Source organism: Caenorhabditis elegans, chromosome IV (genome assembly GCF_000002985.6).
Source record: "Caenorhabditis elegans chromosome IV".
NCBI classification, from domain to species: domain Eukaryota; kingdom Metazoa; phylum Nematoda; class Chromadorea; order Rhabditida; family Rhabditidae; genus Caenorhabditis; species Caenorhabditis elegans.
In genome coordinates this window covers 482,126-958,985 of record NC_003282.8, presented here as the reverse complement: position 1 = coordinate 958,985, position 476,860 = coordinate 482,126, and the positions used below count along the sequence as shown (strand labels likewise).

Genomic DNA, 476,860 nt, shown 5'->3' with positions numbered 1-476,860 from the left:
AGATGAAAAATGTTTATCAACTATTCTGAAATTTTTTCAAAAAATCTAAAAATGTGACCTGCAATTCAAAATTTTCTAAAAATTAATCAAGATAATTGAAAAAAAGAGCTCAGAAATTATACTGGAGGGATTTTTTTTGAACGTGACCGAGAAAAAAACCTAGGCCACCGGTTTTCTTGAAGGAAACATGCTTTTCTCTGGAAATTTTCACGGGGTTCTGGCCTTCCTCATTGAATTTTTTGCGCTCCATTGACAATCGCCGGACAACGCGTGGGAAAGTCGTGTACTCCACACTTATAAATAATTTAGTTTTACAACTAAAATCGAGCCGCGACGCGACACGCAACGCGCCGTAAATCTACACAAAATCTCTCTGACCCAAAATGGTCTAGTTCGGCAAACTCTTCCATTTAAATTTATGAGGGAAGCCAGAAATCCGTGTAATTTTCGATAAAAAAGGTGATTTTCTTATAATTTTTTAAATTGAAATTTGAAAAGTGGGCTAAAAACAAGAAAATAGAGAAAAAGCAGAAAAAATTCAAAAATTTAAGATGTTTAAATCGGGTCAAATTTTTCCAACTTTTTTAAAAATTCAAAAAATCTACAATTTTTTCAGTTTTTTTTTCCTAAAAAAAATTAAATTTCAATCAAAAAAATCAAATAATCAGTTGAAAAGCCCCTTAAAAAACTATTTAAACCTAAAATTAAAAAAAAAAGATTTTGAGGAAAAAATTCGAAAAATCTGCTAAACCACAGATTTCTGAGTGAAAAAATCACCAGATCACTGCCCTAAAACCACAAAACTTTGCTGATGGGGAATTTACAAGATAGTCTAGAGATAGAGAGACGCAGAGAAACACACACACACAGAGAACAGATACAAGGACATCTTATTCCGAAAGTCAATGGGTGTCTCCTTCATTCATTCAATGAATCACACTCCACCACACACACATATACCACCACCACGAGTGATCGGTTCGAGAGAGTGGAGGGGGTAGAGGAGACGCAGACACGACGAGCGATTTTATCGAGCACAACTATTGGGGGGTCGGTGTGTAATAAGTAATGAAAATGAATGAAGGGAGACAGAGAGACGCAGACAGTGTTGTGTTGAATTATTATGTTTGACTTGATGAGGAGAACATACTAGATTGTTACAAAAATTGAACTTAGCCAAGAAGTGGGCGGAGCCTGTATACTGGAATTATGGATAATGTCTATTTTTGACTTGGCGATATTTTGTCTGGTCTCGCCACGATGTTGGACCGACATCGAAATGGGCGCTTCATTCGGAGAGAATAGCCACGGGAAGTCAGAATGTCTTATTTCGATTTGATCTTCAAAAAATGCGGGAGAAGAGACGCAGACTTCTCATCTTATTTCGCCTGGTTAAGAGCGTGCTGACGTCACAATTTTTCTGGAAAAATATTCCCGCATTTTTTGTAGATCAAAATGAAATGAGACAGCCTGACACCACGTGAATAGCCAAGAAATGGGCGGAACTTAAGTGTGTCTTTGCGTTTTTGGATTACAAAAGCCTCGTGCCATTTTAAAGAAATTTGAAAGTTCTAACGATATGTACAATAATTTTAAAAAAGAACCTACAGATAAAAAAACACCTTGATGTACCATGTCTTGCCTGATAGGACAACTCATATTTCGGTCAATTTTTAGGATATCAAAAAATGTTCAATTAAAAAATGTTAGAAAATTATATGATTAACATTTTGTTCGTTGAAAAATTTTCAATAAAACCAAAATTTTCAATAAAAATTTCAATTTAGTGCGTCACACTAAAAAAAATAACAAAAAACACAGCTTTTTCGAACTATTTTCGAGTTTTTGGAGTATTTCTCGAGATCCAAATTTCATACTCAAATGTTTTGTATGTGTAAAAATAGTTTGCACATGGTTACATCATTTTTGTATAAAAATTCAAGAATTTTCGACAAAAATTTTTTTGTAGATTTTTTGACGAGCGACAAAAAAATTTTTTTTGGACGGATTTTTTTAAAACTTTTCTTGTTTTCTTACATTGTGTACTAAATTAAGCAATATCCGCACACAAACCTCAATTCAAAGCTGAAAAGAAGCGAGATTTGAAAAATGCCTGAAAAAATTGGCTCCGAGTACGGGCACTTCGGACGGCCAAAAAAATTTAGTGACTATTGTCAAATGAAAGATCATGGTTGATAACATAAATTCCCACAATTTCATAAAATTCGATTCGCAGCGAACAAAGTTATGATTTTTGACCCGGAACTTATTTGGAGACCTAATAGCAGATATCAAAAAGTGTTAAATTACAAAACTATAGAAAACTACATGATAAACATTTTGTTAGTTAGCAGTTTTTCAATAAAACCAGCAAAAATTGCGATTCAGGTTCCTAACTAAGCGCTTAAGGGTGTTTCGATGCACCATGTCTTACACTGCATGTATCTTTGTTAATTATGGAGATATCAAAAAGTGTCCAACTACAAAATTATAGAAAAATGTATGACGAATATTTTGTTAATTGATAATTCTTAGACAAGATCAAAACTAACCGAAGTACAAGCGGTAGAACTTTGAATATGGGAATTGTTCACTTTGAAATAACAATGAAAGTTTTGAAGAAATAACGTTTTATAAAATGAAAATAGTTATTTTTACAAAAGTTTGAGGAAAATTACCAAACTTTGAAAAAAACAATAATTCGTTCGAAAACTAACAAAATGTTACAAAGTTTTTTTTTTCAAAAAAAAAAAACTACTTTTTCAAATAAAACAGCTCAAACAGTAGCGTATGGTCTTCACCAAAATGAAAAAGTTTTTCTTCGAAACAGATGTATGAGTAAATGAGCAAAAGATAGATGAGAGAAAGCCAACGTCTCAAGAAATAATGAGCCAGTTTGACGGTTTTATGAGAGTTTCAACACACATACACTTTGGACCTCCAATAGAAATTTTTTTGGGTGCTTTTCATATTGGAAAAGTTATTGAAACAAAAGAAAGCTGCCTGAAAATCTGGAAAATAAAATAAAATTTAGTTGAAACCTAATTTTTGAAATTTCGAGAAAACATGCCCCGAAAAACGTTTTTTTTAAACATTTTGCAGGTTTTTATTCTGTCAAGACAAATTAGAAAAAAAACCCTAAAGAAATTTCTAAAAACTTTGAGAAACTGCAAAAAAATTTGATTGAAAATCAAAAAAAAAAGACTCAAAAGGCAAAACTTTGGAAAAATTCGGCCACTAATTTAAAAAATATGATTCTCAAAGTTTACTGTTGAGAGCAATCTTTCCAAGTGGCGAAATCGTTGAAAAATGACTCAAAATTAAAAAAAAAAGTTGGTGGCCGAGTTTTCTCTTTATCTCGGTCACGCTTCCAAAATGCGCAGAAGCTAGAAAGTTCGAATTTCTAAAATGTTGTTTAAAAAGAAATTCTAACGTTCTGAAATTTCCAGTAAAAAAATCACGGCAAAATCGATGAAAACGTTTTATTTGAAAAATTTGGTGGCCGAGTTTTCAATTTACACGGCCATCAAGTGCAAAAGAGCAAAAATCACCACGTGGCAAAGCAAAAAACTGTCCAAAAATCCATTAATTGCTCATTTTTCATATTTCTCAGTGTCTGGGCTCTCCGAGCACAGAAACATGGGACATCAAGAATGAGGGGGGCTCTCGAAGAATGTGCTCTTCTGGTATGGGGCTCCCTTGAGACGTCTTCATCGAGAGGGTGGTGGTGGCTACTGGACACAGTGACAGAGAGTTGGTCCACTGAACAATAGGCACACAAATTGCTCGGTTTTTTTTTTTGCAAGCAGGAGGAATTTGAACTTTTAGAAAGGGAGCTTATGGTTTTGTCGTCTGGGGAGAAACCGGTTAAAAATGAGCCCGAAAAAGAGCTCGGCAAGTCTAGGAAGGACGGCTTAAAGTAGACTGGGCTGGGCTTAAGTTAGGCTTGAACTAGGATAAAAATAAGCTTAAAAAAGCTTAAAATAGCTTAAATAGACAAAATTGGCTTCTACAGGCAGAAATCCGGCTTGAAAAAAGCTTAAAACCATAGGCTAAATTTGTCATTTAAAAACTCAAAAAATCAAACGGTTAGAAAATGTTTCAAAAAAACGGTTTTAAAATACGTGAACTAGGCTTGAAACTTTATGAATAAAACTAAAACTAAGCCTGCAATAGGCTAAAATAACAGGCTCACTAGACTGAAATTAGGCTTAACATTGGCTGAAATTAAGCTTGAAATGGACTAAAGTAATAAGCTACATGAGATGAAATTGATCTAATGAATGAAATTGATAAACTTGATGAAATTGAACAAACTAAAAATCTGCTGAAAATAGGCTTAAAATAGACTAAAAATAAACTAAACTCAAACTCATTCAACGCTTGAAATAAGCTTAAAATCGGCTTGAGCAAACGCTGGTACGGTTTAATATTGACTAAAAATGGCTGAAATAAGCTCCTAAAAACCCAAAAGTTGGCTTGAAAATAGCTGAAGCTTCAAACTGCTGAAAATAGTTCAAAATATTTTTAAAATAAAGTTTAAAATTGTCTGAATTATTGAGCCTAGAACAACAGCGTAAAATAAACTTAAACTTTGACACAAAGTCTGCAAATTTTCAATGAAAAACCCACTTAAAAAGTAAAATCAAAAAATCAAAATATACACAATACAGAATTGTTTCAACAACAAAAAACTCTTTTAAAAAAGCGTTTTCAACAAGAAAATCTCCAGTTTCGTGTTGTTTTGACGAAACACACCGGTCAGCAGCCAGTCAGTCGGCGGCGGTGACTTCAGTCGGCCAGCGGTGGCCAGCGGCTACCGTTCAGGGTCTTAGACGGACGGTTTCGAAACACAGATAGAGTAGGGGATTTGCGGAGAGACGACGCCCGTGTTACAAAAAAACAAACAATGTGTGCTATTGTTGCTATTGCTGCTACCTTTTGGAGAGGCGTCTTCTCTTGAGAAACCTTTGAACCGATGCTTTTCGGGAGGAGAAAGTTTGTTCAGGTATTCGAGAGCTTAAGCTTAAGCTGGGGGATTAAGCAAGGGTTCATAACATGGGTTTTAGAAGTCATGGTGCATCGAGAATCAAGGTTATGGTAGGCTAATAATGTATGGAGGGTCATGGAGCATCGAGCGTAGACCTACAGGATTGTGTTGCATTAAACTAAATAGACCTAAAGGGCTATCGTGCATCAATCTATAACTTTTATGCCTGAATCACATTGAAAATACGATGTAGAAACTAAGCCTAAACATTGCCAGAAAACAAGCAAAAATAATAATATTCAACATACCTGAAACTTTTCCAAAAAATTGGCAAATTAGACTAAAAAGCTTCAAACATGCCTGAAACCGGCAGTAATAGGTTTTTACTAATACTGATTGTATGTAACAATATAACGTTGTAAGATCATGGTGCATCGATGCCAACGACTAGCAAAATATGGTGCACTGAACAATGGATTAAACGGGGTCATGGTGCATAAATCTATGTCTCATAATGTTATGGTTTTCATCGCAAAGCTGTGCTATGCTCAGGTGGATTTCTTTTTTTCGAAGAGAAATGCGCTGTCATTTTTTTGACATTTTCTTCCTTCTCCGATTCCACTGACAGTTCCCGTCAACGTCTCTAATCCTCTCAGAGAGAGGGGGTATTGTGTGTTAATAGTTTGGATATATAATTCTCTATTGGATAACGGTGAGAATAGAGAAAGTTATCGGAGAAAACTGGTAATTGTAGGGGGTGAAATTGGGGGCAAGGCTGTATATTTTGTAGGTCAGAAATTTGAAAATTATGTACAATTGGCAAATTAAACCTAGAAGAAAAGTTCATTGCGCCATATTTCGATGCACCTCATAACGTTATTCCCGTAAAATTCAATGCACCACAAAATTGAAAATATTATAGTCGTAAAGTTTAGAACCATGAGAATTAATGTACCATGGACCTTTTTTAGCCGTAAGTAACGCTGTACTATGACCCTACAAAGTTGTGGGCGTTATTGCCGTAAAGTTTGATGTACCATGAGCTCTTAATTTTAAAGTCGTGAGAAACGATGCATCATGACCAAATACTGTTATAACTGGAAGAGTCGATGCACCATGACCTTACAAAAAAAGTCGTAAATATTGATTCACCATAACTTAACTTTAAAGTCGCGATAGGCAATGCGCAATAACAAAATATCGTTAGAGCAGAAATAGTCGATGCACCATGATCTCATAACGTTATTGTCATAAATTCTGATGCACCATGACCTCTCAACTTTAAAGTCGTGAGAAACGGTGCACCATGATCAACTAACATATAACCTCAAGAATCGATGCACCATGAGTTCAAAGCGTTATCGCTATGAGAGTCGATGCACCATGACTTTAAAAAGTAGTAGTCATAAAATTGGTGCACCATGACGCTATAGTACCCATAGACGATGCTCTATAACTCTTACAGCTTGATGCCTTGCTCTAAAAGGCATCAAGCTGCTTGATACCTTGCCCTAAAAATTGTGTGTCATGTTCAAGTGTGTCATGTTCACTCACGTGGAAAAACCTGGACAAACGTAAAGGGTTGTTCTTCTTCGGGAAGATTGAATAGGAGGCAAAAAAGAAAGGAGGAGGAGGAGGAGGATATATTTGATGGATTGTACAATGTATTGAGGTGACACCTCCTCACTGGCCAAGCAGGCAGAGAACAAACCGACACACAGACAGAGAATTTACAGAAACTTGGTAGATATAGCACCAAACAGCTCAGAAATCAAGCAGGTGCCTGACAGGTGTTCGTTTGGTACGATTTCCAATTTTTTTTTGTTGGAAAAAAAACTGTTGAGGCACAGGCACAATCGACAGCTGCAGGGATTACAGTGAATTTTTTTAAAATTATATTTTTTAATTGGGAACATCTTTTGTTGCTACTAACCCAAAACTTTAAAATTGAGAAATTTGAAATTAATATTTAGATTTTTTTTAGGGTTCAAATGGGATCTTGTGGCACAAACCTGGTTTTCTCAATTATTCTTCTAATTTTTTGTCCAAATTTTTGAGTTTTTGAATATAAATTTTGCCACTAAAATTTGAAAATTTTCACAGTAGCGCAAAAAAAAGTCGTCTAGAATATCAAGAAAACGAGCAGCAAAATGCTCCCTAACAAGATTTGATTGTCAACTACTAGGGGGCTCCCCGCCGCTTCCCCATAAAAGAAGATACTGGGGGCTCCGGGAGCCCCCGGAAGCCGTTTTTCGTGTCTTCTGGAGCCAAAAAGCATCAAATTAGGCGGTTCCGGCAATGTCGAGAGAGATCAGAATTTTAGATTTGGGATACGGACATCAAAACTTGGCTAGTACATATACTACAACGCCTCATTTTGCAAGTTTTTTGGGCGCGAAAAAATCACGAATAATAGGGACAAAAATTTGAAGATTTGAGCTTAAATCTACAAAAAATCTTCCGTAAATCCACAAAGTGAACGCCCGTAAATTTACACTAATATCTCGTAAATCCACACAAGGCACTTTCGTAAATCTACATAATAAAAATTTTAAATTTACTAAAATCTAACTAGGGAATGACCAGAATAAGTGGAGCGATATTCAAAAAAAAAATATTGTATCGGAAAGCTGACATTCTCTACTATAAGAATATGACTGAAATTTTTGCCCATTCTGATTCTGATGCCGTATCAAGACGTTTTACCAAATCGATATTGGAAAAACACCTTGTTTTTGAGACTCCATATCTCTGCAGGAAAAAATCGCACTAAAAAGTGATCAACTGAAAACTTGTTAAACACAATGTGATCTAAAACTTTTCAGTTGAACACTTTCTTGTAAAAAATTTGGTTGCCAAGATATAGACCTTTAACTATTTAGAATATTCAAAAATAATGAAGCTCAAATCAATTGGTCCCAACTCGGCAACCAAATTTTTTAAAAGAAAGTGTTTTACTGAAAAGTTTCAGATCACATTATGTTTAACAAGTTTCTAGTTGATCACTTTTTAGTGCGATTTTTTCCTGCAGAGATATGGAGTCTCAAAGACAAGGTGTTTTTCCAATATCGATTTGGTAAAACGTCTTGATACGGCATCAGAATCAGTGATTCGGTCATTGAAAACAATGAAAAATAAGTTATTTGTGACACTCTACATTATTTCATACATTTTTGAAAAAATTTCAAAAAAAATTTTTGGATCAAATTTTCTCATGGGTTTGGTGGAGAAAAAAGTGGCAATTTTCGAAAAAATAAAAATTTCTGAAAAGTTTCCAGCCCGAATAGGCAAAAATTTCAGTCATATTCTTATAGTAGAGAATGTCAGCTTTCCGATACAAAATTTTTTTTTTGAATATCGCTCCACTTATTCTGGTCATTCCCTAGTAAGTAAAAATACACACAAATATTCAGGAAGATCGGTAGATCTACAAAAAAAACTTTTGCAAATCAATACTAAAGCATCGTAAATCTACATGAGAAATTGTAAATTTACTCAGATGCCCAGGAAGCTACCGTAAATCCACACAAGAATTGTGTTAATCTACACAAAAAATCTCGTAAATGTACGCAAAAATCTCGTGAGTCTACACAAGGATTTGTTATTTTACATGAAAACTCTCGTAAATCTACACGATATTTTGCATTTCTACATAGAAACGTACTGTAAATTTTCACGAAATTGTAGCGAAAAAATTTCGAAAAATCCGCAAAAAATCAGGTAAAAACCGGCAAAAACATTCACACGATAAAAATCTCTACAGGATTACGAAACAGTTGTAAAATGTACAATCTCTTCTCCTTCCTTCTATTGTCTTTCCCTGCCTGCGTCTCTACAGCATATCTCTTCTCTCTCGTCTCCCTCATCCAAGTACAAAACCATAAAACATGGGCGGTTGTAAAATTGCAAAAATGGAACAGGTGGCTTGGGGTCAGTGGGCATCCCGAAAAATTATTGAAATTTAAATTTTAATATTGTTACTAGATTTTACACGTATTGATACATATACCCCTGAATTTTCAGCTCCGTATCCCAATTTTCAGATATTGGCTGAGCAGTGACCCAGCTACAGTGTGGGCAATACGAAGTTTTGTCATTTTTTAGTGCGAATTGACATCTAGTTGTATATAGAGTGAAATACAAAAAATTGAAAAATTTAGTTTACAATGAAAAAAAAATCTGAATAAAAAAATTATTGCAAAAAAGTTTGAACATTTTTTAAAACTACTTTTTAAACCAAATTTTTCAAAATGTATTTTTCTATCCAAATTTTTTTCTAGCATAATATTTCACACAAACTCATTAAAAACCTCATACAAAGCTCAATTACTACATATAATATTTCGGGTAGCAACAGATTAATGACATATAGTGTATCTAAATGAAGGTTGCAATTGGAACGGAACGGTATATTATACATCTCGTATTACCCATGCAATTATATCATTTGAACAGGTTTTTGACATTTGAAAAACATTAAATTCATTAATAGAACACATTAAAAGAAAAAAAATTCCAAGCTTCCCTTTTTCAGCTGAAAAAAATGTTACTTATAGTTAAATCAATCAAGAATTTCGAGTTTTCCAGCGAAAACAGTTTGCTTAAAATTTAAAAGTTTCAAAATTTATATAAATTTCAAATAAAATTATTATTTTTTACTATTATTTTTTACACATTTTTCTGTTCTCGCTTCTTTGCAGCTTTGAACTAAGGTTTGTGTGCGGATTTTACTTTGTTTAGAATATATCGTAAGAAATCAACAGAAGTTTGGAAAAAAATCCGTCCAAAAAAATTTTTTTGGTCGGTCGTCAAAAAAACTTCAAAAAAATTTTTTTTCGAAAGTTTTTGATTTTTAGTATAAAAATGATGTAACCATGTGTAAACTATTTTTAAACATACAAAACATTTGAGTTTGAAATTTGGATCTCGAGAAATACTCAAAAAACTCAAAAATTCTTCGAAAAAATTATGTTTTCTATTATCATTTGAGTGTGACGCACCTAGTTAAAATGTTTTGTATTTGTAAAAATAGTTCACACATGACTACATCATTTTTGTATGAAAAATCAAGAATTTTCGAAAAAAAAATTTTGAAAAAAAATAAAAAATTTTTTGACCACCGACCAAAAAAAAATTTTTGGACGGTTTTTTTTCCAAACTTTTTTTGTTTTCTTACAATGTATTCTAAACAAAGCAAAGTCCGCACATAAACCTCAATTCAAAGCTGCAAAGAAGCGAGATCAGAAAAATTCTTGAAAAAATTGGCTTCGAGTTAGGGCACTCCGAGTGGTCAAAAATTTTTGTGACCATATCAAAATGAAAGATCATAGTTTATAACATAAATTCCCACAGTTTCAAAAAAATCGATAAAAGGCGAAAGAAGTTATGATTTTTGACCCGGAACTTATTTTGAGACCTAATATAAAGAGTTTTACTATAACAACACCTTTTTAACAGTTTTTTCTACAAAACCTCCAAAAACCGGTCAAAATAAAATCCAACTATGATTTGGCATAAAGATAAGCGCAAAAGATGAGAGATTTCTCATTTGGGACCCCCGATGATTAATATAATATTTCATAATTTATTACATTAAATGGGTATGTACACATTCTGCCGTTCACACACACACAAGAATATGTGAAGATTGGGGGATTAGATAAAATTTGGTGAGGAAGGTGATGATTATTTTATTATTTGTATGGGATTTATATGGAATTCGTAGATTTTGGGTGGAAATTTGGAAAATTCAGGTTTAAAAACCTACTTGGCAGTTTTTGGTAAAACTTTGGAAAAAATTTTGAGTTCGAAAACAATCTTTGTCAGAATTTCCATTTTTACATGGATTTAATAAGTTTTCAAATATATATATAACTTCTACTCAATTTCAATATGATTTTTAAAATCTACACATCAGAGTTAGTGAATTCCTAAGTTTTCAGCTCCTTATCTCAATTTGCACAAATTGGCTGAGTAGCGACCCAATACAGTTTTTTCAACGGAGTTTTGCCAATTTTAGTGGGAACTAGCAGGAAATTTCAAGAAATATAAAGTAGAACATCCAAAGTTTTGAAAATTCATCATGGAAAACTGTTAAGAGTATCATTATACATTTTTTTGAAATTTCAAAAATAAAACGGTTTTTTTCATAATTTTTTTCAAGAATTTTTATTTTATCGAAATTTGTGTTAAATTTGGTATTAAAACGTAGTTTTGCACACTTTAATCCCAAAAATTTTCAGCTCCGTATCTCAACTTTCACATATTGGCTGAGTAGCGACCTAAAGCACTAGGTTCACGGAGTTTCGTCAGTTTGAGTTGAATGAAACTTTTGGATAAGATAGATTAAAACGTGCTAAATTCGAAAACAGTAATAAAAATATTCGAAAACTCAAAAATTTGGAAAAAAAATTAGAAGAAAAATGAAATAAACCAATTCTGTGCCACTTAAAATCAAGATTCCAAAAAAAAAAAAATCAAACAAATATTTTTTGTAAAATTCTGAAAAAATTAAGTTTCAAGGGTTTTATTGCCAGTTCAATAACAATTTAGCACATGTATTTCAAAAATTAAAGTAACTTTCCATCAAACTGACATAACTCCGTATTCCCCTACAGTGTAGCTAGGTCGCTGCCCAGCCAATATGTGGAAACGGAGATTCGGAGCTAAAGATTTAAGAGTACATACTTGAGAATGTGTAGAATTGAGAACTCATTTTGAAAAATGTATGGATTGACAAAAAATTAGTTGATTTGAAAACTTTTTTTTTTAATTTCAAAAAAATTGTTGCTCAAAATTTCTGAAATTGATCAGAACTAATTCTAAATTAATTTATAACGTTCTAAAAAAGACAATCCTACTATAGTAGGATTGTCCAAAAAGAGCCATAGAGCTCCTCTTAAACCAAGTACTATTCACCAACTTATCCCCCTTCCAATTGTCTCATTTTCTCTCCCCACCCTCCAACTCTCTATTTACCCTTTCTCCTGTCATCATCATCATCAACATCAGAAGCTCACAGAGCCCAACTTATTTGCACAATAAAATGCCCCTTGTCCGAAAAAGGGGGACAGCTTAGACATGTACTCCACCAACTTGTTAGGGGCCCCTCAGAAATAAGGGAGAGGGAGGAGGGAGCAAGAAAAATATTCAGAAATGCCACTTTTCTGAAAAATTGTTTGAAACTTTTTTAAAAATAATTGTAATACGTATTTTCATTAGTGTTTCCATCAATTTTTAGGTTTTTTGAGAAATTTTAATATGGAAAAAGTCAGTTTTCTGAGAAAAATCAGTCATTTGTGCCAGAATTGAAATTTCCAAAAAACGAATTGTCTGAATCCGGTAAATCTGCAATTCGGAAAACTGCCGGAATTAAAAATTTCCTGCCAATCGACCAATCGGCAAATTGCCGGAATTAGAAACTTCCGGCAAATCGGCAAACTGGCAAATTGCCGGATTTGAAACTTTCAAAAATCGGTGAATTGCCAGAACTAAAAACTTTCGGCAAATCCGGCAAATTGCTGGAATTGAAATACCCAGTAAATCATCAAAATGGCAAATTGCAGGAGTTGAAAATTCCAACAAATTGCCGGAGTTGAAATACCCAGCAAATCGGCAAAATGGCAAGTTGCCGGAATTAACAACTTTAGGCGAATTGGCAAATTGCCGGAATTGAAATTTCCGGTAAATTGGCAAGTTGCCGAAATTAAAAAATTTATTTAGGCAAATAGCAAATTGCCGGAATCGAAATACCCAGTAAATCGGCAAAATAGCAAATTGCCGTAGTTGAAATTTCCAGCAAACTGCCGGAATTGAAATACCCAGCAAATCGGCAAATCGGCAAGTTGCCGGAATTAAAAACTTTAGGCAAATTGGCAAATCGGCAAATTGCCGGAATTGAAATTTCCGGCAAATCGGCAGGTTGCCGGAATTAGAAAATTTAGGCAAATTGCAAATTGCCGGAGTTGAAAAGTTCCAGTAAATTGGCAAATTACCGATTTTGTCGACAAACCAAATTTGCCGAACAGCCGTTGCCGCAATAATTTACTGATTTTCAAAAATTTTTAGTTTCAAAAATCACTTTTTTTCTGCATTTCTTCTTCTTCTAATTTTCTTATTCTCTCTATTCGTATCACCATTCTTATCACTTTTCCAAAAGGAGTTCAAAGTCCCCAATCAGTTAACGATCAATAAATTTTTTTCAAATTTCTAGTCTTATCAGTGAAAAACTGATAAAACCGCGAAAAAACTTGGGGAAATCATAAAATTCTTGGTTTTTTTCTAGTTTTTTCTTAGTGTAATATTTCTTAATAAAACCCACCGGAATTTCTTGATAATTTCAGATTTTTTTGGCTGAAAATTTTTCGCTTGGCTCTAAACTTGGCTAAAAATGATGTGGTTTTTCTACGTCGCAATTGTGATTATTGGCTTTTTTTCACCAAAGTTAATTGATAAATATGTAAGTGAAAGATATAATGGAAATTTAGGGCCCTGCCAGGGGTACTGTAGTTTTCGTAGTGGGACCCAACAAACCCAGAATTTCATATTCCGCGCTCCCTTGACAACTCCCGATTTTGCTAATATTGGCGCCAAATTCAAAATCTTGCAGAACCGAAAGCAAAAGTTGAGGACATTGATCAAACAACGAGCGGCTGATAGGAAAATTAATTTCGAATGGGCGAAAAATGTGAGTTTTGTAGGGAAATATACGATGAAAAGAGAACACTGCAAAATTTTCAATTTGTGAAAGAGATTTGACAAATTTCGAAAGTTTTGAAAAAAAAGAAAAATAATTTTTTAAAAATTAGATTATTTTCGAAACTTTTTTTTTTGTGAAAATCGATAATAATTATTTTCCCGAAAATATCTTTTTTTTTTGAAAAAACAGAAAAACAATTTTAAAAATTGTTTATTGTTTTTTCTTAAATTTTCAATAAAATTTCTAATTTCAGAGTTTCCAAAAACTGGACGAGTCCCGTGCCGTGGAAATCAGTGCGAAACCATTCGAGGAGCTTAGAAATTCGCTGAAAAATGGAGAAATCGGACCTGTTGAGACCCTGCGAGCTTTTCAGCGAAAAGCTTATGAGTCTACAGAGAAAACTAATTGTGTGTGCTTTTTCATTCAGGTTAGTATGAAGAAGTTTTGAAAATGTTTGAAAAAACAATTTAATTTTTTCTTTGATATATTTTTTCTCGGATTTCAAAAACTTTTTTTCCCCAAAAATTTCTTGCAAATTCATATTCAGCTCACCGAGAGCTTTCAGAAAAGTATCATCATGTCACATTTTTCTCCAGTTTGACGAATCTTGGGTCTTGCCACGAATACCTGGGGTACTGTAGTTTTCGTGACGGGACCCAACTTTTTTTGACCGATCGGAACATGGCCATGATCGCGCTTATTCTAAAGCTCTTGGTGATTTGAATTCATATTTATATATCAAAATTAATTTTAAAAAACTTTATGGAAAAGTCATCTTTGGAAAAAAAAAAATTTCGGAATTTTTATATTCATATTTTTTCCCAAAAATTCGAATTTATGAAATTGTTTATTGCAAAATCGCTCTCAGCTCACTGAGAGCTTTCATAAAAGTACCAACATGTCTACTTTCCTCTCTGTTGGGTCTCGCCACGAAAACCAGTTGTACTGTAGTTTTCGTGACGGGACCCATTTTTTTCAATGTGAACCGAATCGTGTCATTATTATACTTAAATTGAAGCTCTTGGTGAGCTGAAGTCAGATTTTTATATCAATAATGGTTTAAAAATTGATGAAAAAGTTATTTCTCGAAAAAAAATTCAAAATAATTGGGGAAAAATTTTTTGTTTGATTTTTTTTTGAATATTTTCATAAATTCAGAACCAATGTTTTTGATTCGCTAAATTTTTCACATAGTTTTCAATCAAAACCCGTACAAAATCCCTATTTTCTTTCAGGAAGCCCTAGAAATCGCGGAAAACCTAGAGCACCTCGCCACGGACCCAAACTACCAGAAGCCCCCGCTTTTCGGTGTCCCAGTGAGCATAAAAGAGTCGATTCACGTCAAAAACTTGGATTCGACGGCTGGATACGCACAAAAAATCAATAATCCGTCGGACGCCAACTCGGTCTCCGTTGATCAGTTGATTCGGCTGGGAGCTGTGCCATTTGTGCATACTAATATTCCAATTGCTCTTTTGAGCTATGGATGTAGTAATGGAGTTTATGGTACTACATTGAACCCATTGGATAACTCAAGGTTAGAATTGAAAACATTTTGGAAAAAAAAAACAATTTTGGCAATTTTTTTTGTTTCAAATATTCAAATTTTGAACATTTTTCAAAATAATGTAAAAATTCGTGTTTAGCTCACCGATAGCTTTCAAAAAAATCCCATCATGACCTATATTACTCACGTTTATGCAATTCTGGGTCTCGCCGCGAAAAGTGCCTAAGGTACTGTAGTTTTCGTGGCGGGACCGAAATGGGCCAAACTAATCATGATCATATTTAATTGAAAGCTCTCAGTGAGCTGCACCCGAAAAAGCAGAAATCAAAATACAAAATTAAGTTGTCCATTTTCAATTGTGAGAAGCAAAAATAATTCAGTTTTTTCTCCAAAACTTTTGTTTAATTTTCAAAATTTGCGGAAATAATGTAAACATTCGTTCTCAGCACACCGAGAGCTTTCAAAAAAGTACCATCATGACAAATTTCCCTCCATTTTTGACAATTTTGGGTACCACCTCGAGGGGTACTGTACTTTTCGTGGTGGGGCCCAAAGTGGACTAAACCTAGTCATGATTATACTTAAATTGAAGGTCTAGGTGAGCTGAGTTTAAAAACCGTACTCTTAAACAACAAAGCCTAAATATAAAAATTTCAGAGTCCCCGGTGGCTCTTCCGGAGGTGAAGCTGCTTTAGTTTCCCTTGGTGGAAGTGTTCTGGGAATTGGCACAGACGTCGGTGGAAGCATCAGAACACCTGCATCATTTTGTGGGCTCGCTGGTTTCAAAAGTTCTTCGGACAGGTCGCCTCAGCTCGGAAAAACTGCTTCGATTCCCGGTGAATTTTCGGAAAATTATCAAAATTATGGGGTTTTTGAACAAAATTAATAACAGTTTTGAATTCAGCTTATTGAATGCTTTCAAAAAAGTACCACTACACCATATTTTCTTTAAGTTGGTGTAGTTTCGGGTCCCGCCACAAAATTTCCGGGTTACTGTAGTTTTCTCTGCGAGACCCAATGTGGCCGGAGCCTAGCCATTATAGTACTTTTCTGAAAGCTGATGACTTGCTTATTTTGAGAAACAAGCTGAAACGGTGATATTGCCATAATAAACGAAAATTTTAAGAAAATAAACATTTCAAAATTTTTGAGGTTTTTCAAAATTGTCAAAAAATTTTTTTGAATTTTGAAAAACAATTACCACAATAAGAGTTTTCAGAAAAATATCAAATGCCTTCTTGCTCCTTCTGTTAAGGTAGTTTCGGGTCTCGTCACGAACTTTTTGGGTTACTGTACTTTTCGTGGTGGGACCCAACTTTTCTGAAACTGAAAGGAAATAGGTCATGATTATACTTGAATGAAAGCTCACAGTTAGCTGAGTTCAAATTTAACAATGAAAATTTGAAAACTCTGATTTCCAGGCCGCCAGCTCCTCCTTTCCGTCGAAGGGCCTATCGCAAAAAATATTGATGTCTGTGTAGAGTACCTGCGGCTCAAATGGAATGACCCACTGCTTTACAAAAAGGACGTGTACATGCCACCCGTCAAATTCCAAGAAAACCTGTACAACTCTGAAAAACCGCTGAAAATCGGTTACTACACGTTTGACGGCTACCAGACGGCCTCTCCGGCCTACCAACGGGCTGTACGGGAGACTGTGGCGGTGCTCAAGGAGCTCGGGCATGAGCTTGTGCCATTTGAAGTTCCGCAACCGGACCATATGTACAGTATTTTTTGCGCCGGGGCTACGGCCGATGGAGGGCTCTATTTGATGGATAGCTTGGCCAATGTGAGTTTTTTCAAAAAGTTTTCCACTAATAAAATACGTAGAATTCAATTTTAAATATTTTGCTAATTTATCACTTTTTACTAGCGTCACTTTCCCTGGAGTTGCAAGCGTTTTGAGTCAAAAGTTTTGACCTTATTTATCTCCTCAACTAGATTAGCTATAAAAAAGTTGTCAACTACAAAAATATGTAACATTTAATTCTCTATATTTTGTCAGTCAGTTTTCAACTTTTTGATATCTCTACTCCCCGCTGAGTAAGCCGGGCTGAAAGTTTGAGCTCTAAACTTTTCAGTAGGAAGTAGTGGCTCAGCTGGGTATACAGGGATACCTACGGCGCACAACACCAAAGTTCGAACCCAGGGTAGTGCAAATTTTTTTGCTATCTTTTTTTTGAAAATTAAACACACGAGAAAACGATTTGAAGTTTCCCGATTTTCGGAAAAACTTTTTTTTAAGTTTCAAAAAAAAACTTTCAGGATATTATCCCACCAGAAGCAGATATTGGATTTCCAGTAGCTAAGCTCCCACATTTCATTCAAAGACTTCTGAGAAAATACTGGCACCATCGTAGGGAACGCCAAATTATTCAGGAATTGCCACATGACACAGAAGGTAACTTTTTATTTTGGAAAAATTTGAAATATCGTGCTTTCTTTCAGATTTTTGTTGCAAAATTAAAAATGAGCTTATTGAGAGCTTTAATTTAAGAGTAATCATGACTAGGTCAGGGAAAACTTGGAACCCTCCACGAAAGACTACAGTAACCCGGAGGTTTTCGTGGTGGGACCCAAAACTATCCAATATTGAGGAATGGAGGGCATGATGGTACTTTTCTGAGAGCTCTCAACAAGCAATAAAACATTTTTAGCCTAAAAATACGGAGCTTGAACCTTTTTGAATTAGTTTGTTTTTTGAATATTTTTTTTGAAATTTCAAAAAATTCCAAAAATTTTAATTTTATTTAACTGTAGTTTTTATTGCGAAATTTGAAGTTCGCTTACCGAGAGCTTCAAAATAAGAATAATCATGACCAATTACACTCAGTTTTGAGAAAAGTTTGGTCCCACCGCGAAAACCACCGGGGTGGGTTACTGTAGTTTTCGTGGTGGGACCCAAGGAGGCGGAGACTAGTCATGATTATACTTGATTCAAAGCTTTCAATGAGTTGGGCACAAAAAAGTGGAAATCAAAATGCAAAATACAACAGTTGTTTTTTTTTGGAATTTTTTTTGGAATTTTTTTTCAAATTTTTAAAATTTTAGGAAATTGTGCAAAAATTTGATTTTAGCACACCGGAAAGTATCAAAAGAGTACCATTATGACCCATATTCCTCAAGTTTTGGCTATTGTGGGTCTCGCCAAGAAGGGCACTGTAGTTTTCGCGGTGGGACCCAATTTTTATAAACTGAATAAAAGCTGGGCATGATGGTACTTTTTTGAAAGCTCTCAGCGATCTCAATTCGATTTTAAACTTTTTGTTATCGGAAAATCAATACCTTCGAATTTTTTCACTTCAGAAATGCGTCAAATGCACGAAAAAATCGAGGACTACCGTCACGAATTCGTACTGGCGATGCGTGCCAAGAAGCTTGACGCCCTGGTGTGCCCAGCATTCGGATGCCCACCCCCGCATCACGGAATGCCCAACAAAATCCTCGGAGCCAACAGTTACCCGGCTCTCTACAATCTGATAGACTTTGCAGCTGGCACTGTGCCAGTTACCGTGCAAAAACAGGAGGATGAAGTGGAACTTCGAAAAATGAAGACTGAAGATTCGTGGGATCGTAGGGTGGTGACTGAATCCAAAAATTGTATTGGACTGCCGGTTTCTGTTCAAATTGCCACTCCACCGTACCGAGAAGAAATGTGTCTGAGATTGTTGAAGCAGGTGGAAGCGAAGATCGGATTGTATAGTAGAACACATTAATTCACTTTTTTTTCTAAATTTAAATATTGTTTGTTTTTGATAAAAAATTATAATGTTCTGGGTTTTTGGTAAAATATTTATTTTTGAAATCATCCAGTTATTTATGAAAATTTATCAACTTTTTGGTTTTGTATCGCTTATTAAAAATTTTTTTGCCCCCGCGGCACCGCATAAGCCTAAGCCGAAACCTAAGCCTAAACCTTGGCCTAAACCTAAGCCAGAGCCTAAGCCGTAGCCTAAGCTTAAGTCTTTTCCGTGAAATATCGAATTTTCTAAAAAAAAATTTCTCGAATATTGTGATATTTTTTTGGGTAATAATTGATTTCATTATAGAGCACATTAATTTAAAATTACTTTATTATTGAAAAAAATACAATTGATTATGTATATTTGAGATTGCTTGTGACCCGAAAAAGTTTTTTTTTATTGGACAAAATTTAAATTACTTCCATTAGTTTAAAAAATTGATTTTTTCAAAATGGTCAATTTTTGAAAAAAAAAGAAGGAAAATCCTAATACCACAATTCAGGATACAAAAACATGAGAACATTGATAGTGATAAGGAATAGATAAAAACTAAGTGAAACTTTTTCGCAGCGAGATATAATTTGATCCCAATATGGAGCCAATTGTCCGGATGCTCCAATTCTTTCTTTCAGATGGATTATTTCTCGGAGTAACGAGACGATTAAATCGATTTTTTGCGTTTTCTCGGCGGAAGGGCCTGCAAAGCTAAAGTTAAGAGAAGTTTGGAGTGTAAATGACACAAACCTTCCAGTACATCGTGCAATGGAGCATCTTGGTTGACTTCGGTGAAGTTTATCTGAAAAATGAATTGTCGATGCACCATGTTTTGCACCCTTGGGACATCGAAATAAACTTGAATTTGTAACCTATTTAACTACAGAATTTTTGGCGGGAAATATATATTTTCTGAGAGAAAATTTGTTGAGAAAAAAAATGCTGACAAATTTTCACTGGAATTTCACATTATCTGACATGAGAAACCTTTTGGCGGGAATTTCAGATGTCCTAAAAAAGTTCACAGGAAATTCAAATTTTCTGAGAAAAAAATTGTCGGAAAATTCGAATTTTCTGTAAAATTTTTTGACGGGAATTCAAAATTAAAAAAATTTATTTTTTCAATTTTTGCCAAGCGATATTTTTGAAATATAAATTTAGAATCTACAGATTTCCAAAAAAAAAAAAATTAAAACAATATTTTAAAACATAAATCAGATATATTTATAATTTTTTTATTCAAAAATATTTTTTTAAAAAATCAATTTACCTCTTTGGGTATCAAATTCTTTGCAACATTTCTATCAGGTGTTGAATGTAATGATATTGCTTGAACATTATTATTTCTGCTGTATGCATCTTTATCATAACGGAAAGATTTTGGAACGTAACAGCAGAAGAGCTTCTTTGCAGCCAACCATCGGATGTACCATGGGACACTCTGAATAAAAAAATCTTGTTGGTTTGCTTCAGTTTTATTAAAAAATTTCCAATAAGAAAATTTTTTTTTCAAATAAATACTGTTAAAAATGAAGTTTGGTGCACATGGTGCATTGACCGGAGAATTATTATTTTCAACTGTAAAAGTTTTTATACTTCTTTGATTCAGTCAAAAGTTGTCAAGTGAATTTTCAGGTAGAACTCCTTAAAAAATCGAGATTTTCAACTCTTAAAGCTGAAAATTTTGTAAGAAATTGGTCAAAAATGGGTTTTTCGATCTAAAACTGAGCAATTTAATGAAAAATTAATGCTTTGATTTAAAAAAAATCCAAATGTTTTTGGGAACACTTTTACTCAATTACGTATGTTTATTGTGGTACTGTAGAATTACTGTAGCTTCGTAAAACATTATTTTAGGTTTCAGGCTTTCATGCTCACCTGCCAACTCGGATTCCTCAGTGCAAACTTTTCCAAATGAACAAAAATCGAAGATGTACACGTGGCAATGCTTACTATACATATTAACGTCATATAGTATATTCCCATTAAAGGTACATCAGAGAATGAACCACGCTGCCCGGGCACACTTTCCATTGCGAATTTCATTTCCCCGACGAGCATCAGGAGCATGACAGACATCGAAAGAAGCGTCATTATACCTAAAAACAATTTTTTGCGTAAAAATTTGAAACACTTGGCAAAAAACATTGTTAAATTTGAGCAAGTTTGAGCAATTTTGCATGCAAAAACTCAAAAATTCAGAATTTTCGCTTCGAGACCCAATTTTCATCCAATTTTTGTGATACGATTAGATTTTGCTTATGGAGAGCTTTAATTTAAGTATGATCATGAGTAGGTTTCCTTTATTTTGGGTCCCCCCACGAAAACTACGGTAACCCTCGGGGTTTCGTGGCGGAACCCAATTTTTTCGATTTGAAGCAAAATGAGTCGTGTTTATACTTAAATTAAAGTTCTTGATGAGCTTATGCTAATGCAAATACTGAAAATTATGAGTTTTTAATCTCGAGAAAATTTGAAAATGAAACATAATTTTGGGAAAATTTTGAAATTGTTTTTTTTTGCTAATTTTTTAAAACCAGAAATTAATTTTTTTAACCATATATAATGACAAGGCTACCTACAATTTGCAACTATTAATGTGCAAAGTATACAGCAAAAAATAAGTACCTAGCCGAAACTTGCTCTCCCTCCTTCCGGTCGCGTTGATTGGAGCGTGAAATCCGATAACGGCTACTAGAGATACCTGCAAAATGGGTGAACTTATTATTGAAATTATTATTATATACGTTCGGAAAAATTTTGTACTTGAGGAATTCTTAAATTAAAAAAAAATTTCGAAAAAAAATTTTTTTTCAAAATTTCTTTTGGAAAAAAAAACTCACCAAAGTAGTCGGGAACACTAAGTTGAATACATAATAAAAACTTTGTCGCTTCAAATCCAGTTGCATATAAACCATGGAAAAAGATTCATTTGCCGCCGACACATTTCTGGTGGTCCCGTTGAAGAGGCGAGCGTCGGTTAGGAGCCATTCCTGGAAAGTTGTGTGCCTTTAAACATTTATACCTTTTTAGGCGTTAGAGTTATCAGAAAAGTGTTAACTAATATCTTTTGTAAAATTAAATTCTCTATATTTTGCTAGTTAACAACTGTTTAAAATCTTATGAATGAAAGGAGTTATGGGCATTTAAACCTAAAATTTCAAATTGTCAAAATTTATTTCTTTTCGCTCAAAGTAACTCCTTTAGAATTGCAGCTATCAAAAAGTTATAAACTAATAAAATATTAAGCATAACATTTTCTACAATCTGTTGGTTGAAAACTTTTTTATATCTTTAATGATTCTTGAGATATCCCTAAAATTACCTGATTATCATAAAAATCCTCCAATGCAATTTCCTGCTTTGCTGCCACCAAATTGACGATATTCGATTGATAAGCCCATGACCCACACTGGAAAGTAGAAAAATGTATTAAGCTTACCGCTAATAATTATATTTTTTTTTTGAAATAAACAAATCAGAATTTTTCCACCGCAACGCGACCGCAAAGCGCTCCAAGTTCTATGAGCCAGTCAAAAATTTAAAACTTGGATAACTCGAAAAAATTGTTCTAAAAGTTGTATTTTCCCAAATTTTAACTTCTAATTTTAATATTATCATTTATTAAAATTAGATTTTTTCACTAAATTGTACTAGTCGCGAGCTTTTGAAAAAGTACCATTATGCCTAGGCTCTGCCCATTTTGGGTCTCGCCGGGAAAGCTGCCCCGTATACCTGGTTTTAAAGTTTCGTGGTGGGACCCAAAATGGGCGGATCCTGGGCATGATGGTACTTTTCTGAAATTTGAAAACTAGTTTATTTTAGAAAAAGTGAATAAATCTTTGTAAAACATAGAGGAAAAGCAAAATTTGCCTTTTCAAAGGGTAGTTCAACTTTTTTTTTTTCTGAAAACTACCTAAAATTAATTAAAATCAAGCAAACTAGGTCATGTCTATACTCAACTTAAAGCTCTCGGTAAGCTAAAGCTGAAAATTTACAAATTGAACCACGAAATCTCAAACCAGGTTCCCCCAGTTTCCTTCAAGCCTAAATAATATTCGTCTTCCTGTGTGGGAGACATGTCACATGTAGAAATACCTATAATTACATCCTTCTTGCTCCAAAATCACTTTGAGCAACCTGGAGACTGCAGACGGTGAGCCGAACCCCTCCCCCCAAGGAGCCCCGAAGAATGCGACAAAAAAGATGAATGAGCGTCTTCCGGTAGTGTGGGGCTCCGCGAGCACGGCAGACCTACTTTATACATTTTTGGGTTTTGGACGCGGAGAGCATTTTTCGAGAATTCTTTTTTTTATTTCAAAATTTTATCTGCGATGCACCATAACTATTTACTATGAAATCTATAAAAGTTTCATTTTCAATTTTAATTATTTTACTATTTTCTACCACTATTTCCCCTACTATTGCAAATTCCGCACCTCCGGACCATCAAGATGTGGATCATATTGAGGATATTGAGGTCGAGGAGACCCAGGTTATCATCACCACAACTAAACAGGGTAAGAGGGTTTCTATAACAATATTAATTGTTAATTTTTGAATTCAGCTTGCTTACTATTAGAGCTTTCATTTAAGTAGAATCATGACCCATTTTGGTTGGGTTTAAAATATTTCAGATTTTTTTTTTTGGAAAGTTTTAGAAAATTTTAGGTCCCGGCACGAAAAGTCGAATATTTTTCTTTGTTCAAAGTTTAAATAGGTTTTAATTGTTTTATTGACTTTAGCTTGATGAGAGCTTTCATTTAAATATAATCATGACCTACTTTCCTTCATTTTGAACAGTTTTCGTTAAGCTACAGTAACCACGTATATTTCGTCGCGAGACCCAATTTTTTTTTTCAAAACTTAACAAACTAGGTCATGATTATATTTGAATTGAAGCTCTTGACGTGCTGAATTCAAATTTGATCTTTATTTAATTTTTGGCCCAAAAATAAAGTTTTTAGGGCCAGCGGAGCATCTAAAAATCCACATTGAGCTTGTTGACATTGAGGCGAATAAGCGAGTGAATCCAGTGGATTTGAGTGGGCTTTGGCTTACGATCACTAGAGGTAAAATGAGCCTGAAGCAGACCTAAGAGCCCAAAAAATCTATACTCTTTCAGGCCGCTACACAATCCCATTCCTCCGACCCGACACTTGGTACGGGGTCCGGTTTCGCAGCGAAAACACTATTAATGGTCATACCGTGGTCCATGAGGACGAGAGATTGGTCAAAACTAGGCCACGGCCTGAAGCGGCCCATAATCTTGCTGAAAGCCTGTTAGGCCCGCCTATGGTCCTGCCAACCTTAGTCGGGCTTCCAGCATTCCCACCGACGATTGGGGTAGGAGTGTATCCTACGCATGGCCCGAATGGCCTAAATGCCCTGAACGGTCCAAATGGCCTAAGTGGCCCCAATAGCCAGGTGCCTCACGACCAAAATCACATGAATGGGCAGATTGGGTCTCCTTTTGGGTTCCATGGCCCAAATAGTCCAAACGGTCCAAATGGCCTAAACGGTCTAAATGACCCAAATGGTTCAAACAGCCCAAATCGTCAGTTACCTCATGAACAAAGCGACGCAAATGGACAAGCCCAGTCACATGGTCCCTTCGGTTTTCATGGCCTACAGGGTCCAATTAGCCAAAATGTTCAGGCTGGTACACATGCCTCAAATGAACATGGCCTGAATAGCCCAAACGGCCCAAACAACCCAAATGACCACCAGGCCCCCGACGCCAACGCAATAGACGTGAAAATGCACCGGAGCCTCGACGGAGTTGAGAATTTTGAGAGCATCTACATAACCGCTGGCTGGAAGGACACTGAAATGGATCGGAGGTCAAATTTGACCACTGGTGTTGTCAAATTACGTGTCATTTGTGATCATTCTGAGACGAAAGAGGAGATTAAGCTTAAGGGGGACGAAGATTCTGTTACGATTGAGATTACGGTAGGTCTGATAGTTTTTATTGGATTTGGCTTTTCAAGAGCTTCAAGATAAGTGTAATCATGACTAGGTTCGGTTCAGTTTGTAGAAAGTTGGGTCTTGCCACGAAAACTACAGTAACCCCGGGGGTTTTCGTGGCGGGACCCGACTTCGAGAAAAACTGAGTGTTATGGACCTTAAGCTGACAATAAGCTAAAAATGAAATTGAAAGCAAATTTCGAAAGTTTGAGAGTTTAGGATTTTAATTCTCGAATTAATTTTTCAGCTAAAATTTTTTTCCGACTATTTTGTATTTTTTCAAATTTCATAAAAGCCACATTTATATCATGATTTTCAAGCTCAGCTTATCCACAGCTTTAAAATAAGTATAATCATGACCTACTTTCCACCATTTTGGACAAAGTTTGGGTCCCACCACGAAAACAACAGTATCCCTGTGTGGTTTTCGTGGTGGGACCCAACTTGCTTCAAATTTGAGGAAAGTAGGTCATGAGTATACTTAAATTAAAGCTCTCGGTAAGCTGAGATCAAATAACCCTGTAATTGAACTAAATTTTATGAAATTTAAAAAAAATTAGGTGAACTTTTTTTTTGAAATTTTTTCAAATGTTTTGTTTGATTTTCAGATGGATCAAAAATACGATATTGAAGAGATGGAAAAACATCATATTAAGGCTCACATAACGCCATTGAAATGTCATAAGTGAGTTTCAAAATTTAAAAAAAAATTTAAATTTTTTTCTGAAATAAAAAAAATTTTTGAAATTTTTTAAAATGTTTCCAGGGTAGATTTTTATGAAAAATTTGAATTTTTGCATTAATTTCGGTTTTCCTGTTTTACTTGAACCATAAAAACATCCCCAAAACCAAGTTTTCCTCTCAGAATCTGTTGGACCACGGACCTGGTGCTCTCCTCAGGCTTTGGCGACTTCACCAAGCACCTGGGCTCCGAGTGCAAAGAGATTTCCGGCACAACAAGCACCACATTCCTCAGAAACATAAAAAAAGTATCGGTTATCGAAAATCAGCTCTCGGAAAATGAGCTTGTCGTGGAGACAGAGGTTCCCGAGTCGGAGTATGGAATTGTGACTTTGATTTTGCAAAAACTGGGCGGAAATGATACGGAGGAGCCTGTTAAGTAAGTTTAATAGATTAAACGGGGAATTTCAAACATTTCCTTGTTAAAATGCGAGAAAATCTGAATAATTATTGGCCAAATTCAAATAATTTTAGATATTAAATTTAAAAATTGAGGATTATCCAATCGAGACCAGGAAAATTGTGCTTTTCACAAATTTTAATTACGTTTATCAGATTCAGCACACTGGGAGCTTCAAAATGAATATAATCATGACCTACTTTCCTCCAAAAATGGGTCCCGCCACGAAAATCGCCGGGGGTACTGTAGTTTTCGTGGTGAGACCCATAACTTTTCAAATTGGACGAAACTGTGGCGGGTTTATACTTATATTTTGAAGCTCGCGGTAAGCTGAATTTCAAATTGTTAATAAAAAATTTATAATCCAAAATTTTTGAAAAAATTGAAAAAAAAAACTTTTTTTTTTCCTGCGTAGTTTGTAAATATTGAGAGCATATAAAATGTCCTCAGCTTATTACGGGCTTCAAAATAAGTATAATCATGTCCTACTGTCCTCCAAAAATGGGTCCCGCCACAAAAATCCCCGGGTACTGTAGTTTTCGTGGCGAGACCCATAATTTTTTTCAAATTGAACAAAACTATGGCGTGATTATACTTATTTTGAAGCTTTCAGTGAACTTAGGCTAATAAAAATATTATCAATCCAAAATTTCCAAAATTTTCCAGGAAAACCTTCGACACTGCGACTTCGAATGGTCGGTTTGTAGTCCCGGTGGAGGACGACGCAATTTACGCTGTGATCTACGAATATTTGAAGAAAAAACCATTCCATTACACGTCAAAAGCCCACTTTTTGGTCGAATCTCCAGCGATTAACTCTACAAAACCATCACATCCACTGGTGGATGTTTCCGTGATTCCAACGAGTTTTGATTATAAACATGACAAAAAGGAAAGCGTTTTGGTAAGGAAATACTTGAAATTTTGAGAATTCTAAAATTTTTTGAAAATAAATCGAAAAAATCAGTTAAAAACCGACTTTTTTCGGCTGAAACTTTATTAAGCCAAACTTTTCGCGTCGGGACCCAATTTTAAGAAATGTTTAGTACTTTACTTGTTTTCAGCTTACCGAGAGCTCCAAAATAAGTATACTCATGACCTATTTTGCTCGAGTTTGAAGAAATGTGGGTCCCATCACGAAACTTACTGTAGTTTTCGTGGCGAGACCGAAAATTCTTCAAATTTGAGCAAAATAGGTCATGAGTTTACTTAAGTTAAAGCTCTCGGTGTTTGAAGCACGACTTTTGTTATGAATTTCAAAAAAAAAAACTTTAAAAAAATATTTCCAAAAAAAAAGAGAACATTATTTTTCGACAAAATAAAAAAAATTCCAAAAATTTTTCAGAAACCAGAGCCACCATTTCTACTAATCTCCCGGAGCCCAATGTATGCTCACAACGATTTATTAGTAAAAATAGAGCCATTTTGCAACGAAACCGAAGTGAAATTCCGTCTCGAGGACCGCTATCCTCAGCATCAGGTTGACGCGGTGCCATTTCTGTGCGCCTTGAATCCGAAAATGTATTTTTGTGATAGAAATGTCACGAGTTGGCATAAATGTGATAGTACTCTGTGCTTTTCGACTTCTGTGCTCATCGGGTTGGACTCTTTTGAGGCTGATGTAAGTTTTTTGGAAGTGCGGAATTATAAATTAAAAAAACTTGATTTTCATTAAACTTGACCTAATAATTCGTATTTGGCTTGCCGAGAGCTTTCATTTAAGTATAATCATAACCTACTTTGCAAACTGAGAAAAGTTGGGTCCCACCACGAAAACTACAGTACCCTTCGCGGCGGGACACTAAAATCTCCGAATTCGAGCAAAATAGGTCGTGATTATACTTAAACTGACGCTTATGACATACGGAATTCAATTAAGCAAAAAACTTTCAACGAAAATTTGAAATTCCGGAAAAAAAGTTGTTTTTTTCAATATTTTTCAAAAAAACTCAAAAATGTTTTCCGTAAATTTTTAATTTGAGTTTTTGGCAATCTTTCACCGCCACATTTGGATTTATCTTAACAATAGCTTTAAAATAAGTATAATCATGCCCTATTTTACTTGAATTTGTGTGAATTTGGGTCCCGCAGCGAAAACTACAGTACCCTTCGTGGTGAGAAACAAACTGCCCAAAATCCACTGGACATAGGCATGATTCTACTTTTTTGAAAGCTCTTGGTGAGCATCAAAAATTACATCAAAAATAATATTATTTATTTAACCGCCAAAAACTTTAATACAAAATTTCCAAGAAAAAATTCGAAAAAAAAAATTTTTCCGAAATTTTTAAATAATTTTTTTTCAGTTTTTATTTTCAGACCCGCTGCCTAAACGTGACCCAGCACTTTCCACCACTCATCTCCACTTCCTACCGCCCGTCTCTCTTCGTCTGCGTCTCTCTGCTCGCCGTGCTCTCTCGCCACCTTCTCTATTATGCAACAATTTTCTGATCGGTTCTTTGTCACTTTTTCTTCATTTTTTTCATGATTTTGGCATTTGTATGAAAATTTGTATGAATTTTCAATATTTGTACTAATTTCGTTAAGTCGAGTAAGAATTTCAGCAGAAAAAATGTTTTGAAAAAAATCGTTTTTTTTCTGAAATTTTTTTAAAAGAAAAACAAATTCTTACCGAAAATGAGCAAGTCTGCGAGTCAAACGGGAATCGTTTAAAATTAATCGGACAAAAGCTCTTGGAAGAAATTGACACAAACATTCGCACAAGGCCTGAAAAATTTAAAATTTAAAAAGAACATTCCTTTAAAAATATGAACACGCTTCAAAATTTTGAATTCAAGTAATAGTTTTTAATTGAGTTCACTGAGAGCTTTAAAACAAGTATAATCATGATCTGCTTTCCTCCAAAAATGGGTCCCGCCTCGAAAATCAACGGGGGTACTGTAGTTTTCGTGGTGAGACCCATAATTTTTCAAATTGAACGGAACAATCACATGATTAAACTTATTTCGAAGCGTTCAGTGAGCTAAGACTGATAAAAATTAAATGGTTCCGACAATTTTTGGTCCCCCCCCCACGAAAACTACAGTAACCTGGAAGTTTTCGTTGCGAAACCCAGAAACTTTGAAATTTGAGCAAAGTATGATAAGTTTTTTCTGGACTTTTAGGAATTTTTAGTAACTTCTCGTTTTTTTGTTCCGTCCCCCAGCCCCGCCTAAGCCTATGCCTAGGCCTGAGCTTGAGCCAAATCCAAAGCCTAAGCCTAAGCCAAAACCATACCATTATAGTGCAACTCGGCAGAAGCATCTGGAGCATAATCTGGAACTCTTCCATAAACTGAGTGGTACATATAGAATTCGGGCTTCCAAATCCACTTGATTGGCACAAAAATTCGCTCGATTCCGCCGAAAATTTCCGGTTTCCATTTGATGAAATCATCATTCCAATGAACATCTAAGTAGGCGGATACTGTAGCCAAATTGTTGCGTTGATCCTGAAAAAATTGGAATAGTTGGCAACTTTTGATGGAAATTTTTAGAAAAAACCGTTAAAGGTGGATTAGCGCGAGTGGGGAAATTGTTAAAAACCTATGGTCTAAAATGGCGAAATATCATGATAAAACTTTTCAAAATTTTTTTGAAATTTTTTATTTACTGTCAAAAAGTGGCAATTACACAGTTTGTGCCACTCATAATTTTAGGAGTCAACCAAAAAAAACTGATGAAAATTCTAGATTCTCTGCAAAAATTGGGACAATACAGAAAAACGTAGAAAGTTCTAGCTCAATTTTGAAATATTCCGAGTTACTGTAGTTCCATTAGTACGCATACACCGACTACAGTACCCCATACACCGAATTTGACGGAATTTTGAGCTAGAGCTCTGAAAATTTAGGAGTAGACTAACTAAACTATGGAGAATTCAAAAATATTGAATTAACATAAAATTACTTGAAACTTTTAGTAAAATCAATTTTTGAGACTTTCAACCTACCAAATCCACAATTTGATATAATCCAGCAGAAATAAATACATCTATTCTAGTATGTGGGTGTTTCAGTGGAATGTGGTGACGAGCATGTGAACGAATCCATGTGGCAAGTCTGGAATTTCTATTTAAATTAAAAATTACTTGAAATTCAGATTCAGCGCGCTGAGAGCTTTCAAAAATGTATAATCTTGACTAGATTCCATTAAGTTTGGGAAAATTGAGTCCTGCCACGAAATGCTCGGGGGTTACTGTAGTTTTCGTGGCGGGACCCAAAAAATTTCAAATTTGAGGGGAGGGAGGGGGGGGGGGGAGTAAGGCATGATTATAGTTGAATAAAAGTTCTTGGTGAGCTGATTTTGAAAATTGTTATAAAAGTTGAGAAATTCAAAAAAAAATTGCCAAATTTTGAAAATTTTGAAAAAAAAAGTGTTTATTTTTTTCTTCTTAACATTTTTTTTGTAGAATTTTTTGTCCTACCTTCCATGTGGATCCCCATCAGCATCTGGATCAGCTATCACTTGTCCCCCGTCTTCCTTGTCCAGGGCTCGACGCCGATGAAACGCCGTGTCGTCGATAGCCGGCGGCTTTTTTATTAGTTTTTTCGGGATGAAGCCTGCAAAATTATGTTTTCAGTTGAAAAATTTTAATGTCGAAATTTGAATTCTCCATGTCTAAGTTAGTCCATTCCTAAATTTCCAGAGCTGTAGCTCAAAATTGCGGCAAATACGGTGTAGTCGGTGTTTGCGTCTTTTTGGCGCTACAGTAACTCTCAAAATTTGAAAATTGAGCTATAGACTTCTAGTTTTTCAAGTTTACACCTAAATTTGCCGGGAAATTGGAATTTGAACATAAAAAATCTTGAATTTCAATTTCGACAACATATTGGAACCTATTTTTTTCCAGTAATTTTATGCAAATTTAATACTAGTTTTTTGAAATCTCCATAGTTTTGTTAGTGAACTCCTAAATTTTCAAAGCTCTATCTCAAAATTCCGTCAAATTCGGTGTTTTGGGTTACGGTAGTCGGTGTTTGCGTATTTTTGGCGCTACAGTAACCCGGAAATTTTCAAAATTGAGCTACAAGTGCCTAGTTTTTTGAGTGTATTCCGAAACTTGACGCTAAAACATGTTTATAGGAAAAAACCCATTTTTTAAAAAATATAATAGTTTCAGAATTCCCCGAAAAAAAATTCTTTTTGAATTTTTTTGCTTTTTTTCCTTGAACCTCAGGAAATTTAATCCTATGCACTTCACAGAGCACATCTATATTAGATTTCACTTCTTTTCTGCTGAGAAAATCAAATTTTCGCTTATTTTCCTTTCTGAGAATCTATTTTCTGCTTGAGGAGCCTTGTAATTGACACTGTGGCTGGCTAGAAATTTTTGAAAAAAAATTAGTTTTTTTTTTGAAATTTAAATTTTCCCCAAATTTATTTCTCTCGTATAATAGTACAAAATACTACACAAAAAGCTATTAATTTTATTTCCCCCACTTTCCAAAGACAAAATCCACTGGTTCAAAAGTGATAAATAGGATTTCAAGTCAGCTGTTAGTGATTTTCTATTCTCTTCCGGCAGAAAAGAAGATTGGATAAACTTTGCAGTGAAAAATTGGTGTAAAGAAAAACAGAAACGACTCCTCTCACTTCATTTGACGAGCAATTTGATTTATTGGGATGACTGGAGATACGAGTTTTGCCTCGAAAATTTGGAATTTTTAAAATTCATCCGGAATATAAAAGATTTTACAAATTTTACATAGAAAATTCAAAATCAGCACAAAAGTTGCAAGAGAACATAAAAAACTAGCAGTCTCTAGCTCAATTTTGAAATTTTCAAGGTTACTGTAGCACCACAAGTACGCAAACACCGACTACCGTAACCAAATACACCGAATTTGACGGGACTTGAGTTAGAGCTATGAAAAGTTAGAAGCATACTAACAACCTATGGAAAATTTAAAAAAAACTAAAACTAAATCTACATGAAATTACTTGAAACATGCTATTAGTTTCTGGAAAATTAATACTCAATAAATCAGTTCCAAATTGTTTTCGAATTTGAAATTTAAGATATTTATATTCAAATTCAAAATCTCCGACAAATTTTGGTTTAAAATCAAGAAGCCAGTTTCTAGCTTAATTTTAAAATTTTCTGGGTTACTGTAGCGCCAAAAGTACGCAAACACCAACTACCGTACCCCAAAACATAGAATTTGACGGGATTTTGAGCTCGAGCTCTGAAATTCAGTGGATCTACTAAGTAAATAATGGGGAATTCGAATTTCGTATTGAAACTAAATGGGAAATATTTTGAGTTCCAATTTTCATTAACTTTAAGATAAAACTGTCGGAAAATTCAACATGTGCAAAGTTTAACTAGGTTTAAGGTTGAAAATTGGTTTCTCTGCAAAAATTTGGGTTATGCACAAAAACGTACAAAGTCTCTAGCTCAATTTTGAAATTTTCCGGGTTACTGTAGCACCGCAAGTACGCAAACACGACATTTGACGAGATTTTGAGCTAGAGCTCTGAAAATTTTGGAGTAGACTAACAAAATTATAGAGAATCCAAATTTGATAATGAAAATTTTGAAAAAAAAAACATTATTTGCTTTAAAGTCACGTTTTGTATTCGCGTACTTTTTCAGCTACAGTAACCTAAAAAAATCCAAAAGGTAGTTAGAAACCTTTACTTTTTTGAGAATAACTTTAAATTTTGCGCGGAATCTGAATTTTGAAGAAAAAACTTTTGAATTTCAGCTGTAAGCGTATTTTCAGACAATTTTTTCAGACCAAAAAAAAAATTCCGAATGTGGAAGTCCCTTGACAAATTTCCAATTTTTAAAATTCACAAAAAAGACAAAAAGTTCGACATTTGTCTCGTTTTCTCTCCATTTTTCAAATACTGAACTTAATTAAATTGGTCCATGTTTTATGTGCTCCGTGAGCACACTCTTCTCATGAATAATTTAACTTTATGTAAGAGATACACTAACGGATGCGTGAAAACGGGACGAGCGGGTAGAAAAAGTAATTATTGAAAATTTTTCAGCGAAAATGCACGCAATGTTATATACAAATAACGTACAAAATTCGAGACTTCACTTTTTTCCTGGAATTTTTTATTGTTCTATTTGAATTTCCTAGTACTTAATTAGTCTACTCTCAACTTTTCAGTGCTCTAACTCAAAATTTATCGAAATTCGGTGTTTGCGTACTGATGGCGCTACAGTAACCCAGAAAATTTCAGAATTGAGCTAGAGACTTCTAGTTTTTGAGCCGAAATTGAAATTTGATGCTAAATCTAAAAGATTTGATAAAAAGTCAGTCAGAAATTTAGTTTCAGAAAAATTTTGAGACAAATTTAAAAAAATTTCGTTTTTTTAATTTAAATTTGTATTGATTTTTTGCTCTATTGTACTCTGCAAAAATGTGAATTTCAAAACCAATTTTATTGAAGATTGAAAAAAAAAAATTAATTACACCCTTCAATTTCACCTGCAATTTTTTCCCTCAAGAAAATTTCACTTTTTCCGATTTTATTTTTCTGAGGTTTTTGTTGAATTTTGTGCTCTTTGTGCTCTGCTTTCTAGACAAATTTTCTTGGCGACTGGAAAGAATTACAACAAAAATTGCAATAAAGCGGAAAAAACACACATTTTCTAGGGATAATTGGGGCCAGATCGGATTAATTTTCGGTCTGTAAAGGTGTTTTTCCGGATGTCCAGTGACTCAAAATGTTGCGAATACGCTTAAAAATTGGTTTTAAAAACTTTTGGAAAGGTTTTTGGGAATTTTTGGAGACTTTTTTTCTGAAATTTTGAAAAAAAAATTCTTTAAAAAACTTGTTTTAAACTTTTTTTAAAAATATTTTTAAATTAGTTTTTGCAAATGCGCTTTAATGCTAATTTTTGCGAACATGAACATTTTCAGCTCAAAAATCCTACTATTTAACAAGATTTTCCCACTAAAAAAGAGCCAAACCACTTACCTTCCGACTCCTGAGCTCCCCAGCAGCTCCAGATGGTTGCCATGAAGAAAATCGATAATAATTGCATTTTTGAAATAATTAAATGTTTGAAATTGAATAAAATTAGTTGATATGCTGAAAATTAGATTTTTTAAAGGAATATTTTGGGTGAAGAATAGGGAAAATCGAGGAAAATCAGGAGGAAACTTGGGAATTTTCGGGGAAAACTTTGGTAAAAAATATGGAAAATATAAGTAATTAAAGCTATACTATAATTAAAAAAGTTGAGGAAACAAATTGGAAAAAAATTTCAAAAAAATTCAAAAATGTTTTTATTTATTAATTTTTTAATTTTTTTTGCCAAAGAAATCTCAATATTTTCAATTAACACTCTGAACATTTTTGTCCCCAATAACAGGAAAACTACATATAAATCTTAACCAAATCCGTGGAAAATCTGCATTTTTAGTCATATGAGTATATTAGGGGATTATGACGAAAACGGGAGGAATTTTTTGGATATTTTTTGAGCTCCGAGAGCTTGTAGGGGATTAGTTTTTGTGAAAAAGAGCAAGAGATTGAATGTATAATAAAAAGGGAAAAAGTTAATAATAGAAAATTGAATTATAAGGCAGACGTAGGGCAGTGTCATATGAGAAGTTTCTCAGAGGTATGGGAATATAATTTCTGGACTTTTCTTTGAACTTTTGATGTGCTTTGTAAATTTATGAGTCTTTAAATTTCACATATTTGATAATTTTTTTAGTCAAAAAAAATTGAAAAAAAAATCTGACATGTTTTTAAAGTTTTATTTTCTGAGCTATTCTTTAAATTTTAGTAAAAATTGAATTTGCCATAAAATCAAAATTTTACGCAAAAAACTAGACGTCTCTAGCTTTATTTCTAATTTTCCCGGGTTTCTGTAGCCCCAAAATTACGCAAACACCGACTACCGTACCCTAAAACACCGAACTTGGCGCAAGAAAACTTTTGAATCCCAGCATTAGGAGTTTTTGAACTAAAAAATTGTCTGAAAGTTCGATTTTTGACAATTCAAAAATTGAAATATCTGTCAAAAATAAGACTAAACACAAACAACTAAAAGTCTCTAGATCAATTTTGAATTTTTTTTTTGGATTACTGTAGCCCCAAAAGTACGCAATCACCGCGAATTTGACGAAATTTTGAGTTAGAGCTCTGAAAATTTAGGAGTAGACTAACAAAACTACGATGAATTCAAAAACTGATATTAAATTGACATTTTAAAAAATTTAAGAGTAGACTAATAAAAAAATGCTGAATTTGAATTTTAAATTGGAAATGTTGGCTAGAAATTTTGAAATCATGAAGAATAACTTTTTTCACAGCAACTGAAAAAAAACACATACTACTTTTTATTTATGGGGGTCAGGAGGTCTCAAGGAAGAAAGGGGGTTAGGGGGTGAGAACAAAATGAAAAGGAAAAAAGACACAAATACGGAGAAGCTTAAAAGTCAATTTTCGTGTGCAGTTGTTGTTGTTGTGTACCCTGACCTAGGAAAAAATTGGAAAATGTGGATATTTTTGGTAATTTTTTTTGGAGGTCTTTTTTTGAGCCATAAAAATATATTCTTTCCAGTTTATTAAGAATTTCAGTATTAAACACTTTTCAGTAGTATTTTTGGATTAAGCTTACCGAGAGCTCTGATTTAAGTATAATAATGACCAAGTTGCCACAAGTTTGAAAAAAATTGGGCCTCGCCTCGAAACTACAGTAACCCGAAGGTTTTCGTGGCGAGACCCAAATTTTCTTAAAATGGATCAAAACAGGTCATGATTATACTTAAATAAAAGCTCTCGGTGAGCTGAATCTGACAATCGATACAGTATCAAAATTTGAATGTTCTTTTTTTTTTTTATTTGTTTCATTTAAATTTATTAAATTTTTTTTGGAAATTTTGGTTTTTTTTACATTTATTTGTGAATTCAGCTGGAAACTGTTTCTTAATTGGCATAAAATTGAATAAGTTATAAATTTTCACCTAAAAATCAACATAAAATTAAAAAAAGACTCAAAATTGTAGAAAATCCTAAAAATTTTTTTTTGAAATTCTGAAAAAAATTAATTAAAAACTCGATTTTTCAAGCTTAAAAATGTTTGAAAATAGACATTAAGCAAAATTCATCGGAAAATTTTCAAAATTGCTTAAAACCTGGTTAAAATTGGTTAAATCTTTTAATTTGAAAAGAAAATTTACAACTTGTCAAATTTCTTAAAAACCTATCAATTTTAAGTCTATTTTAAGCTACATGCCATAAGAATTTCAAATAAAAATTCTGAAAAATATGCTAAAATTTTTCTTTTTCTGTCTAAAAATATGGCCCAAAATTCCTAAACTCCACAAGTTTTAGGCCTAAAATTTCTTTCAAAAAGCAATCCGAAAACTAGTATATTTTGTTTTTAGACAAAGGGAGACCCTCCTAAACGCCAAAAAGGGGTCAAAAAGTGCGGGGATGGAAAATCAGAAAAGTGTTTGATCCCATGGGGGACTTTTTGTTCTTCAAGAAGGCCTTCTTGCGAGCTGTCAATGGGGGCGGAGTCTTGAGCTCAATGAGCAAAAGAGAAGGATTAGAGAAATAGAGAACAAAAAGGAGAAGCTCATGCACACACACACACACACCTGCTCATGGAGCTGGAAGAAAGGTTTTTTCTATGATTTATTTTGTGGTGGTGATATCTGGGAGATGACGGGTGCGAAAGAGACGATGATGGATTACTTGGGGAGAGAATTTTATGAAAAAACAAATATTTTTCCAAAAATCTGGAAGTTTGAGACAACAAAAATAGGAATTCGAAAAAAAACTAAAAGATATCTAAAATTTTTCAGATTGATTTTTCAGGCGAAAAAGGGAAAAATATAAGAAAATAGCAAAAAAATCGATAAAAATAGGCAAGAAATTGATTTAAAAAAACATATTTTTGTCAGAAAAATTCAAAAAATTTCCAAAAAAATATAATTAGTTTTTTTCTAATTTGTAGAGTATTCAAATTTTGATACTATGTTGATTTTTAGATTCAGCTCACCGAGAGCTTAAATTTAAGTATAATCATGGCCTACTTACATCGATTTTAAGAAAATTTGGGTCCCGCCAGGAAAACTTCCCGGTTACTGTATTTTAGCGGCGAGAGCCAACTTTTTTCACGCTTGTGGAAAATAGGTCATGATTATATTTAAATCAGAGCTCTCGGTTAGCTAAAACCAGAAATCTTACTGAAAATAGCTTGAAAACATAAAAATTATTTTCCCAATTAAACGAAAACTGTTATGTTCTTTGAAAAAAAGTTAAAACAAGAACAAAATAAAACATTTATTTATAGTAAAGATTGTTGGTTGCCGTGAATTAAACCGTTTGAAGTTATAAGAGTTTATTAGAGTAAAAGAGGTTAGACGATAGCATCGTCTGACAAGTGAAACGGGAGACAAAAGTGAGAGCAAAACACGCGACGAAAATCAAGAAATGATGACCAATGAGCGTTCTCCTCTCCTTATATAGACGTCTCCGGGTTAAAGGCGCAGCCTTTAACGACGACGGGTCTCGGCGCGACAATGCGACCTTCTGTAGTTTGGCGGCGGTTTGAACTGGAGTTTCTCCTCCTCGTGGATTGTAGTTGCCGTAGAAATCGTTGTACTGCACCGATTTCGTTCGTTCTTTCTCTGTAAATTATCTCAGAGAATTTACAGTAAAAATATAATGTTTATATTTCATCGAAAATGTGTGGGTTCGGTGATAATCCTTACACCTCCCCCCTTTTGAAAAGGGATCGTCCCTGATCTCCTCAATTTCAAAATGACTAAAGGGTTGTACGAAAGATTGCTTTGGAAAAGCGTAAAGTTTTTGGGACTTTTAGTAAAAACTTCCTAAGGATTCACCCGAAACTTCACCTTTTCAGTTGCTTTATCCAGCTCGAAGGATCCTTGATGATGATGTGACTCGACTGGATGAGCCAAAACGAAGTGTTGTTGTTGTTCTTTTTTTTTTTTTTTCTTTCTTCTTTTGTTCTTCAATAAAATTGTTGTAGCTGCTGCGAGCTATTGCTCTTGTTCGTTGCGACGGTGATGTGCATGGTGAGCTCTCCATTGGGCGGCTTCGAACAGCTCTCGGCGTTGATTCTTAATCTGGTTGAAGAGCCAATATCTTTCATCTCTTTCCAATGGTAGGCGAAACTCGGCGTCTTCAAGATCTGCACGACGTCCTCTTCTCCATGCATCGATTAAATATTGATCGACTTCTCTCGTCGATGTAGTAGTGGCGAGCTCTCCCGAACTCTGGTACTGCTTCGAGGAACTGCGTCCATCCTTCATGGTGAGTAGCTCTGCGCTCCTGGTAGTCGACTTGAGCTCTCAAATATTCTCTTGCGGCTCTCGTGAGTGGTGTCACGAATCGTTGATGCGGATCTGCCGCGACCAATCCTTGATGATATCTATCGATGAGTCCTTGATCGATATCATCGATGGCTTCCTGGTCGACTGGATTTTGAGCCATTCTCATTGGTGCATCTTCTTGTGGTGGCTCTCGGAATGGGAAGTGGATCTCGTACGGGACTCTTCTTCGCAGAGGATCTTCTAAATCTCGTGGATTTTCGAACTGGAAAACTTGATGTTCATCTTCTTCTTCCTCTTCCGATGCCGATTTATCCTTGACTTCTTCCGCAATATCTTCCTCGAATTCATCTGGAGAATCCTGTGGTGAGTCGACTTCTTCGACCTCCATCTCTGCTTCATGTACGACGAGCTCGAATGGGAAGGCGTCATCGTCTTCTCTTCTTTGTGCTTCATCGGCATTTCCGTTGACAATTTGTCCAACTAATTGTAACAATGCGAGATATTTAATATTAAGATTATTGCGTGGAGTGTGGTGTGCTTCGATCGAAGACTCTTGTGCGGCGACATGGCCTGAGGAGCTACGTCCTCGTACCGCTGTCGCACCTTCCGAGCTTGTTCCTCCGATCTCCGCCTGCAAACGAGTAGTCATACTGCTTTGCCGGCTGCCCATGGCGATGTGCTCTGAAAAACAAACCTTTTAAGTACGCGAAGACGAAACATTCCGAAAATGAAACTCTAAGGTATACGTTACGCATTTTGTGAGATTACACTAATGTATTTGCTAAACTAAGCAAGATTTTAGGGCTAAGAATTGTTTAAACTAGTGTTAAAGCCAAAAACTAACCAAATTTAAGCTTAGAACGGGTGAAAAACATAAACGCGGCCTAAAATATGCTAAACTGCAAGAATTATGTAATTAAACTACGAAAAATGAGTGGAAACGGGTAAATAAAGGTAAAATGATGACAAAAACACCTAAAATTTGAATTTAAGAGTGAGCAATGCCTCCTACGGGTTACTGTACCTTTTTCGTGGCGGGACCACTAGCCTACGTCACCTACTGCGCCTTTAAATTAAATGCGCGCTAATTTGGAAAATTACGCCTAAATGAAGTAGAAAATGAATTTTTGGATTAAAAATAAATAAAAAACATTTTTTAACTCAGTCCTCAAATCTCTTCGGTCTCCTGCGCTGACGTGACGGGTTTTTCCTCGTTTCGACCTCTTGTGCATGTGGAATGCAAATATCCTCGACGATATTATCTTCAATTTGATGGGTGGGGGCCTGATTAATTTCAGGTTGAGCTGTAGCAAGCTCCTCTTTGATTGCTTCTACTTCGGAGATGGAATCGTCCGAATCTTTGAGTGCGGCGCCTGGATCTTCTCTTTCTAGAATCTTTTTGATTTGATTCAGGTGCACTGTCCTTTCAGGTTTTGATGGATGTTCCAAGTCCTTGATGACTGCTTTGGGATGATCGATGCTAATGACTTCGAACTCTCCGATCCATGGAAGTACCATTTTCCGCGACAAATTCGCTTTCGATTTGTGATTTTGGAAGAAGACTCGATCTCCAACCACGATCTTCGATCCTTTAGCTCCAACGTTTGCCACTTTCTGTCGAGCTTCTTGTTCTTTCAGGGATCTTTCAGCAGCCTCCTTTCGAGCCAAACGTAGAGTTGTGATGAGGTGCTCTTTCCAAGCCGGAATGTCGACTTCTTCTCCTTCCTTTGGTGGGGATGGATGCATGATTTTATCGATTGCAAACACGGGGTCTCGACCAAAAATCAGGAAGAATGGCGTCTCTCCTGTCGTGTCGTGAACTGTCGTGTTGTAGACGAACGTCATATACGGTAGTATCTGATCCCAATCCGTGTGAGTTTTATTCACGTGTTTCGAAACCATATTGTGGAATGTTCGAAACGTCCTCTCCGTTGCACCATTTCCTTTGCTGTGATACGGAATTGCCAAGTGTTGCTGGATCTCGAGCTTCCTGCAGAAGGCTCGGAATGCCTCGGATGTGAAGGTTGATGCTCTATCTGAAACGAGTTGACTTGGTGTTCCGAACTTTAAAAGTAACTCTTTCATCATTGCATCAGCAACTGTTTCTGTTGACGCATTAGGTAACGGCACAGAAATTACAAATTTTGTGAACCAACAAACCATGTACTACTTGTTACCTGAAGCTGTCATTCTCAGTGGGCCTGTCAGGTCCACTCCAACCTTCTCGAATACTTTCGTCGTGATTACGATCTTCTGTAGTTCTCTTGTAGATGGATGAGGGTTTCTCTTCTGTTGACAAATCTTGCACTGCAACGTCCACTTGAGCACGTCCGACCTCATATTTGGCCAATAATAATTGCGTTTGATTTTGTGCAACGTTTTCCTATATCCAAAGTGTCCTCCACCGAGTAAACTCTCGTGGAACGATTTTAAAATCAATGATTTAAGTTGTTGGGGAATAACTGTTTTAGGGCGGCTACCGGGGGTTGCTACGGCGAGCAACCCAGACTCAGTAAGCTTGATGTGCTCCAGCACACCTGCCCATGTCGAAGGAACGATGTCGATCGGCGTTGCTGGCGTCGGAAGTCCTTGATGCATTTCAGGATCGGATCCTTCTCTTGCTCCTCGAGCAAATCCAAACGAGCGTCCCAACCGGGGTGAATGCCATCGAAGCTTGAATATTAGACATATGTATTGGCATACAGACTGGAAAACTAATGATGTCTTCCATCTCGACTCCATCCAGAGGTGCAACTTCATCCTTTGCACGTGATAAACAATCAGCTACTGTGTTCTTCTTGCCATCGATGTGCACAATCCTCGTATCATATTGAGCCAACTCGATGAGCCAACGAGCCAAGTTATCATTAACTTTGCTCTTACCAAGCAAGTACATGGGGGGTCTATGATCGCTATGAATCGTAGTTCTAGACTGTCCTATGTAAGGCCTAAACTGTCTTAACGCGAAAATAATAGCGCCTAATTCTGTCTGAATTGCGGGCCATCTAGATTCGGTATCTGAAAGGGTTCTACTAGTATAAGCTATCGCTGCATAGTCCTTAGTACTATCTTCCATTTGTTGCATGAGCACTGCCCCCTGAGCTACAGCACTAGCGTCAGTAAAAATGTGAAACTCTTTGTCATAATCTGGAAAAACTAAAATTGGCTTACTAATTAAAGCTTGCTTCAGAGTGTCCACGGCTTTTTGTTGCTCAGCTTTCCACACGAACTTGTGTCCTTTCCTTGTGAACCTTGTCAGCGGCTCAGCAATCTCCGAGAAATTTGGAAGGAATTTTCTGAAGAATCCTGACATCCCGATGAATCTTCTGACGTCTCCGACGTTTCTTGGTGTTGGCAGGTTGACGATTGCATCGACGTTGATGCGATTCGGCTTGTAGTTGTCAGCGTTGATCTCGTGACCTAAAAATGTAATTGATTGTTTGAAAAATTCGCATTTGTTCGGTGAAACTTTTAGATTAAACTTCCTGAACCTCTCGAGCACTTTTCTCAACGAGTTTAAATGCTCCTCAAACGTCTTGCTGAAGATCAGCACGTCGTCGATGTAGACCGTTACTTCCTTCTCCAATCCCTATAGAACTTGTTTCAAATCTCTCTGGAAGTATGACGCTGCTGACCGTAGTCCAAATGGTAGATGTGTGTAGGCGTAGACCTTGTTCTCAGTGATGAAACCACATTTGTCTGATGATTCTGCATCCAATCTCAGCTGCAAGTATCCATTTGCCATGTCTAAAGATGTAAAATATTTAGAACCTCCTATTTGCTCAATAATAGAATCTATTCTAGGTAAGGGATAGTTATCGGGAACTGTGACCTCATTTAGCTTACGGAAATCCAAACAAACTCTGAGTGATCCGTTTTTCTTCTTTATAAGCACGATTGGGCTGGTCCAAGGCGTGTTGCTTTCGACGATTCGTCCTGACTGAATAAGTGAGTTGATGTGCTTCTCAAGCTCAGCTTGATATCTAACTGGCGTCCGATAAGCTCGACTTCTTACCGGTACTTCTGTAGTTGTATAAATATGCACTGGGTCAGTTTTCGAACTACCCAAATCATACGCATTTTTCGAAAATACGTCATGATATTCATCGATGAGAGCTTGTAACTGAGCTCTCTCATTGCTAGAGATATTAACACTGGAGAGGTCTATAGAAAAAGAGTTTTGAGAAACTGCGTTCTCGACTGTGTTAATCTTTGGAGAGCTGCAGTGAGCAACACTGTCAAAGACAACACAAGACTCCGTCATGTTGCGTTACCTGACTAGCCGACGCAGCAACCTCCGAATTGTTGAGCGTCATGTCCTGATCCGTTGGGTTGGACACCAAAATGACTGCATCCTGAGCCATGACTACCGCGGGTGACACAAACAAATTATCGATTCCACTTGAAACTGAGTCGATCATCAAAATAACTTCTCGATCCTTCGGTTGAGGACTGACGGAGCATTTGACGTATTTTTCCGTTCCAGCTGGAATGATAGTATCCTCACACACTTTGACGTTGAACTTCCTTGGCTTTGAAGGTTGTCCGAATGATTGTCCGAGAGGAAGAACGTCATCTCCGATGTGGAAAAGAGCATCCTTGTAGTTGAACACGAACATTGGAAGCTTCGAGAGCATATCGTTTCCAATAATGAATTGATATTCGCCATTGATTTCCGGCATGCAACGTCCAGTTGTGAAGTGTACCCGATGGTCGATCGTGTGAGTTCCAATCTTGAATTGAACGACTGCTGATCCAACCATATCCACTGTGTGACCTCCAAGGCCAACAGCTTGCGCATTGAGCATCGGTAAAGTTCTGCTAATGCCAAGACCTTTCAAAAGATCTTTCGAAGTTACTGTAATGTTTGCACCCGTATCCACAAGAGCGGAATACGGTATCTGATTAGCTTTAACTGGAATGTGAGCGGTGATAAAAGAATTACTTTGAGAATTCTGTTGAGGAGTGGCATCCTCGAAAGTAAAAGACTTACTCTTCGACCAAGTCAGACTGCAAACGTTGCTCCCCGAAGATCCGTCAAAGCTAGGTTGGAAACGCTCAAGCCGACCTGCAAGGTCTCGAACTTGCGCTTGCAGAGCCGTGTTCTGTTCCAGAAGTTGCCAATTTTCTGTGCCCGAAACTGCTGCTGCCTGCTTGACTTGATGATGCTCCACGGGATTTTGCACTGAGGATTTTGCCACACCACGATCAGCTGCTCTCTTCCGACAATCTGCGAGTTTGTGACCCTTCTTGTGACAGTAATGCCATTCTCCAAGGAACTTCGGCGACTGCGACTGCTTCTGCTGCTGCTGCTTCTTGCCTTGATTCCCGATTGATGCCATGTATGCCGCTGCTGTTGGTACTGCTCTCCGAGCCACATTCGCATTGACAAGCATTTCTTCATGTAGTGCTTCATCGAGCGCCGCCGCCATATCCTTGGGGCGCCTCGATCGAATAGCGTAGTTGAGATGTTCACCGAGTCCTTCGAGGAAAGCACGAAACGCGACCTTCTTCATCTCTTCACTCCTGGGGCCAGTACTCGCAAGTCTTTGCAGCTTATCGATTCTCTGAAAGAAAAGTTCAACCGACTCACCCTTTTGCTGTGTGCAATATCTCAACTGCTCTTCTCTATGTTCCTGCACGGCTGCATTCTCGAACACTGCTGACATCTTTGTGATAAGATCCTCGAGTGTAATCGCAGGCTGTGCTCCAATTATTCCATCGGCCGTACTCCGCGCGCGATTGTCCAAAAATAAAAGGAATGTAGACCTCTTTTGATCGTTGTCCATCTCTGTAGACGCTGCTAGCCGATCCTTGAACTTTCGCACGAAGGTTGTGAAATCTTCAGTCAAGTTTCCATTGAACGGAGGCAAAGTGGCGGCTGTCTTGAAACCGATCACTCCAATTGAAGGCGAAATTCCACGAATTGAATTTGTTGCTTCTTCTAGATCATCTTGATCTCCCGCAAGCTCACCACTATTGAGTTGCTGATCTTCCGATTGTTCTTCGACGACGTCACGATTCTGGAGACTCGATGGCATCGGGGATCCACTTCCAGAAGAGTCAGTAGCGTTACTACCTGCACTGCTTCCAGACAACACGTCTCTTGGGGTTAAATTAGAATTTAAAAGTGGCCTACCTAGGCTCAGGCCAGCTACCTGAGAAGGGCCAGAGGTACCGCGACCTCCAGCACGCTCCTCACCAGCCTGAGCACTCTCCTCACCTTGACGCTTGACCATGTCCTCGAGCTCGCGAATTCGATTTTGCAAAGCTGCAAGCTTTGCGCTGACATCATCACACTTGTTGCCAATGACCACGACCTTATCGTCGACTGCTTTCACTGTTGCCTTGTTCTCCACGATGGAACCATACAACGAGTTGACATCCTTGACGGTACCAGCTTTGAGCGAAACGAGATAAGCAGTGGTGACGACGGAGCCATCAATCAAACGACTGTTCGAGCGATAAGCGCCATCTGGAGCATTGGGTGGGGGTGTATTGAACTGCGGGTTGCGGGACATACTTGAACTACCTATAATCCTAGGTGTACTAGCGTAATTGAGGAAACGAAGAGACGAGTGATCATTTAAAGATAAGACTTTCCTAAAGGGACATGGTTACGGAACCTCGAAAACTTAACTAAACCTACGAGTTTGAAGTTAAGAGTACTGACTAGAAGCTAGACTACTAGGCCGTTCGCTTTAGCGGAACTAAACTGGTGCGCACCTTCCTACAAACACCTCACCTAGACCTCAGTAAGGGAGCGCGTGAGAGGACAGACCTTTTTTTGGAGAAATAGGAATAAAACCCCGTAATCCCAGTTAGGCTTGACTTAAGTGTTGTGTTAATGCTAAGCCTCACAAGCGCTACTACCAAATTACTTACAGACAATTTAGACCTAAAAAGAGAGGGCCCTTCTCTACGAAGGCTAAATGTAAATGCTAAAGCTACCTACAAACTAAACTAATAAAGGGAACTTAAACGAAATAATAGGGACGGGTGGTGGATCGTATATACCGAAAAGCTACAAAACGAAAAGGGCGCTGAAAAGAATAATCGAGAAGAAAAATAAAAGCGAAAAATCAAAACGAAAAAGCGAAGCGAAAAAGAGAAAAGAAAAATTTTAGGCCAGAAAATTAAAAATTAATTTTAAATTTTAGGATTAAATTTTAAATTTGAATTTTAGGCATCGAAAATTCGAGAAAAATTTTAGGATTTAGAATTCCAAACGATAAATAATTTTAGGATTTTCGAAATGTTGCGAAATTCGGTTCACTCGCTAGCTACCAGTAAAGATTGTTGGTTGCCGTGAATTAAACCGTTTGAAGTTATAAGAGTTTATTAGAGTAAAAGAGGTTAGACGATAGCATCGTCTGACAAGTGAAACGGGAGACAAAAGTGAGAGCAAAACACGCGACGAAAATCAAGAAATGATGACCAATGAGCGTTCTCCTCTCCTTATATAGACGTCTCCGGGTTAAAGGCGCAGCCTTTAACGACGACGGGTCTCGGCGCGACAATGCGACCTTCTGTAGTTTGGCGGCGGTTTGAACTGGAGTTTCTCCTCCTCGTGGATTGTAGTTGCCGTAGAAATCGTTGTACTGCACCGATTTCGTTCGTTCTTTCTCTGTAAATTATCTCAGAGAATTTACAGTAAAAATATAATGTTTATATTTCATCGAAAATGTGTGGGTTCGGTGATAATCCTTACATTATAGAGAATAAAAAATAATTTGAAATCCTGTAATCTTTTTTTTTTTCCGAGAAAAATATGAAAACATGCTCCAAATTTTGCCAATTAACAAATTTTTGTTGAGCTTCACTTCCTGCTGATTCCAAAAAAGATACTCCCAATTTTGGGGTCTTTCTTTGAGTTAAGAGCTCATAAAAAGGGCGGCTCCGAGGCGGAAATGGCTCATAAAAAGTGAAGGGTTCTGCTCTGAAGATATATTTATTTTTTCTCTTTTTTTTTTTGGAAATTTTCATTTCAGGATTTTCTTTGGCCGAGTGACGTAGAAATCAGAAAGAAAATTACACATTTTTGAAGTTTTCTGGCTAAGAAATTGTTCATACGAAATATGACGATGTTCGGATCCTCGTTTGGTCTGAAACAAGTATAGTGCCTACTTGTCAATAGTAGTAGGCTTACCTCTCAATAATCCTCTCTTCGTGATTTCTTTTAGTAATCTCCAAAACCTCCGATCCTTTGTTTTTTGCTTGCAGTTCAACTGAATAATAAGTACCAACATCTCGTCCAAATTTAATCCAGTTGCCAATGAGTCCTACGATAATTTGCATCTCAAAAAAAAGGGTCGAACGATAAGTGAACTCGCTTGCGACGGAGCTTATTAAAATTTTCGAGCTCATTATTATCAAAGGAAGAAATATTTTTAAAAATAAGAACACCAGTGGATTCAACAACTGGATCTTCATCCCTTAAGTTATAGCTGTTGTAGAGAGAAATATAGTTTAGAGGGAAAGAAGTGAGATGCAGCAGTGGTTTGATCTCCTCAAAGAGCTTAATATTATCCTCACATCCTAATTCCAAGTCACCGGTCTTAAACTTCAGACTGGACGGAATCACTCGACATCCGATGGAAAGTGTGCCAACAATGATGAGACTTCTCCCACCGAACATTTTCTCAACATCGGCAATATTTATCTCTCGATTTCCTCTCAAGTCTACGAGAATCTCCCCAAGACCTTCCACCACAGCAAGATTCATATCAACTTTTCCATCCTCGGTCGCGTTCAGTTTGAATTTTTTAGACAGACGGTCTCCGTGCCGATATATAGCTAATTCGCATCCAATCCTATTGCTTGAAAGACTGTGGTCGCCTATTTTTAATGAAACCAGGCGAAGTGGCACAGATTTTTCAGTTGAGAGAAGAGATGGGTATTGTTGGGAAAGGTGAAATCTGAAATTCTTAATATTATCAACAGAAGAACATGTACAAAGTATGTGTTGGAAATTAAAAACTACTGCAAACTACTGTAACTGGAGCAATTTTTGTTGCAAAATTTCAAACCAGCTCGTTTATTTTTTTTCAGAAAGCATTAAACAAATTAAAACACTAAATAGTCTTAGTTATTTTCAAAAACTCTAAAAAATTACCGTAAAATCGGATCAAAATAATGTATAATAGATTTAGTACTTAAATAGGAAAGTGGCTTCAATTTTTCCATGCCTTACTCAAAAATAATAATGAAAAAGAGGTGATGTAAGAGGATCAGAAAAAGTGAGAAAATATTCGTCGTATGCCTTTTTTGCTCTAGCTTATCAGTGTTTTCTAGAACGACAAAAAATTTTGTAGCAGGCGTGATTTTATGACACAAACAACTGTTTTTCGAGAAGCACCTCTTAATGTCGTCAGTAATCTTCTTTTGGTGTTAGTGTCATTTTCTGAAACAGTTACTGCAGTGGTCTGTACACAATTATTTATTCATTCAAGACATATCAATTTCAGTATCGTGGTTGAACTCTGAGATGCATTAAACAATACTTTTCACGTAACTCGTAGCTGATATGAAGGCCCAAGGAATTTTTCATACGAAGTGGAACGCTGTTTGGATCCTCGTTTGGTCTGAAACTTGTATAGTACCTACATACCTGTCAATATCAGTAGGCTTACCTCTCAATAATCCTCTCTTTATGATTAATCATTACTGTCTCCAAAATCTCCCTTGCTCTGCTTTTTTTATTCATTTCAAGCGAATAATAAAAACCAGCTTCTCGTCCAACCTCAATCCGATTGTCTATTAGCCGTGAGACATTGTGCCATCGGGAATAAGGTTTGATAGATAAATGGACTCGTTTGTGACGGAGCTCATTCAAGTTGTCCAGGTCTTTATCTAGAAGTAAAAAGTAGCCTTCAAAGTACATAATTTCCGTGGATCGGATAATTAGATCCTCAAAATTGATCTGATGGCCAAACTGGAGAGTAATAGAGCTCAGGGGTGTGGAAAAGTCCAGTATTGGTTTAATCGCCTCAAAGAGTTGATTATTATCCATACACGATAATTGCAAGTTATGGATTTGAAACTTCAAACTTGCCGGGGTTCGTAGTACAGGTCGACAATCAATAGAAAGCTCATCAACTTTGACGATAACTCTTCCACCGAATAATTTCTTGAGTAAATACTTCGTTGCCTCGTGAAGCTTCCTCTCATTGCTTAAGTCTTCCCTGCTCGGTCTGGCTGTGAGCAAGATATGATAGGATGATAGTTCAGGTCTATCGATATCTTTAAACTCTTTCAAGTTGACAAAAATCTCGTCAGGATCTTCGTCCACTAAAACATTCCTATGAAAATCCCTTTCCTCTGTAACATCTTTTTTTTTTGGAATATTTTTAGACTAGCGCTTCCTTGCCACAACACAAGTAGTTTGTATTGAATCTTATTGACTGAAATGCTATTCTCGCTTATTTTCAGGGAGTTTAGGCGGAGAGGTACAGCTTTTTCAGTTCAATCCAACTGTCTCCAATTTGGTATGAACATTTCTATCAAGAAGATCCAATATTTTGACGGAAAGTTTCACGGTTGAAGGAATCCGAATAACAGTTGCACATTCAATCGCGAATCGGTTCACTTTTACAGTTCTTCCTCCGAATAGCTTTCCGAGTAGGTACTTCAAAGCTTCATGCATTTTCCGATCGTAATTGAATACTTCAACCCTTCCACCCATTTTCAGACGAATGACATTTTCGCCATTAAGTAAGCGAAAAAGTTTTCCCACATGTTGATCGAGCTTAAGACCAGTCGCATGTATCTCTTCCATAAATCTTGAAAGTTCTGTTGGTTCCCCCTCGTGTTCTGGTGCCCGATATCTTCTCACGTTGTCAATTAGTATTTCATTTGGATCTTGCTCTATCTCACTGGCATCAGGGTGATTTGTTGGGTCGATATCAAATTGAAAATCCTTCTTTCGATTAGCAACATTTAATTGATAGGTGTCCTGGTTTACCGTAACATAATAATCAGTTAATTTCAGACACTTTACGTACAAAGTAATCGATTTTTCTAGTTTTCGAATCGAAGGACACGACATAGAAATTTTGAATCTAAAAACTGTATATTATATTAGAACTGGCGCAACAAAAACTAACCTCGAATTCGGATCCAAATGCTTCAACAGACATTTTAATACTTGGTAGCTTACAGGATTCAACGGTGGCTTATAATGTGGGTAGGACAAGAAAAATCCAATAAAGTGACTAAAAAACGGCACGCTATGCAGAGACCCCATTGCGACTGGTTTTGGTAGACACTGTACGGCAAGGAAGAGGGGAGGGGAAAGAGAACGGCCCAGGTGAGCAGCTGTTACGTGCCTGTACTTACAGGTCAGTCACACAGGTTTTTGGGATAACTGTGTTGGGTTTTTACAGTATTTCAAGTTCTATCTCAGCCAATAATATATTTATTCAAACAATTAAATTATCAGGATCGTAGTTCAACTCTCAGATGCATCAAAGTCTGGAAATCCTCCAACTCGTATTCGATATGTAAATCCGAGGTGTTGTTCATATGAATTATAACATTCTCTCTATCTGATCTGAAATAAGGATATTGACTGAATAGCGTAGAAATATCCTCACTTCTCATCAATCCTCTCTTTGTGATTTCTCTTGACAATCTCCAAAATCTCCCATCCTTTGTTTTCAACTACCACGTCAAGTGAATAGTGAGTGCCAACATTTCTTCCGAATTCAATCCAGTTGTCAATGAGCCACACGACATTTTGCAGCTCGAAAAAACGGTCGAACGATAAGTGAACTCGCTTGTGACGGAGCTTATTCAAATTGTTGAGCATATCATTATCAAAGAAAACAATACTTTGGAAGATAAGAATACCAGTGGATTCAACAACTGGATCTTCATCCCTTAAGTTATAGCTGTGGGAGAGAGAAATCGAGCTTAGAGGGGAAATTGTAAGAAGCTGCTTGATCGTCTCAAAGATCTTATTATTATCCTCACTTTTTAATTCCAAGTGACGAATCTTAAAGTTCAAGCTTGACGGTATCCGCAGTATCCCTCGAGATCCAATGGAAAGCGTGCCAACTTTTAATATACCTCTCCCACCTAAGAACCTCTCAACCAAATACTTTACTGCATCGTGGAGCTTCCTCTCGTAGATCATCACTTCACTGCTCCTTCCAACTTTGAGCACGAGAAAATACTTCATTTTGCTTTGTATCATTTTCTCGTTATTTTCATCCCTTCTCTGGTTAGCCAGCTCTGTGAGAACCTCAGCAATAGTTCTCTCTTGATTTCCTCTCAAGTCTATGAGAATCTCATTAGGATCTTCTTCCACAACAATATTCATATCAATTCTTCCATTTTCAGTTACATCCGCTTTCAATTTTTTCGGACGAGCTTCTCTCTGCCGATATATAGCTAATTCGTACTCAATCCCATCGACTGAAATACTATTGTCGCTCAATTTCAGGGAATCTAGGTGGAGTGGTGCAGATTTTTCAATTGAGCGATGTGATGGGCATTGTTGGGAAAGGCGAAATCTGGAAATCAGAATTAGTTAGTTAATACATGTCCACAAAAATACAAACTACAAGCTATAAACTAGAGAAATACAATAAAAATTACTAATTTTTTTTCCTGACGAAGCAATTTTTGTTGCGAAATATCAAAACAGCTCGTTTTTTTCCACACTACTATAAACAAATTTAACAAATTTTAGTTATTTTTAGAAATTTTAAAACCTACCTCAAATTCGGGTCCAAATATTGAATAACTGATTTAGTACTTGCATAGGAAAGTGGCTTCGATTTTTCTATTTCTAATTTCGAAAGAGGCATGAAAAAAGAGGAATGGAACTATGAGAGAACTAGAGCTAGTGAGAATTTCTATTTTGAACGACAAAGAAGTATGGAAATGCAAGAGAATCAGAAAGAATGAGAAAATATTCCTTGTATGCCGTGTTTGCTTTAGTTTATCAGTTTTTCTTGTACGACATAAACTTTGTAGTTTGTAATTTTATGACACATACAACTGTTTTGCGAGAAGCTTCTTTTAACGTAGTCAGTAATCTTCTTTTGAGGTTAGTGCCATTTTCTGAAACTGTTACTGCAGTGGTCTGTACACAATTATTTATTTATTTAAAACATATCAATCTCAGTATCGTGGTTGAACTCTGAGATGCATTAAACAATACTTTTCACGTAACTCGTAGCTGATATGAAGGCACAGAAAGCATTAAACAAATTAAAACACTAAATAGTCTTAGTTATTTTCAAAAACTCTAAAAAATTACCGTAAAATCGGATCAATATAATGTATAATAGATTTAGTACTTAAATAGGAAAGTGGCTTCAATTTTTCCATGCCTTACTCAAAAATAATAATGAAAAAGAGGTGATGTAAGAGGATCAGAAAAAGTGAGAAAATATTCGTCGTATGCCTTTTTTGCTCTAGCTTATCAGTGTTTTCTAGAACGACAAAAAATTTTGTAGCAGGCGTGATTTTATGACACAAACAACTGTTTTTCGAGAAGCACCTCTTAATGTCGTCAGTAATCTTCTTTTGGTGTTAGTGTCATTTTCTGAAACAGTTACTGCAGTGGTCTGTACACAATTATTTATTCATTCAAGACATATCAATTTCAGTATCGTGGTTGAACTCTGAGATGCATTAAACAATACTTTTCACGTAACTCGTAGCTGATATGAAGGCCCAAGGAATTTTTCATACGAAGTGGAACGCTGTTTGGATCCTCGTTTGGTCTGAAACTTGTATAGTACCTACATACCTGTCAATATCAGTAGGCTTACCTCTCAATAATCCTCTCTTTATGATTAATCATTACTGTCTCCAAAATCTCCCTTGCTCTGCTTTTTTTATTCATTTCAAGCGAATAATAAAAACCAGCTTCTCGTCCAACCTCAATCCAATTGTCTATTAGCCGTGAGACATTGTGCCATCGGGAATAAGGTTTGATAGATAAATGGACTCGTTTGTGACGGAGCTCATTCAAGTTGTCCAGGTCTTTATCTAGAAGTAAAAAGTAGCCTTCAAAGTACATAATTTCCGTGGATCGGATAATTAGATCCTCAAAATTGATCTGATGGCCAAACTGGAGAGTAATAGAGCTCAGGGGTGTGGAAAAGTCCAGTATTGGTTTAATCGCCTCAAAGAGTTGATTATTATCCATACACGATAATTGCAAGTTATGGATTTGAAACTTCAAACTTGCCGGGGTTCGTAGTACAGGTCGACAATCAATAGAAAGCTCATCAACTTTGACGATAACTCTTCCACCGAATAATTTCTTGAGTAAATACTTCGTTGCCTCGTGAAGCTTCCTCTCATTGCTTAAGTCTTCCCTGCTCGGTCTGGCTGTGAGCAAGATATGATAGGATGATAGTTCAGGTCTATCGATATCTTTAAACTCTTTCAAGTTGACAAAAATCTCGTCAGGATCTTCGTCCACTAAAACATTCCTATGAAAATCCCTTTCCTCTGTAACATCATTTTTTTTTGGAATATTTTTAGACTAGCGCTTCCTTGCCACAACACAAGTAGTTTGTATTGAATCTTATTGACTGAAATGCTATTCTCGCTTATTTTCAGGGAGTTTAGGCGGAGAGGTACAGCTTTTTCAGTTCAATCCAACTGTCTCCAATTTGGTATGAACATTTCTATCAAGAAGATCCAATATTTTGACGGAAAGTTTCACGGTTGAAGGAATCCGAATAACAGTTGCACATTCAATCGCGAATCGGTTCACTTTTACAGTTCTTCCTCCGAATAGCTTTCCGAGTAGGTACTTCAAAGCTTCATGCATTTTCCGATCGTAATTGAATACTTCAACCCTTCCACCCATTTTCAGACGAATGACATTTTCGCCATTAAGTAAGCGAAAAAGTTTTCCCACATGTTGATCGAGCTTAAGACCAGTCGCATGTATCTCTTCCATCAATCTTGAAAGTTCTGTTGGTTCCCCCTCGTGTTCTGGTGCCCGATATCTTCTCACGTTGTCAATTAGTATTTCATTTGGATCTTGCTCTATCTCACTGGCATCAGGGTGATTTGTTGGGTCGATATCAAATTGAAAATCCTTCTTTCGATTAGCAACATTTAATTGATAGGTGTCCTGGTTTACCGTAACATAATAATCAGTTAATTTCAGACACTTTACGTACAAAGTAATCGATTTTTCTAGTTTTCGAATCGAAGGACACGACATAGAAATTTTGAATCTAAAAACTGTATATTATATTAGAACTGGCGCAACAAAAACTAACCTCGAATTCGGATCCAAATGCTTCAACAGACATTTTAATACTTGGTAGCTTACAGGATTCAACGGTGGCTTATAATGTGGGTAGGACAAGAAAAATCCAATAAAGTGACTAAAAAACGGCACGCTATGCAGAGACCCCATTGCGACTGGTTTTGGTAGACACTGTACGGCAAGGAAGAGGGGAGGGGAAAGAGAACGGCCCAGGTGAGCAGCTGTTACGTGCCTGTACTTACAGGTCAGTCACACAGGTTTTTGGGATAACTGTGTTGGGTTTTTACAGTATTTCAAGTTCTATCTCAGCCAATAATATATTTATTCAAACAATTAAATTATCAGGATCGTAGTTCAACTCTCAGATGCATCAAAGTCTGGAAATCCTCCAACTCGTATTCGATATGTAAATCCGAGGTGTTGTTCATATGAATTATAACATTCTCTCTATCTGATCTGAAATAAGGATATTGACTGAATAGCGTAGAAATATCCTCACTTCTCATCAATCCTCTCTTTGTGATTTCTCTTGACAATCTCCAAAATCTCCCATCCTTTGTTTTCAACTACCACGTCAAGTGAATAGTGAGTGCCAACATTTCTTCCGAATACAATCCAGTTGTCAATGAGCCACACGACATTTTGCAGCTCGAAAAAACGGTCGAACGATAAGTGAACTCGCTTGTGACGGAGCTTATTCAAATTGTTGAGCATATCATTATCAAAGAAATCAATACTTTGGAAGATAAGAATACCAGTGGATTCAACAACTGGATCTTCATCCCTTAAGTTATAGCTGTGGGAGAGAGAAATCGAGCTTAGAGGGGAAATTGTAAGAAGCTGCTTGATCGTCTCAAAGATCTTATTATTATCCTCACTTTTTAATTCCAAGTGACGAATCTTAAAGTTCAAGCTTGACGGTATCCGCAGTATCCCTCGAGATCCAATGGAAAGCGTGCCAACTTTTAATATACCTCTCCCACCTAAGAACCTCTCAACCAAATACTTTACTGCATCGTGGAGCTTCCTCTCGTAGATCATCACTTCACTGCTCCTTCCAACTTTGAGCACGAGAAAATACTTCATTTTGCTTTGTATCATTTTCTCGTTATTTTCATCCCTTCTCTGGTTAGCCAGCTCTGTGAGAACCTCAGCAATAGTTCTCTCTTGATTTCCTCTCAAGTCTATGAGAATCTCATTAGGATCTTCTTCCACAACAATATTCATATCAATTCTTCCATTTTCAGTTACATCCGCTTTCAATTTTTTCGGACGAGCTTCTCTCTGCCGATATATAGCTAATTCGTACTCAATCCCATCGACTGAAATACTATTGTCGCTCAATTTCAGGGAATCTAGGTGGAGTGGTGCAGATTTTTCAATTGAGCGATGTGATGGGCATTGTTGGGAAAGGCGAAATCTGGAAATCAGAATTAGTTAGTTAATACATGTCCACAAAAATACAAACTACAAGCTATAAACTAGAGAAATACAATAAAAATTACTAATTTTTTTTCCTGACGAAGCAATTTTTGTTGCGAAATATCAAAACAGCTCGTTTTTTTCCACACTACTATAAACAAATTTAACAAATTTTAGTTATTTTTAGAAATTTTAAAACCTACCTCAAATTCGGGTCCAAATATTGAATAACTGATTTAGTACTTGCATAGGAAAGTGGCTTCGATTTTTCTATTTCTAATTTCGAAAGAGGCATGAAAAAAGAGGAATGGAACTATGAGAGAACTAGAGCTAGTGAGAATTTCTATTTTGAACGACAAAGAAGTATGGAAATGCAAGAGAATCAGAAAGAATGAGAAAATATTCCTTGTATGCCGTGTTTGCTTTAGTTTATCAGTTTTTCTTGTACGACATAAACTTTGTAGGTTTGTAATTTTATGACACATACAACTGTTTTGCGAGAAGCTTCTTTTAACGTAGTCAGTAATCTTCTTTTGAGGTTAGTGCCATTTTCTGAAACTGTTACTGCAGTGGTCTGTACACAATTATTTATTTATTTAAAACATATCAATCTCAGTATCGTGGTTGAACTCTGAGATGCATTAAACAATACTTTTCACGTAACTCGTAGCTGATATGAAGGCACAGAAAGCATTAAACAAATTAAAACACTAAATAGTCTTAGTTATTTTCAAAAACTCTAAAAAATTACCGTAAAATCGGATCAATATAATGTATAATAGATTTAGTACTTAAATAGGAAAGTGGCTTCAATTTTTCCATGCCTTACTCAAAAATAATAATGAAAAAGAGGTGATGTAAGAGGATCAGAAAAAGTGATAAAATATTCGTCGTATGCCTTTTTTGCTCTAGCTTATCAGTGTTTTCTAGAACGACAAAAAATTTTGTAGCAGGCGTGATTTTATGACACAAACAACTGTTTTTCGAGAAGCACCTCTTAATGTCGTCAGTAATCTTCTTTTGGTGTTAGTGTCATTTTCTGAAACAGTTACTGCAGTGGTCTGTACACAATTATTTATTCATTCAAGACATATCAATTTCAGTATCGTGGTTGAACTCTGAGATGCATTAAACAATACTTTTCACGTAACTCGTAGCTGATATGAAGGCCCAAGGAATTTTTCATACGAAGTGGAACGCTGTTTGGATCCTCGTTTGGTCTGAAACTTGTATAGTACCTACATACCTGTCAATATCAGTAGGCTTACCTCTCAATAATCCTCTCTTTATGATTAATCATTACTGTCTCCAAAATCTCCCTTGCTCTGCTTTTTTTATTCATTTCAAGCGAATAATAAAAACCAGCTTCTCGTCCAACCTCAATCCGATTGTCTATTAGCCGTGAGACATTGTGCCATCGGGAATAAGGTTTGATAGATAAATGGACTCGTTTGTGACGGAGCTCATTCAAGTTGTCCAGGTCTTTATCTAGAAGTAAAAAGTAGCCTTCAAAGTACATAATTTCCGTGGATCGGATAATTAGATCCTCAAAATTGATCTGATGGCCAAACTGGAGAGTAATAGAGCTCAGGGGTGTGGAAAAGTCCAGTATTGGTTTAATCGCCTCAAAGAGTTGATTATTATCCATACACGATAATTGCAAGTTATGGATTTGAAACTTCAAACTTGCCGGGGTTCGTAGTACAGGTCGACAATCAATAGAAAGCTCATCAACTTTGACGATAACTCTTCCACCGAATAATTTCTTGAGTAAATACTTCGTTGCCTCGTGAAGCTTCCTCTCATTGCTTAAGTCTTCCCTGCTCGGTCTGGCTGTGAGCAAGATATGATAGGATGATAGTTCAGGTCTATCGATATCTTTAAACTCTTTCAAGTTGACAAAAATCTCGTCAGGATCTTCGTCCACTAAAACATTCCTATGAAAATCCCTTTCCTCTGTAACATCTTTTTTTTTTGGAATATTTTTAGACTAGCGCTTCCTTGCCACAACACAAGTAGTTTGTATTGAATCTTATTGACTGAAATGCTATTCTCGCTTATTTTCAGGGAGTTTAGGCGGAGAGGTACAGCTTTTTCAGTTCAATCCAACTGTCTCCAATTTGGTATGAACATTTCTATCAAGAAGATCCAATATTTTGACGGAAAGTTTCACGGTTGAAGGAATCCGAATAACAGTTGCACATTCAATCGCGAATCGGTTCACTTTTACAGTTCTTCCTCCGAATAGCTTTCCGAGTAGGTACTTCAAAGCTTCATGCATTTTCCGATCGTAATTGAATACTTCAACCCTTCCACCCATTTTCAGACGAATGACATTTTCGCCATTAAGTAAGCGAAAAAGTTTTCCCACATGTTGATCGAGCTTAAGACCAGTCGCATGTATCTCTTCCATAAATCTTGAAAGTTCTGTTGGTTCCCCCTCGTGTTCTGGTGCCCGATATCTTCTCACGTTGTCAATTAGTATTTCATTTGGATCTTGCTCTATCTCACTGGCATCAGGGTGATTTGTTGGGTCGATATCAAATTGAAAATCCTTCTTTCGATTAGCAACATTTAATTGATAGGTGTCCTGGTTTACCGTAACATAATAATCAGTTAATTTCAGACACTTTACGTACAAAGTAATCGATTTTTCTAGTTTTCGAATCGAAGGACACGACATAGAAATTTTGAATCTAAAAACTGTATATTATATTAGAACTGGCGCAACAAAAACTAACCTCGAATTCGGATCCAAATGCTTCAACAGACATTTTAATACTTGGTAGCTTACAGGATTCAACGGTGGCTTATAATGTGGGTAGGACAAGAAAAATCCAATAAAGTGACTAAAAAACGGCACGCTATGCAGAGACCCCATTGCGACTGGTTTTGGTAGACACTGTACGGCAAGGAAGAGGGGAGGGGAAAGAGAACGGCCCAGGTGAGCAGCTGTTACGTGCCTGTACTTACAGGTCAGTCACACAGGTTTTTGGGATAACTGTGTTGGGTTTTTACAGTATTTCAAGTTCTATCTCAGCCAATAATATATTTATTCAAACAATTAAATTATCAGGATCGTAGTTCAACTCTCAGATGCATCAAAGTCTGGAAATCCTCCAACTCGTATTCGATATGTAAATCCGAGGTGTTGTTCATATGAATTATAACATTCTCTCTATCTGATCTGAAATAAGGATATTGACTGAATAGCGTAGAAATATCCTCACTTCTCATCAATCCTCTCTTTGTGATTTCTCTTGACAATCTCCAAAATCTCCCATCCTTTGTTTTCAACTACCACGTCAAGTGAATAGTGAGTGCCAACATTTCTTCCGAATTCAATCCAGTTGTCAATGAGCCACACGACATTTTGCAGCTCGAAAAAACGGTCGAACGATAAGTGAACTCGCTTGTGACGGAGCTTATTCAAATTGTTGAGCATATCATTATCAAAGAAAACAATACTTTGGAAGATAAGAATACCAGTGGATTCAACAACTGGATCTTCATCCCTTAAGTTATAGCTGTGGGAGAGAGAAATCGAGCTTAGAGGGGAAATTGTAAGAAGCTGCTTGATCGTCTCAAAGATCTTATTATTATCCTCACTTTTTAATTCCAAGTGACGAATCTTAAAGTTCAAGCTTGACGGTATCCGCAGTATCCCTCGAGATCCAATGGAAAGCGTGCCAACTTTTAATATACCTCTCCCACCTAAGAACCTCTCAACCAAATACTTTACTGCATCGTGGAGCTTCCTCTCGTAGATCATCACTTCACTGCTCCTTCCAACTTTGAGCACGAGAAAATACTTCATTTTGCTTTGTATCATTTTCTCGTTATTTTCATCCCTTCTCTGGTTAGCCAGCTCTGTGAGAACCTCAGCAATAGTTCTCTCTTGATTTCCTCTCAAGTCTATGAGAATCTCATTAGGATCTTCTTCCACAACAATATTCATATCAATTCTTCCATTTTCAGTTACATCCGCTTTCAATTTTTTCGGACGAGCTTCTCTCTGCCGATATATAGCTAATTCGTACTCAATCCCATCGACTGAAATACTATTGTCGCTCAATTTCAGGGAATCTAGGTGGAGTGGTGCAGATTTTTCAATTGAGCGATGTGATGGGCATTGTTGGGAAAGGCGAAATCTGGAAATCAGAATTAGTTAGTTAATACATGTCCACAAAAATACAAACTACAAGCTATAAACTAGAGAAATACAATAAAAATTACTAATTTTTTTTCCTGACGAAGCAATTTTTGTTGCGAAATATCAAAACAGCTCGTTTTTTTCCACACTACTATAAACAAATTTAACAAATTTTAGTTATTTTTAGAAATTTTAAAACCTACCTCAAATTCGGGTCCAAATATTGAATAACTGATTTAGTACTTGCATAGGAAAGTGGCTTCGATTTTTCTATTTCTAATTTCGAAAGAGGCATGAAAAAAGAGGAATGGAACTATGAGAGAACTAGAGCTAGTGAGAATTTCTATTTTGAACGACAAAGAAGTATGGAAATGCAAGAGAATCAGAAAGAATGAGAAAATATTCCTTGTATGCCGTGTTTGCTTTAGTTTATCAGTTTTTCTTGTACGACATAAACTTTGTAGTTTGTAATTTTATGACACATACAACTGTTTTGCGAGAAGCTTCTTTTAACGTAGTCAGTAATCTTCTTTTGAGGTTAGTGCCATTTTCTGAAACTGTTACTGCAGTGGTCTGTACACAATTATTTATTTATTTAAAACATATCAATCTCAGTATCGTGGTTGAACTCTGAGATGCATTAAACAATACTTTTCACGTAACTCGTAGCTGATATGAAGGCACAGAAAGCATTAAACAAATTAAAACACTAAATAGTCTTAGTTATTTTCAAAAACTCTAAAAAATTACCGTAAAATCGGATCAATATAATGTATAATAGATTTAGTACTTAAATAGGAAAGTGGCTTCAATTTTTCCATGCCTTACTCAAAAATAATAATGAAAAAGAGGTGATGTAAGAGGATCAGAAAAAGTGATAAAATATTCGTCGTATGCCTTTTTTGCTCTAGCTTATCAGTGTTTTCTAGAACGACAAAAAATTTTGTAGCAGGCGTGATTTTATGACACAAACAACTGTTTTTCGAGAAGCACCTCTTAATGTCGTCAGTAATCTTCTTTTGGTGTTAGTGTCATTTTCTGAAACAGTTACTGCAGTGGTCTGTACACAATTATTTATTCATTCAAGACATATCAATTTCAGTATCGTGGTTGAACTCTGAGATGCATTAAACAATACTTTTCACGTAACTCGTAGCTGATATGAAGGCCCAAGGAATTTTTCATACGAAGTGGAACGCTGTTTGGATCCTCGTTTGGTCTGAAACTTGTATAGTACCTACATACCTGTCAATATCAGTAGGCTTACCTCTCAATAATCCTCTCTTTATGATTAATCATTACTGTCTCCAAAATCTCCCTTGCTCTGCTTTTTTTATTCATTTCAAGCGAATAATAAAAACCAGCTTCTCGTCCAACCTCAATCCGATTGTCTATTAGCCGTGAGACATTGTGCCATCGGGAATAAGGTTTGATAGATAAATGGACTCGTTTGTGACGGAGCTCATTCAAGTTGTCCAGGTCTTTATCTAGAAGTAAAAAGTAGCCTTCAAAGTACATAATTTCCGTGGATCGGATAATTAGATCCTCAAAATTGATCTGATGGCCAAACTGGAGAGTAATAGAGCTCAGGGGTGTGGAAAAGTCCAGTATTGGTTTAATCGCCTCAAAGAGTTGATTATTATCCATACACGATAATTGCAAGTTATGGATTTGAAACTTCAAACTTGCCGGGGTTCGTAGTACAGGTCGACAATCAATAGAAAGCTCATCAACTTTGACGATAACTCTTCCACCGAATAATTTCTTGAGTAAATACTTCGTTGCCTCGTGAAGCTTCCTCTCATTGCTTAAGTCTTCCCTGCTCGGTCTGGCTGTGAGCAAGATATGATAGGATGATAGTTCAGGTCTATCGATATCTTTAAACTCTTTCAAGTTGACAAAAATCTCGTCAGGATCTTCGTCCACTAAAACATTCCTATGAAAATCCCTTTCCTCTGTAACATCTTTTTTTTTTGGAATATTTTTAGACTAGCGCTTCCTTGCCACAACACAAGTAGTTTGTATTGAATCTTATTGACTGAAATGCTATTCTCGCTTATTTTCAGGGAGTTTAGGCGGAGAGGTACAGCTTTTTCAGTTCAATCCAACTGTCTCCAATTTGGTATGAACATTTCTATCAAGAAGATCCAATATTTTGACGGAAAGTTTCACGGTTGAAGGAATCCGAATAACAGTTGCACATTCAATCGCGAATCGGTTCACTTTTACAGTTCTTCCTCCGAATAGCTTTCCGAGTAGGTACTTCAAAGCTTCATGCATTTTCCGATCGTAATTGAATACTTCAACCCTTCCACCCATTTTCAGACGAATGACATTTTCGCCATTAAGTAAGCGAAAAAGTTTTCCCACATGTTGATCGAGCTTAAGACCAGTCGCATGTATCTCTTCCATAAATCTTGAAAGTTCTGTTGGTTCCCCCTCGTGTTCTGGTGCCCGATATCTTCTCACGTTGTCAATTAGTATTTCATTTGGATCTTGCTCTATCTCACTGGCATCAGGGTGATTTGTTGGGTCGATATCAAATTGAAAATCCTTCTTTCGATTAGCAACATTTAATTGATAGGTGTCCTGGTTTACCGTAACATAATAATCAGTTAATTTCAGACACTTTACGTACAAAGTAATCGATTTTTCTAGTTTTCGAATCGAAGGACACGACATAGAAATTTTGAATCTAAAAACTGTATATTATATTAGAACTGGCGCAACAAAAACTAACCTCGAATTCGGATCCAAATGCTTCAACAGACATTTTAATACTTGGTAGCTTACAGGATTCAACGGTGGCTTATAATGTGGGTAGGACAAGAAAAATCCAATAAAGTGACTAAAAAACGGCACGCTATGCAGAGACCCCATTGCGACTGGTTTTGGTAGACACTGTACGGCAAGGAAGAGGGGAGGGGAAAGAGAACGGCCCAGGTGAGCAGCTGTTACGTGCCTGTACTTACAGGTCAGTCACACAGGTTTTTGGGATAACTGTGTTGGGTTTTTACAGTATTTCAAGTTCTATCTCAGCCAATAATATATTTATTCAAACAATTAAATTATCAGGATCGTAGTTCAACTCTCAGATGCATCAAAGTCTGGAAATCCTCCAACTCGTATTCGATATGTAAATCCGAGGTGTTGTTCATATGAATTATAACATTCTCTCTATCTGATCTGAAATAAGGATATTGACTGAATAGCGTAGAAATATCCTCACTTCTCATCAATCCTCTCTTTGTGATTTCTCTTGACAATCTCCAAAATCTCCCATCCTTTGTTTTCAACTACCACGTCAAGTGAATAGTGAGTGCCAACATTTCTTCCGAATTCAATCCAGTTGTCAATGAGCCACACGACATTTTGCAGCTCGAAAAAACGGTCGAACGATAAGTGAACTCGCTTGTGACGGAGCTTATTCAAATTGTTGAGCATATCATTATCAAAGAAAACAATACTTTGGAAGATAAGAATACCAGTGGATTCAACAACTGGATCTTCATCCCTTAAGTTATAGCTGTGGGAGAGAGAAATCGAGCTTAGAGGGGAAATTGTAAGAAGCTGCTTGATCGTCTCAAAGATCTTATTATTATCCTCACTTTTTAATTCCAAGTGACGAATCTTAAAGTTCAAGCTTGACGGTATCCGCAGTATCCCTCGAGATCCAATGGAAAGCGTGCCAACTTTTAATATACCTCTCCCACCTAAGAACCTCTCAACCAAATACTTTACTGCATCGTGGAGCTTCCTCTCGTAGATCATCACTTCACTGCTCCTTCCAACTTTGAGCACGAGAAAATACTTCATTTTGCTTTGTATCATTTTCTCGTTATTTTCATCCCTTCTCTGGTTAGCCAGCTCTGTGAGAACCTCAGCAATAGTTCTCTCTTGATTTCCTCTCAAGTCTATGAGAATCTCATTAGGATCTTCTTCCACAACAATATTCATATCAATTCTTCCATTTTCAGTTACATCCGCTTTCAATTTTTTCGGACGAGCTTCTCTCTGCCGATATATAGCTAATTCGTACTCAATCCCATCGACTGAAATACTATTGTCGCTCAATTTCAGGGAATCTAGGTGGAGTGGTGCAGATTTTTCAATTGAGCGATGTGATGGGCATTGTTGGGAAAGGCGAAATCTGGAAATCAGAATTAGTTAGTTAATACATGTCCACAAAAATACAAACTACAAGCTATAAACTAGAGAAATACAATAAAAATTACTAATTTTTTTTCCTGACGAAGCAATTTTTGTTGCGAAATATCAAAACAGCTCGTTTTTTTCCACACTACTATAAACAAATTTAACAAATTTTAGTTATTTTTAGAAATTTTAAAACCTACCTCAAATTCGGGTCCAAATATTGAATAACTGATTTAGTACTTGCATAGGAAAGTGGCTTCGATTTTTCTATTTCTAATTTCGAAAGAGGCATGAAAAAAGAGGAATGGAACTATGAGAGAACTAGAGCTAGTGAGAATTTCTATTTTGAACGACAAAGAAGTATGGAAATGCAAGAGAATCAGAAAGAATGAGAAAATATTCCTTGTATGCCGTGTTTGCTTTAGTTTATCAGTTTTTCTTGTACGACATAAACTTTGTAGGTTTGTAATTTTATGACACATACAACTGTTTTGCGAGAAGCTTCTTTTAACGTAGTCAGTAATCTTCTTTTGAGGTTAGTGCCATTTTCTGAAACTGTTACTGCAGTGGTCTGTACACAATTATTTATTTATTTAAAACATATCAATCTCAGTATCGTGGTTGAACTCTGAGATGCATTAAACAATACTTTTCACGTAACTCGTAGCTGATATGAAGGCACAGAAAGCATTAAACAAATTAAAACACTAAATAGTCTTAGTTATTTTCAAAAACTCTAAAAAATTACCGTAAAATCGGATCAATATAATGTATAATAGATTTAGTACTTAAATAGGAAAGTGGCTTCAATTTTTCCATGCCTTACTCAAAAATAATAATGAAAAAGAGGTGATGTAAGAGGATCAGAAAAAGTGATAAAATATTCGTCGTATGCCTTTTTTGCTCTAGCTTATCAGTGTTTTCTAGAACGACAAAAAATTTTGTAGCAGGCGTGATTTTATGACACAAACAACTGTTTTTCGAGAAGCACCTCTTAATGTCGTCAGTAATCTTCTTTTGGTGTTAGTGTCATTTTCTGAAACAGTTACTGCAGTGGTCTGTACACAATTATTTATTCATTCAAGACATATCAATTTCAGTATCGTGGTTGAACTCTGAGATGCATTAAACAATACTTTTCACGTAACTCGTAGCTGATATGAAGGCCCAAGGAATTTTTCATACGAAGTGGAACGCTGTTTGGATCCTCGTTTGGTCTGAAACTTGTATAGTACCTACATACCTGTCAATATCAGTAGGCTTACCTCTCAATAATCCTCTCTTTATGATTAATCATTACTGTCTCCAAAATCTCCCTTGCTCTGCTTTTTTTATTCATTTCAAGCGAATAATAAAAACCAGCTTCTCGTCCAACCTCAATCCGATTGTCTATTAGCCGTGAGACATTGTGCCATCGGGAATAAGGTTTGATAGATAAATGGACTCGTTTGTGACGGAGCTCATTCAAGTTGTCCAGGTCTTTATCTAGAAGTAAAAAGTAGCCTTCAAAGTACATAATTTCCGTGGATCGGATAATTAGATCCTCAAAATTGATCTGATGGCCAAACTGGAGAGTAATAGAGCTCAGGGGTGTGGAAAAGTCCAGTATTGGTTTAATCGCCTCAAAGAGTTGATTATTATCCATACACGATAATTGCAAGTTATGGATTTGAAACTTCAAACTTGCCGGGGTTCGTAGTACAGGTCGACAATCAATAGAAAGCTCATCAACTTTGACGATAACTCTTCCACCGAATAATTTCTTGAGTAAATACTTCGTTGCCTCGTGAAGCTTCCTCTCATTGCTTAAGTCTTCCCTGCTCGGTCTGGCTGTGAGCAAGATATGATAGGATGATAGTTCAGGTCTATCGATATCTTTAAACTCTTTCAAGTTGACAAAAATCTCGTCAGGATCTTCGTCCACTAAAACATTCCTATGAAAATCCCTTTCCTCTGTAACATCTTTTTTTTTGGAATATTTTTAGACTAGCGCTTCCTTGCCACAACACAAGTAGTTTGTATTGAATCTTATTGACTGAAATGCTATTCTCGCTTATTTTCAGGGAGTTTAGGCGGAGAGGTACAGCTTTTTCAGTTCAATCCAACTGTCTCCAATTTGGTATGAACATTTCTATCAAGAAGATCCAATATTTTGACGGAAAGTTTCACGGTTGAAGGAATCCGAATAACAGTTGCACATTCAATCGCGAATCGGTTCACTTTTACAGTTCTTCCTCCGAATAGCTTTCCGAGTAGGTACTTCAAAGCTTCATGCATTTTCCGATCGTAATTGAATACTTCAACCCTTCCACCCATTTTCAGACGAATGACATTTTCGCCATTAAGTAAGCGAAAAAGTTTTCCCACATGTTGATCGAGCTTAAGACCAGTCGCATGTATCTCTTCCATAAATCTTGAAAGTTCTGTTGGTTCCCCCTCGTGTTCTGGTGCCCGATATCTTCTCACGTTGTCAATTAGTATTTCATTTGGATCTTGCTCTATCTCACTGGCATCAGGGTGATTTGTTGGGTCGATATCAAATTGAAAATCCTTCTTTCGATTAGCAACATTTAATTGATAGGTGTCCTGGTTTACCGTAACATAATAATCAGTTAATTTCAGACACTTTACGTACAAAGTAATCGATTTTTCTAGTTTTCGAATCGAAGGACACGACATAGAAATTTTGAATCTAAAAACTGTATATTATATTAGAACTGGCGCAACAAAAACTAACCTCGAATTCGGATCCAAATGCTTCAACAGACATTTTAATACTTGGTAGCTTACAGGATTCAACGGTGGCTTATAATGTGGGTAGGACAAGAAAAATCCAATAAAGTGACTAAAAAACGGCACGCTATGCAGAGACCCCATTGCGACTGGTTTTGGTAGACACTGTACGGCAAGGAAGAGGGGAGGGGAAAGAGAACGGCCCAGGTGAGCAGCTGTTACGTGCCTGTACTTACAGGTCAGTCACACAGGTTTTTGGGATAACTGTGTTGGGTTTTTACAGTATTTCAAGTTCTATCTCAGCCAATAATATATTTATTCAAACAATTAAATTATCAGGATCGTAGTTCAACTCTCAGATGCATCAAAGTCTGGAAATCCTCCAACTCGTATTCGATATGTAAATCCGAGGTGTTGTTCATATGAATTATAACATTCTCTCTATCTGATCTGAAATAAGGATATTGACTGAATAGCGTAGAAATATCCTCACTTCTCATCAATCCTCTCTTTGTGATTTCTCTTGACAATCTCCAAAATCTCCCATCCTTTGTTTTCAACTACCACGTCAAGTGAATAGTGAGTGCCAACATTTCTTCCGAATACAATCCAGTTGTCAATGAGCCACACGACATTTTGCAGCTCGAAAAAACGGTCGAACGATAAGTGAACTCGCTTGTGACGGAGCTTATTCAAATTGTTGAGCATATCATTATCAAAGAAATCAATACTTTGGAAGATAAGAATACCAGTGGATTCAACAACTGGATCTTCATCCCTTAAGTTATAGCTGTGGGAGAGAGAAATCGAGCTTAGAGGGGAAATTGTAAGAAGCTGCTTGATCGTCTCAAAGATCTTATTATTATCCTCACTTTTTAATTCCAAGTGACGAATCTTAAAGTTCAAGCTTGACGGTATCCGCAGTATCCCTCGAGATCCAATGGAAAGCGTGCCAACTTTTAATATACCTCTCCCACCTAAGAACCTCTCAACCAAATACTTTACTGCATCGTGGAGCTTCCTCTCGTAGATCATCACTTCACTGCTCCTTCCAACTTTGAGCACGAGAAAATACTTCATTTTGCTTTGTATCATTTTCTCGTTATTTTCATCCCTTCTCTGGTTAGCCAGCTCTGTGAGAACCTCAGCAATAGTTCTCTCTTGATTTCCTCTCAAGTCTATGAGAATCTCATTAGGATCTTCTTCCACAACAATATTCATATCAATTCTTCCATTTTCAGTTACATCCGCTTTCAATTTTTTCGGACGAGCTTCTCTCTGCCGATATATAGCTAATTCGTACTCAATCCCATCGACTGAAATACTATTGTCGCTCAATTTCAGGGAATCTAGGTGGAGTGGTGCAGATTTTTCAATTGAGCGATGTGATGGGCATTGTTGGGAAAGGCGAAATCTGGAAATCAGAATTAGTTAGTTAATACATGTCCACAAAAATACAAACTACAAGCTATAAACTAGAGAAATACAATAAAAATTACTAATTTTTTTTCCTGACGAAGCAATTTTTGTTGCGAAATATCAAAACAGCTCGTTTTTTTCCACACTACTATAAACAAATTTAACAAATTTTAGTTATTTTTAGAAATTTTAAAACCTACCTCAAATTCGGGTCCAAATATTGAATAACTGATTTAGTACTTGCATAGGAAAGTGGCTTCGATTTTTCTATTTCTAATTTCGAAAGAGGCATGAAAAAAGAGGAATGGAACTATGAGAGAACTAGAGCTAGTGAGAATTTCTATTTTGAACGACAAAGAAGTATGGAAATGCAAGAGAATCAGAAAGAATGAGAAAATATTCCTTGTATGCCGTGTTTGCTTTAGTTTATCAGTTTTTCTTGTACGACATAAACTTTGTAGTTTGTAATTTTATGACACATACAACTGTTTTGCGAGAAGCTTCTTTTAACGTAGTCAGTAATCTTCTTTTGAGGTTAGTGCCATTTTCTGAAACTGTTACTGCAGTGGTCTGTACACAATTATTTATTTATTTAAAACATATCAATCTCAGTATCGTGGTTGAACTCTGAGATGCATTAAACAATACTTTTCACGTAACTCGTAGCTGATATGAAGGCACAGAAAGCATTAAACAAATTAAAACACTAAATAGTCTTAGTTATTTTCAAAAACTCTAAAAAATTACCGTAAAATCGGATCAATATAATGTATAATAGATTTAGTACTTAAATAGGAAAGTGGCTTCAATTTTTCCATGCCTTACTCAAAAATAATAATGAAAAAGAGGTGATGTAAGAGGATCAGAAAAAGTGAGAAAATATTCGTCGTATGCCTTTTTTGCTCTAGCTTATCAGTGTTTTCTAGAACGACAAAAAATTTTGTAGCAGGCGTGATTTTATGACACAAACAACTGTTTTTCGAGAAGCACCTCTTAATGTCGTCAGTAATCTTCTTTTGGTGTTAGTGTCATTTTCTGAAACAGTTACTGCAGTGGTCTGTACACAATTATTTATTCATTCAAGACATATCAATTTCAGTATCGTGGTTGAACTCTGAGATGCATTAAACAATACTTTTCACGTAACTCGTTGATGATATGAACCATAGGGTCCCACCATGAAAACTACAGTAACCCCGGAGATTTCGCTACGAGACCCAATATTATTTAATTTCAAGCAAATTATTTCATTCTTATACTCATCTTCAAGCTCTAAGTGTGATATAGTAGAAAACGTTGTTAAAAATGCAAAAGAGTCTATTTTTTTTTTCAATTTTCAAAAATAAAATAAAATACATTTATTGCGACCGATCGAAAAAGGAAACCAGACAAATCTATGTAACAAATTACTAGAAAAAAGAAACATTTTTGGATGGAAGGAGCAACTGAGCATCAGACACCTGTGAGTACTCGAGAGAGGAAAGGGGCGGGGTTTACTGGGAGGACCGTCCACATAATGGTTATTTGTGCACTTTTGATTGATTAGAAAAACATGAAAGAGAGAATCACAATTTTTGGGGGAAAACATTTTTCGGTTTTTGGGAGTATTGGGAATTTTTGAGAATTTTATAAATTTCTAGGAAATCATTTTTTCCTCTTCATCGTCCTTTTCCTCCTCCTTGATATCGTCCATGGGATCGTCTTTCTGAAAATTGAGAAAAATTTAATTCTAATTTTTTTTTAAATAATATATTTCTAATTATCTCTCGCACACTCGAAAAAATTGTTTTGCCCTAATTTTTTGAAATACTTGTATCTTGGCGAGCTGATAAAAAATGGGAAATTATACGAATTTCATTTTGTCAGTGTACAACTTTTTGATATCTTTACAGTGCAGAGTTACGAGTGTTTTAAGCAAGGAAAAGCCTGATCTCTGGCCTCTCAAATTAAAACTCTCGTATCTCCTCGGGTAACTATGATATCAAAAAGTTGTCAACTAACAAACTGCAGCAAATTTTGCGTACATTATTTTGTCAGTTTACAACTTTTTAATATCTTTATTAGTTTTCGATATACTTTTAATTTTAGAAAACTCTATAAATTAATCGGCTTTTTGAAATAAAGAGGAACCTGTAGCAGAGTGTGTGAGGCTTAAATTTTTCAGATAGATTTCTTTTTTGTTCAGTTAAAATTTTGAAAAAAATTTGTAAAATTGAAAAAAAACGTGTTCTTTAATAAACTAATTTTCCAAAAAAATCATACATTTTTTCCGAATTTTTTTTTGACTTTTCATTTTTTTAAACGTTTTTTTTTCAACATACATTTCAAAAACTTTCCTGTTTTATTATAGTTACCTGCTTTCTTAAAAACGTACAAAATTTAACAATTTTTTCAAAAAAAAAATTGAGGCGTTTAATTGAACAAAATAGTAGTATAATTTCAAATTTGCACTGATAGATACACAAATTTTAGGGACTTACTAAATTTAAAAAAAAAAGAAAAATTTTCAACTTTTTTCAAAAAATATATTTGCATTTTTAGTGAATTTCAGGTGCTTCACTTCTTCTAAAAATTATTTTTCTAGAATAATGAAAAAAGTGTCAGAAAAAATTATTTAAATTTTTCATTAAATTTTTTTTGAATTTTTTGTTCTACAAAAACTTTTTTAAAATCCTAACTCCCTTACCGGACTAGCTCCACCTTTTCTCCTCTTCGCCAAAAGCTTATTATTCGAGTCTCCAAGGCTTTTAATCTGAATATTTTCAGGACCAACTCTCATTGAGGCCAATGTAGCCTCCATTTCATCCTGCATATCCGTCCATTGTTCCCGTTGATCGTTCAGATTTGAACTTGTGAATAATGGAGTATCTGGAACTCTACGGTAATGAGATATCCACTTGTGCTCCATTGTCTGCTCAATTGTGATACGTTCAGTGGGCTCAGTTCGGAGAAGCTTTCGGATTAGGTCTTTGGCTGCAAATAATTATATTTTATGAAAACAAAGTTTTAGCGGGTAATTTAGGCGGAAATTTAAACTTTCTGAGAAGAGAAATTTAGACGAAAAATTTGATTTTTTCCAAATTTAACTCTTACCTGCTTCAGAAACACAATCCCATTCGGGACTCGGAAATGTGTACTGTCCTGACTTGATTTTCGCCTTCATTCCAGGTGACATTGGTTGTCCGTGTTGAGAGTAAAATGGTGGGTAGCCGCACAGTCTGAAATTATATGATTTTTATGTATACAGAAAAACTCATTGTTTAACTCACAAAATATACATAATAACTCCGATCGACCATAAATCACAAGATTTATCATATTTTTCGGTGCCGAGCACTTCCGGAGCACAATAGTAAGGGGTGAAGCACGCCGTTTTTAGGCCTTGGGGTTCCGATTCATCTGTTTTTTTGGCGAATCCGAAATCTGTGAGTTTCAGAGCGGCGTTGGAAGCTGTGGTGCTGCAAAATTGATAATTTGTAGATTTTGGGCGTCGGCTGACAATGAGGCTTAGGCTTAGGCTTAGGCGTAGGACTAGGCTAGACTTAGGCTTAGGCTTAAGCTTAGGCTTAGGCATAGACTTAGTCATACGCTTAGTCTTACTATTAGGCTTAGACTTCGACTCAGACTCAGGCTTAGGCTTAGGCGTAGGCTTTGGCTTAGATTTGGGCTTAGGCCTACATAGGCTTACGCTTAGGCTGGGAACATTTTCGAATTACAAACCTTCAACTTTTTGGGGAAAAATCTGAAAAAAATTCTTTCAATCTTCCGAGTTTGAAGGATATTAAAAAGTTATAAACTTGTGAAGTATAGCAATTTAAATTTGTGCACGTTTTTCCTAGCCAAGTAGTTCTAAAAAACTCACACATAAAGTAAATTCTCCGGTTTCAGATCCCTATGCGCAATGCTCATTCGATGCAAATGAGCAACCGCCGAGCAAATTTCGTTAACAATTCCAGCAGCTTCTCTCTCGGTAAACGCCTTCTGACCTCGCTCCTGAATCCGATTGAACAGCTCTCCACCCTTCATATTTTCCATCACAACGAGCAGACAATCGACTCCGTTATATGAATTCTTGTACACATCGTGCACTGAAACCACGTGGCCGTGTCCTGAAGCCATCACGTGAAGTTCGACTTCTCGACGAGCTTTCTGTGTGTCTCGGAGCACTTTTAGCGCGAATTTGTCGCCCGACTGGCGGTGCTCACATTCCACAACTTTTCCGTTGATTCCTACGCCGAGAACCTGTAAAAAAAAGAACATTAGTTAGTTGGAGAGCTTTCATGTAGGCGTTAAAACGCCTACCTGCCTGACCTCAAAACGACCTCCGCCTAGCTCTCGCCTCAATACGCGCTTTATGCTAAAACATACCTTAACTTTTTTTTTCATTTCTTAATTTGATTTTCAACAAAATGAAGATTTGAAATGTAAACTGTAAACTTTACGACAAAGTGCAGAAAAGAAGCGAAAGGTAGGCGGGCAGGTTACAGGCAGGCCCTCATACCACGCCTGTCTATAATAAAAGCCCTAATATCTACACACTGTTAACTTACAAAATATGAAAAATGTAATTTTAATATGTTTTTGTTGAAAACTTTTTTCTAGCAAGTTGGCAAGTTGGAACAAATAGTTTTGATTTAAAAATTCTTGTAGCTCACCGAGTTTTGAAGCTATTTAAAAACTGTGAACTAATAAAATTTTGAAAATTTAATTTGGCACAACTTATTAGTTAAAATTTTTCGAAATCTTTTTTAGTTTCTGAGATAATTCAGTTTTTCTCTAAAGCAGTCTTAAAACTAGGAAGACCCTAGTCCTTTTTCGGAGGTTTTCAAGTCTTTTTCAAGAAAAAAATTAATGTATAAATATCCTCTAAATTTCTAATTCAAAAAAAAAACATCCAAAATCTCAATTTTCCCCTACCTTCCGACTAATTCGATAGTCCTGAGTAACAGGATACTCATGAAAAGCCATAATTTCGTCCGGCGGCTTTATCTTCTCCGCTGGACTACTTTTCGTTGACAGACAGCACCCAATTCTGCTGAAAAACGAGCCACGTGTTGATTTTTGTGCTTCGGGAGCTTCAAGCTTCACGCTGAAAGTGATTAGAGGGTGAGAGGATTAGACATATAGTAGGGAAACTGAAGCAGGACAACTTTCATGCGAATATTCGATTTTAGTATGATTGGTTTAGTTTGGTAGTGAAAAATTAGCTGAGGCGGCAAAAATTAGGCGATTTGCGGGCAAAACACTGGCGGTATCAAATCTTTGTTTAGTTTTTGAATTTGGAGTATTTCGATTTCCAAGTAACTAAATTTTCAGCAAATTCCCACTAAAACTGACAAAACTCCGTATCCCCCACACTGTATTGGGTCGCTATTCAGCCAATATGTGGAAATTGAGATACGGGTCTGAAAACTTCGGGATATAGATATTAATTTGTGTAGAATTTGAAGTTAATATTAAAATATTGGAAAAATGTTTTAGAAAACTGAAAAATTCAAGTGGAATCTTGGTTTTTGGTGGCACAGAGTTGGTTTTCTTTTTCTCCTTATTTTTCTCCATTTTTTAGTTTTTTAATATTTTTACTGTTATTCTCAAATTCAGCACGTTTTTGTCTATCTGACCCAAAATTTTCAGCCATTTCCCACAAAAACTGACAAAACTCCGTATCCCAAGTGTTTTAAGTCGCTACTCAGCCAATATTTGAAAATTGAGGTACGGAGCTGAAAGTTTCGGGATATACGTATTAAATTGTGTGGAATTTGAAGATTATATCGAAATTTTAAAAAAGTTACCGGAAACACCTCAAAAATTGCTAGAATGTGCCGAAATTTTGAGCTTTAGACAAACTCTGACTATTTTTGATAATTTTCACAAATTGGCAGAGCAGCGACCTAGCTACAGTGTGGACGATACGGAGTTTCGTCAGTTTTGATGGGAAATTTCCAAAATTTTTGGTATGCTCGTATTAAACAACATAAATTATAAATTTGGATGCTGAAAGTCTTAAAATTTGAAATTTTGAAAAACTATTTTTGCCAGATTTTTTGAAATTTTTTTTTTCAATTGACACGTATCAGGACAAAACACAATTTAGCAAAAAAAAACTTACTTAGCGTATAAAAATCCTCCGAAAAAAACCCGAAATATCAGTGAGCTGGGGCCAAGGAGATTCTTCGGCGAAAAATCTGGAAAAATTGAAGTAAATTTTGGAAATTTTAGGAGGAAATCGATAAAATAATTCAGACTGTGCGTTAAAAATAAATAAAGTGGGAGAAATGCAAAAAAAAAAATTTTTTTAGAGTTTTGTCTAATATTTTTTTAACAAATTGTTTTGCAGGAATTTTTTTAAAGCATTGCACAAAATAAATCAAATGTAACTATTCATGTTAAATACTTTTTTTTTTTGGAAAATTCCAGAATAAAAACTGGATTTTCGTTAATTTTCGATTAAAAAACCAATTTTCAGTTTAAAAAATCCAGGTTTTCCATGATTTTCACATGAAAATCTCAGGTTTCTCGCATAAAATCAAGAATCAATAGAAACAATGTCAAATCGTGAGATGAATACTTACGAAACGCCATCATAACCTGCTGTGGAGACGCAGAGAACCCTAATTTGCATTCGAGCGCGTTTGCATTGGCAGGGGAGCTGGGAGGTGGTGTATGGGGTTGCGGGACGCAACTTGCGGTGCGGTGATAACGGTGATAGGAGTTAATGCGGAAATTGAATGTAACTGACTTTAAAAAATATTGGAAAATTTTTGTCTTTTCTGGAAATTTTTTTGAAAAAAAAATCGTTTTGCCAAAAATAATGTTCCCATTAAAATTTCGTGATAATTTTGATTTTTTTACTAAAAATTCACATTTTCTAAGAAAAATGTTCAGCTATTTACCACTAATAGTAAAACCAACAAATCACCGTATCCCCATACTGCTTTAGGTCGCTACTCAGCGAATGTGTTAAAATTAGGATACGGAGCTGAAATTTTTGGGGTATTTAAGAAAAATAACTAGAATTTAATTTTAAACACGAATGTTGGAAATTTTGTGGAAAACGGCAGAAAATTTATAAAAAAATGTTTGTCAAAAAAAATCCAAATTTATTTTTTATTGGAAAAAAATTTGGAAATTTTGGTGTTTTCCAAATTTTGTAATTGGGTTATTTTTTAACATTTTACCCAATAATTTCAAAAATTTTATTTTTCAGCCAATCACCACTAAAACTGACAAAACTCCGTATCCCCAGTGTATTAGGTCGCTACTCAGAAAATATGTGAAAATTGGAATGCGTAGCTGAAAACTTTTAGATATATATATATAGTTATTTGTGTAGAATATGAAAGTGATGCTGAAATTTTAAAAAAAGAAAACTTTAAATTTGAAATAGAATCTTGATTTTTAGTGTCACAGAGTTGAATTACTTTACTTTTCTTCTGATTTCTTTCTCAAATTTTTGAGTTTTTGAATATTTTCATTATTATTTTCAAATTCAGCATGTTACAATCTATCTGACCCAAAAATTTCAGCCATTTCCCACTCGAACTGACAAAACTCCGTATCCCCACACTGCAGCTGGGTCGCTACTCAGCCAATACGTGGAAGTTGAGATACGAAGCTGAAAATGTAGGGATATATGTAATTTCTAGAGTAGACTTCAAATATAGAATTAAAAATTTACAAAAATCATCTTGGAAGCTCTACCTGAGCCGCTACTCAGCCAATTTTCCAATTTTCAACTGAAAATTCCTGGAGGATAAGGAAGAGCGAAAAAAAACAAAACAATTGAGAAAAACACGGAATTTGATAAGAAAATAGTGAGAAATTGATGGATTCCTTGTGGAAAACTGGTTTTTGTTGTTTGATTTGTTTCGAAAATGTGTGGGAACATTTTGCGATTTTTTGAAAAAAAAAACTGAATTTTGTTTTCTGTGTAAACAATTTTTTATGCCGAGTGTGACAATAAAATTGCGTTAAAAACAACAAAAATATATTAAAATGAAGAAATTGATAATTGATTATTGAATATTGATTGATGAAAAAAATTAAATTTAAAAAAAACTTACTATTAAAACAAAAAAAAATTTCAGTTATAGTTATTTTTAATACTTCAGATGAAACTTAATCAAGTTTAAAATTGAACTCAAGTCATTGAGAGCTTTAATTTAAGTATAATCATGACCTACTTTGCTCAATTTAGAAAAAAGTTGGGTCTCGCCACGAAGGCTACGGTAACCTCGATGATTTCGTGGCGGGACCCAAATTTCTTCAAATTCAAGCAAAATATGCTATGATTAAACGTATTTTGAAGCTCTCGGTGAGATAAATGTAAATTCACTGATTATTTTGAGTTTTAGTAAAATTTGAAAAAAAAAACAATTTTTTTCCAAAACATTTTTTTTCCAGAATTTTTTCTTCTAAAGTTAATCTGAAAAGTTATCATTTTTATACTCAGCTTAACGAAAGCATCAATTTTCCTCTAATTCAAAGAAAATCGGGTCACACCACGAAACTCCCCAGGGAGTACTGTAGTAAGTACTGCAAATTCAAAATTATAGACATATTGTATAAATTCGGAAACGTTTTCTAAATTTTTTTTTCGTGAATTTTGAAAAAATTGTTTTTCCTAATATTTAAGAAATTTTCTGTGTATTTTTTAAATTTTTTTCGAGCCTTACTGATTATGACTGCACATTGGATTTGGAATTGAAAGTAGAATAGAGTTCCAAAAAATTTTTTTTTAATTCCCAGAAAACTTTCTTTTCACCAAAAGACACAAGTTATGAATTTTCAGCATTTTGCTATTAATTTTTCAGATTTAGCTCACCAATAGCTTCAATTTAAGTATAAAGTATAATCAAGACCTACTTCTCTCGATTTTGAAAATTTTTGGGTCCCGCCACGAAAACCGCCAATTGGTACTGTAGCTTTCGCTGTGGGACACGAAAATGTTCCGAAATTGTAAAAAGTAAGCATGAAAATTGTTCATGCGAAGTTTTTCAAAGTTGAAAGTTACAGAAAAGCTTGTAAATTTCAGAAACAAAATCAAAAAAATTTTTTTTTCCAAATTCTGTTGAATTCCAAAAATTTCAAATTTCCATTCAAATTTTGATATCTAGCCGACTGAGAGCTTCAAAATAAGTATAATCATGATCTACTTTGCTCAAATTTGAAGAAAGTTGGGTCTCGACACGAAAACCTACGGGTTACTGTAGATTTCGCGGTGGGACCCAACTTTTCTTAATATCAAGGAGAGTAGGTCGTTATTATACTTATTTTCAAGCTCTCGGTGAGCTGATTATAAAGAATGTTCAAAAATGGGATTTACAAAAAAATCTGAAAAAAAAACCAATTTTCGAGAAAAAAACCCTCTAAATTATTAAATTTCAGTGTTTTTGTACTATTTGTAGATTCCTTGCATTATAAGCTTTAACTTAACTGTAAGCACGGCGTGCTTTGCTCAAGTTTGAAGAAAATTGGGTCTCGCCACGAAAACTCTGGGATTACTGTAGTTTTCGTGGTGGGACCCAACTTATTACATGCTGGAGCAAACTAGGTCATGATTATACTTATTTTAAAGCTCTCGGTGAGCTGAGTCCATAAATTGCAATGAAAAATGGAAAAAGAAAATACGTTTTATTCGAAATTTGAAAAAATAAATGTTTTTTTTTCGAAAATTCCAACAGAAAGGTAGAAAATCACATGGAATGAATTTCAAAAACATGTCGATTATTATTAAGATATTCCAACTGCATTTTTGTTTCTAAATCCGCCAATTGTGAAGCTGAAGATGCCAATTGGAGCACATGAGTATCGAAATTGGCTCCGCCGGTACGCCGTTCGCCGTAAACCACTTTTCCGTCAAATTCATCGACTGGAACGTTGAAATCACTGTCAACTGTGGAAATTGTGGCTCCGAGATGCTCTTCGATTTCTCCCAGCATCTGAAGTTACGGGGGATTGGAGGAAAATTTGAATTTTTCTGCGAAAATTTGAAGTTTTTAGGTGAAAGTTTGAATTTTTCGGTCAAAAAATAATATTTGCCGAAAACTTCAACTTTTTTGGACGAAAATTGGGATTTTTGAGTCGAAAATAAACATTTTTCGAACGAAAATAGGCCATTTTTTCGGTGAAAATCCAACATTTTTTGGACGAAAATTCAAAAAAATTATTAATTTTTTGGTCAAAAAATTCGATTTTTTGGTGAAATGTTCAAATTTTAAGCTGAAACTTAAAAAAAAAATTTCAGCAAAAAAAAGATCAATTTTTGGGCAGAAAAAGTTTTTTTCTTCTCAAAATTTCCGAAAAAAACTTTTTTTTTCAAAATATTCCATTTTCCATCAAATTTTCAGTACTTTTTTCTCCTGGAGCCATATTGTGCATCCTCCTTTCGAAATATCCTTAGTATTCGTGCAATTGACTCCTCGGCTCCGACATTTGTGATACCATGCTTTCTCCTCGTACTCCGATACCAAACTAATCGATAATCCCATACGTTCGGCGCGTCCAACACGTCCGATACGATGTACGTACATTGATTTCTCATCCGGCAGAGTCACACTGATTACTGAAAAAAAAATTAAAATTTATTTTTGAAATTTTTGAAAAAAAAAATTAATTTTTTTCAGAAATTTTTTCGTCTGAAAATCCTGTCCAGACTGATATTTTAAAAAATTCGAGTTCAAAATCGAAATCCTTGTCAAATTTCGCTCTGAATTCCTAAAAGTAGAAGTCTCTAGCTCAACTTCGAAATTTCGGGGTTACTGTAGCCCCAAAAGTACGCAAACACCGACTACCGTAACCCCGAAACACCGAATTTGACGCAATTTTAAGCTAGAGCACGGGAAATTACGATATAAGCGTAAAAATCTACGAGGAACTCGAATTTGACACTGAAAATTGCCTAAAATCGCCGGAAACACTTGAAAACTTACCAAAAGGCACTCCTTGAACATCGAGGCCACGAGCCACCACATCGGAGCATACCAGGAATCGAATAATGCCTTTCTTGAAACCTTCCAGTGAACTTTGACGTTCTTCAGCCGATCGGTCACCGTGAAGGCAGGCAGCCGAGAGATCTGCGGAAAAATGGGATTTTTGAGATTTCAACGGATTTTTTCACGTAAATTATATCGAAAATCGAGATCTCCGCAAAATTTGGGTCTACGCTCAATAGACTAGAAACCGCTAGGTCAAATTTCGAATTTTTGGGTTACTGTAGCCCCAAAAGTACGCAAACACCGACTACCGTACCTTAAAACACCGAATTTGACGCAATTTTGAGCTAGAGTTCTGAAAATTTTGGGACTGACTAATCTAGGTCTGGAGACCTCAAAAATTTCATGAAAAATTAGGGAAAATTAACAAAATCCTAGTTTTTCTCGAAAGTTTGTGAAGAAAATTGGTCGCAACTCGTTGTCAAATTAGAAATTTATAATTTTCAAGAGAAAATTCAGAATCTCCGTCAAATTTAGGTCTAGAATCAGAAAACTAGAAGCTTGCAGCTCTATTTTGAAACTTTCCGGGTTACTGTAGCACCAAAAGTACGCAAACACCGAATTTCACGCAATTTCGAGCTAGAGCTCTGAAACTTTGTGTGATTAACTAATGTGGCTATGGAGAACTCGAATTTCGCATTTTTAAATTTGAAATTTCAAAATTTCCATACTATTCTGCTGAAGAAAGTGTTCCATATGATCGCACTGTTGTTTTGTTCGGCAAAAGACGATGGCCTTGTCCATTTGAAGTGCGTGAATTGCTCGGACAACATAGATCCCCTTGAGAATCTTAGTTCCTAGCGATATCGTGTCCTTGTCAGTGGTTCCCGGGCGAATTTGATCTCCATCGTGTACGTGATCATCTTCAAGATGGACCTGCTGATGCATCTGACGGATCCATTGTTTGTCTTCAGAAGCATCAACATGACAGACGACATGATGTACGTCTGCAGACACACAATCTGCTCCTTTTAGATCAATCCATTGGGGAAATGACATGTGACGGTCTGCGAAACGGCAGACTTCGAAATTGTGAAGAGTTGCCGAGCACGCGATCACCTGGAAATTTGTGTGGATTTACGGGAGTTTTTGTGTAGATTTACATGGTTTTTGTGTAGATTCACGGGGATTTTTGTGTGGATTTAGTGGGTTTTCCGTGTAGATTTACGGCGGGTTTTTATGTCGATTTACGGTGGTTTTAGTGTAGATTTACGGCGGGTTTTTATGTCGGTTTACGGTGGTTTTAGTGTAGATTTACGGCGGGTTTTTATGTCGATTTACGGTGGTTTTAGTGTAGATTTACGGAGCTTTCTATGGAGATTTACAAGGGTTTTTGTATAGATTTACGGGGATTTTTTTTGTGGATTTACGGGGTTTTTATGTGGATTTACGGTGGTTTTAGTGTAGATTTACGGAGCTTTCTATGGAGATTTACAAGGGTTTTTATGTGGATTTACGGGGACTTTTATGTGGATTTACGGGGATTTTTGTGTAGATTTACGGGGGTCCTGTGTAGATTTACAGGGATTCTTGTGTGGATTTACGGGGTTTTCATGTGAATTTATGGTACGATTCGTAACTTTTTCCATGGTTGTGGATTTACGGGAGATTTTCGTGTAGATTTACGGGGTTTTCTATGTGGATTTACGGAACTATCTGTGTAAATTTACGGATTTTTGTGTAGATTTACGGGATTGTTAGTGTGGATTTACGTGGATCTTTTGTAGATTTACGGGGATTTTTATGTGGATTTACGGGGATTTTTGTGTAGATTTACGAGGCTTTCTATGTGGATTTAAGGGAGTTTTTGGGTGGGTTTACGGATGATTTTATGTGGATTTACGGGTGTTTGTGTGGATTTACGGGGATTTTTGTGTAGATTTACGTGGATTTTTTTTGTAGATTTACGGGTCTATCTATGTAAATTTACTGGAAATTTGTGTGTATTTAAGAGGGTTTCTGTGTAGATTTACGGTGGTTTTAGTGTAGATTTACAAGGGTTTGAAGTAGATTTACGGGGTCCTACCTGTCGCCTCGTTCCATCCTGAGCCACCAACGGCAGAACTCTGAATATGGACTCGATTTGATGCGCACAATTATTTTTTCCAGCCAAAAACTGATCAATCTCATCGATTACAACGAATTGGAGATTTTTTGTGGCCAACTTCCCGGTATGAATGAGATCGAAAACGCGAGATGGGGTACCGACGACAATATCACAGCCAGTTTCCAGGGTACGGAGAATTTGATTCATATTTTCTCCGGCAGCCAGTGTTACGCATCTGAAATTGGAGAAAAAATTGTGAAAAAAATGAGAAAAAAACTCGAAAAACGGTGATTTTTCACTAATTCGCTTCGAGACCAAAAATTTCGCTCATTTTTCAATATTTTCATATTTTATTAGTTTCATTGAATTTGTCTCGTTGAGAGCTTCAAAATAAGTATAGTCATGCCTAGGTTCCGTCAATTTTGGCAAATTTTGGGTCCCGCCACGAAAATCCCTGGATTACTGTAGTTTTCGCGACGGCACCGAAAACTTTTTAAAATTGACAAAACCTAGGCATGATTATACTTATTTTGAAGCTCTCGGTGAGGCGAGTGCAGTGGGAAACGAAAATTTCAGAAATAATGAAAATTATGGAAAAATTTTCTCAGAGCGAAAAGTTCTAATTAAAAAAAAAATTATTTTGAAAATTGTATAGTCCCGTAGTTTCTCTAATGTGCATAAAGCTGCAAACATTTCAGAAAAAGCTGAATTTCGAAAAAATTAGAAATTTCAAACGTTTTTCTGGAAAAAAAAGTACAATTTCGCTGCGAGATCCAAAATTTCGTTTATTTTTCATTATTTTTATTATTCATTACTTTTATTGAATTCGCCTTGTCGGGAGCTCTAAAATAAGTATACTCATGCCTAGGTTCCGCCGATTTTTGAAAAATTTGGGTCCCACAACGAAATCTTCCGGGTTACTGTAGTTTTCGTGGTGGGACCCAAACATTTTCGAAATTAACGGAACCACGTCATGATTATATGCATTTTGAAGCTCTCGGCGATATAACTTCAATGAAAATGAGGAAAACACCGTAGAACTGAAATTGTGCAAAATTTGGGGTCTTAAAGGGAATTTTCCCAATTTTGTCTTTTTTTGGCCAAAATTTCTTAAATTTTCACTCAATTCACACCTAATCTTAGGAGAATCCAATACAGAAGCAAACGTTTGAATATTCTGGAAAGTTTGCTGTACGAGTTCACGAGTTGGCTCCAAAATCACACATAACGGAGTGCTCGAATCAATCGATAATTGCTCGGCGGCACTCCACCATTTCAAATTTCCGTCTTCCGCCTGAGCTACTGCCACGTATTGTGTTCCAGGTGGGTATTTGAAGGCCGCCGAGCCACCGAAATTCACGCCGAGACCAGAATTTTGGCATAAAATCGCCGGGTAAAGACACGTGGCGGCGGTTTTGAACTTCTTATCGATTTGATAGGCCACCGGGAACTGAACTCCGTTTTTGGACCACCAGATTTTCAGCTCGTCCAGGTCCAAAAAACAGCCGAGCACGTCGTTTGTGGTGAAAGAGGTACCGTAGTCGTCGAATTTCTTGCCGAATGACTTTTTGCCAGTGCCGCCATAGCCGAAACTTTCGAAATCGGTGCCTGGAAAAGTTTGAGGTTTTTGGAAAAAAAAAATTTTAATTCTAAAAAAAAAATTTCTTTGGAAATTTTTTTCTGAAAAAATATTTATTTCAATTTTCATATTTTTATTCGTATTGGGTTCACTGAGAGCTTCAAAATAAGTATAATCATGCCATATTTTGCTCAAAGTTGAAAATTTCTGAGTCTCGCCACGAAAACCCTATGGGTTACTGTAGCTTTCGTGGTGGGACCCAGTTTTTTTTTTTAATTTGAGAAAAGTAGGTCATTATTATACTTATTTTGAAGCTCTTCATGAGCTTTGTTTAACTAAACTACAAAACAATTTTTTTGGAAAAACATTTAATTCCAAAAAAAAATTGTTTTTTGGAATTTTTTTTTAAATTATTTATTCAAATTTGTAATAGTTATATCCGTTTTCAGCTTGGCGGGGGCTTCAAAATAAGTATAATCATGACATATTTTGTTCAAAGTTGAAAATTTCTGGGTCCCGCCACGAAATTCCCAAGGATACTGTAGTTTTCGTGGTGGGGCCCAAACTTGTTCAGAAAATGTGGAAATTGGCATTGTTATACTAAATTTAAAGCTCTTGATGCCCAATTTTAACTTGAACGAAAAAAAATTTAAAAAAATTGTCGAAAATTTCTAATATTTATGAAATTCGCTTCGAGACCCAAAAATTTTTCGAATTTTTTAAACATATACATTATTAAATATCACATCGAATTCGCCTCTCCGAGAGCTTTAAAATAAGTATAATCATGACTAGGTTCCGTCAATTTTAAGAAATTTTGGGTCCCGCCACGAAAATCCACGGGGTTACTGTAGTTCTCGTGGCGGTACCCGATTTTTTTTAACTTTGAGCAAAGTAGGTCATGATTATACTTATTTTGAAGCTCTCAGCGGAGGAAATTAGATAGAAAAATTTTAATTGTGAAGTTTTGGGTCTCGAAACGAAATTTTTCGAAAAATCGGAAAATCACGTTTTTTCAACGTTTTTTCGCCAGTTTTCGAGTAACTTTCGGATTTTCTGCTAATGTTAGCCCATTGATTCGGTTTTCTCGTATGTTTTTGAATTTTTTACCGGTTTTTGCAAGATTGTTTCCCTAATTTCTGTGAAATTCACACGTTTTCCGATATTTTTGGGGAGTTTTTCAGGATTTTCTCGAACTTTTCTGACTTTTTCTGGAGTTTAAGCTGGTTATGAGCGAAATTTCGCGGTTTTTTTAACAATTTTTCGATAGAATTATCAATTTTTTATGTTTCTTCCTGATTTTTATCGAATTCTCTTCTATTTTTCTCGAATTTTTACCAATTTTCAGGCTTCCCGACAGCGTTGCCCAGCCAACTCTGCACAGTCCATCTCGGGTAACTGTAACTTCATAATAATATTTTCCATTTCCATATAATCCGGCCGTTGCACGGGCTCCGTGCCACTCTTTTGCCACGCGGCTCTCGCAATTGAGCCCCGTTTTATCGATTTGTAGGCTGACGTCACGATCTTCGCGATTTAATTGAAATTCTCGCGAATTTTCCGGTTTTTGACCCGAGTTTTGCGATTTTTCAGCCGATTTTCGACGTTCCCACACAATTTGAGCGATTGGAAGGGAGAAGGCGCCGGTTTTGCCTGAACCCGTCTCGGCTGCCTGGAAATTAACGAAATTTTAGGATTTTCAAAGATTTTTCGCTTTACAATTAGTGCATCGGCTCCTCCAAGGATCGCTGGAATTGCCTCGGATTGTACGGCGGTTGGGAGACTGGAAAAAAAAGAAAATAATTGTTTTTAATAATTAAATTTTTTTTTTTTTGATTTTCTCAGATTTTTCACCACTTACGTCCAATTTAATGAGCTTAAAGCATCGGAAAGCTCCGGAATAATTCCAAATTCTTCGAAAGCTGTCATTTTTCAGTGAATTTCAGCGAAAAAATGAAGAAAATCGCTTGAAAATGACAGAAATATTGCACAGTTTAATATTTGTTGATTGGAAATGCAAGAGCGCCCCATTGACAAAATTTCGACGGCGGGAGTTTAAAATTAGTTTTTTGTTAAACAGAAATTCACCATTCTTCGGGTTTTCTGTGAATTTTTGCAGGATTCGGGACTGAAATACAATAAAATTTCATCGACAAACAAGGAAAATCATAAATTCGTACAGCGAATAACGCAAAAATCCAAAAATTTATTCGAAAAACACACAAAACTGATCAATTTTGATCTACCAAACGAATTTCACACGAAATCTCAATTTAAAACAAGAAGAAAAAACAAAAAATTAATGAATCGTTGAAAGACATCCCCAGAGAGCAAGATAGAAGGACGATGATAGGCTAGAGAGAACATTCACAAAATCGATATTATTCAACAGTGCAGAGACCATTCACAGCTTTTTGTCCGGATGGACAGGATTTTACTGAAAATTTGAGTTTTTAGTGGGGAAAATTAGAAAAAAATTGAAATGTTCCATTCGAGACCCAAATATTCTACTTTTCACATTGTTTTGTAAATTTTCAATATCATTTTCGGATTCAGCTTTCCGAGAGCTTTGAAATAAGTATAATCATGACATGTTTATCTCAAATTCGGGCTATTTTGGGTCTCGCCACGAAAACTACAGTAACCCAGAGAATTTCGTGGCGGGACCCAAAATTTCTCGAATTCGAGCAAAGTGGGTCATGATTATACTTATTTGGAAGCTCTCAGCGAGCAGAATTCAAATTTCAGAATACCAACTTCTAAAAATAAGAATTCGATGAAATTTTCCGTAAAAAATCAACAACCCACCACATTTAACCTGTGACTTTCCATCCACTTTCGCAATCAACTTTACCATATAACTGGGGCAAGTGATTTCAGCTTCATCTGTGTTATTATCGCGACTTGCTGATACCGAACAGCACTGATATTTTTTGGTGAAAACGTGAGGCAGGCAAAGGTACCCCTGCGGGCACCCCCGGGCCAGCGGGTCGCATTGGACGGCTTCTTGAGTTGATGGATAGAGAAGGGCGTTTCCACGTTCACAACCTCCTCCTGAAAATGTTAATTTCACTTCAATTTGGAAAATGAAATATCGAAAAAAAAATTTGTTTCTATTTTTTCTATTTTTCCATTGTAAGTATGGCTCATACATATTTTCGAATTCTCCGTAAAATTTTCCCCCGATTTGGCCGGCCATGGCCCAAAAATCGGTCATTTCATCGAAAAATCAGAAAATTCAGGGAAAGTGGGTAGCAGTGGCTCAGATGGATAGAGGCGCCCCCTGTAGGAAATCGACCGAGGTTCGATTCCCGGTGGTGGTAAAAAAATTTTGTAAGGTGTGATTGATGGGAATAGAGTGTTGAAAAAAGGATAATGATGATTTTATTTTAAGAAATTGAAAAAAAAATTTTTTTCTTCAATTTTCGAATTTTTTTTATTCAAAAAATTTCAATTTTCTGGAAATATAAGCTTAATTTCTGAACTCTCCGTGAAATTTCACTCCGATTTGACCCAAAAATCAACAATTTCCGCGTAAATCCGAAATTTTTGGAAAAGGGGGTTGCAGTGGCTCAGGTGGGTAGAGGCGCGCTTTGTAGGTAATCGGCCGGGGTTCGATTCCCGGTGGTGGTAAAATTTTTTTGTAAGATGTGATTGATGGGAATAAAGTGTTGAAACGGAATATTGAGTGGATTTTTGAAAAAAAAAACCACAAAAATATTTTTTTTTCACTAAATATTTATTTCGCTCCTCACCTCGTATCCTATTCGAATTGCTCTTTTTCGTTTGTTTGGAGCAACAAAAGTAGTCCTTCGCCGTATTAGAAAACTTGCATTGGTACCCATAAGGACAACTGGTGGTGGCACACGATTTGGCTCTCCCGTTCACCAAGTACGGGCTCATTTGAGCCGGGCAATGCTGGGCCGGAACTTTTATCGGCTTGGACTTCTTTGTCACAATTATGGCTCCAACTGTAGTTGAAGCTTGAGTTGTTGGGGGCTCTGTGGGCTTTTCCGTAGCGTTTTTCGGCGAATTTTTAGGACCACAGCACACATTTTGGCTGGCAACTTCACTAAATTGACACTTTAAGCCTACTGGACAATCATCATTTGTTAGAACACACGAGACAAGCTTCTCCTCCACAAAATGTGGCTCTTCTGACATTATCACGCAAATTTCGTCCTTTTTCGGCGGTTTTTTCACCTCTTTTTTACAGGAATTTCCGTCGGGGAGCTCTCCTTTCGCACACCCACAGATTCCGGAAATACAGCGGGAATTTGAAATACATTGGAGAGATGATTTGCATGATTCGCCCATTTTTGCGCGGTTCTCGCACTTTCCGTCGAGCCGGATTTGGTCGTCGGAGCAGTCGCCGTCCACGCACTCTCCCTTGAGCTCGGTTTTGTTTCCGGTGCACCTGGAAGAGTTTTGAGTAGTTTAATTGAATTTAGCTCATAGAGAGCTTTGGAATGAGTATAATCAAGACTAGGTTTGCTCCAAAATGGGTCTCGACACGACAACTACAGTAGCCCAAGGTTTTCGTGGCGAGACCCATCTTGGAGCAAACCTAGCCATTATTATACTTATTTTGAAACTCTCAGTGAGCTGAAACCAAGTATAATAGAATAAATTAACCAAACGTCACAAAATTTAGAAAAATTGAAAAAATAACTTTTTTGAAAATGTTTTTCTGAAATTCAAAAAATTTAAACTTTTTTGAAAATTGTTAAACAAATTTGAATTCCGTTTGCCAAGAGCTTCTATATGTATAAGTATAATCATGACATACTTCCCTTCGGTTTGGGTCCCGCCACGATAACTACAGTAACCCAAAGTTTTCGTGGCGAGACCCATCTTGGAGCAAACCTAGTCATGATTATATTTATTGTGAAGCTCTCGATGCTAAGAATTCAAAATTTCTGTTTGCGAAACACATAAATATGTAACTCAAATCCTTACTTGCAGGAATTCTGAACACAATCCGCCCCTTCTACACATTCCTCATTGGTATGACAGCCTCCGCCAACTTTCACTCGTACCACACAACCGCCGTCAACCATTGCCTCGTTATCCCCACAGCCTGAAAAATTGAAGTTGAGGTGCTTTAAAAACTTTTTTTAAAAAAACTTTCAAAAAAAAAAAATTTTCAAAAAAAAATTTTTTTTTTCCGAAATTTGTTTTTAATTTTCCAGTTTACCTCCTTCTTCTTTACTACAACAAATATTTTTGCTCTTGTGAGTTGTGCTCTTCACACATTCGTATCCGTCGGAACACATGTCTGGTCCCGGTAGGCATTCCTGAGAGTTTCCGTCGATTGCGATAAAGGCGGCTCGGCCTGTCGGGCAACCTGCAAGAAATTGGATTTTTGGCCTTGAAAATGAAATTCAGCTCACCGAGAGCTTTGATTTAGGTATAATCATGACATATTTTGCTCGAACTTGAGAAACTTTGAGTATCACCACGAAAACGACAGTAACCCACGGGGTTTCGTGGCGGGACCTATAATTCTTCAAAAGTAGGTCATGGTTATACTTAAACCAAAGCTTTCAGAGAGCTGCGCTCAATTTTGAAAGATTCTGATTCAAGAAATCTAAAAAAATTCAAAATTTATAATTTCAAAAAAAAAACTATTTTGGGATTTTTTTTTTCAAAAACCCTAATTACTTTTCTTTTTGGAGTTTGATTTTATTTCAGCAGAAACTTCAATTTAAGAATAATCATGACTTTCGTTTAAAAAAACTTGGGTCCCGCCACGAAATCTACTGTAACTCCGGGGTTTTCGTGGCGGGACCCAGATATTGTTCACTTTAGAGAAAAATAGGTCATGATTATACTTAAATTGAAGCTGTTTATAAGCTGAAAACAAATCTGACAATGTAAACTTGCAAAAAAATTGTATTTTTGAAAAATCTGAAAAAATCGAAAAAAAAATTCGACTTTCTTTTCACATTGTCTTAAAAATTTTTATTTTCCACATTTTTTCAAATTTTTTAGATTTTGGTAATTTTATACTATCATATTTGGTTCCAGCTCAGTAAGAGCTTAAATTTGAGTATAATGATGACTAGTTTTGCTCCAAGATGGGTCACGCCACGAAAATCTCCGGGTTACTGTAGTTTTCATGGCGGGACCCCAATTTGGGCAAACCTAGCCAATATTATACTTAAATTGAAGCTCTCAGCAAGCTAAATTCTAATTTTAGAGAAAATTTTAAATTTCACCCACCTCCACTCTGCCCACAGCACTGGAACTGTCCTTTTTTGGCAGAAAACTGGCAGAAAAAGCCTGTCGGGCAAGATTTCGCCTCTCCAGCCGTGCAAGCTCTCGTCTGATTAGACCTCTTATCAATCAGGGCAAACTGTTTAATCGGACATCCATCATCGTAGATCATAGGCTTGACGGCCCGAGTCGGTCTGGTCCCACAGCACTGATATTTCTGATTATTCAGTGACCATTGGCATGTGAATTCCACCGGACACGTGTCATCCGACATAAATGGGTCACACGATTTGACCACGCCCTCTTCTTGGACGTAGGCGTATTGTCCCGGTGGACAACCGTCGTTTATCCCGTGTGTTTCCTCTCCTTGACAGCAGTAGAAGTTTAGGGTGTCTGGTTGTTGTTGGCAGGTGTAACCGGTCGGACAGAAGGAGAATCCCTCATTTGTGCAAGTTGTCGGGAGCTGCGTCTTCTCGTCCTGGTGGAAGGCTACCTCACCGGGGCAGATTGCTGGAAATTGGGTAGGCTTTGGCTTATTCTTAGGCTTGGCGCCAGTGGCGAGCGTTAGCTCGCCACTGACGCTATTTAGGCTTGGGTTTATAGCGTTTTTTTTTTTCATTTTTCAAAGGGTTCCCGTTGGCCGATCAAAGCGAAATTTAACAGAGAGTCGTATAGGCCACCAAGAAGCTTAAGTCTGAAGTTTCAAATTGATTCCATCAAAACTCGCCGAGTTATGGAGCTTAAGGTTTTTCAAAATGCCCCTCAACTATTTTTTAAAATTTTAAAGTTTGGCGTTTTGTCAGTTTTCGGTCTAAGCTCACGAAAATTTAATGACAGCAGGACGGCAGTGAAATAAGTTTTCTTGTGAATTTTCAGCCGATTTCGATTTACAGGAGCCGAGATATTAAGCTTCTAAATTAGACAAAAGTGATTAGGTTTAGGTTTAGGCTTGATTGCTGGAATTTTGAAATTCTTGATATTAGGTCGATGCACCATGTTGTTTTTTTCTAGAATTCAATTTTACAAGGTGTTAAAGTGGAGGAGGTGGGACATGGTGCATCGACTCCTTTAGGCTATATCTTGGCTGTTTCTGGTATTGTTAGGAAACTTTTTGACTAAAAAAATATTTGTCATGACTTCTTCTATAATTTCCTAGTTGCTAATTTTTTGTTATCTCAAAAATGAGCCGAGATATGGTCTTCGTTACTAAAAAAGCAAAACATGGTCGATAAGTTTAACGACATTCAACTTTGACTGCGCATATCTCCGCTGGGTTTGGTGACATCAAAAAATTGTCAACACACAAAATTTAAATCATACATTTTTCTACAACAGTGTAGTTAAACACTTTTTGATATCTTAAAAATGCGCCGAGATATCAGCTATCAAAGTAGAGCCAGACTTGGTGCATGGACACAATCCAAGTGGTTAGGATTTTTAAAAACTCACGATTATGCGAGCAGCAGTATCCCTGGAAGGCGCCAGCCACCTCGCTCATACACGCGAACCCATTTGGACAAGAAGACTGTAATGGAGAAATATGACATTGCACCGGGAGCTGTGTAGTCGCATATCGATACAAGGATCTTCCCGACGGGCACATCGATCCCTGAATGTTCCCACAGCAGTAGTACTTATGATTAGACTGGGAGAATCTGCACAGATACCCTCCTGGGCACTTTCCATCGGCCGCCATTGCACATTGCCGGGGGCTATTGGTCCGAGGATCCATGAACGCCTTCTCGCCGCTCGGGCAAACACCCTGACCGTCTGAGCCACAGCAAGTGTGCTCCTGGGTCAAGGCGTTCAGGGTGCAGTCGTAGTTGATTGGGCAGTTGTTCTGTAGAGCAGTATTACATACGAAGGGCTTATTGGTGTTGGGATCCTTGTATACGGTATCTCCGAGGGAACAGCCTGCCGACATACAAAAGTCCTCGCATTCTGAGACTGAGTTAAAGGAGTTTAGGGAGGTGTCACAGCCGTTGGAGGTGTAGGAGCTGCAGGTTTGTAAGGCCATGTTGAAGTAGTATCTGAAAGAATGTATGAGTTGTCTCGCCTGCCTACGCATGCCTTCTGCCTACTGAGAGGTCTGTGCCTGCCTGGTACCAGGGGTGAGCGGCAATCGGCGATCGGCGATTTTCGTGATTTTTCGGCGATCGGCGATCGCCGATTGCCGATAAGAAAAATAGAACTCGGCGATCGCCGATGAAATTTTATAGTCCAAGATAGACCCCTCTGAAGAAGGAAAAAGGTATATTTTCGGACTATTTTTCACTACTTTTCGAATTTTAAGGTATCAAGGAGTGCTTTTCGTTGCCTAATATTCCTGTTTATATAAAAAATTATTTGAAAGAGCTCTTAAAATTAGGATTTTAAAATTGAAAAAAATTAGACGCACACTGATCGGCAATCGGCAATCGGCGATCGCCGATTTTTTTTTGGCAATTTGTGATCGCCGATCGCCGAAAAAAAAAGTCTCGGCGATCGACGATTGCCGATCGCCGAAAAAAAATTTCCATCGGCGATCGGCAATCGCCGAACGCCGATTTTTTTGGGCGGCTGCTCAGCCCTGCCTGGTACCTGTTGGTAGGCAGGCACAGTCGGTTTGCAGGCTTTGTTGTTATAGTTAGGTAGGTAGGCCGCTATAGGCGCTAGGTAGGAACTGTAGGTTTACATAGGCGCTAGGTAGGCAAGTGCTCTAGTTAGGCCAAATTTGAAAACTTCGACTGCGTACTCCTCTTGGGCAAGTAAGAAATGTTGGTTTTTCAAAATATCTGGAAGAATGTAGGGCTTGTGTAGCTTGCCTACGCCTGCCTTGTGCACAGGCTTCTAATTTCCCCCCATTTTGCAAATGGAAGAGGTGGCCGTGAATAAAGCGAACCTCGACCGGGGGTCGCGAGCGCGCGACAAACGGGAAAACTCAACGAAATTTCGCATTTTAAATGAAATACAAAATCAAACGAAAACGTGTTTTGAAACCGATAAAAGCAACGAAAATGCGAAATTTCGTTGAGTTTTCCCGTTTGTCGCGCGCTCGCGACCCCCGGTCGAGGTTCGCTTTTTTCTCGGCCACCTCTTCCATTTGCAAAATGGGGGGACATTAGAAGCCCGTGCTTGTGCCTACATATATGACTATTGTCAGTGGCACTGTAGGCTGGTTTCGGTGGTTCTTTAACCTCATGAAAGGATATTTTGAGTTGAAAATAGGTTCATACCAGAAAAAAGAGCAGAATTTTCAAAAAAAAAAAATTAGAAAAAAATCAAGTTTTTCATATTTTTCCCTAAAAGAGCCAATGTTTTCGAGCAAAATGCAATTTTTACAGCTAATCTTAATGTTTTTATCAATTTGCTTGCTTCACATGTTCCCCTCAAAATAGTTTCATTTCAAAAATGAGCTTTTCCACTCATAGTTTCATTGAAAATCTCCAAAAACTATAGAAAATCATTGCAATTATTTTAGAGGCGGAGTCTCTCCCCACACAACACACAGCGCACCGCGGAACTCGGGAGGTGTCGGCCGCCGCGCCGACACACTCCAAAGTGCAGCGCAGTGAGTGACGGCTGTGATGATTTCCTATTGCCGTTTACCCGTCTGAGGAAAACCGTGCTTGATACAACTTGGAAAAGGCTGAGCCGAGCTTTTGGATTGAAACAAGAAATTTTTTGACTAAATAGCCGCTTGTGGTGTAGTGGTTAACGAGTTAGTTTTTTGGGCAAATGGTCGCTGGTTCAATTCCTAAATAGTTACCTTGTCTGACCGCTTCCACTGCTGCATTTCGGCAACATTCCCATTTGCGGTGGCTTTGAGCAAATCGATACTGAAAACATATTGATCTTTCTCGCAAACATTCGCCAGAAAGTCGATACCTTTCGATGGACAGCACCTTCTTTGCATCACCCCGTTCGCCTCTACCACACTGCAATCATAGCCAACTGGACACGGCTCGTGTGTCGAGCACGAGCGGACTTTTGAGTTGGCTCGGAGCGGGCTCCCGCCGTTCGGACAAACTGAAAATTTTGAATTTTTGGCGGGAAAAACAAAAAATAGGTCAAAAACTCACTAGCAATTTCGCAATAATTTTGGCATTTTTCGATTGATGGGAAGTTGTTGGAATTGCCGTCACATCCCAGGAATAGGTAGGATTGGCACTCCTGGAATGAAATAGGGATGTGTAGTCCTCTCGGACTAGTAGAGAATTGTCGATTTTTTGTACTCCTCTCGGAAAATGGGATTTTGAGATTAGAAAATTTTTGGGAATGAAAGAAAAATGTTACAATTTTATAAAATTAGATCTTTGTAGACCTCTGGAACAAGTGGATAATTATTGATTTTTCGAAGATTTGAGCGAGAATTCAACTTTTCTCTGTGTACTTCTCTAGGACAAAACACACCTACCTTCGCCTGATTATTGTAATAATATCGATAACTGGAACCGGATCCGCATCCGATTCCTTTATTCACTTGCAGAGAACACGTGTAGGCTTTGCTGGGACAACATCCATACACCAAACCGTCAAAAGTGCACTCATAGTTGGCTGGGCAGGCTGTTCCGCCGAGCCCCTCGCCGCATTGCATGAATTTTCCAGAAAAATCCACGTAAGCACGTCCTTGTGGGCATTTTGGTTCGGCTGAAAAGGAAAAAAAAATATTTTGTGAAAATTTTGAACAGGGTGATCATTGTACGAAAATTTTCCAAACCGCCGAGAATTATCGATTTTTAAGTACTTTTAATTGCCTTTTCGCAGCTTTTTCTTCAAATTTTCCACAAAATTCTTACACTTACCGTTAATATTTTTACAATAACTCTGACACTCGTTCAGTGAATTGAAGCGATTATTGTTTCCCTGGCAGCCTGTGTAGAGGAATGATTCGCAGGTTTTCGTCTCCGCATTGTACCAAAATTGCCGGACACTTTGTTTGCAGTCTCCAACTCTGAGGGGCTCGGTGCAGAGGGTTTCTGGAAAAATTTGAGTTTTCAAAAAAACATTTTTTTTCTGAACTTTTTTGTCGAAATTTAATTTATAGCAATATTGGTTTTAATTTTTGAACTCAGCTCACCGAGAGCTTTGATTTGAGTATAATCATGGCATACCTGCTTGAATTTGAAAAAAGATTCGGTCCCGCCACGAAAACACCAGGATTACTGTAGTTTTCGTGGTGGGACCCAATTCGAAGGAAATTAAGCTATGATTATAGGCAAATTTAAGCTTTTGTTGAGGTTGACATAAATTTATTAACCCAGAAAATAATTAAATTCAGATATTGAAAATTTTTCGAAAAAAAAAATCGGAATTTTTCACAACTTTTTTTTTTGAGAAAAAAAATTAAATTTCAGTCAGATTGAGTAGAAATTTTGAGTTCAGCTCACTCAGAGCTTCAATTTAAGTATAATAATGACCTACTTTCCTCAATTAAAAACAAGTTGGGTCTCGCCACGAAACCCCTGGGGTTACGGTAGTTTTCGTGGCGGGACCCAACTATCTTTAAACTCGAAGAAACTAGGTCATGTTTATACTTAAATTGAATCTCTCGGTGAGCTAAAAACAAAAATTGCGCTTTAAAACTTGAAAACCAAAAAAAATTCCAATTTTTCTCCAAAAAACACATTTTTATTCTTTTCTTTAGCCTCACGTGGAGTTGGACAGCAGACTTGATGCTCCATGGCACATGTATGGGTTGATGGGCAGTCCGTGTCTCGGGCACATCTCTGAGGGGACCCATTTCCATTGGTCAGGGGGCTTCCGTGGGGACATTGCACTGGAAAATTTGACTTTTGAAATTTCGTTGTAGGACCCGAAATATTTTTGGAATTTTTGAAATAAAAGGCGTTCAGATGAGTTTAACGTGCAGAAGAGCTTTAATTTCAGTATAATCATGATTAGGTTTGCTCAAACTTGAATTTTCTGGGTCCCGCCACGAAATCACCAGGATTACTGTAGTTTTCAAAACTTTTGTCAAATTTGAGCAAACTTAGTCATGATTATACTTATTCAAAAACTCCTGACAAGCTAAATTCGAATTTTTTTTTGAAAAAATGTCATAAAAGTTAAAAATTGTTTGGAATTTCAGAAAAAACATTTCAAAAGTTTTTTTCCCCAATTTTTGTTTTCAAATTTTCTGAAGTTTGGCAAATTTATTCTATTATATTTGGTTTCCAGAGCTTACTGAGGGCTTCAATTTAAGTATAAAACGACTAGGTTTCGTCTTAATTGGGTCCCGCCACGAAACCCACGGGTTACTGTAGTTCTCGTTGTGGGACCCAACTTTTCTCATAATTAGCGGATCCTGGTTATGAATATACCCATTTTGAAGCTCTTGGTGAGCTTAATCTGTTTTCGGCATTTTCATATAGATAGTTAGCGAATTAAAAATGTTCGAGGCAAAAATTGAAAAAAAAACACCTTTTTTTTAAAATTCAACTCACATCTGGCACAAAACAGTTGACAATCGGCTTGATTTTGGAAATTATTGAAATTTCCCAAAAATCCATTAAAAGTGAACGGATGGCATTGCCCATCTGTTGGATTATAGTAGTAACGGGTACTGATGCCCACTGCGAAGTTGGCGGCTTCACCGGTAAGCTGGTCAAAACGGTGTCCTGCATCATAGGGAGTATTACGGAGAGGATCCTTGGATCTTGCACCAGCTTCACTGCAGATTGATTCTGAAAATTGAAAAAAAAATTTTTGGAAATTTTTTTTCAGACAATTTTTTTTCAGACATTTTTTTGAGTTTCAGAGACGTTTGTTTTGGAGTTCAGCCTGTTTAGAGTTCCAACTTAAGCATAATCACGTCATACTTTTCTCAAACTTGAGTAGTTTTGGTCCCTCCGCGAAAACTACAGTAACCCGGGGTTTTCGTGGTGGGACCCGTACTGGAGGAAAGTAGGTCATGATTATATTTAAATTGAAGCTCTCAACAAGCTGAATACAAAAAGTACCAAGAATTAGAAAAAATCAGAAGAACAATTTTCCAAAATTTTCAAAACCATGTTTTTTTGTCATTGAAACTGATTTTTGTCAAATGTATGTTAAATTTTCGAGTTCAGCTCACTGAGAGCTTTGATTTAAGTATAATCATGACATGTTTTGCTCAAAATTGGGTCCCACCACGAGAACTACAGTAACCCAGAGAGTTTCGTGGCGAGACCCAACTTTCTCCAATTTGGAGCAAAATGTGTCATGATTTTAGTCAAGGTAAAGCTCTCAGTGAGTTCAGTTCAAAAATTATAATGAATTGGCATTTTTACGTAAACTGAAAAAAATCTGAACAAAAAAAAGTTCCAAAAAAACAATTTTTTTTTAAATCCCACTTACTTCTGCTCGCACAACACATTGACTGACTAGCGACTTCTGTGCACACAAATGGATCCGTACAAGGATTAGCAGTGGAGCATCCGGTTTGTGGTAGACGAGCACTGTTCGGAGACCCTTTGGTGGAAAGGTAGGCTGGATTTCCACGTGGACAGGCTGAAATTTTTTTAACTTTTTTTGATCGGATTTTGCAAATCGGAGATTTGTGTGTAGAATGATGAGAGCTTTCAGAAAAGTACAATCATGATCTACTTTTTTCTGACTGCGGTTCCCACCACGAAAGCTACAGTACCCCCCGGGGTTTTCGTGGTGGGACCCAACGTGGGTAGATAATAGTCATGATTATACTTAAATTGAAGCTCTCGACGCGCTGAAGATGAACTTATAAATAGCATTCCAAAAAAATGAAAATTGTTTCATTTTCTGAAAAAAAAAATTTCGAAAAAAAATTCTAAAATTTTAAATGTCTTTTTTTAGTCATTATCTCAAACAAAACTGCGTTTATCTCATCGAGAGCTTCAAAATAAGTACAAACATGACATACTTCCCTCTTTTTCGGGTCCCGCCACGAAAAAAACGGTAGCGCAAGAGTTTTCGTGGCGGGACCCAAATCAACCAAACTAAATGGAAATATTGCATGTTTATATTTGTTTGAGTGATCTCAGTGAGCTGAGCACAAACACGGGGTTCTGGCCTTTCTCATTGAATTTTCGCGCTCCATTGACAATCGCCTGACGGACAACTCGTGGGAAAGTCGTGTACACCACGCGGACAACAAAATTTTGTTTTGCAACTAAATGGGTCCGAGAGAATCTACACAAATTCTCTCGGACCCAAAATGGCCTAGTTCGGCAAACTCTGCCATTTCGATTTATGAGGGAAGCCAGAATTCCGTGCACAAACAAATAAAAAAAATTTTGGAGACTATAAAAACTGAGAAATTCTGAAAAAAAATTTCCACAAAAAAAAACTCACTATCTTTGCAGTAACTCTCACAATGGTCCAGAGTCTCAAAATTATTCGGGGACACTTCTGAGCCAGTTGGATCGAACAGAAACTGCTGACAAGAGCCCATCACAGAGTTAAAATACCATCTTGGCACGGAGCCAAGTGCATCAGATTCTCCTTTTTTCGGTTGCATGCAGGTAAAAGCTCGATTCATACAACATACACCGATTGGATGGGAACTTGTATCCATTCCCTGATCCTTCCAGAATTTCGAGTTGTCTATGCAGTCGTACAGGTCGGAGACATCCTGTGGCTCCGGCTCATCTCCTAGCTGGAAGTTTTTGGAAAATTGAATTCTTCACAAAACAATTGCAATAATTGAATTCAGCACAATGAGAGCTTCAAAATAATTAGAATCATGGCAAGGTTCCATCGAAACAATTTTGGGTCCCGCTACGAAAATCGTCGGGGATACTGTAGTTTTCGTGGTGGGACCCAATTTTGAGTAAGCATTTTTATACTTCTCATGAATCAGCTTTGTTTAACTAAAGTACAAAAGAGTCACTCAAGTGGAAAATTGAGAAAACTAGAAAAATTAAAAAAAAACATTTTGGAAATATTTTTTAATTTTTTGAAAATTCGCAAATTCTCCGTTTTTTTTTCAAATTTTGTTACAAAATTAACAATCGGCATGCTAAGAGCTTCAGCTTAAGTATAAACATGACTAGGTTCTCACAATTTTTTGGTCCCGCCAGGAAAACTACAGTAACCCGAGACTTTCGTGGTGGGACCCGAAATTGCTTTATTTGGAGCTAGATAGGCTATGGTTATACTTAAATTGAAGCTCGCGATGAGCAGAGCATTATTTTTGCATTTAAAATTAAAAATTGAGAAAATTGCGAAAAATCTTTGAATTTGGGTTTTCTTTGGAAATTTCGAAAAAAAAACAGTTGCAAATTTTTTTTTCAAAAAATCACAAATATGAATCCTACTTGTTTTATTGCGGTCCAGCTCGCCAAGAGCTTCAAAATAAGTATAATCATGACATACTTTCCTTCGGTTTGGGTCTCGCCACGAAAACTACAGTAACCCCGGTGAAATTCGTGGTGGGACCCGAAATTGTTCGGAACCTAGTCATGATTATACTTAAATTGAAGCTCCTGGCGTGCTCTATTTGGATTTTCACTCCAAACTCAAAAAAAAAACTCACGAATCCCCGAACCGAGCACTTGAAGTCGTGCTGTTTGCCCAAAAGGTCCTCCTCTCGTTTTGGAGTGTCCGAGCTGTGCGGGTTGCACGGAGCAATTGTTACACTGGTTTTACCTGAAATTTAATGTACTGAAAATTCTGAAAATTATCCTGAAACTTACCAGCAGCCGCTGGAAGAACCACCAAACTCGACGGCGAGTCCGGAGGCGGGAGGGAAGGCAGCGGGCAGGATGGCTCGGAGCTTGTGGACCACACGCAGAGGGTACCGTCTCTGGAAATGGTTAAGGTTAGTCATCTGGGCTCACGGAGCATGAAACCAACTTGGTCTTAACTGCGATCATATCCTCCGACGGGCACATACATTGTCCGTTTTTACAGTAGGAATCTGGCCAGACCGATGCGCATTGGGTATCGTAGAAGCACCCGGAATCGGATGGCGAGATTTCTGAAAATGTAGGTACAAGTTAGTACCTATGCCTATTCCTACCTGCCTACCCATCTACCTATTTGCCTACTTAATTCGACAGGAATTGTATAGGCAGAGTTTAATTAGGCAAATGTGAGAAGCAGGCATGATGCAGGCTTAACGCAGGCATACGGTAGCCCAGAAGCTAGGCAGGCTTTCGATAGGTCCGATGTAGGCACAAGCTAGGCATGGGATATGCTTAAAATATACACAAACTAGACTCAAAGTAGCCATGGGTAGGTGAAAGGTAGGCATGAGCTCGGCACAAAATAGGCAGGATGTAGGCGTAAAGTAGGCTAGATGTATTCACGTAAGCTTCAAGAAGTAACCTTGGCTAGGCAACGGTGAAGGTAGGCATGTAGACAAGTGGGCAAAATGTAGGCATAGGGTAGGCACAGAATAGGCAAGATATAGTCCCGCAGACTTTGGCCATGCTTATCTATATGCAAGTAGCCATAAGGTAGGCACAAGGTAGGCAGGATGTAGGCACGTAGGCAAACTTACTTTCATAACAATAAGCATCGACAGCGACATAAGTCGATAGACATCTACATTGACCAATTGCACAGAACATTCCGCCAAGGCAATCTGTGTTAAAGGAACATACGTCTCCAACCCGACCGGATCCTAAAAAAAATTAAAATATGTAAAAATTCCAATGATTTTTTTTTCAGTTTTTTCAACTTTTTTGTTTTAACTACCAAATTCGTATTCTACTCACTCTCGGTAAGCTGAATCATTATAAAACAATTAGAATTCATAATTAAAAACTTTTTGAAAAAAAATTCCGACATTTTTGTTCTCTCTAAAAAAAGCTTACCAGAAGTCCCCTGTGAGTGGAAAACCTGCATAGCCGGATCCACACAATCCCGGGTACTCAGACTGAAATGCACCCGTCCATCCTCTGAGCAAATCTCCTGCTTCCAGGTACCATTTGTGCACGTCAAATAGGAACTGTGTTCGATATCGATTTTTCTGGAAAGTTAAATATTGATATGGAATGAACTCAAATTTTCAGAAAAATTGAGTTGTTTCACGAATTTTCAGTTAGAAATTCAAATTTCTCATAGCTCAATTAGTACACTCCTAACTTTTCAGAACACTAGCTCAAAATCCTGTCAAGTTTGGTTGATTGGAATACGGTAGTCGGTGTTTGCGGACTTTTGGAGCTACAGTAACCCGGAAATTTTCAATATTGAGCTACCGGGGTCTAGTTTTTTGTGTTCGAGTCCAATTTTTGCAAAGATTTCAAATTTTAACATAACATTTTCGACATACAAACTCGAAGATAATTTTCACCCGTCTCCTTGGCAAAATTAATCATAACTGAAGTTCAAAAATTTTTCCACAAATTTTTTGTTAAAAATTGGAATTCTCTATAGTTCATTAGTAAACTCCGAAATTTTTAGAGCTCCAGCTCAAAAGCTTGTCAAGTTCAGTGTTTGAGTACTTTGGCGCTGCATGCAGTAGCCCGGAAAAGTTTTAAAATTGAGCTAGAGAGAATTCTAGTTTTTTGAGCTTTGGCCCAAAATTTTAAGGAAACTCTGAATTCGAACTTTGTATACGTCGTTGGAGTACTGTAGTCTACGAAAAAACTCACTTTGTCCTTGGATTACAAAAAAGAAAGGCTTCTTTGACATCTTGGCTTATTTCACATTTTGTTGAGAGCTCTGCTTTTAGGCTGCAGTTTGAGCAAATTTCATTGATTTGGCATTCTGGGAGAGCTGGAAATTTGATTTTCAACAATTTCTCAGCTCAAAGAGTTGGTACTCACCCTCAGAAGCTCCCAGGGCACCCCATATTAACAGTAGGTACGGTATCATACCTGAAAAGTTTTTGGAATGAATTTTAAAGAAGAGTATTTGAGAAATAAAGAAGTTAGAAGTTGAAGTATGCGGCCGACATCTCACGGTTTTCTAGGCCCTATTTTTGGAACCGCCAGATGTCAGCCGCTCTAACTTTGTTTAGGGCAAAGCTAGAAAAAAGTTGTCAACTACGAAATTTTTTAGTGCAATATCAGTTATATTTTTTTATTTAAAAAACGCTATTACACTTGCTGTGAACAAAGTTAGAGCGGCCGACATCTCACAGGTGTCTATAATGCCAACCCGCTATGTGTCGGCTGCTAGGACTCCTTTCAGAGTGGAGCTATAAAAAAATTTTTCACTTACAAAACCGTCTAACTTAATACCGTCTACATTTTTGTTGTTGACAATATTTTTCTAGCTTTGCCCTGGAAAAAGTTAAAGCGGCCGACACTTTATAGGTTTGCCTTTTTTTGTTCTTTTTTTCTAATTGCGCGGGATATAACTTAAAATATGGAAGTAAATAATGAATATAACCACGATATTTGTACATTTGAATGACCGCTATCAATTACTTTCATAAATGAAAAGCAAACACGGAGCTCTAAAGGGTCAACGCGTGAAAAATCACACTTGAAAGTTAGCGGTGCGGTGCTTGTTGAAAAACACTTGAAATTTTGGGGTTTTATTGACAAAAGTGTGGAAAGTGAGAAGAAGTTTTGATTTTTCTGTAGAAAAACTTGCTCACCTGGCTGGTCCGGAATCTAGACCAGTGAGGTGTCGGCGGCGCTCATTTCAGGAGCCAGCTATAGAAAAGTTGTCAACTATAAAAATTCAGTTATGCAGTGAACAACTTTTTTCCAGCTCTTTACTTGAAAATGTTACAGCGGCCGACACCTTCCGGGCAGTGGCCCAAAAGAAACCTACGAAGTGTCGGCCACTGTAACTTTTTTCAGGGCTGAGCTTGAAAATTTTTTAACCACACAAATGTAGATAGTGTTATATATTAAACAGTTTTGAGAGTTACAGCGGCCGACACATCGCTGGCCCAGACAGGCAGCGTCCCAAATGAAACCAGTGAGGTGTCGGTCGCTGCAATTTTTTCATAGCGGAGCTAGAAAAGAATTGTCAACTACAATAATTTAGATAATAATATATTTAAAAGTTTTGCAGTTGACAGTTTTTTAAAGCTGTTCCTTGGAAAATGTTACAGCGGCCGACACTTTGCGGGCACAGACAGACTCGTCCCAAAAGGCCGTTTCAGGTGTGAGCTAGAGAACGTTATTAACTACAAAAATGTTTTTAAAGCTTTGAAAGTGACAGCGGCTGACACTTCGCTGGCCCAAACTGGAAACCTGCGAAGTGTCGGCCCGGCCGCTGTAATTTTTTTCAGAGCAACTCTAGAAAAAAGCTGTGAACAACAAAAATGTTGATAAGAATATACTTATGTTAACACTATTAGTTTCAAATTTAAAAAATTATCAATTATTTAATCGGTCAGATCAAAAAGTGCAGAAAGACGGGAAATTAAAACTGAATGGGGTCGGCTACGGCGGCGGCGGCTCATTTTCAATTACCTCATCTCATCTCCCACCCACTTCTGAAATACACGATCCTGCTGTCCCCCAGTGTGAATAGCCGATCTCTCGTCGCCTTACACTCTCAATATCCCACACTATTTCTCGATTACGTGCTCAAATAGTATCGGAACGGGCGAGAGGGATATATATCTTTATGGGTAAACAAACTGAACAGTTCGAGCTTCTTCATCTTTTTCGAAGCTCCTTGACCAAATAGTATACGGCGGCGGGGAAATGTGTCAAGAGTGTTCGCGCCTTGGACGCCTTTTTTTTGGAGGTTTTGTTCCGATCGTACTGGAAAAACATTGAGGATTGGTCAAAATTGAAGGGGATCTTACGATTGTTTCACGAAAAAGTCCTAAATCACTATGCAAGAGTACTCAGGAATTTCACTTCATTTAAAGGTATTAGTCGAGTCGATAATTTTTGTTGGAAACGCAAGATAATTAACTTGTATAGGTCAAAGTTAATTTCAAAGTTTAACTAATCTTAGGTAATCTTTGAACCGTCATAACTCTTTTTTAGAATCTAAATTCATTTATCGATTTTCATAATTACAATATACATACTCAAGTTAATATCATTAACAGCACAAAACGTGTCCATACTCGTCGCCCGATCATCCACATATCCATTTACACGATGATATGACGTGGCACTGACAAGCCATGTGCCACCGGAAGACGCGAAATTCGGGATTAGGGCGGTCTGGAATATATACTTTTGAGTGCAAATTTTGTCGGTGGTGGTGCTCACGGGCTTCTGGTCTTCCTCAATGCATTTTTGGCGTTAATCTACCACGACCATGGCCGAGCTCAAATGGCCTAGTTCGGCAGACTTTTACATTCAAAAATTCGTGGGAAGCCAGAAGCGCGTGGCTGCTCCAAACACTTTAATTTTAAAACTCTGTAATTTTTTTTCCGGTTTTTATTTTTTCGAATGTAAATGAAAAGATTCCAGAAAGTCGTTTTGAAATTATTGGAATTGGAACATTTGGTGATTTTAGTATAAACAACTAAATTAAAATCTATATTTTTATTTCATAAGCCTACGTCTAAGCTCAAGCCTAAACCTAAGCCTGATTCTAAGGCCAAGCCTAAGCCGACGCCTAATCCTAAGCTTAAACCTAAGCTTAAGCCTAACCCTACGGTTAAGCCTAAACTTAAGACTAATCCTAAGGATAAGTCTTAGCCTAATTGTAAGCCTAAGCCAAAGCTAATCCCGAAACTATGAAATTTTACACTGAAATTGTTAGGTTTAACACAAAAATTTGCGAGAACTCGAAAATTTGTAAGAAAATAGATAAGAAAATGTTTTTCGAATTTTTTCGGCGAAAAAAAAAGAAAAAAACTCACTTGAATAGCTGCCTGAACTTGATCAACGGCGATTGCCTTTGGATTTGTAATATTTTGCAATGCATTGAAGACTACTTGTCTTAAATCCTTATTTGTACAGAATAGAGCGTCGACTGAAAAAAAACTTTGAAAAGAATGTTTTTTCTCAGATTTTTTTTAGTTTCAAATCAAAAATAATTGTTTCCCAGTAAAAACTTACTATTCGGCAAAACTCCACGATCATCATTTCTAACAGGAAAACTGTGTGAAAACGCAAAAAATACGTGGAACAGAAGCAAAAATCGGCGCATTTTCCGGCAGGTGCATCTGGTGACACTGTGTCAGGTGCTCGAAGAGTCAATTAGACACCCCGATAAGAAACATTTTAATTATTCATTTTCTTCTGATAAGTGATAAGGAACATGGTGACGATTTTTCGAAAATCGGGGAGAATGCAAACGCGCTTCGTTGAGAATCCGGCGAAAAAATCTGGAAAAAATTGATATTTTCTGAAAAATTGGGATGTTACTGTGCATGTTTCCGAAAACCCCGATTTTTTGTGATGAAAATTACCAAAAATGTAGTTTTTTTTTTGAAAAGTTGACTGAAAATTCGAATTTTTCGTAAAAATTTCATCAAAAACCCAAATTGTGCAGCAAAAAAATTTGTGGCCTAACTTTTTGTTTAGGTGGCCTAGGATTTTTTTGTTGACAAATGCGAGAAAATGCGAAAAATTACCAGAATATTTGAATTTCACGTGAAAATTTTATCATAAACCCCAAGTTTTGCATTTAAAAATTGGTGGCCTAACTTTTTTCTGGTGGCCTAGAAATTTTTACTGAAAAATTAGAAAAAACCGCAAAAAATTAGAAACAGTTAACTGAAAATTCGGATTTTTCGTTAAAATTTCATCAAAAACCTCAAGTCTTGCAACAAAAAATTGGTGGCCTAATTTTTTTGTGATGGCCTAGGAATATTTTGCTGCAAAAATGCGGGAAAACCGCGTGAAATTAGAAAAAGTTAATTGAAAATTTGAAATTTTCGTAAAAAACTTCATCAAAAACCTCAAGTTTTGCAAAAATTTGCAACAAAAAAATTGGTGGCCTAACTTTTCTTTAGGTGGCCTAGTGATTTTTTTGCTGAAAATTCAAATTTTTCGTAAAAAAATGACTGAAAATCCGCCAGGTTTTCACAAATTAGCAGATAAAACTGCGCTCTATTGCAATATTTATTCGAAAAAATTCGAAAATCATGTGATAGTTGCGAAATTCGAGCTGTTTTTGTTGCCTCATCACTTTTTTCTGTTTCTTTTCTCACCAAACTCTTATTCAAGAGTTTATGGGGCGAAAATCTGCAATTCTAGCTGTAATTCTTGCTATAATATATTTCAGAAGTAATTTCAGGTGACTTTACATTATTTAATATATTTTTTTGCAAAAAAATCGATCGATTTTCAGCGATTTTAAGTTTACCCCCTGAGAGAGTGTAGGAAAGTGAGAGACGGAGACAGAAAGCGCTACAACGACGCTCCGATATTGCGGGTTGCATGTTGTTTAGCGTATTTCAGCGGGTGTTTTAAATGAGGAAATATCGGTTTTTATCGGTTTTTTATTGGATTTTCGTCGATTTTTCTCATTTTTTAATTGTTTTTTTGCAGTAAAATGTCAAATACACCGGTGCAGGAGACTGAGGGACCGGTCTACGTGGCATATTCCATGGAAGATATGCTAAAATCGCCCAGAGACTTGTATAAGTGAGTTTTTACTCGATTTTTCGCTGAAAATTTCGATTTTTTTTACAGAAGCGTCAAGGAAGTGGCGAAATTCGTGAACTCGGCCGAAGGAAAAAGCATGTCGGCTCGTTTTAAGAAATTCGGAACGCCACGAGAAGCGATGGACTTTCTCGCGTACGGAGATGCGCCGACGACACCGAAAACCGTGCCGCCCGTCGCCCCAACTGAGCCAAATTCACCGTTTTCCGGTGTAAATCGCATTCAAATGAATGAATTCAAGAAATATGTGGAAAAAGGAGATATGGAGAATTTTTTGTAAGGATTGTGAAATTTTTGAAAAATTGGCGAAAAGTAGATATAATTCTCGATTTATTACAAAAAAAAATCCGGCACTGTTATAGTTTTTAGCTGAAAAAATTGAAAAATCTGTACAAAAAGATGGATATTTCCGCAGTTTTGCTGGAAAAAAGCCTTTTTCTCGAAATTTTCCCATAGAAGGTGGATTTTTCCCAAAAAAACCAGACTTTTTCGAGAAGTTATCGATTTTGATCCGAGTTTTCACCATAATTATCTATTTTTTCTATCATTTTCCTTTTTTTTTTCCTTGAATTTCTTTAAAAATTTATTTTCCCCCTAGTATCCTTTAAAAATTCGATTTTCACTCAAATTTTCACAAAAATTATCAATTTTTTGGAATTTTTATCAAAAACTAGATTTTTCCCGGATTTCCCCAAAAAAAAATCGATAGCTTATCAAATTTTTACCAAAAAAAAAATTTTTGGAATTTTTACCAAAAATTATCGAATTTTCCTAGAAAATCCCAAAAAAATGGGGTTTCCCGAATTTCCCCAAAAAAAAAAAGCGGACTTTTTTCCAAAATTTTTCACAAAAATATTGATTTTCACCCAAATTTTTGGAATTTTTACTAAATATCCCACAAAAATTAATTTTTTCGAATTTCCCCCTAAAAAATTATTTAAAAAACCGATTTTTTTCAAATTTCTCACAAAATGATTGATTTCTTACCAAATTTTCACCAAAAATAGATTTTTGGAATTTTTACTTAAAATAATCGTGTTTTTCCAAATTTCTCTTGAAAATCGATTTCCCCTAAAAAAATTACAAAAAAAAATCGATTTTTACTCGAATTTTCACCAAAACTTTCGATTTTTCGGAATTTCCAACAAAATTATCACTTTTCATGAATTTTTCTCAAATATCCTTCAAAAAATCGATTTTTCCCGAATTTTTACAAAAATGCCGATTTTCTGTAATTCCGGTCAGAAATTATCGATTTTTTTCAAATTTTCATTTGAAAAATCCAAAAAAAACCTTTTTTTTTTCTTAATTTCCACCAAAATCACTGCAACTTTTTCCTCACGAGGGACGAGGAAAAATGGTTTCTAGGCCATGGCCGAGAGGCCGACAAGTTTCAGCAAAAAAATTCGAGATTTTCGCACAAAAAGTTGAATTTTGAAAATCTCAAAACTTTTTCAGCGGTCTCGTTATGAAAATCAGGTAGTCTCAGCATTTAAGCATCATATGTATCATGTTTCAGAAAAAGTTTAGGTTTTGTATTCCCGTAATCCATCATTTTACATTGACCACTTTCACCGCTGCTTGCCCACTGAATACATGATTTTTTTACTTGGAAATTGTTTTAGCATCTGCAAAAAATATTTATTCATCAGTTTTATTAAGAAAAAACGAAAAAAATCGATGAAAAACGAAAGAAAACAGGCGGAAAACAAAGCAAGATAAATGGCCGCTGAAACTTGTCGGCCTCTCGGCCATGGCCTAGAAACCATTTTTCCTCGTCCCTCGTGAGGAAAAAGTTGCAGTGAAAATTATCGATTTTCTTGCAGACGCCTCGTCGATTCGAATCCACGTTTTCTCGTGAATACCGGTGGTGACGTGGCATCAATTGTGATGGAAGGATTCCGTTATAATGCTCTACACATTGCCGCCAAAGCCGGCCAAACGGAAATAATCGCAAAAATTCTGGAACTCATTCAAAATATCGATTTTCTGATTCGCCTGTACGGCACCGGCGCCGATGACGTCACGCTACGAAAAATCAATATTCTGGATTCATATTTAAATACGCCGGACAAAGGAAACTCGGATACCCCACTACATTTTGCTTCGAAATTCGGAAAAATCGGCGTTGTTCGAGTTTTGACTGAAAATTCCGCGACGGATAGGACACTGCTCAACAAATCCGGAAAAAGCGCGTTGGATTGTGCCGGCGAACGATATACGGGAGAGGATAAGGATATGGTGCAACGGGATATTCATTTGGCTATTGAGGTGCGGGAAATTACCAATTTTCCGCGATAAAAATTGAGAAAAAACGGGAAAAATTGCGGAAAAATCGATTTTTTCGTTTAAATTTTATCAAAAACTCCAATTTTTGCAACAAAAAAAAATTGGTGGCCTAGAATTTTTCACTGAAAAATGACAAAAACAGCGAAAAATTACCGAAAAATTCGAATTTTTGTAACAAAAAAAAATGGTGGCCTAACTTTTTCTTCAGGAGGCCTAGGAATTTTATGGGAAGAAATTGCGGAAAATTCGATATTTTCGTAAAATTATGACTAAAAACCGCCAATTTAGTTAGAACATAAGATTATGGCCTAACTTTTTTCTGGTGGCCTAGGTTTCTTTTTGCTGTAAAAATGCGGGAAATTACGAATTTTCCTGAAAAATTTGAGAAAAAAGGAGAAAAAACCCAATTTTTTTGTGGTGAAAATAGCCAAAAATGCAATTTTTTTTCTGAAAATTGTGAAAAATCAAGTTTTCTAGCCTGATCCTGCAAAAAACCACCGGAAAAATCCAATTTTTTTTCGTTAAAATTTCTAAGATTTGAGCAACAAAAATTGGTGGCCTAGGTTTTTTTACTGCAAAAAAATCGAAAAAAAACTCGAAAAATTACCGGAAAATTAGAATTTTTCGTTAAAATTCAATAAAAACCCCTATTTTTGCAACAAAATTGGTGGCCTAACTTTTTTTCTGATGACCTAGAAAAGATTTCCGTATTTCTAGGCCACCTGAATATCAAGTTAGGTCATTAATGTTTTGCGCAAAAATAAAGATATTCCATTTTCGCAATATTTTTCATCCAAAAAATGGAACTTTTGGATTTTCAAAATTTCTAGGCCACCTGAACAAAAAGTTAGGCCACCAATTAATTTTTTGCGCTAAAGAGAATTCAGAAATTCCCAATTTTCCAGTATTTTTTATTAAGAAAATGGAACTTTCTAGATTTTCAAAGTTTCTAGGCCACCAATTTTTGGGTGCAAAAAAATCGGAAAAAAAAGTTGGTGGGCTAAGTATTTCTATGATGGCCTAGGAAACTCCAGGAAAAAAGTTAGGCCGCCAATGTTTTTTTCCGAAAAAAAGTCAGAAATTGCGAGTCTTGCAGTATTTTGTCTACAAAATTTTTTGTGTTTTAAAAATTTCTAGGCCACTAAAATACAGAAAGTTAGGCCACCAATCTTTTTGCGCCAAAAATTCAAAGAAAACACCTTTTTTTGAGAAAAAAAATTGATGGCCTAACTTTTCCTACATGGCCTGCGAAAAAGTTAGGTCATTATTTTTTTTAATGCGAAAAAAAAACTTTAAATCAATTTTTTTCAGGGTTTCTACGTATTTCTGCACCGAAATCCAACAACCGGCTCCACACAGCTTACAGTATCCCAGAAGCCGCCGGCTACCTACAGTACCTCGCCGACCACAGCTACAGTAACCGTGTCAGCACAGGCGGGACCATTTTTCACGGAGCGAGAAGCTCGAGATTTCGCAAAAAGCTGGCAAACCGCGGGAAAAGAGCTGAAACGAACGGATTTCGATAAAGGATGGGAACGTGTCGGCCGTGTGCTCGCCGAGCAATCAGAAGCCATGTGGCGAGAGACTTGGCACTTCTTGGGCTCTATGGAGCTTCTCGATTTGGGCTCCGAGCAGGGACTGGGCGTGCTGGAAGCGTTTTTACGCGAAAAACGGCGAGGAAATCTGAGAAATTCTGAGATTTCCGAAATTTCCACGAAAAAATCGATATTTCGACGAGGAATTCACGCTAGAAAGTTGGATTTTGGAATTTTGGATGGAGAAAAATCGGCGGAAATATCTGAAAATTTAACCCCAGACGGATCCGATTCCGCTGACGACGAAGACGACGATGACATATTCTACGACACATTCTCTGAAATTCCGGCCGCCGCTGAAAAATCGATAAACGATCCGGACGACACGCTCGGAAGTCTCACCGATCGATTTGCGGCGATTTCGATTTTTTCGCCGTTGCCGCCGCCGCCGCCGCCGCAATGGTCAAATTCGCCGAATTTTGATTATTCTGAAGGCGAGGATTCGTTTGCGACGCCGCCGACAACGCCGCCGCCGACTTTTGTGGCAGATGATGAGCCATGCAAGGTTCGAAATGGGAAAAATCGATAAAAATTGATAATTTTAGTGGAAAATCGTTAAAAATCGTGTATAAGCGAGTGGAAATTGTTTAAAATTCAAAAATTTTGGGCAAAAGTCGATAACTTCAGTGGAAATTTTCTGAAAATCAATTTTTCCTAGAAAAATCGATAATTTTCGAGAAAAATCGACAAAAATACAAAAAAAAAATCAATTTTTGTTTAAAATTCTGAAATATCGATTTCCCTGAAAATTCAAGAAAAACTGAAAAAATCGATAATTCCTCAATAAAATCACATTTTTTCCAGATCGACAACGACTTATTCGAAGTTTTGGCTCAAATTTCATCTGAATTGATCTCCAAATTCCCGCTCACTCAAGACTACGTTCAGAAACTGGGAAAATTGACGGCTCATGACAGATCCACGTGGCGTCCGATCGATTCGCCGGCCCGATGCGATTCCAGGCGAAAAATTTAATAATTTTAATAGTTTTACGACATTTCCCACACTTTTTTTAATCATTTTTCCACTGAAACATATCTGAAAATCGATCTTTTTTTTTTTAATTTATTAAAAATTCTTGTAAATACCGAATGAAACTTTGACAACTTGAGATTAAAGTCTATCATTTTGCAGAAAAATCAATAATTTTCGCAGAAAAATCAATAATTTCCTAGAAAATCAATAATTGTGTAGAAAAATCGATAATTTGGAAGAAAATCAATAATTTTGCAGAAAAATCGATAATTTGGAAGAAAAATCAATAATTTTGCAGAAAAATCGATAATTTGGAAGAAAAATCAATAATTTTGCAGAAAAATCGATAATTTGGAAGAAAAATCAATAATTTTGCAGAAAAATCGATAATTTCCAAGAAAAATCAATAATTTCCTAGAAAAATCGATAGTTTTGCAGAAAAAATTGATTCGAAAATTCATTATTTAACTTCCTATCTCAAGGAGTTTACAGTTTCCAGCTGAAAAGAGAAGTTCAAAATTAAATTTTTCCAAAAAATCCAGAAAATGTTTATTTTCAATCGATAACTATGACAATAATTGCATAAATCAATAGAAAAGTGAGATAGGACAAGAAAATACAGAAAAGGGCCGCCCGTTTTCGATTTCCCAACATGGCGGTCGTGATTTGGCGTTGGATGGGCGTCTGAAAATTGGAAAATGAGATACTTTTGTTAAAAATCGATAATTTTTGTGATAAAATCAATCAATTTTTATGAAAATTGATAACATCCGGTAAAAATCAATAAGTTTGGTGAAAATCGATAATTTTCTGAAAATCAATAAAATTGCAAAAAAAAAAACAATGAATTTCCATCAAAATCGATAATTTTTTTCAGAAAGCGATAAATTTTCAAAAAACATGACTATTTTATCAAGACATGAACTTTTTTAACACAAAGTTCCGGAAAAATCAATAATTTTTCATTAAAACTATAAATTACGAAAAATTGTGAATTTTTGAGAATTATCGATTTTTCAACCGAATAGTAATAAATCAATAAAACCTACCGGTCCAGGACATGCGGTGACTATCGTCGTCCTCGGCTTATGTTCTTTCTTCATCAAATAATCGATAACATGATTTACATATCGCAAGGGTCCGCTGTGTTCTGTGTCAGCTAAATAAATAGTGTGGGATGAGGAGAGACGCAGGCTGACAGAGTGTAAATTGCCAGCTTTAAACTTTTATTACTCTGTGATGACCAGAGTTATCAAAATGTTGTCGACTAACAAATTGTGTGAAATTTAATTGTGCACAATTTATTAGTTGACAACTTTTTGATGAATTCAAAACTCGCGGAGCTACACCCAAAAAACCTACCACTAGTCATAATCTTCACGGGATTCGCCTGCTTCTTTTCCTCATCGACATGAACCATTAAAGTGTAGCGAACTCGGCGAGCCGGAAGTGTTAAATCGACAAAAACTAAAAATACAGAATGAATAAAATTGGCACACAACCAGAGATCCATTAGAGTTGTGGAGGTGTACGGGCGCTGGGAGCACAGCTGCAAAAATATCGATTTTTGGCACCCGGAGGATCCTTCAAGAACTCACCATAATCAATATGCCAACCATGGCCGCTAGGGACACCAAAATTTGAATTTTCCGCCGTTTCCACTGCGCGAAAAAGACGGAGGACACTATTAGAATGCTAGGGAGGAATGAGGAGAGCAGTGCGCGAGGCCATTCTGACTTGAAGATAAATTCCAGACTGCAGGTCGGGTAGTCTCCTAAAGCAAATTGTAAGTAGAATTTTTGAATTTGTCTTGAAATTTTGGGTATAGGGGGAGTTGGAAGAAGTTTGATAGGATTATTGGTTGGTTAGTTAGCTTTATAGCCGTGTAGCTCCGCGAGTTTTTAAGCTATCAAAAAACTGTTTACTGATGTAATGTGTAAAATTTAATTTTGCATATTTTGATAATAAAAAACGATTTGATATCTCTAAAACTCGTGGAGCTACAATTTATTTAAAGCCGAGAAGGCTCCCATGGCATTTCAACCTCATGTAGCTATTAGAGGCCCGTAATATGTCGGCTGCTAAGTGAGGTATGATATAATTTTGGAATACTGTAAGTTGTATACATGGTACACAAAGTCTAAGAAGGTAGAGACGCAGACGAAGAGAGAACTCTACACTCTCTGCATTTCCATCTATCATTGATACTAGGGGGTAGAGACTCACTTACAGCCCTTGTAGCTCCGCGAGCTTTTGAGCTATAAAAAAATGTTCAACTAACAAAAGATGTAAAATTTAATTTTGTATATTTCGTTAGTGAAAGATTTTTTGATGGCTCTAAAACTCGCAGAGCTACATAGGTTTGAAGTGTTGGCTACTTGGGCGGCAACAGACAAGTTTCCGAGGCTAACTTAAAACCCTTGAAGCTCCACGAGTTTTGAAGATATAAAAATTTAACAACTAACAGAATATGCAAAATTGAATTTTATCCATTTTGCTTGTTGACAATTTTTTGATAGGTCTGAAACTAGCAAAGCTACAGTAGTTTTAAGTCAGCTTATTCCCCAGCAGGCCTTGAAAACTTCAAGCATCTGTAGCTCTGTGAGTTTTGCAACTATGAATTTTTACATGAAATATTCCAAATCATACCCAAAAACACATTAGTCAGCAACTTCTGAGTATGGCTTCTCAAGTCGTGAAACTGTGCTACAGTAAGCGTCTCGTCACCCTCCGGGCCCACGGACAGCGTGCACGTGAAGCTCTCGAACGGGTACTTCCAGGCGTTTGTCTGACATTCAACAGTAGTTTTGATAGTGTTATAGCTGTTCACTGTGCCAGAAGTTGGAGCAAGTGTGGTGTATTTCGAGGTTACAGGCGGTGCAAAGACTAGAGACGGATGCCAAGGCGGGTATTCTGACGGCATTGAGAATCGATCTTGGAGCTCGCGGAGCCGCAGACGCTCGTCTATCCAGGTCATCACTATTATCACCTCGAGGTAGAGGTTTCTCTGGAAAATACATTTTATTAAAGAGAAAACTAAATTAAAGCCTACAACGCTCGCCACTGACGCTAAGCCTGAGCTTAAGCCTAATTCCTAGCCTAAACCTAAGCCTAAGCCTAAACGTAAGCCTAGGCCTCGGCCCGATGCACCACCGCTGAACATGGTGCATCAACCAGGGCAGTGCGGCTGTCGGCTGGCCCCGACAGCCGAAAAAATCAGCCAGCCGCACAGCCCTGCCATCGACCCTATCTTGCAAAAATTGATGAAAAGCCTATTACATTAACAATCCTCGTCGCCAACAAATGAATCTCCACTGGAATATTAAAGAAAGTCCCATTCCTATCCGACACGAAGTTATCCGGTGCGGCGGGCCTCACCGCCGAGTGGTAGTACTTGAATTTTCGAGAAAGCTCGTTCAACTCGTTTTGCGAAATACTTGAAACTAGAGAAAATTGGTAGAAAAGTAGAAGTAGACATGCTAATTTAGTAAAAGCCATCATTCCAATTTTTTTCGATGCGACCATGTCGATGGGTAGCTCACGTGCATTGTGAAGGTGTCTGGAATTCAGAATAACACGATTTAGAAGTTTAATAAGAACTATAACACGGAATTTAATAACGTATATTGATAATAACATTATTGAATTAATAACGTTATAGGTATTAATACAAGAATGGTTTTAACGTTACTACGTTATTACGTTTTCTACGGCAGCGTTATAAAAAGCCATAACTTAAAATTTCAAATACTATAGAAATGTATTACACTTACCTCCTCAGGTTGCAAATTCTTCGTTGACTTTCAGCAAAAATACCCCAAAAGTCTAGATACCAGCAAATTCACGTAGTATATGTTGGTGACGAAAGACGGTGTGGGTGGTGGAGTTGAAGGAGATACACCCGCTCTGGAAATTTGAGATTTGTGGGAAGAAAAGTGATGTAAGATATGTAACATATTGAACCGAGTTAGGACAAGTGAATAGTGTGTAGTATGTCTAAAGTAAAATGGTAAATTAGTTATACAGGACGTTGGCCAATTTTTTAAAGATGGATTCATATTAGATTGATTGTATGGGACGGGGGAGATTTTAAAAAATAGGAAAGAGAAAAGGATAGGTGGAATTCGAGATTTAAGGGAAAAATGACCAAGGCCTGCTGGAAATTGATGTCTAAGCTGCGAAAAGTTCACATGACTCTATATTTAATTTTGGAAACGTAAGGGATTCAAAACAAAATAGCTTATAACATAGATTAACTAATTGACTGTTACCGGTCCTTTTTTCATATTTATCGCAAGCTCATTATCTATTTTATATATCTTGAAATTGACTATGCCATTAAAACAAGATAAATAAACAAATTGTATAAATAAACACACCTTTTTGTATGTATAATAAATCTATATGTATTATCCAAACGGGCTTAAGTTAAACATTTAAAATATCGATGCATATATAGAAAGTTTAATAATTAAATGGTAACTGACATATTGATAATAGGAATTATATGTATACATATTATTTTATATATCTAGCTTGTACAAATTTAACGCCAGGATAATACATTCAGACTAAAAGAAAATAGGTACTTGTGTATTATACCTCCGCCATTTTAAAAATTAATTTTTCAATTTATAAAATAAAAACGTGTGCACTTTCAGGCTTAAGAAAACACCATTCCTAAGCCTAACGAGGAAAATGGGTATCGCGTTTAATTTAAACGGATATATTAATGGAAATTTGATCAATGTACCAGAAAATATGACTAATAAAGGTGATACCGGAATTCAGAAATATGGTAAGGTACTCAATACTAGGGCATTAAAACAAAAACAAATGCACAATGAATCTAGATTATCCTAATTTACTATGAACTGAGCTTAGAAGGTATGCAACTTATAAAGGTGATACTGAAAATTCAACACTTTTAGGTCATTAAAACAACAAAACATATGTATAATAATAATAATAAATCTAGATAATCCAAGTGTACTGAAACACTTCAAATAGCCACGAACATCGAGTTAAACTTTCCTGTTTTTTTCGAAAAAAAAAGTGTTCGTTTTCAAAAAAGTGTGCTGACTCATAGTTTGAGGTTTCAATTCACATCTAGTGTTTTGGAAATAGTATAGCCCTGAGAAACAGTTCAACTTCTAATTATGAGGTACTGGGCGCCGTTTTGCGAAGAGAAAAGGAATGTGAAACTGAACTGGAACCGGATATATGTCTGTGTGTGTGTTTCAATTCGTTCGACAATTGGGGAATGGAAATGTGTAGAGGCGGAAGAGCAACGAATACAAATGATGTACTTGAGATTGAGAATAAAAATGAAAAAAAGAGCAAATATAGTCATTTAGTGAGAGTATAAGGAGTTGTACAGGTTTTCCCTGGGGTAGGGCTTCCATGTAGGCGTTAAAATACCTGCCTGTCTGAACTTAAAGGTGGAGTAGAGGCAAATTTTTTTTGCTTTGAAATATTACTGTTAAAATTTTTTTAAATGATTTTTTGAATTTTTCAAAAATCAAAATATCGAAAATGACGTCACTCATTTGCGCGGGAATTCAAATTTAATACGGCCATTTCTTCGATTTTTGAAAAATTGAAAAAATCATAAAAAAATTAGATTAAAAAAAAGTTTTTTCACTGGTTATATTCGGCCTATTTTCCGTCATTTAAAGCAAAAAAAAAATTGACTCTACCCAACCAAATTTGAAAACTTAAGCCAAAATGCAGGCGAAGGCGGGTAGATTTCAGGCAGGCGTGAGGCCCTAAACCGCGTCTGCCTACCATTTATGGCCCTAGAACGGAGGAGAGCAAAAACTAGGTCACTGATTTATTGAAACACTCCTGAAGAATTCTGAAAAACTTTTATTTAAAAAAATTAGATTTTGTTTTTTTTTTCACAAAAATTTGAATTTTTTGTTATAAATGCCAAAATGAGGTTCAATACCGAAAATTCAAGTTTAAAAAATTTCAAATTCGCAAAAAAAAACCTCAACTAGACTAGACTTTTGGAAATTCCAGTCAAACATTCAAGAATTTCTCAGAATAAAAAAAATTGAAAATAGAATCTAATTATATATTCACAAACCATATACACCTCCTAATTATACACTACTTTCTGAGAAAAATAACTTTTTTTTTTGGTAGATCACATATAAAGAATTAAAAATATGAAACATTTGATTCCGAAGAAAATATCAAAACCCAAACACTATTCTTTTATACTACTTATACACCGTTTAGTAGTGTATGTCGTCACCTAAGCATAGGCAATTAGTTGAAAGGTTTTCGGCAAATACCAAGTTTTCAAAATTTTTTCAAGCAAAAGAGGAAAACAGCGATGAGTCAATACAGGGATTTTATGAAAATACACACATCCCGACGACAAATCATATAATAGAAAAAGTAATAATAATCATAAATAACGCCAATTATGTGTACAAGTTGTATGCCTACTGACGTGGAAGGTAATTCTTGAGCGTTGTACTTTCCAGTTGCGTGCGCAGCGGACAAAAAAGAAACTTCCCATGCCGGGAATCGAACCCGGGCCGCGTGGGTGAAAACCACGAATCCTAACCACTAGACCACATGGGATCCGGCGTCGGGAGGTCGGAAGGGAGAAGATAAGGCTTGTGTGAGCAGGAGAGTGAGGGGAATGGGAAAAATATAGTTTTCAGGTGTTTTTCATTGATATTATTATTCAAAGAATCGATTTGAGAATTATAGATTTTGGAATTCAAAAGAACAAACTAACAAAAAAGAACATCTAAAAATATGAAAAATAGAGGTAAGTACTAAATTATCATCAAAAGTGACTGTATAAGATTCAAAACATGAAGTTCTCCTCTGCGCCTCTAGATTCTCTCCACTGACTCGATTAACTTTTTAAGTGGTTGTTGTTTCTTTCAAGCCACCCGCCAATAACCAATTAACACTTTTTGGACAGGAATTTCAAGATGAAATTGAATGAAAACGATGGGGATTGAATTTATAGATTATAGCTTTTGTTATTCCGTTTTAAGTAAATAAATCTGATCTGCGATGTTGAGAATAACGGAGCAATCTTGAAGTTTGAAAATGTTAAAAAATCAACCAAAAACAAAATTCAAATCTCGCGCGTATTTGAGACTGTGCATTTTCGCGCGACGGTGTTTGCACACCGTGCATCTTATCTTACGACATCTACGTATTATTTTTATTTTTCACAGTTTCCAGCGATTTTTAGCAATTTTTCAAAGATTTTTTTATGATTCTAAGTTATAATATTGAATTTCAGATTAAAAAATGAGCAAGACATACTCCTACACCCGTGTTACCACCCGTTCCAACGGCCTTCCGTCGAAAAGTCCGATCGAGGAACTGCCCGTCTATTCTCCGATCTATTCGTCGACGGTTCGTGGATTTTCGGGTTAAATTGATCGGAAAAACAATAGAAATCAACTCTAAAATTGTGGGAAACCCCATTTTCACTGAAATTTCCCTAAAAACCTGAAAGTTTTCAGTTCCGCACGGCTGTCGGAAGCTCCAGCAACTCTATCAACACTGCTGGCCTGGATGGATTGAGAACTCCGATGAGATCCTCTGGAGATGACAGGTAGCTGCGAAAAAGTTGAAAAATAAAAAATTTCCGGAAAAATACACTTTTTGACCGATTTTCAGGCGTAAAATTGGTTTTAATTGCGTTTTTTTCACGTTTCCACAGCTTTTTCCACCCTTTTTTGTACTGTTTTCTGACTTATTTCGCATATTCTGGTTAAAAAATTGTCGGATTTCCGTATTTCTCACAGATTTCCAACTAAACTGTGGACTTTTGGCATTAAACCCCGATTTTTAGTCGTTTTTACTATGAAAAAGCGGATTTTTTGGTGAGTTTTCCTTGTAAACTGAGTTCTTTAGACTTTGTCTCTCAAAATGTGGACTTCTTGGATTTTTCAGTGAAAACGCGGCGAAAACACTCGAAATGCTGGAAAATCGGATTTTTAAATCGAAAAACGTGGATTTTCAGCTTAGAAATCACTGAAAGCCCGATTTTTCGAGGAATTTTCTTGCAAAATTGAAATTTCCCAGATTTTTCAGTGGAAAAACGATGAAAACATCCATTACTACCGATAAAAAGTGAATTTTTATTGTAAAAATAGCTATTTCCTATAAAATTTGGAGTTTTAACTATTTTTAAGGATTTCTGATCAGAATACCTTGTTTTTCTTCCAAAATTTCCCAATTTTTTCTGGAATTTTTTACTGGAACCCAACTCAACCAGCTGATGAGCCTTACGCCTACGCCTCCTCCACGGGAACCACCTGCTGTGAGAGCAGACGGGCGGTGCTCAATGGGACAAAATGGAGCACAAAAAGAAGCAAGTTTTTGAAAAGAAGAAACAACAACACAGCTTGGAGGACCAACAATTCTCTTTTCGACACCTTTTTCTTGGCATTTTTCTTGAAAATTGGCACAAACTACATTTTTCTTCGTGTTTTTACGCAAAATCCTAAAAATTCGTCTGAAAATTGGAAAATTTATCATTTTTCCCAATTTTCCCTTAAAAATTGGCCTGATGATCAGTTTTTACCTTAATAAAAGCAGTTTTTCCTGAAGAAAATTGACCAAAAATGCGATTTTCTGGCAATTTCTTCAAAAATTCCGATGATTAATGGCTCGCCGAAAAATTGTCTGAAGTTGGATTTTCTTCAACATTTCGAGGAATTTCACTTTTAAAACCTATTAAGAGTAGTTTTCCTGTAGAAAAATGACGAAAATTGGGATTCTCTGGAAATCTTTCAAGAAATTCCGATTTTTTCTTCAAAATTTCGGGAATTTCACTTTAAACACGTGTTAAAAGTAGATTTTCCGAAAAAAATTGACGAGAAATAAAATTTTCTGACATTTTCAAGTAATTTGTCTGATAAATTACGAGTTTCTCGTTTTTTTTCACCAGAAAATTGTCTGGAATTCGGATTTTCTTCAATATTTCGAGGAATTTCACGTTACGTTTGGTTTTTCCTGGAGAAAATTGACGAAAAATCGGGCTTTTCTGGAAAACTTTCCAGAAATTCCGATTTTCTCTTCAAAATTTCGGGAAATTCACTTTAAAAACGTGTGAAAAGTGGTTTTTCCTGGAAAAAAATGTCGAAAAATCTGACATTTTTCCATTTCTAAGTCAGTTTTTCATTTGAGATGAAAGTCGATTTTCCGCACATTTCTCCCCCATTTTCCCCCCTGTAAACCAATTTTTCCGAATAAAAATTTGCATTTTAATCGTATTATTTCATCACATCATCACATTTTTCCACCCCGCCAACACACTTTTCCCCGTTTTTTCCTCTTGAAAATCAAGAATTTCACAAATTTCTGACCATTTTGAAATGTTCTAGAAAAATAAGAGTGATAAGAAATTTGGGGAGGTATTATGTTACGTACGTCGGCGGTAAATGTTGCCTGTTTCCCTTTGATCTGATGTTCTTAACACCCTTTTTGTGGTTTATTTAAGGAATTTTTGTGCTCTGAGAGCAAAATTTGGGGGAAATAGGGAAAATTTTCGGTCAAAAATAAAAATTCCGGGAAATCGGAAAATTGCCGGAATTGAAAATTTCCGTCAAATCGACAAGCAGGCAAATTGCCGATATTCCGAATTTGCCGGCAAATTGTCGGAATTGAAAATTTCCGGCAGATCGGTAAATTGCCGGAATTTAAAATTTCCGGCAAATCGGTAAATTGTCAGAATTGAAAATTTCCGGCAAATCGGAAAATTGCCGGAATTGAAAATTTCCGTCAAATCGACAAGCAGGCAAATTGCCGATATTCCGAATTTGCCGGCAAAATGGTCGCAATTGAAAATTTCCGGCAGATCGGTAAATTGCCGGAATTTAAAATTTCCGGCAAATCGGTAAATTGCCGGAATTGAAAATTTCCGGCAAATTAGAAAAGCGCTGATTTGCCGAATTCGCCGGAAAAACGGGGATTGCCGAAAATTTTCCGCAAATTGTGATTTTGCACATTTTTTTGTGCAATTTTCAGAATTTCAATTTTAATCGGCTTTTAGAATATACTTATAGGGATTTGGGGAATAAATTATAAAATTTAAATTAAAAGTGTTTTTGTGGAAATTTTTCAAAAATTACACCAAAAAATGAGCGCTGAAAAATTGCCAAAATTTGAGATTTTAGCTAAAAATTGACTACTTTTTCCAAAAATTTGAGCTGCTGCCATAACTTTTTTTTGAGGCATTCTCAGAACGTACATTACGAAATTTGGTAGTTTTGGACCATTTTTGGTAAAAAAAAAACAATTTTTTTTCAAATTTTGGTACTCCACCTTTAAAAGTTCAATTGTAGTTTTGCAGCAAAATCTATTTCCTGAAGTTAATTTCTAGCTATTTTCTCGAATTTTTCCACAAATTTTTTCCTCCTCAATCAATATACCTACCAAAAATCTCTTCTCGATGATAGCTTCATCCCATCTGATTCATCACACTTCCCCGTTCTCTCTCCCCCCAATCTCGTGTGGGAGTTTTAGTGTATACATATGTCGTAGCAAGGGGGAGATGAGATATCTCGTGTCGTTCTCCAACTGATCGGGGGTTGCTCCGAGAGCACATTGAAAAAAGTGGGAAAAATCTGGTGAAAAATTGGGGAAAATTTTAAAATTTACATAGATTTATGTGAACTTTATCCTAAAAAATCCGCGGAAAAATGCAGATGTTTTGACATTTTTAACGACTTTTTTTTTCATTTTTTTTTTCTTATCTCGCTTAAGAAATATGGGTGGAGCTCCGCGGAGCACCTGAGAGCACACAACTCGTCCTACTCAACTCATTTTGATACCCCCAGTAACTCTCCCAAAACTATGGCTTCTACCACCCAAAATACTCCAACAAAAGATCTTGCCGAGATTTCTGAACGATTTGAAAAATTAAGAGCACGGAGCAGCAATAATATGGCTACGTTCAACACTACAAGCTCCTACAATCGGACTTATGAGAAAAAGGTGAATTTTTTGAACAAAAAATGATGGAAAATAGAGAAATAGAAAAAAGTGGAAAAAAATAACCAAAAATTGAAGAAAAATTGACTTTTACAGAAGTACATTTTTTCTCGAAAAATCGAAGAAAAACCCAGAAAATTGAATTTTTATTTAAAAAAAGGGGAAATTCAGTTTTTGTTGAAAAAATCACTTGAAATTGAAAAAAAATTTAAGAAAAAATTATATAATTTTTTTGAAAAATGTTCAAAAACGTTTGGGAAAACGTTAAAAATTGTGAAAATTCGATTTTTTTTTCTTCAGAAAATTGGCTAATTTCGAATAAATTTTGGATTAACTAAAAAAAAATCGCAGAAAAACGTTTAAAATGTTCCGAAAAAAACGCCAAAAAATTGGTCACTTTGTCTTCGTTTTACTCCTTTTTTTGCTAGATGTGACAGACACCGATTTTCTTGAAATTTGAAAATTCCCAGAGGAATTCTGTGATTTTTGCAATTTTTTTTTTGAATGTATAAATTTATATTTTTAAATTTTTTGAAAAAAAAAAAATATTACAAGCTTTTCAGTGGAAAATTTGAAAATTTTTTGAAAAAAATATCAATTTTTATTGATTTATTGAGTAAAAATTTAGAAACTTTTGAAAAAAAAGGTTTTTATTTTATTTTTGGAAAACATTTTTCTTATAGTTAAATTAAATATTTTTCAAAGATTAAACAAACCTTTTTTCTTCAAAAGTTGCAATTTTTCTCAAGAAATCATTAACAATTGATTTTTTTGCATAATTTTCTTATTTAAAAAAAATTGAAGTGTGTTCTTTAAAAAATTTGAAAAAGTGAATTTTTTTAACGAAAATGTTTTTTTTTAATTTTTTCAAAAATTCCGAAAATTATGGAAATATTTTTTCTATAACTTTCAGATTTTCCCCTCAAAAATGTATAAATTTTTTTTGCAGGTCATCGAGGAAGGATCTCCAAATGTTCGTGTCACCACGCAAACTCATACTGCAATTCCAGGAATGCCGGTAAAAAATGTTTCCCGAAAATAAAAAAAAAGACATACAATTTGACTTTTTTTTTTCAAAATTTGAAATTTTTGAAAAATTAATTTAAAATTGTATTTATCGGCTTAAAATAATGATTTTATTTTATTAAAATCGGAAAAAATACGGGTTTCAAATTTTTGATGAAAATTCTGGGAAACAGTTAATTTAAAAAACTTTTAAAAAATATTGTTTTTTTCTTAATTTTCATTTTTTAAAGGATTATTTGACTTTGAAAAAACCGATAAACCGAAAAAAATTTTAATGAAATTTTGCTTCACAGGACCTCGGCAATATCCACTCTTCGATGCTCTCCAACTTTCCAAATCTTGCAATTTCGAGCCCATCGGTTGTTGGAAGTCAAAATGGAAATCTGACATCAATTCGTGTCACGAATACTAGTTTTCATGCGATTTTGGACGTTTCCAAGTATGATGCTGATTCGTTAAAGGTATTTTCAGGCTTTTAGACGGAAAATCTGGAAAATTCGAAGCAAACCACGAAAATGTTACAAATTGAATGAAAAATTATTATTTTCAAAAAAAAATCAAACAATCTGTAGAAAACCTTGAAAATTGACTTTTTCTCACGATTTCTGGATTATTTTAAATCTGAAAAAAAAGTTTTTTGGGAAAATTTTCGATTTTCAACAGTTTCTAGTAATTTTTTTGAATTTTATATTTTTATTTTGGTAATTTTTGAGTTTAGTTTTTTTTTTAATTTTCAAATTTTGCTTTTTAAAAAATCGGAAAATTTGCTTGAATCAGAAAAAAATTGTTTTTTTCAAAAACCACAAAATTTTCAAGAAATAATTCTGGAAATTGAACGATTCAATTGATGGAAATTTTTTTCTATAGGAGAAACTAAAATTTTCCATAAAAAGCATTGAAAAAATTACAGATGTTGTATTTTTCGACGAAAAACAAATAAAATTGAATTTTTATGCGAAAAAGAAACATTAAAATTTTTGGAAATATTTGGTGTTTTTTCCTGAAAAAATACATTTGAAAACAGCTTCAATATTTTTCTCAAAAATTTAGTCTTTTACAACTGTAAAATTTCAAAATTATACATGTATTTTAAGAAAATCGTAAATTCTGATTTTTTCTATAAAAAAAACTTCTGAAAATTTGGTGAAATTTCAGTTTTTTCGCCAAATTAAATTTTAAAAAATACGATTTTTTTTTGAAAATTTCAAAATAAAAGGTGTGGAATTTCGTATTTTTCAGGAAAAAAGAAAAAAAAATGTGCTAGAAATTTTTGAAATAAAAATTTCAATTTTAAAAATTGTTCTACAGATATATAATATTTAGAATTTTTATGAATTCTCCCCCCAAAGTTTGATTTTTTTGCAGGTAACCGTCGTCGATAACAACATAATCGTTGAAGGATCGCATGGAGAAAAGGAAGATACCTATGGAACCATCGAATCAACCTTCAAACGTCGCTTTCCACTTCCAAAAGCCGTCGCACCGGAATCTGTTCAATCTCAGCTCACTGCTGATGGTCATTTGACTATTGATGCAAAAGCACCGGAGCCGAAACAAGAAGGAGCTCGTCCGATTCAGATTAAAGTTATTAACACATCCGCCGAGCAACAGAAGCAATAAATTATCGATTTTGAGAAATTTTGAGGGTTTCTAGTGAAAAATTGATTTTTTTTCTTGGAAATTGACTTATTTTACGGGAAAATCCGAATCTTTAACAGTTTTTAAACGAAAAATTGTATTCAAAAATTTAAAAAAAAAAACCAACTTTTCAGATAATTATGGAATTTTCTTTCAAAAAAAAATCGAATTCTAATTTTTGGCAGTTTTTAGTGAAAATTTCTGAAATTTCAGAACATTTTTCATGTTTTTCTGCAAAAATCTCCGTTTCTCTAGAAAATGGAAAGTTTTCTACTTTTTCTGAAAAAAAAAGTAAAATTTCGAAATTACATTCGAAAAAAAACTAGACTTTTTCTGAATTTTCAAAATAAATTTTTTTTTTGATTTTTGAGAATTTTAGCAATTTTATGGCTAAAAAATCTGAATTTCAAAAAAAAAATTCAATTTTTTCGCTTGAAACCCCTATAATTTCCCACATTTCCCACCGAATTTATCCAGATTTTTTTAAAAATATTTCCCCCCATTTCCAGAAATCCCCGTTTTAAAAATGATATATCTGTGCCAATTTTATCGATTTTTCACCCAAAAAATCCCGAATTTTAGTCGCTTGTACTGGTTTCCCTCAACCCATTCGTCCTGCCAAATCAATGTTTTTTTTTGTAATTTTTTTAATATTCATTGCATATTATATTATTTTTCCTTTTTTTTTCGAAAAAGTTTAACCGAAAATTAATGAATTTCCAATCGAAAATAAGGATTTTTCTTTTTTTTTTGACAAAAAAACCCCAAAAATAAAGACTACTTTTGGATTTCTAGGCCACCAAAATTTTAGAAAATTTGTTTTTTTCCGATAAAAATGGATTCTTTTGCCGAAAAAATGGTGGCCTAACTTTTCCCATTGGTGGCCTAGAAACTCGCAAATCTACTCCATATTCTTAATTTTACACTGAATATGTGATAAAATTGATGGCCTAACTTTTTTTGGTGACCTAGAAAACTGCAAAACTAGTCCCCCAATTTTTTAGGCAAAAATTCAATATTTTCTTCTGAAAACTGGTTTTTCTTAAGAAAATTTGATTTCCCAATAAAATTTCGATATGAAAAATTACATTTGTCGGCGAAAAATCCGGTTTTTTCGTAGTGTAAAGGAGAGAAATTGGCGGAAATTAATTGAATTTCGATGGGAAATTCAATTTTTTCCTAAATTTTCTCCTTAATCGCCAAAGACTATAGCATTTCTGCCAAAAAAAAAATAAAAATTGGGAATAATTTTGGGTTTCTCGGCCGCCAAAAATTAGGCCACCAATTTTTTGGTTTTTTAATTGAAAATTTTAACAAAAAACGTATAGAAATGCGACTTTTTAGGTGTTTCGAGCAAAACATTTGAATTTTTCGAAATTTTTTTAGGTTTAAAATTTTAATTCTGAAATTTTTTTTTAACGAAAAATTCAAATTTTCGCAACAAAAACAAAAAAGAAATTGAATTTCTGAAACTAAAAAAAAATTTTTTTTTTCTTCAGACAATAACAAAATTTTTGATTTTTTCCCCAAAAAAGTTCGAATTTTTCAAAAAAAAAATCCAAAAAATTCCCACTTTTTGTTCAAAATCCCCATGGTTTGTCCAATTTTCCATTTTTCCATGAAAAAATGCGAAAATTTTCGTATTTCTCCTTAATTTTCAGTCCAACTTTTTTTGTAGGCTTATGGTTAGGCTTAGGCTTTGGCCTAGGCTTACGCTTATTTGAATTTTTTATTTAAAAATTAATTTTTGTGAATTTTTGCCAATTTTTTTTTCCAAAAATTCGATTATTCACTTTTTTTCATACTGCTTTATTTTCTATGAAAATTTTCAAGTTCTCACCATTTTCCCCATGAAAAAATGCGAAAATTTCCCATTTTCTCCTTATTTTTCAGTCCACCATCCTATTTATAATCCAGTCTTTTTCCATTTATTTTTCTCTATTTTTCCACCCATTTCGCCCGCCGAAAAATGGGGGCGACACAAACAGAAAACGGCGGGTTTTACGAAATTTCACTTTTTTTTCTCTTTTTCTCTACTCCGCTTCCCCCCATTTCGTCGATTTTCCATGCATTTTCACGGATGAAAAATAGAGAAAAGAGGGAAAATTGGGGGAAAATAGAGAGAAGTAGTCAGGCATGACATGTTTTTCGAAAAAAAATTTATTTTTCCACACACACGGAGAGAGACACGTCTCTGTGGCGAAAGCGAGAAAATTTTTTTGAAAAATAAATCCGATCTCGCTCTTTTTTTTCTTTTTTGGAGATTTCTGAAAATTTTCATTCCGCGAAACTATAGTTTTTAGGCGAAAGAAAACTTAACTTTTCAAAAAAAAACTATACAACTCCTTAAAGGGACACCGCAGACTTTGGGTCTCGCCACGAAACTGTTTTGTCAAAATTTGGACATAGAATTTGTATTTTTAAGGCGTTTTTCGGGAATTCTTTTTATTTTCGTGTAAGTGATATATAAAAAAATGCCATTTAACGTGGTTGGTTCTGGTGTAGGTCACTTTCGGTTTTGCTATCCACTTCTTCTCGTGGAAGTTTCCAGTTGGATGATGTCCTTTCAGCGAAAGCGTGTCCGACTTGTAGTAGATTACTCTTGAATACTGGTCCAATTTGACGGTTGCGAATTTTTGATCTCTGAAATTACTTTTGCTGATCTAAGCTTTTTGAACTTTTTATTTAAACTTTTAAAAAAGTTCTGAACCCACCTGCGCCAAAAATCATCATTATCCTTCCTGACACTAGCACCAAAACGCATTGTCACTTTATTTATCCTCATCGTCGTACTCCGAACTAAGAATTGTCTGGCAAAGGTTGTAACGGATATTATTCTGTAGTGTTCTCTCATCCAATGTGGAATTCATTTTGGTTTTGAATTCACGGAAGAGTTTATAGAGCACGCTTGGTTTACAGATTTTTCGATTTCAGGAATTTAAGAAGTTGGCATGTTGATCAAAATCGTAGGGTCCGATTTTTCGAGGATTTTGGTTCTCGGAGACTTCTGGTACAACTTGAATTAAAGCATCCTCAACAGCGGAAAGTTCCACTTCACCGTTTGTCTTTACGTCGTTCTCGTTCTCTTTCAAACATTCCAGGCTTCTGTCTAATTCCGTATCAGCTACTTTCTTCGAATGTGTTATTTGTTTCTCAACTGTAGAATTATCTTCTCCGTCAGCATCCAAGCTTTTCAAATACAAGGGTGAACGGACTTGTGAGGAACTTGTAACCAAGGAAAAATTACGAGCATCGGAATGGATCTTCTCTGGCACAATCGATGAAGTTGCTTCAACTACATCTTCTCTGATGGACATCAGCATCCTTGCGTATCTCAATTCTCCGAATCCCAACCCGAAAGAGTCCAACTCAACTTCGTCCCAATTTACTCTGGTCACTTGATCGTCGTCTAACTTTTCCCATACATTTCCTCCAACTGACTTTTCTGAAATTTAATCGTGGACTACCTTGTTTTATTCGTATAATGAGTTAGTGGTACAAAAAACATTTTTAAAGGGACACGGCAAATTTTTTCGGTTTGGTTTTGCCACGAACTGCTTGTTACTGGATTTAGACGATTTTTAATTGAGTTTCAGGTATTTAAAAGCTCACAATACGTTCAAATTTAAATTTTCCTAGTAGTTTTTCTTTTCAAAAAAACCAGTTTTCCACCGAAAAAGTTGAAAATAATCTAAATCCACCGGATTAAAATTTAATTTCGAGTGGAAAAATGTATTTTCCAATTTATTATCGCTAATTTTTATTTTTTACACCACTAAAACCGATAAAAACAAGTTATTTCCTTTCGAAAATTTGAAAACTTTCTCTCAAAATATAAAATTTTCAAGATTTCCTACTAAAAATGTCTGCTTCTCCCCTACAAATCACTGAAAAATCGCCAGAAGTACGTAGAAATTTGAATTTCTCGTCAAATTGCCAAATATTTAATTTCAGATGAGCCAAACGCCACCTAAAGACGAAAATAATGAGCTGGAATTTGGAATTCCGACAAAACGGTCAAGATCCGGGCGGCCCAAGAAAATTTGCGCGTTTTCTAGCTTTAAATGTGTAAGTTTTGTTGGAAAAATCGTATTTTTGCTCAAATTTTCCGATAAAATCGCTTTTTCAGTATGAAGAACGTGACATCGAGTTCTTCATTCATCAAGTATCAGACAATCAAATTATTTGGGACCGCCGGAATTCTCTAAACTTTGACGGAAATTTGGTTCACGCGACTTTCGACAAAATCGAAATTTGCTGCCAGTTTTTGGCACGGAAAAATGGTAAAAATTTGCTTTTTCTCGGGGAAATTGGATAAAACTTAATAAAAACCACGAAATTTGAAAACGCGGACTAGTTTTTGTGATTTCTAGGCCACCGTTGCTTAAAAAAAGTCGGCTGTCCTAACTTTTCAGTCGGTGGCCTAGAAGTTTGCAAAAAATAGTCCTTGAAATCAGATTTTGTAGCGAAAATACTGAAAAGTTCCCAAAAAACACTCGATGGCCTAATTTCTCTGTTTGGTGCCCTAGAAACCCAAACTAGTCCCTTTTACGGAAAGTATCAGAAAAACTACTAGATGGCCTAACTTTCCCAGTTGGTGGCCTAGAAATTCAAAAACAAGCCCATGAAATCAGATTTTGTAGCGAAAATACTGAAAAGCACCCAAAAAAGCTCATTGACCTAACTTTTTCTGTTAATGGTCTAGAAACCCAAAACTAGTCCGCGAACCCATATTTTGAACTGAAACCACCACAAAAAAGGGCGGAAAATCTCAGAAAATGCTCGATGGCCTAACTTTCCCAATTAGCTTGGAAATTCAAAACTAGTCCCCCCAAAACTCAATTTTTTCAGGAGAAAACGCTTCCCGACTGTGGACTGAGCTTGCAAGCGAGTATAAGCGTGAAAAAGCCCGAATCGAGCAACTACCAAGCGGAATTTATTCGGAAGAATTCGAAATTCGCTTTCCTTTTATGCAACAAATGTGGTTTCTGGAAATCGAAGCCTCCGAATTAAAAGAAGCCGATTCGAATAGCCTTGAAGAGACAATTGTCAATTTTGCCCGGCAAAAATCCATAAATGATGGTTGGTTTTTGGATTTCTAAGCCATAAAATTCAAAAGAAAATCTATTTTTTTCCAGCCCCGTCCCCCTCTTCATCCCTTTCCGCGCCAATTGAGCACCTAAACTCATCGATAAATCGCCTGATCGCTGTAATCGATAAAAAATCCGAAGATACCACTAAACGACAAATTCCCGCCAAATATTCTGATATTGTGGAGCATTTAATCGGATTTTTGGATAAAACTCCGCGAGAAAGACAAATGGAGGTCAAATGCAAGATTTATAACTTTTTGGATACAATTAATTGATTTTTCTGTCGAAAATAAAGATTTTCACTTGTATTTTTAAATTTTTATGTTAGAAATTTTGTTTAAAAACCCCAATTTCTGCTCGAAATGTAAAAAAGTCGTTCAAAAATTCGGAAAATTCGTTGAAATGTTACGGTAGAACTTAAAGGCACATTACGCAAATAATTTGGTCTCACCACGATTTTGCAAATTTTATGTTTTGCTTGTTTATAATTTTTCTCTAGATTTATTTCGAGAATTTTAGAATTTAAAAAATTGAAAAACAACTTTATGTTTAGTAATTATTATTTTCGACGAAAAACCAGAAAAATCGTGGGAAGCCCCACAAAAGGCGCATTTCCCACTGAATGGCGACGGGAAAGTATTGTTATTTTAAATTTTTTTTCCGAAAAATTACATGGCGTCATTTTTATAAAAATTATAATTTCTGCTTGAAAATCTCTACAAAACTATGAAAATTCCGCATAATTCATGAAAAAGTTACTGTAGAACTTAAAGGCGCATAGCTCATTTCTTCGTTTGGGTTTCGCCACGCCTTTACTCATTTGAATTTTAGTTTTTTCTAATTTAATTTTCAATCGTTTTTTCTCATTTTTCTCCGAATTTTCCACAGTTTTCTTCAATTTTTTTGCCTTTCAGCTTGAAAAACAACTAATTGATTCGATTTTCCACCGAAAACACCATAAATAACCGAAAATACATGAGAAAAACACGAAAATACGTGTAATTTCGCGTTTCCCACCGAAAAACCAATTGGCGACAGGAAAATGTAAATAATTCACAAAGAATAATGAGCTTGAAGCTGATTTTTTGCTATTCTCATTCTTTTTTCTAGGAAAATCGCAACATTTTACTCCGAAAATCGAAAAAGTAGCAGTTTCCTCGAAATTTTGCTTTAAAAATTCGGGAAAAAACGAATAAACTTTAAATATCATTTAAAATATCAGAAAATTGAAATAAATTAATTGAATTTCAAGAAAAATCCTATAAAAATCGAATTTTTCCTTCGAAAACTCGAAAATTCCCAAAATTGCATCATTTCCCAGAAAAAATTGTTGATATTTACTCCAAATCTGTCTCATGTCTGGTCTTTGTACCCGTGCGCACGTGAATAGAGGATTTTTCTGGAAAGCACGTTCTTTGGTGCTTTTCAGGCGGTTAAGCTTTGGCTTTTTTGCAATTTTCTCTGAAATGGTTGCATTTTTGCCGGGAAAATTGCGGTTTTTGATGTCACCGACAGTTTTTTTAATTGAAAAATGTGGGAAAAATTGAACGGAAATGGTTTTTCCAGCTTTTCCGCTCTAAAACTTTTTTTGTTGTTTTTTCCTGAAAAATGTTGAATTTCTCGTTGAAAAATCGATTTTTAAGCCTTGCTAGGCCTTTTTAAATGTAAAAATACAGATTTTTAGGCTTAGTTATAGGCTTAGGCTTAGCCTTAGCCTTAGCCTTAGGCTGAGACCCAGGCTTAGGCTTTGGATTTGGCTTAGTCTTAGGCCTAGGTTCGTTTTTTGAGCCTAAAAGTGTTTGAAAGTTGAAAATTCTCTAAAATGTTGAAAACTAACAACTTTTGCGATTTTTGCCAGATTTTTTTTATGAAAAAGTGCAATATTTCCGATTTTAACGTTGAAAACCCCTAAAATTCCCCGGAAAAGTGGTCACATTCCAAAGATCCCTATCAAAATCTGCGTGAGCAAGTATGCTCCACCGCACCGAAAGCCTCACAGAGCCCACATTCATCCTAACATTTTGCACGTCGTCCTCTTCGTCCTCTTTTTCTCTAAATCTCTTCTGAGAAATATAACTGGTAGTCTAAGATTTTCGTAAGAGACGCAGAGAATATATATATATATATTGGAGGAGGAGAAAAGTTACGGGGGAGACGAATGTTCAGTCCGTATTTCTACGTATCTTCTTACCTCTCTAAGGTTTTACTAAGATTATCGAAGTTTTTTAAAGATAAGAATCTCTGTTTTCTGACCCTTTACCGTGTGATTTTAGTGAAAATTGAGTGAAAAATCGAGAAAATCACAAGTTTTTAGATCTAAAACCGAAAAATGTAGGATTTCCTCATCAAATACTACGATTTTTAGCTGAAAACGCTGAATTTTCACTCATTTCGACGCCATAACACCAAGTTCACTCTAGAAATATTATTTTTTTAAACATATTCCCCTAAAAATCCCATTTTTGCACCAATTCGTCTCAAAATTGCTCAAAAATCGGAATTCCACACTATTTGAGGTCAAATTTTCCCGAAATTTCATATTAAGTGACAAAAATCAAAGTTTAAACTCGATTTGACCCTAGAAATCCTTTTTTTTTCTACTAGTTCACCTTTGATTTCATTGATGATTGATGATTGAATCTAAGCGACAATAATGCCAAATTTGAGTGAAAAATCACAAAAATTTCAAGTTTTTAGGTCGAAAATCCGAATTTCACGTTGAATTTCGCCATCGAATCTCGATTTCCAGCAGCTAATTGCTAGAAAATTCCTTTTTAGGCCAAAAGCCGTCTTTTTTAAACTTATTTTCACTCTAGAGGCCCATTTCTCGCACGTTTAATTAAGTTTTTTTTGCTAATCTCGAAAAATGGAGATTTTTGTAATGTTACGGTAATTTTTCTGCGTTTTCTATTGAAAATCTGGATTTTTGACCATTTGAAAAGATAATTTTTGGGCGCAGGAAAAAAAAATTATTATATTTTCTTCAAACAAAAATTCCAGAATTTTGAGTCAAAAATTTGATTATTTTCGAAAATTTCAAATTTTCTTCAAAAAAAAAAACAGATAAAGTTTTTTTTTCCAATTTCAGCAATAAAAATTCAAATAATTTCGGAAAAAAACCAGTTGTTCAATTTTCAATTCCTCCAAAAAAAATTCGTAGAAAAAAATTAGAAAAAATTCTAGAATTTTAAGTTTGTTAGGATTTTTTCCAGAAAAATTCATATATATTTTATTCGAAAAATTTCACATTTGTCAGATTTTCTGAATTTTTCTGTATTATTAGGTCTCCAAATAAGTTCCGGGTCAAAATTGATAACTTTGTTCGCTTTGTATCGATTTTTATGAAACTTTGGGAATTTATGTTATCAACCATGATCTTTCATTTGACAATAGTCACAAATTTTTTTTGACCGTCCGAAGTGTCCTAACTCGGAGCCAATTTTTTCAGACATTTTTCAGATCTCGCTTCTTTTCAGGTTTCAATTGAGGTTTGTGTGCGGATTTTGCTAAGTTTAGTACACAATGTAAGAAAACAAAAAAAGTTTGGAAAAAAATCCGTCCAAAAAAAATTTTTTTCGTCGGTCGTCAAAAAATGTTCAAAAAAAATTTTGCCGAAAATTCTTTATTTTTTATACAAAAATGATGTAACCAAGTGCAAACTATTTTTACACGTACAAAACATTTAAGTTTAACATTTGGATCTCGAGAAATACTCCAAAAACTCAAAAATATTTCAAAAAAGCTATGTTTTCTGTTATTATTTCAGTGTGACGCACTAAATTGAAATGTTTTGTATGTGTAAAAATAGTTTGCACATGGTTACATCATATTTACATAAATAATCAAGAATTTTCGGCAAAATTTTTTTTGAAGATTTTTTGACGACCGACGAAAAAAAATTTTTTTGGACGGATTTTTTTCCAAACTTTTTTTGTTTTCTTGCATTGTGTACTAAACTTAGCAAAATCCGCACACAAACCTCAATTGAAACCTGAAAAGAAGCGAGATAGGAAAAACGGCTGAAAAAATTGGCTCCGAGTTAGGACACTTGGGGTGGTCCAAAAATTTTGTGACTATTGTCAAATGAAAGATCATGGTTGATAACGTAAATTCCCACAGTTTCATAAAAATCGATACGCAGCGTATGAATTTTGACAATTTTCATTCAAAAATCCCGAAAAAAATCAATGAAATCCACCCTTTTCAACGAACTTATTATCACTGACCCCTCTCTCCTTTCATATAAAACTTGAGAAAAAAGTGGGGAAAACCGTCGGAAATATCTCATTTTTTGCACGTTCAATGGTCATCTGATACGTCTTACACACACATTGTCTACCCCCAACGAAACAAGAAAAAAAAAGGGAAAAGTACCATTGAACTATGATTTTTCACCGGAAATTTCTTAATATCTACCCAAATTTTTTTGCGTTATTTGAACATTTGATTAGAAGGAATTTTGTTTTAGGAAATAAAAAAAAATAATAACTTTTTAATTTTTTTCGGAAAAATGTGGCGAAAAATCGTTAAAAATGAGTATTTTCTCATTAAAAATACTTTTTTTTTCAAAAAAATTCGGATTTTAAATTCATTTAGGTATATTTTATTAAATTGAAAAAAATATTTTTCTCCAAATTTTTATTTTTTAACTTTTAAAATAGTAAAGCAATCCTACATGACTTTGAAAAATGCAAATTTAAATTTTTTTTTGTTTCGACTTTTTCAATTTTCACGCTCTAATTTAATTTTGACACATTTTCACAAACACAAAAAAAAACACATTTTCAAAAAAAAAAAAGAGCGTGAAAATTGAAAAATTCGAAACAAAAAAACTTAAAATTTGCATTTTTCAAAGTCATGTAGAATTGCTTTACTATTTTAAAAGTTAAAAAATAAAAATTTGGAGAAAAATATTTTTTTCAATTTAATAAAATATACCTAAATGAATTTAAAATCCGATTTTTTTTGAAAAAAAAGTATTTTTAATGAGAAAATACTCATTTTTAACGATTTTTAGCCACATTTTTCCGACATTTTTTTTTTTTTTTTTTAAAGCAAAAATGTCTAATTTTAAATATCAAAAGTAAAAAATAAATAACTTTATTTAAAAAAAAAGAGAAACTGGAGAAATTGCAAAAGTTTTGATTATAAATTAAAAAATGTAAAATTTGATTCGGAAAATCGATATTTTGATTAAAAAAAAAATTTTTTATACAAATAAAATACTTTGATAAAAATAAGGCAAAAATTAAAAATTTCAATATTAATCAAATATATTTTGAAAAAAATCGAAAAGTTTTTGAAAATATATTTGATTAAAAAATTGAAATTTTTAATTTTTGCCTTATTTTTATCAAAGTATTTTATTTGTATAAAAACTATTTTTTTTTGAATCAAAATATCGATTTTCCGAAGCAAATTTTGCATTTTTTTAAATTTATAATCAAAAATTTTGCAATTTCTCCAGTTTCCCTTTTTTAAATAAAACTATTTATTTTATACTTTTGATAAAATTAGACATTTTTGTATCAAAAAAAAATTTGCCGAATATATGTAAAATAAAACATATTTTCGTATAATTTTCTCCAAAAGCAGGAACCGTTTTTCAATTCAAAATTTTTCCATTACGATTTTTATTTTTCTTTGCTTTTAAATTTTATTCTCTACTTGAAAATCCCCCCGTTTTCCTGTAATTTTCCCCAAATTTTCAGCAAAAAAAAAACAATGACGCCAATGATGGATCCATCGACGTCATTATCGAATTATACATTTGGAAATTTGGATGATTTATGTCGTAATTATACAACAACCACCACTACAGAAATCATATCGACTACAGTAATCAGCCACGTGGCGCTGAATTCTCATGAGAGACCGCCAGCCGTAATTGGTACGGAAAAATTTGATTTTTAGGCGAATTTTTGGCAAAAAAAATTCGGGACAATTGCAAAAAAAAACCGTGAAATTTTTTTAAATTCGGAATATATTTAGAAAATTTCGAAATAAAATTAAAAAAAAAAAACGAAAAAATTTCGAGAAAAATAAAGAAAAACGTTGAAATTTCTGGAGAAAAAAAAATTACCAATTTTTTTCAATTAATGGTTTTTTTTTGAATAATTTCAAATTTTTAGGGTATTTTTTACGAAATCAGTTTTTTTTTAATTCGGGAAATACAGAAAATATGAATAATTGGAGTTTAAAAAAAAAAAAAGATTTTTATCTCAAAAATTTCGAATTTTCTTCAAAAAAATATTTTTTAGATTTTTTTTTACAAAAAACTTTTTTAAATTAATTTTTTAAAGAAATATTCAGAAAAATTCAATTTTTTCTACTTACACATTTTTTTCCGAAGAATGTTATTTTTCAAGCAAAAGTTCTAGAATTTTCAGTCAATTTTCCTCGAAAAAATTCAAAAAAAAAATTGGAAATAATTATTTTTTTATAAAAAGAATGTAGAAAAAATGTTATTTTCTAAAAAAAAAACGTTTTTTTTCCGAAAAAAATACAATTTTCTATAAAACATTAGAAAAAGTTCTAGAAATTTATTTTTGTTGAAAAATAAAAATTTCCAGAAAAATTCATATATACATTTTATTCAAAAAATTTTAATTTTTTTCCAATTTCAGCAATAAAAAATTAAAAAATTCCGGAAAAAACTGTTTTTTTTTTCAATTTTCAGCGAAATATCTAGAATTTTCAGTCAATTTTCCTCGAAAAAATTCAAAAAAAAAATTGGAAACAATTATTTTTTACGAAAAAAATGTAGAAAAAACGTTATTTTTCACGAAACAGTATTTTAAGTTTTTCAACGAAAAATTTCAATTTTTTTCCAATTTGAGCAATAAAAAATTCAAAAATACCGGAAAAAAACCCGTTTTTTTTTCAAATTTTAGCAATAAATCCATTTTTTTTGCAGTCTGGGGAGTGGGTCTTCTGTTCGTGACGCTCATCAATATGTGTGCAGTGGTGGGCATTGGTGTTATGCGATATTTGACAAAAAATACATATAATCAGGTAAAAAATCGCTTTCGAAATTCAAAATAATAATAATTTTCCACCTAAAAATGCGCTGAATTTTTCCAGATAATCACACTATTCGTCGGTCTCGGAGTTGGATCGTTGTCGGGTTCCAGTTTTTATCATTTGTTGCCACAAGTGAGATTTTTGAATGGAAAATTAGTTTTAAAAACACGGCGGAATTTCGCGAATATCTGCTGAAAATTATTTAAAAAATTATTAAAATCGTTTATTTTTTCGCTCCAAAAAACAAAAGTTTTCCGAATTTGTGCCAAAAATATGACGAAATTTGGTTTTTCCTATATAGAAATTAGAAAAATTAAAGAAAATTATAATTTTTCACTTTTTCGAACGTCCAAATTCGGATAAAAAACTTAATAAAAACTCCAATTTCCAGTTCGAAATCGTTGAAATTTTGAAAAAAAAAAACTACAAGTTTTTCGCGAAAAACGTGAATTTTCAAGGTTTTATGAAATTATTCGAAAACTACATATATAGACGTTTTCACTGCAACTTTTTCCTCACGAGGGACAAGGAAAAGTGGTTTCTAGGCCATGGCCGAGGGGCCGACAAGTTTCAGCGGCCATTTATCTTGCTTTGTTTTCCGCCTGTTTTCTTTTGTTTTTCACAGCTTTTTCCCGTTTTTTCTTATTAAAACTGATAAATAAATACTTTTTGCAGATGCTAAAACAATTTCCAAGTTAAAAAATTATGTATTCAGTGGGCAAGCAGCGGTGAAAGTGGTCAATGTAAAATGATGGATTACGGGAATACAAAACCTAAACTTTTTCTGAAACATGATACATATGATGCTTAGATGCTGAAATTACCTAATTTTCATATCAAGACCGCTGAAAAAGTTTTGAGGTTTTCAAAATTCAACTTTTTGTGCGAAAATCTCGACTTTTTCACCAAAAAAGTTGAATTTTGGAAACCTCAAAACTTTTTCAGCGGTCTCGTTATGAAAATCAGGTAGTCTCAGCATTTAAGCAGCATATGTATCATGTTTCAGAAAAAGTTTAGGTTTTGTATTCCCGTAATCCATCATATTGCATTGACCACTTTCACCGCTGCTTGCCCACTGAATACATAATTTTTTTTACTTGGAAATTGTTTTAGCATCTGCAAAAAGTATTTATTTATCAGTTTTAATAAGAAAAAACGCGAAAAATCGATGAAAAACGAAAGAAAACAGGCGGAAAACAAAGCAAGATAAATGGCCGCTGAAACTTGTCGGCCCCTGGGCCATGGCCTAGAAACCACTTCTCCTCGTCCCTCGTGAGGAAAAAGTTGCAGTGGTTTTGGAACATTCAATTTTTGAAATGAAACTGCCTAAAAATTTGCATTTTAATCTGGGAAGTTCAAATTTTCATTGCGTTCTTCCACTCAAAACCCCTAAAATCTCTAAATTTTACAGGCTCACCCATCACTAATGGACGAAGTAGATGAGAATGGTGTACCAACTCATTCATATCTTCATATGGCTCATATTTCAATTCTCGGCGTCTACGCGTTCTTCTTTTGTGATAAACTTATCAAGATTATTCTCGAAATTCGAAAAGTTGGTTTTTACGCATTTTTTCAGGCAAAATATTGAAAATTTTGAGAAGAAAAATTACTAATTTGTAAATTTTTATTAATTTTTATTAATTTACAAACTAATCAAATTTGGCTGAGAAAAAAAATTTTAAAACTAGCATTTTTGAAATTTTTGAAAAATTATACAAAATTAACCAAAAATGATGAAAAATTTAGAAATTAGTATCAAAATTTTGAAAAATTGAGATATTAACGGAAAACAGAGCTGAAAAATGAATAAAATTGCTTTAAAAAATAGCGAAATAAGAGCATAAAATTTTTAGAAAAATGAGCAGATTAACGTAAAAAACGTTGAAAGTTATATAAATAAATCTAAAAATGCTAAAATTAGCATTAAAAATTCTGAAAAATTTGAAAATTAACGTAAAAATGCTGAAAATTCAATACACAGCGATAATTAATTGAAAAACTAAATTTCAGCCGAATTTAGCCAATTTTCTTTGAAATTTTTATAAAAATGTTTTTTTTTAAAATAACGATAATGCTGAAATGATTTTCAAAAATATTAATAGAACTAATGAAAAATACAAAATTAGTGTTAAAATTCTGAAAAATGATTTTCATTAAAAAAAATTTAAAACTTCCAGAAAAATCAACACATTCACCATCGCCGACTATCCATCGAAAATCCGGGAATGACGACAGAAAGAAGCGATTCCACATTTGTCACAGATGCCGGAGACCGGGAAGAAGAACTTTTGAGAAGTGTCCTGAAAAAAGTGGGGATTTTTACTTTAAAAATTTGGAGAAAATTTTGAAAATTCTATTAAAAATGGTGTATTTTAGGCGCAAAAGCGCAGGAAATTTGTTTTTGGTCGAAAGCGAATTTACAAAAAAAAAACCACTATTACAAAAAACATTGTGAAAATTCGGAAATTTTGTAAAACGGCAAAAATTTTTTGGAAACTGGCTAATTTTTAATTTAAAAATTTATTAAAATTTTAAATTTATTAAAACAAGTTTTTATTTACTATTAGAATTTGAATAAACACGTTTTTGCAATTAAAAAAGTCTGGATTTTTATATATTTTCTCAGTTTTCATTCTTTCTTAAATATTTTGTATGTGGTACACAGTAGTCTGTTAATAGTGCAAAATATATAAATACCATATATTTCCGCCAACTTCCAGACTGATTAATCCTCAAAACTTCGCTCGCGAAAAAAATTTCCAATTTTTTAGATTTTTTCGGATTTTTTCGGAAATCCAAATGTTAGTACTCCGTGAGGTATTAGACGGCAAATCTCAAAATTTGCCGAGCACGGCAAATTCGGCAAATCTTTTTTTTTCAATATTTGCCGAGCTCGGCAAATTCGGCAAATCTCTTTTTTCAATATTTGCCGAGCACGGCAAATTCGGCAAATTTGCCGAGCTCGGCAAATTCGGCAAATTTGCCGTGCTTAACAAACTCAAAAAAATTTGATATTTTTAATGTTTTTTGGAGCACCAAAACTACTGAATTCTTAACACACATCTGGTTTCTGAATAAGTTCCGCGTAGTATGTCTGCTTAAACATCAAAATAGCTCAATTTTGTGTCATTTTACTAAATTTTTGGCTAAAAAGTCAATAGTTTTAGTCAAAATTGTACTGTCAAATTTTTGACGTGTGCGGCAAATTCCGAAATTTGCCGAGCTCGGCAAATTCGGCAAATCTACTTTTTTGAAATTTGTCGAGCTCGGCAAACGGCAAATTCGGCAAATTTGCCGCACACCCCTGTTAGATGCCTTTTTCTCCTTTTTTGTTCAAAAATATTACAAGAAATTGCAGCATAAAAGGAAATTTTGATTTTGAGAGGGTATAAAATAGGCATCTTGAAAGATATAAGTACGGATGAAACTGTAATTTTTTGTTCTTTAGATTAATATCAACATTTTAGCAGTTGAACACTTTCTGATACTAAAAGACAGTAAAAAGTTACAGTTTATTGAGTCACAGGAACTCATTTTCAAGGAATCTGTCACATTCTCGCATTTTCTTCCGTAGTTTTGTTGTTAAATCTATATTTATCAAAAAGAATTCAATTGCAATGTTGTTCATTATAAATTTGCGCACAACTTTTTAGTTGATCATTTTGTGATAACAATGATTTCCAGGAAGTTACAAGCCTTGGAACATAGAAACCGAAAAACAAGAAAATTTCCCTAAATTTTGGTTCAAAAAAATTCGAGAAAATTTATTTTAAAGATATTTTCGTGAATTGCATGCATAACAAAAATCACTTTGAAACAAAAACAAAAAAACACGTTATTGCATGTTATCATTTCATATTCAACAAGTTTGGTCGCTTTTCTTGGAAAGCTTCCACCTTTTAAAATGTTGGTATTCTGAACAAAAAGGGAGAAAAAAGGTATCTAATACTGCTCAGTTCCGAATTTAATTTTTGATATGTATACCAGAGGTGGGCGGATATTTTTTTCGAATATTTTCTAATAATGAATTTATCAATAAGTATTGATGTAGTTATTCTGGAAGAAATGTATCCGAACAAAAGAGTAACTATTAAGCAACATTTTAATATGATAAAACCTAGAAAAATTCTACAAGTTTTCTGTATAAACGATATGCATGTCCATTATCCGATATCCGTAATATCCGTAATATCCGATATCCGATGTTGCTCGGCTAATAAGTTTTAAGGTCTCGGTAAGGAAAACTTGTAGAATTTTTCTAGGTTTTATCATATTAAAATGTTGCTTAATAGTTACTCTTTGGTTCGGATACATTTCTTCCTGAATAACTACATCAATACTAATTGATAAATTCTGCCAAGCAGCCTCTAATAAATGCCGAGTGTACAGACTCCGCCCCTTTTTCGCGTTTTTTCGCGTTTTTTTTGGCTTGCGAAAAAATGTCACACTGCGTTTTCATTAATAACTCCAGAGCCGTTTGACTGAATTTTATAATATTTGACAGCTTACTAGAAATATTTTGCCCCACGGTGGAGCAGAAAACGGCACAAAGTTTGGAGCAAAACTGAGCTCAGGGCGGCTTTCCCCAGTTTGAAAAAATTTTTTGTTGCTCTTTTTACCCCCAAAAAACCATGTTTTAAATGAATTAAAATTCGGGTTTTGCTCGGTTTTTGTTCCAAATTTATGTGCAAGATACTACTCAAAGAGGTGGATTTTTTGAAAGAAAGTTTGAGTTCATAAGTGCAAAACGAAAAAAGTTGTGATAAAACAAAAGGCCAAAAAATGCCATTTTGCCAAAAAAAAAAATTTTTTTCCGAAAAAGTAGTTGTTCGTCATTATCTCAAGTTCTACTCCATCTTTTTCGATACTTTTTTGTTTACCCCACGTAAAAAAGTACGCTGAACACGATTTTCAACTTAGAATTGAGAAAAGTTCTATGAGTCGGCCGAGCAAGACGAATAAGTGCCACATTTTGCACACTTTCCCATTTTCGCGAATCTACTTTTTCAATCATAACTCGGTCAGTTTTCAAGTTTTCTTAGTTTTCTAAAAATTGACGTGTAGGTCTCATCAAGACGCATCGAGACATATAAAATTTGTAAAAAGTTCAGTGGGAAAATTTTTCAAGAAAAAAATAATTCAAAAATTTAGTACTGGGGGGAGTGGTTTCCTGGGTCTCCTGAACATTTTTTCCACTAAAGTTTTGCGGAATGTATTTTTGATCCATAGTTTTTGATTTTATCTAATGGATAATGAGATTTCGTGGCATTAGCAGTGTTCGGCCAAAAGATATTATTTGTTTAAAATTTTCAGGCCAAAACTTGTTTTTTTCTACAAATCAGCAAGTTTGCAAGATAATAACTTCAACTCTTCGGCTCTCTTTCAGGAATTCAATAATGAGTACAATCCTGTAATAAAATTTTCAAAAATTCGTTTTCTCGCTGACTTATCAGTAATAAACGGTTTTCGAGCGTCTTTTCTCAAATTGTCATTACTGAAGAAAGCGGAATCGAAAGAAGACCTCCCTCCAGAAATTTTACTTCCCTACATCTCCGCGTCAGGTGTCTTCCGCATGGCCGAGTTGTTAGTGCGTATGTCTGCGGACATTTTGGTAGTTGGTTCAATTCTAACAACTTACAACCTTTTTTGTTTTTTGTGAGTAATCGGGATTCGAATAGAAATACTCGATTTTGTGCAAAATATGGGTTCGTCTCCCCCGCTATACAGCCTCCTTAAACTTCAATCAATCATAACTGAGCTTTAACTTATTCAAAGGATGCTTCTGTTTTTGGTCAATACCGAACTCAAAAATCAAGAAGACTCCCTTCACCCACTGCAATTTGCACGAACCCTCTAACAGGTTCGAGGCGAAGCCGAGAACCTACGCCCGGCAAGGGGACTCGCCCTACACCCCCTACAACTGGCGGGCCCGCAGGGCCCGCTATTCATTATTAGAAAATATCCGGAAAAAATATCCGCCCACCTCTGATGTATACAACTAATGGTCTAATACCTCACGGAGTACTAACATTTCGATTTTCCGAAAAATCCGAAAAAATCGAAAAAATTGGAAATTTTTTTTGAGCGTAGTTTTGAGGATTAATCAGTCTGGAAGTTGGCGGAAATATATGGTATTTATATATTTTGCACTACTAACAGACTACTATGTACCACATACAAAATATTTAAGAAAGAATGAAAACTGAGAACAAACGAAAAAACTTATTACTCACCCTAATAGTTTTTAATTTTTTTTGCAGGGTGTAATGAGTAAAGCGGACATTGATGAGACGGAAATGATGACTTTGGAGGATAAATCCGGAAAATCGATGGGTGATCAAGTGAGTTTTTTTTTGGATTTTTTGTTATCTAAAACAAGTGTCCGTTTTGCAATGATAACGTGTGCAATATTAATAGAAAAACTCGAATATTTCCAAAAATTAACACTATCGGTATAAGTTAATTTGATTTTAAAAAGAAATTAAATAAAACAACAAATATATCGAAAAATGCTTTAAAAAAATGGAAACGTGATGTTTATTACATATTTTAGTTGGGATGTGTCGAATAGACTCCGAATAGGTACTTTTTTAGTGGGAATTGGCTTTTTTTAAATCGAAAAAGCTCACATTTGAATTACTATGTGTATAAGTAATCCTCGATAGTTGTATAACATTAATGAAACCAGAATATTATATTATTTTAATGCAACTTATAGTAATTCAAATGAGACAAATGTGCTAATTTTTCACAGTCAACATCATGATTAATAAAGTGATAAAATATCCCGTTTGATTATTTCGCATACGCCTATGAATAAATATTAGGTCTCCAAATAAGTTCCGGGTCAAAAATCATAACTTTGTTAGCTGGAAATCGATTTTTATGAAACTGTGGGAATTTATGTTATTAACCATGATCTTTCATTTGACAATAGTCACAAAATTTTTTGACCGTCCGAAGTGTCCTAACTCAGAGCCAATTTTTTCAGACATTTTTCAGATCTCGCTCCTTTTCAGCTTTGAATTGAGGTTTGGGTGCGGATTTTGCTAAGTTTAGTACACAATGTAAGAAAACAAAAAACTTTGGAAAAAATCCGTCCAAAAAAAATTTTTTTCGTCGGTCGTCAAAAAATGTTCAAAAAAATTTTTGTCGAAAATTCTTGATTTTTTATACAAAAATGATGTAACCAAGTGCAAACTATTTTTACACATACAAAACATTTCAATTTAGTGCGTCACACTGAAATAATAGCAGAAAACATATATTTTTCGAAATATTTTTGAGTTTTTGTAGTATTTCTCGAGATCCAAATTTCATACTCAAATGTTTTGTATGTGTAAAAATAGTTTGCACTTGGTTACATCATATTTGTATAAAAAATCAATAATTTTCGACAAAAATTTTTTGGCGGATTTTTTTCCAAACTTTTTTTGTTTTCTTACATTGTGTACTAAACTTAGCAAAATCCGCACACAAACCTCAATTGAAACCTGAAAAGAAGCGAGATCTGAAAAATGTCTGAAAAAATTGGCTCTGAGTTAGGGCACTTCGGACGGTCAAAAAATTTTGTGACTATTGTCAAATGAAAGATCATGGTTGATAACGTAAATTCTCACAGTTTCATAAAAATCGATACGCAGCGAACAAAGTTATGATTTTTTATCGATATTATATATTGAAATTAGGCGAAAATGAGAAAATAATACAAATAAACGAGATGAGAGCGATTTTCGAATTTTTTATGCTTTTTAAGGTGAATTAAAAAAAAAAAGAGTTAGTGTAGTTTTCGCTACGGATAAAGTGCTACAGTGATTTTTTTTCAAATTTTCACACCAGCGCAAAAATTGAGGATTTTTCTCAAAATTTCAATTTGCAAAATATCTCGTAGCGAAAACTACAGTAATTCTTTAAATGACTACTGTAGCGCTGTTGTGTCGATTTGCGGGCTCGATTCTTCAAAGTGAGTTTCTTTTCGAATAATGGCAGCAATGTTCCTTTTTTTTTCTTCGTTTCTTAATAGATTTTAAGATTCAATTGATAAATGTAAAATCAAAGGTGTAAATCAACACAAGCGCTACAGTAGTGAATTCAAGAATTACTGTACTTTCCGATACGAGATATTTTGCGCGCGTTAAATATGTTGCACAATACGCATTATCAAAACTTTGTGCTGCTCCCGCAATATGAATGAATCGAATAAGACCTCCTATTTTTCTTGAAAACTAGCTAATCATTGTTTATTATTCCTACATTAAGCTTTGAACATAATATTAAAGTTATACAAAAAATTCCAGGGCTGACACTGCAACTTCACGGCCTCCACCACGAGAAATGCGCACACTCTCTCGCTTTTTGTTTGCGCGTTTGCGGACGGCCACCTTGCCTCGCCGCCGCTTTCAGCAGATATTCATGAAATTGAGCCAGAATCGCTATTTTTGAACGAAATTTCGAATTTTTTTCACAGAAATAGTGAAAATTAATAACGTGGAAAATCGGAAATTACAAAAATAGTTAATACGAGCTGTTTTTCAGTGGTTTTTAGCAAGAATTAGATGGAATTAGAAGAATTCTGGACAGAAGAGCACTTTTTTAGATTGAAAATTGTTAAATATGATACGATGAGTGTATTTGAACGGTTTAAATAAAGAAGATATGTACGACTGTGGCTTCGGGCTGATTCTCGCTCTTCTCGTGGTGAAGTGTATGTACTTTATGGACTTTGAACAGCTACAACTTTTTTCGCGTTGGAGATAGAAACTAGCGGTGAACTGACAAAATGAACATCACAAATAGGTGAACATTTCTTTAGTTGACAATTTTTTGATATCTCGTTCCACTAAAAAGATATAGCTATGCTTTGATGAATGAAGTTCCAGTTACAGTACCCTCTCTTAAAACCATCAAATCTCTGTTCTCGCTGAAGATACAAAAATATGTTCAACTGAGAAAATGTTAAGCAGATAAAAAACAACATTTACCAGCAAAAACTACATTTCTATCTACAAAAATAATAGAGATTTTGACTTTTGAAAATTGATCATCTTAAACTGGCCATGTCAAAAAATCCTGAACATTAAAATTGAGTTTTCTATCGGAAACATACTCTATATAAGATATCTAACAAATTTGTAGTTGACTACTTTCTTCTAATGTCTTTATTTTTTGAGTTATGAACTGATCTCTGATTTTCTCATAAATACGGCTTTCGGGGCCTGTAAAAAATTTGTCTTACTAGTTAGAAAAATATTGTCAACAGAAAAATGTTCACAATGTCAAACTGAACATTTTGTTAGTTGACAACTTTTTTGTAACTTTCATATGAGCGGAGATAGGAGCATCCAAAGTGTGAGGGCGCAGTAGAGTGGGGACTGTACCAAAGCACCCAACCTTCTACATCAAAAATCATCTTTTCAACATTAACGGATTTTTATGTACAATATGTTAATTTGTGCGTATTAAAAATTAGAACAATCGTATTTTTTCCGATTTTTGAGTCCAAGCCAAATATTTTCTGAAAATTGCGAAAAACCTAAAAATTTGGTCATTTTAGTACTGTAGTCAACCTTCTAGATCAAATATCATCTTTTCAACATTGACCAATTTTTATGTGTGATATGTCAAAATGTGCGTATTAAAAATTAGAACAATCGTATTTTTTCCGATTTTAGAAATCTTTCATTTTACGGTCACTAGCTTCCGGAAAGTGCTGAAATTTTGAGCTGTAAATGTTTGATGTCAAAAAAAGTTTCTCTCATAACTTATTTATTGGGGTTTTTTCGTATTAACTCATTAATTGGGAATATATTGAATACATTTTACATAAAACATTTGGGAAAAAATCTTAAACTTGCTCGTTTTAGAGGGGAATGTGTAATATTATTTTCACTCTCTTCACTTATTTCAAAGACAAAATTATTCTATGAAATTTATGTCAGACTGTAGAGGACAGTATTATTTATCCGTTCCAATTGTTTTTTTTTAGAAATATGCATTTTCCTTTCTTCCAGACTCCTTCTAAGTGAGGTGGCTGAGCGCGCACTCTCGCTATGCTGTGGGGGAGAGAGACGCAGAGACCGCCTTTTTCTCTGCGCTCTCTCTGCGCATTTCTCGTGGTGGAGGCCATGCAACTTTTTCCTCACGAGGGACGAGGAAAAGTGGTTTCTAGGCCATGGCCGAGGGGCCGACAAGTTTCAGCGGCCAATTATCTTGCTTTGTTTTCCGCGTGTTTTCTTTTGTTTTGCACCGATTTTTTTCGTTTTTTCTTATTAAAACTGATAAATAAATATTTTTTGCAGATGCTAAAACAATTTCCAAGTAAAAAAAATCATGTATTCAGTGGGCAAGCAGCGGTGAAAGTGGGCAATGTAAAATGATGGATTACGGGAATACAAAACCTAAACTTTTTCTGAAACATGATACATATGCTGCTCAAATTCTGAAACTACCTGATTTTCATAACGAGACCGCTGAAAAAGTTTTGAGGCTTCCAAAATTCAACTTTTTTGGTGAAAAAGTCGAGATTTTCGCACAAAAAGTTGAATTTTGAAAATCTCAAAACTTTTTCAGCGGTCTCGTTATGAAAATCAGGTAGTCTCAGCATTTAAGCAGCATATGTATCATGTTTCAGAAAAAGTTTAGGTTTTGTATTCCCGTAATCCATCATATTGCATTGACCACTTTCACCGCTGCTTGCCCACTGAATACATAATTTTTTCACTTGGAAATTGTTTTAGCATCTGCAAAAAGTATTTATTTATCAGTTTAAATAAGAAAAAACGGGAAAAAGCTGTGAAAAACGAAAGAAAACAGGCGGAAAACAAAGCAAGATAAATGGCCGCTGAAACTTGTCGGCCCGTCGGCCATGGCCTAGAAACCACTTCTCCTCGTCCCTCGTGAGGAAAAAGTTGCAATGGCTGAAATAATGTGTGTAAACGATGTGTTGTATAGTAGATATTTGGTTGCTTTTTTTGTAGTATTTTCGTGTAAAAATCCTCAAACAACCCAAAGTGTGTTTGCCAATTGTTAACGTAACTTTATTTGTAACAATCACTAGTAGGATGTAATTGTAGAAAATGAGCACATCGTCACACATGCTTTCGGCCAGAAATGCCCTGTCAAAAGTGATTTGCACATTCAGGGGGAGCCGATCGGCTGGGCAGGTAACAAGGTTTTAAGGGGGGGGGGGGGGTTGCAGAGCAAAACTGAATTACTTGAAGTTGGTGTGAAAATTCTAATATTTTCAGAAAATTTCGGATATTTTTTAATTGCTTGCCAAAAATGGGCACATATCCGATTAAAAAAATTTAATTTTTTTTTTTGAAAATTGTCAATAATATTTTTAAATTTTCGATCGATCAGTTTTTTTACCCACGATTATATTTTTGTATCAACTTTTGAGAAAAATGAGTCTCGAAGCGAAAATCCGTAGGTTTTCGTGACGGGACCCAAAATTGTTAGACTTTTTTGAAACCTAATCATGAATATACTTGAATTGAATTGAAGCCAATTACGAGCTGAACATAAATTTAATGATGATAAAATTTTTGAAAAACTGGGTCTCGAAGCGAAAATATCAAAGTTTTCGTGATGAGACCCTACTCTGATGAAAGGTTATAATAAGCTTAATTTAATTAAAACTTTTTTTTGAAAATTGTCTATAATATTTTGAATTTTCAAATTTTTTTCAAAAATTTACACTTTCAGGCTATTTCCAGCTGTGTAGATTCACGTGGAAAAAATCTGGCTTTTTCAATTAAAAAAATAATAAAAAAATAAATTAAAATTCAAAAATTCTACGTAAATATGATTTTTTTTGATTGAAAATAACAATTGACTAAATTTTCAAAAAAAAATGTCCGTTTTTTTTCCAATTTTTCCCCCCTAAAAATTGATATTTTCAGGCTCACGGAATCTGTGTTCACGATCATTCAATCGAATTTCGTGCCGGTGATTCGGCAATTGCTGCAGTTGCATGGATGATTGTATTCGGTGATGGTTTGCACAATTTTATTGATGGAATTTCAATTGGAGCAGCTTTTGCCGAAAGTCTTCACTCGGGACTATCGATTTCGTTGGCTGTTCTTTGTGAGGAGTTTCCACATGAATTGGGTCAGTTTTAGGTGGTGGTGGAAAAAATGATTAAAATTTGGTATTTTTCACTTTAAAATTGCAAAATTTTTGAAGAAAAGATACAACTTTTTCCTCACGAGGGACGAGGAACAGTGGTTTCTAGGCCATGGCCGAGGAGCCGACAAGTTTCAGCGGCCATTTATCTTGCTTTGTTTTCCGCCTGTTTTCTTTCGTTTTTCATCGATTTTTTTTCGTTTTTTCTTAATAAAACTGATAAATAAATATTTTTTGCAGATGCTAAAACAATTTCCAAGTAAAAAAATCATGTATTCAGTGGGCAAGCAGCGGTGAAAGTGGTCAATGCAATATGATGGATTACGGGAATACAAAACCTAAACTTTTTCTGAAACATGATACATATGCTGCTTAAATGCTGAGACTACCTGATTTTCATAACGAGACCGCTGAAAAAGTTTTGAGGTTTCCAAAATTCAACTTTTTTGGTGAAAAAGTCGAGATTTTCGCACAAAAAGTTGAATTTTGAAAAACTCAAAACTTTTTCAGCGGTCTCGTTGTGAATATCAGGTAATTTCAACATCTAAGCATCATATGTATCATGTTTCAGAAAAAGTTTAGGTTTAGTATTCCCGTAATCCATCATTTTACATTGACCACTTTCACCGCTGCTTGCCCACTGAATACATAATTTTTTTTACTTGGAAATTGTTTTAGCATCTGCAAAAAATATTTATTTATCAGTTTTAATAAGAAAAAACGGCAAAAAGCTGTGAAAAACGAAAGAAAACAGGCGGAAAACAAAGCAAGATAAATGGCCGCTGAAACTTGTCGGCCCCTCGGCCATGGCCTAGAAACCACTTTTCCTCGTCCCTCGTGAGGAAAAAGTTGCAGTGAGATATCTAATTTTCGAAATTTTAGTTATTTGAGGTAAAAATTGCAAAATTCAAAAAAAAAAAAGTGAATTTCAATTCTCATGATTTTATGAGAAAAAAAAACTATAAATTTTTTTAAAATGTTTTGTGAAAAATTTAGAATTTTTCATTTAAAAATTCGATTGAAGACGCACATTTTTTCGAAAAAAAAAACTCTCATCGAAATTTTTAAATAAAATTTTAAAATTTAAAAAATCCCTCAAGAATGATGCATTTTCCTATAGAAAAACAGAAACATTGGCAATTTTCAGGCAAAAAAAAAATTTTTAATTTAAAATTTTCGTATTTTTGCCCTAACAAAATGCTTTCAATTTTTTTCTAATTTGAAAGTTTATCCCCACAAAAGTATATAATTTTCTTTTTAAAAACGCAATTTTTATTTTAAAATTGTGAATTTTCACCCTAGAATTCGAATTTTTAGAATTTTTAGATTTTTCTGGAAAATTATTGATTTTTTTAAATAATCGATTTTTCTGACAAACTATAGATTTTCACAACTTCAAAAAACAATTTTCAGAAAATTGAAATTTTTCTGGTTTTTTTAAATGAAAATTCTAAAATTTTTTCTCTTAGTCTAAAAAATCAAGTTTTTTCAAAATTTTCATATAAAAATACGGAAAAAAATAAAATTTTTGCGATTTTTGCTCTCTGAGTTTTCCAAATTTCTCCTTTGAATAAATAGAAATTTCGAAAATTTCAAAAAAAAATTTCCAGGTGACGTGGCAATCCTCGTGGCTTCTGGAATGACACTGAAACAGGCTTTAATTTATAATCTTCTCTCTGCAATTACATGTTATGTTGGTAAGAATTTATTGGATTTTTTTTTCAGCCTGAAAAATCTGAAAATCTGAAAATTTCCCAATTTCAGGATTCTTCATTGGCGTCGGAATTGGAGAACTCGGCCCTGACACGTCGAAATATGCATTCGGATTGGCTGGTGGCATGTTTTTATACATTTCCCTGGCTTGTATGGTTAGTTTCATCGGATTCAGCTCGTCGAGAGCTTTGATTTAAGTATAATCATGACTAGGTTAGGATAACTTTGAAATTTTGGGTCTCGCCGCGAAAACCCTCCGCGTTTTCGCTTTATGACCCGTTTTTCTTCAAATTTTCTAACAAATTCAGAATCAGCTCGCCGAGAGCTTTTGAATAAGTATGATCATGCTATACTTCGCTCGAATTTGAAAAAAGTTGGGTCCCGCCACGAAAATGTATGGATTACTGTAGGTTTTCGTGGTGAGACCCAAAAGTGGGCGGAACCTAGTCATGATTATACTTAAATGAAAGCTCTCAAAGCAGTGAGCTTAAATTTTCTTAGAAAATTCGAGAAAAATGGGTCTCGATGCGAAAATTTCGAGGGGTTCGTGGCGAGACCCAATTTTTTCGGAATTTTCCAAAATTTCTCAAATCTAATCATGTTTCACACTGTCTCCTCAGCTGGAAATTGATTTGTTGGCGCAAAACTCGTGCAGCGCGTGGGGCTTTGAGACAAATCCGAAAACGCTAAATTTTGTGTTTTTTCTTCATATTTTCATTTTATCAGGTTCAGTCAAAGACTATATTTTAAATGAAAAACAGTTTTATACCGAAAACGAATGATGAACATGAAAATTTGGAGAAAAACGCAATTTTTGGTTGATTTTACTTTTTTACGCAGGGCCTCTATTTTTCAATTAATTTTGAAATTTCTTTTTCTCATTTCCACGTGAGGAGGAGACTTGTGTGTTTATATTGATTTTAAAGCTGCTTTCCTGCTAAAAACACAGAAAAACTAGAAATTTTCCCATATTTCAGATGCCAGAAATGAAAAAAGCGATGGAAGAAGCCCTAAACGTCTCACTTCGTCACGGAATCTACGTACTTTTCCTCCAATCCGTTGGCCTTTTTTCGGGATTAACTCTGATGTACATCATGGCAAGATATGGAGAAAGTATATCGATTTGAACATATTTTCCCATGGAAAATTCTGAAATGTCAGACAAAAATTATGTTTTTTTTTTAGGTTTTAGGCTTGAAAATTGGGTGAAAATTAGTGGAAAATTAGGATTTTGGGGAAAAAATCCGAAAAAAAATGGATTTCACTCACATTTTACTTTAAAAATTTGATTTTTTCTAAGAAAAATCTCTAGATTTTAGTTTTTCAACAAAAAAATCCGGAAAATTTTGAAAATTTCACTGGAAAGTCAAATTTCCCATTGTCAGTTCAAAAATTCATTTTTTCCTGTTTTTTCGCAGATTTTACATTAAAATTGTGATTTTTTGGGTTTCTGCAAAAAAAAATATAGAAAATTCGATTTTAAGCTAAAATTCTGAATTGTTCAGAAAAATTTTCGAATTTCCTGGAGAAAATTCAAATTTCAAATTTTTTAAAAATTTTCAGTCAAAAAATTATTTTTTTTCCGAAAAAAAACGAATATTTTTGGATTTTTGGACAAAAAATAATGATTTCCGGAATTTTTCTCTAAAAACCTGAATTTTTAGTGTAAAATTAGGTTTTCATAAAAAAATCCTAATTTTTTTTTCAATTTTCACCCAAAAATTCAAATTCCCGCTCAATTTTCTTCAAAAAAAAAATCCCCGAATCCTCTGTTAAATTCCTTTTTTTTCGTCGTTCTTTCCGTAAAATTTAGGTCATTGTCTTATATAAGACTCCTTTTAAAATCGATTTTTTTCCTAAATTTTTGAATTTTTGTTATTTTTTGTCCCCCGCCTCCTCAAAATCTTTATCGATCTGTTTTCCCGTGACCATAATATTTACCCCTGTTTTTTTTTGTGTTTTTTTGAGTATGTACTGCTGCGCTCCACTGAGAATTCCATCGTTTTTCAGGGATTTTTAGTGGGAAATTTGACTTTTTCGTGGAAATTTCATTTTTTCGATCAAAAATTAAATTTTTCCTAAAATTTCACTTCTTTCGTAAAATTTCAATTTTTTGTGAAATTTCAAAATTTTCAGTGGGAAAATTCGAATTTTCTGAGAAGGAATTTTTTTAATTTTTTAAACAAACTTTCGACGTTTTTCTGTGAAAAACTCGATTTTTTTCCCACAAAAATTCAAATTTTCCACTGAAATTCACCCAAATCCTAAATATTATCAACGGAGCGCACTTGCATTTATCATTCTCCCCACACACCAATATCTGATCATTTTTAACATCGAATACACACTGATGATAATGAATTTCGTTTTTTTTTTTTAAGTTTTACCTAAACGAAAAATAAAAAAGAGAAAAAAAAGAAAATCGCCTAAAAAACCAAGCAAGAATTCAAATTCCCGCCAAAATTTGAACTTTTAAACGACACTCCGATTATCCGCAGGCGCGTGTTGTTTAGCGCCGTGGAGATCTGGCGGGAATTTGAATTTTTCGCGTTTATATCGATTAATTTTGCGTCAAAAATCGCAATTTTCACTCAACTTTCTCAGAAAATCGCAGCAAATGTGACTTTTATGAGAATTTCCAGTTATTTCTGCGAGCAGGTGTTACGAGCCACGGAGCCTGATTAAAAATGAGCACGCAGCACAAAAACAAGGCCGGCAGGTGAAAAAATATCGCCCAAATAATCATATTTTCCTCATTACACCTTAGAAAATGTGTACAATTCTCCAAGTTATATTCGCTTTCCTGTTTCCGGTAAGTAAAAAAAATTGGAACCATTAAGAACATATCGATTTTTCTGCGGAAAATCGATTAAAAATGATCGATTTTGTAGAAAATTCATAATTCAAACGATACTCCGATATTCCGCCGGGCGCATTTGGTTTATCATCAGAGAGATTGGCGGTAATTTGAATTTTTCATTTTTCACGATAAATTCAAATTCCCGCCATATTTCCGGTGGAATACTGGAGCATCGTTGCGGAAATTATCGAATTTAAGATGACTAGTGGAAAATCGATAAACCGATATTCGGCGTTGCTTATTGCAGTGTTTTTGGAGAGCTTTAACGTTAAAAATTTGAATTCCCGCCAAATCTCCTGCGCACTAAACAACGCGCACCACCATATCGGAGTGTCATTTGAAACCCAATATCAATCAAGACGGAAATTTGAGTTTTTTGAGTTTTTCAGCCAATTTCCGTACTTCTGACGTCTGGTTGTGGGCTCCATTTGCTGCTCAGCATACTTCTCACATGTCTCTTTGTTATTCCAGGAATAATTCACGCATTGTACCTTGTTTGTTGTCATAAACATTGATTTTTAGAAAAAAAGTCTTGTCGAAGGTAGTAGAGCACTGGCGTGCTAGCGGAACATCGGAGTGTTGTTTGAAAATCGATTTTCAGACGACATTAATAAAAAATCGATTTTTCCAACAAAAAAAAACCATCAATGAAAACTCCGATTTTTACGGAAAAATCGTTTTTTTACAGAATAAACTATGAAAAATCGAATTAAAAAAAATTTATTTTTTCTACAAAAAAAAAACGAAAAAATGGTTTTAAAAATCGATATTTTTTAAACAAAAAAGTTTATTGATTATCACAAGAAGACATAATAACAGTACTGGAAAACGCGTTGGAATTCGGTTCGTAGATCGCCGGAAACGCGGTGATTATCGATTTTTCGCAAAATTCCGTGATTTTAGGCATTTTTTCGCGATTTTTCGACAATTCCCAGTTGGCACCGCCGTAGTCGTTGCCGATCACAATTAGATTATCGATTTTTCCGGCGTTAAATTCTAAAAATTCGTTGAAAATCTCGTGTTCTCCGTGGATGAATGCGAAAATCGATAACATCGATGATATCGATTTTTCCTCGCAAATATCGATTTTTGCGTCCATTTCTCGACGAATCTCAACGTTTTTTGATTCGAGCCATTTGAGCTCCGTGGCAGAGCACACTGGCTCTTGGAAAATGATGGGACACTGGAATTGCTCAGAAATTTCCAGGAAAAGAGCAAGTTGGTGGGCTCCGGGCTCCGTTGAGCCGTCGAAATGACCGTTTCCGATGACGTAGATGGTTTGGATTTTTTGGTGGGGGGAGATGAGGAGTTGGAGCTTGTGGTGGAGCCAGGTGCTGGAAAATTTGAGATTTTGGAAACAAAATAATTAAATTTTTTTTTGCTAAAATAAAAAAAAATTTGCGAAAAAAATAGTTTTCTTAAAAAAATTGAATTTGTTTAAAAAATTTTTTTTTATTTTCAAAAAAAAATTTTTTCGAAATTCTAAAATTTTAATTTCTGAATCTTAAATTTTTATGTTTTTCAGTTTCAGAACCTAATTTCTTATCAAAATCTCGGTTTTTTGTTCACAAAAAGGACCATAACCTACCCCAATCCGCTTTTCAGAATCCCATTTTTCGCCAATTCCATAGCTTTTTCGATACTTTCCAGTGTTCCATCAACTCGAATATGCTTTCCATTTTCTGTTTTTTTCTGAAATTTAAATTTGTAAAAAATCGATAATTTGTTTTTTGGAGAAAACTGACAAATTTCGCCGACTGTTTTCCGGCTTTTCTACCAGTGACCAGGGTGAATCCGTCGTCTTCCATTTTTTGGTTTTTTTGGCTGAAAATATGGAAGAAGAAGCTTTAATCAGTTGATTATGTGTAAAAACCATGAAATTTTTGAAAAGATAGTTCTGAAATTTTCACAAAATATTTTTTTTTTCAAAATTTCCAAAAAAATTTTTTTTTTGAATTTTTGGTTTTTATTTTAAAATTTGGTTTAAAGTCTGCTGAATTCACATAAAAATTTAAAATTTTGACACAAAATTGATATTTTAAGTGAAAATCTTATTGGTGACCTAACTTTTTCTGCAATGGAGGACTAGAATCGCGAATTTGCCGAAAACCAGGCTCCCGACTTGAAATTTCAGTAATTTTTTTCAGGAATTAAAAAACCCACAGAAAAATTTCGAAAATTGTTTTTTTTCTTTCAAAAATCGATTTTTTATTGAATCAAACAATCAACAAATAATAATAAAAGCCTTCTAAAAAATAAAAACTACGAACAAATGAGAAAAATCGATAAAAATAAAGGGAAAATGTACGGAAATTGAAGATTTTAAGCTTAATTAGGTCACCAAAAAAATTTTTTTGAAGCCTTCCAGATTTTAAATACTTAAGAAAATTCGCAAATTTGAGCTCAGGGAGTAGAAAAAGCTCGGCCACCAGATTTTTTGTTCGCAAAAAAATCGAATTTTTCAGAAAAAAATTAAATTTTCAGTAATTTTTAAGATCTTCTACCAAAATTCCAAATAAAAAGACAAATTTGAGAGAGCGGACTAGAAAAAGATCGGCCACCGAATTGTTTAGAGCTGAAAATTCAATATTCACTCAAAATTCTTCAATTTTTCACATTTTTCTGTCGTCGATTTTCTCACAATTTTAACACAAAAAAAAATCAATTAAATTATTCCAAAAATGCAAATTTCGCAGCTTTCTTATATTCAGTTCCAGGTACAGTCTTCCAAAACTCCTCTCGATTCACCCATTGATAATCAGTGACGTCATCTGGATTTACTTGGAATTCCGTCGGAATTGTCGATAAATTTGCAGTGTAGAAGAAGATTTTGGCTCCGCGAGCACCGGTTTTCTGGGAGATTGGTGTGGGGTATCTGAAAATTGAGAAAAATTTAAATATTCATAATTTTCAATTTTGAGAATTTATTTTCTCTAAAACTCTGATTTTTTCGCGAAAATTAGAGACCTCTCACATGTAAATACCCTTAAAACATCTTTTTTTGCGATAAAAATTGCTTTTTTTTTCTGAATTTTTCACTGAAATATCGGCCAAAAAATGACCGAAACTTTTAGTTTTTTTGCTAAATTTGTAAAAAAAAAAACAGTTTTTATTAGAAAACTGTCTGAAAATGTTTTGAAAGTTTTTAATTTTTGAAAACTTCAAAATTCTTGAAAATTCACTATTTTTCCATATTTATGCTATTTGTTAGATTAATTTAATTTTAATTCACAATTTTCGATTTATTTCAGGAAAATATCGTAGAAAATTCGGAAAAAACCGATTTTTAATTTTTTTTTTTTGGACAAAAAATTAAAGTTTCCTCAAATTCGTTTCAACAGTTTACGTTTTTGAGAAATTTCCTCTGAAATTTTTTTTTTCGTAATTTTATATTTTTTTTCTCGATAAATCCGCAAATTTCCAGATTTTTGCTCCATTTTTCGAAAATTTCCAGGTATCAACCTATGCGTGAACACTCCAAATGGTGCATTTCCACTGATATCGGCACTCAAATCGGTCCCGGATAGCTCTCCAATGCATCGTTCGGCTGTCTGAAAAAATTTTTTTTAATGTTTTTTTTTTGAAATTTTTCATTTTTTTTCAAATTTTCAGAAAAATTCGATTTCAGCTTACCGAGATCTTCAAAATGAGTATAATCAAGACTAGATTTAGATAAGTTTGAAAATTTGAGCAAAACTTGGGTCTCGGCGCGAAAATCTGGCCAATTTCGCTCAAAGACCCCCATTTTTCTTCAAATTTGTCAACTAATTCGAATTCAGCTCTCCGGGAGCTTAGTATAATCATGTCATGTTTTTGCTCCAATTTGAAAAAAGTTGGGTCCCGCCACGAAAATCTCTAGGTTACTGTAATTTTCGTGGCGGAACCCAAAATTTTACCAGATTTGAGCAAAATATGTCATCATTATACTTAAATGGAAGCTCTTGGAGAGCTGAAGCTGAATTTCAGTGAAATTTTGGCTAAAAATTTGGAAAAACGAAAAACTTGTCAATATTATAATTTTTTTTAATTCTTAAAAACATTTTCTGAATTTTCAACACTGCCTCAGTTAAAAACTCAAAAAATTCGAATTCAGCTCTGTGAGAGCTTTCAATTGAGTATAATCATGACCTACTTTGCTCAAATTTGAACAAAATTGGGTCTCGGCACGAAATTCCGTGGGTTACAGTAGTTTTCGTGGCGAGACCCAAAAATTTTTCAATTTCGAGCAAAATATGTAAAGATTATACTTCAATTGAAGTTCTCAGCGAGCTGACCCCAAAAATTATTGAAAATCTTGTTGAAAACCAAATTTCTCTCGGCTGTGGGCAAAAAATTTGATTTACCTTGACTTTTTTCGAATTTTCAACACAAAATTAGCTTAAAACTGGAAAATTCGAATTCAACTCTGTGAGAGCTTTCAAATGAGTATAATCATGGCATATTTCGCTTAACACTGAAAAAAGTTGGGTCCCGCAGCGAAAAGTACAGTAACCCGGGCGTTTTCGTGGCGACGGGACCCAAAATTTTCCCAAATTGGAGCAACATATGTCATGATTAAGTGACTTATTTTGAAGCTCTCGGTGAGTCGAAGTTCAAAATTACTGAAAGTTGGGTCCCGCCACGAAAACTCCCGGGTTACTGTACTTTTCGTGGAAGGACCCAAATTAGACCAAAATATGTCATGATTATACTTAATTTGAAGCTCTCGGCGTTCGGAATTCAAATTTTTGACTCAATTTCTCTGAAATTTCCTTGAAAATTCAATTTTCCGTGTATTTTACCTGTCTCAACGTCTCGCCATCGCGATGCTTCATTTGTGGAAGAATCCACGGTGAACTATAACCCTTTTCTCCCAATTTCTGCTTTACAATGAGCACAAGCTTCCTCTGCAACTCGCGTTCCACACTTTTCAGCTCATTTTTCGGCGGGAATTCGCCGAATTTGAATTTCTTATCCAAATCCTCAGCGGCTTTTTTCCAATCGTCCTCACGAACGGCATTTGTAACTCCAATTTCTTCGTCGAGCTCCGAGAGCTCTTTTCCGTCGGCAATTAGTTGAGCACGGCGGGCTACCATTCTGGAAATTAGGGAGTTTTTTTGCGATTTTGGGTGAAAATTTGAGGTTTTTAAGCTGAAAATTGACTGAAAATCCGGTTTTTTGAGGTTTTTACAGTCAAAAAAACCGGTTTTTCACAAAAAAAATTAAATTTTCAACGTTTTTGTATAAAAAGGCATTTTGCTGAGAAAAATGTGGATTTTTGAGCTTAAAATTTTTTTTTGTCAAAATTTTTAAATTTTTTGGAAAAATATTCATTTTTCGTAATTTTTATCATTTTTTTTCGAATTGAAAACTTGAATTTCACGCTAAACAACAACATTTTGGCGGGAATTTGAATTTTCAACAAAAAAAAATCAATTTTTTTTCAATATTTTGATGAAAAATTCTAAAATTTTGAGATTTTACCGGAAAAAAATAGAAATTACCAATAAAAGTCACACATTTTTAGTTAAAATTCGACAAAAAATTCAAATTCCCGCAAGATCTCCTCAGCGATAAACAACACGCCGCGGAATACCGGAGTGTCGTTTGAAACTCAAAATCACGGCGCGGGAAATTTGATTTTTTCGCGTTTTACGATTGATTTTGCGTCGAAAATGGCAATTTTCACCCAAATTTTACAGAAAAGTCCAGAAAATGTGACTTTTATGGAAATTTTCAGAATTTTCAGCAAAAAATTGCTAATTTTCGCGTTTTTTAAACGAAAATTGCTCAAAAAAAGGTGCTTTCACATTTTTCGCTTATTTTTTAAAGAAAAAATATCAAATTTTTTATTTTTTTAATCGAAAAAAATCTGAAATTCGCAGAAAAATCGAGATTTTTTTGCTCAAAATTTCCAAATAATCCTGCTCCATACTTCTCATCCTGTTTCGTTTTGAGCTCATAATTACACATTAGGCTCTTTTCTTGCTCTTCAGCCATTTGAAGTCGATGAAATCTTGATTCGACTTCCGACATTGGTGGAGCTACGACAGGAGCTCTCGACAACACAACTGACGCGAAAATTTCCCATTTTTGAGGTGAAGCCGACGCCGCTGAAAGTCGACGGAGAACAGATAGATGCATCTGAAACTTGGGCTTTGTTGGATTTGGCTCATCGAGAGCTTCATAATGAGTATAATCACGACCTAGTTTGTTCGAAATTGAAAAAAGTTGGGTCTCGCCACGAAAACTGCTGTAATTTTCGTGGCGAGACCCATTTTCTTCGAAATTGAACCAACTAGGTCATGATTATACTTATATTGAAGCTCTCGGCAAGCAGATTTTAAATTTCATGAGTGAATTCTCAAAAAATTGGAAAAATGCATTGTTCATTCAATTTTCAACTGGAAAAATGCCAAATTTACTAGAACTTCTTAGATTTTCGATTTTTTTTTCGTAAAATTTGGCTGAAAATCGGTTTCAGCTCAGCGAGAGCTTTAAAATAAGTATAATCAAGACCCACTTTGCTCTGAGTTGGGTCTCGTCACGAAAACCACCGGGTTACTGTAGTTTTCGTGGAGGGACCTGATTTTGTTCAAATTCCAGCAAAGTAGGCCATGATTATACTTAAATCAAAGCTCTCAGGGAGCCGGAGCTGAAAAAAAGCTGAAAATAACAAAAAAATATTGAATTTCCCAAAAAAATACTGTTATTTATGGAAATACTTTTTTTTTTGGAAATAAAATTCAAAATTTGAGTTATTTTCAGCTTTTTCCAGCTCCAGCTCACTGAGAGCTTTAAAATAAGTATAATCATGGCCTACTTTGCTGGAAATTACAAAAAAATTGGGTCTCGCCACGAAACCCCTCGGGATTACTGTAGTTTTCGTGGCGGGACCCAACGTTTCGTTCAAATTTTAGCAAAATAGGTCATGATTATAGTCAAATTGAAGCTCTCGTTGAGCTGGATCTGAAAATAAGCATTAAAAGGTAAAAAATTCGGCAAAAACCGAAAAAAAAACACACAAAAATTTGGGAAAAATGCGATAAAAACTTTATTAAAAACCGGTGTAAAATTACACATTGAAAAAGCTCAAAAAATCCTGAAATTAAAATAAATAATAGCGACACATCTAGAAATACAATTATTCGAGAAAGTATAGGAAAAATGGGAGAAATTGAGAGAAAAATCGGGAAAATCGATGAAAAGTTGAAAATTTCTGCAAAAATTTTTAAAAAATTGTGCAATTTTTGACATTTTTGCATCAAAAAATCACGTTTTTTTTTTGTAAAATTCAGCATTTTTGCGCAAAAATGCGCTTAAAAATCGTTAAAAACTCCGAAATCTCTTGAAAAATCAAGTTTCACACAGTTTTTGAATTTTTTTTTCACAAATTTTCATCAAAATGTGTTCAAAATATTTCTGAAAAGTCGATTTTTAAATCAAAAATCGCAGAAAATTTGTGAAAAATTCAAGTTTTTCGAGAATTACGATTTTTCACTAATTTTTTTTTCTGAATTTCGGGCCGAAATTGCCAGAAATCCAAAAATCCAAGAAAATTCAATTTTCACTCGTTTTTCGTCGAATTTTCGCGATTTTTCACTCAATGTCCCGCCGAATTTCTCCCTTTTCTCCCAAAATTTATTCGCCCTTATAAATAGGATCTCTCTTCTCAGCAAAAGCCGCCATTCCCTCTAATCGATCTTTTGAATGTACAATTTGTGCATAACATTGTTGCTCAACACTCAAAGCACTGGTAATATCAGTCTGAGAGCCCAAATTAATTGCCAATTTGGCCAATTTCACAGCAATCGGGCCTCTTGGAATGATTTTTCGTGCGATTTCCAGTGATTTTTCGATTGGATTGGCTTCAACGACGTGATTAACGACTCCAAGCTTGGCAGCATCGGCTCCGTTGAGCACTTCAGCTGTGTAGATGAGCTCTTTGGCTTTTGCGACTCCGACAATACGGTAGAGACGTTGAGAACCTCCGGCGCCGGGAATTAGAGCCCATTTTGTTTCGACTAGGCCCATTTTGGCTTTTTGAGCTGAAAAAATGGATAAATTTAGAGCAAAACTTAGGTTTTTTTACTCAACATGAAGATTTTTTGAAATTTTTGCCTGAAAAAAAGGATTTCTAAGTCAAAAAATGGAAAATTTCACGATTTTTGAGCTGAAAAATTAAAATTTTCGTATTTTTTGTGTTGAAAAAATGCAATTTTCTATGAAACGAAAATGAGTTTTTTACTCAAAATAGACCCATTTTGGCTTTTTGAGCTGGAAAAAATGGGAAAATTGGAGCAAAACTTTGGTTTTTTGACTCAAAATGGAGATTTTCAAGTATTTTTTACTTAAAAATTGGATTTTTAAGTCAAAAAATGGCAATTTTCACGATTTTTGTGATGAAAAACCGAAATTTTCGTAGTTTTTGGGAAAAAAGGTAAATTTCTATGAAAAGCTAAAACTAAAAAATTCGAATTTTTACGTTTTTTAACATGAAAATTAGGGCAAAAATGAGTTTTTCACTCAATATAGACTTATTTTGGCTTTTTGTGCTGAAAAAATGGGAAAATTAATGCAAAATCGAAGAAAAATAAGTTTTGAGCTGAAAAATCCTAATTTTTACGTTTTTTACATGAAAATTAGAGCATTTTGCGCAAAAAATGCAGGTTTTTAGGCATTTTTGCGCAAAAATTGAGAAATGAGAGAAAAAAGAGTTTTTTACTTAAAAATAATTGAAAGTTTTAGATTCTTATGCTTTTTTTTTGCTGAAAATGGAGTCAAAATGGTTCAAATTTTTCAGATTTTTAGGCTAAAAATTGGGAATTTTCGGAATAAAATTCTTTTTTTTTTGTCTTTTGCGCTGAAAAAATGGGGAAATTAATGCAAAACTGAAAAAAAAAGTTTCGAGCTGAAAAGTTTTACGCTTTTTCTACATGAAAATTAAGTTTTTCGGCATTTTTTGGTTGAAAATTGGATTTTCCAGCAGAAAAAATGGGAAAATTAGAGCAAAAATGAGGTTCTTTGACCCAAATTGGTGGAAATTTTGAGATTTTTGCTGAGTTGTTGAGCATTTTCTGCTGAAAAGGATCTTTTAAGAAGCTTTTAAGAGCATTTTTGCCGAAAATAGAAGTTTCACGTTAAAACTTGTAATTTTTGAATTAAAATTGAATTTTTAGACAAAATTTGGCATTTTACAAGTGGAAAAGTCAGGAAATTACGTATTTTCTCGAATTTTGAACTAAATTTGACGTTTTCAAAAATTTTTTTTTTTAGTGTTTCCCCAGGGAAAATTATTTTCACTAACAAGCAACACGAATATCACAAGCCAGTGCCAACTCCAATCCACCTCCCAGTGCAAATCCGTCGATTGCGGCGATAACTGGCTGTGGAAGGCGTTCTACCTGAAAATTTCGACGTTTTCAGGGGAAAAAACCGCAAATTTCTCGATTTTTTGACTGAAAATCGATTAATTCAAGTTATTTACATCAGTAAACGAGTCACGGAGCCCATTGACAAATCTGGTGGCCTCCTGCTGGCTCATAGTCTTGCGTTCTTTCAAATCCGCACCACTACAGAACACATTATCGCATTTCGAGTTGAGAATCACCACACGTGTCTTTGGATCGTACTTGAGCTCGTCGAGCACCTCACGGAACTGGAAATGTAATTTTTTGCGGCAAAACTCTGCGAAAACTGCCTACCTGGTCCATAAAAACTCGTCCCAAGGAGTTTTTCTTCGCCGGACGGTTCATGTTGAGAATTGTGATTCCTGGAAGCAAAATTTTTAATAAAAATTATCAAAAAGGCTGCGCACCTTCATCTTTTCCAGTCAATCTTTCGATGAAAACCTCGTTAGCCGGGTTTGTGGTGGTGCTGTAGGCCAGTGGGTGAAAGGCGAAGGCACGGAGGTTGAGAAGAATCTTTTGAGACAACATTCTGCAAAAAAATCATTAAAAAAATTGTGAAAATTCGACAAGAAATAGTGGAAAAATGGTTAAAAACGCGCAAAAATTCATTAAATAAATGTTTGTCCGAGAGGAGTATGTGTAGATAGAGCGCGTTTGCATTACGATGCAAAAAATTTTATTAGAAAGAAATCTGCGAGATTTTCCAAGATGATTTCAGTAAAATTTTGTTTAAAATGTGGATTTAAATCAATTTATCAAAATAAAATTTAATATAAAAATAGGCGACTTGGAAATACTTTTATTTTCACTTCTAAGCTGCAGGAAAAACTATAGACTTGCATTCTCCAATTTTCAGTTTCCCTGGCATTCTGTGGTGTCTCTTTGGAATATTTCCTATTTTTAAAATTATTTTTTTCTCAAAATCAGTTTTTTTCCGTTTTTCTTAATTTTTCCTTTAAATTTTTTCAAATTTTTTGACTTTTCAGGTAATGACACCGCTCAGCAAACTTTGTGCAGGTGCAGTCACGCAAAATGTGCTGAAAAGGTAACTTTTCGGCAATTTTTAGAGAAAAATAATGAAAAATCTTCCAGCTACTTCCTAACACCATCCCAATTTCGCAGCTTCTCCCGAACGATCACAGCACTTGAAAAATCACAGAAATCACCCTCAAAACAGGAACATGCGCTCCAGAGATCGATTTTGGAGGAAGTTTTGGTGCATGAGAAGGCGAAACCGACGACATTTGGCGGAAAAGTCGCTGAAAAGGCGTCGAACACGTTTATGTACACGGCAGTTGTCGCTGGAATCGGTCTAATTGGTGCATTTATCTATGTGCTCGCCGGGGAATTTTTCGCTCAAGATTCCCCGCAGACAATTTTCAATAAGTTGGTTTTTCACTTTTTTCCGGGAAAAACCAATTTAAATCAAATATTTTTTGCAGAGCTCTCGCATTGGTACGTGATGATGGCCGTTGTCAGGAAATATTCGGCGCCTCAATCGCCGGATTCGGCGAGGAAACGTCACGTGGACGCCGCCGCCACGTGGCACATCACAAGTACGAGAAGGACGGAATGCAGCGGATTCGGGTGCTTTTCCACGTGAAAGGAGACCGAGATGAGGGAATTGCTCAAGCTGAAATGGAGCAACGAGACGGAGATTGGCAGTGGCGGTTCTTGTATGTGGAGAACAAGCGGCGACCGAAAACTACCCATGTTTTGATTGATAATCGATAATTTCTTGTTTTCTGGTGATTGTTATGTTTAAATAGGGTTTTTTGTTGAATAAATTGCATCTAGATTTATTATTTTGTTAAAAAAAATAGCTTAAACATCGATTTTTATTCGAAAATTACTTTTTTTTCAAAAAAAATCTGGAAAGTGTGCAATCTGACGTGATGGTGTGTCTGCGTACCCGGCGCCAAACTTGACGCACAAACTTTCGAAATATTTTTTTTTTCGATTTTAAAAACGTTTTTAGCGAAAAAGCGATAAAAACAGGATTTCTTAAGCAATTTTCGGGAAATTTACCAATTTTGATTGCTGAAATATCGATTTTCAATCGAAAATTTTCGAATTTTCACACAAAAACTTTAAAAAAACCTATATTTTGTGTATTTCAGACATCAAATTTGGGCCAGAAAGCAGATGCCGAAGAACAAGAAAAACAATAAAAAACGTGCACCAGCCAGGTATTTTGATAGCATTTTTCCCAATTTTCATTGAAAAATCATTAAAAATTTTTTATTTTTCAGCAATTTTTTCTCAAAAAATCAGAAATCGCGCTTTTTTTAGTGCTCCAAAGCCGGCTCCTCCAAGCGCACCACCTCGCCTACTTCAACTGGCTTCTTCCAATGGAGAGGTGCTGCAGGCAGATATCCGTGCTCTCCAGCTCTCCAGCACTATTTCTACAACTATCAAAGAGCTAGGATATGATAAAGAAGACTGTGCGGAGATTAAGCCGATACCTGTTGATGAACATGAATACACATTGGATCTACTGATTAAATGGTGTGATCAACACAAGGGAGACGATCCAGAGATTGCAAAAGCCGAAAAAGGCAAAAAGAAAGTCGTCATTCCGTCCTGGGATCAACATTTTTTCAGTGTACTGCCGATGGGAAACTTGCTAGCTGTTATTAAAGCTGCCTATGATTTGGATATTACCGGACTCGTGAATTATGGAACCCAAACAGTCGCCAGTCGTATCAATGGGAAAAGCGCCGAGGAAATGCGAGAAATTTTCCAACTTCCTGAGCCGTGCCAGCAGCCGTCTACATCCACTGATACTTGGGCAGATTGATCGATTTTCCATTTCAAATTTATTCAATTTCACATAAAGCCGGTCTTATTGCAAAAGATTTTTTTCTATTTAGTGCTGTATATCGTTAAAATTTCATTGCGTCAATAAAAGTTCTATTTTAAAATATTCTTCAGCTCATACTAAGTCCGATCCAGTGTTTCGGTGTTATTTTTGAATTTTTTTTTATCGAAAAATCGTTGAGATTTAGATTTTCCAGTAATTTTACGTTAGAATCGTGAAAACTTCCAATTTTTATAGACATGATAGCGATTTTTAATCGAAAATTCCCCATTTTTGAAGAATTCTTTCTCAAAATGTGCAATCTGACGTGATGGTGTGTCTGCGTACCCGGCGACAGACTTGACGCGCAAACTTTTGAAATATCAGGTTTTTTACCGATTGTAATGGAAAAATCGATAAAAACGGGTGTTTTTCAGCATTTTTTCGTAAGAAATCGATAAAATTTAGATTTTCAGAAATGTCAGAACACGTAAAACGTCCTACGGCGACGGAAACCGACGATGATCTGCTCAAAATGCAGGAAGAATGGGAGGCGGCGAACAAAAAACCGAGTGTCGAGATTCATAAGATGAAAAATCGGCAGAAAGTCGAGGAAGTTGCTTCATTGCCGTCGAAAGTCGTCCGCGATCAGGCCGCCCGTTTTCAAATCGATTTTGATGAGGAGCAGGCCGCTTCCGGCGTGCTTTTCCCAGTTAAAGAGCGAAATTTCGCGGAAAGATCGGAGATTTTGGCGGAAAATCTTCAGAAATTCCAATTATACTCGAAAGATGACGGATTCCCCGAGCCGCTGGATCTTTCTGCGTATTTTTCGGCGGAAAATCCAAAAACTCTGACGAATTTAGGCGGAAAGAGCTTTTTCGCCGCGGAATTCGACCGGATCAATGGAAATTTGGCGGAAAATCTGGATTTTAAGCAGGAAACCACTGAAAATCCATCGGGAAGTGACGATTTTCAAGCTGAAAACGAGAAATATTTGAAATCTCTGGATTTTGAGAAAATTCAAGAAATGAAGCTGGAAATTACCGAGAGATTCGATCCGAAATTGCTGGAATTTTTGAAAAATCGAGGAAATAAAGCCTCGGAGGAAACTCAAAAAAAGCCCAAAAAAATCAGCAAATTCAAGGCTTCTCGGCAGCAAAAAGAGCCGGAAAATGAGCAAAAAGGTGCTCCGGAGCCACCGGCTCAAGCTCCGCCTACAAAAGTTGTGGAGGAAATGATGAATGAGTTGGAAGTTTTGGAAGAATATGGAAATCGAGAGGATCAGGAGAAATATAATCGACTGGCGACGGTAAAATTTGAAAATTATCGATTTTTTTCTGAAAAATTATAGGTTTTCTGGAAAATAATTGACATTTTTGAAATTTTCGGCTTAAATTTTTTTTCCGTGAAAAATGGAAAATCTGAGAAATTTCAGGACGCTGTTCAACTGGATCTAACCGCGAAATTCGGCCGAAATTTGGTCTCTCGACAGCAAAAAAACGCCGTAAAACTCTTCGATAACTGCAAATTACGACCGGAAACCTCTGCGGGAAGGTAAATTGTGCTTGCGTACTTTTGAAGCTACAGTAACCCGGAAAATTCGAAAAATTTCAGTGAAAACATGCCAAAAATTGGGTTCTCTGAGAAGTTTTAACTTAAAATGCGGGGTTCCCATGTTTTTTCACACCAGAAACCTTTTTTTTTTGATTTTTACTGCAAACTTTCGTAAAATCCGATGTTTGCGTATTTTTGAACCTACAGTAACCCAAAAATTCAGAAAAATCGAAGTTTAGTGCAAAATTTCGTAACATCCGTTTTTTGCGTACTCCTGGAGCTACAGTAACCACGAAAATTTAAAAAAGTCAAAATTCCGTGTAAAAGTTCGTAAAATCCGATGTTTGCCTAATTTTGAAGCTACAGTAACCCAAAAATTCAAAGAAAATCTGATTTTAGTGCAAAATTTCGTAATATCCGGTGTTTGCGTATTTTTGAAGCTACAGTAACCCCGAAAAACTTAAAATTTCTAATTTTCAGCACACCCGACCCAATTCTGGAACTGGCACGCTCATCAATCGATCAAATTAAGACACTTTATTTGGAGGAAATTGCTACAGTAATATTTTATTGATTTTTTGGAGAAAAAACCCAGGATAATCGATAATTTACCAACAAAAAAAAAACACAGATTTTCTCTTTTTTTTTATAAAAAATTGAAATTTTCTTTGAAAAATCTCTATTTTTGTCAGGATATTAAAAAAAAAATTTCAGAAAAATCCCATAAATTCTGCTAAAAATCGCTAAATTACCTCTCAAAAATCAATTTTTTCCAGGATTCCTCCTCAAAATCGATAATCTACGAGTTCGGCAAGGGTCTTAACCCAATTTTAGACAATTGCTGGACACTTATCCCAGTTCGCCGTGTCCTTGACGCAGTCGAACGCCGCCACGGTACAGTAACCCCAGATGACGTGGAAATCGTCCGTCTCTCGCTTCTCTGGACTCTCTTGCTGTTTTCTGAACGAAAATCCGCGTTTTTCGCGTTCGCCGAACCCAACGAATTCTACGTTCACATCGCGGAAGTTTTTCTGATTGGAGCAGAAATTCTGGCGGATGACGTCATCGCAGAGTGTGCTCATCGCATTTTAAACGGATATATTTTGGCTGCGGCAAAAGACGCGAAAATTGGACTCCGAATGAGCGGAAAAGTCGCCGGATTGGACGCTTTTATGCCATTTTACGAGAATTTGCTGAAAAATTATGAGCAATATTCGATGGGAGATGAACATTTTGCAATGACCATTTTGATTGCCGCTTATTTGAATTCTCCGGTTGGAGATAGGTAAAAATTTAGGAAAAATGGCCCAAAAATCATGAAAAATTTAAATTTTGAGCTCAAAATCGAATTTTTCACTAAATTTAAGCCGAAACTCACAAAACTAGGCACTTCTAGCTCAATTTCCACATTTTCGGGTAACGGTAGCTTCAAAAGTACGCAAACACCGTGCTGCAGTACCCCGATACACTGGATTTTACGCAATATTGCACAAAACCCAGAAATTCTAGAAAAAAATCCGAAAATTGCGTTTTTACAAGATTTTTCTTGCAAAAAAGGCGAAAAATCATGGAAGATTCTGGAAAAAAAAAATAAAATTACGACATTTCCTGATAAACTGCCCAAAATTCATGAAAATCTCTTTTTTCGTCAGTTTTTGAGCACAAACCCGATTTCCTGGTCAAATTTGAGTCGAAACTCACAAAACTAGACACTTCTAGCTCAATTTCCACATTTTCGAGTTACGGTAGCTTCAAAAGTACGCAAACACCGTGCTGCAGTACCCCGATACACTGGATCTTACGCAATTTCGCATAAAAATGTTAAAATTTGAGTGAAACATTTGGAAAATCGCAAAAATTTGTTGATTACCGTGCTGATAATGCGCAGAAAATGTGGAAAATCAAAAAATAAATGTAATCCGGATTACTGTAGCGCCAAAATCACGCAAACACCGGGTTTGACGCAACTTTGCACAAAAACCCGGAAATTCGGTGAACAGGAGCGAAAAATCGCGGAAAAAGCGATTTTCGACCTGCAAAGTGCAGAAAAGCGCGTAAGAGGTTACTGTAGCTTCAAAAGTACGAGAACACCGTGCTACAGTAACCCAATACACTGTATCTTACGCAATTTTGTACTAGATCCCTGAAACTGTGTTATAGGGGTGAAAAATCGCGAAAAAAAGCGATTTTCATCTTTAAAGTGCAGAAAAACGCGTAAGAGATTACTGGAACCTCCCAAAGGTACGCAAACACCGAATTTGACGCAATTTTGCACAAAAACTCCGAAATTCGGTGCCCAGGAGCGAAAAATCGCGGAGAATTCGATTTTCGTCCTGAAAAAGTGCAGAAAAGTCGAAAAAAACACACAAAAACTGAATATTTATTCATTTTTCACTTTTTTTTTTTGGCTCATCAAAATTTCGTTTAGTTCGTCGCTACTTCGTTGTGTGTGCATTGGCCTTCTAGTTGGACCTATTATAATAGAACTTATCAAGATTCTTATCAACAAAAATGACCAAAGGATCTACAATTGTCTCATAGAACATGACAGATCCTTGAGTTTGTGGAAGATACAAGTACACCAGGAAGCATGCCTTCGCAATATAGTAGAACGGGAACCACGACAGAATTGCCTCCGAGAAAAAGTCGACGAGGTACAGTACTGCGAAACATGTCCAGTAGATCAGCCAGACCGTGTCGTCGTCGCCTCCCGGCGAACGGATTGCCTGGAAATCGGTGAAATTTGAGAAAGCCTACCAGGAGGCCTACGCCTTCTTTGTGCCTACAAAGCCAATTGTCTGAAAGGCGGCCTGCTTTGTACCTATAAGCCGGTCTATGCCTACCTACATGTCGGTCTATAATGCCTTGTCCTGTCTACAGTGATCATGCCTTCAAGGCGACCTACACCTACCTTGTCTACACTGTAGAAAAGGTTCAGTCAGATAACATTCGTGCATGTCCGCTGGAAAGAAGACCTACGCCTATAGTATGTTTATACGACTTCCTCATGCATACAAGGCCGTCTATGCCTGCCTACTAAGCGGTCTACGCCTTCCAACATGTCTGCCTACCGTTGCCTATAAGTTGACCCTCCTCTGTGTACATCTACCTAGCCATCAATGTAGATAAGGTTTTTTGAGCTAATGGCTGCCTAAAAGGCGACCTACGCCTGCCCACATATTTGACATCTTCCTCTAGAGGAGGCCTCTGTCTACTCCTACCTACAAATCAACGTATCTCTATCGCGAAGATGATCTACGTCTGCCTGGTGCCTACGAAATAGGGAAAAGACGGTAGACCTGGCTGTTTGCCTGCCTACAGGGAAACCTACCTTCAGTCTACAAGGCAGCCTACCGTTGCCTACCAGGCGACCTACTCATGCCTACAAGGTTACTCACGCGTGTCTAAAAGGCGGTATGCTCCTACTGTCGCCAAGATGATCTGCAATGCAGAAAATAGCTCATGCCTACACATGCCTACAAGGCATCCTATCTTTGCCTACCAGGCTCATTTGTATGCCTTCAACAAAGGCGTGCCACTCACCTTAACACTGGCGTACGTCGGATACCCGAAACCGATCAAATTGCACAAAAGACGTGCCACAGATCCGAAAACCAAGAAGAATGCGATCAAACCGAACGCGGCGTACGAGAGGTGATCTCGTTTGAAACCGGCCGATTCGGCGTACATCATCGCCATATCGAAGATTTGTCCGTGTGATTCGAACAGGAAATTGTGTATGTCATTCTGCAAAAATCGAGTATAAATATGAATTTCCTCCCAAAAAAGCCGAAAATTGGCTTCGAATCGAGGTTTTCAGTCTAAATTCAACTGAATTTAGACCTAAAAGCTATGAGTTTAGCAGTTTTTGGCATGAAAAACTGACTAGAAACCAATTTTTTCTAGAAAATTGACTGTAAATCTGCATTTTTACGCACTTTTCAAGTCGAAAATTCGGGTTTTCACAAGGTTTTACACACTGCAACTTTTTCCTCACGAGGGACGAGGAAAAGTGGTTTCTAGGCCATGGCCGAGGGGCCGACAAGTTTCAGCGGCCATTTATCTTGCTTTGTTTTCCGCCTGTTTTCTTTTGTTTTTCACAGCTTTTTCCCGTTGTTTCTTATTAAAACTGATGAATAAATATTTTTTGCAGATGCTAAAACAATTTCCAAGTAAAAAAATTATGTATTCAGTGGGCAAGCAGCGGTGAAAGTGGTCAATGCAATATGATGGATTACGGGAATAAAAAACCCAAACTTTTTCTGAAACATGATACATATGATGCTTAGAGGCTGAAACTACCTGATTTTCATAACGAGACCGCTGAAAAAGTTTTGAGGTTTCCAAAATTCAACTTTTTTGGTGAAAAAGTCGAGATTTTCGCACAAAATGTCGAGTTTTGAAAATCTCAAAACTTTTTCAGCGGTCTAGTTATAAAAATCGGGTAGTTTCAGCCTCTAAGCAGAATATATACCATGTTTCAGAAAAAGTTTGGGTTTTTTATTCCCGTAATCCATCATATTGCATTGACCACTTTCACCGCTGCTTGCCCACTGAATACATAATTTTTTTAATTGGAAATTGTTTTAGCATCTGCAAAAAATATTTATTTATCAGTTTTATTAAGAAAAAACGAAAAAAATCGATGAAAAACGAAAGAAAACAGGCGGAAAACAAAGCAAGATAAATGGCCGCTGAAACTTGTCGGCCCCTCGGCCATGGCCTAGAAACCACTTTTCTTCGTCCCTCGTGAGGAAAAAGTTGCAGTGTTACACTCAAAAATCCGATAAAAATCCTATTTTGAGTGGAAAATTTGGATTTACAGTTGATTTTTCAACGAGAAAGCTCGTAATAGTCGAGTAAAAGCCATTTTTCCCCCGGAAAATATCGAAAAATTCCGATTTTTTGGCTCGAAACCCTACCTGAGCAACAGCCAATCCTTCAGTCGGAGCCACGTGGCGTTTCAGAGCTGCACGTGGCGTTTCTGCCGGTTGTCCAGAAGTTGAAGATGCAGCTGCTCCGAGAGCACTGGCTGCACGATTTTGAGCTGATGTATTTCCACGGGCAGACATTTCGTTTCACTGAGAAATCCTTTGCGAGTTGGAGTTGAAGAGCGAGTTGGAGTTGATTGGAAACAAAGAAATGAATTGGAAATTTTAATCCAACCCCGCCCGTTTTTTGTGAAATTCACGTTGCAGTAATTTTTCGGCGAATTTTCCAGCAATTTGACCTTTTCACGAAAAATGTCGAACTCCCTTTTGATTCTTATTGATTTCGGCAAATTTTCCAGTTTCTAGCTTGGATTTTGAGGTTTCCGGGTTACTGTAGCTCCGAAAGTACGCAAACACCGAGCTACCGTAATCCAAAACACGAGATCTTACGCAATTTCGCCTTAGCAATCTGAAATTTGAGTCGACGGGGTGTAAAAAGCACGGAGAATCCGAATTTTTCACTAAAACCCAATTTTTTACAGATTTCCAACCTGGTTTTCAAAATTTCCGGGTTACTGTACCTCCGAAAGTACGCAAACACCGAGTCTTACGCAAATAAGCACTAAACCTCGATTTTTTTCACTGAAATTTGATCTTGAAAAATCTTGAGCCGCGAAAAAATGCTTCGCCGACAAATTTCCGGGTTACTGTAGTTCCGAAAGTACGCAAACACCGGATTCTACGCAATTATGCTCTAAATTCCTGAAATTTGATCATAAAGGGTAAAAAAGCATGGAGAATCCGGGGATTTTTCACAAAAATCTATTACTCTTTGGTTTTTAGCTCAATTTTCGAAATTTCTGGGTTACTGTAGCTCCAAAAGTACGCAAACACCGACTACCGTAACCTAAAACACCGGATTTTACGCAAATATGCACTAGAACTCCAAATTTGCTCCAATGGATAAAAAACCACGGAGAAATCGAATTTCGCAATAAAAATTTTGAGAAAAAAAAATTTTCACAAAAAAATTTTTTTTTTCGAAATTTTAACAATTTTTTAAACATCAAAATTTTTTGAAACTAACAATATTAGTCTTACTTTTTTGAAAAAAAATTTTTAGCTTAAAAAATGCTCTAAAACCCCTCAAAACCAACATTTTTTCAGCATCGAATACCGTTTCGCCTTGTGGTCACCAAAACGTAACACAATCCGCCAAATGACGCTTTCCACGTCATCCCAGTCGTGTCGAGACCTTCTCGGAGCAATTAAAACGCAGATTTTAGAACGAGAAACTGTGATTTATGAGCAACATTATGTACAGTATTGCTCATTGCTCGGAGCATATGTTACTGCGATTAGGGATGATTTGGTATGCGGGGATTTGGATTTTTGAGAGAAAATTGATATTTCAGTGCGAAATAAGCTCAAAATTCGGAAAATTTAGAAAAAATGGCATAGAAATGGTTTTTGGAAAAAAAAAATTTCGGAAAAATTTTTTTTCCAAAAATTTCAAAAAAAAAATTTATTCAAATTTTTGTTCCTAAAAATGTAAAGTTTCAGAAAAAATCTAATTTTCAATCGAAAATGAATGAAAAATTGCAATTTCTAGATAATTTGCACCTAAAAATTCGAAAACAACTCTTAAATTTCCAGTAAAATTCAGAAAAAAAATTGCAAAGAAAACTTTTTTTTGTGGAAAAGTTTTCCGAATTTTTAATAAAATTCCTAAAAATTCAATTTTGACAAAAATCCGAAATTCCCCCCAAAAAAATTTAAATTTTCAGATCACCCGTGAGCGTAATCAAATGATGTTCGAAATTGCCGCTTTCGAAATCGGAAAATTCCTGGAAAAACAGAAAAATGACACTGGAAAACAGAAGGAATTCCAGATTTTGGTGGAAATTATTCGGAAATCTATTGGAGAAAAACTTAATTTTTAAGCATTTTTTGTCGTTGAATTTTGATTTTTGTACTGTTTGATCTGTTGACTTGAATTTGATCTTTTTTTTGAAATGAATACTTTTTTGTTGAATTCATTATTTTTTATTTAGTATGACTAGCGCGTCAAGCGCGCTAGGCTTCGCAGTAGATTAAGTTGGTAAACTGGGGAAAATTTGGATCTTTTTTAAACAAAATTGACTGAGCCATGGTCATTTGAAGATAATATTTTTCTGGGTCTTTTTTAAGTGTATTCGGGCCTGCGGCCCTCAACCTGATTTATTGGGCTTAGAGTAGGTTCAACGATTGTCCAACACTTCTATGTGTATTCGGGCCTGCGGCCCTCAATCCGGATTGACTGTTCTTTCCAAAAACAGACGTAGTTATAGAAACATACGTCTCATAGAAGGCTTCCGGCCTGCTCTGCTGGGAGTAGGGATACAAGTGACTCAAAGTTTCTAAGAGTAAGAGGGCGGCTCTAATCTCTGATTTTTGGGTTTGAGGGAAATACGATAGCATCCTCCAGCCTGCCTAGTGAGGTTAAAATTGGCCAAAATGTTCGAATAGTGTGGTCCAGGGGTGTGCGGCAAATTTCAAAATTTCGATTAACCATCACAATAACTCAATTTTGTGCTATTTTACTAAACTTTTGTAGACAAAAGCCAATAGTTTTCGTCAAAAGTGTAATGCCAAATTTTTGATGTGTGCGACGAAGTTCAAAATTTGCCGAGCTCGGCAAATTCGGCAAATTTGCGGCACAACCCTGGTGCGATTCGAGAAAAAGTAAAAATCTCGAAAAATCTTTAAAATTAAATTCTCCTCACATTATAAAAATAAGAAATGAAAATGATCGAATTCATCCCCAAAATAGAGAGAGAGAGAGAGTGGTAGAAAAGTTTTTCACGTTTAATCCATCCTTTTAATTTTGCAAAATTTGAATGATGGCCTACATTTTGGAAAGTTGGTCAATTTATTTCAAAATAGTTTCAAAAAATTGGTAATTCGAAGTTCTCTCTTGTGCACAAATTGGAACCAAATGTCAGAAAAACTGCTCGTATGGGATTGAAAAATATAAAACTCTTCAGTACAAAGAAAATATTCAATTTTCGCGGTCTCCAGAAACCCGCGCAAATCAGTGTTCTACCCTTCCCAAAACCAATCCCCTCAATAATGACCATGGTGGGGCAACTATTTTTGAGTCATTCGCACTTAGTGAATGCAAAAGCGCCAGCTATGAGCCAAGTTATTAAAGCTCAAAGTTTGTACATTTTTGTCGGACACTCACGTGTCTAAAAGTTGCCCTTATTTTTTATTTCTGTCAAGAATGCAATTTCCGGATTTAATACAGGAAGAGGCAGAAATTCGAATTAAGCTTGCCGAGAGCTTCAAAATAAGTATAATCATGACCAACTTTTCACTAATTTGAAAATTCTTGGGTCCCACCACGAAATCCCCAGGGTTACTGTACTTTTCATGGTGTAACCCAAACTTTTTCAAAATTTAGCAAAGTAGATCATGATTATACTTATTTTAAAGCTTTCAGCAAGCTTCATTCGAATTTTGTGTTAAAAGTTCAAAAAGAGAATTATTGCTGTTTGTTTTCGTGGTGGGACCCAAAGTGGGTGGAGCAAACTTTTAAAAAATTTTTTAATAAAATATGTTAACATAGCTCGCGGAGAGCTTCAAAATAAGTTGAATCATCCCCTACTCTCAATAAATTTGACAAAAGTTGGGTCCCGTCACGAAAACCTCCAGGGTTACTGTAGCTTTCGCGGTGGGACCCAACTTTAAGCAAGTATGTCATAATTATACTTAAATGGAAGCTCTCGGCGAGTGGAACTCAAAAAGTAAAGTGAAACTGATAAGTTCTCGAAATTTGGAGAAAAAAATCCAAAAATACTTGTTTTTTTTTAAATTTTTGTCCAAATATTTTTAAATCAAATTATTGATTTTTTTTAAATTCAGCTTATCATTTGTTTGTATTTAACTATAATAATATCATTCTTAGCCCCAAATTGAGCAGCTTAGGGATACCACAAAAACTACAGTAACCCGGGGGATTTCGTGGCGGGACCCAAAAAATTTCAAATTTGTGGAAAGTAGGTCATGATTATACTTAAATGAAAGCTCTCAGCAAGCAAAATTCAACATTTTTATAAATATGGAGTGGAAAACTAGATTTTGAAGAAAAAAAATCAAAGAATTCATTCAACTTTTCGTTTCTTCAAAATTCCAAATACCCGTCGGCCCATCCTGGACACCCATCCAGTGCCCAAATAGAACACACTAATTACAATTGATAATAATAATATACAAAAACTAATAATATCCAAACAGTAATATTCAAAAACGGACATATTTTGTCCAATAAGGTTGAGATTCCGATGAAGTAGGGGGTTTCGGGAGGCAAATTCGATCCACTCAACGAAAATTTTCTTGGGCGGGTTTGGACGTTCATGGAGCATTTTTGAAATCCGTTTGGCGTTAAGGGTGTAGCTGAAAAAAGTTTTTTTGTTATTCGATACACCATGTCTCCATTCTGCTTTTCTGGAGCTCATTACTTGCTCAAATTTTGAGATATCAGAAAACTTTTAACTGCAAAATTATAGAAAATTTAATAACTAATATTTTGTAAGTTGGAAATTTTTTTGATAACTACAAAATTGATTGAGATTTGAAGAGCTGTTGAAGATGTATCGATGCACCATGTCAAGGAGCTAAGGACTAAGGACTGAAGACTAAGATTTGAGGACTAAGGATTAAGGACTAAAGATTGAAGAATGAGGTCTGAGGAAGGAACACTGAAAACGGAAAACGGACTATGGAATACGGACTACGGACTACGGACTACGGGCTAAAGATTGAAGACTAAGGACTACGGACTACGGGCCACAAACTACTAATCTTTCAAGTTCCCCCGCTCACCTCGAATCATACAGAACTGCCTCCAATCCCTTCACAATGTTCGGGGTAGTCAACCGTGTCTTATCCAGCATATAAGTTGTCCCAATTGACATCCCCGAGAACGCATTGTGAGGTTGATCCGCGAACAGGGGAACTGCAAGAATCGGAACCCCCGCGTAGGAGGATTCCAGGTAGGAGTTCAGCCCGACGTGCGAGATGAAGGCCTTGGTGCGAGCGTCGTCTGAAAAAAGAAAAAAACCGTTTTTTTTTCAGGCCAAAAACCGACTCACTCAACAAATCAGTCTGCGGGAGCCATTTGAGAAGTCTCAGGTTAGTTGTGTTCGCGAAGATCTGCTCGTCCCCATCTTGCATCTCGTATTTCCAGACAAATGTAAAGTCTGGGAAGTGGCGGAAAGCCTGGGCAAAGGCCCGGCGGACCTCGATGGGGAAGAGGGAGGATGGAACCTGAAAAGATGTTTAGTTAGCAGATTTAGGGTTAGGCTTATGCCTAGGCTTAGGCTTATGCTTAGGCTAAGGCTTAAGCTCAGACTTATGATCAGGCTTAGGATCAAATCAAAATCAAAAAAAAAATAAACTTTCAGAATTCCTAAAATATTTGTTTTCCAAAAAAAAGATACGGCCCCTTCTTAGTACCCTCGCCACATCTGAACCAAGCTACCTAGGCAGTTTCCACCAAAACTCCCAACTACACAATTTTGCTTATACTCCCGTCACAGTTTTCAAGCATTGTTTTGGCAGCTGTCCTTCGTCTAACGCTGATAAGAACGGTGTTTGACACTCGACTAATTAGGTTCCTGGTTGAGTGTGTAGTTTGTGTGGTTATAAAATATCGACTGATGGTCGACTATTTACCCCCAGAATAGCAACGGTCTGCGGCTAGGCATTGGGAGCGCCAACACAGAGAGGGGGAAGAACAACAGAGCTAGCGGCAATATTGTAGGTCACAATAAACCCGTAAACAGACCTATTAGATCAAACTATAGATGTACAGGACCACACAACATGTTTATAAAAATAGGGGTTAGTTAACGCAAAAAATAAAGATGGTGCAACTCCAAAAGTGCGCTCGAGTGAAACACTGAAATCAGGGGTGGTCGGCAATATTCGGCAAATTTATTTGCCGGAAATTTTCAATTCCGGCAATCTGCCGGTTTGCCAATTTGCCGTTTGCCAGATTTCAGATTTGCCGGAAATGTCTAGAGGGATTTTTTAGAAGACGGAAACACTTGAAACTATGTCATTTTGAATTTTTTCCGTTTTTTCTAGTTATTTTCACAGAATTTGCTTACTTATCAAAATAGATGCAGGAAAATTCATAGGATGTGTTTAATTTGGCCATTTGAAATTGAAATTCTGAAATTTCCAAGAAAAAGGTCAAAACCACAACTTGCCGAAAATTTTCGACAAATTGCCGTTTTTCCGGCAAACTCGGCAAATCGACAATTTGCCGGTTTGCCGGAAATTTTCAATTCCGGCAATTTTTCAATTCCGGCAATCCGCTCACCCCTGGCTGGGTGTAAATCTCAAACAAGTCTGAATTGTTTTTGAATATTTTTTACTGGCTCAAAATAATTGAACAATCGTATATCTATCAGCGGTGCGCCTGCAGTTTTCAAACCTAATAGTAAGTATATTTCAAAATTTGAAAAAGAAATTTGACTTTCAGCAACTGTGTCTTTTGGAATTTTTTTCCGTGTTTTTTCTACTTATTTTCATAGAATTCGCTTACTTTTCAAAATAGATGTAGGAACATTCATAAGATGCGTTTAATTTTGTCATTTGAAATTGAAATTCTGAAATTTCCAAAAAAAAAAGGTGCAAAAGCACAATTTGCCGAAAATTTTCGGCGAATCGGCAAATTGCCGGTTCGCCGAATCGCCGGAAATTTTCAATTCCGGCAATTTGCTTAATTAAGCGGCAAAACTCAAGCTTCTGCCAGAACGCGCTTCTAGACCAATTAACTTTAGAATTCAAGTTCTGCCCTTACTTTAGACTTCAAACTATGAAGCAATTCAAAACATTTGTTCACATCTCCCCTTCACTGTAGCCCTTCATTCCACTTCTACGTTTGATTGACATTATTTACTATCTATTGAGGAATACTATAATTGGCAGGCACTAAATTTTCAAACTACAAAAAATCAATATACAAAATCATCAAACTGGGCAAAGAAACAAACTTTTCTCACAATTCTAGTAGTTTATGATTGACAGGAGCATTCAGATTGGCAAATTTTACAAGGTGATCAAATTCGGCGAGGGTAGCCTAACTCACTCACTAACACGGCACAGCTATGGTAACACAAATATATATGAACCGTGTAATGTAATATACTCTCCTGGAAAGGTGTGCCTTCAATTTTGACCCACCTTGTGAAGTTAATAATTACGATAATGATTAACATGATATCATGTTTGGCTGGGTGAATCTACAGAATAATACTACATACAATATTTCTACATTATTCTTACAGGAGGCATATCGAAAAAGAGTCACAACAGTACCCTTAAAGTAATAAAACAGTACGCATTTCTTTAGCAAGATAACATTACGCAACATACAATATCCCTTCATTACTTCAACACTAGCTTCACAGAATTTATATCATGTCCCTATTGAACCTATCAAAATAATCTTTCAGTAATTTTACAGAACTCTACTGTACGGGATTTCTGTAGTCACTCCCACTTCCATAACAAGCTCTAAGTCCAAAAGCTCACCTGGGTTCCAAAGCAAAACACCACAATCCCATTCCCGATTGGCTTCTGCGTGATCACTTTCTCCACCTCCTCATCCAACCGATCCTTGCTCTTCTTCAAGTTGATTCCTCCGATATACTTAATCTTGTGGCTAGAGACACGTGGTGTCTCAATTAATTCATTGGAATTGACAAATGCCAAATCGAGTGATTCGATGAGGTTAGAAGTGTCAAAGTTTTCGCCGAGGTGTTTTTTAATAACCTCTGACTGATGTTTTTCGCAGTAGGGATTGATGATCAGGGTGATGTGTGCCCAGTTTAGGAAGTTTCTGAACTTTCCCCAGTATGTGGTAAGGTCTTCAGCTTCGAAGATTGCTGAAAAAACTATTATAAGTGCAAAGGCGACTGTCCTACATAGTTAAGGGGTTTTTGATACACCATGTATTTTTTTTACAAAAACATCCCTTTTTACTTTGGCAACGTATATCTCTGCTCATTTTAGAGCGATGTATTTAAAGCTATCTAGAAAATCTCAACTGCAGACTTATAGTGAAGTTTTTGATAATTTTATTCCCAACCGAGATATGCCGAATTTACCTTGAGTAACCGCAGGAGAGTTCGGCATTCCTGCTGCCAGACTCTGCCGGTCCAGAATCGGAAGTGAGCTAACCGACACAATTGATGGGATCTTGTAGTACTTCATCAGTGCAACTCCACAATTCTCATACTCCGTAGCAATTCCTATATCGTACTTCTGGGATGATATAAAAGCATGGAGGCCCGCGTCGGAGAGCCCAACTGGAATAGAAAACACATGCACAGATTATGTAAAATCGTTAACAAACTCACTTTCACAAAGGTCCGTGACAATATCCATGTAATACGTATGCTCATTCCATGTTCGTTCCCGGCCTTTAAATGGGTTCAGCAGATGAGGTGCCTTGTTCCAAGGGCTTTCTTCCTTAAAGCTTCAGATAGCTTATATATTGAGTATCCTTAGACCTGTCAGAAATCGCCAACTCAAAAAAATTTAAAAAAATCGCGGCGAGATCTAACATATTTGGGCACGGTGATTCGATTATTTATTACTTTCTTGTTGGCCTTAAACTCGGTTTTGTTCTTGAATATGAACAGTGTTAGGCTGCTAAGCTAACATTAAATGGTAAAACATGGTGCATCGACAAATTTTCTTTGCTCAATTTTGGTAGCCTCTGATATCTTCAAAATTGACCAAACTTAGGCTTAAGCTTAGGTTTAGGCCTAGGCTTAGGCTTAGGCTTGACGTCAGTGGCGAGCGTTAGCTAGTGACCCTGTTTAGACTTGGGTTTACAGCGTTTTTTTTATTTTTCAAAAGGTTCCCGTTGGCCGAGGCAACCAAGAATTAGACTTAGGCTTAGTCTCAGGCTTATGCTTAGGCTTAAGGGAGTTTTCGGTTTTCAGATATGGTGCATCGAAAAACTAGGACGATTCTCACTTGAAATCAGAAAGTTCACTTCCTTGTCCCCACATCTTATGCTTAGGTTTAGGATTAGGCTTAGGCTTAAGGAAGTATTCCGATTCTCGACATGGTGCATCGAAAAACTAGTACAAGACTCACCTGAAATCCGTAAGTATACTTCCTTGTCACCATATTTGTTCCATTGCTTTTCACGTGACTATTCATTCTAGCAATTATTAAATCCTAAATTTCTGAATTTTGGTGTAGTTCAATTTTCTTGCCAAAACCCACCACAGTATGTCCATTTTCCACTAGAGACTCTATAAGTGAGTCCGTAAAGTCTATATGGGACTTTCCAAGGAGCAATATGTAAAACAACACGTGTAGAGTTTGTATGACACGTGGCAGGGTGAAGAGGAATACGAGACATCGGATTGGTGACGTCATTGGGGTGAAGAAAATCTGGAAGAATAGGTACATAAATCCTCTTAATTTTGAGACAAAAAAGTTGAAATGTTGAAAACATACCAAAAGATGATAAGACTGGTCTGTTTGAAGAAAAAAATAATAATTGACCAAGAGTCACACAGTTTGTATACAGGGAAATAACAGCGTGATGACTGGGTGATAAGAGCCGGTAAAAATTGAGTGGAAATTAACAAGGCGGGTTTGAAAATGGAGTTAATCAAATTAGTAGAGCAGAAGGTTTTGTCGAATTTTTACTTGAATTTCCTCTTGAAAGCCTAAGAAAACGAAAAGAACCTCATGGGACACTGTGACACTCAGGGCTGTGCGGCAACCGGTAACCAAGTTGCCGGTTGCCAAAAAATTGCCGAAGTTTCGGCAAGCAAAAAGTTGCCGGTGCCCGAAATGTTTTGGGGTTCTGCAACTTCGGCAACTGCCGATATCAGTGACACCCACAAAATGGTTGAGAATCAAAACTTTAGAACTTTCATTAGCGTTGTGCTACTTGAATTTAAAACGTCCGAGTTCAGTCTCGTCATGTTTACAAACACTATTATGGAGGGCATTTGGTTTATTCAATAGGTGATAAACAGTTATGTACATACATTTGTATGTAGTTACTTCATTTCTATCACAGATTTGAAACTTTTCCGAACCCTAAAAGGCTCACTAGAAATCAAATAAAATTTTAAAGCAACTGATGTGAATGATTTTGGTACAAATTTTCTAGAAGTTTCTCAAACTTTTTTTAACCTCCAAAACTTTTCTCGATATTTTCACAAACTTCCAAACATTGACGACTTCTTAGGCGAACATTTCGGAAGCGTCACGGAAGTTTCTAGAACTTGGGAAAAAATACATTTATTTCAGGGATTTCTGAACATTTTCAGAAATGTTCAAGATTTCTCCACTTTTCTAGAAGCTTTCAAAATTTTCCAGGAGTTCTTTTGAAAAAAAAAAGAAAATAGAATTTGGATTTGGATTTCAGTAAACTTTTGAAATATGAAATTTTGAACTCTCAAATTTTTAAGAACTTTCCAGATGAATGATAATTTTCAGTTGGAAAATTTTTTGAGCACAATTTAAAACTAAAAAGGAAATTTTCAATGTTTGATCTTTTGTATCAAAACTAGCTGCAGAATTGTCGCAATTTTTGCGAAAATAATAAAAAAATTGATAACGGAAAGTCGGAAGAAAATAAATCTATAGTTTAGTAGCAATAGATCAGAGATTGGCGGATAGAATGGAGTTTCTACAAATACGTGGTTGGATTTTCGGAGTTTAAGGTTTAAAATTTAATTTTACTGACAAAAATCAATTCCCAGCGAGAAATTCGTGTCACGAGGGGGCAAAAAGTCGAAAATGAAATACTTTTCGTCGTCCGAAAACCGGGAAAGGGAGCCCAAATGTGCACGAATGTGCCCATGTTGATAATGATAAGAAACAAACACAGCTGATAATACTAGACGTGTAGTGTGTATAGGTATAAGGACCTTGAGTGCCTGAAGAAGAAAAAATATAACCGTTTTCTGAATGATTGTAATGAAAAATTGGAGAATATTTTCAAACTCAACAGTTTTCAACAAAAAAGGTTTTCAAATTCCTTTTAATAATGCTGGGCGGCAATTGCCGTTCGGCAAATTTATTTGTCGACAAATTCGGCCAATCAGCAAATTGCCGGTTTGCCGGAAATTTTCAATTCCCGCTATTTGCCGATTTGTCGTTTGCCGGAAATGTCTAGAGGGATTTTTTACAAGACGGAAACACTTAAAACTGTGTCATTTTGAGTTTTTTTTTTCCGTTTTTTTTAAGTTATTTTCACAGAATTCGCTTACTTATCAAAATAAATGTAGGAACATTCATAGGCTGTGTTAAATTTGGCCATTTGAAATTGAAATTCTGAAATTTCCAAGAAAAAGGCCAAAACCACAACTTGCCGAAAATTTTCGACAAATTGCCGTTTTTCCGGCAAACTCGGCAAATCGGCAATTTGCCGGAAAAATCGTTTGCCGCTCACCCCAGGATGGGTGTAAATCTCAAACGAGTCTGTTTTTTACATTTTTTTCCCCCAAATTTCTACAACTTTCGACGATTTTCGCCTACAACTTTTTCAGCTCTCAGGGATTTTCGATAATTGAAAAAATAAAAAGTCTACCACTATTTATTTGTTCTGAAAGTGTAAAAAAAAAGGAAAATAACAAAAAGAAGAAAAAAATCAATAAAAACAAAATGTCTAAAAAATCGATATAATAATTTCATTCAGGATAATCCCGTGTCGAATATCCAGCTGGAATCAAATTATGAACCTTTGCATGCCCATGTAATCCTGATAGATCCTTCTTCGACAGTGTGAATCTCTGATTTGGAGGCGGAGCCTGTGGTGGGGTGTCGAGGATCCGAACAGGCGGAAGTGCACGGACTTTACGGCCAAAGTAACCGTCTTTTTTATGGAATAGGCCAGAGGACATTTTGTATCCGAATCTGGAATTTAGAAGGGGTTTGGGGGGAGTTTCAAAAAAGTTTTGAAACTTTTTATCGAAAAATTTGAATTTTCCGATAAAAATTTTCTCAGAAAATGTTAAATTTCTTGCCGAAATTTTTGAGTAAAATTTGGCGGGAAATTTAAATTTTTGGCGGGGAATTCAATTTTTTCGAGAAAATTTTTGGCGGGGAATTCAATTTTTTCAAAGATTTGGCGGGAAATTCAAATTTTCCGTGAAAATTTTTGGCGGAAAATTCAATTTTTTGAAATATTTAGGCGCAAATTCAAAATTAAAAAAAAAATTTTTGCGAAAAATTCAAATTTTCGAAAGAAATTTTGGCGGGAAATTCAAAATTTTTGAAAAAAATTGCCCGGAAATTCAAATTTTTTAGACAAAATTTAGCGGAAACTAAAATTTTTTGAACAATTTTTTAGTGGGAAATTCAAATTTCTTCGGAAATATTTTTGGCATTTTTTCAGCAATTTTCGCACATTTTTGTCACGTTTTTCGTCAAACTTCAGATATTTTCATCATTTTTTTAATCGATTTCTTCATTTTTTCGAGCATTCGCTACCTTCTATGCATCTGTGCCGATCCAAAGATTTTTCCATCAATATCAGCGTGTGAAAGTCGTCCAACTGTGGCCATACATGTGCGATGGAGTGAGAATTCATGTTTATGTGGGAGCTTAACAACTGTAAAATCTCCCTGATGACGAACAATTGTTGCTGAAGTTCCGGCGGCTTTTACAAATGTTTCCGAATCCATTGTTGGGTAGCGTTCGATGCTGGAAAGTGGAGAAATTTCAGACTTTTCTAACAAAACAAATTGAGAATTTTTCTGCAATTTTCCGTGCAATTTGGCCAGTTTTGACATTTTTTGTGAAAATTTCCCGATTTTTGGCATTTTTTTGTGAAAATTTCCCGATTTTTGGCATTTTTTTGTGAAAATTTCCCGATTTTTGACATTTTTTTGTGAAAAATTCCCGATTTTTGACATTTTTTTGTGAAAATTTCCCGATTTTTGGTATTTTTTTTCAAACTTTTTTGTCTTTTTTGGTCTTTTTTCGGCCTTTTTTTTAAAGGATTTTTGATCTAAATGTCCTATTTTTCTGTTTTTTTTTTTGAATTTCTGTGAACTTATATTTTTTCCGGGCCCGTCTAAGCCTAAGTCTAAGCCCAAGCCTGCCTGAGCCATGTTTACCAAACGTTTTTTAAAAAATTGGCGCTTTTCCGGCAATTTTCTCAGAAAATTTGAGTTTTTGCTATTTATTTGAATAGAAATATCGAAAATTGAGGATTTTTTGCAATTTCTTGTGAAATCAGTGTTTTTTGGCAATTTTTTCAGGAAAATTCGGCCTTTCTCAGAGAAAATCGGAAATTTTCAGCAATTTTATGAGGAAATCGAGATTTTTCACGACAATCGACCTTTTTTTTTTTTTGCAATTTTCGTACATTTTACAGGAACATCATGGTTTTTTTCTACAAAAATTGACATTTTTCTGCAATTTTCCAGGAAAATGCAGAATTTTTATAGCGATTTTTCGAAAAATCGACGTTTTTCTGTGTTTTTAATGGTAAATCAGCCAATTTTCCAGAAAAATTAGCGTTTTTCGGCCTTTTTCCGTAGAATTTGCGAGTTTTCAACCACTTTCGAACCTATTAATAACAGTTCCAGCAGCCAAAGATCCAATTGGATACGCATTTCCTTCGACTCCAATCACTGGATTTTCAGACAAATGTCCGCTTGTTGAGATGACGTCACCGGCTCTGAAAATTCAAATTTTTAGCTTAAAAATCGAATTTTTCACGAAAAATTGCTAAAAATTCGCTGAAAAATGTGATTTTCGAGGTTTTTAGCCCAAAAAAACCGATTTTTTCACAATTTTTGAGCTAGAAATTTGATTTTCTCATTAAAAATTTGAAAAAACGGGATTTTTTGAGTAAAAAACGTTACTTAAAAATATGGATTTTCCGTGAAATTTCTCGCATTTTTACATTTTTCAAGTCAAATTAGCCCTGATAGGGTTTTTACCGGAAAATTCGAATTTTTCGCGAAAAATGACTAAAAATTCGGTTTTAATCGCTGAAAAATGATGGTTTTCGAGGTTTTTAACGCAAAAATTTGATGTTTCCTCGGAAAAATGGAAAAATCGAGATTTTTTGAGTAAAAAAGATTGAAGGATTAAAAAAAACGATAGAAAAATGGATTTTCAGTGAAATTTCCCACATTTTATCGCATTTTTCCATTTTTCAAGTTAAATACGTTCTGAGATCGGGGTTTTTACCCAAAAATTCGAATTTTTCACGATAACTGACAAAAAAATTCGGTTTTAATCGCTGAAAAATCAGGTTTCTAGCTTGAAAATCGATTTTTCACTGAAAAATGACAAATTTCACCGGTTTTGAGCCAGAAATGCGATTTTTCTACCGATTTTTAGGTATTTTTGCGACAAAAATGTCGAAAAGAACGAATTTTCAGGATTTTCAAGCCAAAAACGATTGAAAAATCGATTTTCCTCCACGAACTTCATGTTTTCTGTGGCCAAAATCCATCGTTTTCCATTAATTCCGGCACAGAGAGCAATATGGCAGGTCCGATTGGGATCTCGACGAATTTCGAGAATTCTCTCATCATAGGTGGCTCCTTGGTCGGCTGGGCCTCTGAAAATCGGAATTTTACGGGGGTTTTGATTGAAAGTTAACGGAATTTCGGGGTTTTCAGCGCTTCCCACACCTTCTATGAAAGTCAATCATGAAATAATCAAATTTCACTCCTCCTCCAATGTGTTGATTGACTTTTCGGCCAGTTTCCGGGTCGCGACCACCCAATCGATTAATTCTGAGCGGTTTATGTGTGTATTGACCGCTTGTTTTCTCTTCCAAATCCGACATATCCCAGAGATGACGTGGCAGTGGTTTTGTGCCACGCGCCGGCATATTTCGTGTCGCCATTACGATCTGAAAATGAACATTTTATTTGTTTTTTATTTTTCCATCATTTCTGGTCAAATTTCCAGAACCTTAGATGTGCAGGCGAGGCGCAGGGCTCCAAATTCGACTGCCAGTGAGCTTATCATTCTGAAAATCTTTTAAAATTGTTGAAAAAATCTGGAAAACTCTGTAAAAAGCGAGAAAATCCGAAGAAAAATAAAACAAAAATTGAAAAATGCAAGCGCGCTCCACTGGACTCGGCCCTACTTTTGCGCGGAAGTTTCAATAAGAGTTTTTGAAACGTTTTTCCCAAGTTTTCGGAGACGTCTCATTTATTTTGCAATGCATTTGTCGTCTTTTTTCAATTTTTGAGGTTTTTTCGTAATTTAAGTGTTCTTTTTCCAGATTTTACTGCGAAATTTCCGAAAACCTACGAGTATGGACTCGAAGCCAATCTCGTATCCAGCACTGTCATGCGTTATCAAAACAGACTTCAAATTAATGCGCCTGAGGTAGTTTTATGAGTGTCATCGATACAGACTCTACGCTTGTTGTATTTAGCACACAGTTCTTGCTGTGATGGCGTCATAAACACTGGAAAATGTTAAATTTTAAGTTTTGACGTTTTGTAAAAGCTGTACCAAGAATAAAGTTATCTCCATTGGAGTCTGGCTGTGAAAAGTGATAAATTCCATCTTCAGGATCATCTCGCTCTACTCTACGTCTGATCGATTTCATGTCGTCGTCGTCTAATTGGCCCTCGTTTAAACAGTAAGTTTTGCGAAGATAGCTGAAAATTTCAAAAATTCGTATAAAAAAGTCTGAAGTCGGCTCACCTAAGATCTTTCGAAAGAACGAAGCCAAGTCTGCTATTCTCATCATATTTCTGATCCAGTTTTCTGATGATCTGTCTATTATTGAAACCTTCTTTCATGAGTCTGAAAAAGTGAAATCAAACTGTTTTTTTTTTGAAAATTTTTTACCCAATCAGATACTCAGTCTCAGTATCACTTAGAGCTCTCCGAGCATGCTCAAGTGAATGCCCATAGTGACTGAAATAACCAACGACACCGATTTCTCCTGTTAACGCGTGTTTTTCAGTTCGAATGAATGCTGGGCACACATTATCTCCCGTCTTCTTCTTCGATTCGCCAACATTTTTGACTTTTGCTCGAGATTGATAAGATCCTTCGTGTCTGCAGAGGCGAAAATGGGTGATGCGGTTTCCATCGTGAGAGCTGAGAGAGATCTGCATGCTACTACACGTCTCTTCTTGTCGACAGGTGAGCCAAATCTTCAAAAAAAATCTAAAATTACTGGCCGGAAAATTGCAAAATTACTTTGAACTCAGTTTCCGTTTCGAAGCTCATAGTTTCCAGCTCAGATCCAGGATCATGTTTTTCTGAGAAATGAAGCGCTAATTCCTTCCTTGTCTTGAAGAAAGTACAGTTTTCCACAGGGCATTTGTACCTTCCTCCTGGTTTCTGAGTTGGTTGGGCTCGAACTGTAGCTACTGAAGAAACAAGCGATTTTTCCGTCGATTTGGGTAGCTGGATTCTCTGAAAAAATTGTTCTGAAACTGATCAAATTGTCATAATTGAAACGTAATTACTTATATTTAATGCTTTAAATTTTCAGATAGAATACCTTGGGAGGAGGCGAGACCATTGTGGGCGACGTTGTAGCAAGAGTGATTGTCGAAGGATCGATGGGCTTCTTCCTGTGCTTCTGGTTCATATGGTTCTTCAAGCCTTTCTCTGTTGGAATAACTAGTTCGCATACGGGACACTTCCACGCTCCACTGCCTTTTGTCGTCAAGGATTTACCTTCTTTTCTCTGAATTCGGAATTGATCAACTTCAGCCTCACTCGCATTATGCACTTCCCGAAGGTGTCGATACACATTGGTAGTCTTCTTAGATTCGTAATTTGGACATTTTGGGCATTTTGTCATGAATGACATGATGATAAAAAGTTTCAAAATTACAAAAAGTTGCCTTTTATAGTGAGTTTCAGTGCTCATTTTCCCATGACCTACTTTTTCAGGACTTTTCTCTAATTATCTCAATTTCCAATTGTCTCTAGTACAACCCCCTATAACGTTCCCACGCTTCGAAATGTTTTTTTAAAAAAATTCTACGAAAATCGGGATTTTTCAATAGTAAAACTCATGTAGAAATCCGAAAATTCAGTCTTTCCTAGGTTTATAAATGGAAAAATTTCAGATCGTCCTCCACGTCCGCCATCTTTATCAGCTTCTTCGTCTCCAGCTCCTGGATCTGCCAGAAAACCCTATTTTTTTCTCTATGTCAGTTTAATTGATGTATAATTCCGAAAAGTCAGCCTTCCCTAGGTTTTTAAATTGAAACATTTCAGATATTCCATCACCACCAACACCTTCATCCACTTCTTCGCCTGGAACGACGGGATTTTCTACAAAAATCGGATTTTTTCTCTATGTCAGTTTAATTGATGTATAATTCCGAAAATTCAGTCTTTCCTAGGTTTTTAAATTGAAACATTTCAGATATTTCATCACCACCAACATCTTCATCAACTTCTTCATCTCGAACTCCTGGATTTCCTACAAAAATCGGATTTTTTTCTCTTCGTCAGTCAGATTTATGTAAAAGTCCGAAAATTCAGTCTCCCCTAGGTTTTTAAATTGGAAAATTTTCAGATAGTCCACCTCCACCGCCTTCTTCATCCACTTCTTCGTCTCGAACTCCTGGATTTTGCAGAAAAGGGCGACCCACCTCCACTGCACAAAATGCGTCCGCTCTCTTAATAACTTTGTTGATATGTATTTTTTTAAAGTTTAATTATAATAAAGTGAATAATATTAATAATAAATTTTCCAATTTATAAACGTATTATATTGTCTTCTCAATGCACTGATGATGTGTAGAGTTCTGCTGAGTTTCGATTCCTGAAAAAAAACAAGCTACGAATGTTTCCAAGTCGACTTGAATATTGTCTTTTTTCCCAGCTTTTTCCGAGGAGTGCCCTCATGTTATTTTGTAGTCTTATCTGTGATTTTTGGAATGTGAAAAAAATTTATTTTTTTTCAAGAATTTAATTTTAATTTTTTTTTCAGCATTTTTGGTTAAAAATTTTCTTCCAAAATTTACAAATTCAGTGCGAAACGATCAATTTTCCATACAAAAATATTGGAGGCATGAAAAAACTAAATTTGAATGCGCGCGAAAAAAGTGTTCAATGGAGCGCGTTTACTCGTCGAGCATTTCGGGAACGATAATTTGAAGTCTGTCATTTTTCACTGTAAAAAATGCACAAAATCCAAATATCCCAATTTTTACTGAAAAAGTACTAAAAATCTTGATTTTTCACTGAAAAAATCCCCAAAAATCCCAATTTTCACTCAAAAAAAATCGAAAAATCTCATTTTTTCGCTTAAAATCAGCAGAAAAATCGAAAATTTCATTAGAAAAATGCCTTAAATTCCAAATTTCCCAACCTAAAATCCAATTTTATCATTAAAAAAAAGCCATTTTCTGACTTTATAATACAAAAAAGTCAAAAAAAAATCCTAATTTTCCCCCCGTTTTTCACTTTAAAACACATTAATTTCTGGTTTTTTGCCTCAAAAAATGCCAAAAATCTCAATTTTTCACTCAAAAGTTCCGAAATTTCATTAGAAAAATGCCAAAAGTCTAAATTTTCCAACCTAAAATCTAACTTTTTCACTTAAAAAAGCCTAAATTTCAAACTTTCTAACACAAAAAATTCTAATTTTTCACTCAAAAAATGCCAAAAATCCCAATTTTCACTTTAAACCCTCCAAAAACCCCCCATTTTTCACTGTAAAAAACCTAAATTTTCAACGTTTTAACTCAAAAAGTGCCAAAAATGCAAAATTTTCACTGAAAAAAGTGCAAAAAAGCTCATTTTTCCACCCAAAAATCCCAATTTTCCCCCTAACACCTCTCCAAAACCCTCATTTTTTCCAGATTTGATCTCCCAGAAGACTCAAAACGACTAACATCAGAAGACGCGATGGCTTCACGTGCTGAAAGATTCGGAATCACTCCAAAAACGCCTGCCACAGATGATAAGCTGGCCGCCCGTGCCGCCCGTTTTGGAATTCCAGTTGGTGGAGCAGCTTCAGCTTCAAAAAATGCTCCAAATTCTGAGGTAAAAGCTGCAAAATTGGATATACAGATGCAGAAAAGGAACTGATCGGAGCATTGTATTTGCAAGATGAATCTGACCTTTTTTCAACTTTTTTTTTTGGTTTTTTCGAGAAAGTGGAAGAATTTTCATTTTTAACTTTATTTTATCCTTTCTGAAAAAGAAATGAAAAATTTGATTTTAATCTGAACGAGTTATTATTCCACGTGTTCAAAAAAAAAACGAACAAAAAAAAAGAAAAAAAAGTGGCGCGGTCTTGCCGATGCACAGTCATCTCTCAAAAGTTCAAAAGTATCTTAACCCTCTCAAAAAAAATTATTGCGCATCCTTGATTTGAAGTGAACACGCCGATCCAAAGGGCATTGTCAAGTTGAGCGCTATTTTTGACAAATATCTAGAGAACCGAAAACAGGGACGACTTTGCAGATATTGATGTAAGAATTCCAAATATGAATTTATTATTTGTTCAAAAATCATTGAAATTTTTCAAACTGAAAAAGGGCGCGGTTTCAGTTGAGATCAAGAAGCAAACAGTTACAGTTGTTACAATTACGTCATTTTAGTTGTTTAAATGATTCACTCATTACATCAAATCTTGTATGTTACAATATATCTACATATATCTCTCTCATCCTCCCTCTTTATTCATGTCATCATCTCAAACTGTCATCCGTCTCCAGTGTTCAATCGATATTTCTCGCTTTCCCCTTATACGGATCCTTGCTGCGCTTCTCCTTTCTCTCTACTTTCTCCTTCTAATGTAGGCCAATTGTCGCCAAAGACCCAAGTTCGCGAGTGAAGACATAGTAGAAGAGGCCAAAAATATGTTACCAATTCGAAATTTTATTCATTTTTCTGGTTTAATACTACTGATGTTTTATCTGGTAGATGCGCAGTTTTCTCCTTGTAATGGTAAGGTTTTTTTTGTGATTTTTTCTGTAGGAATTTTAGTTTTACACTCCAACAATTTTAAGATTTCTTTAAAAATTCAAAAACTTTAGCCCAAGTTTCCGTAAATTGCCAAATTTTTTCGAATCTTGATTATAAACATTTGGAATACAATTAAAGTATGAAAAGTCGTAAAAATTAATTTTGTTAGATTTTCAAAATATTGATAGGCTATAACCAAATTTAGCCCCTTTTTGGTTGGAAATTAAACGTTTTAAAATTAAAAAAAAACAAACATCTTTAATTTTCAGGAAAATCCGCTCTCAACGGAGTCTGCGATATAAATGGAGATTGTGAGAATAAAGGATCGATTTGTTTGAGAGGAAAATGCAGGTAAATTAGTTGTTTTGAAATACATTTTATGATAAGGTAAGATTAAAAATAAACTTTATTATTTTAGATGCCACCCTCACTACACGGAAACTAGAGATGAGAAGGGGCGTCTTCCAAAATGTGCACCACGTGAGTTTTAGATATGAGAAAATAATGAAAAAAAAAACAATTTTTCTCTGATTTTTTTGCCTGCCTAAATGTAACAAATATGAATGTAAAAATTATGAAAATTTTCTGAATTAAAGAAAATTTTTTTTTTCAATTTGGCACAACAAAATAGCAGCAAATTTTGGCAATTTTGAGTTTTCGGGCTTTTTTCAAAAGGTTTTTGATTTGAAACTAAATTTGTCAAACTTTTACGACATTTTTTCATGTTTAAATGCAAATTGCGGAGTTGAAATTTCCGGCAAATCGGCAACTGCCGAAAATTTCCGGCAAATTGTGGTTTTGCACATTTTTTTTTGGAAGCTTCAGAATTTCAGTTTTAATCGACAAAATTGTACTCTTTCTATGAGTGTTTCTACATCAATTTTGAAAATTAAGCAAATTCTATGAAAATATCTAGAAAAAACGGCAAAAAATTTCAAAAAGGCACAGTTCCAAATGTTTCCGTCTTATGAAAATCCCTCTAAAAAGTTCCAAAATTGATTATTCGGCAAACCGCAAATCGGCAATTTGCCAAATTTGCCGACAAAAAAAGTGCCGAATGGCAATTGCCGCCCACCTCTTTAATGAAACGTTTAAATTGATTTTTTTTAAATTTTATATCAATTTCAGAGTCTCAGCAAGTTTTTTTTCGTGTTATTTTTTCGAATTATTAATCCTGAAATAAGCCTGAAAACCAACCGGAATGCGCGAAAATATAAAATCTAGATTATTAATTTGCGCGGGAATTCAAACATAAAAATTGAAAAAAAATTGTTAAAATATTTAGAAAAATCGTATAGATTGTTTTCTATCATTTTGGCCACTTTAAACCTTACACTGATTGAAAAATAATGAATATTTATTACAAACATGACCAAACAATTCTTCCAGTACCCGCAAAAATCGGAGCCCGTTGCTCCTCCAAATGCCGCGAGCCCCTTTTCTGCCGTAACGGTGAATGCCAGTGTGTGCAACGTGGAACAACACGAGTGTCAAATGGAGAATGCATTACAACTTCTCGAGTCGGAGATCGTTGTTCCAGACATTATGATTGTACTTCTCCATTCTCAGCATGTGTCAATTCGCAATGCGTCTGCATCACTGGAACTATTCAAATGGTATAATTTATTTAAATTCTAATAAGTTATTTGAATTCAAATGAAATATTTTTCAGGGCTCTCGATGCGTAGCTGCTGCCAATTGTCCATTCGGAAAGCTTCCAGGACAGAGCTGTGTTCGAAAATCCGATCCATCACTCGCCTTTAACATTCCTTCAAATCAAGACAATTGTCCAATGGGTCAAGTTTGTATTACTGCTGGGGAGAGTCAAGTTGGTTGGTTTTTAACAGTACTTAATTAGTATTCTCTGTAGTTTGTAGTCACTGAGAAAAAAATAAATTTTTGCGAAAATTCAAGTTTTATGTATCCGAAAAACTATCTTGGCGGAAAATCGAATTCATTATTTTTTGAACTTAGGTGGGAGCTTAAATGCTTTTTCGAAAAGATTTCTCGCAAATTTCTGGTTTGAAATTCAGATTTTTCGAGAAGTTTTGGCAATAAAATTAATAAAATGCCTTAATTTTTTGGTGAGAATTCCAATTCAAACTTTTTAAATTTTGATTTTTCTACATTTTAAGCGAAAAATTGAAATTATTTTTAAAAGAATAAAGAGGTATGCAATTCAATTTTCTTCTGTTTTTGGCCGAATCATTTTTTAAACTTTTATAATTTATTTGGCAAGATATTCAAATCTGAATTGTTTGAAAATTTTTGGCACCAATTCAAACTTTAAATCTTAAATAAGTTTTGACAGGAAATTCTATTTTCTGTTTAACTAAAAAATTTGACTGGAATTTTAAATATTAACTTTTGAGAAATTTTTTCGAAAAATTAAAATTCTAAATGTTCCAACAAAAAAATAGTAGGGAATTTATAACTTTCCATTTTTTTCCCACTTTTCGGCGGAATTTCAAATGTTTTAATAAAAACAAAAAACACAACTTTTCAGGGCACTGCTGCCCCGTGATCTGCCCATTAAACACTACCACGGACACCAGATATTCTTGTGATCCAGATGCAGCTCCAGCTCTCAAATGCCCATCTGATTCCCATTACTGTTACTTTTTGTCAGGTAATTTCAATAAAATCCAAAATTTTATTTGCAATGCAAATTCAGACGGAAGTTTCTCCCAAGCCGCTTGCTGCCGTCGTCCATGCAATGCGATGGCTCCAAATGCTCTCTACGTCGACTATCACTGTATGCCACGTGGGCAACTCAACTCAGCGTGCACATCGAATGCTCAATGTGGTGGTGGAGAGGGAATGGAATGCATGAAGGGACAGTGTCAATGTCAACAAAATTTCCACCCAGCAGTTGATGTGCTCACGAATCCATTGAAAAATCCATCTCAATCGTGTTCGAGGGACTGTGAGAGTGAGAATTTGTCAAAGGACACAAGTTGTATGAAGGTAAGGGAGATGGGGCAAATAGGCGGTAGGTTTGTAAGCAGGTAGGCAGGCGGTATTTTGTAGGAACTTTTCTTAATTTTTGACTTTGTATCGCACCTTCATTGTTCAACTTTGACAACTTATATCTCGGTTGTCGGTTGTTCTATTCAAAAATATCCAATTAACACGTTGTATGCGGTTGTCCCATCGCGGTTTGATCTGCAAAAAATGCGCGAATTTTTTCCCCAGAAAAATGTGACGTTAGCACGTTCTTAACCATGCAAAATCAATCGAGAAGTCTACGTCTACATTACCGCTTTTTTTGTAGATAAAACCGAGATGGGACATTCTGAAACCACGTGAGTTAACAAAATATTTATAAGTGTTTTTTATCCTTCGGCACAATTAAAATGAAAAAAATATATATTTCAGGTTCAATTAAAATTCGAAATTACCTTTTTGAACTAGCCAAACAACAAATAATTTTCAAGCTTTAGCTATATATTTTTCAGGCTGTACCGCTCAATTCCCTCTGCTTCATTCAAAAGCAATGTCCACAAAATTCGGGATGCTACCGTGGAAGATGCATGTGCCGTTGTGGGTTTGCAGCGAAAAATGGAAAATGCGTTGAGATTCCAGCCCCACCAACGACGACTTCAGCACCAGCACGTGAGTTTTTAAGTTTTTTCTTCAGGCGGTTCAGATAGTTATGAAACTAAAGAACTCTACATATTTTCTGAAAACAAAATGAATTGAGAATAAATTTTTCTGAAAAGTTTCGACTGAAAAATAAACGATTTTATGATGTTTGTAATTACCGAAAATTGAAATTCCACGACTTCTGCCTCAAAAAGACGGTACCCGGTCTCGCCGCGATAAATTTCTGTTAAATGAAAAATCCTTAAAGGTACATACCCTTTTGCAGTTATTGAAAGACCGGGTGCTATGTTTTTGAGGCAAATATTGTGAAACTTACGAATAGTTTGAGGTTTTTTTCAGAGTTGAATTTCTTCCAAAAAATCTGACCACATATGAGATTTTTGAAACGTTTAAAAATTCCAATTTTTCCAGCCGCCATAATCCCCGGAGTGCCCATCAATCCTGGAAACGACCTGTTCAAACTTTTCGGACAATTCCTCGGAGCTGGAAATGGAGGTGGCGGACTCAATTTTGGATAATTTCTCTTCCCGCAATCTCATTGTCTTTATTTTTTACTACGAGGTATTGAATTGTTTTTTAATTTTTTAATTATAAAATTTTTCAAAATGAAGATTTTTTCCCCAAAAAACTCAAACATCAAATTAGCTGCCCATTTCTATCTCTTTTCCTTCGAAAAAGTTATGCCCTATGCCATCTATCTAGTCAACAAAATCAAGTCAACCCGGTAGAACCGTTAAGACAAAACTATCTAGAGAGAGACTGTGAGTGAGTGAGAGAATCAGAGAAATGGAAGATGTTTTGGTTGGGCGAAGAAGAGGACAAGGACGTTCGGGAAAAAACGTAACGGAAAAATTGAGAATTCTGTAACGAGACGCAGACGGTTAATTTCGGTTTTCGGACTGTTTTTCGGTCAGGAAAACGGAAAAATTGGAAAACGGAGAGAGAACTGTCCTTGAAACCGTTTTCAAATGCCTAGTAAGAATTCAGTATAAAAGGAACTCGAGCGACGGAATTCGTCAGTCGGTACAGCAATGTCCGCTTCAATCAAATTTGCCACCGGGGCAGCAGTGCTGTCCGGTGTGACTATTCTTGCTTGTCTTTTCTTTGCCGCCCAGGTCTTCAATGACGTCAACTCTCTCTATGATGAGGTTATGGTCGATATGGATGCGTTCAAGGTAGGTCTAGGATCCAGGAGCCTCATGGCCGCTCAATAGGGCTTACCAGGACCTCGTCCACAGCGCGAGGTGCACAGTCAAATTTCAAATTTCTAGGTTAAATCCAACATTGCCTGGGAAGCCATCAACGACGTGATTGCACCAAACCGTGAGAAGAGAGGATACGCTCAATATGGAGGAGGCGGCGGATATGGAGGTGGACACGGAGGAGCCGCCGTCGGAGGTGGATATGGAGGAGCTGTAGGAGGAGGAGGCGGTGGAGGCTACGGTGGAGGACACGGAGGAGGCCATGGAGGAGCCGTCGGAGGAGGATACGGAGGTGGTGGCGGCGGAGGTGGTGGATGCCAATGCTCCCCAAGCTCCAACACCTGCCCACCAGGACCACGTGGACCACCAGGACAAGCCGGACTTGATGGACTCCCAGGAGCCCCAGGACAACCTGGATCAAACGGAGGAGCTGGATCAAATGGAGCTTCCGAGGGAAGCGCCGGAGGATGCAAGACCTGCCCAGCCGGACCACCAGGACCACCAGGACCAGCCGGACAAGCAGGACGCCCAGGAAACGACGGACAGCCAGGAGCCCCATCATTCGGAGGAGGTGTCGGAGCACCAGGAGCCCCAGGACCAGCCGGAGACGCCGGATCACCAGGACAACCAGGAGCACCAGGACAGCCAGGACGTCCAGGAAAGAACGCACAAGGAGGATCTTCCCGACCAGGACCACCAGGACCAGCCGGACCACCAGGACCACCAGGAAACAATGGAGCTCCAGGAGGTGGATACGGAGTTGGACCACCAGGACCACCAGGACCATCCGGGCGCCCAGGAGCCCCAGGACAGCCAGGACCAGACGGACAGCCAGGAGCTCCAGGAAACGATGGAACCCCAGGAACCGACGCTGCCTACTGCCCATGCCCAGGGCGTGGAGGAGGCGGAGGAGGATATGGAGCCGGTGCTCATCACGGAGGACCACAAGGATTCTCCCGCAGAAAGGTTGCTCGCAAGGTTCTTGCCAAGAAGCGTGTTGCCGTTCAACGTAAAGCTGCCGCAGCTGCTCGTCACGCTTAAGCCTACTTTTTTCATTCAAAATAAACGATTTGCATTCAAAACCTCCAAATACATATTTACTGGCACTCAAAAATATTAAAACATCAGAATTTGTTCAGAATCACTATCAGAATCATAGTTTCTCACAGAAATCACAATCAGGTACTCAAACATGTTATCACTCTTTGTATTTTGTCTCCGGCCAGTTGGCGTCAATATATTCCTTTAATTCCGGCAGGTTGCGCATTCTGAGATAGTACTCGCGGAGTTCGGGAAGATTGTCGAAGACACCGTCGTCGCTCTGGAAATTAGTATAGAGGTCTTTTTAGGGCACGATTGGAGTAAGTCTGACCCATTTACAGCAAAAGTCGTCACCTTTTTGACGCACTTTACTAAGGTTCTAGAGGGCGTAGGCTTCCAGCTTTCTAGCGCAGAAGTCTCCCATTCTCACCTCATCCAATGCCTGCAACACCCCAAGAATGTAGACATCACACCAATGGATCGATTTTCCCACGAAGTACTCTCCTTTGCTTTTTTTCAACAAATCTTGCATATTTTCCAGCTTTGGACCAATGGACTCTTTGTAGGTCCCCATCATGGAATCCTAAAGGAGATAAAATTGGTTTTTATAGTAGGTATAGTTGCTACCTTGATGGGATCCGGTGCATACTTAGCCATTGCGGCAAGCTGGAACAAATCAGCAAACCCATCAGCCATCATGTCCACTTTGGCCGAATCGGTTTTGGTAGCTCCGCCGAACCATCTATCCGGCTGAATTGACTTTGCCAGGTAGCGGCAAATAGATACCGTCTGACAGAGAGTAGTCTTTCCTCCATCGATTTCGATAAAAGGGAGCTGTTTCATTGGGGCTTCTGGAAAGATTCATCTGACTGAAAATTTTCCAAAAATTTTTAAAACTTTCCATAATTTTCCTAATGATTCCGAAAGTTTCCAGAAGTATTCGAAAATTTTTAAAAATTTCCAAATGTTTCTAAAAAAAGAGAAGTTCCCGAAAGATTTTAAGAAACTTCAAAAGATCACAGAACATCACTTACAACATTCCTAATTTTTTTGAATACTTTCAAGCAATTCCCAAAAAAAAAGTTCTAGTAGCTTCCAACAGCTTAAAAAGTTTCCAACTTTCCAACAAAAAATTTTCATTGGTTTCCAAAATTTTTTAAAAGATGCTAGATACTTCCGAAATATACAATCAGTTTCCAGAAATTTCTTGAAATCCTCAAAATTTTTTGGTAGTTTTTAAACGGTTTCAAAATTTTTCAGAAATGCTGGAAATTTCCAAATATTTCCATAAAATTCCGTCAAGTTACCAAAACTTTTCATAAATTTTCCAAAAAGTGTTCGATCATTTTGAGAAGTTTTTGCCAAACTTCACAAAAGATTCAGAAGTTTCCAAATGTTTCTAGAACGTTTCAGAAAGTCACAATAATTTCCATAAAACTTCAGAACTTTCTGATATTTTCCAAAATTTTTCAAATGGTTTCAGACGTTTTGAAATAATTTGAAGCGTTTTGAAAAGTTTATAAAAGTTTGAAAAAAAAATTCCAAACATCCCCGAAGACAGGATTCCAGAGCACTTTGAAATTTCAAAAAAATTGCTAGGTTTGGTTTCTAAAAATCTGAGGAAGTTTCTGTCACCTACTATCTTTCATAGCTCCAGTGAAGTCTCCTTTATCCATTCGGTAATCTTCAAAGTCCACACCAAGAAAGCTGTAAATATATCAAGATCAGAATTTTTTCAACTTCTCCACCTACTGAAAAACCAATCTAATTGGCTCGGCGCGTCCTCTCATATTGACGTAATAGAGCTTGTAGCGATGTTTTTGGTCGGGAGACATGTTGAAATTGGAAATACTGAAAAAAAAGTTGTGGACGAAATGTAGAGGAGTTAGGAGAAGAAGAAGAAGCCGGAGGGGAACAAGCCAATAATCAAAAACACGTTTTTTTTGGTTGTGGTGTGGTGCATGAGCCAGAAGGGGAGATGGAGAAGGGAGATTTATAGTGGATACTCTCTTTGCAATAGATGGAAAAGGTTGAGAGAAAAGCAGACAGAACGAGAAATGGAGGAAGGGATAAACGAAGAAAATTAAAGGGAAAATGAATGGGAAAATGGATAAAGTAAAAGACAATAGGCACGGGAAGGAAGGGGGAAAAAGAGCACCAAACATCACGAGAAAGTTAGAGGTAATGGAGCAAACTCCGCGCATGCTTTGATGCACTTGGGCCCTTCCACTATTATGCTATTATGTTTCAGAAAGACTCAGACAGTTCTAGAAAGTTTTAAAAAGTTTCAGAAAGTTCAAGACAATTGAAATTTGATGAAATTTTCTAAAGCTTTCTGAAGTCTTCTAAGACTTTCTAGAACTTTTTGAAATTTTGTGAAATTGTTTTAAAAGTTTTCTGAAACTGTCAGAAACTTTCTGACAATTTTCTACAAGTTTCTGAAAACTTAATAAAACTTTCCGCAATTTTCGGAAATTTTCTGAATTAAAAAAATTTTTCTAAAATTTCAGCAAATTTTAGAAACTTTTTAAAGCTTTCTAACAGTATCCTGCATATTTTTTGAAAATGTTCATCATTGAACAAGTTTTCAAAATTTTGTTGTTATTCAATTTTTAGTTTTAAAGTTTTTCCTAAAAAATGAGCAAATTTTTAGTTTTTATTAATTTTTAAAGACTGTAATAAACGATATAGAGTCCTAGAAATTTTTACAGACACTGAAGAAAAAAATCTTCAATTTCAAGCAAAACAAAGCCGACCAAAGAAACAAAAAAAATAGAGCTATTTGTCTTGACTGCTAGCTATCCCAACCTATATATTAAGCGTATATATGCACATCGTCGTCGTGACAATGTAGGCGGAGCCAAGAAGGCGAGCTCGTTGAGCCCTCCCCGGTGAGCTGCTTCTTCTCAAAGTACACGATGACAATTGGGGAGAGTCATGTAGCCCAGACACATGGACTTTGGTCGTTTTTCTTGGAGTATGTATATTCATATATAAGTACGTTTATTATTCATCAAGTAGTAATGAGAAAGTAAAATAAAGAATGAAATGTAAGGAGAAAATGAGTAGGGAGAAATTGAATGAAGTTTGTATTTTTTTTCTCTAGTATGGCATTCCACTAAATACATGAGTTTAAAATGTTATAACTCGGTTCATTTTAGAGATATCAATAAATAATTAACTACGAAACGATTGAAAAAGAAGTAACAAATATTTTGTCGATGGACAGTTTTTGCATAGGACACACGATAACTAAGATATCAGTTGTCAAAGTTTGGGGTGCAAAACTAATAGGAAAAATACATAGACTTTCAATGGATTAAAACTTTTCTTTAAAGATTAAAAATTAAGTTCATTAAAAAAAAATTTTAAAACACAGGTCCAGAACTTCCAGTCCTTGTTGTCAACCTCGCCTCAACACCGACTACACTAAGGATCGGACGAAGAGTCGTTGTCCGATTGGAGCCAATTCTGGCCTTATCTCTAATGATACGTGGCACCAAAAGATCGATGACCCCTCGTCGGACGGTCTTGTTCATTGTGATGTACACGATGCAAACGGATCCTGAAATATTAGAGAATTAAAAAAAATTAGGTGTACTCCTATAGACCTGCACGGAGGAGTCTTAAAATTACCGAAAAAAAGTTATTTTTTTTGTTGAAATTTTCATTTTGATGAATTACTATTGGTTTCTCCTTCTACTTCAACGAGCTCAAAATTGTCATCATCTTCGTGCTTTTTCATTTTTTTTTTGTCATCCCAATTATTCATTCGTATAGTGAAATTCACATGAAGTTACATTTTTCACAAAAAAAATGCTGACAAAAAAGTGTGTTTTAGCAACGAGTTTTTGTTCTCACCGTGAGCGCACTGCCATGCAAGCTGTCCAACAAGCACAACGGCTGGGGGAGAATAGAAGAATTGCATGTAGACATAGATGTAGGCAGCGATTGCATTGAAAGAGCAGATCAGGACGGATTGGAAGAAGATCTGGAATCAGTTGTTTGTCATGACACTGAAAGATTCACAGTTAGCCTTGAAAAAAGTTGTAGTGGTTGTGGTGAAACAACTGAAAGTTTGATATAACTAGGTCCAAAGAAAAGGAAAATACCAGCTCGACCATGCTTTAAACTTTGAATTGCCGCGCAAATTCTTGATGTTCTAGAATGTTTTTTTTCTGGATTTGGCAGAATTTTCAAGCATGTATCAAGTTTTAGTTAAATACACCAAGAATGTTCTTCAGCTAACAAAAATAAAATAACATCACAACGTGGAACGCTGATTTTGAGCCGGTGTTGTATATAAGTTGTCATATAAGTTATTTAACCTTTTTTGTATACTATGCATACTATGCATACTGTTATTGTATATATGCCTTTTTCCTTTTCATGTTCATTTATAATTTTTTGAGGCGATTTCCGGGCGAGACGGGCGGGCCGCGCCTCCATGCACAGCACTCCATAACTGCTAATTTTTTTACCTGAGTCTGAGTTCTTGAAATCGACTCTGAACGGAAATGTTTGCTCTTGGCGAACAATAGAATGCATAGATACGAGTATATTGCTGTAGTTGCCAGGGAAACAACACAGTTGTTGATGGTATGTGCGATGTTTATGTAGTCGGTCGCCTGAAATCGTATAGTTTTTTGTTATTATTGCCCAATTCCCCCCTATACCTCGTGACCAGGGAGCATTGGATTAAAGAACCAGCTCATATAGTTTGAATTAAATATAACGGGTTTGGTGAAAAATATCGAGTAAATTGTAAAAAGAATGGGGACAGCTATAGTGAGGTAGATTTTCCGGCCGATGAATATGGTGCGGATTCGGAGATGTTGATTAACATCACAACATCGATTGATTCCAAGAAGGATACAGGTAGCACAGGATCCCATCCAGCATCCTGAAATATTCCTATAAGTACTTTTCCAAGAATGGGCTAACATACCACATCCAAGAGAGCCCATCATGAAAATAAATTTTGGGTACGAGCAAAATGTTGCTCCCATTATTCCAAGGAAGCCGGTAGCAATAGAATTGGTCAAAATGCATCCAATATCCAGAAATCCAAGCCAAACCATGATCTTATAACAAGAAGACTTCATTAAATCGCTTCTACTAATTACTATAAGGCATGGGATGTAGATCATCTGAAATGCGATGATAAAAGCGGGAAAAAAGTTTTGAAAGACATTTTGCTTTTATTTTAAATTGTCTGAAAACTGTTAGAATAGTGCTAAAATTAATGAAAAAGGGATTGAAAAAAAAAAACTTGTTTCGTTCAATCAGGAGTAGACAGCCAAATGTTTTTGGCAATTGCTAATTTTTTAATGCTCCAGCAATTGGCTAAACTGAAAATTTCCGGCGAATCTGACAGTTACAGATATTGTTAAAAATTTTCACTACTAAATGTAATTTAAATAACAAATTCCATAGGTTTACGACGTACATTGTAGCCTTTCTCTTGTAAGTTGTCAACTTTCTCTAGTACGCTGTTAACGTACTGCCGCAAATTGCCAACTTTCTGTCGCACATTAGTAGCCTTGCAAGAAAGTATAACTTACTAATAAAATAATTCCCATAGTTAGAAAATATGTTCCAATATATTGTCTCGGTTGTCCAATTGCAAATCCATCAACTCCGACACAATTATAAAAATGGGGATGTACATTGAAACCATTTCGAATAAAATAGTTGAGACTCTGCTCAATATCGCTGGTCAGGAAGTTCATTTCAACTGGAAACTCCAAAAATGAATTATTGTAGCGTGTGTAGTCAACCTATATACCCGTAGTAATCCACCCTACTACCGTAATCCATTTTTTTTCTACAAATCTTCATTTTTGTTGAATGGAAAATTCATCGTCCAATAGTAAATTAATGCATTATCTAATTTTGAATTGTCGTGTGACTGAAGTGCGAGTATTGAGATTAAACTGCGAAAAACTCAAAAAATAATTATAGTGGTCGTGAAATGGGAGGCCGAGTTCAAAAACTAAAAGGTGGATTATTTTGACTCCTAACATAGACCTCCATTAAAAGATTCTGAGTTTTTCGATTCAGAGGATTACAAGTCGGCGGTCGCTTACTGAAATGTATAGGTTTACGTATTACGTATTACGTACCTAAAAAGAAGGTCTACAAGGCGACCTATTATGCCGTGCTCGGCAAAACTTTTCCCTCTACTTTTCCCTCTGTAGCACACTGTAAGCTTTATGGCGCGCCTCGTCAACTTTCTGGCGCTCATTGTCAACTTTCTCTCGCACCAAAATGCGTAAGCCTGTCTAAAATTAACTCGCGAAAATTAACTGTCCGCTGCTTTATATAGTCCCTCAAAAAAATCGACACAATTTTGTTAACAGAAAAATATATTTTGGCGAACATCGTATTTAGTTCGCTCAACCCTTTATATCTTCTTATTCGACATTGCTTTCTGAACGTTCCGACTTTGGATTTTTGATTTTTTTTTCTCCGCAAACGTTGCATTTGACACTGAAAAATGAGCATATATTATTTGCATGTTGAACAAGGTGACTATAGAAACTGGAGCTGCAAAAGAAAAAACCAAATGGGAAAAAGGAAGCTAATAAAGTTGCATTTTCATTGCTTGCAAATGTTGCTCTTGGTCTCTCTTCTCCCAATTGTGCAAGCCCTATCCGGATTTTCGGTAATAAAATTAAAAGTTTAATATTCCTACCTTGTATCAAGAACTCCAATTCTTACATCGACATCTTCTGCGAGTTTCAATTTGAATGATGTGATCTACAAAAATTGTGCTTCCAAAGTGTGCATCGCAGCGTTTTATGATAATAATTCGGTAAATTTTTTGGAATCATTTGGGTTTAGCCAGAATTCCTACCTTACGCCTGCCTAGGGTGGGCTAAAAGAGCATATATGAGGGAGCGAGATAGATCGGATACACATGATGTAGATCTACAAAAAAATGCAGATGATGCATTTTTTCCAACGTTCAATTTTGTAAGTCATTAATTTTAAAACATTTTTTAGATAATATTTAATTTAACTTTCGATGAATATTCACCTTCCGGAGAACCTCTAGAGTGCACTCGGGTCACCAAAAGTTGAGAAATCTATTGGCAATGTGTAAGAATGGTAACTGTTCACAGACATTCAACTCGCGTTCGTTCCTGATTTTTGCTATGCAAATTATCTATGTCTCCCAAATCGACCGCCTTTTGACTCCCCTTGTTGGCGGCAGGTGGTAATTTTACAACCTGCTGTTGGCCAAATGCAGAAGACAACAGTTTCAATCATCTTTGTCCAAAACTTGGTACATCCGATTTTGTGCACGAAATTGGGGTTTGTTTATCCATACAAGTTCTCTCTACTGTACGCATCTACCTTTTGCCTCCAGTGGTCGTAAAAGTCACACATAACAAAGACGTTATCGGGCACAATGATCACCAGATCATATCTCGCAATTTTCCTGCACAAAATCGGATGTGCCAAGTTTTGGACAGAGAGGATTCAAACCGTTATCTTCTGCATTTGACCAACAACAGGTTGTAAAATTACCACCTGCCGCTAACGAGGGCCGATTCAAAAGGCATAGATATTTTTCATTGCAAACATTTAGGAAGGAACGCGAGTTGAATGTTTGTGAACAGTTACCATTCTTATACACCATTTTACAACGGCTGCGTCTCGATTGCCAATAGATTTTTCAACTTTTGGTGACCCGTCTGCACTCTAGATGTATAACATATGAATATGACTGTAAATTAAATGATACTAGAGTTGGACGAGCGACAGTAAGGGCACTGGGTTGGAGAGCCAAAAATATGAATAGAACAAAAACTGTGCATCCAAAATGTGCATCGTAGCGTTTTAAAATAACAGTTCGGTTAGCTTGTAACGTGATGTGGGTTAAAAGGGGTTGCCTACTTTATCTCTACCTACGTTCTAGGAACGGAGCAGGCAGGTAGGTATGCGGGCGATAACAGGGCACAGGATTATCGTAATATATACAACAACTAGAATATTAATGGATTTCAGAAGTACCAACTTCTCACCGACGTTCAAAATTCTTGCACCAAGGCTCCCAACTGCCTTGCATTCACAGAATCTCAATACAACATCGCAATAGTTTTTATGAACAACACTAGCAATTAATGTTCAGCTAACACAACCGAATTGCTCACTAAAAAGTTTGAACCAAAAAAATGTCCGAAAGACTGGTTCCCATGGATGCGTCCGAATGGTCAAATATGGTGTCATATGGTTTCTAGCAAAGGAAGGTCTTATCAAGAAGCAAGCGTTTACTGTCAAGGAATGGGAGCCGAGCTGAATGGATTTCAGACTGTTGAGGAGAGAAATGCGTTTATTGGTAGGATTTTATTTCTAATGGAAATTTTCCACAGAAATTAGAAATTGTTTCAGGATTCATGAAAAAGATACCAATCAGGTCAGATTTTCTATGGATTTACGTTGGAGCGAGACGATCATGCTCAGTCGGCACATGCTCTAAAACTGTTCAGGTACCTTAGAGACGGGCGAGCGGCTGACGGTTTCATAATTTCAGTTCCAATGGCAAAACGGAGTATCCACCAATCACAGTCTTGCAAACGACAATTACTACTCGCAGTGGTGGGAGGGACTCGGAAATTGCTTGGGAATGCTATATGATAAGAACGGATTGTACGATGACATGGGATGTGTTCAGCAGACTGCTTCTTCATGTGGAATGTGGGCGAATTTTTGAGGAATATGAATTTAAGTATACCTAACTAAAATATTTAACTTGGCAAAATAAAATAATAATTGGGTTCTTTTAAAAATTGAGAAACTATGGAATGACTGGGAAGGCAAAACTGTTCTTACAATTAGTCTGCAGAAACAGCTTCAATAGGAAGTTTCAGGGGTACATGCCTTCGTTATGACTCTCTGCTAAATACACCTCTGCCTACTGTCTGCCTACAGGCACGCGCCTGTTTTCTGTCTGCCTACAGGCACGCCTGCCGACTGTCAGCATACTCCCAGCCTACAGGGACCCTTGCCAAATGTCTGCCTGCAAACACGCATGCCTATTGCCTGACAACATGCGCGCCTGCCTACTGTCTGCCTACAGGAATTCTTGCCTACAGTTTTAAAATTAAAAATCGAGCATGGGTTAAGTGAAACTGACTTTATTGATTACAATTAGCAGGATAAAATTTAAAAAAAAATCAATTTTCAAAAACACACAAAAATATATATATATATAATTCATTTGCAAATCATGATAGGATTCCAAAAGATAAATGAGATTTTCGTTATCAACTGTATTCTTGAATTTGTGCTAGTTATACAGCGGACACTTATTTTTGTATGACTAGAAGAACAACATAAAAATCTAGGAGATTTGAAGGTACCGGGTGGATGGCAGGTATAGTATGGGGGGCAAGCAAGCGAAATCGGGACTAAGAAGGTTTAAGGGGAGTATATTGAAAAAAAGAAAGATCTTGAAGCATATTAAAAAGTAGATTTTTGATAAAAATTTTTAAATGATTTGGAAAAAAAAACAATTAAACTTGGTCTCCTTGTGCGTATTTTTTCACGATTTCCTCCTCGCGAAGCTTCACGACTTGCATGAAATTGTTGACCTGAAATTTTAAAATTATAGATTAATTCTGCAAAAGCTGGATTACCATAATAGTAATTGGAAGGGCTAAAACCATAACTCCGCACACGATTGCTCCACTTCCGACGAGTTTTCCAGCTACTGTAACTGGCACGAGATCTCCGTATCCGACGGTTGCCATAGTCACGACGCACCTGAAAAGAAATTTTTAATGCGGAGATTTATTGATTTTTCCGAACGTTTATTGATTTTTGCGTGTGGAAATCTATTGACTTTTTCAAAAATTTATAAGCTGTTTCAGAATTTTATCGATTTCCCCTAAAATCAAAAAATCATTATTTTTTAAATACATTTTTTTTCGTTTTTTTCGAAAGTTAACGATATTCAGGAATTTGAGCGGGCATCCGGGTTTTACGTGTCTAGCTGAGAAAAGAGTGCCTGCCTGTTTTCAAGTCGACCTACGCCTGCCTTCTGCCCAGTTTCCCACCAAGAAGCCAAAAAGTGTCGACTGATTTAGCAATACCTTTGCACATTTTAGAAATGTCTACAACAGGACACCAAAACAGGCGATAGGCAGGCAACCAAATTTACTTACCACCAGAACGTTGCTGGAATACTCGTGAACTTGGTTCCTGGCTCATCTCTTTCCAGGAAGTAGATAAGAGTTGAGAAGAAGATAATCACAGTCATCATCACAACACCAACCATTTGCATTTGTTTCTTGGATTTTCGAATTGTAAGTGCAAAGTTTGCGAGACCTGAAAGCCATTTTTTTTCGTCAAAAATTTCCCAAAAAGTCCAAGCTCACCCGGTGAGAATCTTCCTAGCTTGGCGATTCTAATGACACGAAGTACACGAAGAAGACGGACTGTCAGGAACGCCCAACGAACCTTTCGAACGTTCTCACCACTGATTCCACAGATCCAGAGAAGAAGCTCAAAGTAGAATGGGGCAATAGAGAGCAGATCGATGACGTTCAGAATTTGACGAGCAAACGCTAACTGAAATTTGTAAAATTGTTTAATGTGCTGTCAGAAACGGGAAATGGTCTTAAAAATTCATTATGAGACTCCTGTAAAAATCATTAAAAAGTTAGCGCCTTCCTATGGCCGTTCTAGTGCCGATTTCAGGCTTGTCATTTGGGCAATGCAAATCTGACACTATTTATCCCAGTTTCTAAACTCTTACCTTTCTTGGAGCAACAATAAATCGCATGGCATATTCAATCGAGAAATAGATGACACAGACGTTTTCAACCCATGTGAACACTGGATGCTCGGTCATTTCAATCTGAAAATTGTTTTCATTATTTTCACCCGTTCATTCACACAATTTCCATATGTGCTTAATACAGAAGAAGAAAAAATGTTAGTTGAGTGAATGACATAGTCTCTAGATAAAAATATATATGAGAACGCCGACACATAAGAGTTTCTACCTTGCCAGTATTTCTCGGCGTCGGAACAGTTTCTTCAGCCATCAAATCACCCGTCTGTAAAATTGATTGATACTTCAAAACAAACCCCGTTTTCACCACTAGATTTAATACAAAATATTTTAGGAAAATAATTAAAAAAATCTTACCGAGTTATCAGATCCTTCTCTGACAACGGTACGACTTTCGATGGTCATTCCACCGCCATTTGGATATGTTGGGTAAGTAGCTGTTGCGTAGACCAGTTGACCATCCTCACTTTTTTGAGGCACTTGGAACTCGGGAATGGAGCCGAGAATCAGTGCGGAGATCGAAAGAACCACGAAGGCGGTGGAGATTATTTCGAAGGCCTGAAAATGAGTGGATATCTTTGTTCGTTTTGAAGATGTTGAAAAACACGACAAACTACGAAACGATAGAAAGAGGACTAACAAATATTTTGTCAATTGACAATTCTTGTATAAGAATAACGAAAACTGAGATAAAAGCTGTCAAATTTGAAATATTTATAGGGTAAATATGGTATTAATTAATTCAATGTGAGCCTTCTGCTTAAGACCACTTACAGCGAATGTTAAAAAAAGTTCCGTTAAACTAAAAATGGCCCCAGAAGACCGAATTTCATGATTATATAACATGAAAGCTTTTCAATAATTTTTTATGACAATTCAGAAATTTGAAAAAAATTTGAGAAGTTTCATTACGAAATTCGTTCATTTGAGCTCATATTTGGACTATACGTTCAAAATCAATACTCCTCTAATTTCAATAAAAACTTAAAAACCAGGCATGTCCAGCTATTCTACAAAATGACCTACCGCGGCATGTACATGTAATATTTTTTTATTAAAATTGATGTCAAAATATTGGGAAACATTTGATTAATCTAACAATAACTTTTGTTTTAGTTTAAAAATATGAAAAATACTCAAAAAAAATGTGTTAAAGTTTCTGAATTTTTCTTCTTCTTGCAGCAATTGGCAACATCCCTGTATTTTTCGTTAACTAAATTAACTGTTATTTTCAAATCATTGAAACCGTTTTCTGTGATATGACAAAAAATGCTTTCTATTGCTCAGTAAGAATTAGGCAGGTAAGTAGGCAGGCAGGTAGGCGCAAAGAACACAATGAATGTAACTCCTTACCTTCCACCATTTACTTTGTGAATGACCCTCCAGGATCAGCCATAATCTACGACGAATATTTGCACATCTAACACCAATGAAGTGATCCTTTTCCTGAAAAAATCAAAAATTAAACTAATTTCCTCAAAAAAAAAAAGTTTAAAGTGGTTTGGGTTGGTTGGTTATAGGTATTGGTAAGGTAAAACTGTTATGAAATGGAATAAAAAATTGGATGCAGTTTTTCTTTGGATACCTTCTGCAACTCAGCAGCTTCATCCTAAAAATGTTTAATAATTATCTATACCCAGATAACTATAAGAATGTAGAAAAAAGATAACCTACCGTACACTTGGGATCCCCTCCCATAGTGACACAGTACTGTGTGAATGGTGAGCAGCACTCGTCCATTCTGGATTTGGAAACCGCCCAGAAACGGAGCTCGGCCATAAATTTGTCGAAGCATAAATCTTTTGGTACATGAAGTTTTCCGGTTGCATAGAAATCATAAATCGGGTCAAAGTATCTGCAAATTGCAATTTTTAAGCTGTTTTTTTTCTAGTGTCTTCTGTTCTTTTCTCTTTCAGGCTCAGCTTAATTAATAGCCGTGTCGGACATGCTCCAACAGCTGACACACTTTTAAGAAGAGAGACAAAACATCAAACTACAATTGACTCTGCCATGGATGAGAATGTGTGTACGCGCGTACCTTGGAACTCGTTCAAAGAAATACTCGTCTTGTTCTTCGAAATACCAATCAGCCCATTGACGACGGTGCTCATGGTTCATGCGGACAAAGCGACCTGAAAACCAGAATTCTTGAAGGTTCTTAAGAAATTGTGCAAATTTTTTTACTTTTGACAAAATTGGTTTATAAAATCTTCAGGAAGCCTGAGTTTATCAGAAGGATAATCTAAAATGTTTGATGATTTTCAAACAAAAACACGCTTGTTTGATTTTTTTCTGAACTTGCGAATAAGCCCAAGCCTCATCCGGAGCCAAAGCCTAAGCCTAAGCCTAAGCCTTAGATTAAGCCCAATCATAAGCTTAAGCCTAAGCCTTAGCCTACACCTAAGCCTTAGATTAAGCGAGATATTCAATTCGTGTTTGCAAGTTCACCGGATCCCCACTTCCTCTTCCACACTTTTCTCCTCAATTATCCCCGCTCTTTGACCTACCGAGAAGTGTCTTTGGTCCGAACTTAATAATGGATCTCGTCCGAATGCGATAGCTACTTCCACCAATGTTCAGCCTAAGAATTGAGTCAGGTGTGTTATCCCGAATGCTTCCCTTGTGACTTGGACGATCTACTGGAATCATTCGGCTTTCTACATCCTCGTCGTAATTTCTGAAAGAAAGTTTTTCGTTTCTAAGATTTTTTTCTGGGTATTCCAAGGCTTACTTGTTGCTGGACCGATCGTCAATGCTAGCCCGATCTGGCTGATTGTCCACAGAATTCTCTCTCTCGCAGGCGGCCATTGATGTGCTCCCGGATGCTATTTGTCTGTAATTTTCGAGATGGTTTTTTCTTTTAAATTTTTTTTCCAAATATTGAAAAATGCATATTTCCAAACTTACGCCGCTACAACTGGTGCGATCAGCAGTGCCATGCAGAATCAACAGTCTATAGTTTTTTAGATTTTAGGATAGTAGTCCGTAAAGAATAAGAATCAAAGAAATGGGGGCCAGAACCAACAGGTATAACAAGAAAAAAAACAGACAGGACCAGACACAACAAGTTGACAAAACAATAGAGTTTTTGTGTGTGTTAGTTATATGTGAGATTGTTTGGACCAAGAACCACGGACAAAGAGGAACGACTGGCACCGAGCCGGATGATGATAGACAGTAAGAAGCAAATTATGGGCGGGGCGCCACGAGAGCAGGAGGGAGTGCTCTCAAGCTCTCGTAGCATAGAAGAAGGAGGAAAGATGGGGGTAGGATATAAAAGTTACGACGGCCCATTCAGGCTCCACACTAAAACACACGTGATTACGGGGAGTAATCGGAAATGAGCGAAGGTTACGGTAATCTATGTAGGGTGGTGAAATGAATGGGGAGAAGGATCGTAAAACAAATGGGTTAATTGGTGGTTGTAAAAGCGTATTTTCACCAAAAGTGGAAAATAGATGTTTCAGGAGAAGGCTTAAAGGAGTGTCTTTTTAGCCGGCCTTCTTGAGCACTGTAAGACGCCTTCCTCATTTTGGAGGCGTTTCCTGGCACTTTCCTGTCAAAAATTAGAAACAGGGGAATAATGATTTTATACAAAACAGACGTTTTTTGTCTGCCTAGACTTATTGCCCGACATCTTACGGTCTCTAGGCAATTCATGTAAGCTTAAATGTAGCCTTTGGTAGGTAGGCAATAGAAACAAACATAAAGCTCCGTCGTGACTACAGACCTACCACGTGCTTACTCACAACTCGTGAAGCCAAGAAAATGTCGGGCCCGACATCTTCTTAGATTTTTGGTAAAAGACGAGAAGGCGGTTAGAAGGCACATAGGCAGGCAGGCTTGCGGTAAATACGAAGGCTAGGAAACCTGCCAGCTCACTTACAAAGACTGATACAGTAAAAACCTGCTGAACTGTTGGTTTAACTAATTTGAAAACTCTTCAAAAGTCTCTCAACACATTCTCCCAACGAAAAAGGCATTTCCAATGTGATTTCTGTCCTCTCATCTTATATCTTTCCCATCAGTCCTAATTTTAGATCAACTTTCCGTCTTCCTTTCCCTGACATCAGTGTAATGACTAGTCAAGGGTCAAAAATCTGTCTAAAGCACACAAGAAGAAGCTGTGAGTCTGTGTCATGAAGTGTCCACTTTAAATTGTGTGAAATGGAGGAAAGAGGAACTAGAGATGGTCCCGCCGACTCCGACTCCATGGAGCAGCCGCTTTTTTGAAGATCCAAACACACACACATAGATAGAGAGAGATAGTTGGCGGAGACCAAAAGATAAGGTTTATGGGATTCGGAGTATCACTTGAACCTGGATGAAAAAGATAGAAAAAATCTTTTTTATAAGATTCTGATCAGAAATCAACTGATAAAAACGAAAGCGTCTGGGATCCCGATTTTTTTATTCGACTTCATGTTTATTCGTGAATCGACCTAACTCTCAGACTATGAACCTAGACCTGAGCCTAAGCATCTGAACATACGCCTATAGCCCAAATCCAAAGCCAAAGCCAAAGCATAAGCCTCGGCCAAAGCCTTAGCCTAAGCCGAAGCCTATACCTAAGCTTGAGCCTAAGCCTATGCCTAAGCATAAACATATGCCCAAACCTAAGCCTCAGCATATGCTTAACTCTAAGCCGGAGTCAAGTCTCAAAATAGGTTTAAGGTTAAGCTTAACAATCTAAGCCTAAGCTAAATACCAAAGCCTAAGACTAAGACTAAGAATAAGACCAAGCCTAAGCCTTTTCAAAAAATATTCAATAATACTAGCTGTTGAGAAAATAAAAACTTTTGAAAAAATTTTTGAATTCAAAAATCTAAAAATGAGGTTTAAGTAGCACGGCCCGCACGGGAGAACAAGATGTTGAACATCGATGAGATCTCAAATTACAAGAAGATCGCTTAGCTCATTGCACTAAAAGTGGACAAAGTTCTTAATTCTCCAAGTCCCCCGATCTCAACCTGCCCAATTTTGGGTACCCTCATTCTGTCTAGACCACCCGCCAAGTTCCCACTGATCTTCGACTTGTCACACAGACTTGTGCTTTGGACAGAGCCGCCGACGTGCTTGGCTCTGATCGGACATTGAAACATCAGAGCAGCTGTCAGGAAGAAGGAAGGGGTAAAAATAGGGGCAAGGAGGAAGATGGGGGAGTTGTGGTCTCGGGGCACAGATCAGATCAGTATTCGTGGCCAATGTTGGAACGTGAGTTTCATGGGATTCGGAGGCAAAGGGCATCAATTGATAAGATGGATTGGTTTGTGTTAGACGAGATAGATGAGAAACACGGAGCCTAGAAGTGGTGTCTAGAAAGTACAGTTGGTATAGGTTACATTGATCTAAAGGCCTAAAAGACTAAGCCTAAAATGCTAAGTCTGGAAGGCTTACTCTAAGAGCCTGAGCCTAAAGCCTGAACATAGAAACTGCAGGCTAAAAAAGCCCAAGCTTAAACCTAAACCATATTCTGCACCAAGATTTTTTCAATTTAAAAACTTACGAATTTATTCGTAAATTTCTTAAATTTGAACATATAATATTTCGATTTTTGGAAATTAAAAAATCGAATGTTTCAGTAGAGCTGTTATATGTAGACTAGATCTATAGTCCAAGTTTTGAAAAATTTATCTGAACAAATTTTTTAAAATCGGTTTTTTTTCTAGAAAAACCATGTCGTGTCCGGCTGTCCCATCACGGGTGATCTACAAAAAAATTTGGCATTTTTTTGCACACAAAATGTGGCTTAACCATTTGTGGAAAATATGCTTCTAAATTCCCGCAATGCTCGTAGGTCTACGTTGATCAAACCGAAATGGGGCACTCTGACGCCACGTGAAAAAATATTCTTTAAAAAAAATTTATAGGAATTTTCTGAGCTTCTGTAAACCATAAAAATAAAGCAGAAACCTACAGTCTAAATAGAGCAGGAATCTACAGTAATCCTGTGGTTTTCGGGAAAAAATGATCAAAATTCATCAATTTAGCAGAACATTTTCTCACAGTTTCTTCCTTAATTTATTTTTGTTTTTTACTCATCTGGTCCCAGACAATTATTTTCCCTGTTATGAATTAATCTTCAACTATATGTATGTTTTTTTCTCAAAATTCTGAAATTTTTCCGCAAAGTATCAAACTTCACAGAAATATATTTTTGGATTATGGTTGGGAGAAATTTCAGTGAAAAATGTTTACAAAATGATCAGAATCCAAAATTTCCAAAGTAAGCATCTTTTTGGAAATGAAATAAACAAATAAGAAAACAAGAGGCGTTTCTTCAGGATTTTTTAAAATTAAGATAAAATAAAATTTCCCCGAATTCTAATAAATTTTCTCAAATACTTCAAAAAAAGAGCTCCCATAAATTATTCAAAATGTTTTGGAGATGCCGTTCCTATATTACAAAAAAATGAAATAGATGCGCTTCGTTTATTCAGCCACAAGAAAAAATATGTTATTTGGAAATTTTGGAGCAATTTTTTTTGGAAGAGTTGGATTTTGATCGAGTGTCTTGTTTATGGGGGGACAATTTTTATTGGTGGGAAGTTTTGTAATAGGGACCAATGGGAAGAAAATTATGATTTTTATTTAAAAAAAAGAAAAATTGAAACAATTTTTTGGAAAATTTTCAAAAAGTTTCTAGAATCAACACCTTTAAATGTGGCTCAAAACACTATTTTCCTCAAAATATAGCAAATGGTTTGCAAAATATCACATACAACTTTTAAATAAAAATTTATGCAATTAGTTGAATTAAAAAAAATAAATTTTTTCAATTTTGCAAAAAAAAAAGGTTTTTTTTTAAATAAAGCTAAAAAATTTAAATCCTATTCAGTGAAAGTTCTATCTGAAATGTCTAAAATTTTTCTTTTTTCTAGGGAATTCTGGATGCTTTTTGAGAAAAATTTTAGAAAAATCTAATTTTTGTTTTCATAATGTTTTTTTCAATTAAAAAAGATTTTAAGATGCATAGGAATTAATAATCATTCTGGAAGCTTTTTATCTTTTGGAAATAATGTCACAAAAATAATCACAAAAAAATGCCTATAAATTTTCAAAATGTTCTAAAAATTTCCAAAACGCTAGTACTACTTTGGGCAATCCCTATGCACTTCCCAACTTTGTTTTGGTCTTTTTTTAAACTTATTTTGCAAACCTGGAAACTAGTTAAAAATGCGCTGGAAAATGTCATAATTTTTATAACATAATATTGAGTTCAAGTCTGTAGAAATTATTGAAATTACTCAAACAGTTTTTTTTGTTAAAAACCAAGTAACTTGCCAAATCATTGACTTAAGATCATTTGAAAAATTCAAAAATTTATAAGGTTTTCATTTTGATATTTGGTAATTTTAGACTAAAAAATGTTAAAATCTTTTCGAAAATTAGAACTCAAGCCGCTTTGTTGCGGTTAAAATAGCTAGAAAAAAGATGAAGAAACATGAGAAGGTGACAAGCAATATGACAGGACACTATGAGAGCAAATTTCCGGTTAACAAGAAAAAAAGGAAATTTTCGAAGAAACACAAAAAAAGAATAAGTAAAAGTAAGACATCACGTGGACCCTCCTGTGAAATTACTTTCTCGGACTTTTTAAATTAAATTTCTGGTCAGTTATTAGTTTTAATTGAGTAAAGTTTCTCATGGTTAGACATTACTATTCCTGGAAATTGATGAGCAAGAGTTTTCGGAGCTCACGAGAACTTTGAAGAAGAAGAATTGAATTGTCAAAAATGGAAAATCGTCATGAAACAAGTAGTTTCAGTCACGCCTAATGTATGCCTACCTTAATAATTGTACAACATAATTTTCAACTTTTATAGAACAGTTCATTCTGAAAGTTTTATATAAAAATTAAAAGACGGTTTCTTTCTATATCCCTGCCTACCTGGATACCTGCAACGCGCCCAAATCGTATCACAATCGTGCCAGCTGGCATGGTCTAAAGACCCGCCTAGGTATACATCTTATTGTGCCTACCTTATGCTTACATCATGCCTGCCTGCCTCTACGTCCACCTATCTGCATAAGTGCCTGAAGCATGCCTACATTATGCTAGTCTATGTACGTTTACCTAGTTTACACTTGCTTCCTACTTTGCACTTGCACCTCGCTGCCTATGCACATGTATGGATGTATACCTCATGTTTGCCTTGTGCCCGCCTACATCCGCGCCTACCTATCTACCTATTGCATGAATTCTTTCCTACTCGCCTGTCTACGTACGTATACCGTGCATGCCTGCCTACGTGTCCATACCATGCCTCTATAGTGCATTCCATACCATGCCTCTATAGTGCATTCTTGCCTACCTGCCTACTTGGCTCTGTAGCCTGGCTTCCTACGCGCCTACCTAACCATGTTTCACTTTTGCGTAAATTCAGGTTTATGCAAGAAATAGGAGTAGGCCGTCTGAACACCAGGCAGGCAGGCATTTTTTGCCTATTATTAAAGAAGTTTGTTTAAAAACTGTGATTTTTACTAAAATTTTCCAGAAAACCGGATTTTCACATCACGTTTTTGCAAGAAGAAACCCGAAATAATAGGCGTCAGCTCTCTCAATTTTGACACATGTAATTGTTGGTTTTGGAAGGTGGAAAACATGATGGACAGGATGGTGACAAGATCCGTGATGGATCAAGCATAGAAAGGATGAGGAGATGTAAGAGATGAGGGAGGGCGTAAAACGTTGGTTCAGTGGGTTTCAGGTGTACTTTTACATCCCTGGAGGGCTGTAAATGGGCAATCTTGGCGAAAAGCTTTTAGATGAATCGGTAATTTTAGAAAATTCTTGGTAACCCAAAAGCTAAAGCAATGCTGGATTTTTAAAACATTTTTAATAGAATTTAATTGGCGAAAAATTTGAATAAAAATGTAATTTATTTGTTAACAGTGGAGTAGAGTCATTTGAGGATTTTGTAGAAAGTATATAAAGTTTCTAAAAAGTCTCAATAATTACTTTTTTGTTTTTGCAAAACGACAAATTGAAAAAATTGAAAAAAGAAATTACATTAACAACTCTTACTACACAAATTTCCTATTTAGGAGCCAATTTTAAATTCCAATTTTGAACTCCCTCCAAAATGAGAACTGCTCGACCAATCAGCGATTTACCCCGTCCATTTTTCAACCAATCAGATACAGTGTGTGGAGTTTGATTGGCTCGAAAGTGGACCATTATAGAGGGAATTTAAAGTTTAAAAAAAAATTTTTTTTCTTGATATTTTGTAGGTTCGGAATTTTATAAATTTTAAAGCAAAAACCTGTTGTAGCTACCCTAAAACTCAGATTTCCACTTTTTTTCAAATTCAATTCAAAAACTTACTGTATCATTGCTCTATTGTAGTTAGATGAGCTAGTTGACGACGCTCTAGACACCAAAGATGCACTCGATTTCGCGGATTCGAGTCTCTGATGTTGAATTGAACTGGATGGAGATGAAGAGGGTCCAGGGGCAGTACCTCGCCTGTACGGCGTCGCCCCGCCCAATTCGATCACTCGACTAACCGTTTTGCTGGAAGCAGCAGCATGAAAAGAGGAAGAGAGAGAGAGAGATCAGAGAACACGAAGAGACGCGAGAGAATTAAGATGAATTGGTGGACCAGCGAATTGTGACGAACGGATGAGACATGGGGACATGGAATAGGGACAGGAAAGAGGGAGAGAGATATTTGAAAAGAGATATGCGATATACTGATGGAATATGCATTCCTGTGAGTTTGAAAATGTCAAGTTTTTGTTTTCCGACAATAAAACATAATGGTTTATGACATTACATCACAGGTGTCATAACACAAAACATCGAAATACGAAGAAAATATTTAAGCAGTGAGCCCCTAGATTCTACCAGCCTGCTCGCCTACCTGTCTGCCTGCACGTCTACGTGCCTATTTGCCTTTCAGCTTGGCTAGCTGCTCACTTATCTGACTATTTTCCTACCAGGCAACCTAATTGCCTATCCGAATGACTGCTTACCGTATGCCTATCTGTTTACTGAACTGGCTAACCATCTGCCTGCCTACCTAGTCTGCCTTCTTGCCTGCCTGCCTAGCTGTCTCTTTGCCGTTCTGCACAGCCATCAAACAATTTTCAGTTAAAAAATTTGAAAAATCTAAACCTTTAAAGCTTGAAAATTTCGCTGAAAATTTGAGTGTGTGTGCTGAAAATTTTGAAAAAAAATTTGAATACCTTTTCCGAAAAGATAAGCTAAATGACGTGGGATTATGTTTTGAGGCTTCACAAAAAACTTCCTGGCGCGAAATTTCACAAAACGGAATGCCAAAAAATGTGCTGAAACATTTGTTACTGGGATTAAAAAAGGATTAGGTAAGGCTCAACAAAGTATAAATGTGAAACTTGTTAGATACAACTACATACGTGCCTAAATGGTAGGCGCCTGGTAGGTAAACAGGTAGGCATTTTTGTATCTGCCTAGTCTGGCACCAAGTTGAAATTTTGGCAGCCGACATTGGTCGAGGATTTCTAGAATCGTCTACAGAAACCCATAAACTTTTCTCGCCAAGTTCAGCTACCTAGCTTTTTGAATTCTCGCTCAAACTTCATTTTCCTTCTATCATCAAATAATTAACTAGACATATTTCACAGATCATCCAATAGCATCATCATTTTTCACTATTCCGTCGTTTTTTTTATTTTCAAATTGCCTCTCCGAGCCCCGGGAGTCATTGCCCCTGGCCTTGTCGCCTCATAATTCATTGCCAATAAATTAGATCCACCGGTCGAGAGATAATTTATACCCAAGAGACGCATACATGTTTTCACGTGTCTACGACTCTTAATTTCATATGATCTATAACATTCATTGAGAACTCTCTAAAAGAGATGAGCCGTGACAAGACAGTTGGTGGCGGCGGTGAGCGGACGGAAAAAAATTGGAGGCAGTGGGAGATAAAAGGTTAGTTGGGACAACTTTGTGTGAGACAATTACACATACTCTCTATTTTGTAAATAAGACACACGGAAATATATCTGGAAATAGATTGGCTGGAGCTAGAGCTAGAGCTGGAAAAGTGAGGGATCCCCCGTTCATATAAGCCTGACTCATGCCTACAGTGATTTTAAAGCGAACTTTCAAAAAAAAACTTTTTTAAAATGAAGATTTAAAACAAATACTTAAAGATTACGGTTTCTAAGCAGAATTAAAAAAAAACGCTCCAGAACTTCAATACATGCATGAGGAATGGAAATTGGAAAATAGATTTTTGACAAAATTCGCAATTTGGCAAATTGCCGGTTTGCCGAATTTGCCGAAAATTTCTATTTTTGACAATTTCCGATTTTGCCAAAACTATAAAACTACAAAATTATAGAATTTCAAAAAGGAGATGCAAAAATAGCTCTAAATCTGTGCAAAAATAAATTTTCTATTCTTTCTAGTTTTGATTCAAAGTTCCAGAAAAAGCATCAAGCGGCAGCGGAAATTATGCCGACGTATCACAGGCAGAAAAAGAATGGATATCCGGTTGACTGATAAGAGAGAGAGATGGACTTTTCACACTAATCTCCCCAAGGATTATTCAAGCATTGCAGAGCAAAAAAAGCAAAAAAAAACCAAACCTCGAGAATTACATATATTTATTAAATTAAGCTCACTGAGCACCTATGCATTTACGTAGGAAATTTTATGTCCAACTATGGAGTCACATACAGAAAATGTAAATATAAAAAGGAAAATGAGAAAAATAGGGGGAACAAAAAAAGAAAAAGAAGAAGTCAATGCGGTTGACAGGCAACAACGGAAATGAGCCAGAGAATGGAGGAGAGGAAAAGCGGATAAAGAATATAATATTGTCATTGAGCGGGTACAAAAGTTTTAGTGTGGATGATTTTGGATTTTGAGACTTTGAAGTCTGACGACCCTTGATTTTTGGTTTCAAAAACTATTTCGTTTTGACCTGTTGCTAGATGTTTTTTCCAAAATTCGAGGCTCGGAATTTCACTCCAGCTCAAAAAATTTGAAAAACTTTTTTCCGCTCCAAAAAGTGTTCGAAAATTGGGTTATAATTTTTTTACCCCAAATTCGAAATTTTTACAAAAAATTAAAATGTACAATTAATGTAAAAATTCGTAAAAATTCATATTTGCTCATGCTTTTCAAAGTAGGAAAAATGATTTGAAAAAAATCAATATTTGAAAAATTCCAAAAAATCTTGAGTTTTGCGGCAAACTCAGAATTTTAAAAAATGAATTTTGGTGCATTTTATGGTCAAAAAACATTAGTAGATTATAGGAGAAAAAGTGTGTATCAAATCTAATTGAGCTAATAAGTAGATTTTTTGGCTATATGGTGAAAATTATGAGAATTAGAGAAGTAAAAGAAATAAACTAAGCTTGATTGTAGGTACTAAATTTTTGTCAAGTTGCAAAATATAATTGCCACAGGCAAATTGTTTGTTATAATGGGTCTCGCGACGATCTTATTCACGAAAGAAGATCAGTGTCAACTTTTACTTTAAAAAATGAAGTTTCATTCATTGAACATAATAATTGAGCTAAAAACGCGTAATTTTCTATTTTTTATTTTCTTTGGGTTTATTTTGGGTTCAAAGCTGAAAAACTTAAGCGATTCGAAATTTCTATGTTAAATTGGGAAAATTGCTCGCAGAGCCAAAGATTTGAATCAAGTTTGTGCAGCTTTTCTAGTTTTAATTAATGGGAATCATTTTTCACAATTCTTCTGTTTCTGCTATGTTTTTTTACATTTCTCAATTCATAAAATACTTTTTTAAAAATCAAAAATGAACCTAGCTCTTACATGAGTATGAGAAACGCCATAAAATAAGGCTTTATCAATTTTCAGGATACTTATGGGGACAGACATTGCCAACACATTAATGGAATGGGCAGTGCATTTCAGAGCAATTGGTTTTTGAAATAGGAATTAAAATGGAAAATCCAGACATTTTTTGTTTTTGGTTTGAGCTTGGGACTCCGGCAAATTGCCGGATTGAGGTTTCCGGCAAATCGGCAAAACGGCGATCGCCGAAAATTTTCGGCAAAGTGTGGTTTTGCAGTAAGGCGTATCGGCAATTCATCAAAAGCCAGAATTTCCGGCAAATCGGCAAACCGGCAAGTTGCAGATTTGCCGAATTTGCCGAACGGCAATCGCCGTTCACCCCTGCTTCAAAGTTTAGAGATTCACTAAAATCGTGATGTTTGAGCACCACGGGTTATCAAGTTGAATTACGATAAAAGAAAGTCCATAAAATGAAATTTCATAAAATGAAACATGGTCCAAATGACATTTGGTCTTCGATTCTTCAAAAAAGCCCAATTATTTCTTTCATTCGAATATATCAATATACATACAAGAGATGATAGAAATCTACACGACTCTTTCTAAAAAGTATGCCCTTCGGCATCGTCGACGGTGACTTCTCTATCTTTTAATTTCGATGATGACGAGTATGCTAGAAAAAAGGGGCACGCAAAAAAAAGAAAAGAAAAGAGCACATTTATGCTCACTCACTCACACAACTCTTTGGATTAATCTGCTTACCCCGGTATGATTGCCACCGATGAAGAGGGCGGTGAGCGCTCCATGTAGTTCACGAGCTTCTCGCCTCGAACACGCGAAGATATTGGTGGAGTGTTGAGCACTGGTCGATCTGGGAGATGGCATGAATCTGAAATGGAGAGGTTAATGTAGGATGAATTCAGTTTTTGAACGCCCGGAAAAGCTTATACCAAGGGTGGGCAGCAAATTTTTTTTTGTCGACAAGTTCGGCAAATTGGCCAAATGGTGGTTTGTCGATTTGCCGGAATTTTTAATTTTCGCCAATTTGACGATCTGCCGGAAGTTTTGATTTTTGGAAAATTGCTATATGTATTTGCCGGAAAAATTCATAAAATTTCAAAAATGAATTTTGTATTTTTTGAACAATAGTTAATTTTGAAACTAGCAATTTTTTCCAAAATCGAAAAATAATAATTACAAATTAAAAAAGTGTTCTAATTATTCAAAATTTTCTATTATTTGAAAACTTTCAGCGTTTTTAAAACATTGTATGAGTTATGCTAAAGTAGCAATATTTGACGTTTAACAATTTTTGGTGGCCAAACTGTCCAAAATTTAAAAAAATCCAAATCGCTGAAATGATAGTTAGAACTTTTTTGTGAAATTTTGGAAATCTGTCAAATTTTTAGGGCAAATTTAAATAATTTGAACAATTTTTGTAGATCGTGGATTATGTTTTGTAGAAATAAAACTAATTTTATTAAAACTAAAAACTAATTTCAGGTTAAATTTTTGGCACATTGCCAAAACTTAAAAAATATGAACTTTTGGGAATATCTAAAGCAATTTCATGTTTTGCTACTAGAATGTTTTGATACAAAAAATTAAAACAAAATTAGAGCATTAAAAATATAGAAAACATTATTTTTTTGGTCGACTTTCAAATTTATTATGAGTGGCAAAAACTAAGTAATGGCCACTTTTGGCAGTAAATAAAAATTTTCTAAAAATTTTTGAAAAGCTTTATTATGATATTCGGTCATTTTGGCACTATAGGAGTAGTTTCAACACTTTACCCACTGACACTACTTCACCTTTAACCTTTTTTCTAATATTTAAAAACCCTTCAACTTCTCGTTTTAATTTTTTAACGGTCCGAAATTTTAAAAAAAATCCAAATGGTTGATCTTATAGTTAAAAATGTTTTATTTATGAAGTTTTGAAAATTTGTGTGATTTTTAAGACGATTTTAAATAATTTTGGCAATTTTTGTAGATTTTGGATTTTTTTGTAAAATCAAAACAAAATTAAAACTAAAAACTCACCGGTAGAAGTCACCTGAACAAAAGGATTCCTTCTCGAACTCGTTCCATTTGATCCATCAAGTGGAGTGAAGCTTCTTCCAGTTGAAGAAAGCATTCTCCGCCTGAATAATGATGAATGAGGTTCACAACACAGACAAGTGTTAACGTAATAATCAGGGTGGAGCACTTTGAGAAGAGGAAGAGCAGATCTCAATGTCCGAGACCGAAAGAAATATCGGAAAAACGTGTGTGAATGATTGACTGATATGATGACATGATGTGGGAAGAGTGGGGGGCATGTTTGAGGTTTTAGATTTCGTATGTTCACACACTCACACACCTGATCTACATGATTATTGATTTTTGATGAGAAATTTGAGAGAAAATTTTTGTTGAAATTTTTATTGAAAGAAGGAGTAGCGTTGTATCGAAATTTCGCTTTAAATTTGAAGGCAATTGCCATTCGGAAAATTTTTTGTCTACAAATCGGCAAATTGCCGGTTTGCCGTATTGCCGGAAATGATCAATCTCGGCAAGTTGCTGATTTGCCGGAAATTTTAATTGTGAAAATTTGCTCATTTGCCGAATTGCCGGAAAAATTGTCTGCCGCCCGCCCCTGCTTTAAATGATATAAAATGGACCTTAATGGCCCAATATACTTTAAAAAAATGATTTTCCGATTGTATTATTATTTTCAAAAAAAAGTTAAGTTTGAATTCCCGCGCCGATTAACGACCTAGTTGAGTATTTCTATCTGAATTTTAGCTAGAATATTGAAACACCGTTTGTCAATTTTTCAGGTTCCCGCAATAAAAATGTAAATGAATATTCGATTTTTGGCTAATTTTGAAATTTCCGCGTATTTATTTCGGCTTATCAAGTTTTCTTCACGAAAAATTTTTATAAAAACTGACAAACAGTATCACAAATCAATTATTAAAGAAAAAATCAAGAAAATTCAATCACTTAAGCTAAAAAACGCAATTTTTCTAAACTATGTTGCTCATTAGCGCGGGAATTCAAATTTATTTTAGCAGTTTCTTTAATTTTTTGCAATTAAAATATTTCATTTCAAAAATATATCCAAAGTCATCTCCAAAGTACATTTCTAAAAGATTTTTGCAGAAAAATTCTGATAAAACTTGATTTTTCAAACACAACAACACAAAGTTCATTCCTTGGAAAATGTAGAAAATCTCACAATTTAGAAAAAAAGAAAGAAAATTAGATTTGAGTAACTTTTATTTTCTATTTCTTACTCACATTCACAGAATATGTGTCAGATACTCATGAAAATATTTATTTATCATTTTTGGATTATTATATCGAGGAAAAAACACCAAAAGATTATCAGGGCTTGAGCTTTTGAAAAGCGGATATTCAGATTGTTCGATCGTTCGGATTGTGACGATATGGGGGGACACGTTCGGAAAATGTAAAGAAAATGATCGAGTGATTAGATGATTAATCGGTTTGATGGAGGGGAGAGATTTTGAAACTCCTTCTGCTTGAAAAAAAGGTTTTCCGCCCGCTTTTCCACCTGGAAAACACCTTCGAAAAATAGAAAAATCAAATAAATATTGGTATTTGGTCACACACCAATTTTCTTTCTGCGTCAGAATTTGTCAGCTCCAAAATTGTTGTGCAGGCTTACCTGCAAGAGGTCACTCTCTTGCAAAATAGGTAGGAGGGAGTTTTACAGGCTCACAGGCCACTCTCTCTCTGTGGGAAATCAACTGTCAAGATGTTGTGACGTAGAAATTGTATGTACCAAGTATGCTGGTGTGCCGACTACCTCTGCAATTTCACTATCTCCAATCTTTATGACGTTGGTCGGGAGGAGACACTCATAAAATAAAATAAAAACCAATAATAATCTCATCTGACTACAAATAAATTTCAAGCGACTTTATCAAAATGAGAAAAAAAAACACTTCCAAAAGGAAAGGAACTGGAAAAAGTTGAAACTCGCACGATAGGATTTGGAGCCACGGAATTAGAAGAGAAAATTGAAAAAGAAAAAAGGTCAACTTTTCGAGTGAAAGAGCAGTTGGTGCATTCACTCCGTATTCAGACGCCATGTGACTCTTCATTTCAGAATCTTTTTGGGCTTCTCGAAGAAGAAATAATTATTTTGAATATAAAATAAACTAAACTTTCTTTCGAAGAATTCTATTCTAGCATCTCAAAGTTCATTAGAGCTCGTATTGAAAAGAGTAAAATAGGCGAAGAATATTGAGGGTGGCGGCGGTGGCTATTCAAAAAGTGATAACAAACGATGTAAAATCACTTAGAGCAAGATGCGAGTGCTAGATATTTGTGCAAAGTGATCTTGGGATTTTTAAGAAGAAAAAAGTTTTATGTACACTTTCTGCAATTTTTTTCGAACATCTAGCAGTGCAGTGGGCGATTTGAATGCCTGATTATTTTAAAGGTGAACTACAGCCTGTGGGGTATTGATTAAAAATCATTGCTATAGTGCTAAAATGAGCAAATTTGCTGCATATAGCATATAGCAATAGCCTAATGAAATTTTGCAAAAACATTGGTAAAAACTTCAAAAAAAGACAGTGATTAAGATTTTAGGAAAAGTGGCGCAAACTGAGTTTCACCACTTTTTGACTCGAAATAAAACATTTTTCCAAAGTTCTTGAAGCTTTTAGATTATGAAATTTTGTCAGTTATTCACTTTCAAACCTTCAAAATCAAAATATTATCTCTCATGCCACCCAAATAACGTGCATGTAGACGACCAAATCTATGCTAATCGGTCTGAATCGGCGTTTATATGATACAATAGGTTTGCATTCGAGACTCATGGGGCTTTCAGACTTTCAGATAGATACTTGAAAATTGGGGGAAAATTACGATTGAAAGGTCCGGATTTCATTAAAATTGACCAAAATGTTGTTTATCTAGATGTATTAATTTACAAAAAAAGTATTACAGAAATGGAAGGCGAGCGGATAGGCAAGTATGCACGAGCCTACCTACCACGTATACTTTCAAGCCTTATTATCAAACTACTTGCAAACTGGAGCCTATTCAATCTATGGTCCTTATGCATATTTATGTCCCGCGCACAAATCGCTGCTCGATGAATAACAATTGAAGAAAAAGAGCACCGATAGAATTGCGAATGAGCTGTGTGTGCTCCAGAAAAAGATGAGAAAATTTCTGATCGGAGGAAGGTGTGTCAGAAAGAATATTCATTAGCTTATTATGGGAAAGGTGCATAGTGGAGGAGTTGGGGAATTTGCATGGCTATATATCTCTCGCCCTTAAAAATGTTTTATTAAAAAAAAAACTAAAAGAGATAGGTACGTTCTTTATTTGTTCCCTATAACATGAGTATTAAGATCTTGAAAAAAAACATAACACAAAAGTTCAAACCACTTTTGTTGTGTTAAGCCTCAAATTTTCTAGAAGCGTGAAACCTAATTATAGCTCATTTCAAAGACCAAATCACATGGCCGAAAAAACGAATAAAATATAAATGTTTCGATATTTCAATTCTTGCGTATTTTTTGAAAATTATAAAATCTTATCCATTTAAAAAATTATATTTTTCCCCATTTTTTTTAAAGTTAAAATTAATTCTCCAAGAACTTCGTTAATTTATTAATTTTCCCGAATTAAAAAAAAGAAACCTGGCAGGAAAAATGTTTTCCGGATTTGTTTTTCAAAATAAAAATTGAATATAAATTAAAAATTGTGCAAAATTATATCTTTTTAAAAATTTGAATTTTTAAAAAATCGATTGTTTTTTAAATTCCGAATCACATCTGGATTAAATTCCATAGAAAACCTTTGGAAATAAAACAAACTTCTGCAATCTTAATTTTTTAATTGCATTGTAATAATTTGTAGGAGCTCACTATTCTAAATTCTCTCAAAAATATCAAATATTTTTTGGAAATTTTGGCATTTTACAAAAACTTTGGCTGGGAATTTTGAAAAATCTAGAAATTTTTGGAGCCTTTTATTATGAGATTTGATCAGTGTTCAAGCTGTAATATCTCCAAATTTAAAACATTTTTGATCCTGGCTGCTACCATCACAAACTCCATATACCAAGGCTTCCAAGAAACTAATTTTTTTTGCAAAACAAAATTTCAATAAGCTCAAGCAACCAACTCAAAAAGTAAACAAAATTTGGCAATGCGGAACAGGGCTGCTCCTACAAAAAAAGAAAAAGCAACTCGAAAGTGCCCCAAAGCGTGAAACAATGCAATTTTTGGTTAGAATGTGATACCAAATTGTTTCCTGTTTTAGGAAGAAGCATCCTTTGGCGTGTTTGTGTGAAGGGATGAAGCTCGAAAAACATGAATAAGTGTCTACATAGAATCTTGGGGAAAAATAGGAAAAAAAGCATGGAAGGTACAATAGACACGGCTTGTGAGAGGAGTAAAACTAGATTTGCGATTATGAAAAACTCGCGCTGGGAAAAGGAAGAAGGAGACTCCGGCTTCTCTATTTTAAATTGTGTTTTCTGTGCTGAAAGTGGGTGACACGTGGGAGTCTTGGGATCTGAAACTAGAAGGAAAAGGTTGAAAAGGAAAGGGTTGAAAAATATTTTTAGCAACTCTCTGAAGCTTTTAAAAATTTGAGGGAGATCTGAAAACTAATGTAAAACTGGAAAATATATGAAAACCTTTTAGTGATTTTCAGGAATTTCAAGACATTTCTGGGAATTTTGTAAAAACTCGAAAAACATCAGCCAACATTTGTAAAAGTGTCAAAATTATAAGAAACTTCTGAAAATTTTTTTCACAAAGTTATGGAAATTTTTGCAAAAATCTGTGAGTTGCGAAAACTTCCTATCTCGAGGAAATATCTGCCAAATATTGTGGACAGTTGGAAATTGTGAAAAATGTCTGAAAATCTATTTTTTTAAAATCTGACAACTTCTGGAAGTTTCAAAAAATTTCTGGGAGCTTCGAAAGAGATTTGGAAACCTATGAAAATTTTGAAAAATTCTTCTGGAAAGTTTTGGTAACTTCTGGAAAACTCCAAATCTTGTGAAAACTTCAAAAAGTTTGAAGGAAGTTCTGGAAATTCGGAAAAACTTTGGAAAATTTTTGAACTATTATAGAAGTTCTGAGGAATTTCTGGAAACATATGGAACTTTTTTCTCACAGTTGTGCAAAAGTCAAAACATTTTCAAATCTTCTCAACAGAAACATCCCCTTAAATTTTTTTTAATGCTGTTTATAAAACTTGTTCTCAAATTTTTTTAAAAATACACTTTTTTTAGAGGTGCAGTAAATAAATATCTGGAAAACGAAAATGCTGAAAAAAAAGAGCAACAAGGGAAAAACAGATAGATGAGCTCTCGAGTTCACACTCGGCTGAATTCGTCCTCTAAAAACATCCGGCGAATTAATGTTCGACATACAACAAATCGGCAATTTGCCGAAAGGGAAAATTTCCTCGAGGTCTAAATTCCCTTCAAATCAAAGTTCGGATTTTCTAGTAAACGATCAACTTGAAAAGCGTGTTTTATACCCTCCAAGCTATAATCCAAGAAATTTTAATTCAAAATAATTTCCGCGTATTTTCAAAGAATGGGACTTGAACCCTTTGATCCCCAAAGTTGTTTCCACTGATTTTTTGAATATTTGATCACGATAACTGGTCATTCAAATTTCAAGATTTTTCTAACATGAAAACTTGAATAAACTAATCCTTAACGTCACATTATTGTGCGTTTTTTTTTCTTGAAATACCAAAATTCTTCAACCACCTGACGTACCCATTGTCCTAGGAGATTATAGTTGAGTTGGGGGTATAAATATGGTTTTAACAAACCAGTTATTTGAAAATGGATCTGCTCACTAGTGACATTGATCAGAGTTACAACTATGTAATTCGAAATGGTTTTGAATTGAACCAAAATTTCTATAATTGTTCTGGAATTGATGGCTTCAAGTTGGGAGTTTCAAGACCTTACATTGGTGGATATTTTTTAACAGTTGGTATAGTTTTGATGGTGAGTATCGTTATCGTTTTGTCTTTCTGATTGTTTCTTCAAAAAAGCTTCTAGAACTTTTGGGGAACTGAAAAATAGAGCAAATTATGGATCAGGGGTGTGCGGCAACATTTAAAATTTGATGAGCTCGGCAAATTTGGCAAATTTGCGCTAGTCGTCATTCTCGGTAAATCGCAATTTTTTAGTTCAAAAAGTGCCAAAAATAATGGAAAAAAAAAAACTTTCACTGGTTTTCGTTTTATTATTGCCTAATGCGCGTGAGGATTTCTTGAATAAAAATGAAATAAACACAATTAGGTATATGTTTTCTTGCATTGAGTTTCTGATCAAAACCATTGATTTTAGGCAAAAGTTTTATAAAAAATTGTAATGTGTGCGGCAAATTTCAACATTTGGCGCACACCCTGGTGCAAACTTAGCAAGTCAACATTTTTGAAATTTCTTGCCGAGCTGGGCAATATACGAACTCGGCAAATTTAACCAGATTGCCGCAGGAAACTTTCAGAATGTTTAAGAAAATTATGGAAATTTCTAGAGTCTTCTAAATACTTTGGAGAAGCTTCGGAAAAAACCAAAAAAACCCAGATTTGTGGTTTTCTAGTTGATAAATTTTCCTGAAGCTTCTGATAAGTTTTGGAAACTTTTAGAAATTTTGAGAGGATTTTTGAACCTGTTAAAAATTTTAGCAACTTGTGCAAAATTTCAAGAAAATTCTAAAAAGTCTTGTGAATTTTTTGAAAAATTCTAGGAACTTCTAGAAATTTCTAGGAAGTCTTGCGAACTTTTTAAACTTTGGAACTTTTGGCAATCTTTTAACTGTTTCGGAAATTAAGTAAAAACACCCTGTAGCTATCCCAAAAATGTTCCAGATGATCTATGTCCCGTGCTTGATTGTGATTTGCAAAAGTGATTTAATGAAGTCATCATGCTATAAAATAATGGTCTGGCTTGGAATTCTCGATATATGTTGCATTTTCGTCAATTCCATCGCTACCGGTTTCCTTGGAATAAAGGGAGCCACGCTGTGCTCCTATCCACTTTTCATACTCTCTATGGGAGCACTTGGGTGTGGTCGGTAATTCTACTGTTTTTGGTGTTTTTAATTCAAAATTTCAGGATGTTGGATGGGATCCTGTGCTACTTGTGTTCTTTTGGGAATCAATCGATGTTGCGATGTGAATCATAATCTAAAAATGAGGACTATTTTCATTGGGAAAAAATTTTATTTGACGCTTTCCGTACCGATTATTTATACAATTTACGCGATTTTCTTCACAAAAACTGCATCGTTCAATTCTAACTACATAAGCTGGTTTTTCAATCCACTGCTTCCAAACGGAAGGGAGGTACGCTGACACCCAAATCGGCAAATTGCGGGAATTAAAACTTCTGACAGGCAAATTGCCGAATTGTCGAATTTCCCGGAAAAATGGCAAATGCCAAAAATTTTCGGCAAATTGTAATTTTGCACATTTTTTGCTGAAATTTCAGAATTTCAATTTTAATCGGCAAAATTGTACGCACCCTATGAATGTTTTTGTATAGATTTTGAAAGTAAATTCTATGAAAATCTCGAGAAAAAAACGAAAAAAAAATTTCAAAAAGGCACAGCTCTAAGTGTTTCCGTCTTATAAAAAATACCTCTAAGAACTTCCAGCAAGTATATGTTTGGCAAATCGTCAATTTGCCGAAAATCAAAACTTTTGGCGAATCGGAAAATCGGCAAATCGGCAAACCGGCAGCGGCAATTTCCGCCCACACCTGATGCACTTACCTAATAAAATAAGCACAAAATATTTCAGGCGACCGACTACGTGAACATCCAACATGCCATAAATAATTGTATTGTTTCTGGTGCCACTACTGCAATTTATGTCTACCTCTGTGTAATTCTTTTTGCAAAAAGCCGTTTTATTCGCTCTGAATCGATGTCAAAAACTCAGAAACAGGTGAGGTAACACAAATTCAATTCAACTTACCGTCTCCTTATATTTATTAGATATTCTTCCAATCCGTCCTGATTTGCTCATTCAACGCTATCGCTGCCTACATCTATGTCTACATGCAATTTTTCTCCGCGTCACCACTGGTGATTCTTGTTGGACAAATCGGATGGCAATGGTCTCATGGTACGCTTAAGCTTTAACCTTGAGCACTAGATTTTCAATTTCAGGCTCTGTTTGTCTAATCTACATCACAATGAATCGGACCGTCCGTCGCGGGTTCATCGATCTCTTTGTGCCATTGTCAATCCGCACAAAACATAAAATTGGCACCTATCGAAAAGAGGTCAATTTGAAATCGTTGGTTGGAACGGAAGGAAAGTCGATAGCTCCAACTCAGGGAACCAGTTCAGAATCGTATTTTTAATTGTTTTTTTTTGTTAGTTTAGAACAGATCATTTGAAGTTACTATATTTTTTTTTTCGATATCTGAAATAAATTTCAAAAAAACATCATTTCAAGTACTCAGAAAACATGTAAGAAGCCCGTCACCGATTCCATGTCGAGGCGGCATAAGGACGCTTTTACCCGTCTCCTACTTACCATCATCACACGAGGGACCATTGGGTTGGTGTAACTGACCTCGAACACCCTTCGACTTGCACCTGCTGCGTCTCTTCCTCTACATCTCCCTTGTGGTCCCATGTGCAATCGGTTTTCTCATTTGCTCAATTGCACACGTTTTTGATTAAAATTGCTTTAAATATTTTTCTCAGTTTTTTTCAAACAGTTCTATTTATTATACTTGATCATATTGTGAAAACTATGAAGCTTAGAAGTAATGTAAAACCATTCCTACGATGCTCAAATGCCTGAGTATCATTTTAAAAAATTTCAAAAAAATTAAATTGTTTCTATTTCGAGTCTAAAAGAGGCAATGACTAAGTTTGCACTAGGGGTGTGCGCCAAATTTTGAAATTTGCCGCACATTAAAAAATTTTAATAAAAATTTTTCTCAAAACATTCGGTTTTGATCATAAACTTAATGCAAGAAAACATATGTTTCATTCATGTTTTACAAAAAATCGAACGAAAACCAGTGAACTTAGTTTTTTTCTATTAATTTTGGCACTTTGTGAACTCCAAAAATTAAAAAATTATGCGATTTACCGAGTAGGACGACTACTGCAAATTTCAAAATATGCCGCACATCGTGTTAAAATAAGAATATTTTGAGCATAATTAAAACATAAAAAGTTCCAAAAAAAATTAGTGAAAACTTGATTTTCACCACTTTTTGGCTCGAAACAAAATTTCCAAATATTTTTTTTTTTCAAAATTTTTATCATTCTATTTGCTTTTTTTAGCTCTATAAAAATGATTTTTACTGATTTCCCCACTGGCTCAACTCTATAGAACTCTATAGAACACAAATTATTTTCAGAATGTTAAAAAATATAATCGATTACAAAAGTTTCGAATTAGAAATAGTCGTCATCTTCCTATTTTCTCATGCAATATGTGCTGCAGGATTTTTATTCCCAATTATTATTCACTCAAACAAGAAAGAATCTGCCCATCTTCATCCTATAAAAATCAGTTATCTCAAAGATACTGGTATAATTGTAGTCATCGGAATTGTAGTTATTACCACAATTTTTATGGTTGGTAGGTTGTTATGGATTAATGGAAAATTAAATTCAAATATTTTCAGTGACAAAATGCTTTAATTTCTGTGCACAAAGAGAGTACGTTCCTCGTCTGATATTCAATAGAATTTCCATTTTAATATGGGGGTCTTTGTGGATATTTTATCCACTGATTCACAGTGACAAGATGTTGTTAATTCATTCCGTTTGTTTAGGCTTTATAATTTGTAAGTTTCCGTTTTTCGAATTTCGAAATTATGTTTTAAATTTTTTGGGCAAACTAGATTTTTCTCTAGTTTTTTTTTCTATTCACTGAACTGTTTTTTCAATCTCGGCAACTTTTTAGAAAATTATGCAGTGCTCGTCAAAAGGGTATCCCTAAAAGGGATTCCCTATACATATTGTTTTTGGAAAATTTTCGCATGAGCACCATTCAGAAACTGCAAATTCAAAAATTTATCAAAGAATTTTCAACCAACAAAATATTGTCCATAATCATGTCTCTTTGTTTTCATATGTGTGAATTATTCACAAAAATCATTGCAAAAAATATAGCGACCGGCATCTTAGGGGACCATTTTCAATGATAGTTACTAAAACGGCTTTAACTCAAAAATCACGTTTGTGAAAGTAAATTAATTTTCATATAATATCTAATTTTTCAAATCGTCAGGAAAAAATTAAAATTAAAGCTAGTCTTTCACAAATCAAAACTATGTATTTAAAAATCAGCTTACTTACGTTAGTTCGAAAAAAAATTCGGTTTGTTTTGTGCAGAACGAAGGTTGAAATTTTATTTGGTACTTATGGGTTTCGTTCCCCCCAAAATGATTTTTAATTATTCAACACTACCTTTTTAATTTTAATTCACACGTGAATGTTTATTTTAATACTGTTTTCATTTTTACAAGGCTTAGAAAATCATTTCCCTAAGCCTCATAGTGAGAATGAAAAAAAGTTCACGTCTCAATTAGAAAATATGGAAATCATTTCAGGGGGAACGAAACCCATAAGTACCTTTTATTTTAGCTATATTTTAATGAAAAATAGTTTTGAGAAAAAATTTCCACTATTTTTCAATTGCCATATGTTTTTTTCCTGGTAAGTTAAGGGCAAAAATAATATATATTTTTAAAAATTGAACAATTATATGAAAATGGATTTAAATTTACAAAGTTACCATAGAAAGAGTGGAGTTTGAGTTACAGTCGGTGTAGTAGCCATTATAAAAAGTGGTCCCAAGAAATGTCGGTCGCTATACGCAATTGAAAAATTACTGATAACTTCATAAAAACTAGTGGCGCAAACACAAATTCTTCGATTTCACGCAAAAATGCAGATAGGTTTGAGTTGTCAAAACCGCACCTCATTACATGTCAGCTCTGATATAAACTAATATCCCTTTCAGCGTTGTACCATGTTTCCTTATTCATCGTGATCTGTGACCTTGTTGGTTGGCTGTGCTCAATTTTTTGCATATTTTTGTATCTGACCTCCACGCTCATTGGATTATTATTTGCCACATTTATCCCACGTTCGGACTACATTTTCAATCTAGAATTTAATTATTAATATTTTCCAGTCATTGTTGTTCATTGTACGAAAAGTGATTCAGTTTTATTTCACTGCGGTGGAGTTATAATTTTGTTGGCAGCACTTTTTAATACGGCAATTCCATATTGGATCAGAGAACAGGAAAGGAAAGAAGGTTTGGGGAATCATTTTGGTTTTTTTTGTTGATTACAATGCTTTTTAAGGGCTTCTGTTTCACTTTGAATCATATTATAATCGATCCCATCACATGATTGATTCTCTTTCCAATATAGCCGCCGAAAGAATTGCTAAATATATGAATAATGGTAAAATAGTTCCGTTTCGAACTTAATAAAGTAATATTTTCAGGTGACTACATCATAAGTAAAGCAGTTGAAAGAATGGATGCACAATCATGCGAAGTTGTGTTTTCAAATCTATTGAAGTTAAATCCATCACAGTCTGGCGTTATTGCAGAGGTTTGCAAAAATCGTAGTCTTCATTCATTGATCCTTGGGAAAAAGAAGAAAATATTGAAATATGGTAAGAAGCTTGAATCTTTTTTATTGATATTTTGGTTTCTATTTTTTTAGGAAAGAAAATTGACGTTGTTTGTTTGATAGATTGCATTGTAAATGAAAACTCACGCACGACATTAAAAAGTCTGGATATCAGCAAAAGTGAGCAAATTCTACGACAAGGATGGCCCGAAAAGGTACAAAAATTGAGAGATCAAAGGTGGAGTAGCGCCAGGAAAATCTTAAAAAATACTTTTATGGTGCCAAAATGACCGAATATCATAATAACACTTTTCAAAAAGTTTTCGAAAATTTTTTATTTACTGTCAAAAGTGACATTTTCATATTTTTCTAAATTTTGACATTTGCCAAAACTTTGACCGGAAATTATGAGAAAAAAAATTTATTAAAAATCTATTTTTTGGAATGTTTTATTATGATATTCGGCCGTTTTGGATTATTTTAAGTGTAGTTAGACAAAATCCCCACTGGCGCTATTTCGCCTTTAATTGCCAGTTTGTTTAAAAAAAAAGCTTTTCTGAATATGCTTCTTTCTTGAGCTGAACACGTTAGGGCTTAGGCAGGGGCGGTTTCAGGACTTTTTCAATTTATCTATTTGGCGGCAATTTTGCCTGCTTCCGGTGCGAATTTGGTTAGTTCTCAATTATTTAAACAGTTTTAAAAAATTGTGGAGAAAATAATGTGAAAATGTTGTTTTTGTTTATTTATTAAAATTTAGATTAATTTTCGATTTAGCATATTTAAGTTTAGGCTTAAACCCGTTATCACGTGTTTGTTCTAAAAGAAGGCCCGAGGCGCCTTAAGGCAGAGTGGGCAGGCGTTGACGCGTCTAACTTGAAACTCCAGTGTCGAAAATCTAGTAGCACAATGTCCGCCGCTACAATCTAGAATTTTATTAAAAGCAAAAGTAACTAGATTATGGGCTCTTTAAAACACATTTAAATATTGCGGAAAACTGAAAGACGACGATGCAAATCTTGTCCTAATTTCTGCACTGCAACTTTTTTCGAACGAGGGCCGAGAAAAAATGCGAAAAATCGGTGTTTGCACACAATACACCGCATTTTACGACATTTTGTACTTGCTTTGTTTTCTCTTGTTTTTCACCAATTTTTCCCGTGTTTTCTTATCAAAACTGATGAATAAATATTTTTTGATAATGCTAAAATAATTTCCAGATGAAAAAATATGTATTCAGTCGGCAAGTAGCGGTGAAAGTCGTCAATGTAATATGATGGATTACGGGAATACAAAACCCAAACTTTTTCCCAAACATGATACATATGCTGCTCTGATGCTGAAACTACCTGATTTTCATAACGAGACCGCTGAAAAAGTTTTGAGGTTTTCAAAATTCAACTTTTTGTGCGAAAATGTCTACTTTTTCACCAAAAAAGTTGAATTTTGAAAACCTCAAAATTTTTTCAGTGGTCTCGTTATGAAAATCAGGTAGTTTCAGCATCAGAGCAGCATATGTATCATGTGTGGGAAAAAGTTTGGGTTTTGTATTCCCGTAATCCATCATATTACATTGACCACTTTCACCGCTACTTACAGACGCAATACACAATTTTTTCACTTGGAAATTGTTTTAGCATCTGCAAAAAATATTTATTTATTAGTATTAATAAGAAAAAATGGGGAAAATTGGTGAAAAACGAAAGAAAACACGCGGAAAACAAAGCAACATAAATGGCCGCTGAAACTTGTCGGGGACTCGGCCATGGCCTAGAAACCTTTTTGCCTCGTCCCTCGTTCGAAAAAATTTGCAGTGTTCTGGAGATCTTTTCAGTTTTTTTTTAAATTTTCCAGATCGCTGATATGCTTCCTTCACTCACCACCTTCATTCTAAGTGGAAAAAAACTTACTGAAAACGAAATGACGTTACTCATCAAAAGTTTTCCGAATCTTTCTTGTTTGGATATTAGTGATACTAATATTAAGAACCTTAATGGAATATCCAATTTAACGCATTTACAAGTATTGTCTATGAGAAACTTGCACTTTAATACCTGGTTTGATATGATGGATCTTTTCAATTTGAAAAATTTAACTTTTTTGGATGTTTCACATGATCAGTAGGTTCCAAAGTGGTTGTTGATGATTTAGTTGTTTTTTTTTAATTTCAGCTACAACACAGGCATAAAAACTATGCAGCAATTCATTGGCTGTGGAAAATCTATCGAAAAATTGGCTTTCTTGGATTGCACCTCAACAGATTTGAATGACAATTTACTCAATTCTTTGATGGAATCTCATCCGAACCTTCAAAAAATTACGGCACTTAGTAAGTTGTCTATATTTCCAAAAAAATAATTTCAAAGTGATACCTTTTTATAATGTCTTATACAAAATTTTCATCCGCCCTCGTTTAGAATATGGAACAGTAGTGTCTTCTCCGACAAAAAAATCGGATGAGAAAGCAATAGAGTCTGTACAAAACGCATTCACTAGGCGTCTTTATAGTCGAATCAAAAAAGATATATTAATCCAACTGATAAAGATTACAAAACTGCCATGGAACGTAACGAACTATTCGACCTCCAAACCTTAAGCACGAGACGTAAAGTAATTGACAGAATCCAAGTAATCAGAATGAATAATGGTAAAGTAGACTTAAAAACATCTGAGTTTTTTGAGCAACAAGATACCCACACTCGTTCTAAAAAGAAATATATCTGGAGCACAGGAAAATCTAAACTTAGCAGACACTTTTTTGTCAACAGAACACTACCCACAATGAAGCAACACTGATCTAATCTCGGCATTTCGTGTCTTCTTTCTCCCACCCTTTTGCCACCTTTCTACCACCAAAATGTAGAAAGGCGAAAAATGGATAGGGAAAGGCGGCAAAATGGTGGCAGATTGGTGACAATAGGTGGCAACGATGCTATTATTTTTGTTTGTTTTCACTCTGAAAATAAATAAAAACAAACTGCAATTAGGTTATACAATCTAAATTTATTTTATGAAACATCATATACATCATTAAAACATTTTAAATAATTAAAAATTCGTATTTTTCCATAGTTTGCTGCCACATAGCACGAATTTGCCTGTTTTTCGTGGCATTCTCCCGTCGATTTTCGGTAATCTGCAAAAACATGAATAGGAATATGTTTATTTATTAAGTAGAATTTGTAAACCCTTACCTTTCAAGATCCGGTGAGCAACCAGTTCAGGTCGAGCCGTCTGCTATCTCGTTTTACCTATAAAATGGAAATTAAAATAGAAAATAATTGTTAGTGCAAAATGGTTACTTGTAAGAAAATATTAATAACGATTTACCAAACAAAAATCTCAGATTATTCAATTTTTCCTTAAAAAATCGATCAGAAAACCTAAAAAATAGATTTAAAAACGTTGAAGAAAAAAATTGTTTAAAAAAATTAATTCGAAGAGTTATCCGTGCCAGGATAACATCCGAGAACACGTCAGCACTATCTTGGCGCACAATGAAAGGTGACAAAGTGCTACAAAAGGCGACAAAGGGTGGCAAATGGTGGCAGTTTTGGTGTCACCAGAACGCTGCCGCTGCTGTTTTAGACCACAATAGGTGGGAGAAAGGTGGCAAACGCGACTGAATTTCGAGTATTCGTTGAACAATTGTGATATTTTTACAAAAGGTGGGGAGAAGGTGGCAAAAAGGTGAGCGGAAGGTGAGAAGACCTCAAAAGGTGGGAGAAAGGAGGCACTAAATGCCGAGATGTTACCTTATCCTCACTTCTATCCATCATTTATTCTTGCCTTTTATACATCGATATTTGTGTTTATTGCTTCTTCTCCAATGTAACCATTATTTTTTTCTCATCTCTTTTTATTTTTGTTCCATTTTTATTTATGTAACCACTTGTGATGGTTTGTGTCTGTTAATGTGTGTTTTTTTTTCTACCTCACGATATCTTACTATCGTAATAAATTAAATTAAATTAAATTAAATGTCTTGAATAATTTTGAAAATGCTAATATAGCGGTACAAGATTTAGGAAAAATAAAAGGTTAAGCTCCGGCGCTGCAATACATCAAGTCGGCAGGTTTCAGGCAGGCGTCAGGCCCTGAAACTGCGCCTGCGCACTTTTTCTGAACGTTTAAATGTTTTTTTTTGTTAATTTTGCAAAAAAAAAGGTTAAGCTATTTTTGAATTCCGCGCGCAAGCGCAACACTACTTATCACATTTTCAGACATTTTTTCTCCTTATTTTTTACTTGATTTCTTTTTTTTCAGACATTTTTCCGCAAAAAAAAGTTTGAATAAATGGCAAATGGTCGATTTTTAGGAAAATTTTCAAGTTTCAGAAAATTTATTACACGGAAAAAATGCCTGAAAATGTGATAAGTTCATAATGTTTAGAAAACAGAGAAGAATTTAGAAAAAAACAAATTCATAGCCGGAAAATGGAAAAATATCGCAGGAGTTCAAAAATATTTAATTCATTTTAAAAAACCATACAAATTTAGATATTCATAATCGGTATATTGAGCCTGTTTTCTGTCATTTTGGGCAAAAATCCACAGGCAAAAAGAACATACTTCGCTTTTAAACTTCTATCAATAAAAAAACAAATAACTTTTTTCCAGATTGCCTCGTTCAATACTCAAAAATCCCTGAATTGCAAGTTCTCAACATGGAATCTATTGGCTCATCTCTCAAGTCACTGTCATATTTTACAAGTTTGAAACGTGAAGCGTCAGTACTCAGATGCTTGACTCGTATCTTATTCCTTCTGAGACAAGCTCATGAAAGAAATGAAGAATACGACTTGATAGGTTGCATGATGAAAATTATTGAGGTTATTGAAACATTCCCGAGTACATCTGCAAATAATTTGAGATACAGCATTTATATGGAATGTGTGAATTGTTTGACGGAAATTTCCGGGTAAGTTTTTTTATTTCAATTTTTACTATTAGTAGTTTAAAGCTATAATCTAAAAGAAAAACTAAATTTTCAGCAACAAATCCCACCAATTCCACTCACTAGATGTCTCCTTGGTTCTTGACATATTTCTTAACTACATTGACAAAATGACTTCAGTTGATTCATTTTTTGGAGAGCACCCCTGCATCCCAGTTTGGACTGCAATTCTCAACATGATTGATCTAGATCTTCCCGGGCTGAACTATGATAAAATCGGCGGGATGGCAATCCAATTTCTAATCAAAACCGCCGTTGCTCAAAACTTTTTCCAATGCCATGCGCTTGATGTTTTCGTGAAGTGCACAGTAAAATCAAGGAATCAGAATTTCAGTCAATATTTCACAGGAATGAATCAAAGCGCGTACCATATTTTCAACGTGCTGACGGGAGTTTTGAAGGGGATAGATATTGAATGGTGTCTGTCTGCTTTTCGAGTTCTCAGCAGAACTCCACTGAAATGTAAACACAATTGATGTCACATCTGATATAATTCTATTAATTTTGATAAATATGTTTACATACACTCAATCTTATTTTTAGTAATATTTTCAGAAATGATATTTAGATTTTTTCCATATCTATATTTGCTTGCCGACCACTAGAATTTTCGGCAACCGGTCTTTGATCTCTAGAACATCTCACTCATGATTTTCAAAATGAATCATCGTTTCTTTGAACTATTTGCACTCAGTATTTTTTGAAAACAATTTTACAATTTTTATCAGCGGACTTGGATTTCTATTAAATTTCTATACACATAAGTGGAGATTAGAGAAGATTACTATTGGTATAAAAATAACGGAAAACCTTTTTTTGACATTTCTGGTCTCAAACAAGATGAGCAATATTGAGCAAAGTCTCAACTTTTTTATTCGAAACGGGTTCAATGTTCATCCCCATTTCTATAACTGTACTGGTGTTGATGGTTTTGCAATTGGACAGCCGAGAGAGTTTATTGGAGTGTATTTTCTCATCATGGGAATTATTTTACTGGTAAGTTAAATGCAAATTTTGGTATCTGTAAAAAATGTAGAAGTGTAAACTAAATTGAAATGTACATGCAATCTTACCTTCAAAACTATGCAAATAGCGACCTACCAGTTTAACCTGATATGTCAAATCCTGAAATTTTTGACAGAACTTTAGAACGGAATATTGCCGGTGACAGCGGGCGAGTCGTGGACAAGTAACAAAGACCCGATTAGCCCCACAAAAAGGTGGTTTAACCCGTCCTTATTATGGCATTCCAGATGATCTACATCCCATGTCTCATAGTCATTAGTAGAAGTGATTTGATGAAGTCTTCCTGTTACAAAATTATGGTCTGGCTTGGATTTCTGGATATTGGATGCATTTTGACCAATTCTATTGCTACCGGCTTTCTAGGAATAATGGGAGCAACATTTTGCTCTTATCCCAAATTTATTTTCCTGATGGGCTCACTTGGATGTGGTATGTTATCTCATTCTTGGAAAATAACATAGGAATATTTCAGGATGTTGGATGGGATCCTGTGCTACTTGTATTCTCCTTGGAATCAATCGATGTTGTGATGTTAATCAACATCTCCGAATCCGCACCATATTCATCGGGAGGAAAATGTATTTCACTGTAGCCATTCCCATCTTGTATACGATTTATTCAATTTTCTTCACAAAACCACTGCTTTTCAACTCGAACTACATGAGTTGGTTCTTCAATCCAATGATTCCTGGCAACGAGGTTTGACAGTAGAAACTGAAACTATAAGTTACCATAAACTTTCAGGCACCCAATTACATAAATATCTCCCATACTGTTAACAATTGTGTGGTCTCCTTGGCAACTACAGCGATATACTCTTATCTTTGTGTTATATTGTTTGCAAAAAGCAAACATTTCCGATCAGAGTCCATTTCGAGAACTCAGACTCAGGTAAAATGGATTAAGATTGTTATGTGAAGCAACAATGAATGTTGGCTATATGTTATTTAATAAATACTTCCAGATCTTCTTCCAATCCGTCCTAATTTGCTCTTTCAATGCAATCGCTGCCTACATCTATGTCTACATGCAATTCTTCTATTCTCCCCCAGCGGTTGTGCTCATTGGGCAACTGGCATGGCAGTGTGCTCACGGTAAGCGCATTTGACTTTTCAAAAGCTCTCTCTTAACTTAAATCTGATTCAAGGGTCCGTTTGCATCGTGTACATCACAATGAACAAGACCGTCCGAATTGGATTTATTGACTTTATAGTGCCACGTTCAATTCGAGATAGAGTAGGATCCAACAGAACAACAGCTACACTTCGTCCAGTACTCAGAGTTGTCGGAATTGATGCAAAGTTGACCACGAAAACTGGAAGTTCTGGAGCTGTATTTTGATTTTTTTTTTTTTTGCAATTTTCATGGGAAACCTTCACAATTTTTAAATTTAAACATTATTTTGCAAGAAACCTTTTTATTTTAACAAATAGTTTTTGTTAATCTACCAGGGCACTGTATTTCCCCATTCAAAATTAAAAAAAAGAATAGGCACATCCAAACCAGTTAACAATTTATTTCATTTAAATATATAAATCATGAGCATTTCCGGAGCACAATTCCCGCTACTTTGCCAACATTCCACACGAAGCAGCCGCCTTCTGTACACATTCCGTGTCATCATACATTCCTTCCTTATAGTACAGCATTCCCAAGCAATTTCCGAGTCCCTCCCACCACGGTGAGTAGAAATTGTCGTTTGCAAGACTGTGATTGGTGGACACTCCATTTTGCCATTGGAACTGAAATTATGTTAGACTATCCTTGTAGCTGAGGGGGGTGACAAAGGCGCCCTAAACGGTTCACCTGAACAGTCTTAGCGCACGTATCTGTTGGGCATGATCGCTTTGCTCCAATGTAAACCCAAGATATGATCGAGCTCGCAGGTTTTGCCTTCAAGAATCCTATAACTTTTTGTATTAACCCTTACACCATTAAACCTAGTTTCCCACCAATAAATGCATTTCTCTCCTCAACAGTCTGAAATCCATTCATCTCGGCTCCCATTCCTTGACAGTAATCACTTGCTTCCTGATAAGTCCTTCCGACGCTAGAAATCATATGACACCATATTTGGCCATTCGGGCGAGTCCATGGAAACCATTTAGCCGGACATTCTTTTGGTTTAAACTTTTCAGTGAGCAATTCGGTCGTGTTAGCTGAACATTCATTGCTAGTGTTGTTCATAAAAACTATGGCGATGTTGTATTGAGATTCTGTGAATGCAAGGCAGTTGGGCGCCTTGGTGCAAGAGTTTTGAACGTCGGTGAGAAGTTGGTACTTCTGAAATTAGATAATATTCTAAGTTCTTGTATTTATTTCTATGTTCCTGCTGCCTATCCTGTACCTACACTCAGAAAGTAAGTGGAGGCGTAGCCAGGTTTGCAGGCATAAGGTAGGCAACCTCTTTTAACCCAAATCACGTTAAAAGCTAACCGAACTGTTATCATGAAACGCTGCGATGCACATTTTGGATGCACAGTTCTTGTAGATTACATCATTTAAATTGAAACTCGTAGAGGATGTCGATGTAAAAATTGGGGTTCTCGATACAAGGTACGAATATGGAACTTTCAGCTTAATCACTGAAAATCCGGATAAGGCTTTCACAGTTGGAAGAAAAAAGATCAAGAGCAACATTTGCAAGTGATGAAAATGAAGCTATTCGTCCACATTTGTTTCTCATTTGGTTTTTTGTCGCTGCTCCCGCCCAGTTTCTATAGTCACCTGTTGTTTTACATGAATACGTAATAAACATTCATCTTTCACTGTCAAACACAACTTTCGCGGGGCATGAGAACATATGCTAAAGCTGCGCGAAAAGGATCAAAAATCCAAATTCTGAACGTTCTGAAACCAAAGTAACAAATATGGAAAAGACAGCAGAAGGCGAGCAAAGTACATACGTGGATACACACAAAAACAAAAGATTTTCATGGTAGGTTCCAGGAAACGATTTTTCCGGCAAATCGGCAAACTGTCGGAATTGAAATTTTCGGCAAAAAAAACTTTAAAATTATTATTTCAACAATTGTGATACTTTACAAACCTGCGCGTAAGTAGATTTAGTTGTTATTTTTTTTGCAAATTTAACTGATAAGAATCAACCTCTATCATTATCCAATGAAGGCAATTTGTCAATCGGAATTACTTTCAAAAAATTCTCAAGGTTAGGCGTTCTTTCAATCGGACAAACGTTTGTGCTTTCAAGCACGTTTTCATGAAGTTTTCGTGACAGAAGATATATGGCGGCAATTTGAAAATTTATGTTATGTACTTTTTGAATAATGTATGTATTTGCCAAGTAGTTTGCTTGGCACTAGGAGAAACTCATTTTGAAGTTTTTGAATCCATATCATTTCAGATAAATTTCTTTTTTTTTAAAGAGGTCCCCGACAAGTTAAGGCATGTTGCTGGCGCCCCCTCTTTCTCGCATTTCAAGATTCGAACTCCTATTTCATATTCTTTAATACAATATATCTCGGTTCCTCTTCCATTCAAGACCCCCCCCCCCCCCCCATCCTTCAATTCTTCAGTTCTCACCACTTCATCAATGAAGTAACTAATCCGATTTGTTCTTCCACACTTGATGTGTCAATTCATACTTGACGTTACTCTAATTAGATACATGAACCCCCTATTCTATCTCTTTTCCACCAATAATCAAGTACACCGGACATGCCCCGAAATTAGATGATGAGAAAGAGCAGGAAGACGAGCCAGAATAATACATGAGTCGCTTTCTTGCATTGTCTGGAGCTTTGAATACTACTAGCTGTTTGGTAAAGTTTCTGGTTGTGAGCAGAAAGTTTGGCTTTAGGTTAGACTTAGGCTTATAGTTGGGCTTTGGGTTATTCTTAGGGTTAGTTTTAGGCTTAGACTTTGGTTTACGCTTAGGCTTAGGTTTAGCTTACGGCTCAGGCGTAGGCTTAGGCTTAGACTGAGGTTTACGCTTAGGCTTAGGCTTAGGAGTAGGCTTAGAAGTAGGCTTAGGCCAAGACGTTGGCTGAGGCTTAGATGTCTCGGACATAAAAATTTTGATCAGTTTTTGGCATTTTTTCTATTTTTTTAAAATCTACTTTGAACAGTTTTTGCTTTAATTTGGGTAATTTAAACAATTTTTAAAGTTTTTTTGGGAAATCTGTAGAACATTTTTGTCTCTCTCTTTGCACAGTTCTGTGGTTATATTTACAGGATGATGAACCTATGTTTTTTGTGCGTTTTCTCTTGTTTCATTTCCATATCCCTCGTTTTGGAGGCGTTTTCCGGGCGTACGAAATGTCTGAGACGTGCCCCAACAAGAGATTTTTGCCGGTGGAAAATTTCCATCATTATACCGTCTTAATAACCTCCAAGCTGCCATGAAGAACGGCAAACCAGAAAAAGGAGAAGCTTTAGCGGTGTCGATGACTATAGAATGACCTACAAAAGGAGTGAGTCTCGACAGTCTTGACGACGCAATTAAGACAGTTCTTCTTCTTATTCTTTTTCTTCAATAGATCTTCCTCTGGTTGTTGTCCTCTGTCCGCTTATTACTCCCCCATCTCCTCCTTCCGTACTTTTCTATTGAAATTCGGAGGTTTCTCTCACGCTTCTTGATCCTCTTTTCTCGTGAGATGGGTACTAGTGAAACTGTAGCTTTGTTTTCTGGTTTTTCATTGTTTTTTTTTGTTTGCGTTGAGGGTTTTTTTCACACGTTGAAAAGGTAAGTCCATTTTTTGCTCAGTAGATATTTTTGGAGGAATTCAACTCCTAGAAAGTTGTTTCATTTTGTCTCTAATAGCTTCTATAATAAAAATTTCTTCATGATTTTATTTCGCAATTCTAATGATTTCAGGAATGTTTAGACGTAGACAAACGTTACAAAGCATTTTGAAATTTACATGGAAAAATCTGAAATTATTCGAAAAGTCTCAGATAAAAATTATGAAAAAAAAAATTAAAATGTTTAATGATCTTTAAATTTCAGAAATTGAATGTTTTTAAAAATAATTTAGAATTGTGAAGAAATGCTCTAAAATCGGGTTTTTGAATAAATTATTTTAAGAGTTTCTCAGCCGAGCAATTTTTTGGGAATTTTTAATTTTTCGAAAACATTGGATTCTTCTGACAAAAAAAATCTGGAATTTTAGTGCAGAAAAAGTTTATATTTTTCGGGAGGTTAATAATTTTAGTTTCATCTTTAACTTTCCTTTACGTCTCCTTAAGAGCGTTAATAAATTAAATTAAATTATTTTATTTCACAACAGTTTTTACCTTTTTTCTCCCAAATTTCTATCTGGAACAAGCTTCTCCTCTGTCTCAATTGTATCCTTTTCACATAAACCCTTCTTTCATCCGAACCTCCATTACTCTTCTCATAATTTTCCGCCTTCTTCTACTACTTCTTGATGATGATGACGCCATATAACATGCATTCTTATTACATGAACAAACGATATTCGACACTTTCTCTTACACTATTAGAATATATGTGTTCCTTCCGCGTTTACTCATTGTTCGTGCACTTGACAATGCTTGAAGTTCTTCTTTTAGGTTTTTGAAGGCTGGAAGTGGAGTAGCGGCTTGAACATGACGAGTCAAAGTTTTATTATTAAATTTTACCCTAACATTCGATGCGGCTCAATAAAACTCACTCAATTAACTAAAATGTTCAGAAACATCAAAAAAAAATTTTTTTTTTTAAACCTAAATTTATTTGTTTTTTGAATAAATTCTCAAAGGTTCAAAAACTGGATCCCCTAAAATTCTGGGATATTTTGACCACTTCAAAAATGTTCTGAAAGTTCAAAAAAATCGGAAAGTTTCGAATTAAAAAAAAATTCTTAAACTTCCAAAATTTCAAAAATTCCGAAAAATTAAGTTTAACGAATTCTCCGAATATTTGAATCTTTGTAATTTTTAGTTTTTGAAAAACTGAAACTCCCACAAAATTTTATTAAACAATTAGAAAAAATTTAAGTTTCAAAAATTTCAAAAAATTCTTGAAATTCCAAAACATTCTAACTTTAAAAAAAGACCTAACTTTTTGGAAAAAAGCTACATTTGAAAGTTTACCAAAGTTTAACAAAAGTTGAAATTTTCGAAAATTTAAAAATTAAGCAAAATTTTAAATTTCCAATAGTTTCAAAAATTCTAAAATTACAATTTAAATTTTAAATTTTGAATTTTATTTTTAAAAATGTTTTTTTACAAAAATATTACTAAAATTCAAATTTGGAAAATTGGAATTTTCGGAATTCCGTTAGGCAGTTTCGAAATCAATTCACAATTGCTTCCAGTTTATTTTATCATCTCAATTTTCCCACCGATTATTATAATTTTTGTGGCAATTTTAAGTGTTTCTCCCCCCTATACCCATTGAGTTTACCCGTCCGCGTCGCGCAGGCAATCATCTGCGTCTCTTCTTCCTGCCTACTCTCTCCCTCTTTCACCGTTTCCACGCGGCGGTCTAATGCTCACTTTTACCGTGAAACATGCTCACACACACGCAATCCTCACCCACTTTTTCCTTTGATTATTAAGCCGAAAAATCAACTGTAATAGTATGGGGCACCGCCCGGTTTCTTTCACATGTGTTCGAGACACTTTCTAAGCTGATTGAGTAGTGCTCAGCGGTCATTTCCCGTTGGGGGGAGGGGTGGCTACCGGTGAGAAGCAGCACGGAGTTCTCTTTTTGTTCAGAATATACTTGCCCTTCTTCCCACATGCATTCATATTTTGGAATAAAGGACCGCTGGCGGACGGACGTACTTTTAGTCTGATGAAGTTTACTATACGACTTTTTGATTCATTTTATTATTCTGAAACTTTTCACTTTTTTACTTTATTGTTTAATGCGAAAATTGGAAGATTTAAAATTTTTCAAAATTTCCAAACTTTTATAACTTTCCGAAATAACTCTAAATTCAAGAAAATTAAATTTTTGAAAAATGTTAGTTTTAAAATGTTTTGAATTTACAACGTTTTTAAAACTTCAAGCCTTTACCAAAAAAATTAAAAATTCAACAAAATTCCGTACATTCAAATTTTTCGAAAATTTCAAACATTTCGAAAATTGAAAAAAATCCAAAATTTTCAAAATTTTTAAATTTTTCCACACTCCCACAAAATTTTTACAAATTCAAAAAAACCGTAAATCCAAAAATTCCGAACATATAAAATTTCCTAAAAATTCAAAATAATGGTAAAATATTTTTTTCTAAATTTTGTGTTGAAAAAGTTGAAAAAAATCGCCAAATCAGTTCTTCCAGACACTTTCAAATACTCAAACTTTCGCAATCATGTCATGAAAAGGCTACATTTTCTGAAAAACTGAAACCAATCTCGTGAATTTAGGTATAATATTAAACTCATCTCAAAAGAATTGAATAGCCCCACCCCAACCAAAAAAATTCCACAAATTTTTTAAACATTAACTAGCTCAAAAATATCCCATTCGATTCTTCAGTATCAAACAAAAAATCAGCTACTTTACCTACAAGCACTTATGTCTCCTTCATTTTGCTAATCCCCTGTCCCTTTCACCCACTTCTGCGTACATATTCTGTCTTCCAAAAATATACATATTAATATTGCTACCAATTAGTTCAATTTTCTTCATATACTTTTCTGCATATGATTTCTTTATTTTTTCTACGTTTTGTTTCATTTGTAGTATTTTTTTAAATTAATTCAAGTTTAGCAAAAATGAATATTGGGAAACTCCGAAAACTTGAAAATTACAGACATTCAAATTTTGAATTTCAAAAAATTGTTGATTCCAAAAAAATTTCAAAATTTTAAACAATTCTCAAATCACAAAATGTTGAATATTTCTGGAAATTAATTTTCTGTTCTTAAAATTTTTTACTCAATGTATTTTTGCAACAAAAAAAACTTTCAAAAAAAAACTTCCAGAAATAAAAAAAAAATTCAAAAATTCCGAAAATCTAAAAAAAAACATAAATACTATGTATGCCTAAAAACTAAATTCGTAAATTTTGTATAATCCAAAAAATTCAAACTTCAAGTTAAGAAAAAAAGTTTTTGGAATTACCCTACGGTACCTCTACCGTCTCAAACAGTAATCCTGCCGCGAACATATCTTACCACTACCGTAATCCTATCGTATCCTTACGATATCCCTACCGTACTCCTACTGCACCCTTACCGCACCCTGGAAATAATCTTTTTTCTAGCTACAGTATTACTACAGTACTACTACAGTATATTTCTGTCTCAATTCGAAAATATTTAGATGAATTTGGTGTCTACATTTTTTCTATAATATATCATTTAAAAATTCTTATTTCAGTATCAATCCCGCACCCTACCTCATTTCTCCTCTTTTCCAAACATAACTTGACAAGTTTTCTTCATGTTTACTACACAATTTTTTTCCACAACTGCAGCCTTTATAATTTTTTGCCTGTGTGTACCTGTGCCACTTCACACGCGGCAAATCCGCGCGGAACAGGGTCTCCTACTTGAGACTAGAAGTTAAGAAGGTCAAGTTAACTAACTCTTCATGTTCTTCTTCAACTTTTTGCTTCATCACTTGTTTTTGATGCAAATTTCGGTCTCCCGAGTACTCTTGACAAATTATGTTATAAGTGGGTACTACTTGTCCTAGTACTATTTTTTTGCAAGTTTAAGAAAATTGGGTCATAAATGCTTTTTTTAAATTTCAATTTTCCACAAATGTTTAGAAATCGTATTTCTTCAACCATAAAATTTAATTTTTTTTTGAGGCGGCCTACGCATACCTCACACTTTTTTGAAGTTTTTTGACAGATCAACATTAGCGCGATTAAAACAAAAACCTTACTAATTTTTTGAACTTTTTTGAAAAAGAGGAAATTTTCAGAAATTTTAGATTTTTTTTCGAAAATCTTACAAAAGTTTTAATATTTTTTTTACAATTTTCCTGAAAAAATATTTGAAATTACCTAGTTGGCAATTTATTTTATATTTTGACAACATTTTGAAACGTTAAAAAAAATTTGTTTCTTTTAAAAAAGTTTGAAATTAAAAAAAGTTTTTTAAAAGTTTTGAATTCATTTGACAATTTTTCACCGAACTGGCAATTTGTGACAATTTTCTATAGCAATTCTGAAACTTTTTTGAACATTTTTGACTATTAAACTCACATTATTACACATTTTGCAAGTACAGAAATTTTTGCCACTTGTTTTTAAAATTTTAAAATTTTAGAAAGAAATTATTTTCGAATGTTTTAAGAATTTCAAAAAAAACTTAAAAGGTGTTTAAATAATGTTTTAAACAATGTGTGCCTAATTCTGATGCTTTCCGAAGAAAAAATCTTTAAAAAGTTTTTCATAATTTTCAGTCAAGTTGTCCAATTTTCTGATTATTTTTTAATAAATTTCTGAAAGCTTCTACAATTTTTTGAACTTTTTGAAAACTTTTTTGACAATTTTTGATCGCTTTTAAAGGTGGTGCAGTCGAATTTTTTATTGCTCTATTAGACTCAAAATTGTCTGAAAACAGCGAATTTTAGAATGAAACTTTTTGAAAACTGCTCAAAAAAAAGTTATGGTGGCTCAAAAAATGGTATAAAATTTGTTTAATATTGAAATTTGACCGACTTGTCAGCGGCTGAAAACTAACTTTTTTTTTAAAATCACCGTCGAATTTTAGATATCTCCCTTGATTTAGTTATTTTAATGTCGATGGTCAAAGAGATTTGGTAAAAAAATTTTATGAGGCAGCCATAACCTATACCTAAAACAACCCCTTAAACTCTATCATCACTTCATTTTCCCGTCTTCCTCCTCGTCCTCTTGATAAAGTGTGAAGAGGGTGTCCGGGGGGAGCATTGAATTTATTTGATTTGCTCTTTTTCGATCCGATAACAGTCTATCAATTTCCGCTTCGTTATCCCCCATTTTTTGCTGTTTTCAAGAGTGCCTTTGTTCCCACTTCTCAAAAATCTTCGCTCTATCCATTTTCCACGAGAAACCTGAAAAATGCATGGTCATATTCCAATTCCATGCAATTCAAAGTCAAAAGTAGTCAAACAATTCCATCCCTCTTCTCGTCTTCTTCTCGATTCCACACATATTCTATTTGTACATACACATTTCCACACTCTGCACTCTCTCCAATCAGTGTACTCTCTCGGTTGGTGCAATTTTGGTGAGTAGAGAGAGAAGGCAGTCACCTTTCCCTATGCATTTTAATCCAGATATATTTGAACCAGAATTGGTTAGTGTACCCCAGAAGATTGAAATTAGATTTGGTATTTGTTTTTGGAATTTTTGATGTCTAAGCTTACCGAAATTTCATGAGAATATGTTTTCCAATTTGAATTTTCAAGCTCTTTTTTAGAAAATTTTTGGCAATCAATTTTTTCGACATTTTAAACAGATTTTTGGGCATTTGTAGCAGATTTTTTCGATATTTTTTTGGAAAAATGTTTTGGAAATATTTGGAATTTTTTAAGCCAATTTATTGAATATTATTCATGATAATTTCAAAGGCAATTTCTAGAACTGGGTTTGGAACATTTCTTTTTACAATTTTGTGATATTTACTCGGTTATTATTTGGAATTTTTTGACTTAAAAAAATTTATTTCAAACAGTTTTTGCCACATTTTTTGACACTTATTTTACAATTTCTCGAAATTCCACTGGATTTTGTTGGCAATTTTCTATAAATATTTGGAATTTTCCGACACAAGCAATTACTGAAAGCCAAGCCAACCCAGTTTCGACTTTAAATTTCAAAATTTCCTTTTTTTTAATTGAAAAAAAAGAAATATCTGAAATTGTTCCTATTGAAGCCAGTTTGTCAAAAAATCAAAAAATTGTAAAATTTCAAACGTTGATAATTTAATTAAGCGAAGTAACAAAAACAAGCCAATAATTAATATTTCCTTTGCCGCCTATACCTCTTTCCATCTCAACTGATACAAATTAAGGCTAAATTCATAATTCAGTAGACCCCCCCCCCCCCGTCTTCTCATTTCCTCATGTTTCCCCCTTCCGTAATGGGGGTCTCGTCGATGTTATGATGAAAGTGAACACCCGAAGTGGGCGGCTTATTGGAGGATCAACCCCTCGCTCCACCTGTCTCCTGGGGGCATTTTGTCGCCGTTTTCGTTTTCACCAACATCATTATTTCAAACTTTGAAACATTTTTTTGTTTGTTTGTCTTTTTGTTTCTGAAAAGAAAACTTTTGAGTATGCAGCCCCAACCGCTCCCACATAAATCCAATTTTATTTTTTCGCTCAATTTTTGCTCAATCATCTCAAAACTTCGGCTTCTTCTTTCACATCTTTTTCTCAAAATGTTTAAAAACGTTTTTTCTGCAATCAAAATCCCACTTATTGTTGTGTGCATGTGTTGCTCTTTTTCTTCTTTTTCTCCCCCCTCTCCTCCAATTCTAGCTCCAAGTTTCCTCGGTTACGCTCCCTTAGTTGCTCCGCTGGTGGCTCTCAGCTACAAGTTTCCTGTTTTTACGCTTTTTTATGGTCTGAAAAAGCTGCAAAAAAAAATCCTATAGATACATATTTTTTTCATTTTCAGGTGAGATGAAAAGTAGCGTCGAATGATTTCACTGGCGAAAATCCTTCGACTCTTTTTTATTGTGGTAAGTGGATTTTTTCAACGTTTTGAGATATGTTAAATATGAAAATCAAGCTTGTCATAGAATTTTACTTACTTCAGCTTTCCATTTGACAGTCTAGATTAATTCTAAACTTTTTTGGGTTACTGTAGCGCCAGAAGTACTCAGATAGACTGGAGTCACGGCAGAGCGATAGAAAATCACTGCTAATTAGCATTTATGTCACGGCTTAGTCAACCGCAGTAATTGTGCTTTTCCGCTGATTAGCGGTGATGTTTTGCTACGTAGTTATGCTTTCTTGCTAGCTAGTTTTGCTTTCATATTGGATTAAACTTTTATAAAACCATAAAAAATAACACGATTTATTATGAAAATGAAACAAAATGAAAAAACAACAGAAAAAAAACATTTAACGAAAAATGGAAAAAAAAACAAAAAAACAAGTTTCGAAAGTATCAGAAAACAGGAGAACTAGTGAATTTATGGGGAGTCTGGGATATGTTCCCTTCCAGCAGATTTCGAAGTTGATAGAGAGTTCGAAGATGATTGAAAGTTCGAAGTTGATGGAACTTGCTCCTCATCGATATCCTCGCTGCTCTTGTAGAATTGTGTGCAATCGATGATGGGACGCTTTGGCAGCACAATTTTTGGTGGATTCTGGCCGTCGTGTTTTGTTCGATACAAACCACGGGCATGATCGCTGCAAAAAGACATTTGTGAAAACATAGTTTTTCAAGTTAAAGAAAAATTCTATTCGCTGGCTTTTTAAAGTAAATAACAAGAAACCTACAATCTGACTTTGATATGATGCTTGAACAGCATATTGACCACACTTGGAAGGCGAGTAACGTCCACCTGGTCGTTGTCCAACTTGATTGCCGCAGCGAGAAGAGCTGAAAACGATTTTTATGTGGCTCGCCCATGTAAATCATAAACTAACCGGCTGGCCAATTTGTCAAGTCTCCTGGGAAGAAAGTAAGAGGCTCCGTCTTTTTGCTTGTCGTGAAGGATCCTTGTTGCTCTCTCGGAATCAGCTGAAATGTTAAATAGTCAAAAATAGAACGTAATATTTGATCGCTCACGTAGTCAATCCAGTGATTTGACATAGCATTGACAATTGATCTAACCGAGCCATGTTGAATGCTCAGCGCCGAAAACACGAGATTGACGTTGATAAACACTGAAATAGAATGTTCTTGGGGGCGGTTTTTATTTATGTTCTTGGTATACCAGTTTGATCCAAACTCGAAACTTCCAGCAGTTTGTGGTTCAGAAAATCGTTAGGGTTCAATTTTGCCATTTCTTCACCCTGTAAATAACATTTTCAAATGCTCAAAATCGTTCCATTCTTATAAACATACAAGTAAACGATTCTTCTCCATTGGTTTACTTTTCGGGTGCATTGATCGCTCAGTAACCAGTTCCTGCTGAAATTTTCTCCAATATTAATTGCAAATTCAAGATAGTAACTAAAACTGACCATGAGCATAACACCTCGAATTGCACCCATTGAAGCTTTAGACCAAGCATCCGGAGCAGTGCGGATCAACTCGTCAATCGATTCATAACTATAGTCAATTGATCCTCCAACGTTCTCTCCGAGTCTTTTCTAAAAGTCAACAATTTTGATCATGCCAGATTTTTGGAAAAAAAAACTTACCAAGAATCCTGGAGTTTGTTCGGTGGGGAGTGTGTGAGATGTAAGTCCTAGATCTACAATACAGATTTTTCCGCCTTTCTGAAATTAATTTATTTCCGAGCAACTCGAAATTAGCAGAAGTAAACACCTTCGCAATTGGATGCATATCCGGTTTGAACGATTTTCTAGGCAACGATGGACTTGATTGCATTGGCTCATGATTTGGTTGCTCCGGAAGAGCAATTTCCAGATGAGATTCTTCTTGTTGCTCCTCTTCAATCTCAATCGGCTCCTGTACAGGTTGCTCCATAAACTCTTCGTCATCTACGATCGTGATTTGAGCTTTTTGATGTCCAATCTCCTCTTCTTTTACAGGTGCCTGAAAATGACAGAAATATTAAAACTCATAGGAATAGGTTAGCTTTGGGTTCACATTTAATGTTATGTGGCTCCTTCCACTAACCTTAGCATTTCGGCGAGTAATACGGCGAGTCTTCACAACGATTTCCGTAGTTTCCGGTTGCCGTTTTCTTGTCGGCTTTGGAACTAATTTTGGTTTTTCTTCTTTAATGGGCTCGTATTTTGCCACTAGTTTCTCGAGGAATGACATGACTTTTTCTGAAATTGATTTTTAGATCTGTTAATAAAATAAGATTAAATAAGCAGGGTTGAACAGAACAGATTATCACATCAAATAAACACAAATTAATTGAAAGCGGATAAGCATTCATGAAAATATTAAAACAAACAACTTTTAAAAATCTGAAAGAATTCCTCAAGAACATAATGAGAACATTTTTCGAGCAAGGGGTAGAGACAAACATTTGTCAAAGAAGGGGGAGGTGCAGACATTTTTTCGAGCGGGGGGGGGGGGGACAGACAAAAGACAAACAAATTCAAAGCTATATGTGGTTATCAAAGTCAAGATAGACTGATACGGCGAGAAAATGGAAGAGCCACACAGTTGTTATTTCGCTTCACAACCACTGCATGTCCAACAATGGAATCGGCGGAAACCACGACAACTGTGTTTGTTAACGTGACACGACCTCCGAAACTCGATTTTGAAACTGAATCAACCCAGTTTTGAATATGCATTTGCGGTACATCCTCTTCATATAACTTGTTCGATATGTCAATCAAATGATCATTTGTGTTGCAGTATTTCTTCAAAATAAAACGAAGATCAGTGTTGTTTTCCTTCAACAGCATCCCAATAATCTTTGCAAATCGTACGCGAGCATATTCGATAAACGTAACATTTGAGTCATCTGTCTTTTTGTTGCAATAATTCGAATATCTGATGCCGTCGTGGTATACAACATTAAGGAAAACATCCCCGGTCTCGCAAAACTGTTGGTACTGCGGAGGGGTCGGAACAACCGATATTCGTTTGAGTCGCCTTAATAATCCAAGTTCATAGCACATTTTCAAGTTCGCTTCTGTTCGAAACTGGTGATTTGTGTGTAGACGGAATGCAGCTTCGGTTTTGATCTCTTGAAGAGCCGACATTCTGTAAAAACATTCTTGCTCCCTATTGTGCTCTAATTTTCTCACTTTCTCATGATGCTCATGCCCAGTCCATTGTAAATTTCCGGAACTAAAGTTCTTTGAATAGTGTGATAGAAGTACTCGAACCATTGAGTTGACAATGGAAATAAGCTACCGTACAGCTCAGTCATTCTTGCAAGGTGGTACAACACTTGCTGCAAAATAGTAATGGGTGTTAGTTGACGACAATTTCCATACATGTACTTTGATCCCATTCAACATTTCCGGTGCTCGTTTCACAATTAAAACTTCGATGGATTTGCTGATTTGTTCAATCTGTAAAGAATGGTCTACTTTTTTCAAGCAAAAACAATAAAAACTAACTTTCAAATGAAGAGTCTCGTCAGTGATTGATTGGGGTTCTATGCAAAGACGATAAAGTCCATGAATGCTGAGAATGATAGCCGATGATACACCTCCAAGTTCACCGGAAAATGCAGCTGCTACAACTATCGACTCGAAAATCTAAATGTGTGTTCACTTTGCAGAAATTAGCTGAACGAATCTTTTTACCAGTGCTTTCTCAGAACCAGTACACTGTGAAGCTTTGCCGGACAACGAACGAAATCGAGATGGAAGCGAAGGTGTTGATGAAAAATCCACCGATTTTGACGGGAACAAATTCCATTTCCCTTTGGAGAATAATGCTGAAAAATGAACACGTTTCGGGAGCATTCGGGCATTACTAGTGACCTGTATTGATATTGCTTAAAATTCCTTCTTCAAAACAATGAAACAAGTCAACCGGGCATAGATGCATATACAAAACATGCTTGTGGAAATGAGAATGCTGGTTTCTTTGACGAAGGCCATCGTTCATAGTCGAAGGGCACGATCCGGTGAGATTTTCGCGTACTATAAAGAGGTGATTATTTTTTTAATAATAGTTTTCATGATGCTTACGTGTTGTATACTCATCATTGATTTTGCACTCAGTTTCCTGGTTTAAGCAAAAGTTGCAAGAACCTGATGATCGGAGTCCACACTGATTGTATACGATTCGTCGTGCCTGAAACCAAACACTTGTTTTCAAAATTCTGAATTTTCATCTCACTGGATCGTCATGATTGGCACACGTGAGATCCGCTTTCCAGGCCACTCCCTCTGAGAAGAAGACATGTTCGTCCATTTGGAGCAGAATCCATTGTGTAAGTCTATCATGAATTTTCGTTGTCGGATTTTTGAACCCGATGAATAACGCTGCTAAAATGAGGGCCTGGGGAGAAGCTCGATGAACGTCTTCGAGATCCAAATTGAGTAAACTATATGGCCAAATGTTCTGACTGAAAACCAATTAAAATTTTTAGAGCCATCAAACTAAGATACTTACTTTCCATTTTTATGTACTTTGATTCCGTCGAAGCTACTCTCGAAGTGCATCCACATTTCATTATCTGCCATTTCGCTGAGTAGCTTTTTTTTAAAGATACCCTTATTTATTGGACTGGAGCTATTATATCCTTCCAAAATAGTTGTTTTAGTCTTCATCATGATATTCGCAAAACTATTCAATATAACTTCGAGCCATTTCTTGAGATCTCCGAAAATTAGTTGGCATTTCTCTTGCATATCTTCACATTTGCATCTGTAATGATATATTTCAGAAATTTAGTTTTATAATAAACCTACAGTTCGATATTCTGCGCACATAAATTACATACTTCTACAAGTGTTAGATGAGAGTCATTCAGTAGCAATTTTCTGAGAATGCTATCTTGTGAAACATTGTGAAAATGTAGATATCTCAAAATGGCTGCTTTCGAGTTGGTAGTAGTGATGAGGAAAAAAGTTGTTCTCAGATTTTGATCGCTCAGAGAACGACACAGTTGACTTCGCTCGTCGCATAGAGAAGAATCGCGTTGAGTGTCCAAATAAAATGACTCATCGGTTTCAGCTTCTTGATCGATCTCGTAATTTCCCACTTCATCGACCGGATAACGAATTTCCCCGTCTTCATCAATGAATCCTGTTGTTTCTTCGTCTTCGAGTTCATCTTCTACACCATCTTCCTTTTGTCGTTCTTCATCTGCAGTTGTTTCCGTCTCGAAGTTATCGGCCTGGGTGCTTGAATTTGATGGACCATTGCTTCCCGGCTGGTGAGAACCATGATTATTGTCCGTCGGGTCTGAAAGTAGTTATTTAGTCCCAATAAAATCATTTAAAAAATTTACCTAGAGCAACTATTGTCACGCTTTGAATCAGAAGACTCCGGGGTGCTGAATTCAAAATTCTTCGAACTGTTGTTCTTGGATTTCTGGCCATAATCCTCCGTTTCTAGCCGGGAATGATACAAATCTTTGAAAAACACACTGGAATTAACAATTAACACATATTGATAACATATCACACAAAAAATACAATAAAAAAGGTCAAAAAAATGAAATATGTGAAATACGACGAAGAAAAAACAAAATAAAATCAATAATCAATGTTCTGCTAGTTAGCAGTGGGTTTCTGCTAATTAGCAGTGCTTTTTAGCTAATTAGCAATGACCTGCTAATTAGCAGTGGTTCTCTGCTGATAAACTATGGCTTTACTAGCTTTTGCTGATTAGAAGTGATTTTCTGTCGCTCTGCCGTGACTCCAGTTTATCTGAGTACGCAACATCGACTACAGTAATCCAATACATCAGAGTTTTGAGATATAAATTTTTGGAATCTATGTGCTTGGGTGGAAAATGACAGGAAATTTGAATTTTATAACAAAACAATTTGAAAACTATTGTAAAATTATTTTTTCGGGAGATTTTTGTGGAAAGTATTTATTTTGTCGTTTTTTTTTCAATTTTAATTTGAAATTTTGAGTCCCTTGTTAAATTTCACGGCCATAAAATGTTTTCCAAGAGCCCAGCTTCGTTCAAAAATTCTTGGGTTACTGTAGCGCCAGAAGTACGCAAACACTAACTACAGTATTTCAATACACCAGAGTTTACGCGATTTCGAGATAAAGCTCCGGAAATTTTTGTGCTTGGGTGGAAAATAACAAGGAACTTGAATTTAATAATGAAATTCTTGTAGAAATAATTTGAAACCATATTTCTGAAGTTTTTAGTGGAAAGTATTGATTTCGTCTTTTTTTTCCAAATTGCAATAAAAATAGGTAAATTCTTTGTTAAATTCAATGTCCAAAACTGTTTTCCAATGGCCGAACAAACCTAATTAAAAATTTTTGGATCACTTTAGCGTCCGCTTTAGTAACCCAAAATAAAGTGTTTTGATGCATATTTCGGGAGATTTTTCGTCCGATTTCCAGACAAAAAATCTAAAAATGTTTCCAACTTCTAACTCTCTTTTTTCCAGCTCCCTCTCGTGAGCGGAGCCCTCAGTGTCTTCGAATCGGACGTCCGTTGGTCATGTTCCGAAGATGTTGTATCAGTATTTATTCGAACTTCCAAGCCGTTCGAAGGTCTAGTTCAAACTAGATCATCCGAATCCGAAGCCTGTCGAGTTCAAGGCTTCGGCACAAATGTGGCAGTCCTGAAGCTCAATTTGAAGTCTGACGAATGTGGTATAAAGTATGACGTGGCAAGTAAAACTTACTCGGTGACTGTTGATGTTCACTCCCATCCTGTTCTAATTGTCGAAGGTGACAAATCGGTGAATGTCACATGCCGAGAAATTGCCAATGGGACGCAGCATTATGCAAGTCAAATGTAAGACTTTGAAAATTTAGAATGTCGCATGACGTCACTTCTTTCGTTTCAGGACCAGTCAATCATCAGACTATCAGCTTCGAGTTTTGTCAAGCAGGCTGCCAGTGGATACTGTGAAATACTCACAACCTTATACTTTGCAGGTAAAAATTAAATGCACAAGTTACGGGCCTGCCTTTAAAAAATTTGAATTTCCTGGCAAAATATTTTTCAGGAATTTTTAATTTCCCGCAAACAATCTTCTTTAAGTTTCAATCATATTTCCTGTAGAAAATTCTAAATTTCTGTGGCGGGAATTCAAGTTTTAAGAGAACAAGATTTGACGGGAAATTCAAATATTCTGATAAATTTTTCTCCGAAAAATTAAACCTTAAAATTGAAATTTTCTTTAAAATTCAGATTTTTTTTTCAAAAATAGAGAAAATAAATTTTCCAAAATTATTGCATTACACTGTTAAAAAATCATTTTTTGTGTAAAAGACCAAACAAGAAATTTTTTTCAGATCCGTCCCTTGCCGAGCACCCAGCAAAACTCGTACAGCTTCTTCGTTGGCCAATGCATCGCCCAACCAGTCGGCGGAAACGTCACCGTCCAGCTCACAGACCCCGTCGGATGTGCACTTTTCAAATCAATTATGGGACACTTTGCAAGACGCGAATCTGTAGAAGAAGCCGAGATTCCATCAATGTTCCGATTCCCGAATGCAAAGCAGCTCAAGATCTCATGCATTGTGACGGAATGCGATGGAAGTTGCGAGGCAAGAACTTGCGATCAGGATTCTTCGGCTTCATCACTTTTAGAGAGGACCACTGCAAGTGCTGAGTCGGAAGAATTTCAGAGAGTGTCGATTATAGTGAATCTGGAAGAAGCTGATCTTCCAGTGCTAGCTGAAGCTGTGGATGAGCCGGTCATGGTGCATCATGTAGCAAGAGATGCTGAGACTCCACCGCCTAATTTGATTGTTCAAAAGTCAAGAGATGAAATCTATCAAACTGAATGTGTATCAGTTAATGAGTTTAATCTGCTATATTATCTCTGTATTTTCCTAGCTGGTAAGTATCTGTTTAAACTTTTGTGGAAAAATCTTTTGTTAAAATTCCAGTCTGCTCTATCGTCGGCTTTACCATGAACATCGTATTAGCTCTAATGCTGAAAAGACGATCTGCGAAAAAATCAAAAAGACATTCAATTCCCGTGGAGCAACTTCAAATTCCAAAATCATCGGTTGCTCCTCCAGATTTTTGGATTACGGAAAATGGAAAAGGTATTCAGTTCTTGTAGCCTGTGTTATTGAAATTCTGAAAAATTTAATGCTGAAGTTGTTCAGAAGAGCAAGAACCAGAACCATCATATTATGCTCCTCGACGTGATTCCTTCTCATCGTATGCATCTGTGAGTATATTTTTGTTGAAACTGTCACTTTTGCTTTCATAAATATATGTCTAGTTATTCAAGATTTTGAAGTTTGAAGCAATTTTATCTGTTTATATCACCGTCACCGTCAAAACTATTTTGCAGAAACCCAATCGTCGAGTTATCCCTATTACTGTAGCATCCGAGTACGGGGTTCCTGCATCGAGGAACTCTGATGCATCATCAGAAGGCAGAAGCAGCAACGAGATTTATAGGTGAGTGGGGGGGGGGGGGGGTGTATTTTAGAATGTATGTACATATTTATATGGCTCCAATTGTTGAAAATACTCAAAAAAAGTTCCGGATTTTATATTTCAGCTTGAAATATAAATTTTTATTTGAGCCATATTACTTCTCACGCTTAAATGTTTAAATGAATTTCTGGTATACCAAAAAAATTCGGAAGCTGTTAAATTGAACTTTGAGATTTGAAGCAGCAATATGAAATCAACAACCTGTGAACAAAACAATTTGACAAACATACATTTCAAGTTTCAGACGGCCGAACCAAATCGCTCTGACCCGCCCAGAAGCTCGTCACAGTAACTCCACGTTCATGACCCATTCGACGACAATGGAGACGGATTTGGATAGTCAAGCATCAAACCAGGCCACATCCTATCATTGAAATTTCTGAAAATTGAAACAAAGTTCTTCCTTACCGGTATTTAATATTTCGCAGTTCGATCTTATTTTCTGTATTTTTGTGTGACTTTTTACAATGTAATAAACTTTTTTCTTTAAACGTTCCTGATTGAAAACTTAAAAAAAAACAGAAAACAAAAAGAAAATGTATTTTTAGATCAACCAATAAACAAATTTTCTCAAAATACTTTTGGTCTTTTCGTTTCGTAAAGTTCTCTCTTTCGGTTTCCATGGAAATTGGCCGCGCCCCGTGAGACTTGCTGATAGAAAGCACTACACCGGATGATTGGAGTTTCCCCTTTTTGTATTACGCTTTTTGGTTTGCTGTTATGCTTTTTCTTTATTTTTTTCTATACTAATCTTCATTCAATCTGAATATTTTTTAGATGAACAGGCCCCTTGATAATATCCAGCACAAACCAGAAAAATTCGATGCAACAACAGAGAGTCGTGCTATGTTTGCTTCCACTAGTGGACAAAGAACACAACAAATTCGCCCGAGAGATCAGATGAATTGGCCGACAGGAAATGAAGCTCATAGAACAGTAAATAGGTCAGTTTATCAAGGTGGTACTGGAGAAAGATATGCTGCAGCAAGACCCAAAGATGGAATTGATCGTCCAACTGATTCTCTTGATTCTCAAACTATCAATCGTTCGACATATCAAGGTGGTACTGGAGAAAGATATGCTGCAGCAAGACCCAAAGATGGAATTGATCGTCCAACAGATTCTCTTGATTCTCAAACTATCAATCGTTCGACATATCAAGGTGGTACTGGAGAAAGATATGCTGCAGCAAGACCCAAAGATGGAATTGATCGTCCAACTGATTCTCTTGATTCTCAAACTATCAATCGTTCGACATATCAGGGAGGTACTGGAGAAAGATATGCTGCAGCAAGACCCAAAGATGGAATTGATCGTCCAACTGATTCTCTTGATTCTCAAACTATCAATCGTTCGACATATCAGGGAAGTACTGGAGAAAGATATGCTGCAGCAAGACCCAAAGATGGAATTGATCGTCCAACAGATTCTCTTGATTCTCAAACTATCAATCGTTCGACATATCAGGGAAGTACTGGAGAAAGATATGCTGCAGCAAGACCCAAAGATGGAATTGATCGTCCAACAGATTCTCTTGATTCTCAAACTATCAATCGTTCGACATATCAGGGAAGTACTGGAGAAAGATATGCTGCAGCAAGACCCAAAGATGGAATTGATCGTCCAACTGATTCTCTTGATTCTCAAACTATCAATCGTTCGACATATCAGGGAGGTACTGGAGAAAGATATGCTGCAGCAAGACCCAGAGATGGAATTGATCGTCCAACAGATTCTCTTGATTCCCAAACTATCAATCGTTCGACATATCAGGGAGGTACTGGAGAAAGATATGCTGCAGCAAGACCCAAAGATGGAATTGATCGTCCAACTGATTCTCTTGATTCTCAAACTATCAATCGTTCGACATATCAGGGAGGTACTGGAGAAAGATATGCTGCAGCAAGACCCAAAGATGGAATTGATCGTCCAACAGATTCTCTTGATTCCCAAACTATCAATCGTTCGACATATCAAGGTGGTACTGGAGAAAGATATGCTGCAGCAAGACCCAAAGATGGAATTGATCGTCCAACTGATTCTCTTGATTCTCAAACTATCAATCGTTCGACATATCAAGGTGGTACTGGAGAAAGATATGCTGCAGCAAGACCCAAAGATGGAATTGATCGTCCAACTGATTCTCTTGATTCTCAAACTATCAATCGTTCGACATATCAGGGAGGTACTGGAGAAAGATATGCTGCAGCAAGACCCACAGATGGAATTGATCGTCCAACAGATTCTCTTGATTCCCAAACTATCAATCGTTCGACATATCAGGGAGGTACTGGAGAAAGATATGCTGCAGCAAGACCCAAAGATGGAATTGATCGTCCAACAGATTCTCTTGATTCCCAAACTATCAATCGTTCGACATATCAAGGTGGTACTGGAGAAAGATATGCTGCAGCAAGACCCAAAGATGGAATTGATCGTCCAACTGATTCTCTTGATTCTCAAACTATCAATCGTTCGACATATCAAGGTGGTACTGGAGAAAGATATGCTGCAGCAAGACCCAAAGATGGAATTGATCGTCCAACTGATTCTCTTGATTCTCAAACTATCAATCGTTCGACATATCAAGGTGGTACTGGAGAAAGATATGCTGCAGCAAGACCCAAAGATGGAATTGATCGTCCAACAGATTCTCTTGATTCTCAAACTATCAATCGTTCGACATATCAAGGTGGTACTGGAGAAAGATATGCTGCAGCAAGACCCAAAGATGGAATTGATCGTCCAACAGATTCTCTTGATTCTCAAACTATCAATCGTTCGACATATCAAGGTGGTACTGGAGAAAGATATGCTGCAGCAAGACCCAAAGATGGAATTGATCGTCCAACTGATTCTCTTGATTCTCAAACTATCAATCGTTCGACATATCAGGGAAGTACTGGAGAAAGATATGCTGCAGCAAGACCCAAAGATGGAATTGATCGTCCAACTGATTCTCTTGATTCCCAAACTATCAATCGTTCGACATATCAAGGTGGTACTGGAGAAAGATATGCTGCAGCAAGACCCAAAGATGGAATTGATCGTCCAACTGATTCTCTTGATTCTCAAACTATCAATCGTTCGACATATCAGGGAAGTACTGGAGAAAGATATGCTGCAGCAAGACCCAAAGATGGAATTGATCGTCCAACAGATTCTCTTGATTCTCAAACTATCAATCGTTCGACATATCAGGGAAGTACTGGAGAAAGATATGCTGCAGCAAGACCCAAAGATGGAATTGATCGTCCAACAGATTCTCTTGATTCTCAAACTATCAATCGTTCGACATATCAAGGTGGTACTGGAGAAAGATATGCTGCAGCAAGACCCAAATTGCAATTGCTGGCGCAACAGGTTCGCGTGGCTCGCAAACTATCATTCGTTCGACATATCAAGGTGGAGCTGCAGAGATATATGCTGCAGCAAAGGCGCCAGATGGAATAGCTGGCGCAAGAGGTTTGCGTGACTCGCAAACTATCAATCGTTCGACATATCAAGGTGGTACTGGAGAAAGATATGCTGCAGCAAGACCCAAAGATGGAATTGATCGTCCAACTGATTCTCTTGATTCTCAAACTATCAATCGTTCGACATATCAGGGAGGTACTGGAGAAAGATATGCTGCAGCAAGACCCACAGATGGAATTGATCGTCCAACAGATTCTCTTGATTCCCAAACTATCAATCGTTCGACATATCAGGGAAGTACTGGAGAAAGATATGCTGCAGCAAGACCCAAAGATGGAATTGATCGTCCAACAGATTCTCTTGATTCTCAAACTATCAATCGTTCGACATATCAAGGTGGTACTGGAGAAAGATATGCTGCAGCAAGACCCAAAGATGGAATTGATCGTCCAACAGATTCTCTTGATTCTCAAACTATCAATCGTTCGACATATCAGGGAAGTACTGGAGAAAGATATGCTGCAGCAAGACCCAAAGATGGAATTGATCGTCCAACAGATTCTCTTGATTCTCAAACTATCAATCGTTCGACATATCAGGGAAGTACTGGAGAAAGATATGCTGCAGCAAGACCCAAAGATGGAATTGATCGTCCAACAGATTCTCTTGATTCCCAAACTATCAATCGTTCGACATATCAAGGTGGTACTGGAGAAAGATATGCTGCAGCAAGACCCAAAGATGGAATTGATCGTCCAACAGATTCTCTTGATTCTCAAACTATCAATCGTTCGACATATCAGGGAAGTACTGGAGAAAGATATGCTGCAGCAAGACCCAAAGATGGAATTGATCGTCCAACAGATTCTCTTGATTCTCAAACTATCAATCGTTCGACATATCAGGGAGGTACTGGAGAAAGATATGCTGCAGCAAGACCCAAAGATGGAATTGATCGTCCAACTGATTCTCTTGATTCTCAAACTATCAATCGTTCGACATATCAGGGAGGTACTGGAGAAAGATATGCTGCAGCAAGACCCAGAGATGGAATTGATCGTCCAACAGATTCTCTTGATTCTCAAACTATCAATCGTTCGACATATCAGGGAGGTACTGGAGAAAGATATGCTGCAGCAAGACCCAAAGATGGAATTGATCGTCCAACTGATTCTCTTGATTCTCAAACTATCAATCGTTCGACATATCAGGGAGGTACTGGAGAAAGATATGCTGCAGCAAGACCCAAAGATGGAATTGATCGTCCAACAGATTCTCTTGATTCCCAAACTATCAATCGTTCGACATATCAAGGTGGTACTGGAGAAAGATATGCTGCAGCAAGACCCAAAGATGGAATTGATCGTCCAACAGATTCTCTTGATTCTCAAACTATCAATCGTTCGACATATCAAGGTGGTACTGGAGAAAGATATGCTGCAGCAAGACCCAAAGATGGAATTGATCGTCCAACAGATTCTCTTGATTCTCAAACTATCAATCGTTCGACATATCAGGGAGGTACTGGAGAAAGATATGCTGCAGCAAGACCCAAAGATGGAATTGATCGTCCAACAGATTCTCTTGATTCCCAAACTATCAATCGTTCGACATATCAGGGAAGTACTGGAGAAAGATATGCTGCAGCAAGACCCAAAGATGGAATTGATCGTCCAACTGATTCTCTTGATTCTCAAACTATCAATCGTTCGACATATCAGGGAAGTACTGGAGAAAGATATGCTGCAGCAAGACCCAAAGATGGAATTGATCGTCCAACTGATTCTCTTGATTCCCAAACTATCAATCGTTCGACATATCAAGGTGGTACTGGAGAAAGATATGCTGCAGCAAGACCCAAAGATGGAATTGATCGTCCAACTGATTCTCTTGATTCTCAAACTATCAATCGTTCGACATATCAAGGTGGTACTGGAGAAAGATATGCTGCAGCAAGACCCAAAGATGGAATTGATCGTCCAACTGATTCTCTTGATTCTCAAACTATCAATCGTTCGACATATCAAGGTGGTACTGGAGAAAGATATGCTGCAGCAAGACCTAAAGATGGAATTGATCGTCCAACTGATTCTCTTGATTCCCAAACTATCAATCGTTCGACATATCAGGGAAGTACTGGAGAAAGATATGCTGCAGCAAGACCCAAAGATGGAATTGATCGTCCAACAGATTCTCTTGATTCTCAAACTATCAATCGTTCGACATATCAAGGAGGTACTGGAGAAAGATATGCTGCAGCAAGACCCACAGATGGAATTGATCGTCCAACAGATTCTCTGATTCCCAAACTATCAATCGTTGACATATCAGGTGGTACTGGAGAAAGATATGCTGCAGCAAGACCCAAAGATGGAATTGATCGTCCAACTGATTCTCTTGATTCTCAAACTATCAATCGTTCGACATATCAAGGTGGTACTGGAGAAAGATATGCTGCAGCAAGACCCAAAGATGGAATTGATCGTCCAACTGATTCTCTTGATTCTCAAACTATCAATCGTTCGACATATCAAGGTGGTACTGGAGAAAGATATGCTGCAGCAAGACCCAAAGATGGAATTGATCGTCCAACTGATTCTCTTGATTCTCAAACTATCAATCGTTCGACATATCAAGGTGGTACTGGAGAAAGATATGCTGCAGCAAGACCCAAAGATGGAATTGATCGTCCAACAGATTCTCTTGATTCCCAAACTATCAATCGTTCGACATATCAAGGTGGTACTGGAGAAAGATATGCTGCAGCAAGACCCAAAGATGGAATTGATCGTCCAACAGATTCTCTTGATTCTCAAACTATCAATCGTTCGACATATCAGGGAGGTACTGGAGAAAGATATGCTGCAGCAAGACCCAAAGATGGAATTGATCGTCCAACAGATTCTCTTGATTCTCAAACTATCAATCGTTCGACATATCAGGGAGGTACTGGAGAAAGATATGCTGCAGCAAGACCCAAAGATGGAATTGATCGTCCAACAGATTCTCTTGATTCCCAAACTATCAATCGTTCGACATATCAAGGTGGTACTGGAGAAAGATATGCTGCAGCAAGACCCAAAGATGGAATTGATCGTCCAACAGATTCTCTTGATTCTCCAACTATCAATCGTTCGACATATCAAGGTGGTACTGGAGAAAGATATGCTGCAGCAAGACCCAAAGATAGAATTGATCGTCCAACTGATTCTCTTGATTCTCAAACTATCAATCGTTCGACATATCAGGGAGGTACTGGAGAAAGATATGCTGCAGCAAGACCCAAAGATGGAATTGATCGTCCAACAGATTCTCTTGATTCTCAAACTATCAATCGTTCGACATATCAAGGTGGTACTGGAGAAAGATATGCTGCAGCAAGACCCAAAGATGGAATTGATCGTCCAACAGATTCTCTTGATTCTCAAACTATCAATCGTTCGACATATCAAGGTGGTACTGGAGAAAGATATGCTGCAGCAAGACCCAAAGATGGAATTGATCGTCCAACAGATTCTCTTGATTCTCAAACTATCAATCGTTCGACATATCAAGGTGGTACTGGAGAAAGATATGCTGCAGCAAGACCCAAAGATGGAATTGATCGTCCAACAGATTCTCTTGATTCCCAAACTATCAATCGTTCGACATATCAAGGTGGTACTGGAGAAAGATATGCTGCAGCAAGACCCAAAGATGGAATTGATCGTCCAACAGATTCTCTTGATTCCCAAACTATCAATCGTTCGACATATCAAGGTGGTACTGGAGAAAGATATGCTGCAGCAAGACCCAAAGATGGAATTGATCGTCCAACAGATTCTCTTGATTCTCAAACTATCAATCGTTCGACATATCAAGGTGGTACTGGAGAAAGATATGCTGCAGCAAGACCCAAAGATGGAATTGATCGTCCAACAGATTCTCTTGATTCTCAAACTATCAATCGTTCGACATATCAGGGAGGTACTGGAGAAAGATATGCTGCAGCAAGACCCACAGATGGAATTGATCGTCCAACAGATTCTCTTGATTCCCAAACTATCAATCGTTCGACATATCAGGGAGGTACTGGAGAAAGATATGCTGCAGCAAGACCCAAAGATGGAATTGATCGTCCAACAGATTCTCTTGATTCTCAAACTATCAATCGTTCGACATATCAGGGAGGTACTGGAGAAAGATATGCTGCAGCAAGACCCAAAGATGGAATTGATCGTCCAACAGATTCTCTTGATTCTCAAACTATCAATCGTTCGACATATCAAGGTGGTACTGGAGAAAGATATGCTGCAGCAAGACCCAAAGATGGAATTGATCGTCCAACTGATTCTCTTGATTCTCAAACTATCAATCGTTCGACATATCAAGGTGGTACTGGAGAAAGATATGCTGCAGCAAGACCCAAAGATGGAATTGATCGTCCAACTGATTCTCTTGATTCTCAAACTATCAATCGTTCGACATATCAAGGTGGTACTGGAGAAAGATATGCTGCAGCAAGACCCAAAGATGGAATTGATCGTCCAACTGATTCTCTTGATTCTCAAACTATCAATCGTTCGACATATCAAGGTGGTACTGGAGAAAGATATGCTGCAGCAAGACCCAAAGATGGAATTGATCGTCCAACAGATTCTCTTGATTCTCAAACTATCAATCGTTCGACATATCAAGGTGGTACTGGAGAAAGATATGCTGCAGCAAGACCCAAAGATGGAATTGATCGTCCAACAGATTCTCTTGATTCTCAAACTATCAATCGTTCGACATATCAAGGTGGTACTGGAGAAAGATATGCTGCAGCAAGACCCAAAGATGGAATTGATCGTCCAACTGATTCTCTTGATTCTCAAACTATCAATCGTTCGACATATCAAGGTGGTACTGGAGAAAGATATGCTGCAGCAAGACCCAAAGATGGAATTGATCGTCCAACTGATTCTCTTGATTCTCAAACTATCAATCGTTCGACATATCAAGGTGGTACTGGAGAAAGATATGCTGCAGCAAGACCCAAAGATGGAATTGATCGTCCAACAGATTCTCTTGATTCTCAAACTATCAATCGTTCGACATATCAGGGAGGTACTGGAGAAAGATATGCTGCAGCAAGACCCAAAGATGGAATTGATCGTCCAACAGATTCTCTTGATTCTCAAACTATCAATCGTTCGACATATCAGGGAGGTACTGGAGAAAGATATGCTGCAGCAAGACCCAAAGATGGAATTGATCGTCCAACAGATTCTCTTGATTCTCAAACTATCAATCGTTCGACATATCAAGGTGGTACTGGAGAAAGATATGCTGCAGCAAGACCCAAAGATGGAATTGATCGTCCAACTGATTCTCTTGATTCTCAAACTATCAATCGTTCGACATATCAAGGTGGTACTGGAGAAAGATATGCTGCAGCAAGACCCAAAGATGGAATTGATCGTCCAACTGATTCTCTTGATTCTCAAACTATCAATCGTTCGACATATCAGGGAAGTACTGGAGAAAGATATGCTGCAGCAAGACCCAAAGATGGAATTGATCGTCCAACTGATTCTCTTGATTCTCAAACTATCAATCGTTCGACATATCAGGGAAGTACTGGAGAAAGATATGCTGCAGCAAGACCCAAAGATGGAATTGATCGTCCAACTGATTCTCTTGATTCTCAAACTATCAATCGTTCGACATATCAAGGTGGTACTGGAGAAAGATATGCTGCAGCAAGACCCAAAGATGGAATTGATCGTCCAACAGATTCTCTTGATTCCCAAACTATCAATCGTTCGACATATCAAGGTGGTACTGGAGAAAGATATGCTGCAGCAAGACCCAAAGATGGAATTGATCGTCCAACAGATTCTCTTGATTCTCAAACTATCAATCGTTCGACATATCAAGGTGGTACTGGAGAAAGATATGCTGCAGCAAGACCCAAAGATGGAATTGATCGTCCAACAGATTCTCTTGATTCTCAAACTATCAATCGTTCGACATATCAAGGTGGTACTGGAGAAAGATATGCTGCAGCAAGACCCAAAGATGGAATTGATCGTCCAACAGATTCTCTTGATTCTCAAACTATCAATCGTTCGACATATCAAGGTGGTACTGGAGAAAGATATGCTGCAGCAAGACCCAAAGATGGAATTGATCGTCCAACAGATTCTCTTGATTCTCAAACTATCAATCGTTCGACATATCAAGGTGGTACTGGAGAAAGATATGCTGCAGCAAGACCCAAAGATGGAATTGATCGTCCAACAGATTCTCTTGATTCTCAAACTATCAATCGTTCGACATATCAAGGTGGTACTGGAGAAAGATATGCTGCAGCAAGACCCAAAGATGGAATTGATCGTCCAACAGATTCTCTTGATTCTCAAACTATCAATCGTTCGACATATCAAGGTGGTACTGGAGAAAGATATGCTGCAGCAAGACCCAAAGATGGAATTGATCGTCCAACTGATTCTCTTGATTCTCAAACTATCAATCGTTCGACATATCAGGGAGGTACTGGAGAAAGATATGCTGCAGCAAGACCCAAAGATGGAATTGATCGTCCAACTGATTCTCTTGATTCTCAAACTATCAATCGTTCGACATATCAGGGAGGTACTGGAGAAAGATATGCTGCAGCAAGACCCAAAGATGGAATTGATCGTCCAACTGATTCTCTTGATTCTCAAACTATCAATCGTTCGACATATCAGGGAGGTACTGGAGAAAGATATGCTGCAGCAAGACCCAAAGATGGAATTGATCGTCCAACTGATTCTCTTGATTCTCAAACTATCAATCGTTCGACATATCAGGGAGGTACTGGAGAAAGATATGCTGCAGCAAGACCCAAAGATGGAATTGATCGTCCAACTGATTCTCTTGATTCTCAAACTATCAATCGTTCGACATATCAAGGTGGTACTGGAGAAAGATATGCTGCAGCAAGACCCAAAGATGGAATTGATCGTCCAACTGATTCTCTTGATTCCCAAACTATCAATCGTTCGACATATCAAGGTGGAGTTGGTGATAGGTCAAATATAATCAAGCATGGGACGACTCTTGAATTCGGATCAGGGAAAGTGACAGATCAATCCGTATCAAGGTGAGTTTATTTGTGATGTACTTTGAAACAATTCCCTAATTCTGCAATTCTCCGAATTATTTTCAGATTGACATACACCCAATTTCCCATCGAACGAATGTCATTGTCAGTTCCAGTGGAAAAGTGGATCACTGCAGGAATGTCGTTTCCAACGGAGTACCTGACTGAACAAAAAAGCTCATTCCGTCCGAAACCGGCCAACTCAGAGTGCCCAGCTGTTCGTATAGTGAGCTCAAAGAAAAGAGCACCAAATCAGCACATGTACTTGTATTAGATTGTCTTTCTTTTTTTTAACTTGTGAATAAAAGTGTACTCATGAATTTGGAATATTTATTTAAACTGAGAAAATGAAAATGTCAAACTGGAAGTTTTGTACGCTTTGGCAAAATGAAAGACATTGGATAAAATTGCACTGGAAACTGAAGAAAGACAAAAACAAAAGCGAATTTGTAAACCCGAGGTGCATTAATTTCAAAACAATATAAAAGCATAATGAGTTACCGGTAATATCTAGGTGTCTCTGGTGTTTTCTTCCGGTTTAGAAGTTGTGTAATACTGTACGTTGTGCTCTTGAGGTCTGTTGAGTTCCCTATAAAATCTCCACTGCTGGTAATAACAATACATAATTAGAAAACATGAGAACATGAGAAACATCTGAATAGCTCCCAGAACCACTGTGAGCATACACGTGACGTCATCAATAAGACAATGCTTCACACTTGTCCAAAGATTTGGAGAATGCTTCACAACGATCACATCTCCTTCGTGGAACTCTCCGTTGTCATTGAACTCGAAGTCTGACTTGGGAGCTGGGAAGTCGAATTGCTTTGGTGAAGGAGGATTCAGAAGTGTCAATTTGTGTCCAGTTACTTTATATACATCACTTGTCAATTGCAGCTCCCTCGGCTCCCCGGCCAGAGACCTTCGGACCATACGATGTCGTGGAAGATCCAGTGATAAGGGGAGGGAATGAACGTTGGTCTCCTCCTCAGGAAGCATCATGTCTTGATTACATTTTGGCATGCATCCAACTGTACATGTCTCCATCATTGCATGGTACACCACTTCAGTCTAAAAAAATGTTACTTTAGACTTTGTATCATTTTTAGACTTTAAAACTTTAAGCGAGAAGTTAAAGTTTTTTCAGAACAAAAAAATTTGGCCGGAAATTCTACATTTCTTTTTAGAAAAGTCATGGCGAAAGAAATCACAACTTCTCAAGGAATGTTAAACGGAAAGTTCAAATTTTCCGAGAGACACATTCTAGCAGAAACTTTAAATTGAGTCAGAAGCGCCAAAAAAACAATTTTTACTGTGATATCAGGTCATTACCTCAGATTTTCTGTATGTTAAAGCAAAATCCCACAAAAACCCCAACGTAAAATAAACACAAACCTGTCGTCTAAATCCAGAAAAACTAATCTTCAATTTGACATAGTTATCTGTCTTCCGAATTTCTTTCACAATATCCCGCCGGAGAACACAACTGAAATAGGTCAAACATTTACGGTTAGGTATTTTTCCTGTCAGCTGACCCATCCTCATCGATGATGCGTAACACGCGACCCGTCTGAACATCCTTCGCCACTAAATTAGTAACTGTAAAATCTTCAGCCGAGTTCTTAACGGCAAGCATAATCCATCCATAGTCACCAATGTGAACTGTATCGGCTTCTGTTGAATCTAATCCGAGGATTTTCAGAGAGAATTTAGGGTTTGTTTGGGCAGGTGGGGCTGTGACAACGACAACATCTGACATTACTTGATTTGTCTTATTATTCTCACGAACATTCATTTGAACAGATAGGAATTGCTCTTCCGATGGCATACTTTTGTGAAGACGGCAGTTGACCTGAAAAATTGTAAATTTTTCACTTTATTCTGCTTGTTGAAAAAATACACGCCAGACACCTGCCGGGTCTGCAATCACCGAAGTTTACGGCTTAATGTTTTCATAGAAAGCTTCGAATATTGGAATAGTCTTCATCCTAATGTAAGAAGAATTCAGTCTAAGCCTAAGCATACGCCTACGCCTAAGCCAAAGCCTAAGCATGTTTCAATGGCCTACCTGCAAAACTTTGTCCCTTATAGTCACCAAACTCGTGCTCCCTTCCTTCACATGCACCATACCCCGATATGTAGAATCTTTGGATTTCTGCAACTTTCAATTATTCTGATAATTCTCAAAAATCCTGAAAACTTACGTTAGGATCAAGTCCACACTTTTTAAAGTCAAACTTTGACGAAAAATCGTAGTTCCCCTCGTAATCTTCTTGACACATTATTTTCTTTGACTTTTTAGTCATCATTTTTCCGCTGAAGCGTACATAATTTTGGAAAAATTTTTTTTTGGGGTAAGCTTACATGAACATTCTCATCGAGCTAGCTTTGACTTCCAGATTGTCCTCGCGGCATTTTAGAGAGACTGAAAATTTTCAAATTTTCCACGAGTTTTCAGATGAAAAATTTAAGAAAATACCATTGTTCATCGAAAAAATTACTCACAATTAACACAATCATCCAAATCACCATGAAACAAATTCGGCTTCATTGATTCCAGCGGGCTTCTTCCTAGCATTCTAGCAGATGCCCACATTAAGTTACATTCGTTGGTTGAGTTGTCATAGGTATAGGATCTGAAAAAAATTTCAGCTTTTACAGATAATAGTTTAAGCCTTCAACAAACCTGCAAACATCTGAAATGCGACTTCTTATCACACACATTTGTTCACATTCATCAAAACTTCCAACATTTTGAATCAACTGATCACTGACCGATTTCAGCCCACCCCCGTTGACACGCATAAATGTACACGCTGATGACGTCATCGCATCTGAAAATTTCGGAATTTTTTGTGCAAAAAAAATTGACCTACAATCAACGCAATTGTTTTCATAAAGATCCACAGAATAGCTTGCTTTGAAGTATAGTCTTGGATTGTACACAGAGTTAAGGGATACTCTGGATAACTGGCATAACGAGGTGTCATTGTTGTGCAGAGCAGCACGACAAGATGACCTGAGAAAAAAATTGACTGAAATTTAAAATAATGTCTTGAAAAGATTTTTAATTTTTTGAATATTTCCAGAATATTATTTAAAAAACAGTAAAATTTTTTAACGCATCGAAGTTTAACAAAACAGAACACACTTTTTTTTTTAAGTTTTTAATTCCAAAATGAAAAGTTTTATGTATGTAGGAACTTTTTTTACATTTATTTTGAAAAATAAAATTTGATGATAAGTTTTCGATCAGAAAATTTCAGATTTTTTACAAAGAAAATTCTTCAATAGACTTCAAATTGTTTCCATCATCACAACATATAATTTTAAAATTCAGAAATTATTTTGAATTTAAAAATATGTTATAAAACTGCATCGAACTCAAAAAATATTTTAAACTAATTTTCTAGAAAAAAAACGAAAAAATAATTTTTCAACTTTATCCCTTTTTCACTTTTTGCGGTTTTTAAGGTATATTATTAAAAACTAACTCTTTCTGACACTGTGACAAGCATTCTTCCATCGAAATCGAAAATGTCTTGATAATAAACGATGAGTTGACCAACGACCTCCCTGGGAACTTTTCAAACGCAAAACTTCTCTTCAAACATTTATCTGAAATTAAAGGGGTGAAAGTCAAAATGACCACCTCGCCGTCAATTACTCACTTTCCAAACAAGTTTTCGTTCCTACCGTCCGAGATCCAGATGTCGTTAAGACGGGTGACTTCGAGTGAAGATGGCAATTGAAACCACCGTTCTTCTTTTCAATGGGTTCGGCGTTCGAGAAAGTGAAATGCGTGCAGTTTGGTACCTGACGAGAGTTTTTCGGTCGTTTAGTGAAATTATATTAGCCAGGGAATTAGCTACTAGTTGCTATATGGCTTCCAAGGAGGCTAGATCCCAGCTCCCTTTAAGTTGAACTAGAATGCCGGCACATCCCGCGAAACGTCAGCCGCAAGACAAAAAAGCTTACCGATGAGCAAAACCTGGTGCATTGTGATAGACTATCCACAGATTTTCGAATAATAAGACTTGCAGTGGAGTTTACGGATTTCAAAGTCTCCAAGATAAAAGTGATCTCACATGGTGATACTGTAGACGGGAGTGTTGACAGAATAAGAATCAGGAGAAAGGGATATTTCATGGCATCACCTGGAAAAAAAAGAGGAAGTTGTAAGGAAAAAGCTTGGATATGGAAAAGTACGGAAAGACGGGAAATGTCTGTTTGTTAGTGTTTGTAGGATTTCCATTTATTTCTCTATTTCTAGATTTATGCAGACCTAGAAAAAGAAAACTGAACAAGTTTTAGTTCTGAGGAAGACCCTAGGCGGCATTTATGAGTCTTCCTGGAATAGTTTAAAGTTCGACAGAAAGATGAAAACGTTCGACAAAAGTATGACAAACTTCTACAGAAGGTTGAGGCGTAATACGATGAATTGCTCTTGCAATTGGACAACGTTTGACAGAAAGCTGTCAAAGTTTGAGTGGTCAGAAATGGAAAAACTTTCTACAGAAATATCACAAAGTTTGACAAAAAATAGGAAAACGTTTGGCAAAGTTATCACAACGTTCGAACAAAAACTGAGCTAATGGAACTCTTTTTGAAAATTCAAACGTAAAAAACCTCAAAAAGTCAAGCTATTTCGAAGATGTATGCAAAGTGAAACGGAACTTGGACAGGAAAAGTTTAAAGTTGCATTCGTTCCGGCAGGTTAATTAATGGACACCAGCAGTCGGAAGGGCGGTGAGGAGGGTAGGCGCATCGTCGGTTTAAACATGTTATGGGGTTACAAACGACTAGCATGAGTTATTCGAAATGGAGAGAAACGGGCGTTCTAATTGTTTGTAGAGTTTGGATTAAAATTTTTTTTTGACTTCAAAATTTCCAAAAAAAAAAAATTTGGAACTTCAAATTTTAAAAATCCTCGTAAATCTACACAAAACTCAGTACGTCTAAATGAAAATTTTTAGATATATATAAAAAATGGTAAACCTGCAAGAAACCACCTGAATCTACACAACCGTCATAAACCTTCAGAAATTCTGTAAATATACAAAATTGGTAGCATCTACATTAACACTTCGTATATCTACAAGGCGCCACGTAAATCCACACAAAATCTCGTATATAACAACACAGCTCAGTAAATCTACACAAAACACCAAAAAATTTGTTTTTAACTCCTATATTCATGGTTTAATGACATACCAGGTAAGTGGTTTGGCTTCTACCTACCACCCCAAAACGGGAAAACAGTAGACATATATCTATCGTTTCGGCGGTAAGCAAACATGCCGGACACTAAATGACCAGCAGCGGCCAGCCGACGATAATAGCAGGCCGCCGCCTGAGAGACGCAAACATACTGGAGAATCAAAAGGGCACAGAATCGAAAGTGACGGTTACACGGAAGTAGGTGAAAGTTTTGTCCAACTGACGCTGTGAAGCTTCATGGGATTCAGGTCACATATCCCAGCTGGGCAACCTGTTGATAGAATTGTGCAAAAAAGGTTCTCCCCGGCCGGGAATTGAACCCGGGTCTCGCATGTGACAGACGCGGATACTCACCACTATACTACCGAGGACACGGGAATGCAGTGTAATCGGTGCCATTAAAAAAAAGGAGAGAAATGAAAGAGATAGCGAGAGGCGAAAGTGGCAGGCAGCTGAACAAGCACAATGAGGAGACGGCTGGCAGTATAAGGGAGTACACAAAATTCAAACTCCTTAAATATGCAAGAAGGCCCTAAAATCTACTAAAAATCTAGCAAATTTACATGAACACACGTATATCTACAAAAATATCGTAATAATAAACAGAAATCTCGTAAATCTACACAAACCCTTGTAATCGACAATGAAAACTACAAAAAAAATTCAAAAACCTATTCAAAAGACCACGTAAATACACATAAAAATTTATAAATCTACACAAAATTCTGTTGGTCAACTTGTAAATCTACATCAAGCTTTGTAAATCTACACTAAACTGACGTAAATCTACACAAAACATGAACATTTGAATAATATTCTATGCATATTTCGATTTCTTCTGCATATTTTGTTTTCACTAATCTCAATTCAACACACATTATTCTCGGGAATATATCTACGCCCCTCTTGACTCTCTCTCTGCATCTCTTCAAATCTCACACACACTCTATCACAGCGTCCAGCAGAGAACCAATTGGTGGATTTATGAAACAATAAAGATGTGCGCGCAAAAAAAAAAACAACAAAAACGATGAGACAATCCGAAAAGAAAGTGACAAGCTGTTGAAGAGAGATTATCCGACGGGCGGTGGCGGAAAAGGTTCCGGATCAACTGGAATTATCTGATCCGGTGATTCGCTTGATTGGAAAACATTGAAAAAAGAATCAAGTAGGTTATGAGAATAGGTGTCCTGGAAATAATGTATATTTGCCACTAGACTACGAAAAAAACCATACCGTAAATCTACAAATATCCTCGAAAATATACAATCACTTCGGTAAACGCAGAACTTTGTAAATATTTCTGATGGTGAGCTCAGGTAAATCTACAATAAACCTTGTAAATCTACAAAAAATCTTTTAAAAAAGTACACAAAACTACGTAAATCTACATAATATCCATGTAAATCTACACCTATGTATATTCGTAAATCTACACAATATCTTGTAAATAAACCCAAAATCGCGTAAATCTACACTAAATCGAACGTATGTGGTAAATTTGGACGCATATCTCGTAAATCTACACTGAATCTCGTAAATCAAATTGAAACATGATTTTTTTGTTCAGTTCCTGAAAACTCTGTAGTTAAATAAATTCCAGAATGATTCCGAAAATAAAATCCAGAATGATTTTCCAAAAATCCCTAACATAAGCCCCGACCCTCCCCCCAAATATTTAACACTCTACAAAAAAACTACTTTTGGAGCACTAAAACTCCATGAAAACCCAATCAGAAAAAATTATACGATAGGAAATCAAGCCCTCCAGAACAATGAAAATGCATATCGAAAGGGACCTGTCTGAATAAACAATCGGAACGGCGAATAATGTGTTGAAGTAGTGTCCTCCTCCCCTCATCTAACAACTACTACAACTCTCATTGAAGGGACAATTATCGGCTCCCCCCGTCGGCCCCCGTCGGTTAATTGATCCCACTACTCCCCCCGACTGGCACCAATAAGGTTGTTATGTTGGGTGGTTTCGACAACAATTGACAGTTATGCTAATGGAGTGAAAGTTATAGAGAAATTAGACATAGAGAGTAGAAGGCTCCAAGTGCTTTTACCTCGCGGAAAATTTTCCTTTTAGGTAAAAGTCAAGCCGAACCAAAAATTCTCAAAATTTCAGCTTTCAGTGTCGTGAAATATAATGCCTGGTACTGTGATTGCGTACTTTCGAAGCTTCTGTAACCCCTCAAAAATCATGCTAGAAAGTTTCTAGTTTTTTGGGTTACATTTGAAATTTAGTTAATCTACATTTTAAATTAGAATTTTAATGAAACCTGAAAATGACAATTCCAGAATACAAAATCACACTCAGAAAAAAAAAACTTAAAGTGCAAAGAAATCTGCTCCAACCGGAAAATGGCAAATGACCTTTTTTTTGCAGGGCGAGCAAACATTTGGCGGGACACACCGCTGACCATGATTAACTGGAGGTGTGCTTGCTGATATTTGATAGTTATTGAGCAAACAGTGCTCTCTCGGCAGAAAGTGTTCGCCCATCTCTAATCAAGTGCCCATCGACAGGGCACCGCCACTTGCATAATTTCCTTTGACCCTTTTTCGGGAAGTCTGGGAGTGATAATTGGTGGTAAGGGATGAGTGTTTAGATTTTTTTTTACTGTGTTTTCCGGCAAATCGGCAAATCGGTAAATTGTCGGGATTGAAAACTTCCGGCAATTGCCGATTGTCCGAATTTGCCGGAAAAACGGCAATTGCCAACAATTTTTGGCAAATTTGGGTTTTGCACTTTCTTTTTGGAAATTTCAGAATCGGCAAAATTGTGTGTATCCTATGAATGTTCCTACATCTCTTTAGAAAAGTAAGCAAATTCTGTCAACATATCTAGAAAAGATAGGAAAACATTTCAAGAGGCACAGGGTAAGTGGTTCCGTCTTTTAAAAAATCTCTCTAAAAACTTCCGGCAAATTGATGTTCGGCAAGGGCAAATCGGCAAATTTCCGGAAATCAACATTTTCGGCGAATCGGTAAACCGGCACCTGATTTTTGTAACTTTCAAAGGGCCTCCAAACTGAGCAAAATTTTTTGTCTGTTTTCTATGATTAGTTATGGGAAATTTTGAAGTTAGAAACATTATACTGGAAAGCATGAACTCCATAATTTTCAGGAAAAAAATCATTTTGTTGTAATATGTTTTCTAGCCATTTTAGTCACCAGTTCACTTAATAAAAACTGTGTTCTAAAAGCTCAAAAATACAAGAACATTGGATGAAAAACCTTGAAAATCCAAAAAAAAAACTGGGGCTATTGTAGAGCACAGTTGCAAAAAGTTTATACTCAAGTAAAAAAGCTTCTGCTCGACCAATCATCGTAAACAAGACAAAAAAGAACACCGCATAACACAACAATGTGTGAACACCCTTCGTCTGCTCCGCTGCTCCGCCAACTTTTGATGATGATGTGTTTATGATAGGTGTGTGTGTGTGCTCCTCCTCATTCACCAGATGGCCTTTTACAATCACCGCCTGGCTTTACGTTTTCTTTGGTTTTTTATTTGTGACTTTTCCTTGGATTTCATATGTACATCATGTGGCTTTTGCTCTGACATGAAAAGTAATGTGTATTGTTTTGCGGGAAAAAAAACTATAGAACAACACAACAACAGCGAAAAATGTATGAAATTGGTGGAGCACAGAAGTAGGCAGTCACATTTTGAGACCAACGGTGATGACACATGTCTACCTACCTACGTGCCTGCCTATATATTTTTTTCAGCATTTTTATTAAAAAATTGGAATTTTCCGCCAAAATGTATTTTAAAGCTACAATCTGAGTTTACCACCATAATTATTGAAACATTAAAATTTTAATTTCTCACCAAAACGCAGAGAAAATTATTTTCAAAAAAATTTAAATTGAATTTCAATTTCTTGGAACAATTTTTAGAATTTAATTTTAATTTAATTTTCAATTTTTGAAAATACATTTAGTCCTTACCGAATAATTATATAATATTTTGAACTCGAAAATTTCCCGCCAAAAAAATTTTCAGAATAAATAATTTTTAAAATCATAATTGACATTTATTTTAAATTGAACATACCAAAATTATTACCCAGGCGGATTTTGCACCAAAAATACGGTACCTATGGTCTTGACGCGACAAATTTATTGTCAAATGAGAGTACGGTAATTTCAAACTTTCGGTGCTGCGGAATTTTCATCAATTTTTCAGAATTTTTCAATAAAAGTTTATTTATTATCGAAAAATCTAACTTTCATAAATTTGCATACAATTAAGACGGACACATTTTTCGAAGGAATTCGCTTTTGTTTTTCATATTCTTCAACGTATTAAATTCCACCCGATAAAACTGATCGGCCTTGTTTTTCGTGACATACTGTCCATCCAATTCAGATCTCATTTTAACACAAAGGTACAGCATTCCTCTTGAATTGTCATCTTTGTCAATTCTAGCTTTATTCTCGATAACTTTGAAAGCTTCCATTAGATTCAGAATCCGCGGATCTTTTGCAACAATGTCGTTAAACGATCGTAATGTGCTCGCAGAGTTTAGGAGCTCCGATGGACGAGCAATGACGAGCTTCATGGTATCTGCGTTTTCAGGAAGGTCACCATTCTGCAATTAAAAAATGTTGGAAACGTGTCTGGACTACCTTCTTGCCTGCCCGGTTTTCATTTTGCTGTATGTGTGCTTGCATGCCTGTCTACCTGCTTACCTTGTACCTAATTCATTCTTATCTGCCTGATTGAACACCTACGTACCTGTTTACTGCCTACGTGTTTTCCAACATACCCATTGTATGCCTTCTCATTTGCTTGCCTGTCTATGTGCCTGCCTCGTGTCTGACTGTTTGCCTACATACCTGCCTACGTACCTGCCTACATGCCTGCCTACATACCTTCCTTATTCCTGGCCTATTATCTACGTGCCTATTAGGCAGGCAGAACCTTCAAAAACAAGGTTAAAACCTACTTTTGAGCTGGCCATCCAATCCTTGATCGGTGATGTGAAAGTCGCATTGTACAGTTGGCAAATGTGAAAAACTTGCTCAAATAATCCGTCCGAGGTGTTAACAGCAGTATGCCTACTTTGCTTGAGAGATATCACAGAATGACATTTACCGACGGCTCTGCAAAAAGTAAATGTTTAGGGTAAGCTTTACAAGAAGGTACAGAATGCCTACGCATTTGTCTCAGAGAGAGAGAGTGCCTACACTTGCCTGGCGCCTACACTTAATAACGAATTAGCCTACCCGTCTACTCGCAAGGCAATCTTCGCTTGCCATGTGCCTACACCTACTTAGTAATGCACTTTATATCTACCTACCTGCCTTCAAAACATCTTTCGTCTGTCCTGTGGACGCCTACCGTCAGAACATAAACCTTTGTAGGCAGGCAGGTACGCACGTACGCCTAACGACCTACCTATCCAAAACCTTAAAAAATTACAACTTACTGTTTTGGAAAATCATTCGAAATTCCATCATACAAAAACACGGTCAGCTCTTTCGAAAAACAATCCACCAATTTTCCAATAACAGATCTATCAGCAATCCAAACTTTAGCCGTTCCATTTTTCAATTCCTGTTTCCTTTTTTTGAAGGCATCTTTATTCATATTCTTCAGAAAGCACTGCGTCATCTCACCGGATGAATAAAGTGCACGTTGAGCACGAAAACAGGTCTCATCGTCTTTTACAAAAATAAGGAATTGATTTGTGGTGTTGCTGGCCATTTGGAATACCATATGCACAAAACGTTCTTCGTTACTTGTCACCTCAAAATAAATGAGCTCGGGCTCTGCTGAGGCGTTTGAGGTCTCGGCCATCTTGTCTGGAAATTTAAAAATTGCCAACATTTTTTTTACACATTTAACAAATGTTTTACAAAAAAAATTAGCAAATTTGGGAAACCAGAATTTGAGCTATGAAAATAGCGGATTCTAGTATCTAGGCAAATAGGCAAAAGGTAGGCACGTAGGCTTGCAGCTAATAGGCCTGGCATAGTCCGCATAGGCACAGAGGCGTAAGGGACATGTAGGCAAGATGGCCCGAGGCAGGTAAGTTTGCCAAAAAAAAAGTCTGATTATTACGAAAGTCTTATAAAATATTAGTGTAATAACGGAGAGATTACGAAGCTAAATAAAAATAAAATAACTTCCGTAGAAGAGATTTAAAAGCCTTTAAAACTAAAAGTAAAGAAAAGGGAACAATTAAAAAAAAAAAGTACGCAAAATTGTAAAAATCACTTGTAGTGTATGGTGCAAAATAATAATAATAATATTTCGATAGGAGTAAATCGATGGAAGACTATAGCCTCTCTCTGGCAAGTACTATGGAGAGACAAGAGGCCGGGAGAGTGCGCGGTGTGCGCGCAAACAAAGGTAACTTTCCTATCTTCTCCAGTCTCGGGTCATTACAGTTTGCATTGAGATGTGTACTATCTTTTCCAGACTGAAGAGGACCGGTCAAGGCGTGAAGGGGCGCCTCTTATCCGCCCTGTCAGGAACATCAGGAAAGAAAATAGAAACTGCTGCAGGATGTTCTGAAGGCGTCCAGGTAGGCGAAAAATTCCTACGAGTTTACCTGTAGGTATAAGCGTGAGGCAACCGTAGGTAGCTTTCAAAGCTGGTAAGCAGGCGTAGAAATTGGCACGTGGTTCAGCGGTAGGTCAAGCCATAAGAAGGTAGCCTTGAAGGCATGTAGGCAGGCAGGTGCAAATGAAACACATTGCAATGGAATGCTCAAAAACTTTACTCACGACTTATGATAACAATCATCAATTACTCATATCTGCCGCCTGGACCAAATTTGATTGGACGAAGGGTTCGGAGCTTCATTGGCTGCTCGACTCGGGCTACGATCCTGAAAAGGTTGAGCTTCTGTCATTATTCAGAGAATTTCAGAAAACTCACTCATCACTGTCTGAATCGGCGGTCTTATGGTGTGGCATGTAGGTTGATGCAGTGCCAAAAAGAGCGACGAAGAGAAGGATGGTGAAGAATTGACGGAACATTATTTGGAAAATGTTTGATATTTTGAAAGAAGAAGGAATCAGTTTTATAGTTGAATTTTGCATAGAAATGTGGGAAATATGTTCAGATATGTAAATGATATGGAGATGAGAAAAATTTTAAGTGTGAGAGCATTTTTTTCAGGGCTTTCCATTCTTTGCAGATATGGACACATGATGCGCAATCCGCGACTTGTAAATGGTGTTCATTGTGCTCACTGAGGCATTATGTGGACATTGCGAATTACCTGTGCTTGAAAAGTTCTAAAATTTGAGATTTAATCTAACCTGTTACAATTAAGAAATAATAGAAAATCAATGATCACACTTCAGCTCACGATGACTCCACCGAAACGAATTCATATTTTATAGTAATGATGATATAACAATCACCTTTTTCTATATCAAACTAGGTACGTATTGAAATTCGGTCAAAAATTGACTCACCTCTCTCCCCCTCACGTCATTTTTTGCAAAAAATCCATTAAAATTGCTTATCAGTCCTGAGCGTCTGGCGCTTTTAAGCACTGTTACTCAATTGAATTTTCACTATTTGCCATGTCTAGAGTTTGTGTTTTCTTCCTTCTTTCATTTATTTTTTCGGTGCACGCCGACCCGAAAGTGGTGAATCTATTCCGAGTTACTTCACTTGGATCATTGACAATCAGTGTTGAGGTAAGGACTTAATCAATGTGATTTCAATTCAATGTTTGAATTTAGAGTGGAGGGAAGATTTTTCTAGCATCCGGTGATGACAATCAGTATCTGAAGAATATCCAGCTTACAACGGGGACTACAACTATTACGTAATATTTTATTAGTTTTATTAAAAATAGCAACCTATTAACTTTAGCCTAGATAAGTTGAACGATTTGAACGATGATGGATCTCCAAAGTTTATCACTGCAGCTGGAAGTGTGATTCTTCAAACCAGTAACAATGACACCACAACCAGTAGGCTTAGTGGATATATCTATGTCACTACATATCTACAAGCACAAGGTAAATATCACCTAGAAAATCTTCAAATTAAGTCTGGGAATTTTTAGATCCAACCTTTTCTGTGTACGTCCTCAAGACCACTCAATCAATCAGCAAAATGGGAATGAAGTCAACAGTAGTAGTTCTCAATACTGTTTTAAGACAAGAGCTTATTGACTACGATATGCCAAGAGCCATATCATATGTGACAAAAATCGATCATTCCCCGAATACAAATCTCTACTTCCAATGGGATATTCCTGCTTCGAACTGGAATGATGTGACCAATAATACATTTTTCCGAAATCCAATCGAGTTGAAAAATGGAACGGGTCCACATTTTAAAGTGTAAGTATAAAGAAGCCTAGGTCAAGCATAAACAGAACAGATGAGACCGAAAACTAGAACGCGGCCCAATTGTTGTTCAAAATGTCTCCTTGGTTGTTGGGCCGTTTGCGGCTGTTGGATAGCCACTTCTAGTCGGGTTGGGCCTTCTGATGCCAGCCATTTGACCGAATTTGGGCCGTGTTCAGCTTGAAAATAGCTATCTTCAAAATTTTCCTTTAAAAAAACTAGGAGGTTACGAAAGATTGAGCGGAAAGTGCTGTCAATCTCTAACGGATCGCAAATTTGAGTATGTTGAAGTTAGATCTTCAACTGTTTAACATTTTCAGATATAACTTTTTCATAAATAAGTCTTCATATCTTCCAGTTTCTTCGACAACATCGAACCCCTTCAAATTGGCCTAAACTATTGGTACATCACTTCTATGGGTCCCTTCAATTTGTTTTTAGAGAACAAATATGTGAGTGATCACAGTTATACGACCACTGCCGTCAACACAACTGGCATTATTGTGGGTAAATCGTTCTATGCCGACCGTGTCGTCAACTTCCAATCAGATACTTCAAGATCGTCTGCGTCTGGGTTTTTCGTGAGTTTTGGATAACCTTCCTTTTTAATATTTATAAGCTCTCAATTTTACAGGACTCTGCATATATCACCGATGATCTTACCATCAAATTGCAATTTGTCGGTGCTAGTTTTTCGAATACTTTAAGAAAAGAAAGTGAGACACAAAACTATGCCTGGTCCCCTGCAGCACCGGTAAATCTGACAGTTACCTCGACATCTACGCTTCCTGGAACATTTTACATTCAATATTTCGCATTTGCGGGTGATCTTCAACCACTGACAAGTACAGTCGCAACGAGCTTAATGCTACAAACATCGACGACTACTGTAGCAAGCACAGCAGTAACTACATCACGAATAATCACTACCACCAAAGGATCATCTTCAAATTGTGGAGTCCATATTTTGATTTCATTGCTTCTTTCAATGGTATTTTGTTAACGTTCTCATTATGTCTCTCATGCTATCTGGTGCTAATCATAAATCCTTTAAGTCTCAATTATATTTGATCAGCAGACTAATCAGTAGCAATAGTTGACTTTAATCCAAAAAGTCCTTATTATTATAACAGACCCACCAGGGGACATCCAGACATATCCCAGAGCCGAAAAGGTTTTCGTCTCATATGCTCGTCGTATTTGGATATTAAACCATCAACATGAAGTCCCTATCGGATGCATGTTGCGATGCTTTTACACTATCACGACGTGATGTCATTGCATCCCCGTTACAGTAGATCTTTGGATATTGCGGAACTTTAGACGCAAAGTTTTCAACTAGTATTATATAGCTAAGACCGCTGTCTAACCGAGCTCCATCTTTCCTGAGCTACAGTAACCCTACAGTACTCCTGCAGTACTTCAGCACAACTTAAGATATAGCACATGTACCACTCGGTCATACGAATATTGGCGAAAGTTCAATGGCCAAATTGAACTGGGCTCACGTCACTTTGCATGTTATCTGCAACACCCCTTAACCGCAAAATCTGACAGTATTGCTTATCAGTTTGGTGCGTCTAGCGATTTTTGACAACGAGTTTTCAGTATTTGCCATGTCTACAGTTTGCGTTTTCCTATTTCTTGCCCTCACTTTTTCGGTGCACGCTGACCCAAAAGTGGTGTATCTGTACGATGTTAGTTCTATTGAGTGGTTGACAATTGGTGTTGAGGTGGGGCTATTCAGCTATATTGCATTCTATTTTTTTTTTAATTCAGGGTGGAGGTAATATCTACCTAGCGTCCGGAGATGACAATCAAATTTTGAAAAACATCCAGCTCACAACGGGGAGCACGAGTATCACGTAATATTTCATCATAGAAAACTTGCATTGAAACTAAACCGAAATTTCTAGATTAGACCAATTAAACGACGATAATGATGATGGATCTGCAAAATTCATCACAGCAACTGGAAGTGTGACCCTTCAAACCAGTAACAATGGCACAATGACCGGTAAACTAAGTGGGTATATTTATGTCACTACATATCTACAAGCTCGAGGTAAGCATCAATGAATTTTCAAGCTAATCTCGGTATTTTCAGATCCAACCTTCTCGGTGTACGTCCTCAAAACCACTCAATCAATTAGCAAAATGGGGATGAAGTCAACTGTAGTAGTTTTGAATACTGTCATAAGGCAAGAACTTATTGACTACGATATGCCAAGAATTATGTCATATGTGTCAAGCATTAATCACACCCGAATACAAATGTATATTTTCAATCGGATATTCCTGCTTCGAACTGGAATGATGTTATCAATAATAAATTTTTCCAAAATCCAATTGTATTGGATAATGGACCAAAGGTGTAAGTATCATACTTGTATTAGGCAATAACTATGGGGATCAGAGTGTGTGAATAAAACCTCGATCTATTTATGATTTTATTCAAAGCTAGCTGTATGTTTTCTATTATTGAATATTGACCTCAAAAAACGTTTCCATGGGTCAAACTACGGTATCAGTATAATTTATAATTATGGCTCATCCTGTATTAGCACCAGGGATGGCTTCACCCGTGACCCTTTTCATCCGTTCACCCGTTTTTGGAAATTTTCACGGGTGACGGGTGACCCGCTCACCCGTTTTTTGGAATTTTACGGGTGAAATCCATCCTTGATTAGCACATCACATTTATTTTTAATCATAACACCGTAGAACAGAACATTGCGATCCAGTTTGAGTGAAAAACCTGTCAACGTCCTTTTTCAAAATTTACATTTTTAAACAAGCTATTAGGAAAACGGTAACTGCATCCTACTGACCACTCCCAATATGCATACCTTTCTCATTTTCAGATTCTTCGATAACATAGAGCCCCTCCAAATTGGCCTCAACTATTGGTACATCACTTCTATGGGACCTTTTAATATGTATCTAGTAAACAAGTATGTCAGTGATCACAATTATACCACGACTTCAGTGAATACAACTGGCCTTATTGTGAATAGAAGGCTCTATTCGAAACATGTTGTCAACTTCAAATCCGATACAACCAGATCCTCAGCATGTGGGCTTTTTGTGAGTTTTGTATTGACCGTAGCCTTTTATTTTCATAAATAATCAATTTTCAGTATTCCGCGTACTTCACCAGTGCGCTCAGTATCAATATGCAGTATCAAGGCGGGAGTTTCTCCGATTATTTAAACCAAAAAAATGTGACTCAAAACTTGAACTGGTCACCGGCGGCACCGGCAAGCCTGACAGTCAGCGCAAATTCGTCACTCCCTGGAACTTTTTATATTCAATATTTTGCGTTTGTTGGAGATGTATCAGCAACTTCTGTCGCAACAAGAATGATGTCCCAGACGTCGATGACTACTGTAGGAAGCGTGTCTACGACACCAGTGATAACCACAACGAAAGGAGCATCTAGAGATTTTAAAATTCAAATATTGTTTCTTTCAATGCTCTTAATCTTTTATTAAATCTTCCATTAAAGCGATTTTGCCGGCTTCTGCCTTTTGTATAGGAAACGTTAGGGGGAAAACGTTTTAAATCTTTCAATGATTTTTCTAGATGGGAATTTATATTCAAATTTTTCAAATTGACAAGCAAAGACAATAAATCAGAGAATAAGAAAAAGTAGAACAAAAATTGATTATAGAAAAAACTCGTAGAGTTGTGGCGATTCAAAGTTCTGGAAAAAGGGCTAATTTTCAGCTAAAATCCAATTTTTTGCCAGTGGGGATTTTGTCCAAATGCACTTATAAAGATCTAAAGCAACCAAATATCATAATTAAACACTCCAAAAAATTTTAGATTGTTCATCATCTCCGGTCAAAGTTTTGCCAAATGGCCGAAATTTTGAAAAATACGAGCTTTTGAGGAAATTTAAAGAAATGTCGCATGTTTCGACCCCTACAATGTTTTAATACAAATAATTTAAACAAATTATTATTTTTTAAAGCATTAAAAATGTCGAAAAAACTTCTTTTTTTTTGGTCGACTTCCAAAATTATGAGTGGCAAAAACTGAGTAATTGCAACTTTTTGACAGTAAATAAAAAAATTTCAAAAATTTTTTGAAAAAGTTTTATCATGATATTTGGTCATTTTAAGACCAAAGAAGTGGTTTTTAACAATTTTCCCACTGATGCTACTCCACCTTTAAGTACATTTATGGTCAGTGGGGCATAAAATACTACAAAAAATTTAGCGGCAGGTGAGCATTTTGGACTAGAAAAACATGAAAATGCATTTTTTTTTTCATCACTCCAGAGACCCGTAAAGTTGCTTTAAAAGAGGATTTTTGCAGATTTTCGATGATTTCACAGCTGTTCAGGATTCTTGTCAGAATCATGGAAACCCTAATTCTCAAGTTACGTGGTGCAAATAATGACACAGTATTAAAATATGTATTTTAAATAATCATGACAATATCAAATGTACATCTCAAATATTTCCAAACACTGCCATAACACATTAAATTTGTTGATAACAGGGGTTTATCATGGAAGAAATATCGTGAAATTTAACATACAAAACCCGCTTCTCGAAGTGTAAATTATCAAACTGCATATTTATTTGCACAATTGAAACGTATTCAATAGAGATTCGATTTTCTGTAGAAAACTGACATTACAAAACTCTCACTAGCGTTGCTTATCGCCTCGGTTTAAAAGTTTCGAAGAACCGTTGTTTCATCAATTTCCCGCTATTTGCCATGGTTAGAAGTTGTATTTTCTTTCTTCTTCTTCTCATAATTTCGGTACTCGCTGACCCAAAAGTAGTGAGTCTGTCCCAAACGAATTCCCATGGATCATTAACATTTACTGTGGAGGTAAGAATTTTACCTTTTTGAAATTGTTCTGTTACTTTTATTTTAGAGTGGAGGACAAATCTATCTAGCATCCGGTGATGACAACCAGCTGTTGAAAAATATCCAGCTTACAACGGGAAGTACGACTATCCCGTAATATTACACATTATTTTGATGAAAAAATTGGAACCCTAATTAAAATTCCAGATTAGACCAGTTGAATGTTTTTAATAATGATGGTACTCCAAAATTCATCACTGCAACTGGAAGTGTGATCCTTACGACTAGTAACAATGCCACGACAAGCGCTGGTCTAAGTGGGTACATTTATGTCACTACCTATCAGCAAGCACAAGGTATATAATTTCTAATATGTATCTTTGGAAACTGGAATTTTAAGATCCGACCTTCTCTGTCTGCGTCCTCAAGACCACGCAATCAATTCGCAAAACCACTATGAAATCGACTGTGGTAGTTCTGAATACTATTTTAAAACAAAATTCTGTTGACTATACTATGCCGCGGATGACGTCATATGTTACAAAAATCAATAGTTCCCCGAATACAAATCTCAAGTTTCACTGGGATATTCCTGCTTTAAGCGGGGAAGATGGAACTAAAAATGTGTTTTTCCAAAATCCAATTGTGTTGAGAAATGAAGAGGGACCATATAATGTGTGAGTTGCAGATTTTGGAAATCTTTATTATTTTTTGCATTGGTTAATCATTTTGCAAAACAAAATGATTAATTTGTTGATTGTTCAGCTTGAACAACGAAAGTCAACATAGTTATGGTCCACCCTATAAGTTTCAGATTCTTCGACAATGTAGAGCCCCTTCAAGTTGGCCTTAACTATTGGTACTTCACCTCAAACGGACCTGTTAATATGTTTTTAGAGAACAAATATATCAGTGATATCAGCTATTGGACAACTGCAGTTAACACAACAGGCCTTATAATGAATAAAAGATTCTATACCAACCATATCGTCTATTTCCGATCGGATGCAACAAGGTCTGCAGTATCTGGGGTTTTCGTGAGTTTGGTATTAATCTCAATATTCATAAAAACCTATTTAATAGGAATCTGCATATTTAACCAGTTCTCTCACAATCAAAATTAGTGGACAATGCTCAAGTTTTGGGGAAAATTTTAACAATCAAGAAAATATAACACAAGCGACAGCATGGGTGGAGTTGAGGCCGGTAAACATGACGGTCACCTCAACATCTGTGTTCCCAGGAACGTTTTACATTCAATATTTCGCGTTTGCTGGTAATGATCCAGCACCGAAGCCTATGTGTTGATTTTAACATATTGTTTTTAATACGATAACTATAAATGATTTGAATATGTAGTTCATATGAAATTGCTTCAAAAAGTTCTGCTGGAAGTTGTCAAATTTTCTGTCTCAACTTAGAGAACTAATCTTTTCGTCGCGTCTTGTTGCCTGGACCATTATTGAAAAACATGCAACTTGAACTCACAAGGCATGCCTGCCTACGCCTATTTTTTGCCGTACAAGTTTAATAGTGGATTACCGAAATATAAGACTTTGCTTTTTTAGACCATGACTTTTTTTCGAAAATTTTTCAGAACGTTTCATTACGAAATTCGGTAGTTTTTGGCAAAAGACCCACAAAAAATACAATTGAAAATTTTATGGAAGGGTACTGGTACGAAGAGAGAGAGAAACAATCAGTTTATAGAGTTTAGGCAAAAAGTTTGAAAATGGCGACGAAGACGGCGGCGGCGGTGAGGAAGTAGTTGGATGATTCGGCAGAGTTACAAAGGTTTTCAGAGCATTGGGAGAAGACACATGTTGCAGGTTCCTGGAAATATCAATTCAAATTTGTAAAATTTTTTTCATAACTTTATTTTGTCATAAATTTTTTTTTGAGAAATTTCTCAGAAATTTCATTACGAAATTCGATAACTTGGGTCCATTTTTTATCTAAAAGACTCTCTCAGATTTTGGTTCACTACCTTTACCCCATTCAAGTAGGTGGTTGTGTTGAACTTTCGTTCACGTTCTTCGCCAAGGTAGCCGCATTCTCGGATAATCCACATCTTTTCTGAAAATTGTGTTTTGTTGTTTATTTGGCTGAACGCCAGTGTCTTAATTTAAAAAAAGAAAGGGAAAACTCAAAGCCCACCTTTGGAATACTGACGGGTCACACGGCATCCAACTGGCTCATGCAGCTTCACTCCACCGAGCGATCTGACTGGGCAAATCTGCAAAAAATGGAATATTTTTAGTAAAAATGTTCGTTCTGAAAATGTAATTTTTACTGATTTTGGGTTTTAAAAATTTTGAAAAATTTTGAAAAAGTTCCGATTTTCCAAACCAAAAATATTCCACAAACGTTTCCAAAAGGTTTGCCTACACACCGAAATTTATCAATTTTCCGGGGCAGTCACTACTTTTGAGAACCGTAATCTTGAGCCTAAAGCAGGTTTTGCTGATTTTTATAGACTTTAGAAACATTCGATAAACTTTTTAAAAGTATATTGAATTTGGAAATTTTTTCTCCAAATGCTGCTGAGCTTTTTTTTCAATAACCGTATACTTGTACCAAAATCTGATTATCCCAATTTTTAATTAATTTTATGTGTATTTTAGGCAATTTTTGCAGAAAATTTTTGGATATTTTTTTCAAAAAGTAAGTAATTTGTTTTTTTTTAAACATTTCGATGAAAATTGCAGCTAAATTTTCTGGTGTATTTTTAAAAAAATTTAAACTATACACAAACCGTATTAAATGCTTGATAATTGTCGATACAATCCGGTTGTTTCTTACTATTGCAAATGTAGCAGTTGAGAGGGGCAGAGACTGCGAACAAGGGGGCAAACACTATAAAAAGCCGCATCTGAAAATTATTGAGGTTATACAAGCTGTTAAATTATATAAAACCATGAACCTAGAGAATATTCAGATTTATTCAAAAAGAAATACAATTTTTAACATTTTTTCTATATTTATATCTTTTGAAAACTAAAAAAAATCTCAAAACATTTTCTTTCCAAAGAAGCAAAAATGATGTCAATTTTGGGTGACAAATGTTTTGTAAAAAAATTTTTACATGGGCTTTGCAAATTTTTATAACCTTTAAAATTAACAAAATTGTGGAAACTCCTTTTTAATTAATTGTTACGGGCCTCCAAAAGTGAAAGAAAATGCGCACACCAGAACTTTTTTTCGAAAATTTTCAGATCTTTTAATTACGAAATTTGCTATGTTTTGACCATTTTGGGTCTGAATAGGCAAACGGCTTGGAGCGAGTGTTTGCAGTGTGCGACATTTTGCGGGTTCCGACGATTCTCTGAAAAAGTGGATGATAAGAACCAAAAAAAAAACCAAATTTTATCAATAAACGGCAGTATTGAAAAATGTGAAACTTTTAAGTAGTACATACCAAAACGTATGCAAAAAAGAATAAAACATATAGAATTTCGATTAACTAATGAGCATTGGGCGGATTTCGTGGGACAAGAAAATTGTTGGAAAAGAGAAGAAAAAGTGAAATGTTCATGACTAAAAGCGGCAGCTAACAGTTCTGTGCGTTTTATGCGGTCGAAAGATCCAGAAAAAATACAATTGAAAATTCTATGAAAGTGTACTGGTACAAAGAGGAAGAAAAAACAAGCAGGTTTTAGGAATTAGGCAAAAAGTTTGAAGATGGCGATGAAGACGGCGGCGGTGAGGAAGTGGGTGGAAGATTCGGCAGAGTTGCAAAGGTTCTCAGAGCATTGGGAGTAGACACGTGATACTCCGAGGGATCCCTGGAAATTTAGGCGGTTTTTGGGGAATTTTATGGGAGTCAACAGGAAAACGAGAACTTCGGTAATCATGCCTACACGCCTACGTGGATGTTTACTAGGCACGGATGCCTATGTAGGCAAGAAGGCGTAGACTGCCTTAAAGGTAGGTATGCATTTTTGTGAAAAACTCACCTTGTTTGACTTTCTCTCAATATCTTCTCCGGTGTAGGCGCATTCTCGGACAATTGAGGTCTCTTCTGAAAATTTGTTTTTTTTTTCGTTTTTTTAAAATTCGGCTGAACACCAGTGCTCTGTCGAACTAAAGCAAAAAAAAAGATGAAAAGGAAAAATCAAAGCTCACCTTTGACATACTGACGGGACACACGGCATCCAAGTGGCTTCACCGACTTCATTCCACCGAACGATTTGACTGGGCATATCTGCAAGTAATTTAAGTTTTTAAATTACAACTGCTAGATTTTTTTAGTCTTAAAAAAAGCAGTAGGACCACAAAAAATCAACAAAAAAATTCTGCTGAAATCGGTTGGAATTTGAAGCTTTAAAAAATTTTTTCGTGCAAGTTTTCAAAGGCTTCTAGCATCGTAAAGTTGCTCCAACATTGATTTTTTTGAGGTGTTTTGATTTCATGGGTATATATGGAATTGAGATGCATTGTGGAACATTTTTGAACTTGAAAAAAAATTTTCGTTTTTTTTTTGGCGGCGAGAAAGTTATCAAAAAAATTTTCAGAATATTTTTTCGAGAAAAATCAAGGTCCGTGAAATTGCGGGTATTACAGTTTTAAATAATTTTTTTAGAGAGTTCAGGAAGCTTTTTGAATTTTTTATTTTTATTTACACAAACCTTATTAAATTTTTCATAGTTATGGACACACTCTGGCTGGTTCAAACTGTTGCAAATGTAGCAGTTGAGAGCGGCAGAGACGGCAAATAATGAGGCAAACACTATAAGGAACCGCATCTGAAAATTATTGAGGTTATGGAAACTGGAAAAAAAAGGACAAAATTAAAACGGTAAAGTAGTCTAATCAAATTTGGAAAAAAAATGTTTTGAGAGTTTTAACAAAACTAGTACAATCCACAGTCTCCTCACGTGGAAATGACCCAACAAGGGGGCTTGAGCGTTTCTCGTGAGCCTGGGAAAATTTTAACACTGAAAAGTGATTTCCTTCATATTTTGTTACTTTAAAGTGAATTTTTCATAGTTTTTAATTACGCATCAATTGTTCACATGACTGTAAGGAAGGTGGAGAAAAAAGAAATTTCAAAATTAATTGAAAAATAGAGGCCCTGCGTAAAAAAGTAAAATCAACCAAAAATTGCGTTTTTCTCCAAATTTTCATGTTCATCATTCGTTTTCGGTATAAAACTGTTTTTCATTTAAAATATAGTCTTTGATTGAACCTGATAAAATGAAAATATGAAGAAAAACACAAAATTTAGCGTTTTCGGATTTGTCTCAAAGCCCCACGCGCTGCACGAGTTTTGCGCCAACAAATAAATTTCCAGCTGAGGAGACAGTGCAGTCTTTAATTTCTCCAAATTTATTCTTCAGGCCTATTCAAAATTTGTAAAAAATCCCAAAAAATTTAGAGAACATTTTTTTTTCAATTCTAAAATTTTTTCTGGAATGTTACATGAATCTAGACTTAGGCACACAATGAAGTTTTAGTTTTTTGGAAAAAATCTGAAATGTTTGGGTGGCTTATTTGGTGGAAAAGATGTTTCGGAAATAAACTTTTTTACATAAATTTTCATTATTTTTATCACCATTGAAATTAACAAAACTGTGAAAAAATAAATTTGTGAAGTAATTTTTCAAAATTTACGCATTTAAAAGTTCAGTTGTTTTAACTTTTTAAAGCTCAAAGTTTTTTCTTCGGCAAATTCTTTAGAATCATATTTCAAAAATCCTTATTCAAAGTATGAAGGTTCAGTTCAAGTTTCAAAATAATAAAAAAAAGAGCAAAAAGTGTTGGCAAATTCACAATTGCATTTTTTCCAAAAAAAAATCGTTGTGAGGTTAAAAAGTGGCAACACGTAATGTATATCGATTCATGAGAATGGTAGTTGGAGGTCATTTAGCCTTCAAAAGTAGGTTGGGTTACATCGCATCGAAACCTGTCACAGTCCATCAATTGAAAAATTGAGAGATTGGGAGACAAGAGGGTCGGCAGGGGAATGCCATACAACTTTTTGCTATTATTTACGTGGGGATTGCAGGAACAAGAAAAGAGAAGGACGAAGTAACGGAAAAAAAATGAAAAAAAAGTCTCGGTTGGGAGTAGAGTAGAAGAAGAAATAGAAGAAGAGACTACTGAGGAACATGTGTGTGGGAGACTCCCCGACGACAACGGCATGACAATCGAGCTGAAATGAGAGAAACAGCTAGGAGGAGGAGAAGGAGAAGAAGAAGCACAAAGTCGTAAATTTCCGTATTCCGTTCAAATCTCAATGATGATGCTCTAAACTTTTTCATGGTCCTTGAAACTCATATAACAACTAGTTGGCAGTTGGGTTAGGTTTCGGGAATTTGGGTTCAAGATACTCGAAAAATCTTTTGGCGGGAAACTCAAATTTTAAGTTTTCAAAAAGTGTTAACGAGAAATTCAAATTGGCTTTTCTACTGAAATTTTTTTAATTCAAATTTTCTGACAATGAGAATAGTTTTTTTTTTGAAAACTGTGCATATCGTTTTAATTCAATTTTTTTTTAATTTCGGGCGGGAAATTCAAATTTTCTGAGAATTCTTTTTTTTTTTTGTTGAAAATTTAAAATTTTGCTTTAATTCAAATTTGCTGAGGGAATTTTTTTGGAGGGAGATTTAAATTCTAATTTTTTAAAATAAAATTGGAGAAAATTTTTTTTTAATGAGAAATTTTCAGATGGGAAGTTTAACTTAATCGGTGAAATATTTTTGAAAATTACAATTTTTAAACCTTTTAACAATTAAAATTTTAAATTCCAAATTTCTCATTATCAGTAATTTCTGGACGGGAAATTCCACATATAAATAATTGCTTTGATAAACTCTTTTTTTTTCGAGAAAATTTCTGCGACTTTCTGAAATTTTTCTGGACATTTTTGAAAAGTTCAGTAAACTCCTAGAAGGCTTGGGAAAGTGTTGGAAAATTAGGGAAACTTCTGGAAAATTCTGGAATTTTTGGGATTATAATATAAAATAATAATAATTTTTTCCAATTGGAATATTTCATAAAAATCTTAAAATTTCTGAAACAAATTTTTAGATTTTCAAGTCGAAACTCTCTGTAGTTGGTATTCAAAATAGGGAAAAGCGGGCAGCAGAGACGGAGAATATTTTTGAAGTACATTCTTTTTCTTTCCTGTTGTACTTCAAAAAATTTTTTCTCCTCCTTCTCCTCCTGCTTTTGGTCTAAGAGCTCTTCTGAATCACTCGTTTTTCGAAAAAAAAAAGAAAAAAAAGATGAGGACTATAAAAACAACAAAGAGGACATCCAACAAACAACAAAAAACCAAAAAAAAAAAAAGTGTGAGAGATTGAAGGGGCATGATGGCATGGCATCGTTACCAGATATTCTATGGGAATACATTATTGATTTTTTTAGATTTTTGGGATTTTTGGCAGCTTCTGTAGAAGGGGGAAAGTATACATTTTAGGAAAGAAAAAGTTCTAGAAAGTTTTGCGGCCAACTGGAATTTTGTACCTTTAGAAAAGTTTTTAAAAAATTTTGTTCTAACTTCTAAAATGATTTTTTTTCCGCTTTTTCAAAAAAAATTCCTGCTTCATCTGATTTTTTTTTGTTTTCGGCAAATCGGCAAATCGCCAGAATTGAAAATTTCCGGCAAATTGTAATTTTGCACTTATTTTTTTGGAAATTTCAGAATTTCAATTCCAAAGGCAAAATTAAACGCATCCTATGAATGTTCCTACATCTATTTTGAAAAGTAAGCAAATTATATGAAAATCTGTAGAAAAAAATATCGAAAAGACAGTTTTAATCTGATATCGGCAAACAGCAAATCGGCAATTTGCCGAAAATGAAAATTTACGGCAAATCGGCAAACCGGCAATTGACCGATTTGCCGAATTTGTCGACAAACCAATTTGCCGGAAAATTTCGAGTAAATCTTGAACTTTTAGTTTGAAAACTGATTCGTCTTTGAAAAAAAAAATTTTTTAAGTTATTTTTCGTAAGGCTTCTAGAACATCCTAAAAATAATTTTCAAAAAATAAGCAAAAATTACTATTTCTGTGAAATTTTATAGACTTTCAAAATGGTGGCAAAACAAATTTTTATAATATTTTCGAAAAATAAATCTGAAAAAAAATTCACGAAATTTTACCGGTTTTCTGGTGGAGGAAAATTCAGATTTTTTCTTTTAAAAAATCTGAAGCGTTTCAGATTGTTCTGGGAGCAATTTTAAAACATTCGTAATCATTGAAAAAAAAATATGCAAAAAAAATTCAGAACTGGAATTTTTTCTATATTCAAAATATTAGCTTCCTTGCAATTTTTAACGACATATAATAATATTATTAGTATAGAAACCCTCAAAACCATTGAAAATCACCGAGATTAGCAATTGTTTTCGTATTATATAAAATGAGAGAGTGTGTTTGTATCTTTTGTTCTCCATCCTCCTCTCGATTGCCCGAGATTTGTTGAGTGTGATCAAGATTGATGGATATTCACTTACATAAACACAACACCTGTTTTGATTTTGTTTATCTTTCCGTTTTTTTTTGGCTATTTTTTCAAATTTCAAACGGTAAAGCTTTGCTCTCAACAGCTAAAGTTTTAAAAATTTCAGAAATTGATATAGCGTAGGTTTTCAAACTAAAAAATAAATAAATTCTTAATTTAAAAAAACAGGTAAAGAATAACAAAACTAAAGGAAATTTATCTCGAAAAGATGGAGAAGATGAAAACCAGTTGGAACGCAATAGAGCGTGAGAAGTTGAATTTCACTGGGAAATTGAACATTATTGTGTCTCTGTGTATAAAAGTGTTTTTCGAATTGGGTAAAAAAAGTTGAATCTAGACGAAAAATGGAGCAAAATGGAGCAAAAAAAGCAACGGAAAAATTTCGTTTTCCTTCTCAACTTTTTGTTGTGGTGTATGCTTTTTCTTTTTGACTCTCTTGGGAGCTTCTCCTCTTCTCTCACTTGAGAAGACGTGGGGCATCGTGCAAAGCGGAAGAGGAGCCCCCGGCGAGATGAGAGCACATTGCATTGTTCAATAGGACAATCTTGGACGCTTTCAGCGCTGCTGTGAAATTTGAATTTTCAATTGGAAACGAAGGATTTTAAAAGTATGTGCCTAGGTGCCTACGTGCTTACGTGCATAGGTGCCTACGTATCGATGTGCCTACCGCGCCTACATCTCTACGTGCCTATGTGCCTACGTGCCTATGTGTCTACCGCCTACTGTTTGAATTTTGGCGTGAGCACAAAGTAAGCTACCTTGAAGGCACACGTGGTGTCAGAGTGTCTCATTTCGGATCTACATAGATCTACAAAAAAAGCGGGAGTTGAGAGTCTCAACTTGAGACGCAGAGTTCTCTACTGATTTCGTTAAGAACGTGCTGACGTCACATATTTTTGGGCAAAAAAATTCCCGCTTTTTTTGTAGATCAAACCGTAATGGGACAGGCTGGCACCACGTGAAGGCAGAAAAATAAGTTGAAGTCACCGTTAAGCCGCTGTAGGAAGACATAGGTCGCTTAGAAAGCACGCAGGAAGGCGTTGGTCGCGTAGATTTCCTTGAAGGCAGGTAGGCAGGCGTTTGTCCCTTAGTGGGTGTCACATTAAAAATTAGTAACCAAGAAATAGGCGGATTCTACTCTCTGTAAAACTTTAGTGCGAATACATTAAAAAAGTAAAGTTTTCATCGTTTCTTCGCCAACAACAAGATAAAAAAATAATTGGAATAATACTCATAAAAATCCATCACCATGGAGATGTATTCAGCAGTGTTTGTCATTTTTCAGATTCAAGATTCATGGAAAACAGAAGTATACGAATATTCACAAAAATACCTGCCTGTTTGCCTTCCAGGCGACCTACGCCTGGAAACGAGAGCTGGAACTTATTTCAAAGCAAATCGCTTGAAAATTGAGGCCTCGAATAATGATAAATCTTAAAAGTTTGCAAAAATATTGCAAAACCCGTCAGATCTTCTCCTCGAGTAGTACACGAGCTGCGTAAATCAACAAAACACGTGGTGCCAGGCTGTCTCATTACGGTTTGATCAACGAAAAATGCGGGAATTTTATGCCTAAAAATGTGACGTCAGCACGTTCTTAACCATGCAAAATCAGTTGAGAACTCTGCGTCTCTTCTCCCGCATTTTTCGTAGATCTACGTAGATCAAGCCAAAATAAGACTCTCTGGCACCCCGTGACAAAACGACTGTGGTAGAGGTTGAAAGCCCATGGGGCAACACTGCTTGTATAGACACTATTTGCTAGTAATTCAACACGTAAATAAATGAGTAAAAGACAAAAAGTGCGGTGCCGTCTGTATAGAAACATGTGTTTGGACACACATGTAGCGCGAAAAAAAAAACGAAAAAAAAACGTGCGATTGATATAACATTCATGTCAAAGCACTCGCGCGCGTTCTTGCTGCTCCGCCGACATGTTGGGGTGGCTGGTGAGCCAATTCAATTTCAGCAGGCCGGCCGACGTGTGTGGTGACACGAGAGAGAAAAGTTTGTAGGAGAAGGAGAAAAAACGAGAAATTGATGGAAGAAGAAGAAGAAGAAAAAAGGGCGCACGCGCGCGGAGAATATAAGAAAGGTGTCAAAGGGAGGAGGGTGGCTCTCACGCACTATTGCATATTAATCTGGTCATGTCGCCTTTGAACCCACCACCACCCCGGTTATGTATCTGAATAAATAATGCACAAGCGCAGAAATAAATGACAAAAGGTATTCCCGATTTTTTAATGTTCATAAAATTTCAAATTATGTCTAAAAACTCCTCGACAATTTAACGGGAAAAATAACGGAAACTCGGAACTCTAAGAATACGTATTGCACAGCATACTTGACGCGCAAAATATCTCGTAGCGAAAACTACAGTAGATCATTTAATGACTACTGTAACGCTTGTGTCGATTTACGGACTCGATTTTCGAAAATTCGAATTTATTTTCAAATAGTGTGACAGGGATATTCAATTTTAATTCGTTTCTTCGTATTATTTTCGCCCATTTCAAAATTCTAGCCCGTAAATCGACACACGCGCTACAGTAGTCATTTAAAGACTTACTGTAGTTTTCGCTACGAGATATTTTGCGCCGAAATATGTTGCTCAATACGCATTCTCAGAACTTTTGCGGACTTTTCCGTCGTTTTTTTAAGTAAAAATCCGAAAATGATCCAAAATCATGTAGGAACAACAGTTCTCCACGAGTAGTACACGACGACCTGCACGCCGCAGGTTTGCAAAATAACGCTCCGCCTTTATTCCTGTGCCCACCTTGCAAATTTAGCAGATCTATCGATCTGTGAACTTTCTCATGCGTTTTCACTGAAACTGATTGAAAAATTTTTAATTTTAAAAAAGCGTGCGCCACACTTGCAAAAAAATAAATCTTTTTTTAAAAACTCAAAAATTTTGAGAAAAAGTTTTAAATGTAAAAAAATAATGAAAATCTTCACATTTCTCAAATTTCAGTCAGAACAGCTGATGTATGTTTTCGAATGTTGCGATTGAATAGAGTAAAAGCCACGAAAAGAACACAGAGAAATCCATGCTAAAAGCCCATTCTTCGAACTAAATTATTAATAATTACGCTTTGCACAGCAGCTTTCCGTATGAAATTCGAAGAAATGGTTGCTATGCCAACCCCCTTTACTGAACATTTTAACGTTATAATGGACCACAGGTGGCAGAGCAGAAATCGTGTATTTCCGACGACAAATAAAATAAAAAATACACTAAATGAGAATCGAGATGCGCTATTCGCATTTTTTTTTGGGAAATTATAGAACCGTACACAAAAAGTCGAGAGAAAAGTGGGTGCTCTACGAATATTTACAAAATACAGAGGACAATTATCGATTGATGATTCTACTTTCTTCGGTTTCCGTTCATTCCTCCCATAATCATTACAAGTCGCATAAAGATATTCAGGACATCCATGTAGATTGACATTTGTCTGAAAAAATTTAATAATTAATAAGATTTTTATATTTAAATTAAACATTTAACAAAAAATATGCTAAAACACCCGAAAGGTGGAGTCGAACCACTGCGGCGCTAACCGCCTACAGATTTGAAGTCTGCACCACAGACCGCCATGGTTCATCCGGGCGATCAAAACTCCATCGAGGTGTCGCTTATAAACACGCTGGCATTCAAGCAACCGACGCCTCACGGTTTCGCATTGCACCATGGAGGCCTGTGGCACGGCAACGAGAGAGTACACGAATCGAGGAGACATCAGAGTGTGTGTGTGTTGAAACCCAAAACTCACGCGTTGATTGGGTCAAATGAGCGGATTTGCATGTCGGAACCGTACAATTGAGATGAATGTGGGTGATTTTCAGCCTTTTTGACGAGTCTCTGCGTATCATAGAGAAGGAAGGCCGAGAAGAGGATGAGACCACCGTAGACGACAATCGATGCGAGACCTGAAATAATTTTTTGAAGAATTTTTCACACTTTTGCAATTTTTTTTCGCTTTTTTCGTGTGGTTTTTCTGAATTTCAGAGAATTTTGGATTTTTTTTGCATTAAAAAATCGAAAAAATCGCATTTCAAACCCGGTTTGTTGTGTAGATTTACGCAATGGTCGTGTACTCCACGTGGAGAAGTGGGAATTTTTCGGTTTCAGATTTTTACGATTTTTCTCTATAAAACTGAAATTTCATAGCAAAAACTGCAGAAAATTGTTGTTTTTGCGATATTTTAATCTAATTTCTGAAGAATTTCCTAGATTATTACAAAAATCGCGAAAGCGACGAGAATTTTAGCTGAAAACTTCAGATTTCAGCCATTTTCAGTGCGAAATTCATCAGAAAAACGTTTTTTCTGGCATAAATGCCATTTTTTTTGCACATTTTGCAGCAAAATTCGATATTTTCAGCCGAATTTTCGCATTTTTCTCCAAATTTCACTACGTACTGGCTCCCAGAGCTGATCCAGGTGGCAAGAAGAATGCTCCAATGTTGGCGACAAAAACAACGCCAAATCCCATGGCAAGTGGTCCGGACATCATCAAAAACTTCTCCGATGGAGCGGTGATGGCGGTGGCCGAGAGGCCTCCAACGATTCCGGCCGTGTACCAAGCCGCACGAGTGAGAACTGGGCCGGCCATGAAGCACAGCGGCGCGAAGACGGCTCCGAGAACACCTGAATATAGAGGAAATTGGATGAAATTTTATATATATAATTATATCAAAATTTCGGAAAGTTTCCAATTTCGGCTTAAAAAATCTCAAATTTTGTCAATTTTTCCGTCTCGCAGCTATTGGAAATTGATTTTATTCGGTTTTTTCGGTCCTTTTTGCATATAAATATAGTTTTTCTTACAATATATTTGGTTGATTTAGGTACATTAAAAGCTAGCCGAGCCAAAACTTATGCAAAACAGTAGAATAATCCTACAACAGTAAATTTCCACCCGCTGCAACACGGAAAAGTTGACAAAATCAGAGATTTTAGCCAGAATTCGACCAATTTTTCATCGAAGTTCGGCCTTTTTAGTTTGTAAAAATCACAAAATTGATTTTTTTTTTCAAGTTCTCCGTTGAAAATCCGCCGTACCACAGTGAAGAGCCCAGGCGAGATGCTTGGCGACGGTGCTCTCGTAGTCAATTGATCTGGCGAGCATTCCCGAAGCGATCATTGCAGCCATTGTTCCGAAGAGTGACTGAAAAAATTGATTTTTATTAAATTTCCGATAATTTTTAAAGTTTTTATTGCTTTAAAATTTTTAAAAATGACCTCCAACCTTTTATGGAAGTTCAAATTGTTCGAAAAGTGGATAAAACTAGTTAAAATCATTAATTTTCCGGGTTTTTAATTGATATGCACACAAATTTGAACCTAAAAACCAGTAAAATCGCTGCAAAAACAACAGAATAAGAGATTATTACGACAAATTTCAATTTTTCGTTAAAAAATTGATTTTTTGGACCTGAAAATTCCATTTCTCAGTCATGAGTAGATAAAAATGCAAAAAATTTCTCGTTTTCCAAGCTTTTTATTAGCCAAAAATTGATTTTTTGGTCCTGAAACTCGCAATTTTCAGTCATGAGATGACGAAATTTCGAACTTTTTTTGCAATTTTCACTCAAAAATGCGGTTTTCTAACTGAATAAGCCCAAAAAAAAAAAACGGGAAAACGTTAAAATCAGGCATTTCCAGCGGCTTTGAAGCCTTTTTTAATCGATTTTTTGGTTAATTTTCAGTCGGTAAGCACACAAAAACCCGGGTTTTCTGACGAAATCGGGCATTTCCAGCGACTTCGAAGCCCATTTTCCGGGATTTTCAAGGGATTTCACAACGAATTTCGCTTTTCTTCGGGGATATTTCGTCCCTTACCATCATTCCTCCGCCAGCGGTCAATCTCATAATCGCCGCGCTTCTGGAAGCTGCAACTCCGCTGACAGCAGTTAAAGCGAGACTTCCAGCCAAATAAGCATACGTTGTGCTGATTCTTTCACGGACGTATGATGGCCAAATTGCGCTTTTTTGGAGAATACTCTGCTCTTTTGAGACGAGTCCGTAGTACATGAGAGCTCCAACTCCGAAGACGGATGCTCCAGCGAGAGCATAGGTTCCGTAGACGAATGCTGGAAATATATGTAGGCCTTTTTATAATTGAAAATTCCAGTAAAATCCTCACGTTTTCCAGTAGTTGGTCCCAAAAGTCGCTCCTTCAGCGTTGGTCCAGTGCGAACTCCGAATCCCTGAACTCTTTAAATCGTTTTCTCGTCAAAAATTATTGAAAAACTCACTTGATTTACTCGAGAACCGAATCCGGACTGCCCTCCTCCATAACGAGCTGATTTTGCGGCGGTGTTGGCGAAAAATCGGACTCCCGAGGTGAAAGTCGCCACTTTTGGAACGGTCATCGTGAGACGAGACAACATTTTCTGACTGAAATGATGAGAATACGACGAGAAAAGTGGAAATTGTGTTTGTTTGTGATGAAAACAACCGAGGTCACGTGGGAAAAAATGATGCAACGAGGAGTTATGAAATTTAGAAAGTTCTAGATGTTTTAGAATGTCTAGCGAAAATAACGTAGCCTAAAATAAGGGATAAACCATTTATTATAGCTTTATGCCGGATTTCCAAAGTTCTACAAATAAAAACCACATTTTAGGGAGAAAAATGACTTTTTTATTCGATAGAAACCGAATATTACTGATTTTATAGATATTTTTCGATTAAATATAATGTTTTATCAATTAAAAATACGAAAAAACCAGATAAAAACCTGAAAAAACCTGTAAAACAAGGAAAAACATATTAAAAATCACAAACAATTCGTGTCGATTTACGGCGGACGAGGCTTGGCACACGGCCAGCCGCCGGACTACGGTGTTTGCATTGTGGAGCGTGTTTCGAGTGTATGCGAAGTGTATGAGAGCGTCTTCTCATTTCACACACGAGTTTTGTTGGCCTAAACGATTTTTTTGGATTTTTCAGCAATTTTAGTGAAGTTTTCCTAGGTTTTTCATGAATTTTGTTAAATTAATTTAAAATTTTAATTTTTACTGGCAAAAAATCAGTAGTTTGTTATTTTTACGCAGAATTCCGCCCAAAATGTTGGGACTTTGATGAAATAGATTTTCTGTCAGCCAGAATTTTAAAAAACTATGTTCCATTCTTCGATTCACTTTTCTTTTTCAACAATTTTATTTATTCAACCCCTCAATCTCGTTATTCTAACCTTTTTTCTTTCAGAAAACATGGGTGCATACAAGTATATGCAGGAAATCTGGCGCAAGAAGCAGTCAGATGCTCTTCGCTACTTGCTCCGTATTCGTACCTGGCACTACAGACAGTTGAGCGCCGTCCACCGTGTCCCACGCCCAACCAGACCAGAGAAGGCTCGCCGTCTCGGATACCGTGCCAAGCAAGGTAAGATTGTAAAGATTTGAATAAAATTTTAAAAGCTACTTGCCACAATGTCTGGGCAAGGTGCCCTGCACCCGCTTGAGCAACCTAATCCATTGATGGCTATATAAAATTCATTGAGTAATCCCTGTTGAGTTATATAGAACTTTCCAGTTTCATATCATTGATACAATTTATTGAGATTAAATTTCATTTTTCAGGATTCGTTGTCTACCGCGTCCGTGTCCGCAGAGGAAACAGAAAGCGTCCAGTCTGCAAGGGACAAACCTACGGAAAGCCAAAGACCCATGGAGTTAACGAGCTCAAGAACGCCAAGTCTAAGCAAGCCGTTGCTGAGGTGATTACTACGAATTAAATGATTAGATGAAATTGTTGCCTCAGTGTCTGGGCAAAGCAGACTGTTTTTAATAGTACTGACTTAATCCACTGATGGCTATAGAAAAACATTGTGTAATCCCCGAACACCTTGTGGTGTATTGGATTCATGACATTGTGACAATTTAAACAAAATTTTCAGATATTAGCATTTACTTTTCAAAGTTAATTCGTTGTATTTCAGGGCCGCGCTGGACGTCGTCTTGGATCCCTCCGTGTTCTCAACTCCTACTGGGTTGCTGAGGACTCCACCTACAAGTTCTACGAGGTTGTCCTGATCGATCCATTCCACAAGGCTATCCGTCGTAACCCAGACACCCAATGGATCACCAAGCCAGTTCACAAGCACCGTGAGCAAAGAGGACTCACCTCTGCTGGACGCAAGTCTCGTGGACTCGGAAAGGGATGGCGTTTCTCTGCTACCCGCGGAGGATCCCAAGCCAAGAACTGGAAGAGAAAGAACACCAAAGTTTTCCACCGCAAGCGATAAATCTTGTTATTTTATTTTGTTTTGGGCTTGTTCCGAAAATGAAATGGTTGTTATCAAACCTAATTGTTTTATCTTTGTATTTTTCACATTAAAAAAGAAATAGTTTTTAAAATCACAGTCTTCATGAAAAGAGTAATGAGCACATTGAGCGAAGGCCCAGTAGCACGTCTTCTCAAGGAGAAGCTGTTCGCCGCGTTCCAGGTAAACTGATCTCTAAATATGTCGGAAGGAAACTGTTGAATTCTAGCCAAAACATCTCGAAGTGGAATGCGAGAGCCACCTGCACAACGTTCCAAAAGGAGCCGAGAAGCACTTCCGAGTGCAAGTTGTCAGTGATGAGTTCGAGGGGAAACGTGTCATCGAGGTTGGTGGAAAAAGATCGATACATGGATTAGTCGAACACATGGAAAAACTCGCTAAAGGCCGTGGAACGGCACTTTTTCATAGGCTTTACCAATTTTTCAGCTAAAACATTTGCTTTTTCAACATTATCGCCAATTTATTCCTTCTTAAAAACATGGATTTGTCGATTTCGTGGCTAAAAGTATGATATCTGGTCTCGACACGACAAGTTTTGTTAAATACAAACGGGTGTGCGCCTTTAAAGAGTACTGTAATTTCAAGGACTCGTTTCTGCGCAATTTTCATCGACTTTTCATAATTTTTCGATAAAAATTATTTATTTATTTAAAAAAACCCATAACAATAAAAACACATAAATTCGCGAGAAAAACTATGAAAAATCGATAAAAACTCGGTAGAAATAAAATTTTGAAGTTACTGTATTTTTTTAAAGACGCACTCTTTTTCCAATGTAACAGAAAATTTAGTTTCGAGGCCGCCGGATGATACCGCATTTTTGGAGCAAAAATCGCAAATTTTCGCTAAAATTGGCGAAAATAGTTCAAAAATTTGGAAGTTTCGTGTTTGCGGCCCCAATACCTAACGAGACCCAAATTATGGTTATTATAAGAACAAAAAATTCTGTTGACGTGCAAAATATCTCGTAGCGAAAACTACAGTAATTGTTTAAATGACCCCACTGTAGCTCTTGTGTCGATTTACGGGCACAATTTTTGAAACGAATTTCTATGGTTTTCACAAAATTTGGAAGCCCGTATTAACCCAAAAAAATGTTGATTTTCAGAGACATCGTCTTGTGAACACGTGTCTTGCCAAGGAGCTTGCCACGACTGTCCACGCGCTTCGAATCGACGCTATTCCAACCAGCAAGTGGGACGGACAGAAGCAAGAAGACAGTCCGACGTGCCGTGGTGGATTTGGAAAATAACATGATCATTTTTGAATTTTTTTTTCATGTCAAAGTATGAAAAATATATAGAAGAATAAAAAAGAAACAAGTATTTATTTATTTTTTTTTAATGAGAAATAAATCTTCAAAGTTATCGTTCTCAATCGGGAACCACAGACAAGAAACCGCATGGATGGGGGAATGAAACTCGAACTAGTGGGGGGAATATATCTCTTATAACACGGATTTCTGGCTTCCCTCATAAATTGAAATGGAAGAGTTTACCGAACTAGGCCATTTTGGCTCGGCCATATCTGGGGTAGATTTACGGCGCGCCGCGGCTCGATTTTAGTTGTAAAACTAAATGTATTTGTCCGTGTGGAGTACACGACTTTCCCACGCCTTGGCGGCGATTGTCAATGAAACACGGAAAATTCAATGAGGAAGACCAGAACCCGTGTTATAATAGAAAAAAAATAACAAAAAAAAATGTTCAGAGCATAATCTCTGACATGTTGAATGGATTGAATCGTTGAAGTTCTTCTCGAAGTTTGTCTGAAAAACTTTTATTGAAAATCGATAAAAATTTCAAAATTATTATTACCTAAAACTTCATCAGAAGTTTTCTGCCCAACTACAGTATGCTTTCGCTCGACAGTTTGGTGCTGTGGAGCGCGGAATGATTTGAAATACGGATGACGGAGCAAATCTCGAGCCGATTGACGTCCTTCAAGAAGTTGGAACAGTAGAGATCGGGCGTTGAAATCTGGAAACAATTGATTTTTTAAAAAATCTCCCAAAAATCTTCAAAATAGGTTCTTACCAAGAAGTCCCGAGTCACTGCTTCCCTCGAGCACAACTCTCCAGTCGATATCTTTGAGATTTCTGGACTTGGAGAACTTGAACATTTCCTCCTCGTTCATCAAGAAACGCGAAACAATGGCGCCGATTGAGAGTAGGTCATCTGGAATGACATTTTTAGTTGGCTCAGAACATAAAACTTTGTTAGAATAATGTTTTCTTTGCTCTTACAAGGAAGTTTTCCCGTAGATTTAAATTTCGGATGATTTTTCCGAATTTTTTGGATCAGGAAAAAAAATCACTAGAAAAACGGGTTTCTGCATTTTTTTGTTGAAAATTCGCGGAGCTTAAAACACCTTTTGAAAAAAATTCTGAAAAAAAATTTTGCCGCCAAAAAAAATTTTTTTTCAAAAAATAATATTTTCCAAAAAAGCATCCAGATTTCTGCCTCTAAAGTACTTAAAATTGTGCATAAATGTGAAAAATCTGCTTTTGGATCTATTTTTAGGGCCCCCACGTAGTTCCAGTCTGTCCCATGGCGGTTTGATCTACAAAAAATGCGGGAATTTTTCGCCAAAAAATATGTGACTTGAGCACACTCTCAACCATGCGAAATCAGTTGAGAACTCTGCGTCTCTTCTCCCGCAGTAGATCTACGTAGATCAAGCCGAAATGAGACTCTCTGACACCACGTGGGCCCCCTAAAGTTTCCAATTGAATTCCCTAAGTTCGAGGCCCGTAAAACCACAAAAAACATTTTTCACAAAAAAGATGATTAGAAGTAGAAAAGTATTCTGGAAATTTTTGAAAAAAAAACACTTTTTTTTGGGTGAAATTTTTTTAAATCAACATTTTTTAATAACCGATCCCAAGCATAAGTCTTTTCTAACTCGCAAAAGTTTATGCTTACCTCGATATCTCTCGTCAAGATGTTCTGAAGAGTCGTCGCTTTTACCATAGGACGAGAGACGGAGTTCCGCGTCAGTGTTGACGTAAATCGTGCTGAGTGTCAGGTCCTGAATTTGTAAGGAGTTAGGCCAATTTTTTTTTCTAAATTTCCTAATCACCATGTTTTTTTGCCGATATGGAAAAAGTAAAAAAAAACTAACCCCATGTGCAATTCCATTCTGATGCATCATCGCTACGGCAGCGAGAATCTGATGTGAAATCTTGGCCACCACGAAATGTGTCAACCGCTCTTCAACAATGTCACTGAGCCGTCCGTCCATTTGCTCCGATACCGTATACAATGTGGAATCTACCTCATAAGCCTCGGAAATTGGGAGAATATTTGGATGGGGAAGGAGTCTGCACAGGATAATGTTCCGGTATTCCCGTCTAGCTGTGGCCGGGTCTTGAAGCGAAATCTTGCGGATTGTAACGTGATCACTCTCGAGAAGGTCTGTCGCTGAGCAGGAAATTGAAGTGGATCGAGTGCTCGTTCCAGCGTTGAGCTCAATTGCCTCAAAGCGACGAGGAAGTAGGAATTCTTCGCCGGACAGAGAGACCTGATCAAATAGTGACCAGGATACTTTCTTGCTCGGGGAACGAGACGGCGAGCTTGGAGAGCTGAAACTGAAACTATTTAAGGAAACAATTTTAGAGCAAGACAACAGGATACTCACTTTGCTCTAGAAATTTCAGATCCATCATCGGAAGTTTTTGCCGGCGAATGCTCCAAAGAGTCGGGGATCGAGGAGATGTCATCATTTGGGCTGTACGGTGACAGGGCGGCCAGACGGAGTTCCTCGGTAGTCGAGGAAGATGATGGGGACGATGAGCCAGGGAGTCGGAGCCACAAGGGGTTGCGGCGGGGCATTCTGGAACAGCAATACTTACTAAAAACTGAGAGCCGAAATTTAAAGACAAAAGTAAGAAAAAGTGAAAAGAGAAAGTAGTGTTAAAACATAGAACAATAGAGTAGAGTGTTGCACAAGTTTACAATGCATTTTCAATTCTTCACCGTCTAATATATTCTACTGCAGAGGGAGAAGAAGTGGGCAATAGATGGGTTATATCGGGTCAGAATGCGGATGAGCTGAACACTTGAAGATTTATGAGACATCGATGAGATGGACAACAAAATGTGGGTGGAGCTTCTTGTTGTTTGACGGGAAAAAACCCCTGACTAAAATGTCAAGGAGCAGCTCAGAAGTCGATTGGAACCAAATTTGTAAGGATTCGGTGGAAATGCGATCAAGTGACAAAGAATTAAAATTGAAAAGTGTACTCCTCTTGGACATTTCAGAAGCGAAAAAAGTCCGAAATTTCACAGGATTGTTTTCGGTGTAATTCTAATTCCGGGAAAAAAAACCTCCGTGTGCCTAAAATAAATTCCGAAAACACGGAAGCACACATCCAAAATTTCAGCTGCGGCTTAAATTAGATCCGACTGAAATAGTCACGTAACTTTTTGACGTACTTGAGGCCAAAACATCAACAGCGGACGAAAAAAAACGTTCGAAATCAAAAAACCAAGTGGCATCAGAAATTCATGGAGAAGGACAAAACACAATCAACCCCACCCCAAATTTGACGTCAAAAATTGGAAGGAAAATGGAAAGGAAGAGGGGGGGGGGGGGGTGTCCTAAAAATAGGGTCAAAGAGAATTGGGGTGAGCGCCAGTCAAAAAGATGTAGAGGGAAAAATTGAAGGGTTCGGCTCGCTTTCTTGCCGCCGTCGGGCAGAGACAAATGCAAATGCACTCAAGAAATAGAGAGAGAGAGAGCCTTCTTCTGTTCATTAGGCACATCGTGAGTCTGGGGTTCTCAGAAGGAATGGGAATGTATGTGTGTAAAAAACAGAGCATTTACATTTATATATACATATATGTACAACAAGGTCACGTCACTTATAAGATTGGATTAGTCGTTGATAAGAGGAGAGCCGCGCTGTTATTATCAGTCTGCTGACGTTGCGAGAAGAGTAGCTTCTAGGCGAAGTGACGGTAATCCCGGAGATTACCCCCACGAAAATAGATGGACAGGATGATCGTCATGGATCAGAGTAGGTCAACACTTGGAGATTTGTGACGGAGAGAGGGGAGGCTTGGGATGTAAACATACCTTGTAGGTAGGCAGGTGTTTTGGTGTTTTTTAGGCTTTAGGGCTTTTAGGCTTTTTAGGCTTGTTTTTGTTTTTTTTTTTCGGCTTTTGGAAATACAATCATAGGTATCTATATCAGGGGTGGGCTGCAATTGCCGTATGGCAATTTTTTCGTCGACAAATTCAGCGAATGGGCAAATTGCCGGTTTGCCGATTTGCCGAAAAATTTGAATTCCGGCAAGTTGCCGGTTTGCCGGATATCAATTTGCCGGAAATTTTCAGAGGGATGTTTTTAAAGACGGAGATACTTAAAAATGTGTCTTTTTGAATTTTTTCCCCCGTTTTTTCTAGATATTTTTATAGAATTCGCTTGCTTTTCAAAAAGATGTAGAAAAATTGTTAGAATTCGTACAGTTTTGTCGCTTAAAATTGAAATTCTGAAATTTCCAAAAAAAAAAAGTGCAAAACCACAATTTGCCGAAAATGTTTTTTTTTAGGCAAATTCGGAAAATTGGCAATTATGAATTTCAAATCCGGCATTTTCTCCATTTGCCGGAAAAAATCGTTTGCCGCCTTTGCTAGATTTTGAAGAAGCTTATTTTCGGCGCAACATAAGTTCTCTGGAAAGAAGGAAGTGTCAAAATACTTCTGAGAAACCATCATTGTGACCTCTAAATCAATTCCAATCTCTTCTAAGATTCTGAATGTGCATTCTAAATGTCTTCTGTAAATGCTTTGCCGGAAAGTAGAAAAAAGAAGAAGCCGTGAGTGCAAGTGTCGCTGTGATTGACATAAAAAGCAGCGTGTAATGACGTGAGAGCTTGAAACTTGGTAAGGGCAACTCATGTAATGAAAAGCTTGAAATTGGAATTTTGAAATGAAAAAGAAAACGAATAAAAGTCAACATTCGGTGCTCGCGAACTTTGGGCGAAGGTAAACAAAATGAATGGCACTGGGCGGATGAGAAAGGATATTGGAGAGGGATGGGGGCGGGGCTTGAGTTTCAGCTCAGAAGAGCATCCTGGTAAACAAAAAGTTGACGTGATTAAATAGGGGGATAAACTGGAGATGTGTTAGGTTACTGTACTCTTGGGAGAGGATGTTTTAAAGTATTTCTCGAGAAATCAGAAAATCGAAAAAAAAAGATTTTTGGGAAAATTTTTTTTTTAGAAATTTTAAACCGAAAAAATCGGCTTTTTCAGTTCGGGGGTTTCCAGTTTTTTTACCAATATAATTTATTTTTCGATTTTCCAAAAAATTTCAATTTTTTTTAATCAGAAAAAATATGGAAATCTGAAAGTATTTTTGAAAAATATTTATCAATTTTTTTTTCAGTTTTTTTGGAAAGAGGAAAAATCTGGGATTTTTTTAAAACTAAAAAAAAAACATTTTAAGTGGCAGAAATTTTAGGGTAAAATATTTTCAGAAAAAAAAAGGAATTTTATTCCGAAAAAAACGAAGCCAAACAGGTTTTGCAAAAAAAAAGCTTCCTACACTCCCTCGAATACCAAATCCAATTAGCTCCAACTATAGTTGTTTTTCTCTTACTACATAGTTTCAAATGAAGCACATCTAAAAGCGGAGGCAGCACATCTAATCTGAAAATATTTTCAGCAGCAGAAGCGTCCTCCTACGCGTTGTGGTTAGAAGATTACACATCTCGTGGCAGTGAGTCGAATTTCAGAATTTAAATTATGAATAAGAATGGAAGATGAAGCTCCATGGAGGGTGAGATGCTCGTTGAGTCATCTGATGAGGGCAACGAGGGGTATTAGGAATAGTATGTCTGGAACTTGTAGGTGGAATCTGGTGTAAAATAGGTTAAAATATTTCTGCCAGCCTTTAAAACATGCCTAGTGGGAATTACCAATTTCAGGAAAATTTAGAATTTTTTTCTGGAAAAAATTTTCGGGTAAAAAAGTGTTTAATATTAACTACCCTACCATTAATTCTCTCTTTCAAATTTCGCATCAGCCGCCTAGACTAAAGGACATTGTTGTTCGTTTTTTTTGGCTCATTAGATGAGCCGGGAGCCTCTAGACAGCGACAACATCGTTATGCAAAAAACAATCTATTGTCTAACGGACAAGATTTAAAGCAACACAAAAAAAAAGAGAAAAGTGTAAAGATTGAAAAAAAGAAAAAAAAAGGATTTAGGATATAACATGTCAATTCCACCCAGATAAATGACCCACAGAAGGGAACATTGATGTCTTAATTGGAGGGCAACCTTGCATGTTTTTTTTTTCAATTTACGCGGAACCCCACCAGAATTGCTTTAGACTCTCAGAACTTTTCGGTATTTGTTTTGGAGAAAACATGGTTGTTTTTGTGGCAAAAACATCAGGTGATATGGAGCAACATTTGAGCAAGTAAATTGTTCCTGAACTACTAAATCTGTGTGGGTCTTCCGAATTTGGAATTTCTGACAATTCGTCATGTTGCCTAAAGTAGAAGGATTTACGTAAGCTCCAAGAACTTTTAGACCTAGAAGCGGGGTTGATTGACAAGCTTGCTCCAAACACGGATCTAATTTGTGGTCATAGGAAAAAAATAGCGCTTTTTGCTCTCTTGTCTATGAAAAGTGCTCGGCGACGCGGAAAAAAAAAGAAAAAAATCAAGTGAGGGGTTGATGAGGAAGGAGATGTACTTAATGAAAGGGTTGACTACGTTGTGGTTGAAACAATTCAGCCTACATGCCTAAATTTCTGCTGATTATCACAGGTTTTGGTGCCTGCCTAATGCTTGTCTACTCACGTTTCTGCCTACAGCCTATGACTACACCGTAGGCAATGAATTCAGCCATGTCTTTAGGAGTAGGTGCCTTCATACTGCGTACCTAATATATTCTTACCTGAAGCCTGCCTAATACCTGCCTTATGGCTGCCTACTGCCAACCTACTGCCTGACTAAAGCCTGGCTATTATCACCCAAGTTTGTCATGGTAGGCTAACATAATTTAATACCTACGTGCCTTCCTTAAGTAACCTACATACAGTGCCTGAAGACACAAAAAAGCCGTAGGTCACCTTGAAGGCAATACTTAGAACAAATATTCAGAGTTGACAAAGTTTCTGCGAATGAAATGAGCAAGCTCGTGGCAGCACAACGAACAGAATCTAATACTGAAAAAAGATTCAATTGTGTTTTTCTTGGAGTCTTTAGAAGAAAATGAGTCAATTTGGTGTGTAGGTGGTGGTGACTGGAAGAGGCCAAGAGCACACACGTGAGCCGAATACCAATAAGCCTAGAAGATATTTAGATAGTTTAATGTTGAAAAACTACACGCGAGAAGAGGATGATCACGGCTGAAATCACCTCATTTTTTAGAGAAAAGACCCCCAAGAAATATAGCTAGCCTGAACATCTTCAAAATCATCAAAAATATTCCAAAAGCAGATCTTCGAGCAACTCTAAGGAACTCGGAAGTAGTGCAAAAATACACTGAAAATGTTTCAGACCCAAAAAAATTGGTGAAAAAAATTACAAAATATATTTCAACTTCAAATTTGTAAAAAAAAACTGCCGTTGACCAAAATTCTAAGGATCTCGGTAATTGCCCAAAACGTTAAAAAAAACTCAAAAAAAAAACATCTTATACCAAAATATAAGGCGTCGTCTAAATTTACGCAGTGAATAATACTTTTGCTCAACTGAAGTTTGAGCTCAAGATCACCACACCCCTGCACAAGCACAAAAATGCAAATACGAAACTTGTTGTACTCGGTCGAACCTCGTGACTTTTTGTGTGCGCTATTCGATCCGATTTGTATATCCAGCAAAAAGTGAACAACAACAAAAAGTTGTATACGTATACATATACATAAGCTTCTTTCACCCACTTGACAAGAAAAATGAGAATTTTTTCACTCAATCTGCAAAAAGAGCCGGTGATTTCTGAATTTTGAAAAGTAAAGAAAAGTTGGGGAACTAGTTCCAGAAATTTGAGATTTGGCGGCAAACTAAATATTCATGGAATTGGATTTCTGAACAGAAGGCTCTTTTTGTAGGAAATATGAATTTGAGAACCTTTTTCAAAGAGACAAGCAAACATTTCTGAGTGAATTTGAAACATCATTTTTTGAAAAAAAAAAAAAGTAAACTTCACTCTTTTTTGGCTTATGCATTCACGCGAATTAACATTAGTGAAAAATTGAGGGGAAGAAGTATAGGCAGGCGTGCGGTAGGCATGTAGGCAGACATGAGTAATGTAGGCACGTTTCTGGTAGGTACTGGTAGGTATAGGGTAGTCACACCTCATGGCTGCCCTCGGCTTGGTAGCTATCTCAGGTAGGCAGACATCAGGTAGGCAGACATCAGACAGGCGAATGACAGGCACACACACTTAAAGGGGCATGATATAGGAAACAACTCTCTGGTAGGCAAGATGTAAGCCTAAAAACGACAAAATTTTTAGCCACAAAACTGCGGGGGCAAATATCCAAATATGCACGCAAATGTTTACCGCTTCAAAACATATTGGGAAAAAATTTCAGCAAACATTTGGAGCTATTATTATCATTATTATTATTTGCTCAATTTGCTGCTCTCACCCTTGCATACACAAAAAACTAATAAAAATATTATTTTTTGCGTACAAATTTTCTGTTTGAAATGACGAAACTATGTACAAACTTATATTTGGTTTCATATTTCCGAGAAAATCCAACAAAAAAAAAGAAAAAAAGGTGCACATCATTCCGAGCACATGGATTTCTTTTATACCCCGATACTTGGACATCACCACCCACATGGATTATCACGAAATCTTTTCGGTGTTTTTTCAGAAATTTAAATCTTCTGTTGACCGAGTTAAGATTGGAATTTGGTTTACCTGGAAAACACATGTGTTTGTAAAGATAAAATAATCCGAAAAGCCGGGCAATCTTAACAGCCTACGTGCCTACCTCCCTGTTATCTCATGTTTGCCACTACCTAGTCAAGGCACAGGCGTAAGCCACCTAGATAGCATTTGGGCAGGTGAAAAATAGCCAAGCGGTAGGTATATTGCCGTAAGGTAGCCAGTAGGTAAGTCGCATGCCTACAGGCAGGTACTTGTGTACTAGGCAGTACTCTTTTTGAAAGGTAAACATGTTGCCGCAAGCTAGACACACGGTATGTCATTGAAATTTATGCAGTATTTATGCAGAAATTTATGGTAGTACACACAATAGTAGGCTATAAGCAGATGACCGAGGGGTAGGCAATGTTCAGTAGGTAAGCATTAGGTCCAGTCACAAGGTAGGCGTAGGTCAGGCAGGTTTGTTTCTAGGATTTAGGATAAGCTCGTAATGCAAAAACTAATCTGGAAAAAATGTTTCCTTCTGAAATTTCCGATTAACATTTCCGATTTTTTTACTATTTTTGCTGAAACTAAACAAGTTTGGAAATTGGTACTAGAAACGGATGAAAACCCACATCACAAATAGCTCTAATCTATCTGTTGAAAAAAAGATAGAATCAGAAAAACAAATGCTAGAAACACCGTCGCTGTTTGAACATTGTGCTCCGTGAGCCGTAAGAACAAGAGCATCCCCTTCCACGCATGTGCACTGGTTTCTGATTACGCACATACAAATGTCCGCATATTAATCGTGAAATTTGAAAGAGTTGGATTCTTGATTTCAAAAATCTAGGGAATCAAGTTTTTCTTGATGCGTGCCTGCGTGCCTACCTAGTTTTTGCCAAGTGTTTCCGGGAGGAGAGCACCGCCGGGAAACGCCTCATGATAAGGAAAATAGAAAATATTCTCTAATTAGAAGATAGATGAATGACCAGTGAGACTAAACAAAAAAAAAAAGAAAAAGGAAGTCTACGCGGAACAAACCCAAAACTAGAAGAACGAGGAAAAAAACAAACCAAAACTAGAATATAATTATACATATCGAAAATTCATAAATAGGATTAGGTTATGATTCACGGGAAAGGTCTCACTCGGGTTGACCAGCGCGTGTTTTGTGGGTCACTATGGAATTTTTTTGACACCTGGAGGTATGCTAGGCGGTGCCTGCCTACGTTATGCCTACATCATGCCAACCTGCAAACTGACCGCCTAAATCATCCTTGAACGCATACATAATACCTACATGTACCTGCCTACCTATGCTAGCCGCCAGCATGCTTTTAGAAACGCGTGTCCACATGATTGCTTCTACCTACATGCCCATATTCTGCAAACTTGTTAACTTACAGAATATGCCTGCATGCAAGCCTACATGATGCCTATTTGCCGCCTGCATGCCTACCTGCCACGTGATGTGCTTACATGACTCCTTTTACTGGATAGGCTCTATTTCATGACCAAATCCTTCGAGTTAAGCCTTTCGCCTCGTCACATTCGTTTTTTCGAGATAAACACCGCAAAAATTGACGGATTTTGTCATGATACTACAAAAGTCGGCTCCAATTTTATTTCGGCATCAAAGTTTATTAGAAAATCCTACATTTCAGCAGGGGTTTTTAAAGATTAAACCTCGTGTTAAAGTACTTTTTGCTCACAATTTTGAAAGATTGGGATAGGGATTTCAGATGCGTTTGAGATAGAAAATTCAAAAGAAAATCAAATTTTTTGAGGTATGTAGGTAGGTAGCTAAGTCGAAAGGTGGGTAGGTAGGCATGTGGTCGTCCCATTAGGCTGACAGGCATGAGAAAGGCACGTAGGCAGGATGATAGACATTCAGACATAATGTGGGCACGTTGGCAGGCATTCAAGAAGGGCACGAGCTAGGAACACCTAATGACTGCTAGGCATGGTAGGTCTACATAAGGTAGGCACGTAGGCAGGCATTCAAGGGGTAGGTAGGCAAAATTTCCGAAAATGAGACAAATTGACATGATCATAGTTCATAACTATTCAAAAATTTTCGGGTATTAGAGACCAAAAAGGTAAATATCATCTCTCTTCTCATCATGCTCATATGCTTCAGTAAGAAATCAACAAAAAACTGACATCATGAGATGATGTTTGGAAGCAGCAGTCATCTTCTGTTCTCCCATCTTCTCCTGCTCACTCACACAACTCTATTAGCATGAGGAGCAAACCGAGAGCTGAAAGGAATGAGAAGATGCTGCTCCGATCTAATTGGTGCTGCTGGTGGAAGATGTAAGGGGGATAAGTCATGTGAGGTGTATGTGTGTGTACTTGCAGAATGATATTAACATGGACTTTTTCAAAGGGGAAATGCATGTGGAGAACAAGAGCACAAAGATAATGGGATTAAGGACATTGAGCGTTCGTTGTTCACTTTGGTACCAAAAGACACAGAAATACCTGCCTGTGTGCCTGCATCTCTACCAAAAATGTATGTAACTTGTTTTTCCTAATTTTTGTATTTTGTTTTAAAAAGATAATTAATTTTTTTAATTGTGAAAATCGGACAAAAATTCGACAAAAACTGCAAATAAAACATTTTTTCTGCAATTTTTAACAAATAGATTTAGAAAACTCAGCCCAAGACTAAGCCTAGGTCTAAGCCTAAAACTCAGTCTTAGCTTAAGCCTAAGCCTGAGTCTATGCCTAAGCCTAAGCCTAAAACTCAGGCTAAGCCTAGTGCCAAAGCCTAAGCCTAAAACTCAGCCTAAAACTCAGCCTAAGCCTAACACTCAGATTAAGCCTAAGCCACAGCCTACGCCCTACACTCAGCCTAAAACTCAGCTTAAGCCTAAGCCCTAAGCTTCACATTTCTCCCACGAAAACAAGAAAAATAATGAATTTGTCTAATTCATGACGCAAGAATTCTCTAAATTGTTCAGCTACCTAGAAGAAAATTGGACAAATATTTTTGCAGCAAAAAAGGAACTCTCCTGCAAAACAAAACAAAAAGAGCAAAAAAGAGTAAGATCGAAGGTTCGGTATCCCTTTTTCTTGCCTTTAAATTTATGTATGACGAGCTTCTCTTCGGCGGAGCAGCAATTAGGGAATGCTAATGGGTCGATTTTGTGGTCGATTCGAAAATAGAACTGAGTTTGTTATTTGTCGAATTCCCGAAAAAACATTAAATTTAAGGGAGAGTCGGGGAAAAAGTACATGTAAAGTGCTGGAAAGTACAGCTTCACACTAAAAATTCATGCGGTATAGTTCAAATTCAACTTCGAGAAATTTTGGGTTAGGTTCATGCTTAGGCTTAGGCTTAATGGGCTTAGCCTAAGTGGGCTTAGGCTTAGTGGGCTTAGGCTTAGTGGGCTTAGGCTTAGTGGGCTTAGGCTTAGTGGACTTAGGCTCATGCCTAATTTTTGAAAAGTCTCTTTTTGTTAGAAAATTTTAATTTTTCTTTTTGAAAATTTTGAAAATAAATGACAAATTCTTGAACTAATTCGGTATTTTCGGAGTTCGAAAATGAATCTAAAAAAATTTTTAAAAAAACTATGCAAAAACTACATTATAGAGCAATTTTTTGGAACTTGACATTTCAACAATGACACATTGAATTGAAAATTTGATTAGTCTGCATTTTTTGGCATGTAGACCAAGACCATTATTAATATAAGCGGGTCGCTTTGGGTTTTGATCGAAAACTGAACAAAAAAGCTCACAAATGACTTATTCCCAGAGAACAAGAATAATAATCGGAACCCCCGGGGCCCGGAAAACATGCGATGAATAGGTTCTGAAAATTGTGGAGATCGAAAAACTTGCTTTTCCAAAGAAATTGCTGATGATGAAGAAGTCTATTAAAGATACTTTGTTTTCGCTTTTTTTGATTATTCGAGAAAAAAAAATTGCAATGAAAATTGCTACCGAGAAAGGTGTCTGGATTAGGAGATGTTTGGTTTAATCATTTTGCATACCTGCCTGCCTACTGTGCCTACCTACGTACCTGCTTACATGACTACCATATGTATGTCTACATCAGGACTTTTCACGTACCCTCGTAATGTCTCCCATACACCTGCCTACGCGTGCCTGCCTGCATAATGCAGAAAATAGACAGAAATGCAACTCCTAGAAATTGAACCAACAAATTGCAATGGGTCTCAAAAATTTCCAAAAAATAAATTTCCGAATCAAAGGAGCAAGTGACCCAATACAATAAAACCTATAATAGGCTGACGAATCCCATCTTTCCTTGAGTGTTGAATAGGAGCCGGTCATAAGGAGCTCGTGACCTAGAAAAAAAGCAGAATCAACAAGAAGAAGCTCAGAGAACAAATTGGAAGGAATGTCAACACGCAGAATAAGGGGGTACGGATAATTGGAATTTTGAAGGAAACAAAATTGTTTTAGAAGAAAGAAAGAAAAGGGAACATTCCTTTTGGGAGAAGCATAAGCCTAAGCCTAAGCCCAAGCCGAAGCCAAATCCTAAGCTAAATGCTAAGCCTAATAGTAAGCCTAAACCAAAATCAAAGACTGAAGGAGTTTCTACCTGTCATGGAAATCTAAAATCAGATAGAAAGGAAAGTTCCTCGCACGAATAGCCAAAAGTTATGTTACTGATATTTTTAACGAACCTGTATTGTGAAGTCGAAGAACATTTCTTTATAAATATTTTCATGATTCTCAGAAGGTTCTACATAATAACAAAAAGTCTAGAAAAAGCGGAAATAAAACGTGATTTTGCCAAAATACTAATATTTGAAATTTAAAGAAAACTAATTTTTTTTGGAATTAAATAAATTATAAATAATTCTCAAAAAACTGATACAAACCTGGAATATATACACGCATATTCAGGTGCATACATGACATTTGAATGCTCAACCACCCTTAAAACGTTCACATTAAAATTCTGCTCAATGATCTTTCATAGTTCTCACATCTTGAATATATCACATGTTACCAACTACTACTATTACTACTGAATATTCTGCAAAAGTTAAACAGATATGATATAATTTATTGCTGGTCAATCAGTCACACGCTAAATTGCATCTGCACATGAGGAAAGTTGCAACAGAGCGAATGAATGAATGAGTAGAAGAAACAGAAGAGATTTGGCACAAATCTCAGAGCACAGAAGTCAAAATTTAATCTTACGAATCTCGAAAAAATATTTTACAATGCTAAAAAAGTTTTGATTTAATAGTTATAAAAACTCAAAAAATTTTTCAAAAATTTTAAAAGAATTTTTATAAAATCATCGACTAAAACCTTGCAAACTTTTGAAAAAAAACTTGAAAGAAATGTTCTGCAAATTCAAAAAACACAGTGGAATTTTTAAAAATAATTTTATCGATCGAAATTTACACGAAAGATTTACTGAAAATTCTATAATGAATATGAAAGGTTTTCAATTTGAAAAATGAAAAAAAAAGTTGGTTGAAAACTTGACTTACTTAAAATTTTTAAAAGTTGCCAAGAAGTTTGAAAAAATATTTAGAAAAATAAATTTAAAAACTTTTTGCCTGAAAGTTAAAAAGGTTTAAAAGTTATTCTTAAAATTATTGAAAATTTTATTTAAAAAATATTGGCAAAAACTCTTGAAACGTTGTTTTCAATACTTAAAATTTCTCCAGATGCTCCGTGAACGAGCTTACACTTTTCTATAAATTTCAGACATTTCAAAGAAAAATATTTTCAAAAAATACAAGTACTGCTGGAACTAATCACAATATTTGTACTCGGGATCGAAAGTTTTGAGAAAAACAAAACACAAAATGAAAAACAGATTCGTATGTCAGGTCAGGAACAATTCAAGATTCAGAAGTTTTGACTGACAATGAGAACGGGGAAGTTTTTAAGCATTAAGCCCATAAGTCTTAGAGTTATTTTTTGATATGAACATATATAAAACAAAGAACACAGCATATATCAAAAAGAATAAAAAATCACAGAAAATGAAAGAACACTTTTTTAAAAATATGAATATATATATTTCTGCCTCCATATTGAAAGGGAACATTTTTTGTGGCGGCGGTCTACCGACCAATTTGGTTGCCAATTTGTGTAATTTGTGCTTCCAATTTATGTTGTTTGTGACTGAAAAACCAATAGATTCAGACCGGACTTCTGACTCAGAAAAAGGAAAGGTGAAAAAGGTTTAGCTCAACTGTGAAATTCGGCGAAATTGGCAAATTGTGGTTTTTTGCCGGAAAATCAAGAAAATCGACAATTTGTCCATATTTCGAAATTTACCGTAACATCTAAAAATGTATGTATATTTTTAAATTCATCTACCAAAAAAATGTTCAAAAATTCAGCAAAAAGTTATTTTCAAAATTTCGGTTCGGAAACCCGGCAATTTGCCAAAAAATTGAATTTTCCGGCAAATCGGCAACTGTGCAAATTGCTCGCTTTAGGCCCGTCGGCAACTTGTCACATTGCACTTTTTCCAATTTTTGGCAAAATTGGCAGTTTACCAAAATTTAAATCGTCTGGCAAGTTGAGAACTCGTAAAAATGTCCGATTTTTACAAATTTTAATTCAAAAAAAATCCATGAAAATTGGCGGAAACGTTTGGTCAGAATTAAAAAAACAACGGAATCAAATTTCTAGGCCAGCTGAAACAAAATGAAACTAAAGAAGCAAAAGTTTTTGTAAACAGTTAAAAAAATACCGATTACCTTGAAAATTTTAAGTTTGACTTTACCATGCCTGCCTGCCTACCTGCCTACATACCATTAATGCTCACGTGTTCTATAGCAAGCAGGACCTATAACAGTACCTACAAATATCGTTTATAAATTGGAATTTTTTTTTCCTTTAAAAATCCAACAAATGATGTACTAGCATAGTTGTATATATCATCAGAAATGTTCAAAAACAATTTTTTTGCAAAATTCCTAATAAATGGAATATATATGGACCTTTTTGCAAGACACCACAGAATAAACATTTAGTGGAAAAATAGAAATCCGCAAAAATAGAAATGACGTCAATTATTTTCTATTTTGAATAGACTCTCTGCTTTCCATCTGGGGCCCACTACTTAGACCACGAGGTGTGTAAATATTTCATTTTCTTTTAACGAATGCAAAATGAAGGTGGGAAACAAATGGTCATGCGGTGTTGGTCGACTAAAATTGGAACTTTATAGGGTTATTCAGAGAGAATATGTGATTTTATGGATATTTCATGTTCGAATTTTCCCGGCGAATGAAGTGGTTTTGGGTCAAACTGTGTTTGAAAATTTTTTTTTAACTTGGGGTAAAAGCTCAAAAGTCTGAAATTTGAAAAATTAACTTTGGAAATTTTTAGGGAATTAAAGGAAAGATTGAGAGGAGAAAAAATATTGAAATTTTTTGAAACATTTAAATTTAAATTTCCCTTCAAATAAAAAAAAATTAATTAGAATTTTTAGAACAATTTTTTTTTTGAAAATTTGAATCTTGAAATTCTCGCAAATTATTTTCATAAGTTTAAATTTAACTGTTCCTTCGAAAAAAAATTAAACTTTTTTTCTTAATTTTTGTCTCCTAAATTTTTTTTTGAAAATTTAAATTTGAATATCACATCAAATTTTTTTGGAGAAAAACTTTCAATTTCCCGAAAATTTGAACAAATTTAGAAATAAATTTTAATTTGAAATTTATTAGAAAAACTTGAATATCCCATCAAAAATTATCGAAAAAGTTGAAATTGAGTTTCCCGGTAAATAGTTGAAAGATCAAATTTTGAGATCCCCGCCGATGTTTTTAAATAGTTCGAGTAAGATATTTTCTATTTTTCTATAACCTTTTTTAAAAATTTGTATTTGAATTTCGTGCTAATTTATTCTGAAAAAATTGTTTTAAAAATTGAAACCAACAATGCAATTTTGAAGCATTTTCACATTTTTAAAGCAAAAATTTATCCAAAATTCATAAAAATAAAGCAAAATTTGCTGACATTTTTCTCTGCAAAATGGAATACAAAACACCTATTCTCCGTTCTGGGAAAATCATTAGTGAAAAGCGTGAGAATCAAGGAATAAAAGCAAGTGACGTGGAGTTTTGGAAATGGTTTTTGTTATTTTCCGAACGACTTGACTGGAATTTTAAATGTGTCATTTTTGCAGAACAAATACACAAAAAAAATAAAATGAAATCATAATTGAAAAGGCGTTCTGAGGACACAAAAACACAATAAAGAGACTTTTAAATCGGAGATCAAATATGACTACATCATATCTGTAAAGCTTTTATGAAAGGCAGGCACGACCTTAGGCCTGCCTACTTGCCTACATACCTGCCTGATTTTGTAAACGATGTGATTATCATCTACAGTATACCTTGAAAACCTTGGAAAATCTCAAAAACCGACGACCTCTTTTTTTGTGTTGATGCCAACAAACAGGTCACAAGCCACTTGGGAATAATTGAATTTTTTTTGATATTCGAGATTCTTGAGAAAAGGGAAGAAAGTTGTATAGAACGATGAATTCTGAAAAGAAAACTCAAAAATAAAACAACAAAAGCGGAAGGAATTAGTGTGGAGAAAAATCGGTTCGCTTCGTTCAAACAAACAACAATACCCACTTATTTTGTTGTTTTTTTGTTTTTTTTTTGCAACAAAAAATTGTTCTTTTTTGTTTTCTACTCTAAAAGTGTTCGAAGCTCTTGAATAGCAAAACAGAAACAGACGGAGCACACATTTTCACTGAGTGCTCAATTATGCATTTTTTTTTTGCGGCCATGTGGAAATACGGTGAGAATACGGGAGACACGGGGAGGGGTGTGACGTCAATTGGAGGATAATTCAAAATTAGAGGTTATTGCGTCGTTTGACTTTGAATTTTGACACAGAATTTTGCAAGAGAAAAGAAAAAAAACGAGGTTAAGACTTTCCGGAAAATTTCAGAAATTCGTCGAGCTTTCAGAAAGTTCTTGAGAGTTTGCAAATGTTTCCAAAGGTTTTCAGAAGTCTCCAGAAGCCTTGAGAAAGTTTCTGGAAGTTTCCGAATTCCTAAAAAGTGCCTAGAAGCTTCCAAAAATTTCTAGAACTTTCCAGGATTTTTTAAACATTCTTCAAGAACTTTTCAAAACTTGCAAAACTTTTCAGAAATGTTTCGAAGTTTCCAGAAATCTTCCCAATATTTCCAGAACTTTTATAGAGTTTCCTGAACGTTCTTGAAAAGCCTCGATATCAAAAATAAAATTCAAAAAGTTCCCAGTAGTTCTTTGAAATTTCAATAAAATTTGAAAAGTTTTCAAAGTTTTTCAAATCCGCCAGAAAATTTCAGAAACTTCCGAAACTTTCAATAAGTTTCCAAAGACTTTAAACATTTTTCAGGAAATTTTTGAACTTTCCAGAAGATTCAAAAAATTCAAGAGATTCCTGAAGCTTTCTGAAATTTCCCAAAAGCGCCTGAAATTATACGGGGTTCGCAACTCATGTAAAAAAACGCAGGCTGATGGAAGGCACGAGAAAGGCGTAGGAAGCCTACATGATGCCTGTACATATGATGTTCCAATAGAAAAATGGTGTGCTGAAAATTAGCTGTCTTTGTTTCCAAAAATTGGCTGCCATGGTAAACTACTTGTAGCTTTTTGCATTTCTGCAACATTTTTTGCAAAAGTATAAAGTTCAGAATACGCAAAAAAAAAAACGAAAAGTAAAACATAAATTATAAATATTTATTACAATTTCTTTTGAAACTTTAAAACTAGCGAATCAATTTCTAGCGAAAAGTATTTTCTAGCGGGCTGGGTATTCTATGTACAACTGCAGGACATTTTGGGGTTACGTGAACGCGAGATCATCAATTAATTTATCATATTCCATCACATTGAACACACGAATCACGTGAAAATTTTCACGGTGAACTGCCATCGCATTGCGGACGGCTGTCAGAAGAAGCAACGTGTTGCCCACGAGAAGACCAGCCTGGAAACTAGAAGAGGATGAGAGAGCGTAGGTGAGGAGGAGAGCGCAGAGAAAACATCTAGGTGCTCAGCGGCCTCTCCGCTGTTTCAGAATAAGAGAAGTATCTAGATTTTTCCAGAAATATTTTGACTTTTCTAGGGATGAATGGTCAATGAATGATCGAAAATCTTACAGAAATTTTGATCGAAATCGTTTCAAGATTTTTCAAAATTTCCAGAAAGCCTTTTTAGATTGTTGTTGAAATTTTCAAATAGGTGGTCCAGAATAGTTCAGTTTTTGTAGAACTTACCAAAAATCCCAGAAACTTTTCAAATATTTTCGAAATCTCTAGAAAGTTCTAACACATTTAAAGGTGGTGTACACTGCAACTTTTTCCTCACGAGGGACGAGGAAAAGTGGTTTCTAGACCATGGCCGAGGGGCCGACAAGTTTCAGCGGCCATTTATGTTGCTTTGTTTTCCGCGTGTTTTCTTTTGTTTTGCACCAATTTTTCCCGTTTTTTCTTATTAAAACTAATAAATAAATATTTTTTGCAGATGCTAAAACAATTTCCAAGTGAAAAAAGTCTGTATTGAGTCGGTAAGTAGCGGTGAAAGTGCTCAATGTAATATGATGGATTACGGGAATACAAAACCTAAACTTTTTCCCAAACATGATACATACGCTGCTTAAATGCTGAAACTACCTGATTTTCATAACGAGACAGCTAAAAAAATTTTGAGGTTTTCAAAATTCAACTTTTTTGGTGAAAAAGTAGAGATTTTCGCATAAAATGTTGAATTTTAAAAATCTCAAAACTTTTTCAGCGGTCTCGTTATGAAAATCAGGTAGTTTCAGCATCTAAGCAGCATATTTATCATGTTTGGAAAAAAGTTTAGGTTTAGTATTCCCGTAATCCATCATATAACATTGACCACTTTCACCGCTACTTGCCGACTGAATACATAATTTTTTCATCTGGAAATTATATTAGCATTGGCAAAAAATATTTATTTATCAGTTTTAATAAGAAAAAACGGGAAAAATCGGTGAAAAACACAAGAAAACAAAGCAAGTACAAAATGTCGTTATATGCGGTGTATTGTGTGCAAACACCGATTTTTTGCATTTTTTCTAGGCCCCCGTTTGAAAAAAGTTGCAGTGGTGTAGTCCAATTTTTTAATTGCTTTTTTTTTAAATTTTTTTAACCAAATCTTGCCGTCCATCGACTTTGAAACAACTAAATGAAGTTGGAAACGCGCAAGATAATTACATTGTGTACTTAAAATTTGACGGTGATTTCAAAAAAAAAATTGTTTCCAGCCGCTGTGACATTGACAAGTTGGTCAAATTTACAATTTTAACAAATGTTAGGCCATTTTTTGAGACGCCATAACTTTTTTTTGAAAAGTTTCCAAGAAGTTTCATTTTGAAATTCGGTGTTTTCAGACAATTTTGATTTTCATAAACGTTCAGAACAAACCAGAATCTTCTAGAAAATTTAAGATCACGAAATTTTTAAATGAAGGATGCTTCTCTACCTCATGTGGGTCTATCCCCTGTTTCGCATAAAACTCGAACCAATCCTTCATCACCCGATTTCTGGCCATCACTACGGCGTTACGACTCGCGTCCGATAAGTTATCAGCGGCTGAAATTGCACTTTCAATTGACACCTCTCTTCCAGACAGCACTAACCTGTATTGAATAACAATATTGCAAAAAGAGCACAAAACTCGGTGTCTGTCATTCTAGAGTGCTCTAACGCGGATCCAAGTTCGTTCAAACACGACCGCAGCGGGTCGTAGAGCAGTTTCAGACACGTTTCCTTGTCCATGACAGACTCGGTGATTTGTGTGAATTCGTCGTCGAATTGAGCACCATGATCACTCAAATCCGTGTAGGACCCGTCCGGAGCAATTAGTCTGAAATCGAGAAAAGTTTTGCAGAGAGTAGAACAATTCTGATGCTCTCAAGAAAATGCGAGAAAAATTGTGATGAAATCTGGAGTATTCTAAAATTGAAAATTCGAAAAATTAAAAAATTTTATATTTTCGATTTTTTAAAGAAAATTCGGTCAAATTTTTTAGGTAATTTTTTTTTGAAATTTTGTTGAATTGAAAAGTTGAAAAATCGAAAAAAATGGAGATTTTTTCCTTTAATTTATTTTTCAAAAAAAAAAATGACCAGAATTGTTGAATTGCAATTTCCGAAAAAATGTTGAGAGTTTTTTAGAATTTTCAAGAATGGTTCAAAAAATCCTCGAACGTCCTGGAACCTTTTTTGGAAAATTTGAGATCACTTTCAAGTATTCTGCGACGCTCTAGAAAACACTAAATGTTTTTGGAAACGTGAAACAACTTTTGGAATTTTCTGAAAAATGGTACATATTGGAAAATGCCAGGAAATTCTGACATGTTCTGAGAACTCTGGATCTTCCTGAGCATTTCTAGAAATTCCTGGAAAGTTATATAAATTTTTGAATATTCTGGAACTCTCTAGAAATAGCATAGAATGTTCAGGGACTTTTTAGAAACAAATTTTTTGGAATATTCGGAAACTTTCTCGTAAGTTTGACATGACCTAGACCTTTCAAAAAATTCTAAAAATATCTGGGCATTACTGAAACTGTCTGGAACGCTCTGGAAAATTCTGGAATGTAAAGGTCTCTAGAAAATCGAAATATTTTTAGAAATATCGAGAAAGTTGTGGAATTTTTCGAAAACAATTTTTTCCTAAAACTAGAGTTATCCTACAGTAGCCATAGAGTACTAGAAAAGTACCCTAACAATAAAAATAAAATGCAAAGCCCTACTTTTGAGTTCTCAACCCATCATATTTCACAGAAATATAATATTTCTCCAGCATGGCCAATGACACAGCACATCCCTTGACTAATGTCTCCTTGGTATCCAGGTCCATCTGTCGGAACACGCTCATTGAATTCATCATCTCCACGTACAAAACCAACTCAAATCGCATTTTTTCCTTGTAATATCGTTCGTCAAATCTCGTTGGTCGCATCTTCTGAAATCCGAAAGAAATTGCTAAAAAGAAGCCATAGTTAGTACAGTAATTACTAAGCCGGTGCCTCCGAGCATCTCGCGAAGTGATCCGTTACAGTAGAACATTCGACGTCGCTCCACAGAGTTTTTGTATAGTGCGGCAAGGGTTTCGATGTAGTTTTCGCCGGGAATTTCTGAACTTTGGATGAGTTGGGATGGGTTGGAATTAAAGAAGCATGGGAAGGATCAGGTTTTAAAAAAGGATGAGAGAAGCAGGTTCAGACTGTTGGGCATCACGCTCGCCTTTTCATCGACTTGCAGCCGACAGCCAACAACGGGCTCGTGAACCGCAAGGTGTCGGCCGCAGGATTTACAGAGGGCGGGCGTGGTGCCCCATTTTCGTACTCACCTTTTGGAGCAACTGGAAGTGGTTCATTACATGTGCTCGTACTGGATATCCAACTACCCGGAGTTGCAGCAGAGAACAGAATATCGTCGAGCTTCTCCTTTTTATCCTCCTCCTCGGCTTCCTGAATCATTTCTGCTGGGGACCGTGGCTTGATCGAGTCTCGAAGGTTTTGGACGCCTGGAATCGGAAATTATTTTATTTGTGCCGACCTGCCTACATGTCTACGCGCCTGCCTACCGACTATCTGCCTGCCAATCAAAGTGAATGCTTGCCAGCCTATCAGCCGTTCAAAGGCCTACATACCTATGTGTCTGACTGTCTACCTTCGAGTTAAATTTATGCGCCCGTCATTTTCAGGGACACAGTCTTACTGTGATGTTAAGCAGCTTAATAGGTGAATCTTTACAGGTAGGCAGGCCATACCGTACCTACAATTAGGCGCTCTCACTTTTTTGCGCCCTCTCCCCCTAGACAGATTCCATCTTCTCGACAAGAACAACTCATATTTCAGAGATCAAAATCTCCGAATTCTCGAAAAAAAAGTTTACTTACTGCTCGGATTCATCCCCATATCGATACACCTTACGTATCGGCATGCTCGACAATTTGATCGGTGTCCTGAAACAAGGAAGTTGATTTTTTTTGTCATTTTTGTCAAATTTGCTTGATTTGTACAAATTTTTTCGAGTACGCACCACTACTATTACTACTGATAAGCAGAACACACGGGGCTTTTACATAATTTTACCCCGATAAAATTGTTTGTCTGTCTAGCAATTTTCGTTCGATAGAATAGAGTTTTGTTTTCTGGTGACTAGAAATCGAATACTGTAAGTGTTCAATTCATAGTTGAATAGACAAAAAAGTGAGAGAAAGAGAAAAAGGGAAATATATATTGAAAATTGAATCATGTTGCCGTTATCGACACAATTGGCCACATTTGGAAATAGAACATGGGAAATTGGGAAATGAAATTGGAACGAAGCAATGCCAGACAAACCAAAAAGTTAATCGAAAATTTTGGATACATGCCAAAATGCCAAAAAAAATTTTCTCACAAATTATTTGTTTCTAGTTTTTTTTTAAAGTTTCGTGCTAGACTTGAATTGAAATTAGGCACAGTTATGCCTACGCACATAGCTACCTGCCTGCCTTTTTGCGAACCTGCCTATTCAACTTTGTGCTCTGAATTTTACAAAAAAAAAAGCTAGAATTCAAAAATTTGCCCTTTATTCCCAGAGGAATATGTTATAGTTGCAAAATAATAGTTGCAACAGTTGCAATCAATTTCCATGTCAAGTTGGATGTACATACCTTTACCTTTTGCCAACAATGCAACCTACCTCCCTGCCTGCCTATTGGGCAACCTAGGCCTACCACCTGCCTACGGAAATGTAATTATTGCTCACTTAAAAGGAGAAATACGTAAATCTACACTGTAAATACACAGGCAAAACTGCGACCTAGGCCTACCTCGTACCTACATACGTCCATAAATGTTTTGCTCATTTTCTTACACAAACGTTTGGAAATCTACACCGTGTAAACCGCCAATAATCAGAAAATAGACAGCTAGGAAGACAGGTAGCCAAGTAATAAAAATTGCCTACCTACTGTAGACTCCTTACTATAAAAACTAGTATTCACTCAGGCAGGCATGTTGGCATGTAGGCGTGCCTGCCTACTATTCGAGTCTAGTAAAGTCATAGGATTATTGTAGTTGTTCACTAAAGTTTAAAAATTGTTCTAGAATCCGGTTATCAAATTCACTTTTTCATATCTCTCACGTTTGCCGAAGCTGGTCAAAGTCTACAAAAAGGAGGCCCCACGAAAAGGGGAGCAGAACGAAAAGGGGATCTGCAAAAAGGGGATCTGCGAAAAGGGGAGATACGAAAAGGGGAGATACGAAAAGGGGAGCAACGAAAAGGGGATCTGGCACTGTGCCAAATGCTATTTTTCTCGAAGAAAACGATACAACGATGCTCCGATGTTACGCGTCGCGTGTTGTTAAGCGTATCTTCCAGAAGAAAATTTCAAAAATCAACGTGCGTTGCGTGAGAAAAATTGCGTTTTGTGCGTTTGGCACAGTGCCAGCTCCCCTTTTTGTTGCTCCCCTTTTCGTAACTCCCCTTTTCGTATCTCCCCTTTTCGCAGATCCCCTTTTTGCAGATCCCCTTTTCGTTCTGCTCCCTTTTCGTGGGGCCTCACAAAAAGGGTACGGTAAAAAATGAACTAACGTCTATCCAGCGGACACAGCGAGTTGCCAACTGGATCCCTCCTACAGTAGTACCTCCTCGAAAGCACTACGGTACGTCGAAAAAACGCTGAACAAGCGGCACACGCAATACACCCAAAATGGTATCCACTGGAGTTGGGGTTCTTGCACACCGCACACTCTTTCTTCTCTGAAGCCGAGGAGCACGATGATGTGGATGGTGGTGATGATATAGCTGATGGTGGAGATGGCTTCATATAGGCGTTGGGATTTGATGAGTGTGGGAAGGAAGGAGGTACTGAAGGTGTTGTGGTGGAGGATGAAGGCGTCTCGAAGGGGTACCCGGTGAGCTGGAAAAGTTCTGATCGAGTAAGTTATAGTTTTGGCACAACATTTATTGTATCTAGGTGCGCCGGTTTAGTCTAGCCGAGAATCGGCTTCTGAGCCAAGCCGGTATTCTAAAAAAAACCGGCAGTAGCTCACCTGTCCAGCACCATTCAGCTTCATCATGGCCAACACCTTCTGCTTCCCGAGCACCTCCATTTTGCTAACTAATCTGAAATAATTTGAAAATTTTAATTAAAAAAAAATTTTATTTGAAGAAAGAAAACATATCAAATAATTACAAAATACGGTTATTGTAAAATAAAAGTAACGAACGATATGAGTAATCGGAAGAAACCTGCCAGTTGGGGAAGTATGAGGAAGTTTTCCGGGTTACTGTAGGTCAGGGAAAATGTTGTGAGGCACGAGGTAGGCGTAGGCCGTCTTAAAGTAGGCAGGTAGCCAAATCTCCAATTCATGAAAATTTCATATGAATTTCATATTTGATACACATGTGGTATGATAATTATCAAAAAAAATTATCAAAAAAAGTGATTGACATATATTTACAGCGGATATTTTATTATTATTCTTAGGCGGCCTACGCCTACCTTATGCCTATGATTTTCAAAAAATCAATTGAGATTGGAAATTGCAAACAAAGGTAATAAGGTAGTAGGTAGGCAGGCATGAAAACATGCATGCCGAAAATTAAAATGTTATTAGAATTTTTAAATTTTGTGAAATATCCTAACTATAGGAATAATTCCAAAAGTGAATTTAAGGCCTGTGCCTGCCTGAAACCTGCCTGCCTTTATCTGCATTTAGAATTGAATTTAGAAGTTGAAAGTTTCCTCATCTCAATCGATTTGTTGAAAACAAAGTTAAGAAAGGAGCAATGAATTGGCAAGTGTTTTAGCGGAAGGCGCAAGGCACGCGAAAGTCACCTTAAGGGGAGGCAGGTAGGTACGCATTAGAAGCCTGTATGGAAACTCTAGTTTGCGTAAAATTTTTATTCAGAAACACCAATGTTGAAAAATATGAACTTTAAGCTTCAGAATTTCAGAACCATTTATCTTAAAACTTGGGAAACTTTTGGGAAACTAAATATTTTTTGTAAATATTTTTCCAAAAGCAGTATTAATCACATTCTAAACTGCTAGATAGTGTTAATTTGCAATCGAAACTTGACAAGATAAGTGATCATCAGAAACTTGGGAAAACAGATGCGAAATGTTGCGAGCGGCAGAGAAGGGAGACGGGCGAACAAGTGATATCGAACAAAAAAGCAAAAAAAAACGAAGGAAAAAATAGGAAAAATAGAACGACCGGCAGACGCAGACAGTTTGGGTAGGGAGAAGGAGTGGCTAACTGTCAAGTTTTTCGGTTTTCAAAAAATGAATGACATCTTGCACTTTCCCCCTGCATCCTTCTATCAAAAGTGCACACACTTGTTTATGTGTTTGGTTTGAGAACATTTTTTTTAAATTGTAATCAGAATGAATTGAAAAGAATCGGAATCGGCAACATATTTCTATCTCTTAGTGGTTTTTTTTTCGTTCGTGTTATGTTTCTTTTCCGCTCTCTTTTCAAAGTGCAAGTTGCCGGCCGTCAGAGGCGGGGTTAGGCGGGGGCAGTCTGCCTAGACAGAGAAACATCAGGAAAAGAAAGAAAGAGTTTGATACTTGTTTATTGGTTAAAAAAAAAATGAAAAATTGGATGAGGATTTGGCGGGGCGAACACAAGTTCGGAGATCACACGAGTATTTTGAATTTTAAAAATATTAAAAAATAAATCCTACCCTCGTACCACTTTCACAGCTGATAGATATCTCGGCTCCCTTTGATTTTATCAAAAAATTGTCAACGGACAAGATATGTGCGAAATATTTTTCTAGATTTTCAAAGTAAACGTTTTTTCGATTCCGGCAAATCGGCAAATCGGTAAACTGCCAAATTGCCGATTAGCCGAAAATTTTTGGAAAATTGTGGTTTTGTACTTCTTTTTGGAATTCCCAGAATTTCAATTTTAAAAGGCAAAATTGTATACATCTTATGAATGTTCCTACATCTATTTTGAAAAGTAAGCAAATTCTATGAAAACATTCAAAGGAAACGGGACGAACATTTCAAAAAGGCACAGTTTTAAGTTTTTCCGTTTTATAAAAAATCCCTCTAATTGTAAATTTTTTTTTTGCAAGGAAAATTGGCAATTTGCCGAATATCAAAATTTGCGACAAATCGGCAAACTGCCCGGAATGAAAATTTCCGGCAAATCGGCCAAGCGGCAATTTTCCGAATTGCCTAACTGCAAATGCCGCCACGATTCGGAGGGTGCAAGTCCTAATAGAGATCATTAAAGTTAAATTCTACGTTTTATAGAAATTTATATCAATTTGTATCCAAAAAAGGCGCGGTAAAGCGTTCTACTTCCCAATTTCAGAAACATCACGAAGAATTTTGTTACTAGTTTGTTGTTTCAGTTTTACAACTCCAGATGTACAAAATATGTGTTCGAAATTGTAACATGGGTGTGGAGAGTGAGTGTTCTGATTCATTGTTGCTTTTTTAACGCTGTTAGATGGTAAGAGTTACATGGTAGGCAGGTGTCATGACTACGTATCCAACGTATGCTTACTATCCTAGGTGCCTGACTACCTAATATAAAAATTTGAACATTACTTTTTGCTTTGAGATTGCTAAAAATGAGAAAAATGAGATAGGCAGACATTGATAGCTTCGAAGACAGGCGGGCAGACGTTGATCGCCTTGGAGGCAGGTAGGCAGGCATAGGTCGCCTTGAAAGTAGGCTGGCAGTCATAGGTCGTTATTAAATCCAGGATCGTCTTGGAGGCAGGTAAGTAGGCATTTTGTGCTCCGTAAAATAACAATTTCTTCTCAAAAAAAAAACAACCAAATACATTTAGAAAGTCTGATTCAAAATCATCAAAAAAGGGATCAATCCATAAAAGCAGAACGATTGGATGGAAAGTTGATCAGGCAACAAAGGCTATGTCAAAGACGCTCCCGTAGAATAATTTGAAGATAAGAATCTTCCCGTCTCACGGGAAGAAAGGGGAGTGAGATTGTACGAAGTTTGATACATTTGTTTGGATATACGGATGTACTTGAACTCTTGGACGGAAAGAACGACAACATTTCTTTTGTAAAAAAATATTTTTAGCAAGGCTTTGTTAGGTACGAATTTATGGCAATGAGTATCTCATGACGACCTGCCTAGCTCATGCCTGCGTGCCTAGCCTAGCTCACTCCTGATGTGAGTTTATTTTCTGACCCCTACCAGACTGTTTCTGTGCCTATACATCACACCTTCTGCCTAGTTGCCTGCATGAGTGCCTACTTCATGCCTACGTTAACGGTTCACGTGCACAGTATAGTTATCCTCCACTCTCACCTCCGCCATTTAATAGTTCCACACGCGCATCTATGATTTGTCGGTACACAGCTCAGGACTGCCCCTACCCTCTCCTCCATTCAGTATCGCTTCTTCGGCTTATTAGCTAAGATCAAAGTGTAGTATCTGTTCTTATCGTATTAACCTACGGTATACACTCAAATGAGTGTAATAAAGGTTATATGATTTTTGGAACCCTGGGAAGACTCGGGGCTTGCTTCGACTTCCCAAGGGTCGTCCTGGCGTTGCACTTCTGCCGGGCTCGGCCCAGTCCCCGTGGGGACTAAAATAAGCTTGCAAAGTGTCAATAAAGCTATCAAGTACCTCCGTCATTTGAAAAATAATCAATGAAATTTGTAACTACACAGAATTTAGCAGCAGAGGAGCACCTTCATTTTTAAAAAATCGATCTGAAATTTTTTAGCTACATGAAACATTTCCATTAAAAAACAAACAATTTCAGGGCTAGGACTCAAGTTTCAGCACGACTCCCAGACAACGCCAAAGAGCCCGAAAAAGTTGCAGCTAATTTTTATAAAGATTTTTAAATTAAAAGATTTATAAATTAGGTGTAGGGAGGTGGTAGGCGTAGGTTGCCTTCCAGCCTGGTATGCATATGTGTGCCTATGATTAAATTTAAAGTGTTTCCTGACTTTTGACCTATTTATTTACTCGCCAGAGTTTCTTTTTGAATCATCGGACACAATAAAAACTGTAGCAACACAATTGTGCCGTTGTCCTTGCACACATTTTGCCCACTAACAAATAATGATCATTTGGCTCATACATATAGTCACTCACAAATACGTCAACGATCTATTTGTTGGTGCTGACTAAGACGGGAGAGTTCAACTAAAAAACATCAGACAACAAACGGAGTGAGAGAACGGAACTCGGTGAGCAATTCCTGAGCACCTGATCAAATGGTTTATTAGCCGGAATTTTGCACAGGTTTTTGTGTAGAAGGAAATTGGCTAAAGTTATACTACTGTCTGGTCAAACTCGAACAGTTTGTTGACAATTTTTAGCCTGCCTGCATACAAGGTTCCCTACTTTATGTATGTGTCCTGCTCCAACTAGTAAGGCTAACCACTCACAAAATGACATCGCAACCCGCAAACCGTCGGGCGCAGTAGAAAACTGATATATTGAATAGGCTCTTACGACTTAGCACTACCCAAGGAATGCACGTAGGTAGGCGAACAGGCCGGCACGAGGGCCTAACATTCAACTATACGATAAGTCGCGAAACCCAGAAAATGTCGGGCGTTCGTCTAGTAAATTAAATTTCGTAAATCTTCTCTAATCCAAATTCTAAATTCGAATAGATGAGCGACAGGCTTGAACGTAGGTAGGCAGTCGTATAGAAGGGCTTGCTCAGAGGTAGACTCAAAAAATGTGAAGAAGGGAAATTGCCGGATGCAAACGCGACTGAATAGGCGGTAGGCATGCAGGCAGGCAGGCACAAGTGCGAAATCCTTCGGTGACTTCAAAGTTTGAAGAGAACAAAAGTTCTAACACACCTTTCTGATTTCCAGAGGGCTATAATTTTCAGGCCTATAATTTCAGAGTCAAGAGCAATTTCGCAACATTAAGATTCTTCTAATTCAAATGTTGCCACAAAAATGTGGCAACATTTGAGTATTGCTTTTTCTGCGTCTTCTTCTTCTTCTCACCCCTCTCTATGAGCAATTGAACACGAAAGTTAAAACAACAATTGGCACGTCTCCAAACATTCAGACATTTCTTAACTTTTGAGAATGTACAGAGGGGGTACAAAGACTATTCAGAAACATGGAAAACTATATAGATATATAAGAATGAGGATATGAAGAGAAAAGATAGCAAAAGTGACGGATAGAATGGATCGGATTATGACGATCAGTGAACACAAAGGTACATTGCGAGGGGGATGTTGGAATGAAAAAATTGCTTCTATTTTGATCTTTTGACATTTCTTCTATTATTTCTGTTTAATAGACTAGACTTTGGATATATATTAAAAGATTAGGATTCGAAAGAAAAACTGTTCGGAATTTGTGTTTTAATCAGGTGCGGGGTGAAGGCTGTTCATTCAACAGGACATTCCAAGCAGATATGCCAAAGTTCTTTTTTGAAAATGCCTCATAGAAATATAGAAAATTATTTGTAGTTTTTGAAAATAATTTTATTTTTTGAAAAAACTCTCCTGAAGTTACTCAAAAAAAAAAACTCAAATATCAATGTGCCGATTAGTGGATCCATTGTACTTTTGAGACATTTTTTGAGCAACTTATCAAAACTTTTTACTTTTTTTACTTTTGTAATCGCAGCTTCTTCTTCTCAGGTCTTTCCTAACTACAAAAAAGTAAACTTTTTTCTAGCGCTGCATATTGAATTTTTTTACAATAAAAAAATTTTTCAACACAATTTCAACACAAATTCTTCGTTTTTCTGAAGACTTTCAATTTAAAAATTAGGTTCTATGACTATTAAAATATTTAATTTGTGTCAAAATTTTTTTTTCATAATTCCCGCAAGATTTATCGTGGTGTTCTGAATTTTCTTTAAAAAAAAACAAAGAATTTGCATTAAAATTGGTGGACACGGGGTTCTGGCCTCCCTCATTGAATTTTTCGCGCTCCATTGACAATCGCGCGCCGGACAACGCGTGGGAAAGTTGTGTACTTCACACGGACAAATACATTTAGTTTTACAACTAAAATCAAGCCGCGACGCGACACGCAACTCGCCGTAAATCTACCCCAGATGTGGCCGGGCCAAAATGGCCTAGTTCGGCAAACTCTTCCATTTCAATTTATGAGGGAAGCTAGAAATCCGTGATTGGAAAAGAGTGCCAACGCGCGGCAATTCAAATGAATAAAGATCAGCCAAAATTTGCGATTTTTCGTTTTTTTTCTGTAGTACCTAGGCATTTTTGACAATAAAATTTTATAGATAAAGTTCAAAAAGTCGGCTCCCAGGAATCCCAAACATTTTTAGAAAACAATAACAACTACTAAAGAAACTTGATCAACAAAACAGAAACAATATTTGCGAGGCACTCCAATCACTACTAACCGTTCAAAAACGTAACGAGAGATTAGAGACGGAGACATCACAAATACTGGTCTATTGCTCTTCTCTCTTCCCTTTTTGCCACTCGAGATCATACTAAAAACAAAAAAAAGCGTATGGTTGCGTGTATGTAGGATGGTATGAGTAATACCCACAATGTTTGTTTGAGCGATTGATAATTGAAGGAGCAAAACTGATTAGATTCGCCGAGATTACCTTAGTGTTCTCCGGAAGTCAAGATTTTTGAGTGACGTCACGAAAACTTTCCACGCGTGACGTCACACTCATGTGAGTAGGCAGGGGAGGCAACCTCGCTCCACTGCAAAAATGCTTCTCACAGTTTACTGGTGAAAGCGAAGTGTTTTTCTTAAATATATACATTTATTGAGGTAGAAAAATGTTCAGATTTTTCATATAAAGAAAGAGATTACACAATTGAAATATATATATAAATCATGCAAAATCCTGAGTTTTCGAACGAATCATCATTTTCTCTGTGTGTACAATTTTACAAAATTAAGTTTACACATATTTACAAAATCTTTTTTGCCCAAAAAAATTATGGCATGCAAGGCAGATTTCGTTGCTTGATTTTGTCGATAAGAGCTTGGAATGTGACGTCTGTAAAAGTGTGATGGACGTCACCAGAGATAGCCGACAATGTTTCGTTGTTTAGGGTTACTGCTCCAGGAGTGTGGGCCTGAAAGTTGGGCTTTAAAATTGAAATAAAAAATCCAAAAGCTAGGTCCTCGCCGGGTTCGAACCGGCGACCTTCTGCGTGTGAAGCAGACGTGATAACCACTACACCAGAGGACCGCAAAAATAACCCTATCTCAGTGTCTATTTGTTCCCTACTCTCGTTTCTCTAGTTTCTAGTAACGGGGAGATGGTGAGAGAGGAGAGGGAGGTGGTAGCTCGAGGGAGAGATGGGAAACACAGTGAAAAATTTGTACAATAAGTTTGACGGGTCTCGACACGCTCAAAAATTTTTAAAAATTGGTTTTACTCGACGTCATGCGCCTTCAACCCAACAGTAAGTTATCTGTCAAAACCTACCGTATAAGCCACTGTATACATCTCAAAACCAGAGCTCACTGCATCTCGGGCTCTTTTTTCCGGATCAGGACCCTTATTACTCCATCCATCGGTGAATACAACCATCACTTTTGTTGCAATTCCGGGTCGGGCACCCTCGGACTCGTCGAGTTGTGTCAGGGCTTTCTCGATTCCGGCACCTGAAAATTAGACTCGTTTGGTCGATTCCAACGCCTGCCTGCCTTTAAGGAAACCACTGTCTATCTGCCTAAAGGCGACCTACGCCTACCTTAAGGGTGACCTACACCTGCCTGCTTGCCTATCTTTTAGGTAACTTGTGCCTGCCAGCCTGCCGGGTACTTTTCAAGGTGATCTACGCATGCTTACCTGCTTGCCTCCAACGCTGCTAGAAAACACACAGTAGGCAGGCAGGTAAGTAGGCAAAGGCACGACGTGCCTACCGCGATAGACTCGAAAAAGTTATCATACCAATAGCAGTAGTTCCACCTCTCGATTTCAAGTTATCAATTCCTCTGAGAACTTCTTCCTGCGTCTGATACTTTTTCAGATTGAAACGTACTCTCGTCCGTCCGACAGTGGCGAATGTGACCGCGGCGACCTGGAAATTGATTTTTAATTTATTCTTCTGTTATTTGAAATCTCCGTGAAATATTATTTTAAGCATACCTGTGTATAATGAGGTCCAATCTTTAACTGAGACACCAATCGCTTGCTGAGATCTTTGTACGAATTATACACTGGGTCAGTGGTTGTAGAGAAGTCGAGGACAAGAACAAGGTCTAGTTCGCAACCTGGAATACAAGAATTTCAAAAAAAAAACGAAACTTCCAGATGTGATACCAGTGATAGGATCTGTTGTGGTTGTGGTGGTTGTAGTAGTCGTTGTAGTAGTAGTAGTCCTACACTTGTCTTGAGCCTGTCTCAAAAGTCTTCTAGTAATGTCTGTAGCCAAATCTCGTCCTCTGTGCATGACAATATGGTTGATGTTTCCAGTAATGTCCATGAGTTCTCGGCTGAAAATTTTTAATGTGTTCGCTACGGTTGCTAGGTAGGCATGCTCATGCGCCAGGCAGGCAAGCGCATGCACCTTCATTTCTCAAGATGTCCTTACGTGTCAACTTTCTCCGGATCCCCGGTCGCCGCAGCAAATACCCATGTGTTCGGCTGTGCCTGAAGAATCTGCCCAGGTCCCTTCGGATCGTCGGCCGACCGTCCATCGGTCACAACCATAACAAGCGTCGGAATCGACACATTCCTCTGGGCCATCAATTCGAGGCCAACTTCCAGCGCCTGAAATATAACACAAAAAAGTCAACAGAACAATAACATTTGGGGGTATTTTTATCAGTTGTGTTGAAATCCAAATTCCTGGTGGTAGGGTCATGAAAATGGATCGTTAAAAAGACGCCAAAAAGCACATAGAAAAAACATAGAAACAGAAAAACATATTAATCAAAATGAAAACAGTTATCAGTTTTTATTTCAATTTTGATAGAGAAATTCTGTATCATAAGTGTAAAGTGGCCTAGGTAGCAACAAAATTTCATTTTAAAATTGGTAATTAAGGAAGGCGCCCGAATTTCGCCCCGAAAAACGCCTCGCTCACCTTCTTAGTATTCGTCGTTCCTCCGATGGCTCTCAACGCGTTCACCTTCCTCACAAACTCCTCGTTCGACTTTGCAAAGTTCCACGGCATCACCTCCCGCCGATAACTGAGCCCCGAATAGACAATCAGGGCGACTCGATGCTTCTCCGGACCGATCTGAAGCTCTTCTGAGACATCTGTCACAAACTTCCGACTCTTATTGAAGCCACCCTTCACCGAGTCGGACCTGTCGAGAACTATGAGCACGTTGAGCTCACACGCAACTGGGAAGAGGGGCGTGGTCTGTGCATGAACGACGACTGCTAGTGCTGCGAGAGCACCAACCTGGAATTGATAGTAATTTTGGAATTTTTTGAAAAAAACTTTAAATTTTTTTAAAGTTTTTTCTGATCTGATTTAGTGTTCTAGTGTCATTAGAAGTTGATCTTATATTTTTAAAATTGAAAAAAAAAACTGTTGGAGGATGTAAGTCATAATTAAGAGTATATAGGCAGTTAGAAGTTGTGAAAAATAAATTTGGTTGAAATTTTTTTGAAAAAAAAATTTCAAGAATTTCCCTGAAAATTTATTAAAAAAATTTTTTCTCGAATTTATGATTAAAAGATTTCTAAACTAGTTTCACTTTTAAGAAGATTCACCAAAATTCGGCAGTTTTCCTAAAATTTGACAATTTACCTAAAATTTGGCATTTTCCTAAAACTTGGCGGTTTAACAGAAATTTGGGAGTTTATCTAAAATTCAGCGATTCACCAAACATTAGGCAATTCACAAAATGTTTGGCAGTTTTCCTAAAATTTGACATTTTCCTAAAACTTGGGAATTTACCGAAATTTGGCATTTTACAAGAAATCTGGCAATTTACCAAAAATTTGGCAATTCACCAAAGATTTGGCAGTATACCTAAAATTTGACATTTACCAAAAATTTGGCAATTTACCTAAAATTTGGCATACTATCAAAAATTTGGCAATTTATCAAAAATTTATCAATTTACCAAAAACTTTTTAATTTACCAAAAATTTGGCAATTTACCAAAAATTTGACAGTTTACCTAAAATTTGACATTTTCTAAAATTTGACAATTAACCTAAAATTTGGCGATTTATCAAAAATTTGGCAATTTATCAAAGATTTGGCAATTTACCAAAAACTCTGAATGTAATTTTTTAACATTCTATAACTTTTTGGAGTGTATTAATTCTGATGTATGATACTTTTGGCCTATTAAATTGTCAAAAAGTTACCTGTAACAATAACATTTTTAATTACAAAGCCTAGTAGAAAGTCAAAAATAAAATTTGAAAAATATTATCTGAAAATAATAGCGTGAAAATTCAGGTCAAATAATATGAAGCGGTAAGAAAAAAAGTGAAAATAGTGGGAGGAGAAGTGGTGGTCCAGGGCAAAGGGTGGGGTTATAGTGTCAGTGATACACACTATCAAAACACGTCCTTTTCTCGATGTTCAAGCGAATTATGGGAGAGGAAGATTGAATGCAGTATCATTCATCATTTAAGGAAGTCGAGAGAAGCGGTTTCAGACCGTCTTGTAATACTATGTTGTGTGAGAAAACACTAATTGAGAAGTGCTGAAAGTTTTTTGAGAGAAGCGAGGAAAGTTTGAAACACTCGACTGGTCACTTTTGATATGATCATAGATGACATTATGGTCAAGAAATTTGCCAAATTTGGTTGGTGAGGTTAACAACAAGGGGGCAAGAAATTTTAAGAAACATCGCATTTTTGTCTGGGGGTTTCAAATTGGTCATTTTATTTAATATGTCAAAATTACCGGGTTTTCATAATGTTCAAACCTGTGGTGGGCAATTACCATTCGGCAAATCGGCAAATTGCCGGTTTGCCGATTTGCCGGTTTGCCGATTTGCCGGATATTATAATTTTTGGCAAATTCCCGATTTGCCGTTTGCCAAAAAAAAAAATCAATTTGCCGAAAGTTTTTAGAGGGATTTAAAAAAAACGGAAACACTTGAAGCTGTGCCTTTTATTAAAATTTGTAATTTTTTTTCCGTTTTTTCTCGATATTTTGATAGAATTTGCTTACTTTTCAAAACAGATGTAGAAACATTCATAGGATGCGTACAATTTTTCCGATTAAAATATAAATTCTGAAATTTCAAAAAAAAAAATGTGCAAAACCAAAATTTGCCGAGTGTTCGGTTTTTTACTAAGATCATTAAGCTAGGTGGAGTATCCTTATAATTAGTAAAAAGTTTTTCAAGAACCGCTGATGTAAACCTAAAATATTCAAATTTCATAGTAAATATGTTCACACAATTTTTTAAAATTTTGAATGATTTTTTCAAGATTGGAAAAATCCCAGTTTTCGACACTTTTTAGGAAGCCGTCGTTAATTAAAATAATTGTTTCAACAAATTGTTGTTTGAAAAGTCTTATTTTGATATTTGGTCAAGTTGACATCATAGGATCATAGGAGTAATTTTTAACAGTTTTCCAACTGGTGCTACACCACCGTTAAACTTCAAATCGGGTATACTTCATAGCAAAACCACATTTTTTCCAAAACTTTTGAAAATTCCCGAATTCGGACGGCAAGTGCGAGTTGGGCAATACCGGCAATGTTCTATATTTTTCTGATATCAAAAATAATGTTGGACAAATTTGACAATCTCAAAAAATTGCAAAAACTTTTGCCGATGCACAATTGCCGATTGCCGAACATATTTGAGTTTCTGTTCATTGCCGAAAAATTTGGCAAGAGTAGCACTTTGAATATCAGTACTTCAAGTTTTTATCTAAAAAGTCAGTGTAAAGTGCATGTTAAGCGAAATAGTCCTAATAGGTTATTTTGCAGGTGCAAACTTGATGTCGTGTTGGGGTGCAGAATTAAACAAATCTTATCAACATTGCGCCATGGTTTTTTGGTATGAATAACCTAGTGAAATCTAGAACCCTGACTCAAATCCAATTTGAAAAGAGGTTTATTAAACATTTATAGCTTCTTGTACCTGAACAAAAAAGTCCCCCCCAACTTACCAAACTCAGTAGATATATCTGTTGCATACAGGTATCCGTCCGTATTCCTGACCGGTTAGTAAATAAAAAGTGAAACTGAAATTGTCTCAAAAATGCCCGCCGGTCACTTCCCCTGAATCTCCGCCCCGCCCCCAGTTTTTACCGCCTGACAGATGTGTATTGTTCAGCTGACCTTCAAGCCCGCCTAATATGATAATCGTCTACGAGAGTATGCTATATCAAGAAAAAACGATCTGTTTACTATATTATCAGTAGTAACGACCATATTTCAGTGAAATGGTTAAAAGGTGAAGCCGAATGTGGACGCGCGATGTGTAATAAGCGATTTTGTCGTTTTTTTTTTGCAAAATTTCAAATTTATAACCTCAGAAGATCGAGAAGGGGTTTCACGGTTTTAAAAATTTCAGACCAAAACTTCCGTTTTCAAAATTCTATCAAGTATCTCCCCATAAAGGTCAACCCTTTTTTTACTTCAAAATTACCTGAACTACTGATCAAACACCTTGTGGAAGCCCAATTTTCAACTTGAAACTTTATTTTTTTTTTGATAGGATCAAACTTGGGTGTGATCTTTCAATCACATGTGACTTCACAATCAAAAATAGAAGTAAGAAATGAACTTTGTGACCGATTCTTGCCGCCGCCGCCGCCGCCCTACTTGAGAGCAGTAGATTCCAGATTAGGTAGGTAGGTAAACACTTGAGATTTAGACAATTTTTGGGGTTTATTCTGGTGATGGACTTTGATTATTGGAATCTGCAATTAAATTTTTGGCGGTTTCTGCAATTGGAAACTCTAAAAAATGGCAATTGCCTAAAATAAAAGTTTCCAAAAAAAAACGGTGGTTGACGTAAATTGACGATGAACTGAAAACCGTTAATTATCAACATTTTCCAAACTGGCAAAAAAACGACATTTGCCGTAAATTTCTGATTTGCCGAAAAATTGGAGATTTGACGATTTGCCGAATTTGGCAAAAATTGCCAATTTGCATGATTTTTCAAAAAAAAAAAACAGCAGTTGCCCAAAAGTGCCGAAAATTTCAAATTTGCCTAAAAACGGCGATTGCCAAAAATCGCCGGATTTGGCAAATAACGGAAAATGCCGATTTTACCAGATTTGCACGAGTTGAAAAAATGCCAATTTGCACGAATTGACCTAAACACGGAATTTTCCGAGAATTGCCGATTTGCCGAATTTGGCAAAAATTCCCAGTTGCCCAAAATTGCGGAATATGCCCAACATTGTTAATTTGTACCATTTGCGGAATAAACGGAAATTTCCTCAAATTGCCGATTTGTCTGATTTGCACGAGATGAAAAAAAATGAAAAAAAAAATGCCAATTTGCACGATTTGGCAAAAACACGGAATTTTCCGAGAATTGCTGACTTTCCGAATTTGGCAAAAAAAATCCCCAGTTGCAGAAAATTACCAATGTGCCAAGAAACGCCAATTTTTTCTGATCTTTTTCCAATTCTTCCCTAGATTTTTGAACTTTCAAGATTTTACTGCAGACTGTTTGAACACTTGTAGTACTTTTTCAAGTATTTTCCTCTAGAAATTGACGTCATTTTTTAATGGAAGAAACCACAGAAAAATGTGTTTATGACATGAAAGACATAATTTTGAAACAAAAATCGGAAAGAATGGGTGTTTTTTCATACAATGAATGGAATAGCGGGGTGACTAATGAAAGAAGGAGATCAAGTACCCGTAAAGATGAAGAGAAGATCATGATCAAGCTCGTCTTGAAAAAAATGGAACCATGTTCTGAACTTTTCAGAAAAAATCTGTCATTGTCAAACATAATGTGTCCGTGTCGGAAGACTGGGCATTGGCGGGGGAAGTGACGTCTCATGCCATGAATCGCCACGTTTCAGCGAGGTTTTCCCGTCGTCGTGCTGGAAATGAAAATCAATTTATATGAGAAATTATTTGAGAAAACTGAAAATTTGAAACTGAAACTAAAATATAAAAACTAAAACTTAGGAAAACAAAATGAAAATTGGGTTATTAGGAGGGCTTTTGAGAGCTGTTAGTTCTTGTTTTGCAAAAATTTTGATTTTTAAATTAAATTAATAGTAGTGTGAATGAAAAAGGTGTCTTAAAATTACTTTAAAAAAATACCGGAAACCAGAAATAATCGAAAGAATAATGAAAAATCTAACTTTTGAACGCTTGTTTGAACCTTCCAAAAAGGAGAACTGCAAGACCAATCAGCGAATTGCTCCCCCTACTTTTGAACCAATGAGATGGAGTGGGCGGGGTGTAAAGGCACTGATTGGTTCAGCAGTCACCCGTCCAATCAGTGATTAGCTCCGCCCACTTCCCGACCGATCAGATGGAGTAGGTGGAGTATGACACTGATTAGTTCAAAAGTACAAGTGGGGCATCTCATTTTCGAGGGAATCTAAACAGCGGTTTTAAAGGCTAGATTTTTTGATATTAATTGTTACTTTGTCTATAAATGCTTCAAGTAAAATTTTTTGATGTTTTTTTCTGTCTGAAATATCAATACTTTAACAGTCAACAATCGACAGCTCGCCCACCGATTCCCAATCATTCCCATTCGTGCTTCGTACCGATCCACGGTCCTCAATTTTGTCCTCTATCACTGGTTTTCCACTTCGTCGGACGAATATCATCCACAGTTGTTCGGTTACCTGAAAAAAAAAGATTTTTATTCAAGTTTTATGACTGCCGCCTACCTGGCTGTTTGGTGTTCAAAAATTTTTATTTTTTTCAATTTGTAGAAAATTTCAAATTTTTGATAGTCATGTTTTGATTCTCATTTTTCAGAAAAACTATTCTTGAATAAGTATATTTTTGATATGTAATACATACATGTGTTTTCTCGATTTTTTCCGATTTCCCGGAAATTGTTTTATTTCAATTTTTCAACGAATTTTTTTCTGCCCATAAAAATCGACAAATTTAAAAGTGGATTTTTTTTTGATAACTTTCGGTATTTTTTCTATAGTTTCCTGAAACTCAATTCAAAACTGCTCATTTATTACAAAAAACTGAAAAATCAAAAATTTCAGGCTTTTCGGCTATTTTAAGTTTTGGCTTTCACAAAAATCTTAGTTCTTGGTTTTTTTCAGAAATTGAAAAAAAAAATCGTTCAAAAATTAGAAAAAAATTTGTTTTCAATTTTTCGATTAAAATATGTAAATTTCTTTAGGAAATCCAAAAATCAGAAAAAAAAACTGTTTTTAATATAACAATTTTGAATTGCCTAAATACTTACAAAATAGAACAATTTGAGAGAACTTACTTTTGCGGCCATCAAATTTCCAGAATGCGATGCAATCATTTGTAATAGGAAAACCCCATCTGCTCGAAGAAACCGGTGCACAAATCGACTAATCTGATCAGACTGAATATCCAAATGCTTCGAAACAAAATGTTCTCGACAAGAATTCGAAACCAATGCAATGAACCAAAATATCAAATTCAACGCTGTCACAATTGCCAGAACTGTTAGCCAGAGCCACAGGAAAATGAAAATTTTCTCGGTGAGCATATTGATGACTAGCACACATTGAACAGTATGTCTATGTACATTCCCCAAAACTCGAATTTCAAAATCACAAAGTGTGACTCGTGGGAACTTTCCAGAATCCCTCCATTCTCTTCCCATGAACAAGTCGTAAAGGACATGTGCTCCGAACATTGGATAATCCGATGTTTGAAGAAATGAGTTGAGAAGCATAAATTGTAGAATCACATTTGCAAGATGAAGAGCTTTTATGAAAATGTAGACGGACGATACGTAGGCTCCGTAGAACTTTCCGAGCTTGAAAATTGCAAAGATGTAGACACTGTGTCGTCGGGCTCCGTGATCCCTTTGGTACATAAGAGCATCATCGATGTGACGAGCAACTATGTCTACTGTCTTGTCACGGACTACTGGATCCACGTTTTCGTCTCCGCAGACTAGTTGGAGGACTAGGCCGGCGTTCAGGCCTGAAATATAAGAAAATGGAGAATATTATGCGTTCAAGCTTCAATTTTTAGAAATCTTATGGTTGGTTTTGAGGCAGCGGGGAAATAATTTTGTGCTCCTTTAACAGAAAAACTTAATAATTTTGCTCAAAATTTTTTTTTACCCTTGTTATTCTTAATTCTATAATTCTATAATTCTTAATTCTCTCCAAAAAGATTTCAAAAAAAAATTATAAGGACTCGAAAATGCCAAATTTTCAAAAAATTTGGCAACTGAACAAAACTTCAGCTGAAAAATTAGAAAGCTCTAAAATTAAAATTTTAACCACTCCTAAGTGCTTAAATAACCAAAATATCAAAGTAAATTAAAAAAAAAAACGAAATTTTAGGTACAGGAGAAGCCAATTTCAAATTTAATTTATCAAATATTTGAAAAATTTGAATTAATTATATTCCAAAACTCACCACTCTGCCCAGCCAACATTCTCCAAACCGATGACGGAATATGAAACGTCAGCGCAGCTACAGCTAACACAAATGGAACCCATTGATAATATCCTATTTGCCGGCGTTCTCTATCATCTAATCGGTGTGGTATCAGGTCCTGAAATACATATTTAATTTGTATAGTTTTGAAGTTTTATAGATATTTTACCTGAAACGGCACCCAATACGTGTTCTGTACCCAACAGTAGTTCTCTGTGTATTGTTCCATTGCCCTGGTAAATTGTGCCGGCACAAAACATTCTATCGGGTGACCGACTGAAAATAGTTATCGATTTTTTTGGCTTGCGTTTTATTTTTATTTTAGTTTTTCTCATCAGAATACTTATCAAGAATTTTAAAACTTATAATAAATTTTATAATAAGACAGTTATGGATTTTGATTCATTTAATTTTTTTAAATAGCAGAAATAACTTGGTACACTGGCCCCCAGCCGTTAGTTGCTTGCTGGTGGGTCTTTTTCGAAAAAAAGGAAATTAATGGACGAAACCAAGACGGAAACTTGAATCAAATCACCAGAAGCCTATCTGATTTTTAGCAGAAAAAGTTGAGGAATGTTATAGGAAATTGGAAACTAACAAAACAATGCTAATATTCATTTGAATGGCAAAAATCACTGGAAATTAACATTAAATTTTTTAAAAATTATTTGAGTCTAATGCTGTTTGTATAAATTTTGCGGGTAATAAAAGAATCGGGAATTTTTCAAAAAATTTTTAATTTTTTTGGGGAAACTCTTTTCAAAAATTGTTCTTTTTTGATGTGGTTTTTAAATGATAAAAAACATTAATTTTTTAGCAAAAATTGTTTTGATGAAATTTTAAAATTCAGATAAAAATGATAATTTAACATTTATTTTTAATTTTGTGTTGCCGAAAAAAAAATTTTTCAAGCAATGACCCGAATCATATACAAACAAAATTTCAAAACTAATCTACTCATTTGCGCGGTTACTCAAAAATAATTCACCCATTTTTATTTTTTGCAGAATTGAAAAAAAAAACTATAAAAAAAAAAACTACACTTTTCTTATTTCATATTATTTTTAACACTTACAGTTGGTCATTGCGGACATATTTTCCCGCTGAAAAAAGTAGAGAATTCGCTTTCTTTGTTTTTGCCAAAAAAATCCCCTATTTCATTATGTAATTCTCAACTTCTCAGAACTTCTTATCACATATTTTCCGTATCATATAAAAATTTATTTTCGCCTGATTACACTCCTAAAATCTTCAACTTTCACCATCAGAGCGTGAATTCCATCTTTTCGTTATATGCTTGCTCTCTACCTGCATATATTTTTGATGCTCCAAAAAGATATGTGACAACACGCAAAATCTTAAAACTTATCATGAATTAATAATGAAAGTTTTCACCTTTAAAATGCTGCTGCTTCACCTACTCCAAAGGTAGCAGCAAAAAAGAAATAGACAGGAAAATATCTATGACGCTAATAGAAAAAAAATTAACGAAACTAATTAAGTAGGTAACATGAAAAAAAATTTTTTTGACGGAAATTGAATTTTTAACGGTCCACGAGAAATTTTCCAAACTTTTAAAATTTTGAATTTCCCGCCAAAATTTTTCAAAAATCAGAAATTGTTTTTCAAACAGTATTGGTAAAAATATTAATTTTTTGAAAACTAAAATTTGAAATTCTCGAAAAATTTCCACGAAAAATTCCAATTAAAATATTTTAAAGCAACTTTAATAAAAAATTCATGTTCAATTCTATTCTTTATCTAGAAAAATTATAAATTGATTAAATATCAAAATTTGTTAGAAAAAATTAGAATTTCACGCTAAAATTTTTCAAAAAAACTAATTTAATCAATCTCCCGCTCATTTTTTCAAGAGTTGAAATCTTAATTCAAATTTCAATAATATTAAAAACAAAAGTATCAAGTTCAAAAACGTGAGAAAACCCCGAAAAAAACCTACGAACCATATTGTTTGGCCGACACCAAAACAGCAAACATGAGAACCATTGTGGAGGTGTAGAGGTAGTGAAGACGGTCAACAAAGTCATCGTCAACTCTGGAAATTTTCAGATTTTTTCGCAGTGATTTCAAATAAATTTTTATTGCAATTATGATTTTTAGGTTTCCAATTTTTGGGCAAAATTATTATTTGTGTTCCATTGACTTAAAAAATTAAAACGTTCAAACAAATATCTAAATTAACTACAGAAGTCACTCTATCAATAATACAATCCATAGAGCCTAGAGCTCAATGAAGGCGTTTTCCGGGCGACAGGCAGGCGTGTTCCCGTGTGAAAATTTTCATCCACATTTAGAGCATCTTGCTCTTTAGAGCTTCCCCAATTTTTCAAAAACTCACGCTGAGAGCGTGTGTTTTGATGGCCTCTTTTTTACAAGTTTGAAGGAGAAGCATTTAAATTTTTTTTTCTTGGAAAAAAAGTTTTAATGGGACAAGATATGATCATTTGGTGATGGAGAGACTTCCCTGTTTATAGGGGAAAAAAGTGAATAATCTGTGCAAAAGTTTGAAATTTTTCAGAACAGATATTTAGATTAAAAAAAACTAGACTAGGCAAGCATGTAGGCAGTTTGTTCCTGTTTTTTACAAATAGGCAAGTAGGTGGTAGGCAGGCGTGTAGGCAGGCACTACACAAGTAGGTAAGTTTTTTTTTGTTGGTAAAATCGGAAGAATTTTATTTTTCCCGAGTTAGTTTTTTGAAAATTTTTAAAATAAAATTGAAAAAAAAAAAATTCTGGAAGACCTAATTTTAAAGTAATATTTTTCTTAAGTCATATTGATTTTTCGTTTTTTTTTTCAAAAAAAAAAACCATTGATTTTTCGAGAAAAAAATTCCGTTTTTCTCCGGAAAAGCCGAAAATAAGGATATTTTTCTAACATCGTAAAATACCTTGCCACCTAATTCCGATAGGCGAGAGTTAGGCGAGAGGCGGGTTGTAGGCACCCCTCTTCCTAGCCCTTCGACCGCGTAGAATGTCTAGGCACACTAAAAATTCGAGATTTCTAAATCCCTAAATCCTCCATTATTTTCCCCATTTCGAAATAAATTGAAATCTAATTTTCCTCCTCCTCCTCCTCCTCCTCCTCCTCCTCTCCCGACATAATTTTAGTGTCTGCAATGTGTTCGAAAAAAATTGCGTCCCGGCCGTTCTCGGTGCTCCACATGTCTTCGATCAAGACGCGAAAATAATTCTTATATTTCTCTACTTCTCTCGATTTTCTTTTCTCACCGATTCGATCGCATCTTCCGGATAAAAAGCGCAAGTCGATCAGCAATGAAATATCGAGCGATACGAATATATCTTCCCCCCCCCTTCCAACGTACCTCCAGAAACACCTGTCTTTTTTGCGAGTCACTCTTGCTTTTTCTCTGTGTGTGATTCAGGGGAAGAAGATGATATGAGTGCTCTCCCCGTATACACATTACATGTGATTACATTTCCGAATTTTTAGAAGAAACAAAAAATGATGAAGCAGCAGCAGCAGCAGCAGCAGGAGAGCGAGAAATATTATTATATTGTTATGATGATCAGTTTGATGATCGGATATCGGAAAATTAGTCGGAGCCTAGGCTGCGTGGCGGTCTAAAAGCCTTCCTACATGCCTACGTGCCTACCTATTGCCTTCCGAGCACATAGAATGGTTTTCAGGATTATTGATGGATTTTGAAGACAAAAAAGTGAAAATAATTTTTCAGCGATCTAGGTAAGGCACGACAATGCCTGCCTGCGAGCCTACTAGACAACAAATTTATTTTTTTCACAAAAATGCCCGAATGCGTTTAAAATTGTGGGGTGCATTGAAAAAAAAACGTGTTTTCTAGCCTTCTTTCAGGCACGAATATACCTACCTTCCTGGCTACAGGGCTATTTTTGTAGTGAGTTCAGAGTGCCGAAAACGTTAAAAAACAAAGTTTAGATTACAAAACTCAAAGTCATGCAGAAAAAAAATTTTTTTTTTCCTACCTACGTGAATAGGTTCTTGCCTACTCCATTTTTTTGAAATTTGAATTTTAAATTTTTTCTCCTACTGGTCTATTTTTACACTAAACTCTGAAAATTGGTGCTGAAAGTATCCCAAAAACGCCAAAAAATTTAAACGATTTAAAGTGATCAGGCAGTGCCTGCCTACCGCCTATATATTTTTTAAACTTTTAGTTGTTACTTTTTTTGAAATTACACTTTTTTGAACACCAACCTAAATTATAAGCTTCATACAGGTACGAACATGTCTGCCTGCGTGCCTACAAGGCGGCCTACTTTGCCTGGCATGTAGGCACCCCTTATTATTATTTTTGATTTCAAAAATATAATTTTCGCCCCAGTAGCTTAGCAATTTTGCTACAATCGCATTATGTTTACTTTATTAGTATTTGATGGTCCGGAGCCCGCCGCCGCCCAAAAATGTTTTGTTTAGAAAATCCCGTCTTCCTATGAGAAATGACCAAAAATGTCAAGAAGTTTTTAGCGAAAGTGTAATGTGGGACTTGAATAGGGAGATGGAACACTCGAGTACTTGACAAGAGGGAAGGGGGGGGGGGGGGGTTTAAATTAAAAGTTCAGGTAGGAGAGGGAGAGAGAAGCAGAGAAACAAGAGTGTATAGCTTCTCTGTGTCTCTCCAAAACGTTTGAAAATACAGAGACAAACAAACAAACAAACCTTGGTTCAAGAAACCTTAGAGCGGAGGCCAGAAAGTGCATTCCTATCCGGAATCCACCGACCATTCGCGAACGTCTTCAGGCTTCTTCTGATGGCTTTTGTTTTCTCGGCGGGGCTAGAAACACTAAGCACACGACGACGACGACTCGACTGTCTTTTCAAGAAACAAGCACCCAAAAAATGGGGGCGGAGCAGCAGAAGCAGCTGTCTCTGCGTGCTCTTCGAGCCATCGCACACACACACTCTCTACGGGTTCTCTGTTTTCACCCCTCGTCGCCGTTGCAGCGGTGTGCTCATTATGAAGATTTGCACTTGACTTTAGGAGGTTGAATTCGAAAAAAGAAACATTTTTCATCTAAAAAAAGATTTTTTCCCCTAAAAAAAATGGCCGGAAGTTGCAAGGATGTCGAGCACAAAAACAAAGTGTTGCAAAAATCAATTCAAACTGAAAGATCAAGAGAAAATAAAGTCTCGACACGAACGACACACATACAACAACTGCTACAGTAACCTCCGAGCCCATCGATGTGAGACCCATCGCTGTGAGACCCATCTTTCTTCAAAAAATGAACCGTTGTAAGTTTCGTGAAACTTTATAAGAAGTCAATAAATAAATTATGCATAGATAAAATTTAGTAGCTGCTCTGTCCGGTTGGGTAGGCTGGGGAAGCTTCTCCTCCCTTTCCGTTGGTTGGTGGGGCTTCACCTCCTCCGGCTCCTTCTGGGGCTGCGGCGGCGGCTTCTGGGGCAGCTCCGGCTGGCTCTGCTCCTCCTCCGGCTCCTTCGGCAGCTGGTGCGGCTTCTGGGGCGGCAGCAGCTTCTGGTGCGGCGGCGGCGGCATCTGGAGCAGCGGCTCCAGCTGGCTCGGCTCCTCCTCCGGCTCCTTCGGCGGCTGGTGCTGCTTCAGCTGGGGCGGCTTCTGGGGCAGCAGCAGCAGCATCGGGCGCGGCTCCTGCTGGCTCAGCTCCTCCTCCGGCTCCTTCAGCGGCTGGTGCTGCTTCAGCTGGGGCGGCTTCTGGGGCAGCAGCAGCAGCATCGGGCGCGGCGGCTCCTGCTGGCTCAGCTCCTCCTCCGGCTCCTTCAGCGGCTGGTGCGGCTTCTGGTGCGGCTTCTGGGGCAGCGGCAGCAGCTTCTGGGGCGGCTCCGGCTGGCTCAGCGCCACCACCGGCTCCAAGAGCAGCGGATCTTGGTGGACATGGACAATATGCAGCGTCAGTTCCTGGGGCACCATCAGCTCCAGCATCTCCATCTTTTCCTGGAGCTCCAGCCTCTCCATCCTTTCCGTTTGGTCCTGGTGGTCCAGCTGGTCCTTCTGGCCCTGGTCCGCTTCCAGCTCCTGCCTCTCCGTTTGGTCCAGGTGGTCCTGGTGGTCCGGCTGGTCCTGGTTCTCCTGGTGCATTTGTGGTCTTTGTTCCAGGGGCTCCGGCTTCTCCGTCAGATCCAGCAGCTCCAGGCTTTCCGTCTGGTCCTGGGGGTCCTGGAGGTCCAGCCTCTCCAGCTGGTCCTTCAGCTCCGGCCTCTCCATCAGCTCCAGCGTTTCCTGCTGGTCCTGCTGGTCCCGCTGGTCCTTCTGGTCCTGGTGGTCCTGGCTCTCCGGCTGGGCACTTGATGCAAGCTCCTCCATTAGCATCCATAGCCATCTGGGCGACTCCAGGCATACCGTTTCCTCCATCCTCTCCGTCAGTTCCTGGCTCTCCTGGAGTTCCGTCTTCTCCGGCGGCTCCTGGTGGTCCAGCTGGGCATCCAGCAGCTTGAGATCCGCAGTCTGAATGTAACAATTTTTAATGATTTTGAATCCAGTCTAAAAAAACTTACTGCACTGTTGTGATCCGCCAGTAGCATATCCAGCCTGTCTGGAAATACGAGCAGTCAAACCCTTCATTCCTTCATTGACCATCATGGTTCTCCACGCATCATCATAGTATCCACGGAATTGTGTAAGATCTTGAGAGACCTCATCGGAGAAGTTGTTGATATCAACTAGAATTGCAACAGATAAAAGAATTGCTGTGATTACCGAAACGGCTGTCACAGTGTTGACCACTCCCAGAACAGCTTGTGTCATTGTTGAGACTGAGGATTATTCTAGGCTATTGGTTTGGTTTTATACTGGCAATGATAGCAAGTTGTCGGATAAACTTGATCTTCTCTCTGATACCAGTTAGATGACAAGTTTTGCTGCCTTATCAATTGGGATGATCTAACAACATAATATGATTAAGCTGTCAGTTTGCATAGTGGTTTTCAGATTTTACAGTAATTTATGGAATCAGTATAGATAGATTGTAGTGAAATATGCATGCTGAAATTGGAATCGACATATCATGGGCTTCCAGGTAGGCGCCCGAACGCGTCTCTCTGCCTGACCTTAAGACGATCTCTGCTTGCTTCGCGCCCACGCTTTCTGCTAAACACAAATGAACTTTTCATATATTTTTGGATTAAATTGCCAACAAAATGAGTGAAATGAGATAATTAGAAGTTTTTTGAATTCACCCCAAGATGCGAAAAAGAGGCGAAAGACCCGCATGTAAGGCGGCAGGCCTTGAAGCAGTGCCTGCCAATCAGGTAAGCCCTACCTATGATGATTTGATCGTGAAGACAACTTTTTTCAGATTTTTAAAGCTCCGGTAGGCAAACATTGTGGAAGTTTTTTTTTTCAAAAAGTTTTCTGCTACTTACTTTTGGTACCTTTTCAGAACTACCTTTTCGATACAAAATTTCTTCCATTTCCACGTTTGCGGTCTCACTGAACCATTAGATGCTTATCTTTTTTTTTTCAAACATCCACCATGACCTCAAAGATGATATCTACCTTTTTTCTTCATTCTTCACAAGTTTTCTACCAAATTTAAAAACATTTCAATGTCTTCGGACTTCCCCACGGATCCATATTCTACAGCCCAACAAAAATGGCTCTACCAGGATCATCTGGTTCTTCCGACCCTGGAAAAATTGTTAAAATACAATTTAAAGGATAAGAAGGTGTTGGATATTGGATGTGGAAATGGTAAGTGATACTTTTTTTCTAATTTATTTGTCATTTAAAAAAATTTACCTGGAAAACTTACAGGTGTACATACTTGTCCATTAAAAAAAGGCACTATGCTGCCCAAGCCCAGTAGTTAAAAAAACTGTCCTATTGATGTCATTAGATTTTTGAAGAAAAAACCGGCCCGTATACTGTCGGCCGCACATACTTTTTTTTTTAATTTTCTCGTGTTCCAGGTCTCAACAGCACGACCTTTCTTCAATGGGGAGCTCGAAAAGTTGTTGGATTCGACAACTCTCAAGAAATGATTGAAAATTGCAAGAACCTCCACAAATCATCGGAACAATCAAGTTTCCATCATCTCAACGTCACCGATTTCCAGCTCGATGAGAAGTTCCACGTGGCAACTGCAGTTTTTGTACTCCAATACGTACATGATAAGGAAGAGCTTCGAAAAGCAATTAGATTGATTTGGGAGCGGAAATTGAGAAATGGGTGGTTCCGTTTGTGGATGGAGGACTTGTAACGGCGAATTTCTATGAAGGAAATGGTAAGAAATATAAATTTTTTGATAATAAATTTACAAAAATCGTTTTCGGCAGGGAGGGCTGAAAAAAAGTTCTTCGAAAAAATAATGAGAAAAATTAGAAAAAAAAAAAAGTTTTATTTGTGGCAAAACAGTAATTGCTACTTTTTGACTGAAAGTTTAAAAATTTCAAAAAAATGTCAACCTTTTTCTAGTGTGTTTTTCACCAAATTCCCACTATAACTATCAGTACCATATTAAAATTGTGAAAAAATAAACTTGGAAGTTTTTATAAGTTTTTGAGTCAACAAGAGATGATTACTCAGTTCTGGAATGTAAAATTTGTTTTAAAAAATTATTTGAAAATTCGATATTTTTTCCGAATTTTTCCAGAGATCAAATGCACATCGACAATGGCTCTTCATTCAAATGACTTTTATGAGCAATGTTTGAAGGAAGCTGGATTTAGAGATATTGAGTGGTTGGCCCCAACAATTAGTGAAAATGGACAAGAAGTTCTGGGTGAAGCTTTCTGTAGAAGATTCTTGAATCCACCATGTGATATTGTTTTCCGCTGTTTTAAGTGAACAATTTGAATCAACTATTTATAAAGATAATTTAGTATTTCCGATTTTTTTATGGGAAACAAGTACTCAGCATACCAAACCTTTGAATTACAATGTTATTATTATATTTCAAAAATTTAGAGCAAGACCTCCGCAACTGCTATAATGAAACCCGTTGAGATTTTCGATACATATTCCAACAATTTTCTTTTTTTTCGAAAAGCATAAAATTTTTCCATGGGTGGCAATTTGGTTCTTTTTGGAGCTACTGAATGACCACTATTTTCTAAAATTGTAAGATGTTTTATAACATGCTTTTTAACGCTTCTGGTACGTTTTCAGATGCTTTCAACAAATTTAAAACCCCACATGGTATTTTAGAACTTTGACGTATTTTCTCCACGTCTTCTGACACCACAAGTATTCATGAACAATAGTTGGATCAAATGAGAAATAATACCTGGGATTAATGAGAACAAGGAATTGAAAAAAAAACTGAAAAGAACCTGCAATGAATTTCATATAAAAGTGAGAAAAAATAAAATATTATTTTTTTCATTTTTTTTGTAAATGGACAATTTCTTCAAGTTAATATCGAATGATTTGGATTCTTCACTAAATTATTTTATTCGAAATGGGTTCAGACCTCATGCGTACTATTATAATTGTTCTGGAATTCGAGATCCATTTGAAATCGGGAAGCAAAGACCTTTTTTGGGTGTCTATTTTATGACTGTTGGATGTATGATTTTGGTGAGTAAAAATCGGTTTTTTTTTCAATTTTGTTGGGAGTTTGAAATTTTATATTTGTATAATTCTGACACAAAAATTAATTGAATTATATTTAAAAAAAAAAACAAAAATTTAACCCCAAAATTTAAAATTTTCAATGAATTTGGGTCTATGTTAAAATTAATTTCATCAAAACTATTGGCGCAACCTTATAATTTAAATTTTTGAAAAAATAAGAAAACATGAACGTTGGCGCGAAATTCGGAATTTCAATAATAGCTTTTTTAAATTTTTGGCCCGAAATTGAATAATTACTTTAGTTTTTCAAAAATTTGGGCTCGAAGTTCAAATTTTGATTTTCCAAACATATTTACAGTAAATTAAAATTCAAAATCGGTGCAAAAAAATGTGAAAATTACAAAAAAATCGACTCGAAGTTCTAATTTAAAATTTCCAATTAAAATTGAAATTTTTAGGTTTTCGCGGTTTTTTTTAATGACAAGAAACTCAAATTTCGACTCAAAATTCAAGCTTAAATTCTTCAAAAATTTTGGCGAGAAGAATTTAGAAAGTTGATTTTTTTTTCAAATTTTTGCCTTCATTTTAAATTACTATGTACTCTATCTAGAAAATTTTGGCAAAAACGTTCACTTCAGAAATATCAAAATATTTTTAATCCAGAATAAAATCACATTTCAGACAATGTACCTCCTGTGCCTCTACGTAATTTTCCAAAGCGAGCTCGTAAAGTCCTCTTGCTACAAAATCATGCTCTACCTGGGCTTAATGGACACTTGTTGCCTAATTGTCAACTCTCTTATAACGGGATATCTCGGATTTATCGGAGCAACTTTCTGCTCTTACCCAAGATTTATCTACGTAGCTGGAGCAATTGGATGTGGGTGTTGGATGGGATCGTGCTCAACTTGCATTCTGTTAGCAGCCAATCGATGTAGTGATATTAATCATAATCTTCCAATCCGGAAAATGTTCATCGGGAAGAATGTCTACATAACTATGATGATTCCAGCGACGTATACAATTTATGCAATGTTTTTCACAAAACCAATAATTTTTGACTCAAATTATATGAGCTGGTTTTTCAATCCGAATTTGGGACTAAACGTGAGAATTTTTGTTTTTCAGAGTTGAGAAATTTATTTGAGATCATTATTTGGTATTCAACTTTGGTCATTTAAAATAGGAATTTGAAAATAAATCTCTAAAAAAATTAGTAGATCTGAAACGTTTTTAATACTTTCGAAGCCTCCGTAAATCTACAATGAAATCAGTAGGTATATGCATACCTCCGTAAATCTACACTGGCTTCCGTAAATCCACACGTACCTCAGTAAACTTTCAGATCGATTTTTTTCTATATCAAAATGCTCGTATGCAGCTAAATTGTTTTTTGTAACAACTTTTTTTTTTGCAGAGCGACCTATATGTAAATGTACCATATACCGTCAACAACTGTTGTGTCTCAGTATGTACGGCAAGTGTCTACGCCTACCTGAGCCTGCTAATTCACTGGAAAAATGAGCACGCACAGTCGGAGGCGCTTTCAAAAACACAGAAGCAGGTATTTTTCTAAAAAAAAAAAAATTTTTTTTTTAAGTCGACGTCGCTGATTGGTTGACGACGACCAATCAGCGATGCGCAAAGCTTGTGGCCAACGCTGCTAATTGGTCCTCGCTAATTACAATTTAAAATTCACAATCAGACAATTTACAGGTATTCATGCAATCAATTATTATTTGTACGTGTAAAGCAACAGCTGCATTTATCTACGTTTACATGCAATTTTTTAATTCTCCACCTCCCGTCATCCTGTTTGGCGAGATCGCGTGGCAGTGTGCACATGGTAAGAATTTTTAAAAATTGTTGTGAACTGGAGAATTGTTCGTATGTTTTATTTGAAAATTTATTTTTTTTCAATTTTTTAAAGTCAAACAAGTGGCTCCAAATCAAACTTTTTACAGCATCCGTTTGCGTGGTGTACATAACTTGGAACAAAACAATACGCCGAAAAGTTCTGCATTTGATAATCCCAAATTTGATAAGAAATCGAATGAAATCGAGAGTGAGAAGCTCAATCACATCAGCGCATCCGATTATGAACCTGATGGCAAATGAAATTATCAATGCGACAAGAACCAATAGTGGGACAGCTGTCACTGTTTTTTGAAGTTTTTTATCTTAGTATTGTATTTTTATAATGCTATTAATAAAGATTTTTACCAAGAAAAAATTTTGAAAATCAATTTTTGGTTGAAAATTTTACCCACAAAAAGTTGCAGATTAGTTTGAAAAACAATTCTCAAAAAAATCTAAAGTTGCTCCCATAGGAAAGTTTTTTTTCAATCTCTATACTTTTTATTTCTTTTAACTACATATTCTTATACCCACATATTTTTATCAAACTCCCAAGTTAGATATTTGCTATGGCGTGCAAAATTTGGAGCACACCCCCATGGGGGTGTGCTCCAAATGGTTGCTATTCTAAAATTATCATAGTATATTTGCCTGTGCTTTTTGTTGTGAAATTTTTCAAAAGAAAATTGTTGTCTCTGCCGAATTGTGGTCGAAACTTGATAAGAAATGACTAGTGACAAATTTCACAAGAACTCAGCTGGATGCATTTTGGAACAAAAACCAACAGCTCACGTGGTGTGGGAGTGTCCCATTTCGGTTCGATCTAGGAAGATCTACGAGAATTGCTGGAATTTAGCCCTTGCATGACTAAGAGCGTGCTGACGTCACATTTTTTTGGGAAAAAGATTCCCGCATTTTTTGTAGATCAAACCGTAATGGGACAGTTTGACACCACGTGACAGCTTGGAAACAGACCTGGCGTGTTTTCCGATAGACTGCCTTGATCTATGTCCGCTGCCAATTTAACGAACACTATGCAGTTGACAAATTGATTTAAAGTTTTACACATGGTGAATAAATATCATTCAAAATAATCGATACAAAAATACTGAAAATAACAAAATCAACAATTCCATTGCTCCAAATCCAGTAAATGCTCCCTTTGTTGTTGTGATAACAGGTGCAGTGGATGTCACCTGTCCAACTGTAGATGGCGTAGTTTGTGTCACAGTTGTCGGTCCAGCGGTGGTAGTTGGTAGAAGTTCGCCAGTGAATGCAAAGTATTGACAGTAAAAAGTGCCCGGAACAGGACTTGTTGAATTTATAGTCAGCCTGGTGGGCGCAGCTAAGGCCCACCCTAGGTTTTGAGTCTCGCTGGATCGATTTATAAAATTAGAAACGCCGGTCATCGAAATCAGAAGATCGTTTGAGATAAATGCGGAAACCTGAAAAACAAAAAATACTGTGAATGGGGGAATTACATAAAAATAAAAAAATTAGCTTGAAAGTTCTTCAAAATTTGATTTGCCGCGCAAAATTTTGAATACCCGTAGAGTGTTATTTTTACGTAAACAAGTCGTTGAAATACTTTTAAACATGCTTTTTAAAATTTTTCTGTTTGTTTTTAAAAAAAAACTCACATAGGTCCCACTAATTCCTTCTCTACTATTATCAGTTTGAAAGTTGACAACATGCTCATCATAGGGCTTATTCTCTCCACTAACAATAAGGCCAGTTGTGTTGACTGAAGTTGTTGTATATTTGTGATCACTAACATATCTGTTCTCTAGATCCATATTAAAAGGACCCATCGAAGTGATGTACCAGTAGTCGAGTTTTATTTGAAGAGGCTCAATGTTGGGGAAAAATCTGAAGTTTGAAAAATATTAGGCCAATTTTTCACATCATTGTGACAAAGTTTCTTATAAATTTGTATAGGCATATGTATAAAGTATTAGATGTACTTTCTGGAAATTATCTGTTTTTTTTATCGTTTCGAAAATTTTCTTCGAGGTTGGAAAGCAATAAGCAAATTCACTCGGAAAGTTGCGACTGTGAAGCAGTTTTTGAGCAACTTTTTGAAATTTTTCAATGATTTTCAGGCTTCCCCATATAGGCTACTGATTTATATTAATTTTAATAAACTTACACATTAAGGCCATTTTGAGAAAATACTGGATTCATGAAAAATGTGTGTGTATTATTCGTCACATCATTCCAATCAAAATCAGGAATACCCCATTGGAAGTAGAGATTTGTATTCGGGGAATGATTGATATTTGTCACATATGACGTCATTCTTGGTGCATCATTATCAATCGATACTTGATTCAAGCGAGTATTCAAAACTACCACAGTCGACATCATTCCAATTTTGCTGATAGATTGAGTGGTTTTGAGGACGTACACGGAGAAGGTTGGATCTAAAAAAAACAATAATTGAATATTTATCACTTGGAAAATATGTACCTCGAGCTTGCTGATTTGTAGTTATATAGATATATCCACTTAACATATAGGTTATCGAGTCATTGTTACTTGTTGAAAGTTCCAAGGAACTCGAGGTAGTTAGAAATTTTGGGGATTCATCATCGTTGGAATCGCCTAGCCTGTCGCACCTGGAGTTTTGATTGTTTATTTTAATTTTGTTAATCAGGGATTTGTTACGTGATTGTGGTGCCGCCTGATGTTAGTTGAATATTTTTCAGCAACTGATTATCGTCATTCGATGCCAGGTAGACATGGGCTCCGCTCTTAAATTTGGATGTATAACCCGACATTATAATTGAATATTACCTCAACGGAAACAGTTATTGTTCCAATCGATGAGAATTGTGTGAGGTAAATCACTTTAGGAACAGCTTGCACAGAAATGCTCAGTAATAATAATAGAAAAATGCAACTTCTAGACATGACAAATAGAGAATAATGGAGGAAAAAAATTAGACTGCTATAAAACGGAGACTGATAAGACGTTTTTCAATAAAAAATAAACATTTCTGTCGAGTTTTGTCAGATAAGAAGAGGTGTGAGTCAAATTTTTACCGTTTTTACCGTGATGTGTGTGTGTGTAGTTCTGTCGGACAAATAGTTGAATCATTTTGGGGATTGAAAAAGGAGGTGTGGTACGTATTATGGAAAAAAAAACAACGGGAAAATTCAGGGACCAGTATGAAAAAAAGGTTGAAAATTGAACGAAATTCGAAATACCGCGCAAATTCTTAGCTTTCCAAAATGAAGCGGGCGATAGCTGGGTAGACCAAATTCTGGTCCAATCAGACGGCCGGTTTGGCACCTCCATGTCAGAAAAACTTGATTTCAACGTTCAAAGTTCTTCAAAGATTACGTGAAAAAAAACTCCGTGACACGTGACAGGATGAACGTGCAAGTGCGGATTTATTGATTTTCCAATCATTCTTCAAGTTTGCAGTCACGTGGTTGCAGTCTTCCGTTCTTCTTTTTTGGGTAATTTTTGCTCAATTTTCAGCCTAAAAATTCAATTCGATTTTCAGACAAATGCTTCGTGGAATTACCCTTCTCTTCTTCTCCATCGGCCTTTCTTGTGCCTGGGATCATTTTCAATTCGATATCACCGTGTTCTGCGAGCTGAATAATATTCAGGATTATAACTTGAAAATCGAATGGGTCGAGGTGGATAGTCTGTGAGTTTTTTGAAAAATTGTTTGAAACTTGCATGATATTGCCCTTCAGAAAATCCATATTCAACAAATAAATTTTCAGTAACGGCCAAGACCAGCTCTCCCAACCGAAGATTCTCATTCTGGGACCCGGCCGACAAAGCTTCTCCCAAGACGGAGCCTTGAACGGCGATGAGATGTTCTCGGCTGGATATAAGCCCAGAGCTCTTATAAGTCATGATTGTACTAGTGATCGGAAACCAGTGGATCTTCAATTGACTGTGAAACGTCTCTGTGAAATTGGACATCTGTGCCACTACCGTATCATCACCGATCTCACCAATCACTGGGGAAAAGAAGACATTGAGCCAGCGAACTTTATTCATGACAATATTGATCAATTTTCTGATTTCCCATAGATTCCCCATAGTTTATTGATAATAAAATTGCTTATTTGCTTTGCGTTGAATGTGTCTACCAACGTGCCTGCCTACTTGCCTACCTACGGCCTAGGCAATAACTCCGATGTATGTTGTCTTACGAACTATGCAGTTGATGGTTTCAAATTGTAGGCACTTGGTTTTGTATTCAAGGTGGCCTGCGCCTACCTTGAGCCTGCGTAGTTAACGCGGACAGTAGGTACGAGGGCAGGCGTTCCTCAAACATGCCTGGAATTTATATCAATACTGCACTAAAAATGCCGAATGTAAAACAAAAAGCCACGTAGACCCTCCTATATGGCCTCACAAAATCCTGCCTGCATGCTGCCTTCATGGTCGCCTACGCCTTCATTGCGGCTACCTGCTTGCCTTTTTGTTTATAAGCTTTCAGCTCAAACTGCCCCAGCATCAAATACAGGAATTAATGTGAAACTGTATATAAAAGACGTTAGGTAGTCATTTAGGCGCAAGGCGTATATGCCTACTTGTGCCTAAAAATTAAGTTTAGATCGAACTATTTTATTCAAAGACTCATAGTGCTCTCAAACGGCAGCAGACTTCTCCGAGCTCTTCTAACAACCCTGCAGCAGACTCGGTTCTCCGGCTTCATACTTCTGATTCAGATCCTCCAGCTTCTCCTTGAGTTTCTCAGCGTTCGGTCTCTTCTCCGGATCGTGGTTCCAGCACTCGGCAAGCAGAGATGCCACGTCTTTCGGCATGCCCTCCGGCGGTTGCATCCGGTAGCCACCTCGAACTTTTTGCTGAAAGAAGATAAAATGATAATGATTTTTTTTTGAAAGCTTAGTACCTTAACAGTATATCCTTTCCATTCGGTGTAGGGGGATTGGTATGGGGTGATGAAGAACTCCCAAATCATGACACCAAACGCGTAGACATCTGTGTTGTAGCGAGTCTCTCCGTTGGTCCAGACCTCCGGAGCTAGCCAGCGAACGTTCAGAGGTTTCGAAAGGTCGACTTTGTAGACGGCTGTAGCGCGACACATTCCAAAATCCGCCATCTTCACTACACCATTATGGATGAGGCAATTGCGGGAGGCGATGTCCCGGTGGATACAGCTGAAATTTGAGAATTTAAATTGATTTGTCTACTTGCCTATATGCCTACATGCCTGCACGCCTACACGCCTACATTCCAAGATTTAGGAGTTTTAGCTTGGAAACCTAAATTGATGACATGAAATGTCTACATGCCTACATGCATACCTGCCTACGTGCCTACATGGCTACATGCCTGCATTGCTACATGGCTACATGCCTACATGCCTACATGCCTACACGCCTTCATGCCTACATGCCTACATGCCTACATGCCTACATGCCTACATGCCTTCATGCCTACGCATTAATCCTAAAAGTCCAAAAACCCACTTTTTCTTATGCAGATAATCCATTCCACAAGCCGCCATATAAGTGTATTGAACTCTTCGATTGATTTTAATCTCTGGCTTGTCCCTCAACAAATCTTCCACTGATCCTCCATTACAAAACTCCAGAACCAAAAGATATGGAACATCATCCAGAATGTACCCATAAAACTTTACAATATTCGGATGATCGTACAGCTGCATGACTCTTGCTTCCTTCATCATATCCGTCAGACCTTCCTCGTCTGTTCCTTCCGTATCCAGCTTTTTCACAGCGACAATTGCATTGGTCTTAACAAGACGTCCTCTATAAACTGTCCCGTATGCTCCTGACCCGATTTGCTTCTTGAAGTTCACATCGGTATGCATCAGCTGGAACTTTCCCTTCGCAATCGCCCGCTTCAAAATCACCTTTTCCCCTTTTATCTCGATTGTTTCGGCCTTCAGTGAGTCAATCAGCTTTCCGATGTTTGAAGCACTCCGATTCCCAAGTTTTGCAGAGTTTTGATTCCTTTTTATCTCATATCGACGGATACCCTTCTTCAAACGGACCGCCAAGTGAAATTGAAGCTTGTTGAGATCCGCCACAATTCGAGTGGTCACCATGAAATCTCCATCGTTGACTAGAAGCTGGTCGGCGTCTATATTCATAAGCGCTCCGTGGAAGTACGGCAGGGTTCGGTCCTCATCGGCGATTCTGGAAATGAAGACTAGATTATAGATATTTGGCTGGAAATCACCCGGTCGAGGCGTGACTGAGGCGCCTATTAATCGCTTCTTATGCCTACATGCCTACATGCCTACATGCCTACATGCCTACATGCCTACATGCCCTACATGAATATTTCAAACTCACTTTTCTCTGTTTGCAGGAGCCATGTTGAACTCTTGATAATTGTTTACACGAGAACTGTTCTGAAAATCAAAATGATTCAGATAAAAATTGGAAAAATAAACTAACCTTTTGTATTTCCTCCCGAGAACTAGAAAAGACGTTTCTCGGCTAATGAATATTGAAAACTGATTTGAAAATTTTCAAATCGATTTGATTTTTTTTTCCGATAGCCCCCCCCCCCCCCGTGTTAGGTTTTCACGTTTTTGATTAAAATGTATTTATTTATTTATTTACGATTTAGTTATCTTGAATTTAAATTTAAAATTTTTATTTTTATAAAAACTTTCACGAAATTTTTGCGAAAACTTCCAGGAAAGTTTGGTGATTTATTACAATTTTTGTTTTGAATAAAAAATTCCAAGAAATTACTGAAAAACAGGCATTGAATCACGGGTTCTTTTTGGAATTGCAATTCTGAAATTGCACAAAACAAACAAAACGAATTTTTTAGCTTTCAGTCTGAGAAGCCTTTTTTAAAAAAGTATTTTTGCTTTCAACTTGTTCTAATTGACTCCTGCTGCGAGAAACTCGATCTTCACTGCGTAGACATGTAGGAATGTAGGCATGTAGGCATGTAGGCATGTAGGCTCCCTTATGCGCGATCATTCGGTTTAAATGTACTTCTGACTTGAGAACAAAACGATAAAAAACCAATTATAGAGTAATTATATTTGGAATACATACACCCTATAATTCATTTTTTTTTATTTTTCTTACTGGATAATTCCATTTTTCCTTATTCGCTACTTTCCCTGAAACTTCAAACGATTTTTTTCCTGCCCACAGAAACACATTTCATGTCATGTGAAATTTCAAATGTGATCAGTTCACGCCACAGTATCCCCTGCCAATTTCTAATTTGTTTTAGCGAGAAAACGAGCAGGTGAACGTAAAATTCACCTGCAAAATTGAGAAAAAAATTAAAAAAGCACCTGGTTTCAACAAGACCGATTGGTGAGGTTGACAACTCCGTCATTTCTACTTTTTTCGTCAGAGAGTCAACCTGAAGAAAAAATGGATCTCAGCAGCCTCGGAAGCTTGAAAGGAATTGGAGGTGGCGGAGGTGCTGGAGGACTCGGAGGAGGTCATGGAGGAGGTCATGGTCAAGCTGGTGGAGGAGGGTAAGTCACTGATTTTTTAAAAAAATATGTACATAGTTCATTGTTACGTACAGAAATTTCAAAAAGTTATAAAAATAATTTGAGCCGTATTGCCCTGACTTTTAGAAAATTCTGATTCTAGCTACGCCCGTGTGTAGCTAGAATCACTAGAAATTACAGGAAAATCTAGGCCGAATAAAAAGCGGGTTTCACCAAGAGTAGTAAAATCTAATTTTTTTAAATTCGTTCATTTTCCAGACAGATTTCGGCCAAGGAGCTTCAGGATTCGCTGAAATTGATAAACAGTTTTTCGAATTTGATGAAGAAAGCTAAAAATAAAGATACTGAAGGGTTAGTCAAGTTTTTTTTCTGAAACAGGTCTACGGTAATCGGTTGCCGAACCAATTACAAAATAACCACCTGTCATACTTAAAATTTTGATTTTTTCTTAAAGCAGATTTGATCTCTTAATTTTAAAAAATACCCCTACAGTCTCCTCACGGCATCTCTACAGTACCCCTACAATACCGCTACAGTACTGCAACTGCAGTACCCCTACAGTACCCCAATCGTATCCCTATTGTAGCTCAACCTTAACCCTTTTGTACCCCTACATTATTCCTCTGCAGTATTCCAGTAGCACCCAACGGCAGTACTTCTACAGTACCTCTACAGTACCCTAACCATATCTCTACTGTACTACTATAGTACCCTCTCCGTATCCCTAAAGTACCCCTAACGATTTTCACTATGCCCCTACAATAGCCCAACAACAGCCTTACAACGCCCCTACAGTACCCCTACCGTAGTCCTACAGTACCCCTACCGTACTCAAAACCAAAAACCGCTTTAAAATGTAATTTCAGAGCAAAAGACGCGTGGGCCAACATAGCCGGAGACCTAGTAAGACTGAACCCAAACGCAACCAATGAGGATTCTCTTCAAATCAAGAAATTGGTGGTTAGTTTCTTCATGATTATTGGGCCAATTCCGAGTGCAATTTTGCAGAAAGAACAACTCAACGAGGATCATAACGCGACAGATTTTCAAAACCATACCGACATTCTTACGGATATGTTGCAGAAGCACACTGGCACTTTTCTCAAAGACAATGATAATTCGACTGATTCTAGCATCAGCAACAGCACATCCCGTTGGGGTTCATGGGGATCCCACCGAAATCGTACACTTCCGGACCTTGACGATATGTCAACTGGACTAGACTTATCAGATCTGAGTGAGCTTCTTGACACACGTGAACCGGGTGATTTGAATGAAAGCTACACGCACAGTATTCCGTTAATAATTGCCTCAAGTCTTATCATGGTCTCGTTTTTCTACTACATTCCCCGGATGGTCTACTTCAGGCTAGCCCACGTACAGAAGGATTGCAAGCACGCATGGTTCTTCCCGATTTTGTATTTGTCTGCAATTGCATGCGTTGGAGCTGTGGTACATATGGCTTCTGCGTTTTAGTAAGTTTATGGATTGTGCAAAACTACACTTTGACAGCTTATAGTCTTACGGATATCAGACAAAAAATTTAGTAGAAAAATTCAGAGAAATACATAACAAATATTTTGTCAGTTAAATTTTTTCAAAGAGAAAACAAAAGGCAACTGTGTTATGAGCTGCTAAAATTGAGCAACAGGGGTGGGCGATTAATAGCCGAATTAGCAGTTAGCCGAAAAAAAACGGTTAGCCGCCCACCCCTGTTGAGCAATGATTTTTTTGGTTTTACAGTACCCCTAAAGTACTTTTAGAGTACTCTTATAATTTTCCTACAGTACCCCCAAAGTATCCCTATGATAATCCTACAGTACTTCTACAGTACTCCTAGATCACCCCAACCAGGGTTGTGCGGAACAATGTGGAACTGGGTGTTTGGCGCGAGCCGAGAGCCGACTTTTTCCAGGAGCCGCACAGCTATGACCCCAACTCCTACGGTACCCTACAGTTCACCTCAAGTACCCGCATTATCCCTACATTGCCTCGGTATTATCTATACAGTAATCCTACAGTACGCCTACAGCTCCCCCACTGTACACCCTACGGTACCTCTAAAATGCCTCTCCGGTACCTTCACAATAACTCTGCAGTCCCCATACCATAGCACGATGGAGCTCCTACAGTACCTCTACAGTACCCCTTGGGAACTGTATGAGTACTGTAGCTGGCACATCTGGTACCCCATCAACTAAACACTTTTTTTTAGCAAACTGACTCACAATGAGGCGACCGAGATGTGGGACACATTAATTTTTGGACAACCAAACGCGGAAATTATCGAACCGGATCATTTCACACCGTTTGTCCTGAAAGCTTTTTGTGCATCGGTTAATCGCATTATTGGTCCGATCATCGCATTGGTTTGCTTGCAACAAGTCGGATTATGTAATCCAAATTTTAATGTTTTCCAAAACATGTAAGCAAACTTGTCATTTTTATCAAATCATTTTTTTAGTTTTTTTTTCAATATTGGCGTATTTCAGCTTTTTCCAACTTTTCTACTGTGCTCTGATGACTGGTCTCACGTTCGGATACACCTTCTTCAAATTTCACGACTTCTTGATGGTAGTTCACAAGGATAACGTCGTAGATCCAATTCATGTAAGCCTTCATAAAGCTTTTATTATTTTGAAAATAATTTTTCAGCTGGATATTTACGATGCCGCTGCTCCATTCGTCACTGCCGTCATATTTTTCTATGCGAGACAGGCGGTAAACCGTCAGTCAACCTATGAAGCCGACAGAACTGGACCAAATGCACCAAACACTTTGGATCGTATTTCGAAAGTCGTGATCTTTCAAGTGGTAACATTTTTAAGGAATGCCGTTGAAAAAAATCATTTTTTCCCTTTTTAAAAATCGTTTTTTTTTAAATTTTATTTTCAGATCATGGCTGGTGTTGCAGTCTTTGCAAGTTTCATGAGCTTTTCAGAGGACGAAGAATTAAATTTTGATCCACGTAAATCTAACGACACATACTATTTCTTCATCACAGCCCAAACCCCAATCCCAATTTTCTTCCTCTTCAAATCGCTACTCCGTTCTCGCAAATCGAAACGGATTTGTTTTCTTGTGTGCTGTAGCTCGGGAGATCAAGTCGGTTCCGCTGAAAATGTTGATATGAATGGACATCCAAAGACCAATGAGCCGAGTGAGAAGCATGAAGACCACGAGGATGAGGAAAATGGAAAAGAGAATACTGCTGAAACGCTGGATCATAATAAGATTCATATAAGTTAAAGCGAAAGGTATTACTGAAATGCAGATTATTGTGCATACCATATATTTATTTTTGATTCGACCAAATAAACATTATTTTTTCAAATTGTTTTGAAAAGTTTTAGATCGATTTTTCCCAGTTTAAAGCATATTCAAAGTTCGTTCTTCAAATTTATACGGATGTCCTTTGTAGGTTAAAAAAAATGGTAAACGCGCAGCCGACATCCATCGAGGTTGGCAATCACATAAATTACAGCAACGGTTCATCACAGACCCCGATCGATGTCGGCTGCAAACCACAAACTACCAAGTAAACAGACATATAGTATGATCTTTGAAACAATTCCCAGTTACAGTAGCCCGGCACATTTTCGAGATTTTAAGGTTTCAGGGGGTCACACTTGATGAAAAAATCACCTGCGAAAAATGTAGTTTTTGTGATTATCGACTAGCTACGTCACAACTCAAATTGTTATTGAAGAGGTTAGGAGTTTTCAGTTGAAATATCAAAGTATTGTAATTTTATTGTAAAACCGAGATGAAAGTTTCCAGAAAAAGCGTACCTGCCTACGACAAAATATCTTGTTGGAATTTAGTTTGGGATAAAATCCTATTTTTCAACTTCACATTCCAAAAATCAATAATAGACTCCGCCTATTTTTTTGGCATTATTTATTGATCTTCCAATCGATTCTCTGCTATCCATAACAGAAACCCTTAAGAAAGGTTTTTACTACATTTTTGACGTTTTCGAAATTACATAGACACTTTGAGAAAAGCACCTGAAAAAAGTTGAATACGTAATACCGCTTTTTTCTGAAGTATTCTTTTTCCAAACTCTAATAGTTTCAAGACCAAATTCTAAAAGTGATGTCGCAATCGGAATCTCTCATTAATATGTATGCTTCTACCTAATTATTGGATTTTTTTTGAAAAATTTGATAAAAAATTTTAATTTAAATCTTTTATATCTTATTCCAACTTTTTGATCTAAAGAGAAATGTAGGAATGTAGGCTTGTTCAATTTGGAACAAAAATTTAAAAAGTTTTGTACTTTGGTCAAAAACATTTACCAAATAAATTCAAACACAACTAACAAACATAAAAATCGATATTAAAAATCAATAATAAGCTCCTCCCATATATTGGTGATTTTCGATCATCTAAGCCAACGTCTAAACCACAGCAGAGTCTTCGCACTTAACATTTGCTATTTTTTAATTAACTCTTATGACACTCCGGAAAAGCACCTGGAAATATGGAGTCTCTAACCAGCTTTGAAATTTTCTTTCAATTTTCCTTAACAAATTCTGACAGTGATGTCACAAATTGAAGACCTGTTGCTAAATTCGGACAACTCGACAGAGTTTTTCATTAATATGTGAGTTTTTCATATAGAATTAGATTTTGAAATAAAAACTCAATTTCTTGATTTCTGAAGCATTTTATAAAGCTTGTTGGGAAAATCAAAAAAAAATTTTTGAAAGTCGATTTTATTGAAACGTTTTAAAATTTTCATATTTTGACATTTCTGGGATACTCGGTAAATTACCAAAATCTGTCTGAAAATTAAAAGAAAAGTTTAGAGTATTGCATTTTGATTTTCATTCAATGTATATGTATAATATGTTTTCTGCTGGACACTTCGCAGAATTTTTTGCCAGCTTTCCATTTTTTCGACAATTTTTCAGAACAATCGACTCAAATTCATCCTCGGGACTTGATGTTGAAAAACTTTTGGAACTTGTTAAAAATTACACAACTAAAAATGATGTAAGTATTTTTTAAATCCAATTTTCCCTTCCAATTTCAAAAAATATGGAAAAACTTCTTTTTTTTCAGACTGCGAGCTCAAGCAACGTGGATGAGATCTATACCAATCCTTACAGTTTTTATCTTTTAAAAAGGGAGAATGGAATAAATCTAAATTTGGAATACAATCATTCTTCGTATTTCATGACAGCATGTTATCTGGTAATGGCAACATTTGTGTACTATGTTCCACGGACAATTTATATTAGGATTAGCCGAGCAACCAGGGAGCAGCACCTTCCTGGATTCATTTTTATATGGTACCTTTCCATTGTTGCATGTCTATCTGGACCTATTCATTTTGCCGAGTATCAGGCGTAAGTTTTTTTTCATTTAAGATCTGGCAATTTATGTACAACCAGAAACATTTTTATGACTTAAAGTTGGATTTGGGGAAAGTGGTTAATTTTTTTAATTTTTATGTTAAAAACTACTCCAATGGTGCCAAAATGACCGAATATCATAATAAAACTTTTCAAAAAATGTTTGAAAGTTTTTTACCTACTGTCAAAAAGTGTCAATTGCTCAGTTTTTGCCACTCATAATTTTAGAAGTCAACTGAAAAAAAAAGGTTTTTTCATACATTTTTATGTTTTAATTCTATTTTAATAATCTGTATTAAAACATTGTAAGGGTTGGAACATGCGACATTGCTTTGGATTTTCGCAAAAGCTTATATTTTTCAAAATTTTGGCTGACCGGAAATTAGGAAAAATCTAAAAATTTTTGGAGCGTTTTATTATGATATTCGGTCGTTTTGAATCATTATACGTGTATTTAGACAAAATCCCCTCTGGCGATACTCCAGCTTTAAAAAAAATTTCAAGAAATTACCAAAGTACTGGGCTATTTGAAAACAAAATTTGAATCCAGCTAAATTTTGAAGACAATTATTTTCACAGTTTTGGAGCCAAAAATTTCCATAATTTTTTTGGATGCCAAATGCGAAATCAAATTTTTCAAAGCAACTTTTCAACCAAAAAATTTTCAAAAAAAATTTGTTTTCAAAAAGTTTTTTTTTGAAAATCATCCCCAATTTCTCACAAAATTCGTCTACAAAATTCCCCAATTCCCCAAATTTCAGGGATCTTTCAAGATCATTTTCTAACGATTCCAACTCAACCGTTGCCAACATTCAAGACACTTTCTTCACCACATACATCACAAGATCCTTGGCAGCTTCGATAAATAGAGTTGTGTCCCCGGCAATTGGAATTCTTTGTCTACAACAGATAACCACACATTCGGATTATGGTATTCCATTGCTACACGAGGAGTAAGTGCACAAAGCAACAATTCACCATATTTCTAGGCTTTTTTAGGTTACAAAAATTAATTTTTAAAACTCGACTCCAGACAGCAAAAGTAGTCAAGATAGGCAAATTTTAAAAAAAACTTGGCTCCGCACATGCCACCGCCAAGAACTGTGCGGAGCCACATTTTAGGGCTTCCGTTTTTTATTGCCAAATTTTTAAATTTGCCTATCTTGACTATTCTCATTAGGTACCAAAATTACGAAAATACATTTTTCAGACCGGTTCAAGTAATTTTATGTGTTGCCATGACCATTTTCGTATTTGGTTATTCATTTCTCAGGGAATACTTTTATTTTGCAGTGCTTGATGCCAACAGCCCAAAGTATCCAGACCGTTTTCATGTTAGTCGGAAGTTTATATTTTTTTTGGAATTAAAAAAAAAATTAAAAAATTAAAATAAATAAATTATTTAGGTAGACATGTATGACATTATTGTTCCCCTAATCACATCATTTCTATTTTATTTTGCAAGAAAAAATCTATCTCGACAATCCGTGTATAATGTGGAAAAGTGTGGACCTAATGGACCAACTACGCTGGATAAAGTGTCAAAACCTATTGTTTTTCAAGCTGTAAGTGTTTAAAATCCCTTAATATCATTAAAATTCAGGAAACACTAATCTCGAAGCAATTTTTTTTGAAAAAAACAAACGATTTTTCACAACAATTAATTTTTCAGATATTCTCTAAACATTTAAAAAATTGTCCCAGAATGTACAATTTTTGTGCACTTTTTCCAGATTTTCTTTTAAATTGCGAAGTTCCAAAAAGCTTCTGCGTTTTCATTTCAACCCAAAAAACAATAAAAATCTGTTAAAAAATACCCAATTTCTGAAATTTTTTTCGTGGAAAAAAAGAAAATTAAATTAAATTAAAACCCTTAAAACCATAAAAATTATCAATAAAACAGACATAAACACAATTAAAAAAAAAAAAAAAAACACACACTTTTTTGATGCAGAAAATTTTTTTAAAGTAACTTTTTTTTGTCAGATTTTCATAAAGACTCTATAAAAATCTACTGGGTTTTTCACCTCAAAACCACTAAAATTCTGCAAAAAGAAAAACCAATTTGGAGATTTTTTTGTTTGAAAAAAGGAAAATTTGGGTAAAAATTGTAGAAAAAAATTCCAGTTTTTAAAGTTACGAGTGTTCAAATATATCAAAACTTTTTGTTTCACATTATATTACGGCAACTGAAAATTCTGCGATTGCGTATTGCGCAACATATTTGACGCGCAAAATGTTTCGAGGCGAAAAGTAGAGTAACTCTTTAAATGACTACTGAATCGCTTCTGTCTAATTTATCGATAGAATTTTTTTTGAGCAAGTATTACGAAGAAACGGAAGAAAAATGGAATATCGCTGTCACTTTTTGAAAATGAAATATTTTCAAAAATCGATCTTGTGAATCGACACAAAGGGTACAGTACCATTTAAGGAATTACTGTAGTTTTCGCTACGAGATATTTTGCGCGTCAAATATATTGTGCAATACGCATTTTCAGAATTTGATGTTCCCGTAATACAATAAAAATTTCCAGGCGATGTTGTTTGCAATGTTCATAGCATTGTTTTCTGTCGCAAGCGAAGAAGAAGAGCTTTGTCTGGATCCAGAAGTATATCTTTTTCCATATAGTTACGTGGCAGCTCAAACTCCTGTCGTTCATTGGATGCTCTTCCGATCATTGCTCCGTACGCGAAAGTCCACTCGTGTCTGCTGTCTGATGTGCTGCGTTAGTGGAGAGAAAATCACTCCCGAAGAGGAGGAGGTGGAGGAAGAGGACGTGGAGGCTAAGGGTGATAATGACAAGAATGACAAAAATAAGAAGAATAACGAAGATGCAAAGAAAAAAGATAATACACAGAAAGACGCTGATGAAGAAGAAGAAGATAATTCTGATGATGAACCAGAGACTCTGGATGCGAATAAGATTGATATAATGAGCCCAAGCCAGACGGAGGAGCTGGTTATAGCTGAAAGTTCGCAAGATCCGCAAGAGGTGCGAGTTATAGTGGTGAATGAAGAAAAGCAGGACGTGGAGCAACATGATACGATACAAGAGCATAAGGAAAATCAAGAGGAAGCAGAAAATCGAAAGAAGGAAGAAGCCACAGCATCTACCAAGTGCTCGCCGGTGGGCTCCTCTCGGATATTACATTAATTTTTTTCTTTTCGAATCTGTTTTTCTTGCATATTTTTTAGAAAATAGACAAGATTTTTTATTTGGTGAAAAAGCTACAAAAATTGGCAAAACCAAAAACAAAATCTATGAAAAACCCGCAGAAACTCGGAGAAGATTACACGGCCGAGGATTTTTCCTCGTCCGCGCTTTGGCAAACGGAGTTTTCTAGTCCCCTGGGCATTTAATTTAGGCCAGCCAGCAAGCACGTGATTTTTGATTTTAAAATTATATAAACTGTAATACAGTGAAAACATTTTTTGTCCATAATAGTTAAATAAATACACACACACATTTCAATAGAAAACTGAATGAAATCAAAAATCAATTTTGGTTTAAAACTGAATAATTGGGAGGGGGAATTTATGAAACAGGGCAAGACGGGTAGAGTGTATGATAATAATGATAATAACAATAAATTAAAGTCATAAAGTAAAAGCACCTTTGAAAAATGAAGTATCAAAAGAAGATCATTGACGCCGTGCTGCGTGATTAGCATAGTTTGGATGAACGGGCGGTGCGAATTCTCGAACCCGTTCGTTCGGATCATCGTTGTTCTCGTTTAGCTGGTTCTCTAGGATTATGAAGATTTGATTGTTGAGCAGTTGGAAGCGTCGGATTCGTTCAACCATTTTGGCGAGGCGCTGAAAAAAGTGAAATTTGAAGATTTTCAGATTTTCTGAGGGACCGAAATTTCAAATTTTTCCAAATTTTTGCTTTTTCTATATCGAGTTTAGGATTCTACCTTTTGACAATTTTATGCTCGTTTTGGTAACTTTTGGTTGAAATTTTAATTTTTTTTCAATTAAGATTATTATTTTTAGCAATTTTCTCGATCATTTTAATAGAAGAGGGAAAATTTTTCCTCGTACGTTAACTTGACATTTTTTAGGTTTAGATTTTTTAAATCGGAAATTTCAATTTTTATTGAAATTTATTTGAAAAGTCTAAAATAAAAATCTCGAAAAAATATCGAAAAACAATTTTTTGGATTTTCCAAATTTCTGATAAGTTGGCAAATCTAAAAGTCATAAAGATAACAAAACTAATTCTGAAAATCGGAAAATATTAATTTCATATTTTTCGAATTCTGTGATAAATCGAACAAAAAACTGCAAAAATACAGAAGCCAAAAAATTAAATCAAATTATGAAACAAAAAATTATGCAAAAAATCGGGAAATCTTGTTTTAAAACAGAGAGAAATTCCATGAAAAACCTAAAACAACGAACATTTAAAGAGCTAAATCTGGAAATTTTAGAAAAACTAAAAAATTCTAAAAAATTGAGTCCAAAATTTTAAGATTTTCTCCAAAAAATTGCTCAGAAAAAAAACCCACAATTCCACTGATAACTTCATCTTTGCCGTCAGCTTTGTTAACTCTGTGCAGGTGATAGCAGAAATCGAGCACTTCAAATCTTCGATGTTGTCCCAGTAATGTGATCAGTGTTAGGCCTCCCCATTGCAACGAGTCGCCGAACAGTTCTCTGTAGGAAAAAAGTTATTTAATTTATTCTGATTATTCAAATTAATTTGTGAATTTTTACGTAACATCAAAGAATAAATTTGTTTTTTAAATCCACGTCGCTGCCCTCAGCAAAACAACTTTCACAATAAAAAATCAATAAAATCGATTTATTCCCATGTTTTCTCAAGTTTGATGGCGTTCGATGAGGTGAAAAACTGGCGTTACGTCCATCCGCTGTGCGCAGTTCTTGTAAGTTTCTGTCAAAGTTTGACAACATTCTGTCAATGTTTGACAACTTTCTGTCTAAATTTGACAACTTTCTGTCACAGTTTTTGTCAAAATGTCACAACTTTCTGTCAAATTTTTGCACTTTTTGTCATAGTTCTACAACTTTCTGTCAAATTTTGACAAATTTCTGTCAAACTTTCGAAAAAACAAATCAAAAAAAAAAGCATAATTTCAGGCGAATTATTTTGTATTTCTGATACAACTCGTGTTGTTCGCCCATGCAAACGATTCATTTAAAGATGGTCATGTGTGGGCGTACGTTTCGATGAGTCTAACACTGATTTCTGCAATTTCAATCGGAGTTCTTTTCCTGCTTGCCGCCAAACCATCAATGTTCTCGTCCAAGTTGGGACTCATTTTGTGCGCCGTCGCGGCAGCTTCCACGGTCACCGCCGGATGCCTTCTCTTCCCGATCACTGCGACGGTATGTTGGGATTTAAATGCACACTTCTCCTCGCCGAGTAAACGAGCAGCGTAAATCGACACGTGGCCGTTCACTCTTCTATTTGAAGTAGGACTAAGACTGGAAGCCCGGTGGACCAACGAAAATCATTTTTTTCTTCCCAATATTTCTAAAAGTAATGATTCAATTTTCAGGCTCCTAAAGGCAGGGCAGGCAGTGCTCCCGCTCCCCCACCCGGCTCCAGCACTGAAGATAAAGTTAAACGAGCAGCAGCAGCAGCATCTCCAACGGCTGCAAGCCTCGACTTTGATAAGAAAATCCCGCCGAGCACATTCATGTTGCTCATCAATACAGCTATAACGTCTCTGGTTCTATTCGTGCTTATGCTCATGCTCTTCCTCAAAATGCGTGCCGACGCACCATTCGCCGAGCCGAGAAAACATCCAGTGAGTTTATCAGAAGTATTTGAAAATTTAAAATATTGAAAAAATTTCAGGCGAGAGATGAGAGACGTCCGAGAAGTCGCGTAAGTCATTTTTAACATTACTTGGAAATGCTCTCTTCAAAAACATTTTCAATTCCAGCAATTTTCAATTTCAGCGCCAATCTCCTAGTTCTATGCATGGACCACCTCCACCGTATGGTCCACCTAGTGATGATGACAGGAGACGCGATGAAGAGGATAGGTCAGCTTTTTGCAGAAAAATTCTCGAAAAAAACTAAACTGAATTTCAGAAGAAGAACGGAAGACGTGGATAGATCCAAAGATCGCAGCTTGAAACGTAGAGAGGAGAGAAGCAGAAGCCGTCAGGATCGGGAGCGTGACAGATCTCGTGGCGGTGAGAAGAGCAGAAGCCCGCGCAAGAGCCATCAGAAGAGTGTGGATCGAGACAAAACTCGCTCCGACAAGGATCGTTCGAGAAGCCGCAAGGATCGTGAGGATCGTGATCGTGAACGAAGCCGTAAGGATCGTGAGGATCGTGATCGAGAGAGAAGTAGAAAAGAGCGAGAGGACAGAAGTCGCAAGGATCGTGAAGATCGTGAACGTGAGCGTAGTCGCAAGGAGCGGGAGGACAGAAGCCGCAAAGATCGTGAGAGAAGCCGACAGGACCGTGAGGATCGTGACCGTGACCGTGATCGTGACCGTAGCCGCAAGGATCGTGATGATAAATCGTGTAGCCGTCGAAGCCGTGATGATCGTAGCGAAGAACGTAAGGATCGTAAGAGTCGTGACGATCGGGAGCGCCCAAGAAGCAGACAAGACAAATCGAAAACTCGCAGCGTCGAGGATCGTCCGAGAAGCAGAAGCAACAAACGTTGAGAACTTTTTCGCCGCTTATCGGCATTTTATTTTTACTCTCTGCAAAAAAGAACTCGGTCATTTTCTCACTTACTCTGCATAAACTTCATTATCATCGCGCGTCGGTTGGCACAAGAAGAACTGTAGAGCTGAATAGACACGGTACCACTCGACACATTCGTCAATCCAGAATACACCGTTTGTAGGGTAGCCGCCAGTCCAGATCTGGAAAGATTTTTTATTTAAATTTTGGACATTCTAAAAGCGCGACAAAAAAAGAAAACGAACATCGTCAGCTGCGAGCATTTGCTTAATTCGAACCAAAAAGTTCTCAAAGGCATTCAATCCACAGCACAGTCGCTCCTTTGTCATCAGCTCGGCGTCTTTTGCAATCGCCGCCTGGCCGTCATCCGGACTGATTTTGTCGATTATCTCGGTCAAATGGATTCTCGAGTACTTGTCTTCCAGTTTTGCCAGCTGCTTCATCTGCTCTTGCGCGTCTGAAAAATATATTAATAATTTTAGATTTTTTTTGGTTTTATCTTGGCATTTTCCGGAAACGAAATGAGCATTTTTTGTTTTTTTTTCCAGTAATTAGAGCTTGAAGAATAGCCGTCCATCATAGCCGTGTGTCGATTTACGCAGCTCGTGTACTCCCCGAAAAGAACACGAGCTGCGTAAATCGACACGGCCGTTCTTTCAAAAACCGTACTCCTTGCTGGTGGCTGCGGAACAGTGCCAGTGTATGCTGCGGCGAGGAACAAATCATGTGCCTCTTCCTGTCCAAGAGCCACTTCCAACTGCTGACAGAACACAATCATATTTCCGAGTTCTCGAAGATCCTGACAAAACTCCGACTTGAGCTCCGGGTACTTCCCAACAGCCTCCAAATGATGCACATAGTACTGTAAGAGTGCATTGCTACCGTAATCCGACCTCGGCAGCTTGCACACTTTCGGCATCATATTGAACACGTTTCTCACGTGCCGACGGATTTTATCATTGAGCAGGCGATTCGTCATTTTCAGCAGCTCGTCGAGGATGACAGCGATTCCTTGATAATGCAGAAGTCGAGTGATCGCTTTGAGATGTTGTGTTCCGATGCATTGACTATACGCGTTGCAAATGTTCATAAAAGCGGCCATCAGAGATTTGGATCCCCAATAGTATACCTGACCGACTTGTGGCGGCTTCTCCCTAGCCGGAGTCTTACGGAACACGTGGCGAGCCCGTACGAATCGGTGAGTGGATCCATTATACACAAAATTCGGCACAAAGTCGTAGTTGAGCTCCCAGAAGACGTGAAGCGTAATTCGCCCGTGTGGTGAGTTGACAGCGTGATTCGCTTCCTGGAAGAGATCATCGAACGGAGCTATCGAGTGCAGAACGTCAGAGAGAAGTGTATGGCAGAGACGATTGGTGTCGATGAGCATATCGAGCTCCACAATTGAGGAGAGCGGCTCGCTTTCGAATTTCCAGATTGCTGCATCAAGTGCTTTTAGCAGAGCCATATTGACTCTCTGCGAGACGACTCTGTTCAAATCGACGGATCTTCCTAAAAGCTGAACGTGTCGCTGCTGAAGAAGACTTTCGAATCTGGCCGCAGACGGTGATCGGATCATTGTTCCAGATCGGAGAATTTCAGCTTTGAACCGCTTATCGAGAAGCATACACGACGCGAGCTGTTTATAGTGGGTGAATACCATTTCGGAGAGCTTATAGACAAATTGATCAAAGCACAAGTTGACTTCAGCTTCCACTTCGTCGTAGAGAAATTGCTTGTTGAAGTTGAAAAGCGAGTATTGTGCAGCATCATTGTAGAGATCCAACTGATAGAGCGCCGATTCGATAAGAGACGGCTCATTGCACGAGAGAATATAATCAGTCAAAATCCACGGCATCGACATCTCAATCGGAAACTGTATCCGCTGACCCATCGTCATTTCCAGATAGAATTCACGGAACCACAGCTGACTCAACTCTCCGGCCTCGGTCATCGAATCTGAGAGCCTGAAAAGGGCCGGCCAATGGGCCGATTTTCGCAGAAAAACTGAAATCTTCTCGATAGTCTTTGAGTCGAGCTCCTTCCGAAGAATCTTCTTCCCACCGCACAGCTTGTCAGAGATCAACGACTCGAGCTGAGTTCTTGCCATATACAGTTGTGTGCTCCCAGGAGCAGCTGTTCGTCTCGGGATTCTGATATCCGACGATGAAGAGTTTGCAGAGTCTCCTTTCGGGGCAGATGATTTCTTCTTTCCCTTCACATCCGTCATCCGGTTCAGCTCGTTTCCGGCGTCAGAAATCGAGTCCTTCACAGACTGCAAGATGCTCGCGAGCAAGTCCTTCTTATGTTTTACCGCTTTCTGAAGTGGCTCGTTGATTGTGTGATGGATGAACGCCTGAAGCTCAACGTAAACGCATTTTCTCGTCGAATTCGACATGTCCGACTCGGTTTTTCCCAACATTGACTGGAGGCCTTTGATCATTGCAATGATTTGAATTAGTGCAGTTTTCTCGGCTGGCGAGTAGTTGTACCGCGTGGCTCGTTCATACTCTTCCGCATTTTCAGGACATTCTCGATTATCTTTGGGATTCGTCGGGTTCAAAAGCTTCCAACTAATCGTCTCGACGACTGCACACGACCATTGGCAGAGTAGTTGAATACCGGATAAGGCCAGTGAGGTGATCTCTCGGTTCTCTGAATCGTTTCCAGGTCGATCACAAATCGCAACTTCATTGTTGATTTTCGCGAATTGGGTGACGTAGCTTTCATGGTCCGAGCGAATTGATTGGACTTTTTCGACAATGTTCACGTGGCATCGGTCAGCTGAAAATATGGAGTTTTAAAAAATTTCAGCAATTTTTTTTTCAAAACTCGATTTACGCAATTCGTGTACTCCTCGAGAAGAAGTTTGAATTTTTTTACTGTGGTTTTTCCAGTTTTTGAACAGATTTTTTTACTTCAAAAAAAAATTTCCGGCTAACCTGGATGTTATTTTCAAATAAAAAAAGTGATTTTATATATTTTAACACTAATTTTAATGTTTTTATTTTTTTATAGACACTTACATTCTTTATCACTCAACGGCCATTTACTCGGCTCATAATGTGAGCTTCTTCTCACAAACGCAAACGGTTGAATTTGCATATCTCCGTACAATGGAACAACTTCAAGCGTTTTGAATATTTTATCGAGCCTTGAAATGCTCAACCGCTTCTTCTGATCGAGTTTTGCCACGTTGGCAGCATCACCATCCATCAGAAATAGTGAGAATGCGATGACCTTCACAAACATGTGCTTTTCATTTGGAGACAGGTACAGCTGATGCTCATACATATGAGCACATATGTTGACAACGTCACACAGTAGCTCTTCATATCCTTCGATCTGGAAAAAAAATGGCATAAAATTGGAAAACTGGAACAAAATTGCGGGACCACCACGGCGGGAAATTTGAATTTTCTGATTGTGAGGAACATTTTCGGCAGGCAATTCAAACTTTCTGACTATAAATATCTAAAAGGGATTTTTGAAAACTTCTACAAAGTTCTAATAATTTTTGGTAAATTTTAAAAATTTCTGGAAGGTTCTGGAAAAATCTGAAAATTACTAGGAAAATTAAAATTTGGACGCTTTTGGAAACTATTAAAATTTGAAAATTTCTGGAAAATAATTTTAGAAAAATGGGTAACGACGATCAATAATTTTCAATATTCTAGAAAAATTGAATCATCTGCCCAGAAGGTCTCGGAATTACTAAAAAAAATTGTCGAGCGCCAGCCAGAGCATGCGTTTTTATTACTATTGGCAAATACAGAACAAAATTTTCAATATCTGATATTTGTGATTTATACAAAAACAGTGAAAATCTGGTCTGTAGACTAGAAATTTTTTGCAACTTTATTTGATTTTTTTTTTCAATTTCGAGCTCAGAGCCCAACCCCCCTGCTTACCGTTTTCATTTGCAATTTCAAATCATCCTTAATCTTATTCTGCGTCGCCAGGAACATACTCAAATTCTGCATGTCGTGAACAGCTTGAGTATCAGACATGGCTGTAAGGAATTGTGAAGCTCTGAAATAAATTGTTTGAAACTTCATTTTAAAAAAATGTTTTGAGACTATTTACATACCTTCTGAACGTCGAAAAATCATTTTTAATCGAAGCCTTCATATTTTTCAGCTCGTCGAGCACTGCGAACATGTTTATGAATCTTCCGAGGGTGAGCAGGTAGGCTTCGGATACGAAATCTCGGCGTTTTTCTGAATGGCACAGCCGTCGAACTTCTTCGCAGAATCTTTGAATTGCGGTCAACTGAAAAAAAAATAAGTGTATGCATTTTTGCAAACTTTTTAGGCTAATTCTGCTAATGAACTGTTGCTTAGCACGTTGTCTACATGATTACACAAGCTTTAACATTTCAAAATTTTGTAGTCAAGAGATACATCAACCGACACCTTGCAAGTCTTTTTTTCACCATTTTTCTCGAAACATCTGTACCTCAAAATGAAAAGTTTTCATGAGAAACGTTTTAAAAATGGTGATTAAATTTTTTTAAAATCAGTTTTTCAGTTCAAATCTAAACAAAATGTAACTACAACATTCGTTATTAAAAATATATGCTCAAATATTGTTTTGTGCAATATGACCAGATTTTCAAAAAGCCGAGTAAGCAGTGGGTTGAAAAACGTATGCGTTAATTTTCAGCTCTATGTTGCTGGTTTAAAAAAAATAAATTCAATAGAAAATGAGTTGCAAACTATTTCACCACCAAAGCTTCTTCATGAAAACTCATCATTCTTGAGTTATAGGCGTTTCAAGTGAAAAGGCCAAAAATGAACCTGCGACGTGTTGGCCGCTGTATCTTTTGTCCTTCAATATTTTTGGATCATGAAACATTTTCAGCATGTAGAAGACATTTTAGGCACCAGTTTGTTATTTGAAATTTTCTTTTCAAAGTTCCTAGTTTGTGAGTTATAAAACGCATATTTTATTTCGGTCACCACTGTAACTAGGCGATTGCATCTCAAATTGGCAAATGTGGTTGTAAAAAGAGGCTTCTGGATCAGGGCTGGGACTTTTTCGAAATCTCATTTTCGAAACCGAAAACGAAAATGTTCGTTTTAAAACACGAAAACAAAAACGAACACGAAAATAGCACTGTTTCAAATCTACAACTGGACTTACAGTTTTTAGGCCATATGTTGCCTCGAAAGCTTTTTTGGTGGCAAGTACTCATTTACCTCTCTCTCATTGACGTACTTTGCTCATTAAAGGTGGAGTAGTGCCAGTGGGTAAATTGTTAAAACCCACTCCTTTAGTCCCATAATGACCAAATATCATGATAAAACTTTTCAAAAATTTTTTGAACAATTTTTATTTACTGTCAAAAAGTGGCAATTACTCAGTTTTTGCCACTCATAATTTTGGAACAGGGGTGTGCAGCAAATTTGCCGAATTTGCCGAATTTGCCGTTTGCCGAGCTCGGCAAATTTGCCGAATTTGCCGAATTTGCCGTTTGCCGAGCTCGGCAAATTTGCCGAATTTGCCGTTTGCCGAGCTCGGCAAATTTGCCAAATTTGCCGAATTTGCCGTTTGCCGAGCTCGGCCAATTTGCCGAATTTGCCGTTTGCCGAGCTCGGCAAATTTGCCGAATTTGCCGTTTGCCGAGCTCGGCAAATTTGCCGAATTTGCCGAATTTGCCGAGCTCGGCAAATTTTGAGATTTGCCGCACACCCCTGTTTTGGAAGTCGACCAAAAAAATTTCTTTTTCGACATTTTTTATGTTTTAATTTTGTTTAAATTCGTAGGGGTCGAAATATGCGACATTTCTTTAAATTTTCTCAAAAGCTCGTATTTTTCAAAATTTTTATTCGAAAACTTTTCACAAACTACCGTATATTCTCTATTAGTGCTTATAGGCCATAGAACTTGAAGCCCTTTTCGAACATAAGGATTCTACTGTAACTCTATTTTTCATCTGAAATTGTGTTTTGAACTTTTGAATTGAAGAAACAACAAGCTTTAATTTTTCAAAAATCATCAAAAATTTATTAGATACTGTGGAAATATGTTTTACTTGTTGCTTGAATGAATTTTTAGCCAAATTCGGTGCATTCAATAAGATAGCCCAACATTGGAGCTCAAAACAAAGAAACGTCCTGTCTTAAAATGAATGAATCTATTGTTACGCAAAAGAGTATTTTAATTGTTATCCAAAACTGAAAACTGTTGCCTTTTTTGTTTTTAAAGTTAATCTTCAGTACTGAGTCTTAGAAGAAAATAATTGATTTTTCAATACTATCCACACCGGAGAGCAAAATTTCGGCGAAAGTTCGAAAGAAAGTGGAAAAAATACCAGAATTAAATAAAGTCGTTTTATTTTCGTTTTTCGAACATTTTCGTCAAAACCCCGAAAATAACGAAAAAACGAAAACGCGAAAACGAAAAAGTCCCAGCCCTGTTCTGGATATAACACTTCGGAAGGTCAAAATAGTTCGAAAATACTTTCTAATTAAAGATAATGTTTTTGGAAAACGGTCAAATATTCTATATTCTAATTATGTTTCTACTCAAAAATGTGAGACACTTTCAAAATATTATTTTGGCATTTTGCCAAAACTTTGATATATATATTGAAGATCGTTATTAAAATATACTTTTTAAAAGTTTTTTAGCCAGGATTTTTTAAAAACTTTTTCAGGAATTGGTTGTTATAGTAAAAATAAAAACTATCTACTATGGTAAAAAAGTATTTACCAATTTTCGGTATAAAAAAGTCTGCCTATATGGAAGTTTTCAGTTGAAAATTGGTAAAATTATTTAATTTTTCGTGTAAAAATGCTTGGAATTTCAAATTTCCTATAAATGAAGTTCCGAACTGTCCAGGTGAAATGTATGAAATAATCATATTTTCCAACTTTTTTTTTTGTGTAAAAATGCTTGGTAAATAAATTTCAAATTTCATATGCGAAAATGTCTGAAGTTTCAATATTTTCGATTATTTTTTGTCATTTTAAACTCCAAATTTGGAATTAATTTAACCTACCGTAAATCGCATAAAACTGCCGAGCTTGCTGACTTCTGGCTTCAAAACTTCCACAACCATCTCATTGATTTCCGTTCGATTCGGCTGATCATTCGACTTTGCCATTGGAACTGCTCTCGAACAACATCTCCAAGTGTACATATTTGCAGCATGTTGCAATCCTTCAGAAAGCATGTCATTCTGTAATAATTTTCTGTTGACTAATTTCCTGTCCACACTTTATCGATTAACTCACAAATTGTGCATGCCTGGTGGCTTCCTCACTGTACTTGGCAATTCCCGTCACAAATGCACTACGATCTTCGAAGTTTGTGTCGAAGTTTGATCTGAAAATAATTTTTGAATTTGTTTTCTTCTTTCAGTTTCGCTACAAACCTATAGAGCAAGGGAAGAGCTCTCGCCTCAATATCGGGTAAATCATCGGGTATGGCGAGGGTGTCGAGAAGCTGCAAAACATCTGGTATGTTTGCTTTTTTTTATTTTAAAAACTCACATTCACATTGCTTATGGCATCGTCGACAGTTACGTTTGCGTTCATTTTTCAGCTGCAAAATATCATTAAAACGATTGCTCACGGGGGGAGGGGGCACTGTTTGAATGAATCAAAGGTGTGAGTGTGTAGAGGTGGGAGAGAGGGTGACTGTGTCCGCAAACACCGACGCTCACTCTGCGGACCTAGTTTCGAGGAGTGCCCGCGATGTCACTAAAACAAGGAAAGAAAAAATCATGCTAGTTATGTGTCTAGAAGTAAAAGTAAAGCTAAACTCAAACTAATGATTGGGAATTTAGCTGAAATTCCGAATAATTTTAAGATTTATTTATGCTTTTATACTTTTATACACGTATTTATTTTACTACTACGACTTTAAATGAGGGCGCATTTATGCTGAATGGGCTCACCAAAAATCGATTTTGAAATCTATTTTAACAGAGGTCTCGTTTCAAAGTCCAAGACTACTTTAAAAAAAGAACAGAATTTGTAGATATTTTGCTCAAAAGACTAAAACTGAATTAAAACCACCGAATTTCATAATGAGGCTTCTCAAAAATTTCTAAGCTCTAGAACATTTTTGGAAGTTTTTGAGAAGTCACATTAATTATGTTTTGGACCATTTTTTCAATCTATTTAAGTGAAACACCCACAAACTCTATTCCGTTTAACGTCGTGTGAATATGCTACTACTATACCATTGGTCTAGACAAAAACGTTATTTTATGATCGTAGAGGGGCAAAATGGGGAAAATACAAAATGCCAATAAAGGTTGAAAAAGGTTGAATTCTTGCCTTTCACAGCCTTTCAAGCGAGAATGGCACAAATACGACTTTACGCGGCCAGATCAATAAGTGTAGATCAAAATTTTTTACGATCGACGTCGCAACAAAATCCAAGACTACTTTAACGTCTTTCCTAGTGAATTTTTACTAGGGATTCTTTTCCCCTATCTAATAAGTTGGTAAATCCAATCTGGTCATTATCAATTTTGTTTTCGTGCACGTCTTACCAATGCTCTGTCACTTCAAAAATTATCCATTATTATTTTCTTTTTCCAATAGATTTAGTGTTCAAACGCAAACATTGTTTCCATCTAATACTATTTCCATTTTGTTGTATAATAGCCCTAGCATACCTACTTACCTACCTGCCTACTTATCGTCTGTTTTCCGGCTCCAGATCCTTGTTGTCCGCTTGACTGAGTGACTGTGAAATGAAAAAAAATTTTTACGTGTTTTTCTAAATGTGGATTTTCTAACGTAAATTCGAGAAAACATGTTCCTTAGCGTGAAACGTGACATTTTTAAAACGTTTTAGCTTTGTTTTTTTTAGTTTTTTAAAATTAATTTTCTCAAAATTATGAAGTTGACAGAATTTGCAACACAGCCTACCAACTGGACGTTATTCACTGAACTGTTTTTACAAATAATGACTTAAAATATGGAACGTGTTCTAGGTAATATCTGCCAGTTGAAAACTAGCTGTTTTCTGAAACTATGCAGATTTGTTAAATAGACATCTGGCTACAATTTGAACTGCTCATAGTAAGTGTTAGGGTAAAAATTAGACTAAAAATATTTAACACGGTCCCCAGTAAAATAATCACTAGGAAAATACGTTAAAGTGGTCTTAAATTTTGTTACGACGTCGATCGTATAAAATTAACTTTTGATCTACGCATATTTGCTCTCCCCCCAACAAACATAGTTTTGATCTACATTTTCTGATCTGCCCGCGTATAATTGAATTTTTGCGGTTCTCGCCTGCTAATGAATCAATTTTTCAAAATTCTCTGGCCAACAACTCTATTTCAAACTATTACTAACCGTTGTTAGGAAAGTTTTTTTTTTCATTTAAAACTAGTTCTTTGACTAGTTCTGAATGTATTAATCAAACATCGCCGTTTCTTATCATTATTATCATTCTTTCATTCGCGTCAGTATCATCATTTTAGGCCTAATTTCACTTTTTTCAGTTTACCAACAATGAACACACTGTATGAGGACCGAAAAGTGATTTTTGGAATACTTGGAACGTCGTTCTTCTCGTGGACAGTAAGTTATATTGATTTATCTTTCTAATATTTAGCTCAGCGGGTGTGAATTCGGCAAATCGGCAAATAGACGGAATTTTTCAATTGGTTTCCCAGAAATTTTTATTTTCAACAAATTATCGATTTGCCTTTAAACCGGAAATTTTGCCGAAAGTTTTTAGAGGGATTTTTTACAAGACGGAAACTCAAAACTGTGCCTTTTTGAAATTTTTTCCGTTTTTCTAGATATTTTCATGGAATTTGCTTATTTTTCAAAATTGATGTAGTAACATTTATAGGACGCGTACAATTTTGCCGATTGAAATTGAAATTCTGAAATGTCCAAAAAAAAATGTGCAACACCACTATTTGCCAAAAATTTTCGGCAATTGCTGTTTTTCCGGCAAATTCGGCAAATCGGCAAAATGTTTAATTCCGGCGATTCTCTGATTTGCCGATTTGCTGGAAGTTCTCAATTCCGGCAATTTTCTAATTTGCCGGAAAAAACCGTTTGCCACCCACATTGAATTCAGCTATCACAATTTCAATGTTTCAGGCTTTCCTGGCACTGAAAGGTTTGGTGAAAAAGTATTCAAAGCCAAAAGCTGAATGGGTTCCAGTCGGCCGAATCAAGAGTCTTCATCTGTATCCGATCAAGTCTTGCAAGGGAAAAGAGGTATTAATTTTAATGAGTTTAACACAATAAATTACCAATAATTGTAGGTCTTCCAATATCGATGCACCCCATTTGGCCCAAGGTTGGGAGAATATTTGGACCGACATTTCCTGGTTATCAATAGTGACGGAAAGTTCTACACTGCCCGAACAAAGCCACAAATGGTTCTGATCGAGACTTTGATTAAAGATGGAATTGTTCGAGTCTCCTATCCAGGCAGGGAAGATGCTCAGTTCAAGATTGAGGATGTGAAGGCAAATAAGGATTTACGCAGTGGATTGTAGCTTTAAAATTTTCGGGGTTCTTATTCACATCTTCACCATTTACAGCCTTCACGTGGATCTTCGTACTGATGGCTATGACTGTGGAGATGCGGTGGCTGAATTCTTCTCGAATGTGCTGGAGGAACCTGGAACTCGTGTGATCATGTACGATACTGGATTGTTCACAGAGAGAACTTGCAAAACGGAAGAAGGATGGTGGAATAATGAAGTTCCCAAGAGAATCGATGATGTGAGTAAGGGGTTTCCGATTTACGCACAGCCTGTGTACTCCACGAGGAGGCTTTTGGTAAACATCTTTTGGCTAAAATTCTTGTTTTTGCCACGATTCTTTTTGTGTAACAATGTTGGAAATTTTGGATTTTTCGTATATATTAGGAGTGCAAACAATTCTTCCGGCAAATCGGCAAACCGGCAAAATGACAAATAAAAATTCCAAACAGACACAGGGGTCTTATAAAACATCCCTCTAAAAATTTCCGACAAATTGAAACAACAAATCGGCAATTTGCCAAAAATCAAAATTTCCGGCAAATCGGCAATCCGGCAATTTGCCGAATTGCCGAATTTGTCAACAAAAAACCTAATGAAAGGAAATGTTTGAGCATAATGGGTAAAATTATCAGAATTATCATTTTCAAGATTTTTTTTACCGTAGAAATTGCACAATTCCAGACATTTTCCAGTAGTAGAATTTGAAACTTCACACATTTTTTAAATGAAATTTCAAAGAATTTTGATATTTCCTGCGAAAAATTCTTGATGTGGTTTCAAGTAGCAAAATACAATTTTTTTTTCTTATTCAAAACGGAGTATTTTAGCCAAAAACTGCTGCTCCTCGGGGAGCACACGAATTGCGTAAATCTGCAACGATTATTTTAACCTATTTTTCACTCTAAAACCCTGTTTTTATCGGGAAAACATTTCAAAAAAGTTTCAGACCGCCTACGCCGACCTGGCTCCCTACATGATTACAAGCCAAGCTTCTCTGGATGACCTCAACTCAAAGCTCGATCAAAATGTCTCCTCAATCAACTTCCGTCCATGTATCGTTGTAGACGACTGTGCCGCATGGGATGAAGACAAATGGCTTGATCTACGTATCGGCGATGTTGAAATGCAGTGTTTCAAGCCGTGTACCAGATGCATTCTCACCACCGTCAACCCAGAAACTGGAACCAAGGACAAGGACATGCAACCGTTGAAGAAGCTCCGCGAGTTTCGTCTTGGTCCCGGAAAACTGCGCCAGGAGTTTGGAGAAAGCCCGATCTTTGGAGTCAATGCAGGACTTGTGAAGACGGGATATATTCATGTCGGACAAACTGTCTGGGCCAAATACAAGCCGTCGGCCTTCTGAGATAATTATTTGACATGTTTTATCGTTTATTATTTGCTATATTTGCTCGAATTTTTATTGTATGTAAATTGAAAAAGCTCCCGAATGAATGTATATTTATGGAAAAATTGCAGTACTCAGCTAATCGATTTCACATCGGCACCGAAGCTACAGTAATATCACGTCGGCACCAGCTTAATTCGCATCGGCGCCGAAATAGCTGATTGGTGCCGACTTCAGACGCATCGGCACCGAAGCCCGTGGGGATGTTCTCCCACTTTGCCTTTGCTGAATGAAAAGTTTTCTGGAAATATGATTTGCAGTGAATTTTGTAAATTTTAGCTCAATTAATTATAAAAATCTTTATATACAACAAAAAAAATCAAGCATCTCAATTGATGAACATTCTAATTGATGAGAGGAAAACTGGAAGCTATAGAAATTCTAACTCGAGCGTGTGAACCCGTCACATGTTTGACAAAAAAATACTATTCAAAACCGGTGAGCAAAGAGAGAGAGACGGAAGGGTGAAGCTGGGAAAAGCATGGAACAACCTGATTTTGGGGGATATGTGAATTTAAGCCGGATGGCTCGATAATCACAATGGAAATTGGGAAGAGCTTGGGAACAAAAGGGAAGAAAATAAAATTAATATAGAACATAGATTACAGCTAGTAAAATTGCAAAATTTGTTGATAATGAAGTTGAAGATGATGAATATTCCAAGGATTTTACAGCAAGATCTGAAAATTTTTGAATTACTAAAAAAATTTTGTCAGTCAGTTTTCGCAAATTTTTTATAAGTAAAAATCTAATGCTTTTTGTTTGAGAATATTATGGCGTTTTTAAAGTTTTTTAAAGGATTTTTGACATCCAAACCAGAAACTCAAACGTTTTTTTGGTATATTTCCCTTTGAGACCCAAATTATAGGGGCGGTGCGTATAAGTTTCAAGTTAGAGCGCGTTTGCAATTTGATCTCAAAAGGCACCTTTTTTGCGCCCCGCGTTTTTTTAGGTTTTTCTCAGACTACATCGAAAAAAAATACCGAAAAATACCCGGAAAACGATTAAAAAATTAAATTGAAATTAAAATTTAAAAAATTCAAAAATTTTCTGATACCAAAAAATATTTTAAAAAATTCTAATTATTCACAAAATCATTCTCAGAAATTCAGCTTTTTTTTCGAAAATCTGAAAATTTTAATTTAAAAAACAAACACGCTACGAAAAAGTTGTTTCAAAAATATTGAGAAATTCAAAATTTATCGAAAGTTATTTTTAAAATTTAAAACATTTTCCGAAAAAATTTACTATGAAAATCCAAATTTCATCGAACTTTTTTTAAAAAAGAAATTCAAACTTTTCGGAAAAATGCACATTTCTCCTGAATCAAAAATTCAAAGTCCTTACCATTCTCCTCGTGAATTTCAAAATCCCTTTGATAAGAAATCCTCTCATCAGCATTCTGATATGCATTATTCATTAGATCAGCCACATATTGCACGTTCACCGGATGCCATCCGTCTTTTTCCGAACTTTTCTGCGCGATCGCCTCTTTCTCGTTTTCAAATGTGCCAGTTTTGCCAGCCTGAGCCATTTGGACAACCTTCATAAATTGCTGATTCTCAACTCCTGCCGTCTCCAATTGCGATGGTCTTCGAAACTTTGGATTCGTCGATCCTTCCAAGTCCCTCGGCAGCAGATGGGCATTGTCGTTATCTGAATCTTCATCCTCCTGTCCGCCCATCAATTCGGCGCTCGCAGTTGTCACAAAATCCTCCTGTCGGCGAGTTGGTGCTCGGCGAGTTGGGTGAGGTTGACTGGCAGACACTTTCATCGAGAGCCGCATGTTTTGAGATTCACATAATCCGTACATCCGATGGTTGGTGCCATTCGCTTTTCCAGTCGATGTTGCTGGAAATTTGGAAGTTTTTAAAGGTCTTGAAGCGACATGGCTACTGTAACAGTTAATTTCAAGGTGCACTCCTTGCCGGTTAATCTCCAAAAAATGGTGGAGGTACCAGAGCTGTGCGGGAACCGAGATTTTCGGCAACCGGCAATTTCCGAAATTGCCGAACCCAAAAGTTTCGGCAACCGGCAATTTTTGGTTGCCGAACCTTCGGCAACTTTCCGCCAACCGGCAACCAGGTTTCAAGTTTTTTTTTTGTTGAAATTATACTTTTGATAACTGGGAGAAGCCTAAGGTTCTCGCAGTGCTATACTGCTGTAGATCCCCTTATAAGGGGTTTTGGACATTTTTGAACATTATTTTGGAAAACTGATACTAGTAGATTCAGCATGTTAAAAACCCATGAATGTATGTACAAATTCATTTTGATTCCTCAAACATTGGGCACACAAGAGCAAAAAGTTGCTCGAAAATTTCCATTTTTCGAAAAGCATCAAAATTTTTAATAACGTATGAAAATTTAGGTTTTTTGGCATTCTGAATCCGGTATGAATATCAAAAATACCCTAAGCCCTGAAGGGTCCTAAAGCAGTTCTGAGTACTGTTGTGAGGTCACCTGAATGCCTACTTGCCTACGCTGAACTAAATCTTTCCTAACAAAAAATCTATGGGATTTCTGGACGGCAATTTGTTTTTCAAAAACAACGACTTTCACGAGACTACACTTCAAAATATCTTTTTCAAAAAAACTCACTCATATAATAATACGTCTGCCCTGGTTGATACTCTTTCCCATTCGGAATAGGATTGAGCTGCCTGATGAGCTGAGCCACATTCTTCGGCGGAACTTTCTGCTTCTTCCAGTCTTCCCGTCTTCCGCCACTCAACTGCTGAGTTCTGAGCACCTTCTCTGCAGTCCCTTCGGGTGCACACCGTATAACTTCTCTCGAGTGTGACTCCAGAGCACAGTCATCCATCGCGAACTCGGTTACTTCATAGACAATCAGGTACTCGCCATCGTTTCGTCCCTCCTCATTGTCCGGACACACAAATCGAACAACGTCTCCCATTCGAACTTCGATCGTTGGCTGCCGATTTCGGAACCTGAAACAGAAAACTTTTGTCACTTAGAGACCTTCATTTCCGGTTGCCCATTAATGAAGAAACATACAAAGAGGGTAACGCTTCCGGATCATTGGATCCGATTCCTCGCCCGTAAATCAAATAATCCGTATTCCCTTCCCCTCTACAACAGCAGCAGCTTGCGCAATTCGACTAATTGGCGGTGTCATTCTACTGTAAGCTCTCCTCATAAAGAGAGCCCCAGAAGAAGCACAAAGACGTGCGCCAAAAGGACCCCTTTTGCAAATACCGACTCTATTACCATTCGAGACATGTGTCAATGTACTTGAGCGCTGGTGGGAAGAAGCACTTGACACAAATGAGTTCACCGTGCTCAGTGTTGGAACGTTAGTGAGATTGTAAGATTTTGCCAATTATCAATGTTTACCCTACCCCCGTCCATTCCGAATTCATCAGGAACATGTGCACACGCTAATACCATTCCAAAAGAGCGAGATGCCACCTGCCACCGTCTGCCAAAAAGACAAATAAATTGACAGCCATTTGACAACAATCATCCCGTACTTTGTGTTATTCTTCTATCTACCATCCCTGGCTTAATAGGAGAAAATGAATGGGTGTGAAAATTGTGAAATCTCAGGCAGAGTATCACATTTCCGAGTGTGGGTCACTCACTCAATTTGCCACCCAATTCCGAGGTGGTTTTGTTCACTTTTTACAATGTGTTCGTGTCGTTGGTTGGTTTCCCTCATAAATTCTGAGCGTTTACGACCCTCAAGTTGTTACCACGAAAAGGTCCACATTTTATGAGGAAGGGGAGCATCAAGTAGTGGTAAATGAGCCAAAAAGTGGTGTGTTTAATGGTGGGTGACGGCTGCCGGGGTGGTCGGTTTTTCTACCGATTGTCGAAATTACGACATTTTTCGGCTATTCGAGCTTATCAAACTTATGCTTCAGTTTATCGAACTTATCAGTTTCCGCTTAGCTTCAGCTTAATCTAAAAAAGAATCATTGAACAACCAAACTACGGAAAATTAGGTCGAAATTGGTTATCGGTACCGTGGGCCGGCGAATGGAGTTGAAAAAAAAACTGGCACAATTTTAACCGATTTTTTTTTGGTGTATAAGATCCTTACAAGCTTCTCTTCAGTTATTACACCCTACACAAAAAACATAATGAAAAGCTCAGTGTTCCGAACTTGCCGAAATTTTTTTTTCGAAATCTAGAAAGTTAGCTCTAATGGCAATGCATTTTGCCATTTCGTCGAAAACTTGCCGAATTTTTTTGTTGTTAACAACCTCGGCAATTCCCTGAAATTGCTGAAAATTCCTCTGCCCGCCCTGCTTCTCCTCCCTTCCTTTTTTGTGCAAATTACTGGACAGGTGGCCGGTCCTCTCTGTCGCCCCAAAAAGTCATATGTGTTGTATTGTGTTGTAAAACAGTGTGTTGAGGTTAATTGCTAATAATGAGTTCGGCATTTCTTCGCGCTGCCCTTTGTTCATCTGATTCACGATTCTTGGCTGGTGCAGACGTTCGTTGAATCCCAATTACCGTAATCCGATGTGACATGATGAATTAAAATATTTATAAAATTTGCTGCTGGATCGTACCTATACCTGTCGCCGTACATACACACGGCGCGACCCCATAAATTAATCGGCAGTTCATAATTGTAGATGATGATGATGATGATGGTAAATAGGAATAAGACGAAGTCATAAATTTAATCAAATAGAGTTCGGAGGGGCCCCCTGTCGTCATGTATGACTCGTCCTTATCAAGATGCGCGGCCCGCTTTTTTACCCCCTCTCTTTTCTCCTTCATTTCTTTCTCGTTTTCTGAAGAGAGCGAGCAAAATTGCCACTACACGACGAGAAGAGGAAAACCCAACTCAATTATCCCCATTTTAAACGAAATTTACTCTGCCTCTTTTTGGAGTCGTCACCCTATATATGGCATACAAACTCTACATATAAGAAGAAAACGCCACACTATTATAGAATCATCTTCTTGAAGGGCAGCGGGAGGAGAGCCCAACAACAATAATAATAATAAAGTAGTGCTCTGATGGAGCTGCGTTCCCACGGACCACAAATCTCGGTGACCCTGGAGAGTAAACACTTTTACTGCATATCAAAACATGTTTAAAAATTCATCGCGACTCGAAGAAGTATTGAATATGTCCCCACCACATATGCCAGCAGACGTTCTGTGTTAATACAAACACGTGTTGCGCAACCGGCTCTCCCGGGAGGAGCTCATCGCATAAATTTTGATCATCTCGACGACGACGAACCACCCGCAACTATTATTATTACGCAAACTTATTGCTATGGACAAACACACAGTTCTGGTGCACAATAAAATAAAGAACTTGAATGGGATTAGGAGGATCGAATTTCTTGTTCGATTGGTCCCAAGTCCCCAGAGCCTTCCAGTCTTTCACCCCAAGTGTCATGCCAATTTGTTATCAATCGGATCAATCATCCGAGATTGACCCCCCCCCCCTCTACCTTTTCCCGCCAAACGTAAGTGAGTGGGATTCTGAGTGACGTCCAAATTAGGATCGGAACTCATCCGAGCGTGTCTCTCTCTCTCTCCCGCCATGATACATCCGAGGACGAACTGTATACGTGTTGTCGTGGTGGTGAATGACACATCATCTTACAACACCTACTCAAAAATCACGCCTCCCTACGTATTCCTCGAATTCCGTCATGCGTTACGGAGAAGACAAAACATCCCGAATTTGAGGAGTTGTGATGATTCCAAAACGGAAATTGGTTGCCCCCTAGTAGTACAAAGAAGCGAAGCCAGAGCTTCAGTTACCAGTGGGGAATGCAAATAAACAAGTACACGTGTCAATGACCCTTCAGGTTAATCCCAACCTTCCGGGGGCCATGGTCAATAGGTGCTTGTCCAAGATTAACTTGCCCCCGTTCAAGGGGATATTCCGTAAAAAACCTTGCACTGTTACATATTCATACGTCTCATTTCTCAAATTGGCCCCCATTTTCCTTTTTTTTTTCCTTGTTCACTGCCACCAGCCAACCTTTTCTCAAATTGAGCAAAATTGAGCAAAGACTGCTTCTACCAAATAAGCTCTTGTTTATCCGGAACCACTCTCTCTTTCGCAGGTAATTAACCGCGCGTGTGCTCACAGCATCCGAGAACCTCTTATTATTTGAAACATGACCAGAAGACAAATGAGTTCATAAGTCTGGATTATCTAGTCCCGTATCAAAAGCAGCTTCATTAGTCCACATATTCATTCCCATGACAACTTGAAAGGTACAAGTCTTGCAACACACAAGTTAAAGTCAAGAAGTAATTTGCATTGGATATAACACTTGCCCCCTTTTCTTTTTGATTTAGTAATGCGTGGAGCAGCCCTGAGCCCTGAGCCTTTAGCCCTGAGCTCCTTGAGCTCCTCTGCGTTTTAGATAAATTGAAACGTACAAAATGTACGTGATTGCTCATTCAAACGACGGATATGTTTGTGTGTGTGTGTGCTTTCGCGGATATTGGACATCGTGTTGAATATGGAAGATGGGACATTGAGGGAGAGAATGAGGCAAAAAAAAACATATGCCAGCCAGTTGGTGTCAACAGTCAACAGGCTTCTGCTGTCAATTCAATTCAATTTAGAGACTCTGCTTTTGAACCTTCAGACCAGATGAATATCAGTTTAATTGGCTGTTCTTTCTCCCCCTGTCATACTTCATTAAAATGGGGTATATCAAGTACTAATTACTAATTTGCATGCGGTCATTGAAAGCACCGATTGCGTAAAAAAACCTGCACAGATGGGTCATGGTGGGGGACTCTTCTAATTTTCAGATTAACCCATGAAGAACGATATAATCATCTTCATCAGGAAGGCCCTCGGTCTTTATTATTATTATTATTGTAACGGAGGGGAGACAAATCTATTGGCCGGCGGCACCTTTCAAAAGAAGTGTGCACCGGGGTGCCTGTAAATCTTGGTGGACCGTCATCCTTGCGCGCGCGCACATAGACTTTCGCGTCCTTCCAAGAGTCCCAATAACAAAAGAATGTAGATTTGCATTCAGTATCCTACTCCTACTCATATGCAAATTTACTACACAATCTTTAGGTATGAGAACCCCCCCCCCCCCCTAGTATCTTTTAAATCTCAACAAATCCATCACAGGTGTTCTAGGGGGAAAGTTTGTGATCATCTCACACCTTCTAAGCGATCCCATCAAACCGCCGCGGCTATTACCATCTTTTAATGATGTGCGACGACGACGACGGCGTGTATCGTCGGCAAAGTCAAAAGTCCCGATCAGGAAGATAGCCTCCAAAAATGTAGGTGAAACAGGTGTTTTTTACCTAAGAGTTTTAGGTGGTCTTTGTCTCGTTTGCATGTCCTGGCCAAAAAAGTAGTATCAATAGCCACTGTGTGCGGTAATGAGTGTGTTGCGTGGAGCCCCCTTTCAAGACTTCCGACTTGCTAAACAAAACTCTTTTGGTGATGACGTAATCATAAGACACACCCGATATGGAACATATGCACCACGCGCAGAAAATTTTCGAAAAACCACAACCTAAGGTTATACCTCAGCAGATTATTACAAGGATAAGGGCGGGGGAGCGGCGCGACCGTAAATCATACGCCGCCTGGGCCCAGAAGACGACGAACGATAAATTCTGAATCAGGAGGTCAGATCGAAAACGGCGTACAGAAGATGTCAAGTGCATTGACCCTACTAAAAATGTCATCGTTGGGACCACCCATCCAATAACAGAAAGCCGGAAATGGGAATGCTCTTCAAAAAGTGAAACCGAGAAGAGAGCAAGGAGTAGAGGAGCAATTTTCGTCGTCGTCGTCGTAGACCTACTTTTAATCGCATCAAATATGTCTAGTACATACACATATAGACCACCCTGAGAGAGAAAGAGAGAGGACCCTCTTCTCGTATTTCCACACCTGAGTTGCATAACGTACACACCATCTTAAGCCCCTCGAAAAAAAACCAATGAGCAAACACAATGCTCAAGTATGAGCAGTATATTGATATTACTCCAAGTAAATCTTGACCATGCACACACACACACACACACACACACACACATCCGGTACGGGGGCTAGGTGACTTATCTCAGTATGTCATCGATAATTACCATAGTATGGTGTGCTAATCTAGCAAAATCTTGAACGCTCAATATTCTGGGAAACTCCATTATTCCATAAAATTGGGCGACACACCTAGTTAACTCTCGAGTTGACACCTGACAAAAAAAAGTGACACCGACCTCCACAGTGCGCATTGTTATGCAAATAGCACGCGGGTTCGCATACCGTTAAAATGATCAGCAAGTATTGAAAAGAAAGACGGGTGTACGGGGAGGTCGACTACTTCTAAAGTCTTAGGGAAGTAACGTAATTTCCTTTACACCCTCAAACTATTTTCCGAAATTGAAGACGTATATCTCAGTTGTCTTTTGTTTTATCAAAAAGTGTTTTACTATGAAAATGTAGAAAAATATTTTTTGCATATTTTTTTAGTTAACCGTTTTTTGATAAAATCAAAAAGAACCGAGATATAAGCTGTCAAAGTGGAGCGCTGCCCGACTCCTTGGCTTTACTTTGACGTTGTAAATCTCACTTGGTTTCAAATTTATCAAAACATTTTCTACTACAAAAATGTAGAAAAATACTTAGCGCGTACTTTCCTATTTAAAACTTTTTTGAAAAAAGTTAAAACAAGCGAGATTTGCATACCTAATGGAGTAAAAACGAAAAAACGGCTAAGAAAAATTGCTCAACTGCTAAAGTCTAAAATCAATTCAAATCTCAAATCACCCTCGCTCCTTTCAAATTCTAAAAGACGGACATGGGTAAACAAGGTGAATTTGAGAAGCAGGTGTACCAAGCACCTCTCTCCATTAAAGAATTTCTAGTGGGGGTCCGGTGTATGCGGCAAAACAATGCATCCGAGATAACGACTCCCTCCTCCCGTCACATTTACAATTTATAAGATGAAGAGCCCTGGAGTTTTCGAGCATCTGCGGAGCCTTATCGGCGAGAACCAAACAATAAGTAGTTTCGAACGTTTCACCCCTGATTACTGTTTGCTCAACTTGATAAGATAATAGGTTACCGCGAGCGCGGGAATCGTACTATTAAATGTAGACTTACAGTGAATTTGTAGAGTTCCAGTAGACAATGTGCTCGTCTGCAGCGGCCAGTCCGAGTAGCAAAAATGTTGTTATTAAAAATTCGAAGAATTGTTTCATATTGCTGAAAATTGAAAAATATAGAAAATTGGGTGTAGGAACAAACTAAAAAATAAGTGAAAAATTTTTAAAAAGAAAAGTAAGATAGCATCGGAAAAATTGAGTAAGGCACAAAAATGAACAGGTAAGATGAAAATAGGTCTAAAGTCTAAATGTTTGTGTGCACACACATTTGATGAAAAGGGGGTGAACTGACCACTACTATGCAGTAGGAGACACGCGTCTCCGGAGAGCGCGCAGAGAAAATGAAGGTGGTGGCGGAGAAGGCGGGACTTACAGGGAAATAAGACGGGGGGGGGGGGGGCATCTGTTGGGACGGGTGTCGTCGGGGCGGGAAAAGGCAAGAAGAAGTAGAGGATTGAAATATGAGAAGTGAGTGAGAAGCCAACAGGACCGTCTCCTCCGGAAAAAGAGCCTATTAAAATGAGGATGAGCTGGATGAAGACGAGCAGTAGAAGTAGAAGAGCATGACTTTTTTTTTTTTTTTGAGAAATGAAATGGCAGCAATTAAGTCGTGAGAAGAGTTGAGAGCTAATCAAACGGGGAATAGGGTAAGTTGGAAGGGGAGGGAAAAAGTTGGATATTTTCAAGAATTTTTTTAAAAGTTCTAGATTTTCTGAGAATTTTAGAAAAATTTTTGAACGAATTTTTCCAGATCTTTCCAGAAAGTTCTAGTATTTTTGTGGCATTTTTTTGTACTTTGTGGGATCAAAATAGCTAACCCTTCTGCGTTAAAAATTAGTTTTTTTTTTTGATAAAGAAGAATTTAAATTCTGCTTTTTGCGGCAAAATTTTTATGGCAATAGTTTTTGAAAAATTGAAATTTTGGTAAAACTATATAATTTTGGAAATTTACAAAATTTGCGCCAATAAATGTAATTCTGTAAAAATTAAAATTTCAAATTTTGCGCCAAATTTACTAGAAATTTATTTTTCAAATCAAATTCAATATTCATTTATTCACAAGAAAAAGGATTTCTCATTTTCCAATTTCAAAAAAAAATAGGTGGGAAATTACAAATTTTCTTGAAAATTGTATCTTTAAAAATGTAGAAAATAGGTCATAGGTAGGTAGGCAGGTACAAGGTAGGCAGGCACGCAGGCATCGGGAAGGTGGGCATTAAAATGTTCAAGAACTTCCAAAAAACTTTTTAGAAAGTTCTAGATTTTCTGAGAATTTTTAAAAATTTTAGAGAATTTTCAATGATTTCATAGGATTACCTGAAATTTTTACAGGTTTAAAAAAAATTGAAAGAATTTTTCAAGAATTTTCCAGAACTTTCAAAAACTTCCAAGAACTTTTTGAAAAGTTCTGAAAATTTTTGAGCATATTTTTTTAGCATTTACTAGAATTTTCAAGGGTTTTCATGTTTTTCAGAAGGATTTTCAAAATACTTTAAGACATTTTTATAATTTCCAAAAATTTTCCAGAAATTTCTGGAATTTCCAGGAATTTTGGAATAATTTGTTAGGATTTTCAAGTTTCCCAAAGTTTCAAAACTTCCTAAAATTTTAGAGCACTGCCTAGAATTTCAGAAAATTTTCCAAGGATTAAAACGAATTGATATTTTCGGTACTTGTGTATTATACTTTAGGAATAGTGTTTTCCTAATTTTAAGCCTAAAATTCCACACGTTTTTATTTAAAAAGTTAAAAAATTAATTTATAAAATGGCGGGGGTATAATACACAAGTACCATATTTTCATGGATTTTGGAGAATTTTCCAGAATTTGCTAAAAATTTTCAAAAATTTTTTTTCTGTATTTCAATTGATTTTCTATAATGGTCTAGAATTTTCACAAATTTTCAAGAATTTTCCAGACTTTTCTATAATTTTCTATAATACTGAAGTCTTCCAAGTTTTTTGAAATAAATTTTCAGAATTTTCAAAGATTTCAAACCTAAGTTCTAAGCGGTCGGCAGGCGGGCAGGAGTAAGGTAGGTACTTCGGTAGGTATGTAGGTATGCTGTGTGCACACAGGTAGGTAGGGGGGGGGGCAGGCGGGTAGGTATAAACTAGGCATTTAGGTAGGTGTGTTTTGCTTCTAAATATTCAATTTCTTAGATATTTTTCCCGCTTAAAAAATAGATTTTCAGATTAAAGCATAAGATATTCTAGAACACAAATTGTTTTTCTCCTCTGCCCAAACAAAATTGCATACATCCAAATCTGGATTGAAACGGAATCTAATCAACTAGTTTAGATCTCCAGTTACGTCACTACTAGAATATTTGAAAATAGTCGCAAATTTGTTTGCCCCCCCCCCCCCCCCCCACCTCATCGTATATTTTATCATTCATTTTTACACTCTCCAATCACAAAGGGATTCCTCCCGCCAGTCTGTGACTCATTTTTTGGCGCGCAATTGGAAATTCGGAAATTTGAATGTAGAGATATGTACATAGATAAAGGTGTATGCATACATCTGAATTGGAAAAGCCCGCCGAAATGAAAAAAAAAAGAAGTAGGAGAAAGTTGGAACTGTAACCCAGTAACAAAGTCAACACACAACAAGCGGCGGATTTTAATGGAATCGGGTGAGGAGGAGGAGGCGCTGGGGACAACTAATGCATTCCGCACAACAAAATCATAGGATTTTCCGATTGATTTCAAAATTGTGTTGTTCTTGTTGTGTTACAGATTATTTTTTAATTTAATTTCTTCATTTTGCTTATTTTTCTGACATGGGAAGGCTTACGTCACGAATTCCAAAGATTTTTTGTATTTTCTGATTTTCTAGTACTTGTACTTTGGAAAGCAGAAGCGATTGGAGTTCTGCAGGCACGTCTTCCAGCATACTACTCCGTGCCTACCTGCCTGCTTAGTGCCTACACGTCTACATGCCTACCTACCTACTTTTCTGTCTAGCTAATGCCTATCATGCCTAACTGCCCATGTGTATATTTCCTGCATTCGTACCTAATTGCGTGTTTTTTTAAACATTATGCCTACCCACCTACATGCCTGCCTTAATGCCTTTCTCATGCCTACCTACATACCTGCCTACCCCATGCCCACATGTCTACATGCCTCTCTATCTACGTCATTGCCTATGTGGCTACCTCATGCCTATCTACCTACGTGCCAAATTCCTGCCTAGCTACCTACTTGCCTACCTACCACTTGCCTCCTGCCGACCTACCGCATCGCCAGCTGCCTACGTGCCTACCGAATGCCTTCCTGCCTACGTGCGTGAAAAGCCAAAATCTAGACAAAAAACCAAAAACCAAAAATATATTATTTCCGCTCTATTTTTATTCAAATCGCATTGCTAAACAAATTGTACACATTTCTAATCAAAATCTCCACAAAAAAAGTCAGAAACTCTGATATAGATTAGATTTTTCGGAAAAATGCGCGCGGCCAGGGTGGTTCTGCAGTCTTTCTGCATCCGAAACTATTCATGCGTCAAATTTATGACCGTTTTTTCAAGTCTAACCGCTTTTTCACTTTTTGTTGGAAAAAACGAAAAGGATCGCTTTTCTTTTGTTCCATTTCGAAAATGGGATATGATATATGAATGATGGAATGAAAAATAGCAGGCGCAAACAAAAAAAGAGTTTTTTAGGCCAAACTTACAATTAGGCCAAGGCTTGGGCTTAGGCTTAGGCTTAGATTTAGTCTTAGGCTTTGGCTTAGACCAGGGCTTAGGCCAAGGTTTAGGCCAAGGCGTATGCTTATGTTTAGGCTTGTTAGGCATGATCGGGCGAGACTGCGAAAGAAACAAACTAAGCCTGACTAACTTGTTCATTCATATCTTTTCGACATTACTGGTCTTAATCTGTGCAGAAGCAGTCACGCATTCACGCTTCAAGGTTGGAAAATTTCAGATGCGAAACAAAAAAAAAAGGTGGAAAAGGTGAGACGGGTCACGGAAGAAGGAACAAATTGTTAATGTTAATTGCCCCTATAAAAATTATTATTACATGGGAATTATTTTGGAGATGGCGGAAACTTAGAAAGAGAGACTGTAATGGGTTTGAGAAAGTGGTGGTTGTGGTGGTGATGGAGAAGTTTTACAGCAGGGTGGGGGTGAAAATGGAGCAAGATGACTCTCAAAGAGCCGCCGGTTATGTTCAGGTAGTTAATTGTTGGTTGTTTAAGGTCTTTGCACCAATTGGAGCATTAAAATTAATTTTTATTCATTTGAAAAATTTTTTAGACTGATAAAACTGGAAAAAACATGCAAACATTTACGATACGTCTAATTGTAAGAAAATTTGAGAGTAAGCCAATTTTGAAAAAATCGGGAAATTCCGGCCTAATTTTAAAGGTAATAATAAGGGCCATGTATAACTTTTTGTGAAAAGCACATAGGCTGGTAGGCGATAGGTAGGTACGTAGGCATTAAAAATAGGCACAGCTGTGTCAGCCTACCATGGAAACCTTACTAGGAGGGTGGCGTAGGCACTTATGAAGGTAGGTATATCGTAGACATATGCTAGGCATGGTAGGCTTGCATATGGGAGGCATAGTAGGCAAGCATATCGGCAGGTAGGAAAAATATATGTCTGCCTACATTTATTCAAGTTGAACAATTTTTAGAAAAGCCAAGAATACTCCAACTTTTAGTAATTCTTCAAATCTTGAAGCCACCTGGCTGTCAAGAAATGTATTCTACAACAATCTACGAAAATCCTACTTTTTCCGAAATGAGAATTTCCAGAAATCTTTGAAAATTTCCAGAATTTCCAACCAAATACCCGTGAGAAATCCCCGTAATCTTCCCGAGAAATTCTCCCTGACCACAAATAAAGCCAGACCTTTTTTCAGTTGTACACTAGTAGTCGTAAGGGGTGTTCTCGAATTTCTTAGAGACCTCGTTCTCTCAAAAACAACAACGCACAAATAAAATCGGTGAATGGTTAATTAAGTATTTGGGAATGGAGCAAGAGAGCAAAAGACACACTTTTAGCACTCTCAACGTAAGAGGTGTACCTGAAGATTAGGGGGGGGGGGGCTCATCAGATAAAAAGGGACATTGTTTGCGCGCGAGAAGTGAGAGCATTGGTTATCTGATTGAGCAGTACCCATAGAAACAATAAATCATTGTGACACGTCTAGTTTCTCAGGTGGTTATTTAGATGCATTTGGGGGATAAATGTTGTAAATTACTCGAGACACAGACTGGGAGGTAATCAAAACAATGGATGGGGAAAATGCAAGGGAAATAATAATGAAGAGATATTTTAATGTTTGGAAAAACTATAAAGTTGATTTGAGGGAAAACTGAGGAAAAAGTGAATAGTGTAACAGTTGAATCATCGGGTTTTTAATATGAAATATAAGTTTTCAAAAAGTATTGATCAAAGATCGGAAAGTTTATAAATGCGGAAAATGTGGAAGCTTGAAGTTAGAATCTGGAGAGGTCCTGGTTTCCACATTAATCTGTAATTAGTTTTTTTTTCAGTTGAACATGGTGCATCGAAAAAATGGTAAAAACCTACCTATCATAATTTTGAACGCGTTTTCATTGTTAATATTTAAACATTATAGTACCGTATTTCTTCTATTAGTATGGCCCCCTTACTCGACTTTGACCGTTTATATCTCGGTTGCCTTTAACTATATTTCAAAAATTCAAACGACAAAATCTTTGTCAAATCTATTGTTATGCTCTTGTTTTCGAAAGTGTCAAAAATTTTTTTGTAACCGCTGAAATATAAGCCGACAAAGTCGATTGATGAGAGGCTATACTAATAGAAGAAAAACGGTATTTATTTTAATCCTCCAGTGATGCTCCAAGTTACTCAAAAAGTCCATATTCTTGGAGAGTTTGGCAACTCTATGAGACCTGAAACTTCCACTACAAAGCTTTATGAAAAAAATTCATTTTATAGTATTTTCTACACTTCCAAAATCTGTCCATCATACTGTTTTTATACAATTTTACTTCCTTTTTGCAACTCTTTTCCCTGCATCCACTTGTACCAGCAAACACCAAAATATTTATACATATGTATGTGTTACACAAAAGTTCAAATATACACAAAATAAACAGTAAATACACGTTTTTCTTTTGATTGAGAGTATCTATTGGTCAATTTGTTCATAGGACAGATTCCGTGGAGGAGGACACAATTGGATGGTGCATTGTGAGTTTTTTCTGAAATAGAAGTATGAAGTTTGCTTTTAAAAATGTTGCTTCAAAGCAGGGGAGCTCGGTTTTAAAATTTTTTGAAGTTTGGGCAATTTCATCAATTGACAATTTTGAAATTAACAAGAATGCATTTTTCTGGCAATAGTGAAAATTGCCAAAATTGTCGGAGTTGCCCTTGGCCGAATATGTTTATTTTTGGAAATAATAAGAACTTTTGAAATTTGTCAATTTTCAAAATCACCAACTGCCAAAAATTTTAAAGAACGATAATTTTGGCAATCTTCAAAAAATTTTAAGGTCAGGAAATCGGAAATTCTCGAAAAAATCATTTTCGGCAAAAATCAGTATTGCCAAAATTGCCGAAATTGTTGCCAATTGGTAATTGCCAAGACCAGACAAAATTTCGTTGCCGAACTCTAGAAATTCAGCAATTTGTTACCATTTTAAATATTTTTTATTAGCTAATTTGCCGATATTGCCGAAAATACGAGTAATTCCGGCAAAAATTAACAATAAGATCTGCCAACTCGTATTTTCGGCAATATCGGCAATTTTTAAAAATTTCCAAGTTTCGCCGAAAATTCCAAAAATTATCATTCGGCAATTTTGACAATTTCGGCAATTGTAGGTTTTTGAAGTTTTTGGGTATTGCCCGAATTGCCCTAATTGCCGAAATTGTTGCTTTTAGAATTTGTTGGCAATTTCCAGCAATTTTCAATTTAAACTATACTTCAAAAATTTACGAATTTCACCTAGCTTTAAACATATTTTCAGTAATTTTTTTCCTAATGGACATTCTGAACCCAATGCATACCAATTTCTTTTTCTCATTCTGCTCAATAAAACAAGCCTTTGCAAAGTGTCGTATCTGTGCGCGAATGTCTCCATTACAATGGAAATAGACAGGTAGTCGGAAGGCAGTTGATGAGATAGTGAGCACAGAAGACAAGTCGGCCAGGTATCTATAATTTAATCATTTAATCACCTGATAACAGTCAACTTTCTCTCACTTGTACGTCCATCCTTCACCTAAACTGCCCAACACATCTGGATTGATAAACTCCATAATTGTTATCAGTAGGTTTAATGTGTTTGTCAACAGGTAGATTGTGATGAGTGCTGCCAACGTGCGTGTCGCGTCGCGCTTCCGACGACGGGCTGCACATGCCTCTGAATTGCGACGGAGCAGGCTAGGCATTTGCTGAAATTTCGGAATGGGGAGTGGGAATTATTTTTTGATTTTTAGTGAGAAGTTGAAAAGTTGACACAGTTTATTTGTTTTTTGACACAATTTAGTATGATCGTTATTGAGAAAAATGAAATTGTGTATATTTTATTTAAATTTTCAACAAAAAAAATTGGAAAAAGTTACACACTTAATATTTCACCAGGATAACTTTATTTCAACTTCTTGAAAAGAAAGTCTAAAAACGAGAAATGTTTAGTTTTAAATTTTTTGGTTTATTTCGGAAAACATTGACAAATCTGGAAACAATTTTTTAATCAAAAAATCTAAACAGTATTTTTTTTTAAGTTTTTCAATTCATTGATTATTTTCAGAAAAGATTAAAAAAAGGTATATGGAAAAAGTTGAATTTTTCACCAACCAAATTTAGTTTTCCCTAGAAAAAAAATCAAAAATTTGGAAGAAAAACAAAATTGAAAACTTTAAAAATAATTTTTATGCGAGTTTTTCGGTTTTTTCAGAGAACATGGGAAAATTAGATTGTCGTAAGTAAATTAATTCCAAATCCATTTAAAATAGTTCAAAATTACCAAATCTGGTTATAAAAAACTCCAGAAAATCTAGATTTTTCAAACAAATTTTTCAATCATAGTTTTTGGCAATGCTCCAAATTTTTCAAGAATGTAGATTTCAAAGTATGACCAATTAGAATGTATTTGGAATATATAATACAGTTTTCAACATTTGTCTTGGTTTTCTCCAATTCTAAAATTATGATAGGTGAAATCTGACACTTCTTAACTGTAAATAAAACGAAAAAATAAATTTTTTAAAAATAGTTTTACTATGATATTAGGATATTTTCTGATGATACTCCAACTATATTTCTTTATTTTATATTTAACGGATTCTAAACCAAAGTCTGTAAAGTTTTTAGCCATTAACTCAAAAAGTCACACTGAAAATAAATATTTTTCAAGTTCACAATATTTTACTGCAACTCAAAAAAACCAAATAAACTTAAAGCAGCTGTGCGAAGCAATATAAACAGCAGAAAGCTCACATCATTAAACGAAGAAAAACTGTTGATAGTTGACGAGGTGAGTGAGGTCCCGAGAAGTGGTTGGAAGGACAGGTTGTCAGGAAGAAGCTCAGAAGTTGTTGCAATACTTTGACACCGATTCTGAATAGAACACAAAGAAACAATAAGCAGCAGCACACAGGCAAAAAAATAATAAAAAAGTACAGGTTTTGAACCAAAAATAACTGTGTATACATAACGAATAAGTGCTCACCTCAACCAAAACCGACTGAAATCCGTTTGAATGGAGCTTGTTCAGGTTGGTTATTGTCAGGGAGTTGAGAATCAGAAGAAGTGAAAATGGAAGAAAAACGTTGAATATTGATCGACACCAGAACATCCATATCGTTTTGTAGCTTTCGCTGAAAATTAATTTGCCATAAATTAAATAGGTTTTGGTCCTGGAGTATTAGAGATTAAAGCTCAAAATTTAATTTTGGAATTCGACAATAAAAAAGGTTTTTTCTAAGATTATTAGATTTTAATCACGTTTTAACTGTTTGTATTTTAACATTCTAGGGGTTTGAACCAGGGGTGCGCAGCAATTGCCGTTCGGCAATCGAATTTTCGGCAACTTCGGCAATTGCCAAAATTGCAGATTGCCGGAAATTTCCAATTGCCGCGCACCCCTGGTTTGAACCTACAGCAATTACTCAAAAAATCCGCATTTTTGACAACTTGAAAATTTATCAATTTACCAAAAATGTAAGAGAAAATCCTGTAAAATGTAAAACTTTTCATTTTCTGAAAAATTCATTTTTTTTTCAATTTTTACCTTTTTTCGAATATCGACTTTTAAGGTTTTATTTTTCAAAAAATTGGAACTTTCCAAAGATTTTATAATCGATTTCATAAAGTTAATAAACTAGTTTTTTTGACAATAATTATATGTTTGTTTGTTTTAATTAAGACAATTGTTGTCTGAAAACCCTGCTACCGGCGATCCGGTAGGCAGGTAGGTAGGTAATTTTTTTCACAAGAATTAAAATATGCAAACCTTCTAGTAATCTCTGACAGATCCAACCGCAAATTCTGAAATGGTGGACAATGTGGAAGTGACTGCAATTCCAACTCAAAAAATACTGATCCTTTCATAAAAAGGGCGCATGCTCCAACAATGGAAATGAACAGAAATCGTCTCTGCGGGGAAAATTGAATCGAAGATTTCAAGGAGCAAATGTAGCGTTCAAAAGATGCAGCCACGATGAGAAGTGTCGATGCAGCGATTAGAACTTGCCCAACAGTTGACACGTATTTGATGTAGAAGTGCCAACATGTGTAGAGAAGCTCCACTCGGAAATAGTCCCAGACTAGGGATGCCGGGAATATTAACTGAAATAGGTTGAGATTTGGATAAAAAGTATTTGGTATTAATTATAAGATCTGGTTTTTCTATTGTGTTGTAATTTGTTGACTTTGTAAAATTAAATCTATTTTCAGAAACAAACAATTTCAAATTAGGTAAGCCGCTAGTACAACAATTTCAAAATAGGTAAGCCTAAATCCTGTTACATAGTATAAAATTTGCAAACAATTATAGCTGACGACCAGTATTTGATCTTACAAATCTATTATATCAAAATTTAATTTTATGCTGCAAAAGTTTCGTTCTCAGAATTTTGTTGAATAATCGTTTTCACCAAGTTAACGCTTATTATCGTGATCAGGCACGATTTCAGGGGTGAGTGCCGAGTACCTATTAAGGTAAAGTAGGCACAAGGCAGGCATTAGTCGCTCAAAAATTGGGAATCATTTTTACGCTTAAAACTGTAAGAAAAATAAATTTTGGGGTGAAAAAAAAAGGAAGTTTTTAAAAGGCAATAGACAATTTTTCAGAGTATCGCTTTAATGATAGGTAAGCACACCTTTGTGCATTCATACCGACCAACCAAACAATCTACCTGCCTACCTACCTACCAAACAATCTACCTGCCTACCTACCTACCTATCTACCTATCTACTCTACTTACCAACCAATGTACTTCCCGTATGAAATACCTATCTACGTAACTGCATACCTGCCTACCTACCTACCTAGCTACCTATCTATCTGTCTACCTACCTACCTTTGTGCCTACGTACCTACGTGCCTAACTATCAATTTTTAAAGTCCCTCGGGTCCGCCGTCCTGACCAAAAAACCCTTTTCTATTTTCTTTTCCAAAATGACCAGTTAGCACTTCACCCACTAAAACACAATTAGTCTAGATTCAATCAGTCATGCCAACACAGGAAACATTTCCAAAACATTTTTTTCCACCTGAATGTCAAAAAACAGGTGGAAACTATCAGAAATCAACGGTTAATTGAATTGTTTTGATTAGTAACTACTATTTGAAAATGACTTACCATAAAGCAAAGTTCTACGAGAATGTCAAGGCATGCCAGAAGAAAAAGGTAAAGGATATTTGATCGGAAGACGTCTAGCCGGCGAAGTGAAAGGAGCAGAAAGGTGTTGAGCACAATTCCGAGTGAGCATACTACTGTACCAATTATTACTATGAGGATCATTCGAAAGGCATCAGCTTGTGGAGGATCTTCGGCGCATGTGTCGTTTATTTCGATCATCTGAAATTTATTATTATCATTAGAAAAGTCTGAAAATGAGTCTGATAAGCAATGATTTTCCCGCCATTCGCCTGGAAAACGCCCGGAAAGTTCCCCGAAAAAAATAAATACATACAATTGGACACAGGGATATTCAAAACAATTTGTCATATTTAATTCATTCGGAACATAAAATAGGCTAAAAAAATCTAAAATAAATTCAATAAAATCTGAAATTTTTACAGCTATTTTTTATGGTCCTTGTAGTTTGAACTTGTAGTTTGATATAATGATACTTATAGGAGATTAATTAATTTTGGGTAACCGCTAGAAAATTGGAAAAGTGCCATAGAAAAGTGAGCTAGAAAGGAAGAAAAAGTGTCAGAAAGAAGATGAGAATGTGACGATGTGAGCTAGAAAGACTTGAAAGTACGCTAGAAAGTTGGCAGAAGTGCGGTGAAAATTGGGAAAAGTATGCGAGAAAATTGTTGCAAGGCATCAAAAAAGTTGAGAATACCCCAAGAAGAATGGAAAGTTGAAATAAAAATATGAGTAAATGCGCTAGAAAGTCGGAAAAAATTAGGGATGCAATTGCCGTTCGGCAAATCGGCATATTGTCGGTTTGTCATGTTGCCGGAAATTTTCGATTCCGACAAAACGCCGATTTGCCAATTTGCCGGATATCAGATTTGCCGGATATGTTTAGAGGATTTTTTTAAGACGGAAACATTGTAAACTGTGCCTTTTTGAATTTTTTTTACCATTTACTTTAGATATTTTGCATTGAATTTGCTTACTTTTCCAAATAAATGTAGGAACATTTATAGGATGCGTTTAATTTTGCCATTTGGAGTTGAAATTCTGAAATTTCCAAAAAAAAATGTGCAAAAATTTTTCGGTAGGCCGATTTGCCGGAAATTTTAAATCCGGCAATTTGCCGTGTTGCCGAATCACCGTAAAAAATCGATTGCTGCTCACCGCTGAAACACAAAAAAGGTGGAAAAGTTCGTAACATAGTTGAAAAATTTGCTAGGAAAGTAGAGTTTTTCGCCGAAAAATCCAGATTTGAAAAAAAAAACAAAACACTAACTAAAAATCTTAGTTTTCTTAGATCTCAAAGGGGGCAAACATAGTAAAACATAAAAATTCATTAATTCATAATGTGAGGCAGCTGAAATTTTTAAAGCACTTTCACACTGAAAGTTCGAATCAAAACTCACGTGCAATTTGGTTTTCGAAAACATTTTCAATTTTTTTTCGTAAAAATTTTAATGTCAATTACTTCTGGATTTTCAGAACAGAAAAGAAATCCTTGGAATTGTAAATTTTGAATGAAATTTTCCTAATGGATTCAAGTACCGATAAGTGCAGAATTGTGGGAGAAATACTAATTTGGTGTATCCAAGCTTTTCTAGGAAAAAAACCTAGTTTTAGAGGGTTGCATGATAATTTTAAGATTTCAAGAGAAAATTGTGTACAAATAAAAAATATCGTAGAATCTGAAAATTGTTAGAAGACCACAAAAACGTAGACGTTTTAGACTCAGATATGTATTTTTGATTTTTTTGATCACTCTAAAATTTTGGAGCTTTTGGAGGAAAAATATATTTTGATGTTGAAGCACAAAACACTTTTTATTTGGATTTTTTAAAAATATATGAAATTCATTTGTGAGTTTCTATAAGGACATAAAAACTCGGAAAAGGTTGTCCAAGTTCATTTTTTATCTCTTTTCGCTTTTTTTTTTTGGAAATCAGAAAAAGCATTCAGAAATCTCACAGGAAGAACATCATAAAAGTGAATTTAGATGCAAAGTGAAAAGATAAAAAGAGCTCAAAAAAGCAAAGAGCACGGAACTCTTGAATTATTTTTGTTTATGTGGTAAAATGCAGAAGACCTTAGAATCCAAAATTAAAATTTAACAGGATTGTTTGCGTGCCGGGATGTACAGAGTGGGGCAAGGAATTAAAATAATTGAAGGAACAAGAAGGAGGAGGAGGGAGGGGAGAATTGTAGTGGAAGGGAGGGGAATCACAACAATACTCCCATTGGAACAAGAAAACAAGAAAATGTGCAAATATTTGCTTAAAATATCTGAAAATTAAATAAAACAGCGGAGTTGTGAAGAGGGCAATAAAAAAATTGAAAACAGTCAATCAAATAAACTTTGGGCGTTGGCTGAGGGCCTGAGCTTGCATACCTAGTCTTGATGGCCTAAGCTTGAAGTTCGAAGTCTAAGCCTAAGCCTAAGCCTAATCCTAATCCTAAGCCTAAGTCTGAACCTGAGCTTAAGCCTAAGCCTAAGCCTAAGCCTAAACCTAGGCCTAAGACTAAGCCTCAGCCTAACCCTAAGCCTTAGCCTAAACCTAAGCCTATGTCTTAGTTTAAGCCTATTTCTGAGCATAAACCAAAGGAGGCAAAACTGTTGTAAATTTATGTGGGTAGGAACATGGAAACTTTCGAAATAAAATGGAACCTGATTTCCTGTTCAAAAACTTCAAACTTTGTGCTTTACCGAGACACAACTTATTTGCAAATGTCTCTAGACAGAAGGAATTGAAAAGAGCATGCTCCGCCCCCAGGTCTCAACCCCACACACTTTGATTTATGAAAAATGTATGAAGATGGAAGTGAGAATTTTTGACTCATCAAACTTGGATTTTTTTTTCACACTCTATTCAGAAACTGTGGAATAATTTATGAATTTGGATGAAGTAGAAACGTTTTGACCTATTGACGTGCTTGGAATAAAGTTTGGGTGTGCTTTGGGATCTGAGAAAAAATATTTTTAAAAAATTATTTCAAATTAATATTCGATTTATATACTCATTTGAATATTAGTACGGCACATTTGTTTTTGAATTAACTAGAATTGAATTATTTTGGCTGAAATAAATTAAGGGGTACTAGAACATTTATTTTTGTAGAAGTTTTGTGTGGTCGAAGATTGGAAAATTCAAATCTCTATGTCATTTTTCATTAAAAGTGGAGGATAGTCAGTTGGGATTTAATATAAATACACTATATACGCATAGTAGAACATTTCCGAAATTTTCAGATTATTAGATGTTGCAGATTGCCTCCCCCCAATGTACAAATCTTCTTTTTTGAAATTTGCCGTGCTCGGCCTATCTATAGTCCGATCTCTACTTTCTCTACATGTAACTTGGCACATAGCAATCTACAGTCTTTGCTCTTTGCTCTGCCGCCCATCGGCTAGGCATGGACACACAGAAAGCGGGAGGGACACAGAGCAATTTGTAAAGACTGTACGTCACCTATGTACCAAGTAACAAATATAGATCGCACTATATGTAGATCTATTTTATTAAATGAAAATAGTGGTAGAACAATAATTCACGTTTTGACCATATCAAAGTTAAATCTCGGGAAAAACTTAGTGGTGCAGCAACTACACAAGAACGTAAAAAATATTTCAATCATTTTTGCCTTGTTTTTAGAAGTGGAGTAGCATCAGTGGGAATTCTGCCTAAATACACTTATAATAATCCAAAACGACCGAATAAACTTCACTACATTTTAGATTTTTCATAATTTCCGGTTAACGTTTTGGCAAATTTCTAAAATTTTTAAAAATATATGCATTTGAGAAAATTTAAAGTAACTTCGCATGTTCCGAGCTCTACAATGTTTTAATACAAATAACTAAAACAAAATTACAGTATAAAAGGGAAAACCCTTATTTTTGAAAAGTTTTATTGCGATATTCGGTCATTTTGGGGCCATAGGAGTAGATTTAAACACTTTCCCCATTGGCGCTACTCCTCTTTTAATTGTTTCCAATAATTTCTGTGGCTTCATTCAAAATATAAAATGAAGTAGGTTCAAGTTTCTCTAAACTGGGACTAGCTCACAATCAGTTCCAAATAAGGCAGATGTTTATTTTGTTTAGAAACTCGCTTTAAATTTCATTTAAGTTCTATTACCTGCCACGTGTTTTCCAGTTTTCGATTCAATCTAAATCCACCTGACACACGATTAAATTCCAGAAAATTAGTCACAAAAAACAGGATTTACTTAAACACAAAAAACAAAACCAAAAGCCCTTTTGAAAAAATATTGTGAGGGAGGCTAAACTCAGATTCAATTAGTTATGCACAACTGTCCCCTTTAGAAACAAGAAAAAATTCCCAAAAAGGTTGTTTTGTCCCCTCCGGTTATATAATAGCCAAAAAATAGACAAAAATATGGTTAAGAAGGAGAAGAAGGGAAAACATGGAAAATAAAAAGAGATACATTTGGATGGAAAGAATAAAAAATTATTTGAAACCGGAAAACGGGAAGAGTGATTCATTAATAATTAAATATGTTGAGCCGTGCAATTCGAGTACACCAGGGAGCTTCAACGATTTGCAGCCTTCAATTTTAGTTTCAATTTTAGAAAAAATTGGCAAGGAAGAAATAAGCCCAAGAAAAACAAGTCAGATCTTCTGAAAATTTGACAACAGCGAGCCAATGTTCTCTATTGAATTCAGTTTTAAAAAAATTTCCGAAACGGAAGGATTAGTGCAAAGTATGTCGTTTTCTTTTTGAAAATGAAAATAAATGGTTTACAGAATTTTCAAATTTTTTCTTGGAGTTTTAAGTCTCTGATTTTAGGATTATCCTCAGAAAATACAAAAAATAATGAAAATTTAGAAAAAAAACAATTTTTTTTGAAAACAGAAAATCAATTTTTTTGTAAAATTTTAAAATAAAAAAGTTATTTGATTTTTTAATAAGTAATTTCAAATTTTTAATAAAGTTTCTTGTTTGTAAATTGTTGAAATTATTTTTTTTTTTAGAAATTTAAATAATTTTTCAATGTTCCAATTTTCTCAAAAAACACTAAAAAATTGGGGAAAAACAATCAGAATTCAATTAAATTTTTTTTCGGAAAATCAATAACCGAAATTGTTCAGGTTTTTTGAATATTGTTTTCAAAAAATTTACAATTTGTTCGGTTAATAATTTTCAATATAATAAAAAATATTATTTTTTGGAAGATCGAAATTTTTTTCAGATGATTCCATTTTCTGACACTACAGAAAAATGTATTTTTTACGATTTGGAAATTTTCTTCAAACCGTGAATATACTTAGAAAGATTTTTTATATTTCTACTTTAAAACTAAAATTTAAACTTCTAAATAAATGTTAAAATTAAGTTAAAAATTCACTGAACTTTAAAACTTGTTCCGATTTTTCAGGTTTTCCTTAAAATGGGAAATAATTTTTTTGACGACATCCTTGCTTGTTTTCTAAGAGTACAAACATGCAAGATTGATACAAAGTTCAAATTTTTTGGATCTAAATCCAAGAATCATCTACATTTTCTGAAACAAAATGAGAAGATGTGTCAAAATGTATAGGGGTACTGTAGAATGCAATGCATTCCAAATTTAGTTTTTGCACTTTTGATAAATTTCTAAGCAGTCAGATATTGATGAAACATCGTTTTTGCAGAGTTCTACGTTCATTAAATTTGAGAAAATAGCTTCAGCAATGGAAAAAGAAATTTAGATTGAATCAATTTTGAAAACTGAAAAAAGTCTTGCAAAGTTGCACTATTTTTTCGTGCTTACTTTATATATTTTTACTACTTCGGACTAAACAGGAAAATGTTTTTAAAGCTTTTTTTTGTGATTTGCGTAAATCAAAGCTTGAACACCTTCAATTAAACGTTAAAATATCAAAAATCCCACGCGCATCACCTTCTGCGTCAGTGCCATTCAACCCAAACTTGTAATCAGTGGAAAATTGTTTTCAAAAATGTTTTTTCTCAACACCACACTTCAGTTTGCATAGCGGAACATGAATTTATGATTGTCTAGTGAAAATTTGAGATTCTAGAAAATAATATAAAACAAGCCTTTGTGCTTTCAAGGCTGCCTACGCCGTGAAAAACACTGGCGGTACTACACGTAGGTACGTAGGCACTAATAGTAAGACTCATGAACTTGTCGCTAGCCACAAAATATTCAAGTAATGAGCAATTTCTTAAAAGTGCTAAAGTCTGAATACACCAAAATTTGGAAAACAGAGAACACAGGCTTCAACACCTAATTTGAAGAAATTGGCATCAAACTTCCAAGAATTCGTGAGTAATATTGACGGAAGTGGTGTATTGCGGGTGGATCTAGATGCGGTCAAGTAAACAAAGAAAGTGAGAAAGATCCCGATAAGTCCGTGTGAATTTATTTCGCATCCAATTAGACATTCCTGGTTATTATAGGTTGCAATAATAGACAAGAGTTATTCTAAGAAAATCCTTTTGAAAATTGTATAAAAGAGCATTTTTCAGAGGAGCCAATTGGAGATCAAACGTTAAGTTTTGATGAAAAGCATAAAAGTTCAGGTTTTATTTACAATGACGTGGGATTTTCTCTTGTAACTTCTGAAGCTTCTTAAACCATTCCCGGTCGGGGTGCCAGAGTGTCTCATTTCGGTTTGATCTACGTAGATCTACACAAAATGCGGGAGAAGTTACGCAGTTTTCAGCTGATTTTGCGTGGTTAAGAACGTGCTGACGTCACATTTTTTGGGCAAAAAATTCCCGCATTTTTTGTAGATCAAACCGTATTGGGACTGTCTGTCACCACGTGAGTTTTTTTTTCAAAATTTTAAAAATTTCGGCGCTACATAACTTTGGTTTTTGAAATAATTTCGAAAATTTGAAATTTCTAATTTTTAAAAGATTGTTAGAAAAATTTTTTTGCGAAACATGAGACAAAATTCAAAATTTTTGGAAAAGTTGGAGGGAAATTCATATTTTCAATTTAGGGGCAGATAGCTCAGTCGGTAGTGGTGGCCGCTAGCAGTCTGGAGGTCACGAGTTCAAGTCCGGCCTCACCCCCTAGGTTCACCCAGCCTCTATTGGGAAGTGGAGCAATCCACGACTGGTTTATCGGCCACAGTCCCCGGCTAGGACGTGGCTTAAATTACAGGCCAGAGGGATCACCACCAGGCAGTGTTCCTGAATCCCAGATCCGCAGTGCATAGCACTTGAAGAACGGATCGTCTTTTAATACTTTAATCCTTTAGAATAAAAGTTTGGGACGAAATTTGAAGTTTATTTTTGCAAAAATCTTGGCGGAATTTTAAATTTTTTAAATTTCATTTTGAGGGAAGCTCGAACTTCAAATTTTCAAAGAAATTGGAGGAAAAGTCACTTTTTTTTTTGAATTTTTTAAATTGAATCTTTTCAGGCGGCGGAAAAACCAAATTAATTTCAAATTTCTTTGGAAGAATTTTCAAAATTCAAAAAAATTGTTAACAAAAACATAAAAAATTGGGAAAACTCGTTCATTTTAGAAATTCCAAACAAAAAAGTTTGCGGAAAAGCTTGGAAGTCTTGACTCTCCAAAAACCCGTACTTGTAAATTGTAATTGTGAAAGAAGTGCGAAAAGAAGATCAAATTATGGAAAGAAAAAAATCATCAAGTTCTTCTTTCTTCATCTGCAAAAACCGCCGCACTTTTTTTCTTGGAAGAGGTGTTTGCGCGTACTTCCGGACTAAATCATCGACTGGAAACCAATTATTTCGGCACTTTTTCTCAAGGAAGAGATTGACTAGGTTAGAGTAGAGTCTGGAATGTCACAAAGGAGACGGCCGGAATAAGAGCAAAGAATGTTCAGGATGTTCAGAGGTAGACAAACAATCCTTTGCCAGTTTCCTGTTTGGGGGTTGTTTTTATATGAATATGATATTTTTATGAGGGGGAAAATGTTTCAAAACATGGTAGTTAAATGCATATCAAAGTTATTTTGGTAAAGATGAAAAAAGTCATAGAATCTGTATTTTTATGCACACCTTGTGTATTTTGCCGATCCGAAGAAAACATCAAGTGTTCCGAAAATTTTGGCGGGAATTCAAAATTCCATTTTTCCATAAGTTTGGCATAACATTTGAAAAATTGCTCCCTTAAAATGTTTCCTTTTGGCCAAAATTTCAAAAAAAAAATTTGAACCAAAATTAAGCACAATAGTTTATTGGGCTGCAAATTCAATTTTAGAGCTATTTCTTTTATTATAAAAATTTAAAAAATTCATGTAAATTAGTAAAGTTCAAGAAGCCAATTAAGAAACATTCACCCTATGTTCACAGATTTTCCATGTGTTTCCAATTTTTCTAATTGGAAAATTAATTGCCCTGCTAATGTCAAACACGTTTTTAAGCTTAATTTTAAACTTTAAAAAGTACAAAAAATTCGATTTTTTAAAGATTTCTATAAGAGAGAATGTTTAGGAAAAAACACACATTTTTTGGGACGAACACCTCACAAAGTCACAAAATTTGAATACGAAATAGGGCCCGCAAGATGTCGGCCGCTGAAACAATTTTAGTGAGAATTTTACTATATGCAACAAGTTTTTGCGCCCGACACCTTGCGAGTCTTATCACAAAACCAAACCCGCTAGACGTCAGCCGCTGTAACTATTTTTGGGAAATTTTTGGGATAAAGCTGCAAAAGTCAGGTGCATATAACGTAGTGTTTGAAATTTGTTCTCTAAATTTTTAATGTATTGATTTATGCAGGTAAAAAATAATAGCAAGAAAATGGAAAAGTCTTGAAAGCATTAGGTAGGCACCAGTATGCCTACATAGAATCCTAGACCTTTCCCGATCTCTGATGTAGTATTCTTTTTCTTCCAAACATAACAATAATCGCCTTGTTTAACGACTCTGCTGTTCACTTACCAACTTTTTTTTCGAAGTTTCGAATTAAATTTTCAGAAAATATCCAAAACTTGCTAAACAAAAAGAAATCATATTTTGAGAATAAATTGTTTGCTGAGGTAATTTGAACTTTTCTACAATGTTATTGGCAAGTCTAACTGCTCCTAACTATGCCAATTAGAAGTTAAATTTGATATTTCTGAGGTAGGGAAAAACTTAACATTTCAAAGATCTGCATCAAAAAAATAACTTTAAAATTTGTGCTAAAAATCTATCAAAACTCTTTTTTTAAAAATTGCAAAAATTTCAAAATTACCCAGTTAAGCCAGGAGGGATTACAAGAAAAAAGAAACTCGAGAGAAAAAACACAAAAAAAAACAAACTTTAACGACTTTGCGTGGGGGAGGTTCCATTCTTCTTCTTTTTGGCGGGAACATTGTCGTGTTTTTTCTTGGCTTGTACGTTACCTAACCCCAATTTCGACAAAACATCACTTACATCTGGATGTCGTATTCGATGGAAGTTGAAGAGCATCATTTTCATTTTTTTTTTGGTAGAGGAATCTGAAATATTTTTTATTTGAAAATTGTTTTTTGTCTAATCGACTTTAATGGCTTATATCTCGTTTGTATTAAGTTTTATCAAAAAATGTTTAACTGTTGAAAAATAGAGAAATATTTTTTACGTACTTTGTTAGTTGGCAATTTTTTGATAAATACGAGGGAAACCAAGATATAAACACTGTCAAAGTGGTGCGTGTTAAAAGGATGATCAGAGTAGGGCGGAACGGAGCCACATTAGAAGACGTCTGCTTAAAGGTGAGAGGGGGAAAAAATAAAGTTTTGGCTGTAATTATAGAAACATTGTTATGAACTTTATTATTTTATATATTTAAAGCTACACTGCAAACGAAAAACTATAGTAGACACAAAAAATACAAAATTTTGGCCGATTTTAAACGTATAGCGTTTTTTCGGAATTTTTTATTTTTCGGAAACTGTGACTAAACACTAAAAAATGTTTCGGCTTTTTTTTGAAATATGTAATGGTGACATTTGTTATTTTTAGGACCTTTTTTGTAATAGGTCAAACATCAAATCTCCATGGCGAAGATTTTATTTTTTGCTAGTTTTGAATATTTAAAATTATAGCATGAGGCAAGATTAAGGCAGGCAAATAGGCATGCACGCAGGCAGCCTAAAAGTAAGCCTTCAGCTTTCAAACTCCAAAAACATTGTAATTTGTAAAAAAAGTGTGTAGATGGGCACATAGGCAGATAGGTGAAAAAAATGCGCATAAGAGGGTAGATATAAGGCTAAGATAGACAAAGGTAGATAGGGGAAAATAAAGTCACGTAGGCACGTAGGCAGGCATAAGGCAAAAAGACTTGGGTAGGCAGGTAGACATTCATGACCGTAAATATTAAGCACAAAGCAGGCTTGAGAAGGCCTGGTGCACAGATGGTAACAAACAGGTAAAATGAAGGCAAGTAGACACGTAGCGCGAAATTCAGATTTGAAGGCAGGCATGCTTAAGGTAGGCACAAAGCAGGCTTGAGGCAAGCATACAACAGGTACGAAGACAATACCTGAATACTCTGAACAAAAAAAATTGACTGAAATAGATAACTGAACACAAAGTTTGAATAAAAAATTAATTTTCAATTTTTGCAAATTTGAAAAGTGATGATTTTTGATTATCTGAAAAAAAAATTTGGAACTAATTGTAAAACTAAACAAAAGTTGATGTTTCATAATAAATACTTCAAGAAACCGAACATACATGAAAACTAGCTATGAAAAACATATAATCAATTGTGGCATTTATCCAAATATTTACAACAGAACAAAAAGTAAATGATTATAGTTATTCAGCATTTCAAAAGTCAAAATTCTGGGTGAGCACTTGTTCTGAGGTCTTGTCTGAGGTTCGAGAGGTCCACGAAGAAAGGCATGTACTAATTTTAACATAATTGTTTCTCGTTTTTTTTTGTTTCTGTTCTGTTCAAAAAACTAAAAGAAAAATGGAGAACGAAACTCGCTTCACAACATTTTATTGCATGTTTGGCTCTCTGTTTTTTTCACGGTGTATGTGCAAGCTTCTGCGTCAAAAATCTCAGGTTTCAGACACAAGGGTGGTACTGAGAAGAGGTCAGAAAGATCGAGAGTCATCATTGTTTGGACATTTTTACATTTTTTTTGGCAAATATCGTGGCGGGGACAAGTGCACCTGACATCCGGAATATGAGCAGTCTAGTCTGCTAGTTTTACCATTTTACAGGAGCTCTAAAGGATAGGGGAACTTGCCGGCGTACTGCCTGCTGCTACAAGCCTACCTTTTGCCTACCTGCCTTTCGCCTATTGCGTGCATGACTTTTGCCTGTCTACAGCCTATTACATGCCTATTTTTTGCCTGCCTGCATGCCGCCTCTTAAGAATCTATCTATCGCCCACCTACCACATGCATGCATTTTGTCAGTGCCTATCTCACACACGCCTGCCTGCCTTAAGGCTTACATGACTGCCTACCTAAGTGTCTCACGCCTATTATTTACCTGCTACATTATTATTAATGCATTTTAGCTTATTTTTTGCCTACCTGTGAGCTTACCGCCTGCCTACAGCCTATTACGTGCTTTCTCGTAGACTATCTGCCTAAGTGCCTTTATATTTGCCTACTTGTCTGCCCACCAAGATTTTGTAAGCAAAATCTTGGAAAAATTGAACTACATCAAACTAAAGTTTTAAAATAAAAAATGGCTCCAAGATTCACACACAAATGTGATAGCTTCATCAATCTGAAAATCAAAACGGAATATGAATTCCTTACTACGCTAATCCCAGAAGAGAAAGAAGCTTATCAGCTCAATCACGTCGCTGATGAACGTTTAGAGTATACGGGATAAGTAGTTTTTTTTTGTTTTATCTCTATGTTTTTTGAATTGAAATTGTTCATCTTTTTTCTGTAGCAGATTTCTACAAAAATTTATGCCTTCTCGCCTCGCCTTAACCGGAAAAAGCCTCTAAAAAGGTTAGTATAAATTTCACAAGACATTTGGGAGGACGGGAAACGCCTCGCCACAACAAAAAATTAAAAAGGTACTCGGTAAGCCCCCAGAACGAACATTTAAATGCAAGTTCTTTATGTTTATCACCGCGACCATTTCAGAAAGCAATTTGATACCCAGAAATAAACATAGAAGTTCCAGCAACCAGAGTTCAATGAGCTATTGATCAAATACTTTCTTAAATTAATCTAGATGACGGACAAATGAGTTGAGAAGGTTTTTTGAGTTCAAAAAACAAAACTCTGAAATTGTGAAGGAATATGTTGGCTGTGAAATCATGAAATTCTAGAACTTTTTTGACACGCATTATGAAAATTTTGGATTAAATTTTTGAGCCAATTTTTGCACATGTCTATGAAGATGGAAAACTCCAAAAAAGTTTTCGTGAATTGCCAAAATTTCTAAGAACTGTGAAGTTGTTGAAAAATTTAAAGAATTTCTACATGCTAAATCTCTAGAATGTTAAAATAAAAGTGATTAGAGTTAAATTAAACTATGAAAATCGTTTTTAAAAAAATTGAAAACTCTGAATTTTAAATTTTAAAATATGTAAACTTTTCATGCAAAATTTTCAGCCAAACTGTTTTTTTTCAAATTTAGTTTCTTACAATTTCTAATAAATTTTAGGTTCTAAATCAAATATAGATAACTACTAAAATCTACTATTTATTACCAAAAATTGCAACAAAAAGTGATATCACATCTTAAAACGTTCAGAAAAACCACATTAAAGTCTACAAGTGGGAAGATTTTTCTATAAATGACATAAAATCTAGATACACAACCGGATATCCTATTTAATAATGCTAATGCTTGCACCTAAGATGAGCAGAATAGCTTTATGAACTGTGTGTGTGTTCCAGGGAAGCCAATACAAAGAAATGTTCATTAAAGATCTTTAGATTCATGCTCCTCTAATTTACATTCCTCTGACAATTGAGAAAGTCTGGTTTGAAGAGCAACGTGGGCTCTCAGGGGGCCAATTATTGCAGATTTTAAAGAATAGGTTTTTGTGGAATTGAAAACTGGCGGAGCACTTGGCGATGGAATGTGATGGAAGTCGACGAATGATACCTGAAGCAGCGTTTGGTTTTTTTTTTATTTTTTAATTTAGATTTTAAAATCGGAAATACCTTTTTCACTTTTTCGGGGAGCTGATCCGGGCGATCAATCTCGGCTAAGTCGCCTTCCTCTAACTTCAATTCGTCCAAAATATGATGATGTTCATGAGTAAGATCATCCTGGAATAGATTATCATCATTTTACAGTAGTTTAAGAATTTTTGAACTACCTGCAAAAAGTGCTGAACGACGCAAGCACAATATGCATCACCGAGGACATTTAGAGCAGTGCGGACGCGATCTCTGAAAAACTGGTTTTTGTTAAAAAATTCGATAAAAAAAGTTGTTGAAAACTCAAGTGAGGCATTAAATTTTAACTGCCTGTTTCATGCCTACGCGCCTACCTACTTCTCAAGTGCACCTGGTTTTTTAAAAATGCAATCAGTTGTACTTTTGAAAAAAAACCAGTTTAAAAAATTGTAGGCAGGCGTGTAACTAGGTGCGCATGAAACATTTAAGGACTCGTGATGATGTACCTGGAGAAGAATCAAAGCAAAAATTTTAAAGTTCTTTTTCCTAAGCATAAGCCTAATCCTGAAACTAAGCCTAACCCTATGCCTAAGCGTCAGCCTAAGCTTGAGCCTAAGCCTAAGCCTAGACCTCAGCCTAAGCCTAAACCTGATCCTAAGCCTAGCCCAAAACCTAAGCCTAAACCTAAACCTGAGCCTAAGCTTTAGCCTTTTTCAAAAGACTTTCCCCAAATAGAAAATGATGTGCCGTTGATCTCTGGTGGGCAACTCTATTTTTAAAATTTTTAATATTCAAATCAGTATATGTTTTTTTTAGAAATAAATATAAGAAAACACTTCCTTAATCCAACCGAATCTGAGGCTTACCCCATTTTGTTTACCTTTTTGAATCCTTCCCCATCACTTACATGAACCAATCAACAGTAAACAAAAGTGCAATATCCGAAACTGGAAGATTTACCGATGATAGGATGACGAACATCGAAACTAGCCCGGCCGGTACCGCATTTAGACCGATCGAGGCGAAAGTTGCAGTGACGCTGCAACAAAGAGTGAGAGATCGGATTTATAGATGGGTCAAATATCATTCTACCAAATTGTAATCACATCTGCAAAGGATAATGTGACGTTGTTAAGCTGTGCTACGAAGATAACGGCGACTGCCTCGTAAAGGGCATTTCCGTCCTAAAAATTGGAACATTTCAGGGGTCAAGGCGTCATCGGGAGCCTCAAATCCCACACAAGAATTGAAACTTAAAACTAAAAACGCTCCATATTAATAGTGTTCCCGAGTGGCATAATAAATCCAGCGATTCTGGCATCAACATGCAAATTTTCTTCCACACTGCTCATCGCTTGAGGCAATGACGCTCCACTGGACGCTGTGCCGATTGCCGTCACAAATGGCTGAACCATTCCCTTCGCCACATCAATTGGGCTCTTTTTAGTTATGAAAAAATACAAAGTTGGTACTGCAATCACGCAGTGAAGGAATAGACTGCACATTATTGTGAAGACGTATCTGAAAATATTAAAGCTTATAAGTCTGTAGAGCACGCAGGCAGGCGGGGAGGCAGAAGGTTAGTAGACAATGAGGCATCTGGTAGGTAAATTTAGGAGGTAGGCACATTCGGACAGGCGTGATGCAGGTACCTAGGTAGGTACGTAGACAGGCAGCCATACCTAGTGAGAGTTGGCACGTAGGCGCACATGCAGCTAGGCACGTAGGTACATAGGAAACTAGATATAAGATAGGCACGTAGGCAAACAGGTAGGCATCAAAAAGTCGGGAAGACAAGATGTAGGCACTTACTATGTACGCTCGGCTAACAGGTTCAAACGCTAGGCACGCAGGAATTAGGTAGGCAGATTTGTAGGCAATCAGACATTGAAAGCTTTAGGTATTATGCGCAGGCATCAGGTAGGCAGGTAGGCATCACATAGGTGCGTAGGCACATCAACCTGCCTAGGTAAGCACAGCAATCTGCCTACGTAGGCACATCAACCTGCCTACCTAAATTAAAACTCACAAAGCCATTGTAGTGACCATTTTGTAGAGATCATCGATGTCCAAAACGCTCGAAGCAATCAAACTGACTATTCCGAATGGGGCGAACAACATTAGAACTGATATAAACTTCATGACAACTTTATCGAGAACGATAAAGAATTCAACTATCACTCGGACTTTGCCTCCAAGTTTTGAGATTACTATTCCAAAACCAGTGCAAAATACAATCAGTCCTGGAAAGAAAATTGTAGGCATGTAGGTACGCAGGCCTACCTAAAATATTAGTTCCTTGAGTCAATTTAATCGTTTTCCGCATCAAAACCGGTGTGATCGTGCCATTTTTCAAAATTTTCTTCCGCACAACTACAAAAGCCGTCTGAGACCTGTACATCGTTGCTTCCACAATATTCTGTGGGAACATGTTCCTGATCAAATCCAAAATAGAATCAAGTGCAGATATATTATTGTCCTCTCGTATCACTACATCCTCAGGCCGATGACTTCTCATATCAGGGTCCCCGGGATGGAATAGAAACACCATTGCAACACCGATACAGCTTGCAATAATTACTGTGGTCAGGTAGTAGGCAATTGCTATAAAACTCATTTTTCCAGATCGGGATGCGTCCATTTGACCGAGGGCTGGAAAATGTGTAAGGTTGGCTGAAGTAGGCATGTAGGCAGGCATAGAGTAGGCTCTTAGGTGAAAATTAATCAGGCAGGCATGATCTAGGCACTTTGCCAGGCAGGCTTAGACTAGGCGCGGTCTAGGAGTGTAGGCAGGGTTAGGATAGGCACTTAAACAGGCAGGCATAAGCTAGGCAGGTAGCCTGGGCATTGATCACGCATTTAGGCAAGAGTGCCATATGACAGGAATAGGCATACACGTAGAAAGGCATGAATCAGGCAGGCAAGAACAAGGCACATGGGTAGTCTTGGGTAGGCACGTAGGCAGGCATACAGTTGTTAAACATATGCTAGGTGCGTATGAAAGCATGCGGCAGGTGCGTAGGCTGGCACGCGATCCTAAGCCAGGAATAAAAATGCAGGTAAAAAGCAAGCAGGTTTGAGATTTTTTTGAGTATGACGTAGGTACATAGGTAGGCATGTAGGCAAATACACAGTCTCAAAAAACTCACAAGAAATCAACGATGAAAAGATCAATGGCAAAACCATCAATTTGAGAACCTGCATGAATATTTCACCGGGAAACCCGACCAAATTCCGAGCATTATCCGATAAATCAAACTGTCGTAGGAGAATACCACTAGCAAAACCTATTCCAACTGCGATTAGTGTGAAAACCAGAAGTTGGCTTTCTTTCATTCTGGAATATCTCATTTTTAATTTCGATCTTTGCAGATGGATATTTGAAAATAAAAAATATGAAAGTTTTCCTGTGAGAAATTGAACAAGTGAGGGGGTAGCAGATTGTTGTGTCCCGTAGGTATTGTCAGAGAGCGGGAAGGGAAAATTAACATACGTTTGGAGAGATAGAAAAAAGGAGAATATTGATTTGAACAGAAAGTAAATTTCACGCTAAGAGCCAAATGTACATACTGATCAACAACCAGAAGATATACAACAAAGGTTATGTGATTGTATGAAACTAGTATTTAACCAACTGCCTAATATATCTTATACATAGTTAGGGCATCGAGGCATATTAACACCTTAAATAACTTTTAAAGCATTAATAAAAAAATTTAAAAAACACCGTTTTTCAGTCTTTGTCAAAATTTCAAGATGGAAACTGTGTTTAAAGAAGGAGTATCGTCATTGGGAAATTCAGCATTTTAACCAGAAAAATCGTTGAAAATTTTTTTTTAATTTAACATTTTTTTCTACTGGATCCTTTGTCAGTTTTAATATTTTGCCTTCAAAAAACCTTTTGTCACATAAAAGTTTGTCATTTCGGAATGAAGGCCACGCGAAGAAAGTGGAAAATTGGACCAAGCTCACTTAAATCGACTGTAACTCAGAAGCCTGTAAGAAGCCAGCGAAATGACTTATTGATCAAATGTTGATGGCAATGTGTACATTAATGTTGTAACACATTTCTTTTGTGTATCTCTTATGTTTTCAAACTTAACACTGATGAAATATTTTAACATATTTGCAAGCAATTTCGGCACGTTGAACCAGTAAACACTACCAATAAGCTATACCTCTGTTTAAAAATTGTTTTTTTTTTCGTCGCCGTAAGTTGGAGTTTCAAATAACCTGTAAATGTACCAAAATGTCTGATTTTGTTGGGCTTGTCGTTAATAACAGTTCCTTAAACAACATAAAAAACCAAGACAAAATCTAAACTTGAAAAAAATACAAAATTTTTTGAATGATCTAATAACAATACTATACCATAAAAGTTTCTTAGTTTTTAAACATTGTTGAAATGAATAGTAAGTGACGCGCACTGTATCAAAAAATGCCGAACAACATCCCGTTAGCTGCAAACCTGTGGCACACCAATTGGCAGACCATTGTTGTGTCAATGGCAAAATATAGCTCTCCTCTTTGTGTCCGGTGTATAGGATGTCGTAAAATAATAGCAACACATTTGATGTTCGTTTTGAACGTTTTTTTCCAAACCGTTCGTTTTCTGACAATTGAGTAGTATGTTTTATATAGTTTTTTTTTTTTTTTTTGAATTTTTTCTTTTATTCAATATATTTTGACAGTTTCTCAGAAATTTTTTGCGTCAAGCTCGTTTTCCAGGAAACATGGAGGTTCCAACTGAAAGTATCATCTAATTTAGCAACACACTGATCGGAACCAAGGGTGTCAAGGCCCGTGTCCCGTTTGTCCCGTTGTCACGTTTTTTGAGTGTTTTCACGGGAACGGAACGTCCCGCTGTCCCGTTTTTTGTTTTCACGGGAACGGTACAATTCCCTCATGATTTTGTTTCACATTTCAAAGTTCTGTTTTTGAGTTTTGTATCAAGACTTATATTCACGCAGATAAATGATTTATATGCAGTTTTTTAATTTTCCTCGAATACACTAAAATTTACGCCAACTATGCATCCTTTTTTTTTAACCGCTCCGTTTGTCCCGTTTTTTGAGTGTTGTCCCAAAAACGGGACGTCCCGTTGTCCCGTTTCAAAAATTTTCACGGGAACGGGACGTCCCGCTGTACCGTTTTTGTAATTTTTACCTTGATTGGAACTGACCATTTCCAGATTGCCAAATAGCTAAAAATTTAAAAATCTTCGTATGTCTCGTTTCATAGCCAAAATACAAATTGTTCCTTACAGCCTGAACAAATGCCCATAGATTGAAAAAATGGTACTTGGTGTCCTTAACGAAAGTTGTGAAAATAAAAATTTGTTTTCTCTCTTACTTTTGTAGATTTGAAATTTTCTTGAAGGTGGAGTAGTGCCAGTGGGGATTTTGTTTAAATACACTTATAATGATTCAAAACGGCCGAATATCATAATGAAACACTCCAAAAAATTTTATATTTTTCATAATTTCCGGTCAAAGTTTTTGCAAATTGCCAAAATTTGAAAAATATGAGTTTTTAAGAAAATCCAAAGCAATTTCGCATGTTCCGACCCCTACAATGTTTCAATGCAAATAATTCAAACAAAATTACGGTGTAAAAAATGTGGGAAATTTTTTTTTTGGTCGATTTCCGAAATTATGAGTTTTATTGTGATATTCGGTCATTTTGGAACCATGGGACTAATTTTAGCATTTACCCCACTGGCGCTACTCCACCTTTAACCTTATGATAGCAAATTATTCATCTTCTTTAAAAATGTATTCTTGGACTTATTTTCAATATTTATTTTGATTAAAAAACATGTCATGTTTCAGATATGCTCTACGTGACTTACGGCCGTGTTCCAGAGCCAAAGAACAAGTTCGCCCTGTTCAAGCTTCCTTTTCTTGCAAAGAAAAAAATAATTGAAAAAATGGATGTACAACAACAGTGGGTTAATGAATGTTTTATTGATTAAATACTGTTATAATTTAAGAGTGAATCTGAAGTTTGTGTCGAGCAATTCAAGAGCCATCACAAACTACCTAACAAACCAACCAAACTACATCTTGAGTATGAATTTCTCGCATGACCTGGTGGTATTGGCAGTTTCTCACTCGAACGAAAGAGGGACAAATCGTTTATTGATGCAGCTCGCTGTTCATGCCGAAGAGAATAAGAAATCTGAATTCTGGTTGCCAGTTCCAAAAAATTTCCAGGCGAAATGTTGTGACTTGGCCTCAGCAGAGGTCCGCCGCCCCAACTTTGCGGATTATAATTATCGGCAAGAATTGCCCACAATCCAGCGATAATCATCCGCCGGTAATTTACTCACACAATTCCGTTTGTTCGTTCTTTAATAATCATTCCACCATTTAAATTAATTAAATTAAATAATTCTCATTTGAATTTGCCGCCAAGGATGCAAGCGCGCGCCATTGTACACATCGGAGTGTCGTAGCGCGCGCTGTTTATTCCCTTGCTCATATTAATTTCTGGCCTAAAATGTGGCCACTATTCACTTCACTCTTCGTTCCCCTTCGTGACTGGCTGCCCGTCGCCGTTCTTCTCCCAAATATTCACTAAATATTCTCTACGTTTTTGCCTCGTTTATCCCAGCATAAAGCTGCCCTGCTCAATAAACTTGGATTTTCGTCAAACTGTGTACTGTTATTAGCACCGCTCATCAATTCTCCCGTTCCGTCCGTCGTCTTCTTGTCACTCCGAGGCTCTGGCTGCCATCTCGGACCGGAGTGTCAACAGACCTGGTGGTATTGGCAGTTTCTCACTCGAACGAAAGAGGGACAAATCGTTTATTGATGCAGCTCGCTGTTCATGCCGAAGAGAATAAGAAATCTGAATTCTGGTTGCCAGTTCCAAAAAAATTTTCAGGCGAAAAGCAATGTATGGACAAGAACCAAAAATTATTAGGATACTGCAACGAAATCTTCGAATCATTCAAAAATAACAGACAAACAGCGTACAGTTTGACATTCTCCTCCAATTTCTTTGAGAACTTTGAAGATTACACGTTCCATAAAATTGCTCAAACGTTTCGAGTCGAGGATCCAGATCGAATTTGCGTGAACTTTGAAAGCAGACCACTATCGATGGAGCGTTCCGAAAATTGTTCGGCGAAACCGAGAAAATTGAGCGACTGATGGGAGTGGTGAAAGAAGCGTTTGTTGCAAACGACAGTATCATTAGCTCGGTGAATAAATGGAAATCGATCGAATTTCATTGCCCTGTTGAATCACACGTCACTGAGAAACTTTTTCAAAAATGGACCGAAGGATCGAAGTTGGAAATTATTGAAATTCAAGAAGTGGCTCCAAGAAGCATGGAAGCGAGAAATTTGATTCACAACATTTGAATGTACACAAATCATAGTTTCCTATAACTACCATATAAAAGTTTGAAAAAATATCGCAAGAAAAAACCACAAACTTATTTCTCACCCTAATAGTTTCAAATACTCTTCCTGTGTTTCCATACTGTTTTTTCTGTCTAACTATATAACAATTTTCAGATTATCCTTATCGATGGCTTCTCAGAATTCCAAGATAGCTGTCAGACAGTTTACACATCTTTATAAACTTAACTTGATAATATTTGTGTCAAAACGAATATTTGTTGCAGTATGTGAGGAACCAGGTTTTCCTCATCTTTCTTTTGCTCCTGAATTGAAGAAGGATATTGAATCACTAAGGAAAATTTGGAATCTACCGGAAAGCGTTGCCACCCAAAAATGCTTCACAAGCTCGGCTCTTGTTTTTACATATAACAAGGAAACTATGGATGAGCGAATTGTGGGATTGGTGAAATTATTGAAAGATGTATTCAAATCCGAAAATGTGATTGTGGAAATAGACAAAGAAAAACTATTGATGATGTTCGTAACATTACAAACCTCTTGACCACAGCAATGGGTTCCAGGATAAATTCAATGATGGTGGCGAGAGAATTAGTGAATGAAGTCGGCCATATGATCACTGAAGATGAGGTCGGCAGATTGGGAACTGTGAGGAAATGGGCCCCCAGTCCCCCAGAATATGATGAGTTCTATATTGGGTTTGATGATTGGGAAACTGCTTGTACTCATTGTTATTAAACTCGTGCTCCTCTACAAATTTCATTCAAAATTTTGTTGTAATGGGCGAGCCTGAATTATCTTGAAAAACTTACATTTTGCATCTATTTTTCAAGCTGTTCCTATTACAAACTCTATTGTTCAAAGTTTTTTTTTAATTTTCCGGAACTTGTGTAGTATACCTGCCAAAGAAAGTCAATCATTTTGAAAATATAACGTGCCTTTTTTTGTCTATATTAGGCTTAGAATTAGTGTTTTTTAAACCTAAAAATGCATATTAATTTCACTTTTCGATTACCGTATGTTCTCTATTAGTATTGCACCCAAAGAAATTAGTCTTGCAGTCTCTAATAGTATTGCACTGAAAAGGTATCCGGAAATTAGTATCGCATGCAATACTATTAGAAAATATGCCGGAAAAAATTCTCGGCAAATTGTGGTTTCGCACTTTTTTTTTGGAAATTTCAGAGTTTCAATTTCAAATGACAAAATTGTACGCATCGTATAAATGTTCCTACATCTATTTTTAAAAGTAAGCTCTATGAAAATATGTAGAAAAAACAGAAAAAATTCATCCGTCTGTTAAAAAATCCCTTTAAAAATTTCCGGCAAATCGGCCAAAGGGAAAATTGCCGGAATTTAAAATTTCAGGTTTTTACCTAAATTAACTAATGTAAGTACCAATTTCCCTCCCAAGTCCAGAACTAAGCTCCCATCATCATTTTTATTTACTCCACTCTCACTTAAATTTTTTTCAAAAACTTGTATTTATTGCCTTCTTCTGTTATTCCTTACCTCGCTCATCACATAATGATTTCATTGTTTTACTTTCTATCCACTCCCACTGCAAAAATTGAAACCTTTTTCACTTTTTTGCTCGCATTTCCTTATTAAAATTAATAAAAATTTTTAAATTAAGCCCTGAACGCACACTTTATTTATAAAATCAAGGCAAAATCAAGTTCAGTTCTAATTCGATGTGGTTGTATTGGTGGTAGAAGTGCTGGCGTGTCACTTTCCAGAACGAGCGGCTTTGGCCGATTCGATTGGGTTGATTCTCTGAAAATTTTCAATTAGCTGTTCCCCAGCCGGGAATATCTCACCGAGTAGATGTATGTTGCTTCCGGTTCCTGTGTATCAAACTGGACCTTCTTGTCGGAATACTCATCATCCACTTTTCCATCACTCAGCGCTCGAGCACTCTCATGGACAAGCAACAGACTCCGAATCGTGTTGGAGAACACCAGCCCGGTCTCAAAGTGAACTTCATCTCTCTTCTTCAACTCCACCAACGGTTGTAGCTCGTTGAGCACCAGTTTCGTGGGGGGAATGCTTTTGAGACTGAGCTTCTTGTTTCGGTACATCTCCAAATGATCGGTACTCACAGTGATCGCCTCGTCGGTCTCTTTCTGAAATTTTTTAAAATTATTTTTCCTGAGACCTACACAAAAAGATAACTCACCATGTCATCGTCAGTTGGTTCTATTTTTACTGCCCAGGTGGGGACGTCCTGACCCTTGTACACATCTTGCTCTGGTTCCTTCTTAATGTCCTCCAATTTTCGAACGTGATCATAAGAATCCTCAACGGGAAGTAAAGACGTCTTCAGTTTCTTCTTTGAAGTGTTGGTACGGTAGAAAGTGGATGGCTCGTCGCACAACATCATACCATCGGGCTTATTCTTCAATCGATATGGTTTTTTCGGCACTCGATCCATCAGAAGCTTGCTTTTCGCATCGATTGGTTTCGGTTTCGCCGCCGACTTCTTCTTTTCCCTCAACTTCTTATAGACTCGCTCCGTCGTCTTATCATCCACCTCGTGATTCGTGACCTCGATGTTTTTCGGTTCGTTGAGCCGTGTCGTTCCGGGAACTGAAACAGGAAATTGTGGAGGTGTTAGGGTTTTGGATTTTCAGGTAGGTACAAAGATGCCTGCCTACCTACCTACTAAGGTAGGTAGGCATTTTAGTGTCTACCTAAAGGCAGAAGATGAACAGGCAAGCACAATTTTTTTGTTGGAATTTTTTTTATACGTCATTAAATAATTTTGCTTCCACGTGGACGTCGTGGATTTCAATGTTTCAAATTGATTTTTTTTTTTCGAATAAAAAATGTTTCAAGAGTTTCCAGAGGCTTTAAAAATTTTTCATAAGCTTTCAAAAATGTCTAGATGCTCCCAGAAGCTTCTGAAAATTTTTGGAATTTTTCAAAGTCATCAGACGTTCCAAAAACTTTCCAGAATCTTCCAGAAATTTTCCAAAGGTTTCTAAAACTTCCGAACCGTTTAAAAAACTTTCCTGAGCCCTTTAAAAGTTTCCAAAAAAATTTCAAAAAAAAAACACTAGAACTCACTGCGATTTGCATTAGGAATCTCATGATCTTTTACAGCTTCCGGTGCTTTTTCCTTGTAATTCACCGTTCTTGAATCATTTTTCCTTGCTATCAACATCTTTTCCGACTCTTTCGATTTATCCACCGACAAAGATCCACTAGTTGACTTAGTTTTTGTCTTCTTATTTTTACCATGTTGCTTCGACTTTTGAAGTTGTTGCTTTTTATGACTGCGTGCCTTAGATTTCTTTTTCTGAAATTTAATTAGTTCTGGAAGACGCCTGGAAATTGAAAATTTCGAAAATCACAACTTACTTTTTCGTTAATATTTTTAACTTTTCTTCTCGAGCTTTTTTTGGACAATTTCTTCATGATGGGAGAAGATGCAACGCGAAAGTTTCGAAATACAAAAATAATGAAAAAATTCAGAGTGGGGGTAGGGGATGTGATAAGAATCTTCTCGTATTTTTGAAGTTCACGTTTTTTTTAAATTGAACTTTTGGTGCAGTTTTTTGGAGTAATTTATTTTATTTAAATTAAAAAAAAACATTTTCTTAACCTTTCCAATGTACATAAGCACAAATGTGCCACTTGCCTGCAAGGCGACCTATGCCTTCAGGCGAGAAATATGCGGTAGAGAGGTAGAAAAAACGTATTCTGGTTTTGAAGATATATATTAATTTAATATTGCATAACTTTTTTCGGTTTCGCACGAAAATTTCTACACGCCTTTGAAACGGCCTACGCCTGCCTTTTGCCTACAGTAGATAGGCCCATAGGCAGGCAGGAAAGCCCAACTAGTTAAAATGTTATTTTTTAATTTTCAAGTTCACGAAAAATGTTAGTCTGCAGGCCACTAGAACCACCTACACCTGCCTCGTTCTACACACATTCCTAAAATAGGCGGTAGGCAGGCATAAAATTTCAACATTGCAGGAAAACATGCCATTGTTGTAGTTTCTCTTGAAATTTTCGCGCCGATACAAAAATGATAGCTGCCTACTAGGCGACCTGCGCCTGCCTCGTGCCTAAAATAGGCAGTAGGCAGGCACGTAGGCACTTTGTCCAGAAAAAAGGTTTTATTCACATTTTTTGGTGCATTTTCAAGAAAAATTTCTATATTTGAACTTTTCCTCTCCAAAAAGTTATAGTTTCCAAAAAACTTGTAGTCTCCATACCTGATAAGTCGTTCAAAAATCAGTGAGCATTCCCAACGTGTCATCGCCATGTGCTTCTCCCGCTCCAAATTTCTTATCTTTATTACTGGAAACCTCGGCTTCTCCCCCTCCGCCGCTGCTCCCGTTTAACATCAGAAACGATACGGCTCCGATGCTCCTAGGTCTTCTCGTCCTTTCTCTCGCATTTCAGGGTAGAGTTTTAGATTTACATTTTTGTGTTTAAATTCCAGGAAAAAATTTTCCAGGCACCCTCGCGGTGACAGAATGCGAGGAATGCAAGTCAATTGTGGACCTTTTGCAATTTGAGTGGGGAGAAAAGAAGACTGAAGAATGTGTTATGGAAATTGCGGTTTTTATTTGTGAAACGTTCCATATTGAAGATAATGATGTCTGTAACTTTATTATTTCGGATTTCTCAGTGAGACACATTAATATTTAATTTAATTTTAAAAATGTATTGAAAATCAAAGATTTCAGGACGAATTCATGTATGTCATCAAGCAAATTCTCGTGACTCCACATCAACTTTGCGGATTGCTTATGAAAAATGGTAAGTACTACCATGCCTAGGCACAAACATGCCTACCTACATGCCTACTACCAGACCGACGCGTAACAGTGACCCGCCGCCCTAATAGAACATGGGGTGCGGGGCGGCTTGAGAAGATTCTAGTAGACTGCCAAGCTGATCACTATCTTTCAGGCTAGTCACGCATGTAGGCGCGTAGGTAGGCACGATTGCATGCCTATTTGGAATTATTTCAGACTGCGGAGACTTCGTGGATCCATTGGCGACAATTTGGAACATGACGATTCCTGGAAATCAGCCACCATTCGTGCCGAAACAAGTTGTTCCGGTAGGTTTTTTTTTTGACAAAAAAGGTATGCCTACCTATGCCTGCCTACTACTGTCTACTGCCAAATTTTCCGAATGCCACTAGATAAGTGGTAGGTTTGCACGTAGGCATAAACAGGCGCCTACCCCGACACCAACAAAACCTCCAATTTTCAGCCAGGCAACCCAACTCTGCGAGCACTTCACTTGACCGACCTTCATGTTGACATGTTCTACACGGTCGGGCTCGAGGCAGACTGTGGAACTCCGCAATGTTGTCGACCACAAGATATGAATGTGGTATGGTGTTTAATTTGGAAAATTGTTGAGAAAGAGGGAGAAAGAGCAACGATCACAAAGGTTGCTGAAAAATATTTATTTGATAAGGAAGTTGAGATGGGAAGGAGAAGCCCCCGAAGTTGGGGGGTTTCTATTTGAAATTTTTGAATGAAGAAATACTTAACAGAACCTCTACAGAACTCTGCACTTTTAACAAATATGACTATGTAACGCTAGAAAACAAGTACTTGTCAGAAGCATTTCAAAAATTTGACTTCGCGCGTAATTGAAGAGGCCGCCGACCAATCAGCGATGCACAAAGGGCGTGGCTCTTGTCGCTGATTGATCGGCGCGATCCTCACGTAGGCACGTATAAACCCTTAACTTTTTTCAGGAAATCGTTGAAAACGGAGATGTCAAACAACCTGCTGGACCTTGGGGAAGTGTTGGTTCGTGCGACACACCTTATTGGCTTCTCACGAACATGCTCCAAAACATCGCAAGTACCGCTGGAAAACTGGACTACATTATGGTATCCGGAGACCTTGTGTCCCATACAGTTTGGGCGTACACTCCGGAAACCCACTCGTTTATGGTAAAAAACTTGTCGGATACGATTCGCTCGTATTTCCCAAAAACTCCGGTCTACTTTGCAGTCGGGAATCATGAAGGAGTTCCTGTTGATAAGTGGGTGAACTTGTATTCTATGTTTATCACTCACGACCATTTTTACAGTATTGCACCACATTTCACACCGAAGAAGTATCATATGGATTGGCTCTACAAGGCCATGTCAAACGCCTGGCAGGGATGGATTCCAGCGGATCAGGAGAAGAGTTTGGAATAGTTGGGTTTTTTGAAGAGTTTGGGAAAAAAATTGTAAGCATCTCAATTTCAGTAACGGATGCTACATGAAGAAGATCTATGATGGGCTTCGAATGATTTCGCTGAATAATGTTTATGGAGATCGCATCAATTTGTAAGTGAGGGTACGGTGAGGTGTACGGGAGGGGTACGACAGGATACGGTAAGGGTACGGTAAGAGTATGTTAGGAGTACGGTAGTTTTGCGATAGGGGTACTGTCGAGGTACGGTAACATACAATATAGGTGCTTTATGATTAGGGGTATGATAGGTGTACGGTGGGGTCTTAGGCAGACATCATATGGCACTGTTGGGGTACTGTTGGGGTACGGTAGAATACGGTAGGATAAGGTACGGTGGTGGTACATTAAAGGTATGGTGAGGTACGGTTGGGGTACCGCGAGATACGGGAACAATATGGTAGGGTACGGTAGAGGTACAGTATCGGCGCGGTACAAAACGGATGCAGTAGGGACACGGTGTGGTATAACTGGTGTACGAGAGGGATACGGTAGGGAGACGGCAGAGTTACGGTAAGGACACTGTACGATAAGAATACGGTAGGGATACGGTAGGGACACGGTACGTTATGATTGGGGCAGGCTAGGGGTACGGTAGCGGTACTGTAGGATTACAATAATAATGTTTTCAGCTGGCTATACATCAACCAAACTGACCCAGATGGCACCCTTCAATGGCTCATCAACCAGCTCCAAGATGCAGAAAATGTTGGAGACAAGGTACATATCGTTGCACATATCCCTGGATCCGACGGAGAAGCTCTTGAAGGATATGCTCTAAACTATTATAAGATTATCAATCGGTTAGTTTCAAAAGTTAGAAGAGAAGTACGTAAAAATTGTAAATGATTTCAGATACGCAAACACAGTTGTCGGTCAATTCTTCGGGCACACCCACTCTGAAAAGTTCTACATGATGTACGCGAACCCGGATGACTATAAGTCTACTCCAACTAAGTGAGTAACTGGAACTACGGGCTTCAGATAATGTGTTGCGTTTAGTGTGGTCTACTCGGCTCCGTCTGTGACACCCTACTCGGATTATTTCCCGGCTTATAGAATCTACACAATTGATGGGGTCCACAAGGGATCAACTTATGTACGTATAGTGAGAGCTTTTATTTCAGGAACTTTATATATTTCAGCAAGTAATCGACTATGAGGAATGGTTCTTCAACTTGACATCCAACAATGCGAATCCAACAAATGTGAAATGGGAAGTACTCTATCAAAGTGCCAACATGGAATATGGTCTTAAAGGACAAATCCCGACGGAGTATAATCAAATGATTGAGAGAATGAAGACTGATGATAGTCTTTTCAACAAATATTACGAGTAAGTTTTTTTTTAGATTTTCAGACATAATCTCTTTTATATTTTCAGAAACCACAATCGTCGTTCGATCTACGATGGTCGCGCGCCATGCAACGATCAACAATGTCGAAACGGTTATCTTTGCGACGCCCGTCAATTCCATCAGACCCAGCAGCTGTGTACCGATTTGGAGGGAGGAATTCAGAAGCCGGAGCCCAAAAAAAATAAGTATTCTGCACGATTTGCCACATCAAATGAAAGACGGCGTGGAAAGGAGGAGTGCAAGATTTGAATGCGATTTTTTTTTTTGAAATTTAAAATCCTACTAATCTCCGGGTCGTGTTGAATAAATTAATTTGTATTTAACACTGGTTTTGTCAATGTAAATTTATTATAGAAAAGAAACACAATTTGATATAACTTTTGGCAAACACGGAATTCTGGCTTCCCTCATAAATTGAAATGGAAGAGTTTGCCGAACTAGGCCATTTTGGCTCGGCGATATCTGGGGTAGATTTACGGCGCGTTGCGTGTCGCGTCGCGGCTCGATTTTAAATAGTTGTAATACTAAATGTATTTGTCCGTGTGGAGTACACGACTTTGTCCGGCGGGCGACTGTCAATGAAGCGCGAAAAATTCAATGAGGAAGACACGCGCAACACTATTATATTGTGGTTTGAAAATTTCTATAACTATGCCTTTTCAAAATAAATATTTTCATTCGCGTCCTGACACGAGCTAAAATTTGCAGCTACAGCACTCGGCGAGTACGGTAGTCTCTATTTTTTGCATTCCCTGTTTTTCGCTTACGACGCCTTTTTTCTTTATTGAAAAAAAAAACGAAGTTTCATGAACAATTTTACCATTTAAATATTTAAATATGTTTTGTCTTTAAAGAATTGTATTTCTTCCCAATCCGAAAAAGCGATCTAACGTGATTGCGAGAGACTGTGGCAAAACGCGAGACGCAGACGGATGCAAGCGCGCCCTACTGCTAATTGCGCGAAATAACCTTTATTCAAAATCTGAACGCATTTAAATTCGTCTCCCAAACTTTTTTCGCTTTGATTTTATCGATATTTTCCAGATTTTTCATGTAAAATTTTTTTTTTAATTTCAGCATGAGCAAGTATGAAGTGCTCCAGGGGTTTTACGCCGTTCACGACGAATTAGGCTCAGGAGGTAGCGTTTTAATCGATTTTAAAAAAATAATGATTGTTTTATTTACAGGATTCGGAAAAGTCCGCCTAGCAACACATTTGCTGACAAATCAAAAGGTGGCCATCAAGATAATAGATAAGAAGCAGCTTGGAGTGAGTTTGTTGATAAAATTGTTTGATAAAACTGTATTTTTTTCAGCATGACCTGCCGCGAGTTCAAACGGAAATGGACGCCTTGCGCAATTTGTCCCATCAGAATATATGTCGTCTGTACCATTACATAGAGACAGAAGACAAGTTTTTCATCGTTATGGAGGTAAAAACCTAATTTTAGAAAAAAACAACTATTTAACTGTTAAATTTGTTTCAGTACTGCAGTGGAGGAGAAATGTTCGATTATATTGTGCGGAAGGAGCGGCTCGAAGAGTCTGAAGCTCGTCATTTCTTCCGGCAGCTCGTCAGTGCGATCGCTTTCGTTCATTCACAAGGATATGCCCATCGAGACCTGAAACCGGAAAATCTCCTGCTCACCGAGGATCTTCACCTGAAATTGATCGATTTCGGGTTATGCGCGAAGACTGAAAAAGGCCGTATTGATAAGCACAATTTGGATACGTGTTGTGGATCTCCGGCCTATGCGGCGCCCGAGTTGATACAGGGCTTGCAGTACAAGGGAAACGAGGCGGATGTCTGGTCGATGGGCATTTTATTATATACACTTCTCGTCGGAGCATTGCCATTTGAAGATGATAATATGCAAATTATGTACAAAAAGATTCAAGTACAGATATTTTATTTTTCATTGAAAATTAGTGAAAATATATAGAAAATCACTTGATTTGTCTGAAAAGTTCTTTGATTTCAGCTAAAAATGCTCCAAAATGGTCAGAAAGATGCCAATTGTCGAAAAACTGCTCGATTATTCGAAGATCCGGCTATTTTTGAGCAGTTTCTCGATTTTTCAGCTGCAAATTGATTTTAAAATGTTGGAAATCACCAAATTTTTCTAGAAATATCATTTATTTGAGCGTAAAATTCGAGAAAGCGCTCAAAATGACCAGAAATTTATTTGGCAAACTTTCTACCAATTTTAGAGCACTTTCTCAATTGTTTCAGCTAAAATAAATGACATTTTCAGATAAATCAAGTGATTTCCTGTATATTGAGACAAATTTTTAGCTAAAAATATCGATTTTTTCAATTTTTCGATCATTTTTCACTTAAATTCGTTTTCAAACGCAGTTTTTCACTATATATTCGACGTTTTGTAGAAATTTCGGTTTTTGTTTGAGCTCTATTTTAGAGGTGCTGAAGCAGGGCTTAAATAATTTTTATTTCAATTTTTAGTCATGTTTTGCTAATACCTAACAGGAAAATATATGCTCTTTTGTTTTAAAAACCTTAGAAAGTTGAAAAAAAAGATCAAAAGAGCAAATATTTTTGTCCCCTATTGAAAACCGAGCCGCGACGCGACACGCCGCGCACCGTAAATCGACCCCGGCCGTGACCGAACCAAGTAATACCAAAAAATAAGTGGGAAAGTGAAAAAATGGAATAAAAATAAATGTTTTTTTTTGAAGCAGCTCGAAAATCTGGTAGAACTCTACAATATATTCAAATTTTTAGTGAAAACATGCGTTCACAAACGAATTTAAACGAAAAATTCAGCAAAAACTATGCGAACTATGCGAAATGGTCAAAAACTGCAAAAAATTGACTGTAAATCAATTCAATTGTTTAATTTCCAGTCCGGATGCTTCTACGAGCCCGAATTCCTATCGCCGCTCAGCAAGCAACTCCTCCGAGCAATGCTCCAAGTGGTTCCAGAACGGAGGATCAGTGTCAAGAAGCTGCTCGAGCACGATTGGCTCAATCACAAATACACACAGCCGGTGAAATGGAACACGATTTATGATGTAGCTCACTTTTTGTATTTTTTGAATTATATTTCAATTTTTTATTACAGAAAAACTTTATCGATCGTGACGTGGCTCGGGTGATGTCAAAGTACTATGGATTTGAGTCGACAGACAAAATGATTGAAAAGATCAAAGAATGGAATTTTGATTACATGACGTCGACTTATTACGCTCTATTGCACAGGAAGAGGAATGGAATGGAAATTATTCTTCCGATGGTTCGAAATTCGACCAATACTGCTCCACCGGTACGGTGTCAAGCTTCCATGTGTCGATTTACGCACGGATTTTCTACAGAGATTTCAAAAATATTAAAAACCGCGCGAATTTATCTTTTATTTACTTATTTTAATGTTTTAGGTATTTAAAAATCGATTTATTCACAGTTGAATATTACTCGAAAAGAAAGTTTTTAGTTTTTCAACGATTAATTTTTTTAAACTTGATTTTTAGCTGAAATTTAAAAAAAAAGATAAATCGGCAATTTTAAATGTGAAATACAGTACGAAAATGCTTCTGAATCAAGAATGCAAACCATAACGGCCGCCACGTGTAGATTTACGCATCTCGTGTACTCCTCGAGAAGTATGGCGTATTTTTTCATAGGATTTTACAATTTTAGGTTGAAAACTAGAGAATTTTAGCTAATTCTTTTTAATTTTAACATTCCAATATGGCCAATTCATCACTGATTTATTGTATTTTAGAGAGAAAACCTACAAAATCTCGTTTCTCACCTAAAACACTGTTATAAATTTACGAATTGAGTTTAATTTCAAAAAAAATCAGCGAATTTTAGCCATTTTCGCTGACTGATTTTCTTTAATTAGGCTCAATTCGTTAATTAATTCAATTAATTTATCATAGTGATTTAAGTGTGGAAATGAGGACTTAGTAGTTTTCCTTCTGAAATACAACAAATAAGAGTTGAATTAATTAGTGGAGTGTTTAAAAATTAAAAGTTAGCAAAAATGAAAATGGCCTAGTATTTCAAGCAAAAGTTGTAAATTCCACTGTAAAAATGTACCATTCTCCTCGGGGAGTACACGAGCATCGTAAATCTACACGTGGCCGCGGTAATTCTTTGAAATCTGAGTAGAAAATCGGCGAAAATCGCTTTTTCGGTCTTCATTCAATTTTTTTTCAGAATGTTCAAAACATATTGTGCTCTCCAACAATCCACGCATCACTAGAGAATAATCTCGACAAATCAGGACTGGAAGATGACGATTCTGATCCTTCAAGCATCTCGTCCTCATCGGATATCTCAGCACGATTGAAGAAGAACTGTGTAGTTTCAGATGAGTCGTCGTCGTCTCGTTTCGTGAAGCCAATGTCACCGGCGGCGGAGAAGGACAAAAAGATGTCGTACGTCAACGCGATGCTTACGATGCCTTCACAATTCACCGGTCGATCGCCTCTTCGGATTCCAGAATCACCAATGTCGGTGAGGAGCAGTGATTCGGCGAGTCTTGGATCGGCGGCGACTCCGTCTCGTGGTGGTGTCAAGGTGTGTAGAATAATGAGTTTTTGTTTGAGACACCACGGATTCAAGTTCTGGTAGAATTCCGGATCTACGATTTCCGGGTCTGGCACCGTGCCAGCTCAATTTTTCTCGAAGAACAACGTGGTTACGATGTTCCGATGTTACGCGTCGCTTGTTTGTTAGGCGTTTTTGCCAGAAGAAAATTTCAAAAATCACGTTTTTCTACGAGAAAAATTGCGTTTTATGCGTTGGCGCACGGGGCCAGATTCGGAATCCCACCAATTTTGAATCCATGGTGCCTCTTTTGTTTGAAAAGTTTGAAAATGCATGGCCGTGTGATGATTTACGCAGCTCGTGTACTCCACGAGAAGAAGCTGACTTTTTGTTTCTTTTCTTTTTTACAATTTTCGCTAATTTTTGACATGTAAATCGTCATTTTGTCTCCAATTCAATGTGTTTTGTGTGAAAATCGTTAAATTTACTGTTCAAAAACTTGAAAACTAATGAAAATCATAGTGTTTAAACAGAAAATACATCGATTAGGCGATTTACATATTAAATAAAAACAGAATTACCGAAAAAAAAAATCAAAATCAAGCATTTCATTCAAAAACTAAAAAAAAGTTGTACAAAAAATTCAAATTTCTAAAAAAATTTCTAAAATTTTTTGTTTTCCCTCTCTTAAATCAGTATTTTTCAGGATAACGACAAGGAGAATGCTTCCACTGGCAAAAATTATCGAATGGGAGCATCTACATGCAAAAGCCGTGGACCGCTCAAAATAACGGGAGTCGGTAAGGCGGAAAACGTTACAATAAAAACACAATATTTGACGCTCAAAATATCTCGTAATGAAAACTACAGTAATTGCTTTATTGACTACTGTAGCGCTTGTGTCGATTTACGGGCTCGATTTTTGAAATCGATTAAAATCATTTTTTTATCGATAAAATACTGAAAATGAGCAAAAAAAACGAATAAAAAAATAAAATATCGCTATCGACCTCGTAAATTTTATAAATAAATTTCAAGGCTACTGTAGCGCTTGTGTCGATTTACGGGGTCGATAGCGATATTCGATTTTTCTTCGTTATTTTTTTTCGCTCATTTTCAGTATTTTATCGATAAAAAAATGATTTTAATCCATTTCAAAAATCGAGGCCCGTAAATCGACACAAGCGCTACAGTAGTCATTTGAAAGGGTTACTGTAGTTTTCGCTACGAGATATTTTGCGCGTCAAATATGTTGTGCAAGAATTTTTTTCATTTCGCAATTTTAATTTTTCACCAAATTTTCAGAAGAAGGAACGATGAAAAGTGTCTACACCACTCCAAACACCCGGCCTACTCTTCGAGGACTCTTCAGTCCCGGCAATGCTGAGCACAAGAAGCGCCAGAGAGCTCGATCTTCGGATCGTGCGAGCATCGGAATGCCACCTGGCTCACCAGTGTCTATTGGAAGTGCACATAGTGCTAATAATGGTTGGGAAATGCGTGGAGTAATCGATCAAAAATGGCTTTATCACACTTGACACATGGCTCTGAAAGACGGAATTTTAGAGAGAATTTTGGAAAATTTTCGAATTTTTTTAAATGGCTACAAAAAGTTCGGAAAAAAACACTTATTTTAGAAAAAAAAAACAAATTTTGCTAACTTTTCCGTATCATAGCGGTCGGAAATTTATTTTTATTCGATTATGAACAGGTTGAAGGTTTTCCAATAAATTTGAAAACCCGATACGTTCAGAGTAATTTTAAGTTTAAAATGCCAAATTTCGATCGGTTACTCTTCTCTTATCAGTATAGCTTTTCTATGTCAAAAATTAGAACTTTTAGCCGATGGCCGAACTCCGAGAAGTCGCATAAAAACGAATCGCCTTCCACAACGTGTGTTCACCTCCCTGGAACGGAAGAAGGAGAAGCTGATCACACTTCTGACACCTCGGAAAATGCAACGAGACTCTCCTCAAGTTCTGAAGGATGTGAAGAATATGGTGAACGTGTCGATGACAGCCTCACAGGATCCTGAAGAAGTGAGGAATCTGCTGAAGAAGGTGTTTGACGATGAACGGATGCGATACGAGTTGAACGGATGGAAGTTCCTTGCGACACAGGAGACTGTTCATGGATGGATGACTGTCGAGTTGGAAATTGTTCGGCTGCAGATGTTTGATAAAGTGCGTAATCTGCGCCGTTTTTTTTGTTGTGTCAATATCAACATACCGTCGAGAAAACCAACATATATTGAACTCTGATTGAATTTTCAAAGTTCGATTATGGAAGATAATTTTTGAAACACCAAAAAACAAAACATTTTCGATTTTTCGGTGTTTCTCAAAAAACCGAAAAATCGAAAAAAAAATTCGGTGCAAATTTGCTTAAAAAAAGTGCAGCACGGTTGAGTGTCGATTTACGCAGATCGTGTACTCCTCGAGAAGTAAAATCTTTTGGAAGAAATTATTGGTTTCCGTCAATTCTTTTCGTATTTACTATTCAAATTGCCAATTTTGTGATTAAGAACAACTGAAATTTAGAAATGTTCATTTCAAAAGTAGTTCCTTAAAATACTAAAAATTAAAAATGAATTCGCGATTAAAAACTGTAAAAAGCTCGTCAAAAAGAGGGTCGAATCTGAAACGTTTTTTTTCCCAAAGATATACAAAAAAAAGATTTTTTTTTTCAAAAAAAAAACACGAGAAGGCTTCTCAGATAGACTGGAGTCACGGCAGAGCGATAGAAAATCACTGCTAATTAGCATTTATGTCACGGCTTAGTCAACCGCAGTAATTGTGCTTTTCCGCTGATTAGCGGTGATGTTTTGCTACGTAGTTATGCTTTCTTGCTAGCTAGTTTTGCTTTCATATTGGATTAAACTTTTATAAAACCATAAAAAATAACACGATTTATTATGAAAATGAAACAAAATGAAAAAACAACAGAAAAAAAACATTTAACGAAAAATGGAAAAAAAAACAAAAAAACAAGTTTCGAAAGTATCAGAAAACAGGAGAACTAGTGAATTTATGGGGAGTCTGGGATATGTTCCCTTCCAGCAGATTTCGAAGTTGATAGAGAGTTCGAAGATGATTGAAAGTTCGAAGTTGATGGAACTTGCTCCTCATCGATATCCTCGCTGCTCTTGTAGAATTGTGTGCAATCGATGATGGGACGCTTTGGCAGCACAATTTTTGGTGGATTCTGGCCGTCGTGTTTTGTTCGATACAAACCACGGGCATGATCGCTGCAAAAAGACATTTGTGAAAACATAGTTTTTCAAGTTAAAGAAAAATTCTATTCGCTGGCTTTTTAAAGTAAATAACAAGAAACCTACAATCTGACTTTGATATGATGCTTGAACAGCATATTGACCACACTTGGAAGGCGAGTAACGTCCACCTGGTCGTTGTCCAACTTGATTGCCGCAGCGAGAAGAGCTGAAAACGATTTTTATGTGGCTCGCCCATGTAAATCATAAACTAACCGGCTGGCCAATTTGTCAAGTCTCCTGGGAAGAAAGTAAGAGGCTCCGTCTTTTTGCTTGTCGTGAAGGATCCTTGTTGCTCTCTCGGAATCAGCTGAAATGTTAAATAGTCAAAAATAGAACGTAATATTTGATCGCTCACGTAGTCAATCCAGTGATTTGACATAGCATTGACAATTGATCTAACCGAGCCATGTTGAATGCTCAGCGCCGAAAACACGAGATTGACGTTGATAAACACTGAAATAGAATGTTCTTGGGGGCGGTTTTTATTTATGTTCTTGGTATACCAGTTTGATCCAAACTCGAAACTTCCAGCAGTTTGTGGTTCAGAAAATCGTTAGGGTTCAATTTTGCCATTTCTTCACCCTGTAAATAACATTTTCAAATGCTCAAAATCGTTCCATTCTTATAAACATACAAGTAAACGATTCTTCTCCATTGGTTTACTTTTCGGGTGCATTGATCGCTCAGTAACCAGTTCCTGCTGAAATTTTCTCCAATATTAATTGCAAATTCAAGATAGTAACTAAAACTGACCATGAGCATAACACCTCGAATTGCACCCATTGAAGCTTTAGACCAAGCATCCGGAGCAGTGCGGATCAACTCGTCAATCGATTCATAACTATAGTCAATTGATCCTCCAACGTTCTCTCCGAGTCTTTTCTAAAAGTCAACAATTTTGATCATGCCAGATTTTTGGAAAAAAAAACTTACCAAGAATCCTGGAGTTTGTTCGGTGGGGAGTGTGTGAGATGTAAGTCCTAGATCTACAATACAGATTTTTCCGCCTTTCTGAAATTAATTTATTTCCGAGCAACTCGAAATTAGCAGAAGTAAACACCTTCGCAATTGGATGCATATCCGGTTTGAACGATTTTCTAGGCAACGATGGACTTGATTGCATTGGCTCATGATTTGGTTGCTCCGGAAGAGCAATTTCCAGATGAGATTCTTCTTGTTGCTCCTCTTCAATCTCAATCGGCTCCTGTACAGGTTGCTCCATAAACTCTTCGTCATCTACGATCGTGATTTGAGCTTTTTGATGTCCAATCTCCTCTTCTTTTACAGGTGCCTGAAAATGACAGAAATATTAAAACTCATAGGAATAGGTTAGCTTTGGGTTCACATTTAATGTTATGTGGCTCCTTCCACTAACCTTAGCATTTCGGCGAGTAATACGGCGAGTCTTCACAACGATTTCCGTAGTTTCCGGTTGCCGTTTTCTTGTCGGCTTTGGAACTAATTTTGGTTTTTCTTCTTTAATGGGCTCGTATTTTGCCACTAGTTTCTCGAGGAATGACATGACTTTTTCTGAAATTGATTTTTAGATCTGTTAATAAAATAAGATTAAATAAGCAGGGTTGAACAGAACAGATTATCACATCAAATAAACACAAATTAATTGAAAGCGGATAAGCATTCATGAAAATATTAAAACAAACAACTTTTAAAAATCTGAAAGAATTCCTCAAGAACATAATGAGAACATTTTTCGAGCAAGGGGTAGAGACAAACATTTGTCAAAGAAGGGGGAGGTGCAGACATTTTTTCGAGCGGGGGGGGGGGACAGACAAAAGACAAACAAATTCAAAGCTATATGTGGTTATCAAAGTCAAGATAGACTGATACGGCGAGAAAATGGAAGAGCCACACAGTTGTTATTTCGCTTCACAACCACTGCATGTCCAACAATGGAATCGGCGGAAACCACGACAACTGTGTTTGTTAACGTGACACGACCTCCGAAACTCGATTTTGAAACTGAATCAACCCAGTTTTGAATATGCATTTGCGGTACATCCTCTTCATATAACTTGTTCGATATGTCAATCAAATGATCATTTGTGTTGCAGTATTTCTTCAAAATAAAACGAAGATCAGTGTTGTTTTCCTTCAACAGCATCCCAATAATCTTTGCAAATCGTACGCGAGCATATTCGATAAACGTAACATTTGAGTCATCTGTCTTTTTGTTGCAATAATTCGAATATCTGATGCCGTCGTGGTATACAACATTAAGGAAAACATCCCCGGTCTCGCAAAACTGTTGGTACTGCGGAGGGGTCGGAACAACCGATATTCGTTTGAGTCGCCTTAATAATCCAAGTTCATAGCACATTTTCAAGTTCGCTTCTGTTCGAAACTGGTGATTTGTGTGTAGACGGAATGCAGCTTCGGTTTTGATCTCTTGAAGAGCCGACATTCTGTAAAAACATTCTTGCTCCCTATTGTGCTCTAATTTTCTCACTTTCTCATGATGCTCATGCCCAGTCCATTGTAAATTTCCGGAACTAAAGTTCTTTGAATAGTGTGATAGAAGTACTCGAACCATTGAGTTGACAATGGAAATAAGCTACCGTACAGCTCAGTCATTCTTGCAAGGTGGTACAACACTTGCTGCAAAATAGTAATGGGTGTTAGTTGACGACAATTTCCATACATGTACTTTGATCCCATTCAACATTTCCGGTGCTCGTTTCACAATTAAAACTTCGATGGATTTGCTGATTTGTTCAATCTGTAAAGAATGGTCTACTTTTTTCAAGCAAAAACAATAAAAACTAACTTTCAAATGAAGAGTCTCGTCAGTGATTGATTGGGGTTCTATGCAAAGACGATAAAGTCCATGAATGCTGAGAATGATAGCCGATGATACACCTCCAAGTTCACCGGAAAATGCAGCTGCTACAACTATCGACTCGAAAATCTAAATGTGTGTTCACTTTGCAGAAATTAGCTGAACGAATCTTTTTACCAGTGCTTTCTCAGAACCAGTACACTGTGAAGCTTTGCCGGACAACGAACGAAATCGAGATGGAAGCGAAGGTGTTGATGAAAAATCCACCGATTTTGACGGGAACAAATTCCATTTCCCTTTGGAGAATAATGCTGAAAAATGAACACGTTTCGGGAGCATTCGGGCATTACTAGTGACCTGTATTGATATTGCTTAAAATTCCTTCTTCAAAACAATGAAACAAGTCAACCGGGCATAGATGCATATACAAAACATGCTTGTGGAAATGAGAATGCTGGTTTCTTTGACGAAGGCCATCGTTCATAGTCGAAGGGCACGATCCGGTGAGATTTTCGCGTACTATAAAGAGGTGATTATTTTTTTAATAATAGTTTTCATGATGCTTACGTGTTGTATACTCATCATTGATTTTGCACTCAGTTTCCTGGTTTAAGCAAAAGTTGCAAGAACCTGATGATCGGAGTCCACACTGATTGTATACGATTCGTCGTGCCTGAAACCAAACACTTGTTTTCAAAATTCTGAATTTTCATCTCACTGGATCGTCATGATTGGCACACGTGAGATCCGCTTTCCAGGCCACTCCCTCTGAGAAGAAGACATGTTCGTCCATTTGGAGCAGAATCCATTGTGTAAGTCTATCATGAATTTTCGTTGTCGGATTTTTGAACCCGATGAATAACGCTGCTAAAATGAGGGCCTGGGGAGAAGCTCGATGAACGTCTTCGAGATCCAAATTGAGTAAACTATATGGCCAAATGTTCTGACTGAAAACCAATTAAAATTTTTAGAGCCATCAAACTAAGATACTTACTTTCCATTTTTATGTACTTTGATTCCGTCGAAGCTACTCTCGAAGTGCATCCACATTTCATTATCTGCCATTTCGCTGAGTAGCTTTTTTTTAAAGATACCCTTATTTATTGGACTGGAGCTATTATATCCTTCCAAAATAGTTGTTTTAGTCTTCATCATGATATTCGCAAAACTATTCAATATAACTTCGAGCCATTTCTTGAGATCTCCGAAAATTAGTTGGCATTTCTCTTGCATATCTTCACATTTGCATCTGTAATGATATATTTCAGAAATTTAGTTTTATAATAAACCTACAGTTCGATATTCTGCGCACATAAATTACATACTTCTACAAGTGTTAGATGAGAGTCATTCAGTAGCAATTTTCTGAGAATGCTATCTTGTGAAACATTGTGAAAATGTAGATATCTCAAAATGGCTGCTTTCGAGTTGGTAGTAGTGATGAGGAAAAAAGTTGTTCTCAGATTTTGATCGCTCAGAGAACGACACAGTTGACTTCGCTCGTCGCATAGAGAAGAATCGCGTTGAGTGTCCAAATAAAATGACTCATCGGTTTCAGCTTCTTGATCGATCTCGTAATTTCCCACTTCATCGACCGGATAACGAATTTCCCCGTCTTCATCAATGAATCCTGTTGTTTCTTCGTCTTCGAGTTCATCTTCTACACCATCTTCCTTTTGTCGTTCTTCATCTGCAGTTGTTTCCGTCTCGAAGTTATCGGCCTGGGTGCTTGAATTTGATGGACCATTGCTTCCCGGCTGGTGAGAACCATGATTATTGTCCGTCGGGTCTGAAAGTAGTTATTTAGTCCCAATAAAATCATTTAAAAAATTTACCTAGAGCAACTATTGTCACGCTTTGAATCAGAAGACTCCGGGGTGCTGAATTCAAAATTCTTCGAACTGTTGTTCTTGGATTTCTGGCCATAATCCTCCGTTTCTAGCCGGGAATGATACAAATCTTTGAAAAACACACTGGAATTAACAATTAACACATATTGATAACATATCACACAAAAAATACAATAAAAAAGGTCAAAAAAATGAAATATGTGAAATACGACGAAGAAAAAACAAAATAAAATCAATAATCAATGTTCTGCTAGTTAGCAGTGGGTTTCTGCTAATTAGCAGTGCTTTTTAGCTAATTAGCAATGACCTGCTAATTAGCAGTGGTTCTCTGCTGATAAACTATGGCTTTACTAGCTTTTGCTGATTAGAAGTGATTTTCTGTCGCTCTGCCGTGACTCCAGTTTATCTGAGTTTAAAAAAACATTTTTAAAAATTGTCTAATTTTGAAACGTTATTTTGAAAAACTTGATATTTTGGTAATTAATGATGAATTCGCGATTTTATCAGTAAATGCGTAAATATACGGCAAAAAAATAATCTAAAAACTGTGAAAAGCTCGGCAAAAAGTAGGGTTGATTCCAAAAGAAAACATTTTTTTTCCGAAAGAAATTAAAACATTTTTTGCCAAAAACACGAAAAAGCTTTGTGTAATTTTAAAAATTGTGTAATTTTGAAACGTTATTTTGAAAAACTTAATATTTTGGAAAATTGTACACCTTCTCATAATTTTTTAAAAGTTGAATTTTAGTGATTTTCAGCAAAAAAAAAACGGAAAAATTGTATTTTTTGCCAAAAAAACCAGAAAACACAGAATACACAAACTAAAAAATGTATGTGCGATTTTCAAAAACTGAAAACATGCCAGAAAAACAAAAATAGCCAAAAAATCCATTTTTACCCAATAAAAATTCCCATTACCTGACCCAAAAAATAATCCATTAAAATTTCAGGTCGGAATCCGCAGAAAGCGTCTGAAAGGTGACGCGTTCATGTACAAGAAGGTGTGCGAGAAGATTCTTCAAATGGCGAAAATCGAATAATTCCTATTATAAATATTCTTGTTTTCCTTTTTCTTAAATTTTCCCCCTAATTTTCGCCCAAATTCTCGTCTTCCTGGGTTTTTGTGTGTGTGTGTAGAATATCAATCCCGTTATCATTATTCTTATTATTATTATTCTTATTTTCTATTGTTCCAAGTTGTTTTCGAAACTGTTTTTTTCGAATTTTTCCCAATCGTGTAATATTTTTTGAATATTCCTCTCTCCTCTCTACTAATCCCTCGAATTTAAGTTTTTGTTTCGTATGCTCTTCTTATCCAATGATACCCCGCCTTTTTTTGGTATGAATGATCAAGATCTCTTTCAAAAGTTGTTTTCCCGCCAGCCACAAATAATCCTTTCCCCCCCCCCCCCAAAAAAAAACACGTGCTTTCTCCACTACACTAGTGAGGTTGCGCAAGTGTTCAGCGCCAAAAACTCTAACTCGTATTTGCTCTAGCCGTCTTACTCTCACAGTGACTCCACCCATTTTGCCGCTGATCTCACGAAAAACAAGTGGCCGAGTATAAAAAGCGAGAGCGGATGCAGTTATTTTGTCATATTGAGTCGCTACTGATGGCTCACGGACATCATCATCACCACCGCCGCGAGCGCCCGGGGCGCGAAGTTTATTTCAAACTTACTGCTAAAGATTCGAAACAGGCTCATCTATTCTCTATCAAGTATGAGAAGGTCGCCGGATTGCTCGAGAAGCTCAAGAAGAAGCTCGCCGAGTTCAAGGTCGACTTTGCCAACATTTTCTGGATCGATCGGGAGAAGGATCAGATTTTCCTGCAGACAGCCGAGGATCTGAAGGAGGCGATCAAGTTCTCGAGGTTTGTGGTGAAGCTGTACGCTGAGGGAACTGGTGAGAAGGATCTGAAGGGTCTGAAGAAGGATCTGAAGAGCGAAGACGATGAGGATGATCGTCGCAGCAGCAGCTCCTCATTCTCGAAGGTGTCTCATGGAAGATCGGAATCCGAGTCGTCTTCGTCAGGATCGGAAAGCAGCGATGACGAAAATGATCGCAAGAAGAAAGGTGAGCGTTCTGGAAGTTCCTCTTCTTCTTCTGGATCTTCCCGATCTCCATCTCGTGGAAGACGTGGAGGACGTGGTGGCCGCTCAGGATCCAGCTCGTCATCATCATCTTCTGAATCACGATCTCCCGGAAGACATGAGGAGCCCGAGAAGCAAGGAAAGAAAGAAGAGTTGAAGCAGCTGAAGAAGCAAAAGTCCGAAGGTGTTGAGCATCGTGGAAGATCGGGGTCACCGGGAGGACGTCGTGGACACGGTGGACGCCATGGATCCCGTTCTGGATCTCCAGGAGGTCGTCATGGTCATGGAGGCCACGGAGGACATGGATCACGCTCCGGATCTCCAGGTGGTCGTCATGGTCACGGAGGCTCAGGGCATCATCGTGGAGGTCGTCATGGAGGCCACGGAAGGCATGGATCGTGCTCCGGATCTCCACGAGGTCGTCATGGTCATGGAGGCCACGGAGGACATGGATCACGCTCCGGATCTCCAGGTGGTCGTCATGGTCACGGAGGCTCAGGGCATCATCGTGGAGGTCGTCATGGAGGCCACGGAAGGCATGGATCCCGCTCCGGATCTCCAGGAGGTCGTCATGGTCACGGAGGACGCCACGGCCCACCACATTGTCCAGGACGCCATGGAAGACATGGATCCCGTTCCCACTCTCCTAGAGGACACGGGCACGGAGGACGTCACGGGCCACCACACTGCCCAGGGCGTCATGGACACCACGGACCACCACACCATCATCACCATGATGGACGTTCTCCATCTCGTCACGGCCACCACCACCATCATCATCATGGATGCCGTCCATTCCCACCGCATCATGGACATCATCACTTTCCACCATTCTGGCCACCATGCCCACCACCACCACCATTCTGGCCTCCACATCGTCGTGGCGGTCACTGCCATCACCATCATCATAATGGACATCGTTCGTTCTCCCCATAAACTCTTAATTCTGATGCTTATTATACTGTGCATAATGTATATTTATTTGTGATCAATAAAGTTGTAAATAAATAAATAAAAAAATCGTGTTATGTTTTTTGTTTTTTTTTCAGATTTTCAGGTGAAATAAAAAAAAGAGAACATTGATTCTTCCAGGAAGGCAATTGCCTAGGCAACTGAACAAACATGAGTTCCTTTCCGTCTGTTTTTTTCCAATTTCCACCAGACTCCTAGGCTTCCCCAAAAGGCCAACTGATCGCTTCCAAAAGGCGAAGACATCTCGACCACTTTCTGTTGATCGACGAACAATTTGAGAGAGAGAGAGAGAGAGAGAGAGGAATTGACACAATGAGTGTGTAGTTTGCTTTTGTTTGAGACACGCAGAGTTTGTAGTATTCGGTGTGGTTTATGCTTTAGAGGTTGCAAAATATGAAATCGGAGTAATGGAAAATTGAAATATGACGAATTGACTAAAGTGAAGTTGGATGTTGGTTGCTATTTATTAGTAACAAATTTCGATATGAAGATGTTAATTTAGTGGCAGTGTTATATAAATTTCAGTCTACTTCGTAGGTTCAAAATTGTTTGCATGTGTACCTAGCAGACAAACATCGGTCAAACGTACTTGTAATAATGCTGTAATACTGGTGTTCCAAGGCTTTTTTCGACAGAAAAAATGTTTTCTGAAAATGTTCGAAACCATTAAAAAATTGAAAAAGGACACTTTTTAGTGTTCGGAAATCAATTTTGAGTCTTCTAACAACAAAATTAACCATTTTAGAGGAGTTTCAAAATTGTGAATTTTAACAACATAAATAGCCCAATTTTGGTACCTTTTAATAGTTTTTGATGGGTTAAACCAAGATTTTCTGAATTCAGCATACCTGAATTACCAGTTTTCAACAAATTTAGACAACTTTTTATTTATTTTTTCCTTTTTTTTTTCAGCCATCCTTTTTTTTGGTCAAAAATTGTTTTTCTGAAACTCTTCGAAACCAATATTCTGAAAAAGAACAATTTTTAGTGTTGTTGAGTGAATTTTTAGGGAATTTTGTAGAAAAAAACTGAAAAAAACTTTTAAACAAATTTGACCGTGGTAGAGTTGAACTGTAATTTGGATGCTAACTCAAAAACGAAATGATTTTTAAAAACTATGCATATGAAAATTTAAAGCCGAAGTTTCTCAATCTACTAATATTGTTAAACTTACCATCATTTTTATCAGATTTTTATGGTGCAGTAAAACATTTGTAACAAGCTTTTGAACATCGGACTTCTATTCCAATTACTTGTTTGAGCTTCGATTTTTCTAGCTTTGTTTACCCGTTGCATAATCTGTGCTCATGTTATATGAGATACATATACATGTTACTACTCGGCAGTTTGCTACTCCTGGCGCGCGCACGTTTCGCAGCGGGCGCGCCGACGGAGCGCGCTAGTAATAATGTCTCGAACGCCCGGCGCACTCTCTGCGCGCGCCCCGCGCATTTGATACAAATTTTGTCACGGCTCGTTCCCCATCCCTTCATTATTTTATCAAATACATTGGCAATGTGGAATACTGAGTATATTTAGATTTAACTTTATTATAGTGAAAAGCTTTAAAAATTTAAAAACTTCAAAATTAAAAATTTTTCCGTTGTGCAGCAAGTTCTCTTCTTCCTTTGTTGGAGTTCCTGAAGTTCTTTTGATGGATCTGAAAAATAAAAAAGTTAATTTCACTCATTGAAACATTTTTCATGTTCATTTGAAAAAGAAAAAAAAAACTTACAGGAATCAGGGAAATTAAACAACTCCGAAAATCTTCTTTTCAGAGGCCCCTCGTGCATAGGCCGTGCGGAGGTGGTGAATCCAATTCATCTCCATACCTTTGCTGCTTTTCTGAAAATATCAAATTATGTTTATAAATAATTGCTATGTATAAAAGAGGTCAAAGACCTGGTTGTTATCAAATTATTACTCATTTCGAGGAAATCGTTTTTATAATCTTACCGATGAACTAATTCGTTTAAATCCTCTGAAGATGTGATTCGTCTCAGCATTTATGCACTTTCTGCAAATTTTTTCATTATTATTTAATTGAAATTTAATAAAAAATAAAGAAAATGTGTAAAGTCGAAAAAAAAACTGAAAAAACACAGCTTGAAAAATTTGGCAGAGTTGAAATCTCGGCCGCGGCCGCGATCTGCGGAGGATGCGCGCACGGATCACGCACGGGGCGCGTACAGAGCGTGGACGATCCGCGCACAGAGCGTCGACGATGTGAGGATTATGTTTTTTCTACGTGAATTTGAGGATTGGGAAGTTAAAACAACTATAAAGTGCCTATATACCGATACTTTCTATATACGGATCAATATATACACAAACATATCACCATACGTTTCCTATTAATTGTGTCCCATTTGACAACTGCAACCTCAAGCCAATAAATGTTCCATTTTGAACGATTACACATTCATACTCTTGATTACATAGTTATTAGTATATAAAGTTCAGAAAAAAGCACGTTTATTTTATTTTCTGGTTCCTGCTTCGTTCTTGCCAGACTCAATTCGCATTCAGTGCGCATACGATGCGCGCCTCGAGCGCGCCCTTTGCGCTTCAGGTGCGCGCGCCAGACGGACTCCCTTATTATCGCGCGCCAGGCGCAAAACGTGCGCGCCCCAGGAGTAGCGAACTGCCGAGTAGAATAGATCTCCAAGGCAACTTTGCTTTGGTATGTGTGATAAATTATTTTCAGCTATAGAAAAACTATTGTTTATGAACATCTGAACCAGGGGTGTGCGGCAAATCTCAAAATTTGCCGAGCTCGGCAAATTCGGCAAATCTATTTTTCCAATATTTGCCGAGCACGGCAAATTCGGCAAATTTGCCGAGCTCGGCAAATTCGGCAAATTCGGCAAATTTGCCGTGCTTAACAAACTCGGAAAAATTATATATTTTTTGATATTTTTTGGAGCACCAAAACTACTGAATTCTTAACACACCTCTGGTTTCTGAACAAGTTAGGTGTAGTGTGTCTGCTTAAACATCAAAATAACTCAATTTGTTGTCATTTTACTAAACTTTTGGCGAAAAAATCAACAGTTTTAGTCAAAATTGTACTGTCAAATTTTTGACGTGTGCGGCAAATTTCGAAATTTGCCGAGCTCGGCAAATTCGGCAAATCTACTTTTTTGAAATTTGCCGTGCTCGGCAAATTCGGCAAATTTGCCGAGCTCGGCAAACGGCAAATTCGGCAAATTTGCCGCACACCCCTGATCTGAACGTTTGAACTTGTGATAAGTAGTTGTTAGAGGATAGGCAATTTATATTATACTCACTATGCTAGACTATACCAGGTTACTATGCATGTATTTAACAATGACTAATAGTTATCTTATGCCTAGCTTTACTTCAACTTCCTGATAACTTTTAGAAGTCTTGGATGGTTATCCGAGTCGTGTTTTGTAGGAATTTTTTGAAACTAATGTTTTGGAACTATGAAGTCAATCGTCAAAAATAAACATATAGTAAATTTGTTTATGCTTGCAGTTGGACCAGAAAAAACTTGGTTTTGATTATATTGTTTTGCAACTCAGGAAAAAAGAAAACCTCATCTGATATGGACCGAAAACTTCGAAAAAAACTTTCAGGAGACTGCTGAATTTAGTATGTCTGGTTTACTTTATACTCTCTTACAGTCTGAAAAAATATGGAACTTAACAGAATGCTTCACAGAGTTAACCAAAAAGTATCAACTTCTTTAACAGTTAAACCTAGATTTTCTGAATTCAGCATATATGAATTACTCGTTTTCAACAAATTTAGACAACTTTTTATTTTTGCCCAATTTTTTTCAGTCATCTAAGACTGTTCTTTTTTTTGGGCAACAAAATTTTTTTTTTTTTTTGAAATTTTAGAAAACCTTTGATAGTTGAAAAATGACAACTTTTTAAAGGTTTTTTTTAAAGTAAATTTTGAGTCCTCTAACTACAAAATTAACCATTTTACTTTAGAGGAGTTTCAAAATAGTTAATTTTTACAAAAAATTGACCAATTTTGCCACATTTTAAATAGTTTTTGATGGGTTAAATCTAGATTTTCTGAATTTTGCATATATGAATTACCCGTTTTTAACAAATTCAGACAACTTTTTATTAACTGATCCGTGATGTCTTCATTTAATCATACAAAAAAGAAACAGCACTCATCATGGTTGTTACCAAATGATCCATCTCATAACCTACAAGAACGCGTCCACTGTTCTTCAATTCAACAGTACTAGAACAGTTTCGCGACACGACGAGAGTCTAGTTTTCAACACCACTGTATCATTTGTAGTGACATCCATACATCAGCACTGTATTAGCATAGATTACCAAATGATCTACTCCATATTCAAAAGAACGCGTTCAATTTTTCGTCAGTTCAACAGAACAAGCACACATTTGGAATTGATGGGCGGACAATCCGGGATACCGTGTTTTGTAGCCAGCGGTGTATTTTGCAAGTAAAGTTCAACAGTTCAGCCCGCAATCACGACGGAAAACTGGTTCCCGAATACCGTATTTCCTCTATTAGTAAGGCATGCAAAAATAATTTTTGGACACCTAATTTGATGCAAAACTAATAGAGGGTGCAAAACTAATTTTCGAACAGGTTTTTTCTCATGTTTTCCATTAAATTATGGCATAATATCATCAATTTCAATGACAACTTATGAACCAAAATGAACGAATTTTACGACTGATACGCAAAAATTGTTCGAATTGTACTCATATTTTGCCAATTTTGACTTGTTATACCAAGTCTGTCATAGTTTACCTAATTTTTAGAACGATTTTATTATGCAAATTTTAAATTCCTAAAATTAGGGAACAAATGAAGGGGTGCAAAACTATAAGAGGTGCAAAACTAATAGAGGTGCCTGACTAATAGAGGAAATACGGTATATTGGAATAAATACAATTTGTAGTTCTAATATTGTTAATCTAATAACGAAAAAACCTCAAATTGAACATGTAACAATATTCTTAACAAATCCAAAAGCTACGAGCAGATTGTGAATTTGGTTGAAAACGCATCAGTTTTTGTAAATCTAAAACAAACTTTGCTCATTTCGCATTCCAAATCGGATATCTCACTTTAGCAAAATTGAATTAATGAATGAGATAGGCCTACGATATCTGTTTTTCTTGAAATTTCATAGATCACCTTTAGCCAACATCAATCCCAGTCTTAGATCACTTTCAACTTATTCAAAAGATCCGTTCCATTCTCAGATCTAGATAACTTCACCAACAGTCTGTGTCTACAATACCGTGCTCAAACCATGTTTTGTAGTTTTACCAACTGATCTATCACAAAACACCTGAGAACGCGTCCATTTTCCTTGAGTTCAAGACATCTAGCCCGTTTTTAACTGTTCGGTCGGAGTCTCAGAGTCATGCCTGATTCTTATCCATATCGTATTTTGTAGCTAGCCCCCTGCAGGACCTGTTCAGTAGTTGAGTCATGAACATTGATCAGTAATAGCTTTGTAGCTTCGTAGCCTTTTTTACTAGTCATTACTCGTCATTACACCCCAAGAATACATCAAGGATGGTTTTCACTGGCTTACCAAATGTTCAAGCACACAATTCATCAGTTCTAGATCATATTCTCTCTAGTTCAAAACATTCAGATCACTTTGGAAAGGTATGAGCGAAGCTGAAGAGTCTAGTCTCTTTCATCACTGTCAAAACCGTTTTTTTTGTAGCTAATTGTAATCGATGTGCAAAACTTTTGAGCTTGATCATAAAGCTCACACTCAAGATGGCAAACCCATATTGTTTCGGAGAATTTTTCGCTTGACAATGAAGCTGTAGGTCCCCTCTAATCGACATCAATTCCAGTCTTCGATCACTTCCAACTTTTTCAAAAGACTTTTCCATTCTATGGAGTGATATCGATAACTTCACCAGCTGGTTGCGTCTCGTTTTCTAGTATTTCCAATACCGTGCCCAAACCATGTTTTGTAGCTTTACCAACTGATCTATCTCAAAACTCCTAAGAACGCGTTCATTTTCCTTCAGTTCAAGACATCTAGCCCATTTTCAACTGTTCGGGCGGAGTCTGAGAGTCAGTCACAGATGACTAACCATATCGTGTTTTGTAGTCGACGAAGGGACTGTTCAATAGTTCAGCCACGAACATTGAACAGTAGGTTAAACTATGTGCAGTCTGCAAAAAAAAACTGTGGCTGCAAAGCTCTCGCAAATTTCGTAATAGCTTTGTAGCTTCATAGTCGTCTGCAAATACTCATTATTGTACATAAGAAGAGATGTTTTCGATTGCTTCACCAAATGTTCAAGCACAAAATTCATCAGTTCTAGATCATATTTTCACTAGTTCAAAGTATCCAGCCCACTTTGGAAAGGTATAGTGGGAGTTGAAAATGAGTCTAGTCTATGTTTCTCGCAAAAACCGTGATCCAATTGTAGCCAGTTTTGTGTAAAACTTCTGAGCTTGATATATACCTGTGCATCGTTTGTCTACCATGACTCCTTGAGAAGTTGTCTGTTTTTAGGAAAAACCTTAAAGAATCTTAAAAATTTTTTCAGGGCTCTGCACTTGAAAGTATATCCACAAGAACTTCAACTTCTTAGACTGAAAATATTTTGTTACAGGTTTTCTATTCAATTTAATAAAAACACGTAATTGGATTATGCCCATTTTTACATCAATTCCAATTTAAGATCACCACCAACTAACATCAATTCCAGTCTTAGATCACTTCCAACCTATTCAAAAGATCCGTTCCATTCTTAGAAATGATCTAGATAACTCTACGTCTGCGTGTACCAATCTTTTCCTATCTCTCCTCCATGTCGAAACCGTGTTTTGTAGTGGTAGAGGAGTGGTCTTCAAAAGTTCTCGTTCATTTCAAAACATCTAGCCCATTTTGAAGCGTAAGAGGCGCGGTGACACAAGAAGAGTCTAGTGCTTGAAAGTGTACTCTGTGCTACTAAAAGATCCGTTTTAAAATTCACAAGAACACGACCATTTTTCTCCTGTTCAATAGAACCAGCACACTTTTGAAAATCATGGGCGGAGAGGGAAACGGCGGGCGAGACTCTAGTCTCTACGGAATTACGAAGTATTCAAAGTTTCAGCATAACGGAAACTCTAGAATTTTATAGAATTTTCAGGTTTTCAGGTCATTCAATTCATGATAATTTTGAAACGTACATCACTGCTGAGCGACACTGTATCAAGTTTGGTCTGAGTGCACTCGTGGCTCCGTTCTATTTGCCTATTTGGTGACAATTCCGTATGATTTGTGCAAGACACCAGTTGCCTGATCACAACCCAAAAACAGTCTTGATGTATGTGCCAAATGATCAGGTCCATAATTTTCGAACACCACTACCAGAGACTACAAAACACGGTTAGGAGAGATGCGAAAAGAGCGAGAGACGCAGACACGGAGTACGGAAAGATGAAAAGATCCAGAACATTTTTGGGAACGCTTTGGGCTGGCTGAACAAATCTGAAAGTTTTAAAAGTTTAGCATGCTAAGCTCAGACTCAGGCATATGCTTAGGCTTGGTCGCCTGATGTCACTGCCTATTATAAAATTTTTTTTGTTGTTGTTTTTTTTATAGTTTAACATGCTGAGCTTAAGCGTAGGCTACGGCTTAGGCTTAAGCTTAGGCGTAGGCTTAGGCTTAGGTTTAGGCTTTGGCTTAGGCTTAGGCTTTGGCTTAGGCTTAAGCTTAGGCTTAATCTTTTACCCCTCCGTCTCTCCAACTATCTTTTTGTCACTGTCTTAATTTCAATTTGGAAGTGATCTTTGTTGATCACACAGTAAGCATACATCAAGACTGTTATGACTTGGTTTACCAAATGATCGGCATCGAAATTAGTAAGATCGCGTCCAGTTTTCTCAACTGTTCAGAACATCCAGCACACTTTGAGAGACCAGATGGGAGGGGCTTGGGAAACACCAGGAAGGACGACAGTGTAGTCTGCGGAGAACAGGAGGGACTGCATTAGGGGTGCTTGGACACTTGGTCTCTCCGACTCGTCAAGGAATTGCAAAAAAATTAATGATTTTCTTTAGATCGTTTAGTAGCATTTTTACTATCGTTTATTGTATTTTATCCCTTGAAGAAATGCAACATATTTCCTCTTCAACTTTGATACCTAATATTTTTTTTATCGTTTGTTTTTTTTCAAAAACTGACCACTGAAAAGATTTTTATTAGGCCTTTTTCTATAATTTGAATTTAATTTTTACTTGATATTTCAACAATGAACCGAGTTGTACTATTTCAAAGCGAACTAGTCGGAGAACAGTAGGAATAATGGAAATACGATAGTTTTAAGAATTTTTATTGTATTTTATTATTTGAAAGCATGTTTTTTTTGTTTAAATGTTAATTAATTGTTGTTGCGTTGTAATTTTATATGGTTATTTCTCCCAAATAGGCCTTATTTACATTTCTCGGAACGTTTTGAAATATCCAAATATCAGTCTTAAAGTTGTAGTAGCGTCAGTGCAAAATTTGTTAAACACCATTCGTATAATGTCTTATTAAAACTTCTCAAAACTTTTTGAAATATTTTCAATGTCAAAAAGTGGTATTTACCAAGTTTACGCAACTCATAAGTTCAGAATTTTGGTCAGAACTTTTTTAAAAAAAGTATTCGTACTTTGATTAGCATTGTATGTACAATGCTAATCAAAGTACGAATAAAGTTTTTACATTGTTTCAAGTTTTTCAAAAAATAAATTCAATTTTTTTAAAATTTTTCCAATTCGCCAACTACTTTGGCTGGACATTTAAAAATATCAACAAAAAAAATTGTTGGTCTTTTGAAACATGATATTTGTTAATTTTAGTTGAATTTTTTACCGTTAAAAATTTAAACACACATAATAATGTAACATGTCCAAATAACATAAAAAGTTACTCCAAAAAATTTTCCAGATAATTCAAAATTTTTAGTCAAAGTTTTGATAAAACCGTCCCGAACCTTCCAAAAAAATAGGACTCTTTTTGGGAAACTCCCCACTGACTATTTTCCAAATTTTCATTTAATTGTCTTGTTTTTTTTGTAATTTTTGATTCTCAAACTTTTACTTAATAAATAATTTTTTTATATTTTTTTCCGTGTCACACAAGTTCAAAAGAAATGCAATTTAATTTTTCCCAAAAAAAATTTCAGGAGAACAAGGATAATAATTTTATAGAAATCATTTTCTCTGTTCACAGAAAAAAAATTCCTAGTGTTTTGTGACGTCTTCTCTCAAAAAAAAAAAAAAGAATATAAAATGCAGGAAGAGATACAGTTAAAAAATGAATAAATTAGGGTGAAGAGGGAGCTTCTATTCATCTCATTCTTTGGCAACATTTCAGATATATGATAATCAACTGAATTAGTTACGCAAATAGTGGAAATTTATATTTTCATTTTTTTTTTTTACACTGGAGTTTGAAGGAAATTTTTATGAAACTTTGCTTCAAAATTAGTGCTAGGAATTGCTAACTTTTCTAGAAATAAAAAAAAGACAAAAAGGTAACAGACTATTAATTTTTTATTTTCATTTAGAAAAAAAAAATCTGAAGTACAGTTTTAAGGCGCCAAATTTGCAGATTGTTGAGCATTTTTCATTTCAAAACTTTTTGCAAAAGTGCTTGTGTTTAGCCTCAATTTAGAACGTGAGTATTTTACAAATGTACTTGATGTTTTTATTTTCCCGCGAAAAATTGTGCAAACAGAATTTGAATATTCTCTTATTGATCTATTTTTTTGCAATAGGCGTAGGCACGTAGGCAGGCTCAGGCGGCCTCAAAATCAAATGTATTCTGTGCCTATTGCTGAAACTCTGAAAAACTGTTCAGCAGCCAGTTTGTTTGTTAGCGTACTTTGACAGTTCATATTTTATTTTCAGTGGTAAAATTTTTGATTGTTGTTGTAAATTTGAAATAGTTATGAATAGCCAAAGTAAGAGCAAAAATTCATGCCTACTACCGTTATGGCCACCTACGCCTACCTCGATCCTAATGCCCTTTTTTTGCATAAGGCGTAGGCACGCCTACGCATAAACTTTTTAATTTTTTTGAATATGGTTTTATGAAGTCCAGATATTTTTTTTCCGAAAATAATTTCCCACTTTTCACATCAAGTCAAAATTAAAGTTATTCCCAATTATTAAAACAAAGTTTTACATTAAAAGACCCAAAATTCAGTAATCTCCGAAGAACTTGTTTCTCAGAAAATTTCGGCCGCTCTTGACATTTTGGCGAATATATTTATTTCAAAGAAGTTTCGGCCAACATTTAAAAGTTTTCTCGTTGTTGTTGATGGTTTTTTGTTCACCTTTTCACGAAATTTGCACATTTCTAGAAACAATTGATGTCTAGACAAATAGACGGAGTTTTATTAAAATCCTATTCTTATGAGTGTGAGAAATGAATCGCTGAAATTCTGAGAAAAAAAAATATTGCTGTCAATTTTTTTTTACTTTGCCAGTTTATTCTTTATTTATGTTCAGATGGATGCCAAATTTTCAAATGTTGTTTAGAATTTAAAATAAATATGAGTATACAGAGTACGGTCAAAAATGCATGCCTACGCCTACCACGAGCCTAATGTCCACTGTAGGCGAGCAGGTAGGCCTGAGGTTTGTTAACATTGATAACAACTTCCTCTGTCAAACGTCTGGAATAATTAAGTCGATTTTTCTCCTATTTTAGTTTCCAGCAAATTTCAATTTCAAATTTCTTTTTTTTCATTTTTGTTTCAACAAATTAATCTGAAAGTAATCAGCAAAAAAATGAAACAGGGCAGGCAGGCAGGCTCATGCAGACACACATAAATGTAGAAAACTAGTAAACAGGTTGGCAAGCAGTAGGTAGGTAGGTACGTAGGCGGTAGGCAGGCGTAAGACAGGTGACTTCTACCAGGAAGTAAATTTCATATTTTCAAAAAAATCAATTTCCTTTGTTCTCTGCCATAGCTAAGTACTACAAAACACACAATTTGGGAAAAAACTATAAATTATTCAAATTTTCGCACATTTCTCAATTAGTAATCACTGTTTGTTTTCAAAACACAAAAAAAAACCAGAAAATTGGAAATTGTTTTCGGTAAATTTATTGGGTTTTCATTCGCTTCTCATTTTCTCAAAATGAAATATTCTTCGAAAAATGCGGTTATTTTCGAAATTATTTGAGCCTCTCCCGTCAGAATGGAAGATTAATTTAGAGCAATGTTTTCTAGTTAATCAGAAAATATTTTTTCTCCCCATCCTTCCACATTTTCCAATTTATAGATCTGAATTCTAGACTTTTTTCGCGACCAGGTGCAATTTGCCCCCCGGAAGAGCCAATGAAACTAATTTTGCACTGAAATAAGAAGAAGATAGGACGGGAAGCTTTTCCTCGTAGGGATAGAGAGTGACCGCAAAAATACGCATAAACTGAATGGCTTTTCCGTTAACTCATCACTTTCAAAAAATGTTGCCAATCAATTTTCTCTTTTTTGCGAGTTGAAAAATAAGTTTTGGCCTTTTAATAATTTTACCTCAGACCTAAGTACCTACTTTGTGCCTAACTACCTTCAGTAGGCACGTAGGTAGGTAGGCTGTTGTGAGTATAGCTTTGAAGTTACGTTTCTCTTCGCAATCCCCATCAGTTAAACAGGTAGGCACGAAATAGGCAGAGCAGGTAGGCAAAAGGCAAGAGGAATGCGTACCTGTGTACGCCTGCTTTGTGCGTACTCCCGCAAAAACTGGATTTCTCGCAAACATGCACTAAAAAAGTACCTACTGCCAAAGGAATTTTCCAAAAAAAAATCTACATTGTGCCAGCAGAAAAGATCAGCAAATAATCTATAGGCAAGCAGGCAGGCATAGGCATTTGGTAGGTAGGTAGGTTTAAAGGCATACCTAATGCGTAATCATTTTTTTCACAAACTTTTTTCTGAAAAAATCATAAAGCCAAGTGCGTAGATGATATAATTAGGACTAGTTCACCAGGCGGAAGTTGTTTTCTTTTCAAATTTTTCTAGGCATGAAAAACTTTTTTTTCGGGTTCAAGTTTTAGAGACTTCAAAATAATAGCATTTTCCAATAAAAAATATCGAAAAAAGTTGCAAATTAAAAAAAAAAATAAAAAAATATTTAGAAAATGTTTACAGTTGTAATTTTTGTATGGTAGGCAGGCATAGGCCGCCTGAGAGTCAGTAAAAGTGTGTGCCTAGCCAAAAAAGCATTTCCTTGTACATAAATCGTATTACAGTGCAAATTTATTTTCCAAAAAAAAAAATTTCCCCCGCAGACATGCTCGTTTTGTTCGACGCGCCTCCGGAAACAAGTTCCCCCTCATTTTTCACACAATTATGCATATTCTTGATTCTTTATTCACTCGGTGTCTTCAATCCCGTCATGTGTGTGTTTTTTTTGTCGTCAGTGAGCTTTGGACATCTTCCAGCCAGAAGCTTTATTGAATTCGGAGCACAAATCCATATATGAAAAACCACGTCAGTTTGAATATAGTGAGTTCAAACCGGAAATAGGTGCACTCAAATTTTATATTATATGACTTTATTCTTTTTGGAAAATTCCTTTATTTCCGGTTTCCGGAGTTCTCAGAATTTGCAATCAGAACTTTATAGGCGGTAAGTAGGCAGGTAGGCACGCCTCGAAAATCAGTTCGTTGTATTTGAAGTTTTGAGTCTAACATGTGTTCGACGTCGTGATGACGTATGCATTTGCAAGCTATAATTATTGTTTTTTCCTGCAAAACCGAACTATGAAAATCTGAATATAATTGTCTAAACACTGCATTGACAAGAACTTCAGTAGGCCAAATGTAGGTAGGCGTGCATACCTGCCTGTATGCCATTACCCACGTGGTTCTGGCCTTCCCCATTGAATTTTTCGCGCTCCATTGACAATCCCTCCGGATAACGCGTGGGAAAATCGTGTACCCACAAGGACAAATACGTTTAGTTTTACAACTAAAATCGAGCCGCGACGCGACACGCAACGTGCCGTAAACCTACCCCAGATATGGCCGAGCCAAAATGGCCTAGTTAGGTAAACTCTTCCATTCCAATTTATGAGGGAGGCCAGAAATCCTTGATTACCTTCCGCCCATTTTGTGTACTACAGTTTATGGTGTTGGCAAACATGTAGTTAACTGTAGGCATGAGGTAGGCAGGCAGGCAGGAAAAAACTACCGGTTCAAAGCTAAATGTATTCGGTTAGTCTTTGAACACTGCACTTTTTTTGTCTTTTTTTTTCGTCCAACCGTCATTTATGCAAAACATTCTCTGCCCTTTGGTGTTCCGTCTCTAAAAACAGAACTGCTCTGGCACTTTATAATAGGCTCAAATTTCATTCAACCCGTATTCTTTTCTTTTGCAGTTTTCATACGTATTCAGTCTATTACGTAGGTAGTTTGTTCAGAATATATGTTTTTAAACTTTCTTCAAAAAAAATCCAACTTTTGAAAACATGATTCTGAAGTTTTGTTTAAAATTCCAATTTTATTAAAATTTCCACCAATATTGTTTCAAAATTTTTTCGTAAAATTAAAAATTTTTCCAATACATTTTGCTGGAAATTCAAATATTACTTTCGCAAAAGTTACGATGATAATATTTAATTTTTGCGAAAAATTTAACTTTTTAAAATTTTTTGAAAAAATTTGCTGTAAATTCAAATTTTCATTTGTTTTTCAGCATTTTCCAAAACAATACCCAAAACTTTCTAGTTTTGCAAGGCACGTAGGCTTGAGGCAGGCATGCACACCTGGAGACGTGCCTGCCTATTTCGTATGCCTGGGCTAGCACAACATACGAAAATGTTGTCTGGAAATCTTTTTTTTTTCAGTAAAAAAATGTATGATAAATTCAAACCAGGGGTGGGCGGCAAACGATTTTTTCCGGCAAACGGCAAATAGGCAAACTGCCGGAATTGAAAATCTCCGGCAAATCAGCAAACCGGCATATTGCCAATATGCCAAATTTGCAGGAAAAAAGACAATTGCCGAAAGTTTTCGGCAAAAATTGTGTTTTTGTCTCATAAAAATCCCACTAAAAACTTGCGGCAAACTGATGTTCGGCAAACGGCAAATCGGCAAATTGCAAGAATTAAACATTTCCGGCAAATCGGCAAACCGGAAATTTGCCGATTTGCCGAATTTTGTAATTTTTTGGTAAGTAGGTAGGCAGACATACCTACCACAAGAGTAAATTTTTATTAATTTTCCAGATTAAGCTGATCTAAACTAAAAAATGATATAAACTCAAGAGCTTCCTCTTTCCATAAATCCATTGTTCACCGTTCGTTTTTTGCCGATTAAATTCTCCACCACCAAATCCTGCCGAAAATTCAATTTCCGGCAATTATATGTGTCTGCACTCTCTTGGCTGATTTTCCAAAAAATTTCCAGAATTTTTTTCCCACTTTAAACTATAGTTTCTCGCCCCTCCGTCATTCCACTCTGCAATTAGAGACTTCCTTTAAAAGTGAGCAATCAAATTAATGAGTGGTGCGTGTCACGAGATTTTGCGATTTTATTTCAGATTCTATTTTCAGTGGGCACGAAAAAAAAAATGAAATAAAATTTATTCCATTTTTTTTTTCAAAAAAACGCTCCCTGTGGTTCCACGAAACCCGATTACCATGTGCGTTGGCGAGAGAGCAGGCGGGAGGAGGAGACGCAGACATTGTATGAAAGATTTTTGTGTTACAGCCAAGCAGAAATCAGAACGAGCCAATAACCTTAACATGTGTTGGAAATATGAGCCGAGTCGTTTTACGCGGCGACTTTACAAAGAAATTTGGAATTAATTAAAAGCCTTTTAACTGATTTCTGGAACTGATAGCTTCTCGGAATTGGTCAGATTTTTTGAAAGTGACACCCGAATCTTTGTGTTGAAAATTCGCAAACAAAAAAATATTGATGATTTTCGGAATCTGAGGATTTAAATTTTCATTAAAGGAATTCAAACCAATTTTTTTCAAAGTTTTGGTAAAAAAATACCAAATTTTCCAAAAAAAAAACCACTTTTTGATTATAAGTAAAAAATTAAAAAAATTTTTTTTTTAATGATTCCACTATTTTTGGTCATTTTAGGCCTACGGAAAAATTTTAAAATATTATACCAAAAATTAAAGCTCGAATTATATAAGTTTTGCTCTTGCTGTAATAAAAACTCGAAGAAAATTTTCAATTTCAAGTGTGGGCGACAAATTTTTTTGTCGACAAGTTCGGCAAATTGCCGGTTTGCCGGTTTGCCGGAAATTTTGTTTTCGGCAAATTGCCGATTTGCCGTTTGCCGGAAGTTTTTTGAGGGATTTTTTCTAAGACGGAAACACATAAAGCTGTGCCTTTTTGAAATGATTTCCCATTTTCTTTAGATATTTTCTCAGAATTTGCTTACTTTTCAAAATAGATGTAGGAACATTCTTGTGATGCGTACAATTTTTTCAATTTCTACAATTTGCCGGTTTGCCGATTTGCCGGAAATTTCAATTCCGGCAATTATCCGTAAATTAATAAGCCATCTTCAATGAGTTGCCGACAGTAGGCAGAAATGTAGGCAGAAAGCAGGCAGGCATAATTTTGATGCCTACATAATGCCTACAGTGAAGCAACCGAAAACCTTTTTGAAAACATTAAGGGTTGGTTTTTTGGCCGACATTTTTTAAAATTAATTTACAGCTAAATTTGAAAATAAACTCAGAAATTCTGAAATATCAAGGCATTTTTTTCGATTTTTTTTCTAGCCAATCTACCCTTTTTTCCCAAAATTCCAATTAATTTCCACCGTTTTCCAATCAATTTTTCCTCGCTTTTTTAGGTTACTTGTTCATTCGGCAACATTTTTCCTTTTACTCAGCCATGTCCTAAAGCATGTGTGAATTTAAGAATAATTTATGGTAATTCGATTCTCCACCGCAACTCCTTCTTCGTAGGAGGATGCTTTTTTTTTCAGAAAAATCCTATTTCTTTGTTTTTCTGAAACTCCCTTGATTTTTGATTTACTTTATTATTACAAAAGTATATTAAAACAAAAAAAAACATTCATTATTTTTCCGCGGAGCCGTGTGGTTTACAGATGTTCCCGCACAATTCTCTCTTTGCTTCGATGATTTTTGACGTGGATCTTAGTTTTTTTTTTAATTTGAGCCATCATAGATTTTGATGATAGAATTAGTTACAACAGGGAGGAATATGATGAAAAGAATTTTTGAGCAATTTATGAAAAGTCTTGCAAGGGATGGAGAAGGATGTTTCAGTTTTTGTTTATTTTTATTTTTATCCAGCTTGTTTAAAAATATTATTTTGTTTAAATAATATTTTAAATGAGTTTTCTTATATCTTTAGTGACCGAATAATTTATTAAGACTATCCCAGAGAGTTCTGGATTGTCTTAAAATTTTCAGTAAAATAAATAGAAAGTACTCAATTCCAATTTTTTCAAATTTTTTTTTCAAATTTTTTTTCTAACATTTCAAAAAAAAATTTAACAAATAAAATAGGCACTTTTTCTAAAATCAATTTTTAAAAAATTGAAAATTGGGTTTTCTTGAAAAAGTTTAGCCGAAATTTCTCACAAAAATGTGGAATCAAAACAAAAATTCAAAACTTTAAATTTAAAAACCCTGTCAAAATATTTGAAAAATTTTGAAAAATAATTTCGCCTCAAAAAATTAAAATTTCAATTTCCTTCAACACTATTAAAAAGGCTAAAATTTATTTTTACAAAATTTTTAAACTTAATGGTAAAACTTCAAATTTTCGTTGTGTTTTTCAAAAGTCGGCGGATCTTCATTCTAAGAGCAAAGTGACGTAGTTTTTTTCACTTTACTCATTTACATGTGTGACGATGGATTTCTGGACGCATAGTAGTAAAATAGGAAGAAATTGCTTTTAAGCTAAACACTTTTAAACATTTTTCGAATGGATTTTGAACTTTTCTGTGAATAAAAAAAATAAATTTCTAGGTTGGGTTTTCTTTAAAGGTGGAGTAGCGTCAGTGGGCAAAATGTTAAAAACTACTTTGATGGTGTCAAAATGACCGAATATCATAATATAACAAAAAAAATGTTTTCCTACATTTGCCATACTGTCATTTCATTTTAATTATTTGTATTAAAACATTGCAGGGGTTGGAACATGTGACATTATTCTGGTTTCATAAAAAAGCTCATATTTTTCAAATTTTTAATCATTATAAGAGTTTTTTTGCAAAATTCCCACTGGCGCTACTCCACCTTTAATATTTGATTTGAAACATTTCTTGTTAGATTTTCAGACAATTTTCTGCAAAAAAAATAATTTTCATTTTTTGGAATTTATGCCCAATTATTTAAAAAATTAGATAAAAAAATTTAAACTTTTTTTTTTTAAATTTTTAAACAAAATTTAACGAAACGACTCTAGTTTGCACCCACGAGGAACGTTTTTTTTTTCTTTTTTTTAAAGCTATTTGAAAATTTCAGCTGATTTCCATTTTGATGAACCAAGGGTCTTTTTGTGCCAAAAATAAAGCACCGGGTAGGCGCTTAGTCACATTCTTTCTCTGTTTCCACAATGTATTGTCTACGTTCTGAACAATGGAAGATTCTTGGGGGTTTCGAATATTCATCGCATGAAAAAACTAATTTCTTGGGAAGAAAAAAACCTGTTTGATTCTGAAGAAATTGAAATTCATTCTTGTAGTTGTGATTTTGAGAATAAGAAAAGTAAAACTGAAAATAATATTACATTTCAAGACAATTACTAGAAGTTTGGCTTCTGGTAAATTTTCTAAAATTTATTTTGGAAGAAAATTAACATTTCAGTTTTTTTTTTAATTTTGGCGGAGAAGTCTAAAAACTTTCGGAGTGATTCAGGAAACTATAAAAAAAATTTCAAAGCTTGAAAAATGACTCCGCTCTTCAATTTGATTTTTGCGAAATTTTGCAATTAAAAAAATTTCAAAACTCTCCAATTTTTGATCTTTTAAAGTTTTCCTAGTAATCTTGTTTCAATCTCTCCAATTTTCCTTCACCTGCACTACTTTTTCCCATTTTTTTCAAGTTTTATCTCTCCAAAATATCTGCGCAAAGATTGTCATGCTCTTCGAACACTACTCCTTCTTTGATTGTTTTTCTGTTTTCTCTATTTATTTTTTTTTATTTTCCACTGCACTTTTCAAATAGCGCTTAAAAATCAAAGAATTAAAAAAATGAATGATATTATTTTGCCCCGAGTACCAAGATAAGCCTATCCACAGTATGACAAATGAGCTCCTGTGGAAATTGGATTTTTTAGGAGGAAATGTCACCAGTTCTGTGATCCGATTGTGGGGAGAAGACGTGACGAAAAAAGAAGACGGAAGCTTCATTATTTCCTTTTCTACATTAGTGAATCAATGTGAACCTTTTCGTATTTTGTTTCTTGATTTCAGTAGTACATCAAAACATACCATGTAGTCCGAATCAGTGTAGCTTGTTTTAGTTTTGACGAAAATGAAGCTTCAAAATTGCAATTTATTAAATTTTTTAACTTTTATAAAAGTAAAACTTTACGGAAATTTTAACCAAGACTTTTTGGTGCTAATTTTTCAAAATTTTGAGTTTGGCATCGATTACCAGTTATACTCATGGAATATTGCAATTTTCAACAGAAAAATCTGCTGGGGATTTCAATTAATTTTAAAGCTTGTCGCAGAATTTTTGAATTGAAACGTTTTAAAATTTGGTGTCAATTTAAAAGTTTTGGCGTCAACTTTCATATTTTCAAATTTTGAAATAAATTCAACGTTTTTCAATTTTTGCGCCATATTAATGTTCTTCAGTATTGGCGCCAAACATAGATTTTACAATTTTGGCGCCAAATTTAAATTTAACAATTTTGGCGCCAAAATCAAATTTTCATGTAACATTTTTTGTTAAGTTATAGCAATTGGCCCAACATAGTACGGAAAATGTTGCAACCAATTCAAAATAAGATTCGAAAAAATCCATATGGGTTTTACAACATTTTCAAAAAATTAGAACTTTTCTTCATAGCAGCAAAGTGATAAAATTTAAAAAAAACGTTAGGCTCATTTTGCAAAAAAATATTCTTCGAAATTAGATGCACTTTGAGCCCACAAACCTAAAGCTACGTGGATTTTGATATCCTATAAAATTGGTTAATGCAAGTCCCAGTAACATTTCCTAATGCACAAACTACACTCCCGTTCCCAAAAAAACCAATTTTTGAGCTTTAGAAGTTCCGTGCACCTTGCAAAAGAACACCCTGAGGCATCTGAAACCAAAAAAGAAATGCCCAAAAAGATACGAAGTGGAATGAATAGGAATTGGATTTGAAACAAGAGCGATTGGCTCCGACCACCAAGAGCATCTTTTCCACATGAATTCTCCCCACCACCAGCTGTCAGATATATATCATCTCAATCTTTTTTTGACACCTCACACAAAAGAAACACGGGCGGTTTTTTGATAATCTTATCACTCTTTTTTTTCTCTTTTTTGCTTCTGCTTTCTCGGGTCTTTGGAAATTTGATTCCTTTGTTTTCAGTTTTTATTATTAAATTTTTGTTTTTGCACAGAACATGTGGTAGGTTTTTTTCGGGTTTTTGAAAATTTTACATTACTTTTTGTGTTCCAGTTTCAATGTTTGAAACAACTATTTACGCATAGAAACGACATTTTCTTGATATTCTAGATTAGTAAATCTCAGAATTTCAGTTGAACGTAACAAGAAGCTAAACTGAAAATTGTGAGGTCGTGTAGAAAATTCTGAGTACTTGAAAAGTACAGTAGGTTTTAGGAAAAACAAAGTGCTAAAGGTTCGAAAATTAAAATTTACAAATTTTTTTAAAGGCAGGCACCAGGCGACTAGGCCTGTACCTAAGTTTAAGCCTAAGCCTGAACCTAAGCTTGAGACTGAGAATGAGCCTAATCCTAAGCCTAAACCTGAGCTCAAGCCAAAGTCTAAGCCTAATCCTAAGCCTAGGCCTAATCCTACGCCTAGGCCTTAGTCTTTGCTCAAGCCAAAGTCTAAGCCTAAGCCTAAGCCTAAGTCTAGTAAGTTGCAGCCTAAGCCTAACCCAAAGCCTACGGCTAAGTCTAAGCCTAAGTCTAAGACAGAGCCTAAGCCTAAGCCTAAGCCAAAGCCTAAGTTTGAGCCAAAGCCTAAATCTTATCCTAAGCCTAAGCCTGAGCCTAAGACTAAGCCTAAGCTTATGCCTAAGCCTAAGCCTAATTGAAAGCCTAATAATAAGTCCAAGTCACTTCCTTCAAAGTTTTGGAACAAAATTTTGAAAAAGTTTTCTAAAAAAAACTTTCCACCTCACGCAATCGCACCTGTTTCTTAAGTTAGTTGAATGTTGATGCGTGGGAGCACCTGTTCATGTCACTTTTTTTTGTTGCGATTTTGTGACTTTTTTTTTATATTTTAACGAAAATTGACAGCACTTTTCGCTCACTGACTTGTATTGGTTGTTTACACTTAAATTCAATTTTCACATATATGTACTGTAAGCCAAAGAACCTGAGAACAAATATGGGCAAAACTTGTTGTCGATTTATGAGTTCTTTTCCGGTAACCATAGATCTGAAGGGGGACTAAATACGTTCTCTTTGAAGAGGGCTATGCCAAGAATGAAGAAATTGACCTCTTTGTCTGACATATTTGGACACAACGAAAAAAGTGTTCGGCCCCTTGAGAAATGTTATTTGAAAATAGAGAATAACTTGGAACGAGCAAAAAAAAAAAAGAACCAGAAAAATACTTGAACAACTGACACTTTTCGCAACATTTTAAACCACTTTATGGGAGCTCTTTGCTCACGGAGAGCTGCCAGTTCAGATGGGCCATCTATTTTAGTTTTTTTCACAGAAAATTTTGAAAATTGCACGTCAACCATTGCCAGTTATAAAGGTAAGGCTTTCGAGTACCTACCTAGTTCCAAGTTGACTTACATACCCAGAGGTAGGCCTTGTAGGCCTCCTTGTGCCTGCCTAGCCTGCCTAGCCTGTCTCTAATTAGAGTGTAAATAATTTGAATTTTAAATTATAAAAATTTTCGAAATTCGAAATCCTTCACTCATTTCTCATTCCACTTCCTTTTCCGTGGTCCTTCTCTCACTCATTTACTCATTTATTTCTCATTTCTCTTATCTGATTCTCATTTGTTAAACGTTTTGTCGGCTGAAAAGAGAGGGAAGAAGTGTTCTCACGTGTTTTTGGCATTTTCTAGAATTTTTTTTTAATTTTTTATTTCATCTCTGTACGTAGAACAAAGAATGAGTTGGATTAGTTTGATTGGTTATAGAGTTTTAAGAAGAAATCAAGAAAAAGGTACATAGGTTGTCCTCTTTTTAGGCAAAAGTTGCACTGCCTGCCTACCTCTCTTTATGACCTATGACTGTTTAGTGCCACGAGGCACGAAACACAAATTATGTCGGCCGCTAAGTGCCTTATGTTAGACTCGAAAATTGGATTTTTAATTTTTTTTTTTGAAAAAAGGCCAAAACATTTCCACAAAATTCAAAATTTGTGTGCTAACTGATGTTCATTATATTTCACCTGCTTTTCTGAAACTTGAACAATTTCAGAGGCAGTTTCAGACTAGAGTTATACCTGGAAAATGACGTTTTTTTTTCACTTGTTGATTATTATTTGAACCTAGCGAATTGAAGAGTAAAATTTTGTTATTCTGGTAGATCACAAATAAAATTTAATTTTTAACCTATTATTGTTAAAATTTTGGGTTTAAATTAAACCGGTGCTATTATTTTTTAAATCGTATGTTTTTTTGTTGAAAAAAAAAAGGAAAAATAAAATGTTTAAATTTTTTAAATAAAAACTAGATCAATAACTTAACTTTGGAAATACTTGAAAAATTAGAATAAAAAAATGTTGTTTTTTAAAGGTAAACACGAAAGTTCCCCCTCCATGCCTACAAGGCGACCTACGCCTGCCGAACGGTAGGAAGGCAGGAAGGTAGGCAAATTGGAGACCTGTCTGTGTTTGCCCTTTTAGCATATTGAAAGCTGAACAACTTGCTTTAAAATCAAAAGAAAGGTGAACTGCCTGCCTTGTACCTGCACACCTACCTACGCCTACCTACTAAAATTAATGTGAACTATTTAAAAAATATTTTGAATGTTGTTATTCACCTAATTTAAGCTTATACAAGTTAATTGAAACGCAGCTCAAAACCATTACAGTTCACCAAAAAATTATTTTAAAAAAATAGGCGGTAGGCAGGTATGAAGGCACAAAGCAGGAAGCTTATTTTTCAGCATTAGAAAAAGTTTTAAAATCACTGATTGCCCATCATGCAGGCACAAACATAAATGTCTACCAACCTTCAAACTACGCCAAGTTGTAGGCAGGTAAACAGGCACGTAGGCACTTACTCGGCATTTACCTGCAGCATTTAAAGCAAATTCGTGAAGAATGTTTTCTGTTGTGATTAAATTTGAATTTAACTTTTTAAAATCAATTTTTGATAGCTAAAAGTTTTTATTCTCCGATCATTTAATCAAAATTTCGAACTACTCGAAAAGCTTTTCTGAAATACTGACCCCTCGAGAATTTACTTGATACTTGATACTTGATAGAATGTTCAGTATTTTGGGTTCTGAAGAAAAATGGTATCAATGAAAAACTGAATTTCATCAATTATGATTTAACACTATCGAATACAGAACTGACTGCTTAAACCCATGAGAATGGCTACGCGTAAGTAGAAAAAACGGTTTGCAATATTAATATTGAAATTAATAAAATATTCTTGCGCGACCATCATGGCTCAACAGGTAAGAGATCAGCAAACCGGGAAATACGATCGGAGTTCAACACACAGGTGAATCTTGGGCTAAACTTGGGCAAGACTTGGGCTGAGTGAAAGTGGGCTACGCAGCGGTTGACTTTTTCCTTTTATGACGCAT

General features: G+C 36.3%; 79 protein-coding genes, 1 long non-coding RNA gene, 43 other non-coding genes and 3 pseudogenes across 165 annotated transcripts; 57 read left to right on the top strand and 69 right to left on the bottom strand.

The window, feature by feature from the left end:
* Positions 1-13,332: 13,332 nt before the first annotated feature.
* On the top strand, positions 13,333-18,969 carry faah-3 (Amidase domain-containing protein). The gene is made up of 8 exons (NM_067616.3): positions 13,333-13,448; positions 13,599-13,676; positions 13,942-14,115; positions 14,924-15,225; positions 15,853-16,031; positions 16,617-16,984; positions 17,461-17,596; positions 18,502-18,969. The coding sequence occupies exons 1-8, from the start codon at positions 13,383-13,385 to the stop codon at positions 18,909-18,911; spliced, it is 1,713 nt and encodes a 570-aa protein (NP_500017.2). The 5' UTR covers positions 13,333-13,382; the 3' UTR covers positions 18,912-18,969.
* Positions 18,970-19,249: 280 nt separating this feature from the next.
* Positions 19,250-34,104, bottom strand: lgc-30 (Neurotransmitter-gated ion-channel ligand-binding domain-containing protein). The gene is made up of 12 exons (NM_067614.4): positions 33,984-34,104; positions 30,469-30,604; positions 29,995-30,103; positions 29,281-29,494; positions 28,676-28,770; positions 22,258-22,344; positions 21,776-21,925; positions 21,561-21,636; positions 20,811-21,031; positions 20,203-20,373; positions 19,683-19,734; positions 19,250-19,635 (listed from the first exon to the last, which is right to left on the bottom strand). Exons 1-12 carry the CDS (start codon positions 34,048-34,050, stop codon positions 19,424-19,426), a joined length of 1,590 nt encoding a protein of 529 aa, NP_500015.3. The 5' UTR covers positions 34,051-34,104; the 3' UTR covers positions 19,250-19,423.
* On the top strand, positions 23,161-28,576 carry F58H7.1 (Fibronectin type-III domain-containing protein). The gene is made up of 8 exons (NM_001356905.3): positions 23,161-23,452; positions 23,900-24,004; positions 24,058-24,887; positions 25,511-25,587; positions 25,768-26,022; positions 26,710-26,947; positions 27,389-27,664; positions 28,363-28,576. Exons 1-8 carry the CDS (start codon positions 23,287-23,289, stop codon positions 28,492-28,494), a joined length of 2,079 nt encoding a protein of 692 aa, NP_001343638.1. The 5' UTR covers positions 23,161-23,286; the 3' UTR covers positions 28,495-28,576.
* Positions 32,437-32,527, bottom strand: F58H7.10. The gene has a single exon (NR_052897.1). It is a non-coding gene; the product is annotated as an Unclassified non-coding RNA F58H7.10 (non-coding RNA).
* F58H7.9 lies at positions 32,437-32,527 on the top strand. The gene has a single exon (NR_052898.1). It is a non-coding gene; the product is annotated as an Unclassified non-coding RNA F58H7.9 (non-coding RNA).
* A 4,073-nt stretch (positions 34,105-38,177) lies between the features above and the next one.
* On the bottom strand, positions 38,178-38,996 carry F58H7.5 (uncharacterized protein; the record flags this gene model as incomplete). Its single annotated transcript, NM_067613.1, has 1 exon — positions 38,178-38,996. The coding sequence occupies one exon, from the start codon at positions 38,994-38,996 to the stop codon at positions 38,178-38,180; it is 819 nt and encodes a 272-aa protein (NP_500014.1).
* Positions 38,997-46,308: 7,312 nt separating this feature from the next.
* On the bottom strand, positions 46,309-47,512 carry F58H7.11 (annotated as a pseudogene). Its single transcript has 3 exons — positions 47,442-47,512; positions 46,476-47,244; positions 46,309-46,431 (listed from the first exon to the last, which is right to left on the bottom strand). Coding segments are annotated over exons 1-3 (963 nt in total).
* Positions 47,513-47,789: 277 nt separating this feature from the next.
* Positions 47,790-49,571, bottom strand: fbxc-8 (F-box domain-containing protein; the record flags this gene model as incomplete). The annotated part of the gene is made up of 4 exons (NM_001268299.2): positions 47,790-47,910; positions 47,959-48,616; positions 48,893-49,386; positions 49,432-49,571. The coding sequence occupies 4 exons, from the start codon at positions 49,569-49,571 to the stop codon at positions 47,790-47,792; spliced, it is 1,413 nt and encodes a 470-aa protein (NP_001255228.2).
* A 191-nt stretch (positions 49,572-49,762) lies between these two features.
* Positions 49,763-51,138, bottom strand: fbxc-3 (F-box C protein; the record flags this gene model as incomplete). Its single annotated transcript, NM_067610.4, has 3 exons — positions 49,763-49,877; positions 49,921-50,841; positions 51,047-51,138. The coding sequence occupies 3 exons, from the start codon at positions 51,136-51,138 to the stop codon at positions 49,763-49,765; spliced, it is 1,128 nt and encodes a 375-aa protein (NP_500011.2).
* Positions 51,139-51,941: 803 nt separating this feature from the next.
* Positions 51,942-53,723, bottom strand: fbxc-12 (F-box domain-containing protein; the record flags this gene model as incomplete). Its single annotated transcript, NM_001129289.2, has 4 exons — positions 51,942-52,062; positions 52,111-52,768; positions 53,045-53,538; positions 53,584-53,723. 4 exons carry the CDS (start codon positions 53,721-53,723, stop codon positions 51,942-51,944), a joined length of 1,413 nt encoding a protein of 470 aa, NP_001122761.2.
* Positions 53,724-53,914: 191 nt separating this feature from the next.
* On the bottom strand, positions 53,915-55,290 carry fbxc-5 (F-box C protein; the record flags this gene model as incomplete). Its single annotated transcript, NM_001392250.1, has 3 exons — positions 53,915-54,029; positions 54,073-54,993; positions 55,199-55,290. The coding sequence occupies 3 exons, from the start codon at positions 55,288-55,290 to the stop codon at positions 53,915-53,917; spliced, it is 1,128 nt and encodes a 375-aa protein (NP_001379802.1).
* An 804-nt stretch (positions 55,291-56,094) lies between these two features.
* On the bottom strand, positions 56,095-57,876 carry fbxc-11 (F-box domain-containing protein; the record flags this gene model as incomplete). Its single annotated transcript, NM_001129290.1, has 4 exons — positions 56,095-56,215; positions 56,264-56,921; positions 57,198-57,691; positions 57,737-57,876. The coding sequence occupies 4 exons, from the start codon at positions 57,874-57,876 to the stop codon at positions 56,095-56,097; spliced, it is 1,413 nt and encodes a 470-aa protein (NP_001122762.1).
* A 191-nt stretch (positions 57,877-58,067) lies between these two features.
* Positions 58,068-59,443, bottom strand: fbxc-4 (F-box C protein; the record flags this gene model as incomplete). Its single annotated transcript, NM_067608.4, has 3 exons — positions 58,068-58,182; positions 58,226-59,146; positions 59,352-59,443. 3 exons carry the CDS (start codon positions 59,441-59,443, stop codon positions 58,068-58,070), a joined length of 1,128 nt encoding a protein of 375 aa, NP_500009.2.
* Positions 59,444-60,246: 803 nt separating this feature from the next.
* Positions 60,247-62,028, bottom strand: fbxc-10 (F-box domain-containing protein; the record flags this gene model as incomplete). The annotated part of the gene is made up of 4 exons (NM_001129291.1): positions 60,247-60,367; positions 60,416-61,073; positions 61,350-61,843; positions 61,889-62,028. The coding sequence occupies 4 exons, from the start codon at positions 62,026-62,028 to the stop codon at positions 60,247-60,249; spliced, it is 1,413 nt and encodes a 470-aa protein (NP_001122763.1).
* A 191-nt stretch (positions 62,029-62,219) lies between these two features.
* On the bottom strand, positions 62,220-63,595 carry fbxc-2 (F-box C protein; the record flags this gene model as incomplete). Its single annotated transcript, NM_067607.2, has 3 exons — positions 62,220-62,334; positions 62,378-63,298; positions 63,504-63,595. 3 exons carry the CDS (start codon positions 63,593-63,595, stop codon positions 62,220-62,222), a joined length of 1,128 nt encoding a protein of 375 aa, NP_500008.2.
* An 804-nt stretch (positions 63,596-64,399) lies between these two features.
* On the bottom strand, positions 64,400-66,180 carry fbxc-9 (F-box domain-containing protein; the record flags this gene model as incomplete). The annotated part of the gene is made up of 4 exons (NM_001129288.1): positions 64,400-64,520; positions 64,569-65,226; positions 65,502-65,995; positions 66,041-66,180. The coding sequence occupies 4 exons, from the start codon at positions 66,178-66,180 to the stop codon at positions 64,400-64,402; spliced, it is 1,413 nt and encodes a 470-aa protein (NP_001122760.1).
* A 191-nt stretch (positions 66,181-66,371) lies between these two features.
* Positions 66,372-67,747, bottom strand: fbxc-1 (F-box C protein; the record flags this gene model as incomplete). The annotated part of the gene is made up of 3 exons (NM_067606.4): positions 66,372-66,486; positions 66,530-67,450; positions 67,656-67,747. The coding sequence occupies 3 exons, from the start codon at positions 67,745-67,747 to the stop codon at positions 66,372-66,374; spliced, it is 1,128 nt and encodes a 375-aa protein (NP_500007.2).
* Positions 67,748-68,785: 1,038 nt separating this feature from the next.
* Positions 68,786-73,640, bottom strand: mak-2 (MAP kinase-activated protein kinase mak-2). Its single transcript, NM_001392249.1, has 7 exons — positions 73,565-73,640; positions 72,373-72,490; positions 71,318-71,697; positions 70,725-70,913; positions 70,549-70,673; positions 70,142-70,428; positions 68,786-69,160 (listed from the first exon to the last, which is right to left on the bottom strand). The coding sequence occupies exons 2-7, from the start codon at positions 72,421-72,423 to the stop codon at positions 69,092-69,094; spliced, it is 1,101 nt and encodes a 366-aa protein (NP_001379801.1). The 5' UTR covers positions 72,424-72,490; positions 73,565-73,640; the 3' UTR covers positions 68,786-69,091.
* A 3,435-nt stretch (positions 73,641-77,075) lies between these two features.
* On the bottom strand, positions 77,076-84,195 carry Y55F3BR.1 (ATP-dependent RNA helicase DDX1). Its single transcript, NM_067603.7, has 9 exons — positions 83,937-84,195; positions 83,795-83,858; positions 83,414-83,747; positions 81,630-82,104; positions 80,476-80,731; positions 79,121-79,508; positions 78,387-78,530; positions 77,808-78,019; positions 77,076-77,396 (listed from the first exon to the last, which is right to left on the bottom strand). The coding sequence occupies exons 1-9, from the start codon at positions 84,002-84,004 to the stop codon at positions 77,151-77,153; spliced, it is 2,187 nt and encodes a 728-aa protein (NP_500004.2). The 5' UTR covers positions 84,005-84,195; the 3' UTR covers positions 77,076-77,150.
* Y55F3BR.13 lies at positions 80,859-80,911 on the top strand. The gene has a single exon (NR_052896.1). It is a non-coding gene; the product is annotated as an Unclassified non-coding RNA Y55F3BR.13 (non-coding RNA).
* Positions 81,425-81,494, top strand: Y55F3BR.14. Its single transcript, NR_052895.1, has one exon. It is a non-coding gene; the product is annotated as an Unclassified non-coding RNA Y55F3BR.14 (non-coding RNA).
* Positions 84,196-84,261: 66 nt separating the features above from the next.
* Positions 84,262-100,056, bottom strand: Y55F3BR.2 (the record flags this gene model as incomplete). Of its 3 annotated transcripts, NM_001307529.2 has the most annotated exons (23): positions 84,262-84,512; positions 84,884-85,129; positions 85,831-86,492; positions 87,035-87,155; positions 87,273-87,422; positions 88,301-88,804; positions 89,744-90,324; positions 92,043-92,112; positions 92,162-92,302; positions 92,356-92,446; positions 92,691-92,923; positions 93,079-93,252; positions 93,927-94,052; positions 94,720-94,959; positions 95,612-95,764; positions 96,584-96,887; positions 97,767-97,879; positions 97,927-98,036; positions 98,087-98,210; positions 98,736-98,858; positions 99,052-99,206; positions 99,832-99,955; positions 100,006-100,056. In NM_001307529.2, the coding sequence occupies 23 exons, from the start codon at positions 100,052-100,054 to the stop codon at positions 84,457-84,459; spliced, it is 4,650 nt and encodes a 1,549-aa protein (NP_001294458.1). The 3 variants fall into 3 exon arrangements, with proteins under 3 accessions (NP_001294458.1, NP_001294459.1, NP_001294460.1); NM_001307530.3 differs by lacking the exons at positions 97,767-97,879; positions 97,927-98,036; positions 98,087-98,210; ... (2 more) ...; positions 99,832-99,955; positions 100,006-100,056 and having other exon boundaries at positions 84,457-84,512; positions 96,584-96,806; NM_001307531.3 differs by lacking the exons at positions 92,043-92,112; positions 92,162-92,302; positions 92,356-92,446; ... (11 more) ...; positions 99,832-99,955; positions 100,006-100,056 and having other exon boundaries at positions 84,457-84,512; positions 89,744-90,311.
* Y55F3BR.17 lies at positions 91,771-91,906 on the bottom strand. Its single transcript, NR_052894.1, has one exon. It is a non-coding gene; the product is annotated as an Unclassified non-coding RNA Y55F3BR.17 (non-coding RNA).
* Positions 91,853-91,930, top strand: Y55F3BR.9. The gene has a single exon (NR_001499.1). It is a non-coding gene; the product is annotated as a small nucleolar RNA Y55F3BR.9 (small nucleolar RNA).
* Y55F3BR.12 lies at positions 96,014-96,236 on the bottom strand. The gene has a single exon (NR_052893.1). It is a non-coding gene; the product is annotated as an Unclassified non-coding RNA Y55F3BR.12 (non-coding RNA).
* Positions 100,057-102,133: 2,077 nt separating the features above from the next.
* Y55F3BR.11 (Ground-like domain-containing protein) lies at positions 102,134-103,767 on the bottom strand. The gene is made up of 3 exons (NM_001047576.4): positions 103,171-103,767; positions 102,972-103,084; positions 102,134-102,324 (listed from the first exon to the last, which is right to left on the bottom strand). Exons 1-3 carry the CDS (start codon positions 103,259-103,261, stop codon positions 102,151-102,153), a joined length of 378 nt encoding a protein of 125 aa, NP_001041041.2. The 5' UTR covers positions 103,262-103,767; the 3' UTR covers positions 102,134-102,150.
* A 456-nt stretch (positions 103,768-104,223) lies between these two features.
* lem-4 (Ankyrin repeat and LEM domain-containing protein 2 homolog) lies at positions 104,224-109,717 on the top strand. Of its 2 annotated transcripts, NM_001028343.4 has the most exons (6): positions 104,224-104,353; positions 104,608-104,703; positions 104,752-104,997; positions 106,548-106,992; positions 108,322-109,110; positions 109,410-109,717. In NM_001028343.4, exons 1-6 carry the CDS (start codon positions 104,289-104,291, stop codon positions 109,578-109,580), a joined length of 1,812 nt encoding a protein of 603 aa, NP_001023514.1. In that variant the 5' UTR covers positions 104,224-104,288; the 3' UTR covers positions 109,581-109,717. The 2 variants fall into 2 exon arrangements, with proteins under 2 accessions (NP_001023514.1, NP_001023515.1); NM_001028344.4 differs by lacking the exon at positions 104,224-104,353.
* A 396-nt stretch (positions 109,718-110,113) lies between these two features.
* Positions 110,114-113,488, bottom strand: lgc-33 (Neurotransmitter-gated ion-channel ligand-binding domain-containing protein). 2 transcript variants are annotated; one of them, NM_001307532.3, is made up of 7 exons: positions 113,354-113,488; positions 112,860-113,139; positions 112,230-112,587; positions 111,179-111,354; positions 110,943-111,129; positions 110,630-110,730; positions 110,114-110,264 (listed from the first exon to the last, which is right to left on the bottom strand). In NM_001307532.3, exons 2-7 carry the CDS (start codon positions 113,103-113,105, stop codon positions 110,136-110,138), a joined length of 1,197 nt encoding a protein of 398 aa, NP_001294461.1. In that variant the 5' UTR covers positions 113,106-113,139; positions 113,354-113,488; the 3' UTR covers positions 110,114-110,135. The 2 variants fall into 2 exon arrangements, with proteins under 2 accessions (NP_001294461.1, NP_500000.3); NM_067599.4 differs by having other exon boundaries at positions 110,116-110,264; positions 110,630-110,739.
* Positions 113,489-116,094: 2,606 nt separating this feature from the next.
* On the top strand, positions 116,095-116,181 carry Y55F3BR.16. Its single transcript, NR_052892.1, has one exon. It is a non-coding gene; the product is annotated as an Unclassified non-coding RNA Y55F3BR.16 (non-coding RNA).
* Positions 116,106-116,177, bottom strand: Y55F3BR.t1. Its single transcript has one exon. It is a non-coding gene; the product is annotated as a tRNA-Glu (tRNA).
* A 678-nt stretch (positions 116,182-116,859) lies between the features above and the next one.
* Positions 116,860-123,953, top strand: Y55F3BR.6 (SHSP domain-containing protein; the record flags this gene model as incomplete). Of its 2 annotated transcripts, none has more annotated exons than NM_001380024.1 (6): positions 116,860-116,975; positions 117,086-117,177; positions 120,497-120,566; positions 121,513-121,581; positions 121,883-122,050; positions 122,955-123,953. In NM_001380024.1, the coding sequence occupies 4 exons, from the start codon at positions 120,516-120,518 to the stop codon at positions 123,207-123,209; spliced, it is 543 nt and encodes a 180-aa protein (NP_001367656.1). The 2 variants fall into 2 exon arrangements, with proteins under 2 accessions (NP_001367656.1, NP_001368623.1); NM_001380023.1 differs by having other exon boundaries at positions 116,868-116,975; positions 122,955-123,209.
* Positions 123,954-126,157: 2,204 nt separating this feature from the next.
* Y55F3BR.10 (INCENP_ARK-bind domain-containing protein) lies at positions 126,158-126,550 on the bottom strand (the record flags this gene model as incomplete). The annotated part of the gene is made up of 1 exon (NM_001380022.1): positions 126,158-126,550. The coding sequence occupies one exon, from the start codon at positions 126,548-126,550 to the stop codon at positions 126,158-126,160; it is 393 nt and encodes a 130-aa protein (NP_001367657.1).
* A 539-nt stretch (positions 126,551-127,089) lies between these two features.
* On the top strand, positions 127,090-128,628 carry madf-1 (the record flags this gene model as incomplete). Of its 3 annotated transcripts, NM_001380020.2 has the most annotated exons (5): positions 127,090-127,131; positions 127,182-127,295; positions 127,357-127,510; positions 128,079-128,309; positions 128,366-128,628. In NM_001380020.2, 5 exons carry the CDS (start codon positions 127,090-127,092, stop codon positions 128,593-128,595), a joined length of 771 nt encoding a protein of 256 aa, NP_001367655.1. The 3 variants fall into 3 exon arrangements, with proteins under 3 accessions (NP_001367655.1, NP_001294462.1, NP_001368274.1); NM_001307533.3 differs by lacking the exon at positions 127,090-127,131 and having other exon boundaries at positions 128,366-128,627; NM_001380021.1 differs by lacking the exons at positions 127,090-127,131; positions 127,182-127,295; positions 127,357-127,510 and having other exon boundaries at positions 128,198-128,309; positions 128,366-128,595.
* A 1,372-nt stretch (positions 128,629-130,000) lies between these two features.
* Positions 130,001-130,095, bottom strand: Y55F3BR.15. Its single transcript, NR_052890.1, has one exon. It is a non-coding gene; the product is annotated as an Unclassified non-coding RNA Y55F3BR.15 (non-coding RNA).
* Y55F3BR.18 lies at positions 130,001-130,095 on the top strand. The gene has a single exon (NR_052891.1). It is a non-coding gene; the product is annotated as an Unclassified non-coding RNA Y55F3BR.18 (non-coding RNA).
* A 761-nt stretch (positions 130,096-130,856) lies between these two features.
* On the top strand, positions 130,857-130,982 carry Y55F3BR.19. The gene has a single exon (NR_101881.1). It is a non-coding gene; the product is annotated as an Unclassified non-coding RNA Y55F3BR.19 (non-coding RNA).
* A 3,049-nt stretch (positions 130,983-134,031) lies between these two features.
* zipt-15 (Zinc transporter ZIP8) lies at positions 134,032-151,588 on the top strand (the record flags this gene model as incomplete). 2 transcript variants are annotated; one of them, NM_001307643.4, is made up of 10 exons in its annotated part: positions 134,032-134,210; positions 135,237-135,334; positions 135,404-135,475; positions 136,755-136,898; positions 137,524-137,655; positions 141,607-141,687; positions 147,250-147,457; positions 149,083-149,169; positions 149,237-149,340; positions 150,163-151,588. In NM_001307643.4, the coding sequence occupies 10 exons, from the start codon at positions 134,045-134,047 to the stop codon at positions 150,310-150,312; spliced, it is 1,242 nt and encodes a 413-aa protein (NP_001294572.1). The 2 variants fall into 2 exon arrangements, with proteins under 2 accessions (NP_001294572.1, NP_001294570.1); NM_001307641.3 differs by lacking the exons at positions 134,032-134,210; positions 135,237-135,334; positions 135,404-135,475 and having other exon boundaries at positions 136,770-136,898; positions 150,163-150,312.
* A 320-nt stretch (positions 151,589-151,908) lies between these two features.
* Positions 151,909-152,570, top strand: Y55F3BL.6 (YqaE/Pmp3 family membrane protein). Its single transcript, NM_001307642.2, has 2 exons — positions 151,909-151,997; positions 152,435-152,570. The coding sequence occupies exons 1-2, from the start codon at positions 151,956-151,958 to the stop codon at positions 152,558-152,560; spliced, it is 168 nt and encodes a 55-aa protein (NP_001294571.1). The 5' UTR covers positions 151,909-151,955; the 3' UTR covers positions 152,561-152,570.
* Positions 152,571-152,749: 179 nt separating this feature from the next.
* Y55F3BL.4 (SRR1-like domain-containing protein) lies at positions 152,750-153,884 on the bottom strand. Its single transcript, NM_001268297.4, has 3 exons — positions 153,791-153,884; positions 153,634-153,737; positions 152,750-153,379 (listed from the first exon to the last, which is right to left on the bottom strand). Exons 1-3 carry the CDS (start codon positions 153,851-153,853, stop codon positions 152,833-152,835), a joined length of 714 nt encoding a protein of 237 aa, NP_001255226.1. The 5' UTR covers positions 153,854-153,884; the 3' UTR covers positions 152,750-152,832.
* Positions 153,885-154,236: 352 nt separating this feature from the next.
* Positions 154,237-158,168, bottom strand: mrpl-46 (Large ribosomal subunit protein mL46; the record flags this gene model as incomplete). The annotated part of the gene is made up of 4 exons (NM_067593.6): positions 154,237-154,920; positions 155,508-155,596; positions 156,827-157,121; positions 157,960-158,168. 4 exons carry the CDS (start codon positions 158,166-158,168, stop codon positions 154,716-154,718), a joined length of 798 nt encoding a protein of 265 aa, NP_499994.4. The 3' UTR covers positions 154,237-154,715.
* An 897-nt stretch (positions 158,169-159,065) lies between these two features.
* Positions 159,066-161,963, bottom strand: ech-5 (Enoyl-CoA hydratase, mitochondrial). Its single transcript, NM_067592.7, has 5 exons — positions 161,842-161,963; positions 161,729-161,796; positions 161,512-161,682; positions 161,332-161,428; positions 159,066-160,072 (listed from the first exon to the last, which is right to left on the bottom strand). The coding sequence occupies exons 1-5, from the start codon at positions 161,960-161,962 to the stop codon at positions 159,666-159,668; spliced, it is 864 nt and encodes a 287-aa protein (NP_499993.2). The 5' UTR covers position 161,963; the 3' UTR covers positions 159,066-159,665.
* Y55F3BL.5 lies at positions 159,537-159,676 on the bottom strand. Its single transcript, NR_101880.1, has one exon. It is a non-coding gene; the product is annotated as a small nucleolar RNA Y55F3BL.5 (small nucleolar RNA).
* Positions 161,964-162,414: 451 nt separating the features above from the next.
* Positions 162,415-163,231, top strand: F56B3.11. Of its 2 annotated transcripts, NM_067590.5 has the most exons (3): positions 162,421-162,479; positions 162,527-162,820; positions 162,877-163,231. In NM_067590.5, exons 1-3 carry the CDS (start codon positions 162,424-162,426, stop codon positions 163,166-163,168), a joined length of 642 nt encoding a protein of 213 aa, NP_499991.1. In that variant the 5' UTR covers positions 162,421-162,423; the 3' UTR covers positions 163,169-163,231. The 2 variants fall into 2 exon arrangements, with proteins under 2 accessions (NP_499992.1, NP_499991.1); NM_067591.6 differs by having other exon boundaries at positions 162,415-162,479; positions 162,527-163,226.
* Positions 163,232-163,552: 321 nt separating this feature from the next.
* skr-18 (Skp1-related protein) lies at positions 163,553-164,354 on the top strand. The gene is made up of 2 exons (NM_171251.3): positions 163,553-163,623; positions 163,727-164,354. Exons 1-2 carry the CDS (start codon positions 163,580-163,582, stop codon positions 164,232-164,234), a joined length of 552 nt encoding a protein of 183 aa, NP_741300.1. The 5' UTR covers positions 163,553-163,579; the 3' UTR covers positions 164,235-164,354.
* Positions 164,355-164,710: 356 nt separating this feature from the next.
* Positions 164,711-172,752, top strand: F56B3.4 (the record flags this gene model as incomplete). 3 transcript variants are annotated; one of them, NM_001028060.4, is made up of 6 exons in its annotated part: positions 164,711-165,543; positions 165,670-165,788; positions 166,269-166,347; positions 166,565-167,073; positions 171,887-172,091; positions 172,507-172,752. In NM_001028060.4, 6 exons carry the CDS (start codon positions 164,713-164,715, stop codon positions 172,660-172,662), a joined length of 1,899 nt encoding a protein of 632 aa, NP_001023231.2. The 3 variants fall into 3 exon arrangements, with proteins under 3 accessions (NP_001023231.2, NP_001023232.2, NP_001368335.1); NM_001028061.6 differs by lacking the exon at positions 171,887-172,091 and having other exon boundaries at positions 164,713-165,543; positions 172,507-172,727; NM_001380019.1 differs by lacking the exons at positions 164,711-165,543; positions 165,670-165,788; positions 166,269-166,347; positions 166,565-167,073 and having other exon boundaries at positions 171,939-172,091; positions 172,507-172,662.
* On the bottom strand, positions 168,151-170,931 carry F56B3.6 (Receptor expression-enhancing protein). Its single transcript, NM_067589.2, has 3 exons — positions 170,711-170,931; positions 169,332-169,535; positions 168,151-168,514 (listed from the first exon to the last, which is right to left on the bottom strand). The coding sequence occupies exons 1-3, from the start codon at positions 170,858-170,860 to the stop codon at positions 168,251-168,253; spliced, it is 618 nt and encodes a 205-aa protein (NP_499990.1). The 5' UTR covers positions 170,861-170,931; the 3' UTR covers positions 168,151-168,250.
* On the bottom strand, positions 171,077-171,139 carry F56B3.15. The gene has a single exon (NR_052889.1). It is a non-coding gene; the product is annotated as an Unclassified non-coding RNA F56B3.15 (non-coding RNA).
* F56B3.13 lies at positions 171,556-171,619 on the bottom strand. Its single transcript, NR_052888.1, has one exon. It is a non-coding gene; the product is annotated as an Unclassified non-coding RNA F56B3.13 (non-coding RNA).
* Positions 172,753-174,378: 1,626 nt separating the features above from the next.
* F56B3.14 lies at positions 174,379-174,473 on the top strand. The gene has a single exon (NR_052887.1). It is a non-coding gene; the product is annotated as an Unclassified non-coding RNA F56B3.14 (non-coding RNA).
* Positions 174,474-174,803: 330 nt separating this feature from the next.
* ugt-52 (glucuronosyltransferase) lies at positions 174,804-180,202 on the bottom strand (the record flags this gene model as incomplete). Its single annotated transcript, NM_067587.2, has 8 exons — positions 174,804-175,156; positions 175,586-175,805; positions 175,855-176,029; positions 178,307-178,659; positions 178,882-179,082; positions 179,134-179,245; positions 179,882-179,965; positions 180,014-180,202. The coding sequence occupies 8 exons, from the start codon at positions 180,200-180,202 to the stop codon at positions 174,865-174,867; spliced, it is 1,626 nt and encodes a 541-aa protein (NP_499988.1). The 3' UTR covers positions 174,804-174,864.
* A 2,128-nt stretch (positions 180,203-182,330) lies between these two features.
* mrpl-2 lies at positions 182,331-185,749 on the bottom strand (the record flags this gene model as incomplete). 2 transcript variants are annotated; one of them, NM_067586.6, is made up of 6 exons in its annotated part: positions 182,331-182,668; positions 183,245-183,457; positions 184,329-184,439; positions 185,199-185,333; positions 185,407-185,630; positions 185,693-185,749. In NM_067586.6, the coding sequence occupies 6 exons, from the start codon at positions 185,747-185,749 to the stop codon at positions 182,443-182,445; spliced, it is 966 nt and encodes a 321-aa protein (NP_499987.2). The 2 variants fall into 2 exon arrangements, with proteins under 2 accessions (NP_499987.2, NP_001368336.1); NM_001380018.1 differs by lacking the exons at positions 183,245-183,457; positions 184,329-184,439; positions 185,199-185,333; positions 185,407-185,630; positions 185,693-185,749 and having other exon boundaries at positions 182,443-182,655.
* Positions 185,750-186,041: 292 nt separating this feature from the next.
* On the top strand, positions 186,042-188,390 carry F56B3.3 (annotated as a pseudogene). Its single transcript has 8 exons — positions 186,042-186,115; positions 186,305-186,374; positions 186,705-186,886; positions 187,242-187,509; positions 187,828-187,910; positions 187,979-188,061; positions 188,130-188,234; positions 188,283-188,390. Coding segments are annotated over exons 1-8 (973 nt in total).
* On the bottom strand, positions 186,097-187,625 carry F56B3.9 (C2H2-type domain-containing protein; the record flags this gene model as incomplete). Its single annotated transcript, NM_001356904.1, has 6 exons — positions 186,097-186,197; positions 186,245-186,393; positions 186,440-186,541; positions 186,587-186,897; positions 186,944-187,162; positions 187,251-187,625. The coding sequence occupies 6 exons, from the start codon at positions 187,623-187,625 to the stop codon at positions 186,097-186,099; spliced, it is 1,257 nt and encodes a 418-aa protein (NP_001343669.1).
* Positions 188,391-190,401: 2,011 nt separating the features above from the next.
* On the top strand, positions 190,402-194,925 carry F56B3.2 (EB domain-containing protein). The gene is made up of 9 exons (NM_067582.8): positions 190,402-190,666; positions 190,954-191,035; positions 191,103-191,164; positions 192,074-192,300; positions 192,357-192,516; positions 193,191-193,313; positions 193,359-193,651; positions 194,143-194,299; positions 194,702-194,925. The coding sequence occupies exons 1-9, from the start codon at positions 190,579-190,581 to the stop codon at positions 194,806-194,808; spliced, it is 1,299 nt and encodes a 432-aa protein (NP_499983.2). The 5' UTR covers positions 190,402-190,578; the 3' UTR covers positions 194,809-194,925.
* A 382-nt stretch (positions 194,926-195,307) lies between these two features.
* col-103 (Nematode cuticle collagen N-terminal domain-containing protein) lies at positions 195,308-196,573 on the top strand. The gene is made up of 2 exons (NM_067581.8): positions 195,308-195,465; positions 195,562-196,573. Exons 1-2 carry the CDS (start codon positions 195,322-195,324, stop codon positions 196,531-196,533), a joined length of 1,116 nt encoding a protein of 371 aa, NP_499982.1. The 5' UTR covers positions 195,308-195,321; the 3' UTR covers positions 196,534-196,573.
* On the bottom strand, positions 196,567-198,484 carry gst-40 (Glutathione S-transferase). The gene is made up of 5 exons (NM_067580.5): positions 198,286-198,484; positions 198,173-198,240; positions 197,161-197,384; positions 196,964-197,116; positions 196,567-196,813 (listed from the first exon to the last, which is right to left on the bottom strand). Exons 1-5 carry the CDS (start codon positions 198,366-198,368, stop codon positions 196,691-196,693), a joined length of 651 nt encoding a protein of 216 aa, NP_499981.1. The 5' UTR covers positions 198,369-198,484; the 3' UTR covers positions 196,567-196,690.
* Positions 198,485-199,901: 1,417 nt separating this feature from the next.
* Positions 199,902-202,265, bottom strand: srt-23 (Serpentine Receptor, class T; the record flags this gene model as incomplete). The annotated part of the gene is made up of 6 exons (NM_067578.4): positions 199,902-200,098; positions 200,395-200,524; positions 201,015-201,161; positions 201,210-201,436; positions 201,482-201,683; positions 202,098-202,265. 6 exons carry the CDS (start codon positions 202,263-202,265, stop codon positions 199,902-199,904), a joined length of 1,071 nt encoding a protein of 356 aa, NP_499979.3.
* A 1,052-nt stretch (positions 202,266-203,317) lies between these two features.
* Positions 203,318-205,255, top strand: Y55F3C.13 (annotated as a pseudogene). Its single transcript has 4 exons — positions 203,318-203,350; positions 204,550-204,880; positions 204,934-205,031; positions 205,076-205,255. Coding segments are annotated over exons 1-4 (642 nt in total).
* Positions 205,256-205,669: 414 nt separating this feature from the next.
* On the bottom strand, positions 205,670-222,239 carry kvs-5 (BTB domain-containing protein; the record flags this gene model as incomplete). Of its 6 annotated transcripts, NM_001307392.3 has the most annotated exons (15): positions 206,058-206,135; positions 206,181-206,307; positions 206,709-206,871; positions 206,922-207,114; positions 207,302-207,403; positions 207,552-207,605; positions 207,698-207,898; positions 208,694-208,786; positions 208,926-208,949; positions 209,015-209,195; positions 209,379-209,472; positions 209,848-210,017; positions 210,072-210,173; positions 220,863-220,989; positions 222,146-222,239. In NM_001307392.3, the coding sequence occupies 15 exons, from the start codon at positions 222,237-222,239 to the stop codon at positions 206,058-206,060; spliced, it is 1,803 nt and encodes a 600-aa protein (NP_001294321.1). The 6 variants fall into 6 exon arrangements, with proteins under 6 accessions (NP_499978.2, NP_001294325.1, NP_001294324.1 ...); NM_001307393.3 differs by lacking the exons at positions 220,863-220,989; positions 222,146-222,239 and adding an exon at positions 210,248-210,279; NM_067577.8 differs by lacking the exons at positions 208,926-208,949; positions 220,863-220,989; positions 222,146-222,239 and adding an exon at positions 216,669-216,676 and having other exon boundaries at positions 205,670-206,135.
* On the top strand, positions 215,224-215,523 carry Y55F3C.14. The gene has a single exon (NR_052886.1). It is a non-coding gene; the product is annotated as an Unclassified non-coding RNA Y55F3C.14 (non-coding RNA).
* A 123-nt stretch (positions 222,240-222,362) lies between the features above and the next one.
* On the top strand, positions 222,363-222,457 carry Y55F3C.15. The gene has a single exon (NR_052885.1). It is a non-coding gene; the product is annotated as an Unclassified non-coding RNA Y55F3C.15 (non-coding RNA).
* An 824-nt stretch (positions 222,458-223,281) lies between these two features.
* Positions 223,282-223,824, bottom strand: linc-94. Its single transcript, NR_101879.1, has 2 exons — positions 223,724-223,824; positions 223,282-223,664 (listed from the first exon to the last, which is right to left on the bottom strand). It is a non-coding gene; the product is annotated as a long non-coding RNA linc-94 (long non-coding RNA).
* A 4,124-nt stretch (positions 223,825-227,948) lies between these two features.
* srt-24 (Serpentine Receptor, class T) lies at positions 227,949-230,486 on the top strand (the record flags this gene model as incomplete). Its single annotated transcript, NM_067575.3, has 6 exons — positions 227,949-228,116; positions 228,986-229,187; positions 229,233-229,462; positions 229,919-230,065; positions 230,116-230,245; positions 230,290-230,486. The coding sequence occupies 6 exons, from the start codon at positions 227,949-227,951 to the stop codon at positions 230,484-230,486; spliced, it is 1,074 nt and encodes a 357-aa protein (NP_499976.3).
* Positions 228,981-229,001, top strand: 21ur-15063. Its single transcript, NR_052884.1, has one exon.
* Positions 230,487-230,790: 304 nt separating the features above from the next.
* Positions 230,791-239,220, top strand: Y55F3C.9. Of its 2 annotated transcripts, none has more exons than NM_001356903.3 (11): positions 230,791-231,723; positions 231,774-231,935; positions 233,117-233,242; positions 233,291-233,416; positions 233,466-233,567; positions 233,611-233,784; positions 233,835-233,956; positions 235,593-235,858; positions 235,910-236,067; positions 238,358-238,658; positions 238,732-239,209. In NM_001356903.3, the coding sequence occupies exons 1-11, from the start codon at positions 231,579-231,581 to the stop codon at positions 239,168-239,170; spliced, it is 2,121 nt and encodes a 706-aa protein (NP_001343700.1). In that variant the 5' UTR covers positions 230,791-231,578; the 3' UTR covers positions 239,171-239,209. The 2 variants fall into 2 exon arrangements, with proteins under 2 accessions (NP_001343700.1, NP_001343666.1); NM_001356902.2 differs by having other exon boundaries at positions 231,498-231,727; positions 238,732-239,220.
* Positions 239,221-239,534: 314 nt separating this feature from the next.
* On the top strand, positions 239,535-241,061 carry Y55F3C.10 (Serpentine Receptor, class T; the record flags this gene model as incomplete). Its single annotated transcript, NM_001038362.3, has 6 exons — positions 239,535-239,690; positions 239,948-240,149; positions 240,193-240,419; positions 240,465-240,611; positions 240,685-240,814; positions 240,868-241,061. The coding sequence occupies 6 exons, from the start codon at positions 239,535-239,537 to the stop codon at positions 241,059-241,061; spliced, it is 1,056 nt and encodes a 351-aa protein (NP_001033451.1).
* A 159-nt stretch (positions 241,062-241,220) lies between these two features.
* clec-164 (C-type lectin domain-containing protein) lies at positions 241,221-242,363 on the bottom strand. Its single transcript, NM_067574.3, has 4 exons — positions 242,157-242,363; positions 241,673-242,003; positions 241,527-241,624; positions 241,221-241,462 (listed from the first exon to the last, which is right to left on the bottom strand). The coding sequence occupies exons 1-4, from the start codon at positions 242,358-242,360 to the stop codon at positions 241,286-241,288; spliced, it is 810 nt and encodes a 269-aa protein (NP_499975.2). The 5' UTR covers positions 242,361-242,363; the 3' UTR covers positions 241,221-241,285.
* Positions 242,364-251,250: 8,887 nt separating this feature from the next.
* On the top strand, positions 251,251-260,287 carry cutl-26 (ZP domain-containing protein; the record flags this gene model as incomplete). Of its 2 annotated transcripts, none has more annotated exons than NM_171250.5 (8): positions 251,251-251,318; positions 257,784-258,136; positions 258,189-258,279; positions 258,640-259,189; positions 259,240-259,401; positions 259,465-259,529; positions 259,656-259,765; positions 260,049-260,287. In NM_171250.5, 8 exons carry the CDS (start codon positions 251,277-251,279, stop codon positions 260,176-260,178), a joined length of 1,503 nt encoding a protein of 500 aa, NP_741298.2. In that variant the 3' UTR covers positions 260,179-260,287. The 2 variants fall into 2 exon arrangements, with proteins under 2 accessions (NP_741298.2, NP_741299.2); NM_171897.7 differs by having other exon boundaries at positions 251,277-251,318; positions 260,043-260,285.
* Positions 260,288-260,581: 294 nt separating this feature from the next.
* Y55F3C.17 (Translation initiation factor IF-2) lies at positions 260,582-270,606 on the top strand (the record flags this gene model as incomplete). The annotated part of the gene is given in 3 exon segments (NM_001364039.1): positions 260,582-263,161; positions 263,164-270,332; positions 270,399-270,606. Coding segments are annotated over 3 exon segments (9,957 nt in total).
* Positions 270,607-270,650: 44 nt separating this feature from the next.
* Positions 270,651-274,489, bottom strand: cutl-28 (CUTiclin-Like). The gene is made up of 12 exons (NM_067570.7): positions 274,311-274,489; positions 274,004-274,148; positions 273,827-273,950; positions 273,209-273,351; positions 273,019-273,166; positions 272,838-272,968; positions 272,697-272,757; positions 272,537-272,648; positions 272,401-272,487; positions 271,868-272,184; positions 271,728-271,818; positions 270,651-271,403 (listed from the first exon to the last, which is right to left on the bottom strand). The coding sequence occupies exons 1-12, from the start codon at positions 274,479-274,481 to the stop codon at positions 270,843-270,845; spliced, it is 2,091 nt and encodes a 696-aa protein (NP_499971.2). The 5' UTR covers positions 274,482-274,489; the 3' UTR covers positions 270,651-270,842.
* Positions 274,490-275,841: 1,352 nt separating this feature from the next.
* Positions 275,842-275,931, top strand: F41A4.3. Its single transcript, NR_052883.1, has one exon. It is a non-coding gene; the product is annotated as an Unclassified non-coding RNA F41A4.3 (non-coding RNA).
* On the bottom strand, positions 275,852-275,923 carry F41A4.t1. Its single transcript has one exon. It is a non-coding gene; the product is annotated as a tRNA-Asp (tRNA).
* A 3,824-nt stretch (positions 275,932-279,755) lies between the features above and the next one.
* On the bottom strand, positions 279,756-282,406 carry K11H12.5 (DUF4276 family protein). The gene is made up of 4 exons (NM_067569.3): positions 282,303-282,406; positions 281,000-281,375; positions 280,517-280,673; positions 279,756-280,159 (listed from the first exon to the last, which is right to left on the bottom strand). The coding sequence occupies exons 2-4, from the start codon at positions 281,368-281,370 to the stop codon at positions 279,815-279,817; spliced, it is 873 nt and encodes a 290-aa protein (NP_499970.1). The 5' UTR covers positions 281,371-281,375; positions 282,303-282,406; the 3' UTR covers positions 279,756-279,814.
* On the bottom strand, positions 282,278-282,911 carry K11H12.10 (Neuropeptide-Like Protein). The gene is made up of 2 exons (NM_001038336.2): positions 282,457-282,911; positions 282,278-282,406 (listed from the first exon to the last, which is right to left on the bottom strand). The coding sequence occupies exons 1-2, from the start codon at positions 282,618-282,620 to the stop codon at positions 282,325-282,327; spliced, it is 246 nt and encodes an 81-aa protein (NP_001033425.1). The 5' UTR covers positions 282,621-282,911; the 3' UTR covers positions 282,278-282,324.
* Positions 282,912-283,102: 191 nt separating this feature from the next.
* On the top strand, positions 283,103-284,951 carry K11H12.4 (CUB_2 domain-containing protein). The gene is made up of 6 exons (NM_067568.4): positions 283,103-283,229; positions 283,275-283,360; positions 283,408-283,556; positions 283,604-283,883; positions 284,248-284,470; positions 284,524-284,951. The coding sequence occupies exons 1-6, from the start codon at positions 283,113-283,115 to the stop codon at positions 284,890-284,892; spliced, it is 1,224 nt and encodes a 407-aa protein (NP_499969.1). The 5' UTR covers positions 283,103-283,112; the 3' UTR covers positions 284,893-284,951.
* A 554-nt stretch (positions 284,952-285,505) lies between these two features.
* K11H12.3 (Hyphal_reg_CWP domain-containing protein) lies at positions 285,506-287,407 on the top strand (the record flags this gene model as incomplete). The annotated part of the gene is made up of 7 exons (NM_001380017.2): positions 285,506-285,622; positions 285,669-285,754; positions 285,806-285,954; positions 285,997-286,263; positions 286,754-286,828; positions 286,879-286,976; positions 287,030-287,407. The coding sequence occupies 5 exons, from the start codon at positions 285,506-285,508 to the stop codon at positions 286,768-286,770; spliced, it is 636 nt and encodes a 211-aa protein (NP_001367843.1). The 3' UTR covers positions 286,771-286,828; positions 286,879-286,976; positions 287,030-287,407.
* A 1,023-nt stretch (positions 287,408-288,430) lies between these two features.
* K11H12.11 (CUB_2 domain-containing protein) lies at positions 288,431-290,075 on the top strand. The gene is made up of 6 exons (NM_001047510.5): positions 288,431-288,737; positions 288,784-288,869; positions 288,924-289,072; positions 289,117-289,393; positions 289,531-289,753; positions 289,800-290,075. The coding sequence occupies exons 1-6, from the start codon at positions 288,621-288,623 to the stop codon at positions 290,022-290,024; spliced, it is 1,077 nt and encodes a 358-aa protein (NP_001040975.1). The 5' UTR covers positions 288,431-288,620; the 3' UTR covers positions 290,025-290,075.
* Positions 290,076-290,318: 243 nt separating this feature from the next.
* Positions 290,319-291,695, bottom strand: K11H12.6 (Protein sleepless; the record flags this gene model as incomplete). Of its 2 annotated transcripts, NM_067566.3 has the most annotated exons (5): positions 291,633-291,695; positions 291,472-291,588; positions 290,874-290,952; positions 290,710-290,792; positions 290,430-290,549 (listed from the first exon to the last, which is right to left on the bottom strand). In NM_067566.3, the coding sequence occupies exons 2-5, from the start codon at positions 291,586-291,588 to the stop codon at positions 290,430-290,432; spliced, it is 399 nt and encodes a 132-aa protein (NP_499967.2). In that variant the 5' UTR covers positions 291,633-291,695. The 2 variants fall into 2 exon arrangements, with proteins under 2 accessions (NP_001368205.1, NP_499967.2); NM_001380016.2 differs by lacking the exon at positions 291,633-291,695 and having other exon boundaries at positions 290,319-290,549; positions 290,704-290,792; positions 291,472-291,595.
* A 373-nt stretch (positions 291,696-292,068) lies between these two features.
* Positions 292,069-293,461, bottom strand: K11H12.7 (Protein sleepless; the record flags this gene model as incomplete). The annotated part of the gene is made up of 4 exons (NM_067565.5): positions 292,069-292,501; positions 292,673-292,737; positions 292,842-292,920; positions 293,345-293,461. The coding sequence occupies 4 exons, from the start codon at positions 293,459-293,461 to the stop codon at positions 292,379-292,381; spliced, it is 384 nt and encodes a 127-aa protein (NP_499966.1). The 3' UTR covers positions 292,069-292,378.
* Positions 293,462-300,359: 6,898 nt separating this feature from the next.
* Positions 300,360-303,596, bottom strand: K11H12.8 (the record flags this gene model as incomplete). Of its 4 annotated transcripts, none has more annotated exons than NM_171248.6 (7): positions 300,360-300,649; positions 300,968-301,124; positions 301,617-301,844; positions 302,259-302,364; positions 303,039-303,289; positions 303,343-303,406; positions 303,455-303,596. In NM_171248.6, 7 exons carry the CDS (start codon positions 303,587-303,589, stop codon positions 300,562-300,564), a joined length of 1,029 nt encoding a protein of 342 aa, NP_741296.1. The 4 variants fall into 4 exon arrangements, with proteins under 4 accessions (NP_741296.1, NP_001379948.1, NP_001368206.1 ...); NM_001392248.1 differs by having other exon boundaries at positions 300,383-300,649; positions 303,343-303,413; positions 303,455-303,595; NM_001380014.1 differs by lacking the exons at positions 303,039-303,289; positions 303,343-303,406; positions 303,455-303,596 and having other exon boundaries at positions 300,562-300,649; positions 302,259-302,349.
* Positions 300,720-300,805, bottom strand: K11H12.t1. Its single transcript has one exon. It is a non-coding gene; the product is annotated as a tRNA-Sec (tRNA).
* An 813-nt stretch (positions 303,597-304,409) lies between the features above and the next one.
* On the top strand, positions 304,410-305,506 carry rpl-15 (Large ribosomal subunit protein eL15). The gene is made up of 3 exons (NM_067563.8): positions 304,410-304,586; positions 304,784-304,920; positions 305,143-305,506. Exons 1-3 carry the CDS (start codon positions 304,415-304,417, stop codon positions 305,446-305,448), a joined length of 615 nt encoding a protein of 204 aa, NP_499964.1. The 5' UTR covers positions 304,410-304,414; the 3' UTR covers positions 305,449-305,506.
* K11H12.13 lies at positions 304,625-304,757 on the top strand. The gene has a single exon (NR_003453.1). It is a non-coding gene; the product is annotated as a small nucleolar RNA K11H12.13 (small nucleolar RNA).
* K11H12.12 lies at positions 304,956-305,084 on the top strand. The gene has a single exon (NR_003452.1). It is a non-coding gene; the product is annotated as a small nucleolar RNA K11H12.12 (small nucleolar RNA).
* Positions 305,507-305,564: 58 nt separating the features above from the next.
* K11H12.1 (Putative bolA-like protein K11H12.1) lies at positions 305,565-306,856 on the top strand. The gene is made up of 3 exons (NM_067562.6): positions 305,565-305,649; positions 305,696-305,812; positions 306,596-306,856. The coding sequence occupies exons 1-3, from the start codon at positions 305,584-305,586 to the stop codon at positions 306,737-306,739; spliced, it is 327 nt and encodes a 108-aa protein (NP_499963.1). The 5' UTR covers positions 305,565-305,583; the 3' UTR covers positions 306,740-306,856.
* Positions 306,815-309,321, bottom strand: K11H12.9 (Protein kinase domain-containing protein; the record flags this gene model as incomplete). Of its 4 annotated transcripts, none has more annotated exons than NM_067561.6 (6): positions 306,815-307,255; positions 307,305-307,466; positions 307,524-307,664; positions 308,412-308,517; positions 308,611-309,076; positions 309,127-309,321. In NM_067561.6, the coding sequence occupies 6 exons, from the start codon at positions 309,318-309,320 to the stop codon at positions 307,194-307,196; spliced, it is 1,131 nt and encodes a 376-aa protein (NP_499962.2). In that variant the 3' UTR covers positions 306,815-307,193. The 4 variants fall into 4 exon arrangements, with proteins under 4 accessions (NP_499962.2, NP_001294274.1, NP_001294275.1 ...); NM_001307345.4 differs by having other exon boundaries at positions 308,611-309,082; positions 309,127-309,320; NM_001307346.4 differs by having other exon boundaries at positions 306,816-307,255; positions 308,611-309,070.
* Positions 307,871-307,932, bottom strand: K11H12.14. The gene has a single exon (NR_052882.1). It is a non-coding gene; the product is annotated as an Unclassified non-coding RNA K11H12.14 (non-coding RNA).
* Positions 309,322-325,022: 15,701 nt separating the features above from the next.
* Positions 325,023-331,449, bottom strand: nhr-76 (Nuclear hormone receptor family member nhr-76). Its single transcript, NM_067560.6, has 9 exons — positions 331,377-331,449; positions 330,916-331,243; positions 329,231-329,296; positions 328,679-328,855; positions 328,345-328,463; positions 328,080-328,291; positions 326,963-327,189; positions 326,806-326,915; positions 325,023-325,285 (listed from the first exon to the last, which is right to left on the bottom strand). Exons 1-9 carry the CDS (start codon positions 331,434-331,436, stop codon positions 325,142-325,144), a joined length of 1,443 nt encoding a protein of 480 aa, NP_499961.2. The 5' UTR covers positions 331,437-331,449; the 3' UTR covers positions 325,023-325,141.
* A 3,266-nt stretch (positions 331,450-334,715) lies between these two features.
* C05G6.5 lies at positions 334,716-334,922 on the bottom strand. The gene has a single exon (NR_052880.1). It is a non-coding gene; the product is annotated as an Unclassified non-coding RNA C05G6.5 (non-coding RNA).
* Positions 334,717-334,902, top strand: C05G6.4. Its single transcript, NR_052881.2, has one exon. It is a non-coding gene; the product is annotated as a small nuclear RNA C05G6.4 (small nuclear RNA).
* A 3,127-nt stretch (positions 334,923-338,049) lies between the features above and the next one.
* Positions 338,050-343,442, bottom strand: C18H7.1 (VWFA domain-containing protein; the record flags this gene model as incomplete). 3 transcript variants are annotated; one of them, NM_067558.6, is made up of 8 exons in its annotated part: positions 338,050-338,388; positions 338,745-338,923; positions 339,213-339,342; positions 339,411-339,535; positions 339,585-339,757; positions 339,856-340,034; positions 340,351-340,674; positions 343,365-343,442. In NM_067558.6, 8 exons carry the CDS (start codon positions 343,389-343,391, stop codon positions 338,248-338,250), a joined length of 1,278 nt encoding a protein of 425 aa, NP_499959.1. The 3 variants fall into 3 exon arrangements, with proteins under 3 accessions (NP_499959.1, NP_001294297.1, NP_001368221.1); NM_001307368.3 differs by lacking the exon at positions 343,365-343,442 and adding an exon at positions 341,595-341,609 and having other exon boundaries at positions 338,248-338,388; NM_001380013.1 differs by lacking the exons at positions 340,351-340,674; positions 343,365-343,442 and having other exon boundaries at positions 338,248-338,388; positions 339,856-340,010.
* Positions 338,431-338,504, top strand: C18H7.16. The gene has a single exon (NR_131454.1). It is a non-coding gene; the product is annotated as an Unclassified non-coding RNA C18H7.16 (non-coding RNA).
* C05G6.t1 lies at positions 338,432-338,504 on the bottom strand. Its single transcript has one exon. It is a non-coding gene; the product is annotated as a tRNA-Val (tRNA).
* Positions 343,443-344,923: 1,481 nt separating the features above from the next.
* inx-18 (Innexin) lies at positions 344,924-352,631 on the bottom strand. 2 transcript variants are annotated; one of them, NM_171246.5, is made up of 7 exons: positions 352,478-352,631; positions 349,764-349,855; positions 347,969-348,075; positions 347,779-347,917; positions 346,643-347,334; positions 345,915-346,028; positions 344,924-345,266 (listed from the first exon to the last, which is right to left on the bottom strand). In NM_171246.5, the coding sequence occupies exons 1-7, from the start codon at positions 352,540-352,542 to the stop codon at positions 345,165-345,167; spliced, it is 1,311 nt and encodes a 436-aa protein (NP_741294.1). In that variant the 5' UTR covers positions 352,543-352,631; the 3' UTR covers positions 344,924-345,164. The 2 variants fall into 2 exon arrangements, with proteins under 2 accessions (NP_741294.1, NP_741295.1); NM_171247.6 differs by having other exon boundaries at positions 344,954-345,266; positions 345,884-346,028; positions 352,478-352,613.
* A 423-nt stretch (positions 352,632-353,054) lies between these two features.
* col-102 (Nematode cuticle collagen N-terminal domain-containing protein) lies at positions 353,055-354,542 on the bottom strand (the record flags this gene model as incomplete). Its single annotated transcript, NM_067556.2, has 2 exons — positions 353,055-354,242; positions 354,293-354,542. 2 exons carry the CDS (start codon positions 354,540-354,542, stop codon positions 353,110-353,112), a joined length of 1,383 nt encoding a protein of 460 aa, NP_499957.1. The 3' UTR covers positions 353,055-353,109.
* Positions 353,665-353,769, top strand: C18H7.14. Its single transcript, NR_052879.1, has one exon. It is a non-coding gene; the product is annotated as an Unclassified non-coding RNA C18H7.14 (non-coding RNA).
* Positions 354,543-355,342: 800 nt separating the features above from the next.
* prmt-4 (Methyltransferase domain-containing protein) lies at positions 355,343-356,619 on the top strand (the record flags this gene model as incomplete). Its single annotated transcript, NM_067555.4, has 3 exons — positions 355,343-355,487; positions 355,706-356,019; positions 356,389-356,619. The coding sequence occupies 2 exons, from the start codon at positions 355,343-355,345 to the stop codon at positions 355,993-355,995; spliced, it is 435 nt and encodes a 144-aa protein (NP_499956.1). The 3' UTR covers positions 355,996-356,019; positions 356,389-356,619.
* A 671-nt stretch (positions 356,620-357,290) lies between these two features.
* srt-59 (Serpentine Receptor, class T) lies at positions 357,291-359,537 on the top strand (the record flags this gene model as incomplete). The annotated part of the gene is made up of 5 exons (NM_067554.5): positions 357,291-357,314; positions 357,993-358,418; positions 358,729-358,875; positions 359,028-359,157; positions 359,276-359,537. The coding sequence occupies 5 exons, from the start codon at positions 357,291-357,293 to the stop codon at positions 359,479-359,481; spliced, it is 933 nt and encodes a 310-aa protein (NP_499955.3). The 3' UTR covers positions 359,482-359,537.
* Positions 359,538-360,214: 677 nt separating this feature from the next.
* C18H7.11 (CUB_2 domain-containing protein) lies at positions 360,215-362,083 on the bottom strand. The gene is made up of 6 exons (NM_001038311.7): positions 361,965-362,083; positions 361,836-361,921; positions 361,638-361,786; positions 361,318-361,591; positions 360,809-361,037; positions 360,215-360,613 (listed from the first exon to the last, which is right to left on the bottom strand). Exons 1-6 carry the CDS (start codon positions 362,079-362,081, stop codon positions 360,254-360,256), a joined length of 1,215 nt encoding a protein of 404 aa, NP_001033400.2. The 5' UTR covers positions 362,082-362,083; the 3' UTR covers positions 360,215-360,253.
* A 510-nt stretch (positions 362,084-362,593) lies between these two features.
* On the top strand, positions 362,594-363,263 carry C18H7.7 (TransThyretin-Related family domain). Its single transcript, NM_067553.6, has 3 exons — positions 362,594-362,633; positions 362,681-362,830; positions 362,910-363,263. Exons 2-3 carry the CDS (start codon positions 362,685-362,687, stop codon positions 363,223-363,225), a joined length of 462 nt encoding a protein of 153 aa, NP_499954.2. The 5' UTR covers positions 362,594-362,633; positions 362,681-362,684; the 3' UTR covers positions 363,226-363,263.
* A 486-nt stretch (positions 363,264-363,749) lies between these two features.
* On the bottom strand, positions 363,750-365,657 carry C18H7.4 (Tyrosine-protein kinase). The gene is made up of 5 exons (NM_067552.6): positions 365,592-365,657; positions 365,487-365,545; positions 364,635-365,327; positions 364,055-364,322; positions 363,750-364,007 (listed from the first exon to the last, which is right to left on the bottom strand). The coding sequence occupies exons 2-5, from the start codon at positions 365,507-365,509 to the stop codon at positions 363,819-363,821; spliced, it is 1,173 nt and encodes a 390-aa protein (NP_499953.2). The 5' UTR covers positions 365,510-365,545; positions 365,592-365,657; the 3' UTR covers positions 363,750-363,818.
* On the bottom strand, positions 364,356-364,505 carry C18H7.15. The gene has a single exon (NR_052878.1). It is a non-coding gene; the product is annotated as an Unclassified non-coding RNA C18H7.15 (non-coding RNA).
* An 843-nt stretch (positions 365,658-366,500) lies between the features above and the next one.
* Positions 366,501-369,951, top strand: C18H7.6 (Aa_trans domain-containing protein). Its single transcript, NM_067551.6, has 8 exons — positions 366,501-366,646; positions 366,884-366,976; positions 367,492-367,585; positions 367,634-368,100; positions 368,841-369,050; positions 369,118-369,235; positions 369,281-369,439; positions 369,521-369,951. Exons 1-8 carry the CDS (start codon positions 366,540-366,542, stop codon positions 369,872-369,874), a joined length of 1,602 nt encoding a protein of 533 aa, NP_499952.3. The 5' UTR covers positions 366,501-366,539; the 3' UTR covers positions 369,875-369,951.
* Positions 369,952-371,156: 1,205 nt separating this feature from the next.
* C18H7.12 (RGS domain-containing protein) lies at positions 371,157-375,146 on the top strand (the record flags this gene model as incomplete). The annotated part of the gene is made up of 7 exons (NM_001268294.4): positions 371,157-371,234; positions 371,545-371,626; positions 371,696-371,982; positions 372,750-372,941; positions 373,199-373,322; positions 373,395-373,553; positions 374,526-375,146. The coding sequence occupies exons 1-7, from the start codon at positions 371,173-371,175 to the stop codon at positions 375,144-375,146; spliced, it is 1,527 nt and encodes a 508-aa protein (NP_001255223.2). The 5' UTR covers positions 371,157-371,172.
* A 262-nt stretch (positions 375,147-375,408) lies between these two features.
* Positions 375,409-386,217, bottom strand: gex-2 (Cytoplasmic FMR1-interacting protein homolog). The gene is made up of 12 exons (NM_067548.5): positions 386,166-386,217; positions 386,048-386,118; positions 385,908-385,998; positions 385,673-385,852; positions 382,757-382,938; positions 382,578-382,698; positions 381,693-382,011; positions 379,336-381,450; positions 378,912-379,123; positions 378,718-378,848; positions 376,504-376,651; positions 375,409-375,808 (listed from the first exon to the last, which is right to left on the bottom strand). The coding sequence occupies exons 1-12, from the start codon at positions 386,208-386,210 to the stop codon at positions 375,635-375,637; spliced, it is 3,789 nt and encodes a 1,262-aa protein (NP_499949.2). The 5' UTR covers positions 386,211-386,217; the 3' UTR covers positions 375,409-375,634.
* On the top strand, positions 376,756-378,740 carry F56A11.6 (uncharacterized protein). The gene is made up of 6 exons (NM_067549.5): positions 376,756-376,881; positions 377,096-377,344; positions 377,518-377,769; positions 377,820-377,849; positions 377,924-378,009; positions 378,059-378,740. Exons 1-6 carry the CDS (start codon positions 376,825-376,827, stop codon positions 378,642-378,644), a joined length of 1,260 nt encoding a protein of 419 aa, NP_499950.3. The 5' UTR covers positions 376,756-376,824; the 3' UTR covers positions 378,645-378,740.
* A 1,919-nt stretch (positions 386,218-388,136) lies between the features above and the next one.
* On the top strand, positions 388,137-390,618 carry F56A11.5 (MOSC domain-containing protein). Of its 2 annotated transcripts, none has more exons than NM_001307585.4 (5): positions 388,137-388,220; positions 388,755-388,874; positions 388,922-389,154; positions 389,204-389,387; positions 390,090-390,618. In NM_001307585.4, the coding sequence occupies exons 1-5, from the start codon at positions 388,152-388,154 to the stop codon at positions 390,510-390,512; spliced, it is 1,029 nt and encodes a 342-aa protein (NP_001294514.1). In that variant the 5' UTR covers positions 388,137-388,151; the 3' UTR covers positions 390,513-390,618. The 2 variants fall into 2 exon arrangements, with proteins under 2 accessions (NP_001294514.1, NP_499948.1); NM_067547.6 differs by having other exon boundaries at positions 388,142-388,220; positions 390,096-390,617.
* Positions 390,619-390,838: 220 nt separating this feature from the next.
* efn-4 (Ephrin-4) lies at positions 390,839-399,752 on the bottom strand. Its single transcript, NM_067546.6, has 4 exons — positions 399,651-399,752; positions 393,155-393,504; positions 391,902-392,405; positions 390,839-391,234 (listed from the first exon to the last, which is right to left on the bottom strand). The coding sequence occupies exons 1-4, from the start codon at positions 399,746-399,748 to the stop codon at positions 391,140-391,142; spliced, it is 1,047 nt and encodes a 348-aa protein (NP_499947.1). The 5' UTR covers positions 399,749-399,752; the 3' UTR covers positions 390,839-391,139.
* F56A11.14 lies at positions 394,701-394,793 on the bottom strand. Its single transcript, NR_101877.1, has one exon. It is a non-coding gene; the product is annotated as a small nucleolar RNA F56A11.14 (small nucleolar RNA).
* On the top strand, positions 397,338-397,459 carry F56A11.10. Its single transcript, NR_052877.1, has one exon. It is a non-coding gene; the product is annotated as an Unclassified non-coding RNA F56A11.10 (non-coding RNA).
* On the top strand, positions 398,061-398,198 carry F56A11.9. The gene has a single exon (NR_052876.1). It is a non-coding gene; the product is annotated as an Unclassified non-coding RNA F56A11.9 (non-coding RNA).
* A 112-nt stretch (positions 399,753-399,864) lies between the features above and the next one.
* On the bottom strand, positions 399,865-400,055 carry F56A11.11. The gene has a single exon (NR_052874.1). It is a non-coding gene; the product is annotated as an Unclassified non-coding RNA F56A11.11 (non-coding RNA).
* On the top strand, positions 399,931-400,048 carry F56A11.8. Its single transcript, NR_052875.1, has one exon. It is a non-coding gene; the product is annotated as an Unclassified non-coding RNA F56A11.8 (non-coding RNA).
* Positions 400,056-403,130: 3,075 nt separating the features above from the next.
* On the bottom strand, positions 403,131-403,268 carry F56A11.13. Its single transcript, NR_052873.1, has one exon. It is a non-coding gene; the product is annotated as an Unclassified non-coding RNA F56A11.13 (non-coding RNA).
* Positions 403,269-405,686: 2,418 nt separating this feature from the next.
* F56A11.4 (G-protein coupled receptors family 1 profile domain-containing protein) lies at positions 405,687-410,686 on the bottom strand (the record flags this gene model as incomplete). Of its 2 annotated transcripts, NM_001356900.2 has the most annotated exons (7): positions 405,687-405,856; positions 406,665-406,812; positions 406,861-407,051; positions 408,100-408,219; positions 408,332-408,479; positions 409,115-409,449; positions 410,466-410,684. In NM_001356900.2, 7 exons carry the CDS (start codon positions 410,682-410,684, stop codon positions 405,800-405,802), a joined length of 1,218 nt encoding a protein of 405 aa, NP_001343701.1. In that variant the 3' UTR covers positions 405,687-405,799. The 2 variants fall into 2 exon arrangements, with proteins under 2 accessions (NP_001343701.1, NP_001343702.1); NM_001356901.4 differs by lacking the exon at positions 408,100-408,219 and having other exon boundaries at positions 405,778-405,856; positions 410,466-410,686.
* F56A11.12 lies at positions 406,885-407,057 on the top strand. Its single transcript, NR_052872.1, has one exon. It is a non-coding gene; the product is annotated as an Unclassified non-coding RNA F56A11.12 (non-coding RNA).
* Positions 410,687-412,896: 2,210 nt separating the features above from the next.
* On the bottom strand, positions 412,897-412,984 carry F09C11.2. The gene has a single exon (NR_052871.1). It is a non-coding gene; the product is annotated as an Unclassified non-coding RNA F09C11.2 (non-coding RNA).
* A 10,313-nt stretch (positions 412,985-423,297) lies between these two features.
* glt-7 (Amino acid transporter) lies at positions 423,298-426,851 on the bottom strand (the record flags this gene model as incomplete). Its single annotated transcript, NM_067543.5, has 9 exons — positions 423,298-423,483; positions 423,543-423,650; positions 423,701-423,773; positions 424,408-424,539; positions 424,593-424,684; positions 424,772-425,021; positions 425,530-425,743; positions 425,784-426,152; positions 426,650-426,851. 9 exons carry the CDS (start codon positions 426,849-426,851, stop codon positions 423,298-423,300), a joined length of 1,626 nt encoding a protein of 541 aa, NP_499944.3.
* A 3,183-nt stretch (positions 426,852-430,034) lies between these two features.
* On the top strand, positions 430,035-430,988 carry W03G1.8. The gene has a single exon (NR_151576.1). It is a non-coding gene; the product is annotated as an Unclassified non-coding RNA W03G1.8 (non-coding RNA).
* Positions 430,989-432,494: 1,506 nt separating this feature from the next.
* W03G1.2 (Ribosomal RNA-processing protein 8) lies at positions 432,495-434,334 on the bottom strand. The gene is made up of 5 exons (NM_067540.4): positions 434,233-434,334; positions 433,939-434,170; positions 433,049-433,458; positions 432,690-432,995; positions 432,495-432,645 (listed from the first exon to the last, which is right to left on the bottom strand). The coding sequence occupies exons 1-5, from the start codon at positions 434,287-434,289 to the stop codon at positions 432,598-432,600; spliced, it is 1,053 nt and encodes a 350-aa protein (NP_499941.1). The 5' UTR covers positions 434,290-434,334; the 3' UTR covers positions 432,495-432,597.
* An 842-nt stretch (positions 434,335-435,176) lies between these two features.
* On the top strand, positions 435,177-438,772 carry asm-3 (the record flags this gene model as incomplete). 2 transcript variants are annotated; one of them, NM_001047531.2, is made up of 13 exons in its annotated part: positions 435,177-435,286; positions 435,341-435,513; positions 435,573-435,645; positions 435,861-435,952; positions 436,108-436,230; positions 436,604-436,896; positions 436,945-437,055; positions 437,108-437,188; positions 437,726-437,896; positions 437,949-438,050; positions 438,096-438,192; positions 438,239-438,429; positions 438,478-438,772. In NM_001047531.2, the coding sequence occupies 13 exons, from the start codon at positions 435,247-435,249 to the stop codon at positions 438,698-438,700; spliced, it is 1,770 nt and encodes a 589-aa protein (NP_001040996.1). The 2 variants fall into 2 exon arrangements, with proteins under 2 accessions (NP_001040996.1, NP_001040997.1); NM_001047532.6 differs by lacking the exon at positions 435,177-435,286 and having other exon boundaries at positions 435,433-435,513; positions 438,478-438,700.
* Positions 435,637-435,786, bottom strand: W03G1.10. The gene has a single exon (NR_052870.1). It is a non-coding gene; the product is annotated as an Unclassified non-coding RNA W03G1.10 (non-coding RNA).
* Positions 438,773-439,528: 756 nt separating the features above from the next.
* On the top strand, positions 439,529-452,255 carry pig-1 (Maternal embryonic leucine zipper kinase; the record flags this gene model as incomplete). 8 transcript variants are annotated; one of them, NM_001307424.3, is made up of 11 exons in its annotated part: positions 439,529-439,590; positions 439,639-439,721; positions 439,768-439,884; positions 439,939-440,349; positions 441,317-441,484; positions 441,535-441,735; positions 442,635-442,997; positions 443,674-443,767; positions 444,273-444,455; positions 444,801-445,150; positions 451,839-452,255. In NM_001307424.3, 11 exons carry the CDS (start codon positions 439,530-439,532, stop codon positions 451,926-451,928), a joined length of 2,121 nt encoding a protein of 706 aa, NP_001294353.1. The 8 variants fall into 8 exon arrangements, with proteins under 8 accessions (NP_001294353.1, NP_001023420.2, NP_001023421.2 ...); NM_001028249.6 differs by having other exon boundaries at positions 439,530-439,590; positions 444,810-445,150; NM_001028250.5 differs by lacking the exon at positions 451,839-452,255 and having other exon boundaries at positions 439,530-439,590; positions 444,810-445,906.
* Positions 452,256-452,501: 246 nt separating this feature from the next.
* W03G1.5 (PB1 domain-containing protein) lies at positions 452,502-453,917 on the top strand (the record flags this gene model as incomplete). Its single annotated transcript, NM_067535.5, has 1 exon — positions 452,502-453,917. The coding sequence occupies one exon, from the start codon at positions 452,502-452,504 to the stop codon at positions 453,915-453,917; it is 1,416 nt and encodes a 471-aa protein (NP_499936.1).
* A 1,598-nt stretch (positions 453,918-455,515) lies between these two features.
* Positions 455,516-455,971, bottom strand: W03G1.11. Its single transcript, NR_147815.1, has 3 exons — positions 455,910-455,971; positions 455,689-455,798; positions 455,516-455,613 (listed from the first exon to the last, which is right to left on the bottom strand). It is a non-coding gene; the product is annotated as an Unclassified non-coding RNA W03G1.11 (non-coding RNA).
* Positions 455,972-460,248: 4,277 nt separating this feature from the next.
* Y65D7A.1 lies at positions 460,249-460,521 on the top strand. The gene has a single exon (NR_153338.1). It is a non-coding gene; the product is annotated as an Unclassified non-coding RNA Y65D7A.1 (non-coding RNA).
* Positions 460,522-476,860: the final 16,339 nt, after the last annotated feature.

What these genes read in the sequence shown, in the direction of transcription:
- ech-5 (NM_067592.7), bottom strand. Translation starts at nt 161,962, where the DNA reads ATGTTGTCTCAAAAGATTCTTCTCAACCTCCGTGCCTTCGCCTTTCAC. An exon ending in GACGAGTTTTTATGGACCAG is followed by an intron (nt 161,683 to 161,728) that starts GTAGGCAGTTTT and finishes TTACATTTCCAG; the next exon opens with TTCCGTGAGGTGCTCGACGA. An exon ending in TCCGTGACTCGTTTACTGAT is followed by an intron (nt 161,429 to 161,511) that starts GTAAATAACTTG and finishes CGAAATTTTCAG; the next exon opens with GTAGAACGCCTTCCACAGCC.
- gst-40 (NM_067580.5), bottom strand. Translation starts at nt 198,368, where the DNA reads ATGTCTCCCGACCAAAAACATCGCTACAAGCTCTATTACGTCAATATG. An exon ending in CCAATTAGATTGGTTTTTCA is followed by an intron (nt 198,241 to 198,285) that starts GTAGGTGGAGAA and finishes ATATATTTACAG; the next exon opens with CTTTCTTGGTGTGGACTTTG. An exon ending in ATGCACCGGATCCCATCAAG is followed by an intron (nt 197,117 to 197,160) that starts GTAGCAACTATA and finishes TATCTCCTTTAG; the next exon opens with GATTCCATGATGGGGACCTA.
- K11H12.11 (NM_001047510.5), top strand. Translation starts at nt 288,621, where the DNA reads ATGGTTAGAAGTTGTATTTTCTTTCTTCTTCTTCTCATAATTTCGGTA. An exon ending in TACCTATCAGCAAGCACAAG is followed by an intron (nt 289,073 to 289,116) that starts GTATATAATTTC and finishes TGGAATTTTAAG; the next exon opens with ATCCGACCTTCTCTGTCTGC. An exon ending in GAAGAGGGACCATATAATGT is followed by an intron (nt 289,394 to 289,530) that starts GTGAGTTGCAGA and finishes TATAAGTTTCAG; the next exon opens with ATTCTTCGACAATGTAGAGC.
- faah-3 (NM_067616.3), top strand. Translation starts at nt 13,383, where the DNA reads ATGTGGTTTTTCTACGTCGCAATTGTGATTATTGGCTTTTTTTCACCA. An exon ending in AACCCATTGGATAACTCAAG is followed by an intron (nt 15,226 to 15,852) that starts GTTAGAATTGAA and finishes TAAAAATTTCAG; the next exon opens with AGTCCCCGGTGGCTCTTCCG. An exon ending in ATTGCCACATGACACAGAAG is followed by an intron (nt 17,597 to 18,501) that starts GTAACTTTTTAT and finishes TTTTCACTTCAG; the next exon opens with AAATGCGTCAAATGCACGAA.
- K11H12.10 (NM_001038336.2), bottom strand. Translation starts at nt 282,620, where the DNA reads ATGCAAAATTCAACTATAAAACTGATTCCTTCTTCTTTCAAAATATCA. An exon ending in GCCGATTCAGACAGTGATGA is followed by an intron (nt 282,407 to 282,456) that starts GTGAGTTTTCTG and finishes CAACCTTTTCAG; the next exon opens with GATCGTAGCCCGAGTCGAGC.
- K11H12.4 (NM_067568.4), top strand. Translation starts at nt 283,113, where the DNA reads ATGTCTAGAGTTTGTGTTTTCTTCCTTCTTTCATTTATTTTTTCGGTG. An exon ending in CATTGACAATCAGTGTTGAG is followed by an intron (nt 283,230 to 283,274) that starts GTAAGGACTTAA and finishes GTTTGAATTTAG; the next exon opens with AGTGGAGGGAAGATTTTTCT. An exon ending in ACGGGGACTACAACTATTAC is followed by an intron (nt 283,361 to 283,407) that starts GTAATATTTTAT and finishes TATTAACTTTAG; the next exon opens with CCTAGATAAGTTGAACGATT.
- F56B3.2 (NM_067582.8), top strand. Translation starts at nt 190,579, where the DNA reads ATGTTACCAATTCGAAATTTTATTCATTTTTCTGGTTTAATACTACTG. An exon ending in TGCTGGGGAGAGTCAAGTTG is followed by an intron (nt 192,517 to 193,190) that starts GTTGGTTTTTAA and finishes ACAACTTTTCAG; the next exon opens with GGCACTGCTGCCCCGTGATC. An exon ending in TTACTGTTACTTTTTGTCAG is followed by an intron (nt 193,314 to 193,358) that starts GTAATTTCAATA and finishes ATGCAAATTCAG; the next exon opens with ACGGAAGTTTCTCCCAAGCC.
- Y55F3BL.4 (NM_001268297.4), bottom strand. Translation starts at nt 153,853, where the DNA reads ATGGAAGACGACGGATTCACCCTGGTCACTGGTAGAAAAGCCGGAAAA. An exon ending in GAAAACAGTCGGCGAAATTT is followed by an intron (nt 153,738 to 153,790) that starts GTCAGTTTTCTC and finishes TTTAAATTTCAG; the next exon opens with AAAAAAACAGAAAATGGAAA. An exon ending in ATTCTGAAAAGCGGATTGGG is followed by an intron (nt 153,380 to 153,633) that starts GTAGGTTATGGT and finishes CAAATTTTCCAG; the next exon opens with CACCTGGCTCCACCACAAGC.
- clec-164 (NM_067574.3), bottom strand. Translation starts at nt 242,360, where the DNA reads ATGTTGCTCTTGATCTTTTTTCTTCCAACTGTGAAAGCCTTATCCGGA. An exon ending in CGTTTCATGATAACAGTTCG is followed by an intron (nt 242,004 to 242,156) that starts GTTAGCTTTTAA and finishes ATCTAATTTCAG; the next exon opens with AAGTACCAACTTCTCACCGA. An exon ending in CGTGCGCTAAGACTGTTCAG is followed by an intron (nt 241,463 to 241,526) that starts GTGAACCGTTTA and finishes ACATAATTTCAG; the next exon opens with TTCCAATGGCAAAATGGAGT.
- lgc-30 (NM_067614.4), bottom strand. Translation starts at nt 34,050, where the DNA reads ATGCAATTATTATCGATTTTCTTCATGGCAACCATCTGGAGCTGCTGG. An exon ending in TGCCGAGTTGCACTATAATG is followed by an intron (nt 28,771 to 29,280) that starts GTATGGTTTTGG and finishes TAAATTTTTCAG; the next exon opens with GCCTTGTGCGAATGTTTGTG. An exon ending in AGAATTTGATACCCAAAGAG is followed by an intron (nt 19,735 to 20,202) that starts GTAAATTGATTT and finishes TTCATTTTTCAG; the next exon opens with ATAAACTTCACCGAAGTCAA.
- C18H7.4 (NM_067552.6), bottom strand. Translation starts at nt 365,509, where the DNA reads ATGGCTCCTGCAAACAGAGAAAA. An exon ending in GCTCCTGCAAACAGAGAAAA is followed by an intron (nt 365,328 to 365,486) that starts GTGAGTTTGAAA and finishes CTTCATTTCCAG; the next exon opens with AATCGCCGATGAGGACCGAA. An exon ending in GGAAAGGATATACTGTTAAG is followed by an intron (nt 364,008 to 364,054) that starts GTACTAAGCTTT and finishes ATCTTCTTTCAG; the next exon opens with CAAAAAGTTCGAGGTGGCTA.
- C18H7.7 (NM_067553.6), top strand. Translation starts at nt 362,685, where the DNA reads ATGCTTCGTGGAATTACCCTTCTCTTCTTCTCCATCGGCCTTTCTTGT. An exon ending in TGGGTCGAGGTGGATAGTCT is followed by an intron (nt 362,831 to 362,909) that starts GTGAGTTTTTTG and finishes ATAAATTTTCAG; the next exon opens with TAACGGCCAAGACCAGCTCT.
- mak-2 (NM_001392249.1), bottom strand. Translation starts at nt 72,423, where the DNA reads ATGGCTTTTCATGAGTATCCTGTTACTCAGGACTATCGAATTAGTCGG. An exon ending in ACTATCGAATTAGTCGGAAG is followed by an intron (nt 71,698 to 72,372) that starts GTAGGGGAAAAT and finishes TTTTTTTTACAG; the next exon opens with GTTCTCGGCGTAGGAATCAA. An exon ending in GGATTGTGTTTCTGAAGCAG is followed by an intron (nt 70,429 to 70,548) that starts GTAAGAGTTAAA and finishes AATTATTTGCAG; the next exon opens with CCAAAGACCTAATCCGAAAG.
- gex-2 (NM_067548.5), bottom strand. Translation starts at nt 386,210, where the DNA reads ATGAACGCAAACGTAACTGTCGACGATGCCATAAGCAATGTGAAT. An exon ending in CCACCAGGCATGCACAATTT is followed by an intron (nt 385,853 to 385,907) that starts GTGAGTTAATCG and finishes AAATTATTACAG; the next exon opens with AATGACATGCTTTCTGAAGG. An exon ending in GATTTTTCGACGTTCAGAAG is followed by an intron (nt 382,699 to 382,756) that starts GTATGTAAATAG and finishes AATTTATTTCAG; the next exon opens with AGCTTCACAATTCCTTACAG.
- W03G1.2 (NM_067540.4), bottom strand. Translation starts at nt 434,289, where the DNA reads ATGAAGAAATTGTCCAAAAAAAGCTCGAGAAGAAAAGTTAAAAATATT. An exon ending in GATTCCTAATGCAAATCGCA is followed by an intron (nt 433,459 to 433,938) that starts GTGAGTTCTAGT and finishes TTCCTGTTTCAG; the next exon opens with TTCCCGGAACGACACGGCTC. An exon ending in AAGCAACATACATCTACTCG is followed by an intron (nt 432,646 to 432,689) that starts GTGAGATATTCC and finishes GAAAATTTTCAG; the next exon opens with AGAATCAACCCAATCGAATC.
- K11H12.5 (NM_067569.3), bottom strand. Translation starts at nt 281,370, where the DNA reads ATGGCCGAGACCTCAAACGCCTCAGCAGAGCCCGAGCTCATTTATTTT. An exon ending in TCGAATGATTTTCCAAAACA is followed by an intron (nt 280,674 to 280,999) that starts GTAAGTTGTAAT and finishes TACTTTTTGCAG; the next exon opens with AGCCGTCGGTAAATGTCATT. An exon ending in ATTGGATGGCCAGCTCAAAA is followed by an intron (nt 280,160 to 280,516) that starts GTAGGTTTTAAC and finishes TTTTAATTGCAG; the next exon opens with AATGGTGACCTTCCTGAAAA.
- rpl-15 (NM_067563.8), top strand. Translation starts at nt 304,415, where the DNA reads ATGGGTGCATACAAGTATATGCAGGAAATCTGGCGCAAGAAGCAGTCA. An exon ending in CGGATACCGTGCCAAGCAAG is followed by an intron (nt 304,587 to 304,783) that starts GTAAGATTGTAA and finishes TTCATTTTTCAG; the next exon opens with GATTCGTTGTCTACCGCGTC. An exon ending in CTAAGCAAGCCGTTGCTGAG is followed by an intron (nt 304,921 to 305,142) that starts GTGATTACTACG and finishes GTTGTATTTCAG; the next exon opens with GGCCGCGCTGGACGTCGTCT.
- F56A11.5 (NM_001307585.4), top strand. Translation starts at nt 388,152, where the DNA reads ATGAACACACTGTATGAGGACCGAAAAGTGATTTTTGGAATACTTGGA. An exon ending in CGTCGTTCTTCTCGTGGACA is followed by an intron (nt 388,221 to 388,754) that starts GTAAGTTATATT and finishes TCAATGTTTCAG; the next exon opens with GCTTTCCTGGCACTGAAAGG. An exon ending in TTCCCAAGAGAATCGATGAT is followed by an intron (nt 389,388 to 390,089) that starts GTGAGTAAGGGG and finishes ATTTCAAAAAAG; the next exon opens with TTTCAGACCGCCTACGCCGA.
- lem-4 (NM_001028343.4), top strand. Translation starts at nt 104,289, where the DNA reads ATGGGGCGAAAATCTGCAATTCTAGCTGTAATTCTTGCTATAATATAT. An exon ending in TATTTCAGAAGTAATTTCAG is followed by an intron (nt 104,354 to 104,607) that starts GTGACTTTACAT and finishes GTTTTTTTGCAG; the next exon opens with TAAAATGTCAAATACACCGG. An exon ending in TCGCCCAGAGACTTGTATAA is followed by an intron (nt 104,704 to 104,751) that starts GTGAGTTTTTAC and finishes TTTTTTTTACAG; the next exon opens with AAGCGTCAAGGAAGTGGCGA.
- K11H12.1 (NM_067562.6), top strand. Translation starts at nt 305,584, where the DNA reads ATGAGCACATTGAGCGAAGGCCCAGTAGCACGTCTTCTCAAGGAGAAG. An exon ending in AGCTGTTCGCCGCGTTCCAG is followed by an intron (nt 305,650 to 305,695) that starts GTAAACTGATCT and finishes GTTGAATTCTAG; the next exon opens with CCAAAACATCTCGAAGTGGA. An exon ending in AGGGGAAACGTGTCATCGAG is followed by an intron (nt 305,813 to 306,595) that starts GTTGGTGGAAAA and finishes GTTGATTTTCAG; the next exon opens with AGACATCGTCTTGTGAACAC.
- nhr-76 (NM_067560.6), bottom strand. Translation starts at nt 331,436, where the DNA reads ATGGAGGTGCTCGGGAAGCAGAAGGTGTTGGCCATGATGAAGCTGAAT. An exon ending in TGCTCGGAGGCACCGGCTTA is followed by an intron (nt 328,292 to 328,344) that starts GTAATTACTGTA and finishes TTCGGATTTCAG; the next exon opens with AAGATGCGACCAACGAGATT. An exon ending in AATATTGTTATTCAATACAG is followed by an intron (nt 326,916 to 326,962) that starts GTTAGTGCTGTC and finishes GTGCAATTTCAG; the next exon opens with CCGCTGATAACTTATCGGAC.
- F56A11.6 (NM_067549.5), top strand. Translation starts at nt 376,825, where the DNA reads ATGGCGTTCGATGAGGTGAAAAACTGGCGTTACGTCCATCCGCTGTGC. An exon ending in TCTTCCCGATCACTGCGACG is followed by an intron (nt 377,345 to 377,517) that starts GTATGTTGGGAT and finishes TTCAATTTTCAG; the next exon opens with GCTCCTAAAGGCAGGGCAGG. An exon ending in AGAGACGTCCGAGAAGTCGC is followed by an intron (nt 377,850 to 377,923) that starts GTAAGTCATTTT and finishes TTTCAATTTCAG; the next exon opens with CGCCAATCTCCTAGTTCTAT.
- efn-4 (NM_067546.6), bottom strand. Translation starts at nt 399,748, where the DNA reads ATGAAACAATTCTTCGAATTTTTAATAACAACATTTTTGCTACTCGGA. An exon ending in TGGAACTCTACAAATTCACT is followed by an intron (nt 393,505 to 399,650) that starts GTAAGTCTACAT and finishes TTTCTGTTTCAG; the next exon opens with GTTCCGAAATCGGCAGCCAA. An exon ending in TGAAATTCACGAGGAGAATG is followed by an intron (nt 391,235 to 391,901) that starts GTAAGGACTTTG and finishes AAAAATTTTCAG; the next exon opens with ATCTTGCTGTAAAATCCTTG.
- Y55F3C.9 (NM_001356902.2), top strand. Translation starts at nt 231,505, where the DNA reads ATGTTAAAAAATATAATCGATTACAAAAGTTTCGAATTAGAAATAGTC. An exon ending in GACAAGGATGGCCCGAAAAG is followed by an intron (nt 233,957 to 235,592) that starts GTACAAAAATTG and finishes TAAATTTTCCAG; the next exon opens with ATCGCTGATATGCTTCCTTC. An exon ending in TGTTTGACGGAAATTTCCGG is followed by an intron (nt 238,659 to 238,731) that starts GTAAGTTTTTTT and finishes CTAAATTTTCAG; the next exon opens with CAACAAATCCCACCAATTCC.
- F56B3.6 (NM_067589.2), bottom strand. Translation starts at nt 170,860, where the DNA reads ATGTCTGCCCGTGGAAATACATCAGCTCAAAATCGTGCAGCCAGTGCT. An exon ending in AAGGATTGGCTGTTGCTCAG is followed by an intron (nt 169,536 to 170,710) that starts GTAGGGTTTCGA and finishes CGATTTTTGCAG; the next exon opens with AATGACATACACAATTTCCT. An exon ending in CGACGTACGCCAGTGTTAAG is followed by an intron (nt 168,515 to 169,331) that starts GTGAGTGGCACG and finishes ACCGATTTCCAG; the next exon opens with GCAATCCGTTCGCCGGGAGG.
- lgc-33 (NM_067599.4), bottom strand. Translation starts at nt 113,105, where the DNA reads ATGGTCGCATCGAAAAAAATTGGAATGATGGCTTTTACTAAATTAGCA. An exon ending in TGGCGACGAGGATTGTTAAT is followed by an intron (nt 112,588 to 112,859) that starts GTAATAGGCTTT and finishes TGTATTTTCCAG; the next exon opens with AGAAACCTCTACCTCGAGGT. An exon ending in GCTGACTAATGTGTTTTTGG is followed by an intron (nt 111,355 to 112,229) that starts GTATGATTTGGA and finishes AATTTGCTTTAG; the next exon opens with GAGACTACCCGACCTGCAGT.
- Y55F3BR.11 (NM_001047576.4), bottom strand. Translation starts at nt 103,261, where the DNA reads ATGCGCCGATTTTTGCTTCTGTTCCACGTATTTTTTGCGTTTTCACAC. An exon ending in TCGTGGAGTTTTGCCGAATA is followed by an intron (nt 103,085 to 103,170) that starts GTAAGTTTTTAC and finishes GTTTTTTTTCAG; the next exon opens with TCGACGCTCTATTCTGTACA. An exon ending in AAGTTCAGGCAGCTATTCAA is followed by an intron (nt 102,325 to 102,971) that starts GTGAGTTTTTTT and finishes TATATATTCCAG; the next exon opens with ACCGCCCTAATCCCGAATTT.
- C18H7.6 (NM_067551.6), top strand. Translation starts at nt 366,540, where the DNA reads ATGGATCTCAGCAGCCTCGGAAGCTTGAAAGGAATTGGAGGTGGCGGA. An exon ending in ACGTCGTAGATCCAATTCAT is followed by an intron (nt 369,236 to 369,280) that starts GTAAGCCTTCAT and finishes ATAATTTTTCAG; the next exon opens with CTGGATATTTACGATGCCGC. An exon ending in AAGTCGTGATCTTTCAAGTG is followed by an intron (nt 369,440 to 369,520) that starts GTAACATTTTTA and finishes TTTTATTTTCAG; the next exon opens with ATCATGGCTGGTGTTGCAGT.
- Y55F3BR.1 (NM_067603.7), bottom strand. Translation starts at nt 84,004, where the DNA reads ATGACAGCTTTCGAAGAATTTGGAATTATTCCGGAGCTTTCCGATGCT. An exon ending in TTAAGCTCATTAAATTGGAC is followed by an intron (nt 83,859 to 83,936) that starts GTAAGTGGTGAA and finishes TTTTTTTTCCAG; the next exon opens with TCTCCCAACCGCCGTACAAT. An exon ending in GTCGGGAAGCCTGAAAATTG is followed by an intron (nt 82,105 to 83,413) that starts GTAAAAATTCGA and finishes AAACTTTTCCAG; the next exon opens with GCACCGATTTCGAAAGTTTC.
- F56B3.11 (NM_067590.5), top strand. Translation starts at nt 162,424, where the DNA reads ATGACACCGCTCAGCAAACTTTGTGCAGGTGCAGTCACGCAAAATGTG. An exon ending in ACGCAAAATGTGCTGAAAAG is followed by an intron (nt 162,480 to 162,526) that starts GTAACTTTTCGG and finishes AAAATCTTCCAG; the next exon opens with CTACTTCCTAACACCATCCC. An exon ending in CCGCAGACAATTTTCAATAA is followed by an intron (nt 162,821 to 162,876) that starts GTTGGTTTTTCA and finishes TATTTTTTGCAG; the next exon opens with AGCTCTCGCATTGGTACGTG.
- skr-18 (NM_171251.3), top strand. Translation starts at nt 163,580, where the DNA reads ATGCCGAAGAACAAGAAAAACAATAAAAAACGTGCACCAGCCAG. An exon ending in AAAAAACGTGCACCAGCCAG is followed by an intron (nt 163,624 to 163,726) that starts GTATTTTGATAG and finishes CGCTTTTTTTAG; the next exon opens with TGCTCCAAAGCCGGCTCCTC.
- F58H7.1 (NM_001356905.3), top strand. Translation starts at nt 23,287, where the DNA reads ATGAAATCTATAAAAGTTTCATTTTCAATTTTAATTATTTTACTATTT. An exon ending in TTGGCTTACGATCACTAGAG is followed by an intron (nt 24,005 to 24,057) that starts GTAAAATGAGCC and finishes ATACTCTTTCAG; the next exon opens with GCCGCTACACAATCCCATTC. An exon ending in CTGTTACGATTGAGATTACG is followed by an intron (nt 24,888 to 25,510) that starts GTAGGTCTGATA and finishes TTTGATTTTCAG; the next exon opens with ATGGATCAAAAATACGATAT.
- Y55F3BL.6 (NM_001307642.2), top strand. Translation starts at nt 151,956, where the DNA reads ATGTGTACAATTCTCCAAGTTATATTCGCTTTCCTGTTTCCG. An exon ending in TATTCGCTTTCCTGTTTCCG is followed by an intron (nt 151,998 to 152,434) that starts GTAAGTAAAAAA and finishes TGAGTTTTTCAG; the next exon opens with CCAATTTCCGTACTTCTGAC.
- col-103 (NM_067581.8), top strand. Translation starts at nt 195,322, where the DNA reads ATGTCCGCTTCAATCAAATTTGCCACCGGGGCAGCAGTGCTGTCCGGT. An exon ending in TCGATATGGATGCGTTCAAG is followed by an intron (nt 195,466 to 195,561) that starts GTAGGTCTAGGA and finishes TCAAATTTCTAG; the next exon opens with GTTAAATCCAACATTGCCTG.
- C18H7.11 (NM_001038311.7), bottom strand. Translation starts at nt 362,081, where the DNA reads ATGTCTAGAAGTTGCATTTTTCTATTATTATTACTGAGCATTTCTGTG. An exon ending in TACAAATCAGCAAGCTCGAG is followed by an intron (nt 361,592 to 361,637) that starts GTACATATTTTC and finishes TGTTTTTTTTAG; the next exon opens with ATCCAACCTTCTCCGTGTAC. An exon ending in AAGGAATTAGTGGGACCTAT is followed by an intron (nt 360,614 to 360,808) that starts GTGAGTTTTTTT and finishes TTTGTTTTTCAG; the next exon opens with GTTTCCGCATTTATCTCAAA.
- inx-18 (NM_171246.5), bottom strand. Translation starts at nt 352,542, where the DNA reads ATGGTCGGTGGATTCCGGATAGGAATGCACTTTCTGGCCTCCGCTCTA. An exon ending in GGTGTCGGCCAAACAATATG is followed by an intron (nt 348,076 to 349,763) that starts GTTCGTAGGTTT and finishes AACTATTTTCAG; the next exon opens with TCGGTCACCCGATAGAATGT. An exon ending in AATGTTGGCTGGGCAGAGTG is followed by an intron (nt 347,335 to 347,778) that starts GTGAGTTTTGGA and finishes CTTATATTTCAG; the next exon opens with GCCTGAACGCCGGCCTAGTC.
- cutl-28 (NM_067570.7), bottom strand. Translation starts at nt 274,481, where the DNA reads ATGAAATATCCCTTTCTCCTGATTCTTATTCTGTCAACACTCCCGTCT. An exon ending in GCACCAGGTTTTGCTCATCG is followed by an intron (nt 274,149 to 274,310) that starts GTAAGCTTTTTT and finishes AACTCTCGTCAG; the next exon opens with GTACCAAACTGCACGCATTT. An exon ending in CGCATTTCAGATGTTTGCAG is followed by an intron (nt 272,969 to 273,018) that starts GTTTGTTGAAGG and finishes AATTTTTTTCAG; the next exon opens with ATCCTATACCTATGACAACT.